The sequence below is a fragment of the Bombyx mori genome, chromosome 9 (genome assembly GCF_030269925.1).
Source record: "Bombyx mori chromosome 9, ASM3026992v2".
NCBI classification, from domain to species: domain Eukaryota; kingdom Metazoa; phylum Arthropoda; class Insecta; order Lepidoptera; family Bombycidae; genus Bombyx; species Bombyx mori.
The window spans coordinates 12,263,698-12,698,440 of NC_085115.1; the positions used below are offsets into that span (position 1 = coordinate 12,263,698).

A 434,743-nucleotide genomic window follows, 5' to 3' on the forward strand; every position below is an offset into this window, starting at 1 on the left:
CCCCCTGCTCTGAAGATGTGTGCGTGCCTGTCCAGTACGTCAGCGAGCGTTTGCCGCTCAGCTGGCGTAAGGTGAGTACCTTCGTCATCCCTAAGGATGTCTGTAGCGGCGCAGGAAACTTTGTGCGACTTAGGTTCGAAACACAGATTATATTTTACCATTGCATCATCACTGAAGAACCAAACCTCCTTTTTGAAGTCGATTACTACTCCAGCTGCGGTAATAAAATCTATTCCTAATAACGTTTCATTATTGGTGGATTCAGGAAATATGAGGAATGGAGTGGAAATAATTGTCGTCTCTAGGCGTACATCGAGTGTGGTGGTAAAAACGTCCATAATGCGCACCACACCGTCGGCAAGTCTGACTCGTTGAGAGGAAACGCGGAGAGGATGGTTGTTCTGCTGGAGGAGAGCGTATAGCGTATGACCCGCGATGCAGTGTTTTGCAGCTGTGTCTATTAAAGCGGTGCCGTCAAAACCCAGTATATTTATGTTAAAAATCGGCCGTACGTCACGACCAATAGGGGGTCCCGTAAGATCGTCATCTCCGCCGCAACCATAAAAACAATCAAATCCTATTACATCACGCTTATTCCCATATTTCGGAAAATTCGGGTTTATCCCGTTTTTATCACAATAATTTTCAAATAATGGTATACAAATCTTACAGTCGCCCGGACATCTTTGATGAACAAAATTTGAATCCTCTGCGACCGCGCAGGTTAATGTTTGACATTGCCCGTTTGCATGGGCATTGCGGCAAAGATGTCCGTCGACGCCAGAAAACATATCCAAATGATTACTTTTGTTTAAAAAAAAATTATCATTTTTAGGTTCGACAACCAAAGAGTTAACATTTTCAGTTGTGGCGGCTGAAGGGTTAACATGAGTAATGTTTTCGCTCAGACTATTATTATTTTTGCGATCGTCACTCGATCGATTACATGTTATGAATTTCGTGTTGCATGCAGTGATATTGTGGTTCTTTTCTCGAGAAGAACCTGGGCGATCAATACGAGCTCGATCGGCATTATCACTGTTATCAGTAACCTTAAACCGCGAACGATTTGAATTACGGGTAGCAAAATTATAATTTTGTGGAATTCGCCGCTGTTTATACTGTGTGTAGGTATCAGTGCATGCATCACTAATTGGCAAAATAGGTATACAAGTTTCATGCACTAAATTAGAACTATGAATACGGTATTTTACTGATTTGTCGTTTTCAAATTTAAAACACACTTTTGAATCGACACAATAAAATGACTGATCACTTTTAATTTCACTTTCACTAGATTTTGAGTGAGTTTTATTTTTAAGTAAGTTAGTATGAGATTGATCACCTTGTTTTGAATCTAATTTACGACACTGGTTCTTCTCGTGACCGAAGAAATGGCAATACGAACATTTCGGGCGTCGCTTCCTTTCGACGGAGTCAAATACACGCGGCGTTCCGGGAGCAAGCGGCGGCTGCGTCGCGGGCTCGTGGCCGGGGGCGGCGCCGCTCGGAGCGCACGCGGCCGTGCGCGCTGCTACTGCTGGCGGAGGGCGGGTGCGTCCGGTGCCGGTCGTCGACTCGTATGGTTTTCTTGCTAATTCTCCCGTCGGTCTTGAGGCATCGTGCTCGTAGCGAAGTTCGTCCGTCGCGTCTTCAATTTGGCGCGCTCTTTGCAGGAGCACGTCGAATGAACTTACTTCGTCGCGGCGAAGTCTCTCCCGTACGCGGCGGCTGAGGAGTCCGTAGATCATGTCCAGCTGGACTTTCTCGCTTAGGTCGCCGGCAGGTAGCTTCGCGAGAAGAGCGCGCGTCGCAGCGATGAAACGGTCCGTTCTTTCATCGTTTTGTTGACCTCGTTTGAATAGTTGAGCGTATATACGGTGTGGAGGTCTGCGATCACCGAAAGCGTCTCGTAGGGCTGAGACGGCATCGCACCACGAAGATATGGAGGACCTCACACCCAGCCACCAGACGGCGGCGTCGCCGCACAACAGCATCGACAATCCCCGGACGGCGTTCTCATCCGAGATGTCGGAGCAGTCGCGATAGGCCTCGGCCGCATCCAGAAAGGCATCAAGCGACTCACCTGCAGTCCCACTAAAGCGCGCGGTACATCGGGCGAAGTTCGCGTGTGCATGTGATGCGGGCACTGGTGTTGATGTGTTGTGCCGTATCGTTTCAAATAATGATTTCAAAACCTCTGTTTGGCTCCGCTGTAGTGCCTCTACTATTGTTGACACGTGCTCGCTGGAGAAGGTGGCTTCGGCGGGGGCCACGTGGCTGTCGCCGGATCGGTTGTGGTGATTGGAGCGCGAGGCGTCAACAGCGCCGATTTCGCAGGCAGGAGACGCGCTCGTAGATGCTTTTCGAAAAGGCTCGTAGATTGTGCGCGAGGCGTCGCCGGCGCCATTTTCTTGGGCGGCGGACGCGCTCGGGGAGACCGATCGCGGGACGCAGACAGACGACGGGTCCGTTGCATCATCATCCCTGCGATTTCGGCTAGCACGGTTATCACTTCGAGTGTTCACCATGATCATGAGTTCACAATTTTATTGGCAAAACCGGTACGATTCGTCGACTCACCGCTAAATTTTCCTTACCACGTTGAGGCGCCAGTTTTGTGTTGGCCTTCTTACCACGTTGAGGCGCCAGTTTTGTGTTGTCCTTACCACGTTGAGGCGCCAGTTTTGTGTTGTCCTTACCACGTTGAGGCGCCAGTTTTGTGTTGTCCAGCTGGAGCACTGGGTATGAATACTCCAGAGGGTCCCACAAACAAGTTCGAAAAGGAATGGTAGCGAGCGAGGTGCGGACGTATTCTCGTGTGTATGCTTCGGTGGTTGCGGGTGAACTGTCGGCGCCAGTAAAGGCGTACGCGCGGCTTGCCAAAAGGAAAGCCCCTCGGTCGCTACTCTTTGAATCGCGCCGGGAACCGACAACGAGAGTCCCTGATTGGTCGCGGCGCGCGATCAGACGCGGCTGCCGACGCGGCAGGCGTTAGGGTTGCTATACTATATAATAAAATATATAATAAAAACGAAAGTATAATAATAAATAAAGAAAAAAAAAATCTTTACAACATAATTGTTCTTTTTCTTTTTTGTTAACTTAAAAAAATTATTATTAACAAAATATTAACAATTTCATAACTTAGACGACGCAATCTTGTTTAATATATTTATAAGAAGAGGTCCACGAAGCGAAATAATTTTAAGGTAATTATTTAAACATTTTTTTTAGTTTAGAAGGATGATGGAAATTGGAAAAATTTTTCTTAATTAACAATCGTCTAGAATATTGAAAAATATGTTTTTATAAAAAATTCCAACGGGAATAAATTTTCTAAAGTGTTTAGATTATGCAATAATTTTTTTAGATTTTTCAATTAACTTTAAGTACTTGAAAAAAAAAATTTTAAGTGACGTACTCGCTTTCGAGGCCGTGCGCGCAACCTAACAATGGCGCGCGGTGGGCTATTTTCAGCGTTAAATTAAAATTATAAATAATGGAGCTACAGTTCCGGGAGTTGGAACTTTTTTTTACTAAATTTCCTCCTCTTTAAGGATCTTTTTTTCAAATTTCGAAAATATTTATAGTTTACGGACAATAAGCAATAAACGAAACGCTATTTTTTGAAGGTGTTTAATTATTAATAACTTTTGGAATTTTTTATGTGCTAATTCAATTTTTTAGCACAATGGTCTAGACATTATTCCGAATCGAATGAGCTAAACCACATAATTTTAGCAGTAGTATGTCGAATTAACACCATTTTTAACTTGTCGACTAGACTATTAAAGGGTGGGACAGCCGTTACACAATACGATTGAAACTTCGTCCTCAGGTTGAGTGCCAATGGCAAAATTTACATTGCGATGTCTAACCTCCAGAGACGACTAATCACCTCTATACAAGTTGAATTTTTCACTCTCCAAAGCAAACAATAAAATAATAATATATGGTATATATAAAACATATACAATAATATTATATATAGGTATACATATATTATTATAATAATTCTGAATACTACACTTTTTATGAAGTCTTTGCCTTTTCGTCATTTATTAGTTGGCGTCTTGCCGCCAATAATGTTTTATGTGATTCGTTGATGAAGTCACGTGAATGACATTTTGAACAGCCAATGAAGTCTCGGTATTTCTTTCTTTAGCCAAAAATCACAAAGTTGAGAAATGGCTGACGAAAAAGAAGTCGAAAAAACGATTGCAGAGGATTTGGTTGTGACCAAGTACAAGTTAGCAGGACAAATAGTGAACCGTAAGTTAATAAAATATACATTTTCATAAAAAGTGTAAAGAGTGATTTGCTGTACTTTAAAGTGTTAGGTTGGAGGGCTGGACGCGTGTCATCGCCATGCGGACAATGTGGTAGTCGCTACTCACCACGAAATAGTTTCTAACGAAGATTACAATACACACACTATTCATGCAATTAATTGAGATTACTCCTTTGCTGCAGGAGTCCTTGAGCAAGTCATCGCAAAATGCGTTCCAGACGCATCAGCAAGAGAAATATGTGAATTTGGCGATAAACTTGTATTGGAGGAGACTAACAAGGTTTTCAAAAAGGAGAAAGACTCCAAGAAAGGCATTGCATTTTCAACATGCGTTTCTGTGAACAACTGCATTTGTCACTTTTCGCCCATTGCGAGCGAACCGGATTACATTCTGAAAAAAGGAGATTTAGCCAAGATGTAAGTTCATAACTGTTATAGATGAACAGATCTAGTAAACCTAAGTGATGTTGCACGAAATTGGCAGTAACTAGGACCTAGTTATTAGTTGGTTCAACTAATTGGCTTCTGCAGTCCGTAGACTGTGCATAGCTGGAAAATGCAATTTTAGGCTGTCTTAGGCTCAAATATTTGATTAAAAGTAAGAATTCAATCCTTGGGTTGTGGTAAGATATATTGTGAACCAACATGGATCGGTATCATGTGCAGTGAGGCAATTACTGGTTTTAGTTTGCAGCGTGGTCGAGTCTGAATGCAAAATAATTGCCACTTCAATCTCATGTCTAGAAGTTTGTAGCTTAATTCACATAATGGTTTCTGGTAGCTGCTTAATACCCAAAAGCATTTTGAATCTGAATCAATAACAATCTGTACAAATAAAAGAGAATGAAGTTTTACATTCCAGAGATCTTGGTGCTCACATTGATGGATTTATAGCTGTTGTAGCTCATACAGTAGTTGTGGGTGAAAGTGAAGTCTCTGGACGTGCTGCAGATGTTTTGTTGGCAGCTCATCATGCTAGTGAAGCGGCTCTTCGTCTCCTGAAGCCTGGTACTGAGGTATATCCTTCTCAAGAAAACATACTTTTGTCTTTGGTGTTATTTTGTCATTTTTTTGTGATATTTTTTATTATCATCCAACTCTAAAGTGTAGTTTCCCTAGTCATATCGACGCTTGAAAGGCAAACATGACTAAGCGACAATGCGTGAACTTTACAGTAGAGCAATTTAAAGTTGAAAATTTTGAAAAAAAATTTATTTTAACGAATCTAACTGTAGGATTGAAATTATTTTAATAGACTTAGAAATAGTTTTTTTTTGCCCATCGAATATACTTAAAGGTTATTGCCTATCATTTGTGTATATAGCAGTTATTGTCGCTTATATATATTGTCCATAATTTGATAAACAGGTAAAATTATCTAAATTTTATCTAAAAGTTTTCTCGTCACAAGTAAAATTATCTAAGCCAGAATTGAAAGATTTGGAGTAACATGTAAAACAATATGAGCTATCGTTGAAAGATTTTCAGTAACATGTAAAGTTAGACAAATTCGCACAGCTTACAGTTTCGTTTTGGGTATATTGGACTAAAGTGATCCCATAGTTCACAACAAATCGAGTAAATGTATCTAAATACTATTCCATTATTTTATGCATGTAGAAAGTGTAAAGAATTGAAATAAAATGTAATAAATTACTATGGTAAATCATGCAAAAGAACGAAACCAAAAGAGCGAGACGTTTATGAATAAACATTTATTGTAAGAAACAATAGGGATATATTTTTTTGTAACAAAATCACGCTATTACTATTATATTTTATACAATATTTTGCCAATATTAAATAAATAAACCATAACACATTGTAGTGTATTCCAATATAATACCAAAATCTAGTTATTGCCTCATCAGTCTTAAAAACGATAGAGAATTATTAAAACTCATAAACGCTCTAGTTTTCAGAGTAAATCAACAACAAAAAAGATAATAAATTGTATTCTGCTATTGAACATAACCAAACTTAACAACACTATTGTAATATAATCAGTCTCCAAAGGCATACCATAGATATGCGACATGAGATCTTGTTATTTTTTGTTAATCAATCACAATCTTCAATATCGTGCAATGTCGGAGCCCATAGACATCTACAACGTAAATGCCACCACCCACCTTGAGATATGAGTTCTAAGTTTTCAGCATAGTTACAAAGGCTGCCCCACCCTTCAAACCGAAATCCATTATTGCTTCACGGCAGAAATAGGCAGGGTGATGGTACCTACCCGTGCAGACTCACAATATGTATCAGCGTAACATCAACTAGTAGGTGAGCTCACGGGACTCAAACCTGACGATATTGCTAACACTGGCCCTAGCAAGAGCAGTGCTTCGCAGAGTCTACCACCGAATCCGAAACGCGACCCACTGAGAAGATCCGGCGAGAAACTCAGTGGGCTGTGTCTGTGGCTTTGATAAATCTTTTTACGGAATCTATAGTCGTTTCTTTGGTCTTATTTCGTGGTTCACATCTCCCTCATGGGAACAAAATGCAAAATAATGTGACAAACGACTTTACTAAGCGGCGCCCAGCTCACGAATGTCACCTTTTACCAGCCCGTCAAAACGTGTTACGCGACTAGTTGCGCATACCCACGCGACGTATTTAAACTCGCGCAGTTCCTTAGCGACAAAAATTATATTTTGTTTACGGGTAAACATAACTAAGCGCCAAAAGTAACCATTGAAATTAATCAAGTAAAATTATCTAGGCGACGTAGTTATTAGAAATGTTGTCATGTAAAAATATTTACGGATGGAAAGGGATATTATGTTAAACAAGTAAAACTATCAAAGATTCAATATTATTCCATTGTGTTTCAGGTTAAATTGTATAGCTGTACCAATTACGACTACTTTGTATAGGTACAATCTACTAAGTGGTTTCAAAGAAAAATTTCATAACAAGTAAAATTAAATAAATACAAACAAATGAAAATTTAAAAACATGAATAACTGACTAAGTAAATAATACTTTAATATTAAAATGTCCTAACTGCAGGATGTCTCTAAAATAACTTTTTTTTTGTCGTTTGGTAGGAAAAAACTCTGCATTTTTATGAAAATCACACCATATCTAAGCGACAAAAAACACGTCACAGAGTGATGAAACCTATACTAAACGACGCAGAAAAATCAGACGATTCCAATGGTGTGCCTAACTCATTTTACCTACTTTTGTCGCTTAGTCAGGATTGCCTTTCAAGCGTCGATATATGTTTATGGTTTCAGGACAAGTAATGATAGTTCCAAAATAGTAGAAGTTTGTGGTGAACAAATTAATGTTTCAATACCTCACAAGTTTGATGAGACAATATTTGACACGGCTTTGTTTATTAAGTAAAATCCAGATCAAAGTTGAAGCTTTCAGCCTCTTTAGTATGAAGCTTTAAAATTAATTATTGATAAATAGAAAGTCCAATTTTGTAGTCATTGCAAATTGGCATGGTGACATACATACAAAGCAACATTTTAAGTTTTCAAAAATTGTTTTAGAACTATGCAGTCACTGAAGCCATTCAGAAAATAAGTGCTGAATATGGTTGTAAGCCAATTGAGGGTATGCTCTCACACCAACTGAAGCAGTTCCGTATTGATGGAGAGAAGAGTATTATACAAAATCCATCAGAAGCACAGCGTAAAGAACATGAAAAAGCAACACTTGAAAAGTATGAAGTGTATGCTATGGATGTTCTAATATCCACTGGTGAAGCAGTTGTGAGTAAATATCAGGGTTATTAGATTCAATTATCTATCTCTAGTATAGTTTAATAAAAAAATATATGTGGGGGAAAAATCCCATAACATCCCTAACTGATTAACCCTGATTTCTTTCCAGACTGGTTTTATACCTTTTTTGGCAGTACTCAGGGGAAATAAAATAGTAATACTCTTATACTGGCTTATTTTTATATTTCAGTATTTTATTTACTGATATTATCATCTATTTTGTACTTTTGAAAGCTTTTGTTAAGCTAATCTGTTTCACCAACTGTACTTGACTGTGCTGGTTGAATGTTTGAAAGACAACTGAATATTAGAACAATGAAAGTTTTTCATTGTGAGTTTTAACAAAAAAAAAACTTGCTAAGGTAAAAAAATATTAGAATAAAACAGGAAACTTTAAAATGTGCAGACAAGCTCTCAGTGACCATAAACACAATCTTACTGGAATATACAATTGAGAGTCAAACTAAGTTGTAAAGTGAGGTTTAACATTATCTCTGAAAATATACATGCCTCAATGATGTTATTTATTTATAAATTTGTTTATAACACTAAACAATGTATTTAGCGAAAGAATATACAGCAAGAGAAGTATGCTTTTTTGTACCAAAATAAGAATAATAATGTGAAACATTAAATACAAAAAGTACAATTCATACTCTCATCACTAAGAGTGATCTCCTCCAAGTGTACCCAAAGATTAAAATATACATATACACAATAATAATAATATATTCATATCTGCTTGTAGGTCAAAAGCTTTCACAACTGTTTTTGTAAAATGATGTTTATTACAGGGACGTGAAATGGACACCAGATGTACAATATACAAAAAAACTGATGAGGTGTACCAATTGAAACTAAAGGCTTCCAGAATGTTCTATAGTGAGGTATGGAACTCTCAGTAATAAACCTTTACATTCTAATATGTCCTAATTTATGATTACACAATGTTGATAAAGTACAATATTTAAATTCTACAGAATATATTTGTTGCTTCATAAATTAATAAATTTATTGGTTAATTGACAGGTTCGTAACAAACATGGCAACATGCCATTCAATCTGCGCAGTTTTGATAAAGAGACAAGTGCAAGGTTAGGTGTTGTTGAGTGCATCAACCACAAACTCATTGAGCCATTCCAGGTAAATAAATATCTAAACAATTTTTTCAAAACAGCAATAGCATTTCATTTTAACCAACTTCAAAGAAGTGAGGTTATCCAACATCAAATTCTTTTTTTTTATTAATATTATTACTGCTCGATATTGTTGGCATCTCTGTTGTTCTTGAATGTATAAGATAGATCAGTTAACTCCATAGAATAATACAGGTTTAGCTTATCTTTCTTTTGTAAATATGAATGTTGATCGTCTGTGGCTTGGCAGGTGACAAGTCCTGTATGATGATTTTGAGTCATGCCACTTTTGGCAAGTAAATATGTTCCTTACACAAAATCATATTTATGAGATTTTTTCTAAATAATTAAATGATATGTAAATACGGACATGAATAGATATGAGCATTAGGCCTATTTCTGGTGCAAAGACGCTATGCATTCAGGTCCAAAGGTAAGATATTTGATGTAGCAGAACAATATAGTCTTTCAACTGTGTGTGTTCAAGTGACTGACTGATTTATTAATGTAAAGATCAACTCCAGTAACCACCATATTGGGTGTGAGTTTGCCTAAAGCCAAAATAAAATAAAAATTAATTATAATACTATGAACCTGACCTGACTTATTAAAATTGTTATTCAGGTTCTCTATGAGCGTCCAGGAGAATTGGTGGCACAGTTTAAGTTCACGGCTCTTCTGCTTCCTAGTGGCACACATCGTATTACTGGCTTGCCTTTTGATAAAAGCCAATGTAAGAGTGAACGCAGCATCAAGGATCCAGAACTTAATGTCAGTATTGTTTACTATTATTATCTGTTTATTGAAATATTGTAATGTGAACAGTAACTAAGACCAGATCAGGGTGCTATCTACAGAATGGTACATGTAAGGGCTTAGTTTTTTTTTTAAATTCTGTTATAGAAAACAAAGGTCTATATTAAAGCTATGTATCATTTTTTAATCATCTAACATCAATTTCTATAAAGCACCTACCATTATTTTATTTTTAATTCAGAAAAACAGCTGTAACTTGATTCTAGACAAGATTAAGACCCAACATGATAAAAGTAGAAAACATATTATCCCTGCTATCTTTCATAACATATCACATTGTGTGTTTTGAACAAGCTCAGGGTAAAGTATTTGTAATCTTTTTGAGCTGACTTGTTTTTGTTTTACATTTCAGTTTGAACTATTACAACATTCTGTGAAATCATTTTTTTTTTTTAAATCGCTATGAAGGTGATGATAGTCTAATAAATTGTTTTTCTGTTCTAACAAACAGGCCCTTCTAAATTCATCAGCAAAATCTAACAAGAAGAAGAAAAAGAAAACAGGAGCTGAAGAGCCCATGGAAGTGGAGACTGCTGCCTAGCAAAAATACATAAGTGCCCAGGAATAAATGATATTAACATTTTTCCACAATATAAATGGACAAAAATAACAAAAATTGTGCAATTTTTTACTGAGACAACCACATCTTGACTTATAGTTATGTGAATAAATATCTAGCTTTGTACCTACAAACAAACCCAAGATCTTCTCTGATCTTGGCTTAGACACCAGAATGCCTTCATTTATAGAATACATTTTATAGCATAATAGCTTTTCAACTTTAGTGTCCAATTTCTTTCACATAAGTGTGTACTAATTACTTTATGTAGCCATTTTGTAGGTAAATAAATATGCAGTTATTTTTGTGTACATGCAAATACGTTTTATGGTAAAATTTGATTATAATCAAATTAATCATTCCTGAACTGATATAGTTGTGCACAAATACTTCCCTTTGCGAAGTTAATAATTTGAATGTTTCATTTTTTAAACTGGAATGTGATTTTGTATGTTAAAATAAACAGTGTGTATTATTATTTTTCACAAAATTGTGTTCAACATGCATGAATGTTATAGAAAATTATAAAATATTGACACTGCAAGAAAATTAATAAATCAAATTGCCACAGCTGTGGCCTGTTTTGTAAAGTTGCATTTTATTTCTTATTACCACCAGCTCTAAATTCATCTGATGAAATGTCAATTATACATTTAAAGTATTTAATAAATTACAATTATTGACTAAGTCTTCATTTATCTTTTTCTTGATGTGGTTCTGGAGTTTCCAAAGATGATGAAATAAAGTCGTATGTCTTGAAAGCTGCATTACTAGTATGGGTAGGCAATTCGACTAAAAATCTAAATGTAGCTTTGACACCGCAATTCCAGTAGTACTTGAACAAATATGATATCCTGTCATTAGAAGGTAATGCTGGTAGCTGTAATTAAATAAACATTGGAATTAACATAACCGCAAAAGAAATTAAAAGTAGGTAGTTAATTGAGTTAAGAACATACTTCGTATGGAACTTGGCTCTTTAGTTCCCCGACATATGGTGACATTCCTTTTTCAAGTTCATCATATATCGCCGCTGTCGTAGCACTATCTTTCCACACACCTTTGTCTATTGTGTAGTACACTGCGGATCCAAGTAACGCAGATTTCACGCCAAACCTACATACACAGTTCAAATTAGAATATGTTTTGTACAATATTTTGACAGTTCTATTGCGGTCGGAACAATAAACCAATATTTAAACTTACTTTAACATCGTGAAGCAAATGTGAATATCAAGTGTTAATTAGTTTTTTGGCAAATTATGTAATTCAAATTTTCGAGAAAAATTGTGAACCATAGTAGCTATGTCTACCCCAGTATTTCAAAATGACATTCGAATTTGTTGAATGTTGACAATACCTTTTTTCAGTTATCGAACAGGCAATGGGATAGGCACATAGAAAAATTTTCTTTATTAAGGGTGAAGGTATAATATATATATAACTAGTCAGGTCATAAGTATTGTCACACAGTAAAAACTTTTCTTTTAGAATGCTGGCCACAAAAAAGTTTATTGAATTCGAATTTCGAACTGTTCATGAAAATAAAAATGTATACTTTTAGAATTTTACTCATTTTTAAATATGGAGTGGACGCTTAAAGAAGACCGTGTTGCAGTTATTGCGTTGCATCGTTGCGGTTACGCGCCAATTCAAATTTTTAACATACTGAAAAATTTGAATATAACCAAAAGATTCGTTTATCGTACCATCAAACGATACAATGAAGACTCTAGTGTAGATGACAGGTCAAGAAGTGGTCGCCCTCGGTCTGTTAGGACTCCAGCAGTGATAAAAGCTGTGAAGGCGCGAATTCAAAGAAATCCCAAACGTAAGCAGAAACTGTTGGCCCTTCAGATGGGGTTAAGCAGAACCACGGTGAAAAGGGTGTTAAATGAAGACTTAGGGCTTCGGGCATATCGAAGAAAAACAGGACATCGTTTGAATGCTCGTCTAATGGACCTGAGACTGAAGAGATGCCGCGCTTTGTTGAAGCGGTACGCGGGAAAAAAATATCGGGAAATTCTTTTTTCGGATGAAAAAATTTTTACCGTAGAAGAGAGCTACAACAAACAAAATGATAAGGTGTACGCACACCGTAGTGAAGAAGCGAGCAACCGTATTTCACGTGTCCAACGAGGTCATTTTCCATCCTCGCTCATGGTATGGTTGGGAGTTTCTTATTGGGGCTTAACAGAGGTACATTTTTGTGAGAAAGGTGTAAAAACGAATGCAGTTGTGTATCAAAATACAATCCTGACGAACCTTGTGGAACCTGTTTCTCATACCATGTTCAATAACAGGCACTGGGTATTCCAAAAAGATTCGGCGCCAGCTCATAGAGCGAAGAGCACACAAGACTGGCTGGCGGCGCGTGAAATCGACTTCATCCGGCACGAAGACTGGCCCTCCTCCAGTCCAGATTTGAATCCGTTAGATTACAAGATATGGCAACACTTGGAGGAAAAGGCGTGCTCAAAGCCTCATCCCAATTTGGAGTCACTCAAGACATCCTTGATTAAGGCAGCCGCCGATATTGACATGGACCTCGTTCGTGCTGCGATAGACGACTGGCCGCGCAGTTGAAGGCCTGTATTCAAAATCACGGAGGTCATTTTGAATAAACTTTAGTGTCATAAGAATCTATGTTTTGTTAAGTTCATTTTGGTATATGAATGGTTACATAATGAATAAACTTGTTTCAATTATTTTACATTAAACATGTGACAGAATTTATGACCTGACTAGGTATAATGTTATAAAAGTTAAAAGCAAAAAAAAAAACTGATTGTACTGAAATTATCTTTTTGGTGACAATACGAAGAACAAAGAACTGTAATAATAATGTAGATAATATTCGTATTTTTTTAATTTGTTGTTTAGTGATGCTATTTTAACGGTTAAGCACGGTGTGAGTGCAGAAGTCTGAGAAAATGAAATACACTTTCAGTAAATTTCCACTTTCATTTTATTGCGCCGTACATTTCATCTCATTTCGTCAATTTCATCCAAATAAATTACAATTATAAATCAATTTCTTTTCGCTCCGTTTCTCATATAAAATATTTATGTAACAATTGAAGATTATTTTAGATGAATACTGGGAACAATGATGTTGCGAAAATTACCATGCTGAAAGTAACTAAATTTTCATTAAAAAAATAGAGATGGACAGCACTATTTATCATTTATTTATTTATTAAACTTCGTGCACAAAGGTACAATCGCGGGCTTAATGCCCGAGGTATTCTTTACCAGTCAACCAAGGATGGTGTAGAGAGTCCTGTGGTAGGTGCATTAATTATTACAAAAATAACCAAATTGATAATTATATTACATACATAATAATATACAACCACATACACAGTATACATAATAATATATATATTGTGAAAATGTGATATTACCAAAGCACAATTAATACACTTTTATTTCAAAGCAAACTTTTCATTTAGGTATTCCGGAGAGTGAAGAAATAAAACTAAGTTTTATTTTTTCACATTCCTATAATTTTGTTAAACTATAGATCATATTTATCAATTAAGACCATTTAAAATATTGGCTCTGGAAATCAAAATCAATCCACAGATCATTAATCCTTTCTTCTTTGTCAGTCTTTTGATTCCTAGTATTCTAATAACTAGTAACTGCGAAATATTCAGTTTTTTGGTCTAATCAATTTAGTGTTTTTGGGTTATACACCCATATACCCAATACCAATAATGATGACTTATTAAAGCAAGATTTTGGAATGTAACTTTTCACTTTAGCATTTTCTAACCAAAGATTTCTGGCGGTAGCTTTCATAGAAAACAAAATATTTGACAGATGCTTGAATTTTGATAACGATGATTTCTAGTTAACTTACGAGCATAGACCTTTATAGTAGTTACGAGTATCAACATTTAGACATTCAGTCTAACGAGTAAATCCACCTACTTCGTGAAAGATTTTCCCTTTGTTGTTACAATCCAGATTTATAGGTCGCTCCGCTTTGCTTCCTTTGCTGACTAATTAAACGACATAAATATGTATTTGAACCAAAGGTTCAGTACCGTACAGTACCTATATAGGTGCCTACTTCAATTGACAATATTTCATTTTATTAAAATACTCATATTATTATCTTAATTGATACTAGATTCAAAATAAACAGACCCATATAATTTATTTTTAGGAAATTCGATAGTTTTCATTAATGAATTTGGTTATGAATTTCGTTTTATTCTAAATAGGCGTAGGCGCCAAATGACGTCACGTTTACGGAGCACTGCGCTGCCTTCAACTTTGCTTTGTAAAAAATAAAAAACAATACTTGACAGCTAACAAGACATTCACGATTAGCGTCATTCAAGCGTTGTCAATGTATACTACTTGTTGATATTCGCTGTTTCAATATGTTTCTTTGTTTATTTTAAATCCGTTAATATTATTTTGTTCATTTGATTTCACTTTCTTTTTTAGATATATTTAAAAATGTAATTTATGAGATTGTATTTTGACAAAGAGATTGGTAAATAATATTCCGTTACATTTTTGTCAATTATTATTATTGAAGTGAAACTTCCTTATCGGCGTTGGAAAAAAATTTACCGTCACATTTTTCGGTTACGCGTCACATTTTTCCGTTACGCGCCATCTGTTTTGTATTCATGTCTATGATAATAAAATCCTTTTGTTTAAACTTTATCTAATTTAACTTTTTTGTATTCATGTCTATGATAATAAAATCCTTTTGTTTAAACTTTATCTAATTTAACTTTATTTAACCAATTTCTAGAAAGTTGCATGTAGATCATTTTTCGAAAAATAAGGCCATAAATAAGTTTCACTTCTTACGTGTGTACACTAGTACACGCACACATTTTTTTTCATCTGACGGGCCTCGTGGCGTGTCGGTAGTAACACCGGCCATTTCGAGGTCGCGGGTTCGATCCCCGCACAGGAAAACTATTTGTTTGATTACCACAGATATCTGTACTGCGTCTGGGTGTTTTCTATGTATCATAATACGTATATTTATAAAAAAGTATGTAGTATATCTGTAATCTGGCACCCATAACACAACAATTACGCTTAGCTTGGGACCAGAGGACGTTGTGTGAACTGTCCATGAATATATAAAAATATATATTTAATTATACAATTTACTTATCAATCGATTGTAATGAAAGCAAGACGAAGAGTAAACAATCAATCATACCAATCACTCGCTTTACTAGATGTCGCTAGCCACTAAGTCAAAAAATAAATATGATTGGCTAAATTGTGTTACTTAGGGGTCTATATTTTAATAACTTTATTTTTCTTAATCAAAAATAAATTAAGAAATAAAAAATAGGAAAAAATGTAAGCAGTCAAAAAATACCTCTTAAAATATAACACCCATAAAAATCCCATCGTACTTGTTTCTTCCCTAAGCTTAGGGGGAGAAACTCAGTTGAGAACCCTGACACCTTTGTTTTGTAATGATTTTGGCTTAAAAGTCTAGATACCAGGCCATAAACTCAAAAAAAAATATTTTACAATGACAATGACATATTTTGACATCTTCGCCACAGAGTATCAGCAATGTCGGAAAGGTAAAAGAATATTTTCATACAGTCGTAAACATGACGTCACCACAACAATTTAGTTTTTAATTAATTACTCCCTAATTATAAAGTAATATAAAATTACAAGAATTAAATATTTTAGCTCAGAATTGAAAAATAAAGAAACAGTATTTTTATTTTATGCATGTAATTTTTTTGAAATGTCAGTTATAAGTGCATTATCTATGTATACTTGTTTACAATGTTATTTTAAGATCTGGAAAAGGAAAAACTAAGTACAAGGGAATAGTGATTCACAAAGTCAGAGTAAAGTGATTACTACGCTTACATAAATTATCTTCTTTTTTAATTTATAATACAAAATGGAAAGAAATACTGAGTTGCGAAAATTACCAATGGGATCACTTTATAATATTATTAATATATTGGAGATAAATGATTCGTGGCAGAAAGTTATGGCTTGGATACCTACAAATCCTCAAAGTGATCATTTTCATCGGAAGTATAACAGCGAGCATTTGAGGTAAAAATAAAATTATATTTAAAACAATTTTGTGCAAATAGTATTAAAAAAACTACTTTTTGTTATTTTTTACATAATAAACATGTACTTGTTTTGAGTACGAACAAGTCATTTCCATCTAGAAACAGACTTTTTATTAATAAAAAATGTGATGTATAAATCTGTTTATTTGTTCGTTTAGACTTAAATATAATCATATCAATACCGGTTAAAATCAGTTTAAAAATTTTAAAAAATCTGAAATGTGGTAATAAGTTGTGTATATGATATGTGTGTATAAATTGTGCTATGTATCATTATCACCATTTTCCAAACCAAAACAAGTGGATAAAACAATAATACAGGTTAGAACACCTTCTTTTCGTCAGATAAAAATTAAACAGAAAAAAGTTTTGAGATATAAACACAGTTTTCATACATACATACAGCCCCCCAAAATGAAAAAGCCAGTGATTGAACAACTGCTTATTTTTTACTTATCAATCCGAACCTGGCTTAAACTGGCGGTAATAGATTTACGTAAAAAAAAAATATTACTCTTGTAGGCAGACGAGCACACGGCACGCCTGATGGTGAGTGGTTACTGTCGCCCATGGACTTCAGCAATGCCAGGGGCAGAGTCAAGCCGCTGCCTACCAAAATCATGCCTACCATATCATATGAAAAGTGGGAGTAATAATCTATAATTTCACAATAGCAAACGGTAACCTATTTTTCATTAGGATGATACAAGATGATGCAAAAATTTCAAAACGAACATGTTCTGAAATTCTCTTTGACGAATGGAGTACGTCAGGTAGGATCAGACCTACAGTTGCAACACTCTTAGATGTGCTTGTGAAAGCAGAAATATATAGAGCTGCTGATGAAATTGCCAATATTTTGGGTGGTAAGTATACAATTTAATATTGTGAGATTTTGATCACAGAAAATAATACACAATAACTAAAAGATTATAAAAAAGTTGCTTACATTAAACATTTTCTGATAAAGTCCTAGTACCTGTGTACCAAAGCATTGCTTAATTAATTACAAATGCTTAATTACATTACTTATATTTTACTATATGCATTCATATCTTGCGATGCACGGATATTCAAATCTCGCAGGCGGGTACCAATTTTTCTAATGACATACCTACTTAACAAATGTTCACAATTGACTTTCAAGGTAAAGGAATAACATCATGTAATAAAAAATGAAACCATGCATGAGGTATAATAATATTTTTTTATGGTTGAATGATTACTGGTGGCCCGGTTTCACCAGGGCAGGTGAGCGAGCAAAGGCTCAGCCAGGAGGGAGGGATTTGCTAACAGCTGCCCGAGCGCCTCTAAAGGAGACCAACAACTCAAGAGCAGCTGCTTCGCGAATGATATACTACCGGATCGGTATCGCGACTCGCTTAGAAGATCCAGCGAGAAACTCAGCGGGCTGATGCATGGGTTAGGTTGCACGTCGAACTCTATGTAGAGTTCTACGAGTACGGTTACAGGGGCCCCTAAGCCTGCTCCTAATGTTAGAGCTGAAGGCGTCTAATACAAAGGTTATCGGATCTGATGAATCCGTAAGGACGTCTCTAGGGCGTCGACAGTGACTGGCTCCTACGTGTCAGGATTCGGGGAGTAGTCAGCGGCGGCAACGAAAAGCGATTATCATGACGCATAGCCTTATCGAAGTACCGTTCCGATGCTGACTTCATGTATTTCCGTATTGATTCGAGGCCCAGGTCGTCATGTAAGTCAACGTTCCTCACGAACCATGAAGTCCCGACGGCTAACCTGCAAAAGCGGGATTTTAGGGATTGGAGGGTGTCTATGTGTGTGCGGGCCGCGTGAGCGAACATCACACTTTCGTAAGTCATGACAGGCCTTATACAAGTTTTATAAAGTGTCACCTTGTTCCGAAGGGACATTTTACTCCGCTTACAGATCATAGGATAAATGAATTCGACCGAGAATAATCGCGGCACGGTCGCGGTCTGTTATTATGTGTGGGTGGAATGATATCGATGCATCCAGGGTGACTCCCAAATACTTGATCTTCCTAACCCAGGGTATTGGTTACCCGAAGAGGGTGAACGGAGATGTGAGATTTCTCCTCCTAATGCGGGAGGAAATACGGGTTGAGTTTCCCCTTTGAAAAAGCACCGCTCTGCTTTTCGCTGGGTTCATGTCTATGCACCATTTACCGAGAGTTACGGCTGCACTCTGGAGTTTCCTCGCGATTAGGGACTTGTTTCCACTCGAGTAGTAAACGGTCATGTCGTCAGCAAATAAGGTAAAAAACTAAATAGGAGCGGCGAGAGGACGGAGCCCTGCGGGACTCCAGCTGTGAGCTATCGCAGTGAGAATCTGGTTCCCTCAATATCGAAAAGAGCGGTTCGACAAGAAATCCCGCATGATGAGAGCGAGACTGTCCAACACGTCCATGTTGAAAAGTTTGAAAATCAAACCGTGCTAGACTTTGTCGAACGCCTTTGCGACGTCGAAGAAAAGGACTCCCGTGTATAACGGTTTTGGTCGATTAAGCCCCACAAGAATGTGCTCCGTGAGGCGGTGCACCTGTTGAACGCATGAGTGATTTGCACGGAATCCGAATTGTTCATCGACGAGAATGCCCTTGGATGAGACGAAGTCTCTGAGGCGTTTGTAGAGCAGACGCTCATACAGTTTGCCTAGAGACATGAGGTGGCTAATCGGGTAACTCGTAGGATGATTTTTGGGTTTACCGGGTTTATGTATGCCGATAACGTCCGCTTCTTTCCACACCGCGGGAAAGATATAGTTCGTCATAGCGGCATTGAAAGTAGATGCCAACATCACGATGAGCGAAGTTTAACAACGCGGTTAAATATACCGTCTGAACCGGAAGCCTTGCGAAGAAGTAGGTGGAGGTTTAAAGGATTAGATCTTTAACTTCCATCGGGATGAGGATAATTTCATAGCGAGAGTGCTAAGTATTAATAAATATAGATCGGGTTTAAAATTTTATTAGTTTATTCTTCGATCAATAATACTACTAGATTCGCGATTAGCGCTTCAAAAGCGGCCCGAAAAATAAGACCACAAATAAATTTGTGGTCTTATTTCAAATTAGTATGGTCCAATCATAGCCAACACTAAGACGTCAAAACGCTGCAATGCGCGTTCAAAAACTGAGTAAAAAACCACCGTAACACCAAGGTTTTGGAAGGAATATCTTTTTTTTGTAAATTTATATTATTAAGTGTTTTTCATAAAATAATAAACACAATTATATTGTAAATAAAACACAATTTACGAATATTGTAATTGTTTGGCCAATGTTTGCAACAAGGCACCAACTATTGTAACAAACATCACCTATTCTTGGACAGGGAATGCATAGAGTAGTTTTGTTATTTTATAATGTTATTTTTGTTTGTAGATTTCCTAGTAGCCCCTTGTCGCTGTGCACAATGGATATATATTGTCGCGAAAGAAAGAGGAGAAGAAATATCGAACTCTTATAAAAATTCTAGAATTGTTCAATGGTGGTGGCAAATCAATGCAAAAAAGTATTAAAAAAACTTTATATGTATGTGTAAATATTTTAAGCGTATATGCTGAAAAGGATTTGTTTTCTGGGGGAAACGAACACAGCCATAAAATAAGCCTAAATTAAACTGATTATAGAAAAATTCATTGATATAAGATTACATTATATTTGTAAAAAAGAAACCGCTCATATAAAAATGACTTCTAAAAGACAGCTTTATAACAAACTGAATCTGTTTAAAGGTAATTAAACCTACATTATTGTTTTAATTACTTCTGTATAAAGAATACGTGGAAAACATGTTTCGTGTTTCCTTTCATATTTTTTTTACTTCATTCAATTTTATTTTTTATCACCTATTTGTTGTAATAGCGGCAATGTAAAATATTATCTACTACTTTTTTGAATCGGTCAAAAATAGTTGCGACCATACAAAACAAACCTAAAACAAATATGTATATTCTGCAACTCTATGTCTTTCAATACTTACTGTGTTCTGAGCATTGAAATATAATACCAAGAACTACATCTAGTTCCACAATACAATAAGCACGAAATTTTAAACAAATATTTTTAACCTTATAAATTAGGCTTTAAGTATCATTTTAGAATAAATATTTTTGTACTGATGACTTTTTATGTTCAAGTGACATTTTAAATTTATTCCATAATATTCTTTTTCTGACGAAAGGACCTAAATACATATATTTTGCAATGGTAATTAAACTTTATGTTTAAGTATTAAGGTTTATAATAAACTGAAGTCGTTAACATTATTAAACTTTTTTCTAAGAAATGAAGATGTTTTCGTGTCTGCAAACGTGGCCACTGGAGCGTCTTATTTTTGTTCCTGATCCGTAATCTAGTACTATTATTGATCGAAGAGTTTATTATTCATACCATAATGTATGACGTCACAAAGGTTTTGACCCCCGGCCCCTTGTCATATAGTGTCACATTCCGGAGATGAAGAGGGGACTTTTTAACATGTGATGTAAATATGTGAATGACGCCTTTTTTTTTTTTTTTTTCGGGCCGCCTTCCGAACCTCCTACGAGGTCCCCCGCGCATAAGGGGTGCGCGGGGTATGTGAGACTCAACGATCTGCATGGTGTTGTGAACAGACCGCGGGCCCAAGGATTTTAGGGCCCACCCACTAAATGACTCCCTTGCACTCTTACACCCGACGTCCGATCCCCTCCCGAGGCCAGAAGAGGGATGATGTAGGAGGATTACCGCGGTCAACACTACAACCAGATGGCGCGGTTCACCCCATGGACGCCCAGCCGACGGAGCCTTCGAGGCGAATCGAAGGCTCTGAAACGTCGGCCGTCTCGGTACGGCAGCCCGTCAGGCCGCCCAGACGGTGCCGCTGGTGTCCCGGTATACCCCGCTGGACCAGAACCAGCCTGCCGGGTCGGGACGTTATACACCGCCAACCGGTCGCTCTATTTACACCTCGGCAGCGCGCTAAAGTGCTGGTAGCGCGCCGCGCGGCCTCTACCCCCTCACGTCGCCCCTTGACGTTCACCGGGGGGAGGTCGCTACCTACAGGGGCCGGGACGTACGGGCGTGAATGAATGTGAATGACCCCTAACTAATTTGAATGAAAATATCACTGACGACATTGCGACATCTGTAACCGTATCATTTATATTTGTTACAAATAGCCTAATAGAACTAGGTTGTTTGTGTACAATTTTCCCTGAACTATTACACACATATTTTTTCAAAAACATTTTCTGTGCACTTTCCAGAGCCTCTACCTCCTAGACCGTTAGAAGGTCCTGCTGCGAAAATAGATACAAATGTAACATTTATGCTGAATGGAGAGAGTATGCCATTAGATGGCAGTGACGTTAATTTAAAGGACAACCAAAATTTGGATACTAAAAATACAAATCAACATCCAGATTTACATAACAGAACAACTAAACAACTGAAATCTGCCGACCCTTTGATAATCTTTAGTAATGACAATATTAGTAACGGTCCTAAAGATTCAAAATCATTTGGACACAAAACCACAGCACAAGTAATATCTTATGAAAGAAATTCAGCATACAGGTCAACGTTACGAACAGAAGAACTGCCAAATATTTCTGCTTTGATGGGCACATCAGTTAATTCCTCACAGTCGTACGGTACGACACAATCTACTGAACTAAAGGAAACAAGACGATCACTATCTAGCAACAACATATCAATTTTATCTGACGATAGCATGCGCAGTGTTATAGATTCAAAAATATTAGAAGACGAAAATTTGATATCATTCGATTATAATCAATTAGCTGCGATTACTAATAATTTTTCTGAAGACCTTAATGAAGGTCGGACAGGACTATCTGGGAAGATAGGAGGAGGTGGTTTTGGTGAAGTATTTGTTGGTACTCACAATAGATATGGACAGTTGGCTGTTAAGAAAGTAAAGTGTTACCTTCAGTTTAATTACAAGCATGATGTGGCTATAAGGTTATTTAACGCTGAAGTCAAATCTTTATCGCAATTAAGACATAAAAACATAGTACCTATTTTTGGATATTCTATTGATGGACCGACGCCATGTATAGTTTGCAAGTACATAGATGGTGGTTCTCTAATGGAAAAAATTGCTGCAAAAGTACTGAACGAAAACCAGAGACTCGAGATAATTTCGGGGACAGCAGAGGGACTAAAGTATGTGCATAACACTGTAAAGCCGATTGAAGTAAATGGAGATGTCAGCCCTATCACAACTTTTTACATACACGGTGATGTGAAAAGTGCTAATATTTTATTGACTAAAGATTGCAAACCGATGGTAATTTTTTTTTACTTATTGTTAATTTTTTTTGTTAATGATTGCTGGGTGTATTGAAACAAATCTTCTGTTGATTTTTTCAGCTTTGTGACTTTGGCCTGGCGAAGCAACTAGAATCTACACGTGTAACTAGTATGATGATGGGGACATCAGCCTACATGCCTCCGGAAGCAATAAAAGGGACTTTAACAAAAAAAACGGATGTTTACAGCTTTGGTATAGTTCTACTTGAATTGCTTACAGGCTTGAAGCCAATTGTTGTGGATAGCAATGGAAATTTAAATATAAAAGATTATGTTGAACAAGTAATGAACGAGAATAAAGACATCACACAGCTTTTAGATATGGTTGTTGAAAGGTGGACCAGGGCACAGGGCATTTATGAATTAGCTAAGAGATGTCTGTCAGATAATAGAGATAATAGACCTTCAATTGACGAAGTTTGTGAAACTTTGGAAAAAATGATAAATCAAGAGTCGTATGAAATCTTGTATGCACATGTTTAAAAATGAGTTAAAAGTTATTGAAAACTACGATGAGTGTGATTTAAGCAAACCAACAAAACAAATCATTAAATACAACATGTAACATATTTAACGCACACCCTCAAACACCCCAATTAGACTTTAATAGTATAAACGCTATGCATACACCAAATATTATTTATATGTGCGTTAACATTGATTATTTGTGAAATTAGTTATTCCAATTTCGTGGAAATAAAATGGTCACCGATTCACACTCCGCTGCGCACGCACACACAGACACCTACTCGCCGCGCCGCTCGTTCAATGCACTTTAATGACCGTTTTCGTATTTGTTGTTTTATTTTAGATAATACTGCAATGTCACTTTTCACTTTATCAAAGGCGGTTATTATCTTATTCTTTAGTTCTTCGGCACTTATTGTCTGTGTGTTATAAACTAGCGATTTAATTCGCCCCCACAAAAAAAAGTCGAGAGGCGTCAAATCAGCTGATCTAGGAGGTCACTGACCGAAAAGACAGCGAAATACGGGAGATATTTTATTTGCACTATCACTTGACCTCTTATCGATAAGGTGGACGCGGCATGACTGACTTGTCAAAAATATTTTGTTGACTTCGTTGTTTAGATTTTTCTTTGATCACCGCCGACGCAACCGCGTCGCATCGGGATTAGCCTGCCGTTTATTTTATGAATATTAAGCCGACCTTCGATCAACAATAGTAACTAGATAAAGGGATACGTACAAAATTAAAGCAAAAACTGTCCGCGTGAATATATACCTATATAGCTACATTCGTTTACTAACAAACGGAGAAAAAAGTTTTGAAACACTTTTACGTTCAAACTAATAACAACTATGGCACATAGTAATAAAGTCACAAATCTCCAAAACATTATCTAATACTTACGATCATTCGTCACATAAAACGAGCAAAGCAATAAATTACTCCTGTCACTTACCAATAAAAAGACATATTTTAAACAACTTTTAATGTTAAATCAATCTTAAAGGCAACAAATAAAGTAACTTTTCCCTTAATTGCTCTGAGAACTAACATCGTTTTGCTTTATTTATTTTTGCTTCTTGAAATGCCGATTTCTATTTACTACAGGAGGTAAAGGAGTCGCGATTAACACTAAAATAATTTATTAATGAACTAAATAAAAGTTTAGTTGTTTACTTTTTATGTTTTGGAAATGTATGTGTGTTAGTATTATTATTATTTTATTAGCGTTACGTTTTTGTGTAATATATATTTTTAAGTTTTCGCGACCAGTGCACATAATAAAACAACGTTTAAACGGTTTCAAGCGTGGTATTTTTATTACAATGTTTCAGCCACGTTTCAGTAGCCGTGAGCACGGAAGGCAAAGATGTCCAGTGTCAATAAGCGGAGATCTTAGCTGGCTTATAAAAGTCATCTCTTGTTTCTCTGGCGACAATCGAGATCCATTCTGCACACGTGATTGCTAGAAAAGCTAAAATAAAAATGGAAAGCTAAGTATCTAATGAGAGTCCAACAAACAGACACAAAAGCAGCATTAACCAATTTTAACCAACTAATTTTGAAGTGCTGCTAACAAATTTTAAAAAATTATTACAACACAAATCTACTCCATGCATTTACTGTTCTGTTCAGCAAAAGTTTGTCCATGTGTTGGCCGAGCCTTGGCCAACATTTGTAGCGGTGGTTAAAAATCGGTAATTTTCTTCAAAATTTAATATTATTTATAAGTTTAAAGCTTACAATATAGTTTTTACTTCATGTACTTACCGAAAGTAAGATATTCCGGCCGTTAAATTGCTTTTTCGGGCCTTATTTTTGCAACTTTTGAATACACACTGCGGTATTGTGAGACGGGTTGACATTGGCTGTGTTTGAAGTGAACTAAACAAAATAAGAGCTCACATTTCAAGTGCGCTGTTATTTGACGAGACGGATTTTATGCACCGACCCGAAATCTAGTTACTATTGTTGATCGAAGAAGCCGACGAAAGAAAGGGATAGTAATTATTTTTGTATTACGTGGTTTTCTTTTATGTATTGTAGTGTTGCTGTGTGCCGGCGGTCGCTGTTGGTATTGTGTGCGTAGGTATTTTATTTTGTAATAGACTATTAGCCTTGAAATAAGTATCAGATTTATTTAATTAAATAATATATTTTTTTACTAATTAGATATTTCATTTTAAAAAGTCTTAATACCCTGACTTACGTTCCATTTTCGTTTCTATGAACTGTTTAGCTAGCTGTGTAGGGTGACTGTAATTTACTTAGTTTTAACTAAATTTAAAAAAAAAATTGGTACATGAAAACAATCAAAATCGATCCAGATTCCGATTCTGAACAAATTACTTTTAGGGTGTGCGTTAATTATGTTACATGTTGTATACTCAATAGTTAAAACAAGAGATATTTTTTTTGAATTTATAACTACAAATGCTTAAACGTTGCCATTCTGTGTAGTTCCCAAATATGCTGTTATCTGTTACTCAATTAAGTGTAGAGGTTATCGAAGTGTATATATTAATTACTTAAATTGTAAAATAAATATTTTTGTTTTTGAAGTGAAAATTCTTTAGACGTGTTGAGAGTGAAATTTAACTCGCGACAGATTCGTTACGGCTAGAGAGAAAAGATACAATTTAGGAAGAGAAAATAGGTAGACAGCATTTCACGAACCACTGCTTACGGGCGTCGGCCACTAGATGGCTTGTTATTAGTTTCTCACTGCTCCTGTAGATGGCAGTAACATGTGAACTATCTTTATATTTAGTTTAGCAACACCTATTGAATGTCATATAAACTATTACATTGCAAGGCCATCGGTGTTATCAGTTTAGTTTCTGAAATATTTACAGAGCGGTATTTTAAATTATCACAAAAATATTATTAAGTAAAACCTAAGGACTCGCTCGATAGTCATCGAATACCGGCAACAACTTCTTTTCAAACTAATGTTATTTATTTTTCTGAAGTGAAACTTCATTAAAATATACCTCGAGACAGATTCGTTACGGCTAGAAAAAAGATTAAGACTAGAAAGAAGAGAAAGTAGACAGCGTCTCGCAAACCATTAGACTGTGGAGAGAGGGAAAGGACAAAGCGAGCTAGGTCGTTTCTCTTATACAAAGCCTTCCCTATTACAAGATAAATTTGATTAAGTTTGAAAAATGAAGAAAACTACAATGCTACACACCGCAAAAGAAGTTTCACTTCTTTCATGTGCACCTTTTTTTATAACAGCATTTATGTTATTATAGTACATATCTGTAAACACTTAAAAACCGTGTTTGCGCTCAAGACGTTACCGACATGCCAAATGGAACCATATCATAAAATAATAATAATAATATTAATTGATTATATTAAGTTTAAGTTGATAGGTAAAAATAACAATACAGTCATAGACTTTAAACCTTTGTGATATAAGAGATGTAAAAGTTTTGTATAATACGAGTATATTCACTTGTTATATTTTATCAATAAAACATATTTTTTTATATTTTATCAATAAATCATAACTTTAAATTTTTTTTTTTTTTTTTCTACCTACGCTGATAGCCCTAGGGGCTATTTCAGCGTAACCCTAACTTTAGTAGGTGAGCTCACGGGGCTCAAATCTGATGACGTTGCTAACACGAACCCTAGCAAGAGCCGTGCTTCGCAGAATCTACCACCGGATCGGAAACGCGACCCACTGAGAAGATCCGGCGAGAAACTCAGTGGGCTGTGTCTGAGAGTTAATTTACTCGTCGAGCCCTTCGTCGCAAGCGACGGGTTCGACGAGAACGGTGACCGGTGCTTGAAGTACCTAAAAGCACCGTTAGTGGATCGGGAGGATCCGAGATGACACTTTATACAACTAATGAAGTTTTACTATAGAAAAGGTATATTCATACAACTGAAAAAATGCGACAAGAGTGACGGAACACATGCAACCCGATACCCTGTAGCATGACACTAAAGATGGGTTCTATAATTATAAATTAATATTTTAAGATTGGAATATTCCAAACAAACATCAATAGTGCATTTTGAAGTCGTCGTGGCCTAAAGGATAAGATGTTCCGGTGCATTCGTATCTAGCGATGCACCGGTGTTCGAACCCCCCAGGCGGGTACTAATTTTTCAAAATACATTATATGGTATATGTATATATAAATTAAAACTTCATGTTTATAACTTTCCTTCTTCTAAAAGCTGTTTTATTTCACTCTGACTTTCGTCTGCAGGAACAAATACTCACATTTATGCTAGGTTGTTTCTTGTACAATAAATTTCAAATAGTAATAAATAAATAAATAAAATTAATTCATTCATTTACAAGCAGTATGTCTTCTTCAGTATTCGACCACTTTTCTCACATGTCAATAACTTGGGATTAATTTTCTTCTACATTTTCTTGTGATTGTAGTTTCTACATTTCCGTGGTGAATTTCATGATCTTTTGAGTATTCTCGATGGAAGTTCAACATTATGATCGATTTAACATTCTGCATTCTTCATTTTCTTTTTAAATTATTGCAGATGAGCAGCTACGAAGTTACCAGTCTGGTATTGAGTGGTCACCGAACACTTTTGACGATATCATGAAAGCCGCCATCCACCTTGAGGAAGTAGTTTGATTTCTCCACTTGTAGTGCAACGGTTATCCGTCACTAAGCTGAAACGCAATTCCTTCGCGCAGATATAGGTGGAATAGGAACCTGGTACCTAACCGTGCGGGTTCAAAATACGACCACTGATTAGCGAGTTGTTATACCATAGCTTTTAATGAAAAAAGTTTTTATACAACAATCTTATTTTTAATTGATTGAACGGCTTCAATAAAGTCGGGGTTTGTCATTTCTGGAGATATCTCAAGACTGTTCCGAATCTTTTTCTGGTCTTCAACATTACACAAAGAAATCAAAGTCTGTATTAGGTTTTGAATTTTTGACAACAAACACTTTTCTTTACATGTATATAAAACTTTGAATAGAATAGAGAGCACTTTGTGGTCTGATGATAATTTCCAAATGCACCAACAATACCGTATCCAAGTCTCGAGACACTGAAAATAAATTAATGATGAATATAACTATAGTCTGATGATGGCGGACCTGAAAATCCTTTTCGATTCATCGGTATCGATGACTGAAAATATAGACAAGAGAAACTGATGAGAAGAGAGTCAAAGTAGCCGGGGATCTTCTGACCAATAGCCGAACAAAAAAGACAAGGTCGTGATCAGGTAACAGGGATCTTTCCATTTAGTTCTTACACGTATGTCGTACTTTGAAATAAGAATTTAGCTTCATTAGAGAACTAGTAGATACTAATTATATTATATTCGATTCCACTATACATATCATACAACGAAAAAAACAACTCAGGCAAAATATACCTACACAAAAAATACAATAAATTCGAAAGTCAAAGAGTACCATGAAAATGTTCTACCGTTTTGAGGAATAGAAACAAAACCGCCTGGTGTGTGGTTTCTCATACTTCTCAATGTAGATGCCATTATCAGTTTTAAGTCTGCGATTCGTAAGACCATTATCTTCGTATATCGATAGAATACATAATATGTATATAATATAAATTCTTGGACAGAACACGCATGTAATTTTCTATTTAAAAAAGGGATTAAAAAGTTGATTCGCGATTTAGAATATTTAGAAGACCAATCGCCAAAGTAAACTCGAAAAATACTCGATCCCAATCGTTGCTACTGTAAGAAAGCTAGAAATGGTTCGAACGGAAGAAGTTGGGATGTTTTTTTTTTATTGCTTAGGTGGGTGGACGAGCTGGTGTTAAGTGGTTACTGGAGCCCATAGACATCCACAACGTAAATGCGCCACCCATCTTGAGATATAAGTTCTAAGATCTCAGTATAGTTACAACGGCTGCCCCGCCCTTCAAACCGAAACGCATTACTGCTTCACGGTAGAAATAGGCAGGGTGGTGGTACCCACCCGCGCGAACTCACAAGAGGTCCTACCACCAGTAAACTTGTACTTCTAACAATGTGGGTTTTAGCATAGTGAGATTCAATCAATTAAAATACTTATCAAATTAAATTACAAAAGTCAACAAATATTTTCCTTACCTCCAAAGTCTCCGACAGTAATATATCGGCAACAGCATCATTAGTACAAACATCAAGGTTATCTATTATTATAGACAAAAACATCTTTCTACTGACACAATTCACACCATGCATCTGTATAATGCATTTGGTAAACTTAAAACATTCCGCTTTCCTATAGAGATTCGATGTTATATACAATTCATCTAAAATTACTGCATATACGTCTTCTAGTTTCAGATACTGAAATAAAATGTTATTCAATTTCATTATTATTGCGTAGGTGGGAGAACGGGCTCACGGCCCACTTAATGTTAAATGGCTACTGGAGCCAATAGACGTCACAACGTAAAGTCAACGTAGCGTCACCCACCCGCCTTGAGACGAAGTCTCAATTGCTAACCCGTCCATCGACATGGAACACATGTCTGCTTTGCGGCAGAAATAGGCAGTACCATTCAACCCGCACTCGTAGATGTGGAAACTGCCCGTGCGGGCTTAGAGTATGCCCTACTACCAGTAAAAGTCGGCTGGTACTGCATACACTGGTACAATTTCTTCATAACATTTTTTCTTTTTTTCGGGCCGAGGGCCGAAACTCCTACGAGGATCCGCGCATAAAGGACACGCGGGGTATGTGGGGTTTGACGATCTGCTGATGTTGGGAGCAGACCGCGGGTCTAAGGATATTTTTAGGGCCTTACCGCACCAAACGACACAATGCAGGGGCATTCTCACACCCGACGTCGGGTCTCCTTCCGGGGCAGAACCCGGTCGGAGTAGGGGGGGGGTTCCCGCGGTCAACACTACAACTAGACTCGCAGCGCCACCCCAAGGACCTCGACCTCGAGTGAATTTAAATCGAGATAAATATTGATACTAAATACTCAATCATAATTGAAATAATTTTAAAATCGTTTTGTACGAAATAATATGATCGTACCAAAACAACATTCTATTCTATTCTATTCTATCAGCCCATGGACATCCACTGCTGGGCATAGGCCTCCCCCAAACCTCGCCACAAAGACCGGTCCTGCGCTGCCTGCATCCAGCGGATCTCCGCTAACCTCAATAGGTCCACCTTGTGGGAGGCCTACCCATGCTATTAATATAACAACATATTAATAGTATCCATTTATTTTAGGTTCCTAATTCATTTCGTCTTCACGAATGTTCTCTTTCCTTATTTATGTTAGAAAAATATTTGAAAAAAGGTACCTGTGGGTCAGAAGGCAGAACTTGTAGTAATTGTAAGAGGCATTCAAAGATGAGTTTTGTAATTTCAATATTCTTCTCAGTTGTTAATTTTTTAAGGCTACAATATATTACTTCATAATAATTTCCTTGCATAAAATGTTCTGTTGTCTGAAAATAAATAAATACGATATTCCGGAAGCCGAAATTGTAATGATAGAATTCCTGAACATAAACCCTATGCTTAGATTGAATAATTATTCCTTAATATATTAATGTATAATTAATTATACCTTAATTCGCCCCATGTGATGGGTTAAAAAAATCAATGTTTTGCTTAAATTGATTGCTTAATATGAGAATATGCAGGTAAAAAAATAATTACTTTTAAGTCATTATAAAGATTACAGATTACATTTTACAACAGTTAGAAGATGCAGAATGTTTGGAGCATTTTAGACACCAATTTGGATGTACTGTATACCTCCTTAGGGAACTGCTTTCTAATCATATTGCAACAATTAAAAAATGTTCATAGCAATTTTTAAATTTCCCTAATTCTCTCCTCAGAATGAAATCTATCAATTTTCAGTTTTGGTTACAGTAAGGTAATGAAAATCTTATTTATTAAATTCAACTTGGTAATTATAGAGGCATAATTTCCATTATTCTATAGAAAATTTCCCATGAATTCTTGCATAAAGTAAATGATCTCAGTACATTAGTATATACTATATGGCTATATAGCCAGAATTAAGCTGTCTTTAAATTACATTTATGAATATTGCTGATACAGGAATTGTATTGAATATATTTTGTCTAAAAAGCAATATCCTACTAAGAGATCTTGTGACATGTAGAAGATTTTACATTACATTATATAATTACAGCAAACTGATTATAATATACTTACCAAACACCTCAATGTTGCTGAACAGCACCGTAATCCCTTCAGTTTATTGCTTTCTAAATAATCATCCATTAATATTAAAGATAATGGTAATACTGTACTCGGATTAACATCAACATCATATTCCTAAAATATGAATACTTTAATTTACATTTATATCTTCATTGGCATACTCAATAAAACAAATACAATAAAGAGATTTTTGAATTGATATACTTACCTTTACTTTTTCTACTAATGAAGAATAAACTTCTACAAGGCTTGGATACTTCTTTAGACTGTCTACAGTTATTTTTTCATGTAGAATTTTAATGCATACATTGAAAATATCTTTCTTATCAAAAATATTTATATACAAGATTTGATTTAATGGGAAACCATATAAAATTTCAAAAGATTTATCTAAAGGCTTTATGTACTCCTTGCATTCTTCAGTATTCCAATTACCAGTACTTTTTATTTCTTCATATAATATTATGATATTACTCAATATTGTAGAGCTAACAGGACATTCTCTGAGATCTATATCATTCAATAAAATATTTAGTTTATCCAGATTGTCTCTTAGATTTTTAAGTCTAATTTCATATTCAATGGGATTTTCTGTTTCATCTATTCCTTTAGAAAGTTTTGGTAACAAGCACTTATGAATCTGATTGATTAAGTTTGTGTTTTTATCCATATTTACCAGAAAACTTTGGAAACTGGAAACAGTGGGTGGAATCTCCCATACATATTTTTTTTATATGGGATGAGATCCGAAGTTGTGACACAACACAGTGTTACCGAGCTAATTGGTTTAACAGAGTCATAGTAATTTTTATCAATACGTGAACATTGAATTTGAAAACAAACCGTACGTTCTCTTTACTTATTTTTATTAATAATATAGTTTTCTTTGCATTTCTGTAATGCTACTACTACTCCTGCGTCTTAACGCGTTAATTAGTGCGCTAAATTGGCATTACGCACCTAGCTATAGAAAAATGTAAATTTCCTTATGGCAACACTAAACAAAATGCCGGTTAAGCTTTGTTGTTTTTGTTTGTTTTGTCGTTTATTCATTTGGTTTTGATGAATAACACATTGAGTTATTTAAAAAACTAAATGGCATTTTAATTTTTTAATATCGCTTATAAGTTCACGTTGATATTTTTCGAGAAAAGACTTTGTTCACAAAATGATTTTGTAACGTGTTTTTTTTTTCGTGTTAATTTTAATATTTGCTGTTAAGAAATTTACTCCTCCTGTTTGGTCTTGTTTTTGTTTGTAAATTGTAAGTTATTGTTGTTGAGAAACTGACTCCTGTGTTGTTTAAATTTTTTGCGCCTTTTGCAAACTTTTTAACATGCCTGATACTCATCGTACTTGTGAAGTTTGTGGTATCAAAGAAAGACATCTTACTGAAAAACGGTTTTTCGCAAGGTTTCCTCTGGATGTCAATAGGTGAGTAAGTGAACTCCTTATTTGAATTTCTTTAGTAGATGGGTTGAAAGGGGTATGGAAGTATCGTCATTTTTAGAATCTTGAAACTTATTATTTAGGCTGTTGATTAGATATAAATAAATATGACAAAGTTTGTATGGAAATTCGTAATTTTTTAATCTAGAACCTTGAAACTTTTTGATGATGATTGATTTTTTTGCTTCTAGTCAGATATATGTAAATAATAATGTAATTTTAAGTTTTTAAATCTTCACCCTCGAGGGGGTAAAATAACAATAAGAAATAGGGGATAAAAGTATGCAAGGTATTGTGGGCACAGCTATTAAAAAATACTTCAGTAAATAATAGATACTTAAATTTGAAAAATGTATATATTTTAGTTTATAACAAGACCTATTTTAATTTAGTAGTAAAACTAACGCTCATTTTGAATTTTAGATGTAAACAATGGGTAAAGATGGTTGGCAAAGAAGATCTGGCTTATCTTCAAGTACATATGCTACATGATTTAAAACATGTTTGTGAAGCACATTTCTCAAGACGAGACTTTACAAAATCAAAGAAGCGCTTAAAAAAACGAGCTGTACCCAAACTGAACTTGACACTGCCACCATTGAGAGATGAAATTCTTCTTCAATTTTTGCAACTCAACTCGCAAGGTAATTGGGTACATATTTTCCATTTTGTACATTTTTTACAGGATTGAAATTTTTTTTGTGTATAAAAATTTATACTATGTAAAAATTTGTGTTAGCTCAGTTGGTACCTAAAATGCTCACTTCTCGCACATATGTCTACTGCATGGACCAAAGATAGTTTCTAAGTCCATTTATATCTAGACCACACTTTGAAATTCAACATGCTCTTGAGTGTAGAATAATTCAAAGTAAATTAAAAAATGTATGTTTTTATATCAGCGGATGTCACCCCACAAGGCCAGTTCGAGGTTCAGGCCGTTCCTAGTGCTTTGATGCCAGCATCCTCAAGTCAGCCTAGCGGTCTAGAGAAAAGTGAGAATCAGGATTGTTTAAATTTATATCAGCAAGAAAAGAAATACTAAATTTTAATCTTAATAGACATGTGTAATAATTTAAAATAATTAATTTAATTTTCAGCTGATGTCACCCCACAAGGCCAGTTTGAGGTTCAGGCTGTTCCTTGTACTTCAATGCCAACATCCTCAAGTCAGTCTAGCAGTCTAGAGAAAAGTAAGAATCGATTTCATGAAAGCAATTCTAAATTTTAGTTGTAACGAAGATCTGTAAAAATAGTTCAAAATTCCTACTAATATTATAAATGCGAAAGTAACTTGTCTGTCTATTACACTTTCACGTCTAAGCCACTGAACCCATTTTGATGAAATTTGGCACAGACAATTTGTAGACAGAGAAAGGACACAAAATACTATTATCAAGTGATAGTACAGGGACATGCGATATAACCGAATCCCATGCGGGAGAAGCCACAGCCGAAAGTCTAGTTTAAATAAATGAATATAATTTTTTCAGCGTATGGTTCTGGTTGTGTTTATTTAACAACTAGCGACCCGCCCTCGCTTCGCTTAGGAAACTGTCATTAATTATTGATTTCTCCACTATTTAATGGATGTTATTATACATATAAACTTTCCTCTTCAATCACTCTATCTATTAAAAAAAACCGCATCAAAATCCGTTGCGTAGTTTTAAAGATTTAAGCATACATAAGGACAGACAGATAGATATAGGGACAGAGAAAGCGACTTTGTTTTAACTATGTAGTGATACAACATGTTTAGTTATTGTTTTAGCTATTTTTTTTAATATTGTTTATTTGTATTGTACTGTTGGTTTCCCTTATAAATAAATAAAATATAATAAGATTATAATACATACTAATTCTATTGTACTTCATATATTTTTACAGACGTCACCAAAGGAAGCCAGCGGAAAGAAAGTGAAAGTCAAATAAGAAAAAGAAAATTAGAAGATGTTGGTGAGTTTTGTATTATTAACTCCATCTACTTATAGCACCACTTTTAACGATTGGTCAATAAGTATTAATGTAATTTTTTTGTTTTAGATGTTACACCACGGAAAAGGAAGCTCTTAAGTGAATTGAGAAAAACAAAGTGCACATTGGCATCATTAAAAAAGAGCGCGAAACTAATAGACAATTTATCGTCAGAGTTTCTAAAAGAAATTGTCACGTCTGCGTTGATAAATCAAAAGCGTAAGTCACAAGGCAAACGCTGGACTATTAAAAATAAAATATCAGCATTAGCCATCTTCAAGCGTTCACCAAAAGCTTACCGATATCTGCGATATCTCGCACCATTTCCGAGTATCAAAACATTGCAAAAATTAATGAAAAAAATACCTGTTGAGCCAGGTTTAAATACAGCTGTACTTGACCACCTGAAAAAACTAGCTCCCATTAAAAAAATAAGAGCAAAATTATGTTCGCTAGTCTTTGATGAAATAGCGTTAAAAGAAAGGTTAACTTATAGCGAAGCCACAGATAAAGTGGAAGGGTTTATCGATTATGGATATGAGAGGAAAGATGAGCTAGCAAATCATGCCTTAGTCTTCATGTTACAAGGTATTGGGAGAAAAATTAAACAACCGCTGGCATTCTATTTCATAAGAGGCACAGTATCTTCAGAAAAATTAGCAGTTTTAATAAAAGATATAATTAAAGAAATTACTAACTCGGGATTTCAAGTTTTATCAACAATATGTGATCAAGCGCCCACCAATATGGGAGCATTAAGTCTGTTAAAGGAGTGGAACAATGGTGGACATAATTATTTTGAATTTGAAAATAAAAAAATTTATATAATTTATGATATTCCACATTTATTAAAATCACTGAGAAATAACTTTTTAAAACAAGGATTTCTGAAAATGGGAGAATTGAAAGGTCAATGGAGCCATTTAGTTGAGGTAGAGGAACGAAATAGAAATTTTTTATATCTTAGCAAACTCAAATCAACTCATGTACAACCAAAGTACAGAGCTAAAATGAAAGTTAAGTATGCCGCACAAATATTTAGCCAAACAGTGGCTGCTGTTCTTAAATTATTAGCTACGAATGTGGAAAATGTACACCGATCAGATGAAATATTACAGACTGCTTTGTTAATTGAAAAATTCAATAAACTTTTTGATTATACAAATGGGCCATCAGGACATGCTGACGTAAAAAAAGGTATACGGGAAAACGTATCTGCTAAAACTGACCATTTAGCTGTTTGGACAGAATATAGAAAGCAACTGTCTACTTTAACATTTTTCAACCATAATGGCGTGGAAGCAAAAAATGTAAAGTGTGTTCAAGGCTACATTATATCATTAAAATCGCTGCGTGATATTTGGCTGGAAGTTCAGGATTTAGGATATAAGTATTTGAATCTACGGCAGTTAAACCAGGATGCATTAGAAAATTTATTTGGGTTAATAAGACAGCATGGTCAAACAAACAAGCATCCGACGTGTTCTACATTTATAGCAGCTATGAAAACCTCTATAATATCAGGACTTACCGCCCCTCACAGCAAAAACTCCAATTGTGAAGAAGACAAAAAGGAACTCATGACGGATTTTCATGATTTAGTTTTTGGGTTTAAAGACGAAGATGATCAAGGTCAAGATATTAATGAGTCTCCTAGTCATGTTTCCACAGAAAATGAAAATGAGGAAGACAACCCGGTTCTCAGTATACCTGAAGAAGAAGAATATAAAGAAATAGTATGTGACCTAGCAAAAATTTCAAATCAACCAGTGGTCTATATAAGTGGATATCTAGCTTCTGTTATTCTAAAAAAAAATGATTGCCAGGTCTGTAGAGAAACTTTGACAGTTGCAGATCCAGAGGAAAATAAGATTTATGATTTAATTAAATTAAGGGAGTGGTGGCAAGATAAGAAATGTTTGACATATCCATCATTGCAGTTGTGTCAAACTGTACACACTGCGGTTACAAATTTTGAACAGTTTTGTATCCCTAACCTACATAATAACAATATTTGCCAGTGGACAATTACTATATTTTATTCAAATTGTAATACAGAGTGGCTATGCATTAATCATCGTCAACAAATGTCAGACTTATTGTTTACAAAATTGGCTCTAATGCTGATTCGGCGACAGTGCCAGATAATTAATTTAAAGCAAGTTTCAAAGGAAGAGGATTTGGCGGACGCGAACAAAAGGGGTCAACAATATGGTGTTTCAAGATAATTACATAATTAGTTTTTATTTGTTTTTTGTAGAAAGAAGTTAACTTCGGGTTTGAGTTCAAAAAAAGTATACATTTAGAGATTTAGAACTTTATTTTTTTACTATTATAAAATAGAAGTTTTTAAAAATTTACTCTTCAAATGGAAATAGAAACGAATTGTTTTTTATTTAGCACAAAAATTTTCAAAACCTAGTTCGTTATAACATTATAAAACAAGGTTGAAAACCTCTACATGTATACTTATTGTACCTTGCATAAAATTAAGTAAATATTGGTTTATATTGTAAAATAAAAATTAAACATTTCCGATACAAACTTAAAATTTTTTGTAAGCGTTAAAATTCTACTTACAAATTTCATTAAAATTATACTAAGTAATAAAACATTGTTTTATTTCTTTTAAAATAATAAAGTTTTTATTTCAATATGCAATCCTTGCCTGCATTCGATATCGACAAAAATATCGATAATATTCGCATCATTATTTATTGGACATCGATATTAATGCCCATCACTATTTTTGACAGTGGTAGGATTTTTGTAGTCTGTGGTTGTTTTAATGTTGTCACCAGATCGGATCTGATCCCATACATTTTCATTTTGTAACGTTTACTATGAAGTGCGGACTCTTATAACGTAGTGATTATATACTCTTTGACTGGAAACTATTTTTTCTATCTTTCTACCTATCTCTATTCTCTCGTACAACCAATTTTTAGGGATTTTATGACCTGGTAACTAAGACCTTTAGGTCAAGTCTTTTATTAAATAATTTTAATGAAATCTTTTTTATATGAAGAATGATATTATGAAATGAAATTAAGTTGTTTAATATGAAACATGGTATGAAATGAAATGAAAACGAAATGAAATATAATCTCAGTAAAATGGTGGTCATTTACTGAGACTTTTTCAGTTGACTTTTTGGAGGATCCCGAGAAGTTACGTTTAGCGGCTTTGTTTCATTTCCCCACATTTGTGCACTTTCACAGATATTAAACAGTTAATAAACCGCCGCATTACACATTTACACCTGAAGAAACACTAAATAGACAAAATAAAAAAATCACACAACTTCACTCCTCGCGTTCCCGCCAAGAAGTTTATAGCATAGATTAATATCACAAATTAATAAATTAGGTATTTAGTAGATATCTACAACTCGACCAAGCTAAGTTTGCACCTCGCTGGAATGCAGTGGTCCGCCCGCTTCCCCGCTCACCTTCCCGCGATCGCCCTGTCGCGTCAGTACGGTTAGCATCTTTGTCGCCGACACGCATCATACGAGTTTTGGTCTCCCTATACGTTGAATTTTAAATTTTTGAACTGTTCTTGTTAGGTTTTTTGTTGAAGTTTAGTTATATTATTGGACTATTTTTGTTAAGTTTTTGTTGAAAAGTTGTTACTGAACGCTTAACGTTCATTTTCTTTTACTTCGAGAGGATTGTTGTGGGCAACAAAATGAAAGGAAAGGTGATACACAGTGAAAGGAGAAACATAATCCTGATAAAGAAACATAAAGGAAAATTATTACTGAGCAATTGGGATACAAATTTAAAAAGTGCAAGAACGCCCGGGTGTTCTTAATACAAAAACCCGATATCGCTATATTCTAATGTACCTATGTATAATATATTATTAAAAACAATAAATGCAAAGTAAAATCTAACAAACATTTGTTTACATTTTTAAAGTCATAGCGAGTCCTTTTTTCAAACCGAGGTGCAAACTTAGCTTGGTCGAGCTGTACCTAGATGCCACGTAAATATAGTATAGGTTGTAAATTGGTGATGGGACCTCCATTTGTGGTAGAACCTCTTGTGAGTGCACGCAAGTAGGTACCACCACCCTGTCTATTTTCTACCGTGAAACAGTAATGCGTTTTGGTTTGAAGGGTGGGGCAGTAGTTGTAACTATACTTGAGATCTTAGAACTTATATTTCAAGGTGGGTGGCGTATTTACGTCGTAGATGTCTTTGGGCTCCAGAAACCATTTAACACCAGGTGGGCTGTGAGCTCGTCCACACACCTTTTTTTTTTTTTTTTTTTTTTTTTTTTTCGGGTAGAGAGCCGAACCTCCTACGAGGTCCCCGCGCAAATGGGGCGCGCGGGGTATGTGAGACTCAACGATCTGCATGGTGTTGTGAGCAGACCGCGGGCCCAAGGATTTTAGAGCCCACCCACTAAACGACTCCCCTGCACTCTTACACCCGACGTCCGATCCCCTCCGAGGTCAGAACCCGGATGAGGTAGGGGGGCTACCGCGGTCAACACTACAACCAGACGGCGCGGCTCACCCCAAGGACGCCCAGCCGACGGAGCCTTCGAGGCGAATCGAAGGCTCTGAAACGTCGGCCGTCTCGGTACGGCAGCCCGTCGGGCCGCCCAGACGGTGCCGCTGGTGTCCCGGAATACCCCGCTGGACCAGAACCAGCCTGCCGGGTCGGGACGCGATACACCGTCGACCGGTCGCTCTATTCACTCCACGGCAGCGCGCTAGAGTGCTGGTAGCGCGCCGCGCGGCCTCACCCCCTCAGGTCGCCCCTTGACCTTCACCGGGGGGAGGCCGCTACCTACAGGGGCCGGGACGTACGGGCGTATTCCCGCCTCCGGCCCCCGGCTCGACGGCGACGGATCGGTGCGGAAAGGGAAGAGCTCTCCCTCTCTCGCTCCGCCGCCTCCTTCTGCGAGATGGTGGACTCGCAGAAGTCGAGCATCGCCTTCCAGGACGCGTTGCTGCCGAGCATCGTAGCCACACACCTAAGCAGTAAATAAAAACATTTAAAAAAAAATCTTGAATTTTTTAATGGTGTGGTAACGAGACCTTTAAGCCTTAAATAAATCTTAGACTACGAGCTATAAATTCCACACGTTCCGTCATTCTTTGTCAATAATACTTAAACCATGTAATTTGTACTGAAGTATGAAACCAATATATATATCTATATATAGTATATAGGTCTATGTAATTTGTTATTGTATTATGAACTTTTGGTGGGAATGCGAAATCGTATGAATTGTTTATTTTTTTATTTCTTCAGGTTCATATACCAGTTCTTCCACTGATTACTATTGGACACTATTTCACCTGTTCTAAATGCACACATTTCATTTCAGAACAGTCAGTTTCATTCTTCAGACAATTTCACCATTTTTATAGTCTTCTCAATGTCTCAATTAATTTATAAAGTCCAGACAGACAGTCCAATCTTAAATTCGTTATTAGTCCAAAATTGTTGAAATGGAGCGAAATGAAATAAAGATTATTTGTCTGAATGTTTCCGTGGGATGAACTTGAATGAAATAAAATCAACGGGAGCGGCCGAGGAGCCCCCGTGAGGAATAAAAAAGGTATAATTTAATTTATAAGAAAAAATAATTTAATACAAATATAAACTGATAATTGGTAACTACATTACAGCAAAAACTAGTTTTACGGTTTACGAGCGTGATCTCTAAAACTGTCAAGTACCTATTAGAAATGTCGGAAATAATATAATGACAGTAAAAATGCGAGATCAAACCATAAAAGTGCATTTAATGATGTCAACGGCCCGAAAACCAAAGATAACACTTTCAATAAAAAATAAACACTGGCCGTACACTGCATATACTCTTCTGCTCGAATCTCAATACATACTCTTGCACACACAATATACAGACATAAATATCATATGGCGGAAAAGTCAAGAAACATAGATAAAAAAATAATAAAAATTATCGTAACTTTATCAAATATTTATGTACAATATCATATTTGTATAAATAATATCATGTTGAGAATCATAATTATTGGTTTATATTGTTTCATGGTAAATGAGTTAGCAATTCCGTCATTTGAGAATATCTTTCACATGCGCTTGAACGTCGCCAAAGAACTGGACATTCCACATTTTGACATTTCTCAGTGTCGGTGTGACCACAACAGGAACTACATATCTGTAATTTTGTAAAATAATTACCTAAATATAAAATTACATTAAATTCGGAATTTGTTATCGTTCTATAGTGAGTATTAATCTGAATGGAAGCTGATTCTCAAGTGTAAAATGCAAAACTGAGATGTAATGCATTAGAAGCAAGCCAAAATTAATCTTTAAATTCAAGATCTACTTTAATACTGCTACTTTGGAATAAGCAATGTACTGCGGTTGCATTGGACGACGTTTATATGAAAACAGGGAGAAATAGTGTATGGGACGATGCTTGATCTTCATGTCATCCCTTCTATTTGTGGGTCTGTAGTCAGATAAATTGTATTAATACATGTTAAGGCCACGTGTTACTCCAAAGCAATTGGAACGTTGCATCGTGTCATCCACTGAAAATGAAAAGCGCAGTCACACTGTGGTGCTCTTAGTCACTGCTTACCGTGTGACCGTGCGGTCGCCCCCACTTTACGTTACAATTTACATGATACTAGCGACCCGCCCTCGCTTCACTTCGGATACTGTAATTTATTATTGATTTCTCCACTATTTAATAGATGTTATCTATACATATAAATAAAATTAGAGTGTCTGTTTGTAATATTAAAATAACCGCTTTTTACTACATGCATATGAATATATATACGGTACATACACAAAAATAACATTTTTTACAATTTTTGTCTGTCTGTCTGTTTGTTCCGGATAATCTCTGGAACGCCTGGACAGATTTTGACGAGACTTTCACTAATAGGTAGCTGATGATATAAGGAGTAACTTAGGCTACCTTTTTAGACTAGATAATAATAATAGCCGTGGGTAATATCGCGAGACTCAGTTATCAATAATAAAATTTAATGTATCCGAAGCGAAGCGAGGGCGGGTCGCTAGTTATACATATAAACCTTCCTCTTCAATCGCTCTATCTATTAAAAAAAACCGGATCAAAATCCGTTGCGTAATTTTAAAGATTAAAGCATACTTAGAGATATAGGGACAGAGAAAGCGACTTCGTTTTATACTATGTAGTGATAACACAGTCGCGTACCGAGTAACAGGAGTCTAAGTAAGTGGCAGCGTTGTTCGCACGTGTCTGTAGCACGACGCAGGCGCGCTGCGTGTGCGCACACTGCGGACACACGGCGCTGCGGGCGTTGGTGCGTACGCCGCACACCGCGCACCGCTCGCGGGACATGTACTTCGCGATACCACCGGACTGCGTCTGCTCTCGTTGCTGGGCTGTGCGATTGTAACCAAGCTCGTTCCACCTTTAAATCATTAGGCAATTTCTACACTGAGCTGTGATATGGAAAAGTAATGCATAGACAGCGCCGTTTTAGATTCGGTTCAGCTAATTATGAAGCAAAAAGAAAAATGGCGTCCGAAATTTTATAATATGTATTTACATCCTCAGTATTTAATCATCGCAGGCAGACTATTGAGTAGTAAGTAGTAGCTCACAGGATCGTTTTTTTTTATATTTTTTTGTATTGTTTAGATGGATGGACAACCTCACAGCTCACCTGGTGTTAAGCGGTTACTGGAGCCCATAGATATGTACAACGTAAATGTGGGATACGAGTTCTAAGGTCTCAGTGTAGTTACAACGGCTGCCCCGCCCTTCAAACCGAAACGCATTACTGCTTCACGGCAGAAATACCAGGGGTGGTGGTACCTACCCGTGCGGACTCACAAGAGGTCCTCCCACCAGTGGATCGTGGCGCTTAAAACAGCAGTGAAATATCAGGAACCCACTAAATATAGCGGTTAGAACCCATCAAACAATCACTTCTATGACTGAGATAACCGCGAATGTTCGTTTTTCAGCTTACCATTTAAAAACATCAACGCCCAAAAGTGACAGACAGCGATGTAGGGGCGGTAGGAGTACGCGAGTCGCGTAGTACGCCACGTGGGGTCGTAATGAGCGATCGCGGGTCAGCTCCTGCGGAGTACGAGCCAAGCGCACCAGCGGCACGCCGGGCGCTCCGCACGTAACTAGCCAGGATACCCGCCAGCCTGTCCTTGGTATCGCACGACGGTCTTTCATACCTATACGTCTGAAAATAAAAATAAACTGTTAAATAAAAACTACACACACCCATAGACCTATATAGTAGAGACACGACATATTGTTCTATACGTACAATTGCTTATATAAATAGCACCCATTTTGAAGGCACATACATAAACATATATCTATCTCGTTCTTACTCAGCACTTTAACTCGCAGGAAAACAATATAACAGTATTTCAGTGCGTACATAAAATGAAACATGAATATACGTAAATATCTCCGTCTCCGTCTAATGAGGCCGAAAATCCGCCATGCTTAGCGCGCCAAATGTCATTGTCACGTCAGTTCGGCCGTCTGTTTTGGGTTGTACATTATTTATTGACTTTGATATCGATTTAATATGATTGATTATATAAAATTTCATAATTTATCATGCTTAAAACATACAAAAATAATAATTAAAACTTATTTTATAGGATCTCAAGAAAGTCGATGTCCTAAAACTATTATCTATATGTATTTAAATTCATTATGGAGCCCTCATCCGAAAAATCCATTTTTCGGTCGGAATCTATTGATCATGACACTAATCATAAATACCACTTTAAAATATGTCATCAAAACATATTTAGACATTCTGTTTAGATATTTCGGGAAAAAGGCTACCGACAAAATCTCTTCGGAACTATTTAAATAAAATAGTTTTATTCCGCAGTGAGTAAAACACTATTGTAAATTTGTTAAATATTTAATAATTAAGTGATTTTAGAGAGGAAGTCACAAGGAATGACGTTTGTAATTAATGAATAAATGTTCTGTAGGTGTTTTTTTTTTCACGCGGTCCCTTGATAAGTTTAAAATTTGAATCGCTCTCAAGCGAAAGTGATTCAAATGGTGCGGCGCTCCTTCCTTGGGGTGCGCTGCGGTAGTATGTTACGGACTTTAGAGTCAGCAAAACAATTAAAATAGATTATAATAATCTAAGAAAAACACGTACTCAAAATACGATAACATTTAGCATGCTAGAAATGGGCTGATGGCTTTGAACTACGCCATATCTTTATGTTTTGCGACAAACGACAACTTTATAAAATCAGTGTAGCAACTTTTAAAAATCATCATATCGTTTACTTGGCAAATTCGAAGGACGAACTTGTCTTAGATTTCACCCATCTAAATCATATCATATTTGCACATAACAATATACCTACTTACTTCCCATTAAAGTATAAATTCTACAAATAAATAATACTCAACAATATTTAAAATAAAATGAGCCAAGAACGTTTATCGATAAAACCTGATAACATTGAAATCTTTTGTACAGCACTAAAGCCGCCATGTTTTGTGGCCAGATGACGTCACAGTGGCACGAAATTTTGGTTGACGTTTCATTTCCATAGGTTTCCTACTTCATTGCACACACCTTTCTTCTTATTGATTGGCTGCTGCGTCACGCACGTCAAACGACGATCCGGAAACTTATGGAGGGTAGAAGTAAGGAACACCATCTCAGTCTATTAAAATGTGTTCGCCGAAAAGGGAACCAATTAAGGTGGCGCAATAGTAGCTAGTGGAAAGATTTAAAAAACGGCGCCATAAATTACCACACTTCACTTTAATCTCGTATAGGTACTGTACTCTGTTTAAAACTGCTATATTCATATTATTTCTACTTCCTACACTAGCACTATTTTACATACCCGATCCTGTGGACCGAATAGTAAACAGTCAACGTCACCCTAAACACTTCATTATGGATCCCCCCGATTCGTTAACGGTGCTTTTAGGTACCTCAAGCACCGGTCACCGTCCTCGCCGAACCCGTAGCTTGCGACGAAGGGCTCGGCGAGTAAATTAACCCACAGACACAGCCCACTGAGTTTCTTGCCGGATTTTCTCAATGGGTCGCGTTTCCGATCCGACGCTAGATTCGGCGAAGTACTGCTCTTGTTAGGGCCAGTATTAGCAACACCTTCGGTTTGAGCCCCGAGAGCTCACATACACGCTAGGGTAAAGCTGACATACTCTCAAGGCTATCAGCAAAAGTAGGGAAAGAAAAGCGTTATTTCCTTTATTCTTTCAACAATATCTTACTGTTTACATGTGGACACTTTTTCAATTTGTCCCCTATACAAGATGGTATTCCTTACCTCTATCCTAGATACGAAAAATAAAGATCCGATAAGTCGTCAAAGGGATTCCGTTAGACAATGAATGGCTAGGTTTGGATTAAAAGAAGAGAGTGAAGTGTGTATAATAGTTTTGTAAAAAATATCGAGAGAATTCAACTCACTTCGCAATTTCGTTTGGCGGCGCAGAAGCCCCAGGCCTGTACCCAGCCTGTCCGTGGTACTCGCGCGTAAAGAAGAGTTCGTGTACCGGGAGCGAGGTCTCCGCCAGACGGGACAGCGTGGCCTTCACTAGACGTTTCACCACCGACATATCGCCATGGGTAAATAATTCACACAAGGATTGACGTAGAAGCTAAAACGTATTTTGTTATGTTTTGATACTTTGGCGTTTTTATTTATTTATTTTTATTGCTTAGGTGGGTGGACGAGCTCACAGCCCACCTAGTGTTAAGTGGTTACTGGAGCCCATAGACATCTACGACGTAAATGCGCCACCCGCCTTGAGATATAAGTTCTAAAGTCTCAGGTATAGTTACAACACCTGCCCTACCCTTCAAACCGAAACGAATTACTGCTTCACGACAAAAATAGGCAGGGTGGTGGTACCTACCCGCGCGGACTCACAAGAGGTCCTACAACCAGTGATTACGCAAATTATAATTTTGCGGGTTTGATTTTTATTACACGATGTTATTCCTTCGCCGTGGAAGTCAATCGTGAACATTTGTTGAGTACGTATTTCATTAGAAAAATTGGTACCCGCCTGCGGGATTCGAACACCGGTGGATCGCTTCAACACGAATGCACCAGACGTCTTATCCTTTAGGCCCCGACGACTTTTGAATTTCACTTGGTCAAGCTTAAAACATTGTTGTAGAATAAGCTATGATCGACTTTTTTGTGTTGTAAAATCAACGACATTCTTGAAAGATTAAATTGAATGTAATAACAATTAGTAGCGTTACCTTTACTCCAGCGGGACAGCCGTCTCTTCGGACTGTTTCTATTCCTTTTGCTTCATACGTGGGTTTCTCTTGATCGGGACTCTCGAACATAAAGCCAACGTAGCGTTTTTTCGTTTGCAGAATGCACGGTTGATATACCTATTTTATAAATCTATGTTGCTTGTTGTGTCGACCGAAGAAGACATGGATGGAGTGTGTGAATGACGATATGAGAGAGAGAGGAGTGAGTGTTGAGCTGACAGCTGATAGAAGAGAATGGAAGTGAAAAATTAGCTGTGCCGACCCCACCTATAGTAGAATTATTTTATTCGTGCAGTTTGGGTCAGAAAACATAGCCCAGCTAGGGCGGTGAGCATGTTGCGGGGGCGCAACGCCATTATAGATAAAAACAAATGAGTCATCGAAGGCAGGTACACGGCGGCAAGGTGGTATACGAAGGGTGGTGAGGCATTGTTATGAGTCATTTGTACTTACCTGCGAATTATAGTACATTATGTCGAAGAGAAATGTGTTTTTATGCATTCGTTCTCTGAATTTCTTTAGTGACACAATGGCTACTCCTTTGTTTTGTATCAAAACGGCAGAATTTATTCAAAATAATATTTGCACGTGTTGTTAGCAACAATGTGTTAAATTTTATCACTGAAATAAGAATAGATCCCGAAAAGTTACAAAGTGTTAATTTCCGCCGTTCTCGTTAAATTACTGCGGCGATATGTGGTGTAAGTGTTCGATTGGTGATTTTTTCTTTCATTTTTATCACTAACCCACAAAATGACAAAACTAAATACACTATCGATAACGCTTATCGACAACAATAATGCGCATCACTATGCCCGTCCATAAGGCTCGTGAGTGAAAGAGAGAGCGAAATACTCGGTTCACCGCTTCGATTTTTTATGACCCAAACTGCACAGACAAAATAATTCTACTATAGTGGGATAAGGTGAAGAAAAAGAAGATAAATCTATGTTGTTTATTAAAAAGTATTGATGATTGATGTGATATTGGGTGGGTGTGATGGGACATAAGGCCTAAAATATTGTTTGAAAATAAAAATATTATTTTAATTTTTTGGGTATTCTTTTCATCAGCTCTTCTTATAGAAAACCTCTAATATACCTTTTCTAATTTAAGTGCAACTGGTGGAGGGTTATCTGCAGTCACAGCATCGGCTATCTGCTGACCGATTTCGAATGCTTCTAAACGACTCCTGCCGGGCACCAACACGAACATTGAATCAGTGTCACCGTATATAACCTAAAAATGAAAATATAACCCATCAATAAATAGTCAGATAGTTTGTTTTGTTTACTTTATTCATTATAAAAAAAAGAACACAATATTCCTAACCTAAAAGTACATGTTATTATCCGCAACATGCTTCGTCAGATTTTTCAGACCAGATCAGTTTGTTTTGTAAAAATATGTGTGAAAACTACTTAGTAATAACATAATTTCTCCAAACTTGATGCAAATAAAAGTGATTAGCAAAATAACCGGGTTTAATAATATGCATACGGACTTTTTCACCATGAAGCAATCATGAGTCCCTGTTTGGAGGGCAACAAATCCATTACATACACGAAATTTGACAAAAACAACAAAAAAATTACAATTTATTCATTTGAGCGTATTGGTTCAGAAAGTAATTTCTCAGTTTTAACAAACTGGTAATAATAGAATCGAATGACGAAACCGTGTCACATTCCTATCATAGGACGTAGTTTTAGGGTTATTGCCGATGTCCATAAGCGACATTAGGCATTTACAATCAGGCTAGTTACCTACAGCGTCATTTAGTTGATTGCCACTTATTACTTTACGTGAAATCATACAAAATAATGTAACTTTAACTCTAAATAGCTTTTGCCCGCGATATCGTCCGCGTGGAAAATAGTTCACAAATAATGCTTTATTTTAGAACAAAGGTTAGCATAAAAAATGTTGTAGTCAGCCAACCTATGTTAAGGTAGACATATGTTGTCGCAGACTTTTTTTTTAGATCTTTTAAAGGGGAACAATTCTGTCATACATTCTGACATACATTATTTAAGCGAAACTTTAACCGTTTCTGCAGCGCACGCAGCGGGAGCTCTCAAAAGGGAAAAAAATCCCGATTTTGAAACATCCTCTTTTGGTGCTCCGTTTGTATTCGCCTTAGCGTGATGTTATATAGCCTATAGCCTTCCTCGATAAATGAGCTATCTAACACTGAAATAATTTTTCAAATCGGACCAGTAGTTCCTGAGATTAACGCGTTCAAACAAACAAACTCATCAGCTTTATAATATTAGTATAGATACAAATAAACTATTAACGAATAGTTGACAAACCTTGGCATTCCATGTAGTATTTTCCCGAACTAATTTTATGGCTCTTTCAAGCGTTTCTCTGCCTTTAGCCACGACACTATCGGCGACTTCCACGCAAGGCATACGTCCACTGAAGTTCGCAGCTGTATATCCGTATGTCACGTTGGCTATTAATTTTAAACCTGTAATTCGATTTAGTTTTAAATTTTATAAACATCAAGTTCAAATGGTTATATATCTATATAAATAAATAAATTTTAAAAATATTTTTTTATATTTTTGTCTGTCTATCTGTTTGTTCCGGCTAATCTCTGGAACGGCTAGACCGATTTTGACGAGATTTTCACTGATAGGTAGCTTATGATATAAGGAGTAACCAAGGCCACTTTTTTAGACTAGCTTCGCCCCGCGGCGTCACCCGCGGTACGACAATAACCGCGGGTAACACCGCGAGACTCAGCTATCATTAATAAAATTTAATGTTATCGAAGCGAAGTGAGGGCGGGTCGCTAGTTTATAATAATATCTAATCTATATAATTTAATATCTGGAACTGTATTATTTATTTATAGCTAACCTAATTGTCTGGAATGCATCGCTTTCTTTACTGCCTCATCTTTCTGCATTTTCATACTTTTCTTAACTGCTTGTCTAGCAGCGAGTATTCTCCTCAAGAGCGCTGGCAGTACGCCTCTCCGAACCGACGTTTTAACAAATCCAATCCCAACCGGCGACCAATGTATTAGGGAGTTTTTAACAAGAGCTTCTAACTTTGATCTAGGAATCCTTAAGCGCCATGCCCCGAACTCATAGGCCGTTTCGCTGGAAATTTTAATTTCATCCATATTATATTTATTATTTGCTTTTCAAATATGATTATCGTATATATATATATATATATATATATATATATATATATATATAAAATACCCATTAATATTCTGCACGCGACCGATACACGTTGAGAAGCAATAGTTGTAGGAAATCATCATCGAAGGATACAGACTCTGAAAATCTAGGACAATCACTGGATCCGAGTAGAATCGAGATTCTGAAACAAAATTTCATCGATTTGGTTTAAGATAAACTTTGCACCGACTCAGTGAGTTTCAGGCAGGGTCTTCTAAGAGGGTCGCGATTCCGATCTGGTAGTAGATTCAGCGGAGCACTGCTCTTGCTAGGGCTAGTGTTAGTAATTCTTTCAGGTTGAGCCCGTGCGCTCACCTATCCGTCCGAGCGTAGCTGGAATAGCTCCTTAGGCTACCAACGATTCTTCTTCTTTTCAATCGTGTCACTGAGTGGTCGTGATCGTCATGTGGTGTTGGAAGGGGCAGACTTGGTGCGTCTCACGATGTCCCGCCATCTCTCCCTGCTCGAGACCATTCTACTGCACTCATTTAGGGGACAACAATTAGGTAGGGAAAAAAAGAAAAAAAATACTGTGCATATTGTACTATTTTATCTGTTTCTGATAGTTAATACCAATCTTTAACATACCCGGTTCAAATATAAGAGGCAAAGTTTCAGGGGCTCGCATGGTAGATCTCTGTTTTATAGTTGGGGATAGAGCAATAACATTGAGAGGTCTGGTCGCTCGTAGCATCAGAGATTCGACACGGAACTGTGATCCTCTGGACAAAACTTCCCACCACTGCAGACCAAACAATCTGGCCAGTTCCGACGTTCTATCTGTTTGAAAAGAAATCCATAAATTAATACTAACGTATACACTTATATATTCACTTTATTAAATAATACAACATCATTTAATTGAAGGATAGGTAAATATTTACTAAGCACTCACTTATGATATCCAATTTCTGTAGCATTCTGACTGTACCCGACAGTTTGGTCAAATAATAATCGACGGGAATCCATCTTAACATTTTCGATTCGTCGCACCACCAATCCGACAGTTGCGCATAGCTGTATGACGGTACTCGTTCATTCAATACTTCGTACATACAATTCTCGAAACTGTAGCTTGATAATGCCAGTTCGTGACGAAACAAACGCCACACATTGAATATAACTCTCCCAATAATTCTACCTTCGTAATCGGATTCATTTTTGATCCAACGTTTTTGTCTGTTCTTCTCGGTAATTCTAGATAAATCTTTTAAAACATCCAACCCAAGAATCTCAGCTCTTTCCAATACGTATCCCCAAGAATTCATTTCTATTTCATAACCGCACATTATGTCTGGATCATGTAGGTTTACTAATTTAATTACTTCATCGATGGCTTCAATTTCATTACTAATGTAGATTACAGGAACATTGAATACGCACCCATCTAAATATTTTCGGGAACTTGAATCGACCACAATGATTCCCGTTAAAGATTTTTTTAGGAAATGATTATTCGGGCAGTCATTGATAACAGAGTAAAACACAGCTTTTATTGGATCTACCGCCGGATCTGGATGCATATCACCTCTCACAGAAGTGTGGACTTCAATAACCATTGAAGTGAGAAAGTCCGCCTACAACATTTTTATAATTAATTAAGGTGTTTTTAATCGAGTTGGAATATTTTTTAATTTAATTATAATATGTTTTTACGTTCACTGTGGCTACTTCGCAGGAATTATTATCTTTACAGTTATCAGTATTTCCAAAGCAAAGGAAAGATCCGTCAGTATTTAATGTTATTTGAAAACTGTTGTCTGGTTTTCCCTGCAAAATAAATTAAATATTAATGAATTATTGTACGAAAATGCAAATTATTATAAGTGTTACAAATTTACACTTAATTTGTATTGGCAATAAACAAAAAAGAATCTCACACTTTCGCAATTTTCGATGCTTACGATACTACTATTAATTTCATCTTCATTTAAACCTAAAGCTTGAGAATTATTGAAATCGTCCATGTTTTTGGAAATTGCTTGTTCTGAGCTAAATTGTGACAATAGTTGGAGAGCTTTTTGTTCATTTATCCATTTCTTTACTTGCTCACTCGTTGGAGGTCTCACAACAGGCTGTATAACATATCTTGAATTTCCTGCTAACAATGTTCTCAGCGTGTCTGGTTTGTAGTCGTCTTGTGTTGCATACTTTTGTAGAAATAATAGTTTTCTCCAATTTTCAATGCTTTCAGTTTCCAATACTTTTTCAAACGGTTTTTGGTCGCGTGACAAATTACTGTGCAATTTTAAAACCAATTGGCCGATTTCTACTTTATCTCCAACATCTTTATAATCAGAAAAAAATGGTTGAACCTGTTTTGTTTTTCGGATTTTATATTTAGCTTCCATTTCATTTTTAGTTGGTGGCTTTACGGTTGGAGTAAAAATTTTAATACCAGTGTCTAGTTTTTCGTTTACTGATACATCTAATTTTAGTTCCGTATCTTTAAATTTGTCATAGTCTTCTTGTTTTTCATATTCATTTGCAATAATATCAGAACAGTCATCACAATTTGTCTGTTCTTGTAAAAATGTTTGATTAAAAGAATCATCAAACACTTTAGATGCATCATAAAAGCTAACTATACCTAGTTCATTACCATCAGGTGATAATTCTAATTCGTTATTTGATGAATTACCCATTTCCGTGTTGTCACAATCAACGGGTTTATTAGAGGGACCTGCTGTTGGTACGAATTTGTTTTGTAAATCGTAAATTTCAGATTTATTCATCAGCTTGACAATATTTTGCTTAGCCGTTATTCTAGACACTGCATCTATGATTGTTTCTTCTGATTTAATTTCAGTGTTTTCTATTGACGTTTTTGAAATTTTGCTAGCCCTTACTAGTTCTGAGATACATACATCACCATCAGCAGTTTCTCTGGAAACGTTTATCTCGTCTATTTCACTAGTGTCTATATTAGAATCTGTATTTGTTGGATTATTTACCCTTTCGTTTTTTTTCTTTGGCCTAGATAACCCTAATTGAAGAGTTCGTCTTCTTTTTTTCCGAACTTTTGTGACATCTGCGAAAAATGTTATAGATAATAAATCGAATTTCTAGCTATGTTGTCCTTTTTATTATGACAGATGCGGCTAAGCATACGGCGCACCTGATGCAGGGTAGCTACTGATGATCATGAACAGCAGCAATGCCATAAGTACAGCTGAACTGTTGCCTACCTCTTAGGAATCTTCAAATTTACTTTAAAGAAGATGTAATAGAGCTCAAGAAATCCTTATTATATAAATCAAGGGTCACCAATTAGTTTCGCTCGGGTTCCGTTTTAAGAAATGAAATGACAATCGTGGTCCGAACTACGTTTTATAGGTAGATTTTTTTTTAACAAAACAAATGTAATTACGGAAATAATAAAGGTATTTTTTAACAAATCAATGGCAAAAGTGTTATTTTTGTTGCGGACAATCTGTCTACAGTTTGGAGTCAAATTGATACAAGCTATTGACATTAAGCCCTAGAGATGTTCATTAGAAAGTCGAGATCGAAATTTATTCTTAATTAAGTTCATCTTCGAAAATGTTGCTCTTGCGCTTGTCTGCAGTGTATGCTGATGTGTCTACGCGGCCAGATCTGTACCGCGGTCCGTCTTTTGGCGTACCCCTGATGTAAATTATATATGACCCTACTTACGGTCGTTGTCGAATGTGCCGTCTAATTGTGGAATATTAGCTCCATCCCAGAAAGAGTCGTGCCAAGACAAAGGACTGCCATTATTTTCACTAAAAACATTAGTTATTTCAAATGAAATATATGATGAACTTTACGTAGATTTAACTGGAACTTCAATATTACATATTATGAAAGTAGGTAATTACTTCTCTGAGATTCTAGTCCGTTTTTTTTTAAATGGCAACAGTTAAACGTTCGTAACTGGCGCACATGACTTCCTTGTTCCACAAATAGATGACTCGTCTTACAACTAGATGCAATTTAATATTATGTACCTTTCATTTTGATCATGACAAACAGAATCATCATTAAATATCCTAGAGTATTCTGCATCATCTAATTCGACATCAACTTCTTGATCTTGGTTTGCTGGAGTCCCCATGATGCTGTCTTCCTCAACACGTTGTTGGTCCATATCATGCAACATATCAATTAATTCCATATCTTCACTGTTTACTGAAAAGTACACATAGGAAAATTAAAATCCTGATATAGTTTTTTTCCATTAATTATTTTTATTCAATAGTCTACTTACACAAAACTTGACTGTATTGTAAAGACATGGAACTGTTTAGGACTAAATTTTCATCAACAATGGTGGTATCCAAATCTTCTTCCTCGTTTTCATTTAAATTCATTTTTGTCGTTCTATTTAAGGTCAAATCTAGGTCTTTACTAGGCAGATGTATTGATACATCAACTGCTTTAAACAGCTGCGTATCTCCTAGAGTCTCAGCTGGATAATAAGCGTGCTCTAGAAGAACAGGCTTATCAATTTTATTTGATAATTTTACGGCAAATATATTTTCGAATTTGTAGTGTGAATCTGTCTCTACTTGTTTTAAAGAAGTAAGACCTTGAGAGAGTGACTTTGAGGCTAAAGACATATTTAACTGTTTCCGCCTTTCCAACTCTTGGTTCCAAACTTCTTCTAATCCTGGATTTTCTATACCATCTCCTTTACCTATTCGTTGACGGTTAATAATATGAGAAGCCATACAGTCAGCTTCGTAATGGCAACTGCTTTCCGAGGTTAAAGTATTTTCTTTTGTATCAAATAAAACTTCATTGCTCTTTTGAGAAAGACCAGATTTTCGGAATTGTACGCTTTGCAAATCGATGTCGCTCATTCCGAAAAGATTGAAATCTATAAAGAATTGTAATGTGAAGTTTAGATGTGATTCGTGAGGTTGAAATGTCTGGCCTAAAATAGCCCCAGAACTGAAGAGTTCAACTGCTTGCTTTATTAACCCAGGACTGTACAGAAAAACTTTCAGATATAAATGCTCTTTATCATGGTATCCGTAAAAAGGTCTGAAATAAACAAGTGAATTATAGAATTAAAAGTACTTTTACGGTTTGCGCCAGATAATTGAATATTTGATAAGTAGATATTAGATAACTATGTATGTATAAGTAAATGTTACATGAACTAATTTTGAGGTAACTTACAAGCCTTTGACTAGTGATATTTTGTAAACATGTTGATTGGAAGATGTTGCCTGTTTCATGGCTATATTTAAAGCTTTATCCAAACTTGCTGCTATCTGCAAAGATACATAAATATTTGAGTTTTATTAATTTTAAGAAATAAAAAATAACTAGTTTTAATTACTGTTCTTTAAATAAAACTTTATAATATGGTGAATCTATCAATGGAATTTCATGTATTGTAGCTAATTTAAAAAAAAAAAGAATTTTTTTTACTATTCACTTAATCAACTATTATAGGATATGCTTATTTTTGTCTTATGTATTGCCTCATTGTTCATGATTTGACATCTCAATTTTATTTTCCATTTCTATTTAGGTGCTGTTTGTATAATCAAAATCGTAAAATTTATTAATTTGCTTTAAAGTATGTTGACTGTTGGGTGTTTTGTATCACAAAGGGGTAGATTTCCCAACAAGCGTTGTCTCCAAGTAGTTATGCTTTTTTATGTCAGTTAGATTTTTGAGGTGGGATTTAAATTAATAGAATAAACAGTAAAAATAAATTTAAGTAAATGTAAAATCAAGGTCCTCAAAAAGTACTGAGTATAAGAATTGAAATATTTCTAATGGCAATTTTAGGCACATTGCCCAACTGATGGTGAGTAAAAGTTGAAATTTATAGTTATATTAATTTAATTCTCATTTGAGTCTAAAGTGGTTTGTAATTCTTTTGAATAGAATCTATCTAATCTAATTTATTCAAATTTGTACCTGATACAAAAGTTGCGGCTCTGGATTTTGAGTTGGACATGGTATGTAGAAATAGGGAAATACCCCATGAATATGTAAACAGGCCTTGTACCCATCTTTTGCTGGTCCAAATATTCTGAGAACTGGTACCTGTATATATTTATCTTAATTAGAAATTAAATTGCAATATAGTACACAGAATTTGATTAGATAAAAAAAAACTGTAATTTGTATGTATTCAATGGCCCAATTTTATATTTCCATATAGGGTGGTAGTAATTCAATAGACTACAGAAATATTTGTAGCATGTAGGTCACAATTTAATTATTTTAATCTTAATAGACAACAAATGAGTAAGTGTTGTCTACAAACCTGTTTGATGTCAGTTCCTCTGAATTCTGAATAAGTAACATCCAGACCTGCAGTTGGTTTCGTCATATAATGATCACATACGACAATGCGCACTGAAAACTCCGGATTATGGTGACTTACTGCTGAATCATTGATTTATAGTTAATTTTTTAAATGTTAGAAACACATACAGAACACATGTTCAAGAATGACTTCCAGAATGAAGGAATAACATTATCGAAGTCATCGTGTCGTAAAGGATAAGACATCCGGTGCATATATACTATTATGCGGCTGTGCCGGAGTTCCAATCTCTTAGGTAGATCTTAAATTTTCTAATCAAATAATATGTACTTTGACAATTGACTTTTACTGTGAAGGAATAACACCACTTAACACAAGGTGAGCTCGTCTACTCAAGTAATCAATAAAAAATGTAATAAAACCCAAACTGACAAAATTATAATTTGTGTAACAGGTCTTGCACTGCTACGCACCACTACGCTATCTATTTCTTCTGCGAAGAAGCAACGCATTTTAGTTCTGATATCTAATTACACCACGTGGGTTAAGAGCTCATTCATCAATCTATGCAACAAATTAAAATGATATTAATATTTACTCACACTGCAATGAACTCATATTTAATTATTAATGAATTATGTTAATAAGCTTCTTTTTATCTTATATTCTAAATAAAAGATCAGATTATTGATTTAATTTCATGAATTAAAAATTTCATTTTTCTCAACTAATTTGTTGCAAAGTTCTGTTTGTAGATAATGTAAATGTTGTTTCTCGTTTTTGAAATGTGTTTTGATCAGCTGATGAATACTGACAGCTGACATCTCAATTGACAAATCTTTTTTTATTTTTTATTTATTAGCCGGATACAAAGTCCATTGGCACTTGACAAATCTTAATTAGTCAATGTTCCTAAACAAGAAATAAATTAGGATGACGCCGCGCCACCGTACAAAAAATTCCAGAAAAATGTTCTTTTCGTAGTTTTCTGATGAAGTATTGTCAGATTATGAATATTATGTATGTGGTACTTTTTATTTGCATAGTGACAGTTTTGGCGGTATTTTAAGTATGGTAGATTTTGTAAAGAACGATTCTAGTTTGAAAGATACTTTCCAATTTTCCTGCTATGTTATCGTGTAATAAAACTATAAGTAGAATTCTCTTAATCAAATTCAATTTCAAAATATTATCAAAGGTTGCAGAGATCTTTAATCTCATAGGGCAAGTTTTCATGCTCTATGTCTATAGTGTTATGATCACCTCAGACCAAGGCAAGGCTAAATGAGATGATTTGCAGAAAAACTAAGGTAACTGATATGATTATATTAACAGAATCACTGTATACAAAACAGTACTTAGAATATTTACAGGTTCTAGCACAAAATCACGATTTTTTTTCCACCTTATTGAAAGTTTCATTCTTATGTTAGTTTAAGTTGGACACTTTTTGACAAAAAAATACTGTTCTTTTTTAAAGGAACACAGTGAAAGATTAACATCGATAATAAAAATCAAATTCGCAAATTATAATTTGTGTAATTACTTGTAGTAGGACATCTTATGAGTTCGCGGTATCACTGCCCTGCTTATTTCTGCCGTGAAGCAGTAATGCGTTTCTGTTTGAAGGGTGGGGCAGCCGTTGTACTGTTGAAAACTGAGAACTTAGAACTCATATCTCAAGGTAGGTGGCGGCATTTACGTGGTAGATGTCTATGGGCTCCGATAGCCACTTAACCAGGTGGGCCGTGAGTTCGTTCATCCATGCAATAAAAAAAAAACTTTTGCTCATTCAATTCTATTGTCAAAGTCAGGTATAATCTGTTAAGCAATTATTTTCCGTTTCTAGTTCTAGTCTGTGCAACTGCAGTGTACATTGTTCAAAGTACCTATGTGCAATTTTAAAATTGTCCGAGTGATAGTTGCGTCTACAATCTGATTGCGTACCAAGTTAATGATTTAAACTGTGATCCTTTTAATTCGTACAAGTATATATCTATTGAATTGTGTTTTAGTAAGTTTCATTTAAAAATGTAGTGCGATGACCCATTGTTTCTCTTGATTGTGAAAATGAAGTGTTTGTACAACGATGATCTGAAAGAAACATCGTCTTTTATAAAAAAGAAAAATACCTAAAGCATTGAATGAAGATGGATGATGAAGAGGCAGATTTACGGGAACAGATTTTTCATAATAATGTTAGAGAACAAATTGTAAGTAACACATCCATTAGTCCTAATGGCTTTTCTTGTTCATAGTTCGAGTATACTACGTAGACTACCGGTTCTTAATTGATTTTATATTGATTATTCAATTCTTTGGGGTTCTAGATCAACTTGTAATTGGTAGCTTGAATACTTAGAAAAACGCATAGGTTCTATTTAGAAATAATAAAAACACTTGTTTTTTTCTTGTTTTTGTTGGATGGTTACATTTTGAAGGGATTGGGTTCTGTAGGTGATGAGGGGCTATTTAAAAACACAACTGCTTCATTATAATTATATTGCAGATTGCTTGAACACTTTTACACCATAATACAATTATTATCTTCATATTTTTTAATAAAACTATTACATGTTTTTCATGCCGTGTCTAGATGAGAAGTTATGACATTTTCTTACGAGAATACAATGATCTGTTTTTTAAACATTTAAATTAATTCCAATATTCGAAATCTAATCAAGTGTCAAGTGTTGCCTGCCATTACATTTAATATACAAACTCCAACACACCCCCTCAACACTTGCACACATTTTTCTCCGTCTATAATTTAATACCAAAAAAGAATAACGCTAACCTGACCTTCATAAATGAATTACTTTCCATACATACCTTAAAACCTCACAACCACTTACATTCCGTTACTTCCACTTAATCCCTCTCAATTCAACCAACAACTATTCATTTTACCTTTCAAACTTAATACTATCTTTAATGTCGCTACCTTTAATCCTTTCTTACTTCTCCAACTCCAATTCGATCAAAAATATACTTTCATTCAACCATACAACCATACAACCTTAACTTCCCTCTTGACTCACTATATAAAACCCTAACTATAATAGTCTAACTCCTTCTCGACTTCCTACATAAACTCTTCAAGTTTATTTAAAACTTTTAACGCCTTCTCAACCTCTTTACTTTAATAACCTTAAACGCCTTCTCAACCTCTTTACTTTAATAACCTTAAACGCCTTCTCAACCTCTTTACTTTAATAACCTTAAACGCCTTCTCAACCTCTTTACTTTAATAACCTTAAACGCCTTCTCAACCTCTTTACTTTAATAACCTTAAACGCCTTCTCAACCTCTTTAATAACCTTAAAACGCCTTCTCAACCTCTTTAATAACCTTAAAACGCCTTCTCAACCTCTTTAATAACCTTAAAACTCCTTCTCAACCTCTATAACCTTTAACTCCTTCTCGACTCTAACCTTTAAAACTCCTACTCGACTCTTTTACCTCCAAACTCCTTTATCTCCTTCTCGACTTATTTAACGTTAATCTCCCTCTTAACTTCTTTAACCTTAATCACCTTCAACTCCACTCACAAACCACATAACTCATAACAAATAACCTCGCACAACTTCAACAAACTCAACATTTCAATTCACATAACACATACAACCTTACATTATTCATACAACCTTCCATTATCTTTTATATTTTTCTCACTTCCTAAATTTTCCCACTTTTTTCACATATCCGTTCAATTATTTTAATATAACACAAACCAAAATTCCTAACATCTATTATAAAACAACAATAAAACAAAACTATAAAAGAGACTCAAAAGGATATTAAAAAACGACTGTAAATATTTTTGTATCAAATAATGTGTACTTTTTCCCACGGCTAGATTAACTATTGTTTTTTAAATATTTTTATGGTCACCCCTTAATTGTTTGTGTGTTGAATAATATCACCCCCTTAATTTTTGAATTCATTCTTGTCTCTTTTTAGATAAATCTATGGTTGTATAATACAACATTTAAATTCCCAAAGAACTTATTAAACTAACCCATTTATCCCGAAACACAAGTTCACATTTTTTTTTTTTTTTTTTTTTTAATGAATACACTTAACGTCTCAAAGTTTTCCATGACCAGATTTTCATTTGTTAATCTGAAATCATTTGTTCCACTTTCATTTGTTTCTCTATATTTCGCATTTTAACAACACCTTCTCGAACTTTACGGCTTTTGTACTTCATTACACTCCATTAGTATTATTTCCTCTAATATCACCTTCTCGAACTCCACTAACTCTCCATTTCTTCCTATTTCACCTTCTCGAACTTCATTACCTCCATTACTATTATTTCCTCTAAAATCACCTTCTCGAACTCCATTAACTCCATATCTTCCTCTAGCACCTTCTCGAACTTCGTCGACTTCGTCTTCATGTTTATTTTTATTTGTTACTTATGTTAGTATTCTCCCTTCCATTACCTTATCTCATGCTCTTATAATAATTTTCTGTTTTGAATGGTTTTATTTTCATTAAATTCATTACATATTGGTTGCTAAGAAAATTTTTACAAACAGTTTCGTTTCCATGGTGATGTTGTAGGCGTAGGTGATGGAAGTGGAAGCGTGCTGGGCCCATAACCTGTTGGACGGTTAATTTGAAGGGATTGGGTTCTTTAGGTGATGTTTTAATCAGCAAACTATAATAAATATTACCTTATAAATTCTGGTCTGGGCCCATAACCTGTTGGATGGTTACATTTTGAAGGGATTGGGTTCTGTAGGTGATGAGGGGCTATTTAAAAACACAACTGCTTCATTATAATTATATTGCAGATTGCTTGAACACTTTTACACCATAATACAATTATTATCTTCATATTTTTTAATAAAACTATTACATGTTTTTCATGCCGTGTCTAGATGAGAAGTTATGACATTTTCTTACGAGAATACAATGATCTGTTTTTTAAACATTTAAATTAATTCCAATATTCGAAATCTAATCAAGTGTCAAGTGTTGCCTGCCATTACATTTAATATACAAACTCCAACAGTTTTTATGTAAAACAGTACATCAGCAAAAATCTTTTTTATTTAAAGTCTAAACAGTATCAAAATTTTTATAATTTTTTTACTTATTCCAAATATTCATGTTAGGTAGCCCATAAAATGCAATAAACATTTACTAACTGTTGTACCATTAATTGTGGGATAAAATGATAATAAATTAATATAAGCACTACCTACAGGTAGTGTACAATACCTGTAGCTAGTATTATATTTAACTAGCTTGTATTTATATCTATGGATGTAATGTAAATATCCAATTTAAATTTCATCACTTGAAATCACCTTCATATCCACTTTAATGTAGTTCATAGTAATTTAATTTTGCAAATGTAACTAACTCAAAATGATGTTGCTATATTGGCTATAGATACCACAATCTGAACTTATAATAAATTTACAAGGTGTTTTTTAAAACCTTTTTTTAATGGGCAGAAAACTAAAAACTCAATCAATAAAAATTAAGTGCTACTTTTAAAACCATATATGGTAGGACGTCCTGTGAGTTCCCACAGGTAGCTATCACCACCTGACCTATTTCTGCTGTGAAGCAGTTATCTGTATTGGTTTGAAAGGTGAGGCAGCAATTTTACTTGTAAAAACTGAGACCTAAAACTGATATCTCAATTTGGATGTGTTTCTTTCATTCAAATAAAAGGTGTTCCCATGGCTATATCCTGACTTATATCAGCTCCTTAACACATATTAATTATCACTTATCCTTAAAATCCTTAGAACTCTTGTCTCAAGATGAATCGGTATTTACTTGTAAATGTTTATGGGCTCCAGTAACCACTGAACTTCAGGTGGGCAGTGAACAGTCCAGTTATCTAAACAAAAAAATTATTGTTAGTTTATTTGTTATATTATGTTTGAACTTTATCAAGTTCATACTTAAATCACTTTAACAAAAACTCTTGAAAATCTGAAAACAACAATTCAAAGTAATAAAAAATCTGTCAACTGTTCTAAAAATGTGTGATCATTCCAAAACTAAAAAACATATTTGCATGTTCCATTTTTATAGTTCTCTAGTTATGAATTATGGCAGTTTTTGAACACTTCTCTAAATTCTACATTAAATCCAAAAAAGTATTTTATATATTTGATCTAGAGATAACTTTTTATTTACACCGAGATATAAATATTGAGAAGCTTGTAAAACATTAACTTTATGAATAGAGCATTTAATATTTTATCAGACTACCCAAGACCGATGTAAATTGAAGGATTTTATTCGAGTCCTACACCCCAGCAGAGGGTAATAGGAAAGAATGATGATGATGATGATATTTTATCATATAAGAAAATGAGTGGCAAGATGGTCAATTAATTTTAATGTATTTTAATACACAGAATATTGAAAGGAGATAAATTTTTATAATTATAAAATAAAATAAATAATGTTATAATGTATCATTATTATAAAAAAATAATGTTATCATTTGATAGAGAAACCTTAATCACAATATATATAGATAAATTAAAACAGGTTACTATAAAAAAAAACTTTTTTGTTCTTTATTAGAGCCATACACCTAAGTCTGTTAAAAATATTACAATAACATAAACCCGATTACAATTTTATTATAAGTCCCACAAAAAAGGGACATGACATTAATTATGTGGGAAGTATTAATAATAATTTGCTCTATAAACAAAAATTCAATGTCAAAATAATCTACTCTATTTTATTAATTATTATTTATATATGCATATAAATACAACCTGTTCAATCACAATAAATATTTGAAAAAATAAATTTCTATCGACATATTATATGCAAGTAGCAAAAAATTGGAAATCAGCTATTTATTTATAGACCGAAATATGTTAACAAAAATAAATATGGTTCGTAATGATTACTTACTTGAATTAAAAAAAAACTACAAAGAGATTAATTTTTTTAAACTTCCAAACAACTGAGACAAATAAGGCTACCACTTTAGTAATGAGAGTAACTAATATTTTATGATATTTTCAAGTTTACATTTTTCTGACTAACACGTAGAAATAAAAAAAAAAAAAAACGATTAGCGGAATCCTCATAATAAATAATAGTTTAAAAAAAACTGAAAAACACGCTTTATATAAAATTCAACAAAAAATATTAGTAGTAGAATGTAGTGTAATGTGTAGTGTAGTGTGTAGTGTAATGTAGTAGAATACAAGTGAAGCTAATATAAAGCGTGTAAAAATTAACATAATTTGCCAATTAAATCTCACTTTAATCGAAAAAAAATTAACGCCCTTCACTGGGCCTTCCCCTTTTTTTATTTCGTTGAAGTCAGTTTTATCAAATGTAGTATTATTGAAGTGTTATCTTTATCTTTCTTAAAAGTTTTAGTACTTTACTTATCAGTAGTAGTACTAAAATTATTCTTGGCCCATCCTGACTTTTTCGTGCAATTTTATACTCTTGGTTGAGCCTGCTGCTCGGTCAATTTCTGTCACGAACTAACTTTTTTTTATTTTATTGCTTAGATGGTTGGACGAGCTCACAGCCCACCTGGTGTTAAGTGGTTACTGGAGCCCATAGACATCTACAATGTAAATGCGCCACCCACCTTGAGATATAAGTTCTAAAGTCTCAGTATAGTTACAACGGCTACCCCACCCTTCAAACCGAAACGCATTACGGCTTCACGGCAGAAATAGGCGGGGTGGTGGTACCTACCCCTGCGGACTCACAAGAGGTCCTACCACCAGTGATTACGCAAATTATAATTGTGCGGGTTTGATTTTTATTACACGACGTTATTCCTTCACCGTGGCAGTCAATCATGAACATTTGTTAAGTACGTATTTCATTAGAAAAATTGGTACCCGCCTGCGGGATTCGAACACCGGTGCATCGCTACATACGAATGCACCGGACGTCTTATCCTTTAGGCCACGACGACTTCCTAACAAGCGACTATTCAAGTGTAAAGGCGGGCGACATAATTCTCTTTGTCATATATCTATGTGGGTTCTAGGATTACATAGCACCAGACGAAAAATTAGTTTGTCTGCCCATCTAATAAAAAAAACGCATCACACGAAAAGTAGATACGTATTTTTTTGGTTTCTTTTTATCTTCTCTATAAGGTTCTCAAAGTTGACTCTTTAAGCAATTGCGGAATATCGTCTGTATGAAACACTAATTACACGCAGTGTTACTGATGATTACTTATGAGAATCACCTTCAACTCTAATTTCTAGCTATGTGCACGAAAACAATTCATGATTTAGCTAACCTTTTATTACTGAGGTCGCGGTCGTTTCCATCGAAGGCATGGAGTGTTGTTGTAATAGTCAGCTACGGTATTTGTGTTTTTTAATTATGAGCCATAGTTTTTGCCGTCAGAAGACACCTTTTTTATTGTTCCCATGGGAATATAAGCTCCTGTCCCATTACGTGTTAAGCTGTTACCGGAGCCAATAATCATCACAACGTAGATGCTATCACCGGCTTTCAGACATGAGAATGAAACCTTAATTGTATCATATTATGTTTGTTTTGTAAAAGGCAGGCTAGTTAATATTCGAAAGCAAAAAAAATCAACCTTATGTTTCTAGATAGAAGGTGGCGATCAGTTTTTGGTATCTATCGAGTCCGATTCCCACTAAATGGCATGTGAGCTTTTTTGCTCACTTCCTCTAAAATAACCTATTGCTTTTACTAAACAAATCCTTTTTTTTTACAGATTTTCTTGTTATTATTTATATTGCTGTATCTGATCTCGTTCACGTTGATTGAGAAGTTTCGGAGACGAGACAGCGAAGACTATTTTACAGCAGACGAAGATGAAGTCAAAGTGTACAGGATCAGCTTGTGGCTCTGCACATTTGCCTTGGCAGTGTCCCTGGGCTCGGCACTCCTGCTGCCCGTTTCGATTGTCAGCAATGAAGTGCTCATACTGTACCCAAACAGTTATTATGTAAAATGGCTCAATAGCTCTCTGATACAAGGTAACCATTTTAATTGACCCAAAAATAGAATACCTAGTATAAAACATAATATCTATATGTCTTGCCTATCACATAAGCTAACTTACATTCCGTAAAAATGACATAGTTTCCTTTTCGGGCACAATTTTGAAAATGACATTTAACATGGGGATCTATGACCCTGTAGTAATACTAACATTTCAACTTTATTGATATTAAAAAAAGAAAACTTGTTTTCTTGTTTGTTTGGCATAATCTAATAATCTTATTGCGTAATTTTAGAAACAATGCCACAAGATATAAAATATAATAGTGTACCTATCTAACACTTTTATGAGTAACGTTGTACAAATCGCAAAAATATTTAAACAACGGTTCATCACGAAATTCGCGCCATTAATACGCGCGGGTGTGCCATAGAGATAGGAAGATGATCCCACTCTCCTATCCATCTTAAAATTATTAATTGCAACGACACGGTAATCCGACTATTAAGTCATTACTGGTGGTAGGACCTCTTCTCAGTCCGCACGGGTAGGTACCACCACCCAACCTATTTCTGCCGTGAAGCAGTAATGCGTTTCGGTTTGAAGGGTGGGGCAGCCGTTGTAACTATACTTGAGACCTTAGAACTTATATCTCAAGGTGGGTGGCGCATTTACGTCGTAGATGTCTATGGGCTCCAGTAACCACTTAACACCAGGTGGGCTGTGAGCTCGTCCACTCATCTAAGCAATAAAAAAAAGTCAAATTATTCTCACAAAAATATTTCCGTTTAAAATAGTGTTGTAAATTATTTACCTACACAATCATAAATAGGAAACATCCTTAAATTTAATTCAATACATAGTTTTTTTTCAAAGGCACGTAACTGTAATAGTGTAAATACACGTGTACGTTTGACGTCACACGAAACATACACAGCTGATGAAAATAATTATACCAATTGCATAATAACGTGTCTCGCTTATAGTTTTGTTTATGCGTATGCCGTACTATATTCGTAACACACGTGGATTTTCAGGGTTAAAGAACTATTTTCTATAGCACACCTAAGGATAGCGAACTCATCATAACAATTGTCGATTGCTCGCTTATCCGATCGCGACGGGGCAACGCAAAAACGCCGTCTCCCGAAACATGTCTTGTCGGATTCCCCGGATTCACTCTCGATGCTTTTTGGGACCCTCAAGCACCGATTACCGTCCTCGACGAACGAACTAACCCATAAACACAGTCCACTGAGTTTCTCACCGGATCTTCTCAGTGGGTCGCGATTCTTATCCGGTGGTAGATTCAGCGATGCGATGCACTGCCCTTGCTAGGGCTAGTGTTAGCAAATTCTCTCAGTTTGAGCCCGTGCGCTCACCTATCTGTCCGGGCTAGGCTGAAATAGTCTTTTAGGCTAGCAACGAATAGGTAGGGAAAAAAGAAACAAAGTCGATTGTTCGATTTTCAAAACTAAAGTAGTCGATAATAGGTACCCGGAGCCGTTCTGGTATTAGGTCAGAGTCATTGAATGATATCAGTAACTAGTACAAAATTCCCCTATCTGTTTTCAGTGCATATTATACCTACATGTTAATAACTAGTTCTCTGTAATACCAAAGTTACTACTGTTTTATAAACCTGAGGTCGAATTAGCAACTCAAAGGTCATATCAACTCAAATTAGTTGGAATAGAAGCACATCTAACGTTATTAATAAAGTTATGCTGGAGCATGGGATTACTCGGACAGTTTGCAAATGTACATTACACAACACAACAGTACAATATTGTGGAAACGTATAAAAAGCGTTTAAGAATTCGAACGCTCTTTAACGGTTGTTCAGAAAATTTACCGTTGCCATATTATAAGTCGATAATTTTTATACGGTAGCGGCATTCGAATTTCGATCTGTTGTATCCCATGATAAATAACGTAATATAATTTTGTTTTATTTTGCGATAGCAATTATTTTTAGAATTTCAATAAGACATATAACCAATTAATAGTTTTGATGAATAACAAAATCTCATCCACCGTAAATATCTAGATTTATTCAGGGAGCCCTGTGGGATGGCACCGTCCCCACCAGCTTGACTACTTAGAGAAAGAGACGACTGTAGATCTATTTTATCTAAAAAATGTTAATTTTGTTTCAGGTCTATGGAATCACGTATTTTTATTTTCAAATCTATCATTGTTTGTTTTCCTACCGTTTGCCTATTTATTTTCGGAGTCGTCCGGATTTCCTGGATGCCGCGGTCTGAAGGGTCGAGTCTACGAAACTTTTATTGTGCTAGCATTGCTCGGCATCGCTATGCTCGGCTTGGCCTATGTCATATCGGCTTGGATAGAAGGAGATCGTTCTGGTGTGGACGCATTATTGAGTAAGTACTATCTATATGATTTTTTTCTAATCGCTAAATTTTTGTTTTTGCTGTAGACCAAGCTAATTTCATATTAAAAGGTAACTTACCTTGGGAGATGGTGTCGAAATCATGATTGATTGTATAACAACCATCCCAATCTTCAAACCGCTACCCATGACTATTTCACGGCGTAATAAACGTGATAGTTCTTCCCTTCTTTTATTTCTTCTTTCCTTGCCATAACCCAGATAATCACACGAAATAATGTCATCAACGAATAGTCTACACGTTCTGAAATAGTTTTAACCTAATCATTCCGCATAGTATACAATCAAAAGTTAATTATAGATATAAAAACGTCCTCAACCTAGAAAATGAAAGCGTGATAACTATGGATTTCGAAGTGTGCCAAAAAATTTAACATTACAGTTACGTGCTAAAATTGTGATAGCCGTTTATTCGTGTCTCACAAAATACATTCTATTCTTCTGGTTTTACAAAAACAAACATGTACATATTTGTATTTTAAATAGTAAATCAGTCTTTATCTGTTTTTAATGGACCGTGAAGAAATTTTACCAATTTATTTTGTAGACGGTGCTAATGAACTATCGGATTGTTCCAGAAACGATGCAATAAAAACGAGATTTTATTTTATTTTGCTCAGGTTTTTGTTCTATGTTGTTTATTTATACTATATGATTATATTATTATGTCAAATCGTTGTACCACCGACTCGCGTTCAATTATTACGGATGGCATTCAACAAAAGATCTCCAAACATTTCGTTAAAATGTTTTCGTTTCCAATGTAATTATGCAACACAATGGAACAAAAAAGCTGTTGTTTTTTGTAGCACTATACTTATACGTTGCTGGACCAACCTGATTTTATGTGGCTACCTAAAATATTAATAGGTAGATACCTAAGTTACATATAACATAACTGAATGACGTCAACCATCCTGAAACATATTATCGAAGTGTCAATTGTATTTGTAGAACATCTTTTCCCTGCTTCCAACCAAAGCGCATGATTGCTTTGTGGCAAATAGTTATGCTAATCGATAATAATCTTTAAACACTAAAAGTGAAGCCCCCATTAAAAATATTGAAAATTACTTTTTAAACCTAAAAATATTGCTAGATGAATCTCAATTCGTATCGTATTCTTAAAAATTGATTTATTTAAAAAAAAAAGTAGGTATAGCTCGTATTGTATTGACGAGTCATTTGATTTCTTAAATAAACAGTATAAAATGTTCTAATCATCACGCCACGTGAATGTGAAAGCTTATAACCAGTTTGAGTAACAAATATTTTATTCATTCGCAGATCTATGGACTTATCTACCGTTCCTCTATTCCTGCGTGTCTTTTGTCGGCGTTTTAATGTTACTAGGTGAGTTGTTTAATAATCGATTTAATTTAATGAGGTTTAATAAAAACGAAATGAACGTATTCGTTTTATAAACGAACTCTTCGATATATAATCGATTATAATCGAAATATTGCCGCGAAACGTCGGTTGAGGTAGGCTTTAAGTCTATGCAATAGAGACAACGACATTGTGTTTCAAGTTGACTTAGACATTTATACTTGACTAGCGACCCGCCCTCGCTTCGCTTCGGAAACTGTAACTTATTATTGATTTCTTCAGTATTTAATGGATGTTATTATACATATAAACCTTCCTCTTCAGTCACTCTATCTATTAAAAAAACCGCATCAAAATCCGTTGCGTAGTTTTAAAGATTTAAGCATACATAAGGACAGACAGATATAGGGACAGAGAAAGCGACTTTATTTTATACTATGTAGAGATATCTGCCAGCTGATAACTTAATACTAGGTGTACAGAATAACGAGATAGTGTTATCTCTAAAACTGACGAAGCTTGTCGTCAAAAGGAACGTCATGCCGCTAGACGTCAACAAACTCGACTTTGAACACAAATTACCCTCGGACATTATCCATCCTCTGATGTACCCAACATGTTATTTTCTACAGCGACTCATTAATGTATACCACGATTTCGACCATGGTTTCTTATGGGGCGTTCATGAAATATGTACATTCTTCTTCATTTATCCATTGAAAACGAAATATGACCGGATATAGGAATTATCTTATCGCGCTTTTCGGTCAATGTCGTAATAATTAAATTTGAATCGATTATGAAATAGTTTTTAAAGATAGTGACGCTTTGTAATTTTCCATCTTTGAACCCCCATCGAATAAAAAAATATCTGTTTCGCCTCCTCTACATTCATTCGCCTTAAATATGTACGTAATTCCTTATCTAATGGTAATTTGGGTTAGAATAGATTGCCATATTTAACTTATGCTTGTTCGGAATCTTTAGAGTTGTTTTTGATGCGCTTACCTTTCTGTCCGGTTTTTTTTGCTACCATTATTGTATTCTATGCGTATTCTGCGAACACGATCTATACAGATTTACTCCTATTGTTTTATTTATAAATGTTAAGAAAATGGAAAGGAAATGCGGCTATTATTGCCTTTGTAGACAGATGAGCATAAGACCCACTTAAAGGTAAGTAGTTACCGTCGCTCATGGACATCAGCAATGCTAGGAACACAGTCAAGCCGCTGCCTACCGCTAACACCTTATTAGTTGCAGATATCGTACAATTTTGAGATAATACTTACGAATAGACTTGTGACGTTTAGGCTATGTATATATTTCTATTTTCTCTTTGTATCTATTTCTCTTATATATTTCTATTTATTCTTCTATAAAATATTAGTGCGTGCTGCACCATCATACCCACTGTTTCAGTGAAGATATTCATGCGCTCATTTGAAGGATTTTGACAAGCCTTATATCTATTATCTATATATTAATACGTGAAGCAAAAACTTTGTATCCCTTTTTACGAAAATTGCGCAGATGGAGGAGTATGAAATTTTCCACACTTATAGAGAATATAGAGAAGAAGTGCACAATGCTAATATTTTTTTTAAAATAATGCATAAAAGATACATTAAATCAATAAAGAAAACATTACACACATTACATACCATGTATTTGACGCACACGCGTATGCATACTGTTTATTGTCAAACTTTTGTTCTTGACGTCTGTGGTCAAATTGAGAATAGATTAAATATTGATTGTCTTTATTAATATATTTTTATAGAGTAGCCTTGACGAAATTTGTGATTATAGAAGTATAAAATACTAGCGAACCCGCCCTCGCTTCGCTTCGGAAACATTAAAACACACATGAAACCAAAAAAAATATAAAAAAAAAATTTAAAAAAGTAGCCTATGTTCATCAGGGACAATGTCGGCTTCTAATGGAAAAAGAATTTTTCAAATCGGTCCAGTAGTTTCGGAGCCTATTCGAAACAAACAAACAAACAAATCTTTCCTCTTTATAATATTAGTATAGACAATCATAATAGTGTACAAATTTACAATTCCAAATAATTATAGTCGAATTTCGACTACTGCGGGACCTCTAGTACAGTATAGATTTACGACCTAATTTTCAAGGTGGGGTGAGGCATTGTGATTCCCATGGGTTTCGGTAATATAACACCACTTAGGTGTTCTGTCACTCTCCCGTCTACGCAATAAACAGAATTTGTTTTAATCATTTGAAATAGTAGAGACTCAAGAAAGGAATGAGTTACTACTATTAATCAAAATAAATGAATACATTGTATACTAGACCAGACTCGATTTATTTACAAAATGCTATTAATGGAAATTAACAAACTTCATGCCAAATGTATTATTAAGAACAAACATTTTTAGCGATACGGCATGAGATACAATGAAGAGATCCAAAGATATCGTCAAATTAAAAAAAGACAATACGGTCACAATTGAACAAAATTTCGTTTGACAGAACAAAACTCTAAACTTTCTAAATCGACAACAGTTCTTCAGTGTTTCCAAAATTAATTATCGTCGTCTTCTTCGAAATTTTCTCTCTTGTTCAAGAAGTATTCGGTCAAGTCACGGTGCTGTGGAAATTTGTTTTCCAAATCATTAAAACTTGTTTCGTATTTGTCATGTTCATCCAACTCCTTGTAAGCCTTTGTTAGGTAAAGACGCGCTTTGTAGCTGTCTTCGTTGAGGCGTAATGCCGAATCGCAGTCTCCGACGACCTGAGTGAAACGCATATCAAATTTGGAAGAAGAAAATAAATTCATTTTACTAAATTTCATTTCGTGGTTATTTAAATTAGAATTAATCCCAAAGATAATTATCGTGAACGTGGAACTGACCCATTGATAAAAGTAATCTTGTCGTGATGCCACAATAAAGATAAAGACGTCGTGTTAAATATAACGTTAAATTGTTTATTAAATTGATACGGAGTTATTTTTATTGTAATAAATATCATTCAACATGATGCGAATGGTGTATGGATATTTTTCATGTTATAATAAGTAGATACACATTGCTTGAAATTCGTTTCGTGATTGATATTGTCTATGTGATTTGTTTCGATTGGATCGTTATTAGTATAGTAATAACAGTAACTGTTGCAAAATGGAACAATTGATTTATGGTTTTCGAAATAACGATAACGTTATAATCCAATCGGTCGACCTGACAGTCTATGGGCAAGGCTAAAAATTTCATACGAATATGATGCATGCGGCAGAGATGCGAATATTAAGATGGATGTGTGGAGAGACAAGAATGGACAAGATAAAGAATGAGTATATCAATCTTTTCTATCTTTTAAAAAAGTCGTCGTGGCCTAAAGGATAAGACGTCCGGTGCATTCGTATCGAGCGATGCACTGGTGTTCGAATCTCGCTGGCGGGTACCAATTTTTGTAATGAAATACGTACTTAACAAATGTTCACGATTGACTTCCACGGTGAAGGAATAACATCGTGCAATAAAAATCAAACCCGCAAAATTATAATTTGCGTAATTACTGGTGATAGGACCTTTTTTTTTTTTTTTTTTATTGCCCTTGTAGGCAGACGAGCATACGGCCCACCTGATGGTGAGTGGTTACCGTCGCCCATGGACTTCAGCAATGCCAGGGGCAGAACCAAGCCGCTGCCTACCGCTTAATACTCTCCACAAGCCTCGTTTGAAGAAGGACATGTCATAGCGCTCGGGAAACACCGTGGAGGGGAGCTCATTCCATAGCCGGATGGTACGTGGCAAAAAAGATCTCTGGAAACGCACTGTGGATGACCGCAGTGGCTCCAGGTAGTATGGATGAACTCTACTCCGGTGGCGGGCGGTGCGATGGTAAAAACGAGATGCCGGTATCATCTCGAACAATTCCTCAGAGCACTCCCCATGGAACATGCGGTACAGAATACAGAGGGAACCAAAGTCCCTCCGCAGACCCAGAGGCTCCAAACGATCCGTGAGAATGGGATTATCGACAATCCGAACGGCCCTCCTCTGTATGGAGTCAAATGGAAGAAGCTGGTATTTGGGAGCCCCGGCCCAGAGATGGGAGCAGTACTCCACGCGAGGCCGGACTTGTGCTTTATAAAGCAAAAGTCTTTGTCCAGGCGTGAAGTACCGCTTTGCTCTGTTGAGGACTCCCAGCATTTTGGACGCCAACTTGGCTTTGCCTTCCAAATGACTCCGAAACTGGACATCGCTCGAAATGTCGACCCCAAGTATCCCGATACTCTCGGAAGGTTGCAGGGATACTCCTTGGAATTGCGGCGCCATGACAAAGGGGTCCTTCTTCGCAGTGAACGCGCAAACTTGTGTCTTTATCGGGTTGAAATGAACTAAGTTCAATTCACCCCATTCACCTCTTGTGAGTCCGCACGAGTAGGTACCACCGCCCCGCTTATTTCTGCCGTGAAGCAGTAATGCGTTTCGGTTTGAAGGGTGGGGCAGCCGTTGTGACTATACTGAGACCTTAGAACTATATCTCAAGGTGTTTGGCGCATTTACGTTGTAGATGTCTATGGGCTCCAGTAACCACTTAACACCATTAAAGAGCGGACGGTTAGCGTGGTATGGACATGTGATGCGTAGAGAAGATGCATGTGACTAGGAGATGTATGGAAATGGTAGTGCAAGGTTGAGGGAGAAGAGGTCGACCGAAGAAGACATGGATGGAGTGTGTGAATGACGATATAATAGAGAAAGGAGTGAGTGTTGAAATGACGGCTGATAGAAGAGAATGGAAGAGAAAAATTAGCTGTGCCGACCCCACCTAGTGGCATAAGGTGGAGAAAAAGAAGATGATGACTTTGAAGTAGCAATCAATAATGTAAACTTTACCTTTTCGAAATGGCCTAATTTAATATTTGTCAAAGCCCGATCGCAGTAGAACATTGGGTTGTCTTTAATTTGTTCGATAGCACGATCGTAACAACTGAGAGCTCGTTCGTACTCTCCCCGCCGAAAAGCTTTTACCGCTTGCGTTTTGAACGTATCTGCTTTCTCTCGTCTGATCTTGCGGTCGAGAGCTCGTCTCTCTGCGTCCTTACTGACTTCTGCCATCCATGTTTCTTTATCGATTTCACTCTAGAAATTCGAATCATGTGTTAAAAAAAGGCTAATATAATTTCTAGGTTTCCTACCTAGTATATATAGCCTATGTATACGTACCGCCACAAATACAGAGAGATGGAGAAGTCTCTCAAAAGCCGCAACCATGCATTAAGACATACGTAACCACGACCACTCAGCCAGGAGTGTACGACTGAGAAGAAGAATATATAGCCTGGCATCGTTTAGATAAAGTTGAGTTTATTAAAGTAAATATTGTAATTCGTCGTATATATTGAATACTAGTAAAAAGTAAAAGATTATTGTATTTAATATCAACATCTATGCTCAATGGGAGAATGTTGTATAACTATAACAGATATACAATCATTTATTTTTTGCTCAATTATCATAGCGAGTTACTCTGCAATTTAAATAATGATACTACTGACTCGTTAGTTGACCGAAATATGCAATCAACAATTGTAATTATAGAAATATATTAAACCATATACGAAAATTATCAGTTGTGAATGAAATTGAATGGATAATAAAAATTGCTAATAAAACGTACATATTTTTGTTTGCTTAGATTTAGCTGAATAAACTTCAGTAGAAAGTTGTTGTGCGAGACCACTTCAGTTAATTTATGAGATCGGCTTCATTTCATTAATAATAGATGCTAAAGGAAGTAACGATTTTTTAAAGTGTATATCGTAATTGAAGGTTTGAAACTTGCGTTTATCATTTATTCCCTATAAAATCGCCGACATTTCGGTTATCAGCTTCACGGCTTACGTAACGTGCCTTATTTACACGCACGAATGCTTTCTGTTACAGCAAACTTCACTTAAAGTTAACCTATATCCAGAATATGTGTAATGTTTAAAAATAAAATGCAGATACATTCCGGTCTTGGTTTGTTTGCAGTGTCTACTGCGTATCTGTTTAGTATGAAAATATTTACACTGACAACGTAAATACGGACAACAACACGAATAGAACGTTTCAAAAAAAAATTTTATTCTCCTAAATAACTTACTCGGATGAATACTGGTGCTCAAAGTCGAAGGGAACAAGGAATTCTAAACGCATATCTTTTTTTCTCATCTATCCGCTAATAGAGAGTACGTTATGTAAATTAGGTGGATGTTTATTTATAGAGAGACAAGCCAAGTAGCTTTCACTGATAAAAAAAACTAGGTATTCAGTACACGTATGTTTACGTTCAACAATCAATATATATGCACGTACCAAACACTGACATCACTGTTTGTGCATTCTACTATTTATACCCGTTCGACATTGGTGGAATTTAAATGCAGTGCCTATGCTGTAGGTACTCATCAATGATTGGACTTCTTCAAACGTTGATGTCGCAGTTTTACTCTATTATACTGTATTTCTCGGTTCAGACCAGATACCTTCGTTTTATGAGAAATCGCAAGGTTGCGTTGCATACATATGCAACCTATGCTACGAACTAATTTCTCTCTCTTATCTAAATAATGATTCACAGCTTCATACTACTACATAATATAGTTAAAATAATTCCAGTATCGGAGGTGGAAATTTGGAGGATACGAAATATAATGTGTACATGTGTCCATACTCTAACAGAAACTAACTGGAACCTGAACTTTTCTCACTAAAAATAATAATAAAAAACTATTCGTCAAACCTCTCGGCACTCAACGCTAACCGATGCTTTCGAACCTCCTCTGCGATTAACATTTTAAACAGAACAAACAACATAATATTAGCCACGTGATAATCATTAGAATTCCAACTGCTAAGACTTATTCGACGCCGGTGCATGTCGTAATAAAAATAAGTGACAGAACTGCGATAACCCAGTTTTAATAACTCAGTAATGTATATTGGACGGTTATGTTCGACTTGCAACAATGTTGTTACTAGAAATTTCTATTAGGTGAATCAACCGTGTTAAATGCTTCACGCGTCCGGAGATTTAAAAAATAGGTCTTGTTTTAACAGAATTTTTTAACTTGAAAATAATATTTATAAAATTCAATAAAGGTATTGTCCTCATTGTCTTATTGCATTAGACAATTTGCAAAAAATTTGCTAAATTTGCAATTTGCTAAAAAATTATAATTTGCGTAATCACTGGTGGTAGGACCTCTTGTGAGTCCGCACGGGTAGGTACCACCGCCCTGCCTATTTCTGCCGTGAAGCAGTAATGCGTTTCGGTTTGAAGGGTGGGGTAGCCGTTGTAACTATACTGAGACCTTAGAACTTATATTTCAAGGTGGGTGGCGCATTTACGTTGTAGATGTTTATGGGCTCCAGTAACCACTTAACACCAGGTGGGCTGTGAGCTCGTCCACCCATCTAAGCAATGAAAAAATAATAATAATAATAAGTCGATAGACATCGAAACGCGAATCAAAACCCACCATAGAACACGTAGTCGATGTTTCTCTATTGAATTGCAAAATATGTCCCACGGCTTAAATTTTAATGCATGACTACTTCGCCGCAGAAATGGGCAAGACTGTGGTACCCACCCATGCTTGCACATAGTCCAGGGATTAGACAAATTTCATGTAAAAATAATAATTTGAGAACAGATTGTCATTGTTTGATATCATTTGATGATATTAAATAATTTTTAACGATTTATTGGATTCAAAACATCTTTTGATTCTAAAAACAAGTAAAGTCTTACTGAATCGTCGCAAGTTTTCCTGGTTTTTTTATTGATAACAGTTCTGTCGTCTTTAATATTCATGGTAACTTCTTCGTCCAGTATCACTTTCCCTTGTAGATATTTATCAGCTAAAACCTGGGCTGCGTCTGCCTTTTCTTTGTCTCCGCTAGCCATGTCTCTAACTAAATTTGATACATCACCGATCCTTTTCATGAAATTGTTCCATTCTTCGTTTAGTTCCATTTTATTGTGATCTTTCAATGCAGGATTGGATAAAATCTTGTTTAGAGCCATTTTTGTGTGAAGGTTTTACAAAATAAATGAAAAATTTACTTTACGAATTGACTAAATAAAGCGCATAGCAACGGTCGTTAAGACCAAATAGTACAATGTAATCATTCGGGTTTTTTTAAAGAAATAGCATCGCGTTTTTAATTTAATTTTGTTATGTTACATTTATTATTATTGTTCATATATGAGTCGTCTATTATCAAAGGCGGCAATCTGTGCATTTGGACAACAAAATTTTATTGATATGTCAATACAGATTGATTTGAATATAATCGTCTCCTTCAAAGAATACGGTTCAAAACCTGCATTAAATAAAGGTTAATAGTTAACCTGTTATTTATCTAAGATGTCGTTCCGAAGAGTTTTGTGACTGCCGATGGAATTCAAAGTCAATAATTCGTTTTTCTGATTTACCAATCATTGTCCAAAAGTCAGATTGCCGCCTTTGATAATAGTCGACTCATATATAGTATTGTGCAGGACCACTGATATAACTGTGGCTCAAGCATACTTTGTTCGGTGTACTGATATCGAGTGATGCGAATTTTCTGTATAAATGCTTAGGTGCACGTATGAACGACTTCGAAAACAAGGAAATATGGTCGTGTAATAAAAATGGAACCCCCAAAAAATTTAAATTTTAGATAATTCCTCGGGCACGTTGAGAACCCACATGGGTCAATAATTGTGTTTGTGTGTGTGTTTATTCCAAAATTGTCAAACGTTTCGGTTCAATCTCTTTCTGGGTCAACACATCGACAGAGAATGTTAGTAGTTAAGCGTCGATGACCGCCGGACCAATGCCTCGTGGGAGTAGGTAAGAAATACGTAAAACATTTGTTTCATTCGAGTTTTGGCTGCGGATTATTAAGAGAGAGGCAGTTTTAGTCGGTCAACTACGACGTGCCGCGCATACCGATGCGCAGGAAGATCTGTCGAAATCATCCTTGTCACTTTTCAGTCACTTAAAACCATAACCTTTTTATCAAATTTTCATATCTCAGTCTAAAAATGATTGTCAGTCACTTCGACACTTGGGATCTTTGGTGTCATTCTCTTGTTTCCTTTTTATTAATTATCTCTAAATACCTCTCGCATAAGTTTTGTAATAGTGGTTGGAGATATCAGAATGCAGCCATCTATAAACATGTTCATTGTTTCCCAATGCTAGACTGTTAAACTCAAGGTGTGTTTTTTATTGATTGCTTTAATTACGACCTACCTGATGGTTGGTGGTCATCGATCCTCATTTAGATCAACAATGTCAGGGGCGTAGCTTAGACACTGCCAAATTTCTTTGATTCATAGTTTATATGTATTTCTTTTAAGTAGGATCATCAGATTCCGTCATCCAAATTTGTTTTACGTAGGTACTGCTTTTTACGTGCCCAAATACCTTACCGTGCCCTTCAAGTAAATATCTGAGCTGACTTTTAACATACATACAAAGCTTCCTGGCTTTATCTGTATTTGTTTATTGCAACCTATTAATATAACGTGCGTCTTGAAACGAGGTCTGAATGGAACCCTCAGAGATAGACAAGAACCTTCGTAGGCCCAAAAAAACTAACGGAACGGAAATCAAAGGTGAGATTGTGTGCGATCAGCGTGTTTACGAGTCCTTGTACCGCCTTGCGAATCAGCTTGTATCTATTTTTGCAGTAACACGTGATTTAACAATAGATTATACTTTTTCGTTTATCTCGGTCACGTGTTTCGCGAAACTTTTTGTCCAACAGCTATTTCGGTTACTATTAAATACTGTTCCGGCGTGAATATTAAAATTTACGTAGCGGATTGATATTTAGATTCATGATGTCCTATTGTCGGATCTGAGTGCGTTACTTGTTCGCATTGTTTACTGACGAAAACCACCCCTTTTTTAGAAAATAGGCAGAAGAAAGTCATTTTTTTTTTTTTTTGTATTGGTCAGTGCACGGACCGTGTCATGTTAAATTGCTATTCGTAGGCTAAACAACTGAATTACGCCACTAACCTTAAAACATTAAGTCGAAGTCTTAATTAATTGTATTTTTTAGCGACTGTCCCTTCAAACAGGAAATTTGCAGCAAAAATAATTAGGATGGTGATACCTACGTAAATTTATAATATTTGGCCGATTGGATTTTATTAATCCTTTATAATAGGTGATGTTATTTCTTGAACGCGCAAGTCGTAGTGAGCAGGTGTGTCTCGTGTTTATAATTAATTTGTAATTTTCGTCGACGCTGCTCTGACGTGTCGATTAATTTCCACTGTTATAATATGTAGCTTTAAAGTTTTTGTTGGCTCGGAAATATTTGGTCAATTTGAATTTAATAACATTTTATACAGTCAATGAAAACATAGCAGACTTCAACTACAAAATTAATAGGGCTCACGTGGAAAGAGCAGCCATTATAGATCTAGGACTGTTTTATTTATTACGTTGACTAGACATAGACTACCGAAGCCCATAGACATCAACAACGTTAATGCCGACCACGATGCCACCTACCTCGAGAAGTTTCTGTTCTATAGCACAGCAGCAATTCCACCTTTCAAACCAGAATGCATTACGGCTTCGCGACAGAAACAGGCGGGGTGGTGATACCTACTGGCGCAGACTTACCAGATCAAGGATGTCGCGCCGAACAACCTATTAAAATTATTAACAGTGTGACTATTTTATTCTACACCCTTGTGAGAAGTTTCTTGTCTTGTTTTCTGATCTGATCACTATCCTATACTACTCATATAAATCGAATTAATTCCGATCGAATTCGTTTCCTTGCCTTTGCATGAGCACAGGCAAATGTGCAGGCTTGTTGGTATTTCCTTGGTGATTTCTACGTTTCAATATAAACCCTTTAAAACAGACGTAAACTTGTCGATTTATTATTATAACAGTATAAAATAAATTGCAGTATATTATGTAGGTTTTAGTCAGAACTATAAAGTAAGCCTCATTTACTGCTGTTCTATAAATAATGTGTATCAATTGCACAAGTAATAACAACAGTCCCACGATTTTAGACTTTATAGTAGTGTCTCGGTGAAGTCATTTGATGGTCCCGGCATCTTTTCAATATTTTTGTGTTCATTCAACACTTATTGACATACATATAACAGATACATACAAAGATATACATATAATAGACTCCCTATTTGAAATTCTTTAAAACGATTCTTTACGATGTTTTTTCCCTATTTATTCGCTGGTAGCCTAAAGGGCTATTCCAACTTCTCGCGAACGAGCAGCCTCAACAGCGATGTAATTTTTCAAAATCTTAAAATATATCACTACATAGTATAAAACAAAGTCGCTTTCTCTGTCTCTATATCTGTCTGTCCCTATGTATGCTTAAATCTTTAAAACTACGCAACGGATTTTGATGCGGTTTTTTTTAATAGATAGAGTGATTGAAGAGGAAGGTTTATATGTATAATAACATCAATTAAATAGTGGAGAAATCAATAATAAATTACAGTTTCCGAAGCGAAGCGAGAGCGGGTCGCTAGTATAATTTTAAATGAACGCTGTTCACCACGGCTCTGTAGGTTAAATATAATTTTGCAATTAAGGTTTAATTTTTGTTAGAAATGTCACTTTTATTATTATTTTTCGTAAGTTTATTGTTAAATAAATAATATTAACACATTGATATACCTACGTTCAATAGATTTTCGGAATGATAATGTATTGCTGTAAACTGTCACGTTTCCGAATATAATTTATGCGTTGTATTTTCACAGATTACGTAAATATGTGTTTTGTAGACTGTACAAATTTTTAAGTAATAAAACGTTTGCACACTTTATTTGCTAACCATACAGGCGTTTGTCATGCACTTGAATTATCTGTGGATTTTAATCCAAATTTTAAAAATACTATTACGTTTTTATTTGCCTTAAAATATAAAATATTATGTTTTTAAATTCAAATATTTTATTGAATTCAGTTATTTAAATGTTTTCGGGGGCTTATTAATAATGAAATTGTTTTTGAATCACAGTTTTCACGCCGCTTGGCTTCGTGCGTCTGTTTGGAGTTGTCGGCGGAGTTCTCGTGAAGCCGCAGTTCCTCAGAGATCTCAACGAGGAGTATTACATGTATTCGTTCGAAGAAGAGACAATCCGACGGCGAATCGACAATGCCGTCGCAACTGGTATGTACAGCTACTTTTTTTATTGCTTAGATGGGTGGACGAGCTCACAGCCCACCTGGTGTCAAATGGTTACCGGAGCCCATAGACATCTACAACGTAAATGCGCCACCCACCTTGAGATATAAGTTCTAAGGTCTCAAGTATAGTTACAACGGCTGCCCCACTCTTCAAACCGAAACGTATTACTGCTTCACGACAGAAATAGGCAGGGTGTTGGTACCTACCCGTGCAAGGTCCTACCACCAGTAATATCGTACTCGTACTCGTATGTTTTAGGTATCTCAAGCACCGGTCACCTCCTCGCCGAACCCGTCGCTTGCGACGAAGGGCTCGAAGAGTAAATTAACCCATAGACACAGCCCATTGGGTTTCTCGCCGAATCTTCTCAGTGGGTCGCGTTTCCGATGCGGTGGTAGATTCTGCGAAGCCCGGCTCTTGCTACGGTTCGTGTTAGCAACATCGTCAGGCTTGAGCCCCGTGAGCTCACCTACTAGTTCGGTGAATCTAGAATAATCCCACGAAGTTACTAGAATAGGTAGGAAAAAAAACACATATGTTATTATCTAAAATGAAAGTTTCAAAAGTACCAGAAATCAAAATAATCTTCGTAAACAATTTCCTTCTATAAAAATATTTTAATATGAGTAGTATCTCAGTTTGTTTGTTATGCAATCTCATATTTAGCCTGCCCTTCATGATTTCCTATTCGTATCGCGGGGGCCTAGATAATTTATAATCTACTAACGTTGGCTCGACCGTCTTTTTGTTTATATCAATCACATACATTTGTGTACAGTAATCCCCCTTATAACACGGTACTCTTAAAACGCATTTTCATATTACGCGATAACAGTTTCCCGTATAACACGGATATTCTCCCATATAACGCGGGGAATTCACACATTTTACTATTTCAGTGCTGTGAAATTAATAATGATTTGTACAGTTCATAATTAACTTGGCGTACCTTTGCACTTTGTGTCAATTGTGCTGTTATAAAATTGAATTAATTTATTAAATTTGTGTTCCTAGTTTTTGAATTGTAAAAACATTGGTTATATTATATTTGTACATAACGCATTATAGGTCGTTTTACAAGCGTGTTATGCGAGAATACTCCAACAACGCGTTTCTTATAACGCGGAACCAATCTACCGTGTTATAGGGGTGATTAGTGTACTTTTCTACAAAAGTTAACGCTAGTCGGATGCACTTTGGCTAGGCCCTCAGATTTGTTATTCAGAAATCTCTCCCATATCAGAATGAGCGAATGACAATGTTACTTTTGATGCAAAACAATAGTTTTATTGGATTTACATAATTCGAAAACTCATATTTAAAGTTTAAGAACAAGTAATAAACAAGAAAATACAGTAACTTTTACTACTCTAGTACAGTCGGACGATTTTCTTTTATAGTCCTAATTTTTCAATTAGCTGAATTAATGTGTTAGTTTTTTTTTCTCTCAAGAGGAAATGTGATATGTACTTGAAATTATTATCTCAGTCTTTAGGTACCAGTGATTTATGATCGGATTTCAATTTTTGAGCCAACACCGATACGAAGAAGTATGTTTGTTTACTTCTTTGTGTCATTCCGTAAACAACAATGAAACGTCTTCGCAAACACTCACTTAATCATTCCCTCCATGTAAACAATAAACTATAAATAAAGTGATAATAATATTATGTTTCAAGAAAAAAATATTAGCAAATAACAGACGTACAAACTCATGAGATGAAGGATACATTGCGAGCCGGTAATGAGCGCGCTTCACTTCCTGTAACGTGACCTGTCTTGTACTTTGTTTACTCTGTGACCTTCCTCATAAAATCTGAAAACTAAATAACACTAAATTTGAAATCAATTTAGAACAATTTTCCAGAATTTCGTTTAGTTATGATTTTTTCTTGATTAGTGTAGGTATTGGATTAACTCTTATATTTTGTTTCTATTGACCTTGTGTACTCTTCATAGTTGACAGGTACGACGACAAAGACATGTTTTTGTTTTTATTTTATGACGTATGTCTTTCAAATGTATACAAATTGTTTATTTTTTTATACTATTTCAGTGTGTGTATTCAGACTCTAAATAAGGAAATTCGTCGAATGTTATTTGAATGCGAGTCGTTATTCCCATAACATTTGTCAGCTCTTTAAGTTTGACTGCGACGCAAAGCTTGGTACTTAATGATTTGTAAGGGTAACCGTGTAACCCTGAAACTGATTCTCATCAAAAAGCGATCTCTTACAGATAAATTAAGCCGTAGATCGTAAGCTATATTAATAACCTTCGATAGTAATACAATAATTATTTATAATTAGCTGACCCGGCAGACTTCTTAGTGCCTCAATCGATAAATAAAAGACCTAAACTTTTGTATAAAATAAACTTAAAACAAAACAAAAGGAATCCGTCCGACGGTGGACGAATTTTGTTTTCAAAGGGAAAACAAAATTATTATTTTTATTTCATTCCGAGCATTTTCATATGTATCTACCTTTTAAACCTTCTCTGGACTTCCACAAATAATTCAAGACCAAAATTAACCAAATCGGTCCAGCCGTTCTCGAGTTTTAGCGAGACTAACGAACAGCAATTCATTTTTATATATATAGATACTGTATTAAACAAATCGTAGGTGTATTCGGAATAGACTTGTCTAACGTCGATAAAATATTTTGGCACATTACACTGTAAACAATGTACTGTACAAAAAGCGACCAGGAATCTGGCACGCGACTGGCGTTGCCTAAATCTAATGCTAAATCGATTCCATGGTTTGCCATTCCATTCGTATTGAGTAATGATAGTTCGCGAGAATATAATGGACCGACGGAAGTACATCAATATTCAGTGGTCGTATTGACCCACCGAATTCATTTAAGAATATATTTTAGGTCACGTGCTTGCTTAGTGGGTCATTTATTTCTTTAACGTGACTGTTACGATTTATTGACGTTTTTAATATGAAGGAAACTTCACGATCCTATGTTTTTGTTTAGTTTTTTTTTACTGAGAATGAATTATTAGTTTTTTTAACAAATTTTCAACAAGGTGTTTGTAAGAGATTTTTTTTAACTAGTCACGTTCATTTTGCTGCGAATTAGGATTCCCTGTACTATGGGAACCATACTGGGACTGATATAGATATTTATATAATATAGACAATGACACCCAGGCAAAGAGTAAACAAATCTGTTCACAACACGAATTTGGCGTGGCGTGGGAATCAAACGCATGACCCACGCAATAGTCAGGGGCGCTAATTACTGCGCCATACAGTCAGTCTATTTGTTTATATTTCAAACGAAGGAAAACATTCTGCCGAGCCTACGGAAAGTGGCTTGGCAATATACTAAAGGTACATCTAAATGAGTGCAGTAGAATGGCCTCGAGCAGGGAGAGATGGCGGGACATCGTGAGACGAATCAAGTCTGCCCCTTCCAACACTACATGACGATCACGACCACTCTGTCAAGAGTGACACGATTGATAAGAACACATCAAAACCGCTGTTATGAGCTATGAAGAAATTCATCTTCAACCTCTAAAATGAATCACTTTGTGTGAACCTTGGCGTTGCGGTTGTGAAATTTTCATATCTTTTATCTAATCGGGCCAGCTATTCTAACGTATACTATAGGGAAATGCGTTTGCTGCACTATTCAGTCGTATTATCTCTTAAGTCTGCGTCCACGTGTCCTCGCTCTTATTGTGATTTGTTATCTTTCTCAGCTATATGAAGCTCTACATGTGTTTTGAATAGTTTGGACAATGCGCTGTTGACAGATCGATTATAATCTTCTATTAAAATTTATACTAATATATAAATCTACAGTGGTTTTTACGGATGTTCCATTATAACTACAGAACCATGCATCCGATTGACTCGAAACTTGGTATCCATGTAGAAAACACATGTACTTAATGGATAGGCTAATATTTATATGAGTGTTGAACTCCCTACACCAGTTGGGGGGCGTTAATGATGAGAATCTTTGTGGGGGTGAGAAATAATAATGCTAATTTTAAATGCCCAGCGAAGTGGACGGTTACAGCTAGTAGTGTTCTGTATAAGGCTCTTAATAAGTATATGTATATTTTTTTTCGTATTCATCCAACACCGTGTTTATCTTCGGTGCGTACGTTTCTCGAATTCATTGTTGTTCGTTCAAATATTGATATACATATTTTGACCTCGAATGATAAATGCGTATTGATATATTTCATAGCTATAACAATAATATTTATAAACTGTTCACCTTCATATATTTACTGGCATAAAACAAACTTATCTGCGATTTGTTTGCATAGATAAAACATATGCTATATATGAAAGTATAAGAGCAAATTATTTTTGAAGGAATTAACAGTGAATGATTGATTGTTGCACTAAAACATTTAAACGCGTCGAAATACTATGATAAATCGATGTAGGTTTTGAAGAAATTTTGTATTTCTAAAATTAGTAGTGCTCTTCAGTTTGGCAACGTTACAATTACAATAGAAAGTATTACACAAACTAGCGGTCCCCCGGTAGTCGAAATTCGACCATAATTAATTGAAATTATAAGTTTGTACACTATTATGACTTCTATAATCACAAATTTCGCCAAGACTACACTATAAAAAATATTAACAAAGAAAAACCATATTCTATTCTCAATTTGACAACAGACGTCAAGAACAAAATTTTGACAATAAATAGTATGCATGCGTGTGTGCGTCAAATACACGGTATGTAGTGTGTGTAATGTTTTCTTTATTGATTTAATGTATCTTTTATGCATTATTTTAAAAAAATATTAGCATTGTGCACTTCTTCTCTATATTCTCTATAAGTGTGGAAAATTTCATACTCCTCCGTCCGCGCAATTTTCGTAAAAAGGGGTACAAAGTTTTTGCTTCACGTATTAATATATAGATATCTTATACCGATATTCGTACCACTTATCTGTGGATGAAGGCACGAGACAAACCGGAACATATCGATGCACTTAAGGGTCAATTTTGTTTTAAAAATAACTTTGCTTTATAGATCGATACGCACACCTAGATAGTACTTTTTAAAGAGACATACGAGGTACGAGAAATATCATGTCGAGCCCCGTAAGCTCGCCCTTCAGTGCAGCCAGAATAGTCTCTAGAGAAATATACAAAGGAATACTTTCACCACATCCAGATTCACAATTAAACGAATGGTTGCCAAGAGTTTGTGTCATCAATATTTCTCTATTTCGACTGTTTTCTGCATACCACATCAATCTTCGATAATTTTATTATTGTCTAGTTTGCAATGAATCGTTCAACGCTATACTAACGTTGGATCTAGAACAATGGCTTGTCATTACAAACGACATCCTCTTTGAGTTTCCCGTGGGCTTTCATGCGAAACTTCACCAGTGTGCCGTGTCGATCGAATGCTAATCAATTGTAGTATAAAAATAGACATCAGTATTAAAATAACTACATATGGAAACTTAATCTACTTTTAATTTAACTTCAAATGTGTAGGTTTTGAAATTAATCAAATATTATATTATTACGTTATTATTATATCTAATTATTATTTTTATTAATTACTAGCTGACCCGGCCGACTTCGTAATGCCTCGATCGATAAATAAAAGATTTTGTATAAAATAAACTTAAAACAATAAAAAGAATCCGTCCGACGGGGTACACATCAAAGGAAAAAGAAAATTGTTATTTTTTATTTAATTCCGAGCATTTTCATATTTAAACCTTTTAATCTACCTTTTAAACCTTCTCTGGACTTCCAAAATTAATTCAAGACCAAAATTAGCCAAATCGGTCGAGCCCTTCTCGAGTTTTAGCGAGACTAACGAACAGCAATTCATTTTTATATATATAGATTATATTATTACGTTATACTATAGATTTGATATAGACAGGTGTTCGAGTTCACGGTGCGCCTAGGCGCCTGGCGTTATCTGGTTGCCGGTTATCTTTTGTTTGTATCGGCCATACACATAAATAGATCGAGGGGTGAAAAACTATTTTGTTTAAGCGACATTTTTGCAACTGTACAGGAGAGAGATTTAAAGTTTAAAATTTGGTAAAAATATCATAACAAAACAACTTCTTCAGCTATTTCAATGGAGTAGACTTAAGATCAAAAAACGTCGAAGTGTTGATTCTAATCTATATATATATAAAAATGAATTGCTGTTCGTTAGTCTCGCTAAAACTCGAGAACGGCTGGACCGATTTGGCTAATTTTGGTCTTGAACTATTTGTGGAAATCCAGAGAAGGTTTAAAAGGTAGATAAATATGAAAATGCTCGGAATTCAATAAAAATTTCAATTTTGATTTTCCTTTGATGTGTCCCCCGTCGGACGGATTTCTTTTGTTTGTTTTAAGTTTATATCATACAAAAGTTTAAGTCTTTTATTTATCGATTGAGGCACTACGAAGTCTGCCGGGTCAGCTAGTAACAAATAAAATGGATCTTTAATTAAAAGATAAATGTCGCGTATTAAGCGAAATGCTGCTTAAACCAAATAGCCTTTCACCCTTCTACATATAAAATAGAGAGAGAGAGATTTCGAAAAATAAACAAATAATATTAAGTATCATAACGGCGTTGTAAACAAATAGGTCAGAAGTTTATCGATGCTTTTATCGTTTTTTGTACCTTGTATCATCAATGAGTGTGTCGTTCAACGTAATACTTATGACACGAGATCTTCCACGAAACTTTTAATAGGGTTGAGTCCGCGCGGGTAGGTACCACCACCCGGCTTATTTCTGCCGTGAAGCAGTAATGTGTTTCGGTTTGAAGAGTGGGGCAGCCGTTGTAGCTGAGACCTTAGAACTTATATCTCAAGGTGGGTGGCGCATTTGCGTTGTAAATGTCTATGGGCTCCAGTAACCACTTAACACCAGGTGGACTGTGAGCTCGTCCACCCATCTAAGCAATAAAAAAAAACTTGGTATGATGATGACAATACAACTTCAAATGTATGTTTTCCTTTTCAGGTGTATGTTACATTTCCCCTGAGCCGATGTACTCTGATAAGGGAGATTTCTCAGAGCCTCTGGACTTAGATGTTTCAATGTGCAAAGAAAAGAAGAATGCCGCATCGCCTGGAATCGATAAGGTTCCATTATTGAGACTGAGAAATGGCGCTCTTCAGGCGGGGCTCAATGAGAGACTTCAGAAAATTGTCGCTATGAGAAAGGTATTTGAACTTTGAAGTGCTCATCACTAGTATTCTAAGGCGTTGCCTTATACTTTCCTGACCCTCGGTTCTATAATTCTGAAGAGTTTCTATTTTGAATATAATTATGTAGTTAAAGGTTAAGGTATCGAAGAACTTGCTAGAATAATTTGCTTGCTTTATAAACTTGGACTAAGTAACAAACAATGATGCTAATAATAATTTGGCTCGAGGGTCTTGTTGTAAGTCAAAGTTTGAGTGGAGTTGAGGGTTGAGGAAGTTTTCAGATTGGCATAACATCACTTTTCCATTTTTTATTTGGATTAGAACTTTCGTGTATAGTATTCGAATACCACTGATATTATAAAATAAAGGGAAAGGGTTTTATATTAGTATTATTAAAATACAAATTAGAAGCGCCTATGGTCTTATGAATAAGACGTCTAATGTGTTTGGAAAGATAGATGCGGCTATGCCCAGGTTAAAGCCTTGAAATCAGATACGATTTTTTCTATGTTAATCTAATTCATATTTACGAACGACTACGGCGCTCTAAGAAATGTCGTCTTCTTCTTTGTCTATACTTACCCCTTGCCCTTACCCCACATTACGTGGGATCGTATCAGCATGTCCTCTTACCATGCAGAATAGGGATTTTCACGTCATTCCGGATCCACCCGATCCAATAACCGTGCTTTTAGGTACCCCAAGCACCGGTCATCGTTCTCGTCGAACCTGTCGCTTGCGACGAACGGCTCGGCGAGTAAATTAACCCTCAGACACAGCTCACTGAACTTCTCGCCGGATCTTCTCAGTGGGTCGCGTTTCCGATCCGGTGGTAGATTCTGCGAAGCACGGTTCTTGCTAGGGTTCGTGTTACCAACATCGTTAGGTTTGAACCCTCTGAGCTAACATACTAGTGAAGGTTACGCTGATATGGTCTCCCTAGACCATCAGATTAGGTAGGAAAAAAATGGGAATTTGTATGAGTTGTACAGCTGACCGCCTGATTGACGTCCTTGGGTTATATTTCCATGCCATAAGAAGGGATTTTTCTATATCTTATTTTGGTATTCTTTTACTTTATCCGTTTTCATCCGCTCTATGTATTGCATTTTATTACTATTAACCTTTACACTAAAACTTTGATTTGCAAGAGAAAAATCTTATTCGTTTTCCTGTATTTTCATAATAATGTCACAACGACATTATAAACACTGTGTAATGCTTAACGACAAAGGGAAAGATCCTCCACCGAGCTGGTGATACTGCTCGGTAGGCCGACCGTCCGAATGTTGTTGTTCGGATTTTTTTTATGTATGCAAGCATATCTTGAAAATGTCGTAAGCGAGATTCAGGCGTCTGTCAAATGTCTTGCGTTGTATGATGACTACCCGCCACGACACTATATAGAAATGAATATCATGTAATAAAAAAAAAAAACAATTTGCGTGGTCCCCGCCAGTACGGGAGCTCCTAAGATTAGGTGCCACCATCGTGCCTATGTTGGTCGCGAAATAAATTTTCGTCATGTCGGTAGGATATTTGGTTGCCAGTGGTCACTGTCGCTTATCAATATCGGCGATGTAGAAAAGTATGGCCAATCCTGTTTGATTGAAAATCATTTACAATGCGCTTTGAATGTGTGACATTATCCTAAGAAATTATTATTATATGCTACAATTTCTATAATATAATATTCTCAAGTCAAGTTCTCTTAGTCACGATTATCATATGCAGCTAGCTAGCTTTAGTAACGACCGAACGGAACAAATTTAAAGGTGTATAACAATGAAATGTAGAATTAGGGACGGTAGTTCTTATCGTAAATTGTGTTATCATGTGAATAGAAAAAGCTATCACATAATTTTCTACGGAACAAAGCATACGCTTTATTATAATTGAACTATTAATGTAAGTATATAAAAGTTATAAAAATACATTTTTTACAAGAACATACTATATACAAAAAAAATTTACCCCTGCTTGGGATGTCTGCGATACAAGATGAAGGCTCTAGAGTGAGAAATCGCCTCATAATACACACCGTGTTAAAGATAACTGTAAGCCCTATAGCTATAAGGATAATAAGCATAACTATAAGCTTTCAGTACAAGGCCTCCAACACGGCTAGCTAACGAAAGTTTCATAAGGTGTTGATCGAAACTTTTCGCTATCAAACCGTACACTGACACAAATTGTTATAATTATTATTGAAATCGTAGTGTATTAGTCATTATTGTGAATTCTGCTTTGGTTTCCAATCTCTCGGAATGTGCTATTGATTCCAATGGATCGCAAGAGAAAAATAATCGACAAATCGGCCCCCTTTTATATGGAAGTCAAAGGATGTAGTTGATATTAGCTCGACGTACAAGTGGCAACGCAACCCAACCTGAATATCTACCGAAATTCTGATGCTAAACTAAATTTACTTAGACTCAATTACTGAACAAGGAAATATTAATCCCTGTCCACATACATTAAGTTCGACGACCTTCACCGGTTTTGACGTTCAAAGCGCGAACAGACGATCGGAAGAAAAAAATTAGCTTTTTTTTACATTCAACTCTCAGTCGTGTAACTAATGACGCTACCTAAAAAAGACTACAACGTAATTACAGAAAAACCTGATTGATATGATAAGATAAAAGAAGAAAAAATAATATATAAAAAATGAGCTACAACCAATATAATTAATTATAAATAATTAAATTTGTATTTGAATGAATTAAATGTTATAAGCAGTGCAACTCAAATATCTGTAATACAGAAGGACCCATTGAAATATACCATATTTTTACTTATATATAAACATTACTAATTGGTATTGTTATGGTATTTTTTTATTTATTGCTTTGATGGGTGGACGAGCTCACAGCCCACCTGGTGTTAAGTTGTAACTGGAGCCCATAGACATCTACAACGTAAATGCGCTACCCACCTTGAGATTTAAGTTCTAAGGTCTCAGGTATAGTTACAACAACTGCCTCACCCTTCAAACCGAAACGCATTGCTGCTTCACGGCAGAAATAGGCAGAGTGGTGGTACCTACCCGTGCGGACTCTTAAGAGGTCCTACCACCAGTAAAAATGCCGCGCATCATTTGTTTATAGGAAGTTGAGAATCAGCGCAAGACGTCATCCCTGCAGCGAAACGTCGTATACCCGCTGGCGATGCTGCTCCTCCTCGGACTGACCACCATCACCGTGCTCATGGTGCTGCAGAACACCCTCGAGCTACTCATCGGGATCAAAGCGGTGCCGCTTAGCACGCGGGTAATATTTATGTGTTAAAATAGGACACACCTTTACACTCGGTGACTGCTTAACGACAGGCGGGCTGTCGGCTCGTGCGCCTCTAATCTATTAAGGAAATCTATACTAATATATAAATCTACAGTGGTTTTTACGGATGTTCCGTTATAACTACTGAACCATGCATCTGATTGACTTGAAACTTGGTATCCATGTAGAAAATATATGTACTTAATGGATAGGCTAATATTTATATGAGTGTTGAACTCCCTACACCAGTTGCGGGGGCGTTAATGATGAGAATCTTTGTGGGGGTGAGAAATAGTAATGTTAATTTTAAATGCCGGGCGAAGCGGGCGGGTACAGCCTACAGTTATTAAATGTATTAATTTTGATATATATTTTAGGTATTAATTTATTTATTTTAAATGTAGAGTAATCAATTTGGACTATGTTCTTAAAGTATTTTGTACAATTCTATAAATTTATCTATAATCTACTAAGTAACATACGTGAATTTCTTTGAATTAGGGTTCACCCAACGATCGAAATGCGGATTATAATCGATTAAAACACAACACTTAAATTCATTTTACGTATTTTCTTTTGCGTTTTGTGCCATTTTTTTAAGTTTGAAAAGAGGGGTAGCTTAATGTATTCTTTGATTGGTAACAATAAAGATCTTTAATGGCTACTAAAAAAACCGATTGACAAACAGAATGAGAAAAATGTCCTATCTTTTAAATGTTTTTTTTTCAATCTCGCGTATCTTGGACCTGATTAAAAGTACCTCTACGGCTTAATCGCCCTTGAACATAAAATTTAATTAAAAATAATATGTAATACCTAGATTAAATCGTAAAAGTGGATATAGATATGAAATCTATTAAAGATTATGTTCAAATCTATACTAATATATAAATCTACAGTGTTTTTTACGGATGTTCCGATAACTACTGAACCATGCATCCTATTGACTTGAAACTTGCTATCCATGTAGAAAATATATGTACTTAATGGATAGGCTAATATTTATATGAGTATTGAACTCTCTACACCAGTTGCGGGGGCGTTAATGATGAGAATCTTTGTGCGGGTGAGAAATAATAATGTTAATTTTAAATGCCCAGCGAAGCGCTATGAGCGCTATGACATGTCCGTCTTCAAACGAGGTTTGTGGAGAGTATTAAACGGTAAGCAACGGCTTGGCTCTGCTGACATTGCTGACGTCCATGAGCTACGGTAACCACTCACCATCAGGTGGGCCTGCCTATACGGCAATAAAAAAATAAAATAAAAAAGCGGACGGGTACAGCTAGTTAAACTATATAATTAACATCTGGGTAAGATTTGGTTTACATGATAAAAATGTAATGTTGTCTTTTTTTCGAGCAGCAATTTACACTGGGCATAACGTCGTTGTCGAAAATGGGCTGGGCCGGCGCCACCCTCGAGGCTTTCCTGATCCTATACCTGCACGCGGCGTCGCTCACCGGGCTGAGCGCGCCGCTGCGGGCGCTGCGCGTGCTGCCCCGCGCGCGCCGCACGCCGCTGCCGCGGATCATCGCGCTCGCCGCCGTCATGTTGGCGCACTCCACCGCGCAGCCGCTCCTCGTCAAGATATTAGGTATGCTATCACTGTCTTACTGTACAGGGAGACGTTTTGGCGGGAACGCGATGAGTGAAGTTGTGTGATTGGTTTTATTTCAAGTGATGACCTGGAGCTCGACTCCGTCAGTAAGTATCTACAGTCGGCATCGCTGCGACACTTTGAGAAGGTGGCACGACATGAGAACCCTCTTGTCGTGGCCGCTGGAAACTACATACCCCGATCCTGTAGACCGAATGGTAAACCGTCGACGTCGCCCAAAGCACGTCATTACGGATCCTCCTGATCCATAAACGGTGCTTTTAGGCACCACAAGCACCGGTCACCGTCCTCGTCGAACCCGTCGCTTGCGACGAAGGGCTCGACGAGCGAATTAACCCATAGAAACAGCCCACTGAGTTTCTCGCCGGATCTTCTCAGTGGTTCGCGTTTCCGATCCGGTGGTAGATTCTGTGAAGCACGGCTCTTGCTAGCGTTCGTGTTAGCAACGACATCAGGTTTAAGCCCCGTGAGCTCACCTATACACGTTAGGGCGAAGCGAAATAGCCTCTCAAGGCTATCAGCATAGGTAGGAAAAAAAATGTTTTATTTTGCCTATTTAGTGTTTCTTCAGGTTTAAATGTGTAATAACGGTGGTTTATTAACCGTTTAATATCTGTGAAAGTGCACACATGTGGGAAAATGAAACAAACTTGCTGAACGTAATTTCTCGGAATTCTCCAAAAAGTCCACTGAAAAAATCTCAGTAAATGACCACCATTTGCTGAGATTATATCTCATCTCATGTCATTTAATTTCATCCCAGTTGATTAATGTTTCAAATTAATCATTTCATTTCACTCCATATTATCATTTTTCATAAAAATAAGAACATAAATTAAAATAAGACATGACTTAAAGGTCTTAGTAGTAAGATGAAGATGAAAAATTTAATCGTAGGGAAACGCGATCATGACGATTTGAGGCGTTTTTTTTTTACAAGAATATGGTAAAAAAGCTGTTTACCTCAAAATACAAGTTACGACATTTCCAATTTCTCCCCTCGATTTGTTTGTAATAAAAGTACATCATACTTTTAACAACTGTAATGTTCATTTAATTCAAACATTCGACTGCTTTTTCTACCACAGGTATAACGAATTTCGATTTGCTCGGCGAGTTCGGGCGCATCGAGTGGCTGGGCAACTTCAGGCTAGTGTTGCTGTACAACGCGATATTCGCGGCCACGGTCACGCTGTGTTTGGTCAGCAAGTTCACGGCGAGCGTGCGCCGCGAACTGTACAACAGGTTGGTGGAGAATGTGAACATCGTGGCGCACTGTGTCTCTTTCCTCAACAATTGAATACGTCGTGTTTGCGATGATCTCAAATTGTCTACAACTGTGCGCTTTGTGCGAGTTTTTAAAACGTTCTCGATAGCGTAAAAGTTAACTCTTAATTTGTATGGAGTTGGAACGTTTGCCTGCGTTTGCCGCTAGGGGCGCTGTTCCAACTCCATACAAATTTGAGTTAACTTTTACGCCGTTAAAAAGTCGCACCAAGCACACTGTTTAAGGTGCGGACTCTGCTTTATGTCACAGCTTTCAAATGTACTATAAAAACTCAACTTTCGTGGTGTTTTATATTATAGTTTATGATCGTCAAGCTAGTAAGAACATATCGTATGAAGTCCACGCCTTAAATACGTACACAAAAATATTCGGTTGGACATTTGTTAGGAGCGGACCTCGTGAGTTTACTAAGCGGAACGAATATTCAATATTGTGAGAAATTTTGATAAAGCCTAGTGTAATTGAGTGATTTTTTTTTTAGTATTTGTCGTAGTTTGAAGTTAAGGGACTGAATTGTTTGAATACATTTTTGCATAGCCCCAAAACTTACCTTCGAATTTTAATATCCATGATGAACTGAATTTTAAAATAGGACTAAGGATGGTACTAAATGTATATTGTAGTATTTGTTCTACAGATAACTTTATAAGTAAGACCACTTGATGTAGCTCCGTATGATTTATTGTATTAAGCATTTAAAAAATTCTATAAGAAAATGAAAAAAAATTGCAAATTAAAAAAAAGTAAAAATCATATTTTTTTTCTTGCATTTATAACCATTTTAATTCACTTGTGTTCCTATGTTATGAATTTATTAATTGAATTAAATTAACAAATTGTGATCGTATAAGTTTTTGAGGAAAGATTCACGTATAAAATTTATTTTTACCAATGAGACTGAATTTGTTAAAGTTATGATTAGAATATCCAGGAGATTATTTATGTTTAATATTAAAATAATTTTATATAATTTTCGAATGACTCCTAAATTAAATAAGCGTAGATTTATCATTAATTTGTAAGTTTATTGCCATGACGATAAATTATCGTAAATGAATTTTTCCAATAATATTTAATCACTATATTATCCAACAAATTTGCTTTGCGCTTAGAAAAAGAGCAGATGTGTTAAAGTTACAACATGAAAGACACAAAAGACTGTTTTTACTATACCTAAGTTTTAATTAATCCAAAAATTTGGTCGATTGCTCAATTTTTACATCACACGTTTATTTTATGAGATATTTAAGTGAAGAATAATATTGAAGAGTTCTTTTCTAGTCTCTGATGTATTTGTATTACCTACATTTTAGGAGCTTCTTTAAAATCATTCGCCATTATATTAACCCATCTGCAATCATTACTAATGCGCAAACCTGCTACATTAATTCTAAAACTGAAACTATTAGTCCTATTAAGTTAGGTCGACAGAAGGAAACTGTGCCACAATATTTTATGATTTGAATCTGCATTAAACTATGTAACTATTAGTATAAAATAAATGCACTTACAGTTTATATGTTGTTATTGATAGGTTTCTGTGTGAATCTCTTTTGTGAGCAAATTTTATTCAGTGTGTGAATTTTATACATTTTGTATTAAACTGTGTTATAATATAAACATTGAGATTGCATTTGAAAATAATAATATACGAAAAATTAAATTTGTTCTTTTATTTCTTGTCCATTGTATATCGTGTAAAGTATTTAAAACCATGCACTTTTCATCTTTGCTTTCTATATATTCCTAATTGGCTTTGTGGCTTTTATTCTTTTGCTTACTGCTTTGCATTGTCAATGTTTTTTTTTCCCGGGTATTTTCTTTCAGTCTCATTAGGTTGGTTGGTTTCACTAGTTTAGAATTTAGTAATGACTTTATTTTTTTGTTTAGGTTTAAATGGATGGCTGATTTTTTTAGTGTACCAGAAGATTCAAAAACTGTAATTGATATGTTGAGTATTACGCAACTGCAAGATAGAACCATAGCGCCAGACAAAGCGGAGAATACTGATAAAACTGCCAAAGTCGAAAAATCAGAATGAAGGTCTGAAAACTTGGATTAAGACCTAAATATATCTGAAAGGCAAATACAGTTTTCAATATGTGTTTTCGTTTTTAAATGGGGAACTTGCAGTAGGTTAAATATATCAGAAACAAACGGGAATATGCATAAATAATTTGTTTAAAGGAAAAGAGGAAGTTTTTGTTTAAGGACTTGTTAGTGTTATAATTGGACTGTATGTTTTAATTCGCGAATTATTATTTCGGTTAAATATTCGGGACACGTGTATGTCTTACAACCACAAAGTTGTTTTCAGATTTAGTCTATATTACATCTTTTTTTCCCTATTATTCTTTAATCAATAAAAAATATTTTATTAACCTTCATACATGAAGTCCACGTAAGTCGTTTACTAATTTCATTATAAATAATTGCTTCATCAACACATCCAATTAGTCAAAGTGAGCAATACACTCACAAGCTTTAGAAAAGTAATAATTTTTTTTTTGTAACAACAGTAGTAAAACGGGGTCTTTCAGTTAATTAGTTCTATTCTGATCTTAATTCACCAGTATCAATTGATAACCAGAACACATTGACATCACAGTATTAACATTGCCTTCAACCTTGAGACACGAGGTTGAGTTATCTGACACAGTATTTCTGTAAGTCTAAATATGTATTGGTGAATTGATAGCCGTTTAGTGCTTCAGAAAGCACTAATTACTGGTACTAGGGCAGATTGAAAGTTTTTCTACAATACAGTCGATACGATGTATAAAGGAATATTCCACATTGTGATCTAGATGTAACCATTTAACATCTAAGAAATAAAAAATAAAAAGTAGCATTGATTGCAGATATTAAGTTCCATCAGATTTATTTAAAATATTTAGTAAAATTTATAAGAAAAATACAATAATATAATTTTGGTGCAAGTTCCCCATTCTAAATGTGATAATTGTAAATTGAAATAAAATTTAACTTTTTAAGTATGTAAGTCAAATTTAAACTGTGATGTATAATTTTAATTGAATACTGATATTTAATGTTTAAAAGGTTATGTATGTACATGTTTAAAGAAATAAAATACCAAAGTAATCTTCATTAATTTTATTTTCTATAGGACTGAATGACATGTAATGTTTACCGCATTTTCTCCCTTCAGTTTTCAAAATCAATCTTCGTGTATTGTTGCGTACAACTTCTAAGCTCTCGTTGTGATTGAGGCCAAGCAGAAATCCCAAATTTATAATATCATTTACACTACGGATATGCATGTGATTGTCAGCTCCACTTGTGAGGATTATATTCTTTGATTTCCCCACAGTGTGGTAAACATGGGCATTGCTTATTATATTCTTTCGGGCTGTGGAATCTCTAATAATAGGGGAGTACATTATTTCAAAAAATATACCCCTGTCTACAGCTTGTTTATAAAGTTTACGATGTACTTTAAAGGGTATTCTTCCTTCAGTTTCGAAACTAATAATATCGATATCCATAGAACTACAAGCATACTGAAATGCTTGTAATGTTTTTGGTATAACAGCTATAATATCATATTTTTTTATATTTTCAGAGCGATTTAATTTATGAACGATTCCAGAATCTGAAAATTCTATAGTAATCCTTTGCAGTATGTTAAGTTTTGTTTGAAAATTGTTATCTTTTGGTAAATCCATCGGTGGAGGAACGAAATCTTTAATCTCTCTAGTGTCTCCTTTCTTTTTCTTCTTTTTAGGTTCATCGCTTCCTTCTTCCAAGCATGTGTTTATTGCTATCGTGTTAAAACCAAGTTTCTCAATTATATGTAATTTGTCGATATCGTAGTTTTTACTAATTGATAAATCGCAGAACCCCCAATTGCTGGACATGTTGAATAAACCACCAAATTTACTAATCTAAAATTTTGTAGGTAAAGAGGTAATTACAGATTTATATGTTGTTAGTTGACTTTGTGCGCCGAGGAGCTTAAAAAGCAATGTATTTCAAAATATAACCACACATTTTTCGCATAATATTATTTTTCGTTAGAATAATTAAATAAAGAATTTGTTTTGGGCTATTACAAAATTTACAAAATACGTTACTACTTCGATATAATCTGTATTAAGCATAGATATTCGAGATTTTTTTTAAGAGATTTTATGACCTGGTAACTAAGACTTTTAAGTCATGTCTTATTTTACTTTATATTCTTAATTTTACGAAAAATGATAATATGGAGTGAAATGAAATGAAGATGATTAATTTGAGACATTAATCAACTGGGATGAAATTTAATGAAATGAGATGATATGAGATGAAATATAATCGCAGTAAAATGGTGGTCATTTACTGAGAAGATATTCGAAATAATATGTTTGTATTACAGATTAGTTTAATAGTTACCTACTATGTTTAAGTTTTTTTAATGGATTTTATGTCCTGGTATCTAAGACTTTTAGGTCATGTCTTATTTTAATTTATATTCTTATTTTTATGAAAAAATTATAATATGGAGTGAAATGAAACTCAAATGAAGATGATTAATTTGAGACATTAATCAACTGGAATGAAATTAAACGAAATGAGATGAGATGATATGATGGGATGAAATAAACAGTTAATAAACCACCATTATTACACATTTAAACCTGAAGAAACACTAAATAGACAAAATAAAACAAATCACACAACTTCCCTCCTCGCGTTACCGCCAAAAAGTCCTAAAATCAGCTTCTTGCGATGCCATTGATGCCAGCTTCGAGTTTGTTCTTTCGTTATTACATTGTACTTAGATAATTTTATATGAAAGTTGAACAGAGCGGAATGCAATTTATTTATTTGAAACAGTAAGCAGTTGAGAAGAAAATAAGGATATCGACGAACGAGATGAAACGAAATTTACTAATAATTCAGTGGACTTTTTGTAAGAATCCAAAAAAACACATCCGATGCAATTCGAACTCCCTTCACAGCTTATTTTCTCGTTTTTATAATTCGAATCTATTTTAGACGTTAGTCAGCACACTTTCACGTTCGGTGAAGCTGGTATAACCCCTCGAAGCTACCAACATATGTAGGTAAAAAAACGTCTGCACAATATTCATATTATGTAGACTAATAAAACCATAGTCTTCCCTAACCACAAAAACTGTAAAGTATTTGAAATATCGGAATTATTAAAGTGAGAGTAAAAAGTACGGCATTAAAACCATAAAAGTAGACTTATGTTGCGAAAATCTTAGATAATATCACGCAATGGTTTTGTTGCATAAGTACTTCCACTCCTCCTCCTCGAATCGTGTTCCTCATGTCTGAGGGTCGTGACCACCATCACCCATGAGCTTCAATCTTAAGACTTTTTCCACTTTCCCCTGTCCACGGCGTCATGCAGCGCGCTGTACACTGTACTGTCCAAAGCGGTGCGGATCTGATCGGACCAACGAGTCGGGTTGCGGTCTCTAGATCTGTTGCCTTCAACTTTCCCTGTGATCATAAGTTTTTCCAGGTTATCGCCGTCTTTCCTCGCCAATGTGACCAAAATATTCGAGGATCCGCTTCAGACATACAGTAGACAGTCTGATTTTGATGCCCAGTTGCTTCAATATCGACACGTTAGTCCGGAAGGCTGTCCACGGAATTCTTAGCATGCGTCTCCAACACCACATTTCGAAAGCATCGATGCGCATTCGGTCTGCTGCTTTCAACGTCCATGTCTCAGCTCCATACAAGAAGATAGAGAAAACAAGAGTCCGCACCAACTTCCACTAATGCTTTATAATATTTCAGAGATCGGTTTACTCTATTGGCATTAACAGCTAGTTGTCGGAAATGGACAGGGCAGAACTCCCATCTGGTGTTTCGGGGCTTTATTGAGTGCCTATCCTGTTATAATAACTTTGAAGTCAAATTCTATTTCATTTTGATTTTGAGAACTCTGGTTGGCCTTAGCCACCTACTCCTTAGAAAATGACCTATAAATCCTTCTTGGAAAGTTAAATAAAATGACACAAGTCACTTAGGTTGAAGAAAAATCAACAATTAAATAGCCGTGTGTATAGTACTTTCTCTGAATGTGTAAATTACCTATCGATTTCAGTTGTGTAAATAAATACCTTTTAACACGAAATAAATAAATAAAAATCAGTAAAATAGTACAGCAAGCGTGTATTTCAATAAAAAGATCCGTCTAAAAATGGTTATTCGAATCGTAATAGCTGGTGAATCACAATGTGAAACGTTTGCACAAGTATGCCTTGTAGCTGATTATATATCCCAAAATCTCCCAAATTTTTGCTATGAACAAATAAAAAAGTCGGTATTAGAATGGCAGGTAAATAATAAAATATACGCGTAATGTTACTATAAAACATAAAAGATTTCCAATGAAGAGAATCACTAAAACATTTCTATTTTAACTATAGGCTTGGTTAAGTAAAATTAACCAGAAAAATAAATGGCACCACATCAACTCTCCTATTGTTTGGAAAGAAATGTTAATGAAAGGTAGTAAGCCCGTCTATATCGGAGGAGCTTCAGAATTTCTAGAGTACTGTTATTCGTATTATAATTTCGATGCTTTTATGGCATCGTCAAAGTTTTGTGGATTGGTGAAAAATTTTGGTCAATACCAAGAAAAACTAAAAGTTGAGACCTTCAGCAAGCCTACAGCAGAATTTTCAAAAGTCATAGCATCCGAAATGAAACCTAATGAAAAATGTCACAAAAATATAGTAATAACAATTTCTGGAGTTTCGAATCCTTTGGCAATCCATATATTGTCGGGTCTTTTGGAAATGAGCAATTTGGGACTATCCAAAGTTTACATTTATGATAAGGACTGTTCTGCTGAACACATGGAGTTAGTTGAAAGACAATGCAACTACATTATGACATGTAATTCGGGTAAAACTGTAAAATACGTAGAGAAGCTTGGAATGGCTCTTACACACACCAACTTACTCATTATTCTTGATCACGTTTTATTCAAGTACGTGTTAGTTTATATTATAGTAGGTACTTAATTTGTTTTATAGTTTTTCGGATTAACTTCCATATAAGCTTTTTTAGCCATGATTTACCCATGGGCGAATGGCTTAAGATGAATAAAAAGAAGATGCAAAACATAGCGCTAATCATAAATACTTCTGCTTCCCGAGAAATGTTTGTTATGTTTCCAAATGTTGGCCCTGCTTGTTACAATGCTACTGTTTTGATAGATAAAACGATACTTGATCATAGAAACATCGTAGTCGCCACATCTGATTTGGGCTTGGAAATATCTTCGGTAGCTGCAGAAATTGCTGAAATACCTTTACGCAATATGTATTGCCCACCAGTGTGGGGTTTTGTTGGAATAAATCATTTGGTAGATATATGTACCACCGTACACAAATACAACAGCTTTGAACCTTACAAAAGATATTATAAAGTAAGAAATTCTTCTTTAAAAATTGGAACCTTAACACCGGAAATGAGAACTATGGAATATCTCATGTTATCAGATGAATCTTTGTGGGAAAAGGTGTCTCGAAATCAGGTGTTTATATATATATATACTATTAACTGGTCGTTTCCATTAGATAACAAATTTAATGATTTGTATGAATTGAATTGAGTTAATCTTGAAATGTTTTATTTTTAGGCAAAGAGAGCGAAAGACCAGATTGCTATTAACAAAGCCTTAGCAGTATTGAATGTAATCAAAGTTTGGTTATTTGACGTCAGAACTGATCAAATTGTAAACTTAGGAATAAAGTGTAATGGTTAGTACTCGATAAGCAAGTAAGTACTTTTATTATAGGTTAACCTCTATGAAATATTCTTGTATGAAATGTCTATAGAGATTAGGTGAATGAAGTTAGCCCCTCAAAAAATTTTTTTTTTCCCATTTTATACTTATTTTCTATTAATTCGTTTGTTCATCATTTGTTCATGATTGTTCACTGTTAATAATTGTTTGTTCTGCAGTTATTTATTTAAAAAAAATATTTAAAAATATACCTACAAGTTAGCCCCTCTAATGCAATTTTTAATATTTTTTCATCCTTAATAACTCGTAAATATTCATTTTAGATTGTTCTTATATAAAACATGTTTGTTCTCTTTCGAAATTACTCGTTTTTTGTTTAATTTACTATTTTTATTAGTTGAATAAATGTATGCAAAATATGTGTACTGCGCATGCGTCAACTATAATGCCTAAACTTTCTACGCAGTTTTAATCGTGAAAAAAAAACAAATATAAATCCTGAAGGAGCAATTAATTGGTATACAGTTTAATTAAAAAAATTAAAAAATAAATAAATGAAATAATGTGGATTGGCGTTAAGTTAGACCAAATACATTTTTTCCATCCTCCTACTTATCGTTATGAAGGTATAAAAAAGATAGGGAGTTCACATAGGTAATATAAACAAATAAGTAAATATGTTCATTATTTATCTTTCAAGAGATAATTAATATAGGTATACATTATAATAACTTTTTTACACAGTCGAAATTATATTCCTAACATTAGTAAAATAACATTTTAATGCGATAGGTAAGAGGATGGAAAAAATGTATTTGGTCTAACTTAACGCCAATGCACATTATTTCATTTTTTTTTTTTTTTTTTTTAATTAAACTGTATACCAATTAATTGCTCCTTCAGGATTTATATTTGTTTTTTTTTCACGATTAAAACCGCGTAGAAAGTTTAGGCATTATAGTTGACGCATGAGCAGTACACATATTTTGCATACATTTATTCAACTAATAAAAATAGTAAATTAAACAAAAAACGAGTAATTTCGAAAGAGAACAAACGTGTTTTATATAAGAACAATCGAAAATGAATATTTACGAGTCATTAAGGATGAAAAAATATTAAAAATTGCATTAGAGGGGCTAACTTGTAGGTATATTTTTAAATATTTTTTTAAAATAAATAAATGCAGAACAAACAATTATTAACAGTGAACAATCATGAACAAATGATGAACAAACGAATTAATAGAAAATAAGTATAAAATAGGAAAAAAAAATTTTTTTGAGGGGCTAACTTCATTCACCTATAGAGATTAATGTTCTGCTTAATCAATATTATTCCTACAAACAGGTACTTTTGGATTAAAATTTAAAGGAATATTTTCGCAACCTGCAAGGTTCGTTAATGGTCATTGGTTGCCTGCAGAAGATTTTTTACTTCCACGAGATCGACAAATGAAATTATGTTATCTAGATAAAATGGCAGAGTTTGTAATGACACTTAATCGTAATAGCTTACCCAATATTATACCGCGTAATTTTTGTTTTTGCAAAACACAAGTACTTAAAAAGAAGATTGGGTGGTAACATTTAATTTTGGTAAAACACTTGTTTTTGAACGAATACAACTGTCATTCTGACATAGAGGAACAAGGATGCAACATGCTAGATGAAAAATACACACAATGCGAAAAGCGTCACCATTGCCAGAGTTTGCCAAAGATTATACTGTCTGTGGCTCTTAATCATGCTGAATGGAAAATTGCGAAGTGCGAACTCGTCGTTCGTCTGTAGTGAAGTGCAGTGTTGAACGGAACGTATTCGTTGAGGGTTGTATTACTTTGTCGAAGTAATGTTATGACGTGCAGTTACTGTCTTTGTTTCCAAACGTTTTATTTTAAATTAAATTGTTTTACAATGATGTGATAGTTGCAATCAATCGTGAAAATCAGTCGTATTGCGACATGATTCTTCCCAAAGTATGATCGTGCCAAGAGGAGTTATTAGCGTAGTTTGTATTTCGTATTGGTTAAGTTATGTGAATTTAGTGCCAACAATGAGATAGTGGAGTGTTGTGATGTGGTTATGGGACATGTGGGGGGTGTTATGGGCCGTTGGGCACCTGGTGTCCGTGGTGGCGACACCGCTGGAGCCCGCGCCGCCGTCTCCACAAGGTGAGAGGAGAAACCTTGCTATTTGGCGCCTACGCTACAACCTTACACTGTCTAGCACCGTTTGACTGTGTTTACTTTCATTAAAATCTACTTATTAAGTTCTAAGAAAAGAATGTTTGACTTTCACAAGTTGAATTTTTAAAAGTTCATACTAGGCTATTTAAATTTTCAAGAGTAAATAACTAAAAAAAAAACGATGGATAACTTCTAATTATAATTAAATATAAAAATATAGCTTGAAAACTAAAAATAATACACTTAAATAGCAAACTCAATATTTTAAAATAAAATTTTATTCTTGTGGACCATTAAGTTGCAGTAATGAATTGTTGATATGAGAATTGGTTTTTGATACATTTGTAAATTTCATTTAACTTGAATCATCTTAAAGTTGGTGATTAATACCTCTATAGTGTCCAAATAGGCAAACTAAAATATTAATTATTAATTCATCAATGAAACAGGTAAAGAATAAAAAAACACTAACTAGTACATCACATAGTAGAAATATATTTTCAAAATCCCCATGTAGGTGGTCCACAAAAACTAATAGCATTGTGGATACAGGAAAAACTTAGATTTTTATTTTAGATAGAACAATACAGATTAATGTATCAAATTTTCTTGATCATCTGAATACTTGATACTTATATGAAATATATGAAAATATTTATTTCTAACAGGTCCTTGTTTTGACACAATAAAAAATGGCAGTTATTATAAACCTCTTGTTAACTATTTGTATTTGTATGCAAGATAAAATCTATTTTATGCCATTTGAAGTACCTGACTGTTAAATCACATTTGTTATCAACGTTTCAAGTTAGAATTGTTGTTTCTACTATGAAGACTAAAAATTTTATCGTGTACTAGAATTCACAAATGAAATGTACTAAGTACGCATAAATGCTTAACCAGATCGTCAGTTAATACTTAATTGTAAACCAGATCGTCAGTTAATACTTGTGAATGCTTGTTGAGATTCTTACAATTTTCAACTTAAGTATATCTGAAATTTCATTAATATTTATGCACCCTTTTAATTCAGGACTCATCAAAATATTTTGGCTACACTTTAGTAACTCAACAGCACTTTCAATTGTTTTCACACATCAAATATTTCCAAATTTGTTGTTTGAAAATGTACTTGATCTATTTCAAATTATTTAAGTGGTAATAGTGGTCTCTAAACATTTTGATTTTCAAACTAGAGATGGTTCCACAGTTAAAACGAACACTAACCTCATTGGCCTTTTTTTTATAATAGCACTGCTTTTTTTATTGCATTGATAAGTGAATGATCTCACAATGTAAGCCTAATTTACGAATATCTAGGTGGGGGGAGTGAAAGAAGTCTTAATTAAGTCTCATAAATTGGCTGACCCATGTTATAAACTGGAATTGGTGGTTTCTAACCTTGAATGTGACATAACGTCAACAATTAAAATATGCAAATTCAGAAAACGATTACACAATGTTATTTCTTGATTGTGTTGGCCGCCCGTGTGTTATGTACGTATTCACTCAGAAATTTTAGTACTGGCTTCCAGGATTTTAACACTGGCATACTTGCATCATTCAAAAATGTCTGTCTGAACTTACGCGTTGCACGTATATGCATGCATTAATAATTGATTTATATTACCAAGGTAAATTACATTAAACCTTACGAGATATTGTGATAAATGACAAAGTATTTGATCCAAATATTAATGAACTATAATACCAAATATACGTAAGGACCGTATTTAGTACTACCAATTCTTAAGACAAATTTAGAACGCAGTAATATTGGACAGTTTTGAAATTTATATTAAGTATATATTTTTCGTTTTAATGAAACGCGATTGAGATGAAGTTTGCTATAAACTGCTTTGATCTTTAATGAGAACTTAAACGGAGCTGTCTAAAATGATTTACTTTATCGAAAATACCTCCCTGTCTAATGACGGGAGTTCGCTTGACCTGGCGTGGAGGTCGACCGCAAATCCCTACAAATTGCTCCCAGAGACGATAATCTGGCAGCTATCCGGGTGCAACTTGAGACCGAGGAGGGTGCCCTCACTCTACGATTAGTTCGTGCATTAGTTCGCTTTACGCGATGGAATGTTCTCGTTTTCTATTAATCAAACCGCTTTGGTATGTTCTTATTTCATATCGTTCTGTTTACAATCGTTAAGTTTTACCGCGTTATCGTTTCGCGTTTTGTTCTCTAGGATTCTTAATTATTTTGGACAAGTCCTTAGACATAAATGTTCCTATTTATTACTGAAATTGTTCTTGATCGCGACAACCGTTATATAATTTCGACTTTGTTCACTCGTCTCAATGAGACGACGGCATTCCTGATGTGCAGGAAAAAACCCATATGTATTATATTCCCACCTCTGAAAACCACAAGAGAAGCATCAAATTCTCGTCTATATTTTTTATAGAACAGAGATTCCCACGTGATGTTGAGATTTTAAGTCGAATGAATATTCAAAATGCTCACAAATCAATTAAATCATTAGTTGACAAAATTTATGACAAAAATCATTTATGATATTTATCTACGTAAGCCAACGGGATCCGTATGTAGGAAATCTTACATGTTAATAAAAGACTATGGATCTGTTTTTGCCAAACGCAGAGTTGGCTATCTTTAGGTACGTAATCGTATCCTTAAATTAGGTTTAAGCTTTCATTGTTGTATAAAAACGAATAAATATATTTTTAAATTTTACATTTTACATCCAACTTCTCTCAAATTTTATTGAGTACCGTGAAAAATGAACAGTACATTTGAATTGGTCAAGTATTTCGCAAGTGACCCCCGCCTGCATTCGATCGCACGTCGGGGCTGATGGACTCACGAGTCGAGACGATAGCAAACGAGGGGCACATCAGTTGCATAACAAGCGAACGTTGCGGTATCCGGATAACGGGACCGTGGCGCGGGCAGCCCCGGCTTGATGCGAAGCGCTTCTCATACGAAATTGTCGATTGCCGCGACCGACAATCAAATTGACCGTTGTACCACAATTTACAGTAAACACCTTAAATGTTTCATGGTAAAAAACGATGAGCGATACGTGCAATAAAATCCCACGAAACTGCATAGTTTTGGTTGTTTCCCATCACGAAATGTGACTGGTGAACATGAAAATTTCGAATGTCCGGTCTGTTCGTGCGATCGCGAACGAGACCGTAACAGATCGGACACAATGCCTCTCGGCGGACGCAATGGAGCCGAGCAGCTTTTAAATTAGTAAGAAGGTCACTTGAACACTGTTTGGACATATATTAAATTAGGTTGTGTAACATTCACTGTCTTACTGCCTATTTTAAATCTAAACATGATGTGAGACTCTTGATTTGATCATGTCCCCAATTGAACTAGTTTAAGTAGGCCTTAAGTCTTATGACTGTTTTTTCTGTACTCTATCATTTAAGTACCTAAACTTATTTTATACCTAAATGGAAAATCTGAATGCGTGTTATTCTTCATAAGTACCACAGAATTTGTGTGCAAAGTATGAATATAAATTGCAATTTCAATATTTATCTAAGACTTTACCGGTCGATAGATTTACTGTAACAATAAAATCGGAAACCAATTCGGTAACCGATATTATATGTCATCGCAGCGTAAAGAAATAGCGCGTTTGATGTTACGCTGCCTTTGTTCCTTCTAACGAGCTACCCAAAGAAGTTGTTCCCTTGACTTGGTTCGACTAAAGCGAGTGTGAAAGCCCGCCTCTCAGAACCCTGTTTCACTAAAAGGTGGAGGCGAAATTCACCTCGTGCCTAGTTATCAAGCAATTTCAAGATATTGAAGTTTTGAAAGCAAGCTTGTTTTTCTAAAAAAAAAAGACGACGCGATTCAGATGTTTACTTTGAAACAAAATGAATTGCGTTTATACATATTTCATAGAGATTAATTAATTATTCATCGCATGAGGAAGCTAAATAAAATAAAATGTCATAATAGTAATTTTTTTTCTACCGTAATTATCAACAATAGTTCACATAAAAAGTCAAAATGAACAATACTTAGAACTGCATTCTTAAATCTTGATGGATTTCGGGCTGTGAGTAAGCAACATAATAGAATTACGAAATCATTATCAATGACAATGTTGCCATAATCTGACTGTAAGTTAAGCGGTTGTGTTGCCTCGCCTTTTTTTTATTGCCATTGTAGGCAGACGAGCATACGGCCCACCTGATGGTAAGTGGTCACCGTCGCTCATGGACGTCAGCAATGCCAGGGGCAGAGCCAAGCCGCTGCCTACCATAAAATCGCCTCGACACTATTTAATTTTTTTTATTATTTAAGTGTTTTCGTAAACTGAAACCCTATTTCGAGTACATTACATGTTACTGTAAGCCGAACGCAAAACGGTACAAACTTAGTTTGGGAAGAGATGACAAAGAGAAGTTCTTCCACTGACCTGTTTTTGCTCGGTAGGCCTACGGTCCAAATGTTGTTGTTCAGAACTTGTATATTGGCAAGCTTATCTTGGAAATGTAGTTAGAGGGAATCAGGTTTTTGTCAAATACCCTCGAAGATTTATTAGAAATAGACCAGAATATATTATGATAGTTGCTGATACCATTCGTGTTCACATTAACTATTCTCAGACTTAATGCCTAAGGCATTATCTACCTCAACCAAGGCTGGTGTAAATAGTCCTGTGATAGATGCATTACTATTTGAGAAAAAGAAAAAAGGAACACACATATATGTATATTCATATACACATTTATAGTAGTCGTCGTGGCCTAAAGGATAAGACGACGGCTGCATTCGTATATTATAGGTACCAATTTTTCTAATGAAATATGTACTTATGTTCACGTTTGACTTCCACGGTGAAGAAATAAATAACATCGTATAATAAAATCAAACCCGCAAAACTATAATTTGCGTAATTACTGGTGGTAGGACGACTTGTGAGTCCGCACGACTAGGTACCACCTGCTTATTTTTGCCGTGAAGCAGTAATGCGTTTCGGTTTGAAGGGTTGTGTAGCCGTTGTAACTATACTGAGACCTTAGAGCTTATCTTTCAAGGTGTGTGGCGGCATTTACGTTGTAGATGTCTATGGGCTCCGCTAACCACTTAACACCAGGTGGGCTGTGAGCTCGTCCACTCATCTAAGCAATAAAATAATAATAATATAACACATTTATCAGGTATGAAAAAAATAATACCTTATACGTACTATACGTATAATTGCACAGAAAATACAATTTACGTTTTCATTATCAGTTGAATTTAGATGAAGCGATTAGTAATTAACCGCTCTTATATTTATATAAGGTGGTCACTTCTATTGATTTTGAGAAGGCGGCACGACATGAGAACCCTCTCATCGTAGCCGCTGGAAATTATATACCCGACCCAGTAGACCGAATGGTAAACCGTCGACGTCGCCCAACGCACGTCATTACGGATCCTTAACGGTGCTTTTAGGCACCACAAGCACCGGTCACCGTCCTCGTCGAACCCGTCGCTTGCGACGAAGGGCTCGACGAGCGAACTAACCCATAGACACAGCCCACTGAGTTTCTCGCCGGATCTTCTCAGTGGGTCGCGTTTCCGATCCGGTGGTAGATTCTGCGAAGCACTGCTCTTGCTAGGGTCAGTGTTAGCAACTCTCGGGTTGAGCCCCGCGAGCTTACCTACAAACGTTAGGGTGAAGCTGAAATAGCCTCTCAAGGCTATCAGCATAGGTAGGAAAAAAAAAAAATTATTCATGTCGAATACTCTTAGTCTCAATTTATGTAACGTCTGTACCGCCCTCAAAATCGTTAGGCATGTTTGCTTAGCGACTGAATAGCCAGAAGTGAAGTAAAATGAAAACAGTAAAGTGAAATTAGAAATACTAACATATTGAATGGATTCTTACCTACTTCTACATTACATAACGATGCTGGCGGGACTGTTTTTGAATAATACATTTTCGCTACGTCCGTCCATGGTATTTCTTCAGTTTTAAAACTAACACACATTTTTTTTTTTTTATTGCTTAGATGGTTGGACGAGCTCACAACCAACCTGGTGTTAAGTGGTTAATAGAGCCCATAAACATCTACAAAGTAAATGCGCCACCCACCTTGAAATATTAGATCTTAGATCTCAGTATAGTTACAATGGCTGCCCCACCCTTCAAACCGAAACGCATTACTGCTTCACGACAGAAATAGGTGAGGCGGTGGTACCGACCCGTGCGGACTCACAAGAGGTCCTACCACATGTAACTATACTGAGACCTTAGAACTTATATCTCAAAGTAGGTGGCGGTATTTACGTTGTAAATGTCTATGGGCTCCGGTAACCGCTTAACTCTAGGTGGGCCGAGAGCTCGTCCACCCACCAAAGTAAAAAAAAATAAAAAAAAACATAATACATTGTAGATTCCGTTAGTTGGGCCAATTTCGACAAGACAAAATTTGGTTTTACGTCATTTGGAGACGGAAGGCAGTCGCAAGGTCGTTTCGCTCCAGCGAACGCCCGCCCCAGCCCCCTAATTATTTCGACACAAGCCAATTAATAGACGCGTGCCTCGTGGATATAAAGCCTAATTAAAATTTGATTATTATCTTCGCGCGCACCCGCGTATTCAGCAGCTCCGTTGTTGTTGTGGTTTTTGATGTCTTTTATTAGCTTATCGTGATTTTTGTTTGCTTTTATTTTTATTAACTTAAAACCTTTTCTTTTAGCTTTTTCTTGTGGTCACCAGCTTTGCGATCTTATCTTGTTATTCTGTCTTTTAATGTAAGATAAACAAAATTTAGAATGGATTTACTGTTTCTTTGTATTTGTGAGCGACTGGTTCAACGTGGATGTTTGCAGTAGTAGATTGAGATAAGCTAAGGTTGACCCTTAGTGTTTCTTTCATTCAAATAAAAGGGGTTCTCATGGCTCTATTCCGACTTACGTCAGATCCATAACACCGCTTAGGTCTATAAATAGGAATCACCTAAATTTAGTTTATCGACTCTTGGGTTTTTTTTTTGCTTATAGAACCGTCAAATCTCATAATGAACACAACTTGTATGTCATATACACATGTTGTGACAAAAAGATTATTCTGTTAATTTTAAATCACTGATAGGAAAATACATTGTTCTCAATCGCAGATTCTTTTTTTTTATGATTGAAGTATTACTGGTGACCCGGAGGCCTTTCCTGTTTCACCAGGACTGGTGAACGAGCAAGGCTCAGCCAGGAGGGGTGGGATTTGCTAACAGCTACCCGAGCACCTCCGAAGAAGACCTAACAACTCAAGAGTAGCTGCTTCGCGAATGAATCTACTACCGAATCGAAATCGCGACACGCTGAGAAAATCCGGCGAAAAACTCAGCGGGCTGATGCACGGGTTATGTTGCACGTCGACTCTTTCCAGAGTTTGACGAGTACGGTTGCCGGGATCCCTAAGCCTGCTCCTAGTGTAAGAGCTGAAGGTATCTAATGCAAGATTTATTGGATCTGATAGATCCGTAAGGACGTGTATAGGGCGACGACGGTGACTTGCTCCTGCGTGATCAGGATTCGGGGAGACAGATTCTTCTTAAAATACTGTTAATCCTATAAAATAACTTAATTCGTGAAACTAAAGAAAATGTATAAGAGTTTGACGTGCTGCATGCATCAACTGAGTTTCAACTTTTCTATTATGACTGATTCGCAAATATTGTAATAATCGGATGATTGTTAAAAGCGTCCATAAAAAATGCATAACAATCATAAATATTAGCTATTTTCATTATATAGGTTTGTATTGAATGAAGTAGAAGTACTTCCGAATCGGTATCTTTTTTTTATTGCTTAGATGGGCGGACGAGCTCACAGCCCACCTGGTGTTAAGTAGTTACTCGAGCTCATAGATATCTACAACGTAAATGCGCCACGCACCTTTAGATATGTTCTGAGGTCTCAGTGTAGTTACAATGGCTACCCCACCCTTCAAACCGAAACGCAGAACTGCTTCACGGCAGAAATAGGCAGAGTGATGATACTTACCCGCGCGGACTCTCAAGAGGTCCTACCGCCAGTAGATCTTCATTTCTTCATATCTTCATTTCTGAAGGTCGTGTCTGGGTTGGAGACTGTTGTCTGACAACTCGTTACGCAATTCTATTCCGCGTGTCCCTTTTACCTTCGACAGTCCTTAGTGATTCGAGTATAGGTCGGTGAGTAATGCTATTTCAGTTTTTGACCAACGAGTATTTGATTGGCCAGGTGTTATTTTCCCGTCGACGTGTACTAGTTAGTATCAGCATATCAGCGGTATAAATAGTATTAGGGAAGTTAAAAAAAACACTGATATATAGCACACGTAATTATTTGTAATTAATTACCTTGTTCCCGTAACCTGTAGACGTCACTGTGAAATCTCCGTGTTATACTGTTGCCTCTTGTCTCATATCCACTAGAAAACTGAATTTAGTACGATAATCGTTTTGCAGCATCCAAATTTTTTGTATAAATATAAAATTTCAAAGTCACTTTAAAAACCTTGAAAAAGTTTTCAAAGTAATATAGGCGATTAAGTGCACTGGATTGTTTTCAATCTGTCTAGACAGAATTCTTTACGCATGAAATGATAGTTCAAATAAAATATATTTATTATAATGCATAGTTAGAAATTTTTAATAAAAGCATTCTATCGAATTTTAAGTTTTTCAAAAGAATTCACTCGATAAACGGAGTGCTTTTTGACACGATTTTAACTTGAAGCATTTTTTTTATTGCTTAAATGGGTGGACGAGCTCACAGCCCACCTGATGTTAAGTGGTTACTGGAGCCCACAGACATCTACAACGTAAATGCACCACCCACCTTGAGATATAAGTTCTAAGGTCTCAAGTATAGTTACAACGGCTGCCTCACCCTTTAAACCGAAACGCATTCCTGCTTCACGGCAGAAATAGGTAAGGTGGTCTGCAGGGTGGCATCTGACTAGTATGGTTTATCTATGTAATTTAAAAGAATTTTCAATTTTTCAATTTCAATTTGAAGGCTTAAAACAAAAGTATTTAAGCTTAAGTAAAACAAAAGCTTGCAAATAATTGCGAAAAGAATGATTGGAAATAAAAATGATAAGCACACGATAGGCATGTGAAAATTTAGGTACCGAAATTCCATATCTCAAGGTGAATTTTCACGAAGGATTCACACTACGTTATGGCATCTATGGACTTCGCTAAACGTTGAATACCACATAAGCTATGTACGCCAATAAAATATTACATTATGTTTTCAATTTGTTGGGTAAAGCAAGGACTGTAATAATTTTAACGCATTCACCTTTATCGATTCGGCCAAGGCTCCTCTTCACTAAAATGTTAAAGTTCATAAAACATATTGTTTTAAAAGCGTGTCCGTACTTAGAACGGTCGGTGATATCATCTTTAGAATGTTGTTTCGTCATTCACGAATGCCCGGATACGCGTTTAATTCGTTGTTTAATAATATCTAGAAATCTGTATTGAATACAGAGTGTACAAAGTGTACAGAGTGTACTGTCAGACTGCTTACTTCTTCTACCTACCATCCGTCTCGTTTATTTTTATGCAGTGATGCGTTCCGGTTTAAAAGATGGGATAGTCGCCTGCTATTACACTGCAATTGAGTTTTTGACTCATGTTCTAAGCTGAATGTCGATATTCGTCGAATGTTCATAGATTCTGGTAACCATTTAAAATCAGATTAGCTTAAATAAAGCAAATAATAAAGACTTCTTTTTTAATGGCTAGATTTGTGAAGGAGCTCACAGCCCACCTGGTGTTAAGTGGTTACTGGAACCCATAGACATCTACAACGTAAATGCGCCACACACCTTGAGATATATAATTTCTAAGGTCTCAGTATAGTTACAACGGCTGCCCCACCCTTCAAACCGAAACGCATTACTGCTTCACGGCAGAAATAGGTGGGGTGGTGGTACCTACCCGTGCGGACTCACAAGAGGTCCTACCACCAGTAAATTAACAATTTAATAACTTTATAAATAAGTTGCATTAAAATGCCAAGTCAGTATAACTTTTTTTAATATGATTTCTCAGTCTCAAGTCTCATCCTTCAAACACGAACGCATTACTGCTTCGCAGTAGAAGGCAGGGTGGTGGTCCATATCCAAGTGAGCTCACAAGACGCTCTACCACCAGTAATTACGCATATATATTTTTGCGAATTCGATTTTTATTACACGACGACGTTATCGCGAAAGTATTTCTTGTAACAAACACGGAATAAATTTAATGTCTAACCGTTCTCACTCGTCAATACAATAAAAAATCGCAACCGCCAATTTAACGTCACGTTCAAAAAACGCTTTTCCATTGAAATGACAGTAATTTCGTGCAATAAAAATATTCTTTTAAATACCTGCATACGTCTAAAGACGTTAGCTGGTAACGTTGGTAACAGGATATAACAGTATCGGCTCCGTAAATGGAAACGCCCACAGGTAGTTCGTTAGCGTTTTTATTCATCACGAGCGGTACATTTAAATTAGTATTAGTAATAGCACCGAGAGAATATGATCATTTAATTCTGTTCTTTTTATGTGTAGCTATTATTAGGCAAGCGGTATGCTTGAATGTGGTCTTGGCATTACTGAAGTCCATGGGCGACGGTAATCACTCATCATCAGGTGGGCCGTATGCTCGTCTGCCTATAAGGGAAATAAAAAAACTATGTTTCGTTAGCGTGGAAGGCGCAACGAGGACACGGACATCTAACAGTGAACGGTCATGAACGTCAGCAATACCATCGAATGCTAATCTTGAAACCAGTATAATAGAGATTTTGTAGGCGCGACAAGATTCACTTTATAATCAACCAGATTCGGGAAACATTTAACAGCAGGTGAGCCATAAGCTCGTTCATCCAGGGGGCTACAATTAATCCATTTCCAAGCGGGATATTTTATTACTTATAAGGCGATTTCGAAAATTTCGGTTATCGGTTTTAGATTACCTAATAATATAAGTCTAGGTGAGTTTACGTGCTGTAATTCCAAATTTTTACAAAGCAAATAAAACGGCGGCTTATATCGGGGAGACTTAATAAACAAATGAGCCATTATGTAATTATTAATACTTTTATTCCAGATTTAAATCTGAACGAAGAACGAAAAGAATAGGCTCTTTTATTATGAACGAAGCCTTAAATACAAAACAATGGTATATTTTCCCATTAAAAAGACACCTCACATTCTGTAATTCAGGCAACCACTTTAGCTTGCACTGTGTGTGTGTGTGTGTGTCGTATTTCTTCACTAAAACGGAAAAGTTTCTAGTCTTCGAAGATTATTTTTCTTTTTTTTTATTGCTTAGTTGGGTAGACGAGCTCATAGCCCACCTGGTGTTAAGTGGTTACTGGAGCCCATAGACATTACGACGTAAATGCGCCACCCACCTTGAAATATAAGTTCTAAGGTCTGAGTATAGTTACAACGGCTACCCCACCCTTCAAACCGAAACACGCATTACTGCTTCACGGCAGAAATAGGCGGGGTGGTGGTACCTACCCGTGCGGACTCACAAGAGATCCTACCACCAGTAATTACGCAAAATATAATTTTGCGGGTTTGATTTTTATTACACGATGTTGTTCCTTCACCGTGGAAGTCAATCGTGAACACTTGTTAAGTACGTATTTCATTAGAAAAATTGGTACCCGCCTGCGGGATTCGAACGCCGTTGCATCGCTCGATACGAATGCACCGGATGTCTTATCCTTTAGGCCATGACGACGATTATTAAATATAAGGGAGATTAACTTTTTAATTATTTGTCATGCATTCTGGTACCTATAGACTAAGTAAGACTGATCACACATTTTCGGAATGCTACGTCGGAAATAAATTAACTAAGAATAGTACTGAAAATTGTTCCAATCATTAACATTACATTCCAGGATGGAGAAATTTTAATAACTATTCAAATTATTATAAAAATCGGTATTAGTTGGAATACAACATAAGAAGAACCTACGCAGAATGTCGCAATCAAAATTGAGGAACATGGTTATTGGATAAAGCATTTGTGCGGATTCGTTGCGACGAGAAGCCTCTTTGTATTGTCATAAATCTTTTGTTGTACCAACTTAATAAGTACACCACTATTTTATTTTTATCACATAGTAATTTTCTTTAGTAAATCTAGAAAGATCTAGAAAGATCTTCAGATCTAAACTCGAAGGATTATAACTATTTTGACGTCACACGAACATTGTGGATTTCGTGAGGCCTGAATTTAAATCAAACAATCAATCGTATAATATATTTGAAGGCAATAACAGCAATCGATTTCATAATGTTGAGGTTCTAGTATTGATTAATTGAAATTGCAAGTTTCGTACCAGCAACACCCGTCTCTTAGTAAAGTTCAGGATTTTCTTGAATCGACATAACTGCAATATTTGCATAGTGTTAATCGAAAGACGATATGGATCTATTTTATTGGATTAACTTTGTTTCATTAGATCTAAGATGGGTTAATCTAACCATCTAATCATTATTGTTGTGTTGCAGACTATATAAAGTAACCGGTGCGGTAACACAACGTGAGCGAAGCCTGCCTACCCGGTTATAGCAAGAAAAACTCTTTACTTTTAATTTTAGAATATACATCCTGAAGAATAAAACTTATTCAATTATGATAATTACTACCGTGTTTCAAATTGAAGACACTAAATAACGTTTTTCAATTGACATCCGTATGACTCTTAACATTAAAATTATAATAATAGTCGTGAGTTTATAAGGGTAATATATAAGTAGTAGTTTAAATATAGCTTTTTTATTTGTTTCAGGTATGTACGTGTTACATTTAACGAATAAATGAATGGTAACTTTGAGAAGTAAGTAAACGCTGCTTGTAATATTTTCGATTGCTATCTAAAATCAAAAAGGTCCGTGTAAAGAAAGTCCACGCTAGGTACTCCAATTTCCGTCTTACGTTCGCCACTAGCCCTAGTAAAATTTCAAACCGTAATTACTCAATTAATTTGATAGCGGCTTTGTGCTGCGGTTTGCTTCGTGTTCATTACGTTGCATAACCAGTTATTACCTTGCTCTTGTTTGCAGTCAATGTTCCCACAGCTCACAACACGCTTGCAACTCTGGAGGAAAAAAACAAGTGTGGGAATTGTTACTTAAACATATGGCTCGATCTGTTTCTATGTGATTGTCGAACGGTCGCATTGAATTATTCAATGAAGCGCTAAATCAGTATACAAAGAGTGATGTTCAGTTTGGTATGCACATGTTCACTTCATTATTAGACACAGTTGAGTAAGTTTGTAAAACCTAGTGACTTATAGAGAAGTAAATTGTCTTAACGATATTAGAATTGGCAACAGCTGCTTCCTGGTAACAATTTTGTCTATAATTTATTATGATTCATTTTTACGATTCAACTCATAATAATATTTAAATAAATTTACCGTTTTATTTACCTATTATGAACTTTTCATTGTTTTAAGCCGTTCTTGTATGTTTTATTTTATTTTTATTGCCCTTGTAGGCAGACGAGTATACGGCACACCTGATGGTGAGTGGTTACCGTCGCCCATGGACTTCAGCATGTTTTCTTTAAAGAAAGGTTAACATAGATAAACAAGACCAGTGTGCTTAAATAGTGCGAGTTTTTTAACGTTCTCGATAAAGTTAAAGTTAACTCAAATTAGCATGGAATTGGAACGTATGCCTATGTTTGCCGCTAGGGGCGCTGTTCATGCTAACTGCATACAAATTTAACATAACTTTAACGCTATCGAGAACATTACAAAACTCGTACTAAGGACACTGATCCAATCAAATATTAAACTAACGCTTTACTTGTTAAAATAGTTATGAATGAGAAAACAGCGTTTACAGCACTACAACTATGCTAACACTAAGTAGATAATTTGGAGGCATTTATGATTACGGTGAAAAATCATATTCATCAGATAAGCTACTTGGAGAACGTTCTGGTTCATAGTCTAAGATTCCCGGTGTATTCGTATCGATTGATACGACCATGTCGAGGTTCAACACCCCCGACAGGCACTAATTATTCTAAGTTAATGCGCACCCAACACACGTTCGCGTATGATCTCCGCGACGCAAAACAAATCAAACTTGCAAAAGTTACAGCCTCGAATCAGTTCTGAATTCCTGTTTGAAATTGGGAACAGTCTTTACACATTACCATTGACCATTATTACCATTTATATTTGTATATACCAATTTGGGTGACGGCATTTTCTTTCTTTGTCAGAGCGGTCGTGGTCGTCATTCAGTATCATTGCTGTGGGCAGATGTTATGCGCTTCACGAGTGACGGCTACTTCTTCCAGTTTGTGGTAGCCTGGTACACTCATGTAAACAATGGCCAACTGCCGACTTGACGTGATCGGTCCATCGCATGGGCAACCTTCCACGCGGTCTGGTGCCTACTTTACCCTGAACTACAAGGCGCCCTATGGAGTCATTTCCTCGCTGGGAGATATGTCCAAAAAATCATAGTATGGGCATGTATGGCCGCCAAAAGGAGCTGCTTAATGTCGAGTTCTTGCAGAATGAAGATATTGGTGCGAATTTCGGTCCATAAAATACCAAGCATTCGTCTCCAGTACCACATCTCCAGAGCATTGACCTTCTTTTTCTCGACTTGCCGCAAAGTCCACGTCTCCGCAGCGTATAAAAATATGGGGAAAACCAGAGTTCGTATGAGCCGGATCTTTGTGGCTTTGGTGATGTTTCTGTCCTTCCATAGTTTACGTTCTGATATATATTTATTTGCTCCGTTAACCACTTAATACGCGTGTACTGTGAACTCATCTATGCAACTAAAAAGCAATAAAAAATGTCTCTTTTTAACATAGATTACCTCTATACAATTACCTCGGGTCGGTATTTCCCTGCATCCAACTTATTCAGTTTCAGACGAGTGAGGTCAACGCCCCTAAAAAAAATACTTTGTATTTTATAACCGTTAAGTCAATTGGAATTGTAATGGGTAACTTTCATAACAATCGTGTATAAAGTATACTGAAAATACATTATAAAATATCGTCATTACATCGGCGTGGTTGCGGTTCGAGATAATATTCAGATAAAAAAGTAAGTATTGACTTTGAAAATTGCTTTATCTCGATGATGTAAACGACATAGTAATATGTTAACGGGATTTTAAAATATTAATGTGAAAATAATATATATATTACTTAACGGGATTTTAAAATATTAATGTGAAAATAATTTCGTGATTTCTAGGCTACTCCTATAATTATTCATCGGTAGGTTGAACATTTATCTACATATATTTACTTAATGAGATTTATTTTGATTAAACAACACGCTTGAAGCATACAGTAGTTAAATAAGTTATACGATGTATAGTATTTTCATTGCTTACTGAGTCTTTACCCTGAATGATCATCTTAAGTTCATAATTCTGTGTGTATCCCGACGGAAATTACCCGGTGCCTTTACAATAGTGAGGTTGCCGACAGGAACACTAGTGTTCGTTTGTTGCCGGAATTATTTAGCCATGATCTAAATTTTTCTCCACGTTTGCATTGATCGAATCACATTGATCTTCGAGAGAACATATGCTAGAATTAAAACCGATCAATCCGTGGTGCTTTATTATAATTATACTAGCGACCCGCCCTCGCTTCGCTTCGGAAACATTTAATTTTATTAATAGCTGAGTCTCGCGATCCTACCCGCGGTTATTGTCGTACCGCGAGTGACGCCGCGGGGTGAAGCTAGTCTAAAAAAGTAGCCTTAGTTACTCCTTATATCATCAGCTTCCTATCAGCGAAAGTCCCGTCAAAATCGGTCCAGCCGTTCCAGAGATTAGCCGGAACAAACAGACAGACAGACAAACAAACAAAAATTGTAAAAAATGTTATTTTGGTGTATGTTCATATGCATGTAGTAAAAAGCGGCTATTTCAATATTACAAACGGACACTCCAATTTTATTTATATGTATAGATTGGTGATTTATTAATATTGTTATTTGCGATCAAACCCTTTAACTGTTCCAAGATGCGCTTAACCAAATACGTCATTTTTTTTACGAAGCACCCAGCTGTACTTGAAGCGATAATGCTATCAAACGTCGCTGATTATGCAGCCACAGCTTAAGATGAAAGGTAACAATTCTCTTTGTTCTTTTTTATTTTATTTGAACGCCGCCACTCACCTTGCGACATGAAGTTGAAAATCCAACCGAAACGCATGACAAAACCCGGTTCGATTATCCTACAAAAAAGTACGAGCCAGAATTTACAGACTTTTTTCTGTTTTTTTTTTTTTGCCTTCCTATGTTGATAGCCTTGAGAGGCTATTTCAGCTTCACCCTAACGTGTGTAGGTGAGCTCACTGGACTCAAACCGGAGAGTTGCTAACACTGACCCTAGCAAGAGCAGTGCTTCGCAGAATCTACCACCGGAATTTTTCTGTAATACGTAAAATAATGTACCAAATATGTAATTGTAAAATATTGAGTCAATTAAAAAAAAGTCATCATGATAATATACTTCGCATGCTAATTTAGCGATGAGCTGCGTTAAGTCACACATGAGGCTCACACAATCACGCCATAGAGGTCACTGGCACGCCCCCAGCTCTGTTATTTGAATAACCAAACAACTTTTAAGCTTTGATATTAGGAACCATGTTATGTTTGTATGAATTACGTGCGTGGGCGGAAGTGGGTTAACGATCCGTGATTCAGACGGATAGGACGATGCACTCAAAAAAATCTTAGTCGGCTTTGTTTCAAAAGTTTGACACCCACATTCTACCGGCATCATTCAATTCGTGCCCGTATCCATTAGATCAAGCACAAGCTTAAATTATAATTATAGAAAAAACAGTCTTCACAGCGGGTCACGTTTCCAATCCGTAGTAGATGCATTAAGCATTAGTAGGTCTCCTTTGGAGGCACTCTTCTACCTGTCCTGCTGAAGCTAGAAAGGCTTGCGGGCCACCAGTTATCCTTCCATCCCAAAAAATTACAATAGAGTCGAGTACCAATCGTCGAGGCGGTTGGACCTCTTGAATGTTGGAAAACGGAAACAGACGGATACAGATAAACAGTAGACATGACGTCACTATTTTTAATAGGAATTAGGGCATATGTCCTCCGCCATATTTATTACCTATAACCTCAAGACTATGATTCATCAGATCTTGATTTTTGAAAAAAAACTGACATTTCTAATTTTTCATTCAAAGCTTGTTAATAAACCAGTGTAAATTAAAGAAAATCTCTTTACAAAAAGAGGAGAATGTCAGTCCCTGTTTTGTCCTGTGTCTATTTGTATATAGGATAATTGAAAAACAACGGTATTCGGTACACTATGATCATAGTTTCTTACTAATATGAAAATAAAGCATATTTTATTGAAGTCTAAAATACTTTGTGAACAATAAATTTGATCAAATAATTATTTTACCAAAAAAATACATGGATAATGACGACCGTCTGCAAAAAAATTAGTATCTTTTGAAGTACTTAAATATATTTAATTTAATCATAGTTTGGTGTACATGGTCACTGTACTAGTTAATCGAAATCCTTAATAATCGTAGAGATTGTACAAAACTCGAAATCTTCTGTGAACATTATCTTTTACGATTAACTAACAGGCCCTGGCTTTAACGACGGATTAGAATATTCCTCGCTCAAGTTAAGTCATCAGATTAATAGTAACGGTTGTTCTACACAGGCTCAACACTAAAGTGAACATAAATTAAAACGTTATAAAAACATTTGCGGCCCCAAATTAAGAATCTGCTTTTCTTTTTTTTCAATTTTGCCAATAAGTTCACTCAAGCCTAAGGATTGATTGTGTTGTCACTAATAGACTTTAAACATTCATGTTTCATAATTCATTGTTACTACCTATCACTCATAAGATGGTGCAATCCTTAAAAGTGCTTAAAATTATATATTTACCGCAGACATGACTTGCCAAAAAACCCGTACATGGCTTATATGGAATCGACGACCTCTAAGTTTAAAGACACGAAAATGCTGGTCGATGAGTGATGTAAATATTAAAGTATTCGTATAAATATGATTCTAGATAAACTCCGGAAAGATTGTGAACGATGTTTTAAAAAAATTAAAATGCATAGTAGTAATAACACGTCCGGTCACGATTCAATAAGTTTGTGTGTGTGCGTGTGTGCGCGCGTGCTTCTGTAACTTCCTCATCCTTCAGGTCAGCGACCCTGAGGTTAAATGTGAAAAGTTTTTTTTTGTTATTACGATAAACTGAAGTTTTGTTAAATTTGATTGTTATCATTAATTGATTTAATATGTTTATTTGTTGGTTAACATATGGATTTTTTTATTTTACTAAATCAATGTTTACTTGATAGATTCTTAATTACTAACTTATGTGAAATGGTGATTCGGCCATGAACCGGTGACAAGGGCAAAACCGTGCTCATGTCTATCGCACAGTACTCTCCTTAGACGTTGTTTGAAGAACGGCATATAAGCTTTGATGGAGGAACATTACGGAGGAAATATCATGTCAGAGTATGATACATGTAACAAGGGAATTCGGAGAAGGCATTCAATGCGAGGTAAAGTGTATCAAGTGAAAGGAATGAGCTTTGAGGTGTTCCAAATCAAAGCTTTGAAGCTTGAATTAACAGCCCTGGTGACACGTGTTTTTTATAGTACAGATAGAGCTTAAAGAAGTCGTCATAGCCTAAAGGATAGACGTCCGGCGCAATCGAATCCCGCAGGCGGGTACCAATTTTTCTAATGAAATACGTACTTGACAAATGTTCACGATCGACTTCCACGGTGAAGTAATATCATCGTGTAATAAAAATCAAACCCGTAAAATTATAATTTGCGTAATTACTGGTGGTAGGACCTCTTGCGAGTCCGTACGGGTAGGTACCACCACGCTGCCTATTTCTGCCATGAAGCAGTAATGCGTTTCGGTTTAAAGGGTGGGCAATCCGCCAGTGTACTGTAGATAAAAACTGAGACCTTAGAACTCATATCTCAAGGTGGGTAGCGGCATTTACACTGTAGATATCTATAGGCTCCGGTAAGTACTTAATACCAGGTGGGCCGTGAGCTCGTCCATTCATCTAAGCAATAAAAAAAAATCGGTTGTCTGTAAAGTCGGTTTACTGACGATAGTTGAACGTGACGACCTTATAAGAAAATACTGATGGAATGGTTTCATTTTTCAATTATCGCAATTATCGTTGCTATAAACAATTGACACCACATTCACTTTTCACTGAACTTCATACTTGACGAAAACATGTAAATGTATTATTGTATAGCAGCTGTCCACGCGGATGCATCGCTCACTCAAGTAGGAGAGAGACAGATGTCGAGCGCTGCCGAACGCGGAGGCCGATTGTGCCTCTTTGTCGCTCGTTGCGCGCTCTCGCTTGCGCTTCAAGCCCTAAATGGAACGCCTCAGAGCGAGGTAACGCCGCATAAGTCACGTTTTTTCGTACGTGCAGCCGGCTCCATCGAATTATAAGACGTTGTCACGTCAAAAAGAAATAGAAAAAAATGGATAGATTTGGTCCCCTGGTATTAAGTTACGCGAGTTCATAGATATCTCAAATGCTGTCGCCTACATTGACAAATAAGGTTGATGCGTCGCCCAAAACTTGTCATTAAGGAACCTCCACAAACGGTGCTCTCAGGTACCCCAAGCACCGGTCATCATTCTCGTCGAACCCGTCGCTTGCGACGAAGGGCTCGGTGAGTAAATTAACCTGCAGACACAGCCCACTAAGTTTCTCGCCAGATCTCCTCAGTGGGTCGCGTTTCCGAAGCAAAGCTCTTGCTAGGGTTAGTGTTAGACTTCAGGTTTGAGCCCCGCGAGCTCACCTACTTGTTAGGGCTACCCTGAAATGGTCTCTCAAGAACATCAGCCTAGATAGGGAAAAAAAAGGTAGATGTATTATTAATCTTTAATTAAAGTGAGCCCACACCCATTAGGAACAATGCGGATGGTGTCATTAAGAAAAACTTTCATTTTCGTGAAAGGATAAACTTATTTGTTCATAAAAATCTTTCAAAATATTCTTTTGACCAAAATTTAATTAGCAAAAAATACAATAATTCCATGAATCCATATAATTTGTTCATTAAAGCTTAAAGAAAAAACAGCCCAAAGCATTTCTTCGAAGTTTACACTATGATTTTGCTAGAAAGTAAATAATGTTATTTCAATTAAGGTACATATTTAAAAGTTAGCAATTTACTATTAGAAAGCAAATCTCGTCCGCACATTAAGTGCAATGTTAATTGATTTCTCGACACGAGAAGATACGCCTAATTTCAGTTTTTTTAAATTAATTGGTTTCAATAAAAAAAAAATTATTGCCGTATATGCAGACGAGCATGCGGCCCACCTGATGATGAGTGGTTACCGTCGCCGTAATTATATTGATTTTTGATATATAATATGCAGGCATTTTAACGGGTTTTTACTTCTAATAATTGAACTGAATTCTTAACTATAATATACTTATTGTAACTATAGTTGATACCTTAAAACTTATATCTGAAGGTGGGTGGCGCATTTACATCGTAAATGTCTATGGGCTCCAGTAACCATTTAACACCAGGTGGGCTGTGAGCTCTTCCACCCATCTAGCAATAAAAAAAAATTGTTGAGGGCACAACAGAAATAACTTAGAAAAGTATATTTAGCTTAAATCCACCTTGGATGCTGCTCCTAATTTTTAGTAGATCCGTCACATATTACCTGCACCGTCACGTGGTTTACGAATGTATCGAATTTCACGATGTAAGGTAACAACGTTAAAATCAACGTTTGATTACTGACAGTGCCCATAACCTTTGATTTAAACTCGAATGTTCAATATCGACAGGAAACCAAATCCGTGCCACGTCTGCAGGTATTTCAGCTATGACCATAAAACTTCAATGTAACCCTCTCTCTATCCAATTTATTCTGTGCCATCGGATTTTCTCGACGAGCTACGGAGAGTAAGATTGAATATTTATGAAGGCAACTTTTGTTATTTTAAAGCCACGCTCCCAAAATTGATCCGATATTATGACAAAATTATAATTTGATTTTAAAATAATTAAACTTCGCAATTAGCCGAATCAGGAACGATTTAAGCAAATATAATAACGATTGTTCGCTTAATAAATACAAATTGTTATTTTTATTACAATTCAGACTACGATGTGCAAGTGCATACTAAATGTGCAGTGACATACGTACATAACATTATATTATACAATCATAAAAACCGAGTTGAAGCTAGGTAGTTTTAATTTCGTAAAAAGTACATCCGAACTCTTTCCTCATTTTGGACTAGTGGCTCAGTAGTCAAAATTCGACTATAATTAATGCAAATTATAAGTTTGAATAATATTAAGGTTCTATTGTCAGACTATAATATTATATTAATCTAATTATATTTCTGTAATCACAGATTTCGCCAAGACTATACACGTTAGACCAATAATATTAAAGATAATCAATATTAATTTATTCTCAATTTGACCACAGACTTTAAACAATAACAAAGTTTGACAATAAACAAACAGAAATATACATGTATATGTTATGTCAAATACATGGTAGCGTTTGTAATGTGTTTTTTTATGTTGATTTAATGTATTTTTCTTATGCATAATTAAAAAATATTATCATTCTGCATTCCTTTTCTATATTCCCTATGAGTGTGGGAAATTTCATACTCTGTCTGCGCAAATTTCGTAAAGAGGGGTACAAAGTTTTTGCTTCACGTATTAATATATAGATTATAATAAACCGGTCTTCCAACATCCAAACGTAAATGGAAAATTGATGACTTATTCAAAAAATTTTAGATAGCTGATGTGTGAATTCCTCAATGTCACAATGACGTCGAATATATTGTCAAGTTGCCTAATACGACTCATCCTTGACATTATCGGAGACGACTTGTATCGGTTTGAGAGGGACCGCGTGGATTATGCTAAATACAAAATATTAGATTCCGTTTTTTTATATACAATACAATCGCTATTAGATTTTACATCTGGATGCTGAGTATTACGTGATTCATGATCAGTAATGATTAAGGAAAGGATAGCAGGTAATGATCTCGTTTTAGGATCTCACAATTCTTCGCTCTCACCTTCTGCAGAGTTGCAACTTGAAGAGGTAAACAAAGACACAAATTTTTAAACATACAAATATTCCTTACAGATGATGACCGAGCTATGCTCGGTTTTTTTTTGATAACGCCATCTTCTTGTGTCTTGAAAGCGGTTAGTTGCCCTCAATTAAGAAAAATAGTATTATTATTCGCCAATAGATGTCGGGAAGAGTTGATTATTGAAAACACGAATTAAACAACATTTTCTGAAAATAAATCGTAGCTAGATCGATTTATCGCCCCCGAAATCCCCTGTATACTAAATTTTATGAAAATCGTTGGAGCCGTTTCCGAGATTCAGATTATATATATATATATATTAATATACAAGAATTGCTCGTTTAAAGGTATAAGATAACAGTTGCATCGTAGATTAATCCATTGCGTAATAGAGTTTGAATAAATGATTGATCGAATGTAATAGCATCGCATACCTAACGGATATGAGTGGTCGGTTAGTTCATTCACTAGTTCACTAGTCGCGCTAACAGGCCAGCATCAATGTATTGAACAGTATCGCACGCTCCAAATACTGCGTCGTAAATAGATCGGTACCATTGATCCACACAAAAGTTCATCGCTTGTGACATCGCGGTTAGTGCCGGTGAAGATATGAGTTTAATTTCAATGTAAAATGAAAACGAAAGCTCTTACATTTCGTTAATAATACACGATCGCGAAATTGAAAGCGACATCATACTCAATAAGATGTAATATAATACAGTCAAACCTGGGTAAGTGAGAAGTGGATAAGTGAGAAAACTCTAAGTGAGAGTAATAGCCAGGACTCGTCATTTTAAGCTCCCAAAACCTCTATTAGCGAGAAACAGAAACCTCTGTAAGAGAGAGACGTTTTTCCCTCATGGACCTCCGTAAGTGAGACTGCTACTGTCGAGCATTATTTTTTTAAAACTGCTATTTTATGACTCATTCTTAACTTTCGTGGAGCTTCTTATCATTGGTTTTGTATTGTTTCTTGTCAATATTGAACCTGTTCTATTTCGTGGAACTAACAGAAATACATTCTTACTTGCTATGACTTGTTATTGCTGTGTACCTCATGTACCTGCATTAGCGAGAAACTTGGGTTAGTAAGAAACCTCTATAAGCGAGAATGAGATTGTGCTCCCTTGAACTCTCGCTTATCCAGGTTTGACTTTAGTATTATATAATATACTCGTAAAAATACTTGATGTTTTTTTTTATTTTTTGCGAAAAGGCCAAGAAATTCAGCTGTAATGTTCCGGAGGAGCCATTTCCGTTTCCCTGTTTCTTCCTGTTTAAATTCATTGTATCGTTGTCGGCTTGGCAGCGCGATCTGACAGTAATAGCCGCCCCCTAGCTTCCATTCGCATCTCGCACGAAACGCTTGCTGGTTTTTTCTTCGATTCTAAGCTCCCTCGCAAACCGCTTACACAATCGATTCCAATCAATTACGTGACACTCGACTTGTCTCAGTCACGCGATGTGCTTTATTGTTGCCTAAAATGATTTGTTTGATCTTTATTATTATTATTATTAAATGTTACGTTCAGTCAAAGTTGTTAAAGCCACGGTTTTCAAGTGTTCCTAAGTCAAGAAGTATCTGATTTGAAAATAATGCCTTAACATGCAAGGTATTAGTTGGAAACTCATAATAAAAATTCTCATCGACAATGGATAATTTGGAATGGAAATTATCGAATTCCTTTATTCGTCAAGAAATAAAAAAATGTATTATACTTTTTCTTATACGTTATGTCCATGGTCCATGTTGTTTTATATACATTCACGCACTGCATACATGACATACAACTGTTTCGTAAAATTTGTGTCTTTTAAAACGAAGACTTTGAAAGTGTTTCAAGAAAGCGTTTCAACGAAATCCCCCTTTAACGGAGCCTCGTCAAGGACACAGATTCAGAAGGATTTCGCTCGTCGACTTCCCAACAATTTCATGCCGAGATTATAATAGCTGCTGCCTTCCTGAATTGAAAATTATTTTTGTTTACGGATACGTTACTATGTACAAGGAAAACGGTGGTGTGTGTGTGTGTGTTTTTATTTATTTATTTATTTATTCCTTAGGTGGGTGAACGAGCTCACAGCCCACCTGGTGCTAAGTGGTTACTGGAGCCCATAGATATCCACAACGTAAATGCGCCCCCCACCTTGAGATATAAGTTCTAAGGTCTCAGTGTAGTTATAACGGCGGACCCACCCTTCAAGCCGAAACGCATTATAAGCTGAGATCGGCTCAGTTAATACCGACCTAAATGAAACCATAACATGAAAACAAGTTTGCTTATATTTAAAGAAACGTCTATTTAACCCTTCGTAAATATATTCTTCGAGAACAATCACCCAAAGACAATGTTGTTTTGCGTGAATTAGTGTCCTCACAATTCCTCACGTTTCATTTCACGTATTGAAATTGCTCATAACATGGCGTGTTTGTTGCATTTAAAATTAACTTCGAAATTAAACTCTGCTAAAGTTTTTATAGGACTTTTTGTATGCTGCACAGTATTGCAGGGATTTTCTATTGTTTTTAGGTTCGTCTGTTAATTTCTTTTTGTATTCAAAAAAAGATGTGTGGTGTCGTGGAACACCGGATAGAAACGAAGTTCCTTATTATAAAAATATAAATTTTAAGTTCTATTCGAGGTATTAAGAAAGTAATTATTCGGGTATACATTTTTTATTATGATTTTTTTAATTGATAAAAACAAAAATAATCGCAAGGGTCCAACCACTCCGCAGTTCAATGGAGCAGCCTCGCGAGAACGTCTATCAACTGTGTAACAACTCGTCACCGCGATTCAGGAATTGTTGAATTTACGTGCAGCGACATCTGTTGATAACAAACTAAATAGAAAAATCTTACGTTACGGACGTTTTTTCCCGGTAAGGGCATCGTCCCATAAAGGAACTTCGTTCCAATAAAAATATTCGTCGCGTTCTTTTGATGGCAACACAAATATGCATATGAAATTAAATAATCTCTGTTCCCTATCCCGTTTCTCGAGTGACGGGGTACCGTGAAATTGGATGCTAACACATATAGCTGTTTGCTTAAACTTTGTGCACTTCAGACTGAACGCTCGACAAATGTTACTAAACTAGTTGCAGGAGCGCTGAATAAATAATCGGATCAAATAAAGTTAACACCCTGTATGCTGGATTTGTTCGAGGTAGATTTGTGTAGAGAATTATTCGGAATTTAAATGTGTGTTATTTCCCTGTTAATTCGTAATTGGATAAAAAATAACGACGAACTGCGAAGACCAACTTCATTCAATTTTTTTTTTATTGTTTGGATGGGTGGACTAACTCATAGCTCACCTGGTGTTAAGTCGTTACTGGAGCCCATAGACATCTACAACGTAAATGCGCCACCCACCATATGGCTATAAAATTATTGGATTTCTTTATGAGCTCTTAAAATAACCTTGATGCGTCTGAATTATTACAAATAGTAAAATTATTTGCGCAGCCGTATTGTTTTTCTCAACAACCGCCATTATTTACAATGTCCCAATAAAGGAAATTGGTATTATTATCGACAATTCATTATTGTACATCATACGCATCAACACATTTTAGTTTAAATAATTTTTATGTGCATCATATATAATAATTCGTAGTTTAAAACAACAACAAAAAAAAGTTAAAAAGTTCATTCTACGAAAACCTAAACAGATTCATCGCTTTTTCGTATTTTTTGCGATGTATTTTTTATAACAGGTCCCTTATGATTAAAACATTTAGAACATGACATGAAAATAGGAGTTGCGAGTCATATTTTGTTTCTTTTTGTGTTATAAACGAGCAGGCGAAACTCACTGTTCACCTGGTGTTAAATTATTACCAAAGCTCCAAATGGACATACCAACTTGAATGTTGTAAGCTACCGGGCGACATGAGGTCGAAGCTTCAATTAAACCAGGTGTGACTACTTGCGGTACAGGTAAATGCAGAGCGGCAGTACCTACATGTTCACACTAGCAGTAATTAATAGTAACTAGCTGACCCGGCAGACTTCGTAGTACCTCAATCGATCGAAATAAAAGACACATTAAGGGGACACATCAAAGGAAAAACAAAATTGTTTGTTTTTATATAATTCCGAGCTTTTTTATATTTTCTCACCTTTTAAACCTTCCCTGGACTTCCACGAATAATTCAAGACCAAAATTAGCCAAATCGGTCCAGCCGTTCTCGAGTTTTAGCGAGACTAACGAACAGTAATTCATTTTTATATATAGAGATTACGGTAACATGATTCATGCTTTTAGTTGATTACAAGATATTATTCTTTCATGGAAGTAAGTTGCTAAAACCTTTTAACGTATAAAAATTGGCGCCAGGTGATTTTATTTTTAAATTTAAACTTAAATATATTTAAAACTTGGACATATCGAGTACGACTACGAGTACAGATCATCTTATCTATTTAGTCACACGGGCATCTTCATCGTATCTTTGTTAAGGACATAAATATCATTCACAGAAATAATCACTACTTTTTCTAACAATTACGTTATCTGTTAGCCAAACATTATTAACCCGCCAATAATCTTCAGACTATGACAGCATTACAAGCAGTATAAATAAGCCGCACATATTTATACGGTTATTTACATAAACAGTATAGGTAGACTATAAAACAATGATTAATTAAACAAGAATTTCATACTCGAAAAGTTTAACCTACCCTCCCCGTTGTTATAAACGTAATGAGCCGTTCCAAATTAATTAACTGTGTACATCGGAGACAAAGTTAACAACGGAACTTGTAATTGATAATTTATTAACATTTTCCATAACGGAAATATAACGTTGAATAAATATACGCGATATTTGCTTTTAATTGGAGATGCGGAGTGTTTTTATTAGCGAACATGTGCTTACGAAACCACGGCTGGCCTTGTTTTAAGCGATGGCTGGACCATAAAGGAACAGCGATGTCAGTGCCGACCAACTTGAAACATGTTGGCAAAGTTTCAATTCCTTTCCTTTTTCTTTGGTTCATTTCATTGACCAAAGACTTGAGTACGAGTTGATGGTCCACCTGTCGTTAATTAGTTATCAGAGCTCATAGACCGGCCATTTTTTTTAGACCGTGTAAATTTTATGTGTTTTTGTTCTTTATATCGAACGTGATTGCCTCACGGAAGAAACTTTTGATGTATCCACAAAGGGAATATCTTCCACTGAACTGGCGACATTTCTTAGGGATTCGACGGTCCGAATATCATTGTTCCAGATAATTGCCTGTATGCAAACTTAGTTTGGAAATGTCGGTAGCGCAATTCAAGCATCTATCTAATACTTTCCGTTCTATGATAGCTACTTTGTTACTGGTGGTAGGACCTCTTGTGAGTCCGCGCGGGTGGGTACCGCCACCCTGCCTATTTCTGCCGTGAAGCAGTAATGCGTTTCGGCTTGAAGGGTGGGGCAGCCGTTGTAACTATACTGAGACCTTAGAACTTATATCTCAAGGTGGGTGGCGCATTTACGTCGTAATGTCTATGGGCTCCAGTAACCATTTAACACCAGGTGGGCTGTGAGCTCGTCCACCCATCTAAGCAATAAAAAAAAATATCACTAGTATTCTCGCGTTATTTTAAAATTAACATCTGAGTATTACCGCATAGGGATGACGTGGAGGTGGTGTTACTAGCTTGAATCGTTGAATAGTTAAAGTTTGTGGTTATGTTAGAGGCTAGGTTAGGTTACTTTACGGTGGGTCCTACTAAATGATGTATTACTTAGTGTACCACACCTGAGGAGAATTCACAGCTTGAAACATAGCAAATACTTCATTTACGTAGATTTTTATCTTTCGTTATTGAAAAATTGGTGGTGCTATAATCTATATATATAAAAATGAATTGCTGTTCGTTAGTCTCACTAAAACTCGAGAACGGCTGGACCGATTTGGCTAATTTTGGTCTTGAATTATTTGTGGAAGTCCAGGGAAGGTTTAAAAGGTGAGAAAATATAAAAAAGCTCGGAATTATATAAAAACAAACAATTTTGTTTTTCCTTTGATGTGTCCCCTTGATGTGTCTTTTATTTATCGATTGAGGCACTACGAAGTCTGCCGGGTCAGCTAGTAATTAATAAATTATCGTTTTAGTGAATAATTCATGTTACTAAGACATAAAAAAAATGTATACTTGTGTGTCCGTATTTTGAAATGAAAGAGCATTATTATTCATGGAACGCACCAACTTCAGTATCGAACGTTAATCAGTCCACGATTCAGGACGCTTTAATGAGATTTCTTCGGGAATAAACTGTAAGGTTCGGTAACTTTCGTCTAAGGTTTTGTTGTCAGCGAAAAAAAGTTTTCATCTCCTTTAGAATTAGGTATTCGATCGGAACTTGAATTGGTTTTTTAAACGATATGGCAGGAATATCTATAGAGCGATAAAAGCAAATATTACAATTCATATATTTACGTTTAGAACACGGTTTATTACTGACTATACAATATTACTACTGTATTTCCTGTTTGTGTAAGAAAGGCGGAACGGATTTGAATTCAGTTAGTCTTATCGTTCCTCGGGAATAAAGTGACTTTGAGATAAGTGACATGGGGACCTCGCTCGGTATGTTGGTAACATCTCTTTCCGCTGTTTTTACTAATGTATTGTAGTTGTAATAGTCAATGTAATAATATCAGTGGACTGACTATAAATCTTAAATCTCAGGCATCGTTCTTTTAGGTATGTTAATAAAAAAACAAAAGAAATAATTTTTTTTATTGCTTAGATGGGTGAACGAGCTCACATCCCATCTGTTATTAAGTGGTTACTGGAGCCTATAGATATCTACGACGTAAATGCGCCACCCACCTTGCGATATAAGTTCTAAAGTCACAGTTTTAACAATACAACGGCTGCCCTACCTTTCATACCGAAACGCATTACTGCTTCACGGCAGAAATAGGCAGGGTAGTGGTACCTACTCGCGCGGGCTCACAAGAGGTCTTACCACCAGTAAAATTTTAAATTTAAATCTATTTCAACGAGTATTATTAAAAGTAGTGAATAGTGTTGTGCCGCGCCGCGGGTTATTCAAACGATACCTACACTAGCTATTGTTGACGTAAACGAACCGGGCTGCTTTGTTCAACGTCGAACTTAAAGTAAAACAAATGCAATGAGTGACGTAGCTGCCGGCTACGGGGCTACGCCATCAGCTACGAGATCTGAAAGATTTAAACGTGCTGGAATTCTTTGTGTTAACCGTGCAATACTGAATAATACTTAGTCTGGCCATAAATACTGTTACAATTAAAAATTAAAAAAATTCTATTGCAAATAACATTTATTACTTTTACAGTGTGTTAGTTTAATACATAAATATAAAACAATTTAAAGTATAAAAAGCTTCGAAGTGGTCTCCACTGGCTGCAATACAGTCCTTTAAACATTGAGGCCATTTATCAATAGAAGCACGCACTCTTTCCATGGGAAAAATTTTCACTGCCAATCTTACGGATTGTTTTAGGGACTCCAAATTATCATGGCGTTTAGAGCAAGCCGTACTCTTTTATCGTTTTAATATCGCAAAATATTGTACAATGTATTGGCGCCAAAATGAGAAAACTCAATGAGCAATCATATAAAAATGACAGATTCCAAATTCAAATGTAATATTTTGTTTATTTTTAATTGTAACAGTATTTATGGTCGGACTAAGTATATTAGACCTTTACCTATAAAGTGGCCGTTTGGTATACAGGAAGTTAAAGTATTTTTTTAAATATTTTTATGAATCAAAATATGGGACTCATCATGGGTTAAGATGTATCTCTGCCAGCGTAATGCTAATTTATAATTTGCCAATATTGTTCTTGAAAATGTCAGGTATACGGGAGCCAACAAACTCTTCAAGGCATTTTGTACAGTATTGAATATTTTTACAAAGTCCAAACTTTGGAATAAGTAGAAGTTAGTCGGTGCACGGTCTGGTGAGTACGGTGGGTGATACAAAACTTCGAACCCTAGCTCTGATAGAAGCTAACTACAAGATAGAAGCTAGCTATAAGAATAGCTTAGAGACCGTATTTTGTGCTGTAGGAGGTCGAACTCTGTCGTGTAGAAGCAGTGGGGACGAGCAATCGCTTGGTTAATCAAACAAGGCTGCACGAAGATTAGCGAGCTTTTCCATCATTGTGTCTAGTTCCTCAGAGTACACATCCGCAGGAATGCTGGTGCCATTTTGTAAGAAGCTGTGATGAATTATGCCGGCATTAGATCACCAAACAGTGACCATGACTTTTGAGGTGTACATTTTTAATTTTCAACACAATAAACGCTTTTGATTATCAAAAAGAATCAATTTTTCATTAAAACTGATATTGCGATTCAAAATCCTTACGTTTCTGTGTCTGTTAAGCAACGCAAGGCATGCCTTAATGTATTTTTAGATTAAATAAATTCATATCGGAAGCGTTCAAAGCAATAACGAGTCGTTCGTTTTCACGTAGTGCTCACTCCGTACACGTCATTAATGTTATGTTTTATTTGTATTTTATTTTATTTAATGTGAAAGGCAATAAATTATTTTATTATTATTATTATTTTATTATTATGAGCCGTTTGTGCGGCATTGCTACCGCGACGGAACTCGTGGTTCATAATTACCCGTATTTTTATCGTATCCATATTGATGAAAAAGATACAAATGTAGTGAATGTTTGGTAGGACGTCTTTCGAGTCCGCACGGTTAGGTTAGCCTACCGCCACTCTGCCTGTTAATGCCGTGAAGCAGTAATGCATTTCGGTTTGAAGGATGCGGCAACTGTGTTACTGTAAAAATTGACACTAAAGCTCATGTTTTAAGGTGGGTGGCGGCATTCACGTAGTTGATGTCTATGGGCTCCGGTAACCACTTAACATCAGGTGGGTCGTGAGCTCAGCAGTCCATATAAGCAATTAAAAAAAAACCGTAATCAATAAACAAATGACTGAATTTGAAAACAGAACTCTATATTTTTTAAACAAAACTAAGAATTAAAATAGAATTTAGAATTTATTACCACCTATAAATAAGTTACGTTTGGAATTGCTAATATTGTAAGAACGTGACTCCATAAGTTAAAGACCTATTCTAAATAATTATAAGTACATACTGTATAATTACAATTATTATTAAACTCTACTTCTGTTATTTATTGATTGGTTACAATGTTTGTTTCTTTTGTACGTATTTTAAGCTTCTTGTTAATACAAAAGACAACACAAACTACAACTGTTATTCATTGTTCATCGTGTAGTGTATTATCTGAAAACTCCTGATCATTTACAATCGACGATACAAATGATAAACAGTTCTTGAATTTTTTGTTGAATCCTTTATGGACCTTCGCAATACTACTACTAATAAATGTTGGCTTTAAATAAACATAATTACAGATTATAAGAACGGTTAAAGCAAAAATAAATCTTAGGTCGTTTTCGTGTTTGTACCACTTTAAGCGAGGACGAGAGTCATAATGTCCTTGACACAAATCCGGATCTAGAAAAAGAAAAAAAAAACAGGTGATTGCTGTCCTATTTTTTACTTAGTACGAGAATTTCTGGAAAAGTAATTGTGATTTCAATATAAAAGAAATAGAATTATCTGATACCTTAAAACGCGAGGAATTTGTATATGAAATTCAACATGAAAAAGAAATATTGTTTTTGTCTTGAGCTTAAATCTAAAAATATCGGATGTATCAGAAAGGTCTTCCGCGGACTCACAATGCGTGTTAAAAGCCAAGGCAAGTAACAATCACAATGTAGTATGCATATACATATATTGTGTGTGTGTATGCACTTATCTCAGTAATGTATTTTTAACTGGACCTGAAATTTTGTTTTTGGTTTTTTATTGTCCTTCTTCTTTAGTAGACCGCGAATTGGGAAGCGTAGTGCAGGACGCCCTCAGACTCCGTGGAATGACGATCTATGCAGGGTGACTGGTAAGAGCTGGATGAGAGAAGCCGAGAGTCGTGCTCAGTGGTGTGCAATTTGAAAGGCCTATGTCCAGCAATTGACTGCTATAGGCTGATGATGATGATGATTCCCCTTGCGGGCAGACGAATATACGGCCCACGGCTACCGTCGGTCATGGTCATCAGCAATGCCAGGTATACAGCCAAGCCCCTGCCTACCGCTGCCCGCCTTTCTATCTATATACGGAAATCTTTCGACATAACTTAATTAACTTGAAAATTTCCAAGTTAATTTAGTTTGGTTACATTAATTTTTTAGTTCGATTTGGTATTAAATTTTTTGTTTTTAAACTACACATAATTATGAAGTTGCTTTCTTAAAATTATTATATACCTAGCAGATAGTTTATCCTACATTATAATAATTGATTCTTATAGATTAAATATGTAACTAATTGCAAAACATGCATATACAACCGACGTAAATCAAGTTGAGATCCCAAGAATTGAATTTGGTTTGTTTTTTCAATCAATATTTACAATAAATAAAAGGTGTATTTTTTGTGACATCTCATTTCGAAACACATTACGAGGCGCTTCCACTTGGCCGCTTTCAACGTGTTTGTGTTCATCTAGAAATGCGTACAACGAGTTACTATGTTTATCTTTCCTTCCTGACGCTACAAAGAGGATATACGAATGCAAACATCTGATTATTTAAAATCACAGTGAGAACTTAAAATAATTGAATTACTGCTACAAATAACGATTGTTTAAGTTAGTGCTTGCGTCGCCTATGTATCACATTCGAACAGTTCTAGTTCAATAATGTTTGTAAGCATAGATTAGAAGGGATATTTTTACATTTTTTTTTATTGCTTAGATGGGTGGACGAGCTCACAGCCCACCTGGTGTTAAGTGGTTTCTGGAGCCCATAGACATCTACAACGTAAATGCGCCACCCACCTTGAGATATAAGTTCTAAGGTCTTAGTATAGTGACAACGGCTACCCCACCCTTCGAACCGAAACGCATTACTGTTTCACGGCGGAAATAGGCAGGTGGTGGTACCTACCCGTGCGGACTCCCAAGAGGTCCTACCACCAGTGATTACGCAAATTATAATTTTGCGAGAAAATTTTAATTTTATAAAAATTAAATTTTTATGTTTTATTTTTATATTTAAATTAAATATTAATATTTTATAAAAATGAAACTTTAAAAAAATTAATTTTTCTCATTAATATTCGCTTTGTGGATGGAATTGGCATATTAGTCGGTAATCAGTGTGGCGGTAGAAATTCCTGTTGACATTTGCTGTCCAATTATGCGCTATTCTTAATTCAACCCATAATTGTTTTTTTTTTAACTTGAAATGCGTACCTACTTACATATTAAGCTTAAAAAATAGGGAATGTCGATGGTCATATTAACACGAATTCTTTCACGAAGAATTCATGAATGTCATTCTTTTAATGTCAACAAAATTATTTTGAGTGCTTGAAAATTATTTTCCATCCCAAACCGTAATTTCCTTTCTTTATAACTTAAAATAATTTTGCTTTGAACGCGTTTCTCTGTGTTGGTTTTTTCTTGAACGATAGCGAAGATCGTTATTTTTGTTTTGTTCTTTTTTGTTGTCTTTTATTTTATCTTTATTCTATTATTATATCTTTTTCGCTTTTATTGCAGAGACGAGTGAGTGAACTCACAGCTTATCTAGTGTTAATTGATAATCGGAGTCCATAGCCATAATAACTACTGCTACCCATCATAAGATATGTTATCTATATAGGCACTACTTACTACAATATGCCCTACAACCACTAATAATTATAACATCGTTGTTTTCCATGTCATTCGTTATATTCATATCTAACTAGCGGACCCGACAGACGTTGTCCTGTGAATGCATACACAAAAGTTCATTCATGTCGATCCATCCATTTCGTTGCAGTATAGATAAATAACCTAGATACCGACTGCAGCGTCCTCTGTCGGGCTGATTTGTGAATCTAAACCATCCAGAGCGCCACCCAAGCGCATACAAAAAAAAAAAACATTCAAATCGGTCCAGCCGTTTAGAAGTTCAGTGACATACACACGTACAGTACAATTATCATTTATATTGTACATATTATGTTAAAGTATTTATCAGTGAAACCGTTTCCGTGACAAAAGCGACTTTCATGACACGATCTAAATTCGGTAATAGCTTTGGTAGGCAGGGGCTCGGCTCTGCCCCTGGTATTGTTGAAGTCCATGGGCGACACGGCCTACAAGGGCAATAAAAAAAATTGTTTCCATACCTATTGTTGTTCGAAGTTCGAAAAAACCACGAACACAAAAGTCTAGCTAAATACCGACAACAATTCCGTTAAGTAAGGCATTTACAATGTACTCAACATCTCAACAAAACAAACCTATGAAACGAGTGCATAAAAACCGTTTGTTGATTGTTGTTCGGCTAATGGCTCCACGAGACTTTGAAGCGACCCTCTCAGCAATAACCCTTTTGTTTAACATTAGCAGAGGGAGAGGTCCCCTAGACCTGCGAGCGTCGATTGTGAAATGAAATCAAAGCACTATTCACGAGCCCTCTCGTCGCAAATTGGGTTAGGAGACGATAGGAGGCACTGCTCGTCCTTCTTGAGGGCGCTCTTTCATATTTCCAGCTGTAAACTATTTACAGACGACCTTTTTTACATGCTTTATTATTATTAGCTTCATTTCTATGTATTTTTGTAACTGACTCCTTTAGACGCGATTTTGACCCACTTTAAACGGCCAGATTTCATTCAAACTTTGTAGATTTATCGAGGACCGATGAGAATACACTAATTTGATAAGATTATTCCAATATTCAATTTGCAAAATAAGATTTTTTCCAATTTATATATTTTTTTTTTATCTATAGTCGACAAGGCAGTAATTGATGTTAAAGTACTTAATAGTTTTAAAAATACGCTTTTATAGAAAATTTTACTAAAAAATGAAAAGTAAATAATAGTTTAAAAAACAAGCTTTATATAAAATTCAACTAAAAATAGAAAATAAATTTTAATAAATTTAAATTGAAAATAGTGTAAAATATTTAAAAAAAAGCGTTGGGTGCTTTTTAAGATATTATTAAAATAATAATAATTGTTCTACTCATATCTGTCGGAAAAATATATAATTATGTATTACTAATAACACAGTGCACCCCACGCTTTTTTTACATTTTATATAAAGCGTGTTTTTTTGTTTTTTAAACTATTATTTATTTTATTGCGTAGTTGGGTGGAGGAGCTGACAGCCCATCTGGCATTAAGTGGTTACCATAGACATCTACAACGTAAATGCCGCCACCCACATTGAGATATGAGTTCTAAGGTCTCAGTACTGACTGTACATCCTCTTACTGTGACAACGTGCTTTTATCAAAGTTGAAAACTTACTAAAACAGTTCCTTGGATATTTTCGTTTATTATTAGTTCGATAGGCATGGTCGAACATATTATGTTCATTCGAAGCTATATATAGTGTAAACAATTTGCTTGCGCATACGGCAAACTAGTAGGTATTATGTGATGTGAGTAAATTTAAAAATCGTATTAATCTGAGAAAATGTTTTATTGAGTTTTGTTTCAGTTCTATTTACAAAATATTCGTTCGATGTTAAATTTAGAATGTATAATGGAGGTACCAATAAGTGAGTTATTTTACTAGCTCCAAAAAGTTAGTACCTTGGATATACCTACGTATAAGGCTTTTGTCTCCATTTTATTTAGTCGCAATTTTCAATGATATTTATCCGAAAATATTCTACAAGTGCTTTTGAATATTTTGTATATTCCTAAAGGCTATTTATTCACCGAAGTGCTCATAAAAAAATGAAAATTTGTTGATATATTTTTCACATTTCTTATATTATCACACATTTTATTAAAAACTAGCTGACCCGGCAGACTTCGTAGTGCCTCAATCGATAAATAATAGACTTAAACTTTTGTATAAAATAAACTTAAAACAAACAAAAAGAATCCGTCCGACGGGGGATACATCAAAGGGAAAACAAAATTGTTATTTTTATTTAATTCCGAGCGTTTTCATATTTATCTACCTTTTAAACCTTCTCTGGACTTCTACAAATAATTCAAGACCAAAGTTAGCCAAATCGGTTCAGCCGTTCTCGAGTTTTAGCGCTACTAACGAACAGCAATTATATAAGATATAAGCGAATGCCATCGTTAATTGTTTTACTGATAATTTGCTCTTAAAACAATAGACTAATACAAAATTGTCAAAATCAATTTCCAAAAACCATCAAGCTCGAGAATTACATCCAAGCAAGACCGCGCGCATCCTTTCAAAATGTAATCGTTGTTCTCTCGAAACCTGCTATACATTAACAGGCCGTCTAAATTTGACGGTTCATCGTAACCGTAATATTCTCGGTGGTTCTGTTTAATTGTTGCGACGTAACCGACAGCCAGCGGCCGCAGCTACCCGCGAGGCCAAACTAAAACAGTGACTTCATTACTTTCATTGCCGAAGTTCTCGGCTCCCTCATGCATTACTGGGGACTTTAAATTGAACTGTTTATGTATTACGTACCCTGTAACCGTTCACCGTTGGGAGTAGAATGTTTCGAGTCTCTCTGAATTATAGCTTTGGTTATTATAAAATTCTCTCGTGTCGTGCACGTCGTAGTCTTGTATTTCGATACTCATGTGCATTTATTATGGAGGAATTAATGCTTGTATTATGTTTGTACGCGTCTTGAAGTATGACGAACGAAATAAACTTTATTATTGGAATGAAATGTTTTTTTTTTTTTTTTTTTTTTAATTAAAGGTTAGTTCCTTGATGACTTTTTTTATGAAGCGTATTCACGCGATGTAGAATTCATGCATTATTCAAATGTCAATCCAATGAATAGGAGTAAATTAAAAATAATTGGATCTTTAAAATGAAATGTTCAGTGACAGATAATATGAAGTGAGCGTAGAAAATATTATAGAAAAAAAATGTTAACGATTAAAACATTCGCGTGACCGATCGTAATTCAACAACTAACAAGACATGTAAACTATACAGGATTGTTTTGAAAACAAAAAAATAACATTCGAATTCGCGCGTTGAAAACGAAATCCATTTCGCGTGTGTTCCCGGTACCCTGACTACAAACACTGACTTTCTCTCTTCACGCAACAGCTGCCTCGCTGTGTCCAGAGTCAATGACATGGTCATTTGTTTTTATAATTACACCAGCACGAGCTGGCTGTATGTGTAAATTGTTGCCGCATTCAGCTCAGTTCAGTACCCTCCTGGACGAGGTGACACGATATAAATTATCCTGTCCGCTGTGATGACTGCCGGAGTACTCTGAGAGAATATTTTATGCAGGAATATTAATGACCTGCAATGAATAGTATAATGCATCTACCGCAAAAATGGAAATTATTAATAGTAGAATAAAAATCGGTGTACTATATGGTATAATGCAGAGAGGTATTGGGTCTTTTTGGTCCTCGCGAGTCGTAGATATGTTATAATTAAAACTGTTTTTATAGTTGAATCTCGGTTTTTAAAAGAAAGTTTTTACTTTTAATTAGATATTGGTTCTTTTGTTATTAGCAGGCAATTAGCACAGAATTACGCGGAGGCTCAAAAGTCCCTTTGCCACTAGGCTTACGGTTAGAGTAACAATTTCGATAGAGGGTAGAGGGTAACAATTTTTCTACATACAATTATTAACGTCTCTTTTATTCTTGATTTATTTGGTTATGTAATTTGATTTAAATATCTAAAGCTTAAAGTATAAAAACGGTTGGTTCACTTTGAACATTAGTTTCTCATTTGTGGACGCGAATGCGCACAAACAAGTTTGTTTTGGTCCCTTGCCCATTAACCTGGGCTTAACTATTCATCACGCCGGTGACCTCTTTTCCAAGGTGTCCCAAAGATAATTTAGCCTGCGTTCCTCGCGACCTTTACGGTCAAAACGTTACCGAATTGTTAAAGGCAGGTGCCCCGAGAGAAAAGATACACTTTGAGCATATAAAACAAGCGTAGGTTGTTGATCTCTGTTATGATAAAATAAAACATCAAAGTCGCGATCGAAAAGAAATTTATTAATATTTATTTTTTTATTGCTTAAATTTGCGTCTTGAGTGGATACCGTAGTTCAAAGACATTAATAACGTAAATGCTACCCACCTTGAGACATGAATTATAAGTCTTAATTCTATATTATAACCTTCAAATCGAAAAGCATTGCTGCTTTGTGGGAGTATTAGTTGGGATAGCGGTACCTACCCATACTTGTTTATAATACGTCATACCAATAGCGGTTGGAATACTTCGACGCTGGTTTAATAATCAGAGAATGCTGCAGCCTAGTCTCTGGTGTATCCCTAAGTCGTTTTTACGATACCCATGAGACTAGCTGGAGAATAATCCACAACCAAATTCTTATTACTTAGTTGTGGGATCAGTAAATAATGACAGCTACAAAGGAAGGTGTTTATAGACTACGTAAGATAGTAAACAAAGCAATTATCATATGCCCATGAAAGCTCATACTTTTACAAAGAAATGAATTAACAATAACAATCGCGGGTAGGGTTTTCACCAAATAAAGGTGTTCTTTTTTATTTAGCAGAAGCTTGCCTTATTAGCGTTACTTCTTCATAAACAGAAAAATATTTTCACTGATTTAAGTCCTTCAAATAAAACAAAGGCACAAAAGAGTTTGCTGCCATTCTGAGAAGTCCGTTGAGAAATCATGGTAAAAAAATGTTGAAGTCTGAGAAAAGTTTTGATTGCCGGTAGATTATGCCGAGAATTTTCCATTAAATAAATTGAGTTCCTTGAGTACATACAATCGTGAAGACATGGCGTTTAAGGCAGAAATGTGACAGGCTCTTCAGTAATGTAGTTATTTAGAAATATTTATTGACTTTTCTGAATTATATTTACGAAAGCGTGTATATCTTAGGCAGCGAAAAGACTTTGGACCGCGTGTAATTTGAAGATGCTCTGCGCTATTTCAGTTCCTGATTTTATTGTTGGCTTCTAAATTGTGGCGATCATCATCCCTCTCTACCCCGATGTGTTGTTCAGTGCACAAGCGAGAAGGCCACTGAGCAAGGGATCTTATTTTGTTCGACGGAATGTATTTTTGTCGACTGATACCGAGGGTAGGAGTTTTATTGGCTCAATGATCTGGTTTTATGAGTCATGTTTGCTATAATAAAATCGTTCGTTGCCTCCGAAATGAGCTTCTATATTGAAACTTATGCGTTGCCAATGTCCTATGGGTAACGTGGATGTAAACTGTTGTTGTAAATCATTACATGTTTAAATTTAAAATACTTACTTTTTGATTTATACGTCCAAGTATTAATGTATATTGAAAGTTAAATTTTTTGTTATTTCCTTTTTTTGCAATTATTTTTTTACTATAAAAAAAAAACTATGTAAAGGCTTTATAAACTGTGATAAATTAAGATTAAAACTTGAAACACGAATGTAGAAGAACGTAAGAAAGCTGGTATAGTATAGTTACATTTTTATGTACCTGCAACTTAATCCGAAGGATTACCTCGGATAGAAGCAATCAATTCGGGTCGAAGATATTTCGATAAAGCGATTTGGGCGCGGTTCCTGCGTCAATCACGCGTCTCGGAGAACGTTCCCTTACTCCTAGTTGCCAAACAAGGTGCCTCAGTTATCTGCGTAGGGTCGACGTCCTCGTGGACAGCTGGAAACTTGCCTCAATTAATCAGTAATGCGGAAGTGGGTTGTCACTAACAAGCTTAAAGCGAACATCGGGTAATTAGACATTTCAATTAAAAAAGGAGAACGATATTCACCTTATTTTTTTTTTAATTATGACTTTATCCATATTTCATAATATACAGTGATAACTACGAAAGACAAAATCTTCCGGCGAGGTTGTTCGGGATTTGAATAATTGTAAATTTATCTTGAAAATCCTTAAGTGTAATAAGTGACTAAGTCGTAAGTAAGTCTTATTCAGGTGATCCTCCTACACCACTCCCATCTGTGACCGCAGGTCGTACTGGTAAGTTGGCCTTGTCCGTTCTGACATTATCTAACAAGTTCCAATGCTCTGCAGTGAATCGAGGCTGAGCCTGAATGCTGATCGTCAGTGCAGATCTACCAAGCCAGAGGTGTGTAGTCTGGAGGGCCGATTTTAAATACATTTCGTCTTTTCACATTAAAACTGTATAATCTCAAAACTTACTAATTTTACAGGAGAGTGTTTTAAAAGTTTAACAAATGATATTTTTAATATTAATCATCTTTGCAACATTTATTTTTTATTTTTTATCAGTTACATTATCTGTCTTTTAAAGTATGATAAAATTATGTACTAATTTTGTTAATAGTAGTCAAAATATAGGTAAACTAAAAAAAAAAAAAACTACTGTGATTGGAGCTGTTATTTAGTAGACATTTACTAAAAAAATATAATGTTTGAATATAAAAAAATGAATACTAACTCCCCATCACACTATAACTGAACTAACTCACTATTGGTATGCTAGGTAAGCCCGCAGGGGTTTGTATCAGCCTATAATTCTGCCACAAAGTAGTTCCGTAACAGTTTGAAGAGCGGAACGGTTGAAATGTTGACCTTATGTCACAAAGTGGCGACATTCACATTGAGATGATTATGGGCTCCAGTAACTACCTAACCATGCTTTGAGTTCAAAAAGTCGCTTAAAAGTTTTAAATTTTGAAATATTCAGCATAGAAAACGCTAACATAATTATATACATGACTCTAGTCTAATATTTTAATCATATGTTGATTATTCATGTAATGTATTAAATCACTACCATTTATTTTAACACAATATGTAATTGAATGTAGTAAATAAAAATTTGGCAATTATTCTACTAAACTAACACTAATCGAGGCCTTAGTGATGTAATACAATGCATTTTGATCTTTAAGTGTTATTTTATTGTATTAAAGCTAAGAACATGTGTTTTTGTTAATGCTCGATTTTACTGTCCATGAAATTTTCGTGCCCATTAGATTGTACCTTGATTTTTGGCGTTTATTATAAGACTAGCTGACCCGGCAGACTTCGTAGTGCCTCAATCGATAAATAAAAGACCTAACTTTTGAAAAAAATAAACTTAAAACATACAAAAGGAATTCGTCCGACGGGGAATACATCAAAGGAAAAACAAAATTGTTATTTTTATTTAATTCCGACCATTTTCATATTTATCTACCTTTTAAACCTTCTCTGGACCTCTACAAATAATTCAAGACCAAAATTAGCCAAATCGATCCAGTTGTTCTCGAGTTATAGCGAGACTAATGAACAACAATTAATTTTTATATATATAGATAGATATCATAGTTCGAAGCGTCAAGCTACAATATGCGCTTTCGTACAGTGTACAAATTTATTCAAATGAGTCGCGTCAGAGCTCATGTTACTAAGCCACCTGGCACAAATTCCCGGAGGGCTTATTTTCTCCAGTACATAATGAGTTCTCTTAGCCGTCCTCTTTTGTGGTTTACTACTGAGCTGTTTTGTAACGCTTTAACCCTTTATAACACTCGGGGTACGCAGTCTGAATTGTTTCAAAATTCAGCTCGCAATCTAGATTTCATTTCACTAGTACCTTTTGTAAGTTAAACTTTATTTTCGTATTATGAATTGGTAAGGAATTGTTCGGACGTAAGAAAACTGTTGGTAATAATTGGTAATAATAACTGTTGTAAGTAATAACTGTTGGTAATAATAATGATGGAAATAATTGTTTTCACAGAATCCGAGACAATAATCGCCTTTTTTTCAAATGCTAAAAATTCAATAGTCTAAAAACTATCTAACTAATCCTAATCTAAGTAGTCCACTAAAATTCTACTAGTTGTTCAAAAGTAAATACGCTTGCGCGGATCCTTTTAAAATTAAACCGGACCCGTTTTACAAACGCAAGCTCTCGTAACATTTAAAATGTACTAAAGTAATTGAATATGCAAGATCCAAAACCGATCCTGAACGTTGGAATTCGCCTTGGCACACGCCACTAGCGTATAGTTACTAGTGGTAATGGCACGTCATTGCGGACGGTTTTCGGTAAGATGCGAAAATTATGCGGGACCCTGGACGATGTCGTAAACGTTTCCACGCACTACATATATCAGGACACACTGTCGAGGTATATTTATGACGTCACTTATGACGTCAAACTATCGTTTGTGAAGGGTCCAGTCCGTATTCAGTTTATGAATACAATATGAATGGTATTAATGAAATTTATGTGCAGAAAATATTGTCGGAGTGGGTAGTAGGCGTAAAGAGATCGGTATCGATTTTAATGACCTTTTGTAATTGTAATGAATTCCACTATAATCTACTTCCATGCTCTGATGCTTATTAGTAATGTATAGATAAGGTGTACTTACTGTAATTATCTAAGGATGACCGTGTATGTGGCTTACTATTACTCACTTGCCATAGTCAATAAATTAATAGGTAATTAAACTAATAGCGTACCTGGTTATTTGTATATGACCTAAAACCCTTCTTAGACCTATTTTTAAAATACATATGTTTTCTAAGAAATTTTACTTATGAAAAAAAAAAAAGAAAGCGTATAAAAATATGTAAAATATTAAAGACACCAAATCCTTTATTTGTTGAGAACAAAGCTTTTAAAAGCTATAGTAGTAAAAATCATTACAATGAAAAATGAAGTTTCGACTATTATGAAAAAGAAACAAAATCGTTCCATTGTGTACTGTAAACTGTAATTTATTATTGATTTCTCCACTATTTAATGGATGTTATTATACATATTAACCTTCCTCTTCAGTCACTCTTATCTATCAAAAAAAAAACCGCATCAAAATCCGTTGCGTAGTTTTAAAGATTTAAGCATACATAGGGACAGACAGATATAGGGACAGAGAAAGCGACTTTGTTTTATACTATGTAGTGATAGTAAAAAAATTTTTTTTTATTGCGTTGCCAGGCAGACGAGCATACGGCCCACCTGATGGTGAGTGGTTACCGTCGCCCATGGACTTCAGCAATGCCAGGGGCAGAGCCAAGCCGCTGCCTACCGCTTTATTTCAATAAAGTAATATATTTTCTTTCGTATATTTCAACGTTCCGTGATTACTCTAAAACTTTGTATACGAACAAATATTGATCAGAATTATGAAGCAGATGCTCCTTAAACTGTCCAAGTTTCGTTTCAATTAACTTGAACGTTTTGATGTCGCTTCGACTTCATTCGAATAAAACATCTTGTTTAATTAAATTAATTAATAATTCCAATTTGGGTTGTGTTTTTTTAAAATCTTTATTATTGGAACGAAGTCCCTTACGGCAGGCTTGGAGGAGATAGGGATTTTGCTGCGCGACCGAACTGAAAAAAATGTGATAGTAAAAACCGTAAGAAAAAGTCCGTGGTATAAGGCCTTGTTTTCCGCACAGCGATATTTCATCGCGCGATTTTTTCTCTATAACGTATTTCTCTATAATGTAATTCTTTTTTTTTTTTGTTTATATAGAACTTCGTTCCTATCCGCTGTCCCACGACACCACACATCTTTCTTTAAATAACTTTTCTTTATGATGTAATTTAGAAATATGTTTACTGAGTTTTAATGCCTATAAATTAAACAGAAGTATCTCGCGGTTAGATACGACCGAAATGCGCGATTTTTTTAAATATTGAAATACGCTTCCATTCGGATTCTTTGGTTCACAATCAATCTATAAAAAAAAAGGATGACCAGTCATTTACTCCGTTTTTTGCTCCTTCGCCCTTTGCTCAGTGGAAGATTACTATTGGCAAAACTATATTTAGTAATAAACAAATATTAAAGCTTAAACTCTTTCGAACGTGAAAATATTATTAATAATAACGTATTGGAGCCACGACGCAAGCAATATCTTTCACTTAAAACTTACCGAAGTATCGTTAAGAAATTGAGTTTGCTGGAAAGCTTTTATATTCCCATCTGTTTTTAACTAGTACCCGACTGGAACTTGTATTTATGATGTAAAGTTTTCCTATGCCAGTGTATATATGAGAACCCGCACCATGTGCTTCGAACATTCTGGAAACACGAGTAACATGTTAGTTACTTAATGAAACTTACTATATAGTGTAACATCTCATTATACCGGCGACTGTTAACGTGTATACGACAGTTTTATGTCCGAAGTTACTTTTTCTTTTACTGCCCTTTTACTGGTATACAAAGAACGTACTGTAGTTTCAGCGTAAAAAACACTGACTAATGGATTGACTCGGTTCACTGCTAGTTATAATGAATGGAGTTCTTTTAGCCTTGCGATATGCATCTATTTACGTCGAAACAAAAGTTTAGTTCTTAGACAATTTTTCGGTGAAATGCCCTAATTTTTAACCGACTTCAAAAAAGGAGGTTCTCAATTCGATTTTTTTACTGGTGGTAAGACGTCTTGTGAGTCCGCACGGGTAGGTAACACAACCCTGCCTATTTCTGCCGTGAAGCAGTAATGCGTTTTGGTTTGAAGGGTGGGGCAGCCGTGTTACTGTAAAAACTGAGACCTTAGAACGCATACGTCAAGGTAAGTGGCAGCATTTTACGTTGTAGATGAGTTACGTTACGTTCGTCTCGTCCACCCATCTAAGTTATAAAAAAGATAAAAACGTTTATAAAGATCGGCGACGATAATCTAGACGACTATAATACATAATTACAATAAAAAGAAACCTCTTGTCTATTTACATAAAGAATATTATTTTGTATAAAAATATATTTTTTATAATTCACCTGCAACCACAGTCTGTTTTCGGGTGTTTTTTAATGTTAAAGCGAACTCTGTATAATTTGAGATTTGTACGAACGTGAGCGTCATTGAAGTTCATTGTTTGAGCGTTAGTAATATTACGGAGCTAAGCTGAAATATTGTATTCCTAATTTTAGCGCAAACGCAGACAGGATTATGGTAATATAATTTAAGGGTGAAATGTCGTACGTTCGCAACGTTCTTGAGGTAAGGTCGCCCTCAATTGTTACTTGTAATTTCGTATATTATTATGCTGAGTTATATTTGATCGCCTCGATGCTCTAGTGGTTGTAATATTTGACTAGTGGTGGTGTAGTTTCTGGCGCTACGCATGGTCGGAGATGGTGTTTTGCTAAAGAAATTTTGTATGCGGGGTCTGGAAATGTTTGTTCTTGTCTCGCATTTCAGCCCGGTACCAACAGGAGAAAATTCTTGATAGTTTTTTTTTTTATTGCTTATATGGGTGGACTAGCTCACAGCCCACCTGATGTTAAGTGGCTACTGGAGCCCATAGACATCTACAACGTAAACGCGCCACCCACTTTGAGATATAAGTTCTAAGGTCTCAGTATAGTTACAACGGCTGCCCCACCCTTCAAACCGAAACGCATCATTGCTTCACGGCAGAAATAGGCGAGGCGGTGGTACCTACCCGTCCGGACTCACAAGAGGTCCTACCACCAGTAAAATTTAGCACTATCTACTTATAAATTTTGCATAGCGTGACGTTTTATTATCAGCATTACTGAAATAGCAACTGATTGGATTGTGATTTTGACGGCAAAGGAAATCGAGTAGGAAGATCAAACCCATCATAAACCTCCACGATTACGAGTGACAGGTCATGTTGTCGATTCGCTTTGATAGACTCCAGGTTTAAGGGTAAATAGTATGTTAGTCTTTAAGTAAGACAACTTTTAGGTCGACATTTGATTGTTGTGCTCACGAATGGCATTTTAGTCGCCCATGACCACACGTTGTGAAGTATTCGCAATGTTGGACATATAATAATGACACTAAAAAGGGTGTGATAAAACTGTAATATTAGTTTTAATTATGTCTACGACTTGGGAAAACTGAAGAAAACTGTAGATTAGTCTCGTATTATACAATAGCGAACAACCTCTTGTTTTTTTTTGTTCCTACCTATGCTGATAGCCGTGAGAGGATAGCCTCTTCAGCTTCACCCTAACGTGTGTAGGTGAGCTCACGGGGCTCAAACCGGAGTGTTGCTAACACTGACCCTAGCAAGAGCAGTGCTTCGCAGAATCTACCACCGGATCGGAAACGCGACCCACTGAGAAGATCTGGCGAGAAACTCAGTGGGCTGTGTCTATGGATTAATTCGCTCGCCGACCCCTTCGTCGCAAGCGACGGGTTCGACGAGGACGGTGACCGGTGCTTGTGGTGCCTAAAAGCACCGTTAATGGATCGGGAGGATCCGTAATGACGTGCTTTGGGCAAATCTCTTGTCGCGCCTAATGTCACACGCGTATACTAAACCTATCGATAATGCACAACTATAATAATTTAATTCAGTAACGTAGTATTTTAGTGGCGTCCTTGAAAATAAGTTTTTGGTATCGCATTGAGCGATTGTGGACATGAATGAATTAATGAACACAACATGTTAAACATGTTGTATACAACACGTTTTAGCAATTCATCATCGTTCGCCAAGCCAGCGTTCAACAAGTAAGTACACCCACTAACATTATGTAATATTTAAATTAGTCGCCCAAAGTATGATAATTGAAGTTTAATATTTAAATAAGACTCGTGCTTGAAGTTCTTTAAATTATTCTACAATGCCAGGACTTGAAAATTGATAGTCAGTCATACAAAACGTTTTGAGTATAATGCAGTATTGAATGTTAAAGGATATTTAATAGGGTAGAGCAAATTTGACATAGAGAGAACTGAAATTAAAATCGATTAATTGGTGTCGAAAGAGTTTGTACATTAATTCGTTTTGTAATAATATTGTTCTTTGAGTAAATGAAACTGTATTTTATAATATGGAAATGTTTTATTGAACAGTACTTGGTACAATCATTACCACACACAAAGACGAAGCAATGCGAAGAGAGAACAAAAGACAGTCACGATGCTGCCCATAGACTATACACATATCATAGATAGAAAGTATCTACATTGCTTGTCTATTAACAAATAAATAATATATTTGTAGTTTAATGACGAAAACAAAAACACTTAAATACCAAAGTCGTCGTGGCCTAAAAGATAAGACGTCCGGTGCATTCGTGTTGAAGCGATGCACCGGTGTTCGAATCCCGCAGGCGGGTACCAATTTTTCTAATGAAATACTTACTCAACAAATGTTCAAGATTGACTTCCACGGTGAAGGAATAACATCGTGTAATAAAAGTGAAACCCGCAAAATTATAATTTGCGTAATTACTGGTGGTAGGACCTGTTGTGAGTCCGCGCGGGTAGGTACCACCGCCCTGCCTATTTCTGCCGTGAAGCAGTAATGCGTTTCGGTTTGAAGGGTGGGACAGCCGTTGTAACTATACTGAGACCTTACAACTTATATCTCAGGGTGGGTGGCGCATTTGCGTTGTAGATGTCTATGGGCTCCAGTAACCACTTAACACCAGGTGGGCTGTGAGCTCGTCCACCCATATAAGCAATAAAAAAAAAAACCAAACTGAACTTAAAATTAAAATATTTTTAGCCTGTTTATACTAGACCGGATATTAAAGCGAAGCTATAAAATTATTGCATCGTCACTGATCTTTAATGCGTCTGCAAACTTTCAAGTTAATCGGATGCGTTGATATAAAAAATGAAGCGGAAGCCTTTAGCCAAATTAAAAAATAGAAAAATAACTGATGTTTTAATGTTAATCATTTATTTTATCGTTACAACTCAAGGTACAACAAGGTAAGATGGTTTTTAAATTAATAATTTTGTGCAGCGACCGGCGCGTGCGCGTTATTCCATTTTCCGAACCTCAATATATTAAGTGTATAATCTATAGTCGGATTTTTTATTAGACGAAGTAAACTGACGTTTACTGTGTTGTCAGTTTTTGATGAAATAAAAATAGTGTTGTGACAAAGTGAACGATTGAAAAACTCCTGAATTAATGAAATTGCCTCGATTGTCTAGTGAATAGTTAGTGTGCCGAACTGTCGATATCGGGCACGGGGTTCGAATTTTAGCCGTGCTTTGTACATACCAACGAGTTTTCGACGAAACATTATGTTCCTATGGTATCTACCTGTACTGAATACCGAGTGTTTTAAACATTAAGAAAAACATTGCGAGGAAGCTTGTAAGACTGTCCTATTTCCAATGCAACATATAGTTGAAACTATAGATGTATAAAATATAACAATTATAGGTACATAGGTAATGAAAATAAAAAAAACGGATTGTAGTTACATACTACTAGTAACATATTATTATATTGGATCACTTTAATACAATGTTATTGTAAAATATAAATAATATTCTTTTATAGTTTGAAATTAATGATTAACTCTTCACACTCATTGTTCATTTATGTGATTGAACGAGAACTGAACGCATCACTATTACTTTAAATATAGCAACATTATTTCACAAAGTGACATTAGCTACTGTCAGCTGGCTTCGTCTAATTAAAAATCCGACTATATGTCACTGACTGTATTTTTACGGATCCTGCGCAGGCGTCGGTCGCACGGCGTTGGTCAACACTTTAGAGTTCCGCTTAGCGTGCGAGGATTTTTTATTATACTTCGGTTCCGCACGTTACAATGTCAATTAATTTATTCATGATTTACCTTTGCTTTTTCTAGATGACTTGGAAAATCATACTACTACGACTGTTTTGTCAAAAGTTTTCGTCTATAAAAAAGAAATGATACGTTGAAGCTCATCAATAAATAGTAAACAAACAAAAATCGGTGACAAGCAAAAGAGAAAATGGTACCCACCCCATTTTGCCTTTACCTATATTAATAAATAGATTTTTCCTACTATGTGACGGCGTATTACTTGTTAAAACACACTTCAGTAATAAGCTGTCAAAGTTGTGCTATATCAAAATATTCGAGAGCAACTTTTTTACCGAGACCTTAATCCGAACTTTTGGGAATACCCTAAGTTTAAGTGGTTCGTCGAATATTTTCCTATATTTAAATCTGACCTTTTGAGAACATTTTCTCAAAAATTCTTTGTTTCATAAGGAAATAAGGTTGGGAGGCACTTGAACGTTCCGATACTATGGCCGACGAGCAAGTCCTTAGGAACGAACGTAAGCGACACACTACTATTTTTTTATAAGTATCATTGCTGATAAATAAGCCTTCGAGTTCCTATGAATAAATACACTTCTTATATTTTATTAGCGTAAGCGGAGGCTCGCGAGTTCACGACCCCTATGCTGTTTAGTAGTTACAATACCACAAAAATACTGCCTCCCACCTTCAAAGATCAGATTTAAAAAAAGAATTGAATTATCATAACACTCCACTTACTATACAAGCAAGAATGCATGACTGCTTCACGCCTGAAATAGGTACGCTAGCGCCAGCTACTTTTTTTTTAAAAGCTTAAATGGGTGGACGAGCTCACAGCCCACCTGGTGTTAAGTGGTTACTGGAACTCATAGACATCTACAACGCAAATGCGCCACCCACCTTGAGATATAAGTTCTATGGTCTCAGTATAGTTACAACGGCTGCACCGCCCTTCAAACCGAAAGGCATTACTGCTTCACGACAGAAATAGGCAGGGTGGTAGTACCTACCCGCGCGGACTCACAAGAGGTCCTACCACCAGTAAAATACGTATTCCAGATTACCAATTCACTTCCGAACATTTCATTCAATCATCAGCTTATTTTCAATCCATAAATAAAACATTTAACAGTTACTAACTTCCGTATTGTTTGTTTCTTCAATAGAACGTCTGGAAATGAACTGTTATTTGAGTATGCTTTTGTTTAAAGAATTCGCGCGAGACCAAACGAAATATTTCACTTTGAGTGGGCTGGCAGTTTGCACTATTCGTGTTTTCTTTGTGCCGAACGGTCCGCGTTTATAAGGCTTAACAAACAATTTCTCGTCGACGGCGTGCGGCACGCTCCGCAGCATTAAATCTAAGGCTTCTATCTCTTTGTTGGTAAACATATTCAATAAAATCTCGTCGAGTAACCGATGGTGCAAGCGGTTGTTTTGTTAAATCTTCTTCTTATACCTTCTATCTTTTTCCTCTTCTATATACATATATAAAAATGAATTGCTGTTCGTTAGTCTCGCTAAAACTCGAGAACGGCTGGACCGATTTGGCTAATTTTGGTCTTGAATTATTTGTGGAAGTCCAGAGAAGGTTTAAAATGTAGATAAATATCAAAAAGCTCGGAATTAAATAAAAATAACAATTTTGTTTTTCCTTTGATGTGTCCCCCGTCGGACGGATTCCTTTTGTTTGTTTTAAGTTTATTTTATACATAAGTTTAGGTCTTTTATTTATCTATTGAGGCACTACGAAGTCTGCCGGGTTGGCTAGTATTCTATAAAATATAGATTATAGTATATATCGAGTTGTAGTTCAATGGTGAGTGCTTTGAGAAACTGTTCGCCATAGTACTACATATCTTTGCACCACGCGTCGTTGTCTAATACCTGAAAACTCACAATACGAACAGTACGGTCGAACTCATTTCTTCCTTGTATTCTACATCTCAGGGACGAAATGCGTTTCGTTTTTCCTTACCGTCGTGGCCGTCTCCAGACGAGAGTTTTGAGGAAAGTTCCATACAAAAAACACTACACTAAACAACACTAAAAAACACTAGTCATGTATGTATATGCGAGATCAAATGCAGTGAGGTATTTAATATTTTACTCTTTTGAGTTTTTTTAACTTTTCCCAGCTCTACAATCGAAACGCTAAGGTACGGACTTATGACGACTTGCGAGATTTTTACGAATATTATTCAATCATAATAAAAATCTCGTCGAGAACTGCTTGCCATTAACTACAAAAAATCCACTCGATTTATAATATAAAACGCTTGCGAATTTCGAAGCGCAAACATTCCGACTAACTATTCGTTCTATTTCAACTATTCACCTACAGTAAGAAGTCATATATAAAACCCTGTCTAAAATGTTTGCAACTGTAGCGACATATTGCAATAATTACTATTAAGTTAGAAGTTTGCTCTAAAATACTTTGTATTGCGTTCTGAACATTACTATTCAAGAACAATGTTAACAATTTTAAGCATTGATTTAAAACGAGTTCACGTGTTGTACGTGTGATTTACTTTTAATAATTAAAAAAAACTCATTGTACCAATGGATATTATAGTGACTGTACGCCAATCGAAAGGCATACATCGTATTCGCATGGATTGAAGCTAAGTGTAATGGGAAAATAGTTGAAGTGACTGCGGGAAGTCGAGGTCACGTAATTGTTTTTTTTCTGTTTTAATTACCGGCCAAACTATTACTGTTCCAATTGAGACTTCGACTTAAAATCTCATGGTATTGACATTCACGATTTGATGTCTATGGACTCAGGTAACTATTTAATATTGGTTGCCACAGGAGCTAGTCACTAATAATAAAACGTTCCTTTTTTATTGCTTAGATATGCGGACGAGCTCACAGCCCATCTGGTTTTAAGTGATTAACAGAGCCCATAGATAACTACGACGTAAATGCCGCCACATACATGCATACCTATATTTGAGACTTTAGAACTTATATCTCAAGTTGGGTGGCGCATTTAAGTTGAAGATGTCTATGGGCTCCAGTAACCACTTAACACCAGGTGGGCTGTAAGCTCGTCCACCTATCTATGCAATAAAAAATAAAAAAAACGTACCACGAAACATAAGTTCTAAGTCTCAGTTTTAACAGTACAACTACTGCTCTACTCTTCAAACCGAAACGCATTACTGCTTCACGGCAGAAATAAGCAGGCCGTGGTACCTACCCGTGCGGACTCACAAGAGGTCCTATCACCGGTTATTGCACGTGGTCTAAATTTAAAAAACTTGCGTATTTGATTTTATTTCACGATGCTATTCCTTCTACATGAATGTCGCAGTGAATACGTAAAATGGAGCAAGAGACTAATATATTTGCATACAGTAGTAGGGCAATAAAAACGTGTATATCCCGAAAGACGAGAAATGACAGCAGAGAGCTGGAGACTGTTTAAAATAATGACATTGAACGCTTTCGGTGCTATTTTGAATGTAAACGTAGAGATGAAATGAAGTTAGTGAAGTGGCCCACGACTTGGACTGCTTTGTGAAATTCCTGACTGAAATACTTTGGAGAAAAGTTAGTTGTATGAAAGACAAAGTGGTATTCGATTCTTTTTCTATGACCGTGTAAGGTTGATTATAGAAGTATATTTTTAGAATATGTACATTAATGTTATTACGAGTGTATTATGTTTGAAAAACTTGAAGGGCTCCTTTTCGATCGCTATTTGAGTTTTTTAAGTTAATACTTCTATTATTATACTATAATATGTATGTGTGTGTGTGTATATATATATATTTCAATTGATAGGTACACCGCGTGTAATTTGTTTCCTAGTTATTCTTGTCCACCTGATGGTCGACTGAAAGAGATCGCGCTCTTAACGATAAGACCGCCAATTGTACTTTTATTTATTTATTACAATAAAGCATACTCTCACTCCCTCTCGCTCTCTTTCTTTCTCTCTCCCTCTCTTTCACTGTACTTCTTTTATTAAAGTCGATACTATATCGAATGAAAAAACTTCACGCAAATATGGCACTCGCAGACAAAAACACTCCGAACTGAGCTCTTGATTTATTATGCCGTGTGTGTCCTATGCGAGTGCGGCATTAAATGGACGAACGGAACTGAAGTGCACCCATGAGGGTCCTCGTCGCCGTCACGTGCGGTTTACATTCACTGCGATGACAAACTATTGTGGTCTCCATTGCGACCACCGAACGATTCCAGTTGCACCTAACAACACGATATCTCCATGTGTACTATGTTATTATATAAGCGCTTCTGTCAATATGAAACTTTTTTTTTATTTATTGCTTAGATGGGCGAACGAGCTCACAGCCCACCTGGTGTTAAGTGGTTACTGGAGCCCATAGACATCTACAACGTAAATGCGTCACCCACCTTGAGATATAAGTTCTAAGATCTCAGTATAGTTACAACGGCTGCCATACCCTTCAGACCGAAACGCATTACTGCTTCACGGCAGAAATAGGCGGGGCGGTGGTACCTACCCGCGCGGACTCACAAGAGGTCCTACCACCAGTAAAACTGTGTCTCGTCTGTAATTCACTAATCGAGTTTATACGTTCTTTTCAGGTAATGTCTTTGTTACATACTAGCTGTACCCGTCCGCTTTGCTGGCCATTTAAAATTAACATTATTATTTCTCGCCCTCACAAAGATTCTCATAATTAACGCCCCCGCAACTGGTGTAGGGAGTCCAACACTCATATAAATATTAGCCTATCCATTAAATACATGTATTTTCTACATGGATACCAAGTTTCAAGTCAATCGGATGCATGGTTTAGTAGTTATAACAGAACATCCGTAAAAACCACTGTAGATTTATATATTAGTATAGATACGCGCTTCTGGCAATACTAAACTGTGTCTTGTCTGTAATTCACTAATCGAGTTTATACGTTCTTTTCAGGTAATGTCTTCTTTTACGACCGTTGATGAGCCGAGTTGCCGCGCATGTGACTAATGCGATGAACAATAAAGTAAGTGTGTGAATAATGAACATGAAAACCCTTTAACTCGGTAATTGTGCGGTGTAGGGAGATTCAGTTGTGTTCTAAAATCATAAGAGAAATGATGCCTATTTGTTGCTTAACTTTAAGTATAGTATTTAACAAAACGCTCGTTGTGGATGAATTTAAAAATTATTTTTGTATTGTGTCCGGTTTTCGCGAGACGTAGACAAAATTAAGACTGATTTTGTGGTTAAATCTCGCGTTTTATTGTCTTTATATTATATCTAACGTTTCGAATACTTTATAGTTTTAGAGGTCACCACGGACGAATGAATTTTTTTGATAAGAAAATGCAAATAAATTTGATTTCAACGTCCATATCATTCATGTATTTCAGAGAATGCCTCGTCCGCGACCGCTCACGGCTGGAGTCCCACAAGGCTGTCCTCTCGCCGCTTCTATTTAGTTTATTCATCAACTAGCGACCCGCCCTCGCTTCGCTTCGGAAACATTAAAACACACATGAAACCAAAAAATTTAAATAAAAAATAAATAAAAAAGTAGCCTATGTTCATCAGGGACAATGTCGGGAATTTTTCAAATCGGTCCAGTAGTTTCGGAGCCTATTCGAAACAAACAAATCTTTCCTCTTTATAATATTAGTATAGACGACACTCCCCGGTCGCCGCCAACCCAGTTAACCTTACTCGCCAACGATACAACCGTTTACTATTCGAGTAGGAACAAGTCCCTAATCGCGAAGAAGCTTCAGAGCGCAGTCGTCACCCAGTGAAAAGCACAGCGATGCTATTTCAAAAGGCGAAACTCTACACGAATTTTCTCCCGAATTAGAAGGAGAAATCTCCCACCCCCGATCACCTCTTTGGCCAACCTATTCCCTGGGCCAGGAAGCTCAAGTACCTTGGAGTCACCCTGGATGCATCCATGACATTCCGCCCGCATATTAAAACAGTTCGCGACTGTGCCGGGTTTATTCTCGGCGGACTTTACCCCATGATAAGTAAGCGGAGTAAAATGTCCCTTCGGAACAAGGTGACACTTTACAAAACTTGCATAAGGCCCGTCATGACTTACGCGAGTGTGGTGTTCGCTCACGCGTTCCGCACAGACATAGACACCCTCCAATCCCTACAATCCCGCTTTTGCAGGTTAGCCGTCGGGGCTCCGTGGTTCGTGAGGAACGTTGACCTACACAACGACCTGGGCCTCGAATCAATTCGGAAATACTTGAAGTCAGTGTCGGAACAGTACTTCGATAAGGCTATGCGTCATGATAATCGCCTTATCGTTGCCGCCGCTGACTACTTCCCGAATCCTGATCATGCAGGAGCCAGTCACCGTAGACGCCCTAGACACGTCCTTACGGATTCATCAGTTCCAATAACCTTTAAATTAGACGCCTTCAGCTCTAGTACTAGGAGCAGGCTTAGGGACCCCGGTAACCGTACTCGTCGAACTCGACAAAGAGGTCGACGTGCAACCTAATCTGAGCTTCTCGCCGGATCTTCTCAGCGGGTAGCGATTCCGATCTGGTAGTAGATTCATTCGCGAAGCAGCTGCTCTTGAGTTGTTAGGTCTCCTTCGGAGGCGCTCGAGCAGCTGTTAGCAAATCCCACCCCTCCTGGCTGAGCCTTTCCTCGCCCACCTGACCTGGTGAAACTGAAAAGCCCTCCGAGCCACCAGTGCCTAATCCTTCAATCATAAAAAAAAAAGTATGCCTCTGAAACTTAATAGAACAAAAACAACTTTTATGACGCAATGTAAATAAGGCGCCCTCTGCGTTGGGCGCCATGATATGTGATCTTCGGTAGCACTTTCCCTACTCGTTGTTTACTTGCCACTCGCCTTCGTGCCGCCGGAGCGTCGCCACGCGCGATCAATATCGACCCTCACCCACTCTCATATTGAATTTTAATGAGCCGCACAAACTTAAATAACGGAGCGGGAGTTACCGAATTCCCAAAGTACGTTAAGCAAACGAAACTTTGCGCGCATTTCGAACGGATGTCTTTTAAACGTCTCTTACCCGTCAGTTCGTGCTTATCTAACACGCTTACGTTGTAAGTAGAAGCGCAGATGCTAAGTTCAAAGTTTGATACTTTACAGTTAACAACGCGGGACCACACGCTAGCGGAGCGAAGTACATCCGTATTGCCTGGAACCAATGCGTTGATCCACATTACGTTTTCAGATATGGTTTTCACCATATTTCTTGGAGCTCTGGGAATGTATATGCCTTTTTCGTGTTCCCGCATCGTTACGATCGACAATCGGGCCATAGGTTCTTCTTCCTTTGATTAGAAATAAAACACAATTTGTCGATAAAACTGTTCTCATGAGTACTTAATAATCTCGATCTATATCTTCTATTTATTTTAGTATAAATATAGATAAAACAAAGGAATTTATCTAAATTATTTACTCAAAAGAACTATTCTTTAAATGGTGCTATTAAAGATTCCAAATACGAAATGAATAATATTGCCCAATATATTGTAAGTATTTAAATTTTAGAACTAGAAATTATGTTAATAGTATGATAATTATAATTTTCACGAGATTTACCCAATAACCCTTTGACCTCGCAGAAGGCTCTATTCGGATAAAACGGGCGATAGGTTGACAACAGACGTGGAGCTTGAACTAGCGGTCAAATTAATATCGAGGGACCTCTAAAGGTCACCGTATAATATTAGCTCCACGACCGCAAACTATAAACTACTGTCCATTTTGATGTCCCAATCAAATATTCTCCGAAAGCTGTTGGTTTTATTGTTATTAAGAAACAAGTATTTACCGTTCATAGCATCACCATTGCTATTTTCGTAGTATATCTAAATGAGGTAGCCGGTATCCTATGAATACTTCCAACGTTCGATGTCATTCAGTTCCCATCGCCATTTATGTGTGTTCGGAATGGCCATATTTTCTCTTTTTTTGTGATAGAGCGGGGAATCCTCTTGACGCCACTTCTAGCGGCGGAATGTAACGTAGCACTATAGAAATCGAACTGCACTAAATCTAGTGACCCGAGCATTGGCTCCTGTCGGGTTAGAAGTGGACAAGAATTGGGTTTATTTCTAAGCTTATGTATGATTGATCAATTGGACTATTTAAGGCACATAGCTAACTGATAGACGTTACCCTGATAAACCTCCAATGACTCATTTTCTCATCTTTGAGCATCATGAGCTTGCTTCATTGCCGCACGCTTTACCGAAAGGTAATTTGAAATGTAACTTCCTACAACCCGTAAGACTCCAAGATAAATTAACTTTCCTTCAAGGAACTTGAACCACAACGTACAGAATTCTTTCGAGTGTGTGTTTGGGGAGTGAGCGACGGGAAAATACCAGAGAAGACGGTCATTTGGGATGTTTCTCGCCAGAAAGTTCAGAACTTTTCGGACCTATTTTGAACCGTGGTATCCAAACAGGCAGTTAAACGTAAATACAATGGAAATCGGCAATCACACAACCGAGTCCTTAGTTACTATTATTACACACACAAAAAATCTTTAATCCAGTTATTATATTACTAGCTTTTGACCGCGACTTCGTTCGCGTGGAATAGTTCACAAATAATGCTTTATTTTAGAACAAATTTGGTTATCATAAAAAACGTTATAGTGAGCCAACCTTAACATATAGAAATATGCTGTCGCGGACTTTTTTTTTAGATCTTTTAAAGGGGAACAATTCTGTTATACATTATTTTAGCGAAACTTTAACCGTTTGTGCAGCGCACGAAGCGGAAGTTCCCAAGCCTATAGGCTTCCTCCATGAATGGGCTATCTAAAACTGAAAGAATTTTTCAAATCGGACTAGTGGTTCCTGAGATTAGCGCGTTCAAACAAACAAACTCTTCAGCTTTATAATATTAGTATAGATAACAAACAGATTTATTTTAAAAACTTTTAAAACATAGTATTATCTTCGGTATTTCCGAGTCGTAGAAATAATAAAGGCTACTCTTACAATTTAATCTGGCGTTTTACATTCGTCGTTCGTGACCACGAAAAGTGTAAAGTATTCAAAATGTCCGAAACAGTATAGTGACAATAACCGTAAAAGCGCTTTTAATCTTTTAAAGAAACATTTCAATTTAATTACGGCCTTTATTATGTATGTAAATTATTTTATTTTATTCCAGTCATAAAATATGGCTGCGTGTTACACAGTACTAGTAGCGTTCCTGCCCTTCCGTCTCAGTAAGTACGTGCACCCCAACGAACGCACCTGTTTTTTTTTTTTTACGCCCTCCTCACTACGCAGAGGCTCTAATTGCATTATAAAAGTTATCGTACCTACCACTTTGTATTTCGCTTGATGACGTAGTATTTTCATTATGAAACGTAGAGCACCCCAATAAAGCAATGTTTCTTTCTAAACTTCATTATCTTGAGTTTTAATTTAATTCCAGACAACGTAATTCTAAATTGTATGTTCGTTTTCTTATGCTTTTAAATTGTATGTTTATTAGGTACGTATATGAATAATTAAATTACGGATTTCAGAACATTATATGGATTTTCTGTAAGCAATTTGCTTAAGCTATTTGGGTTTATTGGTTGTAAGGCAGACGACAGCGGCTTGGCTGTGCCTCTGGCATTGCTGTTGTCCATGAGCGTCAGCGATCACTCACCATCAGGTGGGCCGTATTGCTTATCTTCCAACACGGGATTAAAAAAACTTGCGAGTCCGCACGCCTTATTTCTGTCGCACAAGCAATAATGCGTTCTTGTTTGCAGAGTGGAATAGCCAGCCCGCTGAGTTTCGCGCCTAATTTTCTCAGCGGGTCGCGATTCAGATCTGGTAGTAGATTAATTCGCGAAGCTCTTGAGCTGCTAGGTCTCCTTTGGAAGCGCTCGGGAGGTGCTCGCCCACCTGTCCTGACGAAGCTGGAAAGGCCTTCAGGCCATCAGTAATCCTTCCTTCATCAAAAAAAGTGGGACAGCCGTGCTACTAACTGGACTGAGACTTAAATTTCATATTTCAAGTTGGGCGGCTTCTTCATCGCGCATGTATGATGTCTATGGGCTTCGCAAACCACTTAATATTAGGTGGATACTGAGCTCGTTCACCCATCTACCCGATACTTAATATAATTTAGGTGATCATTAGACGCAGTGTTTTTTTTTTGCATTAATATGCTTATTTGGCTTCAAGCGATCACATAATTTAAAAATAACGTTTGAGAAATTTTATAAGATATAGTTATGAAAGTTTTGGCGACATCGTGTCGCGACATGGCGTCGTCTTGTTATTAAGATAGATAATGATGATTATTTAGATGGAATGCTAACTCTTCTGTCCGCCTCATTCCAGTAAATAATATTATATATTAATGATAAAAGTAATTATAATGCGATCTTTTTTACTGGCGGTAGGGCGGTCTTGGGAGCCCGCACGGCTGTTTTTGCCATGAAGAAGACGTAAAAAAATCGATATTAAACGGTAAAAATAGTTTTAATTTAGATAATTAGTTAAATGAGTTGGAGAGCGTGTACTTTTTTGCAAGTCACAAACTTAAAAGCGCTCGAAAGTACGGGTGTTACGGGCACACTTCGATAAACCAAAAACATGATGCAAATAATGTAATAAAAATTTACCGTGTAATAGTAAAATGTAAAAGTACGTTTTCTAAAATGAGACCTGAATTAACCTGTATTGTTCTCTTGCTGGCTGTAAAGTGACTACATTCTTCAGGCGAAGCGGACTGAGTACAACGTTTAAATAATTTGTGACGCAGCGTTTTTTTTCCGCTGTCCCAACACAATCACGGTACGATGTTTTTAAATAACGCGAAAACGTCGGCAGGTTCAAAAATTGCTCTTGAAAAAAAAAAATCTGTTGAGATGTCGATACCTAAGTATAGGATTGTAGAAAACAGTGTTTGTGGTTTGAAAATCGATAGGAAAGCTTCGAGTTAGTTTGAGCTCTTATTGATGGTAGGACCTCTTGAGAGTCCGCGCGGGTAGGTACCACCACCCTGCCTATTTCTGCCGTGAAGCAATAATGCGTTTCGGTTTGAAGGGGTGGGACAGCCGTTGTAACTATACTTGAGACCTTAGAACTTATATCTCAAAGGTGGGTGGCGCATTTACGTTGTAGATGTCTATGGGCTCGAGTAACCACTTAACATCTTATCATTTAACAACAGGTGGGCTGTGAGCTCGTCCACCCATCTAACCAATAAAAAAAAAGTTTGCGATACACTCATACATTTATATATACTCGTACATACTCATTCATACATGCATACACTCATACACATACGATTATCACTCTTTTTTTGTCTGTCTATTCGTGTAAATCGGGCCTTGAGTTCGCTTGTTCGTCGACGGCAATAACAAAAAATACAATTATCCGCTTGGGATTTCCAAATAGTCTTTAATATGAATTTAACTTATTTTTATAACCGAAAGATTAAGAACGAACAAATTCTAAATACATTGTGTAAAGAAAAAGTTGCTGCCTAAGCGGGCTTGTTTAGTTACAAAGGCCAAAGTTCTAAGATGAAACTAGAACTGCTGACACATTACGAGTTTTTCGAGGTTTCGCCGTCTCGCGTATTTGTCAGCAACAATAATCGAAGAGAAAAGTTTGTGAGCCCATAGCCTCTCTAATGAGAATATATGTAGGTATGTGTGAACATACCGTGTGTGTATGTAAGAATTATGTTTTCATTGGATTTGTTTTATTACCTTCGCAAAAAGAAGAGCTTTTTTTAAAAAAAAAATACTTGAGAACATGCGAATTATATAAATTGAATTATTTTCGGAAATTAGTATTTAATAAATGTTAAACTTATCATGTATTTTAAAACTTGGTAACAAATTTAAACGATTCATAAATTCAGATTCTAAATTGTAGAATACGTGCCTTAACACGTTGACTGCCGTGTAAGCAACGGTGCCCTACGTGGGGCACTAAAGTAATTATGTCGATTTCTGTCTTCGATCTTCTTACTAAGACGCCGGAATATCTAGTAGACTCTAGGAAAGACGAATCCGAAGATACTAAGATACATACATTAAAAACAAAAAAGACAAAGTTAGGCGATTCCGGTGCATACTAACAGAAGTCGACATAATTACTTCAGTGCGCCGCGTAGGGCACCGGTGACCTACACGACAGTCAAAGGGTTAATTATATTTTGAAATTTTTGAATTGAGAAGTGAATAATTAAGACCCTCGGGCATTTCTTAATATAACAATCTTTACTATTTGAAACTTCTGATTAATATCATTTCCATTTTAAAAAATAAGCTAATTTCAAACGTAAAATAAAAAAACCTAAACGAAAAATGCAGAATGGAAAAGAGGTAAACAATAAAGATGATAACAAACACGACACAAGTAAAACGCGGTTGTATGTATTTACATTTAAATGCTATAATATGATATGGACTTGAGTGAGCCCGTAATTTGTCAACATAACAATCATTCCACTGTGGACGAGGATTTTCTACGCTTCCTATATACCATATACGTAAAACGTAATATTACCAAGAGCATTCCGGGCAACCCTTTTTTGTGTGAAGCCCACATTTTTCAACGACGAGCGAATGGTAAGCAATTTGTATAATTCGTACCATTCGTTCGCGTTCCGACTGGTTACTAACTCCGCTATCTGCACCAAATAGTCTGCTGTTGCACCATAGGCAAAATTAAAATAAGTAGAGGTCCCGCAGTAGTCGAAATTCGACTATAATTAATTGGAATTGTAAGGTTGTACTACACTATTATGATTGTAGTTTATACTTCTATAATCACAAATTTCGCCAAGACTACACTAGCTATAGAAAAATATTAATAAAGACAAACAATATTTAATCTATTCTCAACTTGACCACAGACGTCAAGAAGAAAAGTTTGACAATCAATAAATAGTATGCATGCGTGTGTGCATCATACAAGGTAGTGTGTGTAATGTTTTCTTTATTGGTTTAATGTATCTTTTATGCATTCTTTTAAAAAAAATATAAGCATTGTGCACTTCTTCTCTATATTTTCTATAAGTGTGGAAAATTTCATACTCCTCCGTCCGCGCAATTTTCGTAAAAAGGTATTCAAAGTTTTTGCTTCACGTATTAATATATAGATTTTATTTATCGTTATTTTGTGTCATTAACTCAGAGCTTGTGCCCGTAACTGGTGAACGATGACAGTGTATAAATCGGACGAAATGCAATTTGTTGCGGCGGATAAATTCGGCTCTAGATCTTTACCGTTTCAGCCGTAGCTGACGTTGATGTACTTCGCGACCCTCAATCATGCCTTTCGCTGAGCCGCGGGATTCTGTAATTGATTAAGAGAGATTTATTTGCTTACATCGATTTCAATTTGCGCAAGACAGATTTATTTCTTTTTGTCCTATCTAATTTATTGCGATGGTGCGCTTCCGAAATTAAGATGTTACAAAAATAGCAGGGTACGTTCAACCTCTTTAGTGTGTTTATTGTGGTATAAGAGATGAACAAACTCTCTATTAGGCCGGTGCGTGTGTTGAACTCCGCGTTGGTGGCGAATTCAGAAGGTTCGATGTCCGCTTTGTAGTATCACGGTGATTCGCTTTTTCCAATTGATTTCATGCTCCTTGTTCTTTTGTTGTGAAGCATTTTTCTGGGAATCGTGACTAATCAAAGTTACTCATAATTAATGTTTCATCGTCTTGCGTTTTGAATGTTTCAAAACTGTGCTTATTTAATGAAGAGCTTCGAAGTAAGCGAAACGAATGTAAACGGTCAAGTCTGAGTGTGGCAAGTGAGGTGTGTTCGAGAGAGTGGAAGCGACGGGAACGTGTTCGCGGTTGTTGGCGACTGATTAAATCTGTCAGGTGCAAGTGCAACAACATGTGGTCACCGGCGGACGACCTCCGGCGCACCGCACTACAGGCCCGACGACTCGCTCCCTCGAATCAGACGACCGTCTTTATATTATACGCTTCAATAACTCACCGCACCGAACCTCGAAAATCAAATTTAAACTCGTTGAATAAACATTTTCCAATAAATAGTCTCTGACATTTAAATTGGAACATTAAAAGCTTATACAGTAACGACTAAAATGAGCAATCAGTTCACTTAGAGCTCAAACCACAAAAGTGCTTACAATCAAAACCAGTATCGAGCAAAGGCCTTTGTGGAGTCCTTTTCTTCGTATTTTATTTTATAATTCTTATTTTTAAATCGTAGAATTATGTGCTAAGGTTTATTAAGATCAAGATGCCAATACCATACTTACGTATATTGAACTCGGGAAAAAAGGTTTTTTTTTTATCGCATAGATAGGTGGACGAGCTCACAGCCCACCTGGTGTAAAGTGGTTACTGGAGCCCATGGACATCTACAACGTAAATGCGCCACCCACTTTGAGATATAAGTTGTTAAGAGTAAGATCTCAGTATAGTTACAACGGTTGCCCACCCTTCAAACCGAAACGCATGAATGCTTCACGGCAGAAATAGGCAGGGCGGTGGTACCTACCCGCGCGGACTCACAAGAGGTCCTACCACTAGTAACAGTGATTTCTTTGCTAGATAGAATAATGCGGACAAACGTCATTTCGGAAAAATAGGAACGCACGAGAGCTATTTCGACAAGTCTAACCTAAATTTTGCTGAGTTCTCTTATTATTATTTGGTTGAAAGAAGGAGACGGCGCACGAGGGAGGGTATTTGAAAAATCCAATAAAACGGAAAGTGCGAAGTCACTACGATTCGAAATATCGCTTAATGCGGTGAGAGACAGGACAGACGCGCAAATAATTTTGGACACAATGGAAACGTCGTTAAGGAGAAGGGCGCCTTATTTGGTTCTGCGTCTGTTGTTTTCCCAGCCGTCCAAATCTATAAATATTGTGGTATTTTGGAGTACGCGGGAACTTACTGAATAGCGATGTAATTTTCTGATACTGAAAATCTAATTACATTTTGTTATTGAATTCTCCGTATCAATATACAAATACGACGCCCATACAAAAATTAATTTGAAAAAGTAAGCAATTATGTAAATAATATTATTTACTAGCTGACCCGGCAGACTTCGTAGTGCCTCAATCGATAAATAAAAGACCTAAGCTTTTGTATAAAATAAATTTAAAACAAACAAAAGGAATCCGTCCGACGGAGACCACATCAAAGGAAAAACAAAATTGTTATTTTTATTTAATTCCGAGCATTTTCATGTTTATCTACCTTTTAAATCTTCTCTGGACTTCCACAAATAATTCAAGACCAAAATTAGCCAAATCGGTCCAGCCGTTCTCGAGTTTTAGCGAGACTAACGAACAGCAACTCATTTTTATATATATAGATAGATAGATAACCGGTTATAGCAGAAGAATAATCACGAAGCGTATCATATCCGAAATCATTTAAACGCTTTACAGACGTTTTCGTGTAATACAAGTTGCAATAAATTTAAATGTAACGTAATATTTCATTTACGTGTATGGAGTTCTTGTTGGCTCGTATAAATAATGTGGAATATCTATATATTAATACGTGAAGCAAAAACGTTGTATCTCCCTTTTTACGAAAATTGAGCGGACGGAGGAGTATGAAATTTTCCATACTTATAGAGAATATAGAGAACAAGTGCACAATGCTAATATTTTTTTTAAATAATGCATAAAACATACTTTAAATCAATAAAGAAAACATTACACACACTACATACCATGTATTTGACGCACACACGCATGCATACTATTTATTGTCAAACTTTTGTTCTTGACGTCTGTGGTCAAATTGAGAATAGATTAAATATTGTTTGTCTTTGTTAATATTTTTTATAGTGTAGTCTTGGCGAAATTTGTGATTATAGAAGTATAAAACACAATCATAATAGTGTACAAACTTACAATTCCAATTAATTATAGTCGAATTTCGACTACTGCGGGACCTCCATTAAGTTAGTTATGCGAAACGAGAACGCGGACGGTTCGTGTGGTCCGTCGAATCCTTCCTAGAACGGTTATTCGTTGCACACGGGACCAGTTAAAATGTTATTAGTAACATGCGACTGCTTTTTATTTGTGTTCTACAGCATTTAAATTGATTGTGTTTAATTTACTCGGAACATACATTTACGGGTATTATATTGAGGCGTTTTAATACGTTGATTGCTATGTAGGTCACCGGTGCCCTACGTGGCGCACTTGGTGTTAAGTGGCTACTGGAGCCCATATACATCTATAACGTAAACGCGCCACCCACCTTGAGATATAAGTTCTAAGGTCTCAAGTACAGTTACAACGGCTGCCCCACCCTTCAAACCAAAACGCATTACTGCTTCACGGCAGAAATGGGCGGGGTGGTGGTACCTAACCGCGCGGACTCACAAGAGGTCTTACCACCAGTAAAATTGTGTTACTAAGCGTCTGAATTGCCTAACTTTACCTTCTTTTGTTTTTAATGTAGTCTTTTAGATCTCTTAGTATAGATTCATTCTCAGTATCTTTGGCTTCCTCTTTGTCAAAGTCTACTGAATATACCGGCGCCTCAGTAAGAAGATCGAAGAGTGTAATCGATACAATTACTTCAATGCGTCAAGTAGGGCACCAGTGACCTACGTGGTGGTCAAATGTAACCAAGTGTAATGTAGTCAAGTGTAATTAACGTCTATTTGTCGGGTATTGTTCGTGATTCCTGCGACGTAAGTTATCTTTTATTTTCAGATATTTATTTCTGTGGGCTGGACAAATTCAGGGCTAAATTGCCTTAACATGTTCTTGTTGCAAATCCAACTTAGGAGATGAGGCCGAAGTCTCAATTGAATTGTATACCGGCTGTCAGACCCTTTAAATCGGTACGTATCCAGAGTTTCAATAAAGACACAGATGACATTCAATTTGCAACCCTAAATCATAACATATATTGGATTCCAATTTGTTTGAATCGAGCGCACCAGCCGGCTGCATATTTATGAGGGGTCCGTGCAAGTTTCTCGCGAGAAGAATATTACAAGTGAAGTAAACTCCGCGGGTGTATTCGGGGAGTCTCATATGCATACTTTGTAAAAAAAAATATATTTTGCGAAAGCGCGAACATAAAATCGTGGATCGGTCCCTGGCGGCCTCGTGTTCTAGCGTAAACTTACTACATACTTCATAAAAATTGTATGCCTTGTCCAACTTGATGTATTAGTATTCTGCTTTACTTGGACTTAAAAAAACTTATGTTGGCGTACTAAAAAAATAACAATACATAGTTATTGTTTTGCTTAAAATTGAATGTGTTAATGAAGTTTATTGTAATGCTTCTCCTCTCGCTGGTTAACTATAATTGTCATCCGCCACAGTATTTTCTCGTTTTTATTCAAAACATTCAAAAAATCATTTAATTGTTTATATGGCTAATTGAATCGTTAGACAAAAAAAAAACATCAAATGTTTGTAAAAACAAACGGATACAAAACTGCCTTTAACAATGATAGGTGTGGTGTGTGTTTCGTGGAACGTTATGAAATAAATCGCAACTCAATGCTAATCAAAACGCAAACACGCTGCAAAAATGCGTGTTCGTTGTGAAATATATCATTTATTTACAACATAAACCTGTAATAGAAGTATGCCGTTAAATTAAAGATATACTTGCCACATTTAAAGTTTATGAATTTAAAAAAAAACACGTTTTAATAGCACAGTGGCACTCGGGAACTGCCGCGGTAAAGCTATTGCATAGCATTTTTATCAACTTATGCAATTATAATTAGACAATGATAATTTAATATTAAAACAATAATAAAACAAGACCACGCTATATTAAAAATTAATAAAAGCAAAACCTTAACTGTCCCCTTCACACTCATAAGCTAGACCGCGCGAGAGAGAGAGATGGGCAGATATTCACAAGCTTATTCACAAACAATACACAAGCGCAACGTGTGAATGTGTTAAACGCGAGTTACATGGTAGGCGGAGTGAGGAGTGTAAGGTTTTTTTCGTTACGGAATTTCATGAATTCGGTCGCCGCGCTCAAGGCCCGCGATAAAAGCTATGCAATAGCTTAATAATAAATTTGTTTTCATCCTGATGGTCGTGGAGGATATTAGACTAAAGTAAAATTAATGTATTGTCATCAACCCTGGAGCAAATTACTGTACGAGTGCAAATTTAATTTAATAATTAATCGTATCTCTAAGCTGTTAAAAATTACACAGAACCGTCCGTTACAAACAGATACAGTTTAAGTTACATATAAGTTGTAATAAAAGCGCCTTAAAGATAGAAATGTAAATATTACCGAAGAAAACACCGTTTTGTTTTGTGTCTGTATCAGTTGTTTCTCTTCGTAATTACCATCATTTATCTTTCGAAAATATAGTCTAGACTATCCATTAACCTGCGATGGATGTCGCGAAGAAACTGATTTATTTTAAAAGATCTAGTCTAGCATTTTATTATATAGCCTCGAAATATCCACCCGCCTTATCGGTCGTTTTCGTGCTTTGGGTTTTTTTAATTTTTTTAATTGCTTAGATGGTTGGACGAGCTCACAGCCCACCTGGTTTTAAGTGGTTACTGGATCCCATAGACATCTACTACGTAAATGTGCCACCCACCTTGAGATATAAGTTCTAAGGTCTCAGTATAGTTACCACGGCTGCCCCACCCTTCAAACCGAAACGCATTACTGCTTCACGGCAGAAATAGGCAGGGTGGTGGTACCTACCCGCGCGGAATCACAAGAGGTCCTACCACCAGTAAACATTCCGCAAAGGTCCCTAAAGGATATTTTGATAACATGCTACATGTTTTCTCTCAGTTGTTTTTCACTTCTGGCTTAAACTAAGGCGCAACAACGTGCATACATCCGAGACACGGGTTCGTTCACACGCACTCCCACGCGCGGTCCACGTTCGCACTCAGGACTGTACTTGACGCTATTCAATTATTCATAAGGACGGACACAGTTGCTTACCTCTTGATTATAGACTACGAACATACTAAATGCATGTTATATACGACGCGTGATTCTGTCGATACGTTTCAAAATAAAAATGGTAAACAACAAATACCTGTTTAATTTAGTTTTGTTTTCCGTTTCGTGAGTACCTACTACATTTATTTTTTATTTTTTTATTGTTTAGATGGGTGGACTAGCTCACAGCCCACCTGATGTTAAGTGGCTACTGGAGCCCATACGCCACCCACCTTGAGATATAAGTTCTAAGGTCTCAAGTATAGTTACAACGGCTGCCCCACTCTTCAAACCGAAACGTATTACTGCTTCACGGCAGAAATAGGCTGGATGGTGTTACCTACCTGCGCGGACTCACAAGAGGTCCTACCACCAGTAAATACATAAATCATGCAAATCAATCATCATTTATATAGTACTTTAAATGGCATTAAAAAAAGAAGGAAAGAGCCTAAAAGGTCTACGTTCTGTGTTCATACATTTAATAGATTGCCTTGTCTGTTGTTGAGATCACGCGGCTCTCTCGCGAGTCGCCATCAATCACTCGCCACCGACCGTCGCGAAACAATACCACATTAACGCGAATACCGTTATGTCATGCTGTGTAACATCGCTACATTTATTGAATGTCGAGCCTCTGACTCTCGTGAAATTGAAAGTAAACCCCGTTCATACAGTGACCACAGACAACTTTTCTCTGCAACTAATTTCTGTCAATCATTGAACATAACGTGTACTATTTTATTGGATAACTTTTGGGACAGCATTCAACTGTTGTGTTCCTAACGGAGAGCTCTAGTGGGCTGAACTTACATCCTCCGTAGCAAATAGGACGTGCGTCCTGTAAAACAATGTATTTACTATCCCATGGATACACAAACTGGAAATAATTAAAATACTCAATTATCGTCGAAGAAGACTGCTGTAATATTGACGATAAGTAACATTGATATTTATCAATTTACTTGAAATGTGTGTATGGTTCATATCGGGATGTGAATGATGAGATTGTGTTAATTGTGATTCCTCAAGATAGAGGAAGCGAGGGGAGGCCTGTTTCACATGACGAACATAAAGGATCTTTTTTTTTACCTTATCTGATGGTGTAGAGAGGCCATGTCAGCGTTGCCGGGCTAGTAGGTGAGCTCACGGGGAGGATCAAACCTGACAATGTTGCTAACACGAACCCTAGCAAGAGCCGTGTTTCGCAGGATCTACTACCGGATCGGAAACGCGACCCATTGAGAAGATCCGGCGAGAAACTCACTGGGCTGTGTGGGTTAAGTTACTCGCCGAGCCCTTCGTCGCAAGCGACGTGTTCGACGAAAACGATGGCCAGTTAAAGCATCTGAAATTAACAGTAATCTATCGAAGGTTCAAATAAAATGTCACGTTTCTCTATAACATTTCAGAACGGAGAAGGCACAAGAAAGCACAACACCGTATATAATCAAGCTAATAATTTCGGCGCGTTATCTAATATAACTTTAGTGAGCATCGACGTAAAAAGGAAGGTTGTTTATCCTATATGGGCCGTTGCTTCCACAACGACCACGATAAAGCCACCACGATTTATCACTGTCGATATTAGGCTATTGACGAGCTGACGTCATCGATCTAGGGTGCGGTGACGTCGAAACGTCTACACTCCAAGGGAACTATGATGTACGATGGTTTTCTTTGAACTTGAAGCAGTGCGTTTCTAATTTTGTGATTCGAAAATCTCGCCCTCCGCGAATGGAATGTTGAAATATAATTTGAATTATTGGTTGTGCGTTGTCAGCTTATAATAACACCGCCCCCCAATTTCTTCATGTAGATGTTGTAAGGAGATTAAGGAATTCACCGTGGCTGAATAAGTAGCGGCCTTTTCTGCGTTTTTTATCCCTTTACGGATACCCGGTCGAGGGAGATAACAAGCCGGGTTATGTTGCATTCTGGCGCCTCCAGAGAAGAAGAGGGAGAAGAGAATCACCGAGGTCCTCCTTTTCCTCCAATTCCTCCCAGGAGACTACGCCTTGAGAAACCAGCGTACTACGATCGCAAACTGTCATTTATTGGTGGTAGCGCGTATAGAAAGGCCGCACGGTTACGTACTACCACTATGCCTATTTCGCCCACGAAGCAGTCAAGCGTTCGATCTAAAGGGTGCGACAGCTGTTATACAATACAACGAAGACTGTCGACCTCATGTTTCAAGGTGGGCGTGGCCACATCCACTCGGATTAAAATATGTGTCTTTGAAAAATATGATACTTGACGACCGAATGACTCAAAGAGCATTTTTATAAGCCTTCCAGTATTTTATAGGATTCAGTCGCAGCACAAAGGCTAGTGCTACCGTAAGATTTTATTGGCTCTACAGAGAAGTCCGGACCGTAGCTCAAAGCGCCACGGCTCAGGTACTACAAAGAAAAAGGAATTTACTTCATTTAGGTAGCTCTGAGGTGCTCCGCGAGGACGCGGCGGTCGTGATCTTTGATGTGTAGTATTATTGAAACTACTCTAGTACATTTAAGGAAAAATAATTTTGAAATGAGAGTAAGTAAACGTTTTGTTGGAATTAACTTTAACAAAATTGGACGGGGTGAAGTAAGTTGCTAATCTATATATCTCTATATATAAAAATGAATTGCTGTTCGTTAGTCTCGCTAAAACTCGAGAACGGCTAAACCGATTTGGCTAATTTTGGTCTTGAATTATTTGTGGAAGTCCAGAGAAGGTTTGAAAGGTAGATAAATATGACAGTACTCGGAATTAAATAAAAAGAACAATTTTGTTTTTCCTTTGGTGTGTGTCCTCCGTCGGACGGATTCCTTTTGTTTGTTTTAGGTTTATTTTATACAAAAGTTTAGGTCTTTTATTTATCGAATTAGGCACTACGTAGTCTGCCGGGTCAGCTAGTGAAGAATAAACGTGATGTTCCTGAACTTTAGACGTTATGGTGATTTTTATATCTTTGTTCGATCTTTTTGAAAGCATGTATAAAAGTATGCCTACTAGCTCTCATTTACTTAAAACATTTTTTTGTTATTGCCCTTGTAGACAAACGAGTAAACGGCTTATCTGATCCTGAGTGTTTCCCGTCGCTCAGAGATGTCAGCAATGCTAGGGGTATAGCCAAGCCGTTACCAACATTCAGAACTCAAAACTCACCCTGGTGCAAAAGGGTAAGAAGCGTGCCGCGGAGTCTCGAGCTCCCGCGGCCGCTAAAATTAGCAAAGCCGCGAACGCGTCGCGCCCCCGCCCTCAGACTCCCGTTGCGCCTCCAGCCCGTGCCACTCCGTCGCCGCGTCCGGTGGCACAAAATAAAGCCCAGACCCCTCCCCCGGTAATCCTTCAAGAGAAGGCAGCTTGGGAACGAGTTTCTCTGGCCCTTAAGGCCAAAAATATCAATTTTACGAATGCCCGTAACCTCGCGAACGGCATTCAAATTAAGGTTCGAACATCCGACGACCATAGGGCCCTCTCTTCTTACCTCCGTAAGGAGCGTATAAGTTTCCACACATATACGCTCCAGGAGGAGCGCGAACTCCGTGCCGTTATACGTGGCATCCCTAAAGAGTTGGATGCCGAGCTCGTCAAGGCCGACCTTCTCGAACAAGGCCTACCGGTTAACTCCGTACACCGCATGCACACAGGCCGCGGAAGGGAGCCATATAATATGGTTCTCGTCGCCCTCCAGCCTACCCCCGAGGGTAAGCAAATATTCAACATCCGAACGGTCTGTAGCCTTTCCGGAATCGCAGTCGAAACCCCACACAAGAAAGGCACACCTAGCCAGTGCCATAACTGCCAATTATACGGGCATTCTTCCCGTAACTGTCACGCGCGCCCCCGATGCGTCAAGTGCTTAGGCGATCACGCCACGGCCCTATGCACTCGCGATCAAAAAACCGCGAAAGAACCGCCTAGCTGCGTCCTGTGTCGAACACAGGGTCACCCCGCAAATTACCGCGGATGCCCCCGAGCCCCGAAAATAAATCGCCGCGTCGCCCGCCAAAACCGCCTCCGAGCTTCCGGCCCAGACATCAAAGCCTCGGCACCCTCTGTGTCGCAGGCTAAGCCAGCGTTCGTTCCGGCGCCGGTGCCCAGTGTCTCGGCCTGGGCGAAACCGCTGCCGTACATGAACACGGCTACAACTCCCTCCTCCGCGATTCGTCCCGCCCCCGCGACTCGTCCCTCTCCCGCGACTTGCCCTCCGACCGCGTCCGACAATCTCGCTTTAGCGATCGACTTCTTTCAGTCGATCAACTTTGAGCGCGTTAACGCTTTGGGCGACGCCATTCGCTCTGCCTCCACTGCACAACACTTTATCGCCGTTGTGCAAGAATACGCCGACGTATACGCGTCATTAAATACGTACGTCCTCCCCTCACTCCGCCGGTAATCAATGGCGTATATAAGTAGAATAAAGCCCCTATCCGTAACGATAGGATTTTTTAACGCTTACGGTCTCGCAAATCAGCGTGATCAGGTTTCTGACTTTTTGCGTGACCATCAAATTGATATCTTTTTAGTGCAGGAGACCCTACTTAAGCCCGCGCGCCGTGACCCTAAAATCGCGAACTATAACATGGTCAGGAACGACAGGCTCTCTGCTCGTGGTGGTGGTACCGTCATTTACTATAGAAGAGCCCTGCATTGCGTCCCACTCGATCCTCCCGCGCTCGCTAATATCGAAGCATCAGTGTGCCGAATCTCACTGACGGGACACGCGCCGATCGTTATCGCGTCCGTTTATCTTCCACCGGATAAGATCGTTCTAAGCAGTGATATCGAGGCGCTGCTCGGCATGGGGAGCTCTGTCATTCTGGCGGGCGACCTAAATTGTAAACACATTAGGTGGAACTCACACACCACAACCCCGAATGGCAGGCGGCTTGACGCGTTAGTCGATAATCTCGCCTTCGATATCGTCGCTCCGCTAATCCCGACTCACTACCCGCTAAATATCGCGCATCGCCCGGATATACTCGACATAGCGTTATTAAAAAACGTAACTCTGCGCTTACACTCGATCGAAGTAGTTTCAGAGTTAGATTCAGACCACCGTCCCGTCGTTATGAAGCTCGGTCGCGCTCCCGATTCCGTTCCCGTCACGAGGACTGTGGTGGATTGGCACACGCTGGGCATCAGCCTGGCTGAATCTGATCCACCATCGCTACCGTTTAGCCCGGACTCTACCCCGTCTCCTCAGGATACCGCTGAAGCCATAGACATCTTAACGTCACACATCACCTCGACATTAGATAGGTCATCGAAACAAGTTGTAGCGGAGGACTTCCTTCACCGCTTCAAATTGTCCGACGATATTAGGGAACTCCTTAGAGCTAAGAACGCCTCGATACGCGCCTACGACAGGTATCCTACCGCGGAAAATCGTATTCGAATGCGTGCCCTACAACGCGACGTAAAGTCTCGCATCGCCGAAGTCCGAGATGCCAGATGGTCTGATTTCTTAGAAGGACTCGCGCCCTCCCAAAGGTCTTACTACCGCTTAGCTCGTACTCTCAAATCGGATACGGTAGTAACTATGCCCCCCCTCGTAGGCCCCTCAGGCCGACTCACGGCGTTCGATGATGACGAAAAAGCAGAGCTGCTGGCCGATACATTGCAAACCCAGTGCACGCCCAGCACTCAATCCGTGGACCCTGTGCATGTAGAATTAGTAGACAGTGAGGTAGAACGCAGAGCCTCCTTGCCACCCTCTGATGTGTTACCACCCGTCACCCTGATGGAAGTTAAAGACTTGATCAAAGACCTACGTCCTCGCAAGGCTCCCGGTTCCGACGGTATATCCAACCGCGTTATTAAACTTCTACCCGTCCAACTCATCGTGATGTTGGCATCTATTTTCAATGCCGCTATGGCGAACTGTATCTTTCCCGCGGTGTGGAAAGAAGCGGACGTTATCGGCATACATAAACCCGGTAAACCAAAAAATCATCCGACGAGCTACCGCCCGATTAGCCTCCTCATGTCTCTAGGCAAACTGTATGAGCGTCTGCTCTACAAACGCCTCAGAGACTTCGTCTCATCCAAGGGCATTCTCATCGATGAACAATTCGGATTCCGTACAAATCACTCATGCGTTCAACAGGTGCACCGCCTCACGGAGCACATTCTTGTGGGGCTTAATCGACCAAAACCGTTATACACGGGAGCTCTCTTCTTCGACGTCGCAAAAGCGTTCGACAAAGTCTGGCACAACGGTTTGATTTTCAAACTATTCAACATGGGTGTGCCGGATAGTCTCGTGCTCATCATACGGGACTTCTTGTCGAACCGCTCTTTTCGATATCGAGTCGAGGGAACCCGCTCCTCCCCACGACCTCTCACAGCTGGTGTCCCGCAAGGCTCTGTCCTCTCACCCCTCCTATTTAGCTTATTCGTTAACGATATTCCCCGGTCGCCGCCGACCCATTTAGCTTTATTCGCCGACGACACGACTGTTTACTATTCCAGTAGAAACAAGTCCCTAATCGCGAAGAAGCTTCAGAGCGCAGCCCTAGCCCTAGGACAGTGGTTCCGAAAATGGCGCATAGACATCAACCCAGCGAAAAGTACTGCGGTGCTCTTTCAGAGGGGAAGCTCCACACGGATTTCCTCCCGTATTAGGAGGAGGAATCTCACACCCCCGATTACTCTCTTTAGTCAATCCATACCCTGGGCCAGGAAGGTCAAGTACCTGGGCGTTACCCTGGATGCATCGATGACATTCCGCCCGCATATAAAATCAGTCCGTGACCGTGCCGCGTTTATTCTCGGTAGACTCTACCCCATGATTTGTAAGCGGAGTAAAATGTCCCTTCGGAACAAGGTGACACTTTACAAAACTTGCATAAGGCCCGTCATGACTTACGCGAGTGTGGTGTTCGCTCACGCGGCCCGCACGCACATAGACACCCTTCAATCTCTACAATCCCGCTTTTGCAGGTTAGCCGTCGGAGCTCCGTGGTTCGTGAGGAACGTTGACCTACACGACGACCTGGGCCTCGAATCTATACAGAAATACATGAAGTCAGCGTCGGAACGGTACTTCGATAAGGCTATGCGTCATGATAATCGCCTTATCGTAGCCGCCGCTGACTACTCCCCGAATCCTGATCATGCAGGAGCCAGTCACCGTCGACGCCCTAGACACGTCCTTACGGATCCATCAGATCCAATAACCTTCGCACTAGACGCCTTCAGCTCTAGGAGCAGGCTTAGGGACCTCGGTAACCGTACTCGTCGAACTCGACAAAGAGTTCGCCGTGCAACCTAACCCATGAATCAGCTCGCTGAGTTTCTCGCCGGATCTTCTCAGCGGGTCGCGATTCCGATCCGGTAGTAGATTCATTCGCGAAGCAGCTGCTCTTGAGCTGTTAGGTCTCCTTCGGAGGCGCTCGGGTAGCTGTTAGCAAATCCCACCCCTCCTGGCTGAGCCTTTGCTCGCCCACCTGTCCTGGTGAAACTGGAAAGGCCTCCGGGCCACCAGTAATCATTCAATCATAAAAAAAAAAAAAAAAAAACTCAAAACTTTATTTGAATCCCTCGTCTAATACGTTTTTAACGTAAATTGTTCATTTACGTCGATGTAGTTTTACTCGATTCGATAATTTGACTTTTTGAACAAAATAATTCGAAATGTTATTCAATAATATGTGAGTTTTTTTATAAAGTTACAAGTTCACAGGCAGACTTTTTGTCGATCTACTAATAAGTGGTTACCTGATCACATAAACAATACGAATGACGTCATCTATATTGAGACAAGAGTTCAAAGTTACAATTTCGCTACAGGTATAAGGCATAATCTATATATATATCTAATCTATATATATTACTAGCTGTACTCGCCCGCTTCGCTGGGCATTTAAAATTAACATTATTCTTTATTGTCATTATAATTAGGGAGTACAACACTCGTATAAATATTAGGCTATCCATTAAGTACATGTATTTTCTACATGGATACCAAGTTTCAAGTCAATCGAATGCATGGTTCAGTAGTTATAACGGAACCTCCGTAAAAACCACTGTAGATTTATATATTAATATAGATTACTACGAGTATACTATATATACTCACCTTTTAAACCGAAACGCATGACTTCTGCGCGGATGTAATATGTTACATGGTTATAACTACTGGCCTGTCTGAACGCTGATGACAAATGATACGTCATCCCGACAGAGGTTTCCAGCTATACATATCTTTTTAATAGTCTGACTTGTATTTATATGGCCATCTCGTTTTCTAACGGAGAATTATTAATACTAGAGGTCCCGCAGTAGTCGAAATTCGACTATTTAATTGGAATTGTAAGTTTGTACACTATTATCATTGTATTTTATACTTCTATAATCACAAATTTCGCCAAGACTACACTATAAAAATATTAACAAAGACAAACAATATTTAATCTACATATTTTCAATTTGACAACAGACGTCAAGAACAAAAGTTTGACAATAAATAGTATGCATGCGTGTGTGCGTCAAATACGTAGTATGTAGTGTGTGTAATGTTTTCTTTATTGATTTAAAGTATCTTTTATGCATTATTTAAAAAATATTAGCATTTTGCACTTCTTCTCTATATTGTCTATAAGTGTGGAAAATTTCATACTCCTTCGTGTGCGCAATTTTCGTAAAAAGGGATACAAAAGTTTTTGCTTCACGTATTAATATATAGATAAAAGTATTTCTCTTCTTAAATACTATAAATGTATTTTTTCTAGTAAAAGACGAAACCACAAAAAGTTACAGCTTCAATTGATACGTTTATGTTCGTTCTACGGGATAATAAATTTCAAGTGAATTGATCTTAACGCTTTCAAAAGCGAAATTTATTAACGTTATAAGAGAAGATGTAACGACCAGACAAAGGAATGAATCGAAATATCACTTATTGAGACGCGATTGAAGTGTTTTCGCGGAATAATTGCACAATCAATGCTCCGAAACGTTCGTTCGAGCTATATTTTTCGTCTTTGAAAGATTTCAAAACGTAAATTTAATTGGGCCGCCTAATACGTTTGTATTTGAAAAGAAAAAAACAACAATAACGAGGAACTTGTACGAAATATCCAGCATGACTAGTTTTTCTTGTGTCGTCGGCACTGAATTGACCATATCATTACTTGAAGTCGTCGTGGCCTAAAGGATAAGATCCGGTGCATTCGTGTTGAGCGATGCAACGGTGTTCGAATCCCTGGCGGGTACCAATTTTTCTAATGAATTACGTACCTACTCAACAAATGTTCACGATTAACTTTCACGGTGAAGGTATAACATCGTGTAATAAAAATGAAACCCCCAAAATTATAATTTGCGTAATTACTGGTGGTAGGACCTCTTGTGAATCCGCGCGGGTGGGTACCACCGCCCTGCCTATATCTGCCGTGAAGCCATAATGCGTTTCGGTTTGAAGGGTGGGGCAGCCGTTGTAACTATAATGAGATCTTAGAACTTATATCTCAAGGTGGATGGCGCATTTGCATTGTACAGTGCAGTAACCACTTAACACCAGGTGGGCTGTGAGCTCGTCCACCCATCTAAGAAATAAAAAAAATTAAAAATATATATTCAACTTATAACCTAATGACTGTTAATTATAGCCCTCTTCGGAAATATAAGGTTTAGCCGAAAACGTAAATGCCGCGCCATCCACTTTGAAACATCAATTTTAAGTTCAGTTTTTACAGAACGTCAGTAGAACGGCTGCTCCAGCCTTCAAACCGAAATGCATTATGACTTCACAGCAGATATAGGAAGGGCGGTGGTACCTATCTGGTATCAAACCTTACCGCCTTACCACCAGTAAACGTGTCTTTACTATTTTGATAAAACTAATTGATTGTTCAACCTCAAGTTCACCAATAAGGAAGTTATTAACCTAAATCTCCTTTTGTTTCAGGTAAAGTTAACCTAGAGCCGAACTGGAACTGTGGATTCAACTTGAAATTAAATCAGCCTTGCTCGACATGGAAACTCTGAAACGGTAGCCACAATGGCGAGAAGACCTTTAAACCAACACCAGGCTCTTAGTTTGCACTTTAAGATAAATCATATTTACGCAGAGATACCACGGTCCAGACCTAACACTTTTCCAGTAATCAATGTCCGATCCGGTCCGTTTTCAGCAATATTTCCTTTACGTATGGTAAAACTATAATTAACTCTCGCCCATGCTGTTCTCGGAGCCCTTTGAAATGCCTTCTTCCAAACGAAGCTAAACAAGTCTACGTCTGACTTTACTGGTGGTAGGACCTCTTGTGAGTCCGCACGGGTAGGTACCACCACCCTGCCTATTTCTACCGTGAAGCAGTAATGCGTTTCGGTTTGAAGGGTGGGGCAGCCGTTGTAAGTATACTGAGACCTTAGAACTTATATCTCATGGTGGGTGGCGCATTTACGTTGTAGATGTCTATGGGCTCCAGTTACCACTTAACACCAGGTGGGCTGTGAGGTCGTCCACCCATCTAAGAAAAATAAATAAATAAAAAGACAGAAGCGCAACTTATAGCATCGCCGGTGCCCTGTTAATAACCAACTATCATCAGAGTTCAAAATTATCCCAATATCTTAAACAAATGCGATTTAATCCGCGGCCCGCCACACTAATAGTCGTCACGATCATAACATTCCCAACACAAAGAGATTTTGGGAGTCTGAAAAACACGACAGCAGTATCAGTTCCCAAGATAAGTCCAATGTGATGGATAAGTCGACCGTTCCTTTTAATTGTAAGGGCTCCATCATTTATATTGGTGTCGTTTAATCCGGGTAAGGATCTGTGGCCGGACGATGCGTGATACGGACGTTTTCAGAGAATCTTAAAATAAATGTTTGATTATGTTGTTGTTAATAATTGTAGGAACGTTTTGTTTATTTTAAATTGGTGGACATTTATGCTGTGGAAATTAGTTTGTACTTTATTATATGCACATAGGTAATGACAGAGTACTAGAGTCATGACGCTTGGAAAACGTAGAACAAGGGAGCACATTCCCAAGCCAAATAATACTAGATAGAAATGGTCATTGGAAACACACAATGGAGGAACGTAATGATGCCAAGTAGTAGGGATAGGGTTTGTCAGAGATGAGACGGAATAATTTCAAACAAATCTTTAGAGCACTTCCCATAGAACAAACAGTATGGAACAAAGAGAGATCCAAAATCCGTCTGTTAGACCAGGTCTTTTTAATAAAAACCGCTTAACGAATGGCAATTATCGCAGTAAAGAGAATCTAAAATCGTTATAAAATATGTAGATGATTACAGTTCAGCTTATAAATATTAATAAAACAAATGGAAATGTTGCTCAATTGATATTAAACCCACTTTTCTATGTAGTAAACGAAGCCGTCCACTTATTATGTTAACAGACGAGGTATCGTAACATATTTATGGATGTATTTGTTTAGGACGAACCGTACGCTCCTAAATATTAAAAGCGAATGATAATTAAAAATATATATAACGTCTATATCATCTTACATGTTTTATTACCTTCGAAACGCTCGTAACCTCTATCGTTTCATGTATGGTTTTGTTAATTAGATATTCCTAGTTTGTTGAAATTTCATTTTCGTTTAAAACATTATACGGATGGGTGTTCATCGTTCAAAGGGAGTAATGTAATATATATTGTGTATTGTTGTCTTTAAAGACCTTGAATAGATAATCCTTCGTGCAATCTATTATGTTTAGAAAGAAATAATTAAAATGAAACCTCAATTCAACGGAATTTACGTGTCACGTGTCAAAATCGAACAGTTTATTTTTATAATTATTGGGCCATGCTGAGATATGACGCTGATGGTTACCCTTAATTGCTCTGCCACGAATCAACATTTATCTCATACCTCAAAGCTGTTAAAGACATGATCATTAAGATGTATATAGTGCCGCTAGCTTTTTTACACTAGTCGTTGGAACTGTGAGCTCGTTCGCCTATAAAAATGCAAATAAATCAAACTAAAAAAGTTACGAATAAGTTTGGGAATTTAGCAATAAAATCGTGTTCTTCTTCTTCTTGCCCTCGTCATACTGAGTGGGATCGGCATGTACTCTTTTTCATTTGGACCTGCGTGATCTGTGCACTCACGCTTATCTTCTTTCATATAGCCATTCAAGTTATAAACAATTTAATATATAAGTGTTATAATAAAATGATACTCTGTACAATAAAGAGGTCGATGGGCTGTCTTAAGCTCGCCTAGACGGCGCCTCCAATTCGTACCCTCAGAGTCCCCGCATCAGCGTGGGTTGGGAAGTGCTGTCACCCGTAACTTGTAGCTGTAGACCATCTTGCTCGACGTCTTCTTGTGTCTCCCTCACCAGTTCCTGAGTGAATACGCTCAAGGATTAAACAATATGTACAAATGGCGATATATCTAAAATTGGATACTAAACAAAATAAATAGTAATAGTGGTCACCGTCGCTCATGAGCCTATGCCAGGGGCAGAACCAAACCACGGCTTACTGCCAACATGAACTTTGAATCCAAAATTGTTCAATCGCTAGGATATTTTTTTGCTTTTAAATAAACATAATCCATTAAATATCCATAGTTTTATTCACATTGAATATAAGCCAACAAAGTCCTAGCTGAGAGCTCGGATTAGTTCGGTTTTCGCGATAATTATGATGTATATGGCTACTGTTGGAGTCAATAAATTATTAGTTACACGCAGACTACTTTATCATACTTGTAGTTCATAAATCATAAAATATCATAATTGTAATGAAATTTTCTGTTCGTACAATTATTTTAGCTAAACACGAATACTTACTTCATTTAGATATAGAGTATCATAGAATTAGTGTGCTGTAAATAATATTGTGTTCTCTTCATTAAAAATTATTTTCTACACCATTTTTATATAGAGAAGCATCATCTTTATTCGAAATAATCGTCTGTAGTCTTCATGTTTACTACTTGTATTATAAATTGCCAACTTTATGAGGACCGAAGTCTGTGTTTTTATTACTTTTTATGGACAAACTACTGGAGGGATTTTAATGAAACTTCAGAATCTAATAGCTTATACAAGCTAAAATATATCATAGGTGGCGATAGGCACTGTGGAACGTGATCACGTTTTACTAAGATATACATCCAATGCTAATCGATCTACTGAATGACATGTAGGGGATAACGACAAAGGTCTTTCACCGTGCGAATGAAATTGCTCGGTACACCTACGGTCCAAATATTGTTGTTGAGAACTTGTATTTAAGCAAGCTTATCTTCAAAATGTCGTAAGCGAGATTCAGGCATCTGACAAATATCTTGTGTTGTATGATAGCTACCGCTACAGACATTTTAGAGTTTCAATGGCTGATAATCGTCATCGCAACTGAATCCTTAACGAAACGTAGCTACAAAACTGTCTCCCTACCATTACTGCATTACATCTATATCTTGACATAAATTCGTGTGGGATGTTAACTATAACATACCTCGGATATCAAAATAATATTCGGTAGGTTTACACTGTGTAACAAAATACATGTTTTATCACGGACTTAAGTTCTTTTAATCCTGCCTTTTATAGCACCCGACCAACATTTCAAAGTATGGAATTTCTTTTTTTTTTTCTCTAGACGATAATTTAATTTTCTGCTCGCCTACTCCTAACAAAATAAAAGTGGAACAGTCGATCGGTAATCCCTTGGAAGCCGAAAGAGAATTCTGTTGAATCAATGAATGATGAACGTATAAAAGGGTGACCTTGTCGGGGCGCTCCTATTCCAATCTCTTGCCAATTTTCCTATTATCAGAATATGGAATTCGGGCGAAAGCTTCGCCCATAAATTGACGAACACATACAATGTACTCTGACGTGTACAATGGAAAAGCTATTAGCAGAACATGAAAGTGAAAGAATTAAATGGAAAGTATGAAAGGAGCCCCGATTTTGTTCGGTGATGCTCTTTAATGTACGTTCGTGATGTGATTTAATGGTTCTAGTAAGTTTTCGACTCGTTTCATTAATTAAGAGGACTGACAAACTGAAATGACCCGCCTATTCGTATAAGGTACTTTTTGAAGCCACCATAAATACAAGCATAAATTCCATTGCCCACTTTGAGACCCTAATTTGATGAGATTTCATATCTTAATTGCATTACATTTTAAACTAGTACTCGTAATTGCTTCAGGGGAGATATAGGCAGGTGAGTGTACAAAACCGTATGGATTTGCAATATTCCCTTTTTTTCTGGCATGCTGATAGCCTTGAGAGGCTATTTCAGCTTCTCCTTGACGTGTAGGTGAGCTCATGGGGCTCAAACGGGAGTGTTGCTAATACTGGCCCTAGCAAGGGCAGTGCTTCACAGAATCTACCATCAGATCGGAAACGCGACCCACTGAGAAGATCCAGCGAGAAACTCCGTGGGCTGTGTCTATGGGACATTCCCTGCCGACTTACTGCTTAAGATAGATGTTAGGGATTCGTAATTAGGCAGAATATTAATGTTACTTTGAAGAGCAAAATATGTATTCAAAATGATTATGTCAAAATGAGTATATCGTTTTAATCATCAGGCCTAATTTCATTTACAGCGTTCTCAATTTAATTTCGATCATATAATTTTTGTTTTCAAGATATTCTGGTTACATTCTAATTCAATTTCTATCTTGAGCCTAATAAACCTTAAGAATTCTTGGATCTCGTCGATATTCCGAACGCAGATATTATTAAGCCAACACAGTGGCTTCCTATGATAACCGTAATCGTTATTATTTCAAGGAAAATCAATTTCAGGATTCACTAAGTCTCATATATCTATGTAAAAATATAAGATTCCCTAAAAGTCCTCTACGCGATCGTATTAAGGATATTATACCAAAAAATATTACTACATTTCGCAGTTAATTCGGTTTTTCAAAGGTTTCTCCGGCTATCAGCATCAGCACCTAAGTTTGTTTAGGACTGATCGTGGTTCCGCGGGTATTGGAACCGTGATTGGGCACGAGACATGCCTTGTATTTATTGTGTACACAAATCTTTAAGAAAAAAGGTAAATACAGGGGCCAAGCTTTATTTTTCTTTGAAGCGTTGTGAGTGAATTCGGTGACCTGTACCGATGCCATTCGTTATATAAATAATTTAAGGAGGCAGCAAGAGTTTTAGCTAAAATAAAAATACAGTATACCTACTTGCTAGTGGTAGAACATCCTGTTAGTCTACACGGGTAGGTACCACCACCCCGCCTATTTCTGCCGTGAAGCAGTAATGCGTTTCGTTTGAAGGGTGGGGCAGCCGTTTTAGAACTCACAAGGGCCATGAGCTTGTCCACTCATCAAAGCAATAAAAAAGAAATGCAAATGCAGTTAAATAATTGCTTTATCTTATCAATATTATCTGATCAAAATAATTCAGATTTATAAGGTCATTTAAGAACTGAATTCAGATCAATATTCCCAAAACTAACTTCACTCAAATGTTTAATGTGAGCTCTCTAATCAAAATTTCGAAAATTATAAACGAAAGTTCGAGTTCTAGTAATAAATTAATTTCGGATAACTAAGTTGATCTAAGCTACCGTTGTTCAGGTAAACGAGTTTCCATTCGACCACAATCACTTGTTGCGAAATAGTTCGACGGAACAATGCGAAGACTTCAATTTATCTTAAATTTCGTACATTACCAGAAGAATAAACACGCTAAATCGATCTGATCCGTGTTCCAGTTTGTCTGCAATCATAGAACAATAAAATAAATCTTATGTATAAAAATTGTTTATTACTTGTTTATAAGGAGATGAGGATGATGATGCAGGATTTATAAGGAGATGGTGTGGTTCAACGACGAACTATAACGTAATACAATTGGAGTTACATTTTTTAAGGTAGGTTTGTCGATTTAGCTCTATTTTGGTTTGGAATTATGGAAATAAGGACGGTAATAGTTTTGGTTTTTAATAGTAACTCTTCACAAAGACAACTGCTTCCCTATAGCAGTAATAGTCCTAAGTTGGGAGAGGAAATAAGGATACTACCATTGGCCTAGGGAAGTATTGTAGCATTTTGATGACCGGAATTGTTTACTAGTTTCACCTGATGATAATGATTAGAAATGACGATTAATATTTAAGATCCTCTGTCTTGAAATGAAATTACCCCAGGTTTTTAAAAGGTATTCTTAATGTGACACAGTATCCAACCATAACGTTCCTCTAACCTATTATTATTCTAACCAAATTGTTAGCTCTAATGAAGCTGATGCAGGCAGCACAGGATGGGTCGTTGTGGCGAGCCTTGGAGGAGGCTTATGTCTAGCAGTCGACGTCTGCGGGCTGGAAAGATAGATAGATAGAAAGATTTCAGTAATATCACCTTCACACTACACCTACCAAGCTTCATCTCTGCACTCCCCTGAGGTAGACTGTTAGAGAATGCCTATGGCATTAAGTCCGCCTTTATACTTTATAGTATAAGAAGTAATAAATAAATAAATAAATAAATAAATAGTGAAGTTGAACAAAAACCAACGTTAGAAAAAGAAGGTACCACCCATTCGCATTTTCTAGTTATGTTAACGTTCTCTTTTAGTGAACTCCGACTCAAGACTTCGCCGAAAGCACAATCGTTTGAAAGATCAACTTTAAACAAAAGTAAAGATCTCAATCAATCGGCCTACGAAAATTTGTCTTTTTTGCTTTTCCTTTTGCGGCATTAAACTTTTCCGTCTTTAGAAATTCGATGCGGAAAGCGTTTTCCGATTTTGTGTAAATATCCTGTTGAGCAATGCAAGGTTAACTTTCGAAGCGGATTAATGTAGCAATACCGATATATTTTTACTCACTCACTAGCCAGGGCGTCAGATATGTATTTCGGCTCATAAAAAAATACAGTGAGCCACGGAAAGACTATTGGGTGAGCTATGACAATCAGTCTTTTCATCAATATTATCGTAAATACGATCAATCTAAAGTTGCAATAATAATAATATGCATTTGAGCAGTTTTCAATCGAGCCACGACATTTGTTAGTAACGATTCGTGGCGAGGTGCTCGAACTCTGCGGTTGCACCATTTTGCAGAAGTAAGCGATAAGGTATGACAAAGAGTACTCTTCTTTCTCCGAACCAAGCTGTTGCCGTCTAGCTGGCGGTCGAGGTAGAGATCTCGCCTAATTTTCCATTCTTTTTGTTCATAACACTAAAGATCATTGAAAACATTTCGGGTTGATACTATGGGTTAGTTGTCATGTCGAGTATGATAGTCTCTGATGTGGCTACTGCTACTGTAGTAGAACTGGAAGAAACCATCAATACAGAGATGTCTCAGATGAATCAAATCTATACATAACTATTAACCTTCCCTTTCAATTGCATACTACTTTGCTTTAAAAATATACTTTGAATTTTCTATTTAGAGTATCGTATTTTTATATTTGAATGCTTACCTTCATTTTATTGAATGAAATTCAATCATTTATTTTAAAAAAAATACTATTACTAATGCATAGTCTCTGTTTTACGGATATTAAAAAACTTGGCACATAAACTGACTTGTTTTATAGTTCACTTACGTGGAAGTACTGCGAAGTTCTTTTAAAAGAGCTTTTGTACTCCCCGCATATATGTATATATTGGCCCTGTGCTCTAAAAACGAAAGGCAACTTACAGTATCATTTTACGAGCCATAACTGTCACAAAGCCTCAAAATGAACATAAATCATCTGGATAATGTTTGCGAACTTTGTATTATAATGCGGTGATATGTCGGCTGTTGATCTGTAACGAATTGTTTTCAGTGATTTGTGTATTCGGTTTTGTGTCTTATTTCGTTATCATGTAATTGATTATTGTAAGTTTCGGTTTTAAAGCATATAGGGTAAATGTTGTAATAATGCATTTAAAATTGACTGGTGGATCGACGAGTTTAAACCATCACATTCCGCCGTCAAATCACTACATAGTATAAAACAAAGTCGCTTTGTGTCCCTATGTGTGCTAAATCTTTAAAACTACGCAACGGATTTTGATGCGGTTTTAATATTTAGATTAATATTTAATATTTAGATAATTTTAATAGATAGAGTGATTGAAGATGAAGGTTTATATGTATAATAACATCCATTAAATAGTGGAGAAATCAATAATAAATTACAGTTTCCGAAGCGAAGCGAGGGCGGGTTGCTAGTATTAAATAAAAGATACCCCACATTTCAAACAGGAATCCATAATTGCTTCGCATCAGAGATAAGCAGGAAGCGTTACAGGCCTCGCATCATTACCTACCTATGCCGATAAATCTTCATTGTGTACCATCTGTCGCACTGAGTATTTTTTACCCTACGTAAAAAGATACCGTATTAACCATGACTAAAAAGCTGGTCAAATTAAGACGTATCGGAATAGTCTAAAATATTTCTAAACTGCTGTATTTTTTCGAAAGGCTTATCTTAAAACACAGCTGTTGATAATATAACAGTATATAAAACATACTTATACAGTAGTATGCGTTTCTGTCTCAAGATAGAACGGTCTATTTTATTGACCCCAAAAATTCGACTTCCTGATGAACTTTCTCCACCAGGTTTTTTTATATTTTTTTATTGCTTATGTTGGTGGACGAGCTCACGGCCAAACTGAGGTTAAGAGGTCACCGGAGCTATAGACATCTACAACGTAAACGTGTTCTATAACTTGCCTACCCATTTTTGCCAGAAAAAATCTTTCTTTTCCTTTCTTTTTTTGAAATTCGTAAATCCTAAATAAGCGGATATGCATAAGTGTCATTTTGCGTAACATTTGAAAATCCTCGGATTTATTGTCCGCGTGTGTGTAGGATAAGCCATTGACTGCCATTAGAATTCTCTGTTAGCCGAATCGAATCCAGTGTTAACCTGGATAGGCTTTCCGTTAAACCTTTTCTAGTGTTCGTTTTTTGGGATCACAAAAACGATGGCAACTAACGAAGCTAACTAAACAACATAGACTAGAAATCTTATGTTGTCTGGTTGCTGATCACCGATAATTTTTTAAATTAAGTTTATAGTTGTAAATTGTATAGTTTTAGCATTTGTAAGCTCACACTAGTACTGAAATTATAACTTAAAAGCTCATTCTAAGACTATGTTATGGAAATAGCATTTTCATTGTTGGTTTATCGATCAATGAATACAATACAGATGTAAATATTAGAAATAGGCATCAAATATACTAAATTTTATTTGGGTTTAATTTTAGAAATGCTATTTGATGTTCTAATTTGTATAATGATTGCTGAAGTCTACTGCATAAAATAAAACACGTACACTCGTATCGTCCCGAGACGTAGTGTGAAGGATATTAAACGTATATTCCTTTGAAGATATCCGTCGAAGCTTTTCGTTTACGAGGAATGCTATCTGGGCTCTGGACAACAACATGTGTTTACTGCCGTGCCCGTAAATGCCTTTATATCTCGAACAACTGTCTTCGAAAATGCTCTTAAAGACAACACGACTCAAAGGAGGCTCGTAAAAACCGAACAAGTGGTCGGTCTACGACTAATTAATCCCCACAGCGTCGTCTAAAACAGTCTCAGGATCTTGAGGTTAAGATATCAACTCCAAGTTAATTTCGAAGCATATTAAGTTATTTATATTGCTTGTGTAATTTTATTTCTAGATGTATTTTTATTGTTCTGTCTGGAAATTTTACCTCTATCTCCTATTTTTGGATAATCCAATCTTTTAATACCACCTTTAGACTTTATTGCCTTAATAGCCAAATAAACATAAAACTAATATGATGTGGTGTTTTTCGCAAACTAAGGCATATTCTTGAAACGTTACCTTTGCCCCTAATAATTCACTTATCCATGAGCTACGGAAAGTACTTAACGTAAAGTGAGCTGTAGTAGGTTCGCTTGCTTCTCGTAGTAACAAAAGAATACATCTTTTTCACTATCAGAAAGTTCAGATTAAGTTTTGTGTTTTATTTGGACATCTTGAAGCTAAAGCAACCAATTAAGACACAAAATCTACATAACAATATTTATTTTTAAATAGATGACCAGTTCATGCCCACGCTCCTTCAGACCAAATATCTCGTCCGGCATTACTAACAGTATTACCAGTTAGAATCAAAGAAAATACTAAATCTTTCAAGAGACACACAATCCCATAAATATCATAGATAATCTGATAACTATTTCGATAAACGTGTTTCACGATACAACATTCAATAAATAGATTTCGATCTTCAAAAATCTAGATCACATATGTACATATATTTTTAAACACACAAAGTTGTCAACTGTTTGTCTGTTCGCCGAGAAAGTTTGTCGAGATATCGTAATCTATTGAATTCTTTCCTGGAATCTGAACAATATTTCGTTGAAATAGTTTTATTTCATGCTAAATTTATACATTCCGCCATGATAAATTTATACTGCGATTAACTCTTAACATTGTAACTTTATTTTTCTATTTTCTTTATTGCTTAGATGGGTGGACGAGCTCACAGCCGACCTGGTGTTAAGTGGTTACTAGAGCCCATAGATATCTACAACGTAAATGCCGCCAACCACCTTGAGATAGGACCTCTAAGGCCTCAGTATAGTTACAACGGCTGCCCCACCCTTCAAACCGAAACGCAGTGCGGCTTCACGGCAGAAATAGGCAGGGTGGTGGTATGTACCCGCGCGGACTCACACGAGGTCCTACCACTAGTAGTAACTTATTATTCTCGATTATTATATCCAGTAACATGTAAAATGATAAATAAATTAATAACTATACAGTAAAATATAGTAAAAAACTAGCACTCAAATAAAGTAGAAAAATTCATACTTGTATAGCAAACAGCATAATGGCCTTGCCTGTTTTCTCTTTAATAGCAATGTTCCTGGCTAATGTCCAGGATCTTCAAGGTTCCCATTTTACGTACGCTCCAATTTTGCTTTGGCCTGCAACCAAAAGTCAAAAGAAATTCCGTCAAGGCTATGCGAAAGTGACAGGTCAACTGGGCAATTATGTAAATGGCTTTTTTGCGGTTCCGCTAACGATCTCTCACTGACCTACATACGTTGAATTAAATGAATTGATGTAAAAATTAAATAAATAGGATATCGTCTAATTTATTATCTATAAATGACACTCTCGATGGCACTGTAGCCAGCGCCTCTGATTGCTGACCCGATGGTCATTGGTTTCGATTTTGACATCCGGCGAATATTTGTATGACAAACAGACTTGTTTCATTTGAGTATAGGCTATTAATATCTCTATATTTAGACTATATAATTATTTACATATGTCCGGTGATATATTACCGAACGTCTTTGTCAGCATAATTCGCGTGACGCGTTAACTTTATTTTCACAAATCGTTAGTGCACGATCAACAACCGCGTCACCCGGGTTGACAACAAATTAAATAACAAACTCACACCGCACCCTACAACATACAATAAATCTCTCTGATTCCTCTGATTCCCATAGTACTGGGAATACTAGTTTGGGTCCTATATTAACTGAAGATCGGAATTATTGGTTTGCCTATTTAGATTTAGGAACGAAAATGTCGTGTGCTATTTATTCCTACTGAATAAAATGTAATTATCAGGATATTTATCGACTACTGCTTTGTCTTCTTGAGTTCAATATAACATTGTGGAACCTGTTTCTAATTTAGAAACGATCAATAACGACTTACTATTATAGCGTCTATGGATTTTTAGAATTTAAACTATATTCATTATTCAGTCACTTTTTCGTATCAATTTGAAACTGTAAGTGTGTATTCCGGTTATCAATACAATAATATATGTTTATAATCATATTGGGTCTTCATAATAAAAAAAAAAAGGCTTAATTGCGTTTTCTCTTATTTATTTACACGTCATTATCTTCGCTATCGGTAATTATATCTGAAAATTTCTGAAAGTTATCGCACTTTTTAAATGTTGTACTATGTTGTTAACTTTCTCCTACTTTTTACGCTCATATACGTATCCTTTGGTTTGTTAGCAAAATTTCAACCCATAATATATTTCCTATAAACTTGTAATGGACCATATTTTAATGCGATTTTATTACCTTGACCTGTAAGATATCTTTTTTATGTAACGTTTTTTTTTAAATTAACATAGTTTTACTCATCCGATTAACTTATAAATTTACTCACACTCACGCAACAGAGACATATGACGACACCAGGATACAAATAAGTTTTAGTTTGACTTACTATTATAACGTCTATCGATGCCTCCAATGAACACTAGTCTAACTCCAAATTCGTAAGTTTACAGGAGTAGAGTTTAAACGAAAAAAGTTGATAAATATATCTGCAATAATAAAGATTTTATGGTTTTTTCTTGTGTAACTAGCTTATTTACTCTTGCTTCGAACCCCATTAATAATGAATTTGTAATACTTTTAAAATAGTGAAGCGATTTGCGTGAAAAACGAAAATTTCAAAATTTTGAGTTATAGTAGTGTTCATTGGAGGCATCGCTATGAATATTTAGTTTTAAACTATATTCATTGTTTAGTTGCTTTTTCGTATCATTTTGAAAATGTGTGTGTGTGTGTATTCCGGTTATCAATTCAATGACATATCTCATCGAGTTGTTTGTGAACACCCAAACATGAGCAAGTACATACGCTCTTCGAGTTTGAGTTCATAAGATTTGTAAAGCGGTTTTTTTTTTACTTAATAACACTATAGTTTTCTGTTATTTAATTATCTGTTTGATATCAATAATACGTTCTTGTAGATATAATAGTATGTAGAATCGGAATTGCTGCTTAAATCACGCATGGGGTAATTTTCTATGGCGTTAAATGTAATTGGCGCAGGTGCCGTGGGCTCCCTCATCGCTACGAGGTGTCACCATTCCAATTTCCTGAAGGGGGGAGGTGTGTTCAACACCCTACGACTGTTATTGGATTTTTTTTTTTGCAATATTTCTCATTGCGCACCTCCAGTTGACGTATTCAAATTACAGAATTCGAACATGAATGGAAAGTAACTATGTGGCGTTCACTGTGAAAAATTTTCCGTGCATGACAGCACAAAATTCGTAATTTTTGAATCTGGTTCGGTAATAAACTTTAATTAAAAATGAACTGATTTTCTGTTTTAATTTTACTGTCCATAAAATTTTGTAGCTCCCTACATTATTGTTTTAAGTCGAGTCGACTTTATGACGATTCCATTTTATATGCCATCAGTTTGTTTACTTTGAGTCAGTTGCGTCGCAAGAGGATTTCCATAAAGGATTTATTGTAGGACTTATCTTTATATTGGTGTATCGTGTCATTGAAACTGAGAATCTACTGAACGTTAATGACAACGTCTCGCTGCCGTTCGTTCAGCAGTAAATAGAAAGTATAGGTCCGCACGGCTTCCGACAGGGGTCTTTGTTTAAGTATTCATGAAGATGTTTTGTTTCGTTAATACCGTTCAGATAACCTCCGGCGTAGGGCTGTTATTGTTGTAATACTCGTATTTCGATCCGTTGTTAACAAGGAGAGATTACGCAAATAGGATAAAACTTATTAATTTAATATAAAAGTACTATCACTGGTGGTAGGACCTCTTGTGAGTCCCCACGGGTAGATACCACCACCCCGCCTATTTCTGCCGTGAAGCAGTAATGCGTTTCGGTTTGAAGGGCGGGGCAGCCGTTGTAACTACTTATATACTGAGATCTTAGAACTTATATCTTAAGGTGGGTGGCGCATTTACGTCGTAATGTCTATGGGCTCCAGTAATCACTTAACAACAGGTGGGCTGTGAGCTCGTCCATTCATCTAAGCAATAAAAAATAAAACTATGTATACCATTACACCTACAAAATGTGAAAAGGAAACATGCTTTTGTTTCTTAAGCAAATTTTTTTTTTTTATTGCCTTTGTAAGCAGACGAGCATACGGCCCACCTGATGGTAAGTGGTCACCGTCGCTCATGGACGTCAGCAATGCCAGGGGCAGAGCCAAGCCGCTGCCTAAATTATTTGACTATATTATTCTCGTGTACCTTTGATTGGCATAAAATCGTCGTACACTAATAAGTTTAGTGTCGACTAGGCTTGAGTCCGCATTATCACAATACTCATTGTGAGAACGATCGCAATAGCATTGTTGCATTTAAAATGCGCCCCGCAGTCAGATTCCTGGATATTAAACACTCGAATGTTACGAGGGGCCCGTTTTCAGCTCAATTGCCGGGATAAATTATTCAGAGAACAGTCGGGACTGGCGACATTATTCATTTGCGAGATTATTGGGTCACGCGCCTCATTGTCCCGGTCTCCTTTGATGTTGATGCCGGGCGATTATGAAACAACAAAACGGAGATTTGATAATGCACTATCGCTTTCTCTGCTCTAATGATGTTGTTTATGTGACATTAGTATTCAGTGATGCTTACTACTAAAACATTCAATCTATATATTAATACGTGAAGCAAAAACTTTGTATCCCTTTTTACGAAAATTGCGCGGACGGAGGAGTATGAAATTTTTCACACTTATAGAGAATATAGAGAAGAAGTGCACAATGCTAATATTTTTTTAAATAATGCATAAAAGATACATTAAATCAATAAAGAAAACATTATACACACTACCATGTATTTGACGCTCACACGCATGCATACTATTTATTGTCAAACTTTTGTTCTTGACGTCTATTGTCAAATTAAGATTAAATATTGTTTGTCTTAGTTAATATTTTTTATAGTGTAGTCTTAGCGAAATTTGTGATTATAGAAGTATAAAGTACAATCATAATAGTGTACAAACTTACGATTCCAATTAATTATAGTCGAATTTCGACTACTGCGGGACCTCTAGTTTTCATAACATCTCAAAAGAAATACATTTTTTGGGATACCTTTTGCAGACTATTATCGCTATTAAACCTGTTAATGAGTAAAGAAACGTTTTCCAAGGCTTTTCTACCGTATTTTTGCGTTTATTCTTTACTAAAATTGTGTGTGTGTATTTGTATGTATATATATTGTTTTGTATCTTGTAATATGTATATATTATTAAATGAAATGTTTAGGTACTGTATGCACTAGGTTTGTGTTCCTAATTCTTCTTTCCTTTTGCGGGCCGGGCCTACTGGAAGAGATTTCAACATGAAATAAGTAATGCCCTTGTACTCCGTATCCTTATTGTCGTGTTTCTTCTAACAGCTGTGTGTACAAAATATATTAAATAAAAAATAAATAAATAAATATTGTCAATTTACTGTTTCTATTTGTTACAAAATATAAACTGTACGATTTATATTCATTCAAAATACAGTAGTGAACGAAGTGTACTTTCGGCGTTAGGTATATAATCTAAACGGGATTTTGGATGATTACGTTTTATAGTTGAGCAAGGGTCGAACCCAGGTGCAGGCGCGCCAGCCACCAACAATAAATAACGTCCGACCAACGTCGGTTTCATGATCAACGTAATCTATACAGACGGCATTCGGGTGCCCCCTCTGAATATTTTTGCAACAAATACCGGTTCACGCACGTAAAGCAAAGAAATGACAAATGGATCAATCGTTACGGGCCTTTTTTTTGTATTTCCAGTAAATTTGAAGCAGGCTTAAATACAAGGCCGATTTATTATTATTTTTCAAGGTAATGACGATTTTATAAGAGATTTAATTAGCACTAAAGGTAGAGAAGCTCATATGTTACTTTCCCAAGTATTTTCTGTCTTTCTTACAAATTTTCTTTCCAAAGCCTATTTATTTCGGCAGTGAGCTAAACCTCATATGATGTGTCCGTACCTAAGGGGTACGCGGGGTATGAGGGCCTACAGATGTTGAAAGCAGGATCCCAAGGATATTTTAGGACCTACCCGCCAAACGACTCTCTCTGCACTCTCTCACCCGACGTCCGATCTCCACCCCAGGTCTTTCTAAAGCCTGATTTAACTATAAGAATTGTTTTAAAACATATTGGGTTCCAATGGTTCCAGATACAGAAATGAATGGAATACGATGTTAAAAAGAAAGCTAACGTCTCAATCACTACAAGAATTATCTCCAATCCTTCCTCAGAACACGCATTCTCCATTGATTATTTTCAAACGATGCGTGAGGCCGGGATTATTGACAATCCAAACGTTCATTTTATGTATGATTCCTTCGAAATATAAAACAGATGATGTACTATAAACTGAATATTCCTTTGGATCAATAAATCGTACGTACGTAGTCGAAACAGAGAGATGTTTAGGAACAGTGCGAACAAACAACGTTAATGTAATAATAAAACATTCAGTACTCCGTCGCGACGCCTTCTGAGGATCCTGTAGGCTGTACACGACTCGTGAATTCATTGACTTATGCACATAACATTTTGTCTTTGAACGTAAAAATAACTTTCGGTTTATTTTTCTGTGACTTTCAGATGTTTTTTTATGAGCTAAGCAGAGTCCTTGTTCCAGCTGATGTTAAGCGGGGTTACAGGTCTTTTTTTGAAATTACTTTGATGGGTGGACGAGCTCACAGCCCGCCTGGTGTTGAGCGGTTACTGGAGCCCATAGACATCTACAACGTAAATGCGCCACCCACCTTCAGATATAAGTTCTAAGGTATCAGTATAGTTACAACGGCTGCCCCACCCTTCAAACCGAAACGCATTACTGCTTCACGGCAGAAATAGGCAGGGTGGTGGTACCTACCCGTGCGGACTCACAAGAGGTCCTACCACCAGTGCCATTACTGGTGGTCTACTGGTTATAGGTGAATATTAGATGTGCGTACGATGGTCTACTGTTATTATCAAAACCTCCGAATACTTTATGATAGGATTCGACATGATTCTGATTAAATATAGTGACATAAAACTGAAGTCGATTATAATGGAATGTCATTTTCATAAAGCATTCATTTATTCCGACACATCAAAGAAGGGACCGAATTACATTTGTGATGGATTTTTTTTCATGAAATGTCAGTTTTTGCGTCTAAATAAAAAAAGAAGCAATCTGTTTTCTTTCGAAGCTTCGTTTCTAGTTCAAACGAAGCTTCAAAAGAATCCTTGGTGACAGACAGCGAATTGTTAGTACACCTAGCATTGCCAATGTCAGATCGATAGGGCCGTAAGTTAGCCAGTCTAAGATAGTCTTCGATAATGACAGAGAAACAACCACGAAAAATGCTATTTATTAGATGAAAAATGAGAAACAATGCAAAACAAGAGTATTTTATTTTTATTTTATATTTTATTGCTAGATGGGTGGACGAGCTCACAGCCCACCTGGTGTTGAGTGGTTACTGGAGCCCATAGACATTTACGATGTAAATGCGCCACCCACCTTGAGATATAAGTTCTAAGGTCTCGAGTATAGTTACAGCGGCTGCCCCACCCTTCAAACTGAAACGCATTACTGCTTCACGGCAGAAATAGGCAGGGTGGTGGTACCCACCCGCGCGGACTCACAAGAGGTCCTACCACCAGTAATTACGCAAATTATAATTTTGCTGGTTTTCATTTTTACTACACGATGTGATTCCTTCACCGTGGAAGTCAATCGTGAACATTTGTTGAGTGCGTATTTCATTAGAAAAATTGGTACCCGCCTGAGATTCGAACACCGATGCATCGCTCAACACGAATGCATCGGACGTCTTATCCGTTGTTAGGCCACGACGACTTCAAATTGTCATAGAACGATTAAAGATTTTGATTACATGAAATTTTAATGTTTTGATTTCCCACGACAATGGGGTTTTCGAATCGTAAACATGTAAATAAGTTTAGTTTTGTTTAATCAGATTCAGATGTTCTGTGTTAAGTGATATATTTAAATTCTGGCGACGGCATCACGGTGTTTTGCTTACAAATTCACTGTCTAGTGTCACGTTTAGTATGTCACAAGATTGCAGTTTCTGATGTAAGCATATGGAACAAAGCCGATCGACTTTTTTTTGTAATATTGATAACTTAGAAAATCGTGAGCCAACTAAGGCCCTAACGCGTATCATTGTTAATTTTCGCAACCTTACAAGTAAAGACAGTAGTTTGGACCGTTTAATATATTTTTAAGGATAATAAAGCTCGCATCGGTTACAAGGTCAAAACGTTTGGAGAGTGTCCAGAAACGTCGGTTTCTTATTATCGAGGACTCCGGCTTCTTAGCGCAATAACAATATTTTTTCGTGGCTCTCTGGCAAATTGGTCCAACGCTGTATGTAGGTCGAGAATGTTACAACTTGTGCTGGGGCAATTAAATGAAATTGTATTTTGTGGGTCGAATCGGCACGAGAAGTTGTCTTTCACGTTAATTTTTACTACTTTCTTTTTCGAATTAAAAACATTATTAGCGCGCGTCAATGTTTGTAATTCGTTGGAACTGTTATATTACGGGTTTGTTTTTGTTTGAGTAAACAATAGTTACGTAACTATGCCATAAGAAGTAAGTAACTAACGAATTTTATATGCGCATCAATTGTTTGCAGAATGAAGGAATAAGCGTCAAACAATAATAATATTGTATGGAGCACTAAACCTGTCATAACTACAACTAATGCAACTCAGACTGCATGTTAAGATATGAAACTATACAACCGTGATTCACCTCATCTTTACTTAGACTATTTATTCCGCCTTTCTTAAACACTTGATTATCGCAAAAGTTAAAAATTTATTTAAATTTTTTGTCTATATTTGTTTTGTAACTTTCTTTTTAATTGAATTACTGTTGTTTAGAATATCTATTAATATTCATTTTGTATTCATTTTATTCGTTAAATTTAGTCAGTAAACAAATAAAACAACAAAAATCTTTATAAATAATAATGAACATTAAATCCCATTTTCAGTGTATTATTGATTTAATAAATACATTTTAACAAATTAATATACGTAAAATAATAATAATAATGTGACTGACTCAATGAAATACCATTACCATATTAAATAAAATATAAATAGTTTTGTCGATCTTTGCGTTAAAGTATGTTTAGTTTAGTATATTTCTCTGTCACATTTGCATATTAACGGAATATTCACCTCAAAAGATTCACTTCAGAATTGAGTGCCTACACTATCCCTCAGGGAAACTCGTCCCCGGCGAGATAGAGCTCGTAAGTTTTCAATTTAAAAGGTTTCCTTTTATTCGACCTCCTAAAGAGGCTTTTACAAATGTTTATTTATTCATAAAGCAAAAGATTACGATTGAAATTTAAAATTTGTTCAAAGAGTGAAAGTGAATCCGGTTAATGTTTGGTTATTTAGATGAGTATTTACAAATCTAATTAAAACATAATAATATATTCTAAGGAAAATTTTAAAAATACTAGTATTCGCCCGGTTGTCGAAATTCGATTATAATTATTAATTTAAATTATAAGTTTGAGCATTACGAGTATTATGGTTCTATTTTCAAAGATTCTATAATCACAGATTTCGTTAAGGCTACACTATAGTATAGACAAATAATATTAAAGAAAAACAATATTAATCTAATCTCAACTTGACCACAGACTTTAACAATAAATAAAATAGTATATATGCGTGTGTGTGTCAAATACATGTTAGTGTGTGTAATGTTTTCTTTATTGGTTTAATGTATTTTATGCATTATTAAAAAAAAAAACTAGCATTGTGCACTCCTTCTCAATATTCTCTATAAGTGTGGGAAATTTCATACTCCTCCGTCCGCGCAATTTTCGTAAAAAAGGGTACAAAGTTTTTGCTTTACGTATTAATATATAGATATTCTAATATATATATATTTTATTACTTTTTGTTTCCAATTTGTAACCACCATTTGTACCATTTCACAATTTCCTTTAAATTTATAGTAACTAGTTAAAAACAGGGGCGTGAGCTCGAAATAATAATCCCAATACCTATCCGTCATGAACGTAACGTTCACGTACTCCGCATCCTTTCTTCTATATCCGGTTCTTGTAGTACCAATATGTTGAGCTTAGTGCCTCCGGCTTCGCTCCAGATTATCATGAGATCTACGCCCTGCCGAATGTATCCAAATCATACTACAAGTGGCCATTGAAGCTCTTAGAAAAACCCTGTATGTTGGCGGTAGAATTGTTGAGTGATAGAGAATTTTAGTCAATTCATCTTCGATATACCCCACCTAACGACCAAAAAAAGCCCCTAGATTTGTTACTTATAAACAAATTTAAATATTCTTAGTTCTCAAAAAGCGGAATAGTAGGCAGCACTCTTGATGGAGTGTGCTTAATGCCACTACACGTCGCTCATGGACAACGGCAATGCCAGTTGCACAGCTGCGCCAGTAAGAGATCGTGGTCTAAGGTAGCTGAAAATACGGAACATTCTGGAACTATGTATTTTATGACACCACGTTTATTAAAAAGGTGTCAACGGTTATTCTTTATAAATTACCTGAAATATCACGCCCTCGATTGTATGTTAATGGTATATGGTACAATACTAGCCTACTAAATCACTTACGGATATTACGTAAACTCTACCAATAACTCTGTAATTATAATAACTATATTATAGTTTTAAATGGCTCAGATAAATGACAGGACTTGAGGGAAAATACTTGCTAATGACTAATACGACATTATCTTCCATATGATCGTGTATTTAGCACATTTACAATATTGAATTAAGTAAAAATAGAAAGCTACAACCCATTCCTTTCACATATTTTTGGCAAATCCGACATTTTTAGACCGTGTTACCAGACTAAGATCTTAAAGCTACGTTCCGTGATATCATAGCGAACAAAGGGCTTTGGTTTCTAAAAGTATTTTTGTAATACCACGTAGAAAAATTCAAAAAATTTAAGCCTTTTGTTGTAACTTATGTAACTCGACCCTATAACCCACTGCACTACACACATAACATGTGGTGCGTGAACATCGTTAATGATTATGTTGTTCTCACAAACCATTCTGTATTTGCCATTGCCGTTTGAACTTAAATACAAAGCAATACAAGTTAGAGTCGTTTGTGAACTGAAAGCCTTTTAAAATGGGAATTTAAAAAGAACTTAACAAGGCCGAACTTCATTCAATATTATACGCTGGCTGCGTGTCGGTCGCATAACAAGAATGCTAATGTTGCTTCGATCAAAGTGGCACTAAAACTAATCGATATTGTTCACTAAATTTGACAAGACAAAATGTTATTTATCGTTATGAAATACGTAAGTTTACTGGTAAACAAGGATCATCACTGCTTGCTGTGGGGTGTTATTTTCAGAATGATCAGCTACAATAATGCTGCCATTGTAATTTGCGTCTTAAACAAGATTTCAATTGAAACTAGAGCAAATAAACAAATAGTCATCATCATAGTCGGTTGCTCTTGGCAGAGCAGTCGTGGTCATGTGGGTTTCTTGTTTATTAAAGCCTTGACAGATGTTGTCCATAGTTTGCGAATTAAGGCTTGGCGCACGCATTCGTTAAGTTGGGTTTTAGTAAGGTCTTTCATCTGATCAGTCCAGCACATGAGGATTCTTCCACGGGATCTCTTACCAAACAAATAGTAACTAACCAATAAATATAATAAACCCAGTAAATGGTTTTTCTTTATTGCCCTTGTAGGCAGATGAGCATACGGCCCATTTGATGGTGAGTGGTTACAGTCGCCCATGGACTTCAGCAATGCCAGGGGCAGAGCCAAGCCGCTGCCTACCGCTTAATATTCTCCACAAGACTCGTATGAAGAAGGACATGTCATAGCGCTCGGGAAACATGGAGGAGAACTCATTCCATAGCCGGATGGTACGTGGCAAAAAAGACCTCTGGAAACACACTGTGGACGATCGCAGTGGCTCCAGGTAGTATGGATGAACTCTACTCCGGTGGCGGGCGGTGCGATGGTAAAAACGAGATGACGGTATGATCTCGAACAATTCCTCAGAGCACTCCCCATGAAACATACGGTACAAAATACAGAGGGAAGCGAAGTCCCTCCGCAGACCCTGAGATTCCAAACGATCCGTGATAATGGGATTATCGAATCGTTTATGCTTTAATTATAATAATTTTCTATAAATTTTATTTATCGTATTTAGAAATCGCTTCTCGGAGCACCAAGGCAATCGTGCAATTAGGTTTTCTTTGATCACTTCGACGTTAGGGTGCGCTTACAATTTTTTAAGCGTGAAAGATTTAAAATAACAACCCTTGTCATCTTAGACAATATCCCGGCTGTCATTCGCAGTGAGATTCTAGCTATTGCGGAAAGAATTGATTCGGAATACTAATGGAATATCCCAGAACGGTTCCTAATCATCCTTGCTATTCGCTCCCAGCTTCGTGAAGCGTAACCGGTATCTGGTATCAGGAATATACCTAATATGAGGCAAGAATGACTCATCAACGTGTTATGCGTTCGGTGCGTATCTCCAAAAGAAAATTTCAATATGAGACGCCCGTTACACCGTTTCGAGTGGGAGTTGGTTTATATGATATATGAATAATAATACGAGCTTTAGCTATAAAGTATACAATATTTTAAACGGAATACTTTGATTACTGGTGGTAGGACCTCTTGTGAGTCCACACGGATAGGTACCACCACCCTGCCTATTTCTGCCGTGAAGCAGTAATGCTTTCGGTTTGAAAGGTGGGGCAGACGTTGTAACTATAGTGAGACCTTAGAACATATCTCAAGGTGGGTGGCGCATTTACATTGTAGATGTCTATGGGCTCCAGCGACCACTTAACACCAGGTGGGCTGTGAGCTCGTCCACCCATAAAAGCAATAAAAAAATAATTGTGGTGTTAGCCATAACAGAACATAAGATGTTTGACAGATGCCTGAATCTCGCTTACGACATTTTCAAGATAAGCTTGCATATAAATAAGCTCCGAACAACAATATGCGGAATCCACCCATTATAGTGGAAACGCTCCCCAATTGGTCCCGCCACATGGCGGCCATCAGGGAGCGCTTAGGGCGGGCCCCCTCTGTGCGCCCTTACGGGTCAGGCTTCAGATTTCTGCCGGCGTCGGCAGAGGAGTATAGGGTGGTCCAAGCCTATCTCGCGGGAGCCTCCTCCGCTGACAGTGCCATTAAATGGTACTGTTACGCATTGGAGGAGGATATTCCCGCGAGAGTGGCAATTCGAGGCCTACCTGCCGACACCGACGCGGCAGAAATCGTAGACTCTTTAAAGGAGTTAGGGTTTCCGGCTCGTTATGCTCGGTGTATACGGGCCAAGAGAGGGCGGCCGGGTTGCGTCTTTTACGTAACCCTGGACCACCTCTCCAAGGATGACCTCGCCCGCTTGTACGCAGTTGAAGAACTGCTGTACTTGCCGGGGGTGTCAGTTGAGGGATGGCGTCCAAGCCGAGGACCTGCGCAGTGTCATCGCTGCCAGGCCTTCGGACACGCCTCCAACAACTGCCACCGAGCAGTCCGCTGCGTGCGATGTGCGGGTGAGCACATTGTGGCGGACTGCCCGAGGCCAAGGGAGGGACCCTTCATCTGCGCCAACTGCGGGAAGGGCCACGCCGCTGTTGACAAGCGGTGTGTGTTCTACCGCAGGAGGGCGCGGATGATGGGGGTCACTATTCCTCCCCCCGTACCGCCAGCGAGGCGCGCCGGTCAAGCCCCTACCCCTGCTCCACGTCCCGCACCAAGTCCATCTCGGAAGGGCAAGGGCAAGGGAAAGAGTTCACAAGCCCCCCCTTTCCCTCCGGTTAATACTCAACCTGCCACAGTGGAGGCCAGCGCAACAGCGGCTACCCTGATGGCAGAGGCGAACCCACAACGACAGGCCATAAAGCCCCGCCCGGCCCCCCGTTCAATCAACAAGGCAGGGACTGATCTCCAACTCACTGTACTGACCAAATCTCAAAAAAAAAACAAAAAGAAAAAAATGAAAGCCAGAGAGAAGAAAAAAAAAGAAAAGGAAGAAGCAGCCGCCATGAGTGAAGGACAAGCTGCCCAGACGATCCAACCTCCATCTCCCATGGAGATAACAGTCACCGACCCGCCCCAGAACACGAATACTCTGGGCGACTCGCAGTCCCCACTTCCTCCCCGCCCGCAGCGGGAGAGGCGCAGAGATCGGCAGGACACGCAGCCTGTCGGCCTCGCTGCCTGGCTCCTCTCCCTGTGGGAGAAACTGTCCGAGGTGATCTCCGGAGTAATCCGTGAGATCGCCTCGGGAGCCAGTCCCTTCGGGGCCTTGCTCGCGGGGTTCTACCGGATGTTAGCGCAGCTCAATGGCTAGCCAAGAGCTGCGCATCATCTACTGGAACCCCGACGGGATAGGGTCCCGGAGGCCGGAGCTCATCCGACTCGCCCAAGAGCCGCAGGTCATCCTGACCCGCAGGTCATCCTCTTGGGCGAGACCAAACTCAAACCTCGACAAGATTTTAGGATGCCCAACTACTTCGTGTACCGACGGGACGAACTGACCTCCAACGGGCGCCCGTTCAGGGGCACTGCGGCGCTCGTCAGGAGGGACGTGGTGCACGAGGAGCTTGAGCTACTGACCTTCGCCTCTACCAGAACGGTCGGGGTGAGGGTTCACGTACTGGGGGCCGAATTGCGGATTTATGCCGCGTATCGACCCCCGGGTCCTGATTTTGTCGAGGACGATATTAGACGGGCCTTGAACCATGATCGCCATCCGGCCTTGGTGGTCGGGGACCTCAATGCGAAACATGTCGCTTGGGGCTCCCGAATCATCACGGCACCCGGAAGGCGATTGTACGAGGATGCCGAAAGGGGGGACTACTGCGTGGTCGGCCCCAACGAACCCACCCACGTTCCAACGTTGGCCCGGTACCAACCGGACGTCTTGGACGTGTGTGTTCACAAGGGGCTACGGTGCCCTCTAGCGATAGAGGCACTGTACGACCTGAGTACCCCTCACCTACCGATCTTGGTCTCGGTGGGTTTGGGGCTCACTCGGGTCGCGACATCCCCTCTCAGGCCTAGGGTCGACTGGCAGTCCTTTACGGGACTGCTGGCCGACCAATCCTTGTTTCAAGACCTGTCTACCCCTGATGAGGTCGACACGGCGGCTTCCCGTCTCGTCGACACCATCAGGGGAGCCCTGGACCAAGCGACGACTCTGGTACCCAGCGGGGGGCCCAGAGTGGAACTCCCGGTGCACCTCAAGACGTTAATTCGTCGGAAGAGGGCACTGAGGAGGCTCTGGGCGACATCTAGGTGTCCCAGGATCAAGCGCGAGCTAAACCGACTTGAGGATGAGCTGGCGACTAAGATGCGGACTTTCCGGGGTGACTCCTGGGAGGGGGGACTGTTGGACGCGTCCGACGACCGTACGATGGCCCCCCTTCACCGCATCTGTCGCAGGCTCATCCTCAAGCCTTCCCCCACTTGTCCCTTGGAGGATGAGGCGGGAAGACGGTGTTTTACACCGGCGGCTCGTGCCGAAGTCCTGGCCAACTCGCTGGAGGGGCAGTTCACTCCGAATGTCTCTGCGCCCTCGATGGTTGCATTCCATCGGGAGGTGGCAGAGGGTGTAATCCAACCCCTCAAACCGGAATCGCCGGGTGTCGAGCTGGGAGATGACGATCTAGTCACTCCCAGCGAGGTGCGCCTCCTCATCAAGTTGATGAAGAGGCGCAAAGCCCCCGGCGAGGACGGTATTCCTCCCCTCGCCCTGCAAAACCTCCCACCCTCAATCGTGTCAGCAATGACACGATTGTTTAATTCCATTCTCCGGGTAGGACACTTCCCTGGAACTTGGAAATTGGGCAAGATTATCGTCTTGGAGTAAGGGGAGAACGGAGCATAACATCTATCCGGCCTTAGTGTCAACCTCACCTGCCCGCGCTGGTCGTTCTTCTCAGAATAACTAGCGGCGCCAACCCCTGGGATGGCGTGGTGCTCCCTGCTAGACAACGAACGAGGCTCTGGCGACCGAGCAATGGCGGTATACCCATACTCCTGATCAGGAAACTGGTTGGAAGAGGCCTCAGCAGCCTTGAGATCTAAATAATCTCAAAAAGGTCTGGTGCAGAAGGCAACGGGAAACCACTGCACTAAATTCCCTAGTAGTTAGCTTCATGGAAAAGTCAAATATAGCCACGGCCCCGAGTACCCGGCGTCCCTTAAATGGGACAGGGGTGCTAAGAATCTCCGGGTGGAAAACTCTTAGAATAGGAACTTGGAACGTGAGAAGTTTAAAACAAGATGGAAAGCTCCCCAATGTTATAAAAGAAATTAAACGGTTGCATGTCGACATACTTGGCATAAGTGATACCAAATGGCCAGACCAAGGCACAAATTTTGTATCGGATGATTACGTCCTGTATTATTCAGGAGGAGACCAACGATTGGAAAGATATGGTGTGGGAATTCTTCTCACAAAGGAAATTTCCAAATCAGTCATAAATTTTGTTCCCCTCTCAAACCGGGCCATGTTGATTAAATTAGAAGCCAAACCATTTAACATCAACATTGTCCAAGTTTATGCGCCTACAGGGGATAAACCAATGGGCCAGATAGAGGACTTATATAGGGCTATTGATAGCTTATTAAAATCTACTAAGAATCACGAGTTAGTTATCGTTATGGGTGACATGAATGCGAAGGTGGGTTCGACCATTACTCCTGGAGTGACTGGTGCTTATGGCCTTGGAAACAGAAACGATAGAGGTGATACGCTTATTGAGTTTTGCCAGGATAATAACCTCATAATTGCGAACACCTTCTTTAAGCTACCACCACGTCGGCTATACACATGGACATCACCAATGCACACAGTAGACCGCGTAGTCAGAAACCAAATTGACTATGTTATGATCAACAGAAGGTATAGAAATTGTATCAAGAAGGCGCAAACCTACCCCGGTGCAGACATTGGGTCAGATCATAACCCAGTGGTGGTAGACGTAGCATGCAAGCTGAAGAAGTTGCAGCCAAAGAGAATGGATGGAAGGCCAAACGTACGGAAGCTTGCTGAGCCCGACACACGAGCGAAGACCCACACCGCTATTAATCAATGGGCCAACGATCGTCGCACTGAAACCACTGCCTCTGACCTCGACACGTGGACTAGTCTAAAGCGAAGTGTAAAAGATATATGTCACCAATACCTCCAACCATCACAACTGGTCAAAAAACAAGATTGGATGACAGATTCAATTTTGCAGCTTATGGAAGACAGGAGGCAATTTAAGGGTACAAATCCAGTAATGTATAAGCAAATCGATGTCACCATTCGAAAAGAGATTGCGAAAGCCAAGAATGATTACTACCGCAATAAGTGCGCGCACTTGGAAGATCTCCTTCGTAAACATGACAGCTTCAATGCGCACAAGCACATCAAGGAAATGGTTGGTCATAGACGGAAATCAATGAATACTCTGACCGATGCAGGTGGGAACCTCATTCTTGACACCGATGGCAAAAAGAGAGTGTGGTGTGACTATGTTGCAGAGATGTTTGCGGACTCATCGAGGAACATTTCACCGATCACTGATCGGACTGGTCCAGCTATGTTGCGATCTGAGGTTTTGCGGGCCTTGAAAGCTGCTAAAACAGGTAAATCACCGGGTCCTGATAATATACCGATCGAAATACTAAAGTTGCTGGAAGAAGATCAACTGGACGTTCTCACACAGTTCTTCAACAACATCTACGAAACAGGCAATCTTCCTAGTGACTGGCTAAAATCCACATTCATTACGATACCCAAGAAGCAAAATGCCAAAAAATGTGGAGAGTATCGTATGATTAGTCTGATGAGCCATGTCCTAAAAGTATTCTTGAACATCATACAGAATAGAATACGGCCAAAATGTGATGAACAACTGGGCGATAGCCAATTTGGATTTCGATCTGGTGTTGGCACCAGAGAAGCTCTTTTCGCTCTCAACGTTCTCGTACAGAAATGCAGAGACATGCAAACTGATGTCTTTTTGTGCTTCATAGACTACGAAAAGGCATTTGACCGAGTTAAACATCATCAACTTTTTAGCCTTTTATGTGACATTGGTCTAGATGGTAAGGACGTCAGAATCATCCGCAACCTGTACGAGAAGCAGGTGGCTACGATAAGAGTCGAAAATGAGGAAACCGACCAAGTTGAGATCTGTCGTGGGGTCCGGCAGGGGTGTGTCTTATCCCCGTTGCTTTTTAACATCTACTCAGAGGCTGTGATGTCAAAAGCTCTTGAAAATCTTGAAGTGGGAATAGGAATCAACGGCAGGGTCGTTAACAACTTGCGTTATGCGGACGACACTATCCTTATTGCAGCATCGGAAGCCGATTTGCAAGCAATTGTGAATAAGGTTAATGAGTGCAGCGAAGAAGCCGGGTTGTCGATAAACATAAGCAAGACCAAGTTCATGGTAGTCTCAAGAAACCCGGATTTGAGTTCAAGCGTATCTGTAGCTGGGAAACAACTAGAGCGGGTACGACAGTACAAGTATTTAGGGGCTTGGGTAAACGAAGCATGGGAATCTGATCAAGAAATCAAGACCCGGATAGAAACTGCTCGAGCCTCTTTTAATAAAATGAGGAAAGTTCTTTGCTGTCGTCAACTGAATATAAAGCTCCGAGTCAGGCTACTCATGTGCTATATCTGGCCTATCGTCATGTATGGTTGCGAAACGTGGACCCTGAAAGAGGACACTACAAGACGCCTACAGGCATTCGAGATGTGGTGCTACCGTCGCATGTTACGCATTGGTTGGACGCAGAGGGTCAGGAACGAAACCGTGCTTCAGCGCGTTCATATGTCCCGGAAAATGCTGCCTGCTATCAAAAAGCGCAAGATAGAGTATCTCGGCCACGTGCTCAGGAACGATCGATACATGCTACTCCAGCTGATAATTATGGGCAAAGTGGACGGAAAGAGACGTGCTGGGCGAAGAAAGAAATCATGGCTCCGGAATATCCGGGAGTGGACCGGTATTGCCTCCGTCGAACAGCTGTTCCGGCTGGCTGCAGATAAAAACGAATATAGAAAGCTAACGGCCAACCTTCAGGATTGAAGAGGCACTGGAAGAAGAAGATCGTCTTGCCCAAACCCGGCAAGGACAGGAGAAAGCCCTCCAGTTACCGACCGATTACCTTGCTGTCGCACGTGGGCAAGTTGTTCGAGCGGCTGCTTCTGAGGAGAATATCGCCGTATATTCTCCTCAGGCCGGAGCAATTCGGCTTTAGAAGCGGCCACTCGACGACTCTGCAACTGACCCGTGTCCTGCATCACTTGGCGGACCGGCGTAACTCGGGCCAATACACGGTCGCAGTCCTTCTCGATATCGAGAAGGCCTTCGACCGTGTGTGGCACGAGGGGTTGGTCCACAAGCTGCGGGACGCGGGCCTACCGCACGCTCACGTGCGACTGCTCGGGTCGTATCTGGAGGGCAGAACCTTCTTTGTCGCGGTCGAGGGCGCTCGGTCTTCCGTGCGTCCCATTAAGGCCGGAGTTCCTCAGGGTAGTGTCCTATCACCTATCCTATACGCCCTCTACACCAATGACATCCCCACCCTGGAGGGTCACCTTCGAGCGTGGGAGGAGGACGTGAAGTTGGCCTTGTTCGCAGACGACTCGGCCTACTTCTCGTCCTCTCCGTTCCCCTCTGCAGCCATTATGAGGATGCAGAGGCTTTTGGATTTACTGCCCCAGTGGCTGGACCGTTGGAGAGTCGCGGTCAATGTGGGAAAGACCGCGGCCTTGCTCTACGGTCCGGTCCGTATTAGAGTCGTCCCCAAGAAACTCAGTCTCCGAGGTGTGAATGTCGAGTTCAGGACCATGGTCCGGTATCTCGGGTGCGGCATCGACCGCTCCTTGAGCATGGTCGCGCACGTCAACCGAGTCATCGGTCAGACTCGCGCGGCCAGGTTCTTGCTGCGGCCGGTACTTGCGTCCGGGCTTCCGACCAGGACCAAACTCGCCATTTACAAGACATACGTCCGTTCCCGCCTCACATACGCTGCTGAGGCCTGGTATCACCTGTTGTTGCCGTCCCAGCGATCTAGGTTGCAGGCCCAGCAGAGTCTTTCCCTCCGTACTATCGTCGGGGCCGGGCGGTACGTCAGAAATGACGTCATCGCCCGGGACCTAGGAGTGGAGTCGCTCAGGGAGTTCGTGACTAGGCTCGCTCGTAATATGTACGAGCGAGCCGAAAACGGCCCCCATGAGCATCTCCACAACATAGCCCCGCTGCACGCCAGACCACCCGATGGTACGGCATTGCCGCGGGAGCTATTGGTACCCCCGACGATCGTTCGGAGATAAAGCTCCTCGCCGGCTGTGAGGCCGGGGAGGACCTATGAGCGCCCCTCTCGGAGCTGAGTTTCATCAGCCTCTAGTCCCACGCCTCTTGCCCGTTTGGCGGGTCCCCCGTAAGGGGACCGCGGCTGCACCCCGTAGGTGCAGCCTCATTTCGATTAGGGGCTCTGACCCCACCCCCCACCCCCTTTTGGAATGGGGTATTCACACCCGCTACAGTCCTCCCTCCCATCAAAAATTGTAACAATGGGGAGAGGGGGGGAGGACTCTAGCGAGGAGCGCGGCTTGCTCTCTCCCCCATTTTAGGTTAGATTAGGCTATGTTAGGTTAAGCTAGATTAGGGTTAGGTTTAGGCGTGACGGCGCGCGCTGTCCCGGCACTCCACGGAGTGCAGGAACGGCGCGCTGCCGTCACTTAGATGTAAGTTAGATTAAGATAGGTTTACTTTAGACTTACAAGATTAAATTGTAAAAAGAAAAAAAAAAAAAAAAAAAAAACAAACAAAAACAAAAAAAAAAAAAAACAAACAAAAACAAAAAAAAAAAAAAAAAAAACATGGAGGAGAGCAGCGACCGCCCCCAAGAACGAAGACGAAGAAAGAAGAAGAGAAGAGGAGTAGACGGAAGAGGAGAAGATAAATAAGGAAGTCCTACCCACCACTACCTCAAGTCTGCAGTAGACCAGCCAGCAGTGCATCACCCCTGCCTCATTAGGTAGGGAGATTCAGCCCGGGCAGAGGGGTTTCCCCGAGGCCCGCTCCGTGCCCCCGCAAAGGGATACGACGACCCTCCGTCTGCAATATGCGGAACGTCGATCTGCCAAGGAATGTCACTCGCTCGGTGGAAGTTCTTCCCTTTGTCGTATACCTCCACAATATTCAATGGCATTAGATGTTCGTATATTTGACTCGGGTTATAACTTCCTGATGCGTTTTCATATGTTTTTACGCTATTAATGAATATTATAATTTACGAATTGCCTGATTACGGGATAAACATGAACGCTTTCTCTTTTAGATATCGGCTAAACGGAATAAGGAAAGCATCAGAAGCACGAAGGATCGGAATTTTCCTGTTAAGAAACAAAAGCGTACTCGCTTCGGTGTGAAAAGCAGGGAGATTCTGGCCCAAATTGTTTCGTAGAATAAATAACGTTCCTTATCTTTGCTTTCATTCCTGTTTATATCTTTTTATTTTGACTTTACATTGTAAGGCTGTTCTGCAATATGTCAACGCGAGCGCCTTGTTTTATAGCAATTTCATCTCGTATTTTTATATTCTTGAATAATTTTATGATCCGTTTTGTGTTTTACCACCTTGTGCCGGAGGTTACAGACCCGAAGGTCGAATATCCCGGTGGGATGAGGGAAAGTTAAATTGACTCGTCCCGGTCTGGTTATGTCGGAGTAGGTCGGTCACCAGTCCGCCAAACTTGTTCGCTGTTACAATGAACACTAACAACGCTTGCGTTTACATAAACAAATGAAGTATGATTTGCCCGCTTTGAGATGCAACGGTGTTTCGCGAATCTATATATTAATACGTGAAGGAAAAACTTTGTATCCCTTTTTACGAAAATTTCGCGGACGGAGGAGTATGAAATTTTCCACATTTATAGAGAATATAGAGAAGAAGTGCACAATGCTAATATATTTTTTAAATAATGCATAAAAGATACATTAAATCAATAAAGAAAACATTACACACATTACATACCATGTCTTTGACGCACACACGCATGCATACTATGTATTGTCAAACTTTTGTTCTTGACGTCTGTTGTCATATTAAAGAGAATAGATTAAATATTGTTTGCCTTTGTTAATACTTTTTATAGTGTAGTCTTGGCGAAATTTGTGATTATAGAAGTATAAAACACAATCATAATAGTGTACAAACTTACAATTCCAATTAATTATAGTCGAATTTCGACTACTGCGGGACCTCTAGTATAGTGAATTTGACAAACGCTGCTGCTAACTCGGATGACGTGTTAACCGTTCTGTGACACAGAATCGAGATATTATTCAATGTGCGAATTTCGAATATCTCTTTATTACTACAACAACAATAAAAAAATAAAGAATTTCCCAGTCGAGATTTCATCTTAGCCGTTTGGTTCAAAGAATCTTCGAAGGAATCGAACGAAATTGGATTAGGGAAATCTGAGTTTTTTTTTTATCAACGACACACAAATAGTTTGTGCTTATCGTAGCGGAAGAAAATCTGGCAATCGGGACGAACAAACAGAATTCGTACGAGAAAGAAAAACGGGACTAAGAGAATTGTAGCGATAGATATCTGGGGACGCGATGAATAAACAACAGATGTTTATGTCAGTTTCCCTGGAGGGACCCAGCGCGGGTCGAATTTATAAATAATCAATTCGTGTATGTGCCATTTTCTATTAAAGCGGATACACGCGTCGGAGAATCTCTTTTAATAGTCAACTGCTTGAAGTTCCAGAAAATTTCTTTTTTTAGCAATAGGTGACTATAGACTGTTTACTGGTTACTGATATAAGAAGGTCGTTTGTTAATGTAGTGGGACTGCAAACTGGTACCGGTTTTATTATGAATCAAGAATGCGGTTCAGTTTGAAATGCAAGGTATCCAACGAAATTATGACATTGACAAGGTGGACCACATGTTGCTTCCGGGAATCCGTCGAACACTCAACTCACGAGGTGGTAAATAGAAAAAACCACCAGTTTTACATTCAATAAGTCTACTTGAGCCGACTGGTATTGCAAGAGACGATGGCAAGAGATCGGACGGTGAGAGTTTGATTCCATGGAAAATGGGCCGGGTGCTAGTATGGGATGCAACTTGTTCAGACACGCTGGCCCCTTCCCATCTAAATGGAATCAACTACATAGCTGGTGCGGCTTGTGAAGCGGCTGAAAAAGCCAAAGCGTGCAAGTACAGGGGTCTAGGCTCCGAATATGTTTTTGTCCCATTCGGTGTCGAGACCCTTGGTCCGTGGGGTCCTAGCACTATAAGGCTTTTTAAGGAAATATCAAAAAGGTTAGTCAACATCACAGGAGACCGATGAGCTGGCAGCTACCTTGGACAAAGAATTAGTCTAGCTATTCAAAGGGGGAACGCTGCCAGTATCTTCGGAACCTTTCCTAAAGGGACTCCTTTTAATAATATATTTTAGTTATTATATTTGTTTTTTAGTTATAAGAATTTCTTTGAAAATTCATTATCAAAACATGTGAAAATCAAACATTAACCTACCAATCACGAGCTTCTTATCTATTTTATTAATAGCGTATAAATTGTACCGCACACAACAGGGGGTCCAATAAAAATGCAGCGAGTGCCAAACTCTTAGGTTTAATTGGATTAAAGTGGAGCGTACGTAGGGCTCCCGAAGGTAATAAAAAACAGGAATGCACAGTGCTATTCAATGCCAGACCGGGGAGCCACTCCGCTAAAACTACGGACTTGATTGTCCAGACGTCTGTTTGTAATTAATGTTGGGTCTGTTACTACTACGATGCAACCATTCCTCGTTAGGTTTCAAAGCGCTTCGAATTGAATTATTTTGCTTTATTTTTCGTTTGCATTTTGTGGTGATATTATTTAGGTGATAATACTTTTTTTCACGAATACTTAGCCGATTTAAACTAAGAAACCATTGGAATTAATGTATTAATAATGATTCGTTTCTATTGAACTTTTAATATCAAAGCAAGCTTGAAATAAGAAAATTTCTCTGGAGGCTGCGCACAAAAAATACAAGCGCAAAACTTACTTATTTGCTGTGTAATTAATCATTTAATTTGATTACAATATTATCTAGACAAAGAGAATGAGATAAAACGACTGAACGTAATTCTTTGTTTGTCCAAATGGCCATTTAAAAGCGTTTCGCGTTCATGACCAGAAGATAATGTCACTTAATCTTTGTTGTCCTTGTTTTTTTTTTTGGTTGATGAAAATTACCTCTCTCTGCCGTTGTTACATGACTAGCGAAACGTCTGCTTTGGCTGTAGGCGCTTTTAAGCTCCGAAGGATACATTGAATTAGATTATTTTTTAAAACAATGTTTCTGTCCGTTAGTTATATTTTTACTCCAACATATACGCACATTGTAAGTATTGAACGTGAAGTGATTTGATTTTTCATTCGTTAATGTTAAAAGATTGTTTTTTTTTGTACGGATAAAAAAAGAACAGATAACTGTTAAACTGATAAAGAACTGAAATAATTCCATGTCACATTATTGTTGGTATTCCTGTTGTGAGATTTTTTTGAGGTAATTATCGGTGACCTTACCATATACCCAATAACCATGTCCAATACTTTTCACGACCACACATTTTAAACCTATTATAATTTATCGAAAGATGCTTTTCTGAACTGTAATAATAAAGGTGTTGTTTATACTCTTTAATTTACTACGGACTCTTTTAAGAGACCAAAATATTAAACGTGTAAGTAATATAACAATTTGCTACGACACGTGTGAAACAAACAATATATAAAATGAACATAATTATATTTATCTTGCATCACGTAATGAAATAAAAATTAAATACGATTTACGCCGTTGTAAATAATTCTATACCATTTCGGAATTCGAATGTTTGATTAAAAATTTAAATCGGTTATCCAATAAAACGACTGATTCGTTATCCAATAACGTTTAATCAACAGAACTCGATGCGATTTCAACAGAACCATCGTATGAATCGGAATGTATTCAAGTGGGCCTCGTCCGCTCGCCCCCTAGCTTTCTTTCAGTTTCCGAAAGATGCACCCGTCTAATGGAAAATCCATTTATGCTGGAATACTTGCTACTCGAATACTGCTGCTAAAATAAGATCTTTAAAACTCCGCTTTCCGGGAAACACAAACACAGGGAACGCTCCAGGGTGAATGAAATCAATGAACCGGCAAACATATTACACCGTCTGATACCTAAGAGTTTCGCCATTCACTAATTTTGTTGATTTAAGATTTTATTATTATTATTCTACTATATTTATTTGAAATCTTATCACTACATAGTATAAAACAAAGTCACTTTTTCTGTCCCTATATCCCTATGTATGCTTAAATCTTTAAAAGTACGCAACGGATTTTGATGCGGTTTTTTTTAATAGATAGAGTGATTGAAGAGGAAGGTTTATATGTATAATAACATCCATTAAATAGTGGAGAAATTAATAATAAATTACAGTTTCCGAAGCGAAGCGAGGGCGGGTCGCTAGTTAATTAATAACTTTAAAAAAACACTATATGCAAATAGATAGCCTTTTTTTCCCTACCTATGCTGATAGCCTTGAGAGGTTATGTCAGCTTACCCTAGCGTGTGTAGGTGAGCTCACGGGGCTCAAACCGGAGAGTTGCTAACACTGACCCTAGCAAGAGCAGTGCTTCGCAGAATCTACCACCGGATCGGAAACGCGACCCACTGAGAAGATCCGGCGAGAAACTCAGTGGGCTGTGTCTGTGGGTTAATTCGCTCGTCGAGCCCTTCGCCACAAGCGACGGGTTCGACGAGGACGGTGACCGGTGCTTGTAGTGCCTAAAAGTACCGTTAATGGATCAGGAGGATCCGTGATGAATAAATAGCCGCTGATGGCGATGTCTACGATACAAGCCACCAGTGAGTAGGACTCCAGAGTGAGAAACCTCACAGTGCGCGCAGTATCGTGAATGGCTGCCTTCTGTATCAGGTCTCTAACCCAGCTGGATAACGAAAGTTTCTTAAGGTGTTAATCAAAAATTTTTGCTATCAAACCGTGTAGCGACACAACCATTGGAACGATGATTGTTGTATCAATATGCCATATGGCGGTAGTATCGTGGGCCAGGTCTAAATATTTTATTATTATCATTATTATAAAACTATATGTTTTTTTATTATACTTTTGAACACCGTGATTAGCATGTGTAACATTTGTTCGAACAATAATACACGAATCCGTGATTTGTGGCCAAAAATAATTAAAGGTCGTATCGTATCTGTGCGTAATGTTTTCAATTTACCGATTTTTTTACACTAACTTATATCACATAAAATGACTAACTGACTAAAGTAAGAAACATATGAAATAATACATATGAATATAATTACAATATGAATAGAACCTGATTGAAATTTAATTTTAAACGTTACGACAAAAACATTTCACTAAAATCATGATATATTTACGACGGACGACGATCAAAGGCAGAACAGAAATTTGTTTTTCGAGATCAACATTCACAGTGAGAGCGTAGTCATTGGCCGCATAATCAACCCTTTGACGTGAGCGTATTTTTCATCTGCACGAGACAAGTCAAAGGAAGGCAGTAGAAGCGTATTGTATTAATCAGCGGTACTGGAACTAATTTGAAATACGGCCAGACACTGACGAGGCGGAATCCTCTTTTCTATTAAACCATTCTTGGAGTCAGCGCTGCGGCTAATAAGCATTCAACCGGCCTTCATTAAGCCACGCCAGACGAGGGGGGAGTTTCATTGATTCAATCCAGCTCTGTATTAAAGGTAAATTGGTCAGAAACGAATATGTAAAATTGAGAGCACGAGAATCGAACCTGCCTATTTCTGCCGTGAAGCAGTAATGCGTTTTGGTTTGTAAGGTGGGGTAGCCGTTGTGATCTTAAAACTCATATCTCAAGGTGGGTGGCGGCATTAACGTTTTAGATGTGTATGGGCTCCGGTAACTACTTAACACCAGGTAGGCTGTGAGCTCGTCCACCCATCTATGCAATAAATAAATAAACCAAATTAAGTGCGTACCTAGAAACCATTAACCGTTATGACGTATTTTCATTTCTCAGAAATTGTTTACATTATAAAATATTGTAGCGTTGATAAATATTTGATAATAAATTGTTTAAATAAATAAATATATATATATAATAATAAACTACAATAAACAGCGGGGAATAGAGTGCAAATCAGGTTTCCAATAGCAGTAGGAATTCAGCGTATTTCATTGAATTCACAGCTTTTACTATATTGGTTTTCGTGGCTCTTAACTCACAAGCTTCGACGAAATAGATTTTCGCATCCCCGTACGCGTCCAATGGTCTTTTAACTTATTTTCGAAGAGGCCATTGTAGTGAAATGAATAGTTTTATTTTCTTTTCAACTAGCATTATGTGTTCGTTATTTCTCGAGTAGTTGAATTCAATGGCAGTCGACCTACATAAAAGTATTAATGTGCTCATTTTAATATCCGCCCACGCGTTAAGAATTCCCTCGTCACGTTCCTACGAATAATATGATACTTATTACCAAACGAGTACTTGCGATGAAGCTTAATTTAATTCAGTCTACTTGAACGGAGATCCAACCGATCTCGTCCCGAACCTGGGTCCTTAAGATTAACTAATACAGTAGTACCTCCTACACATAAGCCTAGATAATTTCCATCGATCGGTTCTTCACGCTTTTGAAAATATCTTAAGTATTTAATATATTGAGTTTTAAGGGCACGATAGATAAATTAACCAATGGGAAAGTTATATAACTTTATTATCTATAGTTATATAACTATATAGAAAATTTTAGTTGTTGAAATAAATATACTGTTTAAAAATCGCCCTATTATAATTATAATTAAACATAGTACTGATATTAACGTAATATACCTCATAGAACCACAACATTCCCTTAAAAAAAATAGCGATTTTTTTATTTCATTTGGCTTGGATTTTTTTTTGTTGGTGGGTGGACGAGCTCACACCCCATCTGGTGTTAAGTGGTTACTGAAGCTCATAGACATCTACAACGTAAATGCGCCACCTACCTTGAGATATAAGTTCTAAGGTCTCAGTATAGTTACAGCAGCTGCCCCTGCTCTTCAAACCGAAACGCATTACTGCTTCACGGCAGAAATAGGCAGGATGGACCGACGAACTCACAATTCGTGTCTTTAATTACGTGAATTATGCATTGCCTCAAGTGACGATTCGGATACATTTTACAATTGCCCGGCTGTTAAGTTCAAGACACAGCTCACAATGAATCATTAATATTCTTCATCCAAGCCGATTAATTCAGAGCCAGCTTTCAACTCGAACACAATGACAGTTATAATAACGATAATTTATATTTACTGTAACTTTCTAAGTTATTGTATTCTAATTATGACGATGCGTAGGTTTTAATGCAAATCCTTTTCTTAATCTCAATACCTGTATTTTTTTTAATAGCCAGTTTGCGTATGTATAAATCCGACCAGCACGATTACTTCAGCAAATATATATCCATTAATATAATATAACTAGCGACCCGCCCTCGCTTCGCTTCAGAAACTGTAATTTATTATTGATTTCTCCACTATTTAATGGATGTTATTATACATATAAACCTTCCACTTCAATCATTCTATCTATTAAAAAAAAGCGCATCAAAATCCGTTGCATAGTTTTAAAGATTTAAGCATACATAGGGACAGACAGATATAGGGACAGAGAAAGCGACTTTGTTGTATACTATGTTTGGGGAATATACGACAAAGGGAAGATCTTCCACCGAGCGGGCGACATTTGCTCGGTAGACCGACGGTCCAAATGTTGTTGTTCGGAACTTGTATATATGCGCTTTATCTTGAAAATGTCGTAAGCGAGATTCAGGCATCTGTCAATTATCTTGCGTTGTATGATGGCTACCCGCCACACTATGTAGTGATAACTACACAAATTACCACAATTGCATTAGTTTTATTTATTAAATTTTTTTAGATAGGTATTAACTAAATGTGAAACAATGCTGAAAGACTATTCAGAGGTCAAATTAGAGTTTCAAAACATGTAGTGGTATGATATAGTTATAGCCACAGCGCTAATTACTTATTGCTATCTTTCTTATTTTACCTATTCCTTACTTACTTATTTTATTTAGTATCAAATATGTCAAATATACTCGGTAGTTATCAATCTAATCATTTTCCTTGTAATTTTTGATATCTACAGGAATGTAATTGGTGTCTTTTGCTTTATAATTACATACTGTATAATTCTTTATGGAGGAGTTTAAACTTGGTCATCTATAATATTCGGTTATTTTATGTCTAAATAATTATAGATCAATTCTTTTTTGCATTCATAATGATGTGTTCTCGAAATATTTAAAAAAATGTTCAGTCAATGACTTTCAAGTTCTAAACATATAAGTTCATGTTTTGATTAGATCTGAATAATTTACGGAAGTTATTATTATCTCATCTATAATATATTAATACGTGAAGGAAAAACTTTGTATCCCTTTTTACGAAAATGGCGCGGACGGAGGAAAATGAAATTTCCCACACTTATAGAGAATATAGAGAAGAAGTGCACAATGCTAATTTTTTTGAAATAATGCATAAAAGATACATTAAATCCATGAAAAAAACATTACACACATTACATACCATGTATTTGACGCACACACGCACACATACTATTTATTGTCAAACTTTTGTTCTTGACGTCTGTGGTCAAGGTGGTGTGTAAAGAGAATAGATTAAATATTGTTTGCCTTTGTTAATATTTTTTATAGTGTAGTCTTGGCGAAATTTTTCATTATAGAAGTTTAAAATACAATCATAATAGTGTACAAACTTACAATTTCAATTAATTATAGTCGAATTTCGACTACTGCGGGACCACTAGTTCGTTTAAAACGTTGAAAGTTCCGCCGAAATTTGTCGCAGAATCAACGGAGGAAAGAATGTTTTATATCAAGTAAAGATTGTAGATATTCCACGAGGGTCGGTCACGTATCAGCAAGCTGGCGCCTTCAGCGTGCACCAGCCAGTCGGGTCTATCGGCAAATAGCGCGAAAAATTATACACTTTGGATTCACGTTCCGAAACGAGAGCAGGTTAGCGTTCGACTCGACTAAATCAATATGTAAAAGTTGCAATTTTATAAGTTTACATTTTTTTATTTATTGCTTAGATGGGTGGACGAGCTCACAGCCCACCTGGTGTTAAGTGGTTACTAGAACCCATAGACATCTACGACGTAAATGCGCCACCCACCTTGAGATATAAGTTCTAAGGTCTCAGTATAGTTACAACGGTTGCCCCACCCTTCAAACCGAAACGCATTACTGCTTCACGGCAGAAACTGGCGGGGTGGTGGTACCTACCCGTGCGGACTCACAAGAGGTCCTACCACCAGTAAGAATATTGAAACTTCTTGCATTATATTTTAAAAAACGATTTGAAAGGACGTTCAAATATTTTCAATTTTTATAAAGCACTAGCCGTAGTCGCCCGCTTCACTGGGCATTTAAAATTAACATTATTATTTACTGTCATTATTATTAGGGAGTCCAACACTCATATAAATATTAGCCTATCCATTAAGTATATGTATTTTCTACTTGGATACCAAGTTTCAAGTCAATCGAATGCATGGTTCAGTAGTTATAATGGAACATCCGTAAAAACCACTGTAGATTTATATATTAGTATAGATACGACGTGGGATGTGTGTCCTCTTATAGCAATTTGATTTCAATGGCTCAAATAAATTCTTCGATCGTTCTGGTTACTCGTATACAAATGTCAGCAAAAGGAAGTGTAGAAAAAGCTAATTAAATTTAATATTTCACAACTATATGTTCTGATTTCGTTAATACAAAAAACCTTTTACTTTATCTAGTAGCTTGAGATAAAGTTTTATACGATTGTAAACTTCAACAGCCAGTAAATAAATACACAGATTGCAGTACGTTCACTTGATTCTCTATTACTTTATTTGTAACTCCACTTGTATCATTTTTAGGTATGTATTCACTACAGGCTACACCGCTTTTTCTTCCCATTTTTTTCGACTACCGCCTTTTTTATTCTGTCTCCTCTCCACTACTGCCAATTTTAACATGATAAATATATATTATTGTTAATTTACAACTTAAATTAATTTAATTTTTTGCTTCTTCTTCTACCCGTGTCCGCCCAATGTTGAGTGTAGGTCTCTTCGAATGCACGCAATTCTCTTCGGTCTCTTGCCCTTTTCATCCAGTCTCTACCATCCACTTTGACCAGGTCATCAGTCCACCTCGTTGCCTGTCTGCCCACGTTACGACTTCCAGTACGAAGTCTACACTCCAATACTTTTGTGCCTCACCCGATTGTCAGTGCGACGGCATATATGGCCGGCCCACTTCCACTTTTTCTGAACAACAACAAGCCTTATACGATAAAGAAATTATACAAAACTAGCGACCCGCCCTCGGTTCGCTTCGGAAACTGTAATTATTAATTTCTCCACTATTTATTGGATGTTATTATACATATAAACCTTCCTCTTCAATCACTCTATCTATTAAAAAAAACCGCATCAAAATCCGTTGCGTAGTTTTAAAGATTTAAGCATACATAGGGACAGACAGATATAGGGACAGAGAAAGCGACTTTGTTTTATACTATGTAGTGATGTACAAAATCTACTGTGTTTCTCTCGCCAATTTTATCTCCAAGTAACACTACAAAATTGCAAAATGCATTGGCTTTTTACGTCTTCGAGCAGTAGTACACCGGTGGCTTAGCTCCACTCAATGTCGCCATAAATCCTGCAGCGCCGAGCCATCTACCACCGTAATCCGTGCGAGCTAGTCAGTTCCTGACTTCTCAAATACAGACTCGTGTAAACCAAAGTCTCCTTTCGGGGCGCGAGCCGAGACTCATGTAATTTATGGCCTTTGATTTTCCAATTACGCCCAATCCTAACCTCATATTTCCTAAAATAAGTAAGACGCTTAGTTATAACAGAGTCGCGGCAACATGAAGCCAAATCTGACTATGTTTTTAGTCTTAGATGCATTGATGAAATATCAATTTACTTTTAATTAAATTGATGTAAACTCTACTAATAAATATTTTAGCTTAGCATTAAAAGCATTATAAGTAATTCAGTTAACTAACTATGTATACATATATTAACAATTTTTTATAGTGAACGATTATCAAGTATGGTGCCCTTCTTCACTGTTTTTATTTTGCTTTTACCTATTCTAGTACCTTGAGAGGTTATTCTAGATTCACAAAACTAGACTTCACTGTGCGTGGTCCAAGATTCACTTGACATAAACTAAAGTTCAGCGGCTTGGCTCTGCCCCTGGCATTGCTGAAGTCCATGGGCGACGATAATCACTCACCATCAGGTGGGCCGTATAAACGTGCAATAAAAAAAATAATAATAATAAAATGTACTACAAAAATAAACAAACGTCCATCCTATCATTATTCTGTAAATTTAATACGCTATCAATCACGATGATTGATTAGTAACTTGATGTTTTTTTATAAATTTATAATCAGAATATCTCAGTAGCTGTATTATAATGATCGTTTTATGCAAATAGCCGGCTCACCTGCCTCACGAATAATGGATTCATAAATTAATATATTTCATAAAATTTTACAATAAAATTATTGTAATAAAGTGTGATAATAAAATAAATCTGTTCACGGTACTAATCTCGCTCGCACGTGTGTCGGTTCGTACTTATGTAACTTCTGCTTTAATCGCAAATCAGTAGTAGATCAGATCAGTTCCAAAAATTTACAAGGATCAAATTTATTGAAATTGAGAAAGTATAAAAATATTGTTCAGTACATGCTTATTCAATGTTCCCAATGAGAATCATACAGTTTAATTTTATATCTAATTAATAAGAAATACGAATTAAAATATACTAAGGAAACTTTTAAAACTGCTACGGGTTATTTATTTTCTTAATAAACTAATTAAAACACGTTTCTGACCTCGAACTCTATGGATCTCAGGATGTATTAAGATCATTTAAATATGACATATAATCAAAGTAAATAATATTCTTGTTCTTCGTGGACATATACTTGTTGTTACATGTTTACTTGTTTACTTGTTACCTGAACTTTTGAAATGGATGGCATTTTATTAAGACTGTTAACGTCAAGCTCAACGGGCTTACTGGTAATCGCTGTAGTTTCCGAATAAAATATTTAAAACGATTAAAAGTTTTCTCTTTGATATACCGCGTATACATATGGATGTATGTCGAAATAGGTTTTCAGTCAGAAAATCATAACTGATTTGACTGACTACTCAAATTGAATTGAAGCGAATGTTTCGTCACGTCTTGTGTTTTCATGAAATCGACACAAAGGTGAAAGCTATTCGCTTTACATTTCGTTTTTAAAAGACACGTACCTTTCATGAAAAAATAGTGCAGTTTTCAGGGTGGAGGTTAGAAAAAAATAAATTTTTCTTATTTTTTTATCAGTGTACGTGGCCACCTGATGTCAATTAACATGTATACCAAGAGGGACTTAGGTAGATCGAATTCACTTTCGCTTTTTTTATTTTCTATGACAAATTTCATAATCTGTACTATCCTCTATGTTAATTTGGCGATTTAAAAACACATATATGCATGTTCAGATCATGACATCTATAAAATACTGATGGTAGGACCTGTTGTGAGTCCGCACGGGTAGGTACCACCACCCTGCCTATTTCTGCCGTGAAGCAGCAATGCGTTTCGGTTTGAAAGGCGGGGCAGCCGTTGTAACCATACTGTGACCTCAGAACTTATATCTCAAGGTGGGTGGCGCATTTACGTTTTGGATGTCTATGGGCTCCAGTAACTACTTAACACCAGGTGGGCTGTGAGCTCTACCTATTTAAGCAATAAAAAAAATGTGTCTACGGGTGATGCTTGTTAGTGTTTATTTGTGGTTTTATGTTAAGCGGTAACCGGAGACCATGAACCTCGCAGGGAAAATCCCTCAGCCTATTTTGAGAAATATGATTGGAGCATTTTGCAAGAAGTGCCAAAGGGACACTACTAATGACGCTGTTCGGAGCTCATATCAACAAGCATATTTTTCAAATGTCGTTTGCGCGATTCAGGTTCTTGTCAGATATCATCTATTCTATGATAGCTGTCGCTACACATTGAGCTATGGTTGCCTTTAAAACCGAAACGCATGTTTGCTTCGCATTACCAAATAATCTGAACTGTGGTACTTATCAGAGCGGTCACATACACACCTAATTGGTGCTTAAGGTAAAAATTAGAGAGTAAATTACAGACACTATTACTATGAATAGATTACGGATCCATAGGTGTCGGAGTAACTTTTTCTTCGAGTAAGTTTCTAGTGTAATTCAATTAAAAATATATATAAATTTTGCTCTAGTTCAATCAAAAATTTTATGCTCAATAAATGTTATAATGAAAAGTTACTTTAGATATTTAGAACATTAAAAGTACTAATGAATTAAATTTTAATATCGGTTTGAGGTAACTCTCAACAGTTCACATATTATTCTGGTGTCGCTGACATCTCCGTGGCAGGGGTTGACAACCTGCTGTTAAAATGTCGTTAAACTTTCATAAAAAGCGAACAAAAATGAAGCACATCTATTACAGAAATATGTGTATTTAATAACTGAAAGGCTATGTTTTTACTTTCGTTATTCTTTGTTTAATAGTTAGATTTTCTTGAGAATAGTATTTCATTTCAATTATATGAAAACATGAGTTATATTAGGTGTATTATTATACATATAACATTAATGCTTTTTTGACCGATTTCCAAAAATATGTTATCAATTCTACTGTTTTATTTATTTATTTAAAAGCCGCTGCTACTTATGTGGCCTTTTAAATTTTACTAAATTTAACCAATACTCATCCTTAGTAATAAATATTTAATTTACTTCAACAACATTGGTAAAATTATCGTTTTATTTCGATTTTCTCATTAGTTCAAATATTGTATTATTTGTATTGTATAATAGAGAATTATTTTTTGTTTACTACTTTGGTTCCACAAGCTTTTGAATGCTGCTGTTGGTTATCGTGAGACAAAAGTCGACTGTGGTAACTCGATGAAACGATACAAGCTGTAAGATTTAGACGAATATTTATTCGTTCAAACAAAGTTTCACATGTACTTGAGCGTAAAGGGTATAATCGATCCGTACCACTTCAGAATTTTAAACCTTCAGTGGTAGCAGGGTCTGTCATAGCACTAGTATGGCATAGACTTCACTACAGGGCCGTCTGTTGTGTGGCAATTAGGATGTGTAGAAAGGCAATTATCTCAGTAGATATGAACTCTACCCGGGTACCGTTTGGAGCGATTATAAAATTGAGATCACAGGGCACCGTTTCCTTAGCGCAATTCTAAGTGCCCTAAGTGATCTGAGTAGGCTACCTAGAATATGGGCTTTATTTACATATACACACACGTCCGGTTTCCTTCGATTCGCTTATCGGCCAGTTTCGTCAAATATATCGTACTCGCAATAAAACCTGCGGTGATAATCCGATTATTTAATTCTGAAAACCCCACCGTGTTTTATATGTATGTGCGTACCTTAAATTCGCTGCGTGCTACGGCACATAATCCCGACATTCGATAAAAGAACATAAAACTGTTCGTATTCAATTTTACGAGGTTTTCGATGCAGTTCGATTTTATTAAAATCGTTACGTATAAAATATTATGATGACTCGTATCGTATGTGTAGGCTCTAAATAATACTCTTTATAATATGTAAATGTACACTATTATGAATTTCTGGATATTTCTCAGCTTAGTCAAACGCGTCTAACTGTAGCGGTGGTGTTTGTTAGCTGTCTATTCATCATTTTCTTACCGTATAAGCTAACGAGCAAAGATAATGTGCATTCTTTAGACAATTTGTAGCGGTAAATATGACGTCATTGTGAAAAAATCGACAGAAGCCTGAACTGAATTACACACAAATTCAATATTTTTTTAATATAATTTTCGAATCACTCCAAAGACAGATAGAAGATGGGTTTTTAGTCGTCTGTTATAACGTCTTTATCAATATCAGCGCCCGTTCGGTAACCGCTAGCTGCTATAGTGTCCAAATATTCTACGAGTCAAGTCTTCATTACTTATCTGTTGAACCACCTTTCTTACATACTAAATCAATCTACTTAACTTAAGAAAATATAAAATTTTATATTGAGTGTTATTTATAGAACAGCTACGGGAAAGCAAAAACAATATTATGTATAATTTATCTTTTATTTGTAAATTTTTTTAGTGCTTAGATTGGTGGACGAGCTCACAGTTCACAGGTCTCAGTATAGTTATAAATATAGATAGATATAGATATAAATCACCAGTAATTGTACAAATCTAAATTTGAATCTCTCAAGGAGAACAGAGTCATTGGTGAAGTTGTGAGTGTGCTTTCCTATTTAAATCCATGTCGTTTTGTTGCAGGGCTGTCACTGACACCTTTCGTGCGTCACTGGAGACCAGCGCACTACGAGCCGGTACTACCAAGCTGTCACCGGAGACGCCGCTACGCCCCGGAGCCAACAACGCCACCGTCCCCGCAGCCGCTGACACTGTCCTTCCACGCTCACAACAGGTGAACTAGTTCTTCCTACTGAACTAGTTAACTAGTTCGGTGAATCAAGTATACACCCCATGATGTTACTAGAATTATTAGAAAAAAAAAAAAAAAATTTTTTATCAGTGTACCTGGCCACCTGATTGATGTCAATTGACATGTATACTAAGAGGGACTTAGGTAGATCGAATTCACTTTTGCTTTTTTTTTCTATGACAAATTTCATAATCTGTACTATCCTCGATGTTAATTTGGCGATTTAAAAAACATTATAACACATATATGCATGTTCAGATCATGACGTCTATAAAATTAAGCATGCAAGAGAGTAGGACAGAGCATTTGTGAAGATTTCACTTCTAATGCGTTTGCATTTTTTCAATAATTTAAAATAAGTCTTAAAAAAACTTAGTTGCCTAGTAGAAATTGCATAAGAAAATGAATTCGTGAGCTCCACTTGTCATATTATCGAGAAAAATTCATTACTAGCTTACCCGCGGCTTCTCTACGTGGTCAAGGAAAAGTGTCAGTGTAGTTTCCTGTGATAATAAGACGTTTTTTTAAGATAAAAAGTAGCTTACGCCACCCTCCTGACCGAACAATATCACTTTTAGAAGTTACTAGCGACCCGCCCACGCTTCGCTTCGGAAACAGTAATTTATTATTGATTTCTCCACTATTTAATGTATTTTATTATACATATAAACCTTCCTCTTCAATCACTCTATCTATTAATAAAACCGCATCAAAATCCGTTGCGTAGTTTTAAAGATTTAAGCATACATAAGGACAGATATAGGGACAGAGAAAGCGACTTTATTTTATACTATGGAGTGATGTTAATCCGTTGCTTCATTTCAACGTGATAGAAGGATAAACAAACACACACACTTTAACATTTATAATATCAGTATGGATATATTGTCAAACGCCATACTAATCCGAAATATAATTGCAATCACTCTGTAATTAGTCAATCCAGAATAGATCTACGCTTATAACAGCGAAGTTCAAAGCGTGAACCATTGTGAGTGATAGCAACTTCATATCCAATTAAACGGCTTCTAATCGACATTATTGTTCGGTAAATGTAATCACAGCATATATTGGAATTCTAATTAATCTTCTAAACTACATAATAATCTAATAAAACTGAAACTGCAAGTAGCAAGTAAGCAAGTGAAGCTTTGAAGTCGGTTTGAAGGGCGGGGCAGCCGTTGTAACTATACTGAGACCTTAGAACTTATATCTCAAGGTGGGTGGCGCATTTACGTTGTAGATGTCCATGGGCTTCAGTAACTACTTAACACCGGGTGGGCTGTGAGCTCGTACACCCATCTAAGCAATAAAAATAAAATAAAAAGACTACGGAACCGAATATATATTTTTATGTATAAACCTTATGAACAATATATCTACAATAAGCTGGAAATATAATAATTCTTAGTGAACCAATATAGGGTGAGCTCCCATTTCAAACATGCTCATTAATACTAAACATAATAATATAATATTGTATTCATGTCCTTACGATTATGAGTAACCATCGAGAAAAGCCTCAGACACAAAGTATTAAATGTTATTTGTCCGACGACTATTTGATTATAGTCGATATTATTTTATGATTATGATATTATTTTCTTCGGTTTTTTTATGATTCGTAGACATAATTAAAACCATTTTTACGGTTTAATTTCGCCTTAAATCCTACGTCCCCGATCACGATAACTGTAAATAAATAAAACTAATTTTAATTATAATTCATGGATCCATCAGACATTCACATATATATATTAATACGTGAAGCAAAAACTTTGTATCCCTTTTTACGAAAATTGCGCGGACGAAGGAGTATGAAATTTTCTACACTTATAGAGAATATAGAGAGGAAGTGCACAATGCTAATATTTTTTTAAAATAATGCATAAAAGATACATTAAATCAATAAAGAAAACATTACACACACTACATACCATGTATTTGACGCACACACGCATGCATACTATTTATTGTCAAACTTTTGTTCTTGACGTCTGTTGTCAAATTAAGAATAGATTAAATATTGTTTGTCTTTGTTAATATTTTTTATAGTGTAGTCTTGGCGAAATTTGTGATTATAGAAGTATAAAATACAATCATAATAGTGTACAAACTTACAATTCCAATTAATTATAATCGAATTTCGACTACTGCGGGACCTCTAGTTCTTAATAGTTTCGGAATTTCCCAATCTAAACGATTTCACGAAGATTATTCAATTAATTAAAAAATCGTAAAATAAATATCAAGGAATGCTCTTTAAAGGTTCGCTATTAACAGAGTATATTGAATGCAGTACATGCAACTTACTTACAACATAATCGATCGCGTCCCAGACTAATCCATTTGTAAGCTGCGCTCTGCGGGACCGCACACCATTCCCTTAATTAAACCATTTCGGATTGATTCAGAACCTATTCAAGCCTCTTAACGTTTAAGTTAATTGACAACTATGGTATTTAGGCACGTATTCACCTATACTGCGAAAGATCAACAATTGTATCTACATTGTAAATGTTATGTTTTTACGTGACCACAAATCGGATATTTTGGTGTTGCCTTAGTCGAAAGACTCGCATACGGCTCGCCGGAAGATTAGTGTATAATCAAACGTTTCATAATCAAGAAAAAACGCAATGATATTTTCGGTCAACGAGCTCACAGTCTGTTCTAAAGTGATCACAGGAGTTCATAGACATCATAATCTGAATGCCCCCACGTACCTTGAGACATTAATTCTTCTTATAGTTAAGTCTTCATTGTTCGGTATAAAAGCTATCCTATCCTTCCGTGTCGTATATGTTGAGTAGTAAAATGTTGTACCCTTTTTCATCTCATTTAATTTACTAGTTGTTTTCTGAATAAAATCTCATGAAAATGCGCTTATTTAAATGTTTATTTATAATTTTTGGGATACCACCAAAAAATTGATGTATGATATGAGGTATACATATAATGAATAGAAAAAAACATATAGTGAATGATGTTAGTAAAATAATACGTGATAGTTTAAAACATAAAAAATGCGCTTTGGTAACTAACTAAATTAAAAAGTAGAAAATATATTTCTTGAAGTTAAAAGTAATTAAGAAAAAAATAATTTTATCGTTAAAAACAGTAGGGTGCTAGATGACAGATATCGGTAAACGCAGTCATTATAAAATATGTTAAACATCACTAAAGCATAATTATAAAAGTTTGTGTAGGTTTAGTAGATTCTGAAACTCAAGGCTTACTACACAATTGACCTTTTTTTCTCTGCACACAATTATATTGTTAAATACTTACTCACCTTACATTGAATGCTGACTAACGTAAAAAGAATTTAAAAAAAAACAGCTGTACTTAATGTAAAAAAGACGAGGAAGTCACGTTTTTAAATTCATCTCATATTTTTAATTATACAATCATTCAAATTGCAATGCTTATTTAATAAAACATAAGGGGTGTGTTGTATTGTACGAGTAATAGATAATATCGAACCCGTTATTTATCTAAACGTAAAAACAAAATTGTCTACTCAAAGTTCAGTTCCGCTGAATAAAATTAACATTTATAATGGCTACTGGAGTTGTCATACCCGATCCGGTGGATCGAATGGTAAACAGTCGACGTCGCCCTAAACACCTCATTTACGGATCCTCCCGATCCATTAACGGTGCTTTTAGGTACCTCGAGCACCGGTCACCGTCCTCGCCGAAGCCGTCGCTTGCCACGAAGGGCTCGACGAGTAAATTAATCCATAGACACAGCCCACTGAGTTTCTCGCCGTATCTTCTCAGTGGGTCGCGTTTTCGATCCAATGGTAGATTCTGCAAAGCACTGCTCAAGCTAGGGCCAGTGTTAGCAACACTCCCGGCTTGAGCCCCGTGAGCTCACCTACTAGTTCGGTGAATCTAGAATAACCCCTCGAGGTTACTAGTATAAGTTGAAAAAAAAATGGAGTTGATAGAGCTATTATGTACCTTTCTTTTAATTGCCTTTGTAGGCAGACAAGCATACCGCCCACCTGGTGGTGAGTGGTTACCGTCACTCATGGACGTCAGCAATGCCAGAAGCAGTGCCAAGCCGCTATCTAGCGTTATCTTTCAAGCTTTCCTTTAACTTTATATAGTATAGTAAGCCATTATTGCTGATACTAAACAATGAATTTTACACACAGTAGCAAACTGTATTAACTTAAATCTAATACATCGGGTTTCCCGGTTCAGTGATCAGCGTGTTCTGTGACACATAAGCCTGCTTCCAGCTGCTTCCATTCTTCTCTATTGGTAGCTTTTCTGGACCAGATTGTCCATCCAATCATCTGTCCATCTTCTAGCTTGCCTACCTTTTTTTCTTTTGCTATCACGTGGCTGCCATTCCGTTATAAGCTTAGTCCATTTCATTCTGCTTTCCCTTGTCATATGTCCTGTCCATCGCCATTTTAACTGTCTTAACTTACCTTTAGGTCGACCTCAATTATCTCAATTATCAACAAAGTTAGACAATGTTGTGGTATCCACCAGTTCGTATTCATCGTGCGCCCCACTTTATAAATGGTAAGAGAGATAAGCGTGTTTACAACTGGCTGTTAAGAATAAGGTCAGTGCGATCATTCGATGTATGTATGTACGCTTGAGGAAGTGAGCAATCGTCGGCGTGATTACTGTTAACAGGTTAATCTGTATGAAACGATTTGTTAATAGTTGTTTGTGATCGCGAGCGAAGTATATTTGAAGAATCTCACTCGGCTACTGACTGTTTCTACCGTAAAGCGTTATTAATTTTAAACAATTAATTCAACGTAGAAAATCTGCGTCGCTAAGTTTCAGTGATGTCTGGACGATATTATGTTTATTGTATTTAAAAAAATAGGCGTAGGTATTCTAACGGTAGGTTTTAACGGCAGGCAGCAGCTTGGCTCTGCCCCTGGCATTGCTGAAGTCCATGGGCGACGGTAACCACTCACTATCAGGTGGGCCGTATGTTCGTCTGCCTACAAGGGCAATAAAAAAAAATAAAAAAAAAATTTTTCTATACTATCGTGCTAGGGTTCACCAGCTCTGTCAACTACCTTTGTTTCGGAAATCGATTCGAGTGTACCCTATTTATAATATATACTTAGCAATTAATATACAATGATTAAACCACATAATCATGCGGTTCTCGGCTTTGTGCCGCTAACGTATTGAAATTTCGATCGGAAACGATGACCGCGCGATGCCAATAGTCCAATAGCTACTATAATGTAACGGAAATGTCACGCGTTCACTGCAATAACTGCCCGAGCGAAGGATTCACCGGAAACATTAGTGACGTATGTATGCACGCTATTTAATAATCGATATATATATTTTTTTAATTATTTTGTAACGCACTTCCTGCTACCCAACTCAAAAAAGGTTATAAAAAACTTTTTCTTTCAATGAATAATTTTTTTTTGTTGTTGTCGACGGTTCATCCGGTTTTAAGTGGCTACTGGAGTTCGCAACGTGAATGCCACCACCCGCCTTGAGAGGCGAAGTTAAAGTTTCAATTGTTGTATTGTAGCGCCAGCTTCAAGCTGGAACGCGTAACTGCTTCCCGGCAGAGCTAGTAAAAATATAAAGCATATTGGTAGCCATTACTCTTCAGAATACGCTTGACCATCAGAAGAATGTGCAGTAACGTAACTATTTCTCGATTTTGAAACGTATCAAAAATCTTTCTATCACATCGATGAAATGATAAATCGAATTCTCTAAATTATTTGAAGAGGGTAATATTACAACATCAGCATTGATCTATGAGAGATGTAATCATTCAAATTGTTATTTACTTTTACTTCACCTTACTGTTGAATTTGAGGCGTCGGCAAATATCTGCTTTGATTTTGGTGAATTACTACCATTTTTTAGCTTTAAGTCACTGAGTAACTCCCTGTAATAGTTCAGTAATAAATGATAAATTGTTTTATTGCTGTTTTGTTAAATCAATCGATGTTGGTTTACCAAAATGTCACGTCACTATCATGGAACATCGATATTCAGTCGAATAATAAAAGCTAAGGCCAGGCTCAAAGTTCAACGGCACTATAAACCTGGCTAATAATGATTTCTGAACGTTATTGCCCTAATATAACTATAAGATAGATTAGGTCGTTAGTAGTAGTAGTCGAAACTATGTGACTACACGTAACCCACGTACTCGTGAACAAGAAACTTATCGCCTTCTTAATTCAACTTTTATCCCTTTCCTAACTTACATAATGTTCAATAAGGATTGCTAGATCGATAAATAAGTATCTTCATATAAAGAGATATAATTTTCCTTTTTTTTTGTTATCTATAGATTTGGAATTTTATTTAAATTAAAGGTTTTTAAGTTTGAGAACTAGCGCCCACAGGGTAATGTTCATATTGTTTGAAGTCATCGTGGCCTAACGGATAAGACGTCCGGTGCACTCGTGTTGAGCGATGCACCGATGTTCGAATCTCAGGCGGGTACCAATTTTTCTAATGAAATACGTACTTAACACATGTTCACGATTGACTTCCACGGTGAAGGAATAACATCGTGTAATAAAAATCAAACCCGCAAAATAATTACTGGTGGTAGGCCCTCTTGTGAGTCCGCGCGGGTGGGTACCACCGCCCTGCCTATTTCTGCCGTGAAGTAGTAATGCGTTTCGGTTTGAAGGGTGGGGCAGCCGTTGTAACTATACTGAGACCTTAGAACTTATATCTCAAGGTGGGTAGCGCATTTACGTTGTAGATGTCTATGGACTCTGGTGACTGTTTAACACCAGGTGGGCTGTGAGGTCGTCCACCCATCTAAGCAATAAAAAACAAAAAATAAATGTAAATAAAATGAACCTCAGTTCTTTTTGGCGGGAACGCGGAGAGTGAAGTTGTGTGATTTGTTTTATTTTGTCTATTTAGTTTTTCTTCAGCTTTAAATGTGTAATAACGGTGATTTATTAACTGTTTAATATCTGTGAAAGTGCACAAATGTGGGAAAATGAAACAAAACCGCTGGACGTAACTTCTCGGGATCCTCCAAAAAGTCAACTGAAAAAAATCAAAGTAAATGAACACCATTATACTGAGATTATATTTCATCCCATATCATCTCATCTCATTTCATTTAATTTCATCCCAGTTGATTAATGTCTCAAATTAATCATTTTCATTTCATTTCACTCCATATTATCATTTTTCATAAAAATAAGAATATAAATTAAAATAAGACATGACCTAAAGGACTATGTTACCAGGTCATAAAATCTGTTTAAAAAAAAATAGATGAACCTCATGGTCGATAAGTGTCTCAGGGCAAAATCTATTCGTTTTTTATATGCTATGTACGTTTGTTTACATGTCAGTTCACCGTAATTACCATTAAAACTCAAGTAGATCAAACTTCTGATTACGACCGCTTTCGTTTTCAAAGTGTAAAAATACATTCATACGACGCGTACCTTACTTGTGTGAGAGCTCACTACGCTACGTGATGTTGTATATTACCGTCTCCGTAATGTGTTTAAAGTTAAGTGGGTTCTCAAACTTCGTCTTGCAAATATAAATTACCTGATTTAGCCCAAATCCCCTCGAGTCCAATTTGCCGTCGCGGGTCAACTTAGGAAATTACTTTTTTAGCTTCAGTAACGTATACTAATATCTTTAAGCTTGAATTAGTTACGAAAAGGCATTTAGATGCTGCATGCCTATGCTGATGCCTTTATAAACCTATGCTAATGCCTTTATAAACCTATGCTACTAATACAACTAATATAAGCTGGAATAAGGCTTAAGCGTAACACTTTTATTTATAGTTTTTATGGGTGGACGAGCTCACGATCCACCTGGTGTTAAACAGTCACCAGAGTCCATAGACATCTACAACGTAAATGCCATCACGCACCTCGAGACGTGAGTAGTAAGGTCTCAGATTTAACAGTACAACGGCTGCCCCGCCCTTCAAACCGAAACGCATTACTGCGGCAGAAATAGGCAGGGTGGTGGTACCTACCCGCGCGGACTCACAATAGTACCTACCGACAGTAACTTCTGCAACTACTGTACTAAAAAGAAGGATATCGCTTCGAAGCTTAAACGAATGTCTAAAAATTTCTTTTTCATGTGTAGTCTACTTTTCCATCTGCCTATCTCAGTAATACCATCAAACGTTGATGATACATTGTAAATAATTTATTAGAGAATCCTAATTAATGTAAATTCAGAACGTTGTATAGCAAACACCGACTTGATTACAATTAAGATAAATCGTTTTCTACAACGTCATTCGTTACCGTGTGTACCATTATAATAATTAATAATTATTGTCTCAGCTTACACTTACTAAACAAGATTGATGGTGTCAAATTATTATTTTTGTTTTCGCACGGAAAATGTATACTTTCGTTTTTCTAAATAGATAAATTTGAAGTTTATCTTGTACTAGCGGCCCGCTCGGGTCTTTAACAAAAATTTCAACGATATTTGAGGTTGTTTTGTTTTTTAAATAAAATAATGTGTTCTACAAAGTCGTAGTACATTATTTTATTCTATCATCAATAGTTTTCGCAGGGTAGGCCATGTAAAGACTATTTTAGGTATTTTTTTTATATCTTGGGTTACATTATTGGAGTTTTAGTAAGGATCCCTAATTTTTTTCAAAAAAGATTATAATAGCCTATGTCACTCGGGAATAGTGTAGCTTCCAAAGAGTGAAAGAATTTTTCAAATCGGTTCAGTAGTTTCGGAGCCTATTCAATACAAACAAGCAAACAAATCTTTCATCTTTATAGTATTAGTATAGATGTCTTTCCTTGACGTACTACCACGTACTACGGCCAGTGTTCCTTCAAATACTGTCCCCCTAATGTTGCGGCTGTCGTGTCAAAAACACTAGAATGTAGATGCTTAGCGCGCCAGTAACAAAATTAATCACAAACTTTACATTATCATAATTATTAGAAGCCTCAAAATAACCGCATTCAACGCTCAAGTGGTGCTTCATAATATTCTTTGTAATTTTGACATTATATAATCCAAAGTTAATGTTAATATTCTGTAGAATTTCTTAGTATTTATGTCTACATAACCGGAGCATTAATAATAAGTAAAACTAAGCTTGGGTTACGATTTTAATTTGTAACTACGCAAGTCGGTGCCTTTATTAAGTGTTGTCGACTCATTTCATCTATTCATCAAATCGTCTATTTTTCTATTTCGATCCTATTTTCAACGTCGATTGCAGCCTAAGTTCATATTGAAAAGAAAAATTCCAAACTAAAATGTAAAACGGGTGGCGAAATAGAACATGGATAGATCAAAGAATGTTTTTTTTTTAATATAGGTATACCAGCTTTGTCCGCATTAAATGTTTCGCTGACAGCACGCCCGGTCATACTGCGGAATCGTTCATTGAATATCCGAAGTAAAATATGTACAATTATTCAGTTTTCAAACTACTTTTATGGAACGACTGGTGGTAGGACCTCTTGTGAGTCCGCGCGGGTAGGTACCACCGCCCTGTCTATTTCTGCCGTGAAGCAGTAATGCGTTTCGGCTTGAAGGGTGTGGCAGCCGTTGTAACTATACTGAGATCTTACAACTTATATCTCAAGGTGGGTGGCGCATTTACGTTGTAGATGTCCATGGGCTCCAGTAACCACTTAATACCAGGTGGGCTGTAAGCTCGTCCACCCATCTAAGCAATAAAAAAAAAACGACAAAGCTAGTCCGTACGTTGTTGATACATCATCATAGATTATTACAATATTATCATTCGGCGTATGTAGGTTGGCAACTAAACCCAATTCAACCGCATTCAGGCTTGAAATTGGAGCTTCGTCGCGGTCGAGAACGAACACATACGAAAACGTAAAGGTACTTAAATTCAAATTACGCTTCGCAGGTTACATCAAAAAGATTAAACACGACGTAATGCGGTACAGTTGTACGTGTAACAACGGTCTGTTTTGATTTTATTCAAATACTAGCGGCCCGCACCGGCTCCGCTCGGGACTTTAACAAAAAATTAAACGATTTTTGACGTTGTTTTATTTTTTTAAATAAAAGAACACTTATTGCGGCATAACTATAATAGTTAGAGACATATGCCGTCGTGACACTTTTTTTAAATAATAATGTGTTCTATAAAGTCGTAGTACATTATTTTATTCTATCATCAATAGTTTTCGCAGGGCACGCGATGTAAAGAATATTTTAGGTAATTTTTTTACACCTTGGGTTAGATTATTGGAGTTTTAGTAAGGATCCCTAACTTTTTTTAAAAAAGATTATACTATATCACTCTAGCGATAGCCTATGTCACTCGGGAATAGTGTAGCTTCCAAACAGTAAAAAAAAATTTTTAATCGGTTCAGTACTTTCGGAGCCTATTCAATTACAAACAAACAAAACAATCTTTCCTCTTTATAATATTAGTATAGACTAGCTTTTGCCCGCGACTCCGTCCGCGTGGAATAGTGACTTTGGATAACGCTAAATTTTACCCCCCACTTCATTTACGTAGAAAGTGAAAATGTTTTTGAATTATAGAATGTTAAGAAGCTATTTAAAAACCCTATTTTGAAATATTATTTATTGGTGCTCCACTTGTATTGGCCTTACTGTGATTTTATATAGCCTATAGCCTTCCTCAATAAATGAGCTATCTAACACTGAAATCGGACCAGTAGTTCCTGAGATTAGCGCGTTCAAACGAACAAACTCTTCAGCTTTATAATATTAGTATAGATTGCTTTGAATATTTCATTACGAACAATAATCACGGCGGATAAAATGTGCATTAAAAAGCATTTGACGGGTTGACGTATGATGTTTGTGAATCACTGGGAATGGCAGCAATACAGTCGGAGAGTTATTTCATGTTTTTAAATACTTTACGATTATTAAGGATATTTTTGCCAACCTAAAGTATTTGTTTGTCATGTACGTGACAGAAACAGAACAGTAGTAATCTGAGTAATCTGATCTCTTCTAAACGGCAAGGGTGGGTACCACCACCACCACCCCGCATTTATGTCAGTCATGCTTTTCATATTGAAGGTTGGGGTAGTTAATGAATATAATTAGACTTCATGTTCCAAGATGAGTGACGGCATTCACGTTGTTATGTATATTAATTTCGGTAACCACTTAACACCAGATGAGACGCCAGTTCATTCACCCTTCTATTTAATAAATATGAAAACGATCTGTGTCACATCTCAAGATACTAGATTAGTTTGTTATGTGTGAAACGTAACGTAAAAATTAAGAAATATATTTCAGAGAAAAATTGACGGTAGTTAGCAAATATTTAAATATCGACAATAACACTAGTCGTCCATGATCAGGAAATCTCTGTAGTGTTCGAAACGTCGGAAAGAATAGAATGACAATAAAAAACGCGAGATTAAACCATAAAAGTCTAAAAGTTAATTATGTCTACGGCTCGCGAAAGGAAGAAAACACTGCATAAAAACGAACGTCAATAAAACAACAAAATAAAAAAGTCAACCAAATTAATCATCAAGCTCTGTATTGCCTCACCGTCTTTAATGTCCAAAAATTGAGCGTTATGAGATGCCCTTCTTCAAACAAGGCTTGTGGAGAGTATTAAACGGTAGACAGCGGCTTGGCTCTGCCACTTACACTACTAATGTCCATGAGCTACGGTAACCACTGACAATCAGGTGGGCCGTATGCTCGTCTGCCTAAAAGAGCAATAAAAAAAATGGAATTCCACAAAATATCGTCTGAGACGAGATACACTTTAAAACCTTTAATTGAAGATTATTGTAAAAACCAATTTAATATATTCACTGGTTTAGTCTATCAATTCAATTCCTAAACAATATATTAATTGAGCTCTTTAAATCTACGAATTTTTCATGTTCGATCATTATCACAATAGCTTTCAAAATCGATTCGAATGGGTATCTGTTTTTTTTCTACCTACCGTCATTTTTGCACTTAGTCATGTAATTTCGTCAGATACATCTAAGCAATATAAATTACAAAATTTTAGTGATAAGACACCGCTTTAAACAAGAATCTTACTTGTCGTTTGTGACGTCGCATATACTTTCACGACTAGACTCAGCTTGCGGTGTACCCAGGAACTTAATCCACAAAAACTCTAGCGTTCGAATACCAATATTTTTTTTATATAAGTTGCAAATGTGCAACCCTTTTTTTTTTAAATATACTATTGCGTGTCGCGTTTTTTTTTCTAGGATACAACAACCATACAAATTTCGTCTGTATACATAGTTGTTACTGACAACAACAACTGACATACTGAATATGATTCGTGGCTTTTTTAATACGTTTCTATTGTTGATTACATAAGCCATAAAGGTTTCAACGGTGAATGATTTTGTGCGAACTTCAGGCTATAGATATCGTGGGAGAGGTAGGGTAGGTAGGATCTGCTGTATAACATGATCTAATATATAACATTAAGCGTGTTCACAAATTCTCATTGGTCACAGCCTGCTCGCAATATATCGCGATATTCGGTTGAATAGAACAGAAATATAGATCAGTATTCAAAATCTTAAACTCGCAGGATTATTACACATCGGTTAAGAAAGGAACAGTTTGAAACATGAGGTACTTGTTCACCGTCGTGCTGTCATTACGACGCACGTCAGAGAGAGCGAAATGTTCTCACTATGAGGTACCAGTGACCACTTCCACATAACCATCTTTAAACATTACTAGTAAGTTCATATTATTCATGAGGTACCAGTGACCACTTCCACATAACCATCTTTAAACATTACTAGTAAGTTCATATTATCCATACTTCTATACTAATATTATAAAGAGGAAAAATTAGCAATCCTTACTAAAACTCCAATAATGTAAGCCAAGGTGTAAAAAAATTACCTAAAATATTCTTTACATCGCGTGCCCTGCGAAAACTATTGATGATAGAATAAAATAATTTACTACAACTTTATAGAACACATTATTATTTACAAAAAATGTCGTGACAGCATATGTCTAACTATTATAGTTATGCCGCAATAAGTGTTATTTTATTTTAAAAAAAATAAACAACATCAAATACCGTTGAAATTTTTGTTAAAGACCCGAGCGGAGCCGGAGCGGGCCGCTAGTTCATAACTAATTTCCATGTTGTTTTCACAAAAAGATTTTTACGTGCAAACTCATAAAAAAAAACTTAACTTTAATACGATGTGACTAAGGCTATCCGTTTGAGTAGGGGAATTTGTAACCTACCCACTGATATAAGACTTACTAGACCTCATAGACACAATGTAGATAAGAAATGAGGACATTTTTTATTATTAAATTATACATTAACTATTTTGTAAACCGTACGTGATAAGTTAACAAGTCGCAACGCAGACAGCCCACGTGTTCCACATTCCGAATTGGTACAACGAAATTTAATATAACTGTTATTAGTTCCAATAGAAGTTTATATATTAAAAAAATATTCTATACGTACATATATAAAAAAAAATTACGAGCCATTTTTTGTCTGTTTGTGTATTATATTTGTGGCTTTCTATCTTCCACAATGGCAGAACAGTTTGAATTCAGCTAAACTTGGGATAAAATTACTGAAGAGTTTGTTAGCAATGCATGTAAGTAACATAAAAAAAAAAAAGCCGAATTCGATGGTCGAAGTGGTGTTTAAGAGAAAAGAGAAAGTACTTGGTAACGCTTGGTATTTTTTATTTATTTACCCGATTTACTAAATTGGGCGTACCAGTTACTGTTACTGAACATGGATTGTTGGGCCACAAAAGTGTAAATAATTACTCAAAGCACAATTCTATAACTTATCCAAACTCTCCTCCTCTTTGCATCGATAATCCTCAATGCTGAGGATTGTGGCCTCCTGTAATAACTTTCTCCTGGATTATCCTGGACAGAAGTGTTGAGAGTGGAGCGTATCTGGGCCGATTAGCACATTGGACTTCTGTCTCTGGGCCTTTTTCCGCATACTTTGCCTGTTACCAGCAGATACTCCAAATTGTCACCTCTCTTTCTGGCAATGCGTACAAAGAACTCGAAACTCCTCCGCGCGCATATAGTGCTGAAGAATTTCAAAGTTCCAAACAAGCCTTTAATATTTATAAGCATCATAGATACAAAATCACCCTCTTAGCTGAGTATTTGCTTGCTAACCTATCCTAATGAAACTGTAAAGGCCTCTGAGCCACCAGTAATTCATAAAAAAAAGATACAAAGTCCGCCTCGTAGTGTCAAGCGATTTCTGGGACCATTGAAATCGCACCCTATATGCCAAATCTTGCTAATCTACAAAAGCGGTCGAATCCGAGTATATTAATTTTCTTTTCCACCACCTAATTTTCCTAAGAACTAGCTAAAAATATACGAATGCCTCAATGCTTAATAACGCCAACAAGGCTAATATGAGTCTTACTAATCAATAAAATTATAAACGATGTGATGATTTTACTCTCTACATATACTCAACTAAATTCAGATCTCTAAATTAAAGGTTATGTTTATTTGAAAGAGACCATCTACTAATTGATAAAAATATTAATAAATGAATAATCGCACATTGCCATCTAGCTTCTAACTAGGATTCCTTATGTTATAAGAACCAGAGACTGAAATACATATTTACATTGTTTTAAATAACGCATTATTCTTAACTGGGATTTTTAATTAGTCTCACACACAAATTCTACGTCAACAGATACCTAAACCAATTAATTCTGATTGGATGTTCATGTTATTTGAGTGATGTAAAACCTAAAATAAGTAAGCTCTTAGTTTATAATAAAGTGTTTAATGAAATTGAAATTTTGCTTTTTTAAATACATAAAGTAACGAATAGCTCTAAAGCGGAGCGGTTTTACGAAATGAAAAAAACAATATGTAGAATGTTTTTAGACTCTCAACCGTTTTGTTATTGTTCCAAAAGTGACATTATTATTTAAATAATTTCTAAGGTAATAGTAGAAATGAATAAATTTACGAAATAACATCGTGTGAAGAGACGACCTGAATAAATAATAATAATAATAATCTCTCATCTCAATCATAATACTCTTTATTTAACACCACGTGTACAGAGTAAGCATATAAAACAAATAATAGATGGTGACATAAATTGGCGGCCTTATAGCTGAAAGCGATTTCTTCCAGGCAACCTTGCAGGGAGAGGAATAAGCAAACTAGCATGGACGGTGCTATATCTAAATAAACTTACATAAAAATATATACATACGATTAAATACAAATAAATACTAAAAATATGCAAGTAAATACAAAATAAGTAGCAATTTATCGTAAGAGCCATATATATTATTGTGCATATTAAATTATGTTATTTGCCTAAACATTTTTCTACTTAATAGTAATTTCTAATTGTTATGAATAGGTAGAGAACCGAGAACTAAAGCTAAATATGCTTGCACCACTCTCTATCCTACTCTTCGTGCCGAAAAGCTGGACTTCTCTATAAAAAGGACCTCTTGTGAGTCCGCGCGGGTAGGTACCACCGCCCTGCCTATTTCTGCCGTGAAGCAGTAATGCGTTTCGGCTTGAAGGGTGGGGCAGCCGTTGTAACTATACTGAGATCTTAGAACTTATATCTCAAGGTGGGTGGCGCATTTACGTTGTAGATGTCCATGGGCTCCAGTAACCACTTAACATCAGGCGGGCTGTGAGCTCGTCCACCCATCTAAGCAATAAAAAAAGTAAAAAAAAAATAGGGACAATAATAATTCGTTCCAGGTAAAAATACGCCCCACCACGTACTCAAGCGAGATAGATATTATAGGGGACGAGTGGAATGGGGAGATACGCAATTGAGTTATTCCATTATACGTCACCGCTCTCAGCATTGATCTGTTTTTTATATAAACCGCACTGAAATATCCGAGAAAAATATCTGTTGCCTGAAATAAGCTGTTTTACCCTAGTTCATTTTTCAATCTTCCGTCATTAGTTTACAATGTACTTTAAATGTAATTTATTCTATATGTAATTACTACAATTAGAGGTCTCTCAGTAGTCGAAATTCAAATATAATTAATTGGAATTGTAAGTTTGTACACTATTATGATTGTATTTTATACTTCTATAATCACAAATTTGACCAAGACTACACTATAAAAAATATTAACAAAGACAACCATTTATTTAATCTATTCTCAATTTGACAACAGACGCCAAGAGACTTTTTGGCGGGAACGCGAGGAGTGAAGTTGTGTGATTTGTTTTATTTTGTCTATTTAGTGTTTCTTCAGGTTTAAATGTGTAATAACGGTGGTTTATTAACTGTTTAATATCTGTGAAAGTGCACAAATGTGGGAAAATGAAACAAAGCCGCTGGACGCAACTTCTCGGAATCCTCCAAAAAGTCCACTGAAAAAATCTTAGTAAATGACCACCATTTTACTAAGATTATATTTCATTCCATATCATCTCATTTCATTTAATTTCATCCCAGTTGATTAACGTCTCAAATTAATCATTTTCATTTCATTTCACCCCATATTATCATTTTTCATAAAAATAAGAATATAAATTAAAATAAGACATGACTTAAAGGTCTTAGTTACCAGGTCATAAAATCACCTTTAAGAGTCAGACGCCAAGAACAAAAGTTTGACAATAAATAGTATGCATGTGTGTGTGTCAAATACATGGTATGTAGTGTGTGTAATGTTTTCTTTATTGATTTAATGTATCTTTTATGCATTATTTAAAAAAAAATTAGCATTGTGCACTTCTTCTCTATATTCTCTATAAGTGTGGAAAATTTCATACTCCTCCGTCCGCGCAATTTTCGTAAAAAGGGATACAAAGTTTTTGCTTCACGTATTAATATATAAATATATAAAATATCTTTTATTATTGGACATGATTACGAAAACAAATCTATATTTAATTAAAACCATCATATTTTTAAAGTAACATAACGAATCCTATTTGAAGTTTTTCGTATAGGTTTCGCCTTAATTACTCTATAGTAAGCGCAGTGTGTTCCGTTTGTGGCAAAGGAAAGAGCTCACATAGAAATTGGCATTTTCATTCCAATTGAAGATCGAAGATAACTACTAGATACTTCATCGTAAGCAGTTGCCGTCGCCCATGGACATCATTAAATGTCGTGGGTATAAAAACTTTTGACGATTTACGGTAGGCAGCGGCTTGGCTCTGCTCCTGGCATTGGTGAAGTCCATGGGCGGCGGTAACCACTCACCATCAGGTGGGCCGTTTACTCGTCTCCCTACAATGGCTATAAAAAAAAGAAGATGAAAATATCACAGAACTCTGCCGGTGTAATCGTGAGATCGTTGTGTTGAGATAAGATTATGTACAAAATAAAAAGCGTTCTGGAATTTGAATACGTCCCGTCTTATTTAAAAATAACGTTCAAAACAAAATGAAGACATAAAAAAGTTCGGCTGAACAATAATTCGTCTGAGGTCGGTGGACCGGGAGGCTGCATCGCAAAACACTCCCATTTGCCCGCCGAGGCACGACTCCACTTTGCGCCCTGTTACTAAAAATGAGTAATGGCTTCAGAAAATTGTGTTCCCTAATAACTTCTTACAGAGTTTTCATGTCTGATCTACTCTCCCTGAAAATAAGGAAAGACGGGCGAACTCAGCAATAAAAGTTGCCCGAAATACTAACTGTCACTTTGTTTTGAGTTAAAAGGGCGTTCTTATTAATCAGTGTCGGTTTCGCTCGCGCACGGTGACGACAACGTGGCGAGGCGTAGAGTGGAGTGAAGTGAAGTGAAGTGAAGTTAAGTTGAGTGAAGTGAAGTTGAGTGGAGTTAGTGGAGTTAAACGTTTTGATATCGTCGCAGTCGGGATTCAACGAAAAGTTTTAGTACATCTGTTAATATTAAATTTATGGTTGAAGCGACCCGAGTGTTAATAATTCTCTGAACAGCAGTAATGTTTGTAATTACACATTCCGGGAACCACGTGTAACCTAAGTTCCGTTTATTATTTCATAGCGTAGTAACATTTGTTGAAAGCAATTATGGTACTACGGTACCCACCCTCGTTGGCGCAAACGGGGTAATTTAATTAATGTAATATAATTTAACTTTTAGTTTATGATACTAACCGTCGGTCTGACGTCGAACCGAACTTTGGCAATGAATCGCCAGATCGTGTTAGGAACAAGTGGATCAATAAAAAAAAACATACCTAAAAGTGTTTGGATGTATTACATTATACGTGGTTGAAGAACTTTCTTCTTTTTATTTATTTTAGTATGGCAATTGGCTTCTTGTAATGCCATTGTTGCCAGTGTCAAGTTTATAAAAATCCTAAATTATTAAATACATAATATATATTCTGTTATAGTACGAAAAATAAAAGATATGAAGTGAAATGATAAAAATGAAAGAGTAAAATGAGATGAAGTTGATTTATTTAAGACTGTAATCAATTAAAATGAGATGAGATAATATGGTGGTTATTTATTACATCAGTGGACTTTTTGAAGGAACCACATAAACTAGGTCCAGCTGCTTTGTTTGCATTTTCCTTCATTTTTGCCCTTTCACAAATGCTAAACACAACCATTATTACACACTTAAACCTCAAGAAACACTAAATGAACAAAATAAAACAGTTCACACAACAGCGCTCTTCGCGTTCGCGCCAAAAAGTCTTTTGAAGAACTTCAGTAATGTATAATTAGAAAGTACTTTTACGGCTTACTCACGCTTTTACGCGCTTTTCATTTTAATATTTCCGATGTACTTTACAATTATCGTGTGCACCAAGGATTTAAGTGTTATTCGTCGACAATTGAATATTGTGCTAATTGCCGTCTATGAAAAAAAATCTTGACTTTTACATTTCTTTACGTGCCGCAAGAACTAATGGTACATTGAAGTTTTTTATTTTTTATTGAGGGATTACTTTGAGGACGGCTGCCCGCAGGCCTCTCCAGTTTCACCAGGATAGGTGGGCGAGCAAAGGTTCAGCCAGGAGAGGTGGGATAGGCTAACTGCTGCCCGAGCGCCTCCAAAGGAGACCTAACAACTCAAGAGCGACTGCTTCGCGAATGAATCTACTACCGGATCGGAATCGCGACCCGCTGAGAAGATCCGGCGCGAAACTCAGCGGGCTGATGTTTAGCTTAGGTTGCACGTCGAACTATTTGCCGAGTTCGACGAGCACGGTTACCGGGGTCCCTAAGTCTGCTCCTAGTGTTACAGCTGATGGCGTCTAATGCAAGGGTCTGATGAATCCGTAAGTGCGTGTCTAGGGCGTCGATGGTGACTGGCTCCTGCGTGATCAGGATTCGGGGAGTAATCAGCGGCGGTAACGATAAGGCGATTATCATGACGCATAGCCTTATCAAAGTACCGTTCTGATGCTGACTTCGTGTGTTTTCGGATTGATTGGAGACCCAGGTTGTCGTGTAGGTCAACGTTCCTAACGAAAGTCGTCGTGGCCTAAAGGATAAGACGTCCGATGCATTCGTATGTAGCGATGCACCGGTGTTCGAAGCCCGCAGGCGAGTACCAATTTTTCTGATGAAATATTCTTAACAAATGTTCACAATTGACTTCCACAGTGAATGAATAACATCATGTAATAAAAATCAAACCCGCAAAATTATAATTTGTGTAATCACTGGTGGTAGGACCTCTTATGAGTCCGCACGGGTAGGTACCACCACCCCGCCTATTTCTGCCGTGAAGCAGTAATGTGTTTCGGCTAGATGTAGATATCTATGGGCTCCAGTAACCACTTAACACCAGGTGGTCTGTGTGCTCGTTCACCCATGTAAGCAATAAAATAAAATAAATTACAAAGCTAAATGTGCGTGTTAGGCGAAATGACGCTTAAACCGAATAGCCTTTCACCTCTCGATATTTATTTCAATATTTTATACCTATAAACAAAGTAATCTGTACATACGTGGTGTATATCAACTCCGCAGTATTTACCAAACTTAATTATCCAATATATTAGTTCTGTCATAGACAAGCAGCCGCCTTCAACTCAATAAAGACATCCCATTAATTTCATTACGTGCAACACATAACAGACTCTATAAACATAATTCTACCGTTTATTATAATAATATTTTGATTAGGTTAAACTGGTTTGTAGATATGTCACCGGTAAAGCTTTTACTTACACAAGATGCGAACTGTGAGCACTCGTGAACACATTTCAAGCTTAATATATTTTAATACAGATCATTAGACATTTACATTTGTTTGGTAAATTGTAAATGTTCTTACGTGCTTCATGACCGTTGATAATGATACAACATTGGAAAAAAAAAATGCTATTTGTCTTTTAAACAAGTACTAGTGGTCCCCCGGTAGTCAAAATTCGACTATAATTAATCGAAATTATAAGTTGGTACACTATTATGATTCTATTGTCAAAGACTACTTCTATAATCACAGATTTCGCCAAGACTACACTTTAGGTAAATATTAATAAAGACAAACAATATTTAATCTATTCTCAATTTGACCACAGACTATAAGAAGTAAGAAAAGTTTGACAATAAACAAATAGTATACATGTATACATGCGTCAAATAGATGGTAGTGTGTAATGTTTTTTTAATTGATTTAATATATTTTTTATGTATTTTTTAATACCAACATTCTGCACTCCTTCTCTATATTCTCTATAAGTGTGGGAAATGTCATTTGTATTACACTAGTAAGTTAATTAATTAGTTAGCTATTTTTCAGAAATGTTTAAAAATACCTTATGAATCGCTTGGTTATTATACCGGTCGTGCCTGTTTTGATTTTGGAATAATCGTCGCATACGTATTCCGCAAACGACTGACTTTAATTTAGTGATGGTAGTATTTGTTTAATTTTTCTATATCTTTTTTATAAACAGGTGTGGTTGGTTACGTCTATTAAGTATGCTTTGTTGTTTATGTTATCAATGTATATTAAATCTAGTCTATTGCTTGCGACGGTAAAATTTGTTTAGACGGGCATTTCCCATATTATTTTACTTGCGACTGATTTAATGTTTTAGCATGACGCTAGTATACATATTGAAGGAAATAACTGTGTAGTTACTAATCGTTACCAATAGCTCGGTATTATCATGTCAAAATATTCATTAGTGTCTACTAATGAATATTAGTAGACACTAATGAATGTCCTACCTCTTATGAGTCCGCACGGGTAGGTACCACCACTATTCCTATTTCTGCCGTGAAGCAGTAATGCGTTTCGGTTTGAAGGGGTAGCCGTTGTCACTATACTGAGACCTTAGTACTTACATCTCAAGGTTGGTAGCGCATTTAAGTTGTATGTCTAGGGGCTCCAATAACCACTTAACACCAGGTGGGCTGGTAGCTCGTCCACACATCTAAGCAATAAAAATAAAAATAAAGGTAAATTCGATAAAATTTCTTACTTTTAATGTTGTTATTACTTACCTGTTACCAATTATAAACTGCTAGCTAATTCATATCAAGTTCGCTGTGATTATCGCTAGGAGTGTGATATACGCCCATTCATTGAAAAGACCCGCGCGTCAACTATAATAAGACGAGGGTACTGTTAAAAAACAACTTCAAAGCGCCAACGAATAATGTACAAAGATTCAACTCGATCTGAAAATTCTCGTGAGTTTCCTTGACCCGCTTGACGCTGAGTTTCGGGACATCTTCAATATAGATTTTTGTCTACGTTAAAAAAAAACTTCCTCACTCTTCATAATGTGTAATACGTAGTACACAGTAAGCCCATAGACACGGCCGACTGACTTTCTCGCCGGATCTTTTCAGTGGGTCGCGATTCTGATCCGATAGTAGATTTTGCGAAGCACTGCTCTTGTTAGGGCTAGTGTTAGCAAATTATCTCAGGTTGAGCCCATGAGCTCACCTACCCGTCCGGGCGTAGCTGGAATAGCCCCTTAGGCTACCAGCGAATAGGTAGGGATCAAAAAGACAATAAACGAAATAATGAAGATAATTGTTCAGTAATTATGAGAGTCCTTGCCTCTTAACTTTGAATTTAAAAGTAGCCAGTCATCGAGAGTAAGAAATTCATAATAATATAATATCATAATATCTAACCCTTCTCTGGAATCTTTCTGAAAATTCAATTATTTTTAAAAAATGTTTTTCAGCGTCCCTTTAAAATTTACATTTTTAATGTTCAAAACTGCTTTAAAATCAGTAGCTTCAAATTGGTAGCGGCAGCTAGACAGAGAGCCATGTCAATTATGGGTTTCTTTGTAAGATATGTATGAATAAAACTAGGTGTGGATCTAGGAACCGCGAGGGATCCGAACAATTAATGTAAAGATGATATGATAAGCTTATACCAACTTTTCTCTTAGCGTGATAAGACAATGTTAAGTGAGAACTTTAAACACTATATATAGGTTATATTAAAATCGGTTCAACAGTTTGATACCCACGGCAGGTTATTTATTCTATTACTCTTAATAGAAATGCTTAATGTCCAGATGGCGTTAAGTTAAAACCGAGTCCTTTAGATATGTGAACGCCGTCTCACACTTTGGTACTTGAGGTCGAATCATCAATTGCACAACGTCTGTACCGCCATTTACAATGAAACGCGTGATTACTTTGCAATTAAAAGAGGCATGAGTTGGATCACTTGGGCCCTTATTACTTCATGACAGCAATTAGTTGTATCCTGTCAGCCTGGTATAGCCATTGAGACTTTTTGATGTCTATGGCCTTCGGTAACCACTTAACAATAAGCGGGATGTGAGCTAATAGATCTACGCAAAAATAATGATAGAAAAGTAGAAATGAACTTACTTGCGGTAGGCAGCGGCTTGGCTCTGCCCCTGGCATTGCTGAAGTCCATGGGCAACGGTAACCGCTCACCATCAGGTGGGCCGTATGCTCGTCTGCCTACAAGGGCAATAAAAATATATAAAAAAACTTGTTTATTGAGACTCAAAAATCAGATATCAAAATAGATAGTGTCACGACAAATGAGAAGATCGTTCCTTCGTCCCGAACACAATAAGCGAGTTAGTATAACGAAGTTGGATCAGACAAACAGGAGCGACATCAGACTGTCTGACGTCATTAGAAATAATCTCGTTAGTACCACTCGAATACAATCTGAGCATATCTCGAAAACGTTATTGAGTTACAGCCGGTCCGTGTCACGAACAAACTTTCGTCTATATTTGTATTGTATTATTACATTGGTTATTTGAACGTTTTTCTTTATTTATGTATATTTCAAGCACGTCTGTAGTGTACCTATAATGTATTTGGTTAAATCTCTATATATAAAAATGAATCGCTGTTCGTTAGTCTCGCTAAAACTCGAGAACGGCTGGACCGATTTAGCTAATTTTGGTCTTGAATTATTCGTGGAAGTCCAAAGAAGGTTTAAAAGGTAGATAAATATGAAAATGCTCGGAATTAAATAAAAATAACAATTTTGTTTTTTTTTGATGTGTCCCCCGTCGGACGGATTCCTTTTGTTTGTTTTAAGTTAATTTTATACAAAAGTTTAGGTCTTTTATTTCTCGATTGAGGCACTACGAAGTCTGCCGGGTCAGATAGTTCATAATAAATCATAAGTCTCATGCACCAAATTAATAATGCGATCTCATAATTTAAACTAAATGCCCTTAAAATTTACTCACTATTAGCAGGATCATTATTAATCTCTGTGTATAGCCAAACCGCTCTTCACCGTAGTGTCCCGCTCAGTACCCTATCCATAGTATTCTCCTCGTGTGAACTCTGCTATGTTTTCAATAAAGCGTTGCTGTACAAATTGCAGTACAACACGTTTGGTTGCTCTCACTAAGTGAACCACATTGGGTAACTAAAGCATAGCATAGCGCAGTGTGGCTGCTGTTGAGCTTAGCTAGGCTTTCCTACCTACCTAATTACTAGTAGGCTCGAGGGGATATTCTGGTTTCACTGAACTGAATCAGGAGCTCACGGTGACCAGCCTGAGACACTCTGCTCTTTATTATCTGCCCAGCAAAACCAGTGCTTCGCCGAAATACCACCGGATCGGAATCGCGAGCCACTAAGCAGATCAGGTGGTGAGAAACTCAGTGGTCTTCGCCTTTGGGATATGCTAGTAACTGAAAAGTTTGAACAATCCGTTGTTAAATTTTAAATTAAAACTCTTCAATAATTATAAAGCAAGTAAATTGTTATTATAATTTTACATACATTTAGAGTTATTAGAAACGTCAAAAAAAACGCTATTAGACTAGACAGTACTACAATTCAATCATGCGCACTAAAATTAAAATAGATTGAATGAAATGAACCGGTCACGAATATGGCATCAAAGTTGGGCTATTTCTCAAAACGAGTTCACATTATAACCCTAAAACACGTTAAGTATAATTATGATGTAGTAGGATGTAGTAACTTGAAGCTGTAGGTATTAAAATGTGGAACAGTCTCCTAATGGCCAATAAATCTGTGTGTAATCATGATGTATAGGGAATTCGTGCCTTTTATATTTTGGGGAAGTCGGGTTTTTCGTCTGAGTTTATTCGTGTTTCGTTCGAGGTTTAACTAAATGGTTGATGTCATTAATTTCCCCGTCAACTTCTGATTGTTATATGTATGACCGAAATTCAGAGCCTTTATTAAGAATCTAATTTTTATTTAATCGTATAGTAGGTGTATGATTAAATACGTTTGTATATATTGGTACGATATTAGCGACTTTGAGCAATGGTAAGCATAAGGCTCTATGTTCAGAGAAAATGCTCTCACTTCTCTCAAACCTCCACAACCATGTTGTCATCCATCAACCTGGATGGTTACACCACACAGCCACAAAGTTAAAAATATTTTTACTAAAATGTATTTATCATTGATGTAATTTTTTTTCACTAAATATCTGAGTTCGAGTACCTACTAAATTTAGAATTTGATTCTTGTATAATAATAATGATATTCTCTAAGGTTTTCCCGTGACTCAGAAGTGAACAAGATTACTTTTACCATTTGCTCGCGCTTAGTCGTCCGTGTCTACGAAAAGTATCCGAAACTTTCGTCAAACCGGAAAACTAGTTTGAATAAAGTTATTTCTACTTATAAATTATTAATATTTTTTTTAATTATTTCGAGTGCTCCTTTGCTAATAAAAATGAAACTGATAAAGTTTGAGTGGCAAATTAAAAGTAATGTAAAGTTTCTTAAAAGCATTTTTTTGTATACTTTGTCTAATTTCTTTGTCGTTAGTTATCGCTAATTTCACAGGTAATGAATTAAGACTGAAATGTAATCCAAAAAAAATTTCAATCATTTTTTGCTGGTTAATCTTTCTAGTAATTCTATATATCCGAGAATACTTGCATGACTGATGTGAAGTCATTTTTATTTATCTCAAGCGCGCCCTGATTGCGATGTGTTGCCACAATTACTTATTTTTACTATTTTTTAATTTCAGAGAGTTTAAATTGGTGCTGAGGCCAGATCCGTCATCAGTATTCGCCGACGGTGTCCAGTTTCATAGCTCGTCAGGCGAGGTGGATTACAACACGGCGCTGGTCTATTCGGGAAAACTCGAAGGTAAATTCTTAAAATGGGCGATCTTAAGATGCCTCGTATTCTAAGTGTACGCAAGTTAACCCAAAATTTTATTCATCACAATTTTGAAAACCATGAAAATTTTAAATTTTCGCGGTTTAGTTCGTTCAGCTGTTTTAGAGTTTATTGTACGTAAAAGCAGAGACAAAAGTTACATTCGCTATTAATAGGTTTCGTTAGGTATAGTATTTTAGTTAGAAGTAAATCATGTCATCCATTAAAGAACAAAATAAATTTATTAACTTCGTTTTAGGGCAGCTTAGTTCAAAATGAAACTAATTTTTTTGACTGTGTCTGACAGACATTTTTAGTTCGTAAAGACTTAGAGAAATTCAAAAAGATCTTTTTTTTTTTTAGGTTTGACAAACGTTTAGTTCGTAAAAACTTGATCATTTCAATCAGATCATCAAACTTCATCATTGTTCATAATGCAGTTACACCATTTTTTTCCGAAGAAACTCGGGGCAAAAAAAAAAAACAAATCACACCACAAACTGAGGCATAAGTCTAAAGTCAACTTTAAACTAATACAATAACAAGTTTTCGTCTCCGCTAACGTAAAATGCCGAAACCGAATCGTTAATAATGTAGAGTTAAACAAGTAATTTTTTTTCTTCTATTGCTTAGATGGGTGGACGAGCTCACAGTCCACCTGGTGTTAAGTAGTTACTGGAGGCCATAGACATCTATGACGTAAATGCGCCACCCACATTGAGATATAAGTTCTAAGGTCTCAAGTATAGTTACATGACCGCCCCACCCTTCAAACCGAAACGCATTACTGCTTCACGGCAGAAATAAGCAGAGTGGTGGTACCTACCCGCGCGGACTAATAAGAGGTCCTACCACCAGTAAAATGTAATTTGGTCAGGACGGGTTACAAATTACAATAGCAACTCGAAATGTGAACGTTGACTTTTTACAATTAGTAAAATATTTTTTCTGTATCCGCATAACCGTGTTTCGTTAAATTGGTTATCAATGGAGAATTATTTTCAGTCAATAAAACCAAAATAAAGCGCCGTCCATAGAGCAGTTACGTAAGTTTTAATGTGGTCAAAATCAAATGAATTAAATAGCCTTCGTTTATTTGTTATCGGTCAATCTCTATTATGCACGCCGTAATTATGTTTCACGAATTATTTTACAAAGACGGAAACGGAATAATTACCGTGCTAAAGACTAAGATCGGACGATAACGAACAAACAAATATCACATAATGTACTCACAGCATCTGATGAATTCGGTGATGCAATTCTGCTTCTTTGGAAGCTAGATAGCTAAAAGCGAAACCAGGGCTAGTGCGTTTTCGTTTTGATATATTTGAGGATTTTTTTACGTCATTGTTTTGAAACATTAAAGCTTTTGTATAATATCTGAAATTTAAAAGTTTATTTTAGTAAATAGCAAACTTTAAATAACTTAATTCAGTTTATTGGCACATATTAGAATAAAAGCATAGAAATATATCTATCTATAATCTACAATATTATATCAATCGATTTCAATATTCTTGTTTAACTCTAAATCTTTAGTAAAGTATTCTATGGAGGTGGTAGGGTTCTCTCTATCGGACACGTGTTGTTCTTTAAATACAGTCATATATACGGTAAAACGTAAAAAAATATATGATATATTCCTACAACCAGTAAAATTATTTTATAATCCCACCTCTTGTGAGTCCGCGCGGGTAGGTACCACCACCCTGCCTATTTCGGCCGTAAAGCAGTAATGCGTTTCGGTTTGAAGGGTGGGGCAGCCGTTGTAACTATACTTGAGACCTTAGAACTTATATCTCAAGGTGGGTGGCGCGTTTACGTCGTAGATGTCTATGGGCTCCAGTAACCACTTAACACCAGGTGGGCTGCGAGCTCGTCCACCCATCATAGAAATAAATAAATAAATATGAGATCGAAGTATGAATTACATTACTGCTTCACAATAGAAATGGGGGTCCGGTGATACGTACACTCTTAGTAAAGTGAGGGCTCGCGACAATAATTAAAAAATCGGTTACGTTGTTCGTGAATGTTTGATTATTTTTTTTGGGATGGAGTTATTCGTTTTGGTCCGGAAACTTTTCCAGCTTTAGGATCGTTGTGGGAGCACAGGTTCAATCAGGCGTGGAATTTACTAATAACTGCAGTTCGTGAATGCGTCATTATAAAAAATAGGCACCGCTTTTAAACCGCCACAGAAAAAAATCATATAACATGCGATCGTGACCCCGTAATAAGAACAGACAGCCCTATACAGGAAGGAATACTCGTATTCAACTCGACTCACGTGCGAAGGCGCTCGTTTGTGCCAATTCACGCAACCTTCCTTACGTGAACTGTACCGACGACTACCGTGTTACTAATGTCGCTTCGAATTCATTGAAAAAATTACTTGCTTCGATACTTGTAGTTACGATAAATCAGTCGAACGTTCTAGAGAAATAAGGGTTAGATTTAAAGATACCTTGTTAAAGGCACGTGTGCACCAACTAGGACCAAGATGCGTAATTTTAAAACATGATCTTCTAAGTCTGGTGGTCTAAGTCTGGTTTTTACTGGTGGCAGGACCTCTTGTGAGTCCGTGCGGGTAGGTACCACCACCCTGCCTATTTCTGCCGTGAAGCAGTAATGCGTTTCGGTTTGAAGGGTGGGGCAGCCGTTGTAACTATACTGAAAAAAAACTATAAAGGACTCCAATCGAAAATAAATGCCGCTTCATTACAATGACTTTTTTTATTATTGCTTAGATGGGTGGACGAGCTCACAGCCCACCTGGTGTTAAGTGGTTACTGGAGCCCATAGACATTCACAACGTAAATGCCGCCACCCACCTTGAGATATAAGTTCTAAGATCTCAGTATAGTTACAACGGCTGCCCCACCCTTCAAACCTGAACCCTTCATTTCTGCTTCACGGCAGAAGATATTCGGTTTCGGGAGTGCTTGTGTATTTTTTTTTTTTTATGATTGAAAGATTACTGGTGGCCCGGAGGCCTTTCCAGCTTCACCAGGACAGGTGGGCGAGCAAAGGCTCAGCCAGGAGGGGTGGGATTTGCTAACAACTGCCCGAGCGCCTCCGAAGGAGACCTAACAACTCAAGAGCAATTGCTTCGCGAATGAATCTACTACCGGATCGGAATCGCGACCCACTGAGAAGATCCGGCGAGAAACTCAGCGGGCTGATGCATGGGTTAGGTTGCACGGCGAACTCTTTGTCGAGTTCGACGAGTACGGTTACCGGGGTCCCTAAGCCTGCTCCTAGTGTTAGAGCTGAAGGCGTCTAATGCAAAGGTTATTGGATCTGATGGATCCGTAAGGACGTGTCTAGGGCGTCGACGGTGACTGACTCCTGCATGATCAGGATTCGGGAAGTAGTCAGCGGCGGCTACGATAAGGCGATTATCATGACGCATAGCCTTATCGAAGTAACGTTCCGACACTGACTTCATATGTTTGCGGATCGGTTCGAGGCCCACGTCGTCGTGTAGGTCGACGTTCCTCACGAACCACGGAGCCCCGACGGCTAACCTGCAAAAGCGGGATTGTAGGGATTGGAGGGTGTCTATGTGTGTGCGGGCCGCGTGAGCGAACACCACACTCGCGTAAGTCATGACGGGCCTTATGCAAGTTTTGTAAAGCGTCACCTTGTTCCGAAGGGACATTTTACTCCGCTTACAGATCATGGGATAGAGTCTGCCGAGAATAAATGCGGCACGGTCACGGACTGTTTTTATATGCGGGCGGAATGTCATGGATGCATCCAGGGTGACTCCCAGGTACTTGACCTTCCTGGTCCAGGGTATAGGTTGGCCGAAGAGGGTGATCGGGGGTGTGATATTTCTCCTCCTAATGCGGGAGGAAATAAGCGGAGAGTTTCCCCTTTGAAATAACACTGCTGTGCTTTTCGCTGGGTTGATGTCTATGCGCCATTTTCGGAACCACTGTCCGAGGGTTAACGCTGCACTCTGGAGCTTACTCGCGATTAGGGACTTGTTTCTACTTGAGTAGTAAACGGTTGTGAACTTGTGTAATTACTCTTAGTTTCGTATGAAAGATTGTCTAGCACATATTATGACACGGGAGAACATTTCTAGCCTGGTCGTTGAATGTAGAACAATCATCTATTTATTTTACAACTTATTAAAAAACAAAAATAAGTTTATTGGTTATTTATGTTACGTACAGAATAATGAAAACCAACAAACAACTCCATTGTAGTGTAAGTTCCTCGATTGAACTATAACAGTAGCATGTGAACTACATAATAATTAAAGCTGCGGGCTTCTAGCCAATTGTTTAAGCCTTCATGAGCGAAGCGTGCGAATACACGCAATGTTTAGGAAATTTCGATATAAACATGTTATTTTAAACTCAACAAAATTATAAAATAATAGTCACTTGTAAATCCAAGTGTTGTTGGGGAGCGCGCAATGGGAATCGTACAAAATTCAGAGGTCAACAAACTCTCGCTACCGAACAATATCAAATTAGTTTGGACCTTCGATTTCACAACTAAATATTATTTTCCAACTCATTACTGCTTCACAATGGAAATAGGCAGGGCGGCGGTACCTACCCATGCGAACTCACAAGACGCTTTATCACCAATTAAACACACATTTTTTTCTTTACACACATACCTAATAGAAAAAACTTTATTTAAGTAAAAAAAAAAAAGTTTACATTTGGCTTATCTTAACAAAAATAAATAAGTACGCTCGTTTTTCACCATACATCCTATTTCCACTAGTGCCTGCTACGAAAACTCATAAACGGGCTAAGAACGTACAGATTGTTTAGATGTCTTTAAAATCTATTCTTGTCTGTATTTGTCCATTGTACAATATGTATAATAAGATTAAAAATAAGTATTTATGATGAATTACGTGAATATTGTGTGATCTTTCTTCATGCGGGGATAATAGTTAAGTTCTGTTTAGGTACCAGCCTCCATTAAAACATTTATTAACTAAACCGACTGCCGTTGTCCTTTCAATTTATACCAGACACTTATCCGATCTCGATGGGACAACGCAAAGCCACTGTCGCCCGAGACATGTCTTGTCGGATCCCCTGGATTCACTCTCGGTGCTTTAAGGACCCTCGTACCAGTCACCGTCCTCGTCGAACTCGTCAATCACGACGAAGAGTTCGACAAGCGAACTAACCCATAGACACAACCCACTGAGTTTCTCGCAGGATCTTCTCAGTTGGTCGCGATTCCGATCAGGTGGTAGATTCTGCGAGGCACTGCTCTTGCTAGGGCTAGTGTTACCAAATTCTCTCAGGTTGAGCCCGTGAGCTCACCTATCCGTCCGCGCGTAGCTGGCATAATAACTTCCGTGCTGGATGTCTTGTTGTTTTCTTCAATGAAACGATTTGGCTCGTATTTACAGGTTTATTAAAAGATAAAAACTGAAGAACAAATAATAATTAAGTGCAATATGAGTGCAGTAGATAATGTAATCGTTAAAGATGTATATGCGTTCGCGATCTCTCGATGAAGTGAAGCTCGGTGGTGAGTGAGAATAAAAACTTGTTTGGAGGGGGATTTAGAGATCCTTAACAATAGCCTTTTAGGAGTTTTAGACTACCAACGAATAGGTAGGCAAAACTAGACAGCAAAACTCTCAATCTGTGCCATATATCATGGGGCGATTATAGTTATCAAAATTCATCGTAATCTCATAAAAAAATGTCCGCGAAATTCAGCGATTTCTCCCGATGATTAAAAAAAGTACTCTTTTATACAAACTTTGATTTGAAATTTAAGAAGACAACGAAAATCAGTCAATTTGGTTGAGCGGTTGTAATGTGATACTCCGACATGCATATGGTAATCTATAATATTTAGCTTTTATATATTAGTTTTTATATTCTTAACTTTTAATAAGAGTATATAATGTGTACTATGTTCAAAAATGTTTGTAATTCATAACACTACTATATTATAGAGATTAAGGTTCCAAGATAATGATGAGTATTTATTATGAGGAATTCGTGGCCCTCCGCGGCTTCATTTAAGTGTTTTAAATCAGCGAATCAAATGGAAGTTATAATGCGGCCATTCGTTCATTTTATATTAAAGCATCTCTAAGGCGAGCATTCCTTAAATATAATGGAGAGGGCTTCGAAGAGATTTTCAAAAACAGACTTGTCTTATTCGAAATTAAAAGAATTCTCTCTCCGTGGAATGACATTCATCGAATAACTCTTCGTTAAAATAATTCTCGTAAAATTAAACAACAGATTTGTTAAAACTGATTGATAGATCGCGTTATTTTTATTTATTTTTTCGTCAGTTTTGCGAAAATTTAATCGTTTTGTTTGAACGGCTCGCCATTGCGCCGGCCTTTTTAATTATAAGTCCCGGTCGAGATTCTCCCTAAGTTGCCAGGTTCAGAATTATCGTCTCGTTTTGCAAAATTACCGGGTTCATTGAGCGGTCGGAACTCAATTACCATTAATTTCGTAACATTAACGCGGGCGAGCATTAATCTTTCGAAATATAAGAGACTAGCTTTTGCCCGCGACTTCGTTCACGTGGAATAGTTACTTTAGTATAACGCTAAATTTTACCCGCGACTTCATTTACGTAGAAGTAAGTATATTTTTGAATAATAGAATGTTAAGGAGGATGACTTCAAAAGAGGCGGTTATTAGTACTCCGCTCGTATTGGTCTTAGCGTGATGTTATATAGCCTATAGCCTTCCTCAATAAATCGGCTATCTGACACCGAAATAATTTTTAAAATCGGACTAGTAGTTCCTGAGATTACCGCGTTCAAACAAACAAACTCTTCAGTTTTATAATATTATTAGTATAGATGAAATTAGGTCGAAATATGTAACAATGCCTTCCAGGTTAATGCAGCCCGAAACTTATTTCGAACGTAACTCGTTTTAAAGTCTTTGAAACAAGCAATTAAACGCAAGCCGAACTTCTAAATTCTTGGTTGAGTTAATAAAACGAAATTATATGGCACGAGTGTTACGTACGACCCATCTGGAGAGTGGGGACAAACTGAACTCTGACGGAATTACTTCTAAACTTTAATTAAGTTATTATTTCTCGAGACCTCTCGTTTAACCGACCTCAAAATTCATATTCGATGCCTCCAATGAACACTACTCTTAACTCCAAATTCGTAGGTTTACAGGAGTAGAGTTTAAACGAAAAAAGTTGATAAATATATCTGCAATAATAAAGATTTTATGGTTTTTTCTTGTGTAACTAGCTGATTTACTCTTGCTTCGAACCCCATTAATAATGGATTGTAATACTTTTAAAATAGTGAAGCGATTTGCGTGAAAACCGAAATTTTCAAAATTTTGAGTTATTTATTTATTTATTTATTTATTAAGTTGCACCAACAAAGTGATCATCAATACAAAACATTGACAAATTGACAAAAGTTCATGGCAGATGTCACCTCAATTATAGGTGCAATCGACAGTGCATTAACATCAAAAATAAAAAAAATATACAGCTAAGATTTGAATATATTTCATTCATTGCTTATGATTAATTTAATTGGGAGTTAGAGTAGTGTTCATCGGAGGCATCGAATGTAAATATTATATCATTAGATAGTATAAAACAAAGTCGCTTTCTCTGTCCCTATATCCCTATGTATGCTTAAATCTTTAAAACTACGCAACGGATTTTGATGCGGTTTATTTTTTAATAGATAGAGTGATTGAAGAGGAAGGTTTATATGTATAATAACAGTCATTAAATAGTGGAGAAATCAATAATAACTTACAGTTTACGAAGCGGAGCGAGGGCGGGTCGCTAGTAATAAATAAGTAGTAAATAGTGTATCTTGTTAATGATTTTATGGTTTACGCTAATCGCAATATTTCACTATATTTTGATAATAAAGAAAATAAGTTTTTTTTCCCACATGTAAAATGAGTTCGAAGTGTAATTAAATTTATTATTACGGTTTATATTATTGTCATTATATTATTTTCGACGTTTCTTTGTTTTTCGTGAACACTGATGTCTATGACTCGCGAAAACCGATGAAAATATTATCATAAATTTTATGTAAATGCTATAATTTTTTATCAAAGACGATAATTTTAAAAAAGACGCTCCATTGACTCAAGCGTATTATTTTACGAAGTCATGTTATGAAGATCATTATTTCTCTGGATTTACAACAGTAGATATTAAAAGGGAATGGGCGTGGTGTAAGGTGGGGTGAGGGTTGGGGGGGTGGTGTTCACAGAGTAGTCAGTAATTACTGTTATTTATGAGCGGTTTCTATCCCTCCCTACTGACTGCGACTGCAAGTTCTGATTTTAATTCATTCAAAGTCCCGAGGCTCTTTGCACCTCGAATTAGTTTGCATAAAATATCGTGAAACATTAATTTAAGTGTCCCCGAGGCATTTGTATTTCAATGACTAATTAAAAAAATATTGGAGTTAATTGCTTAATGAACGTAAATAACTTTTTAAAATATTTCGTTTTACAGGCGATGATTCTTCTCACGTCTACGGTATCATTACGTCCGACGGTCTCTTCGACGGCACCATTTGGACTCCAACGGAAGAGTATTACGTGGAGCCGCTGTCTCGGTACAATGTAGACCATCCATCCATGCATAGTGTAATTTATAGAAAGTCTGACGTCCAGCACCCTCATGAAAACAACGAAGGCACGCCCTGCGCTTCGCATCTCCTTCACGTGAAACGAACACTCGGGAACAATGCTGAACTCTTCAATTTCACTGAACATCGAACATCGAAAGACGCAACTAGCAATGACACTACTGAGGATTTACGTAGCGAAATTCACAGGCGTAAGAAACGTTGGCTTCCTGAAGACGAAATGCAAGATGATCAGCCAAAGAAAAATCCCGAATTACCATTAGACTTAGACTTTCCTTACACCAGCAACGGCGACCCGTTCGATAGCAAGCTAAGCACGAGGAAACCGAAAACCAAAATTGACAAGAGCAACCTAATAACCAAGGTGCGACTCGATTCCGAAGAGTCGAGACCGAAACCAAAGACCCACGTCGAAGTGATCAAATCGAAGCCCGGCGTCGGGGTGATCAGCAAGGACATCGTTAAGAAGGAGCCGGTCGTGTACTCGGTGCTGACGGCGAACGCCAGCGACGACGGGCGACACGTTAACAAACGGGCCACCGTCGACCCGAAGAAAACCACGTGTCTGGTATACCTGCAGGCCGATCACATGTTCTATCAACGGTATGGCTCTGAGGAGGCCTGCATTGAGGTCATGACCAGACACGTGCAGAAAGTCAACGCAATATATAAAGTGACGGGTATGTTTTTTTTTTTTGAGATAATTCCATAATTATTGTATGATGTGTATAAACAAACTAATCTTAAACAATTTCTTTTAGATTTCAATCTGGACGGAAAACCTGATAACATAACCTTCATGATCAAAAGGATAAAGGTCCACACTCTGGACGCTCTAAAAGACCCGGCTTATAGGTTCCCTAACAATTACGGCGTGGAAAAATACTTGGAGCTTTTTTCGGGTGCGTAATACGTTCGAATATTCATTCATTGAAAAGGTCGGCCGGCTCTCGGGAGGTAATTTTTACAACACTAATAAACTAAATAAAGTTTACTTGTAAATAGAATAGGGCCGGCCTCATATTCACTGATTGTGTAACGTTTGAAGATTTACGGACGTTTCATTTTCCAGAGGAGGATTACGACGCATTCTGTTTGGCGTACATGTTTACGTATCGCGACTTCGAGATGGGCACGCTCGGCCTGGCTTGGACGGGCGATCTGAAGAATGCAGGCGGCGTCTGCGAAAAGAACGGGGTAACAAACGCTCAAATTTTAAATTAAGCTTCTCGAAGGAAAATGCCTAATTAAAACTAATTTGATTTGTCAATCTCGCATGTTTTTGTTGTCATTACAATATTTCTGATATTTCGAATCACGTCGACAGTAAACGAAAATAGTTTTAATTTCCTACGAGTCTTTTTTTTCCCGACCTATGCTAATAGCCTTGTAAGGCAATTTCATCTTCACCCTAGCGTGTAACGACGAGAAACTCAGTGGGCTGTGTTTGAGGGTTAATTTACTCGTCGAGCCTTTCGTCGCAAGCGACAGGTTCGGCGAGGACGGTGACCGTGGACGAGTCGTGTAACCGTAGAAGATACTAGAATTCCTAATGTTTCTTGTTTCCTCTTGTTTTGATAGCACTATCGAGGCAGCATGAAGTCATTGAACACAGGCATCGTGACGTTACTGAACTACGGGAAGCACGTGCCTCCTGCCGTGTCGCACGTCACACTGGCGCATGAAATCGGACATAACTTTGGCTCGCCGGTAAGTTTGCCGTCAACACATCGCACATACGATGCAATATTTCTTTTTCTTTATTGCCCTTGTAGGCAGACGAGCATACGGCCCACCTGATGGTGAGTGGTTACCATGGACTACAGTAATGCCAGGGGCAGAGCCAAGCCGCTGCCTAACGTCACTTATGAAAATTATGTAATTTTTCAGGAGAAACGTTGAAAATTCAACAACTTATATAGTTCTGCTAAACTATAGAAATAAAATGATAATATTTAAACTACAACTTTAAACTTCATCAGTAAAAGCATAAATCTCGCGCAATTTTCGTAAAAAGGGAAACAACGTTTTTGCTTCACGTATTAATATATAGATTCCGCCACGTCAACAATTATAATCATAAACTGATTTTTTTATGTTTTTCAAGCGAGGCTTACAAAGCAGTGACATGGCTCTGAACTTGACATTATCGATGTATTAGTCTAACATTGATTACCACCCAGCTGATGTAACTCATTAAGCCAGTAAAATATGGTGATGCGAAATAACTCTAATTCACTATACCACAGCATGACCCAGAAATGTGCACACCATTCGGCGAAGACGGCAACTATATAATGTTCGCAAGGGCGACTAGCGGCGACAGAAAGAACAACAATAAGTTCTCCCCATGTTCGCTGAAGTCCATTGATCCAGTCTTAAATAACAAGGCCAGATCACCTAAGGGATGCTTTACAGGTAAGTAAATGTTCTTCACAAAATTATCATCAGCATTGAAATTTACAAGACATTTTATTGTTCTAAGAAAATCTTTATCGCATATAGCTTAAGAGATTATTCATCATTAAAAACAAAGGACAATGCCCATTTTCTATGGGCGTTTGGGCCCCTAAAAAAAGTTATCCTGTCATGATGGTTTTAACTTAATTTGATAGACTAAGAAATATCGTTTCATATTCAGAAAACGATTTTTATATTCTCACCCAGGCTTAAGAGAAATCTGTTTTTTTCTGCAGCTAAAATTAAGTTGTTAATTGTTTTCTTCGAAATCAATAATCGCTCTCATAATTATTTACAGTATTAAATAAGTTAATTGTGGTTAATGTTGCTAGAAATAAGCCCTTACGTACATTTTATTATTATTATATCCTCATAATAATAATAAAATGAAATGAAAATCCGGAAGCCGGCAACGATATTGTTGTTGTTGTTTTTAAATTCACCAATAAGCAGGCAAAGAGCGTAGCCTATACAGCCTAGTCTGTCGAAGTTATATATTTTTTATGTCAATAAAAAGCCGGTGTATCTCTTTTTATTGCTTTTTGGGAGTTTTGACGTCAACTCGACGAATACCACATTGACTGAGCATGAGCTTACGCAGACCTTTTATACACAATATTACAAATACAAATAATACAAATTACACAATAAACTATTAAAAAAACATTAAAATAAAAATTCAAGTGACGCTTCACTCGGGTTGCTGCCAAAACTCTCTGATCATATATAATAAGAATAGAGTAATGGTAGGCTATTGATATTTTTACTAATGGAATAATTAATATCTAAAAATATTAAATAATTCATGGTTTTAAGTAATAATAATTATTACAATATATAAATATTGAATTGAACAAAAATTAACTAAGAAGCCTGTGAATTATAAGCATTAGCTAAATTTTTTTAATTTGTTGTTCAAGTCACAAACAACTCTTTCGTTTGACAGCATATAGGTTTGCTATAAGGCTGTATGGGCTAAGCCCTTTGCCTATTGGCGAATTTAAAAACTATGGCATGGATAGTTTTGGGATGTTATCAATTAAGTAATTTATTTTTTTGGAAAACAATACCAGGTTGAAAGAAATGTTGATACATAAACTAAACAACGTGAAAAAATAAGGCATAGTTTTTCAAGTATACTCCGCGCGCGAGCTCCGAGGATTCGGGGGCTGAGGAAGCGGGCGGACGTGCACCGCGCCCGACCGTCGCTTCATAGCCCCGCACTCTCCCAGTACTAGTGTTGACCTTAACGTGAGAGTACGCTTACCGACTCGTTGTTTTTAATTTTGCGATAGCAGTGTTAACTACGTGTGTTTTTTATTATAAATAGTCTTACACTTATAAGTCTTTTTGTTTGCACAAATAGCTATTTAATTTGATGAAAAAGGAATGGCGAGCACTAGCATAATAAACATGTCTTAGTATTAGAGGAATATTACTGGCAAAAGGATGGCTTAATGGCGGACGTTGTCGAATCATTTATTATTGAAGTATGTGAGGAGAGTGACATCAAGAGTACATCAAATTCTTCAACTACTGATTAATCTGATTGCGAGAGTAATTAATAAGATTTGACCCTCATAAAACTATTTTATAATTTACACTCGCACGGAGGCTTTAGAGGTGTTAGTATCGATAGCGCAATATCGACTAATTACAACACTAGCTCATTACGTCAACATTCCTTAAAAATCCTCGGAGCTCGCGCGCGGACAGTACAAATAGTTTTGACATAAAGTTGGCCCACTTTTGGGCATTGTCCTTTACTTATTAAGTAGTTAAATTGATTGTGAATCTGATCTAATATTTCTTAGTGTTGCGATCATACAATATCTAACTTATTACGTATTATTAACAAAGTATTTAACGCACATTTTCTATACACGTAGCTGACACGATATTCATGTGTAATTCGTTGTTTGCGATTATTCACATAGAACTAGCTGCGGAGACCGATTTCAATCAGTTTCAAATATAATTTTTTTATTACTTAAATAGGGACGAGCTCACAGCTCACCTGTTGTCAAGTGGTTACTGGAGCCCATAGACATTTACAACGTAAATGCGCCACCCACCTTGAGATATGACTTCTAAGGTCTCAGTATAGTTACAACAGCTGCCCCACCCTTCAAAACGAAACGCATTACTGCTTCACGGTAGAAATAGGCGGGGTGGTGGTACCTACCCGTGCGGACTCACAAGAGGTCCTACCACCAGTAAATATCTCTATAGTCGAAAATGTTGCAAATTTTATATCCGTTTTTGTTTGTTTTGTATCAGAGCCGCAGCCCGCCATCTGCGGTAACGGCGTGGTGGAGGAGGGCGAGGAGTGCGACTGCGGCTGGGCCTCCGAGTGTACGGACGTATGCTGCCGCCCGCAAGCCGCGCGCCCTCTCTACAAACCCTGCACATTGACCGAGCACAGCGTTTGCAGTCCCAGTCAAGTACGCTTACTGTTTTCCATCTATTGATCTAGAAAGTTCTAGAGATGATATTACGTGAGATCGAAGTTTTAATACGTGATTCAACTGGAGAGCGCATTAATTTTAACTCTGTTATTCATTGTTATATCTTCATCGTGGAAATCGTGAAGAATTTTTATGAGTTTACCTATGGTTTTATTTGTGGATAGCCTCAAAAGACCAACACTTCTATCATGAAGGTATTCTAAGTCTGCCAGAAATATGGGAAAAATTTGAATGATTCATGATTCATTTGCAAGCACTTTTTCACTATAAACTTGCTTAATCATATAAAAAAATTTAACGAGAATATAAATATCGACTCGGTCGCGTTATTTATCGCATTAAGCTACCACCATCTATAAGTTAATTTTTATATACATGTAATCTGTATGTATAATATAATAATAGTCTTTAGTACAGTATACATACTTCTAAATGCTACGATTGTTTCTCTGAAAAACGTTTTTATGACAATATTGCTTTAAGATGTGTTGATATTGTAATATTAAGATAACATAAATCAAACTTGATAAGTATTAATGTTGTCCACGCTCGGGACAAATAATAAGTCGGTCTGTAGAAGTAGTGTTATATATTTTTAGTCCGAGAATAATAAATATATAAATTGAAATATTGAAAATTTATAAAAAAGACGCCAAGGTTGTGATTGAGTAAAAAATGCACAGATAATATAAAAAATGAGGGTTTCGTTTTACGCAGTGAAGATCTTGAACAGGTGTCATTTTTAACGTTTATCTTCACCGATATTTTCAGGGTCCTTGTTGCACGGCTTCGTGCACGCTGAAGTTCGGCGACAAGTGTCGGTCGGACAACGGATGTCGCGACGCCGCGCACTGCGACGGCAAGCGTGCCGCGTGTCCCTCCAGCAGACACAAACCGAACAGGACGAGATGCGACAAAGAACTCGTCTGTTACATGGGAGTGAGTGAGAAATCATGTGCCTTTATTTATACTATATTATATTATATTATACTATAGACGCTTTTCGTAACTCAGAAACATCTTCACTCAGATTGAGCCCGTGAGCTCACCTACCCGTCAGAGCGTAACTAGAATAGCCCCCTAGGCTAACAGCGAATAAGTAGGGAAATAAAAAAAAAAGAACATGACCAGACCATAATCCGAATATGAATTGAAATTTTAATTAATTTGTCTCGTGACACATGAACGATAAATGCAGCTGATCAACCACACCAAAATCGTATACTTTCAGGTTCGCAAATAATTTTAACACAACATACAGACACACGTACCTCACACCCCGGCCTGTATGTAATATTTATTTTTTCCCTAAGCTAAATTAAAACAAAGTTACTTTTCAGGAGTGCACCGGCTCAATATGCCTGGCATACGGTCTGGAATCGTGTCAGTGCTCCCCTCGAAGCGACGACCCTCGGTCCGCTTGCGAGCTGTGCTGCCGCAAGCCTGGCGGGCAGTGCCTGTCCTCCTTCCACTGGAACACCGCCCCGTACGACGTGCCCGACATGTACGCCAAGCCCGGCACGCCTTGCAATGACTACAATGGGTCAGTAGTGAATTACAGTTGCTACAGCTGGAGCGCGCTAAGAAAACCAAAGCTTATTTAAACTAAATTTAATTATAAATACTATAATTTAAAAGTTACTCTAAATTAATCTAAGATGGTGTGTCTTGGGCAATGCGGGACCCAAGAATGCTGTCTTATATATGACTAGCTGTACCCGTCCGCTTCGCTGGGCATTTAAAATAACATTATTATTTCTCACCCCCACAAAGATTCTCATCATTAACGCCCCCACAACTGGTGTAGGGAGTCCAATACTCATATAAATATTAGCCTATCCATTAAGTACATGTATTTTCTACATGGATACCAAGTTTCAAGTCAATCGGATGCATGGTTCAGTAGTTATAACGGAACATCCGTAAAAACCACTGTAGATTTATATATTAGTATAGAAGCGATGCCCTGCATACTAATCACGTAGACTCACGTTGCGCTGACAGCGCGCCTCGTCGGTCGTTTACGGGAAAGTGCATACTAGTGGTCTCTATGCACTAGCCTTGCGTGACAAGTGTATATATACAATTTACAAAGTGTATATATACAATTATTTAAATACATTTTAAAATACATACGTAAGTAGTTTTTGCTAAGTTTACAGACAAACCACGGACTACTGATGTCTGTCGCGGTGCGTCCCTTTAATTTTTTACGATTATGAAATTGATTTTATAGAAACGTAAAGCTAATTTGGTCTCTTAGAAAATACACTTGATTTTTGATTACGAACAAATAATTTTATTATATTGATGTTTGTCATAAATATATATTTTTTATAATTGCTTTCTTAGATACTGCGATGTATTCCAAAAGTGTCGTGAAGTGGACCCCTCTGGTCCGCTGGCGACTCTCCGAAAGCTGCTGTTGTCGGACGAGAGTATCGCCGGCTTCAAGCGGTGGATGCTGCGTCACTGGTACGCGGTGCTGCTCATCCTGCTGGCCGTCATCGCGTTACTGGTGAGTTTCGATACTTTGTGTACCACTGTGTACTATATTTTTGGGAGTCTGGCAGTTCGAATTTTGTATAATTTAATAATCTATGAACCGATTTGTATTTGTAAGACCTATTTTCTTATCACGTAACTTAAATTAATTTTGATTGTTCAATTAAAAACTGATAATTCTCTTTACGAAATATTTTTGTTAACGTTCATAAAAACTATAAATTAATAAATGTGTAATTTTTTTTCAGTTAAATTTTAATAATGTTTGTGTGTAATTTTTTTTTTTCTTGTAATTCTCATCTGATTTCGTATTTTCTGTCTTTTCATATAAATGTTTTAAAACTTTAAAGTTGTTTGAGTAAGCGTTCGTAAGCGACGTTATGAATATTATTTTGTTGTCTTTTGAAAACAATTTCTACGAAATATTTCTGAGACGATCACTTTATTTTTTAGTATTACAAACGTCTACAACCTCCAACTGCCGCCTCCGCGGTCACGTAGAGTTATCTCGGAATGTGTGTGTCGATTATGTTATATAACTCCTCGAATAAGGTATTATTGTTACAATTAAAGTGTGCTACAAGTATTGCTATTTGTATATGAATAGAGAACCACTTTCTTTGTAATTGAAATACTTTTTTGCGTGTGTTTTCATACTGGTTATATTAGTTACGATGCACAGTAACGTAGGCGTGGTGGATACGTAAAAAAAAGTATGCTATTCAACACAAAAGTAATCTCGAATTTCTTTTAGAATTATTGTCGAACCTGGATAAGTGAGAGTTCAAAGGACCAATCTCTTTCTCTTTATTTGCTTTAAAATTATCGAGGTACATAAATGAGAATTGTCACTCATAGAGGCTAAATAAATGATATAATAAATGTGTATTGAATAAATGCATGTATGTAATTAACACACAAAAATACGTAAAGCAATAAATTTAATAATAATAGAGCCGAAAATAAAATTGAATAGAAATTTTAGACTTATATAGGTACATTTAAAGACTTATCGAGACTTGCGGTGTTTGTATCTTACCGCCCGCGGTTGCTAATAGTGGCCGGGTCGGTACCCATGGATGCCGCCACAATAGTAACATTGATTAATTTGCGAAAATAAAACGTAATTACTCACATGTGTTCCCTGAAATTTTAGAAAACATAAACATTATACCTGCATAAATAATGGCTCAATGTGAAATTCCGAGAAATTAAAAAAAATGTGGATACTCGTTCGACTGTCTGTTATAGGATTACAGATAAGCTGCTGTCTGAATTGTAGAGGCTCACATAAATATATATAAAAATCCACGACTCTCTCATCAAAAGGTGTCCAGCCTACATAATGTTTTTAGAGGTTAAAAAAGACGGGACCAGCCGATGACACTCACTTAAAGAGTTTCCTCGCTCACCCAGCTCTCACTTAATCAGTTTCGACAGTATATTAATTAAGCTTTCATTTCGTACCGTATAACAAATTTCAGATGAAGATACCAATGCTAGACAGTAAACCGTAAGCCCAATAAAAATAAAGCTTCTATTGAAATAACACAATCGCTTGGTTCCAGGTCGCGAGCACCCGTTTCTTCGGTCGTCACGGCAAGAAGCTGAAGTCGGTGACGATCATCCACTCGTCTACAACGGAAACCGTTCGACTGCCTGATGCTGCCGATCAAGGATTAATAGTTCATACTGCTATCAGGTAATTGTTGAAACTACCCACTCGGTTTCTCGACGGATCTTCTCAATTGGTCGCGATTCCGATTCGGTGGTAGATTCAGAGTAGCAGTGCTCTTGCTAGGGCCAGTGTCAGCAAGACCTCTCAGATTAAGTCCGTGAGTTCGCTTACTAGTCCACGCATAGATGGAACGGCTCCTTAGGCTGCCAATGATTAGAAAGGATTTTTTTTAAACTGAAACTAATGAGCGTGAATATGATCCTGAATATGCCATTACAGGTCAAAAGTGCCATTAAAGAAGAAGGTAGCTCTCAGGACCAGAGCGTACCGCAACAAGAAGGATCTCAAAAACAAACAAGGCGACAAGGCACCGCTCTCAGACGGAGCCAAGAAGAGGGTAAGTTAATTAAAATTAAGTAAGTTTTTTATAAGAATCACACACAATTGAACACACATTAATTGTAATTAATTACAGAAGCCAACAAGTCAAGTCAAACACGAGGAACCGCAGAAAGTGATCAAGGAGACAACGGCGATCGTAACCAGCCCAGAGGGGAAGTCCCCCAAACACGTAATCCTGTCGAAACATAAAAACAAGGTTAAGAAACGGAAAATGAAACTGAAGAAGGAGACCATAGACTACAGCTCCATGCAGAAGCATTCCGCCTCGCCCACGAAAGACTCGGAGGCCCTGAGCAAAGTCCAGAAGTGGCTGTTGAGCTCGCCGCAGCCGACTGTCATACCAAAGTCCAAGTCCATCCCCCTGGGCCTCACGGAGCGGTCGCACAGGCCCACCTCGAAGGGTCCTCGGAAAACGAGACCGTCGAAGAGCGCCACCAACTTGTTGAGCGGAGAAAAGGCGAGACTCCAAGTCGTATTCAAACCGCCGTTCCGGTTCAGCGTTAAGATATGCAAGAGCGACAAGACCAAAGTGGTTCTAGACAAGTCGTCCAAACCCGACATCGAGAGGAAACGCCACGAGGCCGCCGCCCAACACCCCCCCGCGGATCCCAAACTCAACACATTCAGTAGAACGAAACCTCATAATGCCGCTCGACTTGAAAATACTCCTTCAAACGCTTCGACCGGAGAAAAGACACAGCACCAAGATAAAGGCAGTCACGGATACGAAAACTTGTTGCCCAGGAGCGCCAGTGATTGCAAACTCACCAAACAGATGTCCGACGTCAATCTCAGACACAAGAAGAGCAACTCGGTCGGCCAGAGGAAGGGGACCACCGAGAGCAAACAGAACCTCATCTGTCACGAAGACAACGACAGCGCGCACCTTTACGAGAACGTGACGTCACCGGAGACGCTCGCGCCGAAGAGCTGCAGCATGCCGCGGCGACAGCACGGCACCGCCATCGCGCGCCAGAGCAGCTACGGGCACCTGCCGCGCGCGCAGCCCCGCCCGCACCGCCGCAGCGCCACCAGCCTCGCCGCCGCCGAACCCGACCTCGACCACTTCTACAGCGTCATCGCGTCGCTGCGCCGGGACGGACGCGCACACACCAACACCGCCAGCTCCTCCGCCTCCAACAGGACCAACACAAACAGACCGGCCGGAAGGAGCTCACGACAGAACAGTTCAGTGGAAGCACCGACGCGATCCAATCCTGCTTCGCCCTCGAAGCTGAAGAGGCAAGCTAGCGAAGCGGAAATCACGAAGCAGCAATGTGACGGTGGCGTGAGAGGCTTCCAGCTAGTCGTGGGGAAGGAGAAGCTGAAACGGCAGATGAGTGATAACGAACTGTGCAAGTCTCGAGTGCAGCTAGCGATGCCAATGTCTGCGGGCGCCGAGCCGCGCCAGCCGTTCTGTTGGAACAAGCGCGCCAGTCTCGACTGCGAGGCCTCCCTGCCCGGCGCCGCGCGGCCCGCGGGCTCCAGGCTCGCTAACAAGCGCACCTACACGTTCGGCGAACTCAAGAACTCTGTCCCCAACGCGACCTCGCCCCCTCCTGATGACGTCCACATCTCCCCCGAAGACTTCTTGAAGATAATCGATAACTAGCACATTCCGAGCGAACTCGTAAGCGTAAACATAGTCTTATAATTTTTATATTTAAAAAAAAATGAACAAATTAATTATTAATATTGTAAATTAGTAATAATCTAATAACGAGATGTAACTATTATCGGCTGATGTAAATATTGTAATTTGCTTTTTAACTTAAGGTCCTATTATAAATATAGCCCGCCACTGAAACAGATCATTGATCGGCGGAGGGCCCCGCGCCCGTTCTCATCACTACCCCTAGTTCTTATTTGGTTGACGAACAACTAAATTAATTTTAATTAATAAATAATTGCATTATTATTATTATTGTGTTCGAAGCACAGCCAAGCCGGCAATGGTCTAGTTTCACTGAACGATCTCTTGTAAAATGAATCTCTATTTTTTCTACATGCTATGTATTGTACAAATTTACTCTGGACTTATATTGAAAGTGTTCATCGTAGATTTATTTTGAATTGAACATTTTTGAATGAAATTCTGTTCGTTGGTTTTTTTTTTAAGACTTGTCAATTATTGAGTCAATATGATTGCGTGTTGTTTTGACAAAGGAAATAAAACACCAAGCTATGCTGTTTCACACAAGCAGCCCTGATCAATTATGACCGCGTGTAGTAGGTTTTTGTCAAAGAAATTATAGTTTGTCTAACAAAACTGACTGACTTTACATTTACTACGTCATATATATAATTGTGATTGTTTCAACATTGGTTGTGAACGTTTATTTATTTATGTTTAACTATCTGATGGAATCCTGTGGACGGAAAAACAAGAAGAAGTAATAATTAAAAGTCCGGTCCTGAATTCTTCCGGTGTTTATTTTTCTATTTTATATTTAAAATAAATTCTTACTGAATAAAAAAAAATAACTAATTTATTTTTGAACGGTGGCTGACCTATTTCTCGGTTTCTGGAATTAATTTTGCTAATTTTTAATCTACGTATTAGGATGACAATATAGTAGTACATAATAATGTTAATATAATTATCATAATTGTTAATACGCTGTCTAGATTATAAGTACAAAAACGAGTTTTTTTTTATACCCTTTTTTTTGACGCTGAACTGCCCTGGGTACGATTACGATATTATCTGTGGTATTTATTTTCATCCAAAGAAATGTCGTCTGCATTTATTTGTAGCTTTTTTAAAAATAAAATCATTGTGTATTAATTAGATGCAGTCATGTGTTTACACGGTAAGCGTTCCGATGTGTTTAATCCGTGCGAAGCTTCGCTGCTGTGGCACAGCGTTCATGAGCTTTGTCGTAGGAAACTAAGGGTAAAAAAAGCATTGTAATGTGAATACTGAAAGTATTTGGAACTGTTACAAATTTGTATTTAAAAAAAAAACAAAATCGGTGTGCTGTCTAAAATCATTTCAAGAACGCAGGAACTTTTTTGACAGCAATTAAAAAATGTTGCCACATTAAAAAATTATATAAGTCGTCGCTTTAACGCGTATCTCGATTAAACATAAACTAGACGATATGACGTCTCCATCTGTAATTTTTAAGTGTATACATTCCTTATGATATTATATTCTATTATTAGTATGTATCAGTGTATATGTTGTCGTAATTTACATTAAAATTTTAGTAAAAGTATTATGTGATTAGATTCTATGGAACTATATGATGGTTTTGTAGTTTATAATGTATTGAAACGATAAATCGGAACTGCGCGTTATTAATATTCATGTAAAGTTGATTTTTTATTACAATCTGATATTTTTTAAGCTGAAACGACCATTGTTTAACTGTATTTGTTCCAAGTGCCTTATGAACAAATCTATTCCTACTGACATTCCAAATATAAGACACTCCTTTTTCAAAGTTGCAGATTATTGTATGTGTTTTCTATGAATATAATCTATATATCTAAGCTTGCGAAACATAAGTTCTACATAATTTTTTTAGATGGCTTTTTATTCGGAATCTTATTTAGCCTTCAGCTACTATTTCGTATTCTCGAACTCGAAAATTAAGTTTGTCAATTAATCAAAAATTGTCGACATAAAAATCGACCTGTCTAAATTACAATTATTCTTTTGTAATTGTAAATAACCTCAATTTTATCCAATCATACATTCCCTTACCGACTATTCCTGGTCTATCCATTCGTTCTGATTCGCTTACCAGTTTACATTTTATTGTGTTAGACTGGCATCAATTCAGATTTCAATTTGCAATGTTTTAACTGATCTCCATGAGATTACATTATGCCTCTAATGAGATGTGTAGAGCTTATTATTTACTATTTCCGCAACAATACCAGTTTATCAAAGAGCTTCTATCGAAGTTTAAGTACGCAAAATACTGCTAAACCACAGGGCACTGCAAACATTGAATGGGCTGCCAATTGTTTGTAAAGAAATAATTAAAAATATTATAAATTAGTTTAAAATCAAAATTGAATTTCACAATATACATATTTATCTGAAAATTTTAATTCGGATTAGATATCAAAATCCGGTCAAATAAAAACGAAGCACTATGCGTCTCATGATGTACGTCACAAGGTATGAATACTAAATACATGAATAAAATTAAAAACTAGTACTGTTGCGTTGATGCGTACATTTCGAAGGCATAAAACCCACATACATTATCTTTAACTCACGTACTTAATAACTCTGTAACGCTTATTTTCTTTTATTCTTCAGCATATAATTATGTGCTATATTGTGACGTTCTTTTGATAAATACCGAAGAACGATGTTGAATAATCCAACGAATACAAATTTGTAATGAATTCATTATCAACTATAACATACTAAGTCCATATTTTTTCTGCATTTTTAATGAATAAAATGACTCCAACAGTTTCTTCGTATTGTATTATTTTGTAATATATTATTTTTAATACCTACCCGTAAAACTTTCTTTGCACCTACCACTTTTTTCTCTGTACTACCTTTGGTTGACTGGTAAAGAATACTTTAGGCATTAAGTCCGCCAATGTAAATTTTACATGAAGTGTAATAAATACATAATTAAATAAATAAAACCTATCGTTTATCACTGAGACGCAAATTTCGTTACATATTTCTTCCACGAAAAAGGCGAGTGGGACTATTACAAAGTGGATTATCAACTAGGGGGTCTTTAAGTTTGAGTAGAATTATAAATAACTAATATTTCCCAAACTACTTAACTTAGGTTAGGAATCTTAAATAGTCTTAGTGCCATCTTACAAATTAAAATTACAAATAACCCCTAACGGACAATAAGAACATGTACTATACCAAAAATACAAATAAATATAAACCGAAGCATTAGGTATAAATATCAGATCAAATCATACTGACAAAAAATCAAAACATTGTAGCCAACCATCTGGATTTTATATTAACCCCGTAAATACATATTTTTACACAATTAAAATTGATTAAAAACTTCTTGTTCGAACTCGTAAAACCCGACAAAATAAAACTATACATATTAGTTGATTAGAAATGTCAAAATCAGGTATCTATTTAAATACTGGAGGTATAACTTGCAGAAATTATACAGGCTGTTTGGAAAATTAATTAGTTTTTCTTTTGTTAACCGTCAATCAAATCGACATTACAAATTTGTCTTATTCCTGCCATTTCTGAAATGGCTCCCGTACGGTACAGCCTCCATTATGAAGATTATTCTGAACACATGATGTCTAGATTTGGGAAATTATTGCAAATGCAATCATTAGTGGACATGACTCTAATGTGTAGCTCTCATACCTTACGAGTACACAAAGCTGTGTTAGCCGCAAGTAGTACTTATTTTCAGGTAATTACTGCTATTTTAAAATGATAAAACCACTTTTAAAATAGGAATACATATAAAACATAAAGAAAAACTAAAAGCACATAAAAATCAGAGGAAAACTTCTCTGTAAATTTTGTATCCTACCTAATGGGACGTGGTCACTGGTCTCATGGACATGGGCGTTACCAAGAAAATAACTATCATTACTTAATAGAAAGCAATTACTAAGTATAAATTCTAATTTAGTTAGTAGTAAACTAATTTTTAAGAAAAAGTAAATATGAAAATACGTGTTCATTATTTTCTACTTCTTTAGGATTGTCAAATGTTCCAACTAATCATTTTCAGGAAGTATTACAAAAACAACCCGGCGAACCTCTTATAATATTGAAAATGAGATTTAACGTTTTAAAATGCCTAGTCGAGTTTATGTATTGCGGGAAGACTCAGTGCTTAGAAGAGAACTTAGATGAACTGGTGTCCGCAGCTCAGTTTTTAAAAATTAAGGGACTATCTAAAGTTACTAAAGAGGGTTTGGGCATTGCCAATAACAGTGAGTTGCACTTGATAATTTTACTCTTTTCTTACTAAAGTCCTCTTTCAAAAACTCAAAATGAATCAACGAGTATTTTCAATTAATAATTACTAAATAATTAGATCAAATTGCGGGTACAGGTTTTTGTAGATAACTAATATTTGAATAGGTTTAGTATTCCTACTTTAATATAGTTTAATACATTTTTTAATTTAAGGATAAAAATATCGCAAATTTGAATTAGTTTAAATTAATTATCGTTCATAAGATTAGACGAGTACTTCTAAGGCGAGAAGGCTGAATTCACAAACGTATCTTCGACTACCATAATAGTTCAGCGTTAATATTTAGTTTTAAAAATATTTAGTATTATAACAAATGCACCGTATTAGGTGTTGTTTAACATTATTACCCAACCCACCGAGTTTCTCGCTTGTTCTTCTCTATGGGTTGCGTTTCCGATCCGATTGTAGGTGCAGCGGAGCATTGCTCTTGCTAGGGCTAGTGTTTTTTTATTATTTTTTTATTGCTTAGATGAGTGAACGAGCTCACAGCCCACCTGGTGTTATGTGGTTACTGGAGCCCATAGACATTTACGACGTAAATACGCCACCCACCTTGAGATATAAGTTCTAAGTTCTCAAGTACAGTTACAATGGCTGCCCCACCCTTCAAAGCGAAACGCATTACTGCTTCATGGCAGAAATAGGCAGGATGGTGGTATCTGCCCGTGCGGACTCACATGAGATCCTATCACCAGTAAGAAGTAGTGTTACCAAATATTCTCAGATTAATCCCTATGAGCTCACGTCCCGTCTACGCGTTGTTTAAATAGTCGCTTAGGCTACTTACGATTATAGAGGAGAAAAAATATCCTGAAACAACTAGGCTAGTTGTGGTCGCTACATTCGTTAAGTTTGTTTTCAGGCGAGCTGCCCGTCTTTATGCCGCCCGTTGTTATCAATCGACCGCCGCAGTCCCTTGTTGATTTGCATTCGCAGGTACTGTATTAATATTACGCAATAGTGCTTAGGTAATAGTTGCAAAGAAGAGTAACATTTAATTATTTGGTTATTGGTTTATTTGAAGACAGACACACTGATGTGAGTCGTAAGGATTATTGATGAACAACAACAATGCCAGGACCACAGCCCATAGTGATAGGCATTTCACTGAGGAATTTATTGATGGCAAATCTCGTTTGATAACGTAAATATTATGTCAGTCAGGAAGCACCGTGAAAGAGAGATAATTTCAGAACTTGATAGTACATGACCAAAAATGGTCTCTGTAAAAATTCACTGCACAAGATCATTTGAAGATCATCTCAGGGCACCAAGGCTTATCTCTGCACCCCCCTAAGGTAGACTGTCAGAGAATGCCTATGGCATTAAGTCCGCCTTTATATTGTCTAGTATATAAAGTTATAAATATATAAATAAACATATGGTACAAAACGCAGAGAACCAGATGTACTTGTATTTTCTATAGCTATTTATTAGTACCATAACATTTTTTGTTGCACAATTAGGTTCCTTCGAAGGAGAATGAGGCGAGTCACTCAACGCCACAAATGACGTCAGTCAACTCTAATTCAGCACCACACGGCTTAGAAAGAAATAACAGGGTAAATAAAAGCAATTTTTTTTTTTATAATTATATAAAAAAAAATATTGCTTTTATTTTTTATTATTAGTATTAACTTAAATTAATTTATTATTAGTATTAACTCTATTAATGTTGACTGTTGTAAGCTACAGTATATTTTAATTTAATTACATTATTTATCTATAATCATTTATCGGATGCACACTGAACTATATAGGTTTGTCAGGCATTCCGCACGATCTTCTTTTAAACGCATTCCTGGTGAATATTATTAAGCCCGTAGAACCCAGAGTCCTAAGGGACAGTAAAAAGCTCAATATTTTCGGCAAATCAAGATTATTTAACGTTTTGCTAAGCGTTGAGGAAACGGATTGTGAAATATCATATCAGTCTCATTAGACTATATCGATTCTATTGACTTTTTAGAACTTTGTCCATATTTTGATCGTAACTTGCTTCATTGAATTGGTAAACGATCTCACGATTCACCTGGTGTAAATGAAGGCGGTCACTGAAGTCGATAGATATCAGAATGTGAATGTCGCCACCCACCTTCAGACATTAAGTCGATATCCCAATTTTTATTGGATAATCCGATCCTCCTAATGCATAATAATACACGGCAGAAACAGTCAGAATGCACCTAGTCAAATTTGGTTTGGGTCGGTTTGTCTCTATTATTTGCATAATTACTGGTGGTAGGACCTCTTGTGAGTACGCAGGGGTAGGTACCACCTCCCCACCTATTTCTACCGTGAAGCAGTAATGCGTTTCGATTTGAAGGGTAGGGCAGCCGTTGTAACTATATTGAGACCTTAGAACTCATATCTCAAGTTGGGTGGCAGCATTTAGGTACGTTGTAGATGTCTATGGGCTCCAGTAACCGCTTAACACCAGGTGGGCTGTGAGCTCGTCCAACCATCTAAGCAATATAAAAAAAGCACAATACACGTTATATGCAGGACATGGTCGTCAGGATTCCTTTTGACATCGAGAATGGAGGGAGCTCCATGATTGATTACCCGAACGCCCCCCGAGTTATAAAACCTCGACGGGGCAGGCCTAGCATGAGGGTTAGTTTTGGTAGATGTTTATTATCAATCTTGTTGTAAATGTCGGAATCAAGGTGAATATATTAACCGTAAAGTACGAAGACTTATGTACGAAGTGTAGTAGTAGTTGGCCGTGTTATCGTTCGCAAAAACGAGTCATAGTAACCCCTCACAACCTTAAGAAAACTACCGAAGGTTTGAATTAAAAAATCAACTCATTCGCAGTCCACACCCCATGTTGTAAGGTAGCAGTTGTATGTTAAAGTTCGCGTGAGAACCGACCGAACTAAACGGTTCACTGTACGCTGTGTATTTCTAGGGAATTGATCGTTTACGTAACATGAAAATTCCATTGAAACATTGGACATTTCAACTCTCTTCTTTCAAGTAGAATTTCTTGGAAGGACCGTCGATATCACACGATTGACCCTAACCCATGCATCAGTCCGCTGAGTTTCTCGCCGGATCTTCTCAGCAGGTCGCGATTCCGATTCGGTAGTAGATTCATCCGCGAAGCAGCTGCTCTCGAGTTGTTAGGTCTCCTTCGGAAGCTCTCGGGCAGCTGTTAGCTAATCCTACCCCTCCTGACTGTGCCTTTGCTCGCCCACCTGTCCTGGTGAAACTGGAAAGACCTCCGGGCCACCACTAAACCTTAAATCATAAAAAAACAAGATTGAATCCATCTATCTTATTCTAGTTAGCTGACCGCGATATCATTGGGCCGTATTTTCACTGTTGCATGTTTATTTTTTATTTATTTTTTCTTACCTGTGGTGATAGTCTTGAGAGGGTATTTCAGCTTCACCCTAACGTATCGGTGAGCTCACGGGGCTCAAGCCGGAGTGTTGCTAACACTGGCCCTGGCAAGAGCAGTGGATCGGAAACGCGACCCACTGAGAAGATCCGACGAGAAACTCAGTGGGCTGTGTCTAAGGGTTAATTCGCTGGCCGATCCCTTCGTCGCAAGCGACGGGTTCGACGAGGATAGTGACCGGTGTTTGTAGTACCTAAAAGCACCGTTAATGGATCAGGAGGATCCGTAATGACGTGACTTGTATGATGATAAATGTTAAATGTGCACAATTCTAGCGATCGGGCTGGGATGGCCCCGCCCCACTGGGCCGTGCTGCGGAACGGGCACTACTTCGTCGCGAGCAGGACTCGCGGAAGGCTATACATCACTTGAAGCATTTGCAGACTCGACATATGCAGGTGTCACGAACTTAATTGTTATGAAAGAAACTTAATTCCAAGCTGAGATGCGCTCACAGTCGCTCTTACGGATTTCTGTGGCCTAATTATTTCTGTTTTCAGGATTACATGGATAAAGTGACATTATCACAAGCAGTAAATAGCATCTGTGGAATTGACGCACCGAATTACATGGAAAACGACGTCATGTACGCAGATCCAAATGTTTCGGCTAATATAATGGATTCGGCAAGCACATATTGCAAAGATAACAGCGAATCAGCTGCTTCTAGTTATAATAATGGAAAAATTACTAGTCCAAGTAACACTGCCACTACCAAAATGAACACAGCGATGTCTCAATATGTTAACGCATTGAAGAACGCCGGACTCCCGACTGATCTGCCCATACTTTTTGAATCCGGTGACGGCTCCTATATTAACGTCAACGAGCAAGTCCTTCTCGACATGGTGCAGAGCAGCGAAATACAATACGAAGTTATAGAGCAGCCAAACATTATAGAAAAGGTAGCCGACCCATCGGAAATCAAAAGTATCGATGATTTGTCAAAATCCATTGAACGGGGAGAAATGATACTAGGCCAGAAAAACTTTTCGACGATGAATAACTACGACAAAGGCCCCGGTCAGTTTGCGCACCAGGATGCTCTGAATAGCCTCAATGAGATCCTCCCGGACACGTTTGGAGAACAAGAAAGTTATGTAGTTCTAGACTCACGTCTTCAGGAAAATAATAATACTATGGAGTCGATGGGCGCTGCAGATTTCTCATGTATCGATGGCGACATGCAATACTTTACGAAGTCACTTGGCGACGACATCAAGAAATATTATGAAGATCAACAGTTGAATGAGACTCCAGCAAGTGCAGGTTTAGCGACCAGTTTCAATATGTCGTTACTGGACACAAAAATATCGCACTTAAACGAAAATCTGAATCAATCTTATAATTCATTAACTGTTGAAGACTTGAGGAGAAACGACGAATACGACTTCGGCTTGCAGCTTCCACAAAACAGCGAATTCAAAGACGAAATCGACTGCTTAATGTCGACTCCAAAACATAATGCGGAAAGTTGTTTCGAAAACGAACGTGCAAATCAGGAGCGTGACGAAATAATCAAAGATCTAATGAATTTGGAAAAGAATGTTCATAAGAATAAAATGGAAACCGACAACAAAACTAATATTATTGATGAACAAATTACTAGTGGACGATCGAACATTCAAGACTTTGGTATAAACATGTTCGATGACTCGGACGCCACATCAGAGGCAAATCATGATGTCAACAGAAGTGAAAATCCTTGGGATAGTATCGACAAGGATTCCAATAATGATCATAACCACTTCAGTGCTGAAGTATCGCGCGATCAAATAAAAAAACAATTCCCAGAACCTTTAAGGGACTTGACTGATAATATCGATGCAAAAGCAGATCAGTCGATTGAAAATTTACTACACGAGTCTAGTGATGTGGGGAGCGCTGATCCCGAATTAAGTAACATCGATACGAATGGAGAAGGAAACGAAATTCCCTTTGCTGTCGGTCTACAACCATTGAAGCAGTCGACATCTGCAAACGATAATTCGTTATTGAAAAGAAAAAGCAGTGAAGACTTTGATAATTCACATTCTGATGATACTAAGTATTTGAAATGTAAAAGTAAATCTAAAAAATTATGATTAAAATGCTTTTACATGAATAAAGTTTACGAATTTTACTAAACAGGTTGTTTGAATATTAAAACGAATTGTATAAAAAAATGTATTTATTGATCAATATTTGAAAATTTATATTTTTAAAATACCCTTAATATAATAAAATCAGATGGGTATTTTCAATAATTTAAAAAAAGGTATAAAATGGCTCGGATTATCGATAGACTGCAATCTATCATTACTTAAAAGCTAAGAGATTCTATTTGAGTAGTAAAATTATGTTACCCATATCTTAGAATACATAAATGTGTATTTCTTTTACAACCATTCATATTTTCAATGTATCATTTATTTGTATAAAAATATAGTTCAAATTGAAGCTGCCGTACCCAAAAACATTATTCTGAGTCTTAGTTCAACTAAAGGTGAAATGAACATATTTTATTTTATACTTATTGCGATACATACACTTATTGTCAACTTACATTTAAACTTAAAATTAATTTTCTACAATTTAAATATGAAAAAAATCAAAATCGCATTTAAAAATCAGTGCAAAATATACAGATCAAACAAAATAAATATTGTGATAGAAAGTTACATAATCACTTGACATGGGCGGAATAAAATAAAATTACAAAAAAAAAAAAATATGTAAATATTTGTGTAACAATAGTTACTTTTAACAAAATAAAATTGACTGACATACTACGAAATAGAACGGAGTATCAAAATATGAAATTTCTTATTCACTTGAATGGTCATGGAGAAACTTAGAATTTCAACTTAATCGAGACTTCGATGGTGGATTACACAAAAATAAACAAGAAATATCGATGCTAGTAGAAACTCGACCGGCTTGTGTCGATGGTTGGACGTGGATCCTCTCGCGTAGTAGCCGTACGCTTCGGAATGGTAGTCTCCGATCTGGAAGGCGATGGTTGGGGAGGACATCCTGCCGTCGCCGCCGTTGGAGTAGGCCAGCACGCGAAGGTTGTACGACTTGCCCGGAATGATGTTGCTGATGTAGGCCTCTAGTTTGTGCTCGATCGGTACAATGGTATCGTTCGCTGTGCTCATGTCTTGGTCGAGCTCCCATAATCGTACCTAAAACGATATAAATAACAGTATATACAGATAGGTATATACAGGTAGGCAGCAGCTTGGCTCTGCCCCTGAGATTGCTGAAGTCTAGGGGCGACGGTAACCACTCACCATCAGGTGGGCCGTATGCTCGTCTGCCTACAAGGGCAATAAAAAATATATATATATATATATACATAAATATATATACAAAAGTAAAAGAAAACATTACTACGTGCATTGGAGGTTTATATTGAGCACTCGCATCAATTTTTATGACCATCCTATCTATTTAGGCCACGATATATTTTTGCGTCTCGTTTTGAAGTTTATTGATTTATATTTATAGTTACAACCTTGTAATTCGTTTACTGAAACTGTTTTAGTTTATCGTTTAGAAGAGAGCGCAGAAGATCCAATATAAAGGCGTTGCGGATGTCGAATGCCTAACTAGTAATAATTGTTCAACGTTTGAAACTACACTCCTTAATTGCAACATTAACAAATATATAATAAATATAATAATAATTTTATGTATCCTTCTGGATAACTTGCAACTACAATATACTGTAAAAAACTGTAAAACAATATATATGTCAGCCATTTTAAGGTTTCTTTCGCATTAATTTTACTAATCGATGGAAGGCATTCTTTAAATATATATAAAACAACAGTTTTAAATTTCTAATTTTACATTATTATTATTTTATTGCTTTGATGGATCGAAGAGCCCAGAGCCCGCCTGGTGTTAAGTGGTTACTGGAGCCCATAGACATCTACAACGTAAATGCGCCACCCACCTTGAGATAAAAATTCTCAAGGTTACAGTATAGTTACAACGACTGCCCCACCCTTCAAACCGAAACGCATTACTGCTTCACGGCAGACATAGGCAGGATGGTGGTACCTACCCATGCGGACTCACAAGAGTTCCTACCACCAGTAAACATTTACAACTCCTTACATTTTTCTAGTCTGTTAATTCAGTTTTCCTATTTATAAACTAGTGGTGTGTGCTCGACGGCACTCCGCAACACTAACCTTATATCCGAGCAGAGGTTCTTCCTCGTTGGTGGGTTGGACATACCGCCACACGACGCGCAGGGTGGTGGGGTCGTGGGCCCACACGTTGACGGAGGCCGGGGGCTTCTGTGGCGCCTTGCGGAACGTGCGCTCCAAGTATCGCTCGCTTTCCGGGCCTTCTCCCGCTGAGTTGAACGCCATCACCTGGGGAACACATTATTGTGATAGTACACGCATACCAATAATATGTTCTTTTTTTATTGCTTAAATGGGTGGACGAGCTCGCAGCCTACCTGGTGTTAAGTGGTTACTGGAGCCCATAGACATCTACAACGTAAATGCGTCACCCATCTTGAGATATAAGTTCTAAGGTCTCATGTATGGTTACAACGGCTGCCCTACCCTTCAAACCGAAACACATTACTGCTTCACGGCAGAAATAGGCAGGGCGGTGGTAGCTACCCGGGCGGACTCACAAAAGGTCCTACCACCAGTAAAGTTCAAGTTCATAGTTGATCAAATATAAATTATACCTTCACATAATAATATGTATCTGGCTGGAGACCAACTATAAGAGCCCAATTTCGAGTCGTTCGAGACAAATAGTAGATGCACTCCTCTTCTTTGTTCTCCTGTTTCCAGTACTTGAGACGGTGGCCTATCAGCTTGCCGCGCAGCCTCTCGCGCGACTGATCGATCGGGTTCCAGGTCACGTTCAGGGCTGTGGAGTTAAAGGACCGCGCGGAGACCAGCTGCGGCGCGACCTGCGGCATGTCCTCCGCCGAATAAATGGTTACTACTTCGCTCTCTGGCCCGGGACCTATATCGTTGAAGGCTTGTACTTTGACATCGTACGGCGTGTAGAAATACGTGGAAGATATGTGCACGACGTATGTCCCGATGTTTCCGTACTTCTTAAGAAGCAAGGACTGAAATTCGACTTCGGAGCCGTTCCGGCGCCAGAATATTTTGTAATGTATGCCGGGTCCGTTTTGGAGGGAGGTCGGTAAGGGCGTCCACGTGATTGTGAGGTCACCGGTCTTCCCGCCGCCGCCGCTAACGTTCGCGGGCGCCTCATAGGGCTTGTCTCCCGACGTTGAGAACTGCGGACTCGGCGCGGACGGTTGCCCCGGACCCAGTATATTAATAGCTTGAATTCTAAACTCATATATGGCCCACGGTAGAAGCGTCGTGGAAACAGTGGCTCGTTTACGCCCATTGTATCTATCGACTTCCATTACGTTGGGTATATTCTCGCTGATCACGTACCAAGTTGAGTTCCAGTGGGTGCGTCCGGTCAGCATGTATCCAGTTATAGGGCGACCGTTTGAGTTACTGTCGGTCCACTCTAGGGTCACCGAAGACCTCTGTATGCCAAGTATTTGTACGCCTCCCGGCGGACCTGGCGGGCCCTCTATACGCAGCTGCACATGAGAAGAGATTCTTCCGATAGCGGACTTAACGACACATTCGTAATCTCCCACATCCGAAAGACTTACATTGTAAATAGTTAGCTCACCACCGTCAATTTTTATTCTTTTGTTGACATACAGATCTGATGAGTCTTTAATCCGCAAGCCATTATGGTTCCATAGATACGCTGTATCTAAAATAGGATCTACATCGGCATTACAGTGCAAGAAAACTACTGAATTCACTTGTGCAGTGATCCGAGGGGGGAGTTTTTCAAGGAAACGTGGTGCACGTAAGACAATTAGACGACCTCTACTCTCATCAGTGCCGTATTGATTCTTTGCGACGCATGTGTACACGCCCTCATCATCTCTGGAAAGTTGTCTAATAATTAAATTCCCATTTTCGGTAATGAATCTTTTTCCTCCTGCCCCAATAACTATGTTGTCTTTTTTCCAAGTGAATGTTGGCTTTGGGGCAGCTTCTGGTTTGCATTTTAATGTCACATTTCCACCTTCAGAACCGTATGTCTCCAATTCTAAAGGATGTTTTTTAAATGATGGTTTCAAAGAGAGCACTCGTAATTGCGCTGACGAGTAACTAGCTTTCAATTGATTCTTTGCTTCACACTGGTACATTCCAGGATCTCTTGTTGGGTCTAAATATTTTATAATCAAAACATTGTCTTGAATAATGTACCTATCACGGTCCTGTGGTTCTAGATTATCTTTTTTTAGTTTTTTACCATTTTTCCACCATGTGTAATTAACATCTGGTATCCCAAATGCCTCACAGTTCCAATGTAATTCTCCTTTGTTGTCCATATGTTTATCGCCAAGAGGAATTGTAAAATTTGGTTCAGCTTGTACTTTTAAATACACACTATTTGATATCCTCGCTCTGTCATTGTGAACATCACAAATATATTCGCCTTCATCCTCTACACCTACATTGGGTATTGTTAAAACCCGGTCAAAATTACTCAATTGAGCTTTTTTAGGTATAAGGCCATTCTGTCTGGTCCAATTATAAGAAGGTACTGGGTAGCCAAATGTGACACATTCCAGGCGGACTTCTTGCCCAACCACTGGAGCTTCAGGAAATACTTTAGGAAAGCTATTTGGGAATTTCAATTGCTGATAATCTGAATGCGGATAAACCTGTAAGGGAAAGAATGGACCATTTCTGCCTTCATCAGACACTTTACTCATTACATTACAACTATAGTTGCCTCGGTCTATTGTTTCTAAAGCTGAGAAATAGAGGCCACCGTCATATGACACAAAGACACGTTTATCTTCTTCCACAAGGTTAGGGAAATAATTCCGAGCCCACAGAATATTTACAGCTGGATAGTACGAAGGAGGATCACAATACATTACTTTACCCCAGTATTGATTTCCACTTTCTACTGGCCTCTTTTGATTGAAATCTCTTATGAATCCAAATGACAACCGGACAGATTCTGATCTAATCGTACCAAACTTGTTTGTAGCTGTACAGTGATATTTTGTATTATCCTTTTCACTGTCAGGGTTATAAATCATTAAAGTTCCTCCACTTAATATAATCCTACTGTCAGCTAAAGGATCTATTTCTGTGTAAACTGGACTGTCAACTTGATAATCTTCTCCGAACCATTTGTAAGTTGGAGCTGGAAATCCTCCTGCTATACAAGTAAGTTGGACATAATGATTTCTTAAAGGATCATAAACAGTATCTTCCGGCTGTTTTACAAAATATGGACCTCTCGGAATCCTTTCTGGATCATAAGTATCTAAGCCATAAGTGAATGATCTTTCTTCTTCTATTAAATAATGTAAACGCTGCATTTGCCCCTCACATATAAAGTGATAATATTGTGTACCTTCTACAGCAGCTAAGCCCCAGCGTCCATCTTGATGTGAAAATTTGTATACCAAAAAATCTTTAGGAAATATATTATAACTATTTAATGAAAATTGTCGATCGTCGAAGAAAGCATTCTCAAGACCTGTCAACTGTGAACCATCATAATCATTGGACCAATAACCTGGAGACTGTTGGTGAGCTCCTATATACCATGAACCCTTCTGAGGGTCGAGCCTCATTAAATTGTTTATTATAAAACCATGTTCTTCAGGGCTATTGACGGCTACTAAATCAGCTTCATAGGCTTGGCATATTTTTCTTGCTTCATTTCTAGGACGATCAGGAGACTTCGTAAACCGATAACATGACTCTTTGTAGCGGAGCCAGTTGGGTGGACATCGGTACTTCTCTTCGTAATCTAAGCCAGCATATACACTCGCAGTATTTTCGACATCATTTTCATTTTCAGCATAGCTGTCACTGTTGTAGAGGCTGTCCTGGTAGAAAGAGCTTTGAGGTGGCTGTTGATATTCATTATTTACGGGAAAACTGCCGTAAGGGATTTGGGGCCCGGGACGATATTGTGTATTATTCTGGTTTCCTTCCGGATAGTTCTGATTATAGATACCATTTTCAGGTGCTTGGGTCCTCACCAAACTCGCAACTGCGAGTACAAGGAACGTACACTTCATCTTCTGTGAATAATAACAAAATTCATTACATTCAAAATAATAATCGAATATTTTTATCGTCATTATTTATAATCTTTCAAACCTTATTGACTAGACATAACGTGTTTATATTGTTCAAAACAATTCCAATGCTACGTTTAGTAAAACTAATCTTCTGCACTATATTTTCATAAACGAATAAGAAAAATAATAAATATTATAAACAAGGCAGCCTCGCCCAAATCAGTATTCCGTCATGCAGTGTTGCCACGTTTCGTTTTGAAAAGTAACGCCTTTTAAAGATCTTGAAAGAGCTACTCGAAAACTACTATCGCATACATCCTAAACATTACTTTTACGGTAGAACTCAATCGTACGTAGCCGCGAAAACTTTAGTGTTCGAAAAGTAAAAGCAGTTTTAGTAATATCTATGACATACGAATACTAATGAAAGTGATGGTTTTAACCAAAACCAAGTAAGTACTATTTTAACATATAAGGTCGCTTTCATTAGGTTTTATTGATATGTCGTTTCTAGTTTTGCCATTTAGATAAAAAACCTTTTATTTGTATTATAAACATGTACGCAGGAATAATAAAATAACCTTATTTAAGTACGAAATAACTTATCGCTCTGACACGGATCACTTCTAGCTCTTCCTTCCTTAGATTGAGCACTAATCAACATTTTAGGCTGTTGTAGTTCTCTTTTTTTTTATATCTTGAAGCATGATTTACCTTTTTGGGTTAACCATAAAACATTTCAACTAAAAAGTGTAGTTACTAGTCTAAAAATAGTTAAAGTGGCAACAAGAAAATCGTCCGTTTAACAGTAAATCAACCGTCATTTTTTTCATAATTATCGTGATCTTTCCGTATGAAGTCTTGAGGCTGTTATGTGAAATTTATTTTCGCGCGGAAAAGTTATTGTAATAATAACAACTGTATGTAGTTTAACCTTTTAATAAATATTTTTAATTAAAATTGTCGCTTAGCTTCATTTATTTACCAAGTATGCTTTTGAACGAAAGTAGAATGAATGCACAGATTAGTATAATAGTTACTGCGTAAAATGAATGAAGGAAAATCAAGCTACCACTTAGTGATGTCACTGATGTCTAAATATTAGTATGATATCTGATATTTGATTTGTTTTTGAATCGATTTTTGTTCATGTAAAACCTTTATTGTAAAATTTCACCAATGAAACTAAAAATGATATAAGTATAATTTAAATATAACTTCTCTTTGTAGCACGATGTGAAATCAAGTTTCAAAATTTTTTATATAATCTTTCGATCTGAATATTGAAATTTTAACTATTTTTATTAATTAATAATCATTAGACATCTAAGAAAATAGTATTCAAGGCATATAAAGTTGGTTTTTTTCCAGATTCACCCAAATAGTTTAGTGTAAATAATAAAAAGGAATATTTTTTGTGTTTTTGCATCTTTACCCTCTATGCATTCCTAAGCCATTTAAAAGATTGTGCTAATACAATAAAACAGTTACAGTGACACATAGCACTTCAAGGAAGTTTTCTGTCATAATTATCATCAAAGTGCGACGTGTGGCTTCAAGAGACACATTAGTATCCGATACTCCGGATCCACTCTAGGTGCTTTTATGCATTCCAAGCACCGGCTATTAGCAATAGGTGGCAAAAAAAGAAACGTGACTGGCTTTCAGTAGTGTAGATATGATTTAAAGAAATCGACTGAAGCAGTTAGGTACTTACTATTGAGTTGCTAGGCCTCCTTTGAAGGCGCTCGGGTAGCTGTTAGCAAATTCCGCCCCTATTTGCTCGTTCACCTGTTCTGGTAAAACTGTAAAAGCCTCCGGGCCACCAATAATCCCTCAATCATAAAAAAAAAAGAAAAAAAATCGACTGTTTGATTAGAGATTCATTTATTTGATTATAATGAATAAATGGTAACAAAATATCTGAGTAGTTAATACCTGAGTTGTAGTATGTTATCGGTGCTCTAAACGCCTTTTTTTTTAAATTACTTAATGGATGAATGTATATTATATATAAGTTTAGTGTATAAATGTCGCTGTTTAAGAACATAGTTTACGAAAAGAGAGTTACCTCTATGGAAAAAATCTCATTACCTTAGGGTAGAAAAACACCAATATTTAATGACGAAGAAGACTACCTATTTTGCTAGTTTTATGTCTCAACATTCAGTTTTATGTTTCAACTTAACATTTTATCAAAGATTATTGTTTTCATGTAAATAAAACTAGAAATGAAAGGTTTTAAATAATCATTTTTTATTGAATTATGAACATTCACATTTTTATTTTCCATATTATCAACAAGAAATGTGTCATTAATTACAATAATACTTACATTGTAGATAATGCTAAAACATAGTATTACGCGTGTTTCATTCGGAAAGTACACATACAGCACTTTTACAACATTTATTTCAATAAATTCCCACCATTTCCGCACTCATGATAGTTTCCACTAATAATACGTCATCACAGATCAACAATGTACTTCTTCATTATATTCTCCACAAAGAAGGATATTAGGGCGGATTATGACCTCGTGCTACGCCAAATACTCGTATATCCCAAAATAATATGTAAATATCAGAGTTTAAATTATTATATCAATTATTCAATACATCATGATTTCATTGAGTGCATTCTGATTTTGCTCCTTAATAAATTACAAAATAGTTTTTTGTTATTTTAATTATTATTCAATTTTATTTACAGTAGATATGCTTTATAATTTGATTTCATAAAAAATAAAAAAGTTGATTTAATATAATATATTTTTTTAAATAAAACATAAATCATATGTTTTACATATAAAGAAAAATATTTCTATAAACATATTTCGATCAAAGAACATTAGCAAACATAACAAGGAAACAAAAAATAATATATATAATAATATGTAGTTTTTTTTTATTTATAGATTGCAAATTTTCTATTTAGCATAATCCCAACAATTTTTATTTATTTTATAACTGTACTTAGGTGATGTACAAAAAATTTACTAAATGAACATATCACTGGAGAGTGCAGTTATCAGACGACTGCACTGGAGTGCTTTACGCGCACAAGACAAGTGCGCTTGTCTTCATTAGATGACACCGAGTGCAATTCGTTCTAAGGCTTTAATCCGACCCTGTGACTGACATAACGCCCGCATCAAATTCATTCTCACCGTGTTAAGTTCTCACGTATACTATTGCACACACAAAGATTATGCTAACAACTTATTTTATGGTAACTATTACTTTACTATGAAAATCTACTTACAGAACTAAACGCAGCAAGCGAAATACTTACACTACCCGATAAACCATACACCAATTTAAATAGCACCCATGAGAATATCATACATTTAAAGCAACATTTATACGCAAAAGAAATCTTTTTAATTTTTATATACAATATTTACAGCAGTTGTTCAAATAATTTCGTACAAAACATCCGTAAATAAAACGTAATGACAAAATTTCAATTAGTCATTTTCAACGGATCGTTGAAGCGTTACAAAAGCTAGATCATAACAGAAAAATGAAATTAATGATTACACAATGGCTGCCCTTAAATTATACAGTCTCATGAAACTAATATAACAGAATATTGTTCTTAAATGAGATACAAAGTTACGTTACAGTAGTCAGTCCAGAGTTGAAGATCTTTTGAACTGTCTTCTGTTGCTTCCAATACTGTGAGCGAATGAGCATATTCCCTTTGGTCGCGACGAAACAAAATCATCGTTGATAGACCAAAAGCTCCACAAATACACATTTCATAAATTTGTCAATCCGGATAAAGAATTAGTCGTTATATTCAATTTAATAAAGTTTATATTGGAATATTTGAGTTCGATTTGAACTCCTACGATTTAACATTTATTTTAATCATACATATTTATTTATACCAACCGAGCATTATCGACGTCGTTGAGTTAAACTTGAACAAGTCACAAATATCGAGTTTTTTCCCTACAATTTGTGACTTCCAATATTTAGTAATGATCGATTTCGAACTAAGAATCTCGACACATATAGTAAGTAAGCACTGTGTATTAATTTTGTTTTATTTTTCATTTCTTGAATGCTGATACATGAGATTTTCATTTCAAACGTCGAGGGTTGTGAGTTAAAATTAATGTCAGCTAACAAGCACTGTTTCTATTTTCAAGAGTTGCCGCAGTTTATCCGTGACTCTGATCAGAGCCACTTTGGAGGCTCGGATGTTGACCTTCTCGCCGGCGCAGATGAGCTGGTGACACTGCGCTCGCTCCAAGAACTCCTGGGTTCGTATTTCACGAAGCAACTCCTTCGGGGAACCAGATCCGCAATGGATTTGCTTCAGTAGACTGTCTTTTGATTTTATCTGAAAGTAATGTCCGTCAGTTTTATTTGTTTGTTTGATAAATGTTTGGGTAAGGTTAGTGTGGGAAAATCGTATTGTATTATAAGTACATACTTGGTCGAAAATATTTGCATATTTTTTTGTTACTAATTTATTTTTATTAATAAATAAAATCAAGTTTTCTTACTAGAGATATTCTGTTGTATATAATTAGAAACATTATTTATCAATTGCAATATGCCCTTGATTGTGCTGTTATAAAATTTGAAATCATCTCTTTTTAAACTGTTACTTCATATAAAATACGACCTTATTCACCTGTAATAAATTAGTAATGTCCTGTAGCAGGCACCAGAGACCATCCGACGGCTGACCGGACCCGTTTTTGAGACTATAGAAGGGTGGTAGTGGCGCTTCTGTGCATTGAATTTCTATGGTCGCGTCCGGAGGAGGCGCGGGCGACGCGGGCGGCGGGGAGGACAACGGGTCGCAACCTATTTCTTCGTAATCTGAAATAAATTTTAACATTTAAAAAATAATAGGAATGAATAGCCCTTTACATGAATAGCTCGTTAGGTTACCAACGATTAGATAGAGACAAAAATGCTCCCTCTTCCTCTCGGGAGGTGCCGGAGTCCGACATAACCCGGTTCGTTACCCCCCTTGACCGGGTATTAGTAAATGGATTCCCCATCGTTTAAAAAAAAAAAAGGTACATATTTCAAAATTGATTAAATAGCATGTTGTCGATTACAAATACTTACCTATGACGTGCGTGGGTGGTGGAAACCTCCACGGCTCGATGGCCTGGCCCTGCACGTCAGCGATGTGAAGTCGTAAGAACTTAGTCGCCTGGCCCTCCGTCAACTCTTCGGGCGTTTGTCCGGCGTAGGTGCCCAGCAGTGGGTCAGCGCCGTACGCCAAAAGCAGACGTATCACCTCGACGTGGCAGTTCTCGCAGGCCTCGTGCAGAGGTCTGTAAGATATATATTCCAAAAATGTATCAAGTGTAGAGGTTTCCAGATGTAGACATTTGTTCAGAGCCTGAAGTGTTGTTGGAGCAGGATTTGGTTGTTTTATTTATTTATTTATTCCTTAGATGGGTGGACGAGCCCACAGCCCACCTGGTGTTAAGTGATTACTGGAGCCGATAGACATCTACAACATAACTACGCCACCCAACTTGAGATATAAGTTCTAAGGTCTCAAGTACAGTTAAAACGGCTGCCCTACCCTTCAAACCGAAACGCATTACTTCACGGTAGAAGTAGGCAGGGTGGTGGTACATACATACCCGTGAGGACTCACAAGAAGTCCCTACCACCAGTTGTTACAAGAGGTCCTACTAAAACTACCACTAGTTCTATTAAAATTCCAGATAGACAAATACAGGTCAAGATAACAAAAAGCGTGTCAAAAAATTAATTCACCTTATGCCTCCTTGAGCAGCCGCAGATACGTTTGCCCCGTATTGGAGTAAGAGTCTCGCAATTGGCACGTGACCCTTAGCGGCTGCCACATGTAAAGGTGTGAATCCCGCGTTATCTTTTGCAGACGGATCTGATTCCATTTTTTCTAAGCAATAGGCGACACAATCCTGTGAATATAAAATAAGATTTTAGTCGGTCACAATATGTACTTGCACATAATTTTATCTGTCTGTAATCTGAATTATAAACGATTTTTTTTCTCTTTATTACGAAGAAAATAAAACCTCTGAACAAATAAATACTTAGATATTGAATCAAATGATTTTTCTAATTCTAAGGTCTTGACAATTCAGTTAGTTTACTAGTTGGAGTGATCTGATGAATTACTCGGAATGACCGCTCACATCTCCGTCCATTGGAGCAGAGTTCATCCATAGTATCTGGAAATACTGCGTACATTCAAAGTAAATTTCCAGAGATATTCCATTACCATCCGGCTTAAGAATTAACTTCCCAACACTTTCCCGGGCGCTATGACTTGTTTTTTTTTCAAACGAGATTTCCGGAGAGTATTCTGACAGACAGACAGACAGCGACTAAGTTGTGTCCCTGGTATTGCTGATGTCCATTAGCAACGGTAGCCACTCACCATCAGGTGGGGCTTGGTCTCATAGGATAACTGAGACAAGAAAATAATACTTACAGTGTATCCCAGTCTAGCGGCACGGTGGAGGTGGGTTTCTCCGATACTTTTGTTGATAAACCAGCTTTTGATTTCTTTATGGATATCGTGAATGGACTCGGGACTAGGTTTAACTGCTGGTCTTCTTATTTTATTGTTGGAATCCTCTCTCCGTATAATTTTCTTTTTTTTTCGTATATAATCGAAACCGGAACTAAATTTTCTTCTGCCGAACAGTCGTTTGAAACGTCTTTTTGTATTGGTGGCATCAGCTCCCAAAGAACTGCCTTCTTCTTTTGGTTTTTCTTTTTCTTCCGAAGTGGATGTCCCTTCAGGTTTTTGTTTGGTATTGGAAATTTCTTTGATTCTTTTATTATTTAAACACTTAATCAGATTATTACGCTTCTTTAAACGAAGAAGACGACCCTTAGCGTCGTTTCTTTTTAAAGATTTTGTACTCCGCAAGCCGTCTCTTATTGAACTAGATCTTCTCTTCAATTTATCTTTTATGATTTTTTTAGGTTTGAGTTTTGCTTTGGGATCTGGTTCCTTAATTGGTTTTGATGCTACATCAATATCGTCTTTCCCTTCTTGTAAATCAATATCATCTCTACAGGATGTGGGCGGGGCAGAGGCTGGTCTTTCGTCGCCGAAAACTTCCTTTATTGTTGCTCTTTGTTTCAGAACTCTGCTTTCGGTTCTTGTCCGTGATTTGAGAACTACGGGCGCAAATTCTTCTGTAGCTCCAATTAGTCCGTCAGTATTTTTTATAAAAGCATTCCTAAATGCAGAAACAGTCTCCTTTCGAAACGCTCCTAGATAGTATATTTCTTCCATTAATTTTTCTTTTTTAGCGCTTAAAGTTCCCTTGTTACTATTTTTTAAAAGTCCCAAGCTTGGAGTAGGCAATAACTCTGTCGTATTCGAAGTTTTTTGTATGACTTTAGGTGTTTTATCGTCTTTTTCTTTAGATTTCTTTTTGTTATCTTCCTTTTTTCCACACTTTTGTATTAATACATCGACGATGGAGCTGCTTTTTCTAGTCGGTTTTGAAGATGAAAACACCGTAGACGTGGAAGCTTCTGAATCATAATGTAAACGGTTTGGAGCAGAGCAACTTGAATTAGAATCTAAATCACTATCAAGGGTCATTTTATCTGGACGTCTTGCGTATAAATCATCAGTTGCTGCTGAAGGTGCTGACGAAGGTGCCGGTGACAATGGAGCGGGATCCAAATCTGGGAGCGATGTGGAGCCTCTAGTTAACAATACACCTGTTTTTCTAACAAATGGTCCTCCGGAACGCCCTCTAGGTATTGCAATAAGTCTTGAAGGCATACGAAGAGAACGTTTATATCGGTAAAGCTCTTCTTCCCAACCTGGGTGGAAAGCGGATCCATCACCGAAGTCCGGTTTGCGAATGGGCGTAGAACTACTACTAGCGCTGCTAGTACTATCAATTTTTTTCGACGGCGTAGTTTTTTGAGATTGAATTACTTTATCTTCGTTCTTAACACTTTTACGCATTCTAAGCCTACTGGCGACACTTAGTTTCTCATCGTCGCTGTCTGTACTCGAGTCTACAATCTGCTTTTCGTTTTTGGTATTGTCGGCGAAAAGAGATTTCCCTTTTGTTTTTGTCTTCGAGAGTTTACCTTTGTTTTGTTTCTCTTCTTTTCCTTTAGTGGAGTCATAGTCGAGCGATTTTCTGTTGTTTTTATTAACGTCTACGTCACAGCATTCTAATTTGACGTAAGCAGACTTTTCAGATAAGTCTTTAAGAAGTTGATGTTTGAGACGTTCACTTTGTTCTTTATCTTTAAGTATTTTACTTTTTATGAGCGGCTCATCATCATCCGTAGATTCAGATTCTTCTTTTATAAAGGTTTTAAGTTTATCTTTTTTTGTATTCGGCGATGAAGAATTGTTTTCATTTTTCTCTAATTTGCTCTTTGATTTTGATTTAGTTTTCACTGGTTTCTCTTTATCAATTTTTTTGTCCTTTTTTGATTTTTCTGGTTTGGTCGCATTTTTGTTACCTTTTTCAGATTTAGAATTGTTCCTTTCATTTTTGTTTAGGATAGTATGTTGCACTGTGCTTTCATTATCTTTTATATTTTCTATTTTGACCTCTACGTTTATATTCGACGGTTCATCTAAAGGTTTTATTTCATCTTCGTCTATCGGTTCCTGTTTGACAACAACTTCAGGTTCGGTAATTGTAATTTCTGGGGGCGGTAGCGAAGTTTCTTCGGGCTCTAATTTGCTTTCATTATTGTTATCTGTTTCATCAAGTTTTTTGGTATTTTTTTTCTTGTGGCAACCTGACTTCAGTTGCTCTACAAAACTATCACAGGCACTAGCCCAATCTAAATCATCAGCAGGTTTGTCTTCATTCAAATTACCGCGCTCGGGATTTAAATTTTCCAATAGATGTTCTGTTTTAATAGAAATTTCTGCATCTCTCTCTATTTCTTCAATATTCATGGGCTCAGACTTAACGTCTGGAATAAGTGCTTCAGAAGTATTATCAGAGCGTATGACAGATTCAAATCTTAGATTATCTTTTCGTATTTGATTAAATAAATGTTGCTTCTGTGATTTAGGTAGTAATTTATTTCCGTCACTTTCTGTAACTAAATCATGTTTAACATTTGATTTGATTCCACTGTCTTGCGATGGAGGCATTACTTTTAACTCTGCTTTTGTTCTAATTCTGGCAACATCATTTTCTGGTGTCTTTCTTTTTAAATCAGTGTTGTCGAGTTTATGATATTCAGAATCTCGTGGTAGTGAATCAACAGCTTTAGGCATTTGTATATTATGATTTTCTGGGTTTGGAGCAATAGCTTCAGATGATTTAGTTACATTTGGTTTTTTGGTTTCAGGATGATCATTGTCTTTAGTAAGATCTATATCTATTACAGAATCATCTACATCATCTATTACTATCAGTTCTGGTATCTGCTTTGTTGGACGAGATGCATCAGAAAAACCAGATTGTTTAGTTTCTAAACTATTTCTAAGGATACTTAATACTCTTTTATCGGCTGGAACTCTGTTTGGATCTACATGTTGCGAATGAACTTCTCTATGGCTCGGAATTCTTTGTATAACATGATGCCGGGCGTTTACTGATGTATTTCTATCCTGGTACAAAGCATGATACTGACTTAGATCCCGTGAAGGTATTTCAGGGTAAGGACCACCACTAGGATATCCATGATTAGGATGATGAATGCGATCGCGGTACGCGGCCGATGATTTGGAACGCTTTTGTTCATTTTGATAGGCTTCAAATTGTTTATGACTGCTATAGTTGTAAACAGGCTGTCGCATTAACTCATGTTGTTCTCTGACGGCTGATTGTCCAGTGCGATCTATCCGACTATCCGAACTCCATGTCTCATAACGAACAATTTTATCAGGAATGTTGCTAACTATGGGACCCTGAGGTCGTTTTCTTTCTTCTATTATGAAGGTTCGATCATCACGAATTCTATTATCAACCGGACATGGATCACCAGACGCTCTAGTAATATCTATTCTCGGCACATAATCTGCTCTGGCTACAGACACGCCATATTTACTCCGCTCTGCGTAGACATGAGAAGATTCTACTGGATAACTTTCAGGTAATCTTCGAGAATCATAGGTGCCGTTATATCTTACAGAATTATGAAGCTGCGGTGTTGGTGGATTGTAAGAAACATTTGTGCTTCTTTCTCCGTATTGAGTTGTAAAATTAGGAGCGAAATCTACTTTATGTGCAGCTGTATAGCCTACTGGAGGTGCTTGACGACTACTCGAAGGACGTGGTTGCAGTGCATGTAATATTTTGCCTTCGACTGATGCGGAATCTACTGCGTCGTCCTGTGTTGTTGAAGAGTCTGCAGAATTTTTCACCGTCTTCACTGATAAATCCAAAGGGGACTCACGTTTCTGTTTCGTTTGATCAAGGTGATTCACTTGTGATGCTCCTGTGATTGGTGATTCTTGCTTCTGTTTGGTTTGATTCATTTGATTTACTATCGACGTTACTGAAACTGTCATTCGAGTTTGTTGATTGGGGTAACCAGCTTTAGTCGAAGAACGGACCGATGAACTCTGGACTGAGTTCGATGTTGCATAGTCATAGTTCGTTTTATGGGTGACCGGAGTACGATAAGGGGACCTTGACGCAGGAGTAGAATTTATTGTAGCGGGCAAAGAAGCACCGGGAGCATATCGCAATGCTGTTGTGCCTGATGTTGCGTATGGATAGGAACTTCTAGAATCGACTGGTCTGCTTATGCTATGGTAGTCCATTCGCGACGATAAACGCGTGGCGTCATGGGAATGTGGTGCTTGTGGTACTGGTACTGGTGACCGCTCAGATGGCCGAGATGAGTAATTTGAATTCATAAGGTCTATTGCGTGTTTATACGGCACCTGATGGTGTGTATCTATTCGTTGATTTTGTAAAGGTTGCGGCGTTGCTTGTCTATAACCAGAATATGCTTGCTGAGGATCATACTTTCTTGGTGGTACAGTTGGATGACGATCAAACTGTGAAGATGGCCGCGTATAAGGCGAAGATTCTCGTCGATGTTGGATAGGCGGGTAAAGATGTACAGATCTGACATCGCCTGAAGTAAGCTTTTGTAAAGGTGGTGTTTGGGGATGGTGTATCGGTGGAACGCGGTCATTATGCGGAGGCGGTGGTTGCGGCATTGACACAGCATAACGTTGTGCAGGAGAGCTATGCACGGAAGCTTCGCGTAAACGACTGGCGGCATGTTGGGGTACAGAACTGGATAACCTTGCGTATGTTTGAGGACTGTTGCGCGAGGTAAGTACAGGCTGTGGTGATGCTATTGATACGTGAGAATTACGGTTATTTTCTGGACCGTTTGTTTCATATGGATAGTGCCGATATGATTCCGGCGGCCGTGAAGACGAATAAGGATCCGGTGGTCGACTCTGTGCAAAATGCTCTGCAGGTCTTGACGTTGGAGTTTGCACACAATGCAAAGCCGCACGATGCAGCAATTCGGGCTGCGGTTCCGGGACGACTGCCGCTGGTGGGGCAACGGATGGTGGTCTTACGGGGGACGGACTCGGTGCCGCTTGAGCAGGGGCAGGTGAGGGTAATGGCTGTGGCGGTTTGCGAATTATATGCGATGGTGGGGAAAGTGTATCCCCTGGTTCCTCTTCGTCTTCTATGTCAGGCATCTCTCGCCGCTTTTCTGCTGCTTCTCGCATCACAGTTGCTTTATGTATAATATGCGGCTCGGGTTCTATTGGTTCAGACGGCGGACGGGGTGGGGCTGGTACAGCCATGGGAGGAGTTTCTGATGGTGCTGGAGGAGCTGCGGCTGTTGAAGGTGGGCGAGAAGTAGCGGCTGGTGCGCCGGATTGAGCTGGTGTTCCTTCCTCAGGTGGCGACGTACTAGCAGGCCATACCGGTTGCCCAGATCCTTCACCTTGCACCTGCTTTGGTACTCCCATAAAGTACTGGCGTGTCCCTTCCAGTACATTATTGAAAGCCCCATCCATACTCCCTCAGCAATGAACGCCCCCTGAAACAAAAACGTAGATATAAAATTTATTATTCTCTCTTCGGTAGATAAAAGAGTAAAGCTTCTGCGAATATGACCAATGCACAATTTTGAGTTCATATCGAGTATAAAACTTGTTAAAGTAGTTACGTTTGGGTCATTACCCGCCGATTGCCCTTGAAAGTACTTCGCCCCCACACAAGCACGCATCGAAACTCAATACGTAAAATGATTATTACAATTTGCTTTGTGTCAACGCTCGTGCGAAACTGAGTTCCGGGTAAAGGCGCTGGCCTTCTTTAATTTGTACAAATAAACCTCGATTAATAAAGTATGCTTTGTGAAGGCAGACGTCACATATGAGGAAGTAACTAAACGATGCCCTTGTAGACTCATTATCTTAACGTGTATCTCCAAAAGGGCAGATAGTTTATCTATTTATGCCTAGTTTTACACGTTTATCGGGCTTGCGTACCTACGTAACTAGTTATTGATTACGTAAAACCGCGCTTGAGATTTTGTTATGTTGGGCCTTAGTCTTCGCTAAATGAACACACAAATAGACGACATATTAATAGTTAGTTGATCATTACCGCAACTCACTTATAACAAAGCGTGAATGCCCTTGCTCATCTTTTAACCCAAGGTCGAGTCTTCGGAGCTTGAATAAAAAGACTATTACTATTCTACAGAACGCAACCATACTTTTGTTGCGTAAATGTCACTGACCTCTACGATACATTTTACTAGTAAAAATGACGGGCAATAGCGACCCATACAAGGTCATTTTCTAAATTACCATCAGTAATATAATAACTAATAGAACAGTAGACAGTTATAATGTTAATCAATATATTTATGTAGTTTTAAAACTTTTTGTTTTTTTCCCTGTCGATACTGGCCATATTAGAGCAAAGTTAAATAAAATTATTATATTGTAACCGAATCTCGATGCGTGTGAAAATTTTCACATTAATCGGACTATGTGAATTGAAGTCGGTGAAAATGACGTACAAAGATTCCTTTACGAACATACATACATACTTACATACCGAGCTAATAAAAGCGTGTTAAAAAACACACACGTACCTACCCACCAGCACGGAACAATTTCGTTTAGTTGAACGATAATGTTAATGAAAATAACGTTTTAAGTAACACGAATAAGAGTGACATTAAATTGATACGTGTTATAAATTCAGCAGGTAGGTAGGGAAGGGTGCGAGCGGCGGAAGCTGTCTCCGTGGCGACCGGCCTCAATCGATTGCATACCCAGTACCATTCCCGGCGAGAATCGGGATGCGTTGAACTTTTAACATTTACTATATGTATATATATGACGATGCGCTGCGTCTCACTTGTTGCGCAGATGAGAACTGTTCTTGACCGACCCAAAATAATGGAGGTACTCATTTTTAGTGTGATATGGTGTGTGATAAGGTGTGTGACTTGTAGATGATGTTTATCATTCACAGCGGAAAACTAGTGCAAATTCAATAGTTTATAGAACTAACAAACATTTTTGTGAAAAATTGATTTTACTATTGCTATTGCTACTGTTTTTTTTTATTGCCTTTGTAGGCAGACGAGCATACGGCCCACTTGATGGTGAGTGGTTACCGTCGCCCAAGGACTTCAGCAATGCCAGGGGCAGAGCCAAGCCGCTGCCGCTGCCTACTGGCTATTACTACTAGTTTAGGTGACCTTTCATGTGAAATACGAACTATTTGAAAGGTAAAACAGCATTAATTTCCATCATTATTTAATAATAAAATAAAACGTTCAAAAATACCGAACTGTTACTGAAACAAAAAGGCTACTTTTATAATGATTTATTACAATGTATACATTTTTTTTCGTTATTGGCTATTCAAAAACCAGTTGCAGAATGTGGAAAAAGTCTATAGCATGAAAAATGTATATAATGAATAACAGACATCTGTGTGCTTAATGCGAGTTTTTTAACGTTCTCGACAGCGTGAAAGTTAACCCAATTTTGTATGCAGTTTGAATAGCGCCCCTAACGGCAAACGTAGGCAAAGGATCCCATTTCATACAAATGAGTCGTCTATTATCAAAGGTGGCAATCTGTGCATTTGGACAAAAAAATGTTATTGATATGTCAATACAGATTGATTTGAATATAATCGTCTCCTTCAAAGAATACGGTTCAAAACCTGCATTAAATAAAGGTTAATACTTAACCTGTTATTTATCTAAGATATCGTTCAGAAGAGTTTTGTGACTGCCAATGAAATACAAAGTCAATAATTCGTTTTTCTGATTTACCAATAATTGTCCAAAAGTCACATTGCCGGCTTTGATAAAAGTCGACTCAAATATGAGCTAACTTTTACGCTATCGAGACCGTTAAAAAACTAGCACACTGTTGTCGCCCGCGGTGAATGTCGAAGACGGATGCCTCGGATAAAATATCCGGGTTTCGCCATCAACGAATTTGCCGCAATGGACATCGCTGTCGTCGTCCCATTTCAAAACAAACGTTGTACAAAAATTGTAACTCGTATCACGTATCATATTATTCACAAGAATTAAATTTATCCGTGCTAAAATTGGTCATGCACTATCATTATTACGCGTAAATATGTTTTAAATTTTATATTCTCGCAATTTGCAAAGAGAAAATTATAATCATCGGTGTTAATCGTTTCCTTGTCTAGTTATTTGTGACCTAACTGTGTCGAACTCAAACGGCCGTCTGGTGTAGTGGTAAGTGACATGGTCACTACACAAGGGGGTCGCGGGTTCGAATCCCGCCAAGGGAAGATATTTGTATGATTCCTTCCAGGGTTATGGGTGTATATTAAATATATGTAAGTGTATAATAAAAATATTATATTTATTTCCGTTATCTGGTACTTGTAACACAAGTTCTTTACGAACTTAGCACGGGACCAGTTAACGTGGCGTGATTGTTAGTAAATATTTATATTTACAAGTGTCGACGCTATAGACTTCGATTTTAAGAGACGTTAAGGATATTTTATTGGAAATTTGTCATTCAGGGTCTCAGTCAGCTTATTCCTGTTCCATATGTTTCCGCTTCGGGGAAGAACCAATAGTTCAAGATACACCAATGCAGCAAATTTAAGACAGGTCTAATTTACAGTACAGTAATAGAATAAACACAAAAGAATGACAATCGCAATGAATGTCAAATGTCACTAAAAGTTAACATCGATTTGTTCAGGTCAAATGAGAACATAAAACAATTAAATTAGGTAAATAGTTTTAAAACGCTATTTGAAATTAAAAAAAAACCCGTTCACAAAATGTACATTAATTATTTAAATTAAAATTAGAACTGGCATTGCTATCATTTTCTATATCTAATGAATCTAAATAAATATTTGTGAATAATTGTTTTAGAATCTATCATTCGTGTTCCGGTAGCGTTGAGATGGCGTCACGGTTATTTGGTCTGCAAAACAATAATTCGTTCCGGTTTCGAGGGTAGAATAGCGGTAATTCTAGTGCAATTATATCGACCTCATGTCTCAAGGTGACGTCATTCCCGTTTTACTAGAAACCGACTTAACTAGACGATCGTGAGCGCGACCAATTAATACGCCAATTAAAATCCCTAAAATACGTTCGTCAAAATAAACGCTTCACAAAGAGCTTTTGAAACAAAGAATCTATACGACTAAGACCATGAAACTTTGCAGTAAAATAAAAGCAACTCGGTAATGGTCTACGAAAAGATCGATGATTCCACAATTTTGCTTATGATTCCACCAAAAGGTCAATGTCACCTCGACGTACGTCTGGAAGATAAAGGTTAATGAACTCGCTACGCATTTACCTATCTTAATATAACATTACGTAGGTATATAATATACAAATATATTTACATTAATGCATGATTGTGCGATATATATTTCGAAATAAGTCGATTTTTAAAACGATAAGCGGCATGCTAATCTTTTTATTATTATTATTATTTTTCCCGTACATGGATATTACTAAGCTCACAAAAAATTTATCGGAATTAATAAGTGATGTCGTCTATGCCAATAACCTCCAGGCATTATTCTCTGGAGGTCTGTCACCAAGAGACGATTTCATAAATGTCATTGTCATGACAGTTTCGAAATTACCGATCACAATGTGAATCTATGAGAGACACACAGAAGTCCTTTGGCCTTGAAGACTTTTTCATCCAACTTTTTTATCTTCTTAATAAAATACCGTTTTCGATAACGTGCCGTAAATCATTTACAAGAGCGATTCTAGTGTAGATATAACATCGGAATGCATGCATCGAACCATTGCAAAATGCAATTACGCGTGTAGACTAGCACTTATTAGGATTCAGTCAATAGAGCAGCCCCGACGCAAAATCGATTTGACGGTGATTTTTTATTCACGGTCGAATGAAAAATCGATTTTAAGGTAATCGTCGCGTCGCCTTTGCTGGTCACAAACGAATAAAACTTTTAAAAAATAAACAGAAAACAAAGTAGGTATATTTATAAGTGACTGGCTGACCCGGCAGACTTCGTAGTGCCTCAATCGATAAATAAAAGACTTTTGTATAAAATAAACTTAAAACAAACAAAAGGAATCCGTCCGACGGGGGACACATCAAAGGAAACAAAATTGTTATTTTTATTTAATTTTCATATTTATCTACCTTTTAAACCTTCTCTGGACTTCCACATATAATTCAAGACCAAAATTAGTCAAATTGGTCCAGCCGTTCTCGAGTTTTAGCGAGACTAACGAACAGCAATTCATTTTTTTATATATAGATATAGATAGATAAGCCACACGTAATAATAACACAAAGAGAGTTGGAATGACAAGACTCCAACGAAGAGTCGAACGCGGACCCCGGAATCCAATTCTCAGCTTAACTAGCTAATATGTTTAACAATGAGGCAATTAATGTAGATATAGTTTTAATCATGCCCGATACACCGGAACACTTAAGAAAATACCAATGATCGATTTCATAATTACACTTGTCTCGAGAGGCGCTGCTAGGCCACGGTTGAAACGAATGCATTTCAATTTGAAATTCGAATACACAAACAAGAATGCGGCTTCCGCGTTTACCGAATCCCGTTTCGATTTGTGAACGTTATTCCCGATAATCGATTTCGTGTTCTCGATTTGTGGTGTATGCGTAGGTACTCTACTCTGGCTGGAATATTGGTATTTCGGTTGATTAATGTTTGAATTACTGAAATATACTAGATAAATTTATTCTGTTACAGCATGTGTATTAATTTTGATGATAATAATTGTAAAAAATATAAATTTTGTGCCGATATTTATAACCAGTATTTTCGGACGTTTATCCGATGACCGAGAACGACAAAATCAATAAAATGACCCGCAAAAATGAACCCGCTATTTAATTGTTGTACGAACATTGTTAATAAATTTACAAACGTAAACTTTTTGCCATAAGACCTAATTCAACTTGATTAAATAGGTTTCGGTTGTGAATGTTGTGATAATTGACTTTTTAGAACAGCTTTAAGTTTTTAAAGTTAAAACATAGAAGCATTATATGATTTGTCGTGAGTAGAGTAGTGAAGCGTTAAGATCGCCCATTGTACAAATTATACCTACCTATTGACTATTTTTAATATAAATTATGTTTTTATGTGCAATAAAATATACTGAAGACTCTCAATGAAGAGAATCCAATTTTGTTACTTACTTCTGATAACAGCTATCCCGCTGGATGTGTATTAGAGCCCCCATTCGCGCTCATGATTTCAATTTCGATGGCAGCGTAACCTGAAACCAAAAAGGATTTATTAAAAAAAAAAATTTCATCCTAACATAGTAAAAATAGTTTTGCCTAAAACATACGGTTGGACTCTGTCATAGATCAAATTAAGGATAAACTTTTTTTATTCGAAATTTAAATATATGTAGCTAGCTATGTTCTGTGATCATCATATCTTGACCTTTATTCTTTATTGTGCACACAATTAATACAATACAATAATTGCGAAACGTTATAAAATGGCGAGCTTAACTCAACATTTGAGTTATCTACCAGCTAACCGTTCTTAAAGAGGGAGAGCTTTAAGAACATAAGTGGGTAGAAGAGTATAATCTTGCACGAATAAGATCTTGTAATAATTCAAATACGAAAACCTTTCCAAATTTAAAGTAGGTACTATAAACTGTTACGGTAATAATCGTTTGCCTGTTTCTTATTTAATTGACATCATTCCTCATTGGATCTCACTGGTGGTAGGACCTCTTGGGAGTCCGCACGGGTAGGCACCACCACCCCGCCTATTTCCGCCGTGAAGCAGTAATGCGTTTCGGTTCGAAGGGTGGGATAGCCGTCGTAACTATACTGAGACCTTAGAACTTATATCTCGAAATGGGTGGCGCATTTACGTTGTAGATGTCTATGGGCTCCAGTAACCACTTAACATCAGGTGGGCTGTGAGCTCGTCCATCAATCTAAGCAATAAAAAAAAAAAAGATCGTGTCTCCGTTCTCCGAGCCTCGAAACTTGTCGTCAGCATGGAGTGCATTATTCACGACCGACTTTAAAAAAATCAATTTAATCATAACATTATCTTATATTATACATAAACGGGAATTTTTGTGTTAACATTTCGTTCCGCCATTGAAACGATGCTAATTTAAAAAACTCAAATGTTACCCACCTCGATCTTCGTGTGCAATTTACAGGTAACGATTTTGGCCTTTTAGTTTATCACGTTCTGCTAATTTCAAGGTTATTTTAATAGATTAGATAGATACGAATCACCTTGAGATATTATGGCCTCTAAAATTAACAAGTTTTGTTTTTTTTTACTCTACAGACAAAACGAAGTTTGCCTCGAAAGAATATTAGTTATCTTTACGTATATAAAAAAATGAATATTAATATTATTATTATTTTTTAATAATTTTATTGTAACTTAAGTTTGGAAACTTTCTAACGTGCATCGATGTATTATACCCTTCCTCAAACGAAGATTATCGACCGATGGCGGCACGTTTGAGATCCTTCTATTGCCGATCGATACATCGGCGCTCTATAAAATAGGTCGCGTGCTCTTTGAAGATAAAAAAAAAAACGATTTCCAAACAAAAATCCCGAGATCGAAACAAAACAACAGTTAAGCAAGTCTCGCGGTACGTGAAATCCGATGCACTGTAATGGACATTGACCCAAATACGACATCCGATGACAAACGATTCAGCACATCATGCGAATTGACTTTCAAATAGAGTCAGTTGAATAAAACACAATGGCCGTGCTCTCCAGGCTCTCCGGGTGACGTTATGTTTTTATTTTGATTATGTAAACGGATTTAACTGCGTCAAGATCAAATTACAACGAAAACGCATGATAACTTTACGTATTGTTGACACACAACGGCAACATGTTTATTAGTTATACTAATGTATCATAAAAATATTATTAGTGCCACAAAATATGCACAAAAAACTTAAGGGAAATCTAATAAAATTAAATACTAAATTAATAATATTAAATAATAAATAATAAAAATAATAATTTAATAACTAAAATATATTATTAAAAGGAGTCTCTTTAGGCAAGATTAAACGCATGATTAAATTTTAAGCAAATTTTCAAACTTATTCATTTTGATGGCATTTCTTATCTCGGCTCATATTTTATAATAACATTTTTACATACATTATGAAAAACGAAAATGTGTATAAGAAAGCAGCGTAAATATTGAGTAGTTCTCTGTCGTTGTGTACCTATAGTAAAAAGTTACCACTAACTTATATCTCAAGGTGGGTGGCGCATTTACATTGTGGATGTCTATGGGCTCCAGTAACCACTTAAGACCAGGTGGGCTGTGAGCTCGTCCACCCATCTAAGCAATAAAAAAAAGACCATACACGATATAATATGTATATCGTATTTTTATGCTAATTGCGAACTATTTGAAACATCACAGCAATGACCGCAAGACCGTCACAGGTTATTAGTGTACATTTTTAGTTTCTATTACGATCGCACGAAGCCGTTTTTATAATATCGAGGGGTGAAAGTCTATTTGGTTTAAGCGACATTTTTGCAATATAAATTTCTAATTTGGAAAAAAATATCGTAACAAAAAACTTCTTCACCTATCAGAATGGGGTTAAATTAATTGAAGTTCCAATTAAAAACATAGAATTGTTGATGCTAATTAATACCAAACTAGTGGCCCCGCAGTAGTCGAGATTCGACTTTAATTAATTGAAATTATAACTTTAAACATTATTATGGTTCTATTGTCAAACACTATTATATTTCGATAATATAATCACAGTATTCGCCAAAACTGCACTATAGATCAATAATATTAAAAACAAACAATATTAATCTATATTCAATTCGACCACAGACTATAGAAAATAACAAAAGTTTCCCAATTGACAGTAAACAAAGAGTATATTTTTATGTATGTATATGTTGTGTCAAATAAATGGTAGTGTGTGTAATGTTTTCTTTATTGATTTAAAGTATCTTTTATGCATTATTTAAAAAATATTAGCCTTGTGCACTCCTTCTCTATATTCTCTATAAGTGTGAGAAATTTCATAATCTTGCATCCGCGCAATTTTCGTAAAAAAGGGTACAAAGTTTTTGCTTCACTTGTTAATATGTATATAGATAAAACGGATCTTTAATTAAAATTATGTCACGTATTAAGCGAATTGCCGCTTAAACTAAATAACCTTTCACATATCGATATGCAAAACATTATTGAAATTTATTTATTCGAACAGAATAATTATCGATTATGTCAAAGACGAATGAGATAAATTATTTAAGAACAAAGCAACGAAACAATATACCTTTCACAATATTTTTTTTCGAACACACATCCAAACGTCGTCTGTAGTTGTGTGCGTACACTATTTACGTAGACGGGCGCTACAGCTGTATCGGGTCATTGGCCTCGCGAGGCGCGCGAAACAAGGTGAACCGTAACATCTATATACTTATTGACTCCCTCCTCATCTAAGTTTTATTAAAGATGCTTAATAAATGCCGTCTTGTTATCGTTTGTCTTGCAATTCTATAACAATATTATTAATCTATATATTAATATTAATACGTGAAGCAAAAACTTTGTATCCCTTTTTACGAAAATTGCACGGACAGAGGAGTATGAAATTTTCCACACTTATAGAGAATATAGAGAAGAAGTGCACAATGCTAATTTTTTTTTAAATAATGCATAAAAGATTCTTTATATCAATAAAGAAAACATTACACACACTACATACCATGTATTTGACGCACACACGCATGCATACTATTTATTGTCAAACTTTTGTTCTTGACGTCTGTTGTCAAATTGAGATTAAATATTGTTTGTCTTTGTTAATATTTTTTATAGTGTAGGTAGTCTTGGCGAAATTTGTGATTATAGAAGTATAAAATACAATCATAATAGTGTACAAACTTACAATTCCAATTAATTATAGTCGAATTTCGACTGCTGCGGGACCTCTAGTATTATTAATATCATCGCGAGTCATGAATACAATGACTTAATATAAGGAGTCATGCATAGCGTTGTAATTATACGTTTTGAAGTGAAGAGCACACGGTAACAAGAGCTGTTTTGTTTGTGTCCGCGTTATTTAAATTACGTAATGAATGTCACAATTCGTACTTAAAGTTCAGTAAACTCGATTTTGAACACGTAAACGTTTTTTTTATGGAATTTTAGTTTACGTTGGCAGACGCGCAAGTTGTTTTTAAAACACAATCATATCCTTGTCATTACTTATATCGATACATTAGCATGATAGCAATGAAGCGTCATGAAAATAGTGGCACGTGCCAGGGAAAATATTATTATTTTGTAAAATGTAATACTTAAAATACATTCCCGATCCTGCGGAAAGAATGGAAAGCAGTCGACGTCGCCCCAAACACGTCATCCTCTCGATCCACTAACGGTGCTTTTAGGTACCTCAAGCACCGGTCACCGTTCTCGTCAAACCCGTCGCTTGCGACGAAGAGCTCGACGAGTAAATTAACCCTCAGACACAGCCCACTGAGTTTCTCGCCGGATCTTCTCAGTGGGTCGCGTTTCCGAATCCGGTGGTAGATTCTGCGAAGCACGGCTCTTGCTAGGGTTCGTGTTAGCAACGTCATCAGATTTGAGCCCCGTGAGCTCACCTACTAGTTAAGGCGACGCTGATATAGCCTCTCAAGGCTATCTATCAGGTTAGGTAGGGGAAAAAAAGTAATAAAATCGCTTTATGATGTTTCTTGTAAGCTCACGTAACATCACTGTCTAGATCAGTGATTCTCAACCTTTTTTTTGTTGCGGCACATATTTAACGATTTCAAGATTTGGCGGCACACAAAAAAAAAAGATAAAAATTATTTACTTACTATACAACACACTGCATAAATAGTTTATCAAAAAATTTTAATATACGAAATAAACTAAAATACACTATAATTTTTTTTTTTGTGGATTTAAATATACAATATTCATGTTTAAAATATTTTTCTTTTAAAATGATATAATTTAATAATATTAACATTATTATATATTCGCAAAATTTGGCGGCACACAAAAGTGCCGCGGAACAGTGGTTGAGAATCACTGGTCTAGATCGTACTCGCTCTGTACGGCATACATCCCTCTCGTAAAACCCTGGAAGCCAATAATGGCATAGGGGACGAGATCCGGAAATTAAAATGATTCCCTTCCCTCCCTTATCGCGACATTAACACTATCCGGGTAATTTAATTGATTTCATAAACAAGAAATGCTTTCCATTCGCTCGGAATGAGATTTTTGAATCGGATTAAATTTTATTTTTATTTTCTTATTGCTTTGGTGGGTGGACGAGGTCACAGCCCACCTAGTGTTAAATGGTTACTGGAGCCCATAGACATCTACAACGTAAATGCGCCACCCACCTTGAGATATTAGTTCTAAGGTCTCTACCCTTCAAACCGAAACGCATTACTGCTTCACGGCAGAAATAGGCAGGGTGGCGGTACCTACCTGTGCGGACTCACAAGAGGTCCTACCACAGGTAAATAATTTAAGTACATAATTTGAGTTTTATTTCAGTATTCTATGTGCTGCCAGTCTACCCGTATAATTTTTTTTATTTTTATTGGCCTTATAGGCAGACGAGCATACGGCCCACCTGATGGTGAGTGGTTACCGTCGCCCATGGACTTCAGCAATGCCAGGGGCAGATCCAAGCCGCTGCCTACCGCTTAATACTCTCCACAAGCCTCGTTTAAAGAAGGACATGTCATAGCGCTCGGGAAACACCGTGGAGGGGAGCTCATTCCATAGCCGGATGGTACGTGGCAAAAAAGACCTCTGGAAACGCACTGTGGATGACCGCAGTGGCTCCAGGTAGTATGGATGAACTCTACTCCGGTGGCGGGCGGTGCGATAGTAAAAACGAGATGCCGGTATCATCTCGAACAATTCCTCAGAGCACTCCCCATGGAACATACGGTACAAAATACAGAGGGAACCGAAGTCCCTCCGCAGACCCAGAGGCTCGATATTCTTAATTCTATAATTCGAGTATTTCAAATTAATGATGGTGTGTACATTAATGTCATTTAGAAACTTGTTATAATATTATTAGCACGGATGTACGTTGCACGCTGTGTATATATAGAATATTCTCCGGTTCTGTCAGTGACAACATTATTAGTAATGTACCGAAAATATTCATATAATCTGTACCTATAGTTGAAAATGTTTACACAGAAAACAACAAATTAAAGTAGAATAACGCTGCAGTTTGTTATTACTTACAACATTTGTCTCCGAACGAAAACAGCAAATATTATTTCCTCGAGTGAATAATGATATAAAATTCACGCGTATTCTCCGAATCACATGGGTAGATGACGAATTAAGTAACCAGTTCTTAAAATATACCGTAAATTCCTGTATTAGTAAAATAAAGTAGCTATTTGGAATTCATTACGTGTGATGCGCGCTTTAGTTGAGTTGCTTTCTAAATGGCCACCGCAGAAGCGATGTTCGACTTATCAGCATTGCTAAACGCGCAGTATCAAGTCCACTGGACCGTCTCTTTAAATCGTTTACACAAACAATATTCTGTAACAGGCTATCTAATCTATAAACAGTTATCTTATTACTGGTGGTAGGACCTCTTGTGAGTCCGCACGGGTAGGTACCACCACTCCGCCTATTTCTGCCGTGAAGTAGTAATGCGTTTCGGTTTTAAGGGTGGGGCAACCTTTGTAACTATACTTGAGACCTTAGAACTTATCTCAAGGTGGGTGGCGCATTTACGTTGTAGATGTCTAAGGGCTCCAGTAACTACTTAACACCAGGTGGGCTGTGAGCTCGTCCATTTATCTAAGCAATAAAAAAATAAAAAAAAATTGTTACCGTACAGAAATTGTTGGGATACAATTTATTATTAGGTTTTTTTTTCTACCTAATCTGGTAGCCTTGAGAGACTATGCCAGCGTAACCGAGCAAGTAGGTGAGCTCTCGAGGGTCTAACCTGGGGACGCAGACCTGGGGACTTTGGTAAACGTCAAAAATTTGTATTGGAGAATTGTAATTCTCTCAGTTCCGATTTTAATACTTTAAGCCTTTTAAGACTTAAAGTATTAAAATCGCGCTTTAGCGCGTTCCATAAATTTTAAAGCATGCGCTTGATTTAAAAGAAACAGAATTTGTACTTTATCCTTTTCTGGACTAAAATTTAAATTTAATTGTTTATTTTATAAAGACTTACAAGACATCCTACCCCAGTAAGTAATTACGCAAATTATAATGTTGCGGGTTTGATTTTTATTACACGATGTTATTCCTTCACCGTCGAAGTCAATCGTGAACATTTGTTAAGTACGTATTTCATTATAAAAATTGGTACTTGCTTGCGTGATTCGAACACCGTTTCATCGCTAGATACGAATGCACCGGACGTTTTATCATTTAGGCTATGACAACTTCAAAGATTCCCTTCTATTATAGCAAAGTATTCCGAATGGGGATTAAGATGCAATGGTGTCTTCATTTCTTAAGATGCGTCACTGAGTGTAGTGATTTCTGGCCGTTTTTTCGTCTAACCAATTTAAAAAAAAAAACTTAATTAATCAAACATCTGTGTAATCTGTATTCGTGGTAGCGTCGCGGGATGCACGAGACCGGCAGCTGTGGCCCACATTCGTGTGCTATTTTTCGACAGCTCACCCATCCACCTTCTATAATTAGATCCGCGTTGTTTATGGCAGACTGTAAACTAAAATTCGTCCAGTTAAAACGAATGTACGTTCGTCAAATAAATAAAAACGTGTCAGAAGACAACATTTACGTCTTCCTCGAAAAATTCCTCAAGGAATGAGCACGAGGCAAATTTTTAATGTCCCGCTTAAGGTCAGCTTCTTCGTTAAGATTTTACGAAACGTTTTCCTAATTCTAACATGACACAAAAAACCTTTACAAAGTAAATATACTACAGTATTTTTTTTCTCTTTTAACAACTTAATAATCAGACAAAAATATCGATGTATATAAGAGCATAAGGTCAAGGAACATACATTACGAACCTTTGGGTGTAATGACCAACTCGTCGTTCGTACAACGTACATTATTACGAATTGCATTGCAGTATCGAACAGCTGCAAAAACGCAAACACTCTTGTAAAATACCTAAGGCGCTATTTATAGAGTCGTAACAAGTAGAGCTCGTCCATTTGGAAAGTGTCCAACACACGTTATATTATTATCGAGATCGGATTCAACCTTTTGTTGTCTGCGTTATCTTTACTACGAGTATATACTAAGTAGGAAGTTTGACTGTTTTGTTAGACTGTCCTCTTAAATTGAATCACCGGTTTGCAAGCAATGAACATCGTCCTTGTTGCTTAAAGTTGTACTACACTGATGTTTACCTGTTGATTTTTAAATTGATATAATTTTTTTGTCTAATAATTTCGAAAATAGAAAGCCCGTCTAATTTGTTAGTAATATTATAAAAAAATAAGTTACGGACAGGTTAATCAACTAGTGCATAAAATAATGGATGGTTTTGATTTTGTTGTACTATTAGAATTCATCATCATTATGTCTGGCAAACCAGTTAATTGATTATACAATTAATACTCGTAGTAGTTTTGTTTCGAAATTGTTGTAAAAAATAATTTTAAATACTGCAACCAATGATGGCTGACTCGTTTGGTTTGATAAGTAACAGATACTGTTTTTGTATGTGCAAATATATTTTATCGTAAACTTTCTGAAATATGTGGTTTTTTTTTAAATGTGACTAATTTTCAAATCATTTCTTGTCATTTCAATATCAGCGGCGAGACGCTTACATTATACTTAAATGAAGTGATATGTACACCACTTGCAACAACACGTGAAACTCTTCCACGTGTGAGATGCTTTCGTCAAGTAAATATTTGGAATTAGCGATCCGCCCTCGCTTCGCTTCGGAAACTGTAATTTATTATTGTTTTCTCCACTATTTAATGGATGTTATTATACATATAAACCTTCCTCTTCAATAGCTCTATCTATTAAAAACACCGCATCAAAATCTGTTGCGTAATTTTAAAGATTTAAGCATACATAGGATTTTTTTTTTAACGCTGGGGAATCCATTTACGGATGCCCGGTCGAGGGGGGTAAGAAACCGGGTTATTTCGGACTCCGGCGCCTCCAGAGAAGAACAGGGAGAAGAAAAAGACCGAGGTCCTCCTTTCTTCCAATTCCTGCCGGGAGACTACGCCTTGAAAAAGGCGCGCGAGGCACTGCACGGCGACAGCCACGCAAGAGCTACCCCGCAAAACCCCCGACTACCGACTAAACCCCACCGAGCCCCACCACTCCGACTCCACGAAACCCACGGTACCGCACAGTGCGCGCCGAAGGCTCGCCGTCGCCGGTACCCGTCCTGATAATAGGACGGGATTCCATCCTCGGGAAAATCCCGCAGGACGACGTCTCATACATAGGGATATAGGGACAGAGAAAGCGACTTTGTTTTATACTATGTAGTGATTAGCACGGTCGAATTAGCGTAGATTCCTCGTGTTACCGAGCGAAGAACCTAAACGAATTCCATAAGCGAAAGTTATCTTGATCGGTTACCCACAATACCGTCTGGATTGTGACACGCAACACACTTGTTTTCCTTCGAACCTTACTGTGTCACTAGGTCAATAGCTACGAGCGTACAATTCGCAAGCCGCTCACGAACCCGTTTCTAGTACTGATTAAGAATAGTTTAATAACATTTTACCGTACAACATTAAATCAATAATTAAATACGCAATGTTAATAGACGCGATTTTATGTCTTGCTTACGAAAACACAAGTCCGAGTTTGGTCGCGAGTTTCCTTTCGAGATGATGATTAAACGGACAAATTTATTTAAATATCGTATCGTATAGCGGTCGGTTAAACTATTGTATTGGTTATAACATCAAGAGGCAGAGAAGATATTGAAAATAAATGAAAGTCGACCTCTCAGAGCTAGATACTTCTCCGTTTCTTCTCAAATTCAAATTCAAATCCAAAATCATTTATTTGAACTTGGATGTCAGCATAACACACTTGTTGAATGTCAAAAAATATAAATATAAATGTTCACTCTACAACCGGTTTCAAAAAGAGCCACAGTCCTGAGAAGAACCGGCGAAACAAACTCAGCGGGTTTTTTCTTTTTTGTTTTTTCTCAAATATTTTCTATTTTATTAAATAAGTAAAAATATTTACAATAAAAGAAAAAACAAGTCAAAAAATACAACTAAAATAATAATAATGAAAAATGAAAATAATCTTCTTATAGTAGATTTCGTATAACATCTGCCCACAGCAATGATGCTGAATGACGACCACGACCGCTCTGATAAGAGTGATGCGACAAAGGAAGGAGATTTCGTATCTTCCCAACACACATCAACTGCTCTCAAAAACAATTAACGTCATATAAGTCGCCGATAAGAAATACACAAATTTTATGACGTCTTAATTTAATATTAGTCCATTCCAGTTTTGTAAGTTTCAGGAGTCTCAGATTTGAATAAATGGGCACGAGAGTATAGAGAGGTTCCACCTACTCTTATATTACGAACATAAGATACATAGACATTATACATACGAAGATTGGTCGTAGGACCTCTTGTGAGTACGCGCGAGTAGGTACCACCATCCTGCCTATTTCTGCCGTGAAGCGGTAATGCGTTTCGGTTTGAAGGGTGGGGCAGCCGTTGTAACTATACTTGAGACCTTAGAACTTATGTCTCAATGGCTGGCGCATTTACGTCGTAGATGTCTATGGGTTCCAGTTACCAATTAACACCAAGTCGGCTGTGAGCTCGTCCACCCATCTAAGCAATAAAAAAAATAAGTTGGAGAATAAGTAGATAAATGGGTATTTTATCCAAGCCAAATTTTAATGTAACAGAACAATTATATTAGTTTTGATTAATTTATAAAAAAGGTGTTATCACAAGAAAAATATTGATAACATTGTATGCCAATTTTTTAACATACTCTCTTATTGGCTTGACCTGTATCCATCTCGCAACGTTTATTTCGCCAACTTCAAGAGGTTTGATAAATTTGGAATTTTTATACGTACAAAGGACAATTTTACGTAATTCTTATAATAATACTCGTATATAATTGGACATCTATATATTAATATGTGAAGCAAAAACTTTGTATCCCTTTTTACGAAAATTGCGCGGACGGAGGAGTATGAAATTTCCCACACTTATAGAAAATATAGTGAAGAAGTGCACAATCCTAATATTTTTTTTAAAATAATGCGTAAAAGATACATTAAATCAGTAAAGAAAACATTACACACACTACATACCATGTATTTGACGCACACACGCATGCATACTATTTATTGTCAAACTTTTGTTCTTGACGTCTGTTGTCAAATTGAAAATAGATTAAATATTGTTTGTCTTTGTTAATATTTTTTATAGTGTAGTCTTGGCGAAATTTGTGATTATAGAAGTATAAAATACAATCATAATAGTGTACAAACTTACAATTCCAATTAATTATAGTCGAATTTCGACTACTGCGGGACCTCTAGTTATGATTAATTAAACCTAAAATTAATTGATGATACGGACTTTTTTGGTTTTCAAGCTACGTTCATTTGGTAAATTCTCAACGATGCTTTGTCTTTAATGATATTATTATAATTGTACGCCTAATATTATGCTAACTACCGTTGTCAGTAAAAGCGACCTACGCAAGTAACATTTAAAAAAATATTCGTCGTGTTCATTCTTAAATTAATCTAACGGAACTTTTACTACATAACTTTATTCCATTTCCCCCTTACGTTTCTATTCTTTAACATCAATGATTTGAATACCCCGTTTAATTACGGTTATATGTTAAGAAATAAAATACGTTAATTATTATACTTAATTAATAACGTAACTATAATGTATTATATTTTCTAGTTTTCGCAAGCCGTAGGCATAATTAAAACTAGTTTTACGGTTTAATCTCGCATTTATTATTTTCATTTTATTATTTCCAATGTTTCGAATACTTTTGAGTTTACAGTTACTTCAGCAGGTTTTATTGTAATAGAATTGGGTCGTGAGGTACTTTGCTCAACTACAGCATTAAACAGTTCTTAATATAATGGGTACCTTACGTTTGGCTACTTCAAGAGTGCTCACGATGTATTAGAACTATTATCACTGATAACCATCCACTGAGTTCCTCGCGGAATCTTCTCAGTGGGTCGCGATTCCGATCCGGTAGATTCAGCAAAGCACTGCTGTTGCTAGGGTTAGCAATTCTCTCAGGTTGAGCCCGTGAGCTCACCTACCGGTCTGTGCGAAATTCAAATACACATATTAGGCTACCAACGACTAGATAGGTAAAAATATAAACTGATAATGACATAAACGAAGTTTATGAAAAAAAAAAAAGAGTTTCGTTACATAAAATTAACAGTATTTTTCCTATTATACTCTAATCAATAAGGAAACATCACAATCACATTAACTACTCGAAAAAATTAACGACATTTATAGTTTATTATTTAATTAGGTACATTTGTTTTCGGCGGTGGTATCGTATACTGAGTTTTTTTTTTCGAAATTTCTCAATGCACGATTCACGACTTCACTTACTTCACAATTAGCAAACTAAAATGTATACTTTTATTTTTATAGACCGAAATTTCCTGTATTCAATTGTTATGTATTACGTTGATTACGTGCGCAATAAACTTACAAAGATGTAACAACGAGTCTGCTAGCATAGCACAGTAGTACATTTCAAATGCAATTGTGTAAACGAACGAACTGCAAACGAGTTAGTAGTTGCAACATCGGTCACCGGGCCAATGTCGTACGCTGTTCACTGGTTTTACTTATATAAGTACGTATAACCTTTTATCGAATAATGAAGTCGATCTTTTTTTGTAACTATTTCCCCATTTTTAGTTGGTTTTACAAGCAATGTATTGATTGTATAATTTATTAGCAGTTGTGTTTAAATTGTATGCATAATACGTATGTAAATATGATACAATTAAGTAATTAGAAAGAAAATAACGAGTCCTTTTTTCGTAATGGACGTTCAGTATCGAGTCTACGCTCCGCGTGATCTTAACACGTCTTATGTAATTTAAATAAAAAGTTAAACCTATTTGCCATGAGTTAACACCTTTCCTATGTTGATTCAACGTATAGACTTATCATGAACAAATTTGGGGTATAAAACCAAGTTTACGATAAATATGAGTCACCGATGTCGAAACCTGTGTGTGTGTGCAACTTTGTATTCTAAGAAATTCAATAATACGGTGTTTATTATTTGTGTTAGGAATGTAAGCATTATAATCCCGACATATAATATCACTTCGAGAAACGACGCGTATAATGATAGACAGAAAATAAAAAATAAGGCTAAAAGTGTAATAATAGGTATTCCGAAAATTTTATCTTTCAACAGCTACAAGAAAATGGTTTAAACGTTCATTGCTAGATCTGCTGACGTTGGCATTTTCTAAAATACTTTCATTTACGTAGTATAAAAATATAATTTGTACATCCGTGCTTTTGTGTAATAGGCAGCCCTAATACTATTGAGTTAATAACTCGAAAATTTCTGAAAATAATTTAAGAACGACACATTTAAACCAGCGTGCGACAGCCTGTTTATTAATTCGGATTTTAACCTACTTTGTGTTCGATTTGGTACATTTTGAAAACGATAAGCATGTTTCGTGTTCAAATCTTTCAATTACATTCGTTAGCCTAATTAATTGATTTCGTCGTAGATTAAATACGTCTTATTTCTTTTTTTTTTTCCTACCTAAGCTGAGAGCCTTGAGAGGCTATTTCAGTGTAACCCTAACTTTTGTAGGTGAGCTCACGGGGCTCAAACCTGATGACGTTGCTAACACGAACCCCAGCAAGAGCCGTGCTTCGCAGAATCTACCACCGGATCGGAAACGCGACCCACTGAGAAGATCCGGCGAGAAACTCAGTGGACTGTGTCTGAGAGTTAATTTACTCATCGAGCCCTTCGTCGCAAGCGACGGGTTCGACGAGAACGGTGACCGGTGCTTGAAGTACCTAGAAGTACCGTTAGTGGATCGGGAGGATCCGAGATGACGTGTTTTGGGCGACGTCGACTGCTTTCTATTCTGTATGCAGGATCGGGAATGGTTAGACCGACGATTACCAAAGACGTCTGTCTATCGAACCCCAGCGGTCGAGTGCAGTGTGCTTAGCGCGAGTTTTTTTAACATTCTCGATCGCGTAAAAGTTAACTCCAATTTGTATTGAGTTGGAACGTGTGCCTGCGTTTGCCGTTAGGGGCGCTGTTCCAACTGCATACAAATTTGAATAACTTTTACGCGATCGAGAACGTTAAAAAACTCGCACTAAGCACACAGATTGCAACGGATCCAAACGAGCAAAAAAAGATCCACTACAGTGGAATATGTTTTAAGAAACCGTATCTATACATTTTTTTGTTTTCAATGAATAACTCACACACAAAGATAGCTTACGTGATGTTTCCTTATAGAAATAAATTTGGTTATCGATATTTATAAATCAATAATAAGACTATTTCTTAAGTAAATTTGTATTTCATTTTTAGATGTTCCGACGTGATATCTACATTCGTTCCTTACGAATGACGAATGGACGTTTCGTGTTGGAGGCCAAGATGCTTATCGGATCGTTGAGCCACTGTAGGAAGTAAATTTATTTTGATTACCGTTGAAAGCATAAGGCACTCGTGAGTGAGTGATCACTGTCGATGACGGACGTTAGTAATACCATAGACAAGCCGATACCTACGTTACATAAGCTCAGGGCCTACCGATTATTGAAGGATTTATTGGAGCCCATGGACTAAACAAATTGAGTCCCAAGATACCTTGAGACACGACGTGTAAGTTTCAATTGTATTACGAGTATATAACTTTGCGAAAGTAAAAGATGATATTTCCTACCCACCTATTACCACTAGTAAAAATAATAATCAGTCTACCCATCAGAAGATTCCTGCACGACGCCCCAACTTTTCTCCAGATACTTTTAATATTTCCCTGTCGTCAGTGAGTCTTCGTTTGTAAGACCATTAAAATAATCAAATCGAGTTAACCACTGTTCGCTTGGTGGTCGCCATTCGACCAAAATCACTAATGACTCAAGACTTCATTCATTTTATGTATTACATTTTCGGTTTTGTTTTGGTCATATTTTGATAAAATAGAAAAAAGTGGCAGGAATCGTGGTCGACAACCGGACGGACGCCAGTATAAATAAATAATTCAAACATTACGTTAAATTTATTGTATTCGTTGGGAGTCAGAGGAGGCATTTAATGTTATCGCCCGGAGATAACGTTAGAGACTTATTGAACCTTGATTGTGGTAATCGCATATCGAACGTTGCGGAAATAACGCGTGCCTACTATTTATTATTGTACGCGGAAATAAGAACCATTCGGATAATTCGGAATTTATTTCGACAATAATACAATTGTTTCCATAAGGAAAATTAACCACATAACAAACTTATATCATTTTTATTTATTTATTCACAACTTCGTATTCCATAGAACAAACAATGATGAAAATGATGATTATAGAATCATTAATTTTAAACACGTTGACGTTTCATAGTTAAATTTTTAATATTTTTTAATTTCCATTTTATTTATTTCCTAAATTGGTGGACTAGCTCATAGCTCATCTGATGTTAAGTGGTTACCGGAGCCCATAGACATCTACAATTGAATTTGAATTTGACCCTTCAAACCGAAACGCATTACTATTACTGCTACACGGCAGAAATAGGCAGGGCGGTGGTACCTACCCGCGCGGACTCACAAGAGGTCCTACCACCAGTAATAATAACAGAAGAGAATAATTTTAAAAAGAGCTAGAACACAACGCGCAAAAGTCTTAACGCGGAAGTATAGGTAGGTGAAAGTGGGGTGAAAGCTGCCGCGTGCAACATTTACCTAATAGCAATAGCTGCGCGGAGGCCGGTGCACATTACATCACACGCCACAAAATGTGAAAGTCAATGTTACATTACTTACCCATATTGGTATTTCAAATTATTTTACTGGAACGATATACCGTCTTCATGACGTGACGCATGAATTGAGTACAATAGATTAATGTCGTATTCATTAAAACCGCTATCAAGCTTAAGCCAGATCTATAATTATATTTATAATTTATAGCACATGTTTTGATAAATATACATAGACTCGATCAATAAATTTCGGAGATGTTAGTAACTATTTGAAGTTTTTGGTGGGAGTTGAGATGGGATATTCTGTTCCAATCACTAGAGTATAGAATTTTTAACGTGTCCTTGAACGTTGATGTCATTATATAAAATAAAGAATTGTGTCATTGAATTAAAACGATTATAAATCTTTGTCTTTGAATAGATATCAATTTATTTTCGTAAAATCGTCTATTTATTTGTTTGGTCTTTTTATGAGTGAATAAAGTATTAACCAACAGGCGATTAAACGCGATTCTATTCTGTTATTTTAATCTAACATAATTACAAGCGCACTGAAAAACATGGGCTTAGGTAGACACAAAACTTAACACTCCCTGTCGTGTATAAACTTTCATGGATATATTGTCGCCTAAATACAAAATATAGGAAAAGCCATAGGTTTTTAATTGGGACTGAATTCGACATTTCAAAATCGAGATTAAATTTTTTTTAATTTAGAACTAACATTCGCTAAAACAGTATGACAATCTTTAGTTGAGTAGGTAAACAAAACTGTGAAGACATTGTACTAAATAGAGCGCATAGAGAAAGTGGTCGCAGTTATCGTACAGTACTAAGATAGTCGGTATCTATGTAGGTCGGTGCACGGGAACGAACTAGTGCAAACTGCTCTTATCTTCAACCACTTAATATAGTTTTTCGTTTGTTTACATACTACTTAACGAATTGTTCTACTGATATAACCATCCGATATAATTCTAACCGTATTTTATTCAGATTTAGGGATCGTATATAATATGAGATATCAATTATCTTTTCATGTATATATCAGTGGAATCCTTGACCTAAAATGAAACAAGTGCCACGATAATAAACTAGGACGTTCGCGAAGAATACGTTTACATTTTTACGTCTCATAAATAAGCCGTTCGTGTCATTTGTCATTAAACGAAAAAAGTTTCATAGACAATAATTTGTTTATCTGTATATATTTTTTCAAAACGGAACTACTCTACTCGTAAAACTTCACGTGACTGAATGTCAGTTGATGGCCTCCTTAAATTTAAAATAGATCTGTAGAGGTTACTATATTATATACACTAAAATGTATTAGGTTTTTAAAATAATAGAAATAGCTATGTTTACTTCGATTAATGAGTGCCTTCCTATGTCGTGTGTCTGCGAGTAGGAAGCGCAAGCCATCCGTGGTCGCGCCTTGACCCAGTTATCACTCATGTATTGTACGTAGGCAACTCAATAACCCACACAGCTCTCACCTCGGCGAAGTTAACGCAATAATTGTAGTTTCTGTTCTTTCAAATAGTTTTAGATTCGTATGATTCAGCTAGAAACGACGACATTTCGTTTATTTATCGAATCCTCCAGACTTAATAGTGGAGGTTAGTTACGTATAAAAATTTATAATTCATACTATTTTCGATAAATTATCCCTTGTCTTCGCGGATAATGGTAGCTACATTGAGGTAGGGCAAGCAATCTGCTTCTTAGACTTTTTTAACTCATACAAAATTGTCATGATTAAATTATATATTAGAGATATAAATTAAACAAAACACGTTAATATTGTGAGAAATGTTTAAAAATGTCACCTTTTCTAATTTTAGTGAGCATCCACACGAGGCCACAATGCGCGCCAGTCAATTTTCAAAGATGGCGTCCGTATATTCGCGATCTCGATATCTCATTTGTGACCAATTTGTGACCTTGCTCAGCAATTCACAATGACTAATTTGAATGAGTGAAGAAAGAAACTCAACAATGAAATTATCAAACAATAAGTGTTGATGATTATAACGCTTATGTTGTTTCGACATCGCGACCGGTTAGTTTTTTTTTCCTGATTTTCGTATTTTTATAACCGGTCGGGAATCTTATTAAGTTCAATTGTTGCGATAGTACGTAGTCAATTTTTTTTCTCACCATTATTTAAATAAGTTTGAGAATTTAATGTGTTCAATAACTTGAGCCTTAGATTGAATTCTATTTTTCAATTTAACAAACATATTAAAAAATAATATAATCACTTCTTCGTAAAATTGTTCAACATTCTTTATGTACGCATTGTTATTTATAAATTGGCTTCATTTCAATCTGTATTCAAATATCTAGTGACCTAATTTCGGTGTTTGACGAGATATAATTTCACTCAAACTAAAGAAATTTTTTTAACTTTTAAACTGATTGAAAGCGTGAATTATTTATACTGTTAAATTCGACTTATAAATAATTAACTAAATTTACTTACATTAGCCATTTAGCAATTAGGAATCCAAGCAATCCAATAAACACAAATCACTTAGCTCGTTTAGAGCATAATCATCTACACAAAAGTAACAGATGCCAGCTAACACTTCACTTTATTGTGATTAGATTTTCGATCCAAATGTAGCGTCACAAACACTGAATAAATAAACTTCACAAATATTCCACTAAATGTTGTCTCAATAAAAGAGCAATATTGAGATTACATGGAAACAACACACCATATCTGGGTTCACACCCAATTCCAAGTAGGTACCTGTAACAAGACAAAAGCGGTAGTAAGTTTTATGACTTTTCGATGATAATCACGGAAGTTCAATTGATTTTGAGTGATAAAGCACGAACTACTTACTTGAATAGTGTTCGCTTTAAAATGAGCACAAAATTAACTATGACGTAAAGAGGTCTATGCCAACGACACCTCAATACGTGCAAAGAGTTTGACAACTTAACGCTGACTGGCAGGCGGGTGGGTTGCGGAGTGCGGGCCGCGGGCTGGCGCATAGGTGAGGAGCGAAGGAGGGGAGCAGACGGAGGACAGTACAGTGCGAGGGAGGGAGAGCGACTGGTTGACTGGTTGGTTGGTTTTGGTTGGTCGACCTATTAGCTCGACACACACACACATCAGCAATGTCAGCACTTGTTCAACAGCTTGATTCTTGAGTTTGAGCAGTTTTTATGTGATATAACCAAACGATAGTTATTTCTAAGAATTCCTTCACTTTTAATATAACAACTTTTTATTTATTAGATTTCGTTGTCATGTGGGTATAATACAAATAATGAGCAAGTCAACCTTCATGGTCCTCTCATGGTCAAACAATTTAACCTGGCCGCATATTGCACGAAGTATCGGTTAGAAAAGTTTAGTGTACATACATTTTATTTAAAAAATGTACGTACTTCTTTTTGATGACGACGGATGGTCGTCAACTTTAACGATCTCGCTACTGATATATTATACTTTTGCGACAGACACGTCTTCCAATGTATTGCCGGAATTATAGTGAAGGTCATCTCATTAATCTAAATTTATCTTTACCACACATTCGGTACTCAGAAAAGCAGAAAATATATATGAAAAAAGATGTATTAGAGAATAATATTTGTAACAAATTTTATATTTTTAACAGTTTACAAAATATTTACAGATTCTACGTCGACGTTATTATTGTTATGATAGTACCATGTGTGTTGGCAGGTTTATAAATTCTTTTCACGTGTTCGTAATGGTTGAAATAAAATTTCCTTATTTTAAATGAAGTCATTATCGGTTAATACCAATTCTATTTTCCGACCTTTGAGACGACAGCTAAACCGCTTCTATGCATCGACAATAAATAAAAATAAATGTGCAGTTTAATCTTCGCGGGGGTAACGCACTTGTTTGGTTCTTAACCTCTCTCGCTCGCACACCAGAGATTTTTTTTCATTCCTTTGCCGAGTCATTGCCTTGCCAGTTTTTATGACAGCGATGTAACTCGTGGCAAAAATTTATAAGACGTTCCTTTCACTACCATGATAACAGAATCAGTTGGGGAAGGATTTTTATAATAAATAATATAATTTATTAGGTAGGTACTTTAAAATACATTTTAATCTAATATTAGATTATAATATTGTATTCAGTTTAGTCATTCTGATTTTATTTGTCTACGGAAACTGTTCATCTCTACGGGGCAATGCCCTAATTCGCATGTACATATTTCTAAGGACGAACTTATAAACGGATTTTAACACGATTTTAATCTTCATTTAGCGTGGTATAGTTCTATCTATTTAAGCAGATAAAAAACCGCTGAACTATACGTAAAATACGCTGTGATCTCGGTAATTTAGTTTACGGAACAAGTAATTATAACATGATCACTTATTTAGAAAAAGGGTCACAGATGTTATCACAGCGCGTCTTAATCACTTTTCAGTAAAAACGCATGCGAATTCAATAAAATCGATATAACAAGGAACTTTTTGCAACGAAATTGTTATAATAAGGTTGGTCTAAGCGTCTACGAACCTCAATCTCAATAGCACGCCGTCGGATAGCTTTGTGAGTAAGCCGGTCAGGCATCTATCACGTATTTCAACATTCTTTCGCTTATTTGCACAGCTAGTGATTTGCGATGGCACCGCGTGAGCACGTTCTTTCGCGTTTCAATCGAGACTGGGACCTGTTCTAGAGAAAGTGACTGTTGAAATACTTTCCAAGCGGCCATAGTTTTAGTTTGCACTGTCCGAAGCGCCACAGCCTCAGTCGGGGTACCTCAATACCGTTACGCGTTTCGCGTAAGGAGGTCGCGCGTTAACTCCAAATCATCATTATCATCGCAAGTCGGTTTGCAGCAGAATTTCACTTGTTTCGACATCATTACGCAATTCTTAGGGAGTATTTTGACTTAATTATTTATCGATTATAGAACAGTTTTAGAAGATAGGTAGGTAAGATTTGGTAGGCAGCGGCTTGGCTCTGCCCCTGGCATTGCTGAAGTCCATGGGCGACGGTAACCACTCACCATCAGGTGGGCCGTATGCCCGTAACCTACAAAGGCAATAAAAAAAAAAGATAATTATTTTGGTTGTCAGCATTGGCTATTCACCGAGAAGTGTAGTTTGAAATTGTAATGACCTAAATATATACTAAAGTATTCGAAATTAAATTAAAAACCTTGGAAATTATACTCTTTTTTTTTTAAATAATGTTCTGCTAACATGTTCTACTTAACTATTATACAATGTATTTAAATATAATTTATGTTAATTGAATATTAGCGCAATATGAGGGGCAGGGTGTAATTCATATAAGATCATGTATTATACTCCAAACCGTTTACTACACATCATTTACTTAGTTTAAGAATAATGCGAAATTTGTATGTAACATTTAAAATAAATTATTTCGGCGCAATTGTATGCAATGGCATCCGATACCGTTACAAGCGGGTTTCTTTTGTACATAAAAAAAAAACATTCGCACTATTATTAGACAAATATTTAATTTTCGTGTGATTTTAACTAATTAAAAAAACTGAAGGTGAACTATGTTTACCATATGAAGGAAACGTAGGACATATAGATGAGCCCTCTGATCCAAGAGACGGCAGTCAACATGTTCCTGTTAATAACTTTAAAACAAGTAATGATCGCATTAAAATCCTATTATGTTCTTAATTACCAAATAAAACCTTTCATTATAATAATTTAAGTATTATTCCTATTACCCCATTAGAATATAATTAGATAGCAACACTAGTTCTCGAAGTAACATACTGAATAGTAGAAGAATGAACAAGTAAGAAATGTATATTTGTAAATGGGTATTATAATAGGAATGTAAGCGAATGAAATGTCATCTATAGGCATAAACGCCGAGTTTCTCGTCGCATGTTCTTAGTGGGTCGCGATTGCGATCCGGTAGTAGATTCAGCGAAGCACTGCCCTTGCTAGGGATAGTGTTAGCAATTCTCTCACGTTGAGCCCGTGAGCTCACCGGTCTGCGTGAAGTTGGAATAGCCCCTAAAGCTACAAACGATTAGGTAGGAGAAAAAATAATAGAAATCATCAAAAGAGTCTTGAACTTCATCAGTCCGCACTCGTCCACTTCTTAAGTTAACTTAACTTTTACGTTAAGTTAACTTTTACGCGATCGAGAAGTTAAAAAACTCGAACTAAGCACACAGGCATAATTCTAACACGTGCCACTGAACCGAAGACCGAAACAAAAATACGTTGATTCGTGGCTCGATCTTCGCCATCTGAATATAATAGTCCTCTTTAAAATACATATTCGTAGGATGTGTATATAAGATCAATATTGTCACACATATACACGTCGTACCGATAGGACGAGATGAAAACTTCTACCACTTAACTCATTCACGATTCATTACGACAATAAAATATTAAAAAGAATTATTATATTGCTCATAACAACAAAACGACGATTGATAAAAGCGTTTATCTATAAAATAGCATTCAACGAAACTTCCCTTATCATTATTGCTGTATTCATTTAAAGTTTATCTTCGCAATGATGAATGATAATGACAAAGGTAAACACAGTTCAACAACCCAACATTCTGTCTAATGACAATACGAAAAATTATATGCATATTTTTTTTCCAAATGAAAAACAGATATTTAAATATATGGCTATTGTTCCACAATTATATCGCTCTTTTTCTCTCAGATAAAGTTGCCTTTGTGTCACATAGCCTACTTGAATTCAGATGTTGTTTTTTTAGAAACAGGCGAGAATTCGCAGTGATTGTATTTATTTTGCGTCCATTGCTCGTTAGCAGGTTACTGACGGTAAACTACGTCTTTGTCAAATTCTAACTATAGCTTCTCATCTTTTTTTTCCCTACCTATGCTGATAGCCTTGAGAAACTATTTCAGCGTCGCCCTAGCGTGAAGTGAGCTTTCGGAGCTCAAACCGGAGGCGTTGCTAACACTGGCCCTAGCAAGAGCAGTGCTTCGCAGAATCTACCATCGGATCGGAAACGCGACCCACTGAGAATATCCGCCGAGAAACTCAGTGGGCTATGTCTATGAGGTAATTTACTCGCCGAGCCCTTCGTCGCAGGCGACGGGTTCGGCGAGGACGGTAACCGGACCGGTCATCTATTTATTATACACATATATATTTTTTGTACAGATTACTAAGTTAAGTATACTTGTAAGCATCAATGTTCTTCAAAATCGATCCAATAGTTTTTGCGTGATGCTCGAATGAGCATTAAAAAAAATCGACACAAAAAAATGATTTCGGGTCAGGTAGGTAATAAACACTGATTCATACATATTTTTTGTAATATTTTCAATGTACATTCAAAATTCTGTATATAATATAAATTATATATCTAGCCGGAATATAATTAATTTATAAGGTGATCAGTTTTGATGCACTTTTAGTTCAGCGGGGTCAACTGCATCTTAGATGAGGCGATGATTTGAGTCTCAAGAGATATACATATATAGTTAGTGAGATATATATGTGGTTAGTGTTTTCGGCAGTCATAAACATAATTATCTCGGGTTTTTCTATTGTCGTCATATTAAAGTTTCATACTGCTTCCGGTGTTTCAATCATCCGTGAACACGAAAAATGTAAAGTATACGATAAGTCGGAAATAACGTAATGACAGTAAAAAAACACGAGAGTAAACGGTAAAGGTAGTTTTAAGTTTGTTGGCGGTACTTCGGAATATTTCGCCATATTCGCATTCGCCAGCTGTGACAATGAGGACCCGGCGAGCCAATTATTATAGGTTTGCCCGCATAGGCTATTTAAAAACTAGCCTTCGCATATCTATTAACAATGATCCCATATTGCTACCGTCAGCATCTCAAGGTCGTTCATTCAATATACATTAAAGTATAAGTTGAATTTAATTCTTTGTTAAATATTTTAATTAATAATTATATAGGCCTTGTTGTAAGAACATGTTCATTCTACCAGTCTAAGCGGCTGTTAATACCATGTTTCGTATCAAAAGTTAAGTCATTGAGTATCATAGTACTCCATAGAGATCGATAAAATATCGTAATACCTAACAAAATAAGTTTCTAGTTACTAGACTCTAGTACCTACCATATTATTACGTGTCGCTTCGTTGAGTGGATAGCGAGCTAATAAACTAAAGAAGGTGTTATTCAAAGCGAGTGATAACAAACTGAATGCACGAGTCTAACTAACCTTGCCTTACTCACGGACGCCTCAATTGGGTCAGTAGGTCAGCGAATTTGCAATTTTTTTTTTTTTTTTCGACTACTGCTAGTGTTGTGAATTTGCGATAATCGTTTATAGTAAATTGTATTCACACTTATTGTTGTATAAATTAAAGTTGTAATGACGAATAAATCATAGCTAGATACTGTTGAATGAATCAAGCGGCTGTAACTGTAAATGTTCTTAACTTGTCCATATTTGTAATCTAGATAAAGACGTCATTGCAGTACATTATACTTTAATTGTTGTTTACATACGCAATCGATGTGACGTTCTTTTTTTTTAAGCAATGAACTCGAAAATGAAATAAATGATATAAAAAATTATTGAATGCCACGCGTCAAATTGTCTAAATTGTTGAAAATAATATTTAAAAAAAAAGGCGCTAAATCGTGCGTATTTCTGTAAGGCTTGTAACTCGAGCTAAACTCTTTAACAATCAATAATTATTAGAGGAATTTGTACATAATTATTTGTATTAAATATATTTATGTTCTATTCAAGATTATATAATACTAGCGACCCGCCCTCGCTTCGCTTCGGAAACATGAAACAAAAAAAATAAAATAAAAAAAAAGTAGCCTATGTTCATCAGGGACAATGTCGGCTTCTAATGGAAAAAGAATTTTTCAAATCGGTCCAGTAGTTTCGGAGCCTATTCGAAACAAACAAACAAACAAATCTTTCCTCTTTATAATATTAGTATAGACTAGCTGTACCCCGTCCGCTTCGCTGGGCATTTAAAATTAACATTATTATTTCTCACCCCCACAAAGATTCTCATCATTAACGCCCCCGCAACTGGTGTAGGGAGTTCAACACTCATATAAATATTAGCCTATCCATTAAGTACATGTATTTTCTACATAGATACCAAGTTTCAAGTCAATCGGATGCGTGGTTCAGTAGTTATAACGGAACATCCGTAAAAACCAGTGTACATTTATATATTAGTATAGATATGTGATTTAAAAACTAAAAGAAAGCTTAAATAGCAATTAATTAAATTTTTTTCATCCTGTTAATACTGATCAGTATATTAGAGCGAAGCTATAAAATTATTGTCGTGTCATCGGTCCTTGATGCGTGTGCAAATTTTCAAGTTAATCTAACGTCTTGAAGTTGAAACAAGTGACGTTCAAAGATTCAGTTCTATACAAACAAGCATACATATATAAAGCCGATAAAAGCGCGTTATAGAAATGTAAGTTGTTCTAAAATTTCTCTCTAGAGTTCGGTCCCTTCCAATCGCGCACCCGACATTATCTGTGCTCGCAGGTAGTTGACCTGCCCATGGGGTTGCGGGCCGCTTAAACGTAAGAAACAATCTTTTCTTTGACAGATAACAAAAACCTGTTCCCAACACAACAGAAAAGAAACGTACATATATTTATTTATTGCTTTTATCCGAGGACGACATTGAAATCGATTTAGACTTTACGTAATTTACATTTTGTACATTAAGTTCTTGTTTTTTTTTTGGATCGTATCTATCTACGTACAAGATATTTGTGTTATTCCTCAGTGACGTGTGTGAGTTACGTCAAATTGGCGCTCAGCCACCCATAATTTTAATTTTCTCATATTACATAATGCCGTTGTATGGAAATTCAGCCAACCAACCAACTCAGCCAATTTCAACAGTGAAATCCCAAATGGTTTCCGAGTAAAATGCTAAAGTGACACCGATTGCCAGAAGGACTAGACAAAACTATAAATTGTTTTTTTTTTAAATTGTCCATGGGTTCTAAAAATGAAATATATTTTTAAAATGATATAGAAAGGAGGTTCTCAATTCTAAGCGTGGGATTCTAAGGTTTCTTTGAATATAAATTTATTACCCAGTAACAAACAAAACGCATTATCAGTAAATTGTGATTTAATATCTAATTTCGCTGTTAAATATTAAACAGTCTAGACGCAGCCCACGCCTCGAAACTTAAGAAGAAACGCCAACACATAGATCAAATTTATTTGATTTCAACCTTTTTAGATCATTGTAATAAAGACTTGTGCGTGAAAGAAGATTTGCGAGAGTTCATAGATGACTGAAAGCAAAAAAGAAGATCCACCGACCTCTTAAAGAGAGATAAAGATAAGAAGAAGAAGATCCTTATGCACGAATCTATTCACAATTGTAAGATTCTAGTCGATTTATTCTAAATTATTTACTATCAAAATATAGGCCTATCGCTAATGCTTATGAAAACTCACAATTAAAAGTATTTTTACCGTTTCTATGTCACGCGACTCGCGAATACTTACAATGGCACACATAGCAATCGTAAGTTTTATTGTAGTAACCAATCATAAGTTATACTTATTATTTTTATATTATGTTTTATATTTATAATAATAGATTAGTTTTTCATCTATCATCTTTTCAATAAATTTTTGTCTTTGTTTTATTTTTACTGCACACGTACCTAGCCTTGAATCTCACAATAAATGCATCCACTTTGAACAACATCAGCTGAGCCACCTCCTTTTACGTTTTTTTATTTTCTTTTATTTATTTACGTGTAATAATCTTAATCTTTGTGAAAGGCAATAAATTATTTTATTATTATTCAGCTATATTTATTTAAAATCTTATTATTATAAAAACCGGTCCGTTTTCAACTCAAACTTTCCAGGATCGCCCGCCCGCTCGGCCAATATTAAGACTTTCTGAAAGTTTCATCCAAATAGATAGAGCCGTTTCGAATCTTGAGGGAACATTTACACATTGACTATAGTACATACATACAGGAGACAGCAATGTCAATGTTTTGCTACAGTCAAACTTTTGATTTGAGTATTATTACTTTTTTTTTCCTACCTGTGCTGATAGCTTTGAGAGGCTTTTGCTGCTTCACTATCGTGTGTAGGTGAGATCACGGGGCTCAAGCCGGAGTGTTGCTAACACTGACCCTAGCAAGAGCAGTGCTTCGCAGAATCTACCACCGGATCGGAAACGCGACCCACTGAGAAGATCCGGCGAGAAACTCAGTGGGCTGTGTCTATGGGTTATTTTTACAAATTCTAATAGTTGTCTTATGTAGATTATCACAGAAGATATTTGTTGATTTTGTTTAGTGAGTGTACTCGGGTTGACTCCTGTAGTATACGATGCGACGCGCTCATTCCCGATCCTGCGGACAGAATGGAAAGCAGTCGACGTCGCCCAAAACACGTCATCTCGGATCCTCCCGATCCACTAACGGTGCTTTTAGGTACTTCAAGCACCGGTCACCGTTCTCGTCGAACCCGTCGCTTGCGACGAAGGGCTCGACGAGTAAATTAACTCTCAGACACAGCCCACTGAGTTTCTCGCCGGATCTTCTCAGTGGGTCGCGTTTCCGATCCGGTGGTAGATTTTGCGAAGCACGACTCTTGCTAGGGTTCGTGTTAGCAACATCGTCAGGTTTGAGCCCCGTGAGCTCACCTACTAAAGTTAGGGTTACGCTGACATAGCCGCTAGGGCTATCAGCTTAGGTAGGAAAAAAAAAAAAAAAAAAAGATGCGACGCGCGATCGCATGTTAAGCCTTGTTCGGACTAGGCGAGTATTTTAGTCGAGTACCGAGTAATTTAGTGGCTAAACTACTCGCTACTCACCCGAAAAAATAGAACAAAATGCACTGACTTGACTAAATTATTTACTAACCTACTCGACTAAATTTTTGGTGCTCAGACACATTTAGCTACTAAATTACTCGACTAAAATACTCGCCTAGTCCGAACGAAGCTTTACGGACGTCGACAAAGATATCCGTTGTATTACTATTTTTTTTGTAAGTCGTTCTAACGAACGCACAGATGTTGTGGAAGCCGAAGGTCGAACACAATGTTGTGGTACATTTAAATCAACGAAAGGACGCTATGTATTGTTCGTCTAAATTATATGACACTTGTGAATTACAAATAAGGTATTCGTAACACGTGGCGGTAACACACATGTTGCATGTACACGTATACGTGTTTTTTTTTTTGGAAAGTAAGTAGCTTTTTCATGTCGATTCAACGTGTCCGCATTGTGTGCCAATTCACAAGCTATTATTTCGTTTTACAGTGTATGTTTAGTTAATTATAACTTGACTTATGAAGGTTAAGCGAACAGGTTAGGGGAGACAAATGAAGCACGAAAGACGCTGTCACGGGGTACAAGTGGCAAGTTTTTATAATATGAGCGGAGCTTCCCGATCGCGTATTCGAGCGACTCGGGTTTATTGTTCGCGCTGTCGGCGGGGTGCGTTAACAAATAATAATAACTCGCAGCGATTAGAGGCGCGAGTCATCGACCTTCGAAAAATCTGGCCTGCGCCGCGCCGCCCGCAAGGTTGTGTGCGCGCTACCGCGCCATCGTTCGGCAACTATGATTACTACTAACTATTTCATTACTCAATAACCTATAAAGTTTTAAGTTTTTTGATTACCCTAAATGAGTAGACATAATACGGATACGAATACGAAATAATACGTTAGAGGAAGTCTGAAAGTGGCACCTGTGACAGAGAAGCTGAGAATTGCGCGTTTGGGATGGTATGGACATGTGATGAGACGAAATGAAAATGAGGTTGGTAAGCGAGTGTTAACTATGAATGTGAAAGGATATATAGGAAGAGGTAGACCTAAGAAGAAATGGATGGATTGCGTGAAAGACGATATGTGTAAGAGGGGAGTGAGCGAAGAAATTGTATATGATAGAGGAGTAGGGAAGGAGAAAACATGTTGCGTCGACCCCAGGTGACTCGGAGAAGGGCAGGAGAACGATGAGATGAGTAGACCAGCTCGTTACCTACTTGGTTACAACATGAACACCGCCAGCTTGAGACATGAGTCACGTGTGGCTTAACGTCTCTCCAATTTTTTAACTGGAATGCATAACATGTTCCCGTGCGGGCACAAAACAAGCCCAATAACCAAGTTTCTAGTACATTGTTTACAGCGATAATCTAGACAGAATAAAACATAAAAAGATATTCCTTAATTCACTTCAGTTCTAATGTGATGTTAATAAAATTTACGTAATGTAAATTCTAGTAAAATTCGAATTCTGAAACGAAACGAAAATAAAATAAAAACTGTTTATCAAATGTTCCATAAAAAGATTTATGTATTTATGAGCTTTCCCTCCACTTTTTTTTTCGTCTGAAAATCATACATTTCGATATTATATTCGTGCTCAGTCAATAAACCTTCAAATACTCTTGAAAAAGTACTGACCTTTCAACAAAATTTATTTCTGTACTCTGCGACCTCTGCTGACGGAATTGGGAGCTCAAGGTTTACAACATAACAATTATATGCAAAAAAAAACCCGTATTTCTTGTAAATGATCTCGAATATTAATAAAATGTCAACAAACTGTGAAGGCGGCCGGCGTGCTTAATATTGAATTATTTACGAATATTTGTTAAACATTCAGACATAGTATACGGATTATGTGTTTATTTAAACAACAGAACAGATTCAACGTAAGTGAATTATACACACGTGAAATATACAAAAGCGGAATGTGTGTCGTCGCTCTGTGCACACGTGGTCCATGTTTGGCTTGCTGGAGATTCTTATCGGGAGTACTGCTCTCACGAAAAGCACGATAATCAGATACGACGGACATTCCTTCTCTTCGGGCATGTATCGATAACTTTTTGTTAGTTTTCATTAAATTAAAAGGTTATCTTTGGGAGTGGTTTAAGAAAAAACTAACTATACTGTTACTATGCTTGAGATCTTAGAACTTATATCTCAAGGTGGGTGGCGCATTTACGTCGTAGATGTCTAAGGGCTCCAGTAATTACTTTACACCAGGTGGGCTGTGAGCTCGTCCACCCATTTAAGCAACAAAAAAAAATCTCAAATTAATAACGAGGAGACAAACAAATTAATAAAGACTCACTAGGCATGCGTTGTGTTTTTAAAAATTTCATTAGTTGGTTTTTAATCATCTTTGCATAAGAGTATCGTGACTAACAATGAATAGTCTAAGCTAATTGATGACGAGATTTGAAACTTCTAGGAAATATAGTTTGATACTTGAGCGCCGTAAGCCTTAAAGTTATAGGAGTTTAGTTTGCATAAAGAAACTTTTTGTTCGAGTCACAACAATGTTGCCAGTTTATAAAACTCTTCAAATGAACACAGAATTTATTTTCATTTCTATTATCGTAGGCACCTATATTTTTGACTTTTTAAAAAACTGAGCAATATTTCGCGGAAAGTTTGTACAGATACAAAACTTGTTGCTATGTAATTTGCTTTGTGTGTCGTAAAATTGACAATATATTATGCGGTGTATAGTTGAAGGTGAACACCCTGTCAAGGAACCATTAACCCCCCAACCGTATCCGCGTAGCTCTACGCATTTACTGACTGTGTGCCTTAACGTATTGTTCGAGAAACATTACCAAGATGTATTAAAACAATCATAGCCATACCATATAGTTTATACTTAGTATTTTTAACACTATTTTATTAGCTTGGTGTGTGAATATGCGTGTTTGTATGTAACGGATTTTTTGAGTATTTTTCACTTCTACTTTTTCTTTAAGACTTTCGATTGAAATCCGAACATACGCATCAGGGACCGACGACAATACAATAATTTTATAATTTCGCTCTTATATCCTTATAGAATGGAATAGGAAAATATGAAATTATTTTTTGCTTCGATTTCGTATTGTATTTTTTATTATTTTAAACTTCATAACGTGGTGTAAAGAAAAGCTATTTGGTTTAAGCGACATTTCGCTTAATACGCTACATTTATCTTTGCAATTAAATGTTCGTTTTATTTGGTATTATAGCATCAAAGCTTCGACATTTTTAATTGAACTTCAATTAAGTTTACCCCTAGTTTTTTTTTTATTACGTTATTTTTTCCAAATTTTAGAATGTACAGCTTTCTCTGCTCTGCTGTAAAGTTGCAAAAATCTTGATTAAACCAAATAAAGTTTTTCACCCCTCGATAAGTTATTAAGTAACATTTTAAGTACGCTGTTCTTTAATTAGCTTAATTAAATAAATAATTTATAATCACAAACATTGTTTTGAACTAAATTGTTAAATAAAATAAATATTCTGTTTGAACTGAAAAAAATTAGGAATACAATACTCGTGTATTCGTATCGTTCGTGTGCAGTTAAATCAGTTTTTAAAGTTAGTAAAATATATTAAATTATACTTACAAAGTCGTGCCTCATATTCTGAGCTGCGTAAGTAGAGGTTATGATTACCTAACGGAATCTCCGAAAAGCCTAAACAATAAACTGTAAAGCATGTTAAGAAACGTACTCTTGAAGTCGTCGTGGCCTAAAGGATAAGATGTCCGGTGCATTGGTATGTAGCGAATCAATGGTGTTCGAATCCCGCAGGCGGGTACCAATTTTTCTAAAGAAATACATACTTAAGATGTCTTCACGATTGACTTCCACGGTGAATATAGGAATAAGGAATTTGCGTAATTACTGGTGGTAGGACCTCTTGTAACTCCGCACGGGTAGGTACTACCGCCCTGCCTATTTCTGCCGTGAAGCAGTAATGCGTTTCGGTTTGAAGGGTGGGGCAGCCGTTGTAACTAATATATACTGAGACCTTTTATATCATCTCAAGGTGAGTGGCGGCATTTAGATTTGTAGATGTCTATGGGCTCCAGTAACCACTTAACACCAGGTGGGCTGTGAGCTCATCCACAGATTATAAGCAATAAAAAAATAAATAAAAAATAATTTCATGGCTTTTACATTACTTATTCCTGTCTTTTTTGTCATTAATTTATATAGCTGTGTTACCTTTCTTAGACCATTACGGTCTCGCATGTGCATGTAGCTGTCATTAACGGAGGCAGCTATTGGAAAAGCACAGGAAAAACGTTGTTAACAACCGCTATAGGAAATTGTCGATGTAAAATGTAAATGACGTCCCTGTCCTTCCGGGTCTCTTATTGGTCAAGTTTTTACGATTTCTGATTCATTTTACAATTATTTACAAACGCGTTTTCGAATGTAGCACACACACACAATGTGTGCAATTAGTAGTATTTCAGATAAAAAAAAATCTTAATATAAAAATATTATTATGTCTTTATTTAAGGAGATTATTGACCTAGTGAATATGTCACTCCATTGTGCAACAAAAGATAGTAACAAAAAATTATATAAAAAATAAAGGAAGCTGTTATCGTCTCTGAAGGCCCACAAACAACACTATTTTATAAAGTGACTTAGCCATTTCGGATTCATATTAAGAACGAAGTCCGTTAATAAAATAGTTTCTTTAACTGACCGGAAAGCGAGGTGCGTGAGGAGGACAAAACGTGAAGTAACTTTCGACTATTTTCGGCATTGAATGTTACGAAACGACTTTGCGAAAGCGGCCTGTTACGCCATGCTTATCGAGAGTCGCGTGTATTTTGACAGACACGTACGCTATTTCTAACTTGAATCGAATTCAAAAAAAAGAATGAACATGGAAGAAGCAAAGAGCCTTATTATTATTACTAGAGGTCCCGACTATAATTAATTGGAATTGTAAGTTTGTACACTATTATGATTGTATTTTATACTTCTATAATCACAAATTTCGCTAAGGCTACACTATAAAAAATATGAATAAAGACAAACAATATTTAATCTATTCTCAATTTGACAACAGACGTCAAGAACAAAAGTTTGACAATAAATAGTATGCATGCGTGTGTGCGTCAAATACATGGTATGTAGTGTGTGTAACGTTTTCTTTATTGATTTAATGTATCTTTTATGCATTATTTAAAAAAAAAATTAGCATTGTGCATTTCTTCTCTATATTCTCTATAAGTGTGGAAAATTTCATACTCCTCCGTCCGCGCAATTTTGGTAAAAAGGGATACAAAGTTTTTGCTTCACGTATTAATATATAGATTACTAGCGACCCGCCCTCGCTTCGCTTCGGAAACATTAAAACACACATGAAACCAAAAAAATAAAATAAAAAAAAATTAAAAAAAGTAGCCTATGTTCATCAGGTACAATGTCGGCTTCTAATGGAAAAAGAATTTTTCAAATCGGTCCAGTAGTTTCGGAGCCTATTCGAAACAAACAAACAAACAAATCTTTCCTCTTTATAATATTAGTATAGATTTTATAGTAGCCAGGGTTCAGTCCGCAAAGAATCGAACGAGTTTCGAAATTGAAAATAGAATTACAGTTGCCTCCAAGCGTACCAGTCTAGAAAGTTACGCGTAGTCAACGTTTCCACTTTAGACGTATCTGGAAGAGCACCGAACAGGTAGGTGAATACTCTCGTGCACTAAATACCGAGATGATGGTAGTCGGTGTTGTAGTTGCGGGGAGGGGTGCGCGGGGGCCACGGACGAGGCGCGTCATTGACCTGCACCCCGCGCCCCACGCCCCATGGCGCGACAACGCGAACCGTAAATTCATTGTATTGTATCGCGAATCAAATTTGCTGTAGCAAAGGCTTTTTTTGTTGAGCTCGTGAGTGAGTACCTTGAGGAGATTGGATACTTTGTAGTGCGTAACTATTTCAGTTCCACGAACTAACAGGGTTTCAGGTTGAATTCGGAGTTGTCCGATTGCGCTGAACTAATTTTACGTGGAATAGATATTTTTTCTAATTGTCTCACACAAAAATCTGTCGCGGATCATTTCCCAATTAAATATAAATTAATCTTAAGCATTCAATCAAATGTAATCAAATCTTAGTCATATAATATTTTTTTTATTTTTGTTGTTAATGCACTGTCGATTGCACCTATAATTGAGGTGACATCTGCCATGAACTTTTGTCAATTGTTCAATGTTTTGTATTGATGATCACTTTGTTGGTGCAACTTAATAAATAAAAATTTATCAACTATCCGTGAATTTCAACAACATTGGATTAAATTTAGATGGTAACGTTTTTTTTTTAATGTTAAAACAAGGTTAAGCAATGAACACAATGCAACAGTACAAGTAGCAACTGATACAAAAAGTTTGCGAAGGTCAGTCTCCGGGGCGAGTCGGACATTTTTCAGGTCCGTTCGTCTTCCCACAGCTGGGTCAAGTTCGTTTGAATAGTTGAGAAGGGAGTTTTTTTTTTTGACGAAGCCCTTTCACCTTGTGATTATTTTTTTTAGATGTCAAGGTTACGTAAGATACAAGTCAATTTGCTTATTGTCTCTCGACATTTTTGGGAATATACGACGAATGGAAAGATCTTCCACCGAGCGGGTGATATTGCTCGGTAGACCGACGGTCCGAATGTTGTAGTTCGGAACTTGTATATATGCGCTTTATCTTGAAAATGTCGTAAGCGATATTCAGGCATCTGTCAATTATCTTGCGTTGTATGATGGCTACCCGCCACACATTTCTGCCTGTTTTTTCTATATATTCTGTTATATGAATATACACAAAACAAAGATACAAATCTAATAATTTATTTTCTAAAACGTGTATAAAACATAGCGAAGTATACAAACGGAACATACATGATTAATCTAACAACGAAGCAGGTGTATTTGACAGTAACAACTGAATAAAACGTAAGGGCGTTGGAAGAATTACCGAGTCAACTGACGTGAGTTCTAAAGCCTTGTTCGGACTAGGCGAGTATTTTAGTCGAGTCCCGAGTAATTTAGTGGCTAAACTACTCGCTACTAGCCCGAAAAAAAAAATTGGATTGACTTGACTAAATTATTTACAAACCTACTCGACTAGGAATTGTTCGAGATGATACCAGCATCTCGTTTTTACCATCGCACCGCCCGCCACCGGAGTAGAGTTCATCCATATTACCTGGAGCCACTGCGATCATCCACAGTGCGTTTCCAGAGATCTTTTTTGACACGTACCATCCGGCTATGGAATGAGCTCCCCTCCACGGTGTTTCCCGAGCGCTATGACATGTCCTTCTTCAAACGAGGCTTGTGGAGAGTATTAAGCGGTAGGCAGCGGCTTGGCTCTGCCCCTGGCATTGCTGAAGTCCATGGGCGACGGTAACCACTCACCATCAGGTGGGCCGTATTCCCGTCTGCCTACAAAGGCAATAAAAAAAAAAGACTAAATTTTTGGTGCTCAGAGACATTTAGCTACTAAATTACTCGGTACTCGACTAAAATACTTGGCTAGTCCGAACAAGTCTTAAGACGGCAAGGTGTGTTCGTATCAATCATATTAAAAAAAAAAAAATCAATAGATATACATTTGTTACAGTTAAAATATGCTTACGTACGTATTTGTTCGTAAATGACGATTTTTCTTCACTTAACTGCTCATGGACGACCAGGAAAATCGTTATAATTGTAAATAGACATGCTTTAACAAAAACCGACTTTAAATAGAAAAAAAAAACATATTCCAAAACAAATTAATATACACTAAAAACAATAATCATCGAAATCGTGATATTGAGTTATTCATCTATTTGTCGCGCACGTATTTAATGCAAATTTAAAGACTTATATGATTTTCTCATAAATACCATTATCAGAACTGGACTAAATTTAATGGGACCACACGGGAAGCGTCAGCTTTCTAATAAAAAAAGAATCATCAAAATCGATTCACCCAGTCAAAAGTTATGAGGTGACAAACATAAAAAAAACATACAGTCGAATTGAGAACCTCCTTCTTTTTTGAAGTTGGTTAATAAATTACTATTTGATATAATATTGAAATATCAATTTTGTTGTCATAACGGTCGCCCTGCTATCCAAACCTTCGAGGCAGGAGGCAAGAGTGGGACCTACCTACATTTACTCACACCAAAATCTACTAGTAAAACAAACAGTTTTACAAAATTAATGATAATTAGATGATACCAACACCTACTGACCGTGCAGACGAAAGAGGCCCTCTAGTGTGGGCGTAAGAAAAAAAAAACGCGAATACAGATTAGCTCGACGTCAACAACGAAAATAAATCACAGTCTTGATATATAGAGATAATAATGTAATTGATTAATTATGAATTATAAAGTCAATTCTCCTAAGTTTGAAGGGTGGGGCAGCCGTTGTAACTATACTGAGACCTTAGAACTTATATTTCAAGGTGGGTGGCGCATTTACGTTGTAGATGTCTATGGGCTCCAGTAACCACTTAACACCAGGCGGGCTGTGAGCTCGTCCACCCATCTAAGCAATAAAAAAAAAACTAGGTTACAGGGTACTTATACCAGCTTTTTCATTTCTATTTCGTGTGCATATGTGCGATGTATTTAGGTTTTTAGGTAAACGGTTCTTGACCGATTCGTAATTTGTAACTGCATTACTTTAATTGTTATTTACCCGTAATCATGAAAACGTAACATTTACCAATATTTTTTTATAGTATTTTTATTTCGGTTCTCGCAAGATGTGGATATAATCCAAACTACTTTTACGGTTTCGTCTTGCGTTTCTTGTAGTCACTATATCGAGGGATGAATGAAAGCTTATTTGGTTTAAGCCTGTTTAAGCAACATTTTTGAAACTTTACAGGAGAGCCATTTAAAGATTGAAATTTGGAAAAATATTATAACAAAAAAAAAAAACTTGAGCTATTTCAATGGGTTAAACTTAATTGAAGTTCCATGAAAAACATCGATTTGGTATCAACAATATACCAAATATGTATATGTAATACCAAATAAAAAGGAGCTTTGATTTCAAAGATAAATATCGCGTAGGTGTTAAGCGAAATGTCGCTTAAACCACCTTTGAACCGCCTTTGAACCCTCGATATGCATTATTTCAGACGTTAAGAATTTCGTAGAAGATTGTTAGTCGCGAGAATAAACAACTGCGTATCAATTCTGTTAATAACGGAACAGTCTCACCGTCTGTATTAGTAATAGGTAACCATTAGTTTATTTTATAAGTTTACCCAACTATTTATTTAACCGGTCAAAGTTTAGATAACGCCAATAATAAACCTAGGTCTTGAATATTTGTATATAATTTCCAAATAGAAATAATAGGAACATTCATCTCGATAAAAATAACATCAATGATAACGATGTTTGATCCAATAAAGATCTATCTGTAGGCTTTTCCTATAGGCGAAATCCTACTCCGATTTGCCAAAATAAGGGCTTTGTGGAGGGTTTACTTAGGGCCTGTGGCCGGTCGTCTGCTTAAAGACCAAACTGTAACATGAATACACTAAGACCGCTAAAGATTTTTTATTTTTTTATTGCCCGAGCAGGCAGACGAGCATACGGCCCACCGGATGTTAGGTGGTTACCGTCGCTCATGGACGTCAGCAATGCCAGGGGCAGAGCCAAACCACTGCCTACCGCTTAATACTCTTCACAAGCCTCGTTTGAAGAAGGACATGTCATAGCGCTCGGGAAACACCGTGGAGGGGAACTCATTCCAAAACCGGATGGTACGTGTTAAAAATGATCTCTGGAAACGCACTGTGGATGAACGCAGTGGCTCCAGGTAGTATGGATGAACTCTACTTCGGTGGCGGGCGGTGCGATGGTAAAAACGAGATGATGGATTCTGGTTAGATTCCCGGCCGGACCTTTGTCGAAAACGTATTTGTTCGTATTTTCTAGTCTCGTAACTGTACCTGACATAAAGCAAAAGAAAATCTTAGTCTAGTTTCGTTGAATCTAGGACTCTGTTTTTACAGCTATGTTACGGGCCCAGTTGATTTGAACAAAAAAACTAATTATTTACGGATTCGTCAAAGTAGGCGTTACGTTAAAAATATTTGAATTATTATCGCGCAGCCACATGTTCGAAAGCGGAACGCTAGTTTATTACTACGGGCTCGTGTATACATAGAACGTACACATGCGGTGCTTACATCTAAACATTATCTGTTAAAAAAAATTTTTCTCTGAAGGCCAATGAACCTCTTTCCGTTTCAACACAAGTTTTCGCGTAGGTATTTATAAGAAGGTCGATCGCGACATAGACATGAGCTAATCCTTTTTTATTTTGACATTTCTGTGCAGAATATCTGTAGCTATTTGATACATTTACATTTCATTGTACACTAGTTTAGATACGTAAGCAAGGTAAAAAAACCGTACAAATGGCGGTCTTATCGCTAACAACGATCCCTTCCAGACAACCGGTCATAGAAAAAACTTGGACGGAGAAAGCGGTCACGTACGGTCTAAATACGGACTGTCCATTAAAATCTGCATACACAATATATATACAACATCCATATATGTATACAGAAACTTAAAGCGATTAGAATGTAAATAAAGTTTGATATTAAAAACATAATATTATTATGTATTTGTTTAAACGTGTCCTAGTATTTGCTATTTGCCGTGGTTACCACAGTCCGTATCAGCACAATGCGAATGCCATCATACCACCTTGAGATCGGCGGTCCAAGTCCCAATTTTATTACAAAACGGGTATCACATCGTTCAAATTGAAACGCTTGATAAAATTGAAACGCTTGATAAATCGTTCAAATTGAAACGCTTGATAAAATGTACCGTATGTATGTAACAGACGTAATGACAAATCTTCTCTCCGCTATTTATTGAACATTGTCACAGGCATGGACATCGGCTTGATTTGCAGCGTAAAATCCTATATCTATTCTAATATCTGAATAGTTTTTTTTTGCTTTCGCTAGACACTTTATAATTAAAACTAATTTGCCGGTTTTGTCTTCCATGATGGTAGAACCTCGTGTAATCCAATAAAAGCGTAAATAAAATAAATAAAATTCGACTACATTACACTTAAACGAAATATACTCACGTTATTCGCGAAAATCTCTTATTGCCTCGTGCTTAGTGCGATGGAATGTCTGAAACAAAAAGATAAGCGTTGAAATTCGTTATTTGGATACTGTTTCCGTTTTACTGACCCAGTGACTCAGACTTAAGCATTTTATAAGCTTATTTGGACATTTGAATCGATCTTCAAGTTTCATTTTCTGGATATTGTAACGAATTTTTGATGACATTTAATCCGAATTGACTTTTTGGTTGGATTACTTTTTATTATTTTGAGTTAATAATCTTTATCAGCCATTGAAAATAGATAGGAAAGCAGCGCTATTAAACTGACTACCATAGTGCTCATTATAGCTTCTTTAATGTATGTCATGATGCTGAGGGAACAGCATTCAAATATCTTTTGACAATATAATTCTCAGATGTATACATTTTTGGGGGCATATACTTAAGTACTCTTACTAATTTTAATAATTTATGTTCTGTGCTTGCACGTACTGCAGAGGAACATTCTAATTTGTGCGTACTCATTATAATGTTAAATTCTTTTTGTTTATGAAGGAAGGATTAATGATGGCCAGGAGATCTTATTAGTTACGCGAGGACAAGAATTATTTGATTCTTATATTATATGATAGACATCGTGCATGAATAGTAAAATTGTAAAGCGTCTAAGCGAAAATCTACATGTAAGTATTATAATACAATAGATTAGTCAGGCTCGGTCCTATTTGCTAGCCGATCCTTTATTTAACTTTGACCCTATCGCTACCAAACTTCACAGGATCACCCACCTACTAAGCTTATCTGAATATTTCGTAAAAAATTCATCGAATCACCGTTTAAGATTCTATAATGATCAAACATACACACATAGAAATTTATATGTATAGATTATATTTTTCAAAAACCTGAATAGAGCTCACAGCCCACCTGGTGTTAAGTGTTTACTGGAGCCCATAGACATCTACAACGTAAATGCGCCACCCACCTTGAGATATAAGTTCTAAGGTTTCAGTATAGTTACAACGGCTGCCCCGCCCTTTAAACCGAAACGCATTACTGCTTCATGGCAGAAATAAGCAGGGTGGTGGTACCAACCCGTGCAGACTCACAAGAGGTCCTACCACCAGTAATTACGCAAATTATAATTTTGTCGGTTTGATTTTTATTACACGATGTTATTCCTTCACTGTGGAAGTTAAAAAAAGTACAAATTTCATTAGAAAAATTGGTACCCGCCTGCGGGATTCGAACACCATTGCATCGCTACATACGAATGCACCGTCTTATCTTTTAGGCCACGACGACTTCATTTTTAAGGACAGTTTACACATACAAGTTTCGAGCAATAACATTCAGGCTGTTCGCCTACTATAAACCTCTAATTCTCAAGATAGTTTGCTGATCAACATGTGATGTCTAAAGCCGATCAGTAACACAAATATTATAATTTTCATTATTAAAAATGCCCCGAAATTGTCGGTCTTTTTTTGCAATTTAACTTATAGTCGGTAAACTTTGATGCATCACAATGATTACAATGTATTTATTACTTTTTTTAAACACATCGTGATCTACTGTAACATCAAAAGAGACGAGGAAACTGGATGCAGACGTTGCGTTAAAATCTAGCTAAATTTATTCATGAAACAACTCAACGACCTTCAGTGCTCAAAAAAAAAAAAAATGTTTTATCAAAACTTTGGCAAGTAGCTATGAGGAAATGAAGTCGCTATGATACGGTCGCGGCAAAGGAGGTCACGAGCTCTGTGCCCGAAACAACTGCTTACGACTTTGGAATTTCAAAGTTTACTTTACGGAACGAGTAGGTACATACGTATGTATATTTATTTGATTAATCCTTTGTCTTCAGAACAACATTCGGACCGAAAAACTAGTGCAACATAATTAAAGAAATAGTCGATTTTATTCGCCTGCTCTATTTATGTATGTATATTTATATGTTTCCGTTCCGTAAAATATTAAATAGATCGCGGTCTTAATTGCCCTATAGCAACCTTTAAAACATAAATTCATTACTACTTCGCGGCAGACATTGGCACCACAATCATTCCGCTCATAACGACCTTGTAAGAGCTTAAAAACGCCACATCATCAGTACAATAATTATACTTACGTATACATTTTTTTCTCTTGTGCTATCTATATTCTAAAATAATAATTTTTACCATATTTTAGAAAAAAAAAACTTGTTTTCGTGTGTCGCAAAGTTATTTAGAATTATTTTTACAGTTTAATCTCTGGTGTTTCGTCGATCGTCCGTCACTACGAAAACCGTAAAGTATTTAAAACGTTGTAAATAATAAATACTTAATGTAATGACAATAAAAACGCGAGATTAAATCGTAAAAATAGTTGAATTATGTATTTAGGTTTACCTGATACGATTATGGTAAATCATTGGATTATTTATAAAATTATGTGGGAGACCACGATCCCTTGGAGTTAATTAAGTAGCTAATTGAAAACTGATTACATTCTCATTGATTTATTGTCGTCTTTTTAATTTAATTATCAATGTAAGTTTTATTTTTATATTAATATTTCTGAAGCAATAATGTATTAATGAGCACGTAGGTGCTGTGTGTAAGACGTATATGTGACGTAACACGAGTGACGCGTAACAAAAGCATGCCAATTCTTTAATGAGATTGAGCAGCATAAACTCACGACATGGCCACGCCGACAAGATGGCGGACGCGCGAACGGTGAAAGTGACCAGTACCCGATGGTCGCACCACTCTGTTAATGCTTGCACAACCAGTTCTAACAGTAAACTTATTCGTACAACTTTATTACTGAATGTAGGCAATCTTTAAATTGTCCAAGATGAATTTACGATTACCTAATCCGACAATATGAATTTTACGACAATAGCTTCGTTATTGTTGCGTAGTGACATTAATTGACATTCGAAATTGAAACTGTTGACCCTGGGAGAAGATTGGGGACAAAAGCCGTTGCGCAATTTACCTCCACGCATCCGTCGCTGCGGCAAAGGCTTGTGATAATAATTGCTGGTTTGTTGCGCCGTGTTCGTCGCCGGTATGTTCGTATCAAATAAGACGATTATGGCGGGATTTAAGTCCTGCAAATAACCGAATCCCGAGCCGGCGATTCAACGACCAACTAATAAGGTGACCAAATTACTGGTATCATAATTAGTGGCAAGGTCTATTGCGAGCAATTAATGATCGGCGGTATCATTAATTGTCTTTCTGCCTATTTTTATTTTTTATTTCTTAAATGGGTGGACGAGCTCACAGCCCACCCGGTGTTAAGTGGTTACTGGAGCTCATAGACATCTACAACGTAAATGCGCCACCCACCTTGAGATAAAGGTTCTAAAGTCTCAAGTATAGTTACAATGGCTGCCCCACCCTTCAAACCGAAACGCATTACTGCTTCACGGCAGAAATAGGCGGGGTGGTGGTACCTACCCGCGCGGACTTACATGAGATCCTACCACCAGTAAAAACCACCTACCACCAGTTTCTGCGGCGAAACAATCACGCTTCCCGGTTCGAACGCTATCTCCTTGAGTTTACCACATGAAAACATTTTAGTGACATCTTTCAATACGGTTACAGAGTAGAGTACAGAATCGATTTATAACGAAAGCTTTCACGGCAATTATTGAGTTCCTAAAGCAATTTCCGGTCTCGAAGGCTAAATCAGTATTGTAAGTAATTTAAACAACGTTCGAGTTAACGTAAACAACAGAATTAATCAAGTTAGTCCCTTGATGGTGGTTCGGACAGAGCGAACTGGTTAACTAAATGAAAACGACACTAGAGTGCTCTCTAATCGAATTTCTGTTCCCTTCTTTACTCTGTATGGAAGTATTTGATTTTATTTTTTTGGTTACGTAAAAAAAAACGTTCGTTTTTTTTTTTCTACCTAAGCTGATAGCCTTAGGGGCTATTTCAGCGTAACCCTAACGTTTGTAGGTGAGCTCACGGGGCTCAAGCCTGATGACGTTGCTAACACGAACCCTAGCAAGAGCCGTGCTTCGCAGAATCTACCACCGGATCGGAAACGCGACCCACTGAGAAGATCCGGCGAGAAACTCAGTGGGCTGTGTCTGAGAGTTAATTTACTCGTCGAGCCCTTCGTCGCAAGCGACGGGTTCGACGAGAACGGTGACCGGTGCTTGAAGTACCTAAAAGCACCGTTAGTGGATCGGGAGGATCCGAGATGACGTGTTTTGGGCGACGTCGACTGCTTTCCATTCTGTCCGCAGGATCGGGAATGGAAAACGTTCGAAGAAATATAGTTTTTTACGAAAAAATAAATCTGTAATTAAATATAAACACACAATTTTCTTTATAACGATATTTATATTTAATTATAAGATTTTCAAACGCCTATCTGAGGAAAATTCCGAGTCCCAAAAAATATCATTCGTTCTGTTTGAAATATTATTTGATCTGTTCAATTAATTTTTACCTTTTTATGTATTCGTTCCCTAATCAGTAAATTATAATATTTTTCCCGGATCTCATGCCCGCCACAGGAGCTTTGGTGAAGCTTTGACAAATTGTTACGCTAAAATTAGAATCAAAATTCAATGCGCTATCTACCTTTTGTATACTCCCACACTCGAAAGATGAAATCAAACGAAACTCAACTACCCACACATTGCGTCTAAGCAAAACAGTATTTTAAAGATGGCGGATGAAAATGATTAATTAATTTACATGGACACACTGTACGGACTATAATTGCTGTTAGCTGTAAGTATTTGCGTTGAATGTATAGTTTGTCACTGAAAAGGCCTGCCGCTTGGAGCCAACACATAGTGGCGTTAAGAGGTTTGTAATGAAAGCTCACTTTAACAAATCTACTACATCAATATCGATGGTTCGTTGCGTCTACTAAATTGCTTTCAAGTATGTTTAATACCATCTAGTTATCGTGCTGCGTTTGTCTCGCAGCCAGATTGCTATTATCTCGTCTGCGAGAAGCTTGAATAGCCCCTTAGGCTACCAGCGAATAGGTAGGGAATAAAATGTTTTTAACGCATAACACTACGTTCGCCCACTGAGTTTCTCGCCGGATCTTCTCGGTGGGTCGCGTTTCCGATCCGGGGTTAGATTCTGCGAAGCACTGCTCTTGCTAGGGCCAGTGTTAGCGACACTTCTAGCTTGAGCCCCATGAGCTCACCTACACGTTCACGTGAAGCTTAAATAGCCTCTCATGGTTATCAGCAAAGGTAGGGAAAAAAGGGGTATGTTTATTGTGGCTTCAACGAAGCTTCGTGCCGATAGAGGTAGAGGTTAACTGCGTTTTATTGAAGTATTCACATATTTGGTCTTAGATTAAACGCAACTGCAAGTCCTTACCTTTCTACGGTCGAAGAGAACGCAGACCCGTCAAGCGGTCATGTTTTTTGACAGTTTGCTGGGGCTAGTACAAAATGTTTAAATAGAATCTCTTTGGTCGTGCGTCGGCATATTACAGGACATGTACAACGAGCTTAACGTAGGTTCGTTGTGTTGAGTTTACATGCAATATTAATAATACAATTGTGGTTTTGTGAACTTGTTTATTGTATTTAGCTAACAGTAGTCAATTATTTAAAATTATACATCACAGTCAATTTTTATTTAAAATTATACATTACAGTAAATTTTTATTTTCCCACACATTGTTCGTTACGAAGCACCCTACGTTTGCTTTTAAATTTCGAATTTCGATTCGTAAATTGGAAAATCGTAGGTATAAATTATGAAATGTCAAACTGTAAGATGAAATATTGCGTTTCGTGAACGCTTGCAAAGCAATCTTGGTCAATTACAGTAACCTTGCCGGTTTATTCGTGAGGATGTGGCGTCACCGGTACGATGGCAATGTCTGTTTCCTTTTTGTGAGCTGCTATAAGCATCGAAAAGTTTATCGAAAAGGATCTTATTAAGTATTAAAAAAAAAAATTACATATTTAAATACCAGTTTCGTTTAGGTATAAATCATTCACGCTTTGACCTTCAACGTTGCGTTATTTCGTTACGCGCAACATTACTAGAATACGAATTGTTTTTGTAAACAAAATAATCATCAATTTAAACAATCAATATCGAACACACGAGCCTAATTCGTTTCTTTCATCCAACAGGGTTGTCGGAACGTAAATCGGATCTATAAAAATAGTCAGATAGCCCATCGACCTTTCATCGTACAGGACGATAAGTGCGCGGACATCGAGACAAAGTCGAGGTCGTTAACCCCGGACTATCAGCTGACGACATCGGCCAAACCACGGAGAAATTATCTTTCACGCTTTATTTCGGTCGTTCACTGGCTCTATTGCCCTCCATATTTTCTAGTCACAAATAAAAAGTACGTTAACAAGACAGTTTTACTACATTATACTTGATTGCAGTGCAATAAATAGTATACTCAGATATTTATGTTGAGTGATTTCGAATGAGCGACATTATGAATTTGAAGCAACTTTGTTTCTCAGATTCTCGATCCCAATTCAAATGTGCATGTGTGAATGAATCACTTCCGACTAAAAACGTATTCTCGGTGTTTGACCTGTTTATTTAGTAGCATTCTTCGAAAGCCATGATGCGATTAATCTACACCACACTAGCGTTTTCGGAACGTATCAAATATTTTTTAGATACATTTACGTTCGAGTGACAACAACCGATAAATCATGGCCGACAGCGTTCTTTTATCGTGTTTGATTTGGAATTCGTAACAATTTTTCTCTGATACCGCGTTGGTCTACATATTTCTAGCACACAACGATGTCAAACTAGTTCAATTTCATTGCTTTCAACAAACATGTGATCGGATTGCTGCAGGTAAGGCGCAAAAATATCACGACCTACTTTATTGTTAGTGTACTGCTTCGCGAACACTAATAGCATCTAGCCTAAAAATAGACGATAATAACATTTGAAAACGTTTTGATTCAATTTTGATTATTTTTAATATAGTACTTAAAGCAGTTATAGTTAATTCTCGTTATAGCTTCAATTAAGGTGCATAAAAATAACAATGAAATGTTTGCCTTCATAATAATCTCACTTCGAGATCTTCTTTCTTTGTTAAGGTGTGTAGGTGGTTGTGATTTTCAATAAACGAATCTATTTCATTAATCTATCAACTTCACGCTTAATATGTTTGGATTTTTATACGATAAAAAAGAAACATGACACCTATATGTACTGTTTTGGATTTTTTTAATACCTACACAATAACCGAATTTCTAGCATTTATCGAAATAGTTAATGTTAATCAACACTAATAAGTTTTATATAATATACGAGAAATTCACAAAGGCTATCTGGTGACCCACCGTCGGATGATGATGTCGAAACTTCTCAAGTGGGCACTCGTAGTGTTCGATTTAAAAACCAGTCTCTGTGAGCCTTGAATCACTTGGCCACTTGCCACGCCTATTAGAAGCGCTGGAGAACATTTTAAGTCGAGTCGTTTGATCGAATCAATCGAAAGACTTCCTAATTAAAATATCTTTGATTTGTTCCCTTTTTATTCGGAAGCATTCGATGTTTGAAACGAATTGTTTAGTCGTACATCGATACGACGAGTTTAGTGACTACCTACTAAACATTAAACAAAGGCCAGATGTTCATCGGGCCGTGATTGAAGAACATTGTAGAGGTATCGCTACTTCCGCATACGTAATACGCTTTACTCAGATAATGGCATTGAATTGCATTTTATTAAACGCAAACTTTCCCGATTAATCTTCCGTAACTGGTGTGTTCTCTTAAATGTGACCCGAACATTTTGTTGCAAATTTTTATTTGTCGATTTCTAACAAGCACATCCGCGAATTGGCATCGACCGCAACGTTGGCTAACGGTACACATAAATTGCTTTGGACTTTAACTGTACACAATCTTCAGCAGTCTGAGAGACTAGAACTTCCGTAATAATATAAAGGTATTAGGAGAAAAATTCACTTATTTGCGTCCACGTATTCGATCACTCTTATAGTAGTATGAGTATTTACCTTGCAGAGAATCGGAGGGACAACGCCAACTCAGGCACGACGAGCGACGTCGTAGCGCAAATAACTCCACTACACTGTCCTCTCACAAATTCAACACAAATCCATTATCCGGAAACGATAAAACTATTAGGCAAATAACGATACGCACATTTCGTCCAGAAGTCTCAAACTATAGGCTCTTTTCAAGGAATACACGAATTAAAAGACGGATAAATCGTCAATGGGCGACGAAACAACCGCTCTAGAACGAACTTCGAGCTAAACTGACGAGTTGTGAAGGTAATATCTGTGCCTGGGCAGGGAGGGAGGGGGGGGGCGCTGTCGACAATGTGTCTCATTCGCTCTCGCCAGTGCTATACTGGCTATAGTTGCTATAGTTCATGCGTAGGTCGCGAAAGAATCCGATGGTCTACCGGAGTATGCCGACGATCGCCCATTATGAAACTAACTAAAGCTTAGGCTATTACTACTACACCTATGCGGCTTGTTGAATACCCCCACTTCTAGAAAGGGCATAAGTAGATCCGAAGTTGTAGCTACCAACCTTCATCATTCTTTCCGGAAAGGACTGATTCAGTTTAATAAAGATGAATTAACATGTGTTTATGATATAAAAACCAATATGACAGAAAACTATTTTCCGCATACGCAACAAGGTCATTTTACATTGAAATAATCGATTCTCACGAATTCTCATGTATTCGCATTAATTCTGAAAGTTTGTTTATCTTTATTATTTATTTAAATAGCTATGTATTTAACTTTACTCAGAGAAAGAAACTCTCGTGGAAGAACATCATCTTCCTACACACTTCCTATATTATTAGACAAAGATAAATTTCTTCAATGTTTATTTTTATTCTTTATTTTAACATATAGGGTAAGACTTTGTGGCTGCTAGACTGTGTCCCTGGCATTATTCCTGGCAGATCACTTACAATGAGGTGGGTCTTAGGTCAGTCCACCTTTCAGGAACTACAACTGAATAGGAATCTAGGTACTAAGATCGGAGAGGTTTCAATCCAAGAGCTCTGGTTGCGATGGCTATTTGGCCATACTTTTGATGATCTCACGACATGGTTTTTTTTTATAAGTTTAAATCGATGGACCCACACTATGTAGTTGAAATATAATTAATTTACAATACTTTACTATGTTTTATACAATTTTAAGTAGCTACTCGAAAACTTATTTAAACAACTTCATAATTAACTGCATTTTTTCCCGTAGTTTTAATCGAAATATTTATAACTTAATAACGAATGTCCACAGTTTAATTCATCCAACAACTCCGTTATGTGGCAATTTAATTTGCAACAAAAACTTAGACACGAAAGAAATTTCTCTGAGCATCGGCGTCTGTTTTTGCGCCATTCACGGTTGAATCACGTTCCGCGATACTGACAGGAAAACTGCTATTAATAATTAGATATTCGTTTTTATGCCAAAAGAAGAAAGATAGAGATGAGTTATAGCGTTGTCCCTTTTCACATAACAGAATTTATTGTAACTCGTGAATTTATTGCAGTAGTCGAAATTTGACTATAATTGTTACTATTGTTGATCGAAGCTATAATTAATTGAAATTATTAGTTTGAACATTATTAAGGTTCTATTGTCAAAGATTATTATACTTCTTTATTCACAGATTTCGCCAAGACCAGTCTATAGACAAATAATATGAAAGATAAAACAATATTAACCTATTTTCAATTTGACCACAGACTTTAAGCAATAACAAAAGTTTGACAATAAACATTTTCGTAAAAAGGGGTACAAAGTTTTTGCTTCACGTATTAATATATTATAGTTTTTTTTTTATGATTTAAAGGTTACTGGAGGCCCTGAGGCCTTTTCAGTTTCACCAGGACAGGTGGGCGAGCAAAAGCTCAGCCAGGCTTGCTAACAAGTAGTGATATTGCTGTTAGTTCGTCGTTCGACCATAGATAATACACATAATATCGTTCGACTTTCATGGCGGCGGTTCTTAGTTCGCACTGGCTGGCAATATTCGCACAACTTTCTGATGTCATTGTTCTGGCACCACGTGGGAACCAATTTTCTTTATTACCTGCAAATTTTTAGCTCATTGTAATATAATATGTCATTATTATGAATTATTTACCTCGTTAAGCTGTTTATTCTATGGGTAAATGTTTATACCTAGTAGGTATCTTTTTTTGTCTCATTGATTCAGAATTCGAATGGTACTATTTAAAAAGAAACCTAAACTGGAAACAAAACATGATAACGTAATCCGAACTAGTACATGATATTAGTTGTTCTTTTTGGACTTCCACGGGGAAGGAATAACATCGTGTAATAAAAATGAAACCCGCAAAATTATAACTTGCGTAATTACTGGTGGTGAGAACTCTTATGAGTCCGCGCGGGTAACTAGGTACCACCATCCGGCCTATTTCTGCCGGGAAGGAATAATGCGTTTCGGTTTGAAGGGCGGGGCAGCCGTTGTAACTATCAAGTATAGTTACAACGACCTTAGAACTTATATCTCAGGGTGGGTGGCGCATTTGCGATGTACATATCTATGGGCTCCAGTAACAACGTAACACCAGGTGGGCTGTGAGCTCGAAAGCTCGAAGCTCATCGAAATCGGTTGGCGTGATATTGAGTTATTCGTCTATTTGTCGCTCACGTACTTAATGCAAATTTAAGACTTATAAGGTTTTCTCATGGATACCATTATCAGAACTGGACTAAATTTTAATGGGACCACACGGGAAGCGTCAGCTTTCTAATAAAAAAAGAATCATCAAAATCGATTCACCCACTCAAAAATTATGAAGGTAACAAACATAAAAAAATATCATACAGCCGAATTGAGAACCTCCTCCTTTTTTGAAGTCGGCTAAAACACGACTTTATCACTCGTAGTTGTAATCTTTCATCACACATTTACACGTGCGATGCACGCACGTGCACGGAGGAGTAGTACAGCAATAAAACAAAATATTTTTTTATTGTTGTGAGTGAACGGACTCACGATATCGCGCACCATACATTGTTGTGGACACATTCACAATGTACTATATTGTATATTTTTGGCTAAGTATAGGCTGCTATGCTATATGGCACTATAATATAGCGTAATCTGAAAGCAGCTTTAGAGGGCTATGCCAGCGTTATCGAACGATTAAGTGAGCTCACGGGGCTCTAACCTCGGGACGTTGCTATCACCAGCCCTAGCAAGAGCAGTGCTTCGAAGAATCTACCACTGGATCGGAAAGGCGACCCACTGAGACGATCCGGCGACAAGCTTAGTGGGCTGGTGTAACATCTTGTGAAGAGGACAACATACTTAGTCTGGCCATAAATACTGTTACAATTAAAAATAAACAAAATATTAATTACATTTGAATTTGGAAATCTGCCATTTTTATACGATAGCTCATTGAGTTTTCTCATTTTAGCGCCAATACATTGCACAATATTTTGTGATATTAAAATGGAGTGGGGTGATAAAGAGAACCGAATCGCTGTGATTGCATTACACAAAGTAGGTATGGAGCCAAATGCAATTTTTAAAACTCTCCATACGCTTGGTATTAGTAAAATGTTTGTGTACCGGACTATTAATAGGTGCAATGAGACCTCCTTTGTTTGTGACAGAAAAAGATCTGGCCGTCCACCTAGTGTTCGTACGAAAAAGGTGGTCAAAGCAGTAAGGGAAAGAATTCGAAGAAATCCCGTCCGAAAGCAAAAGATTTTATCTCGGGAGATGAAGATAGCACCTAGAACCATGTCGCGTATTTTAAAAGATGACTTAGGACTTGCAGCCTATAAGAGACGTACTTACTGGTCATTTCTTAACTGATAATTTAAAAGAGAAAAGGGTGGTAAAATCGAAACAACTACTGAAGCGGTACGCAAAGGGAGGTCATAGAATAATTTTGTTTACGGATAAGAAAAGTTTTACAATTGAGCAACATTTTAACAAACAAAATGACCGTATTTATGCTCAAAGCTCTAAGGAAGCTTCCCAATTAGTCGACAGAGTGCAACGTGGGCACTATCCGCCTTCAGTGATGGTTTGGTGGGGTATTAGCTATGAAGGAGTGATTGAGCTATACTTTTGTGAAAAAGGTATCAAAACATCGGCACAAGTGTATCAAGATACCATTCTTGAGGAGGTAGTGAAGCCTCTTAACAACACCATGTTCAATAATCAAGAATGGTCCTTCCAGCAATACTCGGCGCCAGGTCATAAAGCTCGGTCTACGCAGTCTTGGTTGGAAACGTACATTTCGGACTCCATCAGAGCTGAAGGCTGTCCGTCGTCTAGTCCCGATCTTAATCCGCTGGATTATGATTTATGGTCAGTTTTAGAGAGTACGGCTTGCTCTAAACGCCATGATAATTTGGAGTCCCTAAAACAATCCGTACGATTGGCAGTGAAAATTTTTCCCATGGAAAGAGTGCGTGCTTCTATTGTTAACTGGCTTCAACGTTTAAAGGAATGCAGCCAATGGAGACCACTTCGAATAAGCTTTTTATACTTCAAATTTTTTTATATTTATGTATTAAACTAACACGCTGTAAAAGTAATAAATGTAATTTGCAATACATTTTTTTTATTCTTAATTGTAACAGTATTTATGGCCAGACTAAGTATACACTCCACTCAACTTTAAGGACCACAACCGCTTTAAGAGTGCTTAGACTGTTATGTAACTAGTACGTGTTTCTATCACATTCCAGTCAAACTCAAACACAAAACGAAATTAAGAATTGGCTAATTAAATGACAAACTTTTATTTTCTACACGACCAATAATACGGGCTTATGAATTCTGTTTACGTACCTATGTAGTTAGATGAATATTAGATAAAATGGAATTCGACTATTATTAATTACGGAGTCGACTCACGAGAAAGTTGTACGGAAACGGGAACGTTTAAAATGAACTTTAAACCTGTCTTAATATTTAATTAAACTTATTTGTAGGTTAATAATACGAGGGCTGCACTAAAAGTATCGGGAATGGAATATTTCCACTGTTCCTGTCCTATTAAAATCTCTTTAATTGAAAACTCCTTGATTTTAAAAATCGAATACCATTTATTTATTTAAAAAAAGATTCTCGGTCTTGTCACGAGGTTTTGTCAAACTTGTTTAGTCGTTGAGAAAATGGAATTGACTCGAGAAAATTCAAGAGCGATGATTTATTTTGACTTTCGAAGTGGTTTAACACAAAAACAGTGTGTTGACCGGATGATTTCTGCATTTGGTGATGAAGCCCCATCCAAAACCACAATTTATCGCTGGTTTGCTGAGTTTCAACGTGGACGTGGCAAGCTCAGTGATGATCCCCGTCAAGGTCGTCCAAAAACTGCAGTCACCCAAGAAAACGTTGATGCTGTGCGTAAGCTGATTGAGGAAGATCGACATGTGACATACCGCGAAATTCAGGCAACTTTAGACATTGGCATGAGTCAAATACAAATAATCTTGCATGAACAATTAGGTGTAAAAAAGTTGTTTTCCCGATGGATACCGCATTCGCTCTGTGAAGAGCAAAAAGCGGCTCGCGTTACTTGGTGCGTCAGAACTCTCGAAAGATTCCACGCAGGATCCTCAAATGCTGTATACAACATTGTATCAGGTGACAAATCCTGGATATACGCGTACGAACCCGAAACAAAAAACCAGTCACGAGTTTGAGTGTTCAAAAATGAGTTAAAGCCAACAAAAATTGTTCGTTCACGGAGTGTTGCAAAAAAAATGGTGGCCACGTTTGTCTCCAAAACCGGCTATGTTACGACTATTCCTCTTGAGGGATAAAGAACGGTTAATGCAGAATGGTATGCTAGCATTTGTTGCCACAGGTCGTTTCTGAACTCCGTAAAGAGAACTGCAACCGCCGCATCATCCTCCATCACGACAATGCGAGTTCTCACACCGCGCACAGAACAAAAGAGTTTTTAGAGCAAGAAAACATAGAATTATTAGACCATCCGCCGTACAGCCCCGACCTAAGCCCTAATGATTTCTATACTTTCCCTAAAATAAAGAATAAATTGCGTGGACAGAGATTTTCATCACCTGAAGAAGCTGTGGGCCTACAAAACGGCCATTTTGGAGACCCCAACCTCCGAATGGAACGGTTGCTTCAATGATTGGTTCCATCGTATGGACAAATGTGTCAAATTTCGCGGAGAATACTTCGAAAAGCAATAAATACATTTATAAATAGTAATGTTGTGTCACTTCGTTAATTCCCGAAATTTTCAGTGCCGCCTTGTAGGTAGGACTTATGAAGTATTATTATTTATTAAGTATTATTATTATATATTAAGAGTATGGAAGGAGAAAACATGTTGCACCGACCCCAGGTGACTGGGAGAAGGGCAGGATAATGATGATGAATAGGTAGGACTTATGTTTTTTTTTTTAAAGTGGACAAATTTAGGGCGCGCTGAATTCTCACGCGCAAATCCTAACGACTACTAGAGTAATCTGTTGATTTCTATCACTAATCTGTTCTAACTCTAGACTTAGCACACAACGTACTAGTTGAACACGTCAAAGAGTTTTTTTTTTTTTTTTTTTTTTTTTTTTTTTTTTTTTTTTTTTTTTTTTTTTTTTTTTGATTGAAAGTTTACTGGTGGCCCGAAGGCCTTTCCAGTTTCACCAGGACAGGTGGGCGAGCAAAGGCTCAGCCAAGAGGGGTGGGATTTGCTAACAACTGCCCGAGCGCCTCCGAAGGAGACCTAACAACTCAAGAGCAATTGTTTCGCGAATGAATCTACTACCGGATCGGAATCGCGACCCGCTGAGAAGATCCGGCGAGAAACTCAGCGGGCTGATGCATGGGTTAGGTTGCACGTCGACCTCTTTGTCGAGTTCGACGAGTACGGTTACCGGGGTCCCTAAGCCTGCCCCTAGTATTAGAGCTGAAGGCATCTAATGCAAAGGTTATTGGATCTGATGGATCCGTAAGGACGTGTCTAGGGCGTCGACGGTGACTGGCTCCTGCATGATCAGGATTCGGGGAGTAGTCAGCGGCGGCAACGATAAGGCGATTATCATGACGCATAGCCTTATCGAAGTATCGTTCCGACGCTGACTTCATGTATTTCCGAATTGATTCGAGTCCCAGGTCGTCGTGTAGGTCAACGTTCCTCACGAACCACGGAGCCCCGACAGCTAACCTGCAAAAGCGGGATTGTAGGGATTGGAGGGTGTCTATGTGTGTGCGGGCCGCGTGAGCGAACACCACACTCGCGTAAGTCATGACGGGCCTTATGCAAGTTTTGTAAAGTGTCACCTTGTTCCGAAGGGACATTTTACTCCGCTTACAGATCATGGGGTAGAGTCTACCGAGAATAAACGCGGCACGGTCACGGACTGATTTTATATGCGGGCGGAATGTCATCGATGCATCCAGGGTAACGCCCAGGTACTTGACCTTCCTGGCCCAGGGTATGGGTTGTCTAAAGAGAGTAATCGGGGGTGTGAGATTCCTCCTCCTAATCCGGGAGGAAATCCGTGTGGAGCTTCCCCTCTGAAATAGCACCGCAGTACTTTTCGCTGGGTTGATGTCTATGCGCCATTTTCGGAACCACTGTCCTAGGGCTAGGGCTGCGCTCTGAAGCTTCTTCGCGATTAGGGACTTATTTCTACTAGAATAGTAAACAGTCGTGTCGTCGGCGAATAAAGCTAAATGGATCGGCGGCGACCGGGGAATATCGTTGACGAATAAGCTAAATAGGAGGGGTGAGAGGACAGAGCCTTGCGGGACTCCAGCTGTGAGAGGTCGTGGGGAGGAGCGGGTTCCCTCGACTCGATATCGAAAAGAGCGGTTCGACAAGAAGTCCCGTATGATGAGCACGAGACTATCCGGCACGCCCATGTTGAATAGTTTGAAAATCAAACCATTGTGCCAGACTTTGTCGAACGCTTTTGCGACGTCGAAGAAGAGAGCTCCCGTGTATAACGGTTTTGGTCGATTAAGCCCCACAAGAATGTGCTCCGTGAGGCGGTGCACCTGTTGAACGCATGAGTGATTTGTACGGAATCCGAATTGTTCATCGATAAGAATGCCCTTGGATGAGACGAAGTCTCTGAGGCGTTTGTAGAGCAGACGCTCATACAGTTTGCCTAGAGACATGAGGAGGCTAATCGGGCGGTAGCTCGTCGGATGATTTTTTGGTTTACCGGGTTTATGTATGCCGATAACGTCCGCTTCTTTCCACACCGCGGGAAAGATACAGTTCGCCATAGCGGCATTGAAAATAGATGCCAACATCACGATGAGTTGGACGGGTAGAAGTTTAATAACGCGGTTGGATATACCGTCGGAACCGGGAGCCTTGCGAGGACGTAGGTCTTTGATCAAGTCTTTAACTTCCATCGGGGTGACGGGTGGTAACGCATCAGAGGGTGGCAAGGAGGCTCTGCGTTCTACCTCACTGTCTACTAATTCTACATGAACAGGGTCCACGGATTGAGTGCTGGGCGTGCACTGGGTTTGCAATGTATCGGCCAGCAGCTCTGCTTTTTCGTCATCATCGAACGCCGCGAGTCGGCCTGAGGGGCCTACGAGGGGGGGCATAGTTACTACCGTATCCGATTTGAGAGTACGAGCTAAGCGGTAGTAAGACCTTTGGGAGGGCGCGAGTCCTTCTAAGAAATCAGACCATCTGGCATCTCGGACTTCGGCGATGCGAGACTTTACGTCGCGTTGTAGGGCACGCATTCGAATACGATTTTCCGCGGTAGGATACCTGTCGTAGGCGCGTATCGAGGCGTTCTTAGCTCTAAGGAGTTCCCTAATATCGTCGGACAATTTGAAGCGGTGAAGGAAGTCCTCCGCTACAACTTGTTTCGATGACCTATCTAATGTCGAGGTGATGTGTGACGTTAAGATGTCTATGGCTTCAGCGGTATCCTGAGGAGACGGGATAGAGTCCGGGTTAAACGGGAGCGATGGTGGATCAGATTCAGCCAGGCTGATGCCCAGCGTGTGCCAATCCACCACAGTCCTCGTGACGGGAACGGAATCGGGAGCGCGACCGAGCTTCATAACGACGGGACGGTGGTCTGAATCTAACTCTGAAACTACTCCGATCGAGTGTAAGCGCAGAGTTACGTTTTTTAATAACGCTATGTCGAGTATATCCGGGCGATGCGCGATATTTAGCGGGTAGTGAGTCGGGGTTAGCGGAGCGACGATATCGAAGGCGAGATCATCGACTAACGTGTCAAGCCGCCTGCCATTCGGGGTTGTGGTGTGTGAGTTCCACCTGATGTGTTTACAATTTAGGTCGCCCGCCAGAATGACAGAGCTCCCCATACCGAGCAGCGCCTCGATATCACTGCTTAGAACGATCTTATCCGGTGGAAGATAAACGGACGCGATAACGATCGGCGCGTGTCCCGTCAGTGAGATTCGGCACACTGATGCTTCGATATTAGCGAGCGCGGGAGGATCGAGCGGGACGCAATGCAGGGCTCTTCTATAGTAAATGACGGTACCACCACCACGGGCAGAGAGCCTGTCGTTCCTGACCATGTTATAGTTCGCGATTTTAGGGTCACGGCGCGCGGGCTTAAGTAGGGTCTCCTGCACTAAAAAGATATCAATTTGGTGGTCACGCAAAAAGTCAGAAACCTGATCACGTTGATTTGCGAGACCGTAAGCGTTAAAAAATCCTATCGTTACGGATAGGGGCTTTATTCTACTTATATACGCCATTGATTACCGGCGGAGTGAGGGGAGGACGTACGTATTTAATGACGCGTATACGTCGGCGTATTCCTGCACAACGGCGATAAAGTGTTGTGCAGTGGAGGCAGCGCGAATGGCGTCGCCCAAAGCGTTAACGCGCTCAAAGTTGATCGACTGAAAGAAGTCGATCGCTAAAGCGAGATTGTCGGACGCGGTCGGAGGGCAAGTCGCGGGAGAGGGACGAGTCGCGGGGGCGGGACGAATCGCGGAGGAGGGAGTTGTAGCCGTGTTCGTGTACGGTAGCGGTTTTGCCCAGGCCGAGACACTGGGCACCGCCGCCGGAACGAACGCTGGCTTAGCCTGCGACGCAGAGGGTGCCGAGGCTTTGATGTCTGGGCCGGAAGCTCGGAGGCGGTTTTGGCGGGCGACGCGGCGATTTATTTTCGGGGCTCGGGGGCAACCACGGTAATTCGCGGGGTGACCCTGTGTTCGACACAGGACGCAGCTAGGCGGTTCCGTCGCGGTTTTTTGGTCGCGAGCGCAGAGGGCCGTGGCGTGATCGCCCAAACACTTAACACATCGGGGGCGCGCGTGACAGTTACGGGAAGAGTGCCCGTACAATTGACAGTTATGGCACTGGCTAGGAGTGCCTTTTTTATGGGGGGCTTCGACAGCGATACCAGAGAGCCTACAGACGGTCTGTGTGTTAAAGATTTTCTTACCCTCGGGGGTAGGCTGGAGAGCGACTAGAACCATATTATATGGCTCCCTACCGCGACCGGTGTGCATACGGTGCACAGAATTCACTGGTAGGCCTTGTTCTAACAGGTCGGCTTTTACGAGCTCTACATCTAACTCTTTAGGGATTCCGCGTATTACAACGCGGAGTTCGCGCTCCTCCTGGAGCGTATACGTATGGAAACTTATACGCTCCTTACGGAGGTAAGAAGAGAGGGCCCTATGGTCGTCGGGTGTTTGAACCTTAATTTGAATGCCGTTCGCGAGGTTACGGGCATTCGTGAAATTTATATTTTTGGCCTTAAGGGCCAGGCAAACTCGATCCCAAGCTGCCTTCTCCTGAAGGATAACCGGGGGAGGGGTCTGGGTTTTATTTTGTGCCACCGGACGCGGCGACGGAGTGGCACGGGCTGGGGGCGCAACGGGAGTCTGAGGGCGGGGGCGCGACGCGTTCACGGCTTTGCTAATTTTAGCGGCCGCGGGAGCTCGAGACTCCGCGGCACGCTTCTTACCCTTCTGTACCAGGGTGAATCCATCCGTCGATGAGGCGGGGGCGAGGTCGACCTCCATGTCCGAGTCAGAGTCGGAGCACGAGGAGGCGGGTGCAGGCGACCTACGAGCAAGTGTAGGTGTTTTAGAGGGCGCGACGGAGGCCGCGGATGATCGCTCAGCTGAAACGATGGTCACGGCGGACGACGCAGCAGCTTTTCTCGCCAGTATAGGCGACACGGGAGCGGCAGGCACGACAGAGGCTGCGGTGCTCAATGCAGAAGCTCTGCACGCAGGTACAGGCGACGCAGGAGCAGCGAGCGCGGCGGAGTCCTCGAGAGGGCTCGCAGTGTGATTGGCCTTGAAGGCCAAAAACTCCGAGGCGAGCTGTGGGTGGCGAAGTCGGAGGAATTCCGCGAATACAGCGTCCATGATCGCTGAGTACCCAGGTGGGGCGGCCCCGGGTCTTGAAAACACTCGCCTTGCGGCGAGGCCCCAACTTCTCGGACCTGAGCGGTTCTATTGAACACAGGTGGCAATGCGGCGCGATTACTACAGGACAAAGAAAAAGCACAACAAAACAGAAATTACGAAAAGAAACAAAACAAATAAATACTTGCAGGAAACCACTTTGTCGGCAGATGTACCACGAACACAGAAACAACAAAAGGAAACAAAACAAATAAAAACTTCCAGAAAGAGCACTTAGTCGGCAGATGTACCACAAACACAGGCCGCGCGAACAATGGCCGGGCTAACAAAAGCCGGGCGAACAAAGACCGGGCGATCGAGTGGACGATGAGCACGTCCGCACGTGACGGGTGCCTCTATCGGAATGTCAAAGAGTTTGTCGTGTAGCCTAGCCCATAATATTAGCCCGATGACTTTCCTGCCTGATCTTCTCTGTAGTAGACGCATTTGCGAAGCAGCATCCCAGCAGCAGTCAGTAAATCCTAGCGCCCGAGCTCGCCCAATTGCTCTGGCGAATCTGGAAAGGCCTTCAGGCAACTATCGGTGTGCTTGGTGCGAGTTTTTTAGCATTCTCGATAACGTAAAAGTTAGCCCAATTTTGTATGCAGTTGGAACAGCGCACGCGCATGCGCACGGCAAACGTACGCAAACGATCTCATTCCATACAAATATGAGCTACCTTTTACGCTGTCCCGGTCATCGTTCTCGTCGAACCAGTCGCTTGCGACGAAGGGCTCGACGAGTAAATTAACCCACAGACACAGCCCACTGAGTTTCTCGTCGGATCTTCTCAGTGGGTCGCGTTTCCGATCCGGTGGTAGATTTTGCGAAGCACGGCTCTTGCTAGGGTTCGTGTTAGCAACTTCGTCAGGTTTGAGCCTCGTGAGCTCACCTACTAGTTAAGGCGACGCTGACATAACCTCTCAAAGCTATTAACTTAGGTAGGAAAGGCTATCGACAACGTTAAAAAAAAAAACTCGCACTAAGCACACTGTTCTTTGTTTTGAAATATAGAACAGTCGTTTTTGTTTTAATTTCATATTAAATTGATATTAAAATCATGTACGCAACATTAATAAGTGCGAAACAAAAACAATCCCGTTAAAAACGTTACTATTATCGAGCGTACTGACTTTTAAAACAGCGAACGGCGAACAGTCACGGAACGCTTTATGTAACGTAGGCAAGTTCGCATCCCAACGGTACTGTTGTGATGCAACGTGTTGTGAAAGTTGATGCCGCTCGAAGTGGGTTAGCTCGACTCGCAGTGGCCGCCCGCACACATGTCCGCCGCCGCCGACCACATACGTTTCCGTACCTTGATATTTCGTATTCAGCATTACCTTAAGCGACCTTGTCACTAACTAATCTCACTATCAATTGATTTAAGTGACAATATTTACTTATTGATTCGTTGTGTTTGGTATCACCACGTGTAGGTATCACCGTGACAGTTAAAATATAATATAATATACGTTCTATTTTTAATGTGGTATAACTGTTAATTTACCAAAATACTATCATCATCATAGTCGGTGACACTTGGCAGAGCAGTTGTGGTCATGTGGAATCATTGTTTATTAAAGCCTTGACCATAGATAATACACATAAATTAGTTAGCCTTGACAGCTGTTCTCCATAATTCGCGAACTGAGGCTCGACGCAAGCACTCGTTGAATATACTGTACCCATTACGAATTCGACCTCATGCCTCAAGGTGGGTGCCGGCATGTACGATGCTTATACGTTCCGGTGATCATTTTAAAATGAATGCTGTTTCATTTTAAAATAAACCTACTCTTATTTTCTATAGAATACGAAATCGAAAGTGTTCGGTACTAATATACTATGTACATAATCAATGATCATACATTAGGCTAGTTGATAGCATAACGCCGGCTATGATGGTGACGCACCTACTATATTTCGCGTAACTAGGCCACACGGATATCCTCTCGCAATGCTGTCTTCAAATATATTCTAAGTATTTAAGCCTAATATGTACTATAGCCTGGTAAGCATGGGGAACTGTTGTATTAAAAAATTGTGTACCTTAATAAATTTCTATTTGGGAAGTATGTAACTTTGGAAGATAAAATTTTAAAATCAAAACTCTAAGTAGACTTCATAAATATGGAAACAAATCTACATAATCCTAAATAATAACCTAAAAATATGTACTAGGTATTTAAGCCTAATATGTAATAAGTAGCTTCTAAGACTGTAATTATTATAATTTCCTATAAGTCAAGGGGAGGGATAACGCCGTGAGAACTCGCTTTCAATGCTTCAGATGAATTAATATAAAAAAGGGTAAATATACAGTACGTAAATTTTTTTACCAAGTTTTCTCCTTGCCGGATCAAGCCAGTTTGCGAAAACTCGATGGAAGATCACGATTGAAAACATACATCACAAAAATCGATTCGTCTAGAAAAAAGTTCTTGAGTATCTAAAATATATATAGTCGAATTAAGAGAGTATGGTCGATTGAGTCGAGTCCTTTTTTTAAATAGGTTAATGAAAATAAGATATGCGAAACGAGCTATTTCAGTTTGATTAAATCGGTAGAATTTCTTTAAAAATAGTACTAGAATCGGAAAACGATCTTACTTCTCTTATAATAAGCAAGATCGAAAAACCTACTTCACGTAAATATGTATATAGAGGTTGGAGATGTGATCATATAATGTCAACTAAATTAAAGTTTATAACTCTGATAAATGTCCCGAGTAACCCTGATAGGTTTTTCTACTTTTTCTTTCATTATTACAGCGTGAAATATAAATCTATTAACTGGTAACGAAAAATTCTGCATTAATAGAACAATTTCTCATCTTTGTTTTGTTGAATTTTCGACATGTTACTCTTCGGAAGTGTGGTGCGCGTGTGTAGTAATACCGACAAACGGTCGCCAAGGTTGACACATCGCAACACGGCAAGGTCGCCTCCGCGGATATCACAAATGCAAATGATAACATTCCTGATTCACTACCAGGGTTGCTAGAGACGTGCTAAGGCCGTTCGTTATAACCGAGTTCCGTTCGTCGGAGGATTATCAAATATAATGTAACGAAACTACTTATATTTGCGGTAGGCAGCGGCTTGGCTCTGCCCTTGGCATTGCTGAAGTCCATGGGCGACGGTAACCACTCACCATCAGGTGGGCCGTATGCTCGTCTGCCTACAAAGCCAATAAAAAAAATTTTTTTTTTTTTATCTGGAGCCGCTGCGTTAATCGACAGTGTGTTTCTAGAGGTCTTTTTTGCCACGTACCATCCAGCTATGGAATGAGCTCCCCTCCACGGTGTTTCCTGAGAGCTATGACATGTCCTTCTTCAAAAGAGGCTTGTGAAGAGTATTAAGCGGTTGGCAGCGACTTGGCTCTGCCCCTAGCATACGGTGGGCCGTATGCTCGTCTGCCTACAAGGGTAATAAAAAAAAGAAGACCGTAGTAGACATAAATACGGTGCCTACCCATGCATTTTTTAAATGGGGACTTAAAACCGTCTTTACTGATAGTCAAATTTTGGCGGATTCCCTGGTATTGCTGATGTCCATGAGCGACTGGAAGCGCTTACCGATGGGAGGGATATAAGATCGTCTGCGTACGAAACCAAAAAAAATGACAACGGTATCGATTAAGATCGGATTAAGCACTTTAAAAAAATCGCTCTGAATATTGGAAATGAAGTGGTGCATTATGAAATTTTAATTTAAAATTTTGTATTAGTGAGTAGTGTTGGAAACCCAACAAAATGGTATAAAACCTTTTTTATTGTTGTCGTTCTGGTTTTTGACATTACATTTGAATTTGAATTTTGGAATGTCATAGTTTTGTCATTCTCTTTTATCCGTGCTATTGTACGCGATTTATAAAATTTCTAAAATATACAAATTTTATACGTGCAATCCTCGCGAGCTTATTTATCAAGTTCCTTGCCCATCCTAATCATACAGTCCATTACAAGTAGCAGGCGCCTCACTCTCTGACAATTGTCGCTTGTATGGTGTGTGCAACTTGAGTTCATTAGTATGAAATTATACATTATTTCTACACTATCAAACGGACACGCTCGGCTGTGACTACCGCTAATTAATTGTATCCACGACACACGTTTCTTAAAACTACTCGCGCGTCATTTATCGTACTTCGACGCCACTATGACAAACTTTCCCTGGAGTGCCAGCAACAATTGCACCAAGCTTCATCACAATTGGGTAAATGGTTTTAGACGAACATACAAAGAAATATAATTCTCATTAATTTTTTTATTGCCTGTGCAGGCAGACGAGCATACGGCCCGCCTGGTTATAAGTGGTTACCATCGCTCATGGACATCAGCAATGCCAGGGACAGAGTCAAGCCGCTGCCTACCATCGAGTACTCTACGAAAGCCTCGTTTGAAGGACATGCCATAGCGCTTGGGAAACAACATCGTGGCCCCTCCAATTCATTCCAAAGCCGGATGGTACGTGGCAGAAAAGATCCTTGGAAATGCAATGTCGATGAACGCAGTGGTTCCAAGCGATCCGTGAGAACGGGATGGACGGAGGACGACCTGTGCTTTGTAAAGCACAAGTCTTTGCCCAGACGTGAAATACCAATAACAAATACGTTGAGGACTCCCAACATTTTAGAGGCCAATTTGGCTTTACCTTCCAAATGATTCCGATACTGATCATCACTCGAAACATCGACCCCCAGAATCCCAAAACTCGCGGAAAGCTGCATGGATACTCCTTGAAATTGCGGCGCCATGTCAAAAGGGTCCTGTTTCGCAGTGAACGCGCAAACCTGTGTCTTCAATGGGTTGAACTGAACAGAATTTAGTTCACCCCACTTGGAGCTTTGCCCTAGTGAGCTCTCCACTTCAGACACAAGTTTTTATCGCCTCTCTTGTACCACGTTTCGAGAGAGACTCTGATGGTCGAGATATCGCGTATCTCCCGTGCTATCATCCGTATAGCAATGCATGCCATCAATAGATAGCATGTCATTGATATGCGATAGGAAAGGCGTGGGGCAGAGCACCGAACTTTGTGGAACGCCAGCGTTGATGGTCATAGTTTCAGAGCAGCAGCCGTCGATGATGACTGTGATGCTCCATCCATGCAAAAAGCTAGCGATCCACTTGCAGAATATCTCGGGGATTCCGTGAGCTGGTAGCTTCGATAGAAGTGCCCTGTTCCAGACCCTGTTGATGGTCTTCGCGATGCCAAGGCACACCGTGAGAGCATCATCCTTGTGTACCAAGGCTTCAGCCCATCTACGTGTGCGATATACAAGAAGATCACTAGCTGACCGACCATGACGGCAACCGTTCTGACGGTCACTCATCAGCTGGCGATCCTTAAGACACTTAAGGACCTGGACGTTTATGATTCGCTCCATCACCTTGGAAAGCAAGAAGGTTATCGCGATAGGCCTATAACTCGATGGGTCCGACCGGTCGCCCTTCGTGGGGATTGGGTGGACATGGGCAGTCTTCCATGAAGACAGAACCCTATTAGTATGACTATACGAGAGGCGATACAAACGTGTCAGCGCAGGTGTCAACTCGGGGGCGCACGTTTTTAAAACCCCTGCAGGGTTGCAATCTGGCCCACTCGACTTATGGATGTCCAGGGCTCAGAGCTCCCGCCTGACTTCACAATGTGTAAATCTGCAAATCACCGGCAAAGAGCTATCACAGCGGGGTGTGTTCAGTGTTGTGGCACCTCCGTCATTCATAGTCGAGTTCGAGGCGAAAAGTTTGACCAGAAGGTCAGCCTTCTCTTTCGCACTATGTACCAGACTGTCATCGGACTTGCGTAGTGGTTGGAAACTAGACCTGCAGTTGCTGTAGAGCAGACCTGTAGACCTGTTACCTTCTGCACCCTTAGCCAGCGACCAGAAAGTATGGCACCCGGAGGAATAACTCTTCAGTCACTCGCCAACTCTGGTAACGTGCTCTGACTTCGCCTTGGCAAGAATAGACCTCTTAGGACCTAGAAGCGGCGTTAAATTTGCGCCACTTCTCCGAAATGTCGGGGTCCCGGCGTCTCCTAGCATCATTCCATGCCGCGTATGCGAACAGCTTGAGGTGTGCAACATCCCTACTGGCTTTATTATATCAGGGTTTGCTGCGACCCCCAATGCGCACCACAGAAGAAGGAATGAATAATTTCACCACGGAGCACCACGTTTTTAAGTCGGTCTGCACTGATATGGGTAGGATGCGTAAAATTCCATCCCAATCTACTGACCTGTACCGCCAATTAAGTTCTAAGTGAAACCAGTACGCTTTCAATTTGTTACAATCAATCGAAGACGTTCTGTATACAATGATATTTCTTTGTTCATTATGAAGGCGTCCTTGATTGTCATACATCAGTCGATAAGCAAAAGTGAAATAAGCTTTTAAAAATAATAAAACATCGTTGAAGTTTTGATGTATTTTTGTTATTATTAGAAAAACAAAAAAATATATACAATAAACTATATATATATATATGTACACACAACAGTAATCCAACGACAGGATTTAAAATGTAATAATATCATTAATCTAAAAATTAAAAGTAAAAGTTTCGGTATTTACCTACAAACCAAAGCGCGGTCTGCCATCATTGATATAGCATTGAAATTAATATAGCTTTAAATTAGCATTAAAAGGGTTAATATTAAATTGATAATTAAACAATTTTTATTATTTAATCCCACTTATATAATTGTCATTATATATATTCGACCTTTCAAATGCTTTAAAACTTTCGTGCTACGGACAACTATAATAACACAGTGAAATCTTAAAAAAAAAAAAAAAATTATGTCAACGATCCGCCGAAACTGTAGAAATTTGAAAAGGAAATAAGTAAACAAAAAATGTTGAGAGAAGTAATCGAGAAAATAAATAAAAAAGCGGATATCGATATTTAGAAGTATGGAGTACTTAAGAAATTGTAATCTATTGGAAAATAAATAAAATGGCATCGAAAAAAACATCAAAAGATGAATCCATCTTTGTTCAAAAACTTTATCTTTTCCTTGTTCCCGGTCATCAATTACTTGACATCAATACAATGACAGTAAACAATATGGACATATAATGCAATAGACATGGCAACATGACTTTGACCTGAACGTATTTAGGTCAAGAGGAATCGATCTTATATGAAGCTCATCGCATGTCCATTAAAAACTCGTCAGATCGGATGAATTATGCAATCCAAACCAGTTTCCTTCTTTAATAATAAAACTTAATAGCCAAAATTACGTGGTAAGTAAATGTTAGCCGGCAGTGTATTTAACTAAAAAATTATCCATTTTGATCTATTAATAAAGCATAAAGTAGCGCTAAAGCGAAAATGAAATTGCATAATTGATATGATTTTATTCATTGAATAATGATTGAGTGGGTGGCTGGTGATTGATGTATGGATTAAATCTGGTTTGTTTATATACATTCTTTTAATTGTATAGTAGCTTTCATATAAAAGAAATATTTGTAATAAACCTGATTTACATTATGTACATTTTTAATTTAAGAGAACCTAACACGCGAACAACAATATTTTCTTTATCATTTCTTAGCCAAGAGACAATGTGAATACATCGACCCCTTTTGCAGCACGAGGATGAAGCCAATAGTATTGTATAACGATCGTCCTACCCACGGAATAGATAAATAAGGTTGGAAAGGCCTTTGCTCTAATTTTGTATTAGAACCAGTGTCGCCGCTTCATCCCCACTATTTTAATTTCTACACATACACACACTGTGATTACAAGTATTTCGCACACAACAAAAACACCCACACATAAATCTCAGGACAGATATTCGTTCGCAAACTAGCACAAAACACCCGTAGGCATACACACTCACACACGCAAAAAGGCAATAAAAATGTTCATACACGCTAGTGCTTGATAAAATCGATATTCTTTATCGATAAATTATCTGATGAATGAATGGAGAAAATGAAACATGAAATAAATATTGAAAAAAAAAACTATTTTACTTTTATTAATTACAAATAGTCACTGTCGCTGGAATAAAACGTATTTGTTAAGCAGTTGGCGCTTGCTATTAATTGCGAATGAATTTTTCAAAACTAAGTGTATTCTGATTTTTTTTATGATAAAATCATTTTCAGTAAAATGTTTAGAGCAAATAGTACTCGTCTTTGTCTCCAGTTTCCTCTACCTGTCACGTCAATCCATTGTTCCCTGGCGTTAGGTTCTTTAGGAAACCTAAAATTTTTAATTTACTGCATAAGTCAAATAGCATTTTACTTAGATTTTAATACGTCTTAGACAATATAGTAAATACCCGTAAATTAGAGGTCTACATGTCCCTTTATATTATACCTTCACTTTAATTCAATGATAATAATTCAATAATAATAATACATATTTATTTTACTCAAAATACGTCTCACTAAGAATATACTAGGTATCATTAATTAAATATAAAATAATGCAAAAATTATCCATGTCAAATGTAAATATAGTCGAGAATTCTGTCGATGATTTTACCACATGGTCACCTCACTATCGACAAACTGCACGGCCAATCAGGGCAAAGGCCGAAATTTCAAAGATTGAAGTGTAGAGAACGCATTGCATGTAGTACATTGGAAGCTGACTTGGTCATTGCGTTCATTGGGGGAGTACACATCGCGCAATGTATGCTATTTATAACTTGCTGCAATAATATTGTTAATGTTTGGAATTTCATAATGCTCAGTATATTTTTATGTTTTAGACAAATAATATTGTAATTAAATGGTAATTTCGACTTACCGATCGAAAGATATACCTCCTCGCTCTATACTTGAGGTCTGATTTTTTGTTTTACAAGTTATAATTGCACAACACGGCACTATAAAGCGGAGATCTGTTCGCCAAGTAGTCCGAAGCGCACTAAACGCGGTGAATGAAAGAATCGGTCGAGTTATGTTTATTCTATCATAACTGTGGCACGCTTGCCCCGCCTACATTACCATTCCAACCTTATTTATCTATTCCGTGGTCCTACCCTTCAAATCGGAACGCCCGGGTTATACGCAGCAAAAATAGTCATGGTGGTACCTCAACTCGTGTGAACTCACCTTTACCCCTACAATTTTTTATTTATTGCTTAGATGGGTGGACGAGTTCACAGCCCACCTGGTGTTAAGTGGTTACTGGAGCACATAGACGTCTACAACGTAAATGCGCCACCCACCTTGAGATATAAGTTCTAAGGTCTCAAGTATAGTTACAACGGCTGCCCTACCCTTCAAACCGAAACGCATTACTACTTCACGGCAGAAATAGGCAGGGAGGTGGTACCTACCCGGGCGGACTCACAAGAGGTCCTACCACCGGACAAGATTTTCTAGTATCCAAGACGCAGTAAAAAATCCTTGTTCGGTAGAGTTTAATGGCGTAATTACTATTCCGAAGGTTGCTAATAAACTACAAATAAAAATTTCGTGATACAATACGGTATTCGTGAAGAAACGGGACTTCATTTCTCAGTCAATTCACGGTTCTTTATTTTGAAGTACCTACTACATATTCAGTACATTCCAGACTCTAAATGGGTTTATAATTCAGACACAACAGCGAAAACTTATAATGTTCACCGTCGGTGAAAGACTTTTTTTTGTTGTTTAGAAGGGTGAACGAGCTCACAGCCCACCTGGTGTTAAGTGGTTACTGGAGCCCATAGACATCTACAACGTAAATAACGCCACCCACCTTGAGATATGAGTTCTAAGGTCTCAGTTTTTACAATACAACGGCTGCCCCACCCTTTAAACCGAAACGCATTACTGCTTCGCAGCAGAAATAGGCAAGGTGGTGGTACCTACCCGTGCGGATTCAAAAGACGTCCTACGACCACTAAGTATGCAAATTATAGTTTTGCGGTTTTAATTTTTATTACAAGATGTTATTTCTTCACCATGGAATTCAATCGCGAATATTTGTTAAGTACCTATTTCATAAAAAACTTCATAATATAAAATTGGTACCTGCCTGCGGGATTCGATCACCGTTGCATCGCTAGATACGCATGCACCGGACGTCTTACCATTTAGGCCACGAAGACTTTAAAATAAAGGCAGATAATACTTATTTATTTAAATCATCATATTATTATAATCGTCAAAAGCTTAAAATTTACAAAAAATGATGGCGGTATTTATGATTACTACTCGAATATTTTAGTAATAAAAAAAGATATCAACCCACGTAACTTTAGTAATAGCCAAATTAAATTTATGGCAAGCTAAGTTAATAATAATTCCAGAAATGTACGTGAAAGTCAGCAAACGCCAAGTTTTAGAACGAGGTCAAGGTAAACCGCTTCGTCTGACTTTGAATCGTGGAAAAACTCCTAAAACCATGTAAAGTCAACGATAAACATAAGTTGTTTGTTTGTTACCGACAAGTTTAATGATCTATTTAAAATAATAATACGCACAACACAATTTACCTGAACGTTAACCTCAGCGAAGATTGACTTCGTGTGATAGGTAAAACTAAAATGACTTCAAAAATAATGAAGAAACTGAAGAAAGATATATTATAAGTACCATTCAACATGTTTTGTAGATGTAGATACACAATGCGTTAATAATCAAATAAGAACAAAATGAAATGTTTTAAAATAAAACTTAATTACATGTCTATAATTAGGATGTGTAAATTTTAAAAGAAAATTACTTAAAACGCTTCACATAAATTAATTGTTAAGACCTTGCACATGCTTGCTCACATATACAAAGCATCTTAACTCTAATAACCTAAAAATTGTTAATAGTTAAGGTAAACCTAAACTAGCTTCTCAAAGTGAGCAATGGCGACGTGGATTTTGCAATGGCGGCGGCTGCAAGGAGTGTGTTGCGCAAACCACTGCGGTCGGTCACGCGCGCGAGGCCACGGCCTCAATTCTCGATACCTACACAAATGTCAGGATCAAGGTCGTACTTGGATTATTCAAGTATTCATTCATTAATATCAAATCAGGATCGCATAGATAATAAAATGAAGGTATATTTTTGTTGAATTTTAAACTAAATTAAATCAACCATGATTTTTGCGTTTTTTTTCAACCTATTCGATGGTAGCATAAGGGGCTATTCCAGCTACGTGCGGACAGGTAGATGAGCTCACGTACTCAACTTGAGAGAATTTGCTAACACCAGCTATAGGCATATAGCAAGAGCAGCACTTCGCAGAATCTTCCACCGAATCGGAACCGTGACCCACTGAGAAGATCCGGCGAGAAACTCAGTGGGTTGAGTCTGTGGGTTTGTTCGCTCGTCGAAGCCTGAAAGCACCGAGACTGGATCTGGGGGATCCGACTAGACATTTTTCGAGCGACGGTGGCTTTGCGTTACCCCCTTGCCTGGGTCGGCTATGCTTTGCGAATAAGCCGGAATGAACAAAAAGAAAAGTCACAACTCTATTGAAATAAAGACTAGCCAAAAAGCAATAACTGACGATGACTTGTCCAAGCATCGCCTAGTATATAAGTTCTAAATTATAAAATGTCTAGGCTGGGAGCGAACAATTCAATATAGATCCTTACCTTTCAATCATTTACCTGTTTGGTCAGTCGAGATGTGTATTTGTGCTTCAATAAACACTAGTGGTCCCGCAGAAGTCGAAATTCGACTATAATTAATTGAAATTATAAGTTTGAACATTATTATGGTTCTATTGTCAAAAACTTATACTTCTAGAATCATAGATTTCGCCAAACCCACCTTTATACTAAAACAATGTGCAATAGCCATTACACCTGTACTCTGTCATATTATCAATCTTTCATTAACTGAAGGTACATTTCCTGATAAATTGAAAATCTCAATAGTGAAACCTATATACAAAAAAGGACATAAGGAATGCATCAATAACTACCGACCGATTACTTTAATACCTATACTTGCAAAAATATTCGAAAAAATCATGCATTCTAGACTCACAACTTTTCTTAATAAATCTGAAGTTATAAAATCTGAACAACACGGTTTTCAAAAAGGCAAATCTACTACACTAGCAGCTTTTAAACTCATTAGTAAAATTACTGAAAATGTAGACAGAAAAATACCCACGGTTGGAGTTTTCTTTGACATGACCAAAGCCTTTGACTTTGTTGACCATAACATTCTTTTACGGAAGTGTAATAATTATGGCATTAGAGGGATAGCTGAAAAATGGCTTAGTAGTTATCTAAGCAACAGACAACAATATGTTGAAATTAGGGATATTGATAATAACAATGAAGAAGTGGCTTTTAAATCTTCATTAGCGTATAATAAAGTAGGTGTCCCACAAGGGAGCATTTTAGGACCGCTACTCTTTATCATTTATATAAATGATCTCCCAGAACACATACATTACCCATGCAGCTTATTTGCTGATGATATAGCCGTTGTAATCACCAAAGATGCCACACTAGATTTAAATGATGAGATAAATGCTACTGTTAGTAAGGTCATGGATTGGATGAATAAGAATAACTTAAAAGCTAATTTAGACAAAACGAGATATATACAATTCTATAATAGACACAAATTTATTAATAACTTAAATATAACTTATAATAATAACACACTAAATGAATGTAATAGCATAACATTTTTAGGATTAAATGTGGATAATCAATGTAGCTGGAATCTTCACATAGATATTACTTGTAGTAAAATTAATCGATTCTCATATGCACTTTGGCGACTTACAAAAATATGTAATTTAAAAACTCCATTACAGGCCTATCATGGATATGTCGCCTCAAATATCAGATACTGTATACCCCTCTGGGGAAATTCTAGTCACATAAATAGAGTGTTCATTGCACAAAAGCAATGTGTTCGTGCCATGTGCAATATTCATCCTCTGACTTCTTGTAAACCATTCTACCAAAAACATAATATTTTAACTGTACCATCCATATATATACAAGAATGTTGTTTGTTTGTTAAAAAGCACCCACAATTATATAAATCGTGTGGCGAGTACTGTCAATTTAATACAAGATACCCTACTAAACTAATGTTACCAAGTATAAATACTCGTTACTACCATACAAACTGTTATCCTATGACTATCAGAATATTTAATAAGATACCAAACAGCATAAGAGATCTTCCACTAACTCAATTTAAAAGAAAATTATATTTATGGCTAATAGACAAGGCTTATTATAGTGTGCAAGAATTTTTAAATGATAAGTGTTGTACATAATAAAATATTAGAATAAGAAGTGATAGAATGTAAAAATAGATAGATTTAGTAAATTTTTGTTATAATTAATATAAAAATAAATTAAATTTTCGCATGCCTAAACAGGCGAAATATATGAAGCTATGTCCTATATCTTGTAAACTATATTTCTGGCGAATAAAGATTTTCTTTCTTTCTTTCTTTCTTTCAAAACTACACTATAGACAAATTTTAATAATATTAAGGATAAACAATAATAGCCTATTCTCAATTTGACCACAGACTTCAAGCAATAACAAAAGTTTGACAATAAACAATGAGTTTATATATTAAGTGTGAGTCAAAAACATGGTAGTGTTTTTTGCAGTTTTTTAGTTCAGTTTTTTTGGTGATTTATTGTATTATTAATGTATAATTTTTAAAAAATATTGGCATTTTGCACTCCTTCTCTATAGTAATATTCTCTATAAGTGTGGGAAATTTCATACTCGTCCGTCCCCACAATTTTTGTAAAAAGGGGTACAAATTATGACAGTGCTCTAAATTCTAACAATTGCATCTTTAATCTACATTTAGACGTCTACAATGACCTTCGATGAAGAAAATACTTGGAGCAATTTAAATTAGTATTCGTATTTAATTAAAAATTTAAATTCAATTAAATAACCTTGCTTTTATCACTTTTAGGTTTTAATTAAAGCAATGTAGATTTGATAAGAAAGTGGCTACTCGAAAATATTCAAGATAAAGGCAGATAGGTAGAAACGCAGAATCTCTGGCGTCAGGGCAGTGTCGAACAAAGATGAGACAATCAAATTAGAGAAAATAAAACATAGTTACAAAACTTTATGATATTTTTTTAATTGTTTTATACATTCTGACCTTTATGAAATTTATTTCGTTTAATATAATTAATTCATTGTTATTGCACTTTTCAAATCAGCACAAATGTTGCTCGTTTCAAAATAAAACCATAAAACTTATTTTTATACATGTGCCATAACATGCTTTCCTGGTTTTGTTTTAAAGGTTTTTCATTTTGATATCGATTCTGCTTCTGCGTGACTCTATCTACTTATTAATTATAATTTAAAATTGAGCTTGTTGTTTGTCTGCTAAAAACAAAAAAAATAACAATATAATGCCTTATTTTAGATAATATATCAATGTATTTGTTTTTAAGCAACATTTTGACTTTCCAAAAAACGCATTGACAAATTTGTCTAAAATTTAAATTTTTTCTTGTTTTCTATTTTTTCTTGTTTTCTATCCAGCTTTTCAATAAGCTCGATATCACCGTGATACACGCAATTTCTTATCGAAATAGATGCAACGACCGTCGAGCAATATTAGATGGGCTTTATATTTGTAATTCAGAATCGTTTAACGTTCAAAACCGTTTGGCTAAATATACATTACATTAAAAATAACGATATAACGCTATAATAGTTTCAAACGCCGCAACAGTACCGCTTGTTAGATAATAAAGAACTAACCTGTCATTAGTCCAATTATCTCTGTAGTACTGCATACGATTTACGTAATGCTTTGTACGGTACTATTTGCACAAAACCAGTTTAAGCGAACGAAAATATAAACGAGAAAATTGTAATGAGGATGTACTTGTGATTATCTTTTCTGTTCACATTTTCTTGGCATTCGAATCTAAGCTATGCGAAATTTATCAAGTCTATAGTTCAACCGGCAGTTAACTTAAAATCAACTACAAAAAACCACTCGAATAATCATACAATAAAGCGATTTAAAAAAGTGGTAAAATGTATCATCCTTCCAAATGAAAACGCAACACACAAACACAATTTCTTGTAAAATGAAATATAAGTACTTTTAAAGCTCTTGTAAATAATCTGTATGTAATTTTCATTATTAAAACTACTTTTACGATATAATCACGACGTTTATTATTAACCGCCTTCAAAAAAGGAGGAGGTTCTCAATTCGACTATGTTTTTTTTTCATTATATTATCTGTGACGTTTCGAATGCTTTACAGTTTTGGTGGACGCGTAAAAATAGTTTTAATTGTTATTTAATTAACGATTTGCGGAAACCAAGGAAAATACTTATTTACATTGGATAGATTCAAGCTTGTTTTAGTTTAAAATTCAAGCTCTTCTGCACGCTTACGCTAATCAAAATAGATACATTGTAAATTCCAAAACAAATTCCACTCAACAAAAAGAAAACGCTAGCTTCACCCTGTTATCAAAAATCTATTGTAAGCAAGTAGGGATACCTTCATATCGATGGCGATAGTTTAAGCGACATTTTTGCAACTTTACAGGAGAGCCAGTAAAAGTTTAAAATTTGGAAAAATATCATAGTTAACAGAAAACTTCTTCAGTTATTTGAATGGGGTAAATTTAATTGCAGTTCAATTAAAAACATCGAATTGTTGATGCTAATACTAAATAGCCTTTCACCCCTCGAATTATGATAAATCTATACAAATAAATAAAATTAAAGTGTATGTTTATAATGTCAAAATAACAGTTTCTAATTAAATGCATATTATTTTAAAATATGGTAACATTTAACAAATCTTCTTGGGTTGGTTCTACAAAAAATAATAATATTTTAGTATACCAAAATTTATTAACATACCAAAGATTATAATATCCGAATTTATTGAACCGATCTTGACGGAAATTTTACTAACAGATAGCTGTGTTCAGTGTGCTTAGTACGAGTTTTTTAACGCTCTCGATAACGTAAAAGTTAATTCGATTTTGTATGGAGTTGGAACGTTTGCCTAAGTTTGCCGCTAGTGGCGCTGTCCAAACTCCATACAAAATCGAGTTAACTTTTACGCTATCGAGAGCGACAAAAAACTCGCACTAAGCACACAGTAAGCTTTACAAAAAAGTAAGGGTTTTGCGCCATAAGAAATAAACAATGAAATTATGAAAAAAATCCAATTTTTCGAAGGAAATATTATTAATATCAGACACAGCAGAGTGTGGCTGGGTTAAGCTAGTGTAGAAAAAAACCATTGTTTTATGTACATTAAAAAATAAACAAAATCTTAAAACTGTATACGATAATGATGGGTTCTCTTATTGTTTTCTTTCGCTGATTCTGCGGAGCGACGTCTTGCCGCGGCGTACACAGCCAGCTTGGACGGAGAGGGCAAACTGGAATCCCGGGGTCGTACTAAGGACTCCCGGGACTCTGCAGCGGGCAAGGACGACGAAGTGGGCACCGATGGTAGCTTACGGACTGTACTCGTGTCGTACGGCAGAGGAGAGCTGCGTGACGCAGTGGAAGCTATCGAACCGGAACCGTCTGAGTCCTGAAATGAATGACGATGATGTATTTTGTATCGAAAACGTACTAATACTAATTGGTACTGTTACGCGCTGGGGTTCGGGATAAATAACATTTCGCCATAGTACAACTAAAAACTGTATTCAACACTTAAACACTTCACAAATACTTAAAACACTTTAAACCTCTCAATTCGCTTCAGGTGATCCGTTCGCTGTTTCGCTTCGTGTAGTTCCGATTACTGACTGACTGCGTGCCATTTCAACAACGCTTTTATAGCCGATACCTCATCCCTAGAATTACCGAGAATATTTCACACATCTCTAGTAGTCGTTTCCGCTATCTGACAATAGATGGCGTTGTACTTCGCGAGCGTTCTAGGTGCTACTAGATCCTTCGATATTCGTTCGACTATTCGGCGATAGATGGCGTTACTCTTACCGGCGTAACAGTACTTAATTCGATTCAATACTTGCCGAGAATGCTTGCTTTGTAAACCAAATTTGGCCTCACGTAGACTATTGGTTTCTCAGAATCGAAGTTCCCAAATAGGGAAATATTTCTAGTTCGTATAGAAAAAATTCATTCGTATTTCCAACCCACCGAGCGATCTTGGGAGTGATATCGGTTATATTGTACGAATTTTCCGTGAAGTAGTACTTTGAGGTTTTTTTTGAGATTATAGGTGCCGCTCACACAAATAAACTAAATTTGAATTTACTGAATATTTTACAGTTAATGTCAATGGAAGTTTTGGTAGAGTGATGATACATACCTTGCGAGTATCTCTATGTTCAAGTCGATCGTATCTAGTGGTTCTAGCCGAAGGTTTCCTTGGTGGACGTGGCAATGCGGACGGGGGTGGAGGTAGACTGGATGACCTTGTCTGCTGCGAAGCTCGACCTTGACGTTCTAGGAGGAGGGCTTCCTCACCTCGACCATTGCCGGCCCGCGCCCCGACGGTACTCAAACCCGGGAAGCAGCACAGACCTCGCTGTTAATAAAATAATTCCATCGGATTTCAAAATTGTTGTGATTTTAGAGATATTTTTATTACACGAGGCTTATTTTGTATCTTTTTATATTATAGTGATATTATGCAATTGTTTAAAAAATCCAAAATAATCGTGAAAGTAAAACAATTATTAGATTACAGTATGATTTGGTAGTGTTATCTCTGTGTGACTTACCATATGTATATATGTTTTTATGTATATTTGTATGTATATTTAAGTCATTTAGATAGGTATGTGTAAGTTATGTACACCCCTGTTTTTTCCTCTTTTTTTTCAATTGTTAAGACATTTACAAATAAGGTGTACTTTCGTAATCTTCAATCAAAATGGAAGGAAAGACTGATTTTCATAATAAAAGGTTTGATAGTAATTTTTTTATAATATTTCAGGAAGCGTTGTATGTAATAAACACAAATTAATCTACATAATAATTGTCCCAAAGAATTCAGCACGAAGCAATAGAATTATGGAATAAAGCGAAAACCTAATTGTATTGTAATTGTTAATAATTATTACGAAGCAAATTACGTTTCGAGCTAATGAGAGCTATCGAGAACAAATGTTCACGATTGACTTCCACGGTGAAGGAATAACATCGTGTAATAAAAATGAAACCCGCAAAATTATAATTTGCGTAATTACTGGTGGTAGGACCTCTTGTGAGTCCGCGCGGGTGGGTACCACCGCCCTGCCTATTTCTGCCGTGAAGCAGTAATGCGTTTCGGTTTGAAGGGTGGGGCAGCCGTTGTAACTATACTGAGACCTTAGAACTTATATCTCAAGGTGGGTGGCGCATTTACGTTGTGGATGTCTATGGGCTCCAGTAACCACTTAACACCAGGTGGGCTGTGAGCTCGTTCACCCATCTAAGCAATAAAAAAAAATTTCACGTGGACTTAACCTATGAGTTCCAGTATGATAGCCGGCAAACTTCTTGAGCATTTGTTGACGTAGTGGGGGTAAGTTTGCGCATGGTACACTCACGTGCAAAAACATTATTTACGCTGCGTCATAATGCAATTAAATTATTAAAATCAACATATGTATTTATTTATATATTTATTAGAACATCAACAAAAAATATAGGTTAATAATTGTAATAATTTAATCTTGGGGTAAAATAGATATTCCTTCCATTAAGTCAAAACTAGAGCTGTTGCCAAGTCTTGGTTCAGTTGAAGCGAAGCTGGTATTTGTAATTTTTTTTTCGTTATCATAATCTTGACCATCATCATCATCACTGTTTTCATCACCCGAGTCGCCATCATCATGATGAGTCGACATAGGGCTCATCGGTGTAGTTTACAACTCGGTCGTTCGATCTTCTTTTTTGTCTAGAATTAATTATTTTTTTAAGATATTCCATTCGTAGTAATCGAATGTTACTTTTATCAATTACCAGCTTCCGATTATTTTATGTTTTTTTTTTCATCTGAAGCCTAGCTCTTTCATAATTCGTCGTAAATTTCATTCCGAGCCATTAAAATGTATATCTTCTTTAAATTTTTCGAAGCCTTTCTACGGTACGGAGTTTCGCTGCTTGTTATGTAGTTATTATGATTACATCTTTTTATTACAGATTGAACGAAAGTATCCATTCCGATAACTCTCTTCTTCCCTGATCTTTTCTTACCCGGAGTCCCAAACACGGCGAGCAAGCCAGAGCCTTTAGCTTCGTTAATAATGCACCTAACAGTACTCACTGATGTTTTTGTTGCTTCCGAAGTCTGTTTTACTTTTTCCGTATCATTCTTCCCCTGTTTTATAATGAAGCAATATACGTCGTACACAATTTTTCTATCCTTTCTTTTGATTACTACACCAGTTTGTCGCGGCATAGTGTATTTTTTATAAAAAAATCAACAAACACTCAACAAATAGCAATGGCAACAAAGTCAACAAGCAATTATAACAAATAACTTAACTATTAATAACGATAGATTTTTCACTGTACGCAAGCGTACTTTTGGGAGCGAGCGGAACGAGGGCGCGGTGCGGGGCGCAGGGTTCGACTGATCTACCAATAACGCGCTCGATACGATTTCCCCTGCCGTCGCGCCTCACCCTCACCACCAAAGTGATCTAAAATTCGGTTCTGCGCAGTCAAGGTCATTTGCTCAAGATGTTTGCCGGTTACTATAACTCAGTGTTTAATCCCCGGTGGATTGTTTGCTGCTGTGCTAATCTGTAAAATTATACTATACTTTCTAAGAGAGGCGCGATTCCGATCCAGTAGTAGATTCTGCGAGGGCTCTTGCTAGGGCTAATAAAAAAAATTATCTTTTTAATACTCCTTCGCTATTTATCATTTCACTGAGGCATTTCCTCTGGTAGCATCGTGGTGCAGGAAAATGACAGTTGACATAAGGACGAAAGTCAATCATTACCTACTTACCTAAACCATAGACCTATATAGTAGGGACACGACATATTGTTCTATACGTACAATTGCTTATATAAATAGCACCCATTTTGAAGGCACATACATAAACATATATCTATCTCGTTCTTACTCAGCACTTTAACTCGCAGGAAAACAATATAACAGTATTTCAGTGCGTACATAAAATGAAACATGAATATACGTAAATATCTCCGTCTCCGTCTAATGAGGCCGAAAATCCGCCATGTTTAGCGCGCCAAATGTCATTGTCACGTCAGTTCGGCCGTCTGTTTTGGGTTGTACATTATTTATTGACTTTGATATCGATTTAATATGATTGATTATATAAAATTTCATAATTTATCATGCTTAAAACATACAAAAATAATAATTAAAACGTATTTTATAGGATCTCAAGAAAGTCGATGTCCTAAAACTATTATCTATATGTATTTAAATTCATTATGGAGCCCTCATCCGAAAAATCCATTTTCGGTCGGAATCTATTGATCATGACACTAATCATAAATACCACTTTAAAATATGTCATCAAAACATATTTAGACATTCTGTTTAGATATTTCGGGAAAAAGGCTACCGACAAAATCTCTTCGGAACTATTTAAATAAAATAGTTTTATTCCGCAGTGAGTAAAACACTATTGTAAATTTGTTAAATATTTAATAATTAAGTGATTTTAGAGAGGAAGTCACAAGGAATGACGTTTTTAATTAATGAATAAATATTCTGTAGGTGTTTTTTTTTTCACGCGGTCCCTTGATAAGTTTAAAATTTGAATCACTCTCAAGCGAAAGTGATTCAAATGGTGCGGCGCACCTTCCTTGGGGTGCGCTGCGGTAGTATGTTACGGACTTTAGAGTCAGCAAAACAATTAAAATAGATTGTAATAGTCTAAGAAAAACACGTACTCAAAATACGATAACATTTAGCATGCTAGAAATGGGCTGATGGCTTTGAACTACGCCATATCTTTATGTTTTGCGACAAACGACAACTTTATAAAATCAGTGTAGCAACTTTTAAAAATCATCATATCGTTTACTTGGCAAATTCGAAGGACGAACTTGTCTTAGATTTCACCCATCTAAATCATATCATATTTGCACATAACAATATACCTACTTACTTCCCATTAAAGTATAAATTCTACAAATAAATAATACTCAACAATATTTAAAATAAAATGAGCCAAGAACGTTTATCGATAAAACCTGATAACATTGAAATCTTTTGTACAGCACTAAAGCCGCCATGTTTTGTGGCCAGATGACGTCACAGTGGCACGAAATTTTTGTTGACGTTTCATTTCCATAGGTTTCCTACTTCATTGACCTAAACGTTGAACGACGATTTCAGGAATAAAAATCCCCTGAGTTTTGCTTATAAAGGCAGGTGAACAGACAGCTCTGATCATATGCAGCCAGCGTCATTCATGCAAAGAACTAAGCTAACGTCGAGAGGTTATGCTAGTCTTCACCAGACGTGTAGGTGAGCTCACGGGGCTCGGCCTGGAATTTTGCTAACTTCTGCTCAAGCAAAGGCAGTGCTACGCTGTATCTACCATCGGGTCGGAATCATGACCCACTTAGCAGCAGCTTCCAACATTGGCATCAAAATAATATTGGTCCATTTACGTCAATGTGGCAAAGTAAAAAAAAACTAGATAACTGGGACGATCGCCAGTGCGACGAAGGCGTTAGAGAATCCTTTGCTTTGCATAATAGACACAGAAACAAAGTGATTACGAGCGGTATTGGCAATTGCGATGAAAATGGGATATTTTTATAGTCGTAAGTGATCATCATATTGGTTAGATCCTGGTTCTGCACCAAGACAATGCTCCAAACAAAAACTTACCCCTAAAAAAGTCATGGTCACTTTTTAATGGTCTAGTCCGGGTATAATTAATCACAGCTTCTTAGAGAATGGCACCAGAATTCTTTTGGAAGTCGAGGGTGAGGAACTGGATACAGTTATGATACGGGATATGTGATACCCGCGAGTCTCCGGTCAACCTTAGTTAATCGGTCATTCGTTCCCGCTGCTCCTATACGACAACGATAGATCTCATACAGCACAACAGGCTACGTCCCTAGGCTACAAGAGCGTTGGAATCTTTGCGTCTTCCACTGTACTCAAAACACCTTGCGCCGACAGACTTCTACTTCTCCAAAGAATGGACAAATGGCAGGAAAAAATCGTACTACTCAATACTCGAGATGCAGGACAAATACCTTGGAAGATTTTGTTGGCTCTTGTATCTTGAAAAATTAACACTATAGTGGTGCATCGATACTATGGGTGCCTATTTCGATTATGATAGAAACAAAAAATACTTATAAAATAAATAGGTACTACTTAACTGTGTATACGTAACGGCAACTTCGAAGGTAGGTCAATATCGCTTTATAAGCAAAATACCTTAATACATCAGAGGCCAAATTCAAACATAGTCCAAAAAAGCCTTCTTAAAAAATACATAGCGGTTAGGCAGCGGCTTGGCTCTGCCCCTGGCATTGCTGAAGTCTATGGGCGACGGTAACCACTCACCATCAGGTGGGCCGTATGCTCGTCTGCCTACAAAGGCAATAAAAAATAAAATAAAACATTCCTGTAAACACTAGTGACTTTATGACCAACTGACAATTACAACTGTTTGTTTACTAAAATGTACACTAGTAAGTATAAAAAACGTACAAGTTATGGGCAACAGTCATTGAGCAGTATAACACTAAATATGAATTGCATTGACGTCAGTTTGTTTGTTTACGAGTGGTTTACGAATGTCACAAACATAACTCGACCGCGTAAACGTAATGATTTGTTTTGATTACTTCAGTGCTACTCAAATTTCCTGCTTAGTTTTTTAACTGGTGGTAGGGCTAATGTGAACCGGCTTTGTTAGTAGCCAGCATTCTGTAAACTTCCTTCTCAAGGAAATCATTCTCTCCAGTTTGAATGTCAGAATAGCCGTTATACAACGCGTTTGAGGCCTCGACCTTGCATCAATCAAGGTGACTGATTCCATTCACGATGTAATGTCTATGGGCTGTGCAAAAACACAATGTGCTCCTATTTCAAAGGCATCATACCTTCAGACGCTTTCGTCCTTACGGATCCATCAAATCTAATAACTCTTGCATTAGATGCCTTCGGCTCTAACACTAGGAGCAGGCTTAGGGACCCTGGTAACCGTACTCGTCGAACTCGGCAAAGAGTTCGACGGGTCACCTAACCCTATGCATCAGCCCGCTGAGTTTCTCGCCGGATCTTCTCAGCGGATCGCGATTCCGATCCGGTAGTATATTTATTCGAAAAGCAGCTGCTCTTGACTTCTTAGGTCTCCTTCGGAGATGCTCAGGCAGCTTTTTTTTTTATTGCCCTTGTAGGCAGACGAGCATACGGCCCACCTGATGGTGAGTGGTTACCGTCGCCCATGGACTTCAGCAATGCCAGGGGCAGAGCCAAGCCGCTGCCTAAAAAGCTACCTAAGCCCACTAGCTGTTACCTAATCCTATCCCTCCTTTGCTCGCCCACCTGTCCTGGTGAAACTGAAAGTCTCCGGGCCACCAGTAATCCTTCAATTATAAAAAAAAAACTTCAGTCGCTGCACTTTTACCATATTTTTTTTCAATTTTCAAGTACGTATCATTATGTACTTTTTTGCACTGTAATTTGTTATGCACGTTTTGTAAAATTATGTAGGTACAGACGAGACGCGGAGTCGTCGACCTTGTCTGACGTAATAGGCAGCCACTGTAAATTGCCTTGTGTTTACGGTTTTTCATAATATGAAATTTCTAACGTTTGGTCCCTTTTAAACTTACTTACCTTAGTAAATGAATATAATTTCCGTAAACTACCTTTTCGATATGGGGTGCGGTTCCCTTAGGTCTTGTAAAATTATTTCATTATGTTATCACGGCAACACTTCAAACAAGCGAAAACGAATTAATAGGATTTACAGTAAAAGCTCCTTATTTGCGGGGCATATGTTCCGTAAATACGCCGCGAATGCAGACGCCGTGTGCATATGTAGTGTAGTGGTACAAAGTATTTTCGGTTGGATATCTACGTATTGGAATACTTTTTATCCTTGTATATGTACCAATTAGATCCGCGAATAAAGAAATCTTTATCCGCGAATATAGAAATTGGGTCGCATTTTTTTTTAAGCTGCGTGTAGTGAAAACACGAATGAAGTAAGCGCGACTAAGGAGCCTTTACTATATACAGGTGCATTAGGAAAACTTTGAATTCAGGTTTTTATAAATTTAACGACACATTACTTCCTGCTCACACGTATGTACGTCTCTAGCCATCACGAGTAAAAAAGTGTGACCAGAAATATATGCAAATTAAAAACTCACGGGTCGTAATTAATACTTAGTTCCGCAAAGCGACTATGTTAGGAACAGCCATTAAAACCACAACAAACAAAACATTATTATTATTTTATTTAAAAAACATGCTTAGAAAAATAACATTACATCGAATTTGTATCGTATGAGACATATGAGTCGTCTATTATCAAAGGTGGCAGTCTGTGCAATTGGACAAAAAAAATTTATTGATATGTCAATACAGATTGATTTGAATATAATCGTCTGCTTCAAAGAATACGGTTCAAAACCTGCATTAAATAAAGGTTAATAGTTAACCTGTTATTTATCTAAGATGTCGTTCTGAAGAGTTTTGTGACTGCCGATGGAATACAAAGTAAATAATTCGTTTTTCTGATTTACCAATCATTGTCCAAAAGTCAGATTGCCGCCTTTGATAATAGTCGACTCATATCAGTTTTATACATAAACAACTATGCCTTAATATTAAAGCCTCAAAACAAAATGTGTATCAAACGCATAAGGCACAAGATTAGACATACATAATTACCTATACTTAGTTTACACACGGAGAGTCAATATACCGTAAATTTAGCTTTAATTAATAAAGGCAAAATAGGTACACACATAAAGAACAGATCTAATAATTACAAATGATAATTTTAGAATTGTACTCAAAATTGGTAAAAAATTACAATTTAGAATTATATTTTTGTATGACAAGCATAATTTCCAGTTATGCAACATAATTGTTAAAAAATAAATATGTACTATATATGTACAAAAATCGTAAAGAAACAATGTTATCGAATTTAATTATTAGCACGAAATACAATTTTCAAAATGCCGATTAAATAATCCTATTCTAACTTTGGCAGATTTTGTGACCAACGTCTAAAACTAATTTATTTTTAAAATGTTATCCAAAAATAATTTCGTATCATTTCCCGCGGCAACTACCATAAACAACCTAACGTTTAGATTTCTGTTTCTATTCCAATACGGATTAACGTAAAAATACATCTGCTTTTCGTAATTTTTATTTTAATGCAATATTTTTTTTAATACTGGCTGTTTTTCTTTTCGGAAAAATAAATATTTTCCTTTGAAAATGTACATGTAAATTACACTAGGCGGGAAACTAAAAACCATAGAGACAAAAATCGAAAACATTTCAAAATCCCGTATTTCATACAGAACTTCATAGTGAATAGAATCGGTTCCATTCATTCGTATTGTTTTCAAGGCTCATGCTATATAAACTTAAAAGACTAGGCGATAACTAGTGGAGAACGAATACTCAGAGATTCTTGCTGAACTAAGCGATTTCGCGTCCGGAACGTTTTGCTGGCGCGAACGCTTTCACTTTTAAAAGTCTGCGTTAAGGCACGATTCATAAGATAATAATAAAAATCTAAAGTTATCTCGATGCTGTTATAACTGTCTTGTGCGGGGCCACACACAGATCGTAGAGACATCGATTTGCAAGCGTTTACAACGCATTTTGGTTTTGTCTTTTTTTTTTTTTTTTAAATAACAGCGCAAGTTCATTACACTCGATCAGGTATTTGTACGTTTTATTTCACATCTGTTCACTATTTTGTCCATGAATTGAATTGGCTCAAAGGAATGTTTGGGTATTACTTTGAAAAGGAATGTTATTAATTATTGAATGTTGAAAGTTTTTATTTTTGTACTGAATCTTAATTTTTTTTATTCTAACTTTGAGTACCAATGTCTTTATTAGGTAAACGAAAGACACGTTACTTGAGGTATATTTTATATGTACGTTGATTTTCCGTATTATTTAGTGAAAGGCCGCCTAAGAATATAGGTACATACAAAAGGGCTATTAATAAAATTGTACTTTTATTATTATATCGGATGAATAATGGCAAGTTTTATCCGACAACAAACATACAGAATTATTTTATTTTATATATTCACAATGGTTTTTTTCCTTTTTTTTTAATTTACAGAACGTCTTTGAGTTTTTCAAAGCGATCGTCTATATATTTTATATTTGAGAAAAAAAGCTTTAAAACATTTTCATCGTGCAGTAAACAATATCACACATCAAACGGAACTCAGATGTTAGTTTTTTTTTTTTACACAGACACACAATGTAAGTAGTACTAGGATTCGCATTGTTATTGAAATTAAATATATATCAACGTGTGATTTTCGAAATTCAAAAAAATAAAATAACACACCATATACACCACCAGTAATTGACAAAAATAAATATAAATAAATTTATTTTTATCGAGAATATTGTAAATGAATTATTTAGTGAAAATCTATACAGTAAATATGCGGACAAATGGGCGAACTGAACTAATAGTGATGTGTCCAATACCTAAATAGAAATCTGAAAGTATAACCTTTACCTTGAGTATTATGTGATAGACCTTTTGGGTACCAAAGTAGATCCGACGTACACTTGAGAACATACAAATAAATTCCAAATATTTTTTGAATATTGACCAACTGACCCATAGACACAAACCACTAAGTTTCTCGCCGGATCTTCTCTCTGTTCAGCGAAGCACTGCTCTTGCTAGGGCCAGTGTTAGCAATGGGCTCACCTACCAGTCCGAGCGTAGCTGGAAACTATTCCAGGGACTACCCTTACGCTGCAAGCGCTTAGATAGGCGAAAAACAGGACCAATTGGGAATGACGTCATTAGTAGGTATTTTGTAAGGCTCTAGTGTTTACACCTGAGAGTGACGTCACGGAGTAATCAGCGTCGCGCTAAACAAATTACGACACACTTAAAAAGTATGCGTGTCAAACTGTTGTCCGAAAGCGCTTTCCGAAAAGTTGCGTCCACGTGTTTTGTGAGGAAAACACGCTATGATGAAATCGACTCACATTTTTTATATCGAAACTTCTGTACGAGTTCTTACGTGGAATTCGGCTACGCTAGAGTTAATTTGCATGTGTTTTTGTGAGGACAAGGTATTTGACCTCAGCGTTTTGGACGCTGTTTATTTCCGGTAATCGAACGGGCGGTGTATATGGCGTGCGCGTCAGTAGTAGTCGTGCTGCGGGTGTCGGTAACTCACGGCGGGCACGGGCGCGCGCTCCAGCCGCGAGTCCAGCGCCGCCAGCTGCTCCTCCAGCCGCAGGGACGAGCTCTCGAACCCGATGCCTGCACGCACAGTCAACACGGCCTTCATATGTGCCAACGTAGAGGGGATCTTAACCGTCTCATAGGGGGGCAATGCTAGGGGCAGCGGCTTAAATCTGCCCCTGGCATTTCTGAAATCTATAGGCGACGGTAGCCACTCGCTATCAGGTGGGACGTATGCTCGTCTGCCTATAAAGGCAATAAAAAAAAGTTGAAACCGCTAGTTAATATCTAAATGTCTCGTCTGTCTTTAGTGAAGTCGTCATGGCCTAAAGGATAAGACGTCCGGTGCATTCGTGTTCGATGCGATGCACCAATGTCCGAATCCTGCCGGCGAGTACCAATTTTTCTAATGAAATATGTACTTGTGATTTGTGTAATTACTGGTGGTGAGACGTATTGTGAGTCCGCACGGGTAGGTACTAATGCGTTTCGGTTTGAAAGGTGGGGCAGCCGCTGTAACTATACTGAGGCCTTACAACTCATGTTTCGAAGTGGGTATTGGCATTTACGTTGTAGATGTCTATATGCTCTGGTTACCACATAACACCAAATGGGCTGTGAGCTCCTCCATCCACATAAGCTATAAAAAAAGGTGGGTGAGATCATTCACTCTGGAGGACCATGACTATAATTTTCTCCCATAAATTCTTAGAATAATGAATAATTGACAAGTTGTATAAGACGGGCAGTGTTACCGCTGGAGTTGTCGTTGTGCGGCGAGTAGTTCCTGCGCGTGAGGTTGCGGTACCGGCCGGTGACCCCCTCGGCGCTGGAGAAGGAGGCCCCGGAGGAGAGCGCCACCAGCTCCTCGCGGCTGGAGTGGTTCCGGAGCGACGCGCCGCCCGCCTCGTACGCGGCGCTCGTGTGCTTCTGCAGCACCTTGATCATGGCGTCCCGCTCTGCCACCTTCGACTCCAGCTCTTTCACTCTACAGTATATGACGTACGGACTACCGTTAGATCAGTTACTGGTGGTAGGACCACTTGTGAGTCCGCGCGGGTAGGTACCACTACCCTGCCTATTTCTGCCGTGAAGCAGTAATGCGTTTCGAGGTAGGTACCACCACCCTGCCTATTTCTGCCATGAAGCAGTAATGTGTTTCGGTTTGAAGGGCAGGGCAGCCGTTGTAACTATACTGAGACCCTAAAGCTTATATCTTAAGATGGGTGGCGCATTTACGTTGTAGATGTCTATGGGCTCCAGTAACCACTTAGCACCGGGTGGGCTGTGAGCTCGTCCACACATCTAAGCAATAAAAAATAAAAAAAGATCAATGTAATCTGGAGGCAAACATTCTATGCCTCGGATCCACTAATGCATGTGCAGCACGGTTACATCCTACAGCCGGTGCCTGATACATAACTGGCGCTTGTTCACAAATGACTGCAGCCATGTAAGAAAACTATCATTTAGTAAATAACGGCGTGGTGTTCTAAAATAGCACCACTGCATCTACTCCCGTGAATGTCGTAAACAGGATTCACCTCACTTAAACGGTACACTCTGAATGTCAGGAGAGGGAGAGTTGTCGGCTTGTACGGGCTTGAAGGGCGAGAAGGCCAATAGAGACTGAGACTCGGATCACGTGTTTCGAGATACTAGGCGGCACAAATGTAATGATGTCTATGGACTTTGGCTTTGGCCACCCGGAAAATCTTCACATCACAAAACATTCATACAGTTGAGAGATCAGCCTTTATTTGAATGATAGCTCTGATCTATATAACAGGCCCGGTCAATGCGGGGGGTTGGGGGGGCACGGGCTACAAATGTGTCGGCGGACCTGCTCTCGAGGTCGGCGACCTTCTTCTGCGCGGAGTGCAGCTCGTCCATGTGGCGGATCTTCTCGCTGCGCGCCTCCGCCATGAGCCGCTCCGACTCGGCCGACGTTTTCTCGAGCGCCGCTATTTTTGCGTCCCTGCGATCGATTACACTGCGTTTACATCGATGTGTTACATTAAGCAACTTTTATTAAACACTAGCTGACCCGGCACACTTCGTAGTGCCTCAATCGAGAAATAAAAGACCTAAACTTTTGTATAAAATAAACTTAACACAAACAAAACAACTTTCACAAATAATTCAAGACCAACATTAGCTAAATCGGTACAGCCGTTCTCGAGTTTTAGCGAGACTAACGAACAGCAATTAATTTTTATATAATATATAGAATACGCAACTCGATTCGAGAAAAAAAAACCGTATGTAAATACTTATGTATGTCAGAAGTTGTACTTCTCGAGTGCAATTATTAAATTATTTGCCAACTCAATAATCATCCTATTCGTGTAATATTTATTTGTGATAAATTTAATAATAGTTACATAATTATCAATATTGTAGTACACTTTTTTTTGCAATAATACTCGTCACACACTAAAAGTGCACTTCATTATTCTCAAACGTAGGACTTCAAAAGAATGATGTGTAGTAGAACATACTACATCCCGTGACTTTTTTCCACATTTATGAGTTTACATAGATGCTAAACAATTTATAAACCACCGTCATTAGACATTTAAGCCTGAAGAAATGAACAAAATAAAACAATTTCCACAACTTCTCTTCTCGTGTTCCCGCCAAAATGTGTGTATATAATAATTATTTTAACAATTGACTTAGAGGTTTTTCCTGTCAGCAAAATCTGTTATATTTTTCCCTTAATTAATATCGCATCGGGCGAATTAACGTCGGATTAGATTCCCGCTATTAATAGCTACTTCGGAGGCTGATTCAAGCAAACGTTAAGACATGATGAAGAATTGTCGAAGCGTGAATACATACATATATATTAATACTAGCTGACCCGGCAAACGTTGTGTTGCCTTAAATAAGATTTCTAGGGAAATTCTAGTCTAATATATAAAATTCTCACAAACCTCATTCAACCACATAATATAGTAAGCGGCACGTAAGTTGGCAAGGTTTTGGTGTAGTGGGGGTAATGTCGCGCATAGTGTACATTGCAACAAAAAAATGGTCACTTTTATTGCCCGCATATATGTTAATTTTATTTTATTAAATTTTTTATTTGCCAAAATTTATTTTTAAGCTTGTGTGTTTAGAAGAAAGTTAAAGAAAAGAGAGGAATTCGTGAAGTGTATTAGGTGTTATAAATAAAATACAATTAAAAGTTAAAAAAATTATTTAAAAAAATATACTTAATATTAAAAATTATGTGTCGCCGTCGTCACTATCATTTTCTAATAGTGCTACCCCTTGGATTAAATTTATGGTAGCACCTTTTTTTTGAGCTGGTGGAAGGAGTTGGCTCCCTCGACCTCGTCCTCATCGTCGACATAACGAAGAGTCGCTGTCGTCACTGGCGTAAATAATAAAACGCTCAGTGACTGAATCGACTATAATTATTGTCATTGGTATTTGGTCCTGCCATTGCAAGCAAGTTTAAAACAATAACACTCGTAACAAAAACTAAATTTAAAACAGTAATAACAACTCGTAACAAAAACTCAATATAAACAAAGGGTTCCTACAACTTTAGTAGGCGCATGTGTAACCGGGAGCGAACGGAACGTGGACGCGGTGCGGGAGGGGAGGGTCGACTGACTTACCAATCGCGCGCTCGGAACGGTGCTACGTCTTTCCCCGCGTCCCGCTTGACAACCAAAGAGACCTAAAAAACGACTTTGCGCATCTAGCGACTCTTGCCAAGTTACGTGCCGGGGACTATACCTCATTATAACCAAGAAAAAAAATAAAAAATGTTTAGGGTGGACAGCCCTTATCACTTAGGGGTATGAAATATAGATAGTAGCCGATTCTCAGACCTACTAAACATACTATTGATACACAAATAAAACCAAAAAAACATGGCTGGCAAGCTTCGATTGATACATAAATAAAACCAAAGAAACATGGCTGAAAAATGTATAGTGAGTAAGACAGGAGACCGGCTTCGTCCTCATCCCTACTACGTGATGTTTGCTGGATGAGAGGCGACACCTGGCGGGGATAACTGATCGATTGAATTTAAAAAAAAAACATAATTAAAGGAACTTGAAATTATAAACTCTGAATAAGAATTTATCGTACTACAATTATAATATTTGATTGCCATCTTGCAACCTTATTGCGGATCTGTGCATAGAATAAAAAAAATAAAAATCGGGATGGAAAAATAGGGGTTGATCGTATAAGAGTGAAAATTGAGAGTAATATAATTTTTTTTTATTTTAAGTCATGACAAAATAAAAAATAAAATCTTGCCAAAAAATTTAAAATTTATAATTAACAAATAAAAAATAGGGGTTGATCGTAGAGGGGTGAAAATTTCAGAGTAATATGATTTTTTTTATTCTAAGTCATGACAAAATAAAAACAAAATTCTTGCAAAAAAAATTAGTTTTTAATTAGCAAATAAAAAATAAGGGTTGATCGTAGAAGGGTGAACATCGAGGATTGTATGTATTTTTGTATGTTGTATCATAAAAAAATAGAAGTTAAAAAATTTGTCTAAAAAATAAAAAATTAAATTTAGGGGTGGACTACCCCTAACATTTAGGGGGATGAAAAATAGATGTTGGCCGATTCTCATAGATACCAGATAAGCACAAAAAATTTCATCAAAATCGGTTAAGCCGTTTCGGAGGAGTATGGCAACGAAAACTGTGACACGAGAATTTTATATATTAGAATATAAATCTACAGTGGTTTTTACGGATGTTCCGTCATAACTACTGAACCATGCTTCCGATTGACTTGAAACTTGGTATCCATGTAGAAAATACATGACGTACTTAATGGATAGGCTAATACTGATATGAGTGTTGGACTCCCTACACCAGTTGCGGGGGCGTTAATGATGAGAATCTTTGTGGGGGTGAGAAATAATAACATTAATTTTAAATGCCCAGCGAAGCGGACGGGTACAGCTAGTATATATATATATATAACGGTCGTCTGGTGTAGTGGTAAGTGATATGGTCACTACACAAGGGGGTCGCGGGTTCGAATCCCGCCAAGGGAAGATATTTGTATGATAAATATAAATGTCTTTTCCAGGGTTATGGATATATATTAAATATATGTGCGTATATAATTTAAATATTTTATTTATTTCCGTTATCTGGTACCTGTAACACAAGTTCTTTACGAACTTAGTACGGGACCAGTTAACGTGGCGTGATTGTTATTAAAAAAATATTTATTAAATATTTATTATATGGTCGTGCCGGCTGGGCATGTGTCCCGAAGCGGACCGATGCAGCGCATAGAGTGCTCGGCGAGTACGTACTTGGGTATGGAGGCGGCGGAGACGGCCGCCTGGCGGAGCGCGGCCTCCTCCAGGTACCGCTGCTCCCACTTGGCGCACTCGCCCTCCAGCGCCAGCAGCCGCTCGTCGCGCTCCCGCAGCTGCCGCCGCAGCTCCGCCTCGCCCCCCGCGCCCCCCGCACCCGCCGCCGCACTGCCGCACTTGCACTCGCGCTTCCTGACCGCACGACACCCGACACATTCTTTATCACTACACGTCATGTCATCGACACCTCAACGTCGAATACATTTTTAATACTATTATAGCTAAAAAAGAAGGGAACATATACAAGGTGTTTAGACTCAATCACTATAAAAACAATAATTGAAAAGGGTTTAATGATTAGGGTATCCTATTGATAACATAAATTACACTCAATATGATGTGCAATGTATTTATATTTAAAATACACAAACTCTATTTGTAGTGTTAACTAATAGTTTAGATTTCGATTTGTTATTGTGTCAATTATTGAACCAGCTCACGGCACAACTGCTGGTTAATAGGTTGAAAAACAATAGCGCGTGCAAAATAGAAAATATTTAAGCCCGTAACATCAATCGTGTTTTAAAACAAAAATTAACAAAACTTAGTTCAAATTTGATCCATAAATTAAAGTTCTTATGTAATATCAACACGAAAACGAGTACCGTTTAGCTAAACTTAGATGATGTTTTGAGATGTGGCAGCATTCGTTTCAATATTTCCTTTCAATCTTTTATCAAGACTCAATTTCAAAGTACTCTGTATTTGACAGATGAAAGTTTTGACAAAAAAAGAAGCTTAAATATAACTATTCAAGGGAAATTATACGTTCTTGATCTTTCTAAATAATAAATAGCAAATAAGCGAGGCAATATGAAAATATATTGGAAAAAACCCTGATGTAAATAATCAAATGACCGAGCAAACCTGGTCCAAGTTAGCGAAAGAATTCAACAATCTGTTTACTTTGACATGACTCTAAAGATATCTCTGTGTATTGAATTTGAGACTTAAATACTAGCTGTTAATTCTCAGCGGTCAGTTTAAGTCCAATTCGCCTCCTCGTGACCGCTTAAACTTTGCAATAGTTTAAGCTCCGAAAGAAAGTTTATTTATTATTAAATTACGAGTAGATCGTTAGTCACCGCTTAAATTTACGATTTTAGTTAAAGTTCTTTTTTTTATTGCTTAGGTGAGTGGATGAGCTCACGGCCCACCAGGTGTTAAGCTTTTACCGGAGCCGATGGACATCTACAACGTAAATGCTATCACCTACCTTGAGACATAAATTCTAAGGTCTCGGTATAGTTCAACAGCTGTCCCACCCTTCAAACCGAAACGCATTACAGCTTCACAGCAAAAATAGGCAGGGCGATTGATATAACGGGCCTTAGTTAGTGCGCGCGCTACCTGAGCGTGTTGAGCTCTGCCTCGAGCTGCGCGCGCAGCTGGCGCTCGGAGTGCTCGCGGCGGTCGGCGGCGTGCTGCAGCGAGCCCAGCGCGCGCTGCAGGCCCAGCACCCGCTCCACGTAGCCGCCCGCGTGCCGGCACTACCAACATACATACATACATACATACACAGACATTATTTATAGATAAGCAACTCAAGCACTCAACAATAATGTTTACGGGCGTCGGCCACTAGATGGCTTCGCTTCGATTAGTTTCTCATTGCTTCTGTTGATAGCAGTAACAATTTGCCTATCCTTTTTTTAAATTTTAATAAAGTATTTTGTAAATTTTCAGAAACCACTAATTGATAAAATTGAATCAATTCGTCTACAACAAATAAAGCCTTGTACATACAAGTCGCATTAGAAGTTCCACTTCAATTATTTAATTGTAATAATTGCAATAACTGTCTAGTAGGGTTGACAAGTAGGTCTCCCTGAGGCCGCCGGTTACCTCCTCCTCGAGGCGCACGACGTTGGCCTGCGCGTTGGTGAGCGCGGTGTCGAGGATGTCGATGTGCGTGCGCTGCTCCTGCAGGGTGGCGCGCTGGGCCGCCATCTCTATCTCTTGCCGCTCCTTGGCGCACGCCAGCTCCTTATCTGTCAACAGACAATCCACTTCAGATACCCATTCCAGGACGCACTTCCCCATGGACAACGTAATATTAACTAACCATAACTGTTCATAAATATATTTACTGAACGCAATCAAATTTTTTATTTTTCCCGCTTAAACGCTCAAAGCTACAATATGACGTTAACTTATGTTTTCTCAAAGGATATATTTACACCATCCGACTAGTAAAACAGTTTTAAAATTCGTTCAATATTACCATCGGTTAGTTAGACATTTCATATACAAATATGCCGAGCGGCCGGCCACATTATCCTTTGCACCAATGATCGACGGGTCACAAAAGTCGCAACGTGGGCAGACAACCAATGAGGTGGACCGACGACCTGGTCAAAATATCTGGAAGGAACTGGATGCGAAAGGCAAGAGACCGAAAGGAATGGAAAAAATTTGAAGAGACCTACAATCAACATTGGGTGGAAACGGGTTGACGAAGAGATAGTATGTATATGTCGGAGAAGCCACAATTATTAACACTATCGTCAGATATCGTAGGGGCGAATAGGGTGATCGAGCTAAGAGAAATATTGAGTACACCAATATTGTAGGCAGCGGCTTGGCTCTGCCCATGGCATTGCTGAAGTCCATGGGCGACGGTAACCACTCACCATCAGGTGGGCCGTATGCTCGTCTGCCTACAAAGGCAATAAAAAAAAAGTAAAAAAAAAAACGTTTGTTGTCTTAGAACAATTTAGAAATCTTCTCTTGACGTTTGCAAACGAAAAAGAATGAGTTCTTCGGACGGAGGCAGCGCTCTTCTAGAAGGTTGGTTGGTAAGTGGGATGGTGTCTTCATCGGCTAGGCTCTGTCGTAGCACGAAGTTAGCAGAGTTTCGACGATATCGCAATCGTGCTGCGTTTAGTTTAGCTACCAAACGAATGACCGACATAATATATAACAGTAATGAAATAATTTCGTTGACCACGAAGAGGCCAGCAACCCCCCCCCCCCCCCCACGTCCGACGAGCACAAGGGTGGTGGGTGCTCCCCCCCGCGCGGCGTACGTACTCTGCGTGATGAGCTGCGCGATCAGCATCTCCCTGCTCTGCAGCTCCTTGCGCAGTGCGTCCGCGCCGCCGTCGCCCTCGGTGCGGATCCCCTGCGACAACACCTCCACCTACGATTTTGTTTTTGTTTTAGTTCAAATAGTTCACATGAAACTTAAGCATTAATAAAAACTCGTTATCCCCCGGTAGTCGAAATTCGATTATAATTAATTTTATTGAAATTGTAACTTGGTACACTATTATGATTCTATTGTCAAATACCTTCTATAATCACAGATTTCGCCAAGACTACACTTTATACAAATATTAATAAAGACAAACAATATTTAATTTATTCTCAATTTGACCACAGACTATGAGCATAATAATAAGAAAAGTTTAACAATAAACAAATAGTATGCATGCGTGTATGTGTCAAACACATGGTAGTGTGTGTTATGTTTTTTTTATTGATTTAATGTAGTTTCTATGTATAATTTCTCCTTCTCTATATTCTCTATAAGTGTGAGATATTTTATACTCCTCCGTCGTTTGATCACTTAGATGCGAAGCCATTTGATATAAATGACCTACATTATATTTCTGTTTACCTGTTAAATTGTTTTGAAAGACAATTTAGAGAATAAGTAATTTTTTTTATGTTAATGGGGTTAGGGTTGGGGAAAAAAATAGAGGTAATTAGGAGGGAAGACAATTAAGAAAATCAGTATTTTTTTTTATGTTAGTGGAGTTAGGGATGGGGGTAATCAGGGGGAAGACAATTAAAAAAATCAGTTTTTTTTTATGTTAGTGGGGTTATTGTTGGGCACCTGATGTTTGAGCGCGCGGTTGAGGTCGTGCAGCCGCCTGGTGTCGGCCTGCAGGCGCACGCGCGCGGCCCGCTCCAGGCGCTCCCGTCGGTCGCACGCGCCCACCAACTCTTCGTGGGCGCTGCGGACTTTCTCCACCTCCTCTTCTAACTGCAAGTACACGCCATTCGTTACTGACATACTCGAGTCTGGCCGCTCGATCCGAACTACGTGCATTGCGATCTAGGAAAGCGAACGCCAGTCCCTACAGAAGCAAACGGAACACATGAATACTTGGCGGCTTGAATGCACGCGATGATTGGCCGCTTGCAATCCGGAATATTTAACTGAAGACACCAAAAGTAAAGGGGTAAGATTAAAAGAAGATAATTACATAGCCAATAAAAATCTTCTTATCTCAAATTTTGCAGTGCCGCAATATGAAATTCTTTGAAATCGATTCAGGAATGAGATGATTCGCAGTACAACTAAAATAAGTGGCATAGCCCAAAGTATTGCGAGGTTGAGGTGGCAATTAGGGCAGATTTTTCGAAGAATAGATGGCTGCTGGGGCCGAGTGGCGACCGCGCACCGATCGTGGAAATCCGTTGGATATAAGTTGTGGCTCACTTTGGGGGAGCTTTGGGATAGCCTACACTATTTTCCACTAAATAAATAAATAAAAGGGGACAAGACATATGGTCACCAGATCAAATCAGGATTCTAAAAACTAATATAAATATATACCGAAAAATGTTTAAATATTAACCACCCAAACAAACAGCAAACAAATCTGTTGGCTACATGAATATCTGCCCGATGTGAGAACCGAACCTTCCGCAATCGGCCTAGTACTCCCGCTGACAACTGTTCCTCCAGGTAAATAAATATAAGTCCGACGGTATGCCTGTAGTGTAGGGGTGCGTTACCTTGGTCGTCTTGGCGACCCTCTCGCAAGCGTCGGCGAGTTGTCGTTTGAGGTGCTGATTCTCGGCGGCGAGTGCATCCAGTACTGCGGCGAAGGCGTCGTCGGGCTCCTCGAGCGAGCCCTCGCCGCCGCTGCACCAGCCGCTCGACTCGGACCCCCCCGGCACCGCGCGGACACCCACGCTTTGGCAAAACCGTCCACATCACTATTCACCTTAATCTACAGATATATTGAATTCAACGATCATATGTGCACGTTTTTGTTAACATACTGTTGTTGGAAGTTGAACATTTTAAAATATTTTTAAAGAATTTTTTTTAAAGATCATAAGATTTAAAATAAAGATTAATAATATCAGTATTTTTTTTTTTAATGCATTCAGCAATTGCGCATAGGGATATCACGCCAAGCTCCATTTTATTATGGTTCTTTATTGTTCCAGAGTCAAATTTACTTCGATAAGCCGCGCGATCCGATAGCCCTTTTATCGTACTAGCTAGCTAGCAGCTAGAAGCTGCCTCGGATTATATCTGCGACTCAGGCGACGGGACAATGGAAAGACGCCGTCGCCTTACGGCCGTTTTCAATAACGTATCTGAGTTTTCGGATAGATAGCTATCTCCGAATATCGGCAAGAGCGTATCTATCCTTAGTTTGCGTTTCACAATCACGGATAAGTGCTATCTCTCTTTAACCAACAGTAGATAGCTTCTTCCCTCCGATTTATCCGAGCCTCTTGATACGTTTCGTTCTACTACAAATACGAAACAACATCAGGATCAAGACTTATTTTATTTTATTCTAAATTATAACTATAATTTAACCAGCATATTGTAGACTATCATAAACACATTTGTTTATAACAAAAAGTAATAAAAACATATGTAGATTTTTTTAAATTGGACGTATTGCTATTTTTATCCTAGTCGAAATTATGAAACGAAACGTTTTGACAGTCCGTTTACCAATAAGCAGTGATCAGTTTCTTTTGTTTGTTTTTCTATTGTTTACCTACTATATTATATGATGACTTACCTCCAAAACGCTTTAAAACTTTCGTTTATAATTCTAAGTGTGTTTATAATTAAAGAGCTACAGTGAAATAAAATGAATTCTGTAAGTATCTATGAACTACATTGATAATAATAATTTTACTTTGAAAACTTTGAGTTCAAGTTTAGAAAATATATCTTTTTCAGTCAAGAAAGGCAGCACCCATGACAAAAGATGAGACGATGATTCTAGCAGAACTTGTGGCGGCGAAAAAACATTTCAGTAATAAGGCAACAAATGCCACAAACAATAAATTGAAGGAGCAGGCTTGGCAAACCCTTGTAAATGATTTTAATTCGTCGATTCGTCGTTTCCAACTCCATCGCAGCTTCGACTAAAATGGGAAAACTTAAAGAACGCTACGGCAACATAAGAAACAACCTTAGTAAGGTTAGTATAATTAGTTGATTGTTTGTCTCTAATAACACATTGATAAACATGATTTTTTCTTCAGGTTGCCGTAGTAGTTGAAATAATTATGCTTTTTGTTACAGGCTGGAGGTGGTAAGGATTGCAGATGAAATTTTGGATAAAGCATGCACATTGTTGTAGGTCACATATAATATTTTTAACACTTTTACAGCCAAGCGGAAACAAGATGGAAGAAAAGAAATGCAAGGCTAGCATAGGGACAATGCATTAGCAGAATATCTAATAGCAAAAAAGAGACTTGACTTGGAAAATAAAGAAAAGGAGATTGTTGTAGCAAAAGTAAGTTAGATTTAGATAATTTAAAAAATTAAAAATTACTTAAATGGAATATTAAATTTCATAAATTAAGTAGGCAATAATAATTTTATGTTAGATAGTTTTTTAAGTATATGTACAAATTCTAAATTAAATATCTTGCATGTACTAACTACCATGTAATTATCATTTTGGAAAATAAAAAATAGTCAAATTATATTTGGAGTTTATTTTATAAATTATCTTTGGAAGCAATTATTTATAAGTACATAGTTGTATTTCAGATGTAAGTTTTGAAAAATTGTTACGAACAATTATATTATTTTCCTGTAATGTATCTGCGACTGAAATTTCTGATTCTAATTCTTCTAAATTCATACTTCTGACGATATTATGCAGCATGGCAGCTATAATAACAGCTTGCATATTTTCTAGTTTTAATCTACTTCTCAATGATATACAGGGAGTCTTCTTTTACAAACACCAATGCATCTGAAAATTATACATTATTCGCTTAAATTATTTTACAATACAGTATATAAGCTCTTAACTAAAAAAGAAGATTACCTCTCTATAGTATTTCTTGTTTTAATATGCGATTCATTTTAAATCGTTCCGATTGAGTATGTGGGTTAATTAATCACGTTAAAAGATTGGGTTGTGGGGATAGCCTCTATCGGCAAGCAAATAGCAATTTCCAAGTCCACCTTGTTATCAATGTTCTCTTGATATGTAGATAATTTATTATAATAGTGTCATATTAAATTCATATAAACACCTAAATATATAATATAAATAAATAAAAATATAATAATAATATATAATAATAATAATATAAATAAGGTAATATAAATAAGAAATACCTTTTCAATCGGAATGGTTAATTATAGTTGTATCATGAGTAGACCCAGGCCATCAAGCAACAACATTTTGAAACATCAATGATGCATTGCACACAAATTGCACATTCAAAATACTCTTTTTCTATTTCAAAATTCCTCTCCTATATTTGAATCTGTAACACAAATATAAAATGTAGAGGTATCAGTGTGTAATAAGAATGAAGGTAAATAGCCTACCAGGTTATAGTATTAGTATATGAATGTCATTTAGGGCACCATGGGAATCCAGCAGTATTATAGAATTCCTGTTGAGTGTGATTTTGTAACACAACAAAAATTAGGTATAATTTTGCTATTGCTATAAACAAATATAAGTTGTAATAACGAGTACTTTTATGGTTAAAATTTATCTTACCTTTTTGACGTTACACTCAAATATGGTCTCATTAAATTAATCAATTCATTCACAACACCTTTGCTCAGAAATCTATAGTCAAATTCGTAATTATTGATCTTCGCCATATAATTCAGACGATCTTTATTTTCCTAACCATATGATATCGGCCTCACTATCACTATCTGCATCACAATCCATTATCATTTGAAATAATTCCATATCACTATCATCATATTGTAGCAGATATGCCAATATGAAGAGAAACAATTATTAAATTATAGCGATTTACTTTCGAAAGATAAACATGTAACGGGCCGATTTTGACAGATAAGCGAATGCCCATACTAGAGATAGCGCCGCCTACCGGAGAGTTACTAAAAACTCATATTGAAACGGAAGTAAGCACGATTTGTATGAGCGTTCTATCTTTAGCAGGCTATCCGTCCTCCCGACGATGGATAGATAAATCCGATAGGAACTGCTGCCCGTCGATAGGTTATTGGAACGTAAGTAAGGACAAAAATATAGATTTGTCTATCTTTAGTAACCGAAACTAGGGATAGATAGGTTATTGAAAACGGCCGTTAAACATGTCCTATCGGATACTCCCGACCTACTCTCGGCACTTTTAGGTATAAAAGGCAAAGAAAATTCATTTCATTTACCCGGAAACATTTTTTTCGCTTCCACCACACCAAGTTAGACCAGAGACACTTTAAATAACAAACCATTAACTCCGGAATGAGGTTTGTTCTTCAAAATTATTTCATGACGTGTCCTTCTTCAAATATTAATTTATATTTCACTTATATGACGACTACTAAAAGGAAATTCTTGTATTTTTCATGGTAGACAGCAGTCGGAGTTTTTTTCTTATTGCTTAGGTGTGTGGATGAGCTCACAGCCCACCTGGTGTTAAGTGGTTACTGGAGCCCATAGACATCTACAACGTAAATGCGCCACCCACCTTGAGATATAAATTCTAAGGCCTCAGTATAGTTACAACGGCTACCCCACCCTTCAAACCGAAACACAGAGTTAGTGTTGATTTAGGTAAAATTTGTAGTTTTAATTTTAATATAATCTAAGACGTACATCAACTCACCTGGTTAGATCGGGCTGTGATCTTGACAAATTCAATTTCTCTTTGCTTAGCTTAGCTTTCGACGCTTTGCCTTTATTTTTTCGAGGTTCCTCCCTCAATGGAGGAGCTCGAGGCGAGGCAGGAGGCGTGAGGCCGTGGGGTGTAGGCGACTGAGCCACCTCTTTCGCAAGGTGTTTTAATACTGACGACTGATTTAAAAAATCGTCTGGTATTTCATTTATTTCCTGTCGTCAATAATAGCAGAGGTTTAATCAAAAGATTCACAAACATTTTGATCCTATAGATGGATTTTGTTTTGGATAGTTTTGAATGGAATACTACCATCCTTAAACTAGGTAGTTGTGATATATCGATTGATACACTTAAGAGTTGTCTGAGCGTATCATATCGACAACTGAAGACAAACCTATTTGAGAATCATCTGATTCATTACAATAAAATTTGGAAACTATTTTATGTACCTATCAGTATTACTTCAAATAATCATGTGTGACATATATTAGTTTAGTTTATGTAGTGATAAAAATTATTAAATTTGTATTGTTAATATATCAAATTCAGAAAAAAATCCTTACCTGAACACCATGATCCGGAGGGCTAGTGTATATCCTTTGGCCGCCAATATCAATGTAGTTAGCTGTGCTTGTAACCGGTTGTTCTTTATGACTCTTTGGTAAAGGTATACCGCTTGGTTTCTTACCAACTTCAGCCTTTTTAAGTGTATGATAAGGTGATGATTGTGTAGCAGGGTGCTTTACTTCACTGCTTGAACGTTCATGTTCACTATTAAAATTTAAATGAATATTTATTTATTACCATTTAAAAATTTGTATAAAGCTAATATATTTACTAAACTAAATCAATTAGTGAAGGTAGCTGCCTTCTTTGTTTGTTATATCGGTCAATATTCCCTTTTTGTGTGTATGTAGTAGCTATTAACAAACTTTAATATTATCAATTAAAACTAAATGAATTTTTCCCTTCAAAACATCAATTTAACATTAATTTTAATAAAATGAAACTAAATCTTGAGATGTAAGTGATTCTGGTTGAATTTTGAACAATTAGTGAATATAAGTTACATAAGTCTTCACTTAATAGAAAGTTGAGTTCAAGTTTCAATTCAGAAAAAAGAAGAAAGTTTCAATTCTCACTCATTCATTAATAGTATAAACTAAATAATAAATATGTCTTTGTTCTACAAACCGTATAGGTGTGGGTCTTGATGGCCATGAATCATCCTGGTTGTGAATTATTAGAGTGTTGTATGAGGATGATGACACATCTAAAGAACTTCTGTTACTGTTTGAACCACCTACTGAATCTTTCAGTGAATTACGATTGCTTCCTGGGATGCTTTCCTAAAATAAAAGTTTTTTTTATATGTTGTTCACGTAGATATTGCAAAGTTCTCATAAGTGATTATTGAGATCAAAGCCATTATACTAACAGTTACTATCTGAGCTTCAATATGATACACACAACATAATTATAGGAATAAGAACCTAAGCTGTCATACACCTCCAGAAATGACATAAATTTTGTATAAATTGCAGGTTTGTAATGTGGCTTGCTTTGTGCTTTACTGTGTGACTCCAATTCTTTATTTATTTCCACAAAATTTCTATCAGAAGATAAACTTATTCATTACTTGACCAGAACAAGGACTGCATGGCAACATAAACATTAAATAACAATTTTATAATAATATCAAACTTTCTAGCATTGAAGTTTAAGCAAGGTTTAAGTGTAAGAATAAGGGATGCCTATAGCAGTGTTTGTTTTTTTAATAGTACATTGTGCACCAAGGGAGAAAAGTAGGATGTTTCCTCCCACGTGTAAAATTGCCCGCGTGGCAAACACGGGGGATGAGATGTCCTACTTTTTTCCTGCAGTGCAAATACTATTTTCTCTCCTACCAGGCCAAAAGTTCGTGGAGAATCGGGCCGGGGTCCAGGGGCGAAGCCCTGGCCGGGGGTAGCCGTACTCATAAAAAAAACAATTTAACTGTTTTTTTATTTTTAAATAAACTACTACTAATTAAATAAGAACTGTCTGATGAACTCATCTTTGTTTAATACTTCAGTATTAAATTTTATTGCATTTTGTTTATTTCACTTTTACACTAAACACAATATTGCAAATTACCTGAGCACAATGGTGGAGAATTTTAGGTGCGTGAGAGCAAACGTACACTAACGCGCATGCGCACTTGTACCCAGGGAGGAAAAAAGTTACACTTTCTTCCCTGTACAGCAGGAGGAAAACTGAACTTTCAGCATAGGTAGGAGAAAAATATATTTGTTTATAAATTTTACATTCTAATTTAAATTTGAAAAGATGTACATACCTTCAATGAGTTTCTATTATTATTTATTTGGCTCTGGTTCTCTTGTCCCTGTGGTTCAACCCGAGCTGTATGCCTGACCACATAACGTTCCTCCCTTGATAAATTTTCATTCGAAGTCGATACATCTGTTTCACTGCCAGATAAACTTTGAGGGAAACTGCCAGGCACTATTAATTACAGAGGAGTACAATTTAATTTCCATGTGAAATGTTTACTTTATAACTCAGTCTAGGTCGATCATGTAATTAAACTTACACTATTTCTATATTTAAGAAACCTTTTTTCAAAGAAACCTATATAACAAAATAAACTGCGACCAAAAGGGAAAACAAATTGATCCTGTTTACCTCAAAATTGTGATATTTGTTAATAAAAATACAACAAGCTTTTAACAACCAAAATAAAAATTATAGTAAACCAAATCTTAATTGGAAATAAATACTTTTAAAGAATCATAAAAAAATTGTACATTCTATTTCTCTAGTTCATTTAGCTAAATACACCGCCATCATTCAGAAATGAATTTATGTTAAAGCTCTAAGATTTGAAAGGCCAGGAATATCAGATAGTTTTAGGGTTGTGTTTTTTTAAACTATTTTTGACAAGACAAGCATGGAAACATAGGGTTTGATTGAGTTGACATGCAAGATGATCCTTATAAGTTAACATTTTTATTTTTAAGTTCATTTCAGTGCCTTGAAGATAAAATTCAATTTTTTTAAAATACTCCAAGGGTACTAAATTTTTACTAAAGTTGTGTAAACCTCTCATCATCATCATCGCAGCCCCCAGATACATATGCTATTGAGACCAAGAATATCATAAATGCAAAAACTGCATTTTTAATGTTAAGCAGTATCTTTCTTAGATATATTTATACTTCAAAATTTAAAAGAAAACAAAAAGTTAATTTATACTATGCATCCCAATCAGAAATTAAGGACAAGGTTACAAATTAGGTGATGGTAAATATGACTAATCAGATAACAATGCAATCTTAATTGTATATTATTGTAACAATCACCAGTTTGTTTCTGTGCTCTCTGTATGTTGTTCGTAAACGAAAGGAACCGTCCGGTTGGCCTCATTGACCCCATGTTATTGTAAAATATGACTTCACTTATTTTTTTACAACCATTTCACCACAGATAAACACAGCTACATGAGTTTTCTGAAAGAGAAACAACCCACTCCTTTATTGAAATACCTTCAATAAGCGAAATAATAGTATACTATACGTAGACTACGTCGTCAACCACGCAATATTTAATAACTAAAATACACAAGATTTATAAATTGAAGGAAAAATTTCATATCGTTTCTATAACTAATAATTTCGACATCGATACTAGGATATACCTTAAAAAGCAAACTCACAATCTTTCATAAAAATCATTGATTTTGAAGTCAGATTTTTAAAAACTTCGAAACGAAATAGGTAGGTATGTACTACCTCAAAAAGCTTTTCTGAGCAACCAAAAAATATTTTGATATTTTGATCTACGATTTTGATGGCGATGGCGATTGGCATTTTTCATTTTGTTCAATTAGTCAGGCAAAGGGAAATTACACATTTGTATGAAACTTAGTCTGTTTCATAGTCTTGAATTATCATTTTTCTATACTGCAATTTTTCTGAGAAAGAACCACATAGTTAAATTATTACACATCTAGGAATACTAGAGGATAGATGAGAACTCTTTCTTTTATAATCGTACACAGCACTGTTTATACAACGTATTCGTTCCGTGATTCGTTAACAATTTCGCAGGACTTGAACCATTCAGACAAACAGTCGTGGCTTCTCGAGTTCTTCCAAAGAGTCCACTAAAGTCTATATAAAACCACAATTTTATTGAGACTTTATTTAATTCCATCTCATCTCGTTTCGTTTAATTTCATCCCAGTTGGTGACAGCCTCAAATAAATTAACTTTATCTCAATTCATCCATACAGTTTTTCACTCCATATTATTTTTCATTTAACAGAAAATTTTAAAGATTAGACTGTATGGTGTGATACCTTCACCTTTCTTGTTGAAAAATGGAAGACTACTGGTTATGGCAAATTTATACGGGGTCAGTAGCTGTCGCCAGTGCTGGCACCGAGAACTGACCCATACGATTTATACGCAGCCAATATTTCGTCGGTAGTCGAGGATATATCTTATGGCTATTTTTGTAAAATAAGTGCGGCAAAATGAATTCTCGAAAACAGCATAAAATCAGAGTTAACAATTTGTTGAGAAAATGTACCTTTGTGATGATGTAAGAACTAACTGGTATGTTAGAAGAAGAAATATCTAAAAAGAAGCCGATTTGGGATAGATGACAAAGATCGAACTGGAGCCTCTGCTTTGTTGTTAACCCAGTTGAGAATTGAAGATCCTGGGAAATACAAACTGGCTTTGAGAATGACGCCAAGACTTTGATGAATTGCTGTTTTTTTTATTGCTCTTATAGGCAGCCGAGCATACGGCCCACCTGATGGTGAGTGGTTACCGTCGCCCATGGACTTCAGCAATGCCAGGGGCAGAGCCGAGTCGCTACCTACAAATGTTATGTTGTTATCAAGAGCTATTCAGCGTCAAGACATTTATTAGAGACGCCTTGTCAGCCAATATTCTGTAATGCTGTTGCGCGCATTTCTATATTTCTATAATTTTGTGATTTGTTATCCCACAGGCAATCAATATCGCGGTATAGTTGAATAATCTTTAAGTTCTCCATGTCGTTTACTTTTCTTGTTATTTTGTGATGTAGTGCAACGCAGCGTGGTCCCCGTGCAATAAAGCGGCAGCGACTGACTTCGTCATTTACACGGCTGCGTCAGTAGCGCTGGCGTGGGTGGGGAGAGCGGAATGACGCAGAAAAATATAAAGCGTGAATATTGGAGTCAGCACTGACGCGACAGTACTGTACTGACTTGTAATCAATTTACACGATGGCAGTACCAGGTCAGCACTGACTCGGCAGTGCACTGCACTGACGGTCGTTAGGGACTTAATAAAAATCTGCCTTCATTTAAAGTGTCAAAGATGTCAGAGCTCAGAGCTGTCAGCTGTCACACCGTTTAATAAAGTTTCTTCAAGGGACTTCTTTTTACGTATATTCATTAATATCAACGTCATTACAATTAAAGCTTACTTCAATTTATACACTTCATTAAACGTAATTGTATTACTACTCGTCATGTTTCGCTGTGGACGTCGCATAACACAGTTAATAATACGAAAGTCTCGAACTACTTCCGCGGGCTATTTGAAGTTGAACTATGCACGAAAACAATTATCATCGAATGGTATGCGACGTTTATCGTCCGATTTTTTCTATAATTCATTTTTAAATTATCCAACAATACGTTAATTAGATTTATAATTAATTTATAAATTACTCTTACACAGAATATAAAGCAATCCCACAGTTGAACGCTTTATCCCTGAGATTGTATTCAGAGTCGAAAGTCGAGACTAAGGTGGCGGATTATGATGAAGTAGTTAAAGCGATATCCAATAATAATATTCTACTGATAGACGTTAGAGAACCTGATGAAGTGAAAGATCATGGACATATACCAAATAGTATAAATATACCTTGTAAGTAATCAGTAATCAATGTATTGTGCCTTTTGAGCATTCTATGTTGATAGCATATTATACATCCTATAATAATAATAACAATAAAATCACTAGACCCCATCCATCGAAATTCTTCAGAGATACCTCAAAATTTTAGTTCATTTTATGTAATACAGTTTATCTACAGTTTATTAATGTCACTTTAAAAAACTCAACAAAGTATTGATATTGACACTGAAGATGATCAATAAATACCAGACATAAAAGAGTAAGAAAATCTGTTAAAAAACAGTCAAGAAATTAAGTAACTGTCTTCGCTCATTTATATCTATATTGTTTTACGATTCCAGTAGGTACAATATCAACTGTACTTGGTGAAATGTCAGATAAAGAATTTAATAAAACCTACAAGAGACCAAAACCAAATCAAAATACTGAACTGATATTTTATTGTATGGCTGGGAGAAGATCTGCTAAGGCTCAAGAAAGTGCTATAAATCTTGGATTTAAAAAGTATGTTTACAATTTATAGTTACTTAAAATAAGTTATATAAATAAATAAATATATTTTATGGTTATTGTAGCACAGCATAGTATTACAAAAATTGATGTTACAATGTTCCATGTAACCTTGGTTTTCAGCTTTACTTGATACATTTCATGTAGATTGTATTTATCATGTCCTCTAAAAGGACAATAATATTAATACCATAGGATTTTGCATAGATATTAAATAAGTCATTTTAAGCATAATGGCCTAGTTGATAAGATACAAAATAATCTGACGACTGGTTAACCGACTTAATAATCAGAATAATTGTTTGTCTTCAACAATAATAATTTTATGATTATTTTATCTGTGGTTGGTTTGGTGATGAAACTTTGTTATATTACTAAATTAAAGTTTCAAAGCTAATTTACCAAGACATTTTATGTGTTTTTTGTTAGCTCTTAAGCAAATTATGGTACCTATTTTGCTAAACCCTTGCGCATAAATTTAAGCCAAGCTGTCCATTCTGTAAATTGTTTTAATATTATATGTACCTTGTATGTAAATTAATATATTAGACATTGGTTTGTGGTATTAATATGCTGGAGACTATCTATAACTGCATGTAACATTTAGTTTGGTTCATTAATTTCTTCTTTAATTAGATCCTCACTATCCCCTTATTATTCTACATTAATTGAGATTTTGTTTTAATGAAGATTAGCTATTAGTTTGAAAAAAATGGATAATGGTGTATGATGAGCGACTTTGTAAATATATTTTTTATGTTTCAGTACAAAGAATTATCAAGGCAGCTGGACTGAATGGGCGAGTAAAGGAAAATGATTTATTTTGAAATGAATATAAAATCTCATATTTGTTTTAAAATGACAAGATAACCCTTGTCAGCTAATTTATTATTGTTATCAATGAATAAAGTTGTTATCCCATGTCTTTTATTGTATGTTGTCAAGCTGCAAAATTAGAGAGTAGAGTAGACAATAACATTAATTATGTACTTTTTTGTCATACATTTACACAGTTATCAGAAATTTCTGGGACACAATGATATTCTTGATAAAAATAGCTCCACCATGGCATTGATAAGTGCTGTTTAATTGCGGCGAAATGACCAAGGAGCTCCTAGAAACTTACTGAAAATTTTCAGATAATTGTTATTAAATTGAATACGAGCTGCATTTTCGGACCGGTAGACGAGCTCACGGGCTGAATCTGAGAGATAGGCGAACACTGGCCTTAGCAAGAACAGTGATTTGTTGAATGTACCACCGGATCAGAATCGCGACCCACTGAGAACGTCCGGCGAAAAACTGAGTGGTTTAAAAGCTGCATAGTGTGTATATTTGTATTGCCTATGCAAGCAGAAGTGTTTATGTTCCGCTTCTAATAACATCAATCGACATAATTATTTCAGTGCGCCACGGAAGGCACTAGTGACCTACATGGCAGTCAAAAGGTTAAGTTTGTGCTTAGTGTAACTCCCCTCATTCAATTAGTTATCAGCCCTGGCCACCGTTTTCCGTATAGTCTAATATGTGAATTTGAAAAAGTAGCAGATATAGGAGTCCGTCATTATAGATTTAAAAGACGATTCCGATGACGACTTATTTTGTAGCGATACCTAATAAATACACAATCACAGATAGTGAAAATAGAAAAATATTTTAGTAATTAACAAATATATTTTTATTTCAATGTATCACATACCTACGTAAAATCATTTCACCAATTAGTTAACAAATTAACAAAATTACCTTGTGTTCAAATTTTATCATGTCTTTATCACAATATGAAGATATACATAATAATATCTATATTAGATAGAAATCTTCGATTTCATTATTTTTGTGTTCTAGACCATTCATTCCAGCTCCCTAAATATGTTTTCGACCTGAAACAATTCACATAACGTATAGTACAATATGCCAATACAAAAGGTTTTAGATAGCAAATTGCGGCATTAATAACGACGGTTAAGGCACACATTCATTTGGCCCCAAAGTAGGGTTTTCTCTACTAAAGCAATCAGATACTAATGTACATCCCATATAAAATTTTACATAGAGACATATATTAAGAACCCGGAAAAAGCAAATACATTATCAATTCATTACACAAATGTTTGCCCGTTGTGGGGGAATCGAACCCACAACCATCCGCCAAGCACTCAGGAGCTCTAAGTTGGTAATAATATGTCTTGCCATTTAAATACTTAATTGTTACGTTTCCTAATTAGACCAGATATACCTGAACATGTTTTATTTTTAAACACCGATATATTATCACGCTCGTTTCCGTCACTGACCAAACTGTTGCATACAGTGACCAGACCTACATATTGAGGGGTGAAAGGCTAAAGGTTTAAACGACATTTTGCTTAACACGCGACATTTATCACGGAATAGATAAATAAGGTTGGAAAGGCCTTTGCTATAATTTTGTATTAGAAGCAGTGTCGCCGCTTCATCCCCACTATTTTAATTTCTACACATACACATACTGTCATTCCAAGTATTTCGCACACAACAAAAACACCCACACATAAATCTCAGGGCAGATATTCGTTCGCAAACTAGCACAAAACTCCTGTAGGCATACACACTCACACACGCAAAAAGGCAATAAAAATGTTCATACACGCTAGTGCTTGATAAAACCGATATTCTTTAACGATAAATTATCTGATGAATGAAAGGGGAAAATGAAACACGAAATAAATATTGAAAAAAAAACTATTTTACTTTTATTAATTACAAACAATCACTGTCCCTGGAATAAAACGTATTTGTTAAGCAGTTGGCGCTTGCTATTAATTGCGAATGAATTTTTCAAAACAAAGTGTTTTATGGTAAAATCATTTTCAGTAAAATGTTTAGAGCAAATAGTACTCGTCTTTGTCTCCAGCTTTCTCTACCTGTCACGTCAATCCATTGTTCCCTGGCGTTAGGTTCTTTAGGAAACCTAAAAATTTTAATTTAATGCATAAGTCAAATAGCATTTTACTTATATTTTAATAAATCTTAGACAATATAGTAAATACCCGTAAATGAGAGGTCTACATGTCTCTTTATATTATACCTTCAAATTAATTCAATGATAATAATTCAATAATAATAATACATATTTATTTTACTCAAAATACGTCTCACTAAGAATATACTAGGTATCATTAATTAAATATAAAATAATACAAAAATTATCCATGTCAAATGTAAATATAGTCGAGAATTCTGTCGATTATTTTATTTCACCACATGGTCACCTCACTATCGACAAACTAGCGCACAGTGGGTCGATACTATGATTTGAGTGACTTACGGCCGTTTTCAATAACGTATCTGAGTTTTCGGATAGATAGCTATCTCCGAATATCAGCAAGAGCGTATCTATCCTTAGTTTGCGTTTCACAATCACGGATAAGTGCTATCTCTCTTTAATCAACAGTAGATAGCTTCTTCCCTCCGATTTATCCGAGCCTCTTGATACGTTTCGTTCTACTACAAATACGAAACAACATCAGGATCAAGACTTATTTTATTTTATTCTAAATTATAACTATAATTTAACCAGCATATTGTAGACTATCATAAACACATTTGTTTATAACAAAAAGTAATAAAAACATATGTAGATTTTTTTTAATTGGACGTATTGCTATTTTTATCCTAGTCGAAATTATGAAACGAAACGTTTTGACGTTTGCCAATAAGCAGTGATCAGTTTCTTTTGTTTGTTTTTCTATTGTTTACCTACTATATTAGATGATGACTTACCTCCAAAACGCTTTAAAACTTTCGTTTATAATTCTAAGTGTGTTTATAATTAAAGAGCTACAGTGAAATAAAATGAATTCTGTAAGTATCTATGAACTACATTGATAATAATAATTTTACTTTGAAAACTTTGAGTTCAAGTTTAGAAAATATATCTTTTTCAGTCAAGAAAGGCAGCACCCATGACAAAAGATGAGACGATGATTCTAGCAGAACTTGTGGCGGCGAAAAAACATTTCAATAATAAGGCAACAAATGCCACAAACAATAAATTGAAGGAGCAGGCTTGGCAAACCCTTGGAAATGATTTTAATTCGTCGATTCGTCGTTTCCCACGAACTCCATCGCAGCTTCGACTAAAATGGGAAAACTTAAAGAACGCTACGGCAACATATGAAACAACCTTAGTAAGGTTAGTATAATTAGTTGATTGTTTGTCTCTAATAATACATTGATAAACATGATTTTATCTTCAGGTTGCCGTAGTATTTGAAATAATTATGCTCTTTGTTACAGGCTGGAGGTGGTAAGGATTGCAGATGAAATTTTGGATAAAGCATGCACATTGTTGTAGGTCACATATAATATTTTTAACACTTTTACAGCCAAGCGGAAACAAGATGGAAGAAAAGAAATGCAAGGCTAGCATAGGGACAATGCATTAGCAGAATATCTAATAGCAAAAAAGAGACTTGACTTGGAAAATAAAGAAAAGGAGATTGTTGTAGCAAAAGTTAAGTTAGATTTAGATAATTTAAAAAATTAAAAATTACTCAAAAGGAATATTAAATTTCATAAATTAAGTAGGTAATAATAATTTTATGTTAGATAGTTTTTTAAAGATATGTACAAATTCTAAATTAAATATCTTGCATGTACTAACTACCATGTAATTATCATTTTGGAAAATAAAAAATAGTCAAATTATCTTTGGAGTTTATTTTATAAATTATCTTTGGAAGCAATTATTTATAAGTACATAGTTGTATTTCAGATGTAAGTTTTGAAAAATTGTTACGAACAATTATATTATTTTCCTGTAATGTATCTGCGACTGAAATGTCTGATTCTAATTCTTCTAAATTCATACTTCTGACGATATTATGCAGCATGGCAGCTATAATAACAGCTTGCATATTTTCTAGTTTTAATCTACTTTTCAATGATATACAGGGAGTCTTCTTTTACAAACACCAATGCATCTGAAAATTATACATTATTCGCTTAAATTATTTTACAATACAGTATAACAAGCTCTTAACTAAAAAAAAAGATTACCTCTCTATAGTATTTCTTGTTTTAATATGTGATTCATTTTAAATTGTTCCGATTGAGTATGTGGGTTAATTAATCACGTTAAAAGATAGGGTTGTGGGGATAGCCTCTATCGGCAAGCAAATAGCAATTTCCAAGTCCACCTTGTTATCAATGTTCTCTTGATATGTAGATAATTTATTATAATAGTGTCATATTAAATTCATATAAACACCTAAATATATAATATAAATAAATAAAAATATAATAATAATATATAATAATAATAATATAAATAAGGTAATATAAATAAGAAATACCTTTTCAATCGGAATGGTTAATTATAGTTGTATCATGAGTAGACCCAGGCCATCAAGCAACAACATTTTGAAACATCAATGATGCATTGCACACAAATTACACATTCAAAATACTCTTTTTCTATTTCTAAATTCCTCTCCTATATTTGAATCTATAACACAAATATAAAATGTAGAGGTATCAGTGTGTAATAAGAATGAAGGTAAATAGCCTACCAGGTTATTGTATTAGTATATGAATGTCATTTAGGGCACCATGGGCATCCAGCAGTATTATAGAATTCCTGTTGAGTGTGATTTTGTAACACAACAAAAATAAGGTATAATTTTGCTATTGCTATAAACAAATATAAGTTGTAATAACGAGTACTTTTATGGTTAAAATTTATCTTACCTTTTTGACGTTACACTCAAATATGGTCTCATTAAATTAATCAATTCATTCACAACACCTTTGCTCAGAAATCTATAGTCAAATTCGTAATTATTGATCTTCGCCATGTAATTCAGACGATCTTTATTTTCCTAACCATATGATATCGGCCTCACTATCACTATCTGCATCACAATCCATTATCATTTGAAATAATTCCATATCACTATCATCACTGCTACAATATGCCAATATGAAGAGAAACAATTATTAAATTATAGCGATTTACTTTCGAAAGATAAACATGTAACCAGCCGATTTTGACAGATAAGCGAATGCCCATACTAGAGATAGCGCCGCCTACCGGAGAGTTACTTAAAACTCATATTGAAACGGAAGTAAGCACGATTTGTATGAGCGTTCTATCTTTAGCAGGCTATCCGTCCTCCCGACGATGGATAGATAAATCCGATAGGAACTGCTGCCCGTCGATATAGTCTAGTCGACAAGTTAAAAATGGTGTTAATTCGACATACTACTGCTAAAATTATGTGGTTTAGCTCATTCGATCCGGAATAATGTCTAGACCATTGTGCTAAAAAATTGAATTAGCACATAAAAAATTCCAAAAGTTATTAACAATTAAACACCTTCAAAAAATAGCGTTTCGTTTATGGCTTATTGTCCGTAAACTATAAATATTTTCGAAATTTGAAAAAAAGATCCTTAAAGAGGAGGAAATTTAGTAAAAAAAAGTTCCAACTCCCGGAACTGTAGCTCCATTATTTATAATTTTAATTTAACGCTGAAAATAGCCCGCCGCGCGCCATTGTTAGGTTGCGCGCACGGCCTCGAAAGCGAGTACGTCACTTAAAAAATTTTTTTTCAAGTACTTAAAGTTAATTGAAAAATCTAAAAAAATTATTGCATAATCTAAACACTTTAGAAAATTTATTCCCGTTGGAATTTTTTATAAAAACATATTTTTCAATATTCTAGACGATTGTTAATTAAGAAAAATTTTTCCAATTTCCATCATCCTTCTAAACTAAAAAAAATGTTTAAATAATTACCTTAAAATTATTTCGTTATATATTTATATTTTTATTATATATTTATATATAATAATATATTTATTATATATTTTATTATATAGTATATATTTTATTAAAAGATGTCTTTTATTGACATAAAAACGAAAATATAATAGTAAATAAAGAAAAAAATATTCTTTACAACATAATTGTGCTTTTTCTTTTTTGTTAACTGAAAAAAATTATTATTAACAAAATATTAACAATTTCATAACTTAGACGACGCAATCTTGTTTAATATATTTATAAGAAGAGGTCCACGAAGCGAAATAATTTTAAGGTAATTATTTAAACATTTTTTTTAGTTTAGAAGGATGATGGAAATTGGAATTTTTTTTCTTAATTAACAATCGTCTAGAATATTGAAAAATATGTTTTTATAAAAAATTCCAACGGGAATAAATTTTCTAAAGTGTTTAGATTATGCAATAATTTTTTTAGATTTTTCAATTAACTTTAAGTACTTGAAAAAAAATTTTTTAAGTGACGTACTCGCTTTCGAGACCGTGCGCGCAACCTAACAATGGCGCGCGGCGGGCTATTTTCAGCGTTAAATTAAAATTATAAATAATGGAGCTACAGTTCCGGGAGTTGGAACTTTTTTTACTAAATTTCCTCCTTTTTAAGGATCTTTTTTTCAAATTTCGAAAATATTTATAGTTTACGGACAATAAGCCATAAACGAAACGCTATTTTTTGAAGGTGTTTAATTGTTAATAACTTTTGGAATTTTTTATTTATTTATTTATTTATTTATTTATTTATTTATTTAAGGATTACCGACAGGGTTTACAGTAAGACATAAAATAACATTGACATGTATAGAGCAATTGATAACTGCAACTCTAATTATAGGCAATCACAGCATGCATTACATTAATATATTAATAGAGATTTAATAATACTATTAATAATAATAAAAAATTAAAAACAAAAGAAAGACAACAAGGGCAGTAATACCCAAGTACTCAGACCAAGGCTGAGGCTGAGGTTCAACAACAACTTTTTATAATTTTGTTCTTAAATATTGGAAGGGAATCGCCAAATATGTCAAGGTTTTCAACTTTTCTAACTAGATTATTATAAAGGTTAGTTAGACGAGGAGTAGGTGAGTGCTTGCCTAGATTGGTTCTGCTAAAGCGGGTGCTGAAAAGAGCAACGGGGCGACGAGGTAACCTAGATGGCACCTTCAAAGAGAATTTATTGAGGATGAATTGGGAGTCGACAGTACCGCTCATAACTTGATGTAAAAAACATAAGCCTAACATATCGCGGCGATCACTCAATGTTTGCATTTTAAAATATTTAGCCCTATCAACATAAGATTCAACATAATTAGGCGGCCTAAAACGGTACGACATGTGGCGAAGTAACTTTTTTTGAATTCTCTCAATCCTGTTAATATGGGTTTTGTATGTAGGACACCACACAGTGCTGCAGTAATCAAGTTTGCTTCTAACATAACTGTTGTAAAGCAATAGCGTAGTGGAAACCTTCTTAAACTCCTTACCATTCCTAAGTACAAAACCCAGTGATTTGTTCGCGGCATCTATAATTTTGTCAATGTGCTTAGTGAAATTCAGCTTGGTATCAAGCTCCACCCCTAAATCACGAGTCTGAGAAACTTCACTCAAGCATTCCATTATGTGCTAATTCAATTTTTTAGCACAATGGTCTAGACATTATTCCGAATCGAATGAGCTAAACCACATAATTTTAGCAGTAGTATGTCGAATTAACACCATTTTTAACTTGTCGACTAGACTAATAGGTTATTGGAACGTAAGTAAGGACAAAAATATAGATTTGTCTATCTTTAGTAACCGAAACTAGGGATAGATAGGTTATTGAAAACGGCCGTTAGGGACCAACTTTGTTTTTTAACAAATTTTTTTACGTAGATAGATAGAGCTCGTTAATCTCAATAATAATTGTTTTGGGCAAAAATTACAAAAACTTTATAGTTTGGTCAGAAAAATGTGTTTTGTGATTTTTTTGTATGGAGCGGGTCACATTAAATTAAATTGCTGCTAAGTACCGTGAGGTCCCGCTTTGAAACTTTATTTTTCTTACACCTTGTCTAGTCTACTATCATTTGATGCTATGAACATGTGCATAAAGTTGCAACTCTGCCAAATAAATGGATCGAAAAAAATGAATAAATACATAGAATAAAAACCTTTATTTTTATTTTCGTAAGTGCTTTTAAGTTAAATTTGATATGGATTAGTAAGTACAAGCACGCAACAATACCCATAATTACATAATACCTAACAAAAATACATTTAGTAGGTCTTAATTAATCAATCTCTCTAAGTATTATATATTTTGTTTCACCATTCGATCTTTAGATCAGAAGACAAAAGAAGATTGTGTAAAATATCCTCATTAGTCGGCAGTCTACTTATCTTTCTAAAATAACAACTCTCTGTATATTTCCGAAAATCTTTATTGCGAGCTTCCGCTGCCTCTTCCGACAGTTTACCTATAGGAATGGCACGAAAGGCAAAGCTTTTTATTATTGTATATCACTGCCATGTGCCAACAATTTATGGATACTGGAAGGCATATAATACCAGGAATATAAATTAATATACAATTCTGCAGTATATCTACAAAACTCGGAAAAATTGGAAAGGTCCACGCGCTCTCCAGATGCAACAGTCTGAAGAATCACGTGAAACCTCTCTATTAAATCTTTACGTATTCCTGTTATGCGGGCTGTTCCTTCTGCATTCCTGAAAAATCTGGCAGTATTGCCATCATTGGTTGTTCCTACTTCTTGCTTGACAACATCTATAAGTAAACCGTATTCCTTTTTAAACGCTTAAGTCTGACGGTTTTGCTTTGCAAATATCACAGACAGCAGAAAATGTTTCTGACAAATATGAGGTTATTTTGCCGTCTATCATTGTCATGTGCAATTGATGCTTAACTTCAACTTGTTTGATTTTTGATGGCTGAAGTCTTTCTATTTCTTCTGTTATGCTAGCTTTTATAATTGCCACTGTTGACTGCGTTCCTTTTATAAATTTAAACATTATTGGACGGCAACAAAAAGTTGATGAGGGTAGGTCGTTTTCCCAAACAATTGTTCCATCAAATTTCTGAAGCCTTATAGGAACTAGACTGGTCAAGAAAATAGATGAATCATCAAACTCTCTTTCAGTCTTTTGTTTATAATTACTTTGACCTGGGGCTCTATCAAAGCCTATTTGCTTATATGCAGTAGCTCTCTTGCCGAGTCCAAATCCGAAGTAATCACATTTAAAAGCCTATATATACCGCCAAGCTTAGTAATGCTTGCATTTTAATAGCAGCTCCTTCTTCATTAATAATTACCTCGTCTTTCCCTGGATAACATTTGGTCTTTTCTTGCTTAATTTTATATTAAGAAGGGTATAAATCGGACCCATTTTCACTTGCTGCTTCTCTTAGATTTATATACTGCCACTTACTTAATTTAAGTAAAACTAATAGTGCCTTATCGGGAGAATATGTACTACTTTTCACTTTACTTGTACTTAAACACTCCTTAACTTTTTCTAGATCTTCGGGGTGATTTGACAAATGGTTCATTATTTCTCCTACATCTTCATTTCCAGTGTTTCTCAAACTAGCAACTGTAGTAGCTTTCATTTAATCCGGGGATAACGAAAGCGATTGGTAAATTTGTTCAATGTGCCTGGATCTCAATTCTTCAAAAGGTTTTCGAGGTGTAAAAGTAGATGTCGAGGCTTCTGTAGTACATTAGAGCGTGGTACATTTTCAACATCTTCAGTATTAGAAATCTCGAGCCTTTCCTGTACAGTGTTGATATCTTCAGGTATCATGCCTTCGGGCCAGTTTATTGCACATTCGAACTAATCACATTTTTTTCTTATAAACTGTGCTAACATGCGACTACTTCGTTTCCATATTGCACTTATATTTGAACAAAAGTGCGTACAGAATTATTGGGGCTCAACACTTTTCTCTTCGGTCACGTTCATTTGATTTTGTAGGAATTGAAAGTTTTTTATTATCAGACAGCGAATGTAGTTGCTCTCTTAAAATCATAAAAAATCCTAAATTGTTAATAAAATTATCCATTATAACAGAAAAAGGAAGATCACGACGACAATCACAAGATGTTAGTAGTAGTACGAATAAACGAACACTAGTTAGTATATAATAAATATGGTCACCTTATACTTCCAGAGAGACACAAATGTTTACTATATTTTCTACTAACCAGTAATGGCTGCTTAACTAATTATCCTCAGTAACTAACGTTAACTATCCTAATAATTACAGAGATTGATTAATTAGAGACCTATTAAATGTATTTTTGTTAGGTATTATGTAATTATGGGTATTGTTGCGTGCTTGTACTTACTAATCCATATCAAATTTAACTTAAAAGCACTTACGAAAATAAAAATAAAGGTTTTTATTCTATGTATTTATTCATTTTTTCGATCCATTTATTTGGCAGAGTTGCAACTTTATGCACATGTTCATAGCATCAAATGATAGTAGACTAGACAAGGTGTAAGAAAAATAAAGTTTCAAAGCGGGACCTCACGGTACTTAGCAGTAATTTAATTTAATGTGACCCGCTCCATACAAAAAAAATCACAAAACACATTTTTCTGACCAAACTATAAAGTTTTTGTAATTTTTGCCCAAAACAATTATTATTGAGAGTAACGAGCTCTATCTATCTACGTAAAAAAAATTGTTAAAAAACAAAGTTGGTCCCTAAGTAACTCAAATCATAGTATCGACCCACTGTGTAGCGCCGTCCACTCAGGGCAAAGGCCGAAATTTCAAAGATTGAAGTGTAGAGAACGCAATGCATGTAGTACATTGGAACCGGACTTGGTCATTGCGTGCATTCGGCGAGTACACATCGCGCAATGTATGCTATTTATAACTTGTTGCAATAATATTGTTAATGTTTGGAATTTCATAACGCTCAGTACATTTTTATGTTTTAGACAAATAATATTGTAATTAAATGGTAATTTCGACTTACCGATCGAAAGATATACCTCCTCGCTCTATACTTGAGGTCTGACTTTTTGTTTTACAAGTTATAATTTTTTTTTTTTTTTTTTTATTGCCCTCGTAGGCAGACGAGCATACGGCCCACCTGATGGTGAGTGGTTACCGTTGCCCATGGACTTCAGCAATGCCAGGGGCAGAGCCAAGCCGCTGCCTACCGCTAAAGTTATAATTGTACAACACGGCATTATAAAGCGGAGATATGTTCGCCCAAGTAGTCCAAAGCGCACTAAACGCGGTGAATGAAAGAATCGGTCGAGTTATGTTTGTATAATCATAACTGTGGCACGCTTGCCCCGCCTACATTACCATTCCAACCTTATTTATCTATTCCGTGACATTTATCTTTGTAATAAAAGTTCCGTTTTATTTGGTACTAGCTCTTTCCCGCGACTTCGTCCGCGTGGAATAGTTACTTTGGCATAACGCAAATTTTACCCGCGACTTCATTTACTTAGAAAGTGATAATATCGGCATCATTTTCTTATCTATGTATGTTCATCGATTTCTCGAGAATGCTTGAACGGATTCGGATAATTCTTTTTTCTTTTTTTTGTTCGAAATGGTAGAATGGTCGTATAATCATCAAGATCTGATGAGGCGATCCTGAAGAGATCCAGAAAAATCTATAATTTTCAAAGCCTGTCTTGACGTAATTTGGTTGTTCCTTGTTATTCTTCTTATTCTGTGTCGCTGCACCGGACAGCCGGCGCCATGTACATCAATATTACGGGCTTGATCATTATTTTGCTGCGATGTTATTAACTGCGAAAACTGCGATATCTTGTCATCTTTTTTTTTTCTAACTAAGCTGATATAGCCTTGAGAGGCTATTTCAGCGTAACCTTCAGCGTAAGCTTACCGTCGCTGGAAGAGACAAAAACGGAGGGAAAATATAATGTATTTAGTACATCCAATTCATAATGGTAGAATGACACATAGTATGTTTGTCTTTCTTTTCTTCCTCGGAGTCATCATCTTTATCAGAAAATATTAACACCAATTCTTCCCAAGATCTACATTTTAAAATTCTGTTGGCATAATCAGGTGATACCAAATCCCATGTCGCCGGTCGTTTTTCTATTTCGTCTATAAACAATTCCTTATCAAAAATTTGGCGTTCCATTTCCCTGGATTCGTGCACTCGCTCTGGAGTTCGCGTGTTAGCTGGGCGCAACAAAGCGTCCCTAGTATCTCGACTCGCGTGCATTACGCGCGAATCGAGTCTGGCGTAGTGCACGCGTATTTTGAATTCGCGCGATGCTTGTGGACGCGATGTATTGGTGCCTAGCATAGAGTTAGTATTTTAGGTACTTATTAACTCCATGGTACCTAGAATCTCACTTAACGCGCGAATGATTTCGCACGAAACATTTCGCGGCGAATTCGCCCTTTCTGGACCAGGTCTTACCTACCTACCTACCTACCTGTTAGTATTGAGCAAGCCGTAATTTTTATAGTTACATATATTATAGTACCTATAGTTATTAGTTTTTACTTGTCGTTTAGCGATCAATGTTTACACTAGTCAACTAGTCTATTCTATCGTTTGTTTTACACTAAAGGTTCGTCTAAAGTTAACGTACATAGAAAAAAAAATCTACACGATTATTTGCGAAAATAATTATTATACAGTTATACTATTCTTTACATTAAAAAAAACGAAATTAAGTATAATTTAAATTTCATTAAAAACAGTACAAATAAATAAAACAGGACATATATGCTTAAAAAAAGTACAATCCTGCCAAAAATAGCGAGTGGTTACCGTAGTCTAACAGAAAAACGATGGCAAAATTAACGACAATCGATAGAACGGGGATGAACCTATCACGTCATCGCGTTGCTTAAAGTAAGTGGCACTGCCATAATTGACGATCATTTACATACAAAGAATGGCTGTGTGAAACAAAGCTTTTATCTTTTTTTTTTGTAGAGGGGTATTAAAAATCCTTTAATGGTGTTATAGCAGACATTTTTAGTCTTTAAGTTTTTTCTTTCTTAGCTGACGATACCATCATCTTTGTCGCAAAGAAAACAAGACATACATATACGCGCATACAGTATGTTTTATGTAGAGACGCGTCACATCCCCATCAGTTAAATAGATGGATCAAACTGCTTATTATTATTATTTCTAAGACGATAATAAAAGGGCTTCCCCTGACTATCGAATTTCGGGGCTACAAGATTGTTGACCATGGTCACCCTTTATTACTTGGAATAACTTAACTTACTTGGAATAACCTAACTTTAATGCTATGTCCAATGCCTCAGTTGATCTTCTTCCAGATTGACAGTAAAATATCAGTTCGTCTGTTGAACTAGGTTTGTTTCTCTGATATTGTTTCTTGAACTCCTCGTTAGACATTGATACCAGAACCTCTTGAACACTATTTACTGGAAAAATATATATAATGATTAGTGTATCAGTTGTTTTGATGGCTAAAAGACATGAGTGCACTGTATTTTTGATAAGTTCTTTTAATCATTAAAACCACTGGTTGCTTTTTTTGCTAGTCTCAATGAATCTAAGCATAAATCAATACAAACATAGCTATTAATGAAAGAACTAAAATTTGTTCAGAAATAAAAGTGATAAGTATTAGGTTTTCAGTGTTTCTGCAGCATTACTGATTTATCCAGAATATACTGTGAGGAATTTTGTTTTTGTTTACATAAGATTAGTAAATAGAGACAATAAAACACTATTGTAAATAAATTGCTGTTATGGTAATATTATAAAAGTAGTCAGACTATTGTCGTGTAAAATAATACATGATTTAGATACTAATTCCAAAACTTTCATAAAGTTTTTGGCACTACTGGCCCAAAAGTTGGGCAAAGTACTGAAAGACAGGACAGAATGAAGACACTGTCTGGACATGTAGTGATGGCAATTGTACTCGAAATGAAGTGAAGCCTAAGTAAAACTATAATAATAAAGGAAGCACAATTAAAAAGTTATTGGTTTTTTTTTGTGAAAGTCAAAAATATTGTATTCAAATCAATAATGGCTACAGCTTTAGTTTAAATTCCAGAATATTGACGCAGATCTTCAAATTCTTTTTTCATCTGTCCCCAGTGGTTTTATTTATTAAGTTTTAGCTGAAGTTCTTAAAGAATCTGGAAGTGTTTGTAACATGTTTCCATTTTAAAAAAACTGTAATTTGAGATGTAGAGACCCAGAGAGCAACCTGTTTATCTATAATATGCTGCAGGCATATTTCACAATTCACATTGATTTCTCAACCTCAGGCAGTACAGGGGAATAGGAGGACCATTGTGTCATATTTTGACCAGAACACATCTATATCAATCATCAGTCTGTTGCTTTTCTTCAATCAATCAATTCAATTGTTCAAATCAGTTCAATTAAGTCCTCATCTTAGCATCAAAATTCTAAAACGATGCAGGCATTTTTTCTCACAATTATGTAGCATCATTTGTCTTTTTGAGTGAAGTGATTTTCAATGGGCCTATTTTTTCTAATGCTGTGAATTAACTAATGGCAGGCTAAATTATACCAGAACCAACTCCATGCCCATTTCTGTCAAAAAGCAGTTCCATCCAGAGTTCCAGTTCGAAAGACAGGACAGCCATTGAAACAATATAATTGAGACTAAGATCTCTAGTTTCGAGGTGGGTGGTAGGATTCGCATTGTGATGTCAATCGACTCCATTAATCACTTAACGTCAGGTGGAGTGTCAGGTGAGCTAGTTCATCCTTCGAAGGCAAAAAAATTAAAAATACACTCTGTGAAATTATATTAAATTCTAAACGATTTAATAGGTCTTTTCGTAGTTATAGCCAAGAGCTCTATAAATTTTAACAAGTCACTTAAGATATCGGTGAAAAAAGATATTTGGCTCATAATGGGAGTAGTTTAAATTATCAGGTTAAAGTAGGTAAACAGAAGCACAATGTGGATTTACTTACGTGGAATATTGATGCTTGAAGGTATTTTTCCAGTTGTGTTTACTTCATCAGGATTACGCACGTCGATCAACACCTTTTCGGGTTGATGAATAACTTTCAATACATCTTCGTAGCTTACTACTCGTCGCGGATCAACCATTTTATTTTCCTTTTTATCCGATACTAAGAGCCTAATAGAGCCTAGTAGATGCAAGTTGTTGTTGTAAGGCAAGAAATATTTTTTAAATTTTAAACTGTAAATTTTGTCTTGGAGACCAGTAATAATGTTATGTGCTTTAAAGGAATTATTCGTAGAATCCGTATAATTTAATAGATGATATTGAATAGAACATAACGGTCGGATATTCAATCGTGTTAATATATGACACATCAGATGATGTGCGCTTAAATATGTAAAAAAATAATAGTTTCAATACGGTAGGCACATAAAGCTTTCTGTTTTTTGTTTTGTTTGTTTTTTTTTTAGTTTATGGCCTGGTTACCTTTAGGCCAATTTTGTTTGATTCGTCCATTGCAAAGACAGACAAAGGCAACATCATACAGCCTAATATTTTGAAATCAAAATGGAAATATAATGACTGATTATGATGAAACTATATGAAACAAAATAGCATTATGCTCTGGGGCTTGGTATAAATAAAACCTCACTGAAGTATAAATTAAAACTCAATTTCATTATTAGAACGCTTATGGTACACTTCACAATTCGCAATTCACATCTTGCGCTTTGCTTCAGGTTCAGGTAATCCGTGCGCTGTTTCATTCCGAGTAGAATAGCTATCGTGATCTATGCAAGTGTAGTGTTCGCTCACGCGGTGTTGAAGAGCTAACGTAACCTATTTATTATACTTGCACGAAATGATACATACTGGCCATTAATAAGCGTTTGTTTTTAAAAACATGTCTGTCATTAATATTCTATTAAGTATTGTATTGATTTCATAGACCTATATGTTTCATACTTCAGTGATTGATTTTAATATGAACGTAATGTCTTATAACAAATAAAATGGTTGAATGTAAATAAAACAACAACATAATCTTACAGGTCATTTTAATTCATATCACGCGGCCTATACAAACATTAACACTCTCGGGGTCATCCAATCCCGTTTCAGCAGGATAGCCGTCGGGAGCGCTGTATGTGGGGAATGTAGATCTTTACAACGACCTAAATCTAGTACCGATACGTAAGTATCGTATAGAAGCGTGAGAACGTTACTTCAACAAAGCGGCGCAACACGAAAAACCCTCTTACCGTGGCCGCTAATTACTTAACCGACCGCGACGGGACAAAGTAAAACCGCGGTCGCCCGAAACATGTCTTGTCTTATCCCCCGGATTCACTCTCAGTGCTTTTAGGACCCATAAGCACCTGTTACCGGCCTCGTCGACTCCACTGAGTTTCTCGCCGGATCTTATCAGTGGGTCGTGATCCCGATCCGGTTGTAGACTCTGCGAACCACTGCTCTTGCTAGGGTTGTGAAATCAGTCAATTAAAGGACAATTTCATTCAGAAACATACAAATCTTTTTTTTTTTCATTTACGATTGATAGTATAATGTGCCACTGGTGTTGTTGAAGAGTTTTTGAAAGGATCGGCAACAGAATTTTATAAGCAAGCCGTGTATATCTGGACCAGTGGATTTTGTTTCTGACAAACCAAATGGAGATATAGTTAATAGTACTCGCATAGACAAAGAAGTGTTTGACGATTTTCTATTAAACTTCTAACTAGGTACATCATATCGCCAAAAGTAACGGAATTGAATAGGTGATATTTTTTTTTTTTATTGCTTAGATGGTTGGACGAGCTCACATCCCACCTGGTGTTAAGTGGTTACTGGAGCCCATAGACATCTACAACGTAAATGCGCCACCCACTTTGAGATATAAGTTCTAAGGTCTTAGTATAGTTACAACGGCTACCGCACCCTTCGAACCGAAACGCATTACTGCTTTACGGCGGAAATAGGCGGGGTGGTGGTACCTACCCGTGCGGACTCCCAAGAGGTCCTACCACCAGTGATTACGTAAATTATAATTTTGCGGGTTTCATTTTTATTACACGATGTTATTCCTTCACCGTGGAAGTCAATCGTGAACATTTGTTAAGTACGTATTTCATTAGAAAAATTGGTACCCGATTCGAACACCGGTGCATCGCTACACACGAATGCACCGGACGTCTTATCCTTTAGGCCACGACGACTTGTTAAAATGCTTCCCTAGAAACTTGTTGGGAGGAAGTAGGTATTCAAACACTTTCTCGCCAACAATCTTCAAAACAAATAAACAGATGTTTCGTTTTGAGTGAAAAATATCACGTTACGTTATACCATGACAAAAGGCTATCGTGGACTATGTTTGGCACCGATGAGTCCATCTCTGAGGAGCGGAAAGTAACTGAACGTATCACGGAGTGGGGGATCTTTCGATCGAGCATCAGGTATACTGCAAAGAGGCCTATGTAGACGTCTGTGGGCTGAAATATAGATACTTTTGCATTTGGGCACTAATATTAACAAGTTTTATGGGTATTGAACAACAATTGAACACACGAACATGCTCCATACGGTCGGGATTCCATTTACGGATTCTCTCCGACGGGATATCGGATCGGATTCGGATCGACAGCGTCTAATCAGGGCTTATAAATAAATTAATAGCAAATATCTACTTCTGATTCATGTCTAGCTTTTTTTTATTGCCAAGATTAGGGGGAATTCTCAATGTGCCGCCACCCGCCTTGAGATATAAGGTCAAATTCTAAATTATATTATATAGCGGTAGTCCCATCCTTCAAGAATACCACTGCACAAGAAAGGTTCTACGAAACAAAATGACAGCTACCGTACCCTTGCTCTGATATCACATGCGAGCAAAATCACGCTCCATATCTTAAATCACCGCATCAGGTACTACATAAATTGGCAGATTCCGCAAGAGCAATCAATTTGTGTTTTGTGGACTACAGCAAGGATTTCGACTTTATGAAGTGGAGGTTCCCTTGAAGGGTGTTGGCCGATATAGGTGTTCCAAAACACCTAATTGCGTTGATGTATTAAAAAACCCAAGATACACACTCACCGTCTCAAAACCGTCCCTATAAAATGAACGCACAATTTAAAATTGTGCGCTCATTTCAAATAGTCTCGCGTCGCTCGCGTCTCTGTGCGCTCGTTAAAAAGCCGCAGTGTTCGTTGAGAAATTGTAAAAAAGATGGGATATCGTATATTCGGTAAGTAAAAGAGCTTGTTCATTTGTTTTTGTTGTTTTTATGACTAAATATAGGAAGCAATATGGGATTTTGATTTAATTTGTCTAAAAACTTCACTCAGCGGTCCAAGTATAATACGGCAAATTTCAATGGCCGTTTTTTCAGTGTAAGAACTACTATTACACCGCCTCTTATTTTAGTCACATAATCCAAACGATCCTGTTCTTATTCAATGGAGTCGATTTTTTTTATTGCGTTTAAAGTTTTAATTAATAAGTTTATGCACTTTGATTTTTTTTGTATTTAGTTTTGAATAACTATTCATATGATAGAAAATATATTATAATAATAATATAGTTCTTAATCGAATTCCAAAAGGAAAAGAGGTCGTCAATACGACGTTATTTTTAAAGTTCGTAAATATGATATTATTATATTGATTACCTAAGGGACAACTTATGGCTTCGGGACATACTGCATGCTAATGACAGAAGTGTCGATCAGGCTCAATAGGTCACATTGTTAAAAACTTTAAAATTTCACTTCTGTCGGCAGTCTTTATGACTGCCTAGTTTTTTGACACTTTTTTTTATTTTAAGAAGTAGGTTGATTTCGATTTTTGTAGGTAATTTAAGTATCGGGTATAAATTACGGGCGACTATTGAACAAGAAAAGTTGTTTTATTTCCAACTTTTATATTTTAGTTTTCCTCGTAACCCAATACGATGCGGAGAATGGACATCAATCGTCAGTCAACAAAGATATACCAGATGATGGGGGTGATACTGAAGTCTGTCGTAGGGGTTCAATGTTTTATTTAGAAAATAACAAGGAATTCAAATCTCCTACTACTTCTCTGAGTATAGGCTCAATTTTGGTTCGAAAAGTCCTCGAAAAATTCACAGAAAAAGTGAACTCCACAAATGCCGCAGAAGACTAATCAGCAAGGAGAAAGTCATTAACAACTTAAGAAAGAAAAAATCTAGACTTGTTAAAAAGACCATTTCACTTAAGAATGCATTAAAAGTTTTAGAGAAAAGATTTAAAGATTGATGTACACATGTCCTACCCAAAAACATATTTACGCTCAGATAAAAGTATAATTATGAGTATAGAACACAATTTAACTAACTCTTCAAATACAAACTCAATGTATTATAATTTTAAAAAAAATTCGTCTCCACGCCATGTCCTGTCCTGCCGGCTAACTTCGGTCGTAAAATTTGATTGGTTATTGTACACTGCTTTGTAATAACAACTTTAAACAATGCGCGTAAAGTTGAATTTGCAAAAGTTATGTTTATAGTTGACTATAACTACGTAGATATAACTGGTGAGTGTTTCGGGACAGTTTCGAGTGCTACTTTTGTATGAAACTGTGTATCTTGGGTTTTTATGTATCAATGCCTAATTGCCATGTATTATGGGAGTAGAGGCATGGTCAGAATAGAACAGAGCATGTCCAAGTCGTCCAAGTCTATGCCTACGGTGAATATATCATGCCACAAACTCTCGACGATTGCAGCGGAGATGTATGCGTCGGTGGAGCCAAAATTACACACCTTCGGTACGCCGATGACACAACTCTAGTGGCCGCTATTGAGTCCGAGATGGCTATGCTTTTGGATAAAACGGAAAGAATAAGTAACCGCCTAGACCTCACCATAAACAAGTCGAAGACCAAGATAATGATAATAGATCAAGGGAACCAAATCGCATTAACTGGTACAATCAACCTACAGAAAGTGGATGACTTTATCTATCTGGGCGCTAATATCTGCAGCAACGGGTCTTGTGAGGGTAACGTTAGACGGCGCATAGGCATGGCAAAGAGCGCCATGTCTCAGCCTAATAGAACATGGAGGGAGAGGAAAATATCTCTTAAAACCAAAATGAGACTTGTCCGAACTCTGGTATTTTCAATATTTCTTTATGGTGCTGAGACGTGGGCTCTGAAATCAGCTGATCGCCACCGCACTGATGCCTTAGATATATGGTGCTGGAGGAAGATGCTACGAATCGCATGGACAGCATATCGGACTAACGCATCCATATTAAGACAGCTCAATATCCAAACCGGGCCCAATATACTCCAAGAGGATATTGAATTCTTCGGTCACATTGCCAGGAAGAGCGGTGAAACCTTAAAAAATTGTAACTGGCAAGATCGCAGGCAAAATATCTCGTGGCCGCAATCCAATGCGCTGGTCCGACCGAATCCGCACCACTCTGGATACCACCGTCTACGATGCCATACACACCGCCGAGAACAGAGGAAGATGGCGAAACATCATCCAAAGAAGGATAATAGGATGAGATGGTCACAACCCTCAGACAACCCTTAGCGGTAGGCAGCGGCTTAGCTCTGCCCCTGGCATTGCTGAAGTCCATGAGCGACGGTAACCACTTACCATCAGGTGGGCCGTATGCTCGTTTGCATACAAGGACCATAAAAAAAAAAAATACATGACAAATGCGACTCAGTGAGGAGGAGTCCCATCCTTCAAACCAAAATGCTTCACGTCACAAAAAAGGAAAAAGGCGGTGCCTATTCGTGTGGACTTAGAATCTACCCCTATCATGTACGCAATTAGGCT

The 434,743-nt window shown here is 37.0% G+C and overlaps 18 protein-coding genes and 10 long non-coding RNA genes across 48 annotated transcripts; 13 read left to right on the forward strand and 15 right to left on the reverse strand.

Moving 5' to 3' along the window:
* Positions 1–4,015: 4,015 nt before the first annotated feature.
* Positions 4,016–11,141, forward strand: LOC101746307 (proliferation-associated protein 2G4). The gene is made up of 8 exons (XM_004931099.4): positions 4,016–4,275; positions 4,477–4,711; positions 5,157–5,310; positions 7,807–8,028; positions 8,835–8,927; positions 9,070–9,183; positions 9,801–9,947; positions 10,444–11,141. The coding sequence occupies exons 1-8, from the start codon at positions 4,191–4,193 to the stop codon at positions 10,531–10,533; spliced, it is 1,140 nt and encodes a 379-aa protein (XP_004931156.1). The 5' UTR covers positions 4,016–4,190; the 3' UTR covers positions 10,534–11,141.
* Positions 11,133–11,909, reverse strand: LOC101746538 (MICOS complex subunit MIC13 homolog QIL1). Its single transcript, XM_038012886.2, has 3 exons — positions 11,758–11,909; positions 11,511–11,667; positions 11,133–11,431 (listed from the first exon to the last, which is right to left on the reverse strand). The coding sequence occupies exons 1-3, from the start codon at positions 11,763–11,765 to the stop codon at positions 11,243–11,245; spliced, it is 354 nt and encodes a 117-aa protein (XP_037868814.2). The 5' UTR covers positions 11,766–11,909; the 3' UTR covers positions 11,133–11,242.
* Positions 11,910–16,086: 4,177 nt separating this feature from the next.
* Positions 16,087–23,519, forward strand: LOC101746674 (interleukin-1 receptor-associated kinase 4). Of its 2 annotated transcripts, none has more exons than XM_062670179.1 (5): positions 16,087–16,133; positions 16,361–16,629; positions 17,352–17,518; positions 21,906–22,951; positions 23,035–23,519. In XM_062670179.1, exons 2-5 carry the CDS (start codon positions 16,469–16,471, stop codon positions 23,455–23,457), a joined length of 1,797 nt encoding a protein of 598 aa, XP_062526163.1. In that variant the 5' UTR covers positions 16,087–16,133; positions 16,361–16,468; the 3' UTR covers positions 23,458–23,519. The 2 variants fall into 2 exon arrangements, with proteins under 2 accessions (XP_062526163.1, XP_004931243.2); XM_004931186.5 differs by lacking the exon at positions 16,087–16,133 and adding an exon at positions 16,150–16,273.
* Positions 20,295–26,970, reverse strand: LOC134199388 (uncharacterized). Its single transcript, XR_009973869.1, has 2 exons — positions 25,435–26,970; positions 20,295–24,144 (listed from the first exon to the last, which is right to left on the reverse strand). It is a non-coding gene; the product is annotated as an uncharacterized LOC134199388 (long non-coding RNA).
* LOC134199395 (uncharacterized) lies at positions 24,737–25,428 on the reverse strand. Its single transcript, XR_009973876.1, has 2 exons — positions 25,216–25,428; positions 24,737–24,919 (listed from the first exon to the last, which is right to left on the reverse strand). It is a non-coding gene; the product is annotated as an uncharacterized LOC134199395 (long non-coding RNA).
* A 648-nt stretch (positions 26,971–27,618) lies between the features above and the next one.
* On the reverse strand, positions 27,619–32,340 carry LOC101746444 (uncharacterized). The gene is made up of 5 exons (XM_021351266.2): positions 31,843–32,340; positions 31,626–31,748; positions 30,737–30,883; positions 29,537–29,758; positions 27,619–28,495 (listed from the first exon to the last, which is right to left on the reverse strand). Exons 1-5 carry the CDS (start codon positions 32,302–32,304, stop codon positions 28,229–28,231), a joined length of 1,221 nt encoding a protein of 406 aa, XP_021206941.2. The 5' UTR covers positions 32,305–32,340; the 3' UTR covers positions 27,619–28,228.
* LOC119630429 (uncharacterized) lies at positions 32,334–37,672 on the forward strand. Of its 4 annotated transcripts, none has more exons than XM_062670176.1 (6): positions 32,334–33,072; positions 33,507–33,727; positions 33,986–34,078; positions 34,184–34,276; positions 34,974–35,042; positions 35,130–37,672. In XM_062670176.1, exons 1-6 carry the CDS (start codon positions 33,059–33,061, stop codon positions 37,286–37,288), a joined length of 2,649 nt encoding a protein of 882 aa, XP_062526160.1. In that variant the 5' UTR covers positions 32,334–33,058; the 3' UTR covers positions 37,289–37,672. The 4 variants fall into 4 exon arrangements, with proteins under 4 accessions (XP_062526160.1, XP_037875753.2, XP_062526161.1 ...); XM_038019825.2 differs by having other exon boundaries at positions 32,334–33,068; XM_062670177.1 differs by lacking the exon at positions 33,986–34,078.
* Positions 37,673–41,012: 3,340 nt separating this feature from the next.
* LOC101746813 (DNA polymerase zeta catalytic subunit) lies at positions 41,013–56,622 on the reverse strand. Of its 6 annotated transcripts, none has more exons than XM_012694753.4 (20): positions 56,418–56,620; positions 55,813–55,904; positions 55,461–55,589; positions 54,708–54,802; positions 53,791–54,569; positions 53,531–53,711; positions 53,217–53,305; positions 51,440–52,590; positions 51,216–51,329; positions 50,455–51,136; positions 50,148–50,339; positions 49,581–49,701; positions 49,228–49,472; positions 48,672–48,832; positions 47,458–47,595; positions 46,336–46,473; positions 45,532–45,722; positions 43,051–43,278; positions 42,267–42,486; positions 41,013–41,228 (listed from the first exon to the last, which is right to left on the reverse strand). In XM_012694753.4, exons 1-20 carry the CDS (start codon positions 56,431–56,433, stop codon positions 41,097–41,099), a joined length of 5,094 nt encoding a protein of 1,697 aa, XP_012550207.3. In that variant the 5' UTR covers positions 56,434–56,620; the 3' UTR covers positions 41,013–41,096. The 6 variants fall into 6 exon arrangements, with proteins under 6 accessions (XP_012550207.3, XP_012550206.3, XP_062526150.1 ...); XM_012694752.4 differs by having other exon boundaries at positions 55,813–55,931; XM_062670166.1 differs by lacking the exon at positions 43,051–43,278 and having other exon boundaries at positions 55,813–55,931; positions 56,418–56,621.
* Positions 56,623–57,650: 1,028 nt separating this feature from the next.
* On the forward strand, positions 57,651–97,211 carry LOC101746728 (protein Lilipod). Of its 3 annotated transcripts, XM_062670180.1 has the most exons (11): positions 57,651–58,028; positions 64,544–64,808; positions 66,934–67,161; positions 68,478–68,543; positions 80,565–80,717; positions 87,726–87,928; positions 91,024–91,185; positions 92,560–92,791; positions 93,904–93,982; positions 94,044–94,060; positions 95,994–97,211. In XM_062670180.1, exons 1-11 carry the CDS (start codon positions 57,960–57,962, stop codon positions 96,044–96,046), a joined length of 1,527 nt encoding a protein of 508 aa, XP_062526164.1. In that variant the 5' UTR covers positions 57,651–57,959; the 3' UTR covers positions 96,047–97,211. The 3 variants fall into 3 exon arrangements, with proteins under 3 accessions (XP_062526164.1, XP_004931159.1, XP_012550202.1); XM_004931102.5 differs by having other exon boundaries at positions 93,904–94,060; XM_012694748.4 differs by lacking the exon at positions 95,994–97,211 and having other exon boundaries at positions 93,904–95,766.
* Positions 60,056–60,293, reverse strand: LOC134199424 (uncharacterized). The gene is made up of 2 exons (XR_009973914.1): positions 60,152–60,293; positions 60,056–60,103 (listed from the first exon to the last, which is right to left on the reverse strand). It is a non-coding gene; the product is annotated as an uncharacterized LOC134199424 (long non-coding RNA).
* On the forward strand, positions 60,301–60,712 carry LOC134199425 (uncharacterized). The gene is made up of 2 exons (XR_009973915.1): positions 60,301–60,393; positions 60,465–60,712. It is a non-coding gene; the product is annotated as an uncharacterized LOC134199425 (long non-coding RNA).
* Positions 70,829–76,664, reverse strand: LOC101746587 (tetratricopeptide repeat protein 1). 2 transcript variants are annotated; one of them, XM_062670185.1, is made up of 3 exons: positions 76,297–76,664; positions 73,395–73,640; positions 70,829–71,137 (listed from the first exon to the last, which is right to left on the reverse strand). In XM_062670185.1, the coding sequence occupies exons 1-3, from the start codon at positions 76,570–76,572 to the stop codon at positions 71,072–71,074; spliced, it is 588 nt and encodes a 195-aa protein (XP_062526169.1). In that variant the 5' UTR covers positions 76,573–76,664; the 3' UTR covers positions 70,829–71,071. The 2 variants fall into 2 exon arrangements, with proteins under 2 accessions (XP_062526169.1, XP_004931158.1); XM_004931101.5 differs by having other exon boundaries at positions 70,829–71,281; positions 76,297–76,653.
* On the reverse strand, positions 97,203–98,188 carry LOC693087 (ribonuclease P). Its single transcript, NM_001046840.2, is given in 1 exon segment — positions 97,203–98,188. A coding segment is annotated over 1 exon segment (779 nt). The 5' UTR covers positions 97,982–98,188.
* A 1,710-nt stretch (positions 98,189–99,898) lies between these two features.
* LOC134199386 (putative malate dehydrogenase 1B) lies at positions 99,899–103,764 on the forward strand. 3 transcript variants are annotated; one of them, XM_062670181.1, is made up of 5 exons: positions 99,899–100,425; positions 100,517–101,082; positions 101,154–101,631; positions 101,737–101,857; positions 103,195–103,764. In XM_062670181.1, exons 1-5 carry the CDS (start codon positions 100,288–100,290, stop codon positions 103,428–103,430), a joined length of 1,539 nt encoding a protein of 512 aa, XP_062526165.1. In that variant the 5' UTR covers positions 99,899–100,287; the 3' UTR covers positions 103,431–103,764. The 3 variants fall into 3 exon arrangements, 2 of the variants coding, with proteins under 2 accessions (XP_062526165.1, XP_062526166.1); XM_062670182.1 differs by having other exon boundaries at positions 99,902–100,425; positions 101,163–101,631; XR_009973867.1 differs by lacking the exon at positions 101,154–101,631 and having other exon boundaries at positions 103,195–103,334.
* Positions 103,447–276,281, forward strand: LOC101747087 (uncharacterized). The gene is made up of 15 exons (XM_038012845.2): positions 103,447–104,017; positions 228,002–228,152; positions 253,566–253,687; positions 262,190–263,005; positions 263,087–263,227; positions 263,398–263,522; positions 263,907–264,035; positions 264,575–264,743; positions 267,066–267,229; positions 268,025–268,192; positions 268,594–268,796; positions 269,606–269,771; positions 271,327–271,460; positions 271,716–271,833; positions 271,912–276,281. The coding sequence occupies exons 1-15, from the start codon at positions 103,921–103,923 to the stop codon at positions 273,448–273,450; spliced, it is 4,242 nt and encodes a 1,413-aa protein (XP_037868773.1). The 5' UTR covers positions 103,447–103,920; the 3' UTR covers positions 273,451–276,281.
* On the forward strand, positions 157,608–184,198 carry LOC134199396 (uncharacterized). The gene is made up of 2 exons (XR_009973877.1): positions 157,608–157,714; positions 181,545–184,198. It is a non-coding gene; the product is annotated as an uncharacterized LOC134199396 (long non-coding RNA).
* Positions 276,282–276,995: 714 nt separating the features above from the next.
* LOC101747003 (uncharacterized) lies at positions 276,996–283,340 on the forward strand. Its single transcript, XM_004931104.5, has 7 exons — positions 276,996–277,225; positions 277,553–277,757; positions 278,667–278,740; positions 279,271–279,366; positions 280,310–280,420; positions 281,489–281,611; positions 281,714–283,340. The coding sequence occupies exons 1-7, from the start codon at positions 277,055–277,057 to the stop codon at positions 283,295–283,297; spliced, it is 2,364 nt and encodes a 787-aa protein (XP_004931161.2). The 5' UTR covers positions 276,996–277,054; the 3' UTR covers positions 283,298–283,340.
* A 25-nt stretch (positions 283,341–283,365) lies between these two features.
* On the reverse strand, positions 283,366–290,298 carry LOC101747138 (contactin). 2 transcript variants are annotated; one of them, XM_062670188.1, is made up of 4 exons: positions 289,920–290,298; positions 285,913–289,338; positions 285,398–285,583; positions 283,366–284,380 (listed from the first exon to the last, which is right to left on the reverse strand). In XM_062670188.1, exons 2-4 carry the CDS (start codon positions 289,333–289,335, stop codon positions 284,060–284,062), a joined length of 3,930 nt encoding a protein of 1,309 aa, XP_062526172.1. In that variant the 5' UTR covers positions 289,336–289,338; positions 289,920–290,298; the 3' UTR covers positions 283,366–284,059. The 2 variants fall into 2 exon arrangements, with proteins under 2 accessions (XP_062526172.1, XP_004931162.2); XM_004931105.5 differs by lacking the exon at positions 289,920–290,298 and adding an exon at positions 289,418–289,690.
* Positions 290,299–291,570: 1,272 nt separating this feature from the next.
* On the reverse strand, positions 291,571–354,026 carry LOC101735345 (uncharacterized). 3 transcript variants are annotated; one of them, XM_012694726.4, is made up of 9 exons: positions 353,758–354,026; positions 345,763–345,811; positions 325,331–325,603; positions 307,018–307,097; positions 295,804–301,343; positions 295,101–295,267; positions 294,435–294,646; positions 293,989–294,179; positions 291,571–293,691 (listed from the first exon to the last, which is right to left on the reverse strand). In XM_012694726.4, the coding sequence occupies exons 5-9, from the start codon at positions 301,318–301,320 to the stop codon at positions 293,467–293,469; spliced, it is 6,312 nt and encodes a 2,103-aa protein (XP_012550180.2). In that variant the 5' UTR covers positions 301,321–301,343; positions 307,018–307,097; positions 325,331–325,603; positions 345,763–345,811; positions 353,758–354,026; the 3' UTR covers positions 291,571–293,466. The 3 variants fall into 3 exon arrangements, with proteins under 3 accessions (XP_012550180.2, XP_012550182.2, XP_004931163.3); XM_012694728.4 differs by lacking the exon at positions 325,331–325,603; XM_004931106.5 differs by lacking the exons at positions 345,763–345,811; positions 353,758–354,026 and adding an exon at positions 325,700–326,076.
* LOC134199437 (uncharacterized) lies at positions 351,514–352,115 on the forward strand. Its single transcript, XR_009973921.1, has 2 exons — positions 351,514–351,681; positions 351,880–352,115. It is a non-coding gene; the product is annotated as an uncharacterized LOC134199437 (long non-coding RNA).
* A 19,095-nt stretch (positions 354,027–373,121) lies between the features above and the next one.
* Positions 373,122–374,078, reverse strand: LOC134199415 (uncharacterized). The gene is made up of 2 exons (XR_009973905.1): positions 373,934–374,078; positions 373,122–373,381 (listed from the first exon to the last, which is right to left on the reverse strand). It is a non-coding gene; the product is annotated as an uncharacterized LOC134199415 (long non-coding RNA).
* Positions 374,079–379,190: 5,112 nt separating this feature from the next.
* Positions 379,191–385,517, reverse strand: LOC134199401 (uncharacterized). Its single transcript, XR_009973883.1, has 3 exons — positions 384,857–385,517; positions 382,412–382,630; positions 379,191–381,661 (listed from the first exon to the last, which is right to left on the reverse strand). It is a non-coding gene; the product is annotated as an uncharacterized LOC134199401 (long non-coding RNA).
* A 3,974-nt stretch (positions 385,518–389,491) lies between these two features.
* On the reverse strand, positions 389,492–410,750 carry LOC101735843 (angiomotin). Of its 3 annotated transcripts, none has more exons than XM_038012869.2 (15): positions 410,413–410,750; positions 410,060–410,206; positions 409,036–409,202; positions 407,892–408,046; positions 407,261–407,468; positions 406,686–406,909; positions 402,603–402,783; positions 401,695–401,844; positions 400,887–400,995; positions 399,699–399,844; positions 399,204–399,343; positions 397,791–397,985; positions 394,320–394,454; positions 393,232–393,464; positions 389,492–392,554 (listed from the first exon to the last, which is right to left on the reverse strand). In XM_038012869.2, exons 2-15 carry the CDS (start codon positions 410,130–410,132, stop codon positions 392,433–392,435), a joined length of 2,238 nt encoding a protein of 745 aa, XP_037868797.2. In that variant the 5' UTR covers positions 410,133–410,206; positions 410,413–410,750; the 3' UTR covers positions 389,492–392,432. The 3 variants fall into 3 exon arrangements, with proteins under 3 accessions (XP_037868797.2, XP_037868799.2, XP_037868798.2); XM_038012871.2 differs by having other exon boundaries at positions 410,489–410,628; XM_038012870.2 differs by having other exon boundaries at positions 410,395–410,563.
* LOC134199399 (uncharacterized) lies at positions 402,880–404,558 on the forward strand. Of its 2 annotated transcripts, XR_009973881.1 has the most exons (3): positions 403,016–403,717; positions 403,801–404,044; positions 404,149–404,558. It is a non-coding gene; the product is annotated as an uncharacterized LOC134199399 (long non-coding RNA). The 2 variants fall into 2 exon arrangements; XR_009973880.1 differs by having other exon boundaries at positions 402,880–404,044.
* Positions 410,751–412,007: 1,257 nt separating the features above from the next.
* Positions 412,008–414,056, forward strand: LOC101735484 (thiosulfate sulfurtransferase/rhodanese-like domain-containing protein 3). Its single transcript, XM_004931107.5, has 4 exons — positions 412,008–412,335; positions 412,439–412,630; positions 412,963–413,125; positions 413,897–414,056. Exons 1-4 carry the CDS (start codon positions 412,227–412,229, stop codon positions 413,946–413,948), a joined length of 516 nt encoding a protein of 171 aa, XP_004931164.1. The 5' UTR covers positions 412,008–412,226; the 3' UTR covers positions 413,949–414,056.
* A 729-nt stretch (positions 414,057–414,785) lies between these two features.
* On the reverse strand, positions 414,786–429,440 carry LOC101735619 (rhodanese domain-containing protein CG4456). The gene is made up of 3 exons (XM_004931108.5): positions 428,927–429,440; positions 427,224–427,386; positions 414,786–415,014 (listed from the first exon to the last, which is right to left on the reverse strand). The coding sequence occupies exons 1-3, from the start codon at positions 429,294–429,296 to the stop codon at positions 414,963–414,965; spliced, it is 585 nt and encodes a 194-aa protein (XP_004931165.1). The 5' UTR covers positions 429,297–429,440; the 3' UTR covers positions 414,786–414,962.
* On the forward strand, positions 415,869–417,824 carry LOC134199398 (uncharacterized). The gene is made up of 3 exons (XM_062670194.1): positions 415,869–416,977; positions 417,061–417,308; positions 417,413–417,824. Exons 1-3 carry the CDS (start codon positions 416,969–416,971, stop codon positions 417,468–417,470), a joined length of 315 nt encoding a protein of 104 aa, XP_062526178.1. The 5' UTR covers positions 415,869–416,968; the 3' UTR covers positions 417,471–417,824.
* LOC134199400 (uncharacterized) lies at positions 417,821–419,802 on the reverse strand. Its single transcript, XR_009973882.1, has 3 exons — positions 418,865–419,802; positions 418,471–418,622; positions 417,821–418,098 (listed from the first exon to the last, which is right to left on the reverse strand). It is a non-coding gene; the product is annotated as an uncharacterized LOC134199400 (long non-coding RNA).
* Positions 429,441–434,743: the final 5,303 nt, after the last annotated feature.

What these genes read in the sequence shown, in the direction of transcription:
- LOC101746307 (XM_004931099.4), top strand. Translation starts at nt 4,191, where the DNA reads ATGGCTGACGAAAAAGAAGTCGAAAAAACGATTGCAGAGGATTTGGTT. An exon ending in AGCAGGACAAATAGTGAACC is followed by an intron (nt 4,276 to 4,476) that starts GTAAGTTAATAA and finishes CCTTTGCTGCAG; the next exon opens with GAGTCCTTGAGCAAGTCATC. An exon ending in TATCCACTGGTGAAGCAGTT is followed by an intron (nt 8,029 to 8,834) that starts GTGAGTAAATAT and finishes TGTTTATTACAG; the next exon opens with GGACGTGAAATGGACACCAG.
- LOC101746538 (XM_038012886.2), bottom strand. An exon ending in AGAGCCAAGTTCCATACGAA is followed by an intron (nt 11,432 to 11,510) that starts GTATGTTCTTAA and finishes ATTTAATTACAG; the next exon opens with CTACCAGCATTACCTTCTAA.
- LOC101746674 (XM_062670179.1), top strand. Translation starts at nt 16,469, where the DNA reads ATGGAAAGAAATACTGAGTTGCGAAAATTACCAATGGGATCACTTTAT. An exon ending in AATTGCCAATATTTTGGGTG is followed by an intron (nt 17,519 to 21,905) that starts GTAAGTATACAA and finishes TGCACTTTCCAG; the next exon opens with AGCCTCTACCTCCTAGACCG. An exon ending in CTAAAGATTGCAAACCGATG is followed by an intron (nt 22,952 to 23,034) that starts GTAATTTTTTTT and finishes TGATTTTTTCAG; the next exon opens with CTTTGTGACTTTGGCCTGGC.
- LOC101746444 (XM_021351266.2), bottom strand. Translation starts at nt 32,304, where the DNA reads ATGGATAAAAACACAAACTTAATCAATCAGATTCATAAGTGCTTGTTA. An exon ending in TTCTGCCTTCTGACCCACAG is followed by an intron (nt 29,759 to 30,736) that starts GTACCTTTTTTC and finishes ATTTTATTTCAG; the next exon opens with TATCTGAAACTAGAAGACGT. An exon ending in TACTGTCGGAGACTTTGGAG is followed by an intron (nt 28,496 to 29,536) that starts GTAAGGAAAATA and finishes ATTTATTTTCAG; the next exon opens with TGTCTCGAGACTTGGATACG.
- LOC119630429 (XM_038019825.2), top strand. Translation starts at nt 32,971, where the DNA reads ATGCCTGATACTCATCGTACTTGTGAAGTTTGTGGTATCAAAGAAAGA. An exon ending in GCCTAGCGGTCTAGAGAAAA is followed by an intron (nt 34,079 to 34,183) that starts GTGAGAATCAGG and finishes TTTAATTTTCAG; the next exon opens with CTGATGTCACCCCACAAGGC. An exon ending in AAGAAAATTAGAAGATGTTG is followed by an intron (nt 35,043 to 35,129) that starts GTGAGTTTTGTA and finishes TTTTTGTTTTAG; the next exon opens with ATGTTACACCACGGAAAAGG.
- LOC101746813 (XM_012694752.4), bottom strand. An exon ending in CGGCACATTCGACAACGACC is followed by an intron (nt 52,591 to 53,216) that starts GTAAGTAGGGTC and finishes CATTTTTCGCAG; the next exon opens with ATGTCACAAAAGTTCGGAAA. An exon ending in TTGCACTTAAATTAGAAAAG is followed by an intron (nt 46,474 to 47,457) that starts GTATATTAGAGG and finishes TTTATAAAATAG; the next exon opens with GTATATCAACCGTGCATTCT.
- LOC101746728 (XM_004931102.5), top strand. Translation starts at nt 57,960, where the DNA reads ATGAAGATGGATGATGAAGAGGCAGATTTACGGGAACAGATTTTTCAT. An exon ending in CAATAGCTCTCTGATACAAG is followed by an intron (nt 64,809 to 66,933) that starts GTAACCATTTTA and finishes ATTTTGTTTCAG; the next exon opens with GTCTATGGAATCACGTATTT. An exon ending in GCTCCTCGTCAAGATATTAG is followed by an intron (nt 92,792 to 93,903) that starts GTATGCTATCAC and finishes TTTCTACCACAG; the next exon opens with GTATAACGAATTTCGATTTG.
- LOC101746587 (XM_004931101.5), bottom strand. Translation starts at nt 76,572, where the DNA reads ATGGCTCTAAACAAGATTTTATCCAATCCTGCATTGAAAGATCACAAT. An exon ending in GGAAAACTTGCGACGATTCA is followed by an intron (nt 73,641 to 76,296) that starts GTAAGACTTTAC and finishes TCGAATTTCTAG; the next exon opens with AGTGAAATCGATAAAGAAAC. An exon ending in AATTAGGCCATTTCGAAAAG is followed by an intron (nt 71,282 to 73,394) that starts GTAAAGTTTACA and finishes CGTTTCACTCAG; the next exon opens with GTCGTCGGAGACTGCGATTC.
- LOC134199386 (XM_062670181.1), top strand. Translation starts at nt 100,288, where the DNA reads ATGGTTATTCGAATCGTAATAGCTGGTGAATCACAATGTGAAACGTTT. An exon ending in CTTGATCACGTTTTATTCAA is followed by an intron (nt 101,083 to 101,153) that starts GTACGTGTTAGT and finishes CTTCCATATAAG; the next exon opens with CTTTTTTAGCCATGATTTAC. An exon ending in CTTAGGAATAAAGTGTAATG is followed by an intron (nt 101,858 to 103,194) that starts GTTAGTACTCGA and finishes TCCTACAAACAG; the next exon opens with GTACTTTTGGATTAAAATTT.
- LOC101747087 (XM_038012845.2), top strand. Translation starts at nt 103,921, where the DNA reads ATGTGGTTATGGGACATGTGGGGGGTGTTATGGGCCGTTGGGCACCTG. An exon ending in GCGTCTGCGAAAAGAACGGG is followed by an intron (nt 263,523 to 263,906) that starts GTAACAAACGCT and finishes TTGTTTTGATAG; the next exon opens with CACTATCGAGGCAGCATGAA. An exon ending in GACATAACTTTGGCTCGCCG is followed by an intron (nt 264,036 to 264,574) that starts GTAAGTTTGCCG and finishes ACTATACCACAG; the next exon opens with CATGACCCAGAAATGTGCAC.
- LOC101747003 (XM_004931104.5), top strand. Translation starts at nt 277,055, where the DNA reads ATGGCTCCCGTACGGTACAGCCTCCATTATGAAGATTATTCTGAACAC. An exon ending in TTTGGGCATTGCCAATAACA is followed by an intron (nt 277,758 to 278,666) that starts GTGAGTTGCACT and finishes GTTTGTTTTCAG; the next exon opens with GCGAGCTGCCCGTCTTTATG. An exon ending in GGGGCAGGCCTAGCATGAGG is followed by an intron (nt 280,421 to 281,488) that starts GTTAGTTTTGGT and finishes GCACAATTCTAG; the next exon opens with CGATCGGGCTGGGATGGCCC.
- LOC101747138 (XM_062670188.1), bottom strand. Translation starts at nt 289,335, where the DNA reads ATGAAGTGTACGTTCCTTGTACTCGCAGTTGCGAGTTTGGTGAGGACC. An exon ending in ATACATATTATTATGTGAAG is followed by an intron (nt 285,584 to 285,912) that starts GTATAATTTATA and finishes TGTGTTCCCCAG; the next exon opens with GTGATGGCGTTCAACTCAGC. An exon ending in AACCTCTGCTCGGATATAAG is followed by an intron (nt 284,381 to 285,397) that starts GTTAGTGTTGCG and finishes ATATCGTTTTAG; the next exon opens with GTACGATTATGGGAGCTCGA.
- LOC101735345 (XM_012694728.4), bottom strand. Translation starts at nt 301,320, where the DNA reads ATGGATGGGGCTTTCAATAATGTACTGGAAGGGACACGCCAGTACTTT. An exon ending in CCGCTAGACTGGGATACACT is followed by an intron (nt 295,268 to 295,803) that starts GTAAGTATTATT and finishes TTATATTCACAG; the next exon opens with GATTGTGTCGCCTATTGCTT. An exon ending in ACCACCCACGCACGTCATAG is followed by an intron (nt 294,180 to 294,434) that starts GTAAGTATTTGT and finishes AATTTATTTCAG; the next exon opens with ATTACGAAGAAATAGGTTGC.
- LOC101735843 (XM_038012869.2), bottom strand. Translation starts at nt 410,132, where the DNA reads ATGGGGTCAATGAGGCCAACCGGACGGTTCCTTTCGTTTACGAACAAC. An exon ending in TCAAGACCCACACCTATACG is followed by an intron (nt 407,469 to 407,891) that starts GTTTGTAGAACA and finishes AAATTTTAATAG; the next exon opens with TGAACATGAACGTTCAAGCA. An exon ending in TCCGCCGCCTCCATACCCAA is followed by an intron (nt 394,455 to 397,790) that starts GTACGTACTCGC and finishes AATCGATCGCAG; the next exon opens with GGACGCAAAAATAGCGGCGC.
- LOC101735484 (XM_004931107.5), top strand. Translation starts at nt 412,227, where the DNA reads ATGTTTCGCTGTGGACGTCGCATAACACAGTTAATAATACGAAAGTCT. An exon ending in AAAACAATTATCATCGAATG is followed by an intron (nt 412,336 to 412,438) that starts GTATGCGACGTT and finishes ACTCTTACACAG; the next exon opens with AATATAAAGCAATCCCACAG. An exon ending in ATAAATCTTGGATTTAAAAA is followed by an intron (nt 413,126 to 413,896) that starts GTATGTTTACAA and finishes TTTATGTTTCAG; the next exon opens with TACAAAGAATTATCAAGGCA.
- LOC134199398 (XM_062670194.1), top strand. An exon ending in TATGAAACAACCTTAGTAAG is followed by an intron (nt 417,309 to 417,412) that starts GTTAGTATAATT and finishes TCTTTGTTACAG; the next exon opens with GCTGGAGGTGGTAAGGATTG.
- LOC101735619 (XM_004931108.5), bottom strand. Translation starts at nt 429,296, where the DNA reads ATGTGTCATATATTAACACGATTGAATATCCGACCGTTATGTTCTATT. An exon ending in TTCAAGCATCAATATTCCAC is followed by an intron (nt 427,387 to 428,926) that starts GTAAGTAAATCC and finishes ATATTTTTCCAG; the next exon opens with TAAATAGTGTTCAAGAGGTT. An exon ending in TTAAAGTTAGGTTATTCCAA is followed by an intron (nt 415,015 to 427,223) that starts GTAAGTTAAGTT and finishes GAATTGTTTCAG; the next exon opens with GTCGAAAACATATTTAGGGA.